Genomic DNA, 576,716 nt, shown 5'->3' on the forward strand with positions numbered 1-576,716 from the left:
CCATAGAGTGAAGTGACAGGGCGACCGCCTGCTTCTCTCTGATACCCGACCTCAATTTGCACCCTGGCTGAGCTTTAATGGGAGTCAACAGGTTCAAACCCTGGGAAGTAATTAGCTTCCTTTAGACTCTCTTTTCATTTCTCTCTTTTATTTTTTTATCAGAGTCCGAGCCAGGAATGAAGAGAGAGAAATGAAGCGTAATTGCTTTTAAGTGTGAATAATTCTGAACACAATGGCCCAATGACCTTTCACTTTGAATGCATTCATACAAACCAAACTTTGAGGGGCGTTAGATCCCAGAATGCATTATTCTATAAACAGGAAGAGCGAGGGGACAGCTTTTGTCGGAACTTCACACATGTACCACACAGGTAAAAAATAAAATACCCACTGGGCACACGCTGGTTGAATAAACGTCGTTTACACATTATTTCAATGAATTTACGTTGAACCAACGTGATATAGATATTGAATTGATGTCTGTGCCCAGTGGATAGACTTTATGGTCATAAAAAGGCTGAACGCTATCAGACACACATAATTATGGCCAATGACAGACACCCACTTGACAGCACTTAAATGCAGCAGAGAAGCAGCTTCAACAGCATGTTCATTCTGTCCAGAATCTCCACTGAGAGGTTTAGACGGTCATTCTAACCCATAGCTGTGAGACTTTTTAATGCGTGCAATGATTCATTGATGTATGATGCCTTTTTGGCAGGACTTTGTTGTTGCTTGTTTCCCCAGTTGGATAGACAACAGCATGTCTCACCTTTTTAAATTGGTCTCTATCTTCTATGGCTTAAGATGCATGAACCTTCATATGTTGATGTTAATCATGTGTTTGTGATTGATAGTTATGTTGTCCTTGTAATTTATTAGTGATGCTGAGTGATCAAATCATTTCCCAACTTGGGATCAATAAAGTACTATTGTACTTTACACTCTTACTAGGTGTCTGCGAATTTGCGATGTACAAACACATTTATTAAAACCTCTACTAGATCAGTGGGTCCCCCACGGGACAGTTGAGCTAACATAGGCTAATGTGATTAGCATGAGGTTGTAAGTAACAAGAACATTTCCCAGGACATAGACAAATCTGATATTGGTAGAAATCTTAAATTCTTGTTAATCTAACTGCACTGTCCAATTTACAGTAGCTATTGTGGTGAAGTAATACCATGATATTGTTTGAGGAAAGTGCACAGTTTTGAACTTGCAAATGTATTAATCAGTCTTGATACAACATTTTGAACATATGGTTAATTTGATCAGTCTAACACTTTGCACATACACTAAAAACATCTAAATCTAAAATCTGAAAAAATCTAAATTGCGCATGGGCTGGAATAATACATTATGGCCTTTCTCTTGCATTTCAAAGATGATTGGATCTAAAATCCAAGATGGCGTAGCAGTCAGACGTCTTTGACTTGTCTTGTCTTATCCCATCCCGTGTATTTATATTTTTTCTTCGTATATATTTCCTATATATTTTTTACATTTTTAAGCTCAATTTCAACATACTCTCCTGCAACCCGCCTCAGCCAATGTGGTATGGATCTGCTATTTTTCATACTTTAGAACCGGAACCCCCAACAGAAGCGAGCCAGCTAACTAGCAAGTAGTCAGTCAGCCATCACAGTTAACTCGGACATCAGCCAGCGTCAGCCGGGTCAATTCCTGCCAGTCTGCACAGCGCGATATCAACCCAGAGCATATCGGACTGCTTTTCTCTAACACATCTCCGGATTCCTACCTCAAGCTCTGAACCTTTACACCGGATCATCGCAGCTAGCTTGCTGCTATCCGAGTGACTGCTCCTGGCAAATGTCTCTGTAACCGAAGCATGCACCTATTAGCCTGGAACTAGCCTGGAGCTAGGCCCATCTCACGGCTAACCGAAGAGATCCATCAGACAATTCCTGGGCTTCAATACCTCTTTTGTCAATTGGCCTGAACCCTTTGCTGCCGACACGGAGCACCACCGATCTGCCGACGTAACCGTTCGAGAGGGTTTCAACAGGCTCTCCCGTTACAACATCCCCCTGAGGCACATCTGCTAGCTGTCTGAATCGCCGTGTCTCCAGCTCGCCTAGCTACTCACTGGACCCTATGATTACTTGGCTACACATTCCTCTCCCTAATGGCAATATGCCTTGTCTATTGCTGTTTTGGTTAGTGATTATTGTCTTGTTTCACTGTCGAGCCGCCAGCCCAGCTCAATATGCCTTAGCTAGCCCTTTTGTTCTACCCCCTTCACATGTCTTAAATGGTGACTGTAGAGACAAAACCTCTCTCATCGCCACTCAAAGCCTAGGTTTACCTTCACGGTACTCACATCCTACCATACCCTTGTCTGCACAGTATGCTTTCAATCTATTCTTTTGCGCCCAGAAATCTGCTCCTTTTACTCTCTGGTCCGAACATACTAGACGACCAGTTCTTATAGCCTTCAGCCCTACCCTTATCCTACTCCTCATCTGTTCCTCTGGTGATGTAGAGGTTAACCCAGGTCCTGCAGCCCCCAGTATCACTCCCATTTGCCAGGCGCTCTCATTTGTCGACTTTTGTAACTGTAACAGCCTTGGAATCATGCATGTTAACATTAAAAGCCTCCTCACTAAGTTTGTTTTACTTACTGCTTTAGCACACTCCACCAACCACGATGTCCTAGCTGTGTCCGAATCCTAGTTTAGGAAGGCCACAAAAATCTTGAAATTTCCATCCCTAACTATAACATTGTCCGACAAAATAGAACTGCCAAAGGGGGCGGAGTTGCAATCTACTGCAGAGATAGCCTGCAGAGTTCTGTCATACTATCCAGGTCTCTGTCCAAAAAAATGTGAGCTTCTACTTTTAAAAATCCACCTCTCCAGAAAAACGTCTCTCACCATTGCCGCTTGCTATAGACCCCCCTCAGCCCCAGCTGTGCCCTGGACACCATATGTGAATTGATCGCCCCCCATCTATCTTCAGAGTAGGCATTATTAGGTGACCTAAACTGGGACATGCTTAACAGCCCGGCTCTCCTACAATCTAAGCTAGATGCCCTCAATCTCACACAAATTATCAAGAACCAACCAGGTACAACACTAAATCCGTAACCATGGGCACCCTCTTAGATATAATCCTGACCAACTTGCCCTCTAAATACACCTCTGCTGTCTTCAACCAGGATCTCAGTGATCACTGCCTCATTACCTGCTTGCTTAATTGGTCAAATGAGCACCCCTCATCACTGTCAAACACTCCAGGGAGCAGGCCTTTCTAATCGAACTGGCCTGGGTATCCTGGAAGGATATTGACCTTTTTTTTTTTTTTTTTTTTTTAACCTTTATTTAACCAGTTAATTAAGAACAAATTCTTATTTTCAATGACGGCCTGGGAACAGTGGGTTAACTGCCTGTTCAGGGGCAGAATGACAGATTTGTAGCTTGTCAGCTTGGGGGTTTGAACTCACAACCTTTCGGTTACGAGTCCAACGCTCTAACCACTAGGCTACCCTGCCACCCCGTCAGGAGAGGATGCCTGGTTGCTCTTCAAAAGTGCATGCTCACCATCTTAAATAAACATGCCCCATGCCGAAGGGCATCACCAAGTATTCATAGTGACCAGTAGGCGTGTTGAAAGCGGTCTTCCACTCGTCACCAGGTCTGATCCGCACAAGATGGTATGCGTTCCGCAGGTCAAGCTTAGTGAAAACAACTGCTTCCTGGAGCAGCTCGAAGGCTGTGGCCATAAGGGGTAGCGGGTAACGGTTACGGACGGTTATGTCATTGAGTCCCCGGTAGTCGATGCAAGGACGTAATCCACCGTCTTTCTTGGCCACAAAGAAAAACCCTGCTCCCGCCGGGGAGGTGGATGGACGCATGAGGCCTGCTTCCAGAGCGTCCTTGATGTAGGTATCCATAGCAGCTCGTTCGGGTGGAGATAGGGAAAAGATCCGACCCCTGGGGGGCAAGTGCCCGGAAACAGGTCGATGGGGCAATCGTAAGGTCTATGGGGTGGTAGCATGGTGGCCCTCTGTTTGCTAAACACCAGTTTGAGGTCATGGTAACACTCGGGAACTCGGGTCAGGTCGATGGATTCTAAAGACTCGGGAGTAGAACTCGGGGAATTCTGGAAAATACAAGTAGCTTGGCACGTAGGACCCCACTGCTTGATAGTGCCCACAGACCAGTCAATGTGAGGGTTATGGCTGTGAAGCCAGGGGTATCCAAGGACGAGAGGGAACTCGGAACAGGAGATCAAATGAAAGTTCATCAATTCCTGGTGTTGTGAAACTGAAAGTCGCAAGGAGGTAGTGACATGAGTGATCCCAAAGGGCTTCCATCCAGATCCCAAAGGGCTTCCATCCAATGTAGTGACCCTCATGGGTTCACTTAGAGGTTCAGAAGGAACGCCATTCTCCTTCGCCCAGACACCATCCATGAAGTTACCTGCGGCTCCAGAGTCTACCAAGGCTTGAAGGTGAAGCTTGTGGTTGTCCCAGGAGAGGGTGACTGGAATGAGCAGACGGGAGTTGGACGGATGGGAGGAGGTTATGTTTCCCGTTACAGTTCCCCCCGGTCTGTACGGGACAGAGCGTTTCCCTGGAGACCGGGACACGTGGAACGGAAATGGCCCGGTTTGCCGCAATATAGACAGCGTCGCTCCCTCATCCGGCGGTCTCTCTCAGCCTGGGAGATGCGTCCAATCTGCATGGGTTCCGATGGAGCCAGCGAGGATAAAGGTGGGGACTCGGAGCTGGGACTGATAGGGGCTAGAGGTCTACGGTTGAGTTCTCTCTCTCTCAGACGCTGGTCAATGCGTGAGGCCAACTTGATCAGGGACTCGAGATTGTCCGGTGGTTCCCGAGTGGCCAGTTCATCTTGGATAGTGTCGGAAAGGCCTTTCAGAAAGCACACCGTGAGCGCCTCGTTGTTCCAGCCACTTGCTGCTGCCACCGTGCGGAACTGGATGGCATAGTCCGTCACGCTGCGCCAACCTTGGTGGAGAGTCAGGAGCTGTTTGGCTGAGTCAGAACCACTGCTTGGGCCTTGAAACACTCGTTTGAATTCCTCAGCAAAGGCAGAGTAGCTGGCACAGCAGGAACTATGGGCATCCCACACAGCAGTAGCCCAGGCCAGGGCTTTTTCCGACAGCAGGGTGATGATATAAGCGATCTTAGACCGGTCGGTGGGAAACGACGAGGGTTGTAGCTCAAAGGAGAGAGAACATTGTGTGAGAAACCCTTTACAAGCACTTGGATCACCTGAGAACCGTTGGGGAGGTGGAAGACGAGGTTCAGCCAGGGGGTTAACTGCCATGGGTACGTGAATCTGAGGTACTGGGACGGGAACTGTTGCTGGGGTAAGACGATCAGATATTTGCTTAATGGAAGTCAGCATCTCCGACAGAAGATGAGAATGTCTAGCCATTAAGGCCTCTTGCTGAACCAGGGCGGCTTCGTGGCGTTGGACAGTCTCCTGGTGGTGGGACAGCATGGCAAAAAGGTCCTGGGAACTGGCTGCCTCTGGGTTCATTTTTGGCTCTGTGTTTCTGTCAGGACCCGGTTACAAACCTGGGTCTCCGGAGTGAGAAACAGTCACTTAACCAACTGAGCCACAAATAGTCAGCAGAACCAAGAAGATGAGGCAGACACAGCAGTACTTAAGACGGTGTATTTAATAAAGTAAAAAGGAGAAGTCCTTCAATACAAAAATGGCAAATCCAAAAGGTGGTAGGAATAGCACAAAAAGCCTCAAGAGATACTCAAAAACAAAAACAGAATTCCACAAGAGCATCCACCGGAATCGACAAGAATACACAGAACACTAGGGCTGGGTGCTAACATACAAACACAGAGCATAGAACTGAGGGAAACTAAGGGTTTAAATACAATCAGGGAAAAAGAGGCACAGGTGCAAATAATAATGGGGAACAAGGGAAAAAACATAAGGTCAAAAAGCACAATGGGGGCATCTAGTGACCAAAACCCGGAACAACCCTGGCCAAATCCTGACATATGGCCTATTCATTGCCTACCTCCCTACTCTTATACATTTGCACACACTGTACATATATTTTTCTGTTGTGTTATTGACTGTGCGTTTGTTTGTGTAACTCTGTGTTGTTGTTTTTGTCGCACTGCTTTGCTTTATCTTCGCCAGGTCGCAGTTGTAAATGAGAACTTGTTCTCAACTGGCCTTTCTGGTTAAATAAAGGTGAAATAAAATGAAAATGTAAAAAAAAAGATTCTTTCCATTATCTTTTACCAGATCTAATGTGTTATATTCTCCTAGACTAATTTAACATGTCCACAGCCTTCAAAGTGTTTCCTTTCAAATGGTATCAATAATATACATATCCTTGCTTCAGGACCTGAGCTATTGGCAGTCAGATTTGGGTATGTCATTTTAGGCAAATATTTTTTTTAAAAGGGCCTGATCCTTTAAAAATGGCCTGCATGCAAATGTAAGAGAACTAGCTCAGAGTGCCACTTCTGTGCATTGCTATGCACACCAGCTCAATTTAGTTCTTAGTCAGAGCACGAAGTTAATTCCCAAGTTAAGGTTTTCTTTGCGACACTGAGCAGCTTCATCACTTTTTTTTTTTTTGCAAGTCGACCAAGAGGGTGATGTTGCTTGAACAGACTGGATGTGCACTTTTGCCGAAAAATGCACCGACACTGGAATTTCACTTCTAGAACTGCCAACACTGTGGCGAAAAACTATGACTAACTGAAGGACACCTTCACCTATATCACAGAGCACCCTACCATGGATGATGATACTGTGTCATGTGCAGATGTGTTCAGGGCAAAGCTAGAAGATTTAGATAAATTTTTTTTTACTTCTATCTTTTGAGGAGATAGTTGCTCACACAGATGTTGGGTTTTACACGCCATGGATTTAGCCTACTGTAAGAGAAGAATAGAGAATCTGACAAGCAGAATGGAGGACCAAAAAGTCTGATGTAGAATTCAGTGCCATATATGAGAAGGCAGCAAGCATGACAGAGGATCCAGAGATCATGCACAGGAGGAAGCGTCGGCTGGGCACTTAGGATATAAGGCACACCTACAAGGCACTGTATGACTCAATTCATGATAACATCAAGTCTCAGATAGCACAGAGGTACAAAAGCCTGGACAGCATGTGAGTCCTGGAGTTGTTAGATGGTAGTACATTTGATTAATTCAAGAGAAAACTGTCCTATGTTGCTCTGACAAGTCTATTGCAGACCTATGGCCATTTCTTTATCTGCGTGACACAATCATGCACAATAAGAGGAGTGGACTTGATGAAGCGATGCCTGAGCTTTACAGACTCATGTGTCTCATGTGCCTAGTTGCAACTATGGGGGCAGCTGGGGTGGAGCAAAGCTTCTCCTGCCTCAAGAACCTGAAGAGCTACTGTCGGAACACTATGGGACAAGTGAAACTGCGGAACCTTGCAATTGTATCCATAGAGAGGAAAATTCATATATCACTGCAGAAAAATCTGCACTGGCACAAGAAGACCAGTTTGCCAACCAGACTTTGAGAAGAATGGATTTCATCTTTAAAGTAAGATTTTAACATGTTTTCCCCATTATAATAAAGTTTAAATTAGTTTAATTGTTAAATTAAATTATGTTACCAATTTTGTATTGAATTAATAATCATTAAAATGTGGCTTTCAACAGTATTACCCCCATGCTCCATGGCCCTCTGAAGATCTGAACAGCCCTGTGCCCTCTGAATAACTGAATTGCCCTGTACCCTCTGAAAAACTGAACAGTCCTGTGCCCTCTGAAGAACTGAACTGCCCTGTACCCTCTCAAGAACTGAACATCCCTGTAACCTCTGAAGAACTGAACATCCCTGGGCCTTCTGAAGAACTGAACATCCCTGTGCCTTCTGAAGAACTGAACAGGCCTGTACCCTCTGAAGAACTGAACAGGCCTGTACCCTCTGAAGAACTGAACCGTCTATGCCCCTCTGAAGAACTGTACAGTCTGTGACCCTCTGAAGAACTGAATCCCCTGGTCCCCTGCTGTCTGTTATTCCCCATTTCCCATATGCCCTTTCATCCACTGGCACATTGAATGTTTCCTCTCCAAGCACTGTGAGTATCCAAATACATTTTCTTTCATTACTATACACAAACAAGATCACATTATTATATATAAGTGGGATTACTTGCTTGGACTAACTCATTCTTAGCTCTTTTGTCTAACTGTGTCTTATTTTTTTGTTTGTCCTGCCCTTAGTGGAGGAGTTGGGCTCTTCTCCAGCACCATCCATCCATCCATCCATCCATGTTGAACCGTTTTCCGCACTGAAGCCTCTGACCACCTCAACCCCCGTCCTGCATGGAAGTCAAGCCTCTGAACACCTCTACTTATGCCTCACACCCTCACTTCATCACTGCTGCCCTTCCCAACACTGTCAGTAGCCTTCTCATTCTCTTCCCCATAATATTTTACTACAAATGTCTTTATTAAACATTTTAGGTTCAAATCTTTCATGATTTTTCAAATGCTTTTTGTTGTTTGGTCCGCGCCTATGCTGTTGGTCTTCCATCCTCCGGCATTTTTCAAGTCACCAGCCTCCACTGGTGTACATGGTAAACTTTCAGTTGACGTCCACTCCATAGCATAGCTTCACAATGCCACTCCATATCAGAGGAGATATTCTCAACCCCGTGACATGCATGTGGCCCTTGTCTCACTGTAGGTGATGGCATACTAGTTTACAATGTGACCAAGAGGACAATTTTAGTGGGGCGTGCCGCCTACAATTGAATTATTTGTTTGTAGATTCAAATGAATTTATGAAGAATCTTTGCTTCCCATTTATCTTTGTGATAGTAGACGACCAGTGCAAGATCACCTGGAATAGGTTTGACATCAAATCCAGACTGAGTGATTGACTGATTGATTTGTTGTTGTTTGTTGTTACAGTTTACAGTGTATTAACAATGCTTATATTGATCTGTTTCAATTTTGATTACCCAAGTTCAGTTAGAGCGACATTTAGCTGTCACGCCTTGGTCTTAGTATTTTGTGTTTTAGTTTATTAGTTAGTCAGGCCAGGGTGTGACATGGGTTTATTGTTTGTTGTATTCTTAGTGGGGTTTTTTAGTTATTGGGATTGTAGCTGATTAGGGGTGTGTGTTACATAGGTTTGGCTGCCTGAGGCGGTTCTCAATCAGAGTCAGGTGATTCTCATTGTCTCTGATTGGGAACCGTATTTAGGTAGCCTGGGTTTCGCTTTGTATTTCGTGGGTGATTGTTCCTGTCTCTGTGTTAGTGTTCACCAGTCAGGCTGTAATAGGTTTTACGTTCCGTTTTGTTGTTTTGTATTTATTAGTATTTTCATGTATAGTTTCGTTATTTGTTTCACTAATAAACATGAGTAACCAACACGCTGCATTTCGGTCCGACTTTCTTGCGACAAACGAAGAACGTCGTTACATTAGCGCACGCTCTGTGTATTTGTGGCAGATATTGCAGTCATTTTATAGATCTCAAGGCTGCATATGGGTAACATGTCTGTCAAATTAGGGGGCTATGTTTTATCTGCTTATAACTGTAAGTCAAATTGGTATTTGATGAAATTGTCAGAAGAGATTGGTAATTTAGAGTTATTGCTCATGCGTGGTTCACCTATTTTGTGTTAACTCATTCACAAACACACACACACACACACACAAACTCATTCTCTCTCGCACGCACGCACACACCGACACACACACACACACACACACATACAAGGATATCTTTCTTACAATCTACCACAGCATGATAACAACTCACCTGGACCACTGTGCCACTGTAGGCCTATGGCGTCCAACCCTACATCAGTGCAATAAGACAGGTCTTAACCAGTTATGGCGTATCATCAACAGGGCTGCTCGTGTCATGACCGGGCATTCACGGAGGGAACACATAAAGACAGAGGTTCTTCTACAAGAAAACTGGAATTGAGCCATTGACGATCAGGATCCATTACGACACTCTAGAGATTGTTTTCACAGCTAAACTAACTGCCTGGATACATGTCAGACCGGGGGTGTACTAGAGCAGCAGTCAAAGCCTATGAACAAGGGACCCACACCTGCTGGCACAACCTTCTGCAGTTCTTTGGACCACTGCTCTGCAACAAGCTGAACTTCACCACACAACAGCTAGCTGGCATATCTGCCCTCAAACGAGCTGTACACAAATCCAGACAGATGTGATGTGAGTATGATTTTGTATGTATGCAGCTGCATGTGCGTGTGCTTCTGTGTATGTTGTGATTTTAGCTGTTCTGCTTTTGTGTGTACAGTATGCTGGTGAGTATGCTGTGTACGCTTCTGTGTATGGTTTTTAATTTAGACAACTTTTATGTGACGTGTATGTTTTTATTGAACCCAGGACTTTCTGGAAAACAGTGGCAATTGTTCCTGGGTGGACCATCCTGGCTAAATAAATCAAATTACATGAAAATAAGAATCGACACACAACAACAACCCCACCCACACACAGACAGACAGATCATCCATTTCTCTCCAGTTTAACTCAGAAAGCCATATCTTTACCACTGTAGTGGACAAGTGAACATGGCATGAAAGTTTGATTTATCCCAGTAACATCCATCAGGTCAGTGGAACCTTGGCAAGGTCAGGCCTTAATAGAGGGGCTGGCTGGGGCTTTTTAATACTGTCTCGGTGAAAACGGCTGAAGGTCAGTATCACTCTCACTCAATCAGACAGACACAGCTGGGACTACTGTCCTTAAGAATAGGTATTGTACTTTTATAGGTACGGCACCATCTGTCTGGGATAGAAATGGTGGTAGTGCTTTATTTTACATTATTTGCTTCCATCACTATTTACCTGATCCCAGATTCACATCTGCTTTGAATAACAACTTCCCGTACGTTTTCTAAAAGTATGTAGTTAAGGGGTTAAACGGCATTAAGAAGACATTTCCTTGTGAATCCGGGCCCTGGTATTTACTAAAGGCATTATGTGGTAATAATGGGTATTTTGTGGTACTTTGAAGTGTCAAACATAATTGGTAACTATACCAAATGGTGCCTGATGGTTGATTGATTTAATCAGAAATAAATAGGGTCTATTTATATTTCACCAAATTCAATTTCTCCCATAAATAATACATATCTGGTTAATTTAAAATCAAATAAAATTGCATTTGTCACATGCTTACTTACAAGCACTTAACCAACAACGTATTTCAAGAAATGTAACAAAAAGTCAACACAATAAAATAACAATAACGAAGCTACACACAGGGGGTACCGGTGCCGAGTCATTGTGCAGGTGTACAGGTTATTTGAAGTAATTTGTACATCTACGAAGTGGTAACGTGACTATGCATAGATAAAACAGTGAGTAGAACAAGTGTAAAAACAAAGGGGGGGGGGGGGGGGGGTCAATGTAAATGTTCCTGGTGGCCATTTGATTAATTGTTCAGCAGTCTTATGGCTTGGGGGTAAGGAGCCTTTTAGACCTAGACTTGGTGTTCTGGTACCTCTTGCCTTGCGGAAGCAGAGAGAACAGTCTATGACTTGGGTGACTGGAGTCTTTGACAATGTTTTGGGCCATCCTCTGACATCTCTTGGTATTTAGGTCCTGGATGACAGGACGCCTGGCCCCAGTGATGTACTGGGCCGTACGCAGTACCTTCTGTAGCGTCTTGTGGTCAGATGCCCAGCAGTTGCCATACCAGGCGGTGATGCAATCGGTCAGGAAGCTCTCGATGGTGCAGCTGTAGAACATTTGGACAATCTGGGGACCCATGCCAAATCTTTTCAGTCTCCTGTCTTGGTGTGTTTGGACCATGATAGTTTGTTGGTGATGGGGACAGCAAGGAACTTTAAACTCTCAACCAGGTCAACTACAGCCCCATTCATGTTAATGGGGGCCTGTTCAGCCCGCCTTTTCCTGTAGTCCACGATCAGTTCCTTTGTCTTGCATTATATTGAGGGAGAGGTTGTTGTCCTGGCACCACACTGACAGGTCTCTGACCTCATCCCTATAGGCTGTCTCATCATTGTTAGTGATCAGGCCTACCACTGTTGTGTCGTCAGCAAACTTAATGATGGTGTTGGAGTCGTGCTTGACCATGCAGTCATGGGTTAACAGAGAGTACAGGAGGGGACTGAGCACGCAACTTAGTGTACCATACATAAAGTGTGTATGCATCCAATAGATCCAAGATAGATTAAGATGTAGTGGACGTCTACCAGATTGTGTTATATATTTGAAAACGTGTTAGATTTCTGGAAACATGTTAAAAATATATTTCAGAAATCTAGGACAATCTTATACAGCTGTTAGAAAACCACTTCATCTTAATTGGATCTGTTATAACCATAATGTTTGTGTTGTGTTAAAGCTACAGGGCATAGACCCAGAATACTTTATTTATCTGCTAAAATGTGTAGATACATACTGTATGCAAAAACAGTTTTGACAAGCTTCTCATTACCATCAAAATATTAGGATGCCTGTATCCAATAGGAATGTGTGACAATATCCTTTCAGCAAATGTCTGTGTACTTGTTTATTTGTAGCATGAGTAATGTATGCTCTTATGGGGAATCAACACTAATAGATGACAAGTCTGTATGACGAAGATACACGTTTATATTTAGATTTGAGTAATCTATTGTGCTGTATGAGCAGAATCTCTCCCTTGTCGAGGAACAGTTTCTACGGGTATTTTTTTTCCTTGCTCGGGATTGTCTTGGAACATGTTACTTTGACCTGTTAGAGGTCAGCTTGACTCTACTCCACGTCCTTTGTCAAATCGTCTTACAAGTTTCAAACAAGCCATTAATATCAGGGCAATTCTTCTTCACATGATCACTTTCCGTGTTATTTTTACTTGCTCTTTGACATTTACCCAATGTATCACCATTTGCGATCTAATTGGGCATAAGACATGCTTTAACTCTTCATTTGAACCCTTCTTAATATACCAGGGTCATGTCTATTAGGCACCAAATTGAAAAAAAAATACTGAAACAGTGAGGAACTTCCTGGACTTAATTATCCAATAAGAAATGTTTAATACATTTTTCTGCAATAAAAAAATTAAAAAGATAATGTTATTGTGCTCCCTACTGAACACTACCCTGATTTGTACTTACGTTGCTGGTCTGAAAATTCATGTCAAACAACCCTGCAATGTCATGACACATGTCAGCATGCCATCGAATGGAAACACTTGACTTCATGGCAAGTCAACTACAGAGCCGTAACAATTCCAACAGTGGGAGGCCATTTGTCAACTAACTGAGGATGATTGTCATGTGTGGCAATGGCTTGTGTCAAGTGCCATTAATAATGATAATGACAGCGTTAGTGAGATTGTGACCCACGTAGAAAGTTCCCCTGCCTACGGGTCATCACTAGTTATCACAGCCACAAATGGCTAAACCGCACCTATTTCTGCCATTTATCTTCTTAAAATCAGATTTGAACCCTAACCCTAACCTTAACCACACTGCTAACCTTATGCCTAAAACTAACCTTAAATACATTTTTACTGCTGTGGTAAGTAGTGATAACCCTAACGAAGCGGTGACTTGTTCATTAAGGAAGGCACTAAATGTGACACTTCCTGTGTCCTCCCTGTGGCTTCCTGTAAGGACCTGTAGGACTCAGTTTCTGTCTGTAAAGTGACTGCGGAATAACTGTGGAGGGTAAAATATCTCTCCCATTCGGCTTCTTGGCAGGCTGCTCTTATTGGAATATGTATAATTAAGCCACGGAGAACAAACACACATTATTTAGCTGTCAGAGGATTGTTCCTTAAAAAAAGACTTGCAGGAAGACAGAGAGATGATTAACAGACAGACGAGTGTTCCTACATCCCCATCTCTCAGCCCTTCTCTCTTTCCCTCTCATTTTCTATCCCTCTCCCTCTTTCTCTCCTTCTCTCCCTTTCTCTCTACTTCGCACTCTCTATTCCTCTCCATTTCCTGCACCTCTCTCTCCCTTTCCCTTTCACTCTCTCTCCCTCATCTCTCTCACACCACCCCTCTCTCTTTCCCTCCATCTTTCTCTATCTCTCTCACCACACGAACGCTAGAACCACATAACGTTGTATTAGCATGTGACATTTAGCTGGTGACATTTGCTCACTTTTTTTCTCTAACAATAACACCTTTGTATGTAATGATTGCTCGCTATCCACAGGATACATCTCAGATACATTATCAGAGAGGAATAGTGCCAAATGTTCTCCTGGACTGAGTGATAGGCTAAATGCTGTTTATTCTCCATAATGCATTATTAACACTGGGGGGAAACATGAAGACATTTCTTCGTGTGAGGTAAACATAAAATGTGGTTAAATGCTAACGCTTAGCACTACAGGATGCCATATCAGACCTAAAATAGATAATGTCTTTGGTGGTCGTGTTATGTGAGGAAGTACAGGACCGTGCTGGGCTTAAATCACTCCTCTTCCCCTACCTTTGATGTCTGAGATAGCATGGTTGTGTCTCAAATGGCACATTTTTCCCTCTATAGTGTAGTACTTTGGACCAGGGCCCAGGACCTACCAACAGGGCTCTGGTCAAAAGTAGTGAACTGAATAGGGAATTGGGTGCAATTTGGGAAGCAGCCCATGTCTGATTCTAAGGCCCCAGCTATATTTAGGCGGCTGTGCAGAGCTAATTGGCTGATGTCGAAGAGAAGATATCTGCAGATCCATTGATGTGCTCTATGAAGGCAGATGTTTGATCATTATATATCTCTCTTTTTTGGTGTGTAAGGGACTGGTAAACATTTAGGCAGTGTCCGAATACCAGTACCTGCCTTCTAAGTAGTAGGCTTTTTGATTGTACTGTATGCATTAAATGCCAGGATGTCCTACTCATTTCGGCTTTACATGTCGTAGAATTCGCTGCGTGCTATTGAGAAAGAGACTAGGCTTTTCCGACCGAGGTGTGTTTGACAACCGCTTATAATCAGCTGATAATCAGAGGAGCGGAGGCGTTATAGCAAAATGAACAAATGCTGGAAAGCAACGCAATTGCACATTAGATGAGGCCTTCTAAGTATGGGTGAGTCTAGTATGTGGATATTTGTTGGTTACTGCATATCTTTCCACTCAACAGTGCATTCTAAAAAAAGTGTGTAGTATGATTAGAACACATGATGTAGTTTTAGTAAGTAGTAGACAAGACAGACTTTGGACATGACCAATGACAGAAATATATCCCCCCCCCCCCCATACACATGTAGGCATGTTTTAGTTCAACACCTAAAAGGCATACGCCAGGGATCATCAACTAGATCCAGCTGCGGGGCGATTTTTTGCTGAGCGGATGGTCGAGGTGCCGGGACATAATTACAAATCATTTTTAATAATGTTAGACTAAAACATAATTATTTCAAAGCTTGCTTACATTGTATACAATCAGGTCTCCCTATTATGTATGGGAATACTTGGGAAAAGATGTCTTACATTACAATCACTTGGAGCTGATGCCCTGGTGATCTTACAGTCTTTTATGTCCAACAACCAAAAAAAACTACATTTTTGGGCTCAGAAAACTTAGGGGGCCAAATGAATCCCCCCCCGGCGGGGCTCCACACACACAAACCCACACACACCTGACACACACACCCCTACACTCCTCCCATGTACCCACATACACACACACACACACACACACACACACACACACACACACACACACACACACACACACACACACACACATACACATACGCATACCCACATTCCCAAGCGCACTGTACAGAGTTTAGCCGTTGTAAAATACACATCTCATCATTTGTAAGCTTATACCTCAGAGCAGGGTTCTGCCACTCTGGCAGAGTAATTACCACATCCTCCTTTACTGCTAATGAGAAGGTAAAATACAAGCGTCTGGTGACAGCAGTCATTTGTGACCCTCTCGTCCCTCTGGCTGAGAGAGTGAGATGGCACAGAGGACTAATCATTCTCTATAACACACGGGAATTATTACAGTGGCTCACCCTCCTGACATGCACCAGGAGTCCAGTCCTGGCTGCAAAGGGTGGAAAGCACAGTCAACCTGTGTGTTCCCCGCTGTGAGTCACTGTTCAGCCTGTTTTAACACTCAACCCGTGTCATGTCCATACTGAGTGTGAGTCACGTCTAATATGTAAGCCCACACCGTTCATCTAGTTTGTTCTCTGTGTGTCCATACTGTGAGTCACATTCAGATTAAATGTTTGTCCAAGATGGTGAATCATGTTTAACCACTTTCTGTGTTACACTATCATACTAATACAATAGTATATGCATCTAAATGGCTTATAGCTAGCTAGCTATCTGGCTGTTTGGATTATAATAATACAGCCCTGGCTTTTTCATTTAATCTGTCGAGAAGAATAACAATCAAGGACTGCATGCTGTGTCCAGAGATGTCAGAGGCTCAGGGACTGATCTTAACCACTGCCAGGATGGAGTGTCTTTTTTTTTGGTACGCTTTTTCAGCAGCCATGGCATCACCCTGGCAGGTGCTACATGTTTGGCAATGGAGGACAAGTAACCACGGAGAAGTAGCTCCTATAGCAGAACTGACCGCCGGAGAAGCAGGTGTGGTGCACTGATGAAGAGCTGCGGGCGTGTTTGTCAGACTGTCTTTCTTTCTCTCTGGCTGTATCATCGTTGCCCCCTCAGTCGAAGCTATGCTAGATTTCCAATCCCAAACTTCCTCAACTCCCGGGCCTTTTCATCATCTGAAGTCAACTAGAGACATTCAATCTTCATCTCCTTCATCTTTATTTTATTGTGTTGTTTGTTTGTTTTTTCTTCGTGCATGGAATTAAGTATTTGACTTTAATGTGTTATCTCTGTCACATGTACTGTGTGTATATCAGTAGAGGTCGGAGCTGTTTAAGATGAGGGAGGACACATTTTGGGGGGGGGGGGGGGTATGGTCTGATTTCTATTACAGCATATTGGATGCAGTCATTCATATTCCGTTCACCCAGCTCAATGTAACATGGATATGTTTAGTCTACTTACTAGATGATACTCAGCTTTACACCAGACACTGGAAGAGGATTGATAAGCTAATTGACATAATTTGAGTCAATTGCAGGTGTACTTGTGGATGTATTTAAAGGCCTACCTTCAAACTCAGTGCCTCTTTGCTTGAAATCATGGGAAAATCTAAGGAAATCATCCAAGATTTACTTTGGTGCGAAAAGTTCAAATCAATCCCAGAACAACAGCAAAGGACCTTGTGAAGATGCTGGAGGAAACAGATACAAAAGTTTCTATATCCACAGTAAAACAAGTCTTATATCAACATAACCATAACCTGATGAAAGAAATGAAAGCTGAAATAAATCATTATCTCTACTATTATTCTGACATTTCACATTCTTAAAATGAAGTAGTGATCCTAACTTACCCAAGATATGGAATTTTTACTCTGATTAAATGTCAGGAATTCTGAAAAACTGAGATTAAATGTATTTGACTAAGGTGTATGTAAACTTCCGACTTCAATTGTATGTACAAAGGTGTAAGAATAAGCAGACAGGTTTTGTGCCCCACGGTAGGCAGGCCACCTCCTCCAGCTTCTGACCTTGGCCCTGCAGCGTTGACCATCTAGGCAGGCCAGCTCGAGCGTTGTTTGGTCATTCAGATATTTGGTTGAGTTGACTTCCAAAAACAGTATATACAATACACAAAAGGTCCAATAAAGTGACTTGGTGTATGTTCATTAGGGCACACTGTAACAAAACATTTTAGATAGTTTTACAACAGAACATGTGGTTTATTATTGGATAATTGTCCCCATATCACTGTTTTTCAAAATATATATTCAATTTCATACCTACTGAACATAACCCAGGATGTTGGAGCCAGGCACTTCATCAAACTGGACGTTCTCCCATCTAGCTTCAGGAACCCACAGGCTTGTCCTCAGGCTCACTGGTCAATTACACACCTGCATCTGACATCGAAGCGTCTCCCATGGGCTATCTAGAGGGACCCCTGGTCAGCCCGGTGACAAACATGACCACGGGCATCCAGATTGGCACAACCTTGACTGGCATATTAAAAGTAAACAGGTGCACATATGCAGGCACACACACACTCGCCAACAGCCACCCACCCACCCAGGTGGCAGTATGTTTCTGTGTATGACCTTGCATGACCTTTCGGTTATATTCACACTGAGCTAATTTCACTCTCGACAAGCGATGCAGATGTTCTTTAGCATTTATAAACATTGTCCTTTGATTTTAAGTTGAATCAAAACTCGTATCTGAATCAATGACATTTCCTCAAAATGGGAACCAAAGGCGGTTTTATGAGGTTATGGGGATGAAAATCATTGGTGGAAAAGGAAGGAGAGATTCAATTGTTGCCCTTCGAATAACTTCAATTTGTCAGTGTCCCACATGAGCTAAAGTGGGATTTTTCTGGATTTCTACCGAATGTGGCAACTGCTTGGAAAAGAGACATGTAAACTTTTATTTCTATTTTTGTACGCCTCGTTTGCAATACAACTATACAGATGGACTCTATCCCACACCGCAGGGTGTGGAAATGCTATTAGGGTGAACACAGTGAGGGGAAAAGTATTAGGGATGATGAAAAGAGATTGCAAAATGCAAATAAGCCCAATATGGCCGGTTAGGAGAACATATTAGTGTTGGTGATAAAAACAAGTCCTACATGATGTGGAGCTCATATCTACAATGTGAGTAAAAATCAAATGTGTTTACTAACCACGTCATTAAAAAAAAACCCGACACATAAAATGACTCTCACGAACACTGCTGATTGTACTCAACTTTACCCTCAAATCAGCTCATATCATTACCGATCCAATAAACACTTAAACATTAATTTAGCAAACTGCTACTAAATATTCATAGCATTAGAAAGGTATCAAATCAGGGTTGTCTGATCAGTTTAGAGTACAGTCGTGTTTGTATCTATTCTCATTTCTTCCCCTTCACTTCTTTATATTTGTCTTGTTCTTCTACTCACAATGTACTGCCATTGCCCATTAGTGGACTGTGTTTTCTCATAACTGTATCGAGGTTCTCTTGGGAGCTAACCTACCCTAAATGCCCCCACTTTATTTTTCCTCTATAAAAATCCCTCCAACCACTGTTTCCTGCTAGCGTCAACATTTGTTGTTTGGTTTAAACGTTGGCCATGTAATAGCCGTGAACACTTCATAACACACTCATAACCCACACATGCTACATTCATAACCAGTACATTAGCATTTCATAATTGGTTTGGTTGACAACTTGAGATTGTGGATATAAATTGACATAAACATTCACAAACTGATTATGTACAGCTTGTGAATGCGTGCATGGGTTACGAATGTGATATAAGCTCCTTATGTAGGTACCCTTCAGGTAAACTGTTACCGTAATGCCCCTAGTATCACGTCCCTCTCTGCCCAAGCAGCTGACCAAGGTAAACAAAGGCCCACAGGCGGCCAGTTTTTATGAGCTACCCATAACAATCCTATTAGCCTGATTTTAATTATTCATTTGCAGGTTTGCACATGTTGCAGCTCCTCGAGGGGGAAATTAAAAGGTAACGAGCACTTTGTAAAATTATATTCTGATGCAATTTGGAAGGAGCTCATAATAAGGAATGATACTCACCGGGCTTTTTTGGACACTCGTTGTATTTCATTGTTAGATTGTACATCATTGTGTTTTAGTGACGTACATGTTCAATCAATTAGCTGCACATTACTTTATCAGGTGTACCTTGACATGATAAGCTTTGAAAAACATTCATACAAAAGTACATTTCTGTTCCAAACAAATATAAGACGCTGCTACCACCTCTTTTTAGTTAACAGCAACAAAAAGGAATACGGAGACTGAAGTGGAGACCCTTCCTGATGATGAACTCTGAGGTCTATAAAAATGCTGTGAATTGACTGAGCAACATGCTGAGGCATATTGAAACCTTTGACCTCTGGTAAATATTCTTAGTGATGGGTACAGATGCAATTAATACAAAAATTCAGAAAGATCAATATTCATTTACAAATGTCAAAGCCTTTAACCTTCTCCTAAAAAAATCAGGTTGTGGTTCCATCTTTTCACCTTGATCTTCATTCACCATTGTCTATCCACATTAAAGAAAGAAAGAGTGAGATCAGGAAATGACATCTCCCTATTCGGATTGAGTGATTTTGTCTCGGTCTGGCCGCCTTTGAAAGGCAGGACCTCAGCATAAATGTGTACGGATGGCTAACCGCTAGCCACGTGTAGATAAGGAGAGCGTGTCTGTTGACATGCCTCGCTGAGAAGGAACTTAATCATACAGGACAATCTATTCCACTCTCCGCCTTGCCAGTCATTTCAATGCCTCCTTTAAGGAACAGTGGCTCAGGCACAGTGTCCCATGAATACCATTTCCATCTCTTTATTACCATTTGGGGGGTGGGGGGGGGTCTGGCCGAACGCTTGCGGTTTTATCAACCTTTAGTAGGCTCGTAGGGAAAAGCAACTAACCTCCATCTTTGAAATAAACATTCACGTTATTCAGTTTGTGCAACAAGTTAATGAGGAAAGCTGACTTTCTGTTGTGGTTTGCGGTGACGGTGTTTGTAGGGACCTATTTATTGGGTTTGTGAGGACAACTCAATTTGGTTGCAGAGGGCACATGTCACGTTTGTGGAATGTTCTGTGGTGGTAGTTACAGATAGTGTGGACAACATTTCAGTGAATGTTTTAGTGAATAAAAATTATATTATACAGTGGGGCAAAAAAGTATATAGTCAGCCACCAATTGTGCAAGTTCTCCCACTTAAAAAGATGAGAGAGGCCTGTAATTTTCATCATAGGTACACTTCAACTATGACAGACAAAATGAGAAAAAAAATCCAGAAAATCACATTGTAGGATTTTTTATGAATTTATTTGCAAATTATGGTGGGAAATAAGTATATATACAGCATACTACTCGCCAATGTCCAGCCTCTTGACAACAAGGTAGATGAAATCCGAGCAAGGGTAGCATTCCAGAGAGACATAAGAGACTGTAACGTTCTTTGCTTCACGGAAACATGGCTCACTCGAGACATGCTATCGGAGTCGGTACAGCCAGCTGGTTTCTTTATGCATCGCGCAGACAGAAGCAAGCATCTTTCTGGTAAGAAGGGTGGGGGGAGGGGTATATGCCTTATGATTAACGAGACGTGGTGTGATGTAAACTGGAAACCACAGGCAGCATTCATTGTGGCTGGGGATTTTAACAAGGCTAATCTGAAAACAAGACTCACTAAATTCTATCAGCATATCGAATGTGCAACCAGGGCTGGTAAAACCCTGGATCATTGTTATTCTAACTTCTGCGATGCATATAAGGTCATCCCCCTCCCTCCTTTCGGAAAAGCTGACCACGACTCCATTTTGTTGCTCCCAGCCTATAGACAGAAACTAAAACAGGAAGCTCCCACGCTCAGGTCTGTTCAACGCTGGTCCGACCAATCTGATTCCATGCTTCAAGATTGCTTCGATCACGTGGACTGGGATATGTTCCGCATTGCGTCAAACAACAACATTGACGAATACGCTGATTCGGTGAGCGAGTTTATTAGCAAGTGCATCGGCGATGTCGTACCCACAGCAACTATTAAAATGTTCCCAAACCAGAAACCGTGGATTGATGGCAGCATTCACATAAAACTGAAAGCGCGAACCACTGCTTTTAATCAATCAAGGCAAGGTGACCGGAAACATGACCGAATGCAAACAGTGTAGATATTCCCTCCGCAAGGCAATCAAAAAAGCTAAGCATCAGTATAGAGACAAAGTAGAGTCGCAATTCACCGGCTCAGACACAAGAGGTATGTGGCAGGGTCTATAGTCAATCCCGGATTACAAAAAGAAAATCGGACCAGGATGTAATGCTCCCAGACAGACTAAACAACTTCTTTGCACACTTTGAGGACAATGCAGTGCCACTGCCATGGCCCGCTACCAAAACCTGCTGTCTCTGCTTCACTGCAGCCGACCTGAGTAAAACATTTAAACGTGTCAACCCTCGCAAGGCTGCAGGCCCAGACGACATCCCCAGCCGCGTCCTCAGAGCATGCGCAGACCAGCTGGCTGGTGTGTTTACGTACATATTCAATCAATACTTTTCCCAGTCTGCTGTTCCCATATGCTTCAAGAGGGCCACCATTGATGCTGTTCCCAAGAAAGCTAAGGTAACTGAGCTAAATGACTACCGCCCCATACCACTCACTTCCGTCATCATGAAGTGCTTTGAGAGACTAGTCGAGGACCATATAACCTCCACCCTACCTGACACCCTAGACCCCCTCTAATTTGCTTACCGCCCCAATAGGTCCACAGGCGACACAATCACAACCACACTGCACACTGCCCTAACCCATCTGGACAAGAGGAATACCTACATGAGAATGCAGTTCATTGACTACAGCTCAGCATTTAACACCATAGTACCCTCCAAACTCGTCATCAAGCTCGAGACCCTGGGTCTCTACCCCGCCCTGTGCAACTGGGTACTGGACCTCCTGACGGGCTGCCCCCAGGTGTTGAGGGTAGGTAACAACATCTCCACCCCGCTGTTCCTCAACACTGGGGCCCCACAAGGGTGCGTTCTGAGCCCTCTCCTGTACTCCCTGTTCACCCACGACTGCGTGGCCATGCACGCCTCCAACTCAATCGTCAAGTTTGCAGACGACACAACAGTGGTAGGCTTGACTACCAACAATGACGAGGTGGCCTATAGGGAGGAGGTGAGGGCCCTCGGAGTGTGGTGTCAGGAAAATAACCTCACACTCAACGTCAACAAAACAAAGGGAGATGATCGTGGACTTCAGGAAACAGCAGAGTGAGCACCCCCCTATCCACATCGATGGGACAGTAGTGGAGAGGGTAGTAAGTTTTAAGTACCTCGGCGTACACATCACAGACAAAGTGAATTGGTCCACCCACACAGACAGCATGGTGAAGAAGGCGCAGCAGCGCCTGATACGGCAACTGCACCGCCCACAACCGTAAAGCTCTCCAGAGGGTAGTGAGGTCTGCACAACGCATCACCGGGGGCAAACTACCTGCCCTCCAGGACAGCTACACCACCCGATGTCACAGGAAGGCCATAAAGATCATCAAGGACAACAACCACCCGAGCAGCTGCCTGTTTACCCCGCTATCATCCAGAAGGAGAGGTCAGTACAGGTGCATCAAAGCAGGGACAAAGAGACTGAAAAACAGCTTCTATCTCAAGGCCATCAGACTGTTAAACAGCCACCACTAACATTGAGTGGATGCTGCCAACATACTGACTCAACTCCAGCCACTTTAATAATGTAAAAATGGATGAAAAATGTATCACTAGCCACTTTAAACAATGCAACTTCATATAATGTTTACATACCCTACATTACTCATCTCATATGTATATACTGTACTCGTTACCATCTACTGCATCTTGCCTATGCCGTTCTCTACCGTCACACATTCATATATTTTTATGTACATATTCTTCATTCCTTTACACTTGTGTGTATAAGGTAGTTGTTGTGAAATTGTTAGGTTAGATTACTCGTTGGTTATTACTGCATTGTCGGAACTAGAAGCCCAAGCATTTCGCAACACTCGCATTAACATCTGCTAACCATCTGCTAACAAATACAATTTGATTTGATTTGATCCCTTATTGATGTCACTTGTTAGTCCACTTTAATCAGTGTAGATGAAGGAGAGGAGACAGGTTAAAGAAGTATTTTTAAGCCTTGAGACAATTGAGACATGGATTTGCACATGTGTGCCATTCAGAGGGGGAATGGGCAAGACAAAAGAGTGAAGTGTCTTTGAATGTGGTCAAGAACTGCAACACTGTTGGGATTTTCATGCTCAACAGTTTGCTGTGTGTTTCAAGGAGTTTCCACTACCGAAAGGACATGCAGCCAACACGATACAACTGTGAGAAGCATTGAAGTGAACATGGGCCAGCATCACTGTGGAATTCTTGTGATACTGACAAATTGAGGCTGTTCTGAGGGCAAAACGGGAAGCGCAACTCAATATTAGGATGGTGTTCTTCATGTTCTGTACACCCAGTGTACATTATGAAATAAAGTATATGTTAAATTAAATATATTCATAATTCATTTCAAACAATGTCTTTCTTTTAATATTGTTGGGATGTTATCATCCTACTGTTAGATAATAACCTAACTAGAACTTAATGGGAATCTTAGCTAATGTGCTCGGAAAGTTCCCAGTTTGCTGCCTGTGCATTCTTTAAGAGAGAGAAAACACACTTGCTCCATTTCACAATGCATCTAGGAAAACACAACCATTTACATTGTAATATTTAACCTTTGTGCTCATCTGGCGCTCAGGAAACACGCGTTCAAACCCCGTTGGTCACACATACATTCAGGAAAACATTCATGACCTTGTCTATTGTCACATCTTTACGGTGAACAGAAACATCTGTTGGTTTGGCTCGTTCAGCCGTTATTTAACTGAGGCAAACGTGAAAAGGTCACTGAGTTGCTGTGTCATAGGAGTCCTTGTTTTGTTTTTTTTACAAAGTAGCCTGTCTGGAAAAACCCACGCATGTCTCTCTCAGACATTTGAAAAAATAGGTTCAAAAAGGTTATTTCGCGAGAGGTAGGGTTCTACCTTTTATTTAAACATAGGGGTTTAAGTATGTTGACCCTCTATGGAATAGGGTGCTCATCTGGGTAACGTCATATAGTCCTAAAAAGAAAAAGTGATGGGATGTGATGGAATAATATCAATATATATAAGGTCCCTGGTTTGCCAGGGCAAGAAAAGGTTGACGACATCTGACTAGAACCGTAAAGGGACAAGCTAAAGAACCCTAACGAGTAGATTTTAAAAGACCCGCCCCCCCCCCCCCCACCCTACTGCACCATTAGGGAGACATTAACATTCAGATGTTTTCACTGGAACTGCTCAACTCCTTTTGATGCCATTAACAATATCATCCTGCAAAAGAGAAGAAAAGTATCCAACCGACTTCACCTGGCGTCACTTAATATAATATTTAATCACATAGCTGCAATTTGCCGCCATGACAGGGTCCAATGACCAGTTATCTTCACTGAAGGAGAGAGGATCTAAAAAAATAAAAATACAGTATGTTTACACACGTCGTAGCCTCACAAACCTTCTGATTGAAGGGCAGCGTAGAGGGTCTGAGTGGCTGTCAAACCAATGACACTGACCCACTCTGTGTTCCTCTTACCTACACACTTAGTCCAATGCATCCACTTTGGAGCTGCCAATTAGCATGACGTATAAACTGTAAAATGTTCTGATCTGAAATTTTGAATAGGTTCGCTTGGGAGCTGCACATGCAGCTGGTCACCTGTACTTTTCTGTATGTAAAACCTATGAATGATTGTGACAATTTTTTGAAATTCTAAGGTCAGGAATTTAGCATTCTGAGAAAATCTTAATCTCTCATGGACGGACTAACACAAATATGAAGTCTGTGAGATCTGACGAATAATGAGGAACATTTGTTCCGATACACTGGTTTTGTGTCACTATGTTATAAGAAGGAATCCCAATTTAGCGGGGTATACTGTACTTGGCATCTTTTGAACTTCGGAAGGGGAGGGGACATAGACTTGCCCGACGTTTGCAGCAAGAGGGGGGTGGCGCTACCAAATAGGATCTGCCCTGGTTTCACCACTTGCACTAGTCTCATATCTCATCTCTCTCCCTCCACAATCGAAAATGGAGTGTTTACGTGATATTCTGGGTTGCCTAGATTACGAAAATCTACAAGACTATTGAAGAGTTAGATTTTTTCTTAACTAAAATTACTCAATTTAACTTTAATTGGGCTATGTGTGAGCATCGAGACAAGTGTGAAAATGAAGGGGCTTCTTCAGTCTCTTGCAAGGTGCAGAGAAATGTTGGTACTTTTCTCTTTTGGTGGCCCAAATCATTTAAATGCCTTGAATTTGCAGTTATTCATTCATGCTCTTCTAATATGCACTTTGTCACGAACCTCGCCGAGGATGGTGCCTCTTCCTGTTCGAGCGGGGCTCGGCGGTCGTCGTCGCCGGCCTATTAGCTGCCATCGATTCCCTTTCCGTTTGTTTTTGGTTATTGGGTAATTGGGTACACCTGTTTTGTATTAGGGTTTGTTTGTAGGTTATTTAAGGGCACTAGGCCCGCTGGGTATTTGTGCGGGCTTGTTTCTTGTTACTCTGTGTTGGATGGTGTTATTTTGTTCTTATCGTTATTTGCCGGACTATTTCTGTCCTGTTGTTTGGACTGGCAACTTATATACGCCCTATGTGTTGGCGTGACCATTTTTGTTGCACTGGTGAATAAATTTGACAAACGATTGAACCCTTCTCTCTGCGCCTGATTCCACCCACCACTCCTAGTTATCGTAACACACTTACACCACCCAAAGCTCTTTGTTAACCAAACCAAACCAAAGTTTAACTGCTCTAATGAGAACTGAAGACCGATAAATTTGAACTAATTCAAAACATTATGGGTGACTTATGTGACCCATTTCAAGAAACTAGGCGTATGTCGCGGGTCACGACTTCACAGGAGAGCGGTTTGAACGTAAACCTTTTTTTAATCAAAATGCATTTTTGGGCAGAAGTGCCTTCTCGGACATGTGAACGTTCATGTGCCTTAATAATTATAAGATCATTCACGTGTGATAGACAACACTGTCCTCAACGGTACTCCCGCCGGCTTTGGTCTTTGTCATGGTAGCTACCAACATAGGTTACGCTGTTACTCCTCACAGTTACAGACAGGGCAGGTCACAGGGAAGATTGAAAACATTAAAAACATCAACCATATATCTCTCTCTCCACAATCGAATCTGGAGTGTTTACGTGAGATTCTGGGTTGCCTACATTACGAAAATGTACAACACTCTATTGAAGAGTTCGATTTTTTTCTTAACTAAAATCTTTTCAATTGAACTTTAATTAGGCTATGTGTGAGCATCGAGACAAGTGAGAAAATGAAGGGGCTTGCAAGGTGCAAAGAAATGTTGGTACTTTACTCTTTTGGTGGCCCAAATCATTTAAGTGCTATGAATTTGCAGTTATTCATTCATGCTCTTGTAACTTTTATCAGTGTTTATTATGATTATTTCTGTAAAATGATGTGGCTCTCTGCAAAATCACCGGCTGTTTTGGAAGCAAAACATTACTGAACGTAATGCGGCAATGTAAACTGAGATTTTCGGATATAAATACGCACTTTATCGAACAAAACATACATGTATTGTGTAACATGATGTCCTATGAGTGTCATCTGATGAAGATCATCAAAGGTCAGTGATTAATTTTATCTATATTTCTGCTTTTTGTGACTCCTCTCTTTGGCTGGAAAAATGGCTGTGTGTGTTTTTGTGACTTGGCTCTGACCTAACATAATCATATGTTGTGCTTTCGCTGTAAATCCTTTTTGAAATCAGACACGATGGGTAGATTAACAAGAAGTTTATCTTTCATTTGGTGTATTGCGCTTGTTAATGTGTGAAAGTTACATAATTAAAAAAATATATTTTTGAATTTCGCGTGCTGCCTTTTTAGCGGAATGTTGTCGAGGGATGCCACTAGCAGAACCCCTAGCCATAAGAAGAAGAAGATAATCCTGTTAAGGCTCGGGACAATACTGCCCCCTTTGGATGAATTGCGTGCCCATAGTAAACTGGGAAAAAATCTGTCCAAAATTGCTAATATATGCATATAATAATTATTATTGAATAGAAAACACACCAAAGCTTCTAAAACCATTTGAATTATGTCTGTATGTATAGCAGAACTCACAGGGCAGCCAATCTCCCAAACTATTTTTCTCATCAGGAAAGTTGGGCCAACTTTGACGTCATCGCCCCCACCCTTCCCAACCAGCTATGGATCTGGGATCAATTTCTATGTCTTCCGCGAGATGTCTTCTATCAGTAGAGCATTTAATTGTGCAAATCCCGCGAGCTTTGACCCTTTGGCAGGCTAAATACTGTGTGTCGCGAGAAAATAGATAATTGTATAATTGTACACAGTCATTCCTTTGTTCCAGATTGTCTGAGAGGAGTTGCTTTTGTCCGGTCGAATAATAACATCCTAAAGCTTGATTCTGCACTTAGTTTGACCAGTTTAGTCGACATATAATATGTAATTTTGAAGTTTTGAGGCGCAACCCCTCAAGACCAGAAGTAATTTTGGATGCATTTCAGCTGGAATTTGTCGCATTTGCTAACACAAAGACACACAACTTGAAACCAAACACTGTTTTGGGTAAGTATGACTCCTTCCACTACATTCTGATCGAAGACCATCAAAGGTAAGGGAATATTTATGTTGTAATTTTGTGTTTCTGTTGACTCCAACATAGCGGAGAAATATTGCTTACGTCTGAGCGCCGTCTCAGATTATTGAATAGCTAACGATTTCTGTAACGTTAAAATAGATTTGACAAAGCGATTGCATTAAGAAGCAGTGTATCTTTCTAACTATATGTAGAACATGTATATTTAGTCAAAGTTTATGATGTGTATTGCTGTTATCTGGCGTTATCTGGCGGAGTTATCTATAATTTCTCCGGACATTTTTTAGAATTTTCTGAACATGGCGTCAATGTAAACGGAGATTTATGGATATAAATTACATATTATTGAAAAAAACATAAACGTACTGTGTAACATGTCCTATTACTGTCATCTGATGAAGATTTTCAAAAGGTTAGTGAATTATTTTTCTTTTAATCCTGCGTTTGTGATTGCATCTTTTGTTCGACAAAATGGCTACATATCGTCTGTGTCTTTGTGGTGGTTTGATATACATATGTGCTATGTTTTCGCCGTAAAACATTTTAGAAATCTGGGTAGATGAACAAGGTGTTTATCTTTCATTTGAGCTATTGGACTTGTTAATGTGTGGAGGTTAAATATTTCTAAGAATATTTTTGCATTCTGTGCGCCACTTTTTGAGTTGAGGGGGTGGGGGCGGGGTGCCTTGGGGAACGTGTAGCATGAACACGTTAAACCAACAAAAAGAGACCTACAAGCAGTTGTTACAAGAAAATAGCTTTAAGTGTTTTGTCCAAATACTCGTAGATTCTACTAATAAAATAAGAACAGTTTGCAGTACTCCCAGGGTCAGCTTGATGAGTGAAACAGGAGAAGGCAAGATGACAGCAATATGTAAGTCATTGAGAGAGGACATCAGTTCTGTGTGTGAATCCATGATAGCAATGACAGATAAATCAGACTCTCGAGGGACAATCAAGGCGGAACGTCATGGTTGTGGAGAGAATTAAAGAATCTCCAGATGAGACCTGGATGGAATCTGACGAGAAAGTGAGGGAAATGATCTCTGAGAAACTGAAGATGGACCACAGGAAGATTGAGGTGGAGCGTGCCCACAGGACATGAAAACCCACCGTCGGCCCTAGGTGATAGGCCCAGGCCCGCATTGGTCAAGTTCCTGAGGTTCAAGGACAAGGTAGCTGTTCTGGAAAGATCCAAGAACTTGAGAGGAACATATATCTTCCTCAACGAGAACTGTCCGTCCCGAAGCTGTGAAGAAGAGGAAATAACTGATCCCAGCCATGAAAGCTACCAGAGTACGTTGTGACATTGCTTACATCTGCTATGACAGGCTCATTGTCCACCCTCCCAGAAGCCTGGAAGGGATGAGAGAGCCAAGCCTATGGGTCCGTAGCCAACACCTCAGCACACACACACCAATTGATTAATGGACTGCTGAAATTCTAGTTTTTTCTCTTGCTTTTTTTGCTCTTCTCAGTATCATGTCTATCTCTGATAAGCTGCCCAGGAAAGGGCTGAAAATAGCCCATATGAATATATGTAGCCTTAGCAATAAGGTTAATTGAAATCAATAACTTGCTAACATGAGATAACATTCATATATTAGCCATTTCTGAGACTCGCTTAGATAATTTATTTGATGACACGACAGTAGCAATAAAGGGATAGAGCAACTATAGAAGAGACAGTAAAATGCTTATGGGGAGGTGTTGCTGTATATATTCAGAGCCATGTCCCTGTAATGCTTAGAGAAGATCTTATGTCAAGTGTTATTGAAGTGCTGTGGTTGCAGGTTCACTATTAATCAACCTACCATGGTGTTTACAAACACCACAGGAACAAGATCATCTACATGTATCGATCACATTTGTACTAATACTGTAGAACTTTTTTCTACAGCTGTATCCGTACTCCATGGATGCAGTGATCACAGTAGCTATATCCAGGAAAGCCAAAGATACAACAGCTGGGCCTAAACTAGTACATAAGAGATCATACAAAAGATTTTGCTGTGACTCTTATGTGGATGATGTTAAAAATATTTGTTGGTCTGCCGTGATTGCTGAGGAGCATCCAGACGCTGTATGGTTGAAAGAGATGGGGATCTGACTAACTTACTGCAAATTGAGAAATTACAGTATGTAACTAAACTCAACAAAAATAAGTAGAAACTGTATTATGAAGCCAAGATCAATGATATAAAGAATGATGGATAAAATGTTGGATTACTGTAAATGAAATTATGGGCAGAAGGACAAATTCAATTCCATCTTTCATCTAATCAGATAGCTAATTCATCACAAAACCATTTGATGTTGCCAATTATTTTAATGATTATTTCATTGGCAAAGTGGGTAAACTTAGGCAGGAAATGCCAACAACAAACAGTGAGCAATTGTATTCAGGCATAAGAAACAAATAATGTAAGAAAAGCATTGTAAGTTTGAATTTTGTGAAGTTGGTGTGGAAGAGGTGGGAAAAGTATTGTTATCGATCAATAATGACAAACCTCCTGGCATTGACAACTTAGATGGAAAGCTACTGAGGATGGTAGCTGACTCTATAGCCATTCCCATCTGCCCTCCCCTGGAGGGAAGCCAAAGTAATTCCGCTATCCAAGAGTGGTAAAGCGACATTTACTGGTTCTAACAGCAGACATATAAGCTTTCTGCCAGCACTTAGCAAACCGTTGGAAAAAAATGTGTTTGACCAAATACAATGCTATTTCTCTGTAAACAAATTAACAACAGACTAAGCATACTTATAGAGAAGGGCACTCAACATGTACTGCATTGACACAAAAGAAATTGATAATTAGAAGATTGTGGGAGCTGTACTGTGAGATTTCAGTGCAGTTTTGATATTATTGACCATAACCTGTTATTAAAAAAACGTGTGTTATGGCTTTTCAACCTCTGCCATATCGTGGATTTAGAGCTATCTATCTATAAGAACTCAAAGGGTTTTCTTAATGGAAGCTTCTCTAATGTCAAACATGTAAAGTGTGGTGTACCACAGGGCAGCTCTCTAGGCTCTCTACTCTTTTTTATTTTTTCCAATGATCTGCACACTTACATTAAATAAAGCATGTATGTCCATGTATGCTGATGATTCAACCATATAAGCATCAGCAACCACAGATAAGGAAGTCACTGGAGCCCTTAACAAAGAGTTGCAGTCTGTTTTGGAATGGGTGGCCAGTAATAAACTGATTCTGAACATCTCTAAAACTAAGAGCATTGTATTTGGTACAAATCATTCCTAAAGTTCTAGACCTCAACTGAATCTGGTAATGAATGGTGTGGCTGTTGAACAAGTTGAGAAGACTAAATTACTTGGCGTTTCCTTGGATTGTATACTGTCATGGTCAAAACATATAGATTAAATTGTTGTAAAGATGGGCAGAGGTATGGCTTTAATAAAGAGATGGTCTGTTTTTTTAACACCAAAAACCAAGTTCTGCAGGCTCTAGTTTTGTCTAATCTTGATTATTTTCCAGTTGTGTGGTCCAGTGCTGCAAGGAAAGTCCTAGTTAAGCTGCAGCTGGCCCAGAGTAGAGCGGCACATTTTGCCTCTTAATTGTAATCAGAGGGCTGATATTAATATTATGCATGCCGGTCTCTCATGGCTAAGATTTGAGGAGAGACTGACTGCATCATTTCTTCAGTTTATAAGAAACATTATTGTGTTGAAAATCCCAAATTGGTTGTATAGTCAACTTACACACAGCTCTAACACACAAACTTATCCCACCAGACATGCCACCAGGGGTTTTTCACAGTAAGAAAGCTTACAGTATTATATACTGTAGGCTTTTCAAGAAAGCGTACAGTATTATATAGAGCCCTTATTGCATAGAACTTCCTTCCATCTCATATTGCTCAAATAAACAGCAAACCTGGTTTAACAAAAACACATAAAGCAACACCTCACGGCACAACGCCTCTCCCCTAGTTGATCTAGATAGTTTGTGTGTCTGCATTGATATGTAGGCTACGTGTGCCTTTATAAAACATTTGCGTAGTTCTGTCCTTGAGCTGTTCTTGTCTATTGATGTTCTGTATTATGTTTCATGTTTTGTGTGGACCCCAGGAAGAATAGCTGCTGCTTTTGCAACAGCTAATGGGGATCCTAACAAAATAACAAATACCAAACTCCAAGACCCACAATCCCATTCCTAAAATAAAACACCAAAAGCTTGAATGACAAAATCTCTGGGTGAAATAATGAGTAGCAGTTAAAACAGCAAAATGCATTTTGAGCAGAGCACTTCCCCATTAAAAGCCTATATTGGCACTTGATGAAATTGGAATTTATAATGGATCCAATTATCACTCCGAGTCATTGTACTCAGCTGGGATATATGATTGTTAGTGACTTTACTTCATTCCCTCACCACTACCCCTGCCCCTACAGCGACGTGATCATCATTTGATATTTTATATCTGTTTATATGATTCTTCAATCACAACATGCACAGATATCTGTGATTGAGGTTGTTCATCTATTCAAAGAACTGTCACATATGGAAGTTTCCGTGCATGTAAAACGGTGTTAAAACAGACACACACTCTTTCTCACACACACATACACACACCTTCCTCCCTGTCATTATAGAACCATCCTCCAGCTTCTCCTCTCCCTACATCCCCATTTGTCTTGTATATCTCCCGAGCCAATAATCATTATAATTAATGTATCCCTCTTTAAGCCTATAATGATATGTTTAAAATGTATGGCTACAAGCAGCATCGCTGTCTGATTCATAATCACCCATCCTGCCCTTTTATCGGGTTTTGGTGTTTCTCATGTCTGCGTCAGTAAATTAATTTTGACCCTGGGAGGCGGTAAACCACAAGAGATCCTGCCCATTGTCTCTCCCACACCACATTTTCTTAAGCAGTAGCCATAAAGAATGCTTTATTGATCCTTCCCTTCGCAGTTTTAATAAGCGCTTTGCATAACAAGTGTTTTAGCGTTAGATAAATCAGGGTTGGGCAGGGAGCAGGGGTATTGTCTATCAGGAAGAGGGTTTGACACAGGAGCACAAACACAGGAGCACACACACACACACACACACACACACACACACACACACACACACACACACACACACACACACACACACACACACACACACAAAGAGAGTCAACCAGTAAGGAGAGAGGCAGGAGAGGAGAAAGACCCTTTTACCGGACGACTCAGTGTGTGAGTATGCTGTCAAAATAACACTGAACGCCTAGTAGAATTGCTGTGAGTGATGTGTCAGAAATGTGTGTGGCCGGTATGTTTTAGTGTAAGTCTGATACACACATGAAAGGCTGATATTGTTGGTAACACAGTAATTAATTATTCCTGAGAATTGTTTTTACAAACTAGTATCTATGAAAGATGTCATGAAACTATCAGCAAACATGCTTTGCCGACCCTCTAGCCTGAGGAATATATGGCCAGTCTGTTGCAAGCTAACACCCCCGGATCAGTTAAGGACAGGGGGAATTCAATCAGGGAGATCCATTGGCCCGCTGCTGAGGCAGGGGAGTGAGATGGATGGCTTTAGAAGGTTACGAAGGGGCCAGGCCCCACGGTACAATATTTCATCCCTGTTTACTTGTGTTTCTTGTTTGGAGCAGAAGCAATGTAGGGAGGGATGTAATCAGGGAAGTATCAAAACTGCCTCCTCCTCTCTCTATCTCTGTTTCTGCATATCTCTCCACATCTCCTCTCTCTCTCGCTGTCTCTCTTTCTCTGCATCCCTCTCGCACAGGAGGCACGAGTCCTACATCAATGATAACAACATATTTTAGAAGTTGGTGGAAATTGTGAGAGGGTGATCAATGACAGTCTTAAATTAAGGTCAAGATTGTTGCAGGAGTGTCACGGGTAGGTGTTGTGACACATACTGTAGTCGTGCGCGGGAATGTGTACACGCACACACACACACACACACACACACACACACACACACACACACACACTAAGGTAGTCAATCATTAAAGTTAGATTCACTGGTATGTTTAACACATTCATCCTTTAGAACATTATGAAGGTGCTGTGAGACAGTTTTGTTCTACACAACAGGGCCACAGATACATTAGGTGCCTATGGTTGTCACAGTCCAAATCTCAGCCTAGTCCAGACATTTCTGTCACCTCACTCTCGCCTTCCCCCTCCTCTCCCTCCCTCCTCTCCCTCCATCCGAGCCCTGCTATCTTTCTTATCCCTAGATCCTGATATGAAGAAAATCCTGTTTAAATTACATCAGAAGGAGTGAAGGGGAAAAGAGGCATTATCGGCCCACGTAGAAGATAAGAATAAAAGGGGAACGTGGAGCAGAATGAAAGGTCACACAGGCTACCCTTCAGACTGGCAGGGGGAAGCTTTGAAGGTCAGGGAGATTGACGGGGTGATCCATTCAGGTGAATGACATCCGCACCCACCGTTTAATTGGGTTCATTCGGTCCCCTCCTGTACTTCCTGTTCACCCACGGCTGCATGGCCTGGCACGACTCCAACACTATCATTAAGTTTGCAGACAACACAACAGTGGTAGGCCTGATCACCGACAACGACGAGACAGCCTACAGGGAGGAGGTCAGAGACCTGGCCGGGTGGTGCCAGAATAACAACCTGTCCCTCAACGTAACCAAGACTAATAGAGATGATTGTGGACTACAGGAAAAGGAGGACAGAACTCTCCCCCATTCTCATCGACGGGGCTGTAGTGGAGCAGGTTGAGAGCTTCAAGTTCCTTACTGTCCACATCAGCAACAAACTAGAATGGTCCAAACACACCAAGGCAGTCGTGAAGAGGGCACGACAAAGCCTATTCCCCCTCAGGAAACTAAAAAGATTTGGCATGGGTGCTGTGATCCTTAAAAGGTTCTACAACTGCAACATCGAGAGCATCACTGCCTGGTACGGCAATTGCTCGGCCTCCGACCGCAAGGCACTACAGAGGGTAGTACGTAGAGCCCAGTACATCACTGGGGCTAAGCTGCCTGCCATCCAGGACCTCTACACTGGGCGGTGTCAGAGGAAGGCCCTAAAAATTGTCAAAGACCTCAGCCACCCCAGTCATAGACTGTTTTCTCTACTACCGCATGTTAAGCGGTACCGGATTGCCAAGTCTAGGACAAAAAGGCTTCTCAACAGTTTTTCCCCCCAAGCCATAAGACTCCTGAACAGGTAATCAAATGGCTACCCGGACTATTTGCATTGTGTTCCCCCCCCCCCCAACCCCTCTTATACGCTGCTGTTGCTCTCTGTTTATCATATATGCATAGTCACTTTATCTATACATTCATGTACATACTACCTCAATTTGTACGACTAACCAGTGCTCCCGCACATTGGCTAACCGGGCTATCTGCATTGTGTCCCGCAAGTCACAAATAAACTTAGATTTGATTTGATTGAATTTCCTTGAAAACAATAGTACTGCACCAGTTTTCTTTTGAAAATGTAAAATCACTCTCATGTATTGTATACTACAATACTTAAAATAGCTAAAGAATGGTACTACTAACAAAGGATGCATGGAACGATACATTTATGACTACCTTTCAGTCCATGAATCTACCTGCTATTATCTTGATCTCACAGTTAGCAAACAAAGTTGCCCTCAATAGAGCTACTCAAAGATAATTTTTATTTTTTACATTTTACTAGGCAAGTCAGTTATGAACAAATTCTTCCGGTTACTAGTCCAACGCTCTAACTACTAGGCTACCTACCGCTCCAATAACCTCAGAGAATAAGGTACTATTTCCATCTAAGTTCAGCGTACACCTCATAGATTGCAGAGTATCAAGTTCTACCAAGAGCTTCATTTCCCAAGCCGGAAAAAGAACTTGAACTAGTGTTTGGAGATTATAGGAGCTTCTTAGAGTCAAACTTTTGAGGGATCCAGCAGAGAGGCCTGCTGCTCTGTGACCCTGGATGGCCACAGACCTCTAAATCCACTAATCTGACAAAGTACTAAAAGATGTCTTATCAACAAAATGTCCACAGATCAGGAGGCACTGACCTCTGACGCCTAACACTAACAGCCCTAATATGAGAGGGCAAATGTAAGCTGCATATGGAAGCCATACACACACACACACACACACACACACACACACAGACTCACACGTGAAAACTCACACGAGTGTGTGTATGACTTTGCACTTGTTATTCTGTGTGTGTGTGTGTGTGTGTGTGTGTGTGTGTGTGTGTGTGTGTGTGTGTGTGTGTGCGTGCGTGCGTGTGTGTGTGTGTCTGTGTATCAATGTGAGTTTTCAAGTCTTGAAAACTCACATTGATACACAGACACACACACACACGGAGACTAACATCTGGAAAGTCATACACACACATACACACATACACACACACATTGTCCATCCATCTGTCCAACTATCTGTCAGTCTCCCAACTATCTCCCCCACACCCCCCCACACACAGTGGCGCAGCGGGCTAAGGTACTGCATCTCAGTGCTAGGGTGTCACTACAGACACCCTGGTTTGAATCCAGGCTGTATCAAAACAGGCTGTAATTGGGAGTTCCATAGGGCAGAACACAATTGGCCCAGCATCGTAGGCGGTCATTGTAAATAAGAATTTGTTCTTAACTGACTTGCCTAGTTAAATAAAAGGTTAAATAAAACATCATAATAATATACCATGCTTTCTCCCTCTCCTCATTTCACAGCATTTCCTCAACCATCAGCCAGCCTTCCTGTCTTTTTTTTAATTGAGGCGGTGGCTCCTTCAATTACAATGGCCTGTAATCCTAGACTGATGTGAGGATGGATTAACGGGATTAGGAGATAATCTGGTTGACCCCTCGACCCTAACCCAGTATGAGGGAGCGAGAAATGGAAAATGGGGTTTACAATGAGAGACCCAACGAAAGCCGACGGGGGCTTTGACCAGAATGTCTCTGCTGAGCCGACTCTATGGCTCTTCGCGCCTCCCTGTGTCACCGGGGATTACTTCCTGTGAGGTTACCGTGGAAACCTAGAATTGGATGAGGAAGGTCGCAGCTCATGTAGTCAACATCTGCCGATTTACAGTACATATACTAGGGCCTGGTACTTTACAGTAACTGTTCAGCATCAGCCTAGCTACAGAGCATCTGCCTAATGGGGACATACAGTGCCTTGCGAAAGTATTCGGCCCCCTTGAACTTTGCGACCTTTTGTCACATTCCAGGCTTCAAACATAAAGATATAAAACTATTTTTTTGTGAAGAATCAACAACAAGTGGGACACAATCATGAAGTGGAACGACATTTATTGGATATTTCAAACTTTTTTAACAAATCAAAAACTGAAAAATTGGGCGTGCAAAATTATTCAGCCCCCTTAAGTTAATACTTTGTAGCGCCACCTTTTGCTGCGATTACAGCTGTAAGTCGCTTGGGGTATGTCTCTATCAGTTTTGCACATCGAGAGACTGACATTTTTTCCCATTCCTCCTTGCAAAACAGCTCGAGCTCACTGAGGTTGGATGGAGAGCATTTGTGAACAGCAGTTTTCAGTTCTTTCCACAGATTCTCGATTGGATTCAGGTCTGGATTTTGACTTGGCCATTCTAACACCTGGATATGTTTATTTTTGAACCATTCCATTGTAGATTTTGCTTTATGTTTTGGATCATTGTCTTGTTGGAAGACAAATCTCCATCCCAGTCTCAGGTCTTTTGCAGACTCCATCAGGTTTTCTTCCAGAATGGTCCTGTATTTGGCTCTATCCATCTTCCCATCAATTTTAACCATCTTCCCTGTCCCTGCTGAAGAAAAGCAGGCCCAAACCATGATGCTGCCACCACCATGTTTGACAGTGGGTATGGTGTGTTCAGGGTGATGAGCTGTGTTGCTTTTATGCCAAACATAACGTTTTGCATTGTTGCCAAAAAGTTCAATTTTGGTTTCATCTGACCAGAGCACCTTCTTCCACATGTTTGGTGTGTCTCCCAGGTGGCTTGTGGCAAACTCTAAACGACACTTTTTATGGATATGTTTAAGAAATGGCTTTCTTCTTGCCACTCTTCCATAAAGGCCAGATTTGTGCAATATACGACTGATTGTTGTTCTATGGACAGAGTCTCCCACCTCAGCTGTAGTTCATCCAGAGTGATCATGGGCCTCTTGGCTGCATCTCTGATCAGTCTTCTCCTTGTATGAGCTGAAAGTTTAGAGGGACGGCCAGGTCTTGGTAGATTTGCAGTGGTCTGATACTCCTTCCATTTCAATATTATCGCTAGCATGGGAAATCTTTTTGTATCCAAATCCGGCTTTAAACTTCTTCACAACAGTATCTCGGACCTGCCTGGTGTGTTCCTTTTCTTTATGATGCTCTCTGCGCTTTTAACGGACCTCTGAGACTATCACAGTGCAGGTGCATTTATACGGAGACTTGATTACACACAGGTGGATTGTATTTGTCATCATTAGTCATTTAGGTCAACATTGGATCATTCAGAGATCCTCACTGAACTTCTGGAGAGAGTTTTCTGCACTGAAAGTAAAGGGGCTGAATACTTTTGCACACCCAATTTTTCAGTTTTTGATTTGTTAAAAAAGTTTGAAATATCCAATAAATGTCGTTCCACTTCATGATTGTGTCCCACTTGTTGTTGATTCTTCACAAAAAAATACAGTTTTATATCTTTATGTTTGAAGCCTGAAATGTGGCAAAAGGTCGCAAAGTTCAAGGGGGCCGAATACTTTCGCAAGGCACTGTATGTGACTGTCCGGGATTTGGTGTTGTTAGCCCGTTGAGCTAAAGTCTAAAAATAAACTCAGGGAACAGTGAGCAGATACTGTATGTCTAATTTTAGATTAGGCAATTGCCATCTTCAAGTTTCTCTTTGATGTATTTCACATAAGCATCTGAACAGGGATAGGGTTGTTTGTTGTCTGTAGTAAAGCACTTATTTCTGACTCTATATCGTTATATCTGTTGAGAAGGGACAACAATATAAGTTGTGCACGGCAAGGTTACGGTAACAGGGTTGAATGCGTGAGTCAATGGTTCAGTGTCTGCGTTGCAAGACCATTCTTGCAACAACTATTTGACAACTATATCATATACCATAAAGGGACAGTGTTAAGGTCCGTAATCGACAAATAATAACAAAACGTCAGCCTTCATATTGTAGCCAATGGATCTGCTACAGACACCGTCTCTTCGAAATCAGCCAATTAGCTCCTTACAATGGTACAAATTGCTGGGGGCTCGAGAATCACACATGCCGTCTCAGACATTAAAGGGAAGGGAAAGAGGCTCGTACTGTATACTATTGAACACAAGACAATTTTCCAAGGCTTAGAGTAACCACAGCAAGGTCAAATTAGTATTAGGTGTGGTTGACTGGGGAACGTTTTCTTAGAGACAACAGTTTACTCAGCCATTCCTGAAAAGAAATGGAAACATCTGGTGTGTGTACGAGAGTGGGAGTGTGAGTGTGTAAGTGTGTGAGTGTGTGCGTGTTTGTGTGTGTGTGTGTTCTTATTTTTGTCTGACAGTTTATGAGTGCGTTTGAGTGTGTGTATCTGATTGTGTGTGTGTGTGTGTGTGTGTGTGTGTGTGTGTGTGTGTGTGTGTGTGTGTGTGTGTGTGTGTGTGTGTGTGTGTGTGTGTGTGTGTGTGTGTGTGTGTGTGTTTGCATGCACAAGTGTCCGTGTCTGTCTGTGTGTGTACTGTATGTGTTTTATTAGTGAGAGCCTCAGGGATTCCTTCAAATCCTGCCCACATTGCTTGACAACTTAGTACTGTGCTGTGGCTCTGTTTTCGGATCCTCACCAAACATTACAGATTGGAAATGTAGCGATGAGATCAACACCTAAATTCTTGCACTGATGTTCAGGCATTCATTAAGAAATAAAAGCAACTTTCATTAAAATAAGAACATATAATCATTAATGAATTGGGCATTGGAGTTTTTCACATGTATAAGGACACAGGCTTTCTCTAAAGTACTTGCCATCTTAATTGGTATGGTACGCACAAACAGCACCTTTCTCTCTGTTATGCAATTATTATCAACCTTTTTAATTGTCTGCAAATAAATATGCTAAAAGTTCACTTTTTATCCCACTTTGAGAAGTTACTGCAACATTAACCCACCGAAATGTTGAACGTTCACATGGAGAAATGCATTGTTTGTGCTACACAGTCTAATATAATATCACATGTGCCACTTTGCAGATGCTTTAAGCCCGAGCAATTTACAGTACAGTGAATTTATATATTTGAAGTGGTTTTATGTAATTCTTGCCGGAATTGAATTGTTAGTGCTACGCACTGGCCAATTGAGCCACACAGGACCCTCATACATAACTGTAAATAGAACATCTCCTTGTGGTTTAAACAGTCAGTCTAACAATCGGCTCAATCTCAGGAAGTAACATGATGAGTGGACACTCCCCAAGACCCCATGTCAGCACAGATAGAGCACAAACATCCCCGGCCCTATCCTTATCCAGCCTCACATATCATGAATGACCTGTCTCCAACCTCTCTCCTCCACTTCCTCTTGTCTTCTCAGTCATCCCAGTAGATCGATGTTGAAGCTGGGGAGGCACGGCTTCCCATGGTTTGCTAATAACATGTCGATGGCCCTCAAACTGAGCTCCACTTGGATGGCGGCCTGGAGGCACACACAGATCCTTATCGTACCTATAGTAGATGGGACCGGGAATCGGGAGTGGATCCGTGGACTCGGCTGCCACCGATCTACGTTTCTTTTTCCATTTGTTTTGTCTTGATTGTACACACCTGGTTCCCATTACGTTATAATTGATTCCCTATTTAACCCTTTAGTTCCCATATGGTTTTGTGCGTGTTTGTTCTTTGTTTAGTGTTCAAGAGCTGGTGTGTTTTCCCTGCATGGAAATTCTGTTGTTTCTTTTCAAACAAAGTACGTCTTCTTACTCAATTCTGTGTGCTGCGCCTGACTCTGTCCTAACCGTTGCACATTGACACATGGCACTGGGCTGCGTGTGTTAACCGAAGAACCTTTGTGTTTAGTCATTCCTGCATGCCAGAGGTTGCATAGGAAACAAGTGTTGGAAGTATAAAAGAAGCATTTTAGCTGAAGTTTGTTTATACGGATCATTCTCATTAACATTCAAATCCATTTTGCAATAGAGACCCGTCTCAGTTGATCCTTTAAAGCTCCCCACTGGGCACACACTGGTTGAATCCATGTTGTTCCCAAGTTATTTCAATTACTTTACATTGAACCAAAGTGAAATAGATGTTGAATTGACGTCTGTGCCCAGTGGGTCACTACTGATGCAAAACATTTCTCAATAAATATTGGTAAATCAAGGAAAATGGAGAACATCACTAAGGTGGAATAGTACATAAGGGCTATGGTGTGGGATCTACTCATCTGTTCAAGCCTTTGCTTAGCGGGAAAGTCAAATATTATTTTACAGATTTTTCACAGTATTGAACAGAATAAAGCCAAGTCAGGAGGGCATACACTGTTGAACTCTGCTTTTGACCTGACAGTTTGACACAGTCACTGTTATTTTGCCAAAGAACACAAGAAGGAAAGACAATTCTGTTGAATCTCAGCTTCCTCCTGATGTATGATGACTCATAACGGTTTAGCTAGATCAGTATGGGTTACTTTTACCCGATGTCATGCAGAACATGCCGAACTGAATATTGGGAGCAATTAAGTGACATTTATCTTGTGTATACAGGCTACGGCGAGGATCTTCCCTTCCTAGGGATTTTCATTTCATTCCTAGGAGGTGGTGTGTTTGAATTAGATGAAGAGGGTAGATGAATTTGGTAAGAATGAGTTACTTTATGACATTACAGTCAACAGAAATCAATTGTGAAGTGAAATTAAATGTATCTAGCTATATTCTGTGTGAGTATGTGACTGTGTTATGAATCTTGGTTTGAGTAAAATCCACTGTTGTCAGAATGTGAATCTTTCATTTTCACACTTAATTTTAAAATGAACACTACAATCAAGTAGTGATGGGAAACCAAGGCTTTCAAAACCCTTTGGGGCTTTCACCAAATTGTCCCGAAAAATGGTTAATTACTTAGAGCTTTTAACACAGCCCACATTAGTGACATCTGCTGATCAGGAAAATATTTCAACATTTATGATGTTTATATAGACTTGTTTCCCATTGTGTTACATATCTATATCTAGCTTTACTATATCCTAATTCTATATTGTATATGTAGGGCAGACAATTGACTACTTCCATTCCACATTATAGCAGTATCTGTCACGCCCTGACCATAGTTTGCTTTGTATGTTTATATGTTTTGTTTGGTCAGGGTGTGATCTGAGTGGGCATTCTATGTTGGATGTCTTGTTTGTCTGTTTCTGTGTTTGGACTGATATGGTTCTCAATCAGAGGCAGGTGCTAGTCGTTGTCTCTGATTGGGAACCATATTTAGGTAGCCTGTTTTGTCATTTTGGGTTGTGGGTTGTGGGTAAATTGTCTATGTTAGTTGCTTGTGTCAGCACAGGTCTCAGTGTAGCTTCACGATTGTTATTCGTTTATTGTTTTGTATAGTTTGTTCAGTGTATTTCGTGTTTTTTCGTCTTTCATTAAAATAATGTATTCTAACCATGCTGCGCTTTGGCCTACCACATACGACAATCGTGACAATATCAGAGTTTGCAATATTGAGTTCCATGAGCATATGTGCCCCCCCCCCCCCCCTTCCTCCAGGCATGCATTATTCTGCACTGTTTGAGTTAAGGGGATGTGTCACAATATCTATCAATTTAACCACTTTTGCAGTAAAATATTTGTATATAACGATCCATTTCATATATGGGAGACCTTAGACATATGTTACAACATGGTTGTGCTTAGTTATACCTTGGGTAGGGGTATCTCAAAAACTAAAGCTCTTTTTGAGGATTAGCCACCAGCCTATTTTTGTGAACCCCAGGAATTGTAGCTGCTGCAAAAGCTAATAGGGATCCAAATGAATAACATTGTTGATTCTAAGAATGCCTTGAAGGCACACACACACTGTGGAGATAAATACCACAGATTTTCTAACATCACGAGGCCCAATATCGCGAGACTTCCTTGAATGCTTGCAAAGCAGACTCGGCAGACTAGACCTTGTGATTAAGTGAAACTTAATTAAGTGAAACATAATTCCTTAAAATGGTTCATTTTCTCAAAATCTAAAGGCACAACCTAGATTCGAGCCAATGTCTTAAGAAGCTGGACATGTTATTACACCAACCTCGTGAAAGTGACAAACTGACACGTTTTCATTTTCGTCAAAAAAAAACAACTTTATATTGAAAGAGCACCTTTGATTTGACGGCTTGCACATGTGCAGTTCGGTGTGAGACGGCCGTTTGACCCAATGACGTGTTTCTACACCTGAGCTCAGCTAGCCAACGTCAGTATGACAATTGCGTACAAGCATGATCAGGGATTTCTATTAGAGAAGTAGATTCAACATAATTTCATACTAAGCCATCTTTGTAAATACTGTTCTTTACTCTTGCAGTTCATGACAGTTTGTACACTGCTCTTTTAATTTAGGCCACACCTGAAAGTTATAAACTCAATGGCACTGCTGAAGTGGGCCACATGACACAGAGAGCAATAGGGAACAGCTGTTGTGATGTGTTACCACAGAGAACCTGGTCTCTGACTCCGGGCGGACATTGTAACAGCAGTCTTCATGCATCACTTGTGCAGTTGACCGGTGCCACTATACTGTATGTCATCATCACCAAATGGTCTTTTGTTATTCACGATTCGCGACAGGGTGTTATACCAGTGTGTCGTACATTTTCTGGCACCACACACACATGCATGCAAATGATTACACACAAGCACAAATATGCACACACGTGTAACACACAGTTTCACCCTACACAAGCCTCCATTTACACACACACACACACACACACACACACACACACACACACACACATACACACAATGTAGCCGACAAATTCCAGTCAATAACCGCTGGCCAGGGGAATAAAGAGATGGAGCTAGTGAACAAGAAGGTGTAGAAAGGAAGGGAGTACCACACATGTGCACACACACACACACACACACGCACACACACACTCTCTGACGTACACACAATGCTATTGATTACAGACTATCACAAAATGGGTTGCCGGGGCAACAACCGAGTTTCTGGGGGGACACTGTTGATGAGCCAGTAAACAGATCCCTTGTGATGATTGTGGCTGTGGAGATCTGGTTACCATACTATCGGCTTCCAGTCTCTCTTGAAAACATCAAGGCACTGCTTCGACTTCTTCCAAGGCAGATCCCCATGAGGGGAAACAACCCAGCGTGTGTGTTTGGTCACCAGAACACATTGTCTGGTTTCCCAAATGGCACCTTTTATTAGAGACCATAGGGCCCTGGTTGAAAGTAGTGCACTAAATAGGGAAAATGGTGCCATTTAGGACACACCCATTGAGCGGCATCTAATTGGAAACAGGAGGGGCATCCCAACGGTAGTGTGGGCTTAAAGAACTAGAAGTCAGGTAAATATAGGAGAGATGTATTTTCCTAAAGCTTGAAGCCCTGGTGGATTATATCTTTGAGGATGTGTCAGGGATATTGAATTTTAGACTTGATTTGGCTTGTTCCCTTCAGCTCCCAGTGGAGCAAAGGGCCTCAACGGTGCATCTCCAGCGAACTCTGTTCTGGGTGGTTTTTTTGACCACATTCGGGGTGTTTTGTAGGGCACATACGTACTGTCTGATTGACATCCCCTCTGTCGTCATCGCATAGACTGAAACAAGGGTGATAATGTCATTGCACAGCTTAACTTATGGATATATTTTATCCAATCATCACTAAGCCATCCGCTTGCATGAAGAGTAGTGATCAGATCTACTTTTTTGCATATGCAGCCTTTGGCTGACACAACATGCTTGTGCCAGTGTGTGCCATCTGAATGACTTTGCTCTGGCAGTGTGTTGTGAACATCGGGTTGTTCTCTTAAGCTACTGGATTGATTAGACATAAACCAGAATGAATTAGGTGTGTTGACTAGTGATGCTGCAAGGGTGTGATGTTGAATGAGCGGTGCTACTGCAGTGTCATAGGCCAGCCATACTGTAGTGAGTGGAGCTGTCTATGGTGCTGAAATGGATGCTCTTCAGTCACACCCATGTCCCTGATAGTGGCACAAGGTGTTAGAGGAGCCCATTTTTATTTAACCACCCCGCCTCACCACCCCCACCACCAAACAGGCCCCAGTTGTCCATATTCTATTACAGTATGATAAAGTACTTCTAAAAGAAAGTGGCACAGGCACAACATAAAGCTAGCATGACAATATTTCTATTCCTGCTCAACTTCTGCTACATTTCCTTGAAAGCATGTTCCAACCCAGGCATTTAGAGAGACAACATAAACATAAAAATGACCTCTTTCCCACGGTACAAAGACAATAAAATGTTTTCACAGTGCGATCCTGGTGCATAAATGTCAATGGAGTTAATGGACGTCACGGCTATTCCTTTGAGACAGGAAGCTGAATGCCTGCGTTTTGTGTCTCTTTTCTACCTTCTATTGTTAGAGGGCAGAGATGTGTTTCATATTCTTCGGGGCTGAATGGCTTTGAACTTTAAGAGCTCAGTGGGCAAAAGGAGCAACACAATTACCAACCTTTTAAAGAGTGATTTAGCCTTAGACACCATGACAGTGGCAGTGGCAGCAGTTAAGTCACATATACCTCTCATTTTTGAAGCAGAAACCTCAGCCACTTGTTCTGAGGAGAATGGCGAAGTGTGTCAAATGCTTTGATATCGTTATTGTCACACATCTCAAATAGCATCTTGATGCCGCCTCAATATGCTGAGGAATCTGCTGACTTACATGATGTCACTTTCACACCTTTCCTCAGCTACATTTGTGTTCATATTACCCTTGGATGTGTCTTGGGTTGTTAGCATGCACTGCCAGATGAAAGAACTACAATAGACTGGTGTAGAATACATAAATGAATTGATCATGACTACCTGTGTGTGTGGGAGAGAGAGAGTGTAGGAGGGGGCATGAGACATGTGGGGTCACTATCCTATGAATTTCAGACTCCAATGTCAATCATAACCACGCACACAGTTAATTCGTCAAATTTAGTGGCAACTGTGAAGATTATGGAAGAGGAATAATGGTCTGGGGCTGTTTTTCATGGTTCGGGCTCGGTCCCTTAGTTCAAAAGAAGGGAAACCTTAACGCTACAGCATACAATGATATTTTAGATTATTCTGTGCTTCCAACTTTGTGGCAACAGTTTGGAGAAGGCCCTTTCCTGTTTCAGCATGACAATGCCCCATGCACAAAATGAGGTCCATACAGAAATGGTTTGTCAAGATTGGTGTGAAAGAACTTGACTGGCCTGTGCAGAGCCCTGACCTCAACCCCATTCAACACCTTTGTGATGAATTGGACGCCGATTGCGAGCCAGGCCTAATCACCCAACAACAGTGACCGACCTCACTAATGCTCTTGTGGCTGAATGTGCCTGCAGCAATGTTCCAACATGTTCCAACATCTAGGAAAGCCTTCTAAAAAGAGTGGAGGCTGTTATAACAGCAAAGGGGGACCAACTCTATATTAATGCTCATGATTTTGGAATGAGATACCGCAAGTGAGTTACTAGGTGTGTGCCAAGAAACAAAATGCAAAAAAAAAAGAAAAAGCTTTTTTTTCAAGCTGAATGTGCATATCATTCGTACAAACATACAGCCAGCCATTCGCTGTTCTCGTGTGTGTGCGCGCGTGCCTGATAGAGAGAGAGAGAGGATAGGGAGAAGAGACCTGCAGTCGGGACAGTGCTCTCCACAACACGTCAAAGAATGAAACAGTTCATGTCACACGGATTTATTCAATAACATGTGACACTGCAAGTTGCACAGTCCATCATCCATCATCCGTTAGTTTGACTTTTTAAAACATAGCTCCCTAACAAATGATTGAACAATAATTGAAACAATATATATTTTTTATAAACCACAGTGAAACAATTATTGGAGTCATCTGGACCTTTAAACGAAAGTTACTTCATTTTTTTTCTCGAGGGGTATAGTGAGTGGTGCTGTATAAATGCGGACAGTTGAGTCAGGCAACGAAGGAGTAAAAAGTAAGCGCGAGCTAGGGAGCGAGCGAGCGCGCGCGTCATAGAGGGAGCGAGAGAACGCCAGCGGACCTCAAGACGGAGGGCGAACGGAGTGTCACGGTCCCTGCTATAATAAGAGCTACTCAAAACCTCCACTAACAGCGAAGGCTGGAAGCAGTCCGTCAGCCAGACCTGCTCAAAATGATTCTCCAACTCCTATGGTTTCTTGTCTGCGGCAGTCAAGGTAGGGAGAAATTGTTTCTTGGCGTTGTGGACTTCGTGGATAAGTTGCTGTATCCGCCCACACTTGTCCATATCCCTATCTGCGGGGACAGTTATATTAGGGAGATGTGGGAGAAGGACCGCAGAGAGCGAGCAAGAGAGAGAGGGGCGGATTGTTTGACCGCTGGTGTTTTGTAGTTTCAGCACGTCTTCCAAAGATTGGAATGCTTGCTTTTTGAGAAGGGGATTATCAAGACCCCTTTGACTTCACTGAACTGTTCTGGTATTTTTATTCAGACATTGAATGTGCCAACCATCAATTGGTAGAGTAGCTATATCTGGTAAAAAAAGAATAATAATATAATATATATATTAATCAATATGAGAGAAAGATTTGTGGATATATGCATGTGGCTGTGGAACGACATCAATAGGATGTGCTTTGTTTCGTTTTTTTTTGTTCAAGGAGAATAACAAATCGCAAAAAGCAGTGGTATGATATGGGTGATTGTCTAGGGATAACAGAAGGCGTCCGTGGCATGCAGTTGCCAATGCGCTGATTATTTGGCCATATTTTGTTAACACACAGCACATCATAACACAACAACCTCCGGGACAGTTATTTAAATTCAAACTGTTTATTCTTTGATTGATAAATAACTAAGCTTTTGTGGAACAATTCAAAGGCATCATTACCCTCAAGTGTTTAGCATTTAAAATGCGTTCATTTATATCCTAAGCTTTCGAATGGGTGAAGGAGACTTGGCGCATAATTTTATTCTTCACAGTGACAAGAGTATCGATGATTGAACAAGAACTGAGTAGGTATAGATTAAAACTGTAGATGGGTTAGTTTTGGGTGAAAATGTCATCCCAGAATTGGGCGCGTGGACATATATGAATGGCGAGAAGGATTGCTCACCCATGAGAGTGATTGCATGTCACTGGCACATCAAGGGACACATATTAAACCCGGTAACAATATCATGCTTGGATTTTTAGTGACCAAAGGTACCTCTGAAGTTAGCATTCAATTGCGGGCAGTCAAGCATTACGTTCGGCCACATTCGTTTTCTTCCTGGAACGGCAGGTGGGGGTAGAGCGCTGCAAATTAATATTCAGTCAAAGGATAGGCAATATATGATTGTAAAATTAGGCTAGTGGCCAATCCGAAAAGAAGGGCATTCGTTTTTTGAGATGCATCTACCACAGGCTATGTTTTTTTCATGTCTCTAATGTCTCCCATTTATGAAATGTATGGTTGTAAAAAAATATATTTTACTTGCAAAAGTGGTTATATTTATAGATATTGTGACACTCCCCCTAAACTCAAAATGTGCAGAATAATGCCTGGCTGGAGGGGGGATTGGCCACAAACTCATGTAACCCAATATTGCAAGCTCTGATATTCTAAAAAATGTGGGATACAAGTAGTCAGTTGTACGCCCTACATACACAAACAAAAAACATCAGGATATAGGAAACATAGACCTGTAAACATAGATACAATAGGCAGAAATATGAACTATGAATATGATGATGGTGAGGTTTACTTTTTGGTTACTGGACAGCTGATTACTGGACAACTTTCTACGTCAAATGTGCTCCCTTTCAGTGCTGCATGGTCCTGCCTGGCAAAAATACATAGACCTACAGTTCCATGTGTTTTGATGTTGTGGCTATTGTAATCAGCTCTAAAGAAAACAAGTGGGCTCAGACATCAATTACATTTTTTGGGGGGTCCAAGGTTCCTTGACAAGGTTATGTATCTTTAGCCTCTACTCGTGCAATTTAGTCAGGGGGCCACCACAGATTATTTTTGGGGCCACCCTGGATTTAGCCTCAATTCCAATATGGTGTCCAAAATCCAATATAGCTACCATGTTTTTGTTTAAATAGTTGTTTTCCTGAGCTCAATATGGCCCACATAATTACACTCAGACACCGTTGCCTGGATAGAAATTGCCCTAGTTTATTTTGTATTGTGTTATTCTGTCTTAATTAAAAATGGTTTCATACGGCTCTTGGTTTAACTAGGACTATGCCTGGCACTGCCATGCCTCGTGTTTGAATAGCTGAAGCCAACTAGCATTTCAATGTGTGTAACCATCGTGTATGGGGAGGATGCAATCACATAGGGTGGCAAGCTCATAAGGCAGGTTTTCACCACATTGAACCAACCCACCGTTCCAATGTCAATGCCACCATGAATCTCCCAGAACTGTCCTCGATAGGCCCACTCCACCATCAGTTCCCCCTCTGGCAGTTAATAAAGACAGACACCATGGAACTGGACTGCCACATACAGTCAGTATGCCGTTCAACAGCCGAAATGCCATCTGGAAAGTGCTGCCCTGCATTGCCCTCATATGCACCTATTTTTGCTACCACCCGCGGCTCGCCAGCCCATGTGACACCTGAACTGGATTTGCATGTGAAGAATGAGCATTGGTCTGAAACTGTTCAGTCATCCCCATAAGGACATAATGCCATCTATGGCAAACTAGAGGTCCCTTTAGGATGGTCAAACTTAAAGAAAAATGCTGTACCTGATTGTGTACGTTGATTGGCGATTGACTGCAATTGTGCATGGTGGTTGGGGATTGACTTTATCATCTTCGACTGTATGTGTGTGGAGCTGGGCTATGTCGCTCATAACCAATGCTTCATAGCCGTAGTCTATGACCTACACCTATCTAATTAACCTGAAGTCACCCTCACAGGTTCTGTCACTCTCCTCATCTCCTGATGGGTCCAGACCGTAATCACAGCCAAATATCCACAGTAAATATCGACCAAATATTCATCCGACCCGACTTCCAAAGGAATATGTAGGATGTGACCTGCAATACTTTTTGCCAGATTCAACATAACTACAACCACTGGTCAAATAGGAGTTGGGAAGATCTAAGGGCAGGTCTGTTTGTGACAGTCCCTTCACAGACTCTCCTTCACAACCAGACAACCAACCATTCCACTACTGGAGAGTCCCCAGCATTGTTCAGGCTGAGATAACATTCCAGCTAGTCAAAAGGTCTTGTTGGCATGCAAGCTGCTTCTGCTGAGTGCCTGTACCCAACTGTTGTAAAAATGGAAACTGATCACCACCCAGCCCTGAATACCCTGCCAGTCATAGAGGAAGGATACAGCACTTGTCGCTGCAGTTTGCCCAGACAGAGCAGTTATCTGTGCAACCTGGTCAGGCCCCATAACTACAGCCACTATGGGCTGCTTTGTATGAGAGGTCGACCGATTAATCGTCATGGCCGATTTCAAGTTTTCATAACAAATCGGTAATCAGACTTTTTGGACGCTGATTATGGCCGATGACATTGCAATCCACGAGGAAACTGCGTGGCAGGCTGACCACCTGTTACGTGAGTCCAGTGTCATAAGGACCTTGTGGCTGCAAGGAGCCAAGTTAAGTTGCTCGCTAGCATTAAACTTAACTTGTAAAAAAAAAACATTCAACCTTCACATATTCACTAGTTAACTACACATGGTTGATGATATTACGAGGTTAACTAGCTTGTCATGTTTTGCATATAATCAATGCGGTGCCTGTTAATTTCTCATCGAATCACTTCAACTTCGCCAAACGGGTGACAAGGCTGCAGGCCCAGACGGCATCCCCAGCAGCGCCCTCAGAGCATGCGCAGACCAGCTGGCTGGTGTGTTTACGGACATATTCAATCAATCCCTATACCAGTCTGCTGTTCCCACATGCTTCAAGAGGGCCACCATTGTTCCTGTTCCCAAGAAAGCTAAGGTAACTGAGCTAAACGACTACCGCCCCGTAGCACTCACTTCCGTCATCATGAAGTGCTTTGAGAGACTAGTCAAGGACCATATCACCTCCACCCTACCTGACACCCTAGACCCACTCCAATTTGCTTACCGCCCAAATAGGTCCACAGACGACGCAATCTCAACCACACTGCACACTGCACTAACCCATCTGGACAAGAGGAATACCTATGTGAGAATGCTGTTCATCGACTACAGCTCAGCATTTAACACCATAGTACCCTCCAAGCTCGTCATCAAGCTCGAGACCCTGGGTCTCGACCCCGCCCTGTGCAACTGGGTACTGGACTTCCTGATGGGCCGCCCCCAGGTGGTGAGGGTAGGCAACAAAATCTTCACCCCGCTGATCCTCAACACTGGGGCCCCACAAGGGTGCATTCTGAGCCCTCTCCTGTACTCCCTGTTCACCCACGACTGCGAGGCCACGCACGCCTCCAACTCAATCATCAAGTTTGCGGACGACACAACAGTGGTAGGCTTGATTACCAACAACGACGAGACGGCCTACAGGGAGGAGGTGAGGGCCCTCGGAGTGTGGTGTCAGGACAATAACCTCACACTCAATGTCAACAAAACTAAGGAGATGATTGTGGACTTCAGGAAACAGCAGAGGGAACACCCCCCTATCCACATCGATGGAACAGTAGTGGAGAGGGTAGTAAGTTTTAAGTTCCTCGGCATACACATCACAGACAAACTGAATTGGTCCACTCACATAGACAGCATCGTGAAGAAGGCGCAGCAGCACCTCTTCAACCTCAGGAGGCTGAAGAAATTCTGCTTGTCACCAAAAGCACTCACAAACTTCTACAGATGCACAATCGAGAGCATCCTGGCGGGCTGTATCACCGCCTGGTATGGCAACTGCTCCGCCCACAACCGTAAGGCTCTCCAGAGGGTAGTGAGGTCTGCACAACGCATCACCGGGGGCAAACTACCTGCCCTCCAGGACACCTCCACCACCCGATGTTACAGGAAGGCCATAAAGATCATCAAGGACAACACCCACCCGAGCCACTGCCTGTTCACCCCGCTATCATCCAGAAGGCGAGGTCAGTACAGGTGTATCAAAGCTGGGACCGAGAGACTGAAAAACAGCTTCTATCTCAAGGCCATCAGACTGTTAAACAGCCACCACTAACATTGAGTGGCTGCTGCCAATACACTGACTCAACTCCAGCCACTTTAATAATGGGAATTGATGGGAAATGATGTAAAATATATCACTAGCCACTTTAAACAATGCTACCTAATATAATGTTTACATACCCTACATTATTCATCTCATATGTATACGTATGTACTGTACTCTATATCATCTACTGCATCCTTATGTAATACATGTATCACTAGCCACTTTAACTGCCACTTTGTTTACATACTCATCTCATATGTATATACTGTACTCGATACCATCTACTGTATCTTGCCTGTGCTGCTCTGCACCATCACTCATTCATATCTTTATGTACATATTAACTTAATATAGGACACACTCATGTCCTTGCATACTTAGTTTCAGTCATGAAAAGAGGGGATATTTTAGAGTTGTACAGTACGTATACGCTACTGGAGTGGCTGACTTGTATTACAGGTTGCTTTCCTGTAACTTGGTTACGCTACTACTGTATGTGCTTGTGTTGTAAAAAAAACAAAAAAAAACATGAACACACATTGAAAAGCTATTTGGCTTCAGCTATTCAAACACGAGGCATGGCAGTGCCTCTCATAGTCAAGGTTATGTCAAGAGTCGTTTGAAACCCTTTTAATAAAGACAGAATAACACAATACAAAATAAACCAGGGCAATTTATATCCAGGCAATGGTGTCTGAGTGTAATTGTTGGCCTTATTTGATTCGGAATAAAAATGTTTTTGTGTCAATTATTCTTCTGTGGTGCCCCCCTGACTAAATTGCATGAGTAGCAGCTAAAGATACATAATCTGTCAAGGAACCCTGGACCCCCCCCCAAAAAAAAGGTTGATGTCTGAGGCCGCTTGTATTCTTTAGAACGGATTTGCAATAGCCACAACATCAGAAGTCATGGAAATTAAAAAAAAAATCTTAGTTGGACATTGTAAAAACACCAAGAAATCAGCTTCAAATTATTTCGAATTTTGGAAATCTGTTCCCAAGTATTCCGACGTATAATTGACACCTGATCGCATACAATTGTAAGCAAGGTTCGAAATTGTTTTAATTCAATATTATCTGTTTGGGTTTATTGTGGTCAATTTGCAGTCTACAAATGATTTGTAATTCTGTTCCGAACCCCGACCACCTGCTCAAGAAAATATCAGCCTGTGGCTGAATCTAGTTGATGATCCCTGCTGTACAGACTTCATTGCCAACAAAGGGTATATAACAAAGTATTGAGAAACTTTTGTTATTGACCAAATACTTATTTTCCACCATAATTTGCAAATAAATTAATTAAAAATCCTACAATGTGATTTTCTGGAATTCTTTTTCTCATTTTGTCCGTCATAGTTTAAGTGTACCTATGGTGAAAATTACAGGCCTCTCTCATCTTTTTAAGTGGGAGGACTTGCACAATTAGTGGCTGACTAAATACTTTTTTGCCCCACTGTATCAGTTGACTTTCTTCTGACTCTGAACTAAATGGTATATCATAGTTGACTTTGTGTGCTTTAAACACATTTTACAGTTGACAAATAAAACTCCCGTTCCCTGGCACCTTTGACATTGACAAAACCTCACATTGTCACAATGTCTCAACAGAGATCCCCCCCCCCTGTTCCCTCTTGTTCTATCCAACAACCCACCTTACGATGCACTTTTGGCTCTTACAACCTTTTCAGGAATTAAGTTAGCTATTTGTTCGCTATGCCATTTGACAGATTTGTTTATTATTTTGTTTGCCCGGGCAGAGTGTTCTCTCTGTTAGAGCAACATTAGCATTAGAAATCCCAGCGAGGCTTCCTCTCGGCAGGTCATCGGTTATGCATCCTTGAAGGTTTATGCATTTTGAGTTTTTCCGGTGCTCAGTGAAATGAATTATATGCTTCTCCGTGCTCGCCCAGAGACCATCCAGAGAGATGTTAAGTGGCATAATTAAGATATTTCTTTGATTCACTAGGAGACATGTCAGCGGCAGAGGATTTAAAAGATTTATGCCCCTGTGCACTCTTTGCACTGTGGAGACATACGTGCACAGACGTAGGTATGTATGTATGTCTTCATCTACACTGATGGAAGTGGATTTAGCAAGTGACATCAACAATGCATCATAGCTTTCACCTGGATTCACCTGGTCAGTCTGTCTTGGTGTTCCTAATGTTCTGTACACTCAGTGTATACACATGCTCCTGTATCTGTGTGTGTGCTGTCCTCTCGGTTGTGTGTGTGGTGTGTTATATTACATGCACATATAGGTGAACCGGTTTGTATCAAGAACTGCAACGTTGCTTGGTTTTTAGTGCTCAACAGTTTCTCGTGTGTATTAAGAATGGTCCACCACCCAAAGGACATCCAGCCAACTTGACACAACTGTGGGAAGCATTGGATTCAACATGGGCCAGCATCACAGTGGAACGCTTTTGACACCTTATAGAGTCTATGCCCGACGAATTAAGGCTGTTCTGAGGGCAAAAGGGGGTGCGACCCAATGTTAGGAAGGTGTTCCTAATGTTTTGTAAACTCTGTTTATATACAGACACACACACACACACACACACACACGCAGTCTCATCGTCAGAGCCTCAAGCTGAACCAACACCTTTTCCAATGCTTTCATAGCAGAAATCACACCATATTAATTTCTGCATGAACGTATTAGGCTAACATTCTCCGGGAATAGTTGAGCACACACAATCCTTTTACATTATGTAACACCACTCAGAAAGTCCCATTAAAGACGTGCAAAAGCTGTTCACATAAGGAATGGCCCGTGTCTTCGCTCGGCGCGCACAGGAATTGATTGCATTATTTGATTAATAGAGTGGGAAGGGGGGGAACACATACAGACGCGCATATGAAAATGGAATGGCCCCCAGAGGGGAATCGCATATGAAAAATCAATTTAAAGAACGACTGGAGTCAGCAGGGCCTCCAAAACCGTACAAAGGCCAATCTCAATGTTATGGGATATGCTATTTATTTCACCCTTTCTTAGCTCCTTTTTGATTTTTCATGTGCCCTTTAGCAGTCAATCCCATAATGTTTTAGAATTGGGGGCGGAATTTGCATAGATGAGAAGAAAAAAAAAGACTGCACGCAGTTCATCGGCACTCTTGAGACACAGTATGTGTGGGTACACATGTGGAAGATCTCTAAGGTATTGGCACTATAGTGCAGTTTGCACCTGTAGGGAGTAAGTGTCAATGTAGCATAAAGGGAGAACATAGAGCTGCCAGAAAATATTTGAGAATCAATTTGCTGGATTCGACATTGGTAATGGACAGCTTCAAACGTTGTATTTATGTTAATGATTAGTAAATCTGTCTCTTTGAGCCACATGCTATGCAACGACTGAGTCATTCTACCGGGGTTCCATACATTGACACACAGATCTAACATATACATTATATATACCAAAGTATGTGGACACCCCTTCAAATTTGGGGATTCGGCTATTTCAGCCATACCCGTTGTTGACAGGTGTATTAAATCGAGCTCACCGCCATGTAATCTCCATAGGAAAACATTGTCAATAGAATGGCCCGTGCTGAAGAGCTCAGTGACTTTCAATGTGGCACTGTCCATAGGATGTCACCTTTCGAAAAAGTCCATTCAGAATACAATAACATTCTTAGAGGACTGTCTTGCCAGCCTTGTGGTAACAGTTTGGGGAAGGCCCTTTCCTGTTTCAGCATGACAATGGCCCTGTGCAGAAAGCGAGGTCCATACAGAAATGGTTTGTTGAGATTGGTGTGGAAGAACTTGACTGGCTTGCACAGAGCCCTGACTTCAATCCCATTAAACACCTTTGGGATGAATTGGAACGCCGATTGAGAGCCAGGCCTAATTGCCCAACATCAGTGAGGGCCCAACCTCACTAATGTGCTTGTGGCTGAATGGAAACCAGTCCCCGCAGCAATGTTCCAACGTCTAGTGGAAAGCCTTCCCAGACGAGTGAAGGCTGGTATAGCAGCAAAGGGGAGGACCAAATCCATATTAATACTCATGATTTTGGAATGAGATGTTTGACGTGTAGGTGTCCACATACATTTGGTCATGTAGTGTATATTCGCTGTGTGTTTGAACATTGCATTGCATTGGGATGTTGCAGATTGTTTGCTTTTATGAGTTACAGGTAAAACTCTTTCTCTCCAGCTTTCTTACCCCTGCTTATACATACAGTTGAAGTTGGAAGTTTACATACACTTAGGTTGGAGTCACTAAAATGTGTTTTTCAACCACTCCACAGATTTCTTGTTGACAAACTATAGTTTTGGCAAGTCGGTTAGGACATCTACTTTGGGCATGACACAAGTCATTTTTCCAACAATTGTTTACAAACAGATTATTTTACTGTATCACAATTCCAGTGGGTCAGACGTTTACATACATAAGTTGACTGTGCCTTTAAACACCTTGGAAAATTCCAGAAAATGTCGTCATGGCTTTAGAATCTTCTGATAGGCTAATTGACATAATTTGATTTGAGTCAATTTGAGGTGTACCTGTGGATAATTTCAAGGCCTACCTTCCAACCCAGTGTCTCTTTGCTTGACATCATGGGAACATCAAAATAAATTAGCCAAGACCTCAGAAAATAAATTATAGACCTCCACAAGTCTGGTTCATCCTTGGGAGCAATTTCCAAATGCCTGAAGGTACCACGTTCATCTGTACAAACAATAGTACGCAAGTTATAACACCATGGGACCACGCAGCCGCCATACCGCACAGGAAGGAGACGCGTTCTGTCTCCTAGAGATGAACGTGCTTTGGTGCAAAAAGTGCAAATCAATCCCAGAACAACAGCAAAGGACCTTGTGAAGATGCTGGAGGAAACAGGTACAAAAGTATCTATAGGCACAGTAAAACAAGTCCTATATCGGCATAACCTGAAAGGCCGTTCAGCAAGGAAGAAGCCACTGCTCCAAAACCGCCATAAAAAAGCCAGACTACGGTTTGCAACTCCACATGGGGACAAAGATCCTACTTTCTGGAGAAATGTTCTCTGGTCTGATGAAGCAAAAAATAGAACTGTTTGGCCATAATGACCATCGTTATGTTTGGAGGAGAAAGGGGAGGCTTGCAAGCCGAAGAAAAACCCTCCCAACCGTGAAGCACGGTGGTGGCAGCATCATGTGGGGATGCTTTGCTGCAGGAGGGACTGGTGGACTTCACAAAATAGATGGCATGATAAGGTAGGAAAATGATGTGGATATATTAACGCAACGTCTCAAGACATCAGTCAGGAAGTTAAAGCTTGGTCGCAAATGGGTCTTCCAAATGGACAATGACCCGAAGCATACTTCCAAAGTTGTGTCATAATGGCTTAAGGACAACAAAGTCAAGGTATTGGAATGGACATCACAAAGCTGGGTGGCAGGGTAGCCTAGTGGTTAGAGTGTTGTACTAGTAACTGAAAGGTTGCAAGATCAAATCCCAGAGCTGACAAGGTCAAAATCTGTCATTCTGCCCCCACTGTTCCTAGGCCGTCATTGAAAATAAGGTTTTGTTCTTAACTGACTTGCCAAGTTAAATAAAGGTTACATTTTTTTTGAAGCCCTGACCTCAAGCCTATAACATTTTTCCGGGCAGAACTGAAAAAGCGTGTGCGAGCAAGGAGGCCTACAAACCTGACTCAGTTACACCAGCTCTGTCAGGAGGAATGGGACAATATTCACGCAACTTATTGTGGAAGGCTACCTGAAACGTTTGACCCAAATTAAACAATTTAAGGAAATGCTACCAAATACTAATTGAGTGTATGTAAACTTCTGACCCACTGGGAATGTGGTGAAAGCAATAAAAGCTGTATAAATCATTCTCTCTACTATTATTCTGACATTTCACATTCTTAAAATAAAGTGGTGATCATAACTGACCAAAGACAGGGAATTTTTACTAGGATTAAATGTCAAACTGAGTTTAAATGTATTTGGCTAAGGTGTATGTAAACTTCCGACTTCAACTGTATGTGAGTTCAGTAACAAGTGTGTGTGTGTGTGTGTGTGGTGTGTGTGTGTGTGTGTGAGAAATGGGAACCTGAAAGCAGGGGTAAAAAAAACAAGAGGGAGGCTAAGAGTGAGGGATAGAAGAGATATTAAGTTTAGATTCATTCAATTGAAGTGAATCCCATTGCATCTAGTCAAATTGCATTCAGCAGAATGGAGTCTGGCTGTGCCAAAATTAATCAAAAGTAATTGAATCCTGCCGGGACAGAATTGTATTAGGACAGACTGACGTGATTGGAAGAGGCATGTTACGTTCTAACGTGTTCCCGTGGTTTCTTCTGTCCTCAACAGGGGTTCTTGGGTCTGGCTTTGTCTTATAGTCAGGCAGTCTAATGGACACCGCAGAGGCGGCAGGGTTATGCCCCAGGCTCCTTATTATAGACTGGGGAGGGAGGCAGGGTCTGGTCCCCCTGACAGGGGCACAGAGGAAGATGGGATGGACTAACTGACAGACTTGGGCACACGCACACACACACACACACACACACACACACACACACACACACACACACACACACACACACACACACACACACACACACACACACACACCCCGGCCATCAATCCAAAGCCTTTAGGCCTACATCTCTCTTGTCCCACTCTTGGGGTCCACTGTGTTGTCGGCCGGGGCATGGCACTGGCGGGCATGATTAAATGAAGCATTGATGGCGGTAAGGATGGCAGTGCAGCTTCCCAATGGGACTGTGTCGGGATGACCCAGTTAGATAGTATTAATAACTTCATAACTGTGATTGGAGGAGCCACACTGGATCATTGTCAGAGCAGAGGGGTCATGCACATTGACCCTGACGGGGCATGTGCCCTCTTTCCATTTTGGATTATAAAAAATATACAAGCTAAAGGTTATTGTACACTATTTTTAAAAAGTTTTAAAAGTTTTTTTGAACACTGGCAATGAACACGCCTAAAGCTCTGCAAAAAAATATAACTTTCCCATAGAGGTGGAAAGACAGGGAGTGTGGACAGACACTGGAGACAGACAAGCATAAAACAAGCGGTCGGTTCATTTCAAAAACAAGTCTATCTTGACGAGAAAAAAGCGGCACACTGATGTCCTGCAGGTTGTAAAATAGATTGGTCCCAAACCAAACGCAACCGTATCGACAGCGGATTGGTACAACCAATTGACAGATGGAAAGCCAAAGAGACTGACAACCTCAGACACTGACAACCTGCCAGGGCAGATAGATTGAGACAATGGCAGAGAGCTTATAGGCTACAGTACTATAAGATCATTGGGAAGTGTATATCGACTGGCAAAGAGAAACCATACCATCCCGCCTTTTAGAGCTGATGCCAGACCTTATCCAGTAGAAGTGTGGCGTAAGCAAATAAAGCGCTTTGTTATTGGACGGTCAATCAGGGAGATGGAGGATGGGACTAATGCTAATGATGGCAGTGTTGGGCTAGCAGACACTAAAGAGCTGGTGCAAGATTCTGCATTGATTTCCCCCTTACTCAGTCACCCAGACCCAGACAGCCTCACTACACACACCCATCATAATGAAGAGGCGAGAGGAGAGAAGGGAAGTGTCGTGTTGCACGTGCATGATCTATAAAATGCACATGCATGCAGACACACACACACACATATGCAAGTATTGCACACATTCACAATTGTAGATAGATACATACAATCAAAACATGTATCACTTTCTCCTGTTGTCTCTTGCGCTCTCCCCTTCTTGACTGTTTCAATTAAATTTGCTTTCGTGGCATGATAACGCAGTAATTTACACAGGAACATTTTAAATCAATGGCAACAGGGATAAAATATAATCCTGCTGTACTACAAATAACAATTATCCTAATTAACTTCACAGTAATGAGAGCAATAACAAAACAGAAATAACGGCATACATTTATTTATACCTATTGTTCCGGTCACTGTCCCTTAGCTTGTGGCAGGAAGCCACATGTTGGCCTGCCAACATAGCACAATGTGGCTCGTCTCCCAATCATTAAGGGAATCGGTTTTTCTGTTAGGATTCATGCTCTTTGTATTGGTTGATAATCACTGGGTAGAATATTGTTTTCAACTCTCTTGGTTTCAGGTTGATGTGAAAATGCTTTCTCTATGTCTTCCGGATAAGTAACTCTCTCGAAGGGATATTTGGCCTCGGCTATGAGTATGGGGTTAATGTCTTTCTCTGTCGGTCTCTCTCCCTCTCTCTTTCCCTTTTATGTCTCTTTAGTCTCCCTATCTCTTGCCTATCCCAACCTAATCTCTCTTTCCTCCTCTTTACCTCCCTCCCTCCCTTAGAGTGGGGGAACAGAACAAGGAGCTCCTGGCTCATCTCCTGCTGGGTAATTAACCCAAACTGTGATTGATGGGCTCTCCAGCGAGTGCCGCGGGCCGCCTGCCATTGACCTGCCCGGGAACACAGCCCCAGTCTGCCAATCACAGCTCAGCATTACTAATGGGGCGTAAACATAGCCCACCACCGCCTCACTTTGGCATGTCCCAACAGAGACATAGGCTGTCTACATCTGGTTTGTGTTCATTATGGCATGCAAAATATGATTATTTAAAACGTTTTGCAATGGAAAGTAAGTGTGTCTCATTGCATTGGCCTAACACCTGGGTTGTGTTCATTAGGGCACTCAACAGACGATCATTTAAAACCGTTTTGCAACAGAAATTGAAAGCTAGTGTTTCTCATTGGACAATTCCAGGTAGTCCATCCCTGTTTCAGTCTGTTTTCTTCTGCTTGGTGCCTAATGAACCCTACCCAGACCTGGTGCTATATAATAGGGCCGGGTGTCCCCTTGTTACGGAACAATCCTCGTGTCTGTTTGATTTCTTGTGTTTGGCCTGTGGTCCCCTCACTTCCTGCTGAAATAGAGCTGAAGAAAGACTAGAGATGGAGTCTGGTCATATTTGCAGATTCTCAAATTTCATGCCCAGTGCCAAGCGTCTTGTTTATGGGCAGTGCTTTATGAGGGGAGAGAAGATAGAGGGAGGGAGGGAGGACACTTGATACATGCCATGCCCTGCTTCAGAGAAACTTGCCACTGTGCAGGGGCTTTAAAAAAAATCCCCCTGTACGTGTGGGTAAGGCTGTGTAACACGACTGGCCATTCCACTGAGGTTCTTTCTCGTACTCTTCATGGTCCTGCTACTCTCGTCTCAGTTCTTGAGGTCCGCAGAGAGGAGATATCTCGATTCTCCCTACGTGAACGGTTTCTAAAGCAGAGTCTGTTTGTCTTCACAGAGGAAGTTAATGACGTTTGTTATTGCTGAGACTCATTACACATATTAATACCGTAGATAAGGATTTAGTTTGACTTTTTACATTTTCTCTATTTTCCCACAATGCCTCTGGGATCACACCCACGTCTTCCAGGTGAAGCCGGGGGCAACGTTCTCTCACTGTTTAGTGTCGTTAGTCTATCTACAATCCAACGGGGCGGCCTCGCCAAGTGTGTCGGGAAACAAGTGGGCGTTATTTTATTTTTGTTAAATTTCACCTTATCTTTGTAATGCATCTCTTATTTTTCTTCCTCTCCTCCGTTATTCCCCAGAATAAATATTTTCCCCTGCTCCCGTTGCGGGGGGCACCACTGGGATCGAGTTTCTCTTTCCGCCAACAACGCGTGGATGCGTAACCATGGACGATGGTGCATGCACCTCTTCTGTGAGAATACAATTCATTCACTCTCATCCAGTATTTACTTAGGTGTGTGTGTGTGTGTGTGTGTGTGTGTGTGTGTGTGTGTGTGTGTGTGTGTGTGTGTGTCCTGTTTATGGGCATATTGCTGCTCCAGATGGAATAACAGCTTCTCCCCAGGTGTCGATCTAACTCGCTCCTCTCTCTCTCTCTCTCTCTCTCTCTCTCTCTCTCTCTCTTTTCCTGGTAGAGTGCACCTGGGCCATAGCATGCCACTGGGACACCTGACAGATTAGCTTTGTAGATATACCTGACTTCCCCCTCTCCCTCAGGTGCTAGTTCTGCAAGCTATTCTTGCAAGGGAAAAAAAGGGATTCATGAGAATGTGTTTATACAACGAAGGGTCTAATGCTGATTACCACCGGCTAAATCTATCTAAAATGCCTATTTACTCTGTTCCATCTGACTGCGCAATCCACTGTCTTGTCAGCCCAGCCAGGCAATTTATAAACTTGATCTCCACTATAAAAGCATCTAGATATTATCTCATATTTCGTTTAGACTAACATTTTGTGTCGGGATCAGACAGGCAGGCAGCTTTACTCAGCTAGTCAAAATCATAGATCCTCATATGCAGCTAGTTTGCTGCCTTTCCAGCTTCAGTTTGAAGTGATTGTGTTAGTTGTGTTGTTGGCTAGTTCCTCTGAACAACAGTGTCCTGATGAGAAAGCACATTTTCTATGTCAGGCAAAATTGTGCATCATTAGCTCATTACTATGGTTGTATCCAAATAAATGTAACTAGAAAACAGCTTAAACAAACGCAAATGCAGCTACTTTGCTGTTATTGACGTGACTAAGTTAGCCGTTGATGGCTAGCTAGCAAGCAAGTGATAAGAACGTTGCCAGCCAGTATGACATTGGGACATTTAGAACAAATTACATCTCTGGCAACCGAACCAATAGAATGAACGACTAGCCGGTTTAGGTAAGCAACCCTAAATTTGTGTCGGGACTATATCTTGTGGAAGAATGAAATAGTATGAATAAATTAATCAAAATAATATTTTTTTATGAAAATAAGTATATTTTAATGTTGGTAAGCCCTCCAATGCTCAGACACTGTGTACACGTTCATCTGCGGACTATTCTCTGGAGGTAAGAAGTAGAAGGTAGAAAGAACAGATTGGAATCCTGTCCAATGAATTATTTCTGTATCCAGTTGATATTCATTTGTCTGATACTTTTATATTTATGCTCCTGCCAATAAAGTGTATGCGCAAACCACTAGAGTAGGTTTGAAATGATTTGACTTTCAAATGATGGAGGAAGGGAGAGAGCGATGCAAGCCTTTCGAAGGGTCTTGGATGCCGTGCATGCCCACATCCCTCTCCTGTACATAAACCCCTTGTTGATGGCTGTTGTATTGACGCACTGGTATAAAGAACCCCACAGGGACCTGGGCCAGCTTAGCAACTGAGCAACCACAGCAAACACACACAAAGCCAAAATGGAGGATCCGGCGAATATCCAAGACTGGCAGTTCTAACTTGATTTGGACAGAATAACAGGATAAATCCAATTGGTACTTGTGAGGGGCAGTTCACCAACAAAGTGATATGGATAGAGCACTGTAACCATCTGGGTCTCAGTAGGTGTCGGAGTGCTAAGCAATAATCAGTTTTGCCTTTTAAATCACAATGAGAGGGAACCTGATCCTAGATCAGCACTAGCGTTTAGACAGCAGTCCATCATTTCTGTGGCTTTTAGGAAATATGTATTTTAAGCTTCTTATCCACATGGCAGTGGTAAGCAACATGGGGAATGAGACATCATTTCTGGACTCCGGGCGGAAATCGGCGCAACAAATGGACAAAAGAAATGCTCTGCAGCGCCACTCTGGAGTCAATAAGAACAATATCAACATACAGCCAGACTGCCAAGGGGAGGATGTAGCCAGCTAGAGCGCCCTCGAAGGCTGGTTCTCAAATGGCACCCTTTTCCTTTTATAGTGTACTACTTTTGATAAGGACCCACAGGGCTCTGCTCTAAAGTGGTGCACTAGATAGGGAATAGGGTGCAAGTTTGGACACAGCCTAAGAGGTGGTGGTGGTCAGAGCCACATTTAATAGAGTTTCTCAGATGATAGGGCAGTTTCATTTGAAACAGTCACGCAACATAAAGCCCAAGTAGAAATGGTTAGACTCTCAGTAGGCCTTGGACTTCACTGGCAGTCCTGGAATGGAATTACCTGGGTGATACTGGGATTGTGTGTGTGTGTGTGCGCGCACTCACGGCCACCCACCCACCCATTTTCCTTTGTCCCTCTCCCCTGAGGGGTATGATGCCCGGTCTGACTTAATCATAAGAGGACAAAGATACAGCTACACAGAGGCACCAATTCACCCTGGAATTCAGACTCTCCCTTTTTTGGGAGATGGGATTCTATCTCTATTTCTCACACTCTTTCTCCTATTCTCTCTACATTTTCACTCTCCTACTGCACCTCCTGGGGTTACTATGAAGACTAGTAGGGCTGACAGTGTGTGCTATTCTCCACGCTGTCATTAACGCTCACCAGACTACATGCATATTAGATTTATTCTTTCTTGTTATCTCTCGCTCTCCTCTCTTGCTCATTCTTTCTTTGTCTGTGTCTCTCTCTCCCTCTCTCGCTCTCTCTCTCTCTCTCTCACTTGTGGGAAGGACGGATTAACAGAATGACTACTCATAAAACTGTACAGAACGTACAGCATCTGCTTTAAGTGCTACAGTACCACACCTCTCCCTCATGCAAAGGGCCAATCACAACCTACTTCTTTGTGCTATTTGAGTGACCATGGACAGCAGAGTGAATACCTATGCTTTGCTATAACCATTTCTGAGCTCGGCACCTGGCACCACTTATAAGACATGAATGGTTTCTTTTGTCGGCTTATGGACACGCATGACCTCTGCCTGTCTGCCTGGTCTTTTAAGCAGAAATAATAGTCATAGTTCAATGGAGAATTCTATTGGCAGGACTACAGTTTCACAAGTTGGAATTGAATGCTGAATGATTGTCATTATGTTTAAAAATACAAAAATTGAATCAAACATTTTTTGAGGATAATGTTTTTTTCAAGCTTTTAAAAAAAAAATGGTTTGGCATCATGCATTTGCAGTAGCGTATTTTTACTGTCATCACAATATCTTTTAGCAGACATAACACTTCTTTAATATATTTTTGTATTTATTAGGATCCCCATTGGCTGCTGCTTCTGTATGCATTACAGACTGGAATATGTTGGTGGATAGAGGATGCTTATTATTCTTATTTATACACTCTTACCTAACAGCGTGCCACTGATGATGTGCTTTCTAGAATCCTCCTCCAGAGTCTAGAATTTCCCCCTCTTATCTTTTAGAACTAGGGCGAAGTTAGGTAAGCTAGGTAGATCTGCCTGATCTACCTAGCTTACCTAACTTCGCCCTAGTTCTACCGCCCTGCTGATTACGCAACACTTTACAAGGAAACACTTTTCGAGAAAGACAAGCGATACTCCCTCTTGTCACTGACAGTGTGCATTTCACCGCTTGAGAGGTCCATTTGTTTTGGGGTGCAAGTGTCCTGTAGGATGAGAGGTGATGAGACTAGAAATGTATGCCGTGATGAAGTGTGCCGTGTTAAGCCGGGTGAGGCATCACCATGGCGTTGGTGGATGCTCCGTCTCCCTGCTGCTGAAGGGACCAGTTTACCTGTAATGGATTGGGAACAGTTCAGACTCTCCTATTGTACTGTAGCACCTGGGGCCCAATGTATCAAGCATCTGAGAGTAAGAGTGCTTATTTACAATCGGTTTTGTCTTGTAGATCCCAATGAATGCGATTACATGGATCCTAGATCGGCACTCTTATTTTAAGATGTCTGATATATACGTCCCCCTGTGCGCTGAGATGCACAGATGGGCCTACCTACGCTAAGCAGGCTGTGATTATGAGTGCTGCTGAAACGATTGGTTATACTGTACACACCGCTTTGGCCATTAATTCTGTGAAGTTTGACACCGTTTTTTGTGTACATCAAATGTGATGGATATCCAAATCTCATCCACAAGGTGGAACATGAGATGAGGTGAGACAGTGCAAGGGAGAGAGTGGATATTAGTGTTAGGGTGAGTGAAAACCAAGCTGTGTGTGTACGTACCGCTGTGTTTGTGTGCGCGTGTTCGACATGTGTTAAATGTGTTTTTTTTTTATCTGGGAATTTTGCTTACTCTCGTGTTCTCAATGTGTCAAATTGCTCCTCTATGGCTGTTGTCCCTGAGTATTGACTCACGATGCTGCTCTCACATCTTACGGCATCAGCAAAATGGCATGCAAAACAGTCCACACGCTGACATTATCTGTTCCTGGATCCCACACCGTCATTAGTCATTAGCTGTACTGCTCTCCTCCAGATGTCATCAATCTATCACCTCTTTGTTGGCTAAATGTGTTGTTCAGCTAGATATATCACCACACACTAACATATAGCCTTAGTATCAGCAGACATACCAGTACATACAAGTATAGTGTAATATATACACTACATGGCCAAAGGCATGTGGACACCAGCTTGTTGAACATCTCATTCCAAAATCATGGGCATTAATATGGAGTTGGGCCCCTCTTTGCTGCTATAACAGCCTCCACTCTTCTGGGAAGGCTTTCTACTAGATGTTGGAACATTGCTGCAGGGACTTGCTTTTACTAAGCCACAAGAGCATTAGCGAGGTCGGGCACTGATGTTGGGTGATTAGGCCTGGCTCGCAGTCGGCGTTCCAAATCATCCCAAAGATGTTAGATGGATTTGAAGTCAGGGCTCTATGCAGGCTAGTTAAGTTCTTCCACACCGATCTCCACAAACCATTTCTGTATGGACCTCGCTTTGTGCAAGGGCCATTTTCATGCTGAAACAGGTAAGGGGCTTCCCCAAACTGTTACCACAAAATTGGAAGCACAGAATCGTTGAATGTCATTGTATGCTGTTGCATCAAGATTGTTCCCTTCAATATAACTAAGGGGCCTAGGCCCGAACCATGTAAAACATCCCCAGACCATTATTCCTCATCCACCAAACTTTACAGTTGGCACTATGCATTGGGGCAGGTAGCGTTCTCCTGGCATCCGCCAAACCCAGATTCACTTCCAGATGGTGAAGTGTGATTCATCACTCCAGACAATGCGTTTCCACTGCTCCAGAGTCCAATGGTGATGAGCTTTACACCACTCCAGCCGACGCTTGGCATTGTGCATGGTGAACTTAGGTTTGTGAGCGGCTGCTCATGAAGCTCCCAACGAACAGTTACTTTTGCTTGCAGAGGCAGTTTGAAACTCTGTAGTGAGTGTTGCAACCAAAGACAGACGATTTTTACATTCTACACCCTTCAGCACTCGTCGGCCCCGTTCTGTGAGCTTGTGTGGACTACCACTTTGCAGCTTAGCCGTTGTTGCTCCTAGACATTTCCACTTCACAATAACATCCCATTACGGTGCCACGTTTAAAGTCACTGAGCTCTTCAGTACTGGCCATTCTACTCCCAATGTTTGTTTATGGAGATTGCATGGCTTTGTGCTGGATTTTATACACCTGTCCGCATCGGGTGTGGCTGAAATAATGTCCACATACTTTTGGCCATGTACTGTATGATCAGAGGGCTACATCCTAACTCGATGTATGCAACTCAGACTTTTGCGCTAAACATGCATCGGTGCCAATGGGAGATGTATAAATGCAACCTAATTGAGCAGATTTGTTCGTCTCTACAACCAGAACCAGTTTGGATCCAGAATATGACCTGGTATACAACCTAGGTTGGGGAAAGTCCAAGCTTCAAGGTCTTGTGAACATTTTTAAGAATGTGAACAGTGCCAATCTGAGTAAATGCATTCTAAAGAGCCCTACTGTGAAGTAAATAATGGTGTCTGTGTAGATAATTGTCTTCGATGAGATTGATTTCTACCACCGCTAACTTGTACACACCATTAACACATTCACTGATGTACATATTGAATGTATCTTGTCTGCAAGCATGTGTGTGTGTGTGTGTGTGTGTGTGTGTGCGCGTACATGTGTGCCCGAGTGTTCAGTTGAAGTCGGACGTTTACATACACCTTAGCCAAATACATTTCATCTCAGTTTTTCACAATTCCTGACATTTAATCCAAGCAAAAATGCCCTGTCTTAGGTCACCACTTTAGTTTAAAAATGTGAAGTGTCAGAATAATAGTAGAGATTTATTTCAGCTTTCATTTCTTATATCACATTCCCAGTGGGTCAGAAGTTTACATACATACACTCAATTAGTATTTGGTAGCATTGCCTTTATAATTGATTAACTTGGGTCAAACATTTCGGTTGCCTTCCACAAGCTTCCCACAATAAGTTGGGTGAATTTTGGCCCATTCCTCCTGACAGAGCTGGTGTAACTGAGTCAGGTTTGTAAGCCTCCTTGCTCGCACACACTTTTTCAGTTCTGCCCACAAATTTTCTATAGGATTGAGGTCAGGGCTTTGTGAAGAGAAGACCAATACCTTGACTTTGTTGTCTTTAAGCCATTTTGCCACAACTATGGAAGTATGCTTGGGGTAATTGTACATTTGGAAGACCCATTTGCAACCAAGCTTTAACTTTACGACTGATGTCTTGAGATGTTGCTTCAATATATCCACATAATTTTCTTGCCTCATGATGGCATCAATTTTGTGAAGTGCACCAGTCCCTCCTGCAGTGAAGCATCCCCACAAGAAACAGTGGCTTTTTCCTTGCTGAGCGGCCTTTCAAGTTGTCGATATAGGACTTGTTTTACTGTGGATATAGATACATCTTCACAAAGTCCTTTGCTGTAGTTCTGGGATTGATTTGCACTTTTCGCACCAAAGTACGTTCATCTCTAGGAGACAGAACACGTCTCCTTCCTGAGCGGTATGATGTCTATGTGGTCCCATGGTGTTTATACATGCGTACTATTGTTTGTACAGATGAACGTGGTACCTTCAGGAATTTGGAAATTGCTCCCAAGGATGAACCAGACTTGTGGAGGTCTACAATTTATTTTCTGAGGTCTTGGCTGATTTTCTTTTGATTTTCCCATGATGTCAAGCAAACAGGCACTGAGTTTGAATGGAGGCCTTGAAATACATCCACAGGTACATCTCCAAATTGACTCAAATTATGTCAATTAGCCTATCAGAAGCTTCTAAAGCCATGACAACATTTTCTGAAATTTTCCAAGCTGTTTAAAGGCACAGGGGAGCTTTTGTTTTGTGTAGCTGGGCCAGTGATGCTATCGCGGCTAATCTGCCGGTAGTGGGATTGTGCTGTGAGCTAATAGATGAGTCGGCTCCACTTCATCTCCCTCTACAGGGAGCCACTGGGGTGGAGAGAGGGGGTCCACTGCTCTGGATCTCTGGGTCTGTGTGAGTGGGTGTGTGTAGCACTCCCAGTCTGTGTGTGTGTGTCACTGTGCATGTGTTCATGTGCCCTGGCCCCAGTAAGATCACTATCTCAGTGATGACCTATAGTTACCCCTGCGTCCCCAGGCACTGCAGAAATTATAGAGGACAAGTGAGGGCGCAGATACATGTTTTTGTGTGTGTGTGTGTGTGTGTGTGTGTGTGTGTGTGTGTGTTGAATGTGCAAATACATGCTCGCACCTATTGATTTCCAGTTATCCACACAAGTGAGTTTTACCACAGATATGCAAAGAGCAGTGGCCTGTCAACCTAAGAGGAGATGAAGACTTTCCACCCCATAGAATACGGGCTCTAGACACACGCACACGCGCACACACACAGCACATTCAAGTTGCATGCAGGATATTAAAATAAAAGTAAAATTCAACTAACGTACTGCTACCCTTACCGGAGTGGGTCCCTCTTAATCTCTGTGGAGTGGCATATGAATGCCGAGGCGTGTATGGATACCTAGCCCCTTTAAGCAGTGTGTGTGTCCCTTAGAATCTTGAAACAGTAGTGTGTGTAGTTATTTGACTGTTGCTGATGTGTCTATTTGTGTGTTAGGAGAGCGTTCGACAGGGACTGAGGGGTGGGACTGAGTAAGGCAGAGGGAAATGAAACTGCCTGCACAATGGCACTCTGGGATAGCCATTGGTAGTCAGTCCTGGAGTTCACCTAGTGAGCCATGGGGAGGGAGGGAGGGAGGGAGGAAGGGAGGGATGGGGAGGGGAGAAGCTGTGAAAGTGTTGTATTGGTGAATGGAATCTGCAGAGGTAGGGATTGATGGAGGAAGGGGGTAGCACATGGAGGTAAGAAACCAAGGTGGCTCCTGAGTGGCTCAGCGGTCTAAGCTACTGCATCTCAGTGCATGAAACTGTGCGACAACCTGGTTTGAATCCACATCCGGCCCTGATTGGTAGTCCTCTAGGGCAGAGCACAATTGGCCCAGTGTTGTAAATAAGAATTTGTCCTTAACCTTAACTGACTTGACTAGTTAAACAAACAAAAAAAGAGTGGCGTTGGAGCATGACAGAGAGGGAAGAAAGTGAGACTTGATAGATTCTGCTTTGTGGGTGTCTAGGGGATATGCAGATGATATATATGATGGTATATAGGAGTGGGCTCCCATGCCCTGTCATTGCACCTTAGAGCAGTTTGCTGAGCTGTCATGGTGGTGGTGGATATCTCTGGCTGAGATCTCTGATGTCAGTGCTGCTGCCACTGGCCTCGCCTGGGAGCGTTCAGCATGACCGGAGAGAACAACGCACGCACACACTGCAGTCTCCAATCTCCTAATGCTGTTGACAGTCCAGGAGAAGACCATTAATTACTAGCTAACACCTCACTGTTTTGATTTACCTGTCGCTCTAGTGTGTGTGTTTGGGGGGTGATGTACCTGATTGTTTGCTTGTGTGTGTGTGTGCGGGGGAGTACATGTTTGTTTTGTGTGTATTCCTTGGTTTGTTTGACTGTAAATGGATCGTGCATATATCTGGCTGTTGTCTTCCCTGTGTTTGTGTTCCTGCTTCAGCATGTGAAATTTCTCAATTCTGGCTGTCACAGCACAGCATAATTGATCATCAGCCAGCCGCAAGCTCTTCTGTTGGCAAACCGAGTATATGCATTGTGCTTACACCAACCAGTGTGTGTCTGTGTCACTGTCTCTGTCCTAGTCAAGTGGAACACAGTGCCACTATGTTAGTCGCCCTTACAAAAAGCAGTTGCCTGCCTAAACATCCAAGACACTTTGAACAAAGTAAGTGGTTTACCTTTCTAAATTCTTTTGTCATTTATAAACTGTAATTTGACTCAATTGTAATCACTGTTTCAGCTGTAAGGAATCAGTTTCAAATTGACATCAATCCAATTTTTTTAGACACTTAATTAATTTAGCAGATACTCTTATTCAGAGTGACTTACCGGAGCAATTAGTGTCAAGTGCCTCACTTAAGGGCACAGTGACAGATGTTTCACTTTGTTGGCTGGGGGATTTGAACCAGCAACCTTGTGGTTAGTGGCCCAAGGCTCTTAACCGCTAGGCTACCTGGTGCAGATGAATACTTTTGGATCTGTAAGCACATTGATTTCCTAAGTGCCATGTTAACATTAGTGATGGGGGGGGGGGGGGGGGGGTCGAAATTTAAATATTGGGATTTTATTTTTGACTGTATATTGTATCGTTTTGACAATATCACAATATATTTTTCTGAGCTATTTGGCTGTAACTGTTCCAAAACTCCATTATTTTTCCTTCATACATTAGCTTGTGTTCCGCCTTCTTTTTAAATAGGGAGCCGACATATGATGAGCAATATATTTTGGAACATCGAATCGCCATAAAATCACAGTATCGAATCGCAATGCATATCGAATTGTGAGAATCATAAGAAGAAATAGGAAACACATAGTGCCTTAAAGTATTCACACCCTTTGACTTTTTCCACATTTTGTTGTGTTACAGCCTGAATAAAACATTGATTAAATTGAGATTGTCACTGGCCTACACACAATACCCCATAAATTATTGGAATTATTTTTTTTTTGAAAAATGAGAAGCTGAAATATCTAAAGTCAATAAGTATTCAATCCCTTTTTTTATGGCAAGCCTAAATAAGTTCAGGAGTAAAAAAGTGCTTAACAAGTCACATAATTTGCATGGACTCACTGTGTGCAATAATAGTGTTTAACGTGATTTTTGACTACCTCATCACTGTACCCCATACAGTGCCTTGCAAAAGTATTCACCCCCCTTGGCATTTTTCCTATTTTGTTGCCTTACAACCTGTAAATCAAAAGAGTTCAAATTGGTGAAGTGAAATTTAAAAAATAACTTGTTTCAAAAAATGGAAAAGTGGTGCGTGCATATGTATTCACCCCCCTTTGCTATGAAGCCCCTAAATAAGATCTGGTGCAACCAATTACTTTCAGAAGTCACATAATTAGTTAGTTTGCACACAGGTGGACTTTGTTTAAGTGTCCCATGATCTGTCATATGATCTCGGTGTATATATACACCTGTTCTGAAAGACTGCAACACCGCCAAGCAAGCGGCACCACCAAGCAAGCAGCACCATGAAGACCAAGGAGCTCTCCAAACAGGTCAGGGACAAAGTTGTGGAGAAGTACAGATCAGGGTTGGGGTATAAAAAAAACTATCCCAAACTTTGAACATCCCACGGAGCGCCATTAAATCCATTTCTAAATTGAAGAGTATGGCACCACAACATACCTGCCAATAGAGGGCTGTCCACAAAAACTCTTTCAGTCTTCCAGAGATTTCAGACTGGGAGGGAGGTTCACCTTCCAGCTGGACAACCCTAAGCATACTGCTAAAGTAACACTCGAGGGGTTTAAGGGGAAACATTTAATGTCTTGGAATGGCCTAGTCAAAGCCCAGATCTCAATCCAATTGAGAATCTGTGGTATGACAAAGATTGCTGGACACCAGCGGAACCCATCCAATTTGAAGAAGCTGGAGCGGTTTTGCCTTGAAGAATGGGCGAAAATCCCAGTGGCTAGATGTGCCAAGCTTATAGAGTCATACCCCAAGAGACTTGCAGCTGTAACTGCTGCATAAGGTGGCTCTACAAAGTATTGACTTTGGAGGGTGAATAGTTATGAATGCTCAAGTTTTTGTTTTTTGTCTTATTTTTCAGTTTCACACCCAAAAATATTTTGCATCTTTAAAGTGGTAGGCATGTTGTGTAAATCAAATGATATAACCGACCTGCCCCAAAAATATATGTTAATTCCAGGTTGTAAGGAAACAAAATAGTAAAAAAGCCAAGGGGGTAAATAGTTTCGCAAGCCACTGTACATACAATCTTTAAGGTCCCTCTGTTGAGCAGTGAATTACAAACACAGATTCAACCACCAAGAACAGGGAAGTTTTCCAATGCCTCCCAAAGAAAAGGGCCCCTATTGGTATATATTTTCTTTTTAAAAACTGACATTTTATATCCCTTTGAGCATGGTGAAGTTTTTAATTACACTTTGGATGGTGTTTCAGTTACTACAGGCGTCTTTCCTAACTCCGTGCTGGCGAGGAAGGAAACCGCTCAGGGATTTCAGCATAAGGCCAATGGTGACTTTAAAACAGTTCCAGAGTTTAATGGCTGTGATAGAAGAAAACTGAGGCTGGATCAACAACATTGGAATTACTCCACAATACTAACCTAATTGATAGTGAAATGGATGATACCTCTTTGCGACAAGGCACTAAAGTAATACTGCAAAACATTTGGCAAAGTCATTCACTTTTTGTCCTGAATACAAATACCCATCTCCATATTTTCAAGCATAGCGGTGAATGCATTATGTTATTGCTATGCTTGTAATCTTTAAAGAATGGGGAGTTTTTCAGGATAAACAAAAAAAAAAAATGTTGCTAAATCCAGGCAATATCCTAAAGGAAAACCTGATTCAGTCTGCTTTCCACCAGACACTGCGAGATGAATTCAGCTTTCAGCAGCACAATAACCTAAAACACTGGAGTTGCTTACCAAGAGAGTGAGTTTCCTGAGTGGCCGAGTTAGTTTTGACTTAAATCTACTTAATCCTGGGCTGCCCGAATGGCGCAGTGGTCTAAGGCACTGCATCACAGTGCTAGCTGTGCCACTAGAGATTATGGGTTAGAGTCCAGGCTCTGTCACAGCCATCTGCGACCGGGAGACCGATGGGGCAGCGCACAATTGGCCCAGTGTAGTCTGGGTTAGGGGAGGGTCTGGCCGGCAGGGATGTCCTTGTCCCATCGTGCATTAGCGACTCCTGTGGCGGGCTGGGCGCAGTGCACGCTGATACGGTTGCCAGGTGTACAGTGCGTCATGACGTTGCCCTCTTTGGGTACAGCAAGCCCCATCCTCCCTGCCTCCCACAACTAGGCTGCTGTGGTCAGAGGTCATAAATTCCTCGAAGAGATTATCTCCTCATGGCCACAGTATAGAACAAAGGAATTTCTTCCACCTCAAAGAACTTGAGGTCCGAACAAGATTTATTTTCAGGAGAAAGTATAAAAGATCGGTGAAGAATCCAGCTACGAACTGGTCCATTTTTTACATTTTGGTGAGGCTCATGAGACGGTGCGGCCACAGATATGAGGTTTACATCTAATTGTTGTATAAGATGAATGAGTGAGTATGATGCTGTTTGCAAAATGGTGTAATGCGATTTTGGACTGTTTAATGAAGGAAACTCCAATTCCCTTTTGAGTTTAACTAAATCACAGGACCGCCCATGAGCCCAGTTAGGGTTGGGCATCCTGGGACAGGCACTTTTCTGCAACTCCTGAATAAAACCCCAACTTTAAGAAACTATCACCAGACCATGTTTTTCTCCATTACAAGGGGACAAAGGTTGCAGACCATTTCTGAATCTTTTAACCATCCCACGTAGTTAAACTCTTAGACTATCGATACTGATAGAATAAGAACAAGTCTTTGATATTAATTACTAGTCTGCAGCTAGGAATTCGGTATCATCGAATGTGAAGAATGACAACCACCGAAACATCCATCCTACAACAACATGAATGAATGTCGCTCTGAACTACATAACTGCATTTCTGTGAATTACTTAGTTAGTAAATAAATGATTTATTAAGACAATTGATGTATGGATGACTCATAGTGAAGACTGGGTTCGTGCAGATAACCAACAATTTACGACGTTTGGAATGAGACTAACGTGAGGTAAAGTAATTAAAATCGAAGATTAATTGATCAGATATAAAACATCAGAAAGGTTATATTAGGAAATTATAACTTTGTAATCGGAAATATTTTCCTTGGTGCCCCGACTTCCTAGTTAATTACAGTTACATGATTAATCAGTTTGATCGCGTAATACTAATTACAGAGAATCTTTGATAAAAAAGGAAGTCTTCAATTTAATGATAGTAAAGACACGACAAGTGTTTCCTCCGACACATTGGTGCGGCTGGCTTCCAGGTTAAGTGGGCATTGTGTGAACAAACAGTGAGGCTAGGTTGAGTTGTGTTTCGGAGTACGCACGGCCCTCGACATTCGCCTCTCCTGAGTTCGTACGGGAGTTGCAGCGATGAGACAAGACTGTAACTACCAATTGGATACCATGAAAAAGGGGTAAAACATTTTTATGAAATCTATTTAAATATATGGCAAGATCTGAAAACAGCTATCTAGCAATGGTCAACAACTGATTTGATAGTCCTTGAAGAGTTCTGACAATAATAATGGGCAAATGTTGAACAATCCAGGTGTGGAAAGCTCTCAGTGACTTACCCAGAAACAACTCACAGCTGTAATCACTGCCAAAAGGTGCCTCTACAAAGCGGTATGAATACTTATGTCAATGAGATATTTCTGTATTTCGTTTTCAATACATTTGCTAACATTTCTAAAAACATGTTTTCACGTTATCATTATGGGATATTGTGTGTAGATGTGTGAGAACATTATTAATACATTTTTAATTCCGGCTGTAACACAACAAAATGTGGAATAAGTTCAGGGGTATGAATACTATCTGAAGAACTGTATATCGGCGTCAAAGTATCACAATTCCCAGCCCTATTTTGCATGCGGTGATGGTCTGATCCACACTTGTTTTATCAGTGAGCAGTGCTGAGCACACTGATCCTGCTCAAGGGGTGAGCTTGTTTTATACTTCTAACACGAATTGAAGGTACTGTAACGGGATGCAGATGGTGTCTATCAGAGGGAGAATAGATTCATCCTGGATCAATGGATGGATGGATGAGAGGGGAAATGTGTAGGGAGACAGAAGGAGAGGGGGAAAGGGAGAGAGATTTCAAATCAAAGGGGAAGAAGGTTGTAGGTCTAGTTGCATGCAAAACACACCTCATCCGCAGGCAATTACTTTTGCTCTTCTCTCAGGCTCTTTCTCTCTCCCTCCCTTTGCTCGCTCACTCACTCGCTCGCTCACTCACTCACTCACTCACTCACTCACTCACTCACTCACTCACTCACTCACTCACTCACTCACTCACTCACACCCCAGCACAACAGACTTTCACTGCCTCGTTAATGTTGTCTGTGTCTCCCAGAGGGTGGCACATGGCAGGGATGATTGTAAAGTTTCCTGTTAAATGCCATCTGTGCCAGCCCCCAGGCCACCACTGTGCTTTTAGAGAGCGGTGTGTGTCACCACAGATGCCTGGTGTACCAGGGACCATCTATTCTCTAATGTCGTGAGGTGTGTGTGTGTGTGTGTGTGTGTGTGTGTGTGTGTGTGTGTGTGTGTGTGTGTGTGTGTGTGTGTGTGTGTGTGTGTGTGTGTGTGTGTGTGTGTGTGTGTGTGTGTGTGTGTGTGTGTGTGTGTGTGTCACCACGACAGATCTTGACGTACCAGAGACCTTCTATTGTCTTGTATTTTGAAGTCTCACAGCACCCAACAACTGTATCTTAACAGTGTGAAAACCACTAGGGTTGGTTGTCCCCTAGCCCAGCAGTGTTTATGAACTTGTGAGATTGTGAAGTTGTCAGGCATGGCTGTACTGTGACAGTGTTACATGGATTCCGCCATGCAGGAGTGATACAACAGGGATGGCATTACCTGTGAGAATGGGATGTTTGCTGGGGCAACTGTCCCTATTTGATCCATGTGATGGCGAGACTTCACAAATGCACCGTAAAACGTAGGTTGCACCTTCGTCACTGTTATTAACGTTCTCAAGTTGTCTTCCGCCATAGTGCTGCCCAAAATGTGTGATAAGCTGGGACAATTTGAATTGAGGCTAATGACTGTTTCATCAAAATTACTCTAGTCACCTGGAAATACTATGACATTGCTAAATTAGGCAAATATTTAGTAGGAGACAACTTTGCTATCGTTATCATGTCATAAAATGTACTTTAGACAGATGGCAATGTTTTCATTAGCTAGCTAATTTAGTCCAAAATAGCTAGCAGTGCTATCGTCAGCTAGCTAAAATCCGGTGGTCTCTCCTCAATCTTAGCTAGCTAGCTAACGATTTACGACATAAAAAGTAAATGTGCAACATCAAAATCACGACAAAAGGTTTTCCTACTAATTATTTGCCCCCTTTTTGAAAAAATGTAATTGTATTTCCAAGCCACTGCAATGCACTTTCGATAATCTTCCTCAGCGCTCATTGACAATGCTCAGAATACTCAGTCGGGCATCAGTCCTAAAACTAATGTTCAAAACAATAGTGACAGAATGTGCAACCCATGAGTAGTGTGGACTTAAGACTGCAGTGGACTCTAGTCTGCTTGTGTGCCTGTAGCTGGGATATAATTCTGATAAATTGAATGCTGTTCACCATTTACACATTATGTCTAGATTGTGAACCTCCAAATTGTAGGGCTATGAAAAGCAGTGCGTTGTACAGTAACAATGGTTGTCAGTTTTACATTCAAACTTGTGAAAGTTTGGCTTTTTCTATTCTGGGGCACCATTTAGGCTGTTTTACAGTGTGTGTGTGTTTACACAGTTGTTTACAGCTGTTTTACAGTGTGTGCATGTTTACGCAGTTGTTTACAGCTGTCTTACAGTGTGTGCATGCGTGCTTATACTGGACACAGTATATGTGTGTTAGCCACTCATGTGGTATATGTGTATGTTAGCCACTGTATGTTAGCCACTGTATGTTAGCCACTCATCGACCCTGCTGCTGGTACCGTGACACATCACGAGTGAGTGACCGTGCGCCTGTAAGCCTTTTAACGCTCTAGGGTTCAGTTGCTCCTCTCCTCCATCTGGGAGGGGGAGAGAAGGAGGGAGGGAGAGATGAAGCAGAAGCACAGTGGAGGAACACTGGCTAATTTCATTTGCAGCTGTTCATCATGTGCGCAGAGCATAATTTATTTAAAGAGATAAGGCACTAATGCTATCAGCCTGCACCGCTGCTGGGCTGTGCCAGAGCCGTGTGTGTGTGTGTGTGTGTGTGTGTGTGTGTGCTTACCTTCTAATGTGTAGCTTCTTGTGTATGCTAGTGTGCGTTTGTGTATGCATTGCTTGTGTGTGTTCTAGGGTTCTAGGTGGGGATTGGAGGGTGTTTGCTTATCTGCACACTCTGTCTGGTTTTGTGTTTGCTCTTCTGGCTTTGACCCAGTGTTTTGTAGATTTTGGGTAATGAGATATGTAATCGTTTGGGATACAGCAGGATGGACACACACACACACACACACACACACACACACACACACACACACACACACACACACACACACACACACACACACACACACACACACACACACACAGTTTACATTGATTCCATTGGTCTAATTTTACTGTGCCTGTTAAACTCTGGTCACAAGTTATAAGGCCTCAGGCTTAATCTCCCTCTAATATTTACATTATTAACTGGGTTTCTTCCTTTAGAGATGTGGAACAGACATTTCCTGATCATTATTTCATAGCTGTAATAGCCAAAGTTTAAAAACTAACCTCATAGGGACACATTTGATAGAAGCGATTGAGTGGAGACTTGTAGAAAGAGATGCAGTAAGGTTAGCAACAGGATTGGAGTGGTGAAGATAAGACTAGTTGTATCTCTCTACTGATAACCACTACCGCTCCTCCCCCCTCTCTCTCCCTTCTCTCTGGTTAAATCAGAGGCTGGATGAGATTTTCTTTTCCCACGACTGCTGTTCGAGACCCTGCTGCAGCTCTCCCTCCCTCTCGATCGCTTTCCCTTCCTCTCGATCGCTCTCGCCCTCTCTCGATTGCTCTCCCTCTCTCTCGATCGCTCTCCCTCTCTCTCAATCCCTCTCTCTCTCAATCCCTCTCTCTCTCTCAATCCCTCTCTCTCAAACGTGCTCTCTCGATTGCTCTCTCGATTGCTCTCTCTATCTCGATCTCTCGTGCTCGATATCTCTCTGATGTTCACACTGTACAGTTGTGCCCAAAAGTTTTGAAAATGACCCAAATATTAATTTTCACAAAGTCTGCTGCCTCAGTTTGTATGATGTCAATTTGCATATACTCCAGAATGTTATGAAGTGTGATCAGATGAATTGCAATTCATTGCAAAGTCCCTCTTTGCCATGCAAATGAACTGAATCCCCAAACAACATTTCCACTGTATTTCAGCCCTGCCACAAAAGGACCAGCTGACATCATGTCAGTGATTCTCTCGTTAACACAGGTGTGAGTGATGATGAGGACAAACCTGGAGATCACTCTGTCATGCTGGTTGAGTTTGAATAACAGACTGGAAGCTTCAAAAGGAGGGTGGTGCTTGGAATCATTGTTTTTCCTCTGTCAACCATGGTTACCTGCAAGGAAACATGTGCCGTCATCATTGCTATGCACAAAAAGGGCTTCACAGACAAGGATATTGCTGACAGTAAGTGTGCACCTAAATCAACCATTTGTCGGATCATCAAGAACTTCAAGGAGGGCAGTTCAATTGTTGTGAAGAAGGCTTCAGGGTGCCCAAGAAAGTCCAGCAAGCGCCAGGACCGTCTCCTAAAGTTGATTCAGCTGCTGAATCGGGGCACCACCAGTACAGAGCTTACTCAGGAATAGCAGCAGGCAGGTGTGAGTGCATCTGCACGCACAGTGAGTCAAAGACTTTTGGAGGATGACCTAGTGTCAAGAAGGGCAGCAAAAAAGCCACTTCTATCAAGGAAAAACATCAGGGACAGTCTGATATTCTGCAAAATGTACAGGGATTGGACTGCTGAGGACTGGGGTAAAGTCATTTTCTCTGAATCCCCTTTCCGATTGTTTGGGGCATCCGTAAAAAATCTGGTCCGGAGATGACAAGGTGAGCACTACCATCAGTCCTGTGTCATGAGAGTGGGCTCACTCACAATTTTGCCTAAGAACACAGCCATGAATAAAGAATGGTACCAACACATCCTCTGAGAGCAACTTCTCCCAACCATCCAGGAACAGTTTGGTGATGAACAATGCCTTTTCCAGCATGATGGAGCACCTTGCCATAAGGCAAAAGTGATAACTAAGTGGCTTGGAACAAAACATCAATATTTTGGGTCCATGGCCAGGAAACCCCCCAGACCTTAATCACATTGAGAACTTGTGGTTAATCCTCTAGAGGCGGGTGGACAAACAAAATCCGACAAATTCTGACAGACTCCAAGCATTGATTATGCAAGAATGGTCTGCCACCAGTCAGGACATGGCCCAGAAGTTAATTGACAGCATGCCAGGGTGGATTGCAGAGGTCTTGAAAAAGAAGGGTCAACACTGCAAATAATGACTCTTTGCATCAACTTCATGTAATTGTCAATAAATGCATTTGACACTTGTAATTATACTTAAAATGCTTGTAATTATACTTCAGTATTCCATAGTAACATATCACAAAAATATCTAAAGACACTGAAGCAGCAAACTTTGTGGAAATTCATATTTGTGTCATTTTTCAAAACTTTTTGCCACAACTGTACTATGAAGCAAACACACACTCCCTTGCCTACCACCTGTTCCCTCCCACAACCCCTGCAGCTGCACAGCAATCTACCTGCACACCCAGCTCTCTCTCTGTCTCTCTCTCTCTCTCTCTCTCATGCTCTATCCCCTAGTGCTTATCTTTCACACTAACATCCTCCCACCTCCTCCCCCTTCCTCCTCTGTCTCTCTCATGCTCTATCCCCTAGTGCTTATCTTTCACACTAACATCCTCCCACCTCCTCCCCCTTCCTCCTCTCTCTCTCTTCACCAGCACTCAAATGGGCCTTATTGATCAGTTTAATCTAAAGCGTTAGAATCCAATACCGCCTGTATTTTCTGCTTCGTGCACCGCGGCCACTCGATAGCGTTTAGACACTGAGGATGTGTGTGTGCGTGCGTTCGCCTGTCCATGACAGGAAGCCAACGGGATGTCAGCGAGTGCGCTGTGAAGTGCATGGTGGGAAGGAGGAGGACTGCCTCCTGCTAATGAAGTTAGCTACCATACATGGTTCTCCTCTCGCTGTCAGCTTTGACAAAAACAAATCTACTTGTTTTTTTTCTCACACCATTCTAGCCTTTATTTACCCATCTGCTCCTCTCTCTGTCTCTCCTATTCACTCCCTCGTTCTCTATCGTTGGCATTACGTCAGACAAACTGCCAGGCTCGTGGTGGGAGAAAGTGATTTCCAATTTGAATTAACGGAAGCTTGTGGTGCTGGAGCACGTTAACGGCAGCAAATTAACACCTTTCAAAACAAGCTCAAACTTAAATGATCTGTCTATTCATCAGATAATTGACCATTAGACTTGGCATATACTACGTGGCCAAAATTGTGTGGACACATACTTGTCAAACATCTCCTTCCAAAATCATGGAAGCCTCCACTCTTCTGGGAAGGCTTTCAACTAGATGTTGGAACAGAGCTGTGGGGACTACATTCAGCCACAAGAGCATTGGTTAGGTTGGCTACTGATGTTGGGTGACTAAGGCCTGGCTTGCAGTTATCATTCCAATTCATCCTAGCCCGAACCATGAAAAACAACCCCAGACCATTATTCCTCCTCCAAACTTTACAGTGGGCACTATGCATTCGGGCAGGTAGCGTTCTCCTGGCATCCGCCAAACCCAGGTTCGTCCATCGGACTGCCAGCTGGTGAAGCGTGATTCATCACTCCAGAGAACGCGTTTCCACTGCTCCAGAGTCCAATGGCGGCGTGATTTACACCACTCCAGCCGACTCTTGGCGTTGCTCCCGACAAACAGTTATTGTGCTGACGTTGCTTCCAGAGGCAGTTTGGAACTGAGTGTTGCAACCGAGGACAGACCATTTTTACACGCTATGCGCTTCAGCGCTCGCCCGGGTGTTTCTGTCTGTAATAAGGACCTTATTGTTGGGAAACTCATTCTGATTGGCTGGGCCTGGCTCCCAAGTGGGTGGGCTCCTGCCTAGTTGTGAAATTCATAGATAAGAGACTCATTTATTTCAATTGACAGATTTCCTTTTATATAAACTGTAACCCAGCAAAGTATTTTATATTGTTGCATGTTGCGTTTTATATTTTTGTTCAGTATATGAGAGAGAGGCTTAGTTCTCTCGTGTGTGTGTGTGTGTGTAGAGCCCTGGAGTCAGTGTCGTTGTGAGCTTAGACAGAGGAAACAGGTGGTGGCAGAGTCCTGATCCTAATGCATCTGAATGTCTGTGAGAACGACCTGTCTGATCACATCAAAACATGCAAGGACTCCCTCCGTCTGCATGCCTTTGATGATTATGCGTCAGCGTCTCAAGATTCTCTCTCCCTCTCACTCGCTATCCCTCTCTCTTTCTTTTGTTATCTTTCTCTCTTTATTTTCTCTCTCACCTCTCTGATCTCTCCATTTCGCTATCCTCTTTCATTCAATGCAATTTGTCATTGGTACTTTAGGAGTTTGTCATGGCTCTGTACACGGGGTATGCCAAACATTAGGACGCCTTCCTAATATTGAGCTGCACCCACCCCCCTTTTTGCCCTCAGAACAGCCTGAATTTGTCGGGCCATGGACTCTACAAGATGTCTAAAGCGTTCCACAGGGATGCTGGCCCATGATGACGGCAATGCTTCACACAGTTGTGTCAAGTTGGCTGGATGTCCTTTGGGTGGTGGACCATTCTTGATACACACATGAAGCTGTTGAGATTGAAAAACCGTTATTGACACAAATCGGTGCGCTTGGCACCTACTACCATACCCTGTTCAAAGGCACTTACTTATATTTTGTTTTGCCGATTCACCCTCTGAATGGCACACATACATAATCTATGTCTCAAAGCTTAAAAATGATTCTTTAACCTTTCTCCTGCTGTTCATTAACTCTGATTTGAATTGTCTTGAACAAGTGACATCAATAAGGTATCATAGCTTTCACCTGGATTGACCTGGTCAGTCTGTCACGGAAAGAGCATCTCTTGAAACCACTTTATTCTTCATAGGGGTGTTTTTTTTTTCCGACAGCTCTGTTTTGATCTCAGTGGAAGTGTGTGCACAGTATACCGTTCTTCTGTCAAATGTGTCTCACGTCGTACACTGATGGAGAAGATCAAGTCTATCAGTGCAGCCATTGTCCCATTGACAGTGTGAGTACACCGTGCAATGCTTCTTGCCCGCTCCACTTACTCATTGCTAGCTAGTCCGTCCTGAGGAACCTGGGAGTCTGGGCTGCATTATGTTAGCTCCCCACTCATGCTGCACAGACGTTAACACACTTGAGTAACGCAACACGGCCGGTATCAAATCAAGCTTTATTTTTTTTTATATAGCAGATTTCAGACATGAATGCAACACAGTGCATTTCACAGGAAAAAAACGAATAAACAATGAAAATATTTACTACACAAACATAAGAGGATAAAAAATAAATAAAAATAAGTATCAATTTAAAACTGAAAGACTAAACAAAATATGACCACAGTTTTGAGTAAATAAATAATAATAATAATAAAAAAGCGGCCTCTCCATGCCTCTTGATCGGTAGAAATGGTAGCATAAATTGCAACTCCACATGACAAAGTTTGCCGATGGTGTCTTATAAAAAAATAAGACACCATGTCCTAAAAACAGGAAAGGTCAAAGTAATAAAATGGACAATATGGAATGAAATTACCACTCACGACTGCCTTGGGGGGAGTTTCACTCTGTGGGGCTAAGTTTGTATGTGTCCATTTTCGAAGAGCTGATCATAGCAAAGATGAAAATAATTCAGCATTTCCCGCTATGTTGATTCTCATTGCAAATAGGCTCACGACAACTCTGCAGCTGATATTCAGATCTTAAATAATCCAAATGGTTAGTGTTAAGCCTTTGTCAGGAATCAGGACTAAAATAGCCAATGCAACTGCCTGTTTTTATTTTACAAATAGTAGGCCTACCACATGGATGGGCATTCATAACATTGCATTGTAGGCCAACACTAGTTTTGCAGGGACGGGAGGGTGGCCATTTTGTTTTGTCTAGCCTAGAGTGTCAAAACGGCCCGGACCGGGCTTGGTCTCTCCCTTACGTCTCTTTGTCACATGAACTGACTGTGTGCGTGTGCCTTGTGAATGACTGGGTCTTAAATAGACAGAGAGTGCTTTCATAACATAAGAGAGTGCTACTTCTATGCAAATGTTGTTGATCAGTACAATATGTCCCAAATGGAAGGGAAACTGTTTGTCAACTGTCGCCCCATAGACTCCACTGAAATCAGCCAAAATGGTTTTTCGGATGACTGCCTTGCCTGGTTCACCAATTACTTTGCAGACAGAGTTCAGTGTGTCAAATCGGAGGGCATGCTGTCCGGTCCTCTGGCAGTCTCTATGGGGGTGCCACAGGGTTCAATTCTCGGGCCGACTCTTTTCTCTGTATATATCAATGATGTTGCTCTTGCTGCGGGCGATTCCCTGATCCACCTCTAAGCAGACGACACCATTCTATATACTTCCGGCCCGTCCTTGGACACTGTGCTATCTAACCTCCAAACGAGCTTCAATGCCATACAACACTCCTTCCGTGGCCTCCAACTGCTCTTAAACGCTAGTAAAACCAAATGCATGCCGATCGTTGCCTGCACCCGCATGCCCGACGAGCATCACCACCCTGGATGGTTCCGACCTTGAATATGTGGACACCTATAAGTACCTAGGTGTCTGGCTACACTGTAAACTCTCCTTCCAGACTCATATCAAACATCTCCAATCGAAAATCAAATCAAGAGTCGGCTTTCTATTCCGCAACAAAGCCTCCTTCACTCACGCCGCCAAACTTACCCTAGTAAAACTGACTATCCTACCGATCCTCGACTTCGGCGATGTCATCTACAAAATTGCCTCCAACACTCTACTCAGCAAACTGGATGCAGTTTATCACAGTGCCATCCGTTTTGTCACTAAAGCACCTTATACCACCCACCACTGCGACTTGTATGCTCTAGTCGGCTGGCCCTCGCTACATATTCGTCGCCAGACCCACTGGCTCCAGGTCATCTACAAATCCATGCTAGGTAAAGCTCCGCCTTATCTCAGTTCACTGGTCACGATGGCAACACCCATCCGTAGCACGCGCTCCAGCAGGTGTATCTCACTGATCATCCCTAAAGCCAACACCTCATTTGGCCGCCTTTCGTTCCAGTAATCTGCTGCCTGTGACTGGAACGAATTGCAAAAATCCCTGAAGTTGGAGACTTTTATCTCCCTCACCAACTTCAAACATGTGCTATCTGAGCAGCTAACCGATCGCTGCAGCTGTACATAGTCTATTGGTAAATAACCCACCGATTTTCACCTACCTCATCCCCACACTGTTTTTATTTATTTACTTTTCTGCTCTTTTGCACACCAGTATCTCTACCTGTACATGACCATCTGATCATTTATCACTCCAGTGCTAATCTGCAAAATTGTAATTATTCGCCTACCTCCTCATGCCTTTTGCACACAATGTATATAGACTCGCCTTTTTTGTACTGTGTTATTGACTTGTTAATTGTTTACTCCATGTGTAACTCTGTGTTGTCTCTTCACACTGCTAAGCTTTATCTTGGCCAGGTCGCAGTTGCAAATGAGAACTTGTTCTCAACTAGCCTACCTGGTTAAATAAAGGTGAAATAAAATAAATAAAAATAAAAAAACAAGTTCAATAACTTAATGCATGCACACAATCCTATTGAAAAAATATGTATTCACCTGTATTGTGAATGGGCCAAGGCTACAGTACATTTTGATATACCCAGTTTATTGATATTCAAATAAGTGATTAGTGTTATATACACTACTGTTCAAAGTTTGGGGTCACTTGTGTCCTTGTTTTTAAAATGACATATAATTGATCAGAAATACAGTGTAGACATTGTTAATGTTGTAAATGACAATTGTAGCTGGAAACGGCAGATTTTTTTATGGAATATCTACATAGGCATACAGAGGTCCACTATCAGCAACCATCACTCCTGTGTTCCAATGGCACCTTGTATTAGCTAATCCAAGTTTATCATTTTGAAAGGCTAATTGAAATAGTACCTGCAAAACACCAGTCTCAACGTCAACAGTGACGAGGCAACTCCGAGATGCTGGCCTGCTGGTTCCTCTGTCCAGTGTCTGTTCTTTTGCACATCTTAATCTTTTCTTTTTATTGGCCAGTCTGAGATATGGCTTTTTCTTTGCAACTCTGCCTAGAAGGCCAGCATCCCGGAGTCACCTCTTCACTGTTGATGTTGAGACTGGTGTTTAACAGGTTCTATTTAATGAAGCAGCCAGTTGAGGACTTGTGAGGCATATGTTTCTCAAACTAGACACACTAATGTACTTTACCTCTTGCTCAGTTGTGCACTGGGGCCTCCCACTCTTTCTATTCTGGTTAGGGCCAGTTTGTGCTGTTCTGTGAAGGGAGTAGTACACGATGAGATCTTCCGTTTCTTGGAAAATTTGCGCATGGAATAGCCTTCATTTCTTAGAACAAGAATAGACTGACGAGTTTCAGAAGAAAGTCCTTTCTGGCCTTTGTGAGCCTGTAATCGATCCACAAATGCTGATGCTCCAGATACTCAACTAGTCAAATAAATTTTCTTTCTTCTTTTATCAGAACAGCAGTTTTCATCTGTGCTAACATTATTTCAAAAGGGTTTTCTAATAATCAATTCGCCTTTTAAAATTATAATCTTGGATTAGCTAACACAACGCGCCATTGGAAACAGGAATGATGGTTGCTGACAATGGGCCTCTGTACACCTAAAATCATTTCCAGCTACAATCATCATTTACAACACTATATTTCTGATCAATTTGCTGTTCTTTTAATGGACAAAAAAATGTGCTTTTCTTTAAAAAACAAGGACGTTTCTAAGTGACCCCACACCTTTGAATGGTAGTGTATACTGAACAAAAATATAAACGCAACATGTAAAGTGTTGGTCCCATGTTTCATGAGCTACAATGAAGTATTCCATATGCACTAAAAGCATATTTCTCTCAAATTTTGTAAACAAATGTTTACATCCTTGCCAGTGAGCATTTCCCCTTTGCCAAGATAACCCATACAGCTGACAGGGTGGCATATCAAGAAGCTGATTAAACAGAATGATCATTACACAATAAAAGGCCGCTCTAAAATGTGCAGTTTTGTCACACAACACAATGCCACAGATGTGCCAAGTTTTGAGGGAGCTTGCAATTGGCACACTGACTGCAGGAATGTCCACCAGAGTTGTTGCCAGATAATTGAATGTTCATTTCTCTACCATAACGTTGTTTTAGAGAAATTGGCAAAATGTACAACTGGCCTCTCTATCCGTAGACCACGTTTAACCACGCCAGCCCAGGATCTCCACATCTGGCTTCTTCACTTGTGGGATCGTCTGAGACCAGCCACCCGGACAGCTGATGAAACTGAGAAGTATTTTTGTCTGTAATAAAGCCAGGCCCAGCAATGGCAGCAACCGTACCCAGTCATGTGAAATCCATACATTAGGGCCTAATGAACATATTTCAACTGATTGATGTCCATATATGACCTGTAACTCAGTAAAATTGTTGAAATTGTTGCGTTTTATATTTTTAATCAGTATAGTTAGGTTGCTAAAAAGCGAAGTCAAATTGATTGTATGATTGAGACATACCAACCAGATGAGTGGAGTTCCTTACTAACCAGGCACCTTAATTCATCAATCCAGTGCAACGGATTGAATGAGTTTGACACATGGTATAATTGATTCATTAATGCATATATTGCTGTCTCCGAAATAAATGCCATCAACATTTTCACAATTAAAGATGTTCAATTCAAAAGATGCGCAACAATTGAACAGCGCAGTAGATGAGTTTGTCTGTCTGGATCAAGTGCCATTCCGTGACTTTGGTGAATACGCCTTCTTTTTAGCTTTTGTTTGTTGTGTGCGTATGTGCATGTCTGTTTTGTGTGTGTGTGTGCAGAGGTAGGTAGAGTACTGAAATCTGTACTTAAGTAAAAGTGCTGTTACTTAGATTGTAATTTGCTAAAGTAAATAGCCCTCTTAAGGATCTAAAGTAAAATATATCCAGTCAGACAGTACTAGTTACAGATTTAGTTTGGATTCTTTTTTACACCTAATTGTAAACTGAACGCAAACAAAAATAACAACTTAGTACGATTGATTTGACATTCATTTATTTGTTAAGACTGCCAGCACCATCTTGCAGATGTCCTCCAACACTGGTAGTCTCCAATGAAGACTGACATCAAAGTCTGTAGGCTGTACAGTTTCATTTACAGTCAACGTGGACTTAATATCTATCAGAAACCACGTTTCCATCCACAGTTTTCATGTGATGTAAAGTCATACCATATTTCTCCGCTGAGAGATGGTGGTGGAAATGGCTTTTTATGTGCAAATATTGATTTAATAACCATATCAAAATAAACTTGTCCTTTGATGACATGGTGTGTGTGGTCTTTCCACTATGACTCGGGCAACCATGCAGTTTATAAGGTTACAGATTAGATAAGTTACACTTTCACCACACTGTGGTGAACCACAAAGTTCATACGGATTAAGATTGATGCCTCTTTCCAATAAATGTCAAGGGCCTTATTCTGCTGACATGATGACGGATGCGTGACTGCCGTTTTGACAAAAACATTCTCGCTCTTATCTATAATCTCATCATGTAGACTAGCATCCCCGCAGAGCCTACCCACACTGTATCTGCCAGCTGTTGACTGAAGTGCAAGTGCCAAGACCGGAGTAAATGCGATTTAAACACAGATTTGTATTTGGTTCGTGGGTGCGGAAAAGCGTGCACTACACTACGTCATCACGCTCTGAATGTTATCTGCAACAGGTTAGTTTGGTGGAAAGACACCACTGGTGGGAAAGAGCACCTATTTTCTTTATGCAGATTTTAGAATATTAGCATGAAAATCTGTCACAAACTGGATTGAAACCTAGCTAATGTGCTCAATTCCATCCAGACATGGAAGGTCCCCAAGAACACAGTTGCCTCGTCATTTTTAAATGGAAGAAGCTTGGAACCACAAAGACTCTTCCTCGAACTGGCTGCCTGGCCAAACTGAGCAATCGTGGGAGAAGGGCCTTGGTCAAGGGTGTGACCAAGAACCCGATGGCCACTCTGACAGAGCTCCAGAGTTCCTCTGTGGAGATGGGAGAACCTTCCAGAAGGACAACCATCTCTGTAACACTCCACCAATCAGGCCTTTATGGTAGAGTGACCAGACGGAAGCCACTACTCAGTAAAAGGCACTTAGAGTTTGCCAAAAGGCACCGAAAGGACGATGAGAAACAAGATTCTCTGGACTGATGAAACCAAGATTGAACGCTTTCGTCTGAATGCCAAGTGTCACATTTGGAGGAAACCTGGCATCTACTACGGTGAAGCATGATGGTGGCAGCATCTGTGGGGATGTTTTTCAGTGACAGGGACTAGGAGACTGGTCAGGATCGAGGCAAAGATGAACGGAGCAAAGTACAGAGATACATGACGAAAACCTGCTCCAGAGCGCTCAGGACATCAGACTGGGGTGACGGTTTACCTTCCAACAGGACACTGACCCGAAGCACAAGCCATGACAATGCAAGAGTGGTTTAGGGACAAGTCTCTGAATGTCCTTGAGTGGCCCAGCCAGAGCCCGGACTTGAACCCGATCAAACATCTCTGGAGAGACCTGGAAATAGCTGTGCAGCAACGCTCCCCATCCTACCCAACAGAGCATGAGAGGCTCTGCAGAGAAGAATGGGAGAAACTCCCCAAATACAGGTGTGCCAAGCTTGTAGCGTCACACCCAAGAAGACTCGAGGCAATGTACAAGCGTTTTGATGACGATATTTATAATTCATTTCATTAGTCAATGGGCCGTGAAACATTTTACAGACGTAAGGGGGAACCAATAGTATCGATTCATGAAAACAAATTTGGGGGGGGGAGTAACAAGGTTTTCATCCGGCAGCTTCGATATAATCATATAAATCTATGCAACTAAAGTTACTTCCTTCAGAAATAGTATAAGTACAGCCCACAGAGTAACTGGAAAAGTACTACTTTCTACTCAAATTTAGTTAAGTTCATTGTCGTGTCGTTGACTATCATTAAATATGAAGATTGTATATTATCAAGTCAGTTCTCAGTGTAATTTAATTACTCGATTAAACTAGTCATGTAACTTTAATTAATTAGGAAGTCGGGGCACCAAAGAAAAATGTTGTTTATAAAGTGTCAATTTCCCAACTATAACTCTGAATATAAATTTTTATATCAAAACAGTCGCTTATTAATGAATTTTACCTCATCAGTCCGCAAATCCTTGGATATCTACACGAATCGTAGCATAGAATCATGAATCGGCAATATACAAATTGGAATAATTATAGATTTACTAACTTAATCACAGAATTACTTACACACACACACAATTAGTTCATACATTTGGTATTACATGATACAAAAAGTGCCTAGCAGATAAATGATATGACAGCTTGGTTGACAAAGGAAAAGGGGTGGGGACCGCTCAAGAGTGGGAGACTCATACAGTGGGGCAAAAAAGTATTTAGTCAGCCACCAATTGTGCAAGTTCTCCCACTTAAAGATGAGAGGCCTGTAATTTTCATTATAGGTACACTTCAACTATGACAGACAAAATGAGAAAAAAAATAAGTATTTGGTCACCGACAAACAAGCAAGATTTCTGGCTCTCACAGACCTGTAACTTCTTGTTTAAGAGGCTCCTCTGTCCTCCACTTGTTAGCTGTATTAATGTCACCTGTTTGAACTTGTTATCAGTATAAAAGACACCTGTCCACAACCTCAAACAGTCACACTCCAAACTCCACTATGGCCAAGACCAAAAAGCTGTCAAAGGACACCAGAAACAAAATTGTAGACCTGCACCAGGCTGGGAAGACTGAATCTGCAATAGGTAAGCAGCTTGGTTTGAAGAAATCAACTATGGGAGCGATTATTTGGAAATGGAAGACATACAAGACCACTGATAATCTCCCTCGATCTGGGGCTCCATGCAAAATCTCACCCCGTGGGGTCAAAATGATCACAAGAACGGTGAGCAAAGATCCCAGAACCACACGGGGGACCTAGTGAATGACCTGCAGAGAGCTGGGACCAAAGTAACAAAGCCTACCATCAGTAACAGACTACGCCACCAGGGACTCAAATCCTGCAGTGCCAGACGTGTCCCCCTGCTTAAGCCAGTACATGTCCAGGCCCATCTGAAGTTTGCTAGAGAGCATTTGGATGATCCAGAAGAATATTGGGAGAATGTCATATGGTCAGATGAAACCAAAATATAACTTTTTGGTAAAAACTCAACTCGTCGTGTTTGGAGGACAAAGAATGCTGAGTTGCATCCAAAGAACACCATACCTACTGTGAAGCATGGGGGTGGAAACATCATGCTTTGGGGCTGTTTTTCTGCAAAGGGACCAGGACGACTGATCCGTGTAAAGGAAAGAATGAATGGGGCCATTTATTGTGAGATTTTGAGTGAAAACCTCCTTCCATCAGCAAGAGCATTGAAGATGAAATGTGCCTAGGTCTTTCAGCATGACAATGATCCCAAACACATCGCCCTGGGAACAAAGGAGTGGCTTCATAAGAAGCATTTCAAGGTCCTGGAGTGGCCAAGCCAGTCTCCAGATCTCAACCCCATAGAAAATCTTTGGAGGGAGTTGAAAGTCTGTGTTGCCCAGCAACAGCCCCAAAACATCACTGCTCTGGAGGAGATCTGCATGGAGGAATGGGTCAAAATACCAGCAACAGCGTGTGAAAACCTTGTGAAGACTTACAGAAACCGTTTGACCTCTGTCATTGCCAACAAAGGGTAAATAACAAAGTATTGAGATAAATGTTTGTTATTGACCAAATACTTATTTTCCACCATCATTTGCAAATAAATTCATAAAAAATCCTACAATGTGATTTTCTGGATTGTTTTCTCTCATTTTGTCTATCATAGTTGGAAGTGTACCTATGATGAAAATTACAGGCCTGTCTCATCTTTTTAAGTGGGAGAACTTGCACAATTGGTGGCTGACTAAATACTTTTTTGCGCCACTGTAGCTGATAACTACCCTCATAGAAATTGCTAATACTTTGAATATGAACAACCGCTCATTCGAAAAGCAATTCCAATTTACATATTTACGAGTGTATGTCTTGTCTCTCTCTGTGGTCGCCGGTCCATCTGCTGGAGAGTCAGTCGACAGAATGTCTCTGGTTGTGTTCATAATGGAGACGTCAGGCATACCAAAGGTTTTTGCATAGAATAGATGTTTCGGCAGTTGTCGATAGTCTTGTCCTCGGCTTTGTACATTTCCGGCTGCAGATTGGTAGTTCAACGGCCTAGGATTTCTTTCTTCTTTTTTTAAACCATTTCCAACCATGTAGACAATGCTCCACGCTGTATGGTCTTGTCCTTTGGTAGAGTTGTAGTGCCAACCATTTTCTGGTCTTAGAAATTCAACTATTTGTAACCTTAGCTTACACCGTGGTTTGTGTGGTCTGGTGTGAATTGCGTCACATGGGCTTTTATACTTGGGTAGAAAAGGGCGTCTCATCATGTTTGTGCCCACCTGGGCGTGGCTACTGACTGTGCATAAGTTACAGCAAAAAAAACAATTCTCATTTAGAAGACTAAATCACATTGCTATCTTTTCAAAAGTATTCTTGTTCATTATCTTATAAAACCTTCAGATGTAAACCTGACAGCTGGGAAATGTACACATTAAGAGATGTAGTTGTGTGTTTCCTGTCCTTCATGAGATCACCAAATGAAACACACTCAACATGACTGTTCCTTAAGTGTCCACAGACCATTCCCACATTCTCAAAAATGTAAATATTGTTTAATTCTCCCATTTTGGGGATTATGAGTTTTGGCAAGAGAAGCTCTTTGTTCTTCATAGATTCTCTCCCTCCATACTGCATGGCAGTTTCTACCAGGTATTTATGACCATTGTAAAACCTCATGTGGGAGAGCGAGTGAGAGAGGGGGGGAGCCACGAAATATACACCTAAAAAGGGCCACAACGTGACATGTAATGCATTACTTGTAGCGCGTTACACACACACGCACGCACGCACGCATGTACACGCACACGCGCACACACACAGGTGTGTGTGTGTAACTTCGCGTGTGTGCATCTTTGTGAACCTATGTGTGAGTTTTGCTGGGGGCGTTGCATGTGTGTATGACAGAGATCAGTGTAAAGTTAAGGTAGGAAGTCATCATGCTCTCATAAAGCTGTCAAACTGCAGTTGTTTCCCAACCACTGGACTATTACAGGGCTATCAAATGGCTCCCATAACGCAGTCACCAGGCCAGCACACACACTCCCAAGTCATTTCTCACAGGCGTCTCCATAATAACGTCCCCTAGTCTTTATCCCTCCTTTCTCTCTCTCTCTCTCTGTGTGTACTTTTGCCTCTGGCTTTCTGTCACTGCATTCACTCTCTCACTTTCTGTCTTACTCTATCTGGCTGGGTCCTGTCTCATGAGCCTCCAGTCCTAGCCCTGCCCCTGGTGTGTGATTACAGTTGATACGCTTCCCCAGCTACCCCTCACCACTCTGAGGGAGCTAGGAGGGAGCTGTCCAGCTGCCAGGGCTGAATTGTGGCTCTAAGGAGCTCCACTCTAGTGCTACTCTAGTGCTGTCCATGGTGCTGAATATAGTGAGCAAGGATAACTAGCTTAATCTGTGCTGCTGGCTCTTTTAGGAATGGGTCCTGTTTCTCCCATTGTAAGTAGGTGGAGACGTTCACATTTTGATAGGGATGTTGATGTGATTGATTGATTTTAGTAGTGACATATTTTCAGGTCGTCATTTTTAGACGGAAGGAGAGAGATCTAGAGAATAAGAGGGTGTGTGGGAATGAGAGCAAGAGTGACAGGGAGACAGGAAGCAAGCGATAGAGCTTCAGAGAGAGCATGAACGAGACTGAAAGAGGAAAATACAAGCCAGGCTCTGCAACAACAAACTCCTTCAGGGAGTGTATAAGTACGTACAGTATGTGTCACTTAAAGGACCAATGCAGCCGTTTTTTTTATCTCAATATCAAATTGTTTCTGGTTAACAATTACTGTAAGTACCTTACTGTGATTGTTTAGTAGTGGCATGAGTGGGGAATGGAAAAATGAAATCTAGCTGTTATTAGCAATGAGGTGTGGAACTTTCTTATTGGTCTAACTAATTTACTGCATCCCACCAAAAACAGGCTGAAATTTCAGGTCTTTTCAAACAGCTCTTACACTAAAAGGGCATTATCATAATTTTCACAGTATTATTCCAACCCCATTTTGTGGAAAAATATGTAAAACACCTGAATATCATGTTTTTGACTGCACTGGGCCTTTAAGCATTCCGTAATCCCATCTCTTACGCGAAGAGGACCAGAAGCTCATCTCTTGGGATTGCACTCTCAAAAGGATTTATCTAGACTATAGAGAGAACATAAAGATGGTAGGGAGGGGAATCAGTGTTGTGAGAATGTAAAATGAAGTGAACTCTGTGTCTGAGTCTCAAATGTTGTGTGTGTGTGTGTGTGTGTGTTTGTGTGTGTGTGTGTGTGTGTTTGTGTTTTTTTTTTGTGGTTCAAAGATGTGCTCCACACAGCAGGGGTGCCTCGGGTCTCAATAGCCTCATACGGCAACATCATCTCCCCACTGTGGGAAATGCAGCAATGATATATCTTCTATCTCCACAGAGATCTAAACACTATGATGTCATATAGTCCATAGAGAAGTTTTCTGATTCTATGCTAGAATCGGAACTAGAGCCATTTTGAGTACATTATATGGAAAAAGAACACAACAGCAGCCGGGTTTTTATCAATCACCAATGTATATATGGTTAGTTTAAATGATCAAAACAGCAGTAAATGGCATATATTGGGTCTTAAAGGGTTTGACTTTGTTCTGTTGCCCGTATTCGTAAAGCATCTCCGAGTAGAGTGCTGATCTACGATCAGTTTTGCATTTTAAATTCTAACGAATGCAGAGAGTGGACCTGATCCTAGATCCTAGCACTCTTTATGAATACAGGTCCTTGAACCACCAATTAGAATATGTGCTATGCTAGTCTTCAAGGAATGTCGGAGTCAAACAATCGTCTTGCTCCATTTGATGCCGATTACAGTGTGGCATTGGAGTTTTCACGAGACATAATGTCTCTAGAAGATGTACCACCGAGCAGCATTTAACGGCACTAATCTGATAAGACGCTTAATCAAGATCAAGTGGAGCTGAGATTAGGCTGTTTTTAAACCAGTTATAGCTGCTTCTCCCTACACACTGTATCTGTGTCTTAAATACCATTCTATTGCCTATAAAGGGCACTTACTTTTGCCCAGAGCCATAATGACCCTGGTCAAAAGTAGTGCACAGAAAGAAATGTATAGGGTACCATTTGAGAAGCTATTTGGGACTCAGCGGGAAGTAACCCATTAGTCATTGTTATTGCGGATCTGTGTTATTGCGGATCTGTGTTGTTGCGGATCCGAGTTTGTGCAACTTCCATGAGTTGGTGTAACACGCACGAGTGTGCGCTTACATTACATGCACACGCCTGCGTGTTACACAAACTCATAGAATGTAAGTGTTCTCATACGAACACACACACCTTAATGACTATTGGAAGAGGTAAGTATCTTTGAGAGAGGTTGGCTATACACAGTTTGGGGTCATGACATTATTTTTATTTCTACTTTCTTCCACTGCAAATCTACCATTCCAGTGTTTTACTTGCTATATTGTATTTACTTTGCCACCATGGTTTTTTTGCCTTTACCTCCCTTATCTCATCTCATTTGCTCACATCGTATATAGACTTGTTTCTACTGTATAATTGACTGTATGTTTTACTCCATGTGTAACTCTGTGTTGTATGTGTCGAACTGCTTTGCTTTATCTTGGCCAGGTCACAATTGTAAATGACAACTTGTTCTCAACTTGCCTACCTGGTTAAATAAAGGTGAAATAAATAAAAAAATCACCCACATTGCCTCTAGTGGGCTAATGTTTTCCTCACGTTGAGCTCAATGAAGAGATAAGGAGAACAAACCAGTAGGGGAAAGAGATATAGGGAAGAAATAGCTGATGTGGAGACTTTGATCGAGAGAGTGGGGGGGGGTGAGGTAGAGCCAGAAATTAAGGGCAGGAGAAGAGGCATGAGGAATGCGAGCGAGAGGGAGATGAAGAGAGGAGAGTAGATGATGGAGAGGGAGAACAGAGAGAAGGATGGCAGGAGTTGAGAGTTCATTAATATTAAAGATCCTGTTTGAACGTTTAATTATAAGCCTCAGTGATTCCCCGAGCTCTTAACTTTCACAATGTTCATCTGGCTCTGTTCCTCTGACGCACACGTCAGCACAATGCAAAAAGCTGTTTTATTTTATCGAATGCCACTTTAAACAGATGTAATAAACGTCACTACCGACGGCAATGACTCTGGGTGTCTCGACTATAACACGCCAACTTTAATCATTTTTATTTTATAGGTTTTATTTCATCTCGTCATATGGTAAAGGAATAGAAGGATCTCTCGTTCAATTTGGGTGTGTGTGGTTTCCCTCTTCCTCCCTCCCACCTGGCCAGTGAAGATGAACATTAAAAAAGTGTCCCTTAAAAGTCGTAGGAAGTATGCATGCATAAACAACAACAGCAAAATCACAGGAGTGGCCACTAATATTGAATAGGTCCTCCTCGTCCACCTCGTTATCATCTTCAGCATAATCGTGATCAAAACAACAAATTAGGAATTGATCACTCTCCCGTTGTTATCCCAACAAACATTTCAAACCTTTTTGGACTTTTGAGAGGAAAAAACACTACAAAGTCACAATTCCAACCCCGCATTGTTGATTTGTTATTGTTTGTTTGCATTTTCAGTACTTCTCTCTATTTTATATGCATCCCTAATTTTGTTGTTAATTGCTATCTGACCTTTAACTAGGTTTAGCGACATTTTGTGATTTACAAATGGTGACGGCGTGACAATAGCAATTAACTACTTCAACACAGCAAACACTCTTTTCCCCCTGTTGATTATCTTCTCAAAAGTAGCTTTGGAAAACGAACAAATTACAAAGCAACTCAATTGGTGTCTGCGTGCTCAGTCGCTGGTGATGGTCAGACAAAGAACGTTAAGACAGCGAGGAAATCAGTGGACAAAGTAATACAAAAATATTGATGACCCTTTTTGCTGGACAGACTTGTGATGTGTTAGCACTCTATTCCAGAATCCTGAAACCGTAAGGAAGTCATCTCAACTCAATACAAGGAAGGTGTTCGTCATTTTTGCCATACTCTGTGTATATCTAAATCATTTTCTTTATTGTATTATAGGTGGTACGGTCCATCTTCCAGTCAATTCCTTTCCGTAATACAATTGTTTTAAAATAAAGATAATAGATTGTTGGTTTGGAACTCCATGATGTCTGAATATAGGCCTACTTTCTGAGATTTTAAATAGAAGACACAAAACAAAACATTAAGGTTCTGTCTTTCCTTTTGCCTTGGACTCCAGTGAGTGACAACTGATCCTTTGAAAATGAGACCTCCCTGTTCTCCCAATCTCTTGTCCCTCTTTGTCACCCTGGCATGGCACTGATTGGATACAGACAGAGTTAATTTGAATAGCTGATCAGCTGTCATCCAATCAGTGACTTGCTGATTGTAGGACCTGCTGCAGCTAAGCAGGTCTTCATTTATGTAGAAGCTTCTGCTCTGCGCTAATGTTGGCATCCTCTGTCTGTGTGGTGTGTCCGTATCTGCATGCCCATGTGTTTTGTCTTCAAGCGTGTGTGTGTGTGTGTGTGTGTGTGTGTGTGTGTGTGTGTGTGTGTGTGTGTGTGTGTGTGTGTGTGTGTGTGTGTGTGTGTGTGTGTGTGTGTGTGTGTGTGAGAGAATGGAGCACTGCTGTGGATGTTAAACACACTGCCAACCTTGGCCTGTTCAAGGGCACTCATTCCCATTCAGCGGAATTTAAACACCTGCATGTGGTCGCCAGGGAAACCGGGAATCTGGGCGCTCTCAGAAACCTCATTAGCATATGCACATAGCTTCCAAGTTCAAGAATATAAATTAACTTACATGTACCCATAAATATGTATCTGGCTGCATGTTCACTTCAGAAAGCTGCCTTTGACTTAAGGGATTGCATGGTGACCCTGGAGCTCTCTGTAATTGTTGCTTTACCCAGGTGAAATATGTGATAAATGCAGTTGTATGTAGTATAAAGCTATAAATATATTTTCTGTTATGTATGAACCTAGATGTATCTGGTTATGTTTTTTGTATTACTTCTCGCAATTGTAAATTGGTTGTCCTGAAAAATTCAACTGGCCACTTGGATCTCCTTTTGTGGGTGTGTTTTTGCGTCTACATTATTTTCACAATATGGACCATTTAGGGTTGTGAATGTTGGGATCCTTAACGTTCAGAAAAATCTATAATGGAAAAACAATGGTTTTTGGGAGGGGGTTCCCCACAAAATGTTTATCACAGTGCAGTTGGCCTGCCTGCTTTTTGTCATTGAACACACACTCGTATCAAAAGCAGTCTTGGGTCTGTTGCGTGTAGAATATCCTAGCCTATTCATTGGTGATGGGCCCTGCTTTACAGAAGTTGCGAGACATTGCAAGGCAAGAAATTGCAAGATGCAGCCAATAGATATGCTGAAAGTAGAGTTACTACACTTTGCCCCTCCCCGCTTGCTCCGTCCCTCCCTAGTTCGCTATGAGAGATCAGAGTGTTTGTGTTCTCGGAATTATGGCAACTAATCAGTCTCCTCCGTTCCAAAAAATACTGAATCTTAGGAGTCGATTCCTAGCGGACGATTCCTACCAAAAGAAAGCTATGTCCTTCTCTGACTTTTCCTGGATGTTTTGTATTTTACATTGCTAGTTGTCAGAATTTTGAAATGTTTAGAGCCTTTTCTTCAGTTCTTTTCATACTTATATACATTTGTGTGTGTGTGTGTGTGTGTGTGTGTGTGTGTGTGTGTGTGTGTGTGTGTGTGTGTGTGTGTGTGTGTGTGTGTGTGTGTGTGTGTGTGTGTGTGTGTGTGTGTGTGTGTGTGTGTGTGTGTACAGGGCACCCCTTAAAATGAACAGATTCAGCCATTTCAGCCATACCCGTTGCTGACAGGTGTATAAAATGGATCACATAGCCATGCCATCTCCATAGACAAACATTGGCAGTAGAATGGCCTCACTAACGAGCTCAGTGACTTTCAACGTGGCACCGTCATAGGATGACACCTTTACAACAAGTCAGTTTGTCATATTTCTGCCCTGCTAGAGCTGCCCTGGTCAACAGTAAGTGCTGTTATTGTGAAGTGGAAAGCAAGTCCCCGGAGCAATGTTCCAACATCTAGTGGAACGCCATCCCAGAAGAGTGGAGGCTGTTTATAGCAGCAAAGGGGGTCCAACTATTAATAACCATGATTTTTGGAATAAGATGTTCGACAAGCAGGCGTCCACATGCTTTTGGTCATGTTGTGTACCTATTCACAACTTAACCAGCCAAGACAATGTGCTGTAGGAAGTTGGTACCCAGCCAGGCGCTAATGTCTCTCTCTCCTCACTGAATGAATGATGAATGGGCAATTTATTGTCCATGTTACTTGACAATTAAAGGGTGAAGAGGTCGATTTAATTTAGAAAAACAATAGTGTAATGATGAGTTTGTTATGCCTATTTGTCAGCGTTGGCGCTCATGTTTATAGCAAATAATTTGACAGAGCGCCTTGCGGGTTGATATCATTCTCTTTTACATTTTACTTTGTAAAAAGAAGCATTTACAGGACTGTATTTTTATTTACTATAAACGTATTTGACTGTCTCCTAGTTGATGAGTAAAGGGACACAGCTGGCTATTGGAAACTAACACAAAAGTTAGCCAAAACTAAAGACAAAATTACATTCACAATCTGAGTGACAATATTATCAGTTGTCCAATTGTACATTTAGAGAGAGCTTGGAATTGACAAAGGCAGTGAAAGGAGCAGCACTTTATCAAAGTCTCCTTCGGAGTCACATGCAGGTAAAACTTTGCGATTTTTAAAAATATGTTACAGCCTTATTCTAAAATGCATGAACTTGCTTTTCCTCATCAGTCTACACACAGTATCCCACAATATCCCACAAAGCAAAAATTTAGAAAAAACAAATAATTGAAATATCACATTTACATAAGTATTCAGACCCTTTACTTTGTGGAAGCACCTTTTGGCAGCGATTACAGCCTCGAGGCATCTTGGCTTTGATGCTGAAAACTTGGACCAGCTGTATTTGGGGAGTTTCTCACATTCTTCTCTGCAGATCCTCTCAAGCTCTGTCATGCTGGATGGGGAGCGTCGCAGCACTGCTATGTTCAGATCTCATGAAATGTTTGATCGGGTTCAAGTTAGGGCTCTGGCTGGGCCACTTAAGGACATTCAGAGACTTGTGCCTATGCCACTCCTGTGTTGTCTTGGCTGTGTGCTTAGGGTCGCTGTCCTGTTGGAAGGTGAACCTTCACCCCACTCTGAAGTCCTGAGTGCTGTGGAGCAGGTTTTGATCATGGATCTCTCTGTGCTTTGCTTTGTTCATCTTTCCCTCTATCCTGACTAGTCTCCCAGTCCCTGCCCATGAAAAACATCCCCACAGCATGATGCTGTCACCACCATGCTTCATGGAAGGGATGGTGCCAGGTTTCCTCCAAACATGACGCTTGGCATCAGACCAGAGAATCTTGTTTCTTATGGTCTGAGAGTCCTTTAAGTGCCTTTTGGCAAACTCCAAGAGGGCTGTCATGTGCCTCTTTTACTGAGTGGAAAAGGGAAGGGGTCTTAATACTTCCCGTGTGTGTGTGTGTGTGTGTGTGTGTATACAGTTGTCGGAAGCTTACATTCACCTTAGCCAAATACATTTAAACTCAGTTTCACAATTCCTGACATTTAATATTAGTAATAATTCCCTGTTTTAAGTCAGTTAGCATCACCACTTTATTTTAAGAATGTGAAATGTCAGAATAATAGAGAATAATTTATTTAAGCTTTTATTTATTTCATCCCATTCCCAGTGGGTCAGAAGTTTACATACACTCAGTTAGTATTTGGTAGCATTGCCTTTATATTGTTTAACGTGGGTCAAACGTTTTGGGTAACTTTCTACAAGCTTCACACAATAAGCTGGGTGATTTTTGACCCATTCCTACTGACAGAGTTGATGAAACTGAGTCAGGTTTGTAGGCCTCCTTGCTCACACACACCTTTTTCAGTTGTGCCCACACATTTTCTATAGGATTGAGGTCAGGGCTTTGTGATGTCCACTCCAATACCTTGACTTTGTTGTCCTTAAACCATTTTGCCACAACTTTGGAAGCATGCATTATTCATTTGGAGGACCCATTTGCTTCCAAGCTTTAACTTCCTGACTGATGTCTTGAGATGTTTCTTCAATATATCCACATCATTTTCCATCCTCGTGATGCCATCTATTTTGTGAAGTGCTCCAGACCCGCCTGCAGCACAGCAGCCCCACAACATGATGCTGCCACCCCCGTGTTTCACGGTTAGGATGGTGTTCTTCAGCTTGCAAGCCTCCCCCTTTTTCCTCCAAACATAACGATGTTCATTATGGCCAAACAGTTCGATTTTTGTTTCATCAGACCAGAGGACATTCCTCCAAAAAGTATGATCTTTGTCCCCATGTGCAGTTGCAAACATTAGTCTCTTTTTTAATGGCGGTTTTGGAGCAGTGGCTTCTTCCTTGCTGAATGGCCTTTCAGGTCATCTCTAAGAGACAGAACGTGTCTCCTTCCTGAGCGGTATGACAGCTGCGTGGTCCCATGGTGTTTATACTTGCATACTATTGTTAGTACAAATGAACGTGGTACCTTCAGGCGTTTGGAAATTGCTCCCAAGGATGAACCAGACTTGTGGAGGTCTACAATTTATTTTCTGAAAGTCTTGGCTGATTTCTTTTCATTTTCCCATAATGTCAAGCAAAGAGGCACTGAGTTTGAAGGTAGGCCTTGAAATACATCCACAGGTTCACCTCCAATTGACTCAAAAGATGTCAATTCGCCTATCAGAAGCTTCTAAAGCCATGACGACATTTTCTGGAGTTGTCCAAGCTGTTTAAAGGCACAGTCAACTTAGTGTATGTAAACTTTTGACCCACTGGAGTTGTGATACAGTGAATTATAAGTGAAATAATCTGTCTGGAAACAATTGTTGGGACAATTACGTGTCATGCAAAATCTAGATGTCCTTACCGACTTGCCAAAACTATAGTTTGTTAACAATACATTTGTGGAATGATTGAAAAACGAGTTTTAGTGACTCCAACCTAAGTGTACTTCTGACTTCAACTGTGTATATGTACTGTATGTATATGTATATGTGTATATATGTATATGTATATGTATATATGTATATGTGTGTGTGTGTGTGTGTGTACTGCTGTTTCTTGGACACTTACCTTTGTCAAAAAACTCTCAATTCAAGAGGTGCAGTGCTGAACATAGAAAACCAACCTAGAAACACAAAACATAGAATGCCCACCCAACTCACGTGCTGACCAATATAAACAAACAAATAACACAAATACTAGGGTCAGAACGTGACAGTACCCCCCTCCCAAGGTGCGGACTCCGGCCGCAAAACCTGAACCTATAGGGGAGGGTCTGGGTGGGCATCTGGGTGGGCATTTGTGGTCTCCTAGGAACGGTGACCCTTGCCGCCGACCCTGACCTGGGAACCCTAAACAACAGGCCCAACCAGACTGAGGAACACCTCTGGACCTGAGGCATAGCTCAGGACTGATTGGTAGCTCAGGACTGAAAGGTAGCTCAGGACTGAGAGGCAGCTCAGGCTGGTTGACGGTTCTGGCAGCTCCTGGCTGGCTGACGGCTCTGGCAGCTCCTGGCTGGGTGACGGCTATGGCTGCTCCTGGCTGGGTGACGGCTCTGGCAGCTTTTGGCTGGCTGACGGCTCCTGGCTGGCTGACGGCTCTGGCGGCTCCTGGCTGGCTGACTGCTCTGGCGGCTCCTCGCTGGCTTACGGCTTTGGCGGCTCCTCGCTGGCTGACGGCTCCTGGCTGGCTGACGGCTCAGGCGGCTCCTGGCTGGCTGATGGCTCAGGCGGCTCCTGGCTGGCTGACGGCTCTGGAGGCTCCTGGCTGGCTGACGGCTCTGGCGGCTCCTGGCTGGTCGACGGCTCTGGCGGCTCCTGGCTGGCTGACGGCTCTGGCGGCTCCTCGCTGGCTGGCGGCTCTAGCAGCTCCTGGCTGGCTGGCGGCTCCTGGCTGGCTGATGGCTCTGGCGGCTCCTGGCTGGCTGACGGCTCTGGCGGCTCCTGGCTGGCTGACGGCGCTGGCGGCTCCTGGCTGGCTGACGGGCTCTGGCGGCTCCTGACTGGCGGGCGGCTCTGGCGGCTACTGACTGGCGGCTCCTGACTGGCGGGCGGCTCAGGTGGCGCTGGGCAGACGGGCGGCTCAGGCGGCGCTGGGAAGACGAGCGGCTCAGGCGGCGCTGGGCAGACGGGCGGCTTAGGCGGCGCTGGGCAGACGGGCGGCTCAGGCGGCGCTGGGCAGACGGGCGGCTCAGGCGGCGCTGGGCAGACGGGCGGCTCAGGCGGCGCTGGGCAGACGGGCGGCTCCGGCAGCGCTGTAGAGGAGGAAGGCTATGGCAGCGCTGGACTGAGGAGCTCTGTCGCCACTGGACTGAGGAGCTCTGGCACCTCTGGACAGGCGGGAGACTCCGACAGCGCTGGAGAGGAGGAAGGCTCTGGCAGCGCTGGACAGAGGGACTCTGGCGCCTCTGGACTGAGGGGCGGAAGCTCTGGCAGCGCCGGACAAGCGGGAGACTCCGGCAGCGCTGAACAGAGGGGCTCTGGCGCCTCTGGACTGAAGGGCGGAAGCTCTGACAGCGCCGGACAGGCGGGAGACTCCGGCGGCAGCGCTGGAGAGGAGGAAGGCTGTGGCAGCGCTGGACAGAGGAGCTCTGGCGCCTCTGGACTGAGGGGCGGAAACTCTGGTAGCGCCGGACAGGCGGGAGCACCTGTATTGATGGGACATAGAGACAGCCTGGTGCGGGGTGCCGGCACTGGTGGTACCGGGCTGGGGACACACACCTCAGGGCGAATGCCTTGCATACTACGCCAAATCAACAGCTCTCTCTTCACTTTCCTCCAATTCTATAAACAACTCCTCGAGTGTCTCCTCATCTCCCATCCGTTCACTCTCCTCCAATCTGCCTCCGCTATCCTCAATGCCTCCACCTGTTCCCATCGTAAGCAATCCCTAACAGCCTGGATCTCCTCCCATGTGTAGCAACCCTTGCCATCCAAAACATCATCCCATGTACAGGAATCCCTAGCCAGTCTCCGAATCTCAACCCCATAGAAAATCTTTGTAGGGAGTTGAAAGTCCGTGTTGCCCAGCAACAGCCCCAAAACATCACTGCTCTAGAGGAGATCTGCATGGAGGAATGGGCCAAAATACCAGCAACAGTGTGTGAAAACCTTGTGAAGACTTACAGAAAACGTTTGACCTCTGTCATTGCCAACAAAGGGTATATAACCAAGTATTGAGAAACTTTTGTTATTGACCAAATACTTATTTTCCACCATAATTTGCAAATAAATTCATTAAAAATCATACAATGTGATTGTCTGTATTTTTTTTCCCTCATTTTATTTTGTCTGTCATAGTTGAAGTGTACCTATGATGAAAATTACAGGCCTCTCATCTTTTTAAGGTGGTGAACTTGCACAATTGGTGGCTGACTAAATACCTTTTTGCCCCACTGTATATGCATCCGATGTATGCCAAAGAGGACGCACGGCAACGTTCTCAAAGTTCTTTTGCGGGTACTTACATACTGAAAGGCCAGATGGTTCTAGTGTTAAGAAGCCGTTGTGTACCCTTACGGATAAACAAACAGGCCGCAACCCGAGGCGCTTTCAATGGCATATGACTGTGGTAGGAGCGGGCAAATAATCCCCCCCTCAAAAAAAGGCCATTTAAACATTAAAAATTGTCCATTTGTCAAATCCCTACGTCCAACAGTACTGAGTGCTAAGACGAGCCCAGTAATCATGTGAAATAAAAGCACTCTTCCTGGCTCCAGCTCGATAATAACACAAACAAGGGGCTGAGACTTCAAATGTCACAACCGGCAGTATATCCATCCGCTTGTTAGCAACCGCAGGGGTTAGTGCTGTTGCTGGCCCACTAAGCACACACACGTCAATTTTTTTTTCTCCATTGAAATGACGTGAAAACAACATTGATTCAACCAGTGTGTGTGGCCAGTGGGATGGCATTATGAACCAAGGCTTTTTCCTTTTTCACCCAGCTCAAGAGGAAGATGAGGCTTTAAGTTAGGGCTCGGCTCGCTTCCTCTTTCTCTCTTCTTTAAGGAGAACGGGATGTTTGAGGGAAGGAAAGATGAAAGGAGCTGCCATTCAAGCTGGCTTCAATGGAGGTGTTGGCTGTATGTGCAAGGGTTGAGAGACGGCACATGTGGAGAGAGGAGAGATGGAGGGGGGATGGAGAGATGGTTAAAGAGAGGAGGAAAGAGGGAGGGAGGGAGAACAACTGTGGAGTAAGAGGTAGGGAGGGAGAGAGGGGTGGCAAGGAGGGAAAGAGGTAAGTAGAAGTAGAGAAAGGCAACACTTGTGGAGAGATGGAGAGAGAGAGCAAAACAGCCAACGACAGATGGAGGGGGAAGAGTTAATAGGTGGAACCGCCCTAACAGTGAGGGCTGCGCACCTGGTTTATGCACCAACAGGATGCCATTCCTTTACCTGCTAGTCATTCATTGAGTATGCCATCCAGGCCTTTATTCAGCCTACTATGTAAGAGTGCGAAAGCTACTACTCTCACATGTATGTGTTCAGGTTAATAGAGGTTTTTGACAGTGCAGGGTTGAATGGATGCATATGTACTGTGGGTCATGTTAGGGACAATGTGAGTAGATGTATAGTACCCAAAATATAATACATTGAATGGATGGATCTATTTGAAGTGGGCTTTGTCAATAGTCAACTATGCACCACGGCTCGGGATATGACCTAGATGCAGACACAGGAGGCGGATATTTTGATACTTAGAATATTTATTTTGCAAAGGGCAGGCAAAGGTTCGTAATCCAAGGCAGGGTCAAACAGGGACAGAACGGCAGGTTTAGGCTCAGGACAGAGGTTAGATCCGGGAAGACTAGAAAAACTAACTTGAGAAACGGGAAACACGCTGGTTAGACCTGACAAGACCAACTGGCATAGACAAACAGAAAGCGCAGATATAAATACCCCGGGGGTAATGGGGACAAATGGGAGACACCTGCTGGGGCGTGGAGACCAGCACGAGACAGGTGAAACAAATCAGGGTGTGACAGTAAGATGTTCCTATGGGTAATGTCAGTCAAGGCCAATGTGAGTAGATGTACAGCACATACAATACAAACATTATTGTCCATTCAGAGTCGTTGAATGTTTGTTAAACATAACCAGAAGTGTCCAATGTCCATATTGGATAGACTGTGTAGAGATAACTCACATGGACATACTGTAACAGTGTGAAAGTTGCACTGTAAAGCTATGGTGGTGTGACGGGGAAGGGTGTGGGTGTCACTGACAAGTCCCTTTTAAAGGGGCAATCAGCAGTTGCTACAACCATTTTGGACATATCTTGAATGTATATGTACCTATTGGTTCTTAAAGATTATAACTTAGAAATGCCTCATGAGCTTAGTTCAACTGTCGTACCCCATCAGAACCCAAAATATAAACTTGTTTTACTCCATCCTTTGTAAATGAAGAAAATGTAAACAAACACTATATATAGCCCGGACACACGGGTTAAAATTATAAATCGCTCCTTGCATCCATAGTGCTGTCTATGAATTCAAGAGTGGTTGTGTTTCTCCAGCCCCACCCCTCATTTATTTTACCGACCAGGGCTGGAGAGTCTGCTTTGTTATTGTTTCTACTGCTGATTGCACTTTTAATACTTGATGGTGACAATGATGGGGATCTAAGAGAAATCAGTGGGAAGTTGGGGTGAGAAGATATCTATTTTTCGCTCTCTCTGACAGGCACATTATATGAGAGGAACTTTTGCTCCATTAAATAAAACTAAATATCTTAGTAATGCTCCACTTCCTGCCATCTGGGCCAGATGCATATTCATTGTATTGCTGCTACAGCAATAGGCTCATACATATAAAAACTGTATACACAGAGCTCTGGGCAAATGCAACAAATTGGGTTTCATCTCATGTCACATTCACAGAATCTCACAATCTCGAACACGCACGCACACACACTCGTTATCTCTAACCTGATTCTACACACTGTGTGTTTGTGTCTGGTGGGGGTTGGAATAATATGTGTGGCGTGTGGGCTTCTATAGTGTGCGTAGCCAAGTCATTAGAATGGGCCCCGAGGGAGAGGCTTTGATAAGGGGACAGTTTATAAACAGCTCTCTTGTGACCCTAAAGTGCTCTGTTTTTGTCAATGTCCCTCTTAGACATGCACACACACACACACACACACACATAATATTGCATTACAATAAACTCCACGTTTAAAGTAGTGTCCTCCACTCACAGGATATGATAGGATAGAAGAGTTTTCCCACCCATATGCGACCAATGTCACCTAGAGCATTGTATGCAGGTGATATTCAGCATAGTTAGTACAGCAGCGATTACTACAATGGTCATTCAATATGTCCATTGGGCATACTGAATTATACATGGGCTGGCGGCCATCTGGAAAAAAAAGGAATACAAATTTTAAAAATGATTGGGAGCTTCTGGTTTAATGTAAGATTGTGGTTGTTTCAACTAGCTATATAGTGGTTATCAGTGTTCTTAACAAGGTTGTATGACTACTACAGTACAGTAAGGCTCTTATCTCTAGTGATTTAAATAGTGATTTAAAGTCACTGATTGGCCCCTCCTCGATTAGAAGGAGAGAATGAATGCCATTAGCACTCCTCCAGGTCTTGAGTTGATGGCCCTGCTGTACAGCTAACAGTAGCTGGACATGGGAGGAGAGGATCCACGCAAGCTATTTTAACACATCTGAGCTAAGCTAAGCTAAACCTTTTTAAGGCCAGAGTGGATTAGTGTGTCTAACAGAGCAATAGATGATACCTGTATGATGTTACAGCGCAGAGGCCACAGAGTGCCTCATCAGCGGTGTGATGACACAGCGAAGTAGACCTCTACGAATGGTCTCTTTGCATAAGAGGTGAACAGGGAAGCCCTGATGAGAGTTTTGGTGGGTGTTCATATTTCTCCAGGTCCTAATAAACATGGGACTAATGGATGATGCTTAGAGTAGTGGTTAGACAGAGGTTCTTATTTCTAAATACTATACTTTAAAATTGTACCATGGCAAGCTTGATGCATGCGCGCACACTTGTTTCTTCTGTCCTCATTTACTCCTCTCTTTGTCCTCTCTATAACCTCTCTATAATCTTTCTCGCCCTACTCTCAACTGCTCTCTCTACCTCCGTGGCTGTCGTGGTTTGCTTCCACACCTGCACACTGTGCATGTGAGACATGACAAGTGTGAATGATTCAGATGAATTGAGTTGGGCTCCCTCTGCCACGAGGCCGAAACACCAGCCTGCTGGAAAGCAAGACGAATAGAGAGGGATAGAGAGACAGATTTAGAGAGGGAGAGAATGTGATGGAAATTGAGACAGGTTGAGCGAGAGATGGAAAGATACTGTGAGAGAGAGAAAGATGGAGAGAAAAGGAGAGAGAGTGAGAGGATGTTACTGAACTCAATCTGAACTACCCCCCCACCCTCCCACCCACCCACTCAACATCTTCCCACCCTCCATCTCACACATGCCCATATCAACCACCAACCCACCAGAGCTGTCAAGCAGTTAACTGAAGCTATCCTTGAGTAGCACCAAAATAAATACCATTCCCGCCTTTTCTCATTAATAAACAATGTAAATCTCTCTCTTTTTATTTCTCTCTCTCTCTCCTGTTGTTGCTATGTTTTCCCCGCTGAGAAAGCGAGTTAATGCATTCTGGTAGGGAGACCCATGCATGCTATGGTTTGTGTGTGTGTGTGTGTGTGTGGTCCTCCGCCAAACTGACAGTCAATTAGCGTGATGAGAAGTGACAGCTTGCGACTGAGTAGAGCCCTAGCTCGTGGCCCTCTTGGCTGATAAGACTGGTCGGGACAGGCCAGGTACATACTCTTTCACACATACAGAGACACACGATGGAAGGAGACAAAAATGTGTTTCACGTGAGTAAAGCATTTCATAAAAACGTTTTTGATCACAAACGTTCACTCTGCCATAACCAGTTGTGTCAGGTTAGGGCTAATACATTCTGACTTGTTCGTCAGGATAAGACGTGGCTTTCCTTGTTGTCGATCCGAGAGTTAAAACTGATTAAATTATCGGTTGCAGCGTTTGTGTAATTTTAAGACAAGGGAATTTTTAAAGTGCATCAACAGCAATATTACATAAGCCATCTTGACATGTGTCAAGGTAGATTTCATAGCACATTTTGGAAACGTCTACCTTCTGGAAACAACAATGTAGCATATCTTAGTTCCATTGATCTATGTTGGAATCGTGAGGGATCGCTTCCATTGACGAGAAGGGGTCCAATGTTTACACCACACCCCATTGCTGTAAAAAGCCCGGCTCGGTGTAATGTAATTGAACGTATCCCATTCCTGTTCACTCCATGTTGGAATCATGGGAATCTTTTTTGACTGGGGGATTGTGACAGAAAAATGAGGTATTCACCTTATTTGTTGGATATGTAACAATTATTGACCTAAACAGTGAGATATTTCTGTCCTGCTAATGCTGAGTTTTATGGTGTCCCCTCTAGATTCCTGGTGATAACCTACAGCTGGCCTTCCAGTGACGGGATGTGGGGTGGTTGTGACTGGGATAGAGAGGAGTAGAACAAAGGCCTCAATGGTTCTTAGACATCCTGGCCTGGGAAATTAGGCCAGGGTCGAGGGGTAAGATAACGCCAGGGGCAGATAAAGACATGATGAGCCCAAAATGGCTTATGGTGCCCCCCAATCTATATGGGAGGGGTGGAACCAAGCTTTCTGAGTATTAGCTATATAGCTATATAAACTGTGCATTGTCTGTGAAGGGTAGGCTCTCAGCCTAACAGTCAGAACCAGACTGCTGGGCTGACAGTTTATTTATTGCAATAATTAATCAATATTAAATAAAGATGGCTGTTTGGAGAAATGACCAAGTCTCTCTCAGTACTGAATTTCTACGAGAGGATCCAGTATCTTCACTCCTGAACTGTAAATGCACTGCTGGGTGTAGTGTCATTTAGTTTATCTCGGGCTTGTTCACTCTATATTGAAGTCACGGGGAATCACTTCCCATCGAGATCCTATTAAATTATTAAACTGTATGTTATTCTACGTCACTTCCATTGACTGAAGGGTCCAACATCTAATAATGCACTGCTTGGTTTAGTGTATCCCAGTCCATTTCACTACCTTTTCCAATCTTCTCCACTCTGCCCTGCATTGTCCACACCACGGAGACCGGATCAGGGCTGGTCAGCATCCGATAAATTCAATCAATGATAGTCACTGTACCAAGAGTCTCAGGGAAGGAGGAAGGGGGAGAGCGAGAGGTGGGGAGGGAGATAAATAGGCGGGACACCGTCTAAATGGCCTTGCAACAGAAAGACATTGTTGGGAGGGAAGAGAAGAAGGGATGGAAGGATGAGCGAGACAAGGAGAGATAGGGGGGTTGGATGTACACGAAGAGAGAGTTGGGGGGGGGGGGGGAGATGACGCCTCTCACTAACAGTCACCAGTTACATACTGTCTGTAAAACTGAGATATGAGGCATTGCCACTTTGTACTATGTCTATTTACACTTCAGCTAACTTCAAAACGACACTGATCTCAAGTGTTGTTTTAGCTTTAGCTTGATTGCAGACCGGTGTTATGGATCAAGTGGAGTATCTCTACCGTACCAAGATTGCAAATGAGAGAATTGAATGCAGTAGCTGCATCTCTAGTGGTGTAATATGGATTCTTGTTTCTTTGCTAGCTGCTGTTATTGAGACTCCGGTTTCAGTCTCTCTTTCTTCTTCCTGAGTTGTGAGGATGAGACGGCAGTCATTGTAGGATCAAAGGTAGCGCTAGACTGTTGTCTGAGATGCCTAATCAGAAATCCAGTCAGAGCTCTTCCTGACTTTAGTGTGTGTGTGTGTGTGTGTGTGCGCACATCTGTTGTTGACGCGATGTTCTTTACCCTTTTGAAAACTTTCCATTTCATCTTCTTGTTTACTCTGTGTTTGATGACGCCATGGCTTCATACATTAGCAGGATGTATTGAAGTGGTTGACAAGTGGCACTAAATGATGATTCCATACTCTGTTAATAGGACTGAAGTTAGAAAAACCTAAGACCTGTGAATAACAGCAGCAACTAAATATTTTACTCTAAATTGTCAAGCACTGTCAAAACATTGGGGAAGTGTTAGTGCAGGGCTTGGCAACATACGGCCATTCAATCTGGCCCGTGGGAGATTTAAGTGACAATAAATACACTCCAGGCCATTTGAGAACGTCTAAAACTATATACAAAGTATGTAGGAATTATAATGGCCCGCATATTGCTTTTGACGAAACAAATCAGTCCCCAAAATATTGGTGTGGGCCTCTTGCTGGGTTGTGAAATCACAATGTATTGCCCAACCCTGGGTTAGTGGATAGTCCTGTACTTTCGTGCACCAATCCGCTCACTTGTCTTTTCTTACAAGCAGGGATTTTCCTGATGGCTGTTTTATTGGTGAAAGTTTACCATTATTTGACCTTTATTTCAACACCCCCCCCCACCCCCCCCCTGCATTTTACAATTACACACAATTGACAAAATAACGAAATACGTACACACTCTAGAAAAAACTAACCGCATTCCTCAGCAGAGAGGGTGCAAAGAGACGTAATGCCTTTGTTCCTGACGGAATTTGTGGTCGTCTTACCTTACTTAGTTAGAATGCACGGATTGTTTTGGATAAGAGCATCTGCAAAATAACCTAAATGTAAATTGTAGTATTAGGTCAGTTGAACTATTTGTTGATAGTTAAACATTTACCAAACGGTGTGTAAAGTGGACTTGGACAATAAAGGGTTACCCAGTGTTGGTTCCAAGTGGTTGCTGCCACCATTCGTTTTGATAGCTTACTTGAGTTGTAAAGAAATACAAATCAATAAAAAAAAAGCAACACAGGGTGTGAGCAAAGCCACAATGTGGCTAATTAGATACGCCAGAGAGATGAAATGTCTTCCATCGAAACAAGCCGTTCAGGTGCAAAGGAGAAATTGGCTTGTTATCGTAATTAGCCAGATCGCTTGCAAAGCCGCGGCTCATCTAAGAGGGAAATTAGAGAGCGAGGGAGGGAAAAAAAAGCGATGGAATGGAGTGTAGAAGAGGAGTCATTTGTATTTATTTTTTTTACCACCCACAGAGAAAGATGTAGAGAAAACCCTACGTCGGTCTGTAATATTTCACCCCCAGAGGATAATTTCTGTTTCCCTAGAAACAAGGAACGAGGCATTCTAGTTTGAAAACTTTTACAAGCCCCCCTGCCCACATCTGAGATCTTTTGGTAGCTACCAGAAAAATTCCAGAAAACATTTGATGCCTGGCAATAACATTACTATGAATGTATCTTAAGGTAAGAAGGATCCACATGAACAATTAGGACTCAGCCCATAGACACAGACAAAGGAGTACCCAACACTGAAGACCACAAAGATGACTGGGTCCTTGGATCTCCCGGCTGACTCATGACCTCTCACACTGATAGAATACTGCTCCTTTGATCAGGGTAGCAAACCTGAAGACTGTCTGGGTCTGGGCCGTGAACATCTAACACAGAATCATGGCCAGTAACTGGCTAACCCTATTGTGCACCCAACTTAGATAATAATTAACTCTGTGTTCCCTACAAAACAATATAAATTCCAAATGGCACCCTAATAGGGGACCTGGTCAAAAGTAGTGCACTATGTAAGGAATAGGGTGCCATTTAGGATGGCACACATTTCCAACTCTACCTTAGCTTGAGTAACATTGAGGGAGTGAGTTAGTATGCAGTCGATAGAGACTGGAGAGAGACTGGAGAGAGAGAGAGAGAGAGAGGGGGGATGAGAGAGAGAGAATACAATTACAAGCAATTACTGCACAGGGCTTTCAAAACAACGACGAAAAGATGCAGAGATGAGTGGTGTATTGAGGCTGTGTGTGTTGGTCTGAACAACAACGTTGAAATGGCGTTGGATCATCGTCAGTCCTACCCAGTGCCCACCACATGCAGGCATGGCGGGGCGGAAAGACCATCATTCACTTATGCCTTTACCAAACACCCCATTTGCATACAAATATGTCATATTTGCACAGCGGTGGTGGCGCTGGAATGGAATTTGCATTTAAGACATGGAGACCGGGGCAAAAGTATTCACGTACAACGACAGGCATGTGTTAATCCTTAATGTAACTGTCCTCGCTGCTTTTGGGTCGGCATGGCCTCGGCTGGTTGTCTGTCGACTGCAAAGCTGTAATGAAGGACAAAGTCATTAGAATTCTCGCCATCGCTCATTTGAATTCTCACTGTTTCTGTCCCACATCCAAAAGCTATAAGCTTGAGCCCGATCCATCATGGTTTCCATCTCCTCCAAACAACTAGCACATATCTCTCACCCGCTCTCTCTCGATATCGCTCTCTCTTTCTCGCTCTCCTTGTCTTTTTCTTTAACTCACGCTATATTCCCCCCATCCCTCCTTTTCAACCACATCAATCTCTCCTCCCCTCACTCTCTCAGGCGCCAGCCCTCTATTTCTCTACTCGAGTCACAGTATTCATTTCTTAAAATTCCCTTTCAAAACCCGACAACGTTGACTCTCTTAACAGTGTACCAATGCTTATCGTCTTCCCTCCCTCCCTTTCACCAGATATCACATTATCAGTGACTCTGCCCTAGGAGTATTGACTCATGGTCTCTCTGACTCTCGGGATGTGTCCCAAATGGCACCCTATTCCCTACATAGTGCACTACTTGTGACCAGAGCCACATGGGCCCTGGTCAAAAGTATTACACTCTACATGGACTAGGGTGCCATTTGAGACACAGGCTCAGTTAGTATGGACTCACAGACCCCGACAGTCTCTGAATATGACGGGATCCTATTCAGAATGCTAAATTGCCTCGGTGTATAACACAATGAAGGCCCGGTTCCATTGAAAAAAGGCCACCAGTGGCCCCGGGCGGGCATTAAAAATGATCACGAATATAAAACCACCTCTAACTGCGGTAATAGAGGAGTCAGAATGGGGAGTACTTTTGTACTCCTTAATATGGGGAGTACTGAGGGAGAATGATTAGCATTTTCATGATTCATCAAGGGAGATTGAGGGGCTTTTGGATTGAGTGATGATGAGTTGGAAAATGGCTGCATCTTCTGTTGTGTGGTGTGGTGCGGTGTGGTGTGGAGTTTGAAGTGACTGTCATTGATACATCTATGCTGATGGTGGTAGTTGTAATTGTATCGCTTCAGGTCTTGTTTAGGTACATTCTTGTACATTTTAGATACCATTGAAGTTTGGCCGTGTACTTGACATTTTACAATCTGACACATGCACGTACACACGTGTAGACAGGCGCACACACACACCAACAAATTGCTTATACTTCTACCCACGTAAAGTTGTTGATTATGGATAACAGCTTGGGCCTTTGGACGAAGGCCTGATGGATAGATTAGACCCTGTGCATAGAGCACTTGGCTTACTATTGGATAATTCAAAAAATAATATTTTTAAATATTAGATGTCAGTATCATAGCTAATTCCTCTCCCAGTTTTCAATTGGTCCATCTGGAGAGAGAGTGAGTGAGAGAGGGAGCAAGACAGAACGAGAAAGAAAGAGAAACAGAGAGGTATAAAAAGATAAAATATATATTTCCTTTCCCCATAACCTACCACCCCTCGCCTAATTGGAATAAACTAATGGACAACAACAATTACGCTCCTACTTCCAGCTTATACATACTACATACAGTACTAGTCAAATGTTTGGACACCTACTCATTCAAGGGTTTTCTTTTTTTTGTAAATATGTTCTACATTGTAGAATAATAGTGAAGACACAAACTATGAAATAACACATATTGAATCGTGTAGTAACCAAAAGTGTTAAACAAATCAAAATATATTTCATATTTGAGATTCTTCAAAGTAGCCACCCTTTGCCTTGATTACAGCTTTGCGCACTCTTGGCATTCTCACAACCAGCTTCATTGTGTCATCACCTGGAATGCATTTCAATTAACAGGTGTGCATTGTTTGTGGAATTTCTTTCCTTCTTAATGTGTTTGAGCCAATCAGTTGTGTTGTGACACGGTAGGGGTGGTATACAGATGATAGCCCTATTTGTTAAAAGACAGAGTCCATATTATGAGAACAGTTCAAATAAGCAAAGAGAAACAACAGTCCATCATTACTTTAAGACATGAAGGTCAGTCAATCCGGAAAATTTCAAGAACTTTGAATGTTTCTTCAATTGCAGTCACAACAACCATCAAGCGCTATGATGAAACTGGCTCTCATGAGGACCGCCACAGGAAAGGAAGACCCAGAGTTACCTCTGCTGCAGAGGATAAGTTCAATAGAATGAACTGCACCTCCCTGACCAAGAACCTTCTCCCCCGATTGCTCAGTTTGGCCAGAGCGGCCAGCTCTAGGAAGAGTCTTGGTGAATCCAAACTTCTTTTATTTAAAAATGATGGAGGACACTGTGTTATTGGGGACCTTCAATGCTGCAGACATTCTTTGGAACCCTTCCCCAGATCTGTGCCTCACATTCCTGTCTGGGAGTTCTACGGACAACTCCTTCAACCTCATGGCTTGGTTTTTGCCCTGACGTGCACTGTCAACTGTGGGACCTTATTTAGACAAGTGTGTATGCCTTTCCAAATCAGGTCCAATCATTTGAATTTACCACAGGTGGACTCCAATCAATTTGTAGAAACCTCTCAAGGATGATCAATGGAAACAGGATGAACCTGAGCTTAATTGTGAGTCTCATAATAAAGGGTCTGGATACTTAGTGGCAAGAAAAACCCTGTGAACCCTTTGGAAATACCTGGATTTCTGCATAAATTGGTCTTAAAATTTGATCTGATCTTCATCTAGGTCACAACAATAGACAAACAGTCTGCTTAAACAAATAACACACAAACAATCATGTGTTTTCATGTGGAAAAGGGTGTAAAAAATATGTGAACCCTTGGATTTAATAACAGGTTGATCCTTCTATGGCAGCAATAATCCCAACAAAACGTTTTCTGTAGTTGCGGGATCAGACCTGCACAACGGTCAGGAGAACTTTTGAACATTCCTGTTTACCAAACTGTTTCAGTTCAACAATATTCAGGGGATGTCTGGTGTGAACTGCTCATTTGAGGTCATGCCACAGCATCTCAATCATGTCGAGGTCAGGACATTGACTGGGCCACTCTAGAACGTTTTGTTCTTCTGTTAAAGCCATTTTGCCGTTAACCTCTTGAAACTCCCCATCCCGGATCCGGGATTGTGACTAAGCCTCAGGCTCATTAGCATAACGCAACGTTAACGATTTCTGAAAATCGCAAATAAAATTAAAATAATGCGTTTGCTCTCAAGCTTAGCCTTTTCTTAACAACACTGTCATCTCAGATTTTCAAAATATGCTTTTGAACCATAGAAATTGACTAATTTGTGTAAGAGTATGCAAAGCTAGCATAGCATTTTGTGTAGCATGTAGCACGCAACATTTTCACAAAAGCCAGATAACCAAATAAATAAAATCATTTACCTTTGAAGAGCTTCTGATGTTTTCAATGAGGAGACTCCCAGCCACATACCAAATGCGCAGTGTTTCCTGAAAGCGTCTGTGTGTAGGAGAAATCGTTCCGTTTTCTACATTGCGCCTGGCTACCGAAACGAACCGAAAATGCAGTCACCTACAACGTGAAACTTTTTCCGGATTAACTACATAATATCGACCGAAACATGGCAAACGTTGTTTGGAATCAATCCTCAAGGTGTTTTTTCACATATCTCTTCATTGACATGCAGTTCGTGGAAGCTTGCTTCTCTCTCTGTGCCCCATGGAAAAATACTGGCAGGTGACTTTTGCGCACCAATTTCGGCGCAGGACACCGGGCGGACACGTGGTAAATGTGGTCTCTTATGGTCAATCTTCCAACGATCTGCCTACAAATACGTCACAATGCTGCAGACACCTTGGGGAAACGACAGAAAGGGCAGACTCATTCCTCTTGCGTTCACAGCCATATAAGGAGATCATGAAAGACAGAGCCTCAAAAATCCTTGTCATTTCCTGGATGCCAAGTCATCTTGGTTTTGCCTGAAGCTCACGTTAAAGGGCACGCACAGAGAAGATATTTGTATTTCTGGACACGTCAGAGTGTTTTCTTTCGAACAGTAGCAATTATATGCATAGTCGAGCATCTTTTTGTGACAAAATATCTTGTTTAAAACGGGAACGTTTTTCATGCAAAAATGAAATAGCGCCACCATAAGTGTAAGAGGTTAAAGCCATTCTGTGTTATTGGTCGTTGTCCTGTTGCATCACCCAACTTCTGTTGAGCTTCAATTTTTGGACAGCCTAACATTCTCCTGCAAAATGTCTTGATAAACTTGGGAATTCATTTTTCTGTTGATGATAGCAAGCTGTCCTGGCCCTGAGGCAGCAAATCAGCCCCAAACCATAATGCTCCCTCCACTATACTTTACAGTTGGGATGCAGTTTTGATGTTGGTGTGCTGTGCCTTCCCCCCACCCCCACACGTAATGTTTGTGTTCCTTCCAAACAACTCAACTGTAGTTTCATCTATCCACAGATTATTTTGCCAGTAGTGCTGTGGAACATCCTTTTGCACTTTTGCAAACTTCAGACTTTTTTGGACAGCAGTGGCTTCTTCCGTGGTGTCCTCCCATGAACACCATTGTTGTTTAGTGTTTTACATGTCGTAGACTTGTCAACAAAGGTGTTAGCATGTTCCAGAGATTTCTGTAAGTCTTTAGCTGACACGAAGATTCTAAGACCTCATTCTGCGCAGTGCTCTTGCAGTCATCTTTGCAGGATGGCCACTCCTAGGGAGAGTAGCTACAGTGCTGAACTTTCTACATTTATAGACAATTTGTCTTACTGTGGACTGATGAACATCAATGCTTTTAGAGATACTTTTGTAACCCTTTCCAGCTTTATGCTAGTCAACAATTATCAATCGTAGGTCTTTTGAGATCTCTTTTGTTCAAGGCATGGTTCACATTAAGGAATGATTCTTGTGAAAAGCAAACTCAAATTTTGTGATTATATATATATATATATATATATATATATATATATATATATATATATATACTGCTCAAAAAAATAAAGGGAACACTAAAATAACACATCCTAGATCTGAATGAATTAAATATTCTTATTAAATACTTTTTTCTTTACATAGTTGAATGTGCTGATAACAAAATCACACAAAAGTGATCAATGGAAATCAAATTTATCAACCCATGGAGGTCTGGATTTGGAGTCACACTCAAAATTAAAGTGGAAAACCACACAACAGGCTGATCCAACTTTGATGTAATGTCTTTAAAACAAGTCAAAATGAGGCTCAGTAGTGTGTGTGGCCTCCACGTGCCTGTATGACCTCCCTACAATGCCTGGGCATGCTCCTGATGAGGTGGCAGATGGTCTACTGAGGGATCTCCTCCCAGACCTGGACTAAAGCATCCGCCAACTCCTGGACAGTCGGTGGTGCAACGTGGCGGATGGAGCGAGACATGATGTCCCAGATGAGCTCAATTGGATTCAGGTCTGGGGAACGGGCGGACCAGTACATAGCGTCAATGCATTCCTGACACACTCCAGCCACATGAGGTCTAGCATTGTCTTGCATTAGGAGGAACCCAGGGCCAACCGCACCAGCATATGGTCTCACAAGGGGTCTGAGGATCTCATCTCGGTATCTAATGGCAGTCAGGCTACCTCTGGTGAGCACATGGAGGGCTGTGCGGCCCCCCCAAAGAAATGTCACCCCACACCATGACTGACCCACCGCCAAACCGGTCATGCTGGAAGATGTTGCATGCAGCAGAACGTTCTCCACGGCGTCTCCAGACTCTGTCACGTCTGGCACATGTGCTTAGTGTGAACCTGCTTTCATCTGTGAAGAGCACAGGGCATCAGTGGCGAATTTGCCAATCTTGGTGTTCTCTGGAAAATGCCAAACGTCCTGCACGGTGTTGGGCTGTAAGCACAACCCCCACCTGTGGACGTCGTGCCCTCATACCACCCTCATGGAGTCTGTTTCTGACCGTTTGAGCAGACACTTACACATTTGTGGCCTGCTCTTCCTTGCACAAAGGCGGAGGTAGCGGTCCTGCTGCTGGGTTGTTGCCCTCCTACGGCCTCCTCCACATCTCCTGATGTACTGGCCTGTCTTCTGGTAGTGCCTCCATGCTCTGGACACTACCCTGACAGACACAGCAAACCTTCTTGCCACAGCTCGCATTGATGTGCCACCCTGGATGAGCTGCACTACCTGAGCCACATGTGTGGGTTGTAGACTCCCATCTCATGCTACCACTAGAGTGAAGGCAGGGCAAGGCAGCTCTAACCAATATCTCCAATCTCGTCTCATTGATTGGACTTCAAGTTAGCTGACTCCAATTAGCTTTTGGAGAAGTCAGCCTAGAAGTTATACTTTTTCCAACCTACACTGTTGTCTATTGTTGTGACTTAGGTGAAGATCAGATCAAATGTGATGACCAATTTATGCAGAAATCCAGGTAATTCCAAAGGGTTCAGATACTTTTTCTTGCCACTGTATATGCTTTTGAGTGACACTTCCAATTTTGGTGGAAATACCTGGAGAAAAATTATTTATTCTCGCAATGGAACATTCTATAATACCGGGAAAATCTTAAATCCTAATATCCATAGGCATATCCTTCCCTCTCTCCTTTATTCTTTTCTCATGTGAGCAGAGAGAGGGGCTGTCAACAGTTTAATGAAAGATATTTAATTGTGAAAACATGTTACTATCAGTGTTCCTAAACAGATATTACTTGGTTTCCCAAATGAATCACTGAGTAGCTACAGGAACAGGGTAGTAGAGCCCATGGCATACAGAGTTTGGGTGGAGTGTCACCTGTCGCGCAGTGAGGCAAGAGGCGGCATGCTCCTCAAAAAGTGGTTGATGTGTGGAGTGAAATAACCGTTCCTGCCCATTTTTATATACGATCACTAGTAGAGCACTGGAACCAATATATACTTGAAAGTATTGCAGAGCTTACAACAAAGCAAGAGCCTCTTGTTCAATCGTTGCATAGTTTCTGACATTTGTTAAACTTTCGTGAAAAATAACAAACGGGATGATCCACTCCACTCTTGTCCTGCTGCAGTAGAACAGCACCAGCACCTCTGGCACTAGCATCTACCTCCAGTTTAAACTGTTGTTCAAAATCCGGAGCAGCAAGTACAGGGGTATTACATAAGAGTGCTTTAGCAGATTCAAAAGCTATCTTACAATCATGGGACCACTCATCTGCTCCAACCGGACTGAGCATATCGGTTAATGGAGCAACTACTGCAGAGAAATTGACAGAAACTACGGTAGTAGCCAACCATCCCTAAAAAGCAGCGTAGCTCTCGTCTGGTGGTAGGTGTGGGGAATGCAGTTATAGCCAAGACCTTGGCATCAACAGGACGCACCTGTCCATGGCCGACCTCCTTGCCGAGATAGGTAACAGCCTTCCCAAACTCACACTTTGCCAAGTTCAGGGTTAGAGAAGCAGCTGCCAACCATTCACATACTACCCTTAGAGAGTCAGCATGATTTGACCACTCAGATGAATAAATCACAGGATAATCAAGATATGCACTACAATTGGGAACTCAAGCTAATACAGAGTTAACCAGTCGTTGGAAAGTGGCTGGTGCATTTCGCATCCCAAAAGCCATGACTGAGTACTGTAGAAAGTTGTCTGGGATCACAAAGGCAGAAATCTCAGAAGCACGTGAAGTTAACGGAACCTGCCAGTAACCTTTTAAGAGGTCCAACTTAGTTACATACTTAGCAGCACCAATAGTGTGGATACAGTCGTCCATTCTGGGTAATGGGAACGAATCTGGCATTGTGACAGAATCTACCTTTCGATAATCCGTACATAACCTGGACGTACCATCAGATTTAGGAACCAGAATGCAAGGAGAACTCCAAGGGCTTGAACTTGGCGTAGCCAGGTCCTTCTCCAACAAATATTTACGAAGCATAGACTTCAGTGTCTGATGCCATCTTTCAAGCGCACCCTGAGAATCATGGTGATATGCGCTTTCCACACGGTGCTTAATTGACAAGCATTTTAACACCGGCTTGAAGAGCTTTGATAGGAAATTGGTACCTTGATCACTTTGTACCACCTTAGGGAAGTCAAATGTCGTGAAGAATTTAATTAAGGCCTTACTCACTACCGGAGCAGTAATCCGTCGCAGAGGAATGGCCTCGGGGTATCTTGTTGCCATACACATAACTGTTAACAGAAACTGGTTGCCCGATTTTGTCTTCGGTAACGGTCCAACACAATCAACCACCACATGTTCGAATGGTTCACCTATGACAGGTATTTTTCCTGTTTTCTGACATGTGTGGCATGTCCGACAGAACTGAGCCACATCTTGTTTTAAACCGGGCCAAAAAATGTTGAAGGAACCGATCATAAGTTTTACTGATTCCTAAATGACCAGACCACTGGTGATCATAAGCAAGGGATAACACATTTTGTCGAAAGGCTGTAGGAATCACTATTTGGTAAACAGTATTCCAATCTCTGCCTGCGTCATCATGGGATGTCCATTTACACACGAGGAGAGTACCATCAATGAAGTACGCCACATTCTTCTTCTTTACATCTTCCAATGAGACAACACTAGAAAAACATTTAGCAAGCTTGTTGTCAACCTTTTGGTTAGCAATCAGCTGCTCACGAGTGACTGGTAACTGTACTGCATCAGCAATAAGTTCAACATTCTTCAATTCTTTCCTGGGTTGTTTGTCAGAGGTGATAAGTTTCCCAGAGGTATCACACAACCCATCCTCTTGATCAACCTCTTAGATTTGTCAAAAACTGTTCTTTTCTATCACGTCACCCACTTGTCGTGCCTGAGCACGAGTGACAGCACAAGTGGGGAACACATGTGGACAACTCTGTGCCAGCTCATTAGAGAGAGAGTGGTCACTTTTATCCATTACTTCCAATACGGGTACTACCTTTCCTCCGGCAATATCGTTACTCATTATAAAGGTCACACCTTTTAATGGCAACATAGGACGTACCCCCACTCTGAATATTCCACTGATTAACTCAGTGTACTTTCACAAAGTGCAACGGCACTGAGACAAAACCCATTTCAATACCCTGCACTAACACACTGGAACCACAGTATGTATCGTCAGATAAGGCCAACGCATCAGACAATATCAACGACTGCGCCGCACCAGTATCTCTAAGGATTTTAACCGGACGCTGAGACGCTTCGTCATTCGCTAGGGACACAAACCCCTCAAATTAATGGTTCATAACTGCGGTCGGGGACTGAGACTTTCTAACTGCAGTTATCCTGAGGCACCTGTTTTTTTTCAGACCTCACAAACGTACAAAGTAGCCCAACACCTGTTGGCGGCTTGGCACGAAGAGGCATCCCTTGTTTGCGATTTAGCAGTAAGCAATCATTAATCATATGTCCCACTTTATGATAATAGAAACAGGGACGCTCATTCTTCTGGCGTGCTTGATCTACTACTGCTGGCCGACTACGGCTAAAAGTAGGCAACTCAGTGGCTCTACTCTCAGTATGAGCCGAAAACACGCCCTTGTGCGTCAACAAAAACTCGTCTGCCAACACAGACGCTTCTGACAGGGAGGATACTTTCTGTTCGTTTAGGTAAACTACAATGCGTTCAGTTAAGCAATTTTTAAACTCTTCCAACAAGATTAACTCCCGGAGAGAGTTGAAATCAGTTACCTTACTAGCAGCATGCCATTTATCAAACAGATTTCCCTTGTCTCTAGCAAATTCCACATAAGTCTTACTAGAAGACTTCTTATGAGACCTAAATCTCTGTCGGTATGCCTCAGGCACAAGCTCATAGGCGCGAAGAACAGTAGCTTTGACCACTTCATAATTCAAACTGTCCTCCAGAGGTAGCGCTGACAAAACCTCTTGGGCTTTACCAGTTAATTTACACTGAAGCAATAGGCACCATATGTCTTCAGGCCATTTCAATGCTACGGCTATACGCTCAAATACACAAAAATAGGCGTCAACCTCTGACTCTCTGAACAAAGGTACTACGGCAATCTGCCGACTAATGTCAAAAGTGTTGGAAGCTCCAGCTGGTGAGGACGACTCACTAACAGTCACAGCCAGAATGAAGGCTAGCCTCGCTGTCTGCCGCGCCATCTGCCGCTGGTCCCTTTCTTTTTCTGCCTCAATTTTACATATCTCCAACTGCCGCTGTCCTCTTTCTGCCTCAAATTTACACATCTCCAACTGGAGATTTTCTCGCCTAATTTGGGCTCTCTTCCGCCTCCAGTTGAAACTGTATTGAACGGACATCCCTCCAGGCATCACTGGTTGACAGTGTATCAAAAAGGGGCAATGTGGCTGGAGCTTTAGCCTCGCCCTCGTTCTCAGACACCACCGGGCTTAGAGGAGCAGCAACCTCCCCTACAGGGGTAGTAGGCTCAGGCAGCGGTAACACAAGCACCTGCTTATCCAACAATACATTTAACACCAGATTTTTAACCTCCTCCTTAACTACTCTCTGCCGAATCGATACGGAATAATAGTCAGACAAGGTCACTAAATCAACTCTACGACATTTGTCAACACCCGCACGCACACGTAGGGTATCCAAAAAGGATTTCAATTCAAAAGTAGACTACACAAGAGCCAACAAATAGCAAACACTAATTCTACATCAACTATGATGCTCAACACTGAACTATACCACTAAAACAATCTGCACGAGTGGCATGGGTGTCAGTAAAGACAGATCCCAATGAGCCCCCACTTATGTTACGAATCCCTTTGGCCCGGTAGTCTAGGGGGATGGTAACGAGACCTGTAACATAACTCACGCAAAGTATAACAGTGACAAAGTAACGGTGAGAACGAAATAACCACAGACAACTAATATCTACCGTCAAACACTCAGGGTTTATTTGCAAACACACGGAAAAGGGGCTGAGCTGGACCCAAGGAAAGAAACAAGTATCCAAAAATACCCCTAAGCTCGACTAGCCTACTACTATACAGCTAACTAACTAACCAAAAATACAGTGGGTGGTCCGCCGTTCTACCTAGTGTTTTTAAACAAAGTTTACCTATGGGTAGTGTATGCCCATGGGCGACTTGTCTTAGTACCCCCGTTTCCCACCGTCAAACACCATAACACGAACAATACTCACTAGTGGGGACAAAGTGTTCTGTAGTTGCAAACACCAAACGAGATCTACAGACAGATGGCATTGACACAGAGAGATTGAGCTCCAGAGGAAACAACTGAATGGGTTTTTAAACCAAGGGAAAGGGGATGTGATTGGGTAATGGAAACAGGAGGAGGTGTGTCTTCTGATTAGCGACTGATTGATGACTGATTGGGGAATGATGATTGCCACCTGTGAGGAGGGGAGAAGGAGAGAAAATAAATACACACACAGGATACACACAGAAGACTTGTATCCGTAGCATAAACAAATTTGATATATCAGTAAAGACCATATTAAATTGAGAATAGTCTGATGGGTGAATATATGATCACTTGATGAGAGAACGGCGTGTGAAGCAAGGAGCGCAAGCTTTTGAGACTTTCTCCAATCATCAATAGCCTATAGTCACATCATGCATCCCATATATCTTTTGATTTCTAAGGCATTCAAAGGTTTTTATCATTTCCATGCCAAATAACTCTAATGTATAGGACCTGTTTCAAATTATCACTTTTACACTCAACATAGCCACTTCATATGTGCACTCGTTCCGGAATGGGAAACAAATATCCTTTCTATTTTATTCAGCTAAGTTAAATGTATATTCTTCTTACTATAAAATCATATTATATAAAATAATGTCACGGGACTTATAAGCTTATCTTGTTTGCTAAATGAACAAGCCTACAGCCTATGGCATGGTACATAGCGAGATAAGTAGGCCATTCTGTTCTTCCGAAATACATTTTCTTCATATCATAATGTTTCTTTAGACCTGCCTAAAATAAATCACAGATTTACTGTGATGGTGTATATCCAATTGATTTATAAGACTTTTTCTTTAAATGTAGATGTACCAAAGGCGCACATTAGCGGCTTGTATAGTGGCTAGGAGGCCTGGAGATGCTAAACATTTGTATGTTAATTAAAGGTCAATTTCTGTGAGACTGGCAGTTTTTTGTATGACAATAACTTGCTGACAATGTCATGGCCACCACAGCCCTACTCCTCTCTCTTTCAAAATATCACTTTTTTTCATATGCCCTGTCCCTCCACTCCATGGGTTGAAGTGCTAGGTAAGCGCTATGATAGTCATCCATTCTGATTAAGCTAACATTGGCCACAGCAGGTGATCTCTATATGCGAGTGTAGCCATCTTTACTGCATGATGGCTGAAAGCATGCTGTTTCATTCTATTCTGGAGTGTTCATGAGGCTTCCTCCCACATAGCTACAAAGGCATGCAATGTGAGTCACACCTAAACCAACCAACCCCATAGCTTTTCAATAATTTTTTTATTTCCTCTTTAGGAAGAAATTAGACATCTGGCAGGTGTGTTGTTGAGAGAAACTCTTATTGATTTGGTTTTGTCTCAAGGTGTGCACATGTAGTATTGATGTGGAGAATGGTGAATGTTCAGTCATGGCATTGATACCACATGGTTCGGTTGACACCAAGTGGCAATGTTTTCATGGCGTTTTGGAGGGTATAGCTCATGGTGGCTCATGAAAGACTACATTTCCCTCCATGTGGACGGTGGCCATAAAGCATTATGAAACCCAGAAATTGCTCAACTGCAAGACACACTCTGCTGCTGAGACATTGCGATATTAGGTCGGTGTCATTTGTCTGCTGCACTCTCTTACACCCACATACGCTCTCACCGGGTCTTGTATGGATCTGAGTCTAGGGGCTCACACGGTTTGATCTGCCCAAGGATATCCAAGCCCCCCCCCACACACACACACACACCTTCACTTCCCCTGCTTACCTCCTTTTCCTCTAAGCATCCTTCAGAGCTGCCTGAAAAGGACATCAAAGGCATATCGGCAATCACTAACACCCCCCCCCCCCCCCGTTCCATTAAAGTTTCTCCTTGTTTGACGAATTACAGCACCTCGCCTTATCCTAGGGACCCTAGTGATCTCCCTCCCCGGCCCCACCTCTTTTCTTCCTTTCCCTCCATCCATCTATCGACCAGACACTCCGCCAACCGCCGAAGTAAACTTTTTCGCTCTCTTCCTTTTTACCCCCGCCATCTTGGCGATTCCCAGTAGCACCCTGATGAGCAGTGAGCAGAAGCCTGATTACGAGAACGTTAGCGGAGATGCTAATTAGTCCTCGACTGGAGAAGGAAATCATTAAGGAGAACTGTAGGAGCCCAGGGGAGAGCTCAGGTTGTCAGAGGGAGGGGTGTTGCTGGTTGCTGTTGCTTTGCTTGTTGTACACCAGGGCGTCTGAGGGTGGAAAGTTTTGCTCAACATATTCAAATGAGTCAGTAAAGATCTAGCACAAATTAAAAATATGAAGTCATGGCAATATTAGTGTTTGTTTCTTTCTATAATGAAAAAAAAGTTGTGCTAAAGAAACATCATAGCATCCCTTTGATTTTTACGCTACCTGGATCAGATTGCCGTTGAACTAATGAATGTATTTATCTCTTTCTCCCTCCATCATGCTTGCTGATGGCCATGGATCTGTCCTCATAGGTAAGTCAACCATGATTCTTTCCTTTTGCCTGCACGTACAAAAACTTTTCCGCTGGCAATTATTGGCTCTGATCACCCCAGTAGCCCCCCCCCCCCCTCACACACACACACATACACACCAGTAATAGCATTAATATCTATTTTGCACTCAGATGAATGGACCCACCTGCAGTGTTATACACCTCTCTGCAAAGTGAGAGCAACATATGGCTCCTAACAAAGAAGAGATTTGTTGTTACATATTAAATCTGACAGATTGTGTTTGAACTGCCGCAGGAGTGTGTGGTGTATTTAGAATGCATGAAGAAAACCATTTATCACTTAGAGACGGCGGATGCTGTTGGCTGTTCGTGTGAACGAGGTTCCATACGCAGAAGTGATTTGTTTGCATGTGCCTGTTTGCATGCACCTGTTTGTGTATGTGTGTGTCTGTGCATTTATTTATGTACAGTTGAAGTCAGAAGTGTACATACACCTGAGCCAAATACATTTAAACTCAGTTTTTCACAATTCCTGACATTTAATCCCAGTAAGAATTCCCTGCCTTAGGTCAGCTGGATCACCACTTTATTTTATGAATTTGAAATAATAGTAGAGGATTTTTCTATTTCAGCTTTTATTTCTTTCATCACATTCCCAGTGGGTCAGAAGTTTACATACACTCAATTAGTATTTGGTAGCATTGCCTTTGAATTGTTTAACTTTGGTCAAATGTTTTGGGTAGCCTTCCACAAGCTTCCCACAATAAGTTGGGTGAATTTTGGCCCATTCCTCCTGACAGAGCATGTGTAACTGAGTCAGGTTTGTATGCCTCCTTGCTCAGACACGCTTTTTCAGTTCTGCCCACAATTTTTCTATGGAATTGAGGTCAGGGCTTTGTGATGGCCACTCTAATACCTTGACTTTGTTGTCCTTAAGTCATTTTGCCACAACTTTGCAAGTATGCTTGGGATCATTGTCCATTTGGAAGTTCCATTTGTGACCAAGATTTAAATTCCCGACTGATGTCTTGAGACATTGCTTCAATACATCCACATAATTTTCCATCCTCATGATGCCATGTATTTTGTGAAGTGCACCAGTGTTCTTTGGCTTGCAAGACTCCCCCTTTTTCGTCCAAACATAACGATGGTAATTATGGCCAAACAGTTCTATTTTTGTTCCATTTGACCAGAGGACATTTCTCCAAAAAGCAAGTTTGTCCCCATGTGCAATTGCAAACAGTAGTCTGTCTTTTTTATGGCGGTTTTGGAGCATTGGCTTCTTCTTTGCTGAGCGGCCTTTCAGGTTACGTCGATATAGGACTCGTTTTACTGTGGATGTAGATACTTTTGTACCCGTTTCGTCCAGCATCATCACAAGGTCCTTTGCTGCTGTTCTGGGATTGATTTGCACTTTTCGCATCAAAGTATGTTCATCTCTAGGAGACAACGCGTCTCCTTCCTGAGCGGTATGACGGCTGCGTTGTCCCATGGTGTTTATACATGCTTACTATTGTCTGTACAGATGAACGTGGTACCTTCAGGTATTTGGAAATTGCTCCCAAGGATGAACCAGACTTGTGGAGGTCTACAAAACTATAGTTTGTTTACAAGAAATTTGTGGAGTGGTTGGAAAATGAATTTTAATGACTCCAACCTAAGTGTATGTAAACTTCCGACTTCAACTGTATGTATCTATGTGCATATGCATGTGTGTCCAGTGACTATGCGTGTGTCCAGTGACTATGAGTGTGTCCAGTGACTATGAGTGTGTCCAGTGACTATGAGTGTGTCCAGTGACTATGAGTGTGTCCAGTGACCATGAGTGTGTCCATAATGTGTATATGTGTTTTTTCACACTATTGCTCGCATCAGAAAAGTTTGATGAAAGATTTGACATCAACTGCTCTACTGTACACTGGCTTTCCTGCATGTGCGTTAGAAATGAGTAAATGTTTGGGTAATTGTTACGGCCTCCATTGTGAGTCACGATTCCTGGTCGTTGCACTTTCACTTCTCACACTAAAACACACACACACACCAGTCAACAGTGTAAAACCTGCCGACACACACACACACACACACACACACACACACACACACACACACACACACACACACACACACACACACACACACACACACACCTGGAGCATTGACGGTTCATTTTCAACTACTTTGAAGCAAATTTTGTTGTTGGTCTTTTCTTCGCTGTAGTAAAGCTGAACTTTTTAATGCCCAGAGCTGTAGATTATATTGTACACTGGGGGTCCCCCTCATCTCATGAACTAGGCCGAGCACCATTTAGGTCTCTCACCATTTCAAGGCTATCATTTGTCTTAGATCATTTTTCCTAATATACAAAGGGTAATGTTGTCTGCTATGTGGCCATGGGAGAATGTAGATTTCTTCTTCCTTCTGCAACAGTGCAGTGTTGTGTTACCCTGCTAATAACACCAATCAGTTAGCTCGGCACCGGCAGCACCAGGCTCTCTCATTGGGCCATAATATGCTTGGATGGACTACAAGCTGTTCCAAAGCCGTTTGTTGTTGTCCAAAAAGCCCCTGGAAGTACATGGATGATCATCAAGACTCTTGGAAGAATGTTCTATGGACAAATGATTCAAAAGTACAACTTTTTGGACAACATGGGTCCCATTATGCCTGGCGAACAACCAAACACTGCATTCCACAGTAAGAACCTCATAACAACGGTCCAGCATCAGCATGGTAGTGATAGTGTGATGGTTTGGGGATGGTTTGCTGCCTCAGGACGTGGATGGCATGCCTTAATAGAAGGGACCATGATTTCGGCTTTATATCAGAGAAATCTACAGGAGAATGCAGCAAAACAATGATCCAAAACACAAGTCTACCTGAAAATGGCTAAACAGCAACACATTTCAAGTTTTGGAATGGCCAAGTCAAAGTCCAGACCTAATGTTGGGGCAGGACTTGAAATGAGCAGTTCATGCTTGAAAATCTGCAAATGTCGCTGAGTTAAATCAGATCTGCATGTACGAGTTGGCCAGAATTCCTTCACAGCGATATGAAACAGATCATCAACTACAGGAATAATTTGGTTGCAGTCATTGCAGCTGAAGGTGGGACAAATAGTTATTGAGTATAAGGGGGCAACTCCTTTTTTCACACAGGGGAATTGGGTGTTGCATAACTTTGTTAATGAAATAAATCACATAAGTATCAACGCAGGTTCCCTTTTGTCTAATATTGGGTTTTGGTTGAAGATCTGATAACATCCACTTTCAAAAATATGCAAAAATATCGAAAATCAGAAAGGGTGAAAATACTTTTTCATGGCACTGTACATAATTAGATCCAGAAGCCATTATGATCTCACTGAGAGGACCATTCTGATTCGACTTGTTATTTTATAGGCAGGTTTAAGTACCTGCCTATTAGAGACGGGCTCCAATACAATACCTCCACTGTAGTCAGTCATCCGAGACATCCTTCTCCATCAGTTTCTTTTAATACCTTGCTTAAACGCAGCCACCCTAATGGCACCTGCAACCAGGCTGAGCCGCAAATGGTACCCTATTACCTTTATAGTGCCACTACTTTTGACCAGGGCCCATAGAGAAATCCAGGGGGGTGCCATTTGGAACACATGCCACCCCCCCCTCCCCAGTCTCGCACCAGCCTTTAGAATTTATACTTTTCCAGTGTAATGCTGTTCTCCGGGAGTTCGAAAGGTTACCTTTTATCCCCAAAGATCGCACATTACCACGCTAAGTGCTTTTTTTTACGGCCTCCCCGCCATTGCCCAAGCTTAAACCTGCCCGCCGATATATTAAAAGCCTTTTTCTAAGTAGTAGGGCGTTTAAGGATGCGTCCGTAACTACCTATCCTCTCTCCTTTCTCTCTCCACAAATCTCTGTCAATGTTTTATCTCCAGTGTTATTTTTTTTGGAACACTGTACTCTCGTCTCATCTTTTTTAGTGTCTTTATCATGTTTTTGTGAAAGCATAAAACGGCAATGTGCTCCCGTAAAGAGTGCTTATTGCACCTTTGATATCAATATTAAGAAGAAATGGAATCGGGCTGTTCTTGGTGTTTTTGATGTCGGTGGTTTGGCAGTTGTCCCTCTCCTTAGATTGAAGCTCATCTAGGCTCTCGTCTCATATTCAGCTCGTACTGATGGAGATGTTGGCAGACAGAGGGCAGAAGATTCCGGAGTCTCCTTGAATGCCTTGATTATGTGATGAAAGCACTGGCTCAATCACACAGAGCCAGCCTCTACTGGAAATGAAAAGGGTTGTGTTCCAAATGGCACCGTATTGCCTTTATTTGCACTACTTTTGGCCAGAGCCCTATAGGCCCTGGTCAAAAGTAGTGCAATGCATAGGGGATAGGGTACCATTTGGGAAGCAAACCACAGAAGAGGGAGAAAATATAGCAACAGTCTCTGGAGAAGCAGCCGGTCTGATCCCTCCGTTTATGAATCAGTGAGACCAAATGTAGCCGTGATCAAAACCAGCAGTCCTTCTATGAATCAATGATGAGTTTGAGTGTGAATGATTGTTGCTGTGCCAGGAAATAGAACCAACCAAGCATACATAACCCAATGTCTTTTCTTCCACTCAAATCAGTCTTCAACCAGAAAATGACAACTTTATGATCAGAAAATGATTATGCCAACCAAATAACGAAGTCTTTATGAAGTCCCATGATACGTTTTGCCTACTGGGAATCACTGTTTTTAACCAGGTAGCCTATGACAAATAATGTAATCCCAATTCAGGGTCCCGGAGGATCCACGTGTACTGTATATCCATAACTGGCCTCATGCTTTCTCATTACGAGATGAAGGTTACTGACATGCTACGGTGCATCTGCTTTTGAGGCAACACACACGCTCACAAACACTTACGCACACAAACACACACACACACACACACACACACACACACACACACACACACACACACACACACACACACACACACACACACAGCAGGAAGTCATTTACCCCTCCCCCGTTCCCCAGGTACATTATTGATTGACTACTCGGTTGGCGTGTCATCCTCTGCCGTGCTGCTCTCTGTACTGTTTTCTCTGGCTTGGTGAAGGTCAATCCCTGCAGAGTCTAACACTTTAAAAAGAAAGATAACTTTGCTCATATTCTCTACAGCAAGCAGCAGGGTAAGGCTTGTGTATCGAAGGGTAAAGAGTATCAGCTGGATTGGGCATGGATGGTCCGATCCGTATGTGGGCTGTTGGAGACATACGGGCCCATTGGGAGGGTTATGGGGTGTGAGAGCAGTGGGTAGGTGTTGGGTTGAATCGGTTATGTTGCATTGACGGCTACCTATTGATCTGCTATCGATGTGCAGGTGAGTGGTAGATAAGCTGATCAACAGGCCCAGACAAGCTGTTGTCGTTTCCGACAGCTGCGGACAACAATGAAGGACAGCGAGGACGCGGGAGGACGCTACAAAGTCACCCGTCTGCCCAAAGTCATCGCTGTCGCTGTTCAAGTCAGACAAAAACAACATTGTCTATCTTCAGTAACTACCCTTAGACTGTAAGAGGACCCTTGGCTACCAACACTGTAATTGGAGCCTAGATGAAATTAGCCATCATCCACGTCAAGGTCAATATATTTTCCCTGAGAGGGCCATATCAATCAATTGATCCATTTTTATTTGATAAAGCAATGGAGGTGTCCGGTAGAGTTGTAAATGTAATGGATGGGAAATCTATGCAACAAAGAAATATAGGCAATGTGAAACGTAGGCTAAGTTAATTTAGAGCTGTGTTCAATTTTGAAGGTCTTACATTCATCAATAAAACAAATAGCTTTCCATGTTAGTCATGATTTGTGTTTAGAGGCTATGACAAAGTTCAAGGATGTCACCTCAAACAACTCCAAGCATCTGAGTTGTTGTAACATATATCATTATTTATTGAAGACATATTGTACTTTTTCATTGTTTCGGGATGACCGTAATTACGCCTGTTCTGAACATGTGAGGCTAACTATGCTTATCCAAAATGGCCGCCGAAGACTAAAAAATAAAAGCCACATTTAAGACTTCGGACACCAGCTTACTTCTGAACTGTGAATAAACTGTGAAGAAGAAAAAAACATAATGGATAATGCAATACTACAGCACAGCTAACACAGCCAAGCTTTGCCACAGGCTTGGAAAACAAAGGCAAGACGCCTAGCTCTGTTCTCAGCTGCGAAACTTCACAATGCTGTAAATGGCCATTATATCATAAATAATGGATATTACTTCAGCCAACCAGTTTGCCGGTCCCTCTGGTGCTGACTCTCCCCGGAGGCTAACGGTTATGGCTTAACGGACTTGCGCGGTCAAACAAACTCAGATGCGATCTAGCTCTCTTTTTTTTGTTGCCATCCTTTGCAGCTTGGTTGTTCTCAGATCTCTGGACAACCTTGCTCTGAGAACTTCTATCGTAGCAGTGATGTGTTCTCTTGCTCTCTCTCACTTTTCTCTCTCTCAATTTCTATCAGAGGAGCAAGGAGGCTGTCTTTGAAAGGGAATAGGAGATATTATGCAGCTAGTTACACTTCCAGACTATGTTAACTCATCTACAGTGGGATTTTTCTCCCTCCCTCCTTTTCTCTCTCTGCCTCGCTCACTCTCGGTCTCTCTGTGGGGAACGTTAGCCACCCACCCTGGCTGAGGGAATAAATGGGGGCTCAAGGGGAAGAAAAAGAGAGGGAAGGAGTACAAGAGTACAAGGGGAGGGGGGGGTGTAGGAGGGAGAGAGGAGGTCATAGGAAGGAGATGTGAAGAGTTACCCCAGTGGGCAAGCAGCTTTGGTGGGTCTTATGTGGCCTCCTTTTCCACCCGTCATTTTCCACCCATACCATTTCCTTAGGCGGATGTAGTAGCATAATGCTATCCTCTGATTGTATCCCAAATGGCACCCTGTTCTCTATATAGTGCTCTACTTTTGACCAGCGCTAGTTTCTAAAAGTAGTTCAATATATAGGGAATATGGTGCTATTTGGGATGCACATCATGTCTCCGTGCTTTTCCCCCTCCATCTCACATCTGGTGGTTTAGGCATCTTGGGAGGTGGATTGTGTAATAAATAGCTTCTCCTTTGCTATGCTGATTAAATATTTTGATTTATTTGCTTTGTTAAGTTGGGGGAAAAGGTATGGAAACGGCTATTGTTTCCTTCACAACTAATATATCATGCATATTGCAGGTTCTTACCATTCTCAGGCCATCAGTTTATGCTCACTGGTTGGCTGTCCCTGTCGCCACACACTCAAGGAGGCACACACATACATACAAACAGTTGAAGTCAGACACCTTAGCCAAATGCATTTAAACTCAGTTTATCACAATTAATCACATTTAATCCTAGTAAAAATTCAAGCTACCCACAATAATGTGGGTGAATTTTGGCCCATTCCTCCTGACAGAGCTGGTATAACTGAGTCAGGTTTATAGGCCTCCTTGCTTGAACACTCTTTTTCAGATCTGCCCACACATTTTCGATAGGATTGAGGTCAGGGCTTTGTGATGGCCATCCCAAAACCTTGACTTTGTTGTCCTTAAGCCATTTTGCCAGACATTTGGGAGAATGCGTCCACATAATTGTCTTTCCTCATGATATCTATTTTGAAGTGCACCAGTCCCTCTTGCAGCAAAGCACCCCTACAACATGATGTTGCCACCCACGTGCTTCACGGTTGGGATGGTTTCTTCAAACCAGAGGACATTTCTCCAAAAAGTACAATCTTTGTCCACGTGTGCAGTTGCATTCCGTAGCCTGGCTGTTTTATGGCGGTTTTGGTTCCTTGCTGAGCGGCCTTTCAGGTTATGTTGATATAGGACCAGTTTTACTGTGGATATAGATCATTTTTACCTTTATTTAACTAGGCAAGTCAGTTAAGAACAAATTCTTATTTTCAATGACGGCCTAGAAACAGTGGGTTAACTGCCTGTTCAGGGGCAGAACGACAGATTTGTACCTTGTCAGCTCGGGGGTTTGAACTTGCAACCTCCCGGTTACTAGTCCAACGCTCTTAACCACTAGGCTACACTGCCGCCCCCGTATGTTGGCTGCGTGGTCCCATGGTGTTTATACTTGCATACTATTGTGTGTACAGATGAGAGTGGTACCTTCAGGCATTTGGAAATTTCTCCCAAGGACGAACCAGACTGTGTAGGTCTACAATTTAATTTCTGAGGACTTGGCTGATTTCTTTTGATTTTTTTCCATGATTTTAAGCGAAGAGGCACTGAGTTTGAAGCTAGGCCTTGAAATACATCCACAGGTACACCTCCAATTGACTCAAATATGTCAATTAGCCTATCAGAAGCTTCTAAAGCCATGACATAATTTTCTGGAATTTTCCAAGCCGTTTAAAGGCACAGTCAACTTAGTTTATGTAAAATTCTGACCCACTGGAATTGTGATAGTGAATTAATCTGTCTGTAAACCATTGTTGGAAAAATTAAGTAGATGTCCTAACCAACTTGCCAAAACTATGGCTTGTTATCAAGAAATTTGTGGAGTGGTTGAAAAACGAGTTTTAATGACCCCGAGTGAGTAAACTTCTGACTTCAACTGTACATACACACAGTGGCTTGCGAAAGTATCAACCCCTCTTGGCATTTTTCCTATTTTGTTGCCTTACACCCTGGAATTACAATTTATTTTTGAGGGGTTTGTATCATTTGATTTCCACAACACGCCTACCACTTTGAAGACGCAAACAATTGTTTTTGTGACAAAAACAATAGAACATGAGCGTGCATAACTATTCAACCCCCCCCCCCCCCTCAATGCTTTGTAGAGCCACCTTTTGTAGCAATTACAGCTGCAAGTCTCTTGGGGTATATCTCTAAGTTTGGCACATCCAACCACTGAGATTTTTGTGCTTTCGAGGCAAAACTGCTCCAGCTCCTTCAAGTTGGATGGGTTTCGCTGGTGTACAGAAATCTGTGTCATACTACAGATTCTCAATTGGATTGAGGTCTGGGCATTAACTAGGCCATTCCAAGACATTTAAATGTTTCCCCTTAAACCACTCAAGTGTTGCATAGTAGTATGCTTAGTGTAATTGTCCTGCTGGAAGGTGAACCAAGAGTACAAGGGGAGACTAAAATCTATGGAAGACTGAAACAGGTTTCCCTCTATTTCCCTGTATTTAGCGCCATCCATCATTCCTTCAGTTCTGACTAGTTTCTCAGTCCCTGCCAATGAATAACATCCCCACAGCATGATGCTGCTGCACCACCGTGCTTCACTGTGGGGATGGTGTTCTCGGGTGATGCGAGGTGTTGGATTTGCGCCAGACATAGCATTTCCCTTGATGGTCAAAAAGCTCAACTTTTGTCTCATCTGAACTGAGTACCTTCTTCTATATGTTTGGGGAGTCTCCCACATGCCTTTTGGCGAACAGCAAACATGTTTGCTTGTTTTTCTATGGCCACTCTTCTGTATAGCCCAGCTCTATGGAGTGTACGGCTTAAAGTGGTCCTATGGACAGATACTCCAATCTCCACTGTGGACCTTTGCAGGTCCTTCAGGGTTATCATTGGTCTCTTTGTTTCCTCTCTGAATAAAGCCTTTCTTGCCTGGTCCGTGAGTTTTGGTGAGCAGCCCTCTCTTGGCAGATTTGTTCTGGTGCCATATTCTTTCCATGTTTTAATAATGGATTTAATGGTGCTCCGTAGGATATTCAAAGTTTCTGATATTTTTTAGAATCCAACCCTGATCTATACTTCTCCACAACTTTGCCCCTGACCTGTTTGGAGAGCTCCTTGGTCTTCATGGTGCCGCTTGCTTCTTGGTGCCCCTTGCTTTGTGGTGTTGACTCTGGGGCCTTTCGGAACAAGTGTGTGTATATATACTGAGATCATGTGACAGATCATGTGACACTTAGATTGCACAGAGGTGGACTTTATTTAACTAATTATATGACTTCTGAAGGTAATTGGTTGCACAAGATCTTATTTAGTGGCTTCATAGCAAGGGAGTAAATACATATGCACGCATCACTTTTCAGCTTTTTTTTGTGTGACTATTTTGTGTTTGTCCATTACATGAAATCCAAATAAAAACCGATTTACATTACAGGTTGTAATGCAACAAAATAGGAAAATACTTTTGCAAGGCACTGTTCACCCATGCACACACACACACCCCACCCCTCGTCAGTAGATCCAGAGTGAAGGGCATGTGCCCCCTGGCTCCCCACTGCTCCCTTTCCCTCTCCTCTGGCTGCTCATGGCTGGGTTATTGATGGCCCTTCACATGAGCAGTGATAGGATCAGCCCTTGCCTCATCACAGGACAGGGGACCTGCTGCTGCCGTGGCTGAATCCCCATTTCATCAGTTCTACAGCACACACACACATACAGTATCTACTTATATGTCCAACACAACTCACACCCAAATGTATTCTTGTTTTCACTTACACACATTTTATCTAAAGAATCATCAGTCTTAAGACTATGTGTTTTCTCTCTACTTAAATATGGCATTCGGGTCCCACCAATGTTATTTGTTCCAACGTATCTCTTGTCTTACCATCCTTTTTTTACAACTCTGTATGCTGTAGAATATGGATGTGTTCAACATTGTATTTCTTGACAATCTGCATTTCCATTAGCCAGAAATTGCCCTCTTTTGACACCACCAATTTTTTTTAAGCCGATAATTAAACCGGTTGCCGCCCAAACTGACTGGGAGAGAGAAAAATCCCATTGCAAAATAATGCTTTTTATTAATTGGTGGAAATAACAAATGATGGAAATACTTTTTACCATCATGCTTGTCGGTCTATAGGTTAATTTGCATAATTTAGTTCAATTAAATTGGCCTGTGTATTTTCGTTAGTCATCATGTAATCTTATTTATCCAACACAACTATCACATAATTACAGCATCCAGAGCCTATTTGGAGTGGGATTTCTCCTGCAGCTCCTCAGCTGATTGCTGCTGGAGTAAAACATGAGCTTTTATAAGCCTAACAGTTTTGGCGCACAATTAAAAATGCCTGTTTCTATTTCTCAAACCATTCTAGTGCAGGCAACGGGCTGTCAAGGCGTCACCCACCACTTTACCATATCAGCTGGAGGCAGTATGCATTTTGAAAATATCATTTTTGCAACAAAAAATATATATGTTTTTATATCGAATATTTATTTTACCCCTTTTTTTCTCCCCAATTGGTAGTTACCATCTTGTCCCATTGCTGCAACTCCCATATGGACTCGGGAGAGGCGAATGTCGAGAGCCATGCGTCCTCTGAAACATGACCTTGTCAAGCCGCACTGCTTCTTGATACGCTGCTCGCTTAACCCGGAAGCCAGCCACACCAATGTGTTGGAGGAAACACTGTACATCTGGCGACTGTGCCAGTGTGCATGCGCCCAGCCTGCCACAAGAGCGCAATGGGACTAAGAAATCCCGGCCGGCCAAACCCTCCCCTAACCTGGATGATGCTGGGCCAATTGTGCGAATGGAACTCATAACTTATAGGCCAATGCAGCAGTAGGCCTATAATTTCCATTGCTTTTTCACACCAAGGATTGGTGATTATCGAGAGGGTGATTGTTGGAAAGATTTTTCAAGTAGCTTGCTGTGAGGACCTATAGTTTTAATATACACTGAACAAAAATATAAATGCAACATGTAAAGTGTTGGTCCCATGTTTCATAAGTTTAAATAAAAGATACCAGAAATATTTCATATGCACTAAAAGCTTATTTCTCTAAAATGTTGTGCACACATTTGTTTACATTCCTATTAGTGAGCATTTCTTCTTTGCCAAGATAATCCATCCACCTGACAGGTGTGGCATATCAAGAAGCTGAATAAACAGCATGATCATTACACAGGTGCACCTTGTGCTGAGACAATAAAAGGCCACTCTGTGCAGTTTTGTCACAACACATTGCCACAGATGTCTCAGGTTTTGAGGGAGCATACAATTGGCATTCTGACTGCAGGACTGTGTACCAGAGCTGTTGCCAGATAATTGAATGTTCATTCATAATTGAGTGTTCATTCATCTACCATAAGCAGCCTCCAACGTCGTTTTAGAGAATTTGGCAGTCCATCCATCCGGCCTCACAACCGCAGACCGTGTATCCGTGCCAGCCCAGGACCTCCACATCCGTCCTCTTCACCTGCGGGATTGTCTGAGTCCAGCCACCCGGACAGCTGATGAAACAGAGTATTTCTGTCTCTAATAAAGACCTTTTATGGGAAAGAACGAATTCTGATTGGCAGTGCCTGGCTCCCCAGTGGTTGGGCCTTGCTCTCAAGTGGGAGGCCCTATGCCCTCACAGGCACACCCATGGCTGCGTCCCTGCCCAGTCATGGGAAATCCACAGATTAGGGCATAATTCATTTCAATTGACTGATTTTCTTATATAACTTGTAACTCAGTAAAATCCTTGAAATTGTTCAATGTTGCATTTATATTTTTCATCAGTATATTATCATTCGCAATGAATGTTAAGGCACTTTTCAAAATTTCTGCACAGCAGGCCAGATACTTCTATGCGTTCTCAGGTGCTCGTGCTCCCTCAACATTATCAGGACAGAGAAACCAGAAACATGCTCATTGTTCATATGGTGAACTCCAAACAAAAGACAATAAAACCTTTACAAATCTAATAAATTATGGTTATGAAATTCACGAAAACTTGTTTTTCATACGTGTAGAAGGTTGTAAACTCTGCAAACAGCATTTGCACTCCAAGAATGAGAACGGTAAATGACTGTAATTAATGCATGGATTAACAGAAATGAATGTAACCAAATTACGGGATTAACGGTACATTTACTACTGGTGACATACACTAAAGTATGTGGACACCCCTTCAAATTTGTGGATTTGGCTATTTCACTTACTGACGAGCTCAGTGACATTCAACGTGGCACCCTCATAGGATGCCACATTTCCAATAAGTCCATTCATTAAAATTCTTCCCTGCTAGAGCTGCCCTGGTCTGTAAGAGCTGAACTGTACGAGCTGTTATTGTGAAGTGGAAACGTCTAAGAGCAACAATGGCTCAGCCGCAAAGTGGTAGCCCACACAAGCTCACAGAACAGGACTGCCGAGTGCTGAAGCGCGTAGTGCGTACAAATCGTCTGTCCTCAATTGCAACGCTCACTACTAAGTTCAAAACTGCCTCTGGAAGCAACGTCAGCACAATAACTGTTCGTCGGGAGCTTCATGAACTGGGTTTACATTTCCGAGCAGCCGCACAGAAGCCTAAGATCACCATGCGCAATGCCAATGATTTTGCATGATTTTGGAATAAGATGTTCGACAAGCCGATGCCCACATACTTTTGGTCACGTAGTGTTATGTAATGGGAAATTGATTCAACTTTTTTTTTAATCAAAGGGCAAGCATTTCACACAATGAAACAATGAATGCGCAAGAATTGTCAGGAGACAGCAGAGCCATTCTGGAGGAAGACTCACCTATATTCTCATCACACACCCCTTCCCTTCTTTTTGTCAACATTACACCCATGATACATTATCTTAAAAAAAACATTTTTAGATGCTTTTCACTGACCGCTGCAACTCAATAATCAGCTGGGCCTTATCGCCACCCATGCTGCCCAATTCGCAGTCTTCTCAAATAAGCCTACGAGCTTGTGATTAGAAGCAATCACCACTATTTCATTATTTCATTTTTTTCTGTATAGACAGGAGTAATTATATTATTTTGGCACATTTATTTCCATTTACTCCACTATTGGACCCGCCGCTATGCCATTGATTTCAACTTTCTTTCGGTGTTCAGAAGCCAAAGACACAACCCTAGTCATATAATCAACCCATCGTAGCTGTTGCATCTTTAGATTCCCCCTCTTTTTCCAAGAGTTTTCGCATCTCTGTCCCATATGGAACCGCTATCAGGTGCGCTGTTTAGGATGGTGTTTTCTCACAACTTGCATTTTGGCAGATGTTTGAACATGTTTTATTGGCTGCTTCATTACATGAGTTGCATGTTCTATTATGATGCATTACCATAATCATAGCGTGATTTATGTCACTCTGATCATTGTGGGTGTATGCCCTAATTGGCTATGCACCCAATGCATATGGGTCTGGTGAATCTCTCAAATGGCCGGTACATTTCCTAACAGAACTCCTGTTGACCAATGCACATACTGTACCATACTTTCTTACCACTTGTATACAACCTAAAGAATATGATTTGATCCAACATTGTATCATTTGACAATTCACTCTTAGCTCCCTTCTTACTACTCTATATGTTGCGAACAATCTTCTGAATGAGTTTGTAATCGCAACATCTCGCTTTTGCTCTCTCTCTCTCTCTCTCTCTCTCTCTCTCTCTCTCTCACATACAATGAGTGCGTAATGGAAGCATCGACCCATAGCCACAGCACAGCCCTTCCATATGCTCTACCGCATACATGATTTAACCACGCGGCCACAATATGCTGGCTCCTGGAGCAGTAGCTCATCGCCAGGGTCATTACTGGGATCCGACCCTAATGGCACGCTATTCATTATGTTGTGCTTTTGGTCAGACGTAGTGAACTATAGGGAATAGGGTGCCAGTTAGGACACGCACACTGTTTAGACGCAACATTGATTTGCTTTGGAAGCCCGTTAATACTGCATTTGCTGGCTTTAGTCTCCAATTAGCATGCACTTCCATATGTATGATGAAGATCCCCCATATATTATCATCTTTGCAAATGCTCACTTCTTCAGCTAGCGTAGCAGCTAGCATAGCGCAGCACAAAGAGCTAATGCATATTAACGTCGGAGGGAGGGAGACGTGGAGGGAGACACATAGCCACGGGAAGTAGGGGTGCTGAGGGTGCTGTAGCACCACCTGAAAAATCGAAATAAAATAAAATGTATATCACAAATGTAGTGCACTGGTCCTTTACCAGTATTAGTGGACTGATATCGACATCGGTAGGTGGGGGTAAAAAAATCTGCATCTGTGCTTTGGCATAAAAGATAGTTTTATAATTCCAGGAGTCCGTTGGAATTGTAAGAGTTATTGCCCTGTCCCCTTCTCTGCAATTTTGTTATTCTAATGGAATCTAGAAAGAACAAAACCCTGACTTAAACATTTACATCAAAATGTGCAAATTTATAGGCAAAGACTCAAAACATCCACATCAAATTAAATATTTTTCTTGATCAAATTTTTTTCAGTATTAATTTACCATCTTTACAAACCACTTAATGTAAATATACATGACTGTATTGTACATAGGCTGGTCATCTAGGGTTGTACCTGTAGACTTTCCATCAACGTGAAGGAAAGCAATGCACAATACAGTAATTAAGTACATTGAGACATCAAGTGGTATATGATATGGCTTAGTTGGTAAAGGTTGTGGGGTCAATTTCAAGAAACTGGAAAACTTACTGTATATCAAGCAAGTATTTTTATATTTTATTACAAGTTTTATCAGATTAACTGTTTGGTACAGCTTATTATTATTAGATTCAAGTTACTTATGCTGGCAGCCCCCCCCCCCCATTGGAAGAATAAATCGCAGTACCCCCACCAAACTACTTTCCGTGGCTATGGGGAGACATGTTTCCTCCTGCCGCATAACTCTCTCCCTCTTTGTCTTTCTCTCCTCCCTTATATTACATTTTTGCCCCTCTTCCATCTCTCTATCTGTCTCTATGACCTAATTAGTTGTGTTATAAATCAAATAACCCCAGGGTCTCTCTGGACTGTAATGGTGTGAGTTATGAAGATACGTTGACCTTCGACCACTGGGAGGTCATTGACCTTCGCTGCTCACCATATAATGGACCTTGGCAAATTCCTGTTGTTGTCCTTTGAGCGAGCTGATTATCCTATACTATAGAGCTTTGAAGGCTCTCTGTCTGTCTGCATGATTTGTACATGTTTAAAATAACACGCCTATAGTAAAGAGCGTTAAATCCTAGGGGAATGTACAGTAAATGTTTATTTCAAACAGTGTTTGTATATTTTGACCAAGATGGTTGGATAGCTAATTCCTTCAAAATTAATTCCCTCTGGGGGGAAATATTGACCAATGCAAAAGAGGCAAACACTTTTTCAAATTTGGCCCAAACGGTTATGAAGCCCAAAAACAGTTTTCTCTCCGTCCTATTCCTTCAGTAGTCCAAATGTTCACATGTATTTAGTGAAGTCCGGTCTACCCACAGTGATCGGGCAGTGAGCCAAGCTACCGCTTTTAACTGTGTATTTGTTGGCTGCTATTGAGTCTATATGACAGCCTGACTGCTGGTTAGAGGGAATGGAAGATGCCAACTTTTTTTCTCTAATAGGAGCAGGCCTAGCCCAAGTGCACCGTGGGAGACCGCGAGCAGATGGTCTGATTGGAGGAAAGGCTACGATGATCAGATGACCCTGAGCGAGCGCTCCCTCCGTCACTGACTTTCCGTTCTGTTCATTCTAAGCTAGGGCATCCCACCTGTACCTTTCTCTCATCCTTTCCCCTGTTCTGTTCATCCTGTATTTTCCCTTGAATAGAGATGACAGGATGGCCCTGAGCAAGCACTCCTCCATCACCCGCCTTCTGCTTACTCTCAGCTAGGCCTGGTTCCTTTCTCTCCTCCTTTCACTCATTCTGTTAATCCTTTCACTCTGACTGTCTCACCCTGCCGTGGGCCTTTTTGTAGGCAACAATATAGGTTTATGTGTGTGTGCATTTCATTTTTACTCCTTTTTCTCCCCAATTTTGTGGCATCCAATTGATAGTTACAGACTTGTCTCATCCCTGCAACTCCCGTACGGACTCGGGAGAGGTGAAGGTCAAGAGCTGTGCGTCCTCCGAAACACAACCCAACCAAGCCACTCTGCTTCTTGACACAATGCCCACTTAACCCGGAAGCTAGCCGCACCAATTTATCAGAAGAAACACTGTTCACCTGGCAACCATGTCAGCTTGTACTGTGCCCGGCCCGCCACAGAAGTCGCTGGTGCGCGATGAGACATGAACATCCCTGCAGGCCAAACCTTCCCCTAACCTGGACGACGCTGGGCCAATTGTGCACCGCCCCATGGGTCTCCCAGTTGCAGCCGGCTGCAACAGAGCCTGGACTCGAACCCAGAATCTCTAGTGGCACAGCTATACCATTGCGCCACTCAGGGAGCGTAAAAAAAATGTGATCATAATTTCAACCGATAACTCGCCTCCTTTCAATAATTTTGTTAATCCCTTCTCTTGGACTGTCTCACCCTGCCTTTGTGCATTGACAAACTTTTATTGCTAACAATATGGGGAGGAATACGAGCCTACACTCGTGTTGAAATGAGATGTTTGTGTGAATACTTTTTTTTCTATTATCCATTGAAAGGGGTATCTCAATTCCACAGTATCACACAAAAAAGTCTTAATTGATTGTATGTTGGTGGCATTAAATGAGCATGAGTCTCGATGCATGCCTTCTCCAAGATTAGCCCAAGCCCCTTTGGAATAGATCCATAACAAAACATGTACAACATAAGAAAATAACACTGTTACGAGTTGAATAATTCGTTTTGGTGAGAATCTGGATGCTTTGACATGGACAGTTGGAGAGGAGATGTATTTAAAGCCTTGGAACGCATTACCAGACAGAGTAGTTATTTAAATGCATCCTAACGATCTGACGGTAGGTAGCAGTCTTACACACACGAGCGCTCGCGCGCACATAGCCAAACGCTAACAACGGAACATGACTCCTTTGACACAAACAGAAGGTGCTGTTTTTCCAGAATACAAACATTCCTCCCTTCAACAAACAACACAAGGTCACTGGTGGTATAAGCAGGAAGAGCATGGAATGTACCATGTAGGAAAGATGATCTATTATATTGAGAAGATGGTTGACTGACCGCTCTAACAATGGATAAACATGTCTGCAATGGTGACAGGCATTAGGAGGCTAGATCAGGTGGGAACATTCTAGCCAATAAGAGTGCAGACACGTGCTACATCGACTGGTATTTCAATCAATGAGTAGGCAAAAATGCATTATTTCACTATGGTAATTCTTTTCTAATCCTGGAATATTGTCCATTGCCGATTGTATCGCCTTTTCATTTTTTTATTGGCCAGAAGCCAGCTATTACCGGCTAAAATAAACCCTGGTGTGTATGTGTCTAGTCCCAGTCCGGTCAGTGATAGACAGCTCCTGGCAGGCCCCCCAGGCGATGAGTCTTAAATACAGCGCTGCGAGCCAGAGAGGAGTTCCACTGCCCAGGGCTATGCCAGCTGCTGCACTGATACTCTCCGCAGGGTTGCCAGCGCTGCACCATTGTGTATGTGTACTGTGTATGAGTATGTGTCTCGGAGAAAGAAAAGAGTTCAGACCGTTAACTTTTAATTCTGTTGTTGTTTTTTTTGTTCTGCAACTCATTCAGCCACAAACAAATGTTCAGATAGCACAGTTGATATCGGAAGTTTACATTCACCTTAGCCAAATACATTTAAAACTCAGTTTCACAATTCCTGACATTTAATCCTATTAAAAATTCCCTGTCTTTGGTGATCCTAACCGACCTCTTTATTTTAAGAATGTGAAACGTCAGAATGATAGTAGAGAAAATTAATGTATTTCAGCTTTTATTTATTTCATCACATTCCCAGTGGGTCAGAAGTTAACATTCACTCAAGTAGTATTTGGTAGCATTGCCTTTACATTGTTTAACTTGGGTCAAACGTTTCAGGTAGCCTCCCACAAGCTTCCCACAATAAGTTGGTTGAATTTTGGTCCATTCCTCCTGACAGAGCTGGTGTAACTGAGTCAGGGTTGTAGGCCTCCTTGCTCGCACACTCTTTTTCAGTTTTGCCCACAAATATTCTATAGGATTGCGGTCAGGGCTTTGTGATGGCCACTCCAGTACCTTGACTTTGTTGTCCTTAAACCATTTTGCCACAACCTTGGAAGTATGCTTGGGGCCATTGTCCATTTGGAAGACCCATTTGCGACCAAGCTTTAACTTCTTGGCTGATGTCTTGAGTTGTTGCATAAATATATTCCACATCATTTTCTTGCCTCATGAAGCCATATATTTGCCACCCCCATGCTTCACGGTTGGGATGGTGTTCTTTGGCTTGCGAGCCTCTCCATTTTTCCTCCAAACATAACGATGGTCATTATGGTCAAACAGTTCTATTTTTGTTTTATCAGACCAGAGGACATTTCTCCAAAAAGTACTCTCTTTGTCCTCATGTGCAGTTGCAAACCGTAGTCTGGCTTTTTTTATGGCTTTTTCATTGCTGAGCTGCCTTTCAGGTTATGTTGATATAGGACCGGTTTTACTATGGATATAGATACTTTTATACTTGTTTCCTCCAGCATCTTCACAAGGTCCTTTGCTGTTGTTATGGGATTGATTTGTACTTTTCGCACTAACATACGTTCATCTCTAAGAGGCAGAACAGGTCTGAGCGGTATGACGGCTGCGTGGTCCCATAGTGTTTATACTTGCGTACTATTGTTTGTACAGATGAACGTGGTACCTTCAGGCATTTGGAAATTGCTCCCAAGGATGAAACAGACTTGTGGAGGTCTACAATTATTTGCAAGAGGACCTGGCTAATTTATTTTGATTTTCCCATGATGTCAAGCAAAGAGGAACCGAGTTTGAAGGTAGGCCTTGAAATACATCCACAGGTATCAGAAGCTTCTAAAGCCTTGACATAATTTTCTGAAATTTTCCAAGCTGTTTAAAGGCACAGCCAACTTAGTGTATGTAAACTTCTGACCCATGGAAATTGTGATACAATGAATTATAAGTGAAATAGCCTGTCTGTAAACAATTGTTGTAAAAATGACTTGTTTGATGCACAAAGTAAATGTCCCTCCCAACTTGCCAAAACTATAGTTTGTTAACAAGAAATTTGTGGAGTGGTTGAAAAATGAGTTTATGACTCCAATCTAAGGGAATGTAAAGTTCCGACTTCAACTGTATATTGGTTGGGATCTATCGTCTCCGGTTTGAATTAAATACCTGCTATTATGGATAATTAGCTAGCACTTCTGTTGTCTACTTTCATTTTGCGTTAATTTACATCTGAGTCAATTGGTGCTGTTCTACCCGTGCGCAAATGCTGAATCACTCCCATCATCTTAATCACATTTGGAATAGTTATTAGGGGTGCAAGGTGTTTTGTGAAATCACCGATTCTGCGCAGTCAGACTGCAATGTAGTCGATCTCAAACACGATCCATGATTAGGTACGGAAGAATCCTGAATCATGTGATGTGAGGGAGAAACTTTGTGTTTAAAGGGATTGGCCTGAGAAAAGTGCTGGGTAGAATTACTGCTGTACATCACCTTGTATCCTAAACATCTACTCATGTCGCTAAAATCTGTGCATTGCCTTGCCTAAGGTGATCCCTTAGATGTGCTGTTCATGTAGCCTGTAGTGAGAGGTGTTAGTCTATACCATTGTTGGGAAACTAGCCCTAAGAAAAGTGCACAGCTGAATTAGGACCATACTTACGACTTTGCTGGATTGGGCACTTGTCCCAGGTTGTGGGAAGCTCCCATTGTGGTGCAGCGGTCGAAGGCACTGCATCTCAGTCCGAGGCATCAGTACTGACCCTTGTTCGATTCCAGGCTGCATCGCAACCGGCCATGATTGGGAGTCCCATAGGGCGGCGCACAATTCGCCCAGAATCATCCGGATTAGGGGTAGGCAGTCATTGTAAATAATAATTTATTCTTAACTGACATTCCTAGTTAAATAAAGATAAAATATAGCACTCACTGCAGCGTACCACCTCCATCCAACCAAGTCAAATGCCACTTCCTTGTTCCTGTAAACATCACCTGACTGACCAGCGACCCGGATGACGTGAACAGTGTCTCCTCGCCACGGGTGGGATCTAATTCTGTCCTGTGATTGGATGTGAGAGAAGCATTAGAGAAGGGATAGAGTGCAGGCTAGTCAACACGCCCACACAGTGTGAGATGGAGGCTCTGCATCACGTTTGCTCATCCATGTCCGACTCCTGCTGGGTCTTGACATGTGTGTGTGTGTGTGTGTATGCACATTCGTATCTGTAATGCATACCCTGCTGTAGCAGATGTTTTGTTTTTCTCCTCGCAAGATAGAATTAAGTCGTTTTAGAAGTAACAAGCCCACTCATTCTGCGTGCTAGACTCCCTGGACCCAAGTAGTCCATCTTCCACTGCAGTGGTGTGTCCCAAATGGCACCTTATTCCCTACATAGTGCACTAACTTTGACTTGAGCCCTATGGACCCTGTTCAAAAGCAGGGCACTGCATATGGAGTAGGGTGACATTTGGGACGTACCCCTAAATCATGAAAATTCCACTCAACAATCTTGCTTATGGTGCGAGCCCAACATCACATTGTTTTGTGAATTGTTTTCACACTATCATGATCCCAAAGGAAACGTCATTGTGCATTGGCAAAATATTGTGCATCGCCAAAATATTTTTTGCATGTGCATCGCCACATTTTTGCATGTGTGGCCAGTAGTTGTCACAATACCCAAACTGAGTTCCATACTAGGTTTAGTATCACAATTATTTATACCATCACAATACTCACTACCAAAACAATGCCACTGCAAAATAGGCACAGAATGGCACTTGATCTATACACAAACTCAGCTGTTCAATCGTTGGGCATCTTTTGAGTTCAATGTCATTACATTATACATTTCAGAAAGCCATAATCATGAATGAATCAATTTTACCTCTTTTTAGCCAATTTATTTGAATGGTAAACTGAGTAAATCAAGACATTGCCTAGGCCTATTCACAATACAAGTGAATGCAGGCTCAAAGGTGTGGCGTTTCCATGTCACCAAGTTCAATATCAAAACACGCACCAGTAGTACAAATAGAACACAAATGGGGAATTTATTAGGGATTTTGGTACACTGGGGAAAGGGGATTTTCATCAATCACCTCAGTCCACAAGCCATTCTTGTTGTCCGTTCCGTTTGCCAGGGGTAATCCTCACACTCGGGTCCTCAGCCAATCTGATACATAAGGGTAGTTCGGCAGTCCAGGTCACAATGGGTAATCGCACGGGTAATCGCACGGGTAATCGCACGGGTAATCGCACGGGTAATCGCACGGGTAATCGCACGGGTAATCGCACGGGTAATCGCACGGGTAATCGCACGGGTAATCGCACGGGTAATCGCACGGGTAATGCGCTCTCTTCTCCCACTCTTCATAGCACACTTGGCTCTCTCCTACTATGCCCCTTTTGTGCAGGCTCCTTTATACCCAAGCACTCCCTGGCTTAACGACGTACAACCTTGCCTCGTTGGGGCAGGATGTCCATATAAGGCTCGGGGGTGGAGCCAGCGGGTTGCAAGTTATCTCCCCTCAATAACCACTCCCCTCACCTCTCCCTGCCGTCTGCCATAATATTCAACAGGAGTGTGTGCATGCATTCAGTTATTGCGCTTGTTTTGGCTGATTTCATGGGGCTAAAGATGACTCTTCCATTTGGGACTTATGTTATTGTACTGATGAACAACATTAGCAAGTAGCTTACTTTAACCAGTAATGACATACTGTAATTCATGAGGCAAGAGGGAGGTAATAGATCATCTTTGGGAGAGTGAGATCGATTTTGTGATTAAATAACGTTTTGGTGGCAATCAGCTTTGGAATCAGCATATTTTGCATTAAGATTTGCATATTATTACAGAGTACCAGAGGGTAGTGAATTTATAACTTCAGCTGGAAGCTAGCAAGAAAAGTTAGCCTAGAAAGCTGGAAGCTACCAGTATCTTCTTGCATTGTAAAGTGTTCTAGCCTGTATTGACATTGTTTTGCGAACAGCAATTAACAGTTTCAACATATTTACATTATTCAATTGTGTTAAATTCTGTGCATCATGAGTGGGGATTTAAACATGATGTAGCCCAGACTCCCAGTGGAGGCTAAGTTGAGCAGGCAAGGTGCTTTCGCACTCTAAGGGGGACATCGGCTGCGCTGATAGACAGAGTATACTGTCAAACACTAGTGGCCAGTGGTGGTGGCTGTGATTACCCAAGTCATTGCAAAATGTGAGGTAGAGGCCCTATGCACAGCAGGAAAACTGAGTACCTCAAATTCATAGACAGTGCTATGGATGCAAGGACGGACCATCCCATGACAAAATGTAACTTTTAAACGTATTTTTTGGGCTATACAGTTTTTGTTTACATTTACTTTGACTGTCTACTAACATTGGAGTAAAACAAGCCTATATTTTGGGTTCAACAGTTAACTAACTAGCTAAGCTCATGAGACATGTATAAGTTATTTTTCCAAGAATCAATGAGTACATAATTTATAAGTACAAAAATGAATGTTTCCCCTTTAATACTTTGTGCAGAATATCAAATGACCTACTCCATGTCACAGGTGTCATTTATTCAATGTCTATCCTCTTTCTACACCTCCAAGCCGCGAGGTTGTGCCCCAAATCACACCCTCTATATGGGGAAAAGATTTCCATTTGGGACACATACCAGAAGAGCCAGTCTGATACTGCTGTTTGAATATCTGCTTGTGTCTGATTTTAAATGACAGTCTTAACATGGGATGTCTCCCAAATTGCTCACTATTCCCTATATAGTGCACTTCTCTGGTCAAAAGTAGTGCACTATGTAGGGAATAGGGTGTCATCTGGGATGAATAAGTGGGTTTTACAGTGCCTTGCGAAAGTATTTTGGCCCCCTTGAACCTTGCGACCTTTTGCCACATTTCAGGCTTCAAACATAAAGATATAAAACTGTATTTTTTTGTGAAGAATCAACAACAAGTGGGACACAATCATGAAGTGGAACGACATTTATTGGATATTTCAAACTTTTTTAACAAATCAAAAACTGAAAAATTGGGCATGCAAAATTATTCAGCCCCTTTACTTTCAGTGCAGCAAACTCTCTCCAGACGTTCAGTGAGGATCTCTGAATGATCCAATGTTGACCTAAATGACTAATGATGATAAATACAATCCACCTGTGTGTAATCAAGTCTCCGTATAAATGCACCTGCACTGTGATAGTCTCAGAGGTCCGTTAAAAGCGCAGAGAGCATCATGAAGAACAAGGAACACACCAGGCAGGTCCGAGATACAGGTCCGAGATACAGGTCCGACATATTGTTGTGAAGAAGTTTAAAGCCAAGGACCATCCCCACTGGACTAATCACACACACACATACACATATATACACATACACACAGTTGAAGTCGGAATACATTACATTACATTTAAGTCATTTAGCAGACGCTCTTATCCAGAGCGACTTACAAATTGGTGAATTCACCTTCTGACATCCAGTGGAACAGCCACTTTACAATAGTGCATCTAAATCATTAAGGGGGGGTGGTGAGAAGGATTACTTATCCTATCCTAGGTATTCCTTGAAGAGGTGGGGTTTCAGGTGTCTCCGGAAGGTGGTGATTGACTCCGCTGTCCTGGCGTCGTGAGGGAGTTTGTTCCACCATTGGGGGCCAGAGCAGCGAACAGTTTTGACTGGGCTGAGCGGGAACTGTACTTCCTCAATGGTAGGGAGGCGAGCAGGCCAGAGGTGGATGAACGCAGTGCCCTTGCTTGGGTGTAGGGCCTGATCAGAGCCTGGAGGTACTGCGGTGCCGTTCCCCTCACAGCTCCGTAGGCAAGCACCATGGTCTTGTAGCGGATGCGAGCTTCAACTGGAAGCCAGTGGAGAGAGCGGAGGAGCGGGGTGACGTGAGAGAACTTGGGAAGGTTGAACACCAGACGGGCTGCGGCGTTCTGGATGAGTTGTAGGGGTTTAATGGCACAGGCAGGGAGCCCAGCCAACAGCGAGTTGCAGTAATCCAGACGGGAGATGACAAGTGCCTGGATTAGGACCTGCGCCGCTTCCTGTGTGAGGCAGGGTCGTACTCTGCGGATGTTGTAGAGCATGAACCTACAGGAACGGGCCACCGCCATGATGTTGGTTGAGAACGACAGGGTGTTGTCCAGGATCACGCCAAGGTTCTTAGCGCTCTGGGAGGAGGACACAATGGAGTTGTCAACCGTGATGGCGAGATCATGGAACGGGCAGTCCTTCCCCGGGAGGAAGAGCAGCTCCGTCTTGCCGAGGTTCAGCTTGAGGTGGTGATCCGTCATCCACACTGATATGTCTGCCAGACATGCAGAGATGCGATTCGCCACCTGGTCATCAGAAGGGGGAAAGGAGAAGATTAATTGTGTGTCGTCTGCATAGCAATGATAGGAGAGACCATGTGAGGTTATGACAGAGCCAAGTGACTTGGTGTATAGCGAGAATAGGAGAGGGCCTAGAACAGAGCCCTGGGGGACACCAGTGGTGAGAGCGTGGCGAGGAGACAGATTCTCGCCACGCCACCTGGTAGGAGCGACCTGTCAGGTAGGACGCAATCCAAGCGTGGGCCGCGCCGGAGATGCCCAACTCGGAGAGGGTGGAGAGGAGGATCTGATGGTTCACAGTATCGAAGGCAGCCGATAGGTCTAGAAGGATGAGAGCAGAGGAGAGAGAGTTAGCTTTAGCAGTGCGGAGCGCCTCCGTGATGCAGAGAAGAGCAGTCTCAGTTGAATGACTAGTCTTGAAACCTGACTGATTTGGATCAAGAAGGTCATTCTGAGAGAGATAGCGGGAGAGCTGGCCAAGGACGGCACGTTCAAGAGTTTTGGAGAGAAAAGAAAGAAGGGATACTGGTCTGTAGTTGTTGACATCGGAGGGATCGAGTGTAGGTTTTTTCAGAAGGGGTGCAACTCTCGCTCTCTTGAAGACGGAAGGGACGTAGCCAGCGGTCAGGGATGAGTTGATGAGCGAGGTGAGGTAAGGGAGAAGGTCCCCGGAAATGGTCTGGAGAAGAGAGGAGGGGATAGGGTCAAGCGGGCAGGTTGTTGGGCGGCCGGCCGTCACAAGAAGCGAGATTTCATCTGGAGAGAGGGGGAGAAAGAGGTCAGAGCACAGGGTAGGGCAGTGTGAGCAGAACCAGCGGTGTCGTTTGACTTAGCAAACGAGGATCGGATGTCGTCGACCTTCTTTTCAAAATGGTTGACGAAGTCATCTGCAGAGAGGGAGGAGGGGGGAGGGGGAGGAGGATTCAGGAGGGAGGAGAAGGTGGCAAAGAGCTTCCTAGGGTTAGAGGCAGATGCTTGGAATTTAGAGTGGTAGAAAGTGGCTTTAGCAGCAGAGACAGAGGAGGAAAATGTAGAGAGGAGGGAGTGAAAGGATGCCAGGTCCGCAGGGAGGCGAGTTTTCCTCCATTTCCGCTCGGCTGCCCGGAGCTCTGTTCTGTGAGCTCGCAATGAGTCATCGAGCCACGGAGCGGGAGGGGAGGACCGAGCCGGCCTGGAGGATAGGGGACATAGAGAGTCAAAGGATGCAGAAAGGGAAGAGAGGAGGGTTGAGGAGGCAGAATCAGGAGAAAGGTTGGAGAAGGTATGAGCAGAGGGAAGAGATGAAAGGATGGAAGAGGAAGAGTAGCGGGGGAGAGAGAGCGAAGGTTGGGACGGCGCGATACCATCCGAGTAGGGGCAGTGTGGGAAGTGTTGGATGAGAGCGAGAGGGAAAAGGATACAAGGTAGTGGTCGGAGACTTGGAGGGGAGTTGCAATGAGGTTAGTGGAAGAACAGCATCTAGTAAAGATGAGGTCGAGCGTATTGCCTGCCTTGTGAGTAGGGGGAAGGTGAGAGGGTGAGGTCAAAAGAGGAGAGGAGTGGAAAGAAGGAGGCAGAGAGGAATGAGTCAAAGGTAGACGTGGGGAGGTTAAAGTCGCCCAGGACTGTGAGAGGTGAGCCGTCCTCAGGAAAGGAGCTTATCAAGGCATCAAGCTCATTGATGAACTCTCCGAGGGAACCTGGAGGGCGATAAATGATAAGAATGTTAAGCTTGAAAGGGCTGGTAACTGTGACAGCATGGAATTCAAAGGAGGCGATAGATAGATGGGTAAGGGGAGAGAGAGAGAATGACCACTTGGGAGAGATGAGGATCCCGGTGCCACCACCCCGCTGACCAGAAGCTCTCGGGGTGTGCGAGAACACGTGGGCGGACGAAGAGAGAGCAGTAGGAGTAGCAGTGTTATCTGTGGTGATCCATGTTTCCGTCAGTGCCAGGAAGTCGAGGGACTGGAGGGAGGCATAGGCTGAGATGAACTCTGCCTTGTTGGCCGCAGATCGGCAGTTCCAGAGGCTACCGGAGACCAGGAACTCCACGTGGGTCGTGCGCGCTGGGACCACCAGATTAGGTGGCCGCGGCCACGCGGTGTGGAGCGTTTGTATGGTCTGTGCAGAGAGAGAGAGAACAGGGATAGATAGACACATAGTTAACAGGGTACAGAAGAGGCTACGCTAATGCAAAGGAGATTGAATGACAAGTGGACTGCACGTCTCAAATGTTCAGAAAGTTAAGCTTACGTAGCAAGAATCTTATTGACTAAAATGATTGAAATGAAACAGTACTGCTGGAGTAGGCTAGCTGGTAGTGGCTGCGATGTTGACACTACACTAATCAAGGAAAATCGCTCTAGGCTACACAATTGTCTTAGATACAAGACGGCTATGTAGCTGGCTAGCTACGATCAAACAAAACAAACCGTTGTACTGTAATAGTTACTACAGTGCTGCTATTCGGGGCTAGCTGGCTAGCTACGTTAGAAGAACGACAATAGCTGGCCAGCTAACCTAGAAAATCGCTCTAGGCTACACAATTGTCTTAGATACAAAGACGGCTATGTAGCTGGCTAGCTACGATCAAACAAATCAAACCGTTGTACTGTAATGAAGTGAAATGAAAATGTGATACTACCTGTGGAACGACGCGGAATGTTGACCGGGTAGTTGGAGTTCAATTCGGTAGAGGTTGGCTAGCTGTTGGCTAGCTAGCTAGCAGCATTTCCTACGTTAAGGACGACAAATAGCTGGCTAGCTAACCTCGGTAAATTAAGATAATCCCTCTAAGTCTACACACTCTAAACTGCACAATTATCTTGGATACGAAGACAACTATGTAGCTAGCTGACACTACACTAATCGAGTCGTTCAGTTGAGTGTAATAGTTTCTACAGTGCTAGTGGACAGTGGATGTTAGCGGATGTTAGCGGATGTTAGCTAGCTGCTTAGCTAGCTGCTGGGCAGATACGTTAGGACGACGAAATACGATAATTATGCAATTGTCGTTGATACAAAGACGGCTATGTAGCTGGCTAAGAAGAAATTGCTAAGATTAGACAAATCAAACCGTTGTACTATAACGAAATGTAATGAAAAGTTATAAAAAGTTATACTACCTGCGGACCGAAGCGGACCGAAGTGTAGATGCGGCCGCTCGCTCCAACCGGAACCGGAAGTTCCGGTTGGAATACTCGTCCACAAATGTCTTGTTAACAAACTGTAGTTTTGGCAGGTCAGTTAGGACATCGACTTTGTGCATGACACAAGTCATTTTTCCAACAATTGTTTACAGACAGATTATTTCACTTATAATTTACTGTATCACAATTTCAGTGGGTCAGAAGTTTACATACACTAAGTTGACTGTGCCTTTAAACATTTGGAAAATTCCAGAAAATGATGTCAAGGCTTTAGAAGCTTCTGATAGGCTAATTGACATCACTAGAGTCAATTTGGTGGTGTACCTGTGGATGTATTTAAAGGCCTTCCTTCAAACTCAGTGCCTCTTTGCTTGAAATCATGGGAGAATCTAAAGAAATCAACCACGACTTCAGAAAATAAATTGTAGACCTCCACAAGTCTGGTTCATCTTTGGAAGCAATTTCCAAACACCTGAAGGTACCACATTCATCTGTACAAACAATAGTACGCAAGTATAAACACCATGGGACCACGCAGCCGTCATACCGCTCAGGAAGGAGAGGCGTTCTGTCTCCTAGAGATGAACATATTTTGGTGCGAAAAGTGCAAATCAATCCCATAACAAAAGCAAAGAACCTTGTGAAGATGCTGGAGGAAACAGGTACAACATTTTCTATATCCACAGTAAAACGAGTCCTATGTCGACATAACCTGAAAGGCCACACAGCAAGGTAGAAGCCTCTGCTCCAAAACCGCGAGCAAGGAGGCCTACAAACCTGACTTAGTTACACCTGCTCTGTCAGGAGGAATGGGCCAAAATTCACCCAACTTATTGTGGGAGGCTTGTAGAAGGCTACCCGAAACATTTTACCCAAGTTAAACAATTTAAAGGCAATGCTTCCAAATACTAATTGAGTGTATGTAAGCTTCTGACCCACTGGGAATGTGATGAAAGAAATAAAAGCTGAAATAAATCACTCTTTATTATTCTGACATTTCACATTCTTAAAAATAAAGTGGTGATCTTAACTGACCTAAGACAGGGAACTCGGATTAAATGTCAGGAATTGTGAAAAACTGAGTTTAAATGTATATGGCATATGTAAACTTCCGACTTCAATTGCATTTACAGTGGGGCAACAAAGTATTTAGTCAGCCACCAATTGTGCAAGTTCTCCAACTTAAAAAGATGAGAGGTCTGTAATTTTCGTCATAGGTACACTTCAACTATGACAGACAAAATGAGAAAAAAAATCCAGAAAATCACATTGTAGGATTTTTAATTAATTAATTTGCAAATTATGGTGGAAAATAAGTGTTTTTAAGTGGGAGAACTTGCACAATTGGTGGCTGACTAAATACTTTTTTGCCCCACTGTATACATTTTACCTTTACTTAACTAGGCAAGTCAGTTAAGAGCAAATTCTTATTTTCAATGATGGCCTAGGAACAGTGGGTTAGCTGCTTTGTTCAGGGGAAGAAAGACAGATTTTTACCTTGTCAGCCTTGGTTACAAGTCCAACGCTCTAACCACTAGGCTACCTTACACACACACACACCCTGACCCCCCCCATGGTGATTAGTGGGATGAAGCGGGTGTGTGGGCAGGGGCCTTGGTCCTCCATTTTGCTAATTGCTGCGGTATTGGATACAATTTGAGTTATGATGGGGAGGAGGGAGTGTGTCTCTGCCTGGCTGTCTACATCTCTCTCTTCTTTCTCTCCCTCCCTCCCTCTTTAAAATATATTTGATTTTTTAAAAATTGGTGCACACACAGGCCATGCACACACACACACAGAGTGAGAGTCAGTGACACAGACTCTGAACCTACAGCCAGCCCTATTGCACACTGCTGTGCTCAGACCAGGCAAGATCAACAGATCATTCTCCCAGTGATGTATCTGTTGGAGGGGAAGAGGAGAGATCAGAAATGAAGGATGACAAAGCGAGTGCAGAGAGATGAATCAGGCCACTCAATGTGAAAGGAGCGTGAAAGACATGATCATATCCATCCTCGTCCAAACCGGCATGGCCACCCTTCTCTCTGTCTCTCTCGCTCTCGCTCTCGCTCTCTCTCACGGGGAGCCATGTCTCATTGACATTTTCATAGAGCCGGCCTGTAATTTTATGTAAGGTTAGCTGTTCTCTGAGCACAAAGCCAGAACGCTGTAAAAGCAAACAGAGGGAGAAAAAAAAGAACAAATTGCTCTTTTAACTTGCTCGGACAAGGGGTGCTCTTTAAGTGTATTAAGACAAAGTACAAACGGTGCTACAGTGTCACAAACCTGAGCAGAGGGGTAGGGGACTGTGACTAAATCTAATAGAAAAACATAACACTAGGTACGTCCCTAATGGCAGCCTATTCCACACATAGTGAACTACTTTTTACCGCACACACACACACTCCATGCTTTATGATTATGGCTGTAGGAACATGGCCGACAGGACTGTGGTGAGAGATAGAGAAAGCGTGTGTCTCTGTACATGGGGTGCCCTCCGTGCGCATGCTTGTGGGTTCGTGTGCTCTTCAGTGCACGTGAGTGTGTATGTGTTCCCTCCGTAGCTCAGTGTAGCCGTGCAGCCCATCCACAGCTGGCATTCCACAGATTGACAGGTAGCTCAGGTGGCCAACAAAGTCCCAGATGCACATGAACATGTTAGCTAAAACGTGCTTTCACTGTACGCATGTACTTTATCACTATTTTTTTTTTTTTTTGTCATGCGTTTCTGCTTATCTGTGTGTGTATGTTGTTATGTTTGCTATATAGCCCTCACAGTAATTATTATGTGTGCCTTTTCAGCTATCATAGTTGATATGGCCAGAGTTTGGTAGAGTGCTTTGAACTCAACAAGTGTTTTTGTATGTTAGTACATGTATCCTCATCTCTGTTGTTGGTATGGCTTCAGTGGCCCTCTCGCTGGCAAACTCAAATCATCGAGCCGGTTAACAGTAGTCTCTACCTATAGGCCGCCGGTACAGCTGACTCATGCTGAATTCCACCCCATTTTCACCCCTAGGATTTAGTAGATATACAGTAAGCATAATGATAATCGCTTCACATTGTGTTCTGATTCACTGGGTGGAAATATTGAAATGAAGTATAGATACCTGCACGCTGAGGAATGACTGGATAATTCATCGGTGTCCCGGTATCTATTCTCGATTCAGTTTATCTATTGGTACCGAGGACATGCAAGTTATTGGACGTGCGTATACTACGTTTTGAAACTGGGTGGGAATATTACCATATTGCTCAGCCTTTCCAATCATTTCAGATCTACAGGAGAGCCTAGTGGTTGATTTAGATGCACATAACTTACTGTAATAAAGCAGATTTATCTGCTCTCTTCTGTTACTGTTACAACCCCCAGCCTGGTGTGAAAGGAGTGTTAACGATGGGCTATGCCAGAGATGTGTGATTACAGTCAGCCGCTCTAGACTGCAGCAGGGTGTGAAACTGCAGACAGTGTAACTGTGAGAATTGGTCTCCTGGCGCAGCCTGTTACCATCTCACTGAGTCTCAACATTTTGTGTTCCCCGCGCTCTGTTGTTTCCCTCATTATCATATATGTTCAGTGTGAAGTCTCCCCTATGTACAGATCTAGGATCAGCTTCCCCAACCCCAAATCCTAAGCTTAAACATTAGTGGGGGAAATGCCAAACTGAACCACCCTCAGCTTCACGCCCTTATCATGTAGCTCCAACAGGAAGCTTCAAGCCAGTCAATGGTGGGCAGAAAACCAGATGGCGCCAATGGCTCAAAGGAGAATGCATGCAAGGAGTAATGGGAAGAGGATGAGAAAGGAAACGAAGAAAATAAAAGAGTGAATTAAAGTGGGACAACTCCGCAGGACGAGAGGGAAATGTCATGTGCTATCGGAGGAAGCAAAATACAACAGAGTGAACGGAAGGAAAACACATTTACTCCACCGGAGAGGTAGAGAGGGAGAAAGAGAATGACATTGAGTCTGAGCAGGAGAAAAAGAGAGCATGAGTGAAAGAGTGGAAAAGAGAGAGGTAGAGCAAGACTGCATCAAACCCTGCCTCACAGGCTTTGTCCTTATTTCTCACCCTGTCATTCTTAGCCAGCCCCCTACTGTCGATCACCTCCACTTGCTCCCTAACCCCTCCGTGTCCGATACCCCCAACCACCTCATATCCAGTCCATAGCAGCTGGTAGCATACACCCGTCCCCGTTCCCCACGCATTCCCGTCCAGGTCCAGAACACCTCTCACCAGCTGGATTGAAACTTGTTTTGCCTTCATGTCCATTTAGGCTTAATGCCATCTCCCATGTCGGGCCGATACATTTAAGTGATAGGTATAGAGTGGCAAGAGAAAAACAAAGCCTTGGCTTCAGCCGGGTTGCAATGGACCCAGAGTAGAGTTCAGCCAACCAACAGAGGTACGGAAGGTTTGATTGTGGAGTGAGCCACAAGGGGGTAGTTTGTGCAGACGTGTGTTGTGTTGCTACGGAGGAAGGCAGGCCGTCATTTTATTTACACATGCTTGCGCAGACTTATTTGTTCAACAAGGTAAGTCAGTTAAGAACAAGGTCTTATTTACAATGACTTCAAACCCCTGCCAAACCCAGACAATGCTCGGCCAATTGTGCGCCGCCCTGTGATGCAGCCTGGATTCAAACCAGGGACTGCAGTGACGCCTCTTGCACTGAGATGCAGTGCCCTAGACGGCTGCGGTGTACACACACACACGCACACACGCACACGCACACACACACACACACACACTTTAGGTATATCAAGTCATCTTCTTCATGCACAGATGAGTGGATTATACCAGTGACTGATGCTTCCCGTGCTGTCACTCGGGGGAAGACTGACCTTTTTCAGTTTTTTTTTTTAATCTCCAATAAGAATCCCGTCTTTCGATGTAACCTGTGCCAGTAACATGCCTTTTGATCTTTCGTAATTAACGTTGACTGAAGAGGCACGTTTGATCGGCTGCCGTGTTTTTACTTTGGCTTGAAATGTGCCTTGAAGTACTGTCAGCCCGTGATGAATAGCGGTACCTGACAATGGTAAAAGCGGCAAATAGTGGCTAGTCTATTTTTGACGACCGAACGGAGTGTTCTGGGAACATTCACGTCACCTATTTTGGTTTGCTGGGTAGTCTCTCTCACTAATACCTTTACCACAACCTAATATTACGTTCTGGAAACCTTCACATAACCTATCTTCTGTTGTTTACTCCATAGCCTCTCTAGCAGGCTCTGATTTATGTTGGCTGTTGATGAAATATAACTATATCAGAAGAGGAGACTTGGGGACGGTCTGGGAGATGGGACATTTGTAACTATCAGTGGCTTGATGTAGTATCTCGGAGTTCAAGAGGTCAGCCACCACATACATTATCTATATCTAGATATGATGGAGTATCTTCGGTCCGGAAATGTAGGTTTTGGGATATTTTATCTAAAGGCCCGACAGCAGAGTCTTCCCTTTTTCTCCGCATAATTAATTTGGTTTGTCTTCTGCCTGGCAAAACGGTTGTTTTTCAGAATTCATGTTTAAGTCCTGGCTTTTTGTGGAAGCCATGGGATTTTTTGGAAGCTTAGGGTTGTGAACTTTGGTGTTCTGGCTATATTCCCCAAATCTGGCCCTCACGGTACCGTAGCCATTTAATCCTCCCCATATTCAATTTGACATAATATATGTCTTCCCCTATTCAGTGATAGCTGATGTGTAGTGAGTGTGATAGTACAAAACGGCAGTAAATGTTGATACTTGAGAAGTGCAGATAATGCAATACATTATCATCATTGTCTTTACGTTCTTTCCCTCTTTCTCCCTTTCACTCTCCTCTCCCTTCCTCATTCTACTTTTCACTCTCCCCTCTCCTTATCCCTCTGTCATCTTGCTCATCCCTCTCCCGGAGGAGGAACAGTACAGTGTGTCCTTCACCAGTCTCAGTGGAAATATGAGGGGTGCAAGCTCCAATGACAGCCACCCTGCATCATACCAAAATGCCAGTATCTCGCTCGCTCGCTCGGCCTGTCCCTCTCTCTCTCCCTCCCTCTCCTCGTCTCTTGCAGATTTAAGCCTCTCGCTCACTTGCTTTTTGTATTTCTCTGTATTATGTGGCAGCAACAGGATTTCTTAGGCCTAAACCGTGTTCATATCACCACCGCCAACCTTGGGCCATGGGGTTGTCATTCAAAAAAAGATTGGACATGATCCACATGCTTTATGTGAATGAATGATAGTATGAGTGGCAGTAGTAGTTGTAGTACTTTATTGATCCAAAGGATAAACAGATATATTCCCTGGCCTATGTAGGCCTATCGTCATAGGCTTTTCACAAATATAAAAATAACTTGTAGATCCGTTTTTGATTGAATCTTTTTAATATTGTGATGTGTTTACCGTGTGCAATGTTGCCATTGTTTCAATATAGGGTGCCTTTATTGCTCTTTATTATGAGTGTATGAATTCATTCTTTGCTTGTCGGTGGGTTTTCATTGGGGCCAAGCCATCTCTTCCCAGCCCTTTGCTCCTGGCTTGGTCCATGACATTGGAAGCCAAGGTGCCCTATACTGTAGTTTTACTGGTTCCACACGAAACAAAGACTGGACAAAAAGTCCAGTCCTGGCGCCCTATTCCTTATAGTGTATTTGTTTTGACCAGAGCCCTATGATTTCTCTCAATGCCTAAGGGGGGGTTCCACTCAAAGTTCTCCTCAATCACTAGCTCTTAGACTAATGAGTTCTTCCTGGGTTTATTTCATTACTTTTAATGGCTTTGTAATTGTGTGCGTTTTAAAAAGATTCAGAGCCAAAAAACAATTATGGATATACACACACACTGTCACACACATACACACGCACACACCCAAAAAGCACTCCTTTCAGCCATTGTCATTAAATGAGTGGGCATTTAAATGGAGTGATTGAGTGACTGGCTGATTTAGATTCAATCAAGAGTAATTTTACCCTGTGTGACAGACCTTTTAAAGAGCCTGTGTGTCCCAAATGGCACCTCATTCCCTATATAGTGCAGTACTTTTGAATAGGGCCTATAGGCCTCTGGTCAAAGTAGTGCGTCATGTAAGGAATAGGGTGCATTATTCTCTAACGGCACATGAAAAAAGTTATGGTTTTGGACAACAAAGGAATTGCACTGTCGCTACCAAGATAAAACATGACAATAGTTGACCGTATACTGAGAAGAATATACTGAGAATTGAAGAACACGCAAAATATTGTGTAGCAAAGTGCTTGTGATTTATTACCCTTTGCTATTTTTGTAAAGAAAATTGCAGTTCAATAACTCATAACTCGTTACAGTGGACTCATTATGAGGTGTAAAGAAACGACCCAGTGAGACGCCATTCAGTTCAAGAGACTTAAGGTTTGAGTTGTTAGACCAGGGCAGCATGACTTGGCACACGCAGAGTCTGAATTTTCTCCCTATGTCTCCAGATGGCCTATTAGGCCTATTTACTATTGTTCCCATTACAGGAACCCAGTTCATCTTCCATCCTGCCTTTTCTTCCTGCTGGGTGAAAGTGAAAGATGGGAGAAAGGAAGGAGAGGAGATGAGAAAAGAGAGAAAGAGATTGCAAGAAAGAGAGAGGGAGTCTGAGCAGGCGAGCGAAAGAGAGACGAGTGAGAGAAGGACAGGGGAGGAGACATATTGAGCGTCCAGGCAGGAGAGTACGAATGAGTGGAAGAGAAAGATTGAAAGTCTAATTACGAGAGAGTAAGAACAAGAGATGTATTTGGAAAGAAAAAGAACACACACCTTGCTGTCTAATTAGCCCTCATGGCCTGGTTTCACTCCTTCATTCCCCTCCCTGCACATGCTTCCACTCACCCCCCACCAAGGCCTCTGGAGGCCCTCTAATCAGGCTCAATTGGAAAGATGGATTTTTCTAAATGAGTCTTTCATGTAACGCTTCTTTTTTAACTAATTATATTAGAAAGCCTGACCATTCCTGTCAGGGGGGAAAGCTGGGAATATTTCTCTGGACTGTTCTGGAATTAGGCAAACAAATCAGCCGTTGGAATCCCAGGGGAAATGTACTTTTGATAAACTGAGACAGAGTTGGTTTGGTAGAGGAGGTCAACATCGACTCCCGTCATTGGAATATTAATGTTGGTCAGATACTCTGTACGATGAGATCTTGTTGCTGTAGGAATAGCGAACTGTCTCTCGGTTGCGGTGGCTATTTATGTCAGGATAAGACCTAAGATATTGTGTCGATGTTGCGTTGAATGTTGTCTTAAAAGGGATAGTTCAGTCACGTTATAGATCCGTATTTGCTCCCTTACCTTGAAAGTAGCCTATGGACAAGGTGAGACAGCAATCCACACTATGGGTTTTGTTACTTTAACAAATGTCAATTGCTTTGGTAAAACTATCTCAGCTGCACAGTCTTCTTTTGTTCTTTACCTCTCCTCTCCCTCCCACTCTCGGGAATGTCAACAGTAAAAGTGGTGGCCCTGAGACTGGGTTGCCATAGAAACAGCAGTGGTATTTTAGTCCGACAATGAGTGGTTAATTATGGGATGCTATATGAAAAGCCTTTTGGAATGAAGGGTAGCTGTATCCATAGAGATTACATGTGTTTCTATTTCTGTAGTTGTGACAGACTTGGTAACCCACGGTAACCTGATGCAGACAGTGGTGCCTGGAGCAGTGGGTATACTCAAATCTGTACCTAAAAGGATCAATCCTATATTGGTATTTCACAGTCAGGTCAACACAAACTGTATTGGCCTGGATATTTTCTTAAATACAGTGCCGTATACAGTATATATACAGTATTCACACCCCTTTTCCATATTTTGTTGCGTTACAGCCTGAATTTGAGATTTTGTGTCACTCATCTACACCCAATACCCCATAATGTTGAAGGGGAATTTTGCTTGTTAAAAGTGCATAAAAAATGAAAAGCTGAACTGTCTTGAGTCAATAAGTACTCAACCCCTTTGTTATGGCAAGGCTAAATGAGTTAAGGAGTAAAAATGTGCTTAACAAATCGCATAAGTTGCATGGACTCATTTTTAATGAATCCCACACATACAGATAATTGTAAGTTCCCACAATTGAATAGTGATTTTTAAGTACTGATTCAACCACAACGACCAGGGAGGTTTTCCAATACCTCGCAAAGAAGGGCCCCAATTGGTACAGTAGATGTGTAAAAAAATAAAATAAAACAGACACTGAATATATCCCTGCATGGTGAAGTTATTAATTACACTTTGGATGGTGTATCAATAAACCCAGTCACTGCAAAGATACAGGCGTCCTTCCTAACTCAGTTGCCTGAGAGGAAGGAAACTGCTCATTGATTTCACCATGAGGCCAATGTTGATTTTTAAACCAGTTACAAAATGTAATGGTTGTGATATGAGAACTGAGGATGGATCAACAACATTGTAACTACACCACAATACTAACCTAAAAGACAGAGTGAAAAGAATGAAGCCTGTACAGAATGAAACATATTCCAAAGCATGCATCCTGTTTGCCTCAAGGCACTTAAGTAATACTGCAAAGAATGTGGCAAAGAAATGTACTTTTTGTTCTGAATACAAAGCGGTATGTTTAGGGCAAATCCATTACATCAGATCACTGAGTACCACTCTTCATATTTTCAAGCACGGTGGTGGCTGCATCATGTTATGGGTATGCTTGTCATTGATAAGGACTAGGGAGTTTCTTAGGATAAAAATAAATGGAATACAGCACTGAAAAAATCCTAGAGGAAAATCTGGTTGTCTGCTTTCCAACACCGGGGGACTAATTCAGCTTTCAGCAGCACAGTAACCTAAAACACATGCCAAATCTACACTGGGGTTGCTTACCAAGACAACATTGAATGTTCCTGAGTGGCCTAGTTACAGTTTTGACTTAAATAGGTTTGAAAATCTATGGCAAAACTTGAAAATGGCTGTGTAGCAATGATCAGCAATCAACTGGACAGAGCCTGAAGAATTATGGGCAACTATTGTAGAATCCAGGTGTGCAACGCTCTTAGAGACTTACCCTAAAATAGTCACAGCTGTAATCGCCACCAAAGGTGCTTCTACAAAGTATTGACTCGAGGGTGTGAATACTAATTGGATAGTTCTGTATTTCATTTTCAGTAAATTTGCTAAAATTCTGAAGCCATGTTTTCACTTTGTCGTTATGGGGCATTGTGTGTCAATGGGTGGATTTAAAAAAAATTAATTTAATACCTTTTAGAATAAGGCTGTAACAGTGGTCACTACCCTGTAGATCACGACGATCTCGCTAAGGCTTTCCTCGGCGATAACCAAACATTTCTGTAAAAAACAACAACGAAAAAGCCTTGCGTTCTTATTTGTTTTATTTGTTTTCGCTCTGTTGGTGGTAGGTGCACGTGATTCAGCAACGCTAGAGCCGGGAAGTCAAAGTGTTCCCATTTTGAACCATTTCATGTGTCTGAAGGTAGAACTCTGCCTTCCTGGCAGGCCCAGACAGCTAATCAAGTGCACCTATAGGACTACCACTGGCCAATCAGATCACTGTGTAGACACAGTGATCTGAGCTTTCTTCAAGCCATACACTGTAAAAAGAAGACTTGAACGCACAGCTGCCTGGACACTGTATGTGAATAGATTGCCCCCCATCTAGCTTCAGAGCTCGTGCAAATTATCAATGAACCCACCAGATACCACCCCAAATCCATAAACACGGGCACCCTCATAGATATAATTCTGCTGTCTTCAACCAGGATCTCAGCGATCACTGCCTCATTGCCTGCATTCGTAATGGTTCTGCGGTCAAGCGACTACCCCTCATCACTGTCAAATGCTCCCTAAAATACTTCAGGTAGCAGGCCTTTCTAATAATTGAGAATTTCAATAAGCATTTTTCTACGGCTGGCATGCTTTCCACCTGGCTACCCCTACCCCGGTCAACAGCCCTGCACCGCTCACTGCAACATGCCCAAACCTCCCCTATTTCTCCTCCCAAATTTAGATAGCTGATGTTCTGAAAGAGCTGCATAATCTGGACACCTACAAATCAGCAGGGCTAGACAATCTGGACCCTCTCTTCCTAAAATGATCTGCGGAAATTTTGCAACCCCTATTACTAGCTTGTTCAACCTCTTTCGTATAATCTGAGATCCCCAAAGATTGGAAAGCTACCGCGGTCATCCCCCTCTTCAAATAGAGATGCACTCTAGACCTATATCTATCTTACCCTGCCTTTCTAAGGTCTTTGAAAGCCAAGTTAACAAACAGATCACCGACCATTTAGAATCCCACCATACCTTCTCCACTATGCAATCTGGTTTCCGAGCTGGTCATGTGTGCACCTCAGCCACGTTCAAGGTCCTAAATGATATCATAACCTCAATCAATGAGAGACAATACTGTGCAGCTGTATTCACCGACCTGGCCAAGGCTTTCGACTCTGTCATTCATCACATTCTTATTGGCTGACTCAACAACCTTGGTTTCTCAAGTGACTTCCTCGCCTGGTTCACCAACTACTTCTCAAATAGAGTTCAGTGTGTCAAATCAGAGGGCCTGTTGTCTGGACCTCTGGCAGTCTCTATGGGGGTGCCACAGGGTTCAATCCTCGGGCTGACTCTTTTCTCTGTATACATCAATAATGTCGCTCTTGCTGCTGGTGATTCTCTGATCCACCTCTATGCAGATGACACAATTTTGTATACTTCTGGCCATTCTTTTGACACTGTGTTAATTAACCTCCAGACACGCTTCAATGCCATAGAACTCTCCTTCCGTGGCCTCCAACTAATCTTAAATGCAAGCAAAACTAAAGGCTTGCTCTTCCACCGATCGTTGCCCACACCTACCCACCCGTCCAGGATCAATACTCGACGATTCTGACTTAGAATATGTGGACAACTGGTTACACTGTAAACTCTCCTTCCAGACTCACATTATGCATCTCCAATCCAAAGGTAATTCTAGAATCGGCTTCCTATTTCGCAAACAAAGCATCCTTCACTCATGCTGCCAAACATACCCTCGTAAAGCTGACTATCCTACCGATCCTTGAATTTGTTGATGTCATTTACAAAATAGCCTCCAACACTTTACTAAGAAAATTGGATGTAGTCTATCACAGTGCCATCCGTTTTGTCACCAAAGCCCCATATACTACCTAACACTGCGACCTGTATGCTCTCGTTGGCTGGCCCTGTCTGTCGCCAAACCCACTTGAATAAGAAAAGTTGGTGACCACTGCTGTAACACAACGAAATGTGGAATAAGTCAAGGGGTATGAATACTTTCTTAAAGCACTTTATATCAGTTAGCTATCCATGTATATTATCAGCAGTTCCTTAATAAGTCACACTTTCATTGTTGTGACTAGTTTATAATCTTAAATCTAAAGTAGAAATATCACCACGTGAAAAGCGAAACAATGAAATCATTCTTTTTGGTTTATGTGCAAAAACAAAAACAAAAAACCCAGCAATTCTTCAGTTTGTTTCCGATTCCGATTTCCGATTGTTCGAATGCATTAAATTAGTTATCAGCATGGTCCAGTAAGGAGGAGAAATGACAGGTGTATCAGTATGTGAAAGTTCAAGTGGAGGAAGTTTGTATTGAAATTTGCCAGACTTTTTGCATGATTTCTCTGTTGTACTACGTATTTGATGCGGCGTATACCTCTCCTTCTTTGATACGCATCAGTGGGGATTAAGAACTATACTAGAACTATAAGTATACGTAATGCCCACTGAAAAAAGGTGTATACGGTGTATTCTCTTCACTACACCACTGAATGCAGATGTAATCCCTGAGATATTCCACCAGTAAAAGAAAATAATATTCAAATTCAGCGTACAGGTAATGGGCTCCTCTTAAATCCAGTGTGATTGTGAATTAACCTTTTGAATTGGCCATTTTATTCAACATAAATCAACCAAAAGGCACTATGCTTTGTGTAAAATATTCAGCTATTCTTGGAAGACTAGATTCAATAGCGGAGATGTTGCGTTTGTCTTGTGTATTTTGATCGTGCTTTTTAAATCACACTTAAATTGGAGAAGACACAAGTGTAAGCCGCTGAGTGCTTTTCTTGATCCACTTTGACTTTGTCAAAGGTGTGCACTTCTTTCAACATAAACATGTAAACTCTCAATTGCTTTCTCCTAAACCCCTTGTGACAAGGCATGCAAATGTATAATACAGTGGGAATGATAACAAACTGTGCTTGACTTCCAATACATGGCGGCGGCAGGTAGCCTAGTGGTTAGAGCGTTGGACTAGTAACCGAAAGGTTGCAAGATCGAATCCCTGAGTCAACAAGGTAAAAACCTATCATTCTGCCCCTGAACAAGGCAGTTAACCCATTGTTCTTATGCCGTCATTGTAAATAAGAAATTTGTTCTTAACTGACTTGCCTAGTTAAATAAAGGTACAATTAAAACGTGATCTGTATTCCAGTATGCTCTAACAAACCTATCCCAGCAACATCCAACAAGTGTCCCATTCCCACCAACCTCGAGCAGGTAAATCACCCCATGTTCTATCACTGATTTGGTTCAGTATAGTGACAGCGTGCCATTAAAGTTCTACCTCACTTTCTTGCGGATGACTCGGTCTCATATTATTGTTATTAGCATTGTGTTTTTATCTCATCTGTGGTCATCGTGCAGATTTTTTTATCATTGGATTTGGAGTCAGGGGCTATTGTCCAAATAAGTAAGCTAATGATGGGTTGCCAGATTGGTACATGCTGAATGTGGATAATTAGCCAGTGGACGGTGATCCAGAGGGCATTAGGCAAAGTTTCACCCCATGTGAGCGAGTAGTTGGAACATTCACTGCGAGAGCGGCTTGCTTTGTAGGATTTAGCATGGTGGCTATTTTAAGTGCTCTTTTTCAACTGTGTTCTCTGCTTACTTCAGTGGTCATCAAACATGTTCAGGGTAGGTTAAAACAAACTCAATTAACAATGGAGATGAAGTGTGTTAGCTAATACTGTAGTCCCACTAATCATCCTGAAATTCTGAAAGGTAAGACCCAGATGCAGACAACGTCTAATTAACAATTGTTTAATAATCTAACATGGGCAGGCAATAGACAGGTCAAGGCAGGCAGGGGTCAGTAAACCAGAGGTGGGGCAACGGTACCGGACAGCATGCAGGGTCAGGGTAGGCAGAGGTACAAGTAGGCAGGCAGGCTCAGGGTCAGGCAGAGTGGTCAGGCGGGCGGGCTCAGTTAGGACAGGCAAGGGTCAAACCCAGGAGGGCGAGGAAAAGCGAGACTGGGAAAGCAGGCGCTGAGACAAACTCAGGTTGACTTGACAAATAAGATGAATTGGCAACAGACAGTGAACACCGGTATAACTACACAGGGGATAATGGGGAAGATGGGCGACACCTGGAGGGGGGTGGAGACAATCACAAAGACAGGTGAAACAGATCAGGGTGTGACAGAAGTTATTTACCATTTTACTGTGGCTACTGTATGTCTTTGTCTTTGAGCGTGTTTGTCTAACTTCTTGCTATATACTCAGCCTGCCTATTTCCTGAAATAGCTACATATGTCAAATAATTTCAAATATTTTAGCTTGATTCAGTTTCACCTGTGCAGTGGAACCAATGGAAAAGTGCCAAAAGTACACCTCAAATAGGTTAATATACTTGACATACATGTTTGTCCCAGGTCTGAGTTTATAAACGTGTATTTGCATACACTACACGTTTGCGTTGGAGTATTTATGACACTGACGGCGTAACATAAAAGCCAAAAAACACCCCCTCGCCCATCAAATCCACTTACTTACCACCACTCTTTATAAAGGGGGCGTAGAGGACGTGGCCGAGATGTAAGTGCCCCAAGCGACACACACACACACACACACACACACACACACACACACACACACACACACACACACACACACACACACACTTGGTGCCTGTCGTTTTGCTAAGCTAGAGGGCCAGGGAGCGTCGTGACAGGACTTATATGTGATCTATAATGTATGAGTTGGAAGGTGGAAGAAGGTATAGGTAAGGAGGAGATGGGGATTGTGGCAGCTAGCGCAGGGGGTGGATGTGTGAGCAAAAAAACTCAGGTGGTGACAGGGGGCCACCGTGGCGTGTACATGCCACTCTGTCTTAATCAGCCGTGACATCCACAATGAGAGGGAGGGATGGGACGCTGGGTGAGGGCTGGATGGGGGAGGGGGAGGAAGGGTTTGTTCTCCCATGGGTCTTTGCACTTGTCTACAGTAGCCAGAGTGTAGGAGGGAGAGTATGGAGGGAGGGAGAAACCTGCCCAGTTATAGAGGATTGATCCGCTGACTCGGATGCCTCAGTGTCTCATGGCTCGGCTTCCCGCCGCCCAACCTTTATCAGTTAATTGGGCCTAGAGCCGCACGTCTTGGCCGACAGGTTTCCGTGGCGATGACTCTATATGTCCCTGGAGATGGGGTCAGGCGGGTTGTCTACTAAATAGTCATCTCACTGAGTTGTTGAGATCCATCGTCACTTTGATGGGCTAGGAACAGCTTCTCTTCGGGACACTTCAAGTCCCCTCCATCTTCTGATCTTCACCTGAGAAAGATAAAGTGAAAAAGTTCAACAGTGTTCTCGAACCTCACTCTTGTGAACGTGAGATGTTTGTTGGATGAGCTGCTTGGTATTCCCGAGACACGTTCCTCTATACCTGACCTGTCTCAACTAGATCCCTGTCAATTGTTTCACCTGAGCAGAAAGCTGAATAGGATCCTCAAATTCTCATAAGATGGTCTAACAAATACTTCAGCTGCTAAGACAACACGTTGATTGCAGGGATGTAGTGAAGGGTAAATGCATATAAATGCCTTTAATACACATTTTTTGTCTGGTGAATAGCATTTGCATACGTATTATGTCAAATTAGCATTATTAGCATTAGCGTCTATGTTACTCGCCACCCACTATCTTGACCTGGGTTCAGCGTTAACCCACAGTATGTTTTACCTCTGCTTCTGGTTGGTCTGTTGGCAGCTGGCCTCACAGCTGACACATGATGACAGTATGTAGATTAGAGGCCACTAAACAACATTGCTGTGATAATGTGCTAATCACTGTCATCATCACGGACTCTGGGGAACCCATGAGCTCGTGTAGCTACTGGTAGTGTAGCTAATGCTAAATCACATGAGGTTAAATAGCTGTCATTCACACTGTTAGCTTCACCATTCTGTCTCAATTCCATTGACCAACCTCAATAGATTTTAATTCAAAATCCATGGCTATACCCAATGCCTTTGCTGTGAGGGGGTATGACTATGATCATGCATTGACTATTTCTTTACCCTGACAGTCTCAGTGACCAAGCTAGGTGTGCTTCTTGCAGGTTTACTTGCTATTAGACAATTATGCATGTAGTGAATGTGAGCTTTGAAAGTTACCGTCTTTTCAGTCAAGTCGAGAAAAAAAATGCGTTGAGATGTTACCTTGTGTTTTCACTGCCCTCCGGAGCATTCCTTCTCATGCTAACGGTGTGCTAATGCAACAGTTCCCAAACGGCGGGGCAGAAGGGTCTCTGTTCCTCTTGTCATGTTAGTCATTGCATATCATAGAGAGCGATTTGTAAGTTGTTAGAAATGTCCAGATCAACGAGCCCAGGTCAGCTAATATTTTTGTATTCAGGTTTATTAGCCCAAAGGTATTGTTGTCATTTTTGTCATTCAAATATCACATGAAAACACATTAGCTTTAAACCTGCCTAATGTTGTTTGCACCCCTTGACAAAATATCTACAATTGCAGGAAATAAGATTTAAACCTGCAAAATATCCTCTGCCCGCCAACAAGAAGGTTGTGAACAGTTTGTCACAAACGGTGCTTGTGCTCACAGAAATAGATGTGGTGATTTCGCATTGGGCGTAAGGATGTTCCCCAATGCCTTATAAGGGGGGGCCCTGAGAGAAGTTTGTAAACCCCTGTGCTAAGAAGGCACAATACAAAAGCACAAACCCCATCTATATTCTCTTCAGCATGTTCTCAATGTTAGAAGCTCCTTGATCGTTTTGTAATGGCTAGTGATAATTGTGGTGTAGTTGAGTGGGTGTGTCTTGTGACCCGAATGCTAGAATGCAGCGAGTGACGAAACAATTAAGTCGCCATGGACACTAATCTACTTCCCCGGGGTAAATAGCTTAACGGAGAGGAGAGGCAAAATACTAGGTGCTCGTTCATCAAGGTAGGCTTGAGCATCGGTGTTGATCCTAAGAAACATCTGAACGCCGAAACAAAATGGACTGACCGGTCAATTGTCATATTCATGCAGATTGGGGAATCTGGTTCAGAACCTAAACCAGTACATTAGCTCAGTCTGGTCCCCCAGTCAGGGAGAGAGGCTTTGGGTCGCTGGACGTAATTAGCTAGTCTGACCAGTCTAATGAATCCTGGCCTATTCCTAAGAGACAATGGTCAGGCCTGGCATACATCTTGGAAGTCAAAAGTGGCTTCCTGTCCTTGTATCCTTTTATTCACTTGCACTGATCTGACGGAACTGGGTGGGTGTATTCCAATCCTCTGGCAAGCACCTGTCCTTTCTCCTTAACTTTTCCCTTTATTTTGGCCTCAGTGCAGATTAACACAAGGACAGGAGGAGAGGAAGCTACTTCAAACTATTGAGATTCAGCCCTGGTCTTCCTTCACATGCCTGCCAGAGCACGAACACCGCCACTGGGGGCCCATCTCCCACAGCATGCTGGGTAACCGGAATAAGCATGTGTCTGATGTTCTTCTCAAGGTTTCAATTACCGTAAATCACAATGCTCCGCTGTCATAAATTCTTTTATGAGCGGCAACTTTTTTATAGCGGAATAAAATGTGATTCAGAGATGGAATGGCTCGAATGGATCTGTGGAGGGCTTTTGGCATTTATGGCTGTCACATGGAGCTACTTCTGTAGCGTTCACTGCATGGGCAACGAATACAGATGGACACGCAACGGTTAGCGTCTTTCAACACTGTGTAATTGTGTGCACAAAGTGTAATTCTATACAATTACATTGTGTGTGTTTGCGTGTGTCCCTTTCTCTGGATCCGTTGATGACCGCCTTTCACAATGCATGCTTTATTTGTGGTCCAACTGATAGGTCACGTCACTCTCTGCTCAATGGGCACACGCTGTGCACATACTCAGCATTGTCCTTGGTGGTGTGATGTTGAACAAGGCTAATTATTGTTTTGAATACGGGTGCCATGTCTCCTAAAGCGATGGAATACTCATTCACTCTCCTTTCTACCCTATTTCAACTTTGTATGATAGGCTGAAGTAATCTAACAGCGAATGAGAGACTGGTAAACGACTTAAACCTGGTAAAATTGTTCATGTCCAATTGGCATTTTAGTAAAGGCAAACCCTTTTAAAGTCTAGTAAATGGTAGGGTTTAAACAGCAATATGGAGAAATAATCACATTTGCTTTGTGAGGCAAAATGACCCTTTTGGTGGCAATTTGTTCTGCTCACTCTACCTCAATAGTAATTTATACAACTCAATTATAGACCTCTCTCCTATCTCTGCTCAAGTCATTTTGGCCTCAAAGAAAAACATAGGGTGTTTCCACCACAAAAAGCACAAGAAAGAGGTTTTTGACCCAAAAAATAAATAAATATATATTAAAGGGATAGTTCACCTAAATTACAAAATGACATTGGTTTCCTGACGCTGTAAACAGTCTATGGAGAAGGAATGACAGAAATCGATGCTTTGGTTTTGTTGCCCACTGTTTCAAATGCTAACTTTTTAGCACAAATCCAATGCAAGTCAGTGGTACCTATATTGACATTTTCATGTCTCATGTCCAAATCATCCAAACATATCTTTATTTAAGCAGGTAATTTGACCGAGAACACATTCTCATTCACAGCAACAACCTGGGGAATAGTCACAGGGCAGATGAATGTACCAATTGTAAGCTGGGGATGATTAGGTAACCGTGATGTTGTGAGGGCCAGATTGGGAATTTAGTCAGGACACCAAGATTAACACCCCTACTCTTATGATAAGTGCCATGGGATCTTTAATGACCACAGAGAGTCAGGACACCCATTTACCATCCCATCTAAAAGACAGCACCCTACACAGGGCAATATCCCCAATCACTGCCCTGGGGCATTGGGATAGTTTTGGACCTCCATCAACACTTCCAGCAGCATCTGGTGTCCCATCTAGGGACCAACCCTGCTTAGGTTCAGAAGCAAACCAGCAGTGGGATGCAGGGTGGTATGCTGCTGGCATACTTTTAAAAAATTGTGTAACTCATTGATGTTACATCAATGATTTGCATATGAAGTGCAAAATTACTAAAATAGGTACACTACATGGCCGTTGATTATCTCATTCCAAAATCATGGGCATTAATATGGAGTTGGTCCCCCCCTTTGCGACTTTAACAGCCTCACTCTTCAGGGAAGGTTTTCCACTAGATGTTGTAACATTGCTGCGGGGACTTGCTTCCATTCAGCGTTGAGCATTAGTGAGGTGAGGCGCTGATGTTGGGCGATTAGGCCTGGCTCGCACTTGGCATTCCAATTCATCCCAAAGGTGTTCGATGGGGTTGAGGTCAGGGCTCTGTGCAGGCCAGTCAAGTTCTTCCACACTGATCTCGACAAACCAGAATCGTCTAGAATGTCATTGTATGCTGTAGCGTTAATATTTCCCTTCACGGGATCCAAGGGTCCTAGCCTGAACCATTAAAAACAGCCCCAGACAATTATTTCTACAGTTAACACTATGGATTCGGGAAAGTAGCGTTCGCCTGGCATCCTCCAAGCCCAGATTCGTCCGTCAGACTGCCAGATGCTGAAGCGGGATTCATCACTCCAGAGAACGCATTTTAACTGCACCAGAGTCCAATGGTGGCGAGCTTTACACTACTCCAGCCGACCCTTGGCGTTGCACATGGTGTTCTTAGGCTTGTGTGCAGCTGCTCAGCCATGGAAACCCATTTCATGAAGCTCCTGATGAACAGTTCTTGTGCTGACGTTGCTTCCAGAGGCAGTTTGGAACTCGGTAGTGAGTGTTGCTACCGAGGATAGACAATTTTTTACATGCTACGCACTTCAGCACTCGACGGTCCCATTCTGTGAGCTTGTGTTGCCTACCAATTTTCCCCTGAGACGTTGTTACTCCTAGACATTTCCACTTCACAATAACAGCACTAACAGTTGGCCGGGGAAGCTCAAGCAGGGCAGAAATTTGACAAAGTGACTTTCCACGTTTTAAAGTCACTGAGCTCTTCAGTAAGGTAAGTAAGTAATGTTTTTCTATGGAGATTGCATGGCTGGGTGCCAAATTTTAAACAACCGTCAGCAACTGGTGTGTCTGAAATGGCCAAATCCACATACTTTTGGCCATGTAGTGTACCACTGACTTGCAGTGGACAACATAACCAAAGCATGGATTGCTGTCATACCTTGTCCAAAGACTGCTTACAGGGTAAGGAAACCAATTTGTCATTTTGTAATGTGGGTGAACTATTCCTTTTCCATTGAGGGGGGATTCGAGAAAATAAAATGTAAAAAAATCACCTGGAAGAGCACCATCTATTGGTCAGAACCTGGTAATTGCAGAATGCAGCCAAATTGCCAAATTCACTGAGAATGCATTACATAGGATGAAGAAACAATTCACTGAGCCATAACTCATTACACATTACTTGTCAAACATATAACTGATATTGTGTATTCGTTGTTGGGATTGGGATTGGGGTCCGTGGGTGGCATTTGCAAATTGGATTCCTCATGTCTGACTTATAGTTATGAAAAACATCTCCTCCAAATTTGACATTATGTACCACATTTATTGAATATTTTATGAATCTAAATCATTTAAAATGGCCAATTCGGGTGCAATCAGTTGGCTTAATTCCTCAGAAATCAAATTATACTTCAACAAAATAATGGTGCAGGAATGCTAGTCTTATCTGATGTTCTGCGTTTGGCCTGTCACTTTGTCACTAGTCTGCATGGATAGAGTTAACCTTGTAAAATAAGGGATGAATTCAGCATTGGAAATACTGCAGTGACCTGTGGCAGAAGTTGAACTTAAACAAATTACCTATCTGGTTCCAAGGCAAGCTTACAAACATCAGTCCCAAGAGGGTTTACTCGGCTGGAACATACTCACCATGTACTTATGCTAGGGGCATAATATACTTATTGAAGTTAGAGCTGTTTCTAGTATGTCAAACCAAATGTCAAACTCAGTATTGCAAGGTTGTGAAAGAGATTGCTTTCCTCCCTTGCGATGCCCAATCTTGATTGTCTTACTTTGCTTTTTTTTTCAGTGCGACACAATCTCATAAAAGCAGTGGAATGTTGTATTTGTTTGGTATTGAATGCTGTGCTACATTTCATGACCTTCTTTACCTGTCACACAATAGGGGAAATTGATTGAGGTCGAGACGACCATTGCCGCTCTTCAAGAGTATCTGGGAATATAATTCTCCAGTTGAGAATTGTAATTCACTGCAGGTTGATACACTGACCTTTTCTAATTTCAAGTGAATTGATGATTTCATTGAATAGGAAAGAGAGGTGAAAATGCATGAGGGTTGGGTGTGGCCTGTCCATTTCTTCCACAACCAAAATGCATATTGTAGTCTGACTTCAAGCAAAACGTCTCAGTTGAATGGACAATAGCCCCCTCGCTAGCCTATGTCCAAGTGTCCAATTAGACAGAAAGGAGCACACGAACAGACACACACACCCCTCCTCAAACACCAGCCCCAAACACACACACATTTACCTGGTGTCTCTGGAGCCGGTGTATAGCAAACGTTGAAATTGCATCATTGAGGTTCATCTCAGTGGATTGTGCAACGGCGGTGGAGGCCACCCTTTAAGTTGATTCAGTGTGTGTGGGCCTATTTTTTCTCTATCGGTGCGGTTCCCGGGATGTTTTTTTGATCAGGCAGTTAAAAGGGACGCCCTTTGATCGCGTGTACTTATTATACACCCCCTGGTGTGTGGGTGTGTGTGTCTGTGCTTGTGTCTGTTCAACCTCGTTCTGCTGTTATTGCTGAGAGTGTTGGGTCAGATGAAGCGGAGGGTACCATTCCCTACAGAACCCCCCCTCCCCCGAGCTCCTCTCGTTTCTCTCCGTGGAAATGTATCCTTTCATTACTCTGCTTTCATCTGATCAGCAGCTAATTGGCACCCTATAAGGTGTGTGTGTGTGTGTGTGTGTGTGTGTGTGTGTGTGTGTGTGTGTGTGTGTGTGTGTGTGTGTGTGTGTGTGTGTGTGTGTGTGTGTGTGTGTGATGCTTTCATTGCACTATACCTTCCAATTACTTTCTACACATATTTTTTGTCATTATTATATATATATATATTTTTTTTTAAAGAGGACTTTTATCACAGTCTCCTTTATGGTTGCCTGCACACTCGCATATAATTTCATGTGTAATTTAGTTTGATTAACTAAGTAAGTGTAGGACACGTTATACACGTTATTAATAGTACATCAGATGGCCATGGTTTTGAGGAGACGTGAACAGAACATTGTCTTCTATGCTAGCGTGATGTTTCAGGTACAGAAAGGGGTGAAACGCTATTAGTGATGATGCATTTCTGAGGTCACGGGTTTGAAAAGCATCAGGACAGTACATTGTATTCAGTCTTTTGTGCGAGCTGGGCTTGTAATGCACTACACTCTAAAAGCTGTATAAGTAATGTACCCTACCAGGTGAGGTGAAGAACATGTCAGTGAGTCCTTATTCCCTTACGAGAACCAAAGTGTGCTTTGTACACTTCCCTTCATTTGAAGGAAATTACTGATATAAGAAATGTTAGAATATCCCAGTAGCCTATGCCTCCAACATTTATATGCTTTTAGATTTGTGGAAAATAATGAATCAGTATACACTTCAGAAGGAAGGAGGTATTATTTGAAAAGCACTCAATGATTCAAGGGCACAACTGGAATACATGTGTAAGTACACTATTAGTAGTACATCAAGAGTCCTCAAATTGAAACGCAACTGAGATAATGGAATGTAAAACCTTTCACTTTGAAAACAGCACAGCAGACATTCTTCTTTTCCCTTCATATTAGATCTTAATGTTGTCAAGGTCCATGTGAATATCTTGGATTTGCATTAAACCCTCTCATTTCATTTCGGGGGAAAAGCACATAACGTCTCCTTCGCTATTTTATGTTCGCTACGCATGCAACACACAACACCACAAAGTCCAGGGTCAATGAATCCTCTACAAGTGACCACCATTCATATTTTTAAGGAAGGAGTATTTTTCATCCAATGCAAATGTACAGAATAAGACCAGGATTTAGAGGGATTTGGAGAAGGCATGGAGCCGCTGTCCACTTGGGACTAGTGGGGGGGATTGTGGCAGTATTAGTGAGATATCAGTAGCCAAACACACTATCGTTGTGTTTTTCCTACTCTCCCAGTGCCACGGATTAAACAGAGCGAGAGAGAGGGGCTAAGCAGCAACCTCAGCCACCGGGCTCTCTCTCAACCCCACACTGGCTTTACAGCTGGCAAACAACAATAAGCGGGTGAGATTAAAAAAGGAAGAAGACAAGGAAAGGAGAGAAAGAGAAAGTGGGAGAGATTGGGAGAGAAAGAGAGAACAAGAATCAGAAATTGGGAGAAAAAACTCAGAGAGCAGAGGAGAACTCCTTTAAAGCCTAAGCTCTCTGAAGACAGGCCGTGTTGGGTGCGAGACCTCTCCTCTTATTCTCACGCTGTATCGCACACCTCTGGATCGGACCCAGGTCCGTTAGAGCTCCCTGAACACAGAGAGAGAGCATGAACAAAGGGATGAGTCTTATCGGTGTTGGCACGAGGCAGGAAGAGGCTGTGAGGGAGAATCTCTCTCTTCCTCTCTCTTTTTCTCCTTTCTCTCTTTCTCTCATTCTATTTCTTTTTTGTCTTTCTTTTCAAGGGGCTTTATTAGCATGGGAAACATATTACATTGCCAAAACAAGTGAAATAAACAATTACAAATTAACCGTAAACATTACACTCAAAAGTTACAAAAGAACTTTCAAATGTCATTATGTCTATATCAAGTGTTGCAACAATGTGCAAATAGTTAAGGGAAAATAAACAAACATAAATATGGGTTGTATTTACAATGGTATTTGTTCTTCATTGGTTGCACATTTCTTGTGGTATTTCACCCAATAGATATGGGTGAAATCTGAGGTAAATATATGTCTCTAATATAGCCATACATTTGGCAGGGGGTTAAGAAGTGCAACTCAGTTTCCCCCTACATTTGTGGGCAGTGTGTATATAGCCTGTCTTCTCTTGAGAGCCAAGGTCTCTCTCTCTCTTTCCTTTCTCAACCTCTCTCTCAGCCTCGCTCGCTCACTCGTTGACTTTCGTTATCTATATATCTCCCCTCTCTCTCTTCCCTCTTCCCATCTCTCACACCCTTTTTTTCTCTGTGCCCCTCTCCCTCTCTTGCAATTGCCTGCAGATGTTCTATTCATTCCACAATCATAGCGTGGGTGGAAGTGTTCTACTTACAGAACAGTTATTGTCAGTGTACAGACACACACACACACACACACACACACACACACACACACACACACACACACACACACACACGTGGGTAGTAGGAATGTGTTGTTCTCCATGATTGCAGCTGACGTTCTCCCGCTTTCTTATATTTGCTTTCTTTTTACCAGTCAGGGCTTGTAAAGCAGGGAATACACTCCTCCATTGTCTGACAGACTGTGTATGCATCCCAAATGGCACCCTATTCCCTACATAGTGTACAACTTTTGACCTGGGCCTGTAACCACAATGCTTCTCGGAGTAGAAGTGCTGATCTTAGATCAGTTTTGCCTTTTAGATTGATGAGTAAGATTATATGGACATGTCCTAGATCAATACTCCTACTCTGACAGAACTCTGGTCAAAAGTAGTGCACTATATACATAATAGGGTGTCATTTCTGACCCCACATTATTTGTAATCAAAGCTAATAGTTCTCAAGTGCTACTGGGAGAAAGGTGAATATGGCAATTGTACTCTCGGGACTTTTTGTGTTGGCCTGGCTTTTCAACTTTCAAATTCCATTTTGTGTCTAGTCCATAGCTTGTTGTATTGGGCCATCTTGTTGTGTAGAGGAAAGACGAAGAAAAAGTACCCATTAATTAATGAAATGAGGCAATTCCAAATTTTTCTTGGGAAGGCATTTTTCTAGTTTGAACATGTTGTAAACACTACATCCCATACTAGGCCCTTACACCTATTAAATAACTTATAGTTATGTTAAGAGAGGAAGGATGCATTTAAAAACTATTCAAGAGCCCTAGTCTCCATCAGCTGTCTCTATACAGTGCATTCGGAAATAATTCCGACCCCTTGACTTTTTCCACATTTTTAAATAAAAACAATTACATAAAACAAAACAGGTTTTTTTTCAAATGTATTGAAAATAAAAAAAACAGATGCCTTATTTACATAAGCATTCAGCCCATTTGCTAGTGCATCCTGTTTCTATTGATCATCCTTGAGCTGTTTCTAAAACTTGAATGCAGTCCACCTGTGGTAATTTCATCTGATTGGACATGATTTGGAAAGGCACACACCTGTCTATATAAGGTTCCACAGTTGACAGTGCATGTTAGAGCAAAAACCAAGCCATGAGGTTGAAGGAGTTGTCCGTAGAGCTCCGAGACAGGATTGCGTCGAGGCACAGATCTGGGGAAGGGTAACAAAACATTTCACTCTTCCTAGAACTGGCCGCCAAGCCAAACTGATCAATCGGGGAGAAGGGCCTTGATCCTTGATTTAAAAACCTGCTCCAGAGTGCTCAGACCTCAGACTGGGTTGATGGTTCACCTTCCAACAGGACAACGACCCTAAGCACACAGCCAAGACAACGCAGGAGTTGCTTCGGGACAAGTCTCTGAATGTCCTTAAATGGCCCAGCCAGAGCCTGGACTTGAACCCAATCTAACGTCTCTAGAGAGTCTACCCAAATACAGGTGTGCCAAACGTGTCGTGTCATAGCCAAGAAGACTGGATGATGTAATCACTGCCAAAGGTACTTCAACAAAGTACTGAGTAATGTGTCTAGCTACTTATGTAAATGTGATTTCAGTTATATATATATATATATATATATATATATATATATATTGGCAAACATTTCTAAAAAACAGTTTTTGCTTTGCCATTAAGGGGTATTGTGTGTAACAAAATGTGGAAAAAGTCAAGTGATCTGAATACTTTCCGAAGGCACTGTATCTCCTGACCATAAATCCTTTGTCAGGTCAATAATGACCCTGGCAAGTCAAGGCAGTGACAACAAAGAGATAATGAAGTCCTAGTCAATGAGCGCATCTCATCAATCACCATCCAGATAAATGTCCAGCAGTATGTCCAGTAATTAGTTGTGTAACACCTCAGATACTTTGTATCAGCAGTCCCAGCCCATGCTCCTCATAATACATGGACTCTTGGGACTAGCTGGGGACAGAAGAAAGAGTCATGTTTATTAGTGCACTCTAGCAAAAGTAGTTGTTTTTTGCAAGGGAAAAACGAAAAAAATGTTTGTTTCTGATTGGGCGAGTCAAGTTAGTCCTTACCTGTTTCAGTAGAAAAATATATATATGTTTGGTGCCTAATGAACATATGGATCCCCCGACACCCATTCGAAAGGAACAATGTGATTGACGCGTGTCCAATGGCACGCGCCAGTGTTTATCCAATTGCAGAACATGAGTGCAATTAAGTGCAATAATGGTACCGTATCACAATGCTACTGTATTACATCTATATCATAGGCAATCAACAGTTTGGGGGAGCAGAATGAATAGTTAGGATGAAGAACACGTGTGTATGGATTGTATAGACTGTAAAGAATTGATATGGGATGGTTCAATGTCCTAACTACACTGAATGTACAAAGCATTAAGAACACCTGCTCTTTCCATGACAGACTGCCCAGGTGAATCCAGGTGGCAGCTATGATCTCTTATTAATGTCACTTGTTAAATCATGGAGATGAAGGGGAGGAGACATGTCAAAGAAGGATTTTCAAGACTTCAGACATTTGAGACATGGATTGTGTATGTGTGCCATTCAGAGGGTGGATGGACAAGACAAAATATGTAAGTGCCTTTGAACGGGGTATGGTAGCAGGTACCAGGCGCACAGGTTTGTGTCAAGAACTGCAACGTTGCTGGGATTTTCACGCTCAACAGTTTGCCGCGTGTATTGGCCCAGCCAACTTGACACAACTGTGGGAAGCATTGGAGTCAACATGGGCCAGCATCCCATCCACTGATTCCACTCCAGCCATTACCGTGAGCCCGTCCTCCCCAATTAAAGTGCCACCAACCTCCTGTGACATCAACTCAAAATGTCAGTGTCAGAGTGGCCCTCTCCCTGAGACAGAGAAGGCAATTTAAGTTTTTCTTTACGGATTTATTTCTCTCTCCACCTCTCAAATTGCTCGATTGATGAGGGGTAAGACACCTGGAGAGGAAATGCCGATCGATACCCCAGCAGGCCTGGGAAATAGAAGGGTCACACCCACACCACAGAGTGAGTGATGGTGATTGGACCAGGGCCAAAAATAGCCCGTCTGCCCTGCCCTCTATGCCCCCTTTCTGTCGTTGAAACTACAGTTCCCATTCAATATGTGTTTCTTTGAAAAGTTCTAGGAAGGTATGGACTGTTTTGTTTCTGTCAAATTGTCCCTTATAAATCAAATGTATATACATTCTAACTTAGTGTTCAATAGTAAGTAGTTCAGTAGTAGATTGGCACAGTAGCTCAATATGTATTTGCACTTCTAGTGCAAATGTCCCTTGTTATAAACTACAGTATATGCCACCATTGTTAAGTACATACACATGCACTGCAATCAATTGCATTTGTTGTTGTTTCTTCCCCTCCGTGGTAGTTATGGACGTGTTCACAGCTACAATTAGACGTCTGATTGCTTACTGGCTGTATAATGGAGGTTATCTTTTGCACAGTCTCCCACTGCGAGAAATGCTAGCTCCGCCATTATCCCTGCAGTCTCCCAGCTACCTGCTGATGTTTCACTGTCTTCCCAGGGATGACGATCCTCTGCGGATTGTATGATTAGAAACCCAGCAGTCATCCGTCTGAGTGGGCGTTTCCTTTTGACACTGTTTGAGGTCGGTGTAGTGGTGAGGAACGCTATGGAACATGTGGCCTCTGTGTTCTGTTACCATGTCTGAGGAGCTTGTGAACTTCCTCCAGCTCCCCTCCATTACGGCTCTTTTACCATAGAGGCCTGACCCGGTTGCCGACGCAGTTGCCCTGTGGATAATGAGCTGGGAGGCGAATGGGAGGAAAGTGGTACCCTATGTGTTTACCTGATGCATTCCAACCGATCTGTTATCCTTAGGCAGCCTGGAGGCTGAATGGTATAAGTTACACACATGAGGTATGTGGCAGAGGCTTATAGCATTGATATGATAATGAGTCATTGCCTTAAGTACTAGACAGTACATCACATTAGCCTCTATGCTAAATACAGTGAAACGCCTCAAGTGGATAGAGCGATGCCGCCGTATTCCCTAGATCAAGTAGAGTTATGAACTTAGATTGCTCTTAGATGGCTCCAAATGAGGATATCGCGACGACATCAATGCTATATCCATAGAAATGAGAGCCCGACTGATTTATCGGTTGACTAATAATATCGTCCGACATTAGCCTTTTACCAATGTGTTTGTGTCAGCGTTTAATCCATTGAAAAGGACCGATATTAAGATGCTGAGAAAAAGCTCTGCAAAAAAGCACTTATTTATAGAGTTTGACTTATTTGCGCTCTTTGCGTGGCTATATATATGTATATATGTATTTTCTGGGACACCCAAAATAACTTTGCAGGTTACAAAGTAGCACTTCGTCACCATGTATGGGTTCATAGTCACTTTATGAGGACTGGTCCAAATTCATGTTTTCGCCAAACGACACCCCCATTTCCATGATCAGTGCTAGACACAGTAGCTAGCTAGCTAGCCAGCTAACTAGCTGTGTGAGAGTACTTGATGCAGTTCACTGAGAGTACCTGACGCAGTTCACTGAGAGTACCTGACACAGTTCACTTCCATTTGGGATCCTCAGGATGTCTCTACGCTAAACCCTAACCCTTGGTGCGAGAGGCAGCACTGTGCCAACGGTGAATTTTGTTATTGATGTTTTTCCTTTCATGTGACAACTACCAGAATCCAGCGGCTACAGCCCTACCATTGATGAAAAAATAGCTAAATACTGATATGTTGTTTTCCAGCAGCTCATTCTTCAGAGCCTATCCTCCTTTTACTAGACTAGAGTGTAACACTGTTTTTCCATTAAAATGTTTTTATATATTCCGGCCAGGGGTGCAATTATGTATATATTTATATATATTTTTGTATCCAGTCAGATCAACACACACACACAGCCTACCCGACCACTCGGAGCCATCCGCATGGTCCTAAACCACACCATTGCCTCATTTTGTACCACATTTCAATGATAAAATTGGGAGGGGACAAAAATGTAATTTCAGAATGTGGGGGGGGGACATGACCCTCCCGTCCCCAGTGAAAGTTGCACCCCTGATTCCAGCAATAATAATACAAATATTGGAAGATATATTGGTTATCGGTGAATATTTCCACTCTAAAATCGGAATCGGTCGGGCTCTAATAGAAGTGCGTGATCAACTTAATTGTTTTATTTAATTCTGTGGCTATATAATTGCATGGAGGTACTTGTAGTTTGTAACGGGACCTGTAGTTTATTATGGCGCGTACAACACTGTTTATACGTCTTTGTGTTTGTTTTGTTCCCAGTCGCAACCCAAGGGCAGGTGAAAGGCAATATGCTGCTTGTCTCCTGTCTGGCAACCCACATTCATAGTCAGAACATTCAGACTCTCTCTCTCACTGTTTGCTGTGTGGACGTGCCGTTCCACTGATGGAAAATCACTCCCTCACTTGAACGTGGAGGAATAATCCCTGGACACTACACTAGTCCCCGCAATATGTGGCCAGCCAGCACTGCTCTTCTCTAAATAAACAGTGCTCCATCTTAAACTCCTAAATAAATATGCTGTCTATCTCCAACGACAAGGTAAATACACTCTCCATCTCTCTGACAGAATAACTACCCTCTCTATCTGTCTACCCGAAAGGAGAGCGAGAGAGAGAGACTTTCTTTCGTACAGGGAGATAAGAACCTGGGGAGGCTCCGTAAACCATATCCATATTGAGAATGTGTGGCCAAGAGTTCCTCCAGGTCAGGGTGTACATGGTCTGGAAAAACGCACACTTTTTTTTCTTCTCATCACATGACCTAACCAGTAAAGATTCCAGGCCGTAAATGTTAGGTTCTACCTTAGCTGGAGCCAGAGTTTTTTTTTCCTGAGCATGTGGTAAGCATGGTCCTGGCTGTCCCTTTTTTAATTTATTTAACATTTATTTAACTAGGAGAGTCAGTTAACAACAAATTCTCATTTACAATGACGGCCTACACCGGCCAAACCCGGGCGACGCCCTAATGATAACCTTGATGGAGGAATGGCGCCGAAGGGGACGGCCGCCGTTTTACGGGTTCCTGACCAATTGTGCTATTTTGTGGGGGGGGGGGGGGTTGCGGAAAAGATTTTGGCAGGGGACACACACACAAACAGTACATTAACGTCCCTTCACACACTTCACATACTCTACTGCTCCTCTGTTTATAATCTATGAATAGTCACTTTACCCCTCCCCTACCTACATTTCCATATTAACTCGACTAACCCGTACCGCTGCACTCAGTACCTGTACCCCTTGTATATAGCTTTGTTAGCACATAGCTCTTAGCACATTTTTCTTTCCCAATAATGCAGTTTTTAAAAAGTAAGTCAGTGCTTATCAGTAACCATTTCCCGATATTCAGCCCATGTGACAAATAAAGAAAGAAAAAATAATAAAGAAAATACAATAAAATTCAAGCCAGAGACAGTACTTATAAACATTTCATACGGTTTAGTCTGTCCACGTCCCCGTCCACGAGTTGCAATGCGACCGCCACCAGCTTTCATGTGAGTGTCAAAGTTTGTGTCGAACGGATATCAGTCACTCTACAAATGTCCTTACCGAGTCTTCTGTCACCGTCCTAGTCCTCTGAATTCTTCGATGTGCTAAAAAGGAACATCCAGCTGTGGGAGTGTCTCACTTTTGCTTCATTTAATGGCTCTACAGTTTCCACTGGCGCAAGGTAGCGATTTCAACATCCACACAGATGTGGATTCATTCTCCATTTTTCTGAATATGAAGATTGGAGGTGTCTTAACACACGGTTAAGCAGCCGAGTGACACCTCGCTGACTAGAAAATATAGTTACTATGGAATCAAATGGAAGGTAGTGCTACAACACCTGTTCCCAATTCCCCCAAATTGCGATGAAGTGCAATTTAGTGTGTTAAATTTGGAGATTATGTCGCACCGAGTTGTTCCTCATGAAGATTGATGTAAATGAATAAAAATGAGTCATTTAGGGGGTGATAGAATAGTACTGGGAAAGGTATTTGGGGAACGGGTTGAAGGACAGGTCTGGTTTAAACTCGACAAAATGGCTGTCGTGTGGTTGGCAGATGTGCTGAGAGAGAGAGAGAGAGAGAGGGAGGGAGAGACAGAGCCTGTGTAAATGTAATAATTATACAGTATTTCAGGTGATTCTGAGGGGAGAGATTAGAGAATGGAAGGGAGGAAAGACATTTAGAGGAAGTGTACATGTACCTCAGCTCAAAGAGGTAAGAAAAGACAGAACTGTGTGTGTGTGTGTGTGTGTGTGTGTGTGTGTGTGTGTGTGTGTGTGTGTGTGTGTGTGTGTGTGTGTGTGTGTGTGTGTGTGTGTGTGTGTGGTGTTCCTGTCCGGATGTCCCCCGTGTACTTTATGTGATCAGATCAGTGACCTCCGCGCACACACCTGTTTGTTTTAATATCCTTGTGGGGATCAAACAATTGATTCCCATTCAAAATCCTATTTCCCTAAACCCTAATTCTAAACCAAACACTAATTGTAACCTTAACCCTGCTCCTAAAATAGTATTTTTCTTTGTGGTATAAGGGGTGCGTACTGGCGGCAGAGAAGTCAGACGCAGGAGAGAAAAAACTGTGTTTCCAACGGCGTAGTTTAATAATAAAAACCACTGGAAAACAGAACAATCAATAAATGGGTACAAAACCTGACGCACACCAGACATAACGTGCACAAGCACTTACAATAGCGAACAAGGACATGTGGGGGACAGAGGGTTAAATACACAATTGTACCAAGGTGTGTGGGAAGAAAAGACAAAACAAATGGAAAATGAAAGGTGGACCGGCGATGGCTAGGAGACCGGTGACGTCGACCGCCGAACGTCACCCGAAGAAGGAGAGGGACCGACTTCGGAGGAAGTCGTAACATGTGGGTACTGGCGAAATGTCCCCACTTGTTTTACTATCCATGTGAGGACTTCTGGTCCCCACAAAGATAGTAAGACCAAACACACACACACACCTTACCGAACTCTGACACGTTATCTTCCTGCAGCTTGACCGTAACACATTGGACCAGATGGAATCAATCAGATATAATAGATAACAGGATGTCTCTCCATCTCTCTCACTCTCTCTCAGCAGTTTTATGTACTGGATGTGTTCACTGGTAGAACTTTTAGTTGTACCTGCAGGGTTTGTGTGACCTTGCAGCGTGGCAGGGATTTGGTGGTGGGCAGAGAGCTGGCCAGGCTGGACGCCAAGCCAAACCTCCTTGACATTCATGGCCAGTGTTCGAGTGAAGGATCGAGCAAGGGAGGGAGGGAGAGCGAGAGAGACAGGGTAGAGGGAGAGCGATATATTGGGATAGAGAGATGGGGAGAGGGAGATGAACAGAGAGTCAGAGAGCGCTCCATGGTGGTTCGGGATCCTGGGCTACATCACCGGGGGTTATGATGCAGGAGGAGAAATGGTGCTGCTTACTGACCTGTGTCTTATCCCCGTTTCTCTCTCTCTTTCTCTCTCTAACGCACATACGCCTACAAGTAACTGCCAAAATAAATGAAACATCAATATAATGTGTCTTAATAGGGCGTTGGGCCACCACGAACCGCCAGAGCAGCTTCACTGCACTTTGGCATCGATTCTACAAGTATCTGGAACTATATTGGCGGGATGCAACACCCTTCTTCCATGAGGACTTCCATAATTTGGTGTTTTGTTGGTGGTGGAGGAAAATGCTGTCTCAGGCGCCACGCCAGAATCTCCCATAAGTGTTCAATTGGGTTGATATCTGGTGACTGGGACGACAATGGCATATGGTTTACATTGTTTTCATGCTCATCAAACCATTTAGTGACCATTCGTGCCCTGTGGATGGGGACATTGTCATCCTATGGGGGCATAGCCATGATAGCCCAAATAATGGTCTGCGAATTATTTTATACATGACCCTAAGCATGTTGGGATGTTAATTGCTTAATTAACTAAGGCACCACACCTACTTTGTATTCGATGTCGACCAATTAATCGCAATGGCCGATTAATCAGGGCCGATTTCAAGTTTTCATAACAATCGGTAATCAATATATATATTTTTTTTACACCTTTATTTAACTAGGCAAGTCAGTTAAAGAACACATTCTTATTTTCAATGACAGCCTTGGAACGGTGGTTTAACTGTCTTGTTCAGGGGCAGAACGACAGATTTTTACCTTGTCAGCTCAGTGATTAATTTTTGCAACCTTCCGGTTACTAGTCCAACGCTCTAACCACCTGCCTTACATTGCACTCCACGAGGAGCCTGCTTGGCAGGCTGACTACCTACGCGAGGGCAGCAGGAAGCTAAGGTAAGTTGCTAGCTAGCATTAAACTTATCTTGTAAAAAACAATCAATCTTAACATAATCACTAGTTAACTACACATGGTTGAGGATATTACTAGTTTATCTAGCGTGTCTTGCATTGCATATTATCGATGCGGTTCCTGTTAATTTCTCATTGTATCACAGCCTACTTCGACAAACAGGTGATGATTTAACAAGAGCATTTGCGAAAAAGCACTGTCGTTGCACCAATGTACCTAACCAAAAACTATAGCTAGGATAGCTATAAGCCTAGAATTCAGCCAGCAACATTTTCACAAAAACAAGAAAATCATTCAAATAAAATCATTTACCTTTGAAGAACTTCAGATGTTGTCAATGAGGAGACTCTCAGTTAGATAGCAAATGTTCAGTTTTTCCTGAAAGATTCTTTGTGTAGGAGAAATCGCTCCGTTTTGTACATCATGTTTGGGTACCAAAAAACCCAGAAAATTCAGTCATCAAACTGTTTTCCAAATTAACTCCATAATATCGACTGAAACACGGCAAACGCTGTTTAGAATCAATCCTCAAGGTTTTTTTCACATATCTCTTCATTGATATATCGTTCGTGAATGTCTACTTTCTCCTGTGAATCGCTTGGAAAAAGACGTGCAGTTGAAGATGACGCACCAATTTCGACGGAGGACACCGGGCGGACACCTGGCAAATGTAGTCTCTTATGGTCAATCTTCCAATGATATGCCTACAAATACGTCACAATGCTGCAGACACCTTGGGGAAACGATAGATCGGGCAGGCTCATTCCTTGCGCATTCACAGCCATATAAGGAGACAATGAAAAACAGAGCCTCAAAAATCCTGCTCATTTCCTGTTTGAAGTTTCATCTTGGTTTCGCCTGTAGCATCAGTTCTGGGGCACTCACAGACAATATCTTTGCAGTTTTGGAAACATCAGAGTGTTCTCTTTCCAAAGCTGTCAATTATATGCATAGTCGAGCATCTTTTTGTGACAAAATATTGCGCTTACAACGGGCACGTTTTTTTATCCAATTATGAAATAACGCTCCCATAGATGTAACAGGTTAACAAGTATGCAATAATTGGACCACAAACTCATGTTTGTATTATATAATTTTGTATTGAGCTGATATAACCTTGAATTGCTATTGGAAGGATCACACTTAGCTACTCTTATTAAGGCATCTTCAAATAATACACCTATATATACACACATATATATACACATATACATATATATACACTGAGTGTACAAGACATTAAGAAAGCCTTCCTAATATTGAATTATACATACATATATATATATATATATATATATATATATATATATATATATATATATATATATATATATATATATATATATATATATATATATATACATACACATACACATACAGTGGGGAGAACAAGTATTTGATGCACTGTCTATTTTGCAGGTTTTCCTACTTACAAAGCATGTAGAGGTCTGTAATTTTTATCATAGGTACACTTCAACTGTGAGAGTCGGAATCTAAAAACCATAATTTGCAAATAAATTCATAAAAAATGATTTTCAGGATTTTTTTTCTCATTTTGTCTGTCATAGTTGAAGTGTACCTATGATGAAAATGACAGGCCTCTCATCTTTTTAAGTGGGACAACTTGCACAATTGGTGGCTGACTAAATACTTTTTTGCCCCACTGTGTATATATATATATATATATATATATATATATATATATATATATATATATATATATATATACATACAGACAGACAGAGACAAGCAGGCAGGCAGACATGAGCGTACATACACAGACAGTGTTGCAATGCCATGGAGTATAATATGACATACCATCATCCCTCTCCGTTACTCTCTGACCCCTCCTTTTGAGAGTTTAACCCTTCACTGTCCCACACTTCTGTATTCTTGTATGCAGAGTGAATTAATTCCCTCCATACCTTTTCTCCAACACTACAGTACACCAATCCCATTTGTTGTGTGTTTATTTACTTCCACTGTAAAATGGCACTTGTTTGTGGTAGTCTGCCTCATGTTAGCCCTAGTTGATATAGCCTAGTTTGTGTGAGTACACAGCCCTACTCATTGTGTTGACTATTGTAAAAGTATCTTTTGCGGGAGACTTTATAATCAATGGAAGTTTTACAGTACATTTTATTGTTTCAACATTGAGACTAACTGCCTTGCCTCAGACACCAAAATGACCTGATAAAATAGGTTTGTCTGGAAAGTGGTCTGATTTGTCTCTCACCTCAGTAGTCCCTCAAACGCACACACACACACACATACACACGCACACACCTCTGTCCCTATCTCTCTCTCCCACACCTCACCTCCATCTCTCTCCCTCTGTCCTTTGGGTCTCTGGCAGGGCTGCAGGGCAGCAGGGTGAAGAATCAGGATAGTTAATGGATCTCTCTCCTCTGTCGAACTCTCGCTATCCTCTGTCCCTCTCTCTCGTTCTCCTTTGTCCCTTTCTGTCTCTTTATCCTCTGTCCCTCTCACTCTCCTTTCTCCTCTGTCACTGTTACAGTCACTCCATCCTGAGAGACACATTTTATTAGAACATAACCATGTCCTCCCCATCCAGCTAGTAGAAAAGTAAAGACCCCATTCGCCAGGAAGAGCCTCTACTCGCAAATAGTCTCAAGGAGTTTTCCAAGATAATAATCATGTTGATGGACTGAGTGTCTATGGCTTGTGCTAATACACCTGGACAGAGGCTAGGAATGGGATAGCATGCCTTGTAAATTAGGTGTGACATGCATACGGGCGGTGATGGAGGATGCTGATGGTGTGTGTATTCCCCTCAAGCTGTTATTAAGATCTAAAGGACCTCTCTCTGTGTAACATCACCACCTGCTGGGATATGTAAAACACACACATGCCAGTCAACACTGTAAAACCTGCCAACACACACACACACACACATCCTTAGAGCTCCAATTAGTTTCAGTATTGTTTTATTTTTTTGTACCTTTATTTAACTAGGCAAGTCAGTTAAGAACAGAACTGCAGTTTGCTCTGCTTAGAGCAAAAGTGAAGTGGGCAGGGCAGTACGTATTTCTTCTCTTACATCTGAACCTCAGACAGGATGGCATTGTCTCCCACAATCCGTGCAATGGCTTCTGCTATAGGTTTCAGGAGTTTCAGGCTGCTTACAGTGGCTTGCGAAAGTATTCACCCTCCTTCACATTTTTCCTATTTTGTACTTTGTAGAGCCACCTTTTGCAGCAATTACAGCTGCAAGTCTCTTGGGGTATGTCTCTATAAGCTTGGCACATTTAGCCACGGGGATTTTTGCCCATTCTTCAAGGCAAAACTGCACCAGCTCTTTCAAGTTGGATGGGTTCCGCTGGTGTACAGCAATCTTTAAGTCATAGCACAGATTGTCAATTGGATTGAGGTCTGGGCTTTGACTAGGCCATTCACCTTAAAGCACTCGAGTGTTGCTTTAGCTTGGGTCATTGTCTTACTGGAAGGTGAACCTCTGTCCCAGTCTCAAATCTCTGGAAGACTCACATTGTAAAATCACATTGTAGGATTTTTAATGAATTTATTTGCAAATTATGGTGGAAAATAAGTACTTGGTCAATAACAAAAGTTTATCTCAATACTTTGTTATATACCTTTTGTTGGCAATGACAGAGGTTAAACGCTTTCTGTAAGTCTTCACAAGGTTTTCACACACTGTTGCTGGTATTTTGGGCCATTCCTCCATGCAGATCTCCTCTAGAGCAGTGATATTTTGGGGCTGTTGCTGGGCAACACAGACTTTCAACAGACTGGCTAGGCCACTCCAGGACCTTGAAATGCTTCTTACGAAGCCACTCCTTCCTTACCCGGGCGGTGTGTTTGGGATCATTGTCATGCTATGTACTTCCGGCGCCGACAGAGATGGCCGCCTCGCTTCGCGTTCCTAGGAAACTATGCAGTTTTTTTTTTTTACGTGTTATTTCTTACATTAGTACCCCAGGTCATCTTAGGTTTCATTACATACAGTCGAGAAGAACTACTGTATATAAGATCAGCATCAACTCACCATCAGTACGACCAAGAATATGTTTTTCGCGACGCGGATCCTCCTGTGTTCTGCCTTACAAACAGGACAACAGAATGGATCGCATGCAGCGACCCCAAAAAAACGACTCCGAAAAAGAGGGAAACGTAGCGGTCTTCTGGTCAGACTACGGAGACGGGCACATCGTGCCCCACTTCCTAGCATTCTTCTTGCCAATGTCCAGTCTCTTGACAACAAGGTTGATGAAATCCGAGCAAGGGTAGCATTCCAGAGGGACATCAGAGACTGTAACGTTCTGTGCTTCACGGAAACATGGCTCACTGGAGAGACGCTATCCGAAGCGGTGCAGCCAACGGGTTTCTCCACGCATCGCGCCGACAGAAACAAACACCTTTCTGGTAAGAAGAGGGGTGGGGGTGTATGCCTTATGGCTAACGAGGCATGGTGCGATGAAAGAAACATACAGGAACTTAAATCCTTCTGTTCACCTGATTTAGAATTCCTCACAACCGCATTATCTACCAAGAGAATTCTCTTCGATTATAATCACAGCCGTATATATCCCCCCCCAAGCAGATACATCGATGGCTCTGAACGAACTTTATTTGACTCTTTGCAAACGGGAAACCATTTATCCGGAGGCTGCATTCATTGTTGCTGGGGATTTTAACAAGGCTAATCTGAAAACAAGACTCCCTAAATTTTATCAGCATATCGATTGCGCAACCAGGGGTGGAAAAACCTTGGATCACTGTTACTCTAACTTCCGCGACGCATATAAGGCCCTGCCCCGCCCCCTTTCGGAAAAGCTGACCACGACTCCATTTTGCTGATACCTGCCTACAGACAAAAACTAAAATAGAAGCTCCCACGCTGAGGTCTGTCCAACGCTGGTCCGACCAAGCTGACTCCACACTCCAAGACTGCTTCCATCACGTGGACTGGGACATGTTTCGTATTGCGTCAGATAACAACATTGACGAATACGCTGATTCGGTGTGCGAGTTCATTAGAACGTGCGTTGAAGATGTCGTTCCCATAGCAACAATTAAAACATTCCCTAACCAGAAACCGTGGATTGATGGCAGCATTCGCGTGAAACTGAAAGCGCGAGCCACTGCTTTCAATCAGGGCAAGGTGTCTGGTAACATGACTGAATACAAACAGTGCAGCTATTCCCTCCATAAGGCTATCAAACAAGCTAAGCGTCAGTACAGAGACAAAGTAGAATCTCAAATCAACGGCTCAGACACGAGGCATGTGGCAGGGTCTACAGTCAATCACGGACTACAGGAAGAAATCCAGCCCAGTCACGGACCAGGATGTCTTGCTCCCAGGCAGACTAAATAACTTTTTTGCCCGCTTTGAGGACAATACAGTGCCACTGACACGGCCTGCAACGGAAACATACGGTCTCTCCTTCACTGCAGCCGAGGTGAGTAAAGCATTTAAACGTGTTAACCCTCGCAAGGCTGCAGGCCCAGACGGCATCCCCAGCCGCGCACTCAGAGCATGCGCAGACCAGGTAGCTGGTGTGTTTACGGACATATTCAATCAATCCCTATACCAGTCTGCTGTTCCCACATGCTTCAAGAGGGCCACCATTGTTCCTGTTCCCAAGAAAGCTAAGGTAACTGAGCTAAACGACTACCGCCCCGTAGCACTCACTTCCGTCATCATGAAGTGCTTTGAGAGACTAGTCAAGGACCATATCACCTCCAGCCTACCTGACACCCTAGACCCACTCCAATTTGCTTACCGCCCAAATAGGTCCACAGACGATGCAATCTTAACCACATTGCACACTGCCCTAACCCATCTGGACAAGAGGAATACCTATGTGAGAATGCTGTTCTTCGACTACAGCTCGGCATTCAACACCATAGTACCCTCCAAGCTCGTCATCAAGCTCGAGACCCTGGGTCTCGACCCCGCCCTGTGCAACTTGTTACTGGACTTCCTGACGGGCCGCCCCCAGGTGGTGAGGTTAGGTAACAACATCTCCTCCCCACTGATCCTCAACACTGGGGCCCCACAAGGGTGCGTTCTGAGCCCTCTCCTGTACTCCCTGTTCACCCACGACTGCGTGGCCACGCACGCCTCCAACTCAATCATCAAGTTTGCGGACGACACAACAGTGGTAGGCTTGATTAACAACAACGACGAGACGGCCTACAGGGAGGAGGTGAGGGCCCTCGGAGTGTGGTGTCAGGAAAATAACCTCACATTCAACGTCAACAAAACTAAGGAGATGATTGTGGACTTCAGGAAACAGCAGAGTGAACACCCCACCAATCCACATCGATGGAACAGTAGTCGAGAGAGTAGCAAGTTTTAAGTTCCTCGGCATACACATCACAGACAAACTAAATTGGTCCACTCACACAGACAGCATCGTGAAGAAGGCGCAGCAGCGCCTCTTCAACCTCAGGAGGCTGAAGAAATTCGGCTTGTCACCAAAAGCACTCACAAACTACAGATGCACAATCGAGAGCATCCTGGCGGGCTGTATCACCGCCTGGTACGGCAACTGCTCCGCCCTCAACCGTAAGGCTCTCCAGAGGGTAGTGAGGTCTGCACAACGCATCACTGGGGGCAAACTACCTGCCCTCCAGGACACCTACACCACCCGATGTTACAGGAAGGCCATAAAGATCATCAAGGACATCAACCACCCAAGCCACTGCCTGTTCACCCCGCTATCATCCTGAAGGCGAGGTCAGTACAGGTGCATCAAAGCTGGGACCGAGAGACTGAAAAACAGCTTCTATCTCAAGGCCATCAGACTGTTAAACAGCCACCACTAACATTGAGTGGCTGCTGCCAACACACTGACACTGACTCAACTCCAGCCACTTTAATAATGGGAATTGATGGGAAATGATGTAAATATATCACTAGCCACTTTAAACAATGCTACCTTATATAATGTTACTTACCCTATATTATTCATCTCATATGCATACGTATATACTGTACTCTATATCATCGACTGCATCCTTATGTAATACATGTATCACTAGCCACTTTAACTATGCCACTTTGTTTACATACTCATCTCATATGTATACACTGTACTCGATACCATCTACTGTATCTTGCCTATGCTGCTCTGTACCATCACTCATTCATATATCCTTATGTACATATTCTTTATCCCCTTACACTGTGTATAAGACAGTAGTTTAGGAATTGTTAGATTACTTGTTGGTTATTACTGCATTGTCGGAACTAGAAGCACAAGCATTTCGCTACACTCGCATTAACATCTGCTAACCATGTGTATGTGACAAATAAAATTTGATTTGATTTGAAAGACCCAGCCACGTTTCATCTTCAATGCCCTTGCTGATGGAAGGAGATTTTCACTCAAAATCTCAAGATACATGGCCCCATTCATTCTTTCTTTTACATGGATCAGTCGTCCTGGTCCCTTTGCAGAAAAACAGCCCCAAAGCATGATGTTTCCACCCCCATGCTTCACAGTAGGTATGGTGTTCTTCGGATGCAACTCAGCATTCTTTGTCCTCCAAACACGACAAGTTGAGGATTTACCAAAAAGTTATATTTTGGTTTCATCTGACCATATGACATTCTCCCAATCTTCTTCTGGATCATCCAAATGCTCTCTAGCAAACTTCAGACGGGCCTGGACATGTACTGGCTTAAGCAGGGGGACACGTCTGGCACTGCAGGATTTGAGTCCCTGGCGGCGTAGTGTGTTACTAATGGTAGGCTTTGTTACTTTGGTCTCAGCTCTCTGCAGGTCATTAACTAGGTCCCCCCGTGTGGTTCTGGGATTTTTGCTCACCGTTCTTGTGATCATTTTGACCCCATGGGGTGAGATCTTGCGTGGAGTCCCAGATCGAGGAAGATTATCAGTGGTCTTGTATGTCTTCCATTGCCTAATAATTGCTCCCACAGTTGATTTCTTCAAACCAAGCTGCTGACCTATTGCAGATTCAGTCTTCCCAGCCTGGTGCAGGTCTACAATTTTGTTTCTGGTGTCCTTTGACAGCTCTTTGGTCTTGGCCATAGTGGAGTTTGGAGTGTGACTGTTTGAGGTTGTGGACAGGTCTTTTATACTGATAACAACTTCAAACAGGTGCCATTAACCTCTTGAAACTCCCCATCCCGGATCCGGGATCGTGACTAAAGCCTCAGGCTCATTAGCATAACGCAACGTTAACGATTTCTGAAAATCGCAAATAAAATGAAAATAATGCGTCTGCTCTCAAGCTTAGCCTTTTCTTAACAACACTGTCATCTCAGATTTTCAAAATATGCTTTTGAACCATAGAAATTGACTAATTTGTGTAAGAGTATGCAAAGCTAGCTTAGCATTTTGAGTAGCATTTAGCACGCAACATTTTCACAAAAACCAGATAACCAAATATATAAAATCATTTAACTTTGAAGAGCTTCGGATGTTTTCAATGAGGAGACTCTCAGTTACATACCAAATGCGCAGTTTTTCCTGAAAGCGTCTGTGTGTAGGAGAAATCGATCCGTTTTGTACATCGCATCTGGCTACCGAAACGAACCGAAAATTCAGTCACCTACAACGTCAAACTTTTTCCGAATTAACTACATAATATCGACCGAAACATGGCAAACGTTGTTTGGAATCAATCCTCAAGGTGTTTTTTCACATATCTCTTCATTGATATATCGTTCGTGGAAGCTTGCATTCTTCTCTAAATTCCATGGAAAAATACTTGCAGCTGACTTTTGCGCACCAATTTCGGCGCAGGACACCGGGCGGACACCTGGTAAATGTGGTCTCTTATGGTCAATCTTCCAATGATCTGCCTACAAATACGTCACAATGCTGCAGACACCTTGGGGAAACGACAGAAAGGGCAGACTTACTCCTCTCGCATTCACAGCCATATAAGGAGACAATGGAAAACAGAGCCTCAAAAATCCTGCTCATTTCCTGGATGCCGTCTCATCTTGGTTTTGCCTGAAGCTCACGTTCTAGGGCACGCACAGAAAATATCTTGGTAGTTCTGGACACGTCAGAGTGTTTTCTTTCGAAAGCTATCAATTATATGCATAGTCAAGCATCTTTTTGTGACAAAATATCTTGTTTAAAACGGGAACGTTTTTCATCCAAAAATGAAATAGCGCCCCCAGAGCATCAAGAGGTTAATACAGGTAACGAGTGGAGGACAGAGGAGCCTCTTAAAAAAGAAGTTACAGGTCTGTGAGAGCCAGAAATCTTGCTTGTTTGTAGGTGACCAAATACGCATTTAAAAATCCTACAATGTGATTTTCTGGATTTTTTGAAGTGAAGTTGAAGTGTACCTGTGATGACAATTACAGGCCTCTCTCATCTTTTTAAGTGGGAGAACTTGCAAAATTGGTGGCTGACTAAATACTTTTTATGCCCCACTGTAGCATTTTCCTTTACGGCCATAAAGCTCAATTTTTGTCTCATCTGACAAGAGTATCTTCTTCCTTATGTTTGGGGAGTCTTTTGGCAAACACCAAATGTGTTTGTTTTTTTTTTCTTTAATTAAGCAACTGCTTTTTTTCTGGCCACTCTTCCGTAAAGCCCAGCTCTGTGGAGTGTACGGCTTTGTGGTCCTATGGAGAGATACTCCAATCTCCGCTCTGGAGCTTTGCAGCTCCTTCAGAGTTATCTTTGGTCTCTTTGTTGCCTCTCTGATTAATGCCCTCCTTAACAGGTCTGTGTGTTTTGGTGGGCGGACCTCTCTTGGCAGGTTTGTTGGGGTGCCATATTCTTCAATTTTTTAATAATGAATTTCATGGTGCTCCGTGGGATGTTCAACATTTTGGATGTTTTTTTATACCCCAACCCCAATCTGTACTTCTCCATTACTTTGGTCCTGATCTGTTTGGACAGCTCCTTGGTCTTCATGGTGCCGCTTGCTTGGTGGTGCCCCTTGCTTAGTGGTGTTCCAGACTCTGGGGCCTTTCAGAACAGGTGTATATATACTGAGATTATGTGACACTTAGATTATACACAGGTGGACTTTATTTAATTGGTTGCACCAGATCTTATTTAGGGGCTTCATAGCAATGGGGGTACATGTGCATGTGCACAAAGTTTTTTTTTTTTTTCATTTTACTTCACCAATTTGGACTATTTTGTGTATGTCCATTACATGAAATCCAAATTAAAAAATACATTTAAATTGCAGGTTGCAATGCAACAAAAAAGGAAAAATGCCAAGGGGGATGCATGGTCCAGTGCCTTGCAAAAGTACTCTGTCCCAAATTACATCAACCAGGAGGATCCTCTTGATGGGGCTGTCCATATCGTCAGACTGTGATATGGCCATTTCTTGGAGAGACTCCTTCCCATCCAGGGGACTGTCAAACATGAAAACAACACCACCCCAACGGGTGTTGCTGGGCAGCTTCAATGTGGTGCTCTTATTCTTCTCACTTGATGGCCCTTCACATACCTAACCATTTCCTTGGCTCTTTTGTGGAGTGTATCCATGGTTTTCAGTGCCGTGATGTCCTTGAAGAGCAAATGTAATACATGAGCATCACAGCCAATGGGTGTGATGTGAGGGAAGGACTCCTCTACTTTAGGCCAAGCTACCTTCATGTTCTCAACATTGTCTGTCACTTGTGCAAATACCTCCTGTGGGCCAAGGTCATTGATGACTGCCTTCAGCTCATTTGCAATGTTAGAGACCGGTGTGTCTGTTGTCCCTTGTGTTTGTGCTCTTGCAGATTACAGGAGGGCTAGCGCGGAACATTTGAAATTGGATTTTAAAGAACTGATTTTGGCATTTAAAGACTCCAAAAAATTATCAATAATTTCAGGTCCAGTACCATCGTTGGGCCGCGGGTGTGAAGGAATCGGCAGACTGCTGGCATCACACATCTGGCTAAAAGACTATTGTAGCTCTGCTGGAGTCACTTTTATTGATAACTTTGACACCTTCTGGAAACAGAAGATACTCTACAGGAATGACGGAGTCCATCCAAATCATCTTGGCTCCGGGACTCTGTCCATGCATTTCAAGGCTGCATTGAAACAATGACTGTTAAATGATCCAAGACCAGCTCAGTTAATCTCTACCATTGTGACAATGAGTCGTCATAATGCTGAATCAAAAGTACATGATCTTAGGGGCATTGGCAAACACAATGTAAGTAATTTAATGTATGTACCCCTAATTGAACTGAATACATCTGTTTATCCTACAGCTATTGTAAGCAGTAATCACGAGCCAATAAACCAGTTACACTGTTAGCACTGAGGTGGTGTGCAATTGTAAGAACACTTTATGCAGCTCACCCTGCAGCTCTTTATGCAGAGCTCTCACTTTATGCAGCTCACCCGCTCCAATGTAAATAACATGAGTAAGTCTACTTCTGATAAGCTTCCCAGTAAAGCATTAAAACAATCAAGCAACCCAGAAAAATGCTAAAAATAGCCCATATTAACATATGTAGCCTCAGAAACATTGTCCATGAAGTAAATAACTTGCTTGTAACAGGTGACATTCATATTCTGACTCTGATTCATATTCTCTGAAAATCACGTAGATAATACCTTGAAATAGTGGTAGCAATACATGGTTATACCATCTACCGGAAATAGAAATGCCAACAGAGGCTGTCTGTATGCAGTCTATATTCAGAAACACATTCCTATAAAGCTTAGAGACAATCTAATGTTAAATAATGTTGAAGTAATATGAATACAGGTTCATCTGCCTCACCTAAATCCCATTCTTGTGGGATGCTGCTATAGACCACCAAGTGCTAACAGTCAGTATCTGCATAATATGTGTGAAATACTTGACAATGTATGTGATATCAACAGAGAATTATATTTTCTGGGTGATTTAAATATTGACTGGCTATTGTTGAGAGACAACAATTTTTTCACTGACTTTACGGGAATACAAAAGTACAATTCTTGTCTTTCATAATTTGGTCATAATATACATGTTGTTTGCAATTACAGAGATCATATGTTTCCTGTAGTTCTTGATCAGGTTTGCACATACTGTAGCAGGGATTTTGGCCCACTCCTCCATACAGACCTTCTCCAGATCCTTCAGGTTTTGGGGTTGTCGCTGGGCAATACGGACATTCCGCTCCCTCCAAATATTTTCTATTGGGTTCAGGTCTGGAGACTGGCAAGGCCACTCCAGGACCTTGAGACTAAATATAGGGAAGCTCATTAAGCCAAACAACAGAAACACAGTTGAAACTAATAAGACAAAACAAACAGACAAACGAAAAAGGGATCGGTGGCGATTAGTAGGACGGTGACGACGAACGCCGAGCACCGCCCAAACAGGCAGGGGAGCCAACTTCGGCGGAAGTCGTGACAAGATGCTTCTTACGGAGCCACTCCTTAGTTGCCCTGGCTGTGTGTTTCGGGTCGTTGTCATGCTGGAAGACCCAGCCATGACCCATCTTCAATGCTCTTACTGAGGGAAGGAAGTTGTTGGCCAAGATCTCTCGATACATGGCCCAATCCATCCTCCCCTCAATACGTTGCAGTCGTCCTGTCCCCTTTGCAGAAAAGCATCCCCAAAGAATGATGTTTCCACCTCCATGCTTCACTGTTGGGATGGTGTTCTTGGGGTTGTACTCATCCTTCTTCTTCCTCCAAACACAGCGAGTGGAGTTTAGTCCAAAAAGTTATATTTTTGTCTCACCAGACCACATGACCTTCTCCCATTCCTCCTCTGGATCATCCAGATGGTCATTGGCAAACTTCAGACATGCCTGGACATGCGCTGGCTTGAGCAGGGGGATCTTGCGTGCGCTGCAGGATTTTAATCCATGACGGCGTAGTGTGTTACTAATGGTTTTCTTTGAGACTGTGGTCCCAGCCTTCTTCAGGTCATTGACCAGGTCCTGCCGTGTAGTTCCGGGCTGATCCCTCACCTTCCTCATGATCATTGATGCCCCACGAGGTGAGATCTTGCATGGAGCCCCAGGTGATTGACCGTCATCTTGAACTTCTTCCATTTTCTAATACTTGCTCCAACAGTTCATGCCTTCTCAGGTAATGAGTGGAGAACAGAAGGGCTTCTTAAAGAAAAACTAACATCTAAGGTCTTTGAGAGCCAGAATACGTACTGGTTGGTAGGTGATCAAATACTTATGTCATGCAAAAAAATGCAAATGAATTACTTAAAAATCATACAATGTGATTTTCTGTATTTTTGTTTTAGATTCCTTCTCTCACAGTTGAAGTGTACCTATGATAAAAATTACAGACCTCTACATGCTTTGTAAGTAGGAAACACTGCCGATTTTGCAGGTTATGAAATACTTGTTCCCCCCACTGTATATGGTAGTGGTGGAGTAGGGGCCTGAAGGCACACAGTGTGTTGTGAAATCTGATAATGTATTGTAATGTTTTTTAAATTGTATAAACTGCCTTAATTTTGCTGGACTCCAGGAAGAGTTGCTGCTGCTTTGGCAGCAGCTACTGGAGATCCATAATAATTACAAATACTGGTAGATAGGTGGAGATTGTGTAGTTAATTTTTCCTAGCCCACGAAAATTCGACCACCCATCAGAGATAATTGCAATATAGTCTGCTTTATCAAGGATTTGCTTGAGCTTCACTTGAATTCTTTTAAAATCGAAGAACGTTCAGAAATCTCTTCTAATACACATTGCCTGTGCGTATCAGAGGTCAACCATTTCCATACACAGCTCGAGCAAGACATTCATCAGCATTTCTCTGACTACGCATGAACAAGGGAATCTATATTCCGAGAGCCTGTTTCTGTTCTGCCCTTGACTTTGGTACAGGGCATGTGATGCCCATAGCCTCTTCATCACGTAACTTCCTGATCTTCTCAGAAATATACGTTTGTCTAGCTGTGTCCAGTACAGGTGGTACTTGTACAGGCAAACCGTCCAATGATTGCATCTTACAACTTACTGAAGTGGTATTATCCAAAAACGACTTTGTCTTTGAGTCAGACTTTTTCATTCCAATTCGGGGTGTAGCTATTGCCTCCCCCCTTTTCCCCCAACTATGCAAACCTGTATGTGGGACAATTTGAGGAAGCACTCCTTTACGAAACAGAGACACACACACACTACTTTCTAAAATCTTCCTATGGAAGATACATAGATGATGTCTTTGTGTTCTGCGAAAGAAGTCAGCAGGAACTAAATTCATTCCAAACTACTAAACAAGAGCTCTGAATACCTCAAATTCACCATGCAGACTGACGAGAGAAAAATAAACTTCCTCGATTTAGGGATTATCAAAGAGAACGACGCATTGCACACAGACTTATACACAAAGCCCACAGTCCACAATACCATGCTATGTGTGGATAGTATGCATCCCCTTCCCCTCAAGAACGGTCTACCATATAGCCAGTTATGGAGGGTTAAACGAATCTGTGGCCACCAGATTCGAAATTGAATTAAGCAATGTATGTTGATGCTAATATTCTGTACAACATTCAATTTTGTTTCCATATGTTAACAATAGCCGAATATATTCAATATTCCTTAAACTATTGTTTTTTTTAAACAGTTTCACTCTATTCATTCTATTTAACTTAATAATTATGACACACACCTCACTATTGTTATTGGTTGCCCTAATTGCAATGTTTGTCTACATAACCTGGCTCAAGCATTCATGACATTACCCTGATGAAGGCACAGTGATGCCAAACCGTTGGTGATTTACCCAATCAATTACTGGGAGTTTGTATATGGAGTGTGCTACTCTATTTGTTTTTATAGCTTATAGTTTATTCGCTGTTAGTCAGCACCTCTACATAAAATCATTTTCTCTGGTTGTGCGCCAGCTGATGTTTTTTATTTGAGAAGGCATTTTTTTGTTCAAACGGCTCTCAAGTTCTGTGCAAGTTCTGTTCTGACTGGTGATGCGCAAATGTCTGCATACTTGTTCTTGGTTAACACCGGGAAGGTGCTTGTCCGGCTCAGTAAAGCCTCAAACATAAATTGTCCATTAGTGAAATGGGGTACTTCTATGTGAATTAATGAGGTAGCGGAACACACCCCAATTCAAACCATTCGAAAATAATTACAAATTGACAAGTTGAAACATTCTATAGGTAAAATAGCAGGCAGCATGGGTTAACTCTCCTGTTGCGTAACAATCACATTTTGGAACAGTGAGTGCATTCTGACGCACATACACTATATACAAAATGTGTGGACAACCCTTCAAATGACTGGATTTGGCTACTTCCATCGCACCCGTTGCTGACAGGTGTATTAGATCGAGTACACAGCCATGCGATCTCTGTAGACAAACATTGGTAGTGGAATGGCCTTACTGAAGAGCTCAGTGTCTTTCAATGTGGCAACACCTTCAGGTCAGTTCGACAACTGTTTGCCTCGCTAGAGCTGCCCCTGTCAACTGTAATTGCTGTTCTTGTGAAGTGTAAACGTCTAGGAGCATCAACGGCTCGGCCGTGAAGTAGTAGGGTACACTAGCTCACAGAACGGGACCCGCCGAGTCCTGAAGTGCAGAAAAATTGTCTGTCTTTGGTTGCAACACTCACTACAGAGTTCCAAACTGCCTCTAAAAACAAAGTCTGCACAATAACTTTGTCGGGAGCTTCATGAAATGGGTTTCAATGATGAGTAGCTGCACACAAACCTAAAATCACCAAGCGTCGGCTGGAGTGGTGTAAAGCTTGCCGCTATTGGACTCTAGAGCAGTGGAAACACGTTCTCAGGAGTGATGAATCACGCTTCACCATCGAGCAGTCCGACGGACTAATCAGGGTTTGGCGGATGCCAGGAGAATGCTACCTGCCCCAATTCATAGTGCCAACTGTAAAGTTTGGTGGAGGAGGAATAATGGTCTGGGGCTATTTTTCATGGTTCGGGCTCGTCCCCTTAGTTCCAGTGAAAGGGAATCTTAACGTTACAGCATACAATGACATTCTAGATGATTCTGGTTTGTCAGGATCGGTGTGTAAGAACTTGACTGGCCTGCACAGAGCCCTGAGCTCAACCCCATTGAAAACCTTTGTGATGAACTGGAACACCGACTGCGAGCCAGGCCTAATCACCCAACATCAGTGCCCGACCTCACTGATGCTCTTTTGACTGAACTGAAGCAAGTCCCTGCATCAATGTTCCAACATCTAGTGGAAAGCCTTCCCTGAAGAGTGGCAACCTTTAGAGATATTTGGAACTCACATGTGACAAGGTTAATAAAAGTCCCATGATGGTCGTGACTGCCAATTACTGCTTATCACTTATTAACCATTATTTATCCACATTATTTTACTTTAATAAAAGATTTTAGCCATATATTAATTACATTTGTTTTATTTGATGACTTTAATAATTTCATTCCATGTCATCATCAAGTCTCTATAGAGCTGCTGCCTATGCTGTTTTGACAAAGTCACTATTTTAGTAGTTCTTCAAAGTAAGGCATAGTTTTATGACTGCTGAATACCAATTATCAATCACTTAGATCATGTATTTCTTTGGTAGAGATACATCATGAACAACTGCTTTTTATCCCTCTCGGTCACGTGTTCTCTCTTCTCTCCTCTGTGTCTGCGCCACTCAGACCGCAATGGATTATGGTTACTGTAGTTAGTTTAGTGCAGAAAATGTGGTAATTATGTAGAATATTGTCCTGTTGGAAACTACAACTCCCTAATACATCGCACCGTTCGGGCCTGATCTGTTTTATCTCTAGAGAAACTGGCCGTTGAGTTCACAGAAACACCCCAAACTAAATGGAATTCAAATAATTGAACCTATGTCGGTGAATTTGTTGCTTAAAAACAACAAATGACCAACATTTTGGTTAATCGCTCAGCACTACTGTACGATCACCCCAACAGAGTAGCTCAACTATTTGAGACAAAAACACACGGACACACACACCTCCCCTCAACAACGCTTCCCCCCCACCGCACAGAGAATCAGGTTGATTGGGTGGATGTAGAGCAATTTTGGGGAGAAAGCATGAAACGTGGTCAGCCCTGAAGACATTACTCTGCCGCCCTAAACAGAAACACAGCTAAGTAAAAAAATAAAAAATAAAAAAAGTCAATAAATCCATCAGGCTAAATGCCAGCTCCATGCTAAGGAAATGTCATTGCCTCTTTGTAATGGCCTCGTGTTGAAGGGGACAGAGCTGTGTAGCAGACTGCCTGGTTAGAAAGGCATAGAGGCATATGACATGTAAAGCCACAAGTTGATACTATTACCCAAGACCTCATCAGAGGTAGGGAGGGAGGAGGGTGTCTGTGTCTGTGTGTGTATACCGGGATGGTGATAGGCTCTGGCGACACATCCACCAGCATCTGTCTCCCACTCAGCTTCATCGTGCCCGACACTCACACCATTCCTCGCATCTCCATTAATATTTAGCCTTCAAAACACACACACACACACACACACACACACACACACACACACACACACACACACACACACACACACACACACACACACACACACACACACACACACACACACAGGTCTGGCTCTCTAGCACCTGCACGGTTCTTACTTTGATGTTTGTACATGTTCCCCCTCCAGTTCGGAATAGATGTTTTGAACGCACACCATGGCGTGAGTCCACGGAGAGGGATGACGGAAGGTCTATAGGCCGAGAGATCTGAAAGCACACGATCCTAACGTAACGTTTATATTTTTTTTGTGCGGGAGGGTAGATACTAATCTTTCATATTGCAGATAGATTGTAGCTTCCATCAATGTAATTGTCTGAATCATTTCCAATCCCCCCATACAGTTGTCAGAAGTCAGAAGTTTACATACACCTTAGCCAAATACATTTAAACTCAGTTTTTCACAGTTGGTGACATTTAATCCAAGTAAACATTCCCTGTCTTAGGTCAGTTAGCATCACCACTTTATTTTAAGAATGTGAAATGTCAGAATAATAGTAGAGTTAATTATTTATTTCAGCTTTCATATCTTTCATCATATTCCCAGTGGGTGATACATTTACATACTCAATTCGTAATTGGTAGCATTGCTTTAAATTGTTTAACTTGGGTCAAATGTTGCATGTAGCCTTCCACAAGCTTCCCACAATAAGTTGGGTGAATTCTGACCCATTCCTCTTGACAGAGTTGGTGTAACTGAGTCAGGTTTGTAGGCCTCCTTGCTCGCACACGCTTTTTCAGTTCTTCGTGTAGCGTTTCGGGTAGCCTTTGTGATGGCCACTCCAATACCTTGACTTTGTTGTCCTTAAGCCAATTTGCCACAACTTTGGAAGTATGCGTGGGGTCATTGTCCATTTGGAAGACCCATTTGCGACCAAGCTTTAACTACCTGACCGATGTCTTGATGATGCTTCTATATATCCACATAATTCTCCATCCTCATGACGCTATCTATTTTGTGAAGTGCACCAGTCCCTCCTGCAGCAAAGCACCCCCACAGCATGAAGCTGCCACCCTGCTGCTTCACGGTTGGGATGGTGTTTTTTGGCTTGCAAGCTTCCCCCTTTTTCCTCCAAACATAACGATGGTCATTATGGACAAACAGTTCTATTTTTCTTTCATCAGACCAAAGGACATAGCTCCAAAAAGTACAATCTTTATCCCCAATTATTATATTTTTTTAGTTCTTGGCTGATTTTGGTGGGGATTTTCCCATGATGGCAAGTAAAGAGGCACTGAGTTTGAAGGTAGGCCTTGAAATACGTCCATAGGTACACCTTCAATTGTCTCAAATGACATCAATTAGCCTATCAGAAGCTTCTAAAGCAATGACATAATTTTCTGGGATTTTCCAAGCTGTTTAAATGCACAGTCAATTTAGTGTATGTAAACTTCTGACCCACTGGAATTGTGATACAGTGAATTATAAGTGAAATAATCTGTCTGTAAACAATTGTTGGAAGAATTACTTGTGTCATGCACAAAGTAGATGTCTTAACCGACTTGCCAAAACTATAGTTTGTTAACAAGACATTTGGAGTGGTTGAAAATATATATACAGTGCCTTGCGAAAGTATTCAGCCCCCTTGAACTTTGTGACCTTTTGACACATTTCAGGCTTCAAACATAAAGATATAAAACTGTATTTTTTTGTGAAGAATCAACAACAAGTGGGACACAATCATGAAGTGGAACGACATTTATTGGATATTTCAAACTTTTTTAACAAATCAAAAACTGTAAAAATGGGTGTGCAAAATTATTCAGCCCCTTTACTTTCAGTGCAGCAAACTCTCTCCAGAAGTTCAGTGAAGATCTCTGAATGATCCAATGTTGACCTAAATGACTAATGATGATAAATACAATCCACCTGTGTGTAATCAAGTCTCTGTATAAATGCACCTGCACTGTGATAGTCTCAGAGGTCCGTTAAAAGCACAGCGAAGAAGAACAAGGAACACACCAGGCAGGTCCGAGATACTGTTGTGAAGAAGTTTAAAGCCGGATTTGGATACAAAAAGATTTCCCAAGCTTTAAACATCCCAAGGAGCACTGTGCAAGCGATAATATTGAAATGGAAGGAGTATCAGACCACTGCAAATCTACCAAGACCTGGCCGTCCCTCTAAACTTTCAGCTCATACAAGGAGAAGACTGATCAGAGATGCAGCCAAGAAGCCCATGATCACTCTGGATGAACTGCAGAGATCTACAGCTGAGGTGGGCGACTCTGTCCATAGAACAACAATCAGTCGTATATTGCACAAATCTGGCCTTTATGGAAGAGTGGCAAGAAGAAAGCCATTTCTTAAAGATATCCATAAAAAGTGTTGTTTAAAGTTTGCCACAAGCCACCTGGGAGTCACACCAAACATGTGAAAGAAGGTGCTCTGGTCAGATGAAACCAAAATTGAACTTTTTGGCAACAATGCAAAACGTTATGTTTGGCGTAAAAGCAACACAGCTCATCACCCTGACCACACCATCCCCACTGTCAAACATGATGGTGGCAGCATCATGGTTTGAGCCTGCTTTTCTTCAGCAGGGACAGGGAAGATGGTTAAAATTGATGGGAAGATGAATGGAGCCAAATACAGGACCATTCTGGAAGAAAACCTGATGGAGTCTGCAAAAGACCTGAGACTGGGACGGAGATTTGTCTTCCAACAAGACAATGATCCAAAACATAAAGCAAAATCTACAATGGAATGGTTCAAAAATAAACATATCCAGGTGTTAGAATGGCCAAGTCAACGTCCAGACCTGAATCCAACCAGAATCTGTGGAAAGAACTGAAAACTGCTGTTCACAAATGCTCTCCATCCAACCTCACTGAGCTCGAGCTGTTTTGCAAGGAGGAATGGGAAAAAATTTCAGTCTCTCGATGTGCAAAACTGATAAAGACATACCCCAAGCGACTTACAGCTGTAATCACAGCAAAAGGTGGCGCTACAAAGTATTAACTTAAGGGGGCTGAATAATTTTGCACGCCCAATTTTTCAGTTTTTGATTTGTTAAAAAAGTTTGAAAAATCCAATAAATGTCGTTCCACTTCATGATTGTGTCCCACTTGTTGTTGATTCTTCACAAAAAAATACAGTTTTATATCTTTATGTTTGAAGCCTGAAATGTGGCAAAAGGTCGCAAAGTTCAAGGGGGCTGAATACTTTCGCAAGGCACTGTATATATATATATATATATATATATATATATATATATATATATATATATACACACACACACGCACACACACACACACACACACACACACACACACACAATGCATTCGGAAAGTATTCAGACCCCTTGACTTTTTCCACATTTTGTTACATTACAACCTTATTCTAAAACAATCTACACACAATTCCCTGATAATGACAAAGCAAAAACAGGTTTTGAGATGTATTTGCAAAATATATAAGTATTCACACCCTTTACTCAGTACTTTGTTGAAGCACCTTTGGCAGCGATTACAGCCTTGAGTCGTCTTGGGTATGATGCTACAAGCTTGGCACATCTGTATTTGGAGAGTTTCTCCCATTCTTCTCTGCAGATCCTCTCAAGCGCTGACATGTTGGATGGGTAACATTGCTGCATAGCTACTGTATTTTCAGGTCTCTCCAGAGTCCAGGCTCTGGCTGAGCCATTCAAGGACATTCAGAGACTTGTCCCGAAGCCACTCCTGCGTTGTCTTTTTTATTTATTTAACTAAGCAAGTCAGTTAGGAACAAATTCTTATTTACAATGACAGCCTAGGAACAGTGGGTTAACTTCCTTGTTCAGGGGCAGAAGAACAGGTTTTTACTTTGTTAGCTCGAGGATTCAATCTAGCAACCTTTTGGTTACTGGTCCAGCGCTCTAACCACTAGGCTACCTGCCACCTTGTCTTGACTCTGTGATTAGGGTCGTTATCCTGTTGGAAGGTGAACCGTCACCCCCAGTCTGAGGTCCTGAGCGATTAGGAGCAGGTTTTCATCAAGGATCTTCTGTACTTTGCTCCTTTCATCTTTCTCTCGATCCTGACTAGTCTCCCAGTCCCTGCCGCTGAAAAACACCCAGATGGTGCCAGGTTCCTCCAGACGAGACGTATGGTATTGTCACTGCCTGACCGTGGATTGCTTTTTATGATTCTATTTTTGCTTGGTCAGGGTGTGATTTGGGTGGGCATTCTATGTTTTGTATATATAGGTTTTGTATTTCTATGGCCAGGTATGGTTCTCAATCAGGGACAGCTGTCTATTGTTGTCTCTGATTGGGAATCATACTTAGGTAGCCTGTGTTGCCATCTTAGGTTGTGGGTAGTTAATTTCTGTTTAGTGTTTTTCACCTTGCAGGACTGTTTCGGGGTTTCCCTTTGTTGTTTTTGTTTATTCATTGTTTAGTTCAATAAATAAATATGAACACATACCATGCTGCGCTTTGGTCCGACTACTCTTCGTCATCCGACGACGAAAGCCGTTACAGGTATTCAAGCCAATAAGTTCCATCTTTGTCTCATCAGACCAGAGAATCTTGTTTATTGTGGTCTGAGAGTCTTTAGGTGCCTTTTGGCAAACTCCAAGCGGGCTGTCATGGTCCTTTTACTGGGGAGTGGCTTCCATCTGGCCGCTCTACCATATTGGCCTGATTGGTGGAGTGCTGCAAAGATTGTTGTAATTCTGGAAGAGTTTCCCATCTCCATAGATGTACTCTGGAGCTCTGTCAGAGTGACCAAGGCCCTTCTCCCCCGATTGCTCAGTTTGGCTGGGCGGCCAGCTCTAGGAAGAGTCTTGGTGGTTCCAAACTTCTTCCGTTTAACCCTACGTTTTCAGAAAAATGTGGTTCATTTAGTCTGATTTGTCATAAAGTTCCATGACTTTGTCCACACAGGGCATCTGAACACACAAAATACATTTTCATGATTTTCATACAATTTTGGGTGCTTTATTTAACATTTGTACACCTGTGGTGTTCCCGGCACTTAATGCTTAAAATTGAGTTCAGGCACATGCGCATTCATCAGATGGACGCACTTCGCAGACCCCCACATGCAAGTGTGTTTGAGCGCGCACCCAATAGCCATGGAGTAGTTTTGATGTCTCGGAACAGTTGGTTATCAATATGTAGTTTATCGACTATGAGAGCTACACATTTCCCTTTTTAATCTATTCACCTTGAAGAGTGGGTAGAGAACTTTGTGCTGTTCTGCAATTTCCTTCGGGAACTGATCATTCATGCTTATTTTCGTGCCAGCGAGTTTTTTTGCCCAGACTTTTATTTTATCTTTAAAGAAAACATTTGGCAATGATTGGGCACTGATATTTCTGTCATCTATGTCCAAAAAAGTGTACAGGTTAGAGTTTCATTTTGTTGACAGTATCGCCTGGGATATTTAGCGCTTTAAGAAATAGCTATTTCACCACACCTTCAGGATCTTCCCCCTCATTTTCTTCGATACCAGTAAGTACTAGAATTTCTCTCATAGATCGAGTCTGTATTTCAAGTAATGCTTCTGTCAGAAACATGTTGTCCTTTTTTAAGTTCTTTTAATGTCCATTTCAATAGTATTGACTGTACCCATTAGCTTGTTTTTTCTCTCTCCATTGTCACAGCTTTTTCGTCACTCATCTCGAAGCTCGCCTTCATCTTCAGGTATTTATCAACTTTAGCGATTTGGTTTCTACGCTTACCGTGGGTCCATCAAAGTCTCGTTTTCTTTTGGGGATTGGTTCTCCATACTTACTCGCCGACGTGTTTGGCTGTTGATTGTATTGGTGGTATTGGTCAATACATTTCTTTAGCCTTATCATTTGTTTTGTGATGTAATCCAGATTGAAGGTTATTGCCCACAAGTATGTGGAGTTAGGTGCTAATACTTAGTCAAACTTACAGATATTTACGTTTTTATCTTCAGGCATTCTGCACCACTGTCTTCAGTCCGCGATGACACCACACCGTAAAATTAAACCAGACATATGCCACAGCAGGCAGTTCTGGTGACTAGGCAGGCCACTGCAGTAAGCTGATTTCTCTTATGTTCGTGGAACCATTCCTGGACAATCCTAGCCTTGTGGTGTGGGGCATTATCCTGCAATGAATGGATGCACCTGATTGGCAATGATGTTCAGATATCCTGTGGCATTCAGACGTTGCTCCACTTGTATAAAAGAGCCCAATGTGTGCCATGAAAACACACCCTACACCACCACCAGCCTGCAATGTTGACACGCAACATGGATGGATGCATACATTCACTCGTGGTTTTCGCCATACCCTAGTCCTCTCATCAGCGTGAAACAGCAGGAACCGGGATTCATCAGACCAGACAATGTTTTTCTAATTCTCCAATGTCTGGTGTTTTCCTTCCTTTGTCCACTGCAACCTCAGATTCTTGTTTTTTGCTGAAAGAAATTAACTCCGTAAGGTTGCCAGCTGCCATATCTCATTCATGTTAAGTTATGATGAGTTGTGCATTCTTTTATGGGTCTTTGGGCATCAATGTTGTATTGGACTGTCAGTTGACTAACTGTTGCTCTGCACAATTTGTGTCAGCCTCCTTTATCCTCTTTCATCAATGACCCATTTCGTTGGCTGGATGCCTTTTGGGTGGTGGACCATTCTTGATACACGCGGTAAACTGTTGAGCATTTAAAACCCAGCAGCGTTGCAGTTCTTGACACACTCAAACCGCTGTGCCTGGCACCTACTACCAAACTCAGTTCAAAGGCACTTCAATCTTTTGTCTTGCCCATTCACCGTCTGAATGGCATGCATTCACAATACATGTCTCAATTGTCCCAAGGCTTAAAAAAGAATTCCACCCCTTCATCTACACTGATTGTAAGTGGATTTAACCGGTGACATCAATGAGGGATCATAGCTTTCACCTGGATTCACCTGTTCAGTCTGTCATGTTTTGTGCACTCAGTGTATAGTATGGTGTATAGTATGGCTGATCGTGGTTGTCAAGGTTTTCACCTCTGCCACCTCACCATCATAATCTGTGGAGGAAATGTATGTAATGCGGTGGGGAGGCTGGATGAAAGTTTTAGGATTATCAATGGCTCAGGCAATACTCAAAGGTCAGATGAGCTAGCACCGTTACGTTCAACTTTGAAGTGGAAGCTTATGTCAAAAAACATGTTTTATGGATCCCAGGCCACCCCAGCCAGTTTTAAAAAGGCAAAACTATTTTTACTGGTAAGACTTTGGCTTTACAAAGTTCAAAACAAAACACACGAGACAAACAACACAAAAGAGAGCCCCGTCTATTAGTGAGGTGAGCAAGATGGCCGCCACCCGCCAGTAGGTTGCCTGTCTTTTAGGTTTCTCATCTCGTCAGTCCATCGTTGGCAAATGCTGCCTCGCCACTGGCACAGGGGGAAAGGACAGAGCATGGGGTCGGGGGAGCATTCTCTCAGATACACGCAGTCACTCACTCAGTTCAGGAAATAGACCAACCCTTAAAACCTCTTGATACTCCCCATCCCTGATCCGGGATCGTGAATAAAGCCTCAGGCTCATTAGCATAACGCAACGTTAACGATTTCTGAAAATCGCAAATAAAATGAAAATAATGCGCCTGCTCTCAAGCTTAGCCTTTTCTTAACAACACTGTCATCTCAGATTTTCAAAATATGCTTTTCAACCATAGCAAATCACTAATTTATGTAAGAGTATGCTAAGCTAGCTTAGCATTTTGAGTAGCATTTAGCACGCAACATTTTCACAAAAACCAGATAACCAAATAAATAAAATCATTTACCTTTGAAGAGCTTCGGATGTTTTCAATGAGGAGACTCTCAGTTACATAGCAAATGTTCAGTTTTTCCTGAAAGAATTTTTGTGTAGGAGAAATTGCTCCGTTTTGTACATCACATTTGGCTACCGAAACGAACCGAAAATTCAGTCACCAAAACGTCAAACTTTTTCCGAATTAACTCCATAATATCGACCGAAACATGGCAAACGTTGTTTGGAATCAATCCTCAAGGTGTTTTTTCACATATCTCTTCATTGATATGCAGTTCGTGGAAGCCTGCTTTCCCCTCAGAATCGCATGGAAAAATACCAGCAGCTGAAAAAGACGCACCAATTTCGACGGAGGACACCGGGCGGACACCTGGAAAATGTAGTCTCTTATGGTCAATCTTCCAATGATATGCCTACAAATACGTCACAATGCTGCAGACACCTTGGGGAAACGACAGAAAGGGCAGGCTCATTCCTCTCGCATTCACAGCCATATAAGGAGACAATGGAAAACGGAGCCTCAAAAATCCTGCTGGTTTCCTGGATGCCGTTTCATCTTGGTTTTGCCTGTAGCTCCCGTTCTAGGGCACCCACAGAGATCTTTGCAGTTCTGGAAAATTCAGAGTGTCTTCTTTCCAAAGCTATCAATTATATGCATAGTCGAGCATCTTTTTGTGACAAAATATTGCGCTTAAAACGGGCACGTCTTTTTATCCAAAAATGAAATAGCGCCCCCGTAGCATCAAGAGGTTTAATTATCTGGTCAATAGCAGGCGTTGAACATTGTAGCACTCATCGTTCGGCTCTGTCATCCATACCCTCCATGTGGCAGCATGGCTCGGTTGCGGATACGTAGCATGGCAGTGGCGTCTTCAGTCGTGGTCGATGTTCTCACCAGCAGAAGAGAGAAGAAAGTGTGCTGGGAGCTTCTTTATATATGTTGCACGTGGCTTGTTAAGCTCATCAGGCTCAGATGTAGAAGCTCCCAGGTGTGTCGGGAAGATACAGAATAGAGGAAACAATTAATGAAGAAAACAGACGGCAAACCAAAATCACCTCTAACATATAAGCTACAGCGACACTTACAGCTGCATCTTACATTTGAGTGAAGTGCATGGTGAAGTGCAGTGTGAATCAGTGGTGTTATTTCAGCTCACACTCATATACTGCATTTGTACACATTTTAAAAACTTAGCTGCTGTAGCTTCATTCACCTCAAACACATCATACAGAAATTAGCTGCTATGCTCTTGCTCAGCACTGGGATTAAAATTTACTGAACAAAAATACAAATGCAACATACAACAATTTTACTTACAGTTACAGTTCATGTGACTCCCCACCTGTCAAATTTGAAATTGTGTTTGTTACATTAGATAAAGGTAGAGACTCATAGCTACACAATGGTATATCATACACTGCATTTTTCAGGAACAATGGGAAAGTAATTCTGCTTTGAAAGTTGATAAACTTGTAAACTCACTTTTGATAAAATGGCCTTTGAATGTTTTGGTATCACGTCCTTTGTCTACACTCTCTTAAGCTTAATCCTCACCCATCTCATTTCTCTCTCGGAGCGTTCAGAGCGCACACTAGACGTTCTGGCCAATGATTTGTTTACCTATGGATAACATGAAAACAGCATAACCAGTTTGGTGGGCAACAATTTCATTACGCTTTTTTTGCAGACGTCTACTGACACCGGCCATGTTCAACCGGTGTTGTACACTTTAGCTTAAGACATGTAGCTAGCTAGCTAGGTAAACAATGCATCTGGCTAGGTAAACAACGTGTAAGATCACACACGTCACGTAATGTTAGATAATGAGCCAGCCACTACCGTTAGTTAAACAACAATGAGCACAGTGCCAAATCATGTTGTTTCTACCTTGCATGAATTTGCTGGGAGTTAACCAAACAGGTTCAATGTTAGCTCGCTAACATTAAGCTCTAACTAGAAAAGCAAACGGCTCTGGGATATGAATAATAATGTCAGCTAGGGAGCCAGCCTGCTAACGTTAGTTAGCTAGCTAACAGTACACTTTAAGTTGAAATGAAACCACTTTCTGTCAAAATCAGAAACGTGTAATATCTGAAAATGTAGCTCGCTGACGCTAGACTGTTTTACCTGTATACATCATCATGCATGATGGACGCATCTCCCTGCCACGAATGCCATGCCACAGCTGCCCTTAGTTTGAAGATGTAATCCGGAAACAAGTGATTTTTCCATGTCTTTAGCTATCATACTCTAATTCCACTGATTTCAACATTTTATCCTCCAGAAAGTGGAGAGCAACACTTACGCAGCTCCACTACACAATATATGAAAGAAAAGGATTACCAACAGACTGACCAGCTCAAATAGATGGAAGCCCTCTATATGGCAGACCAATCCTAACTCCTCTCTCGGCATGTCCAGCCCACTCATTATCTCAGCCAATCATGGCTAGTGGGAAGGTTGCTGCTTTTTCTGTGGCTTAACCAACAAGGCTCGTAATTTAACAATTTTATTTGTACTTACAGATGGCATACAAGTTCGTTATTAAGGCACAAAGGTTATTCATGTTCACATGTTCGAGAAGGCAATTTGATCAAAAATATAACAATTACGTTCAAATGGCTCTCCTGTGAAATCGTGACCTGCAACATATGCCTAGTTCCCTGAATTGGGTCGCGTATTAGGAAATATTTAAATTTAAATAAATTCATTTGGCCCTAATCTATGGATTTCACATGACTGGGCAGGAGCGCAGCCATGGGTGGGCCTGGGAGGGCATACGTCCACCCACTTGGAAGTCAGGCCCACCTACTGGGGAGCCAGGCCCAGCCAATCAGAATGAGTTTTTCCCCACAAATGGGCTTAATTTCAGACAGAAATACTCCTCAGTTTCATCAGCTATCCGGGTGGTTGGTCTCAGAAGATCCCACAGGTCCTGGGCTGGGGTGGTTACACGTGGTCTGCAGTTGTGAGGCCGGTTGGACGTACTGCCAGATTCTCTAAAACAACTTTGGAGGTGGCTTATGGTAGAGAAATGAACATTAAATTCTCTGACAACAGCTTTAGTGGACATTCTTGCAGTCAGCATGCCAATTGCACGCTCCCTCAAAGCTTGAGACATCTGTGGCATTGTGATGGGTGACACAACTGTAGATGTTAGAGGGGACTTTTATTGTCCCCAGTACAAGGTGCACCTGTGTAATGATCATGCTGTTTCTTGATATGCCACACCTGTTAGGTGGATGGATTTTTTATCTTGGCAAAGGAGGAATGCTTACTAACAAGGATGTAAACAAATTTGTGCACAAAATGTGAGAGAAATAAGCATTTTGTCCCTCTGTAAAATGTACCTAGCGTCCTAGGCACTTACAACCATCTTCCACCTCTTTGCTGTTTTCAGAGAAAAGTTCACCTTCCAGGCGGTCCTAAAACATGCTTTCTACTACCCAAAAACTGCCTGTCTGTCCACTGAGCTATCCTCATGGTCCTAAAGCCAGCCTTTTAATCGGGTTTGGAATGATTTTATAAGCCTATTTTAAATTATTGGTGTTGAACTAGGGTATAGTGACTTCCATACACTGCTATACCCATTTTACACTCCTATTATGAATGGTGCAATAATTTCACATCGTTAAGCATGTTACCTATGTTCTTAAGAATTCATATGAGGTGTGAGCAAGGTGAGAAATAATTGTGTGTGAAATGTACATTCGTTTTTTTCTTCCTTTCTCTGTCATCCTGTCTTCCTCGGAATCCTTTCTCCTGTCCAATGGCAATCCTTCCCTCCTCCTCCTCACTGACTACCCAGGTGAGAAATTGTTTCTACGTTAAAAACAGGACTGAAATGCAGTTTTCAATGTGGCTGTACAGGTCGCTGATACAAGTCCGACTGACTGGTATTTTGCTTCATGTTAATGAATGCGATTGCGTTTCTTCTTGCATTTTGAACTGTCAGTCTGGCTTTCTGTGCGACTTGATGAGACATATTTGAATTCAAATCTGTTTTGAGTCCTTATATTGGATGTTTGAATCCTGTGCTGACTGGAAAGATGGTGACTATAACATTTAACAGTCCTGCTCCATGTTTTTGCTGCACCAGATCTCACAACACACATTAACATGATACCACAATCATCAAGATGACCTGAAATGTGTCCAAATACTCACCATTTAGGTCATTTGGGATCCACTTACATCATTTGTGTACATCACCCTACAGGTCTGAATAGCCTGTCAAGTCTTTGATTGGGCAAGGGAGAGTCTTACAGCCTTTCCATTGACTTTATGCTTCAATAGAGAGCAAGACCCAGGATTAAGTAGAGATTGTATAGGCCTTTAGTTTGTGGCATTCTGGACAACATGCAATCAATTTGGCCCATGGCAGACGGATCAAAAAGGCAAAGCATTAAAGTAGTGGCCCTGGGGTAGCAACACAGCTGTCAATCAAAGTGCCCCAAGGTGTGTGTGTGGGCATGCATGTGGCTGTCTTTGAGCCTTCTCCAGCAATCTCTGAGAAGATTTAGACCTCCCCGCCGTCGGTTTCAATTGCCTATCAATCCTGGTGGTGTGTGTGTGTGTGTGTGTGGCCACAGATTGATCCATTCCTAAAGAGTATTGATGCTCTTTTGCTAGAACGCTCTTATTCAATGTGTTGACGCCTTTCGTAGGGAGGCTGTACCTATGAAACAATATACTAAATGACACACTGTAGCAAATATAATATTTTCAAAGATAATAGCAGGCTTTCTTCCTGTGTTTGTGTGTGTGTACGTGCATACGTGTGTCTTTCTATAAATAATGGACCCAATGTGTGTCTAAAATGTTTTGAAACAAAAATGTAAATGGTTTTCATGCAGTTCCACATGTGTACTTAGAGGAAAGCAAATATATGCAAATTAACCCATAACTCTACCTATACAACAACATAGGGCTAGGACTATACATCCTTTAAGCAGGGTTCATACAGACATTGTCAAGTCAAATTTAAGCACTTTTAGGGACTGTTTTTATAATGAGAACGTGACCAATGACCAGGTAGGTTACTTTTTTTAATGTAATGATTGTATGGAAAGCCAAGTTGAAGCCAGCGTTGGATGTTTCCATCCTCATAATAACCACACGTGGTTTTACCACAACAGAATAGGGCAACACCTTTCAATTGAAGCAGTGGGAAACAAACAAATGTGGCCACATCTCAAAAAAACAAATACAAAATGAAATCACAAATGACAAGGTAACAATAATTACAAACACCAAATTGAGGAAATGTTTGATTTCAAGGTAAGCATATTAGAGTATTTGAATTTCTGAGATCCAAATTCATTTCAAGCCCCTTGTATAGTTTATAATTGCAGGTGCAACATTGAAAACAAAATGTATTTTTCCTGTTATTTCATTACCAGATCATATTGTCAATAAGCCCACTAGGCTATATAATTTGTTCCATTATATCCAGAACAATTTATAGGAATAGCATTGGGTGTTGCGATGTAGTCGATCCGACTCAATTGCGCACAGTTGACTTGGTTTCCAATCCGAGGCATAAAAACATATGAAAACATTAGCACATTACTTTGATGCTTTCTCTGTTTGTCCAGTATAAAGGAAGTTAGAGGTAGTTTCGTTAGCCAATGCTAACTAGCGTTAGCACGATAACTGGAAGTCTATGGGTATCTGCTAGCATAACACACAAATGGTATCCACGAGTTCATCTGACTCTGGGGAAGTAGATAAATTGCCAAAATCGCAAAGTATCCCTTTAATGACAGTATAGATTTAGGTTTTAAGTATCAAGGTAAGGTGACTCTTTGGGTTTGCCCATTGAAAACTGTTTTCACCCGGTAACATAAGAAGACACAAAATGTTGCACTTCATTTCTGAGATCTCTATACAAAAAAAACAGACCGCGAGATTCAGGATTGTTACAGGGTTTACGTTCAATGTCTAATTTTAACTGATTCATGCTTAATATATGATAGAATGACAACTTACACTGCCGAAAGGACAGAAAAGTAATGTTTTATTTCACACGATTTTGGACAAAACCGTCAAGACACCAAACCTTGATATAAGGATAGAAAATGTAATTGAAAATAGCCATGATTCCCCCCCCCCCCTTTATCTTAAATTAATGACATGAAACAGCTGTAACAAGTTGTCCAGTGTAGGAAACCCTCACTGGTACCTTAGTTCATATAAAAACCTGCATACAGGACATTGCATATCACATAAGCAATACTGTGTGATAGTTACAAGATAAACAGAGATGTATCGAAGGGTCATCAGTCACATGTCTAACATTGTTTAATGATGTTTCAACATTATTTTAGTGTTGAGTAACATTACAAGCAGGAGGCCACTGCAGTCTCTAGTTGGGGTGCGTCCCAAATGGCAACTTATTTCTTACAGAGTGCACTACTTTTGACCAGATCCTTATCGCCCCTAGTCAGAAAGAGTGCACTTATAGGGAAAAGGGTGCCATTTGCGACGCAATCCTGGTCTGAAGATGCACCATCTCGTAATCCTTTTTACAGGATTACAAGCAGCATTGTCCTCTTTCTCCTTCTCCTCTTTTTTCTCTCCTCTCCCCCTCCTCCTTGTCCCACACTTTCTGATAGCAAGGTGTCAGGGCTCAGTATGGATTACCCAGTAATGTGGTCTACTGTATGCATGGGGTTTTGGGGAACCCCACTGGAGCCGCCGAGAGTGATTGTCGGATTTGCACTTTGTTGTTTATTGTAAATTGTCATTTTACGTCAGCGTTTGTGATAATGTCTAATATTATGTCAGAGTGGGGTCAAAGCAACTGTGCAGTAGATGGGCACAGGGTAAGGGGTTTGGTGAGTTTTGAAGTGTGTGTGTGCGCACTAGCGATTGTTTTCATGCATGCATAGTTCATGCATAGTGTGCGTGCGCATATCAGTGCATCTCTATATGGACTTTTTTCTAGTTCGAGCCATGATCACAAGCTGTAACAGGGAAAATGTGCAAACTGTTCTTGTAATTAGAACATGGATCTGCGTCACTTCTCAACTAAGAGGACACAGTCATCCGATATCAAAGGCCATAATGGTGTGTGTGTGCGTGCTTCATTCTCATCAGACTAATATACTGAAGTGGTAATCAATGGTCATGATATGAGTTGTGACTGTCAAATAGCTATCAAAGTTATGTATCGCATGTTCTCTCTCTCTCTCACACTTACATGCATGCATGCACCCACACACACAGCAGTTACACATGATCACCAACACAGCACATGAATTCCTTCAGAGCATATTGCTGTTCTTCCACCCACACTAATCATGTTGTTGTCATGTAGTTGTCTCTGAGAGGGTTGTCTTATCCACCCCTGAGTCTTTCTGTCTGTGCTCCGTATGCCCACCCCATTCACATTGTTTCTCCTCCACATTGATTTCTCTCTCTCTCTCATATCCTCTTCACCTCCTTTGTGTCTATCTCCCACTGTGGTTATTCTTTCGCGCTCTCCCTCTTTTTGATCAGTCTCTAGATCTCACTCAAATCCCCTCCACCTGCTTTGTTTATTTTACCGCAGACTATCATATCTCTTTCTCTCTCTCTCATCCCCCTCTCTTTCCCTCCCCCCTCTGTTATCCTTTGATCTGGGTCTCACTGGGGCACCTCTCCTTCTTGCTGTAGACCATGGTGTTATATCTGCCACCCACTAACAATGCGTCATATCATATCTCCATTATTCTGCACAGGGATCCAGTGACCGCCACCATGTAGGTCTTTCTGTGACATGCCTGTAACTATGTGTAACTTTGTACTAAGTTTGTTCTCCATCGATTAATGAATTGCACTGTGAATGAGTATGTGTGTGTATATATATATATATATATATACACACACACACACACACACACGCAGACACACAGACAAGATGTTTGATTAGCAGATACCCACCCATAGAGGGATGGATCCATCAGCCCTTGTCGATTAAGTGGACTTCAAAGTGCACAGGGGTCGATATTGGGCTCTCCAGACCTCAGTGGTAAAAGGTTTGTTGACAATATTGATTGGGGTTAGGGGTCAAGTAAACATAATTGAGCATAATGTTCAAGGCTCAAGGCCTCCTTATGCTAGAATGGGGATAGGGACACACTACTTTGTACAGCAGAAGTGGGTCAAATACATGCGCTATACATGGGCTATTTGATATCCTTCAAATATGTGTTTCACTTCTTTTTTTTACGTTTTTGAAGGAAACCCAGTTGGTTATTATCAATGCAGATTACAGAGCCTGTTAATAGCATCCCTAACATCATGCATTTTAAGTAACATAAAAAAATAGAAACTCATTCTCCTCCCTATCTGTCCACGGCTCATTTCACTATTATATCTCTCGCTTAGACTGCCACTCTTCTGCATTCCACCCCTTTTTCCTAATTTGTACCTCTGAGAGTGATTTGCTTGGCTCGCCACACCCTTTTTCCACTGAGGTGCTTGAATGGACAGAGTGGAGAGACACTGGAGTGGAGAGACACTGAACAATTCTGAAGCAGCTGTCTGTGTCTGTCTGAATCCCAAATTGTACCCTATGCTCTATGCAGTGCACTACTTTTGACCATGGCCCATAGGACCAGCGCAGAGTCCTGGTCAAAAGTGTGCTCTGTTTAGGGAATCGGTTGCCACGTGGGATACACTGAGTGCTTTATCTGAAGGACTGGAGAAGCATTGATCTGTGCAGGTCGGCCCTTTGCGGCAATTTGCAGTTTCACAAAGGGTAAGAAGAACAGCTTTTGTAGGCACTTCGATCCTGCTGTACTTCTGTCTGTCTGTGTGTGTGTAAAACCCTTACAGTCCCTCTCCTGAACACTAACTGAAAGCCGTCTCTAACTCTTGAAAAAAGTAGCCTACCTGCCCCCAACTCTGCCTGACTCCCTCACCCTGTCAGATGTGGTGGATTGGTCCCCATCGTTTACAGACTACTCTGTTTGCACCTCTGGAGCTCTCCAGTTGCATACCACACTCGGTGACCTTTGCTTGGGACATTTGGCCTCCCATCACCACCTTTGACCCTGCCCACTGACATCTCCTCAGGCCAGGTGGGACCATTGCCAATAGGCAGGTGGGACCGGGACAAGTATAAAAGCACAGTCCAAGCTCCGTCTTCATCAAGCAATGGCCGATAGGGATGGGTCGTTTAGTCGAAAGATTTGTTATTTTGACTGATTTCGTTCAGTGAGTCAGCATTGCTCAGAGCATGCATGACCCCCTATCGGCGAACGATGAACTGAAAACTCTAAAGTGTCCTCACTCTACAAGCCTCTCTTTCACGTCGTTCACCATAAGCAGAGAGGAAGAGGCAAAGCAAGAGGTTTCACTCCTGCCAAAACCTGTCCAAAATAAGCCTAATGCGTGTCTATGGGTTTATTTTCAACCTAAGGAAACTAGACTGTAATTTTGTAGTTAATGGAAGAGGAACAGACAAACGGCGAAACAAAAGATCACAGAGGAGGAGAGGCAGCAGTTGATTGACCAACACAGGGGTAATTGAGAGACTGAAGAGCAATATGTAGGGGAAACACACACTGAAGTGCGTACACACACACACACACACACTGAAGCCCATGTACACACACGCACACACACACACACACACACACACACACACACACACACACACACACACACACACACACACACACACACACACACACACACACACACACACACACACACACACACACACACACACACACACACACACACACACACACAGTACATGCCTTAACTGAGACAAACAGTAGCCATTAGAGGGGTTATTCTTGCTGTGCTGCTCCCCTATCTAAAGAAGGGTTTGTCCCAGCACTTAATCAGTGAATAGATGCAGTCGGCAGCTCCTGGGGTATCTGGCAGATCAATCTCGGGACGGACCTGCTGTGGAAGTGGAGGGAGGTGAAAGAGGGAGGGGATGTAGGGGGAGGGGCGGAGATGAGGTGTGTGGGGGAGTGAGGGTCATGTTTGTGTGTGTGTTTGTGTGGGTGTGTTTCTGTTCATGAATGTGTGTGTGTGTGTGTGTTTTATTTTACGGGACGCTGTGCAGAATAGAAAGGGTAGAGTTGAGAATGAAGAATCCAAACTACGATATTGACTTACCTGCCCCAAACAATAAACAAGCTCAGGTCTAATAGGACTTAAAGTAAAAAATGGCTTTCGATTTTACCCCTGTGGCCCAATGACATGAAGATAAATATCCCACAATATGTATACCCCTGAAACGTCTATGTTATCTGACTACCTGTTTCTTCGCAGGGTTATGTACTCTGTCTTGAAGATTGTAGTGCAACTAGAAGTGGTGACTGTAAAGATCAGATAATTTACTTAAGATTCTATATGTACACTGAACAAAAATATAAACACAATATGTAAAGTGTTGGTCCCATGTTTCATGAGTTAAAATAAAAGATCCCAGAAATGTTCAATTTTGTGCACAAATTTGTCACTGAGCATTTTATCCTTTGTCAAGATGATCCATCCACCTGACAGGTGTGTCATATCAAGAAGCTGATTAAACAGCATGATCATTGCACAGGTGCAATGTCCAAGAGAGCTGTTGCCAGATAATTTAATGTTAATTTCTCTACCACAAGCCTTCTCTAATGTCATTTTAGAGAATTTGGCAGTATATCCAACCGGATTTCTGTCTGGAATAAAGCCCTATTGTGGGGAAAAACTAATTCTGATTGGGTTTTTGCCCAGTCATGTGAAATCCATAGATTAAGGCCTAATGTGTTTATATCAATTTACTGATTTCTTTATATGAATTGTAACTCCAGTAAATTATTTGAAATTGTTGCATTTATATTCTTGTTCGATAGAAATCTTTGGTGGTGTCCATTTTTCTTCAAATTTTTCTGCATTGTTAGTAAATGTGACTGTCATACTTGGAAAAAAATATATTTGTAGATATTGTAGTGCCATAAGTTTATGTTATCTGGTATGACAGCTGCCATCGGAATGAATGGCATAGGCGGCAGTGAGCGTAATTTATTGAGGAAAGTTTGACGTTCAATGACTGTGATATGTGGTTGACTTACCTACATTAGTTATATTCACTGACTGCAAAGTGTCTACTAAATCACAACATTTTAAAGGAGATTTAGCTTTCTCACAATAAAATACTGTAGGTGATATGCTAGCAGAAGTATTGTATGTGAGATAAGACTGTGCATCTGGTCCCGGTATGTGGTAGGAAGGTATGAGTCTATAGACCACAGACATCCTATGATGGCATACTGGTAATTTCAAATCCAATTCACTACATTTTTATCACCTATCACTGTAATTTGTGTGTGCATAATTGAAACAATATTGAATTTATGGGAGTGAGTGTAGTATTAAAAGGAGGCCCATAGGTAGAAAGCACACACACACACACACACACTTTGTAATGGCTGTCCTCTTCGTCTGATGAGGAATATGAAGGATCGGACCAATATGCAGCGTGGTAAGTGTTCGTCATTTTATTAAATAGCACCGAACACTAAAATACAAAGTAACAAAAATGAACAACCGAAACAGTTCCGTCTGGTAACTAATACAAAGACAGACAACTACCCACAAATCATAGTGGGAAAACAGGCTGCCGAAGTATGGTTCTCAATCAGAGACGACGATTGACAGCTGCCTCTGATTGGGAACCATACCAGGCCAAACACATAGAAATATAAACACACAGAACAAAACATAGAATGCCCACCCCCAACTCACGCCATGACCAAACTAAAATAGAGACATAAAATAGGAACTAAAGTCAGGACGTGACACACATATACAGTCCCAGTCAAATGTTTGGGCATACCATCTCATTCAAGGGTTTTTCTTTATTTTTACTATTTTCTACATTGTTGAATAGTAATGAAGAAATCAAAACTACGCAACAACACAAATGGAATCATGTAGTAAACAAAAGAGTTAAACAAATCAAAATCTATTTTATATTTGAGATTCTTCAAAGTAGCCACCCTTTGCCTTGATGACAGCTTTGCACACTCTTGGCATTCTCTCAACCAGGTTCATGAGGTAGTCACCTGGAATGCACACAGGTGTGCTTTGTTAAAAGTTAATTTGTGGAATTTCTTTCCTACTTAATGTGTTTGAGCCAATCGGTTGTGTTGTTACAAGGTAGGGGTGGAATACAGAACATAGCCTTATTTGGTAAAAGACCAAGTCCATATTATGGCAAGAGCAGCTCAAATAAGCAAAGACATATGACAGTCCATCATTAAGACATGAAGGTCAGTCAATCTGTAACATTTCAAGAACTTTTAAAGTTTCTTCAAGTGTAGTCTCAAAAACCATCAAGCGCTATGATGAAACTGGCTCTCACGAGGACCGCCACAGAAAGGAAGACCCAGAGTTATCTCTGCTGCAGAGGATAAGTTCAGAGGACAAGCCCAAATAAATGCTTCATGTGTCTCATCAAGTAACAGAAGGTCAGAAACTTTCTGGTAAATTTCCAGAATTTTACCGGAAACTTTCCATCAAAAGTTAAGCCCGGGAATTTTGGGATGACTGAATGAAAAGTAACCTCCTACACACAAGGGGCTGCTATAAAGATAGAGTAGGACACAAATGGGCAGAATTGGGAGATGGGGAAATGAGGAAGGATAGATAGTAAGGCCACTTTGGTTTTCTTTCGTTGAGAGATTGGCTTTGTGAGGAAGGACACTCTCTTATTAGACCTTAATGAATGTGCTTGTCAAGAGAGCTTGCGGTCAAACAGCGGCATAGTGTGATGCACTATACTGAGTTTAGAAAGTCCTGGATATTTAACGGTGACAGTGGGTCACCATGACCTGCTTTGTTGTTGACAGGAAGAGAAAGACAAAGACAGTGAATGAATGACGCAGGTGAAGATAATATCAATGGGAGATGTAGTTGGAGATATACAGTACTTGTCAAAAGTTTGGACACACCTACTCATTCAATGTTTTTTATTTTTTTATTTTACTATTTTCTAAATTGTAGAATACTAGTGAAGACACCAAACTTATGAAATAACACATGTAGAATAATGTAGTAATCAAAAACGTGTGTTATTTTCTTCAAAGTAGCCACCCTTTGCCTTGATGACTGCTTTGCACACTCTTCGCATTCTTTCAACCAGCTTCATGAGGAATGCTTTTCCAAAAGTCTTGAAGGAGTTCCCACATATGCTGAGCACTTGTTGGCTGCTTTTCCTTCACTCTGTGGTCTATCTCATCCCAAACTATCTCAATTGGGTTGAGATCAGGTGATTGTGGAGGCCAGGTCATCTGATGCAGCACTCCATCACTCTCCTTGGTAAAATAGCCCTTACACAACCTGGAGGTGTGTTTTTGGTCATTGTCCTGTTGAAAAACAAATGATAGTCCAACTTAGGGCAAACCAGAAGGGATGGCGTATTGCTGCAGAATGTTGTGGTAGCCATGCTGGTTAAGTGTGCCTTGAATTCTAAATACATCAATGACTGTCACCAGCAAAGCACCCCCACACCATTCCACCTCCTCTTCCAAGCTTCACGGTTGGAACCACACATGCAGAGATCATCTGTTCACCTACTCTGCGTCTCACAAAGACCCAGCGGTTGGAACCAAAAGTCTCACATTTGGACTAATCAGATCAAAGGATAGATTTCCATCTGTTTAATGTCCATTGAATGTGTTTCTTGGCCCATGCAAGTCTCTTCCTATTATTGGCGACCTTTAATAGTGGTTTATTTGCAGCAATTCGACCATGAAGGCCTGATTCACGCAGTCTCCTCTGAACAATTGATGTTGAGATGTGTCTGTTACTTGAACTCTGTTAAGCATTTATTTGGGCTGAAATTTCTGAGGTTGGTAACTCTAATGAATCAACTCTGGTTCTTCCGTTCCTGTGGAGGTCCTCATGAGAGCCAGTTTCATCACAGCGCCTGATGTTTTTTGTGACTACACTTGAAGACTTTCAATTCTTGAAATTTTCCAGATTGACTGAGCTTCAGGTCTTAAAGTAATGATGGACTGTCATTTGTCTTTGCTTATTTGAGCTGTTCTTGCCATAATATGGACTTGGTATTTTAAGAAATAGGTCTATGTTTTGTATACCACCCCTACCTTGTCACAACACAACTGATTGGCTCAAACGCATTAAGATGGAAAGAAATTCCACAAATTAACTTCAACAATGTCAAGAGTGTGCGAAGCTGTCATCAAGGGTGGCTACTTTTTGAAGAATCTCACATATTAAATATATTTTGATTTGTTGAACACATGTTTAGGTTACTAAATGATTCCATGTGTGTTTTTTCATAGTGTTGATGTCTTCACTACTTTTCTACAATGTAGAAAATAGTCAAAATAAATTAAAAACCTTTCACTGGTATTGTATATTTCTGCTGCTACTTAATACCTGGGCATCAGAGCATTTGTGTAAATGAAAAGGATTATTCATAAGGTTGTATTGACCGCATTTGTCATCCTCGGATACATTTTTAAGTTTTACTGGGATGGGAGTCGATTGAGGTTTGGTGAAAGAGCACGTGGTCTCCTACTGCGGTGGCCCCCGAAATAGATCTACCCCCGAGTCCCTTCCCTGCCAGCCTGCGCGTGGGTCCTGTCGGCTCAGCCATTCTACAGTTTCATGGATCACTCCCCTCAGCATTTCCTTAGTATGCCGACATCATCAACAGGGTGGAAGAAGGAAGGAAAAAGGCAGCAGTGCCGCACAGGACATATGGCTCACTTTGATGATGCGTCTTTGATGTGCCTTGGTGTTGGCACCGTTTCAGATGTCCCGGCTAATTTCACAGCTCACTTCGTCATCCGTCAAAGTTGCGACGCAAGGCGTCGGGGGAACGAACACCAAAAGCAGCAATCGAACATGAGGTTTACAGGCAATCCATCACACTAAAGCTTGGCGATATGGATGAGAATGCATATCGTGAAAACTTGATGAATTTATACTAGAACGATAAATAGAACGATAAGTTTAGAACATTAATGTGCATCAAAAAATGAAATGTTTTATCATCCTTTAAACTACTATTACTACTAGTTTTTATTTCATTTCAAACTTCACATTTCTCTATTATAGGAGACTTACCATAATGAACGATATCAGCAAAATGTCTGCTATAAGTGTTTGGTATGGTCGGTGTCAATCATTTTCAGTTTATCGTCCTAGCTCTTAAAATCACACTGTTAATGGGTTTAAGATTAAGAGATTGCTCTCTTCGGTCTTTGAGTTGGACGTCTCTCTGTGATCTGCCTTGACAGATCATATTGACATATAGTTATAGAGGCTGCGGATATCGGTATTTGATCCCAAGAGCCCGGGTTGCATCTGTGACCCATGTTAATTACAAATACACAAAGAAATGCAGAGTATTTCATCCAAGATATTTATTCCCACTGTAATTCCTTCTCATTCAGGCTCTGGTGGCAATTTGTGATTGGCTTCATGGTTGACATCACACCACTGCCCCGTGGCCCGCTTGAATATTAGAGTGAGATGGCATCCCGAAAAGTGTTGAATTGCCGTCACAAACTTGGTGTATTGAATTAGTTCTGAATAAATATAACAATCATAGCCCTAGTGAAGTTGAATCGAGTAAATACAGTATTCAACCCTCTGACATCCATGTCCTTCTGTGTAGTGCCTTTTCTGCTTCACCCTTCATCCTCGGTACCTCTTCTCACATAATGTTACCTTGCAACCCACACACTGCTGTTGTCGAGCTCTCCATATTGTAAATGTAAGACCCCATCGCGTCAATGGTGAAGGTCAATGCAGATGACAAATGAAAACATTTTAAAGATGAATTTGCATGCATTTGACCTTATCTTGAAATGTGCCACCTTGATCATAATAGATTGACATAAACCGTGTTTCCGTTCAACCTTTTTATGCAAGTAAAGGACATGGGAATAAACAGACCAAATTTGACGGTAAACTTTCTAAATGTTGACAAAACAAAATACGCTAGACAAGGTGGGATCTTTTTGTGTCAGTAAAATGTACTATGCGAGAAATGGCGGTAGAATCACTTTAATGTGCAAATATTGACATAATTAACCTGGAGTCACACGATGACATGGGTGGTCCTCCCACTACGACTCTGGAAAGCATGCAGTTTATTATGCTACAGATGAAATACATTACGATGAACAGCAAAGGGTGGTGAACGTGAAAGGTGATAAGCTTGATGCTCCTTTCCAATTAGTATCCAGCGTCTTAATCTGGTGACATGATGATTTATGCTTGGCTGCTGTTTGACAAATAAAACATGTCTCTCTTAATAATATCATCATGTAAGATATAACCAGACTGTATGCGAGCTGTTGGCTAGAGTGCATGCGCTAATACCAGCACATTCACAATATAAACACCATGTTTTTGTGATAAAACCAACAAAACCCATAGAACTTGTATTTTTTTTCGGTACATGGGAATTTAACCGCAAAAGTTATTTTTATGTACACTACGTCATCACGCATATTCTTTTATCCGCAACAAGTCAATTTGATGGTAATATCTCTGGTGGGAAAATGTACATTTTAAGCAGATTTCAGAATATTCGCACAGTGTACAATTTCCTCATACCCCATCGTCTCTCCAGAAGGCATTACATCACATTGGTTGCGTTCCAGGTCGTCTTGCATTGTCATATTCATTTGGTTCCCTGATATAATTAACCCAGTGTGACTGCGATAAAGTCATCCTGTAACGCGGTCCTTCTGAGAGAGGACCCAAAGTCAATATTTTATTAAGATAAAGGGAGAATGTGGATACAGCATGAAGAGCGACGTGGCCAGTAATAATGAATCCAAAACAAATGCTAAAGGAAGGAAAGGAAGACATCCTTATGGGCCATCAGATGGATTATTGGCTACAGTTGGAACAATTAAACGAAGGTGGCTCAGTGACATAAATTGAAGTCTGCCGAAGGCCCGGGCCGTGTACTCCCACGCCTCGGCGCCGCAATGGAAGCCCTGCGCTAAGCCCAAAGTATTCATCACCATCACATCTAATACCCTTTCGATACTGTTGCAACACGGAGGAGGTATTAGTCAGACATTCTCCCCCAAAATGAAAACACCGCATTATTTTCAAGGGTTTTTTGGAGTGTTATTTTGGCAGCAGGATTTGTGACTCGTGTGATAGATTCTAATCTATTGAGGCATATTAATGAGGAACTGGGACAGAAAAATACAGGACTTTGCTCCAGGCGGTTGATTAGCACAAGAGTTTTGATAAGGTGCTCAAGTTGTCATGTGACACAAGTGTGCTTGGATGAAGGCAAGCATCTATGATGGCTCCAAATAAAGGAACCACTGGACACAACCTTGCAGACTGTTGAGGACTAATACAGGAACGGAGGAAACAGTTTGACGAAGAAAAGTCACTTTTTTTTTCATTTCACTATATATTCATAATTATCTTAGTCATTGCATGGTTGTTGTTTATGTATATTGTGACTCACTGATACCGGCTGTGTGAAAGAAAGGGGATATTAAAAAAAGGGCCAATTTGTGTTGAGTGTATACACACAATTGTGTGTCTTCATACAGCTGCCAACAGTTGATAAAGAACCCTTTTTCAACTTCAAAGTCCTTGTGTGAACCTTCTAAGATCAGCAATTTGTTCAAGAGTGAACAGTAATTTGCCCCGGGACAACAGCTTTGAAAAATCAGCCGTTTTCATGAACAGACCATTTTGTTGTTACTGGGGGGAAAAAAACGCACGCTTTTGCACAAAATATTGCACCCATATGATGCGTGATACAAGTAATATATTCCACTGCCGTGGGATGAGCCAACCTGAGGGAATATCACCAATGCCATTTTCTCAATTAAACAGTGTTCATCTCTGAATAATTATACATGTCATTAGTCATTAAAGCTGCAATAGCTGCAGCCTGTAAGAGTATAAATAATATGATATGATGTCTTCATTTAATTATGTATCCAGATGCATCATCATTTCATGTTACTATAAGTTATTGCTTACACAATACCCAAGTAGACATTGCCTGCTTGTCGAAACGGGTGGTAAAGGGGCAAACATTCATTAGCAGCCATTTATATTCATGTTACATATACTATGGATGACTTATGTGCCTCAAGGCATGAAGATTATTAAGTAAGTAAGTAAGTCAAGGATTTAGAAGGGATGTGGATTCATGGACATTAGGTCTCCTTATGGGTTTCAAAGCAGTGCAACTGACCTACTGAAACCACACTTTTAGAACAACAACATTTCACTAGTTCAGTTAAACTAGTGAAAGATTTAACTAGTTCAGTTAAATCTGATTATGCAAAGTAAGAAGAGAAACAGAGCAAGTGCATAGCACAGCCCTTTTAAAACATCATAGTTGGTAGATCCCACTGTAGAATTAAAATCAAACTCACACTGCAGAAACCCACCCAGCAAACTGACAGCATGTTTAATTTCATACTGGGTTCTTGGCTCCAAGAATCTATATTAAGAGGGGTCAATGAAGTCCCTCCAGAGGAGTTTTAATGGTATGTATTGAGGTGAGGAAGAAAACATTTCACCTCATTGGTAGGGGTTAATGCCAAGGGCGGTCACATGTCAAACTGGGTCATGGAGAACATCTGCAGCTGTCTGGACATGAAACCGTGTGTGTGTGTGCACGTGCGTGCGTATTGCATTGTGCATTCTAGAATGGGGAAAAGGTGGGCACTTTCATTAGTGGAACACTGAAGTACATACAACTGGATTTACAAAGAGTTGATAACGAGTATTCACCAAAAAGAAGAGCAGAACAATATCACAGACAGTGCCAAATAAAAACTCTCCACCTTCATTCAGCTGTTCAAAAAATAATAATAACATGAGTCATTATCTACCAAGCCTTTGAAATCCATACTTTAAGACAAAATCCCATCTTTAGAGACATCACAAAAGGAATAAAGGGAGAGAGAGACATATCGACATGTCTGCCAAACATTTTTGCTGCCTTTTGAACAGTGGAGTTTGAGTGAAATGTTGATTGGCACATGTCAACTGGAGGACAGCTAAGGTGCCACATCTCAAACTGAATACTGCAATCCAGTGTTCACTTTTTCTTCGTGACACCTGTGACTGAAACCATAATAAAACACTCAACAAGCCAACCGGTTAACCACAATGTAGCAAAAACAACATGTAAAAACCGTGTGCGGTTGCTTGCTATGTGACGATGTTCTCTTGAGTGAACGTTCCTTGATCATAGATTTGTCCGAATTACCCTTCAATGGACGATCAAACATCCTCATCTTCATAATTTATCACTTAACTTTTTTTCCTTTTGCTCATCTCTATCCCCATGACTGTAATTAACACCAATTATTACATTTTATAATCTACCTTTAATTGACAACCTGTGCTTGCCTGACAAAGAACAATAGGGTTGATCTCCATAGCTGAGCACGGCTCTGTCATCACTCAGTCATTGTGCAGCCCAACATCCACCAACAGCAATTTTCTGAAAGCTGTCGTTACGGAATATGGAATATAATTACTAGCCTGCATTCAATCTAATCAATCCTCCCAACTGGCCTCTATATTCTGTGATATCTATTGGCATTTATTGGATCCAAAGCCTTGAATTAGCCAGAATTGCATCATTTCATCATGACCATATTGCCGTGGTAATTATAGATTTGGTCGCTGTCTTAAATGGCACCCTATTCCCTGTATAGTGCACTTCTTTTGACCAGAACCCTATGGGCACTGGTCAATAGTAGTGCATTATGTAGGGTATATGGTGACATTTGGGACACACGCTTAGTGATACACATCTGTCAAGCAATCCTTGTAGATAAACCGGAAAGATCAGTCTACCTGGGGCATGAATGGATTCTTAAACAATTTCAGACTGCTAACAGATTGGCGGTGACCAAGATCCAATTGTATCAGAGCGAGGGAGAGAGAGAGAGACATCTAGAGGTCCAAATGAATGTCAGAATAAGGAAGAAACAATAAGGCAAGAAAGAGTTGCAGTGAATATAGACTGCCGAGGTGGGGAAATCAAACCGTGAATATAGACAGCCGAGGTGGGGAAATCAAACCGTGAATATAGACAGCCGAGGTGGGGAAATCAAACCGTGAATATAGACTGCCGAGGTGGGGAAATCAAACCGTGAATATAGACTGCCGAGGTGGGGAAATCAAACCGTGAAAATAGACTGCCGATGTAAGGAAACCAAACCGTTAATACCAAGTAAAGGAGAACATAAAATACAGACAGACAGACAAAAACACCATTAAGCAAGGGAACAGAGACATACAGTTGAAGTCGGAAGTTTACATACACTTATGTTGGAGTCATTAAAACTCGTTTTTCAACAACTCCACAAGTTTCTTGTTAACAAACTATTGTTTTGGCAAGTCAGTTAAGACATCTACTTTGTGCATGACACAAGTAATTTTTCCAACAATTGTTTACAGACAGATTATTTCACTTATAATTCACTGTATCACAATTCCAGTGGGTCAGAGGTTTACATACACTAAGTTGACTGTGCCTTTAAACAGCTTGGAAAATTCTAGAAAATTATGTCATGCTTTAGAAGCTTCTGATAGGCTAATTGACATCATTTGAGTCAATTGGAGGTTTACCTGTGGATGTATTTCAAAGCCTACCTTCTTTGCTTGACATCATTGGAAAATTAACAACAAAAAAATCAGCCAAGACTTCAAAAGAAAAATTGTAGACCTCCACAAGTCTGGTTCATCCTTGGGAGCAATTTCTAAATGCCTGAAGGTACCATGTTCATCTGTACAAACAATAGTACACAAGTATAAACACCATGGGACCATGCAGCATTCATACCGCTCAGGAAGGAGACGCGCTCTGTCTACTAGAGATGAACGTACTTTGGTGCGAAAAGTTTGAAATATCCAATAAATGTCGTTCCACTTCATGATTGTGTCCCACTTGTTGTTGATTCTTCACAAAAAAATACAGTTTTATATCTTTATGTTTGAAGCCTGAAATGTGGCAAAAGTTCGCAAAGTTCAAGGGGGCTGAATACTTTCGCAAGTCATTGTATATCGACATAACCTGAAAGGCCGTTCAGCAAGGAAGAAGCCACTGCTCCAAAACCACCATAAAAAGCCAGACTACAGTTTTCAACTGCACATGGGGAAAAAGATCTTACTTTTTGGAGAAATTTCCTCTCCTCTGGTCTGATGAAACAAAAATAGAACTGTTTGGCCATAATGACCATTGTTATGTTTGGAGGAAAGGGGGGGACGCTTGCAAGCCGAAGAACACCATCCCAACTGTGAAGCACGGGGGTGACAGTATCTTGTTGCGGGAGTGCTTTGCTTCAGGAGGGACTGGTGCACTTCACAAAATAGATGGCATCATGAGGAGGGGAAATTGTGGATATATTTAAAGCAACATCTCAAGACATCAGTCCGGAAGTTAAAGCTTGGTCGCAAATGGGTCTTCCAACTGGACAATGACCCCAAGCATACTTCCAAAGTTGTGGCAAAATGGCTTAAGGACAACAAAGTCAAGGTATTGGAGAGGCCATCACAAAGGCTATCTGAAACATTTGACCCAAGTTCAACAATTTAAAGGCAATGCTACCAAATGCTAATAAGTGTATGTTAACTTCTGACCCACTGGGAATATGATGAAAGAAATGAAAGATAAAATTAATAATTCTCTCTACTATTATTCTGACATTTCACATTCTCAAAATAAAGTGGTGATCCTAACTGACCTAAGACAAGGAATTTTTACTCATATTACATGTCAGGAATTGTGAAAAACTGAGTTTAAATGTCTTTGGCTAAGGTGTATGTAAACTTCTGACTTCAACTGTAAATTCAAGAGAGAGCACATGAAAGCAATAGAGCGGGAAGGAGGAAGACAGAGAGAGAGAGAGAGGGGGGAGAGAGGATAGCTGAAGGGTGCAAGCGGCCGGGCCTAATGTCGGACTGACAGGTGATAAAGATTAGGTTGTCAGAGTACAGGAGGGGCTGTCAGCGTGCCTGTGTGCAAGCTTCGCCTCCCGCTGACAGATACAAGAGCGGCATTCTGCACGCCAGGAAAAAAAGAACACTGCAATTGTATCTCCCCCCATTGCCTTTCCCAGCAATTAACAGATGTGTGAATCCAGCCAACTGGAGGTTATCCATTTCTGCTACATCTAGCAGGAAGATTTTTCTCCATACTGCGGTCCACACTCGTGGTCAATAAGCTACAGCTACGCTATGAAGATCAATACAATCAATTACTTACAAGAATATAGATCGATAAAGAATAATTCTGCACATTTACATCCTCTGTTATGCTTGTCTCTACAGTGTATTGTACATTGCTGGGCGATGTCCACTTCATTTGAGAAGACTCAATTAGGTGTAGTACTTGCCTTCTCCAGACAGAGTAAACTGTCTTCAAAAATGACATGATCAAACCTTGTGTATGGCTATTCTATAGGATCGTTGTGTTTTTTTTTTACCGACTGGGTTAAAACCTCAAACTATGTTAGCAAGCTGAGCTAAAGCCTAAGCTTATTAAATAAAACTAAAGATAAAATAAGACTAGTCTAGCGAAAACTACTAAGTCATTTCATGCATCCGCACACTGTATGGACACTACATAGTCGGATAAGATGCAACCTCTGTGTAAAGTATATTCAACTGAGGTATTCGTCACTGCTAATTTGTATGTTGTGAGTTTTAGCAATCAGTCTTTCATATTTGGTTCCAGATTGATTCTGGCTAGCGTGTGTTGGCCTGGGAGCGTAGTCATCTGTTTATGGTCGAATTTATCCAGCCTCAGCCTGATAAACACTGGTCATGCCAGCCCATCAGAACAGAAAGGTCACTATCGTCCATCAGCGCAACTCAAGGCATGACTGATATACACTACATCACCAAAAGTATGTGGACACTCCACTCGTCAAACATCTCATTCCAAGATCATGGGCATTAATATGGAGTTGGTCCCCCCTTTGCTAATACAACAGCCTCCACTCTTCTGAGAAGGCTAGACTGTAAAACTCTCCTTCCAGACTCATATCAAACATCTCCAATCCAAAATCAAATCTAGAGTCGGCTTTCTATTTCGCAACAAAGCCTCCTTCACTCACGCCGCCAAACTCACCCTAGTGAAACTGACTATCCTACCAATCCTCGACTTCGGCGATGTCATCTCCAAAATAGCTTCCAATACTCTACTCAGCAAACTAGATGCAGTTTATCACAGTGCCATTTGTTTTGTTACTAAAGCACCTTATACCACACACCACTGCGACCTGTATGCTCCAGTCGGCTGGCCCTTGCTACATATTCATCGCCAGACCCACTGGCTCCAGGTCATCTTCAAGTCCATGCTAGGTAAAGCTCCGCCTTATCTCAGTTCACTGGTCACGATGGCAACACCCACCCGTAGCACGCGCTCCAGCAGGTGTATCTCACTGATCATCCCTAAAGCCAACACCTAATTTGGCCGCCTTTCCTTCCAGTTCTCTGCTGCCTGTGACTGGAACGAATTGCAAAAATTGCTGAAGTTGGAGACTTTTATTTCCCTCACCAACTTCAAACATCTGTTATCTGAGCAGCTAACCGATCGCTGCAGCTGTACATAGTCCATCTGTAAATAGCCCACCCAATTTACCTACCTCATCCCCATACTGTTTTTATTTATTTACTTTTCTGCTCTTTTGCACACCAGTATCTCTACTTGCACATGATCATTCGATCATTATCACTCCAGTGTTAATCTGCTAAATTGTAATTATTGGCTCCTATGGCCTATTTATTGCCTACCTCCTCATGCCTTTTGCACACAATGTATATAGACTCTTTTTTTCTACTGTGCTATTGACTTGTTTATTGTTCACTCCATGTGTAACTATGGGTTGTTGTCTGTTCACACTGCTATGCTTTATCTTGGTCAGGTCGTAGTTGTAAATGAGAATGTGTTCTCAACTAGCCTACCTGGTTAAATAAAGGGGAAAAAAAGGCTTTTAACAAGACGATGGAACATTGCTGCCGATACTTTCTTCCATTCAACCACAAGAGCATTAGTGATGTCGGGCAATGATGTTGGATGATTAGGCCTTGCTTGCAGTCGGCATTCCAAATCATCCCAAAGGTGTAAGATTGGGTTGAGGTCAGGGCTCTGTGCAGGCCAGTCAAGTTCTTACACACCGATCTCAACAAACCATTTCTGTTAGAACCTTGCATTGTGCATGGGGGTATTATCATGCACTCTCATGCGGAAACAGGAAAGGGCCTTCACAAAACTGTTGTATCAACGTTGGAAGAACAGATTAATCTAGAATGTCATTGTGTGCTGTAGTGTTAAGATTTCCCTTCACTGGAACTAAAGGACCTTGCCCTAACCATGAAAAGCAGCCCCAGACCATTATTGCTCATCCACCAAACTTGTCAACTACAGTTGACACTATGCATTTGGACAGGTAGCATTCTCCTGGCATCCGCCAAACCCAGATTCGTCCGTCGGACTGCTAGATGGTGAAGCGTGATTCATCACTTGAGAATATGTCTCCTCTGCTCTGAGTCCAATGGCATAGAGCTTTAAACCACTCCAGCCGACGCTTGGCATTGCGCATGATTATCTTAGGCTTGCGGGTGGCTGCTCGGCCATGGAAACCCATTTCATTAAACTCCCGACAAACAGTTCTTGTGCTGACTTTGCTTCCAGAGGCAGTTTGGAACTCGGTAGTGAGTGTTGCAATCGAGGACAGACATTTTTTTCAGCACTCTGCGGTCCCGTTCTTGGAGCTTGTGTGGCCTACCACTTTGCAGCTGAGTCGTTGTTGCTCCTAAACATTTCCACTTCACAATAATAGCACTTACAGTTCACCGGGGCAGCTCTAGCAGGGCATAAATTTGATGAACTGACTTGTTGGAAAGGTGACATAATATGACAGTGCCACATTGAAAGTCACTGAGCTCTTCAGTAAGGCCATTCTACTGCCAATGTTTTAATATGGATATTGCATGGCTGTGTGCTTGATTTTATACACCTGTCAGCAACGGGTGTGGCTAAAATAGTCAAATCCACAAATTTTAAGGGGTGTCCACATACTTTCGTATATATAGTTTATCAGTGTATTATTAGACATGTCTCGCACATATCTCACTGTCTGTACATACAGATGGAAAACAATGTGATACATGGGCTGACAGGGTCCAGGGTGGTTTTCTAGTACTCTAGATGAGTGCCCTTTTCCTGCTGTGATCTGAAAGCAATGATACTTGGACAAGGAGAGCGAAGGTACAGTTGATGTAGAAAACTACAAAGACCAAAAGTACCACTCTTGTTCTAGATACTAAACACTACAACACTCACATGGCAGTAGCACCGTATTCCGAAAGGCCCAGTGATTAAACTCTTCATCCAGCATTCCTGTCTTCCTCTCAATGCTTGGGTGGAGAGCATATGATGATGCCAAGGTCAGAGTCAAGAGCAAACATATCCGGCATGGGAGAGGGGGCAGGGCATTCTACAAAATGGGGGAAAAGTTTGGAATTGATTATCGTATGCGTAATTAACACAATCCCTTTGTCTTCAGGCTCCGACGGAGGCAATTTGCAGGCATTCTACAGAAAAAAGCGAGGAGACAATTAATTAAATGCTCTCAAAATGGGTGTTGAAAATGAGAGTGAAATGGATGCCTTTTGATGTTAAAAAAATTAAAGACCTCGGGTTGGGGAGAGGAGGGGAAGGATGGGGGAAGGATAATTGTTTGACTTTGAGGGCAGGCCTAGTCTTATTCTCAACTAATTGACTTGGTCGGAGGGGAAGCCCATAACGGTTTAATTACAGTCTGAAAAAACAGGGAGCACTCATTGAGTATTAAATAAAGAAGAGGGAAGGTCAGGGTCGTGTGTATATACAGTACCTGTCATAAGTTTGGACACACCTACTCATTCAAGTTTTGTTGTTGTATTTTTAAAACTATTTTCCATGTTGTAGAATAATAGTAAAGACATCAACACTATGAAATAACACATGGAATCATTTAGTAACCATATTTAGTATTTTATATTTGAGATTCTTCAAAGTAGCCACCATTTGCCTTGATGACAGCTTCGCACACTCTTGGCATTCTCTCAACCAGCTTCATGAGGTAGTCACCTAGAATGCATTTCAATTAAGAAGTATGCCTTGTTAAAAGTTAATTTGTGGAATTTCTTTCCTTCTTAATGCGTTTGAGCCAATCAGTTGTGTTGTTACAAGGTAGCTATGGTATACAGAACATAGCCCTATTTCTTAAAATACCAAGTCCATATTATGGCAAGAACAGCTCAAATTAACAAATATAAACGACAGTCCATCATTACTTTAAGACATGCAGATTAGTCAATCCGGAAAATTTCAAGAACTGAAAGTTTCTTCAAGTGCAGTCGCAACAAACACCAGGCGCTGTGATGAAACTGGCTCTCATGAGGACCTCCACAAAATGAAAGAACCAGAGTTATCTCTGCTGCAGAGGATAAGTTCATTAGAGTTCCCAACCTCAGAAATAGCAGCAACAATAAACATTTGAATGAGTTGGTATCTCCAAACTTTTGACTAGTACTGTATATTTCCAACTACATCTCCCATTGATATTATCTTCACCTGCGTCATTCATTCACTGTCTTTGTCTTTCTCTTCCCGTCAACAACCATCCAGGTCGTGGTGACCCACTGTCACCGTTAAATATCCAGGACTTTCTAAACTCAGTATAGTGCATCACAGTATGCCGCTGTTTGACCGCAAGCACTCTGACAAGCACAGTCATTAAGGTCTAATAAGAGAGTGTCCTTCCTCACAAAGCCAATCTCTCAACGAAAGAAAGAAAGCAAGGCCACTTTGGTTATCTATCATCCCTCATTCCCCCCCATCTCCCAATTCTGCCCATTTGTGTCCTACTCTATCTTTATAGCAGTCCTTTTTGTGTAGGATTTTGTCACTTTTCCACCTTGTCAACACCTGGTCCTCCAGTGGTCAAAGAGACGCTTTGAATCATCACATCTCTCCCCACCATCCAATTGGTCCACTTCCACAATCGCCATTTGCTTCAGACGCACACACTCAAACACACTCCAAACCTGTTAACCACACCAAACATTCATTGCTGGGAAATGTGAGAGTGGGAAGAAGAAAATTGTGCACACCGGCAAGCTAACAGTGAAATATCCATTGGGTCACATCCCCTGGATACATTTAGTAGATTCTCATTGTGCCAACAACTGACCCTGTTGAGTGTACTAGGATTGTAAACTCTGCCGGGTGGCTGTCCACCGTTGTGAATACTTTTCTCGCCCGTGATAATAGGTTTGGAGTAGAAAGACAAAGTGAACTAGCCAACACAGCCTGGCTCATCCAGCAGTTGACACCCACTTAACTAACCCTCATCATTGACCATCGAAATAGAGCCTGTTGGGCGACACAGCATGCAATTTGATTAGCGACACTGTGACAAGCATTTTGTCGGACGTCAGTGGAGTGACTATGTACAGGCAGATCGGGTCGAGGAATGAGAGGGGTGCCCGAAATGGAAGGGGGCGAGGTCAGGGCAAAATTAGGAGTGGAGAGTCATTACGGGCTCTCAAGCGGTTCAGAGCAGGGGGACGTTCTTTGTAACAACGGTCCACGATTTTAATTACTGTACTTTGCTTTCTGATGGCTACATCAAGGGGTAATTGTTTGCGGTCTGAATGGAAGAGATGCATGCTGAGGGTCAAGTGGGTATGGGTTCACCATTATCCTGCTTTTGTACTATTTGTAGAAAGATAATGCCAGATAATAGCTCCATAGGATGGCTATCCTCTCCTCCTACCTCTCCAAGTACTGTACATTGGGCAGCAAAGTAATCTATAGAGTAGTTCAAATGACCTTTGTTTACTATTAAAAGTTGAGATTTGTTATTTGAGTGAGCAAGCACAGGGCACATTCTCTCCCCTTTATCTGTGTATTGAGTTTACCCTCCACTTGTGCCACTGACCATTAGACCTGCATATGTTTTCCCTCTCTTCTGGGAGGACTTATGCAGTATATTGGTCCTTGCATAAATGTTTCATTGAAGACCAGAGGAAAACAGAGTTCTAGTCCCTAGGAGTCCATTAGCTGACACCAGGAGATAGTAGGAGGAGAGAAAGAGTCACCCCCCCCCCTCATTTTCTCTCTCGCTCTCTCTCCAACTGTATCTGGTGTAGGTCAGGCAGACGTTACTCAAGTCAAGTGTTGTGTTAAAACGTAAAGATGCCCCCAGGACTGGACTAGGAGTGCATTCTGGGAAAGCCAAAGTGAGGGCGCACTGACATCACTCGTCCTGAAGGCAGAAGCTACTGGCGCCCAATGGTCAAAGACAGCCCGCTCATTAGCAAGGCATCCTCTTATGGCGGTAGATTGACGGGGATAGTATTTTCTGAGCTAAACTGACCAAGACGCACCTCCAACAACACTTAAAACCTCACATTAATTCTGCCCAAAAACAATTACAATTACTCTCAACCAGATACATATGGGCTTTTTCTGTGAGTACGGATGCCATCCTGTGATAAGCAGTGCCCACTTTGTCAAAGTGGGAATGTCCATTCCCAGCGCGCCTCTCCAGCGTCGCTGTGGTGCTCCACCAACGTTCCGTCATAAAAATAATATAACATGAATCATGTAGCAGATATAGGATATGGTAGAAAGTGTATGTTGCTTTTTCTGTAGACTTCAGGCTGGAGATACTGTAATCATCATGCAGGTTTCTCTGATCAAATAGCCTAACCTAAATGGCACTCAATCAATTAAAAAAATGTGATGACATGTTAACAAATACCATATCCGAAAAAAAGGACAAGCCAAAGTAAAATAGAAAATATGGAGCCGACAATCAAGCTACTTACAACTGCTGTCAAGGAGTTTCATCCCGTGGGCTAAATTGTCATGATCAGTGGTTTCAAGTTGGTATCCATACATTTTTTGACGAGTTGATCAAAGCGAAAAAGAAAAAAAAATACTTTGCATTTCCCGCTGTGTAAACACAATGCAAATTGGCTCAGGATAACTCCTCCTGATAAAGTTTGGTAGCTGATATGCAGAGCTTAAATAGCCAAATTGATGAATCAGGACTAATAAAGCCAATGATAAGGCCTGTTTTCGTTGGGCCTACCACATGGATGGGTATTCCTAAAATTCAGTAGTGTGCCGTGGTTCTGGGGCCTGGGCCTTCAGTGAAGTCCTACACAGTCCCACCCGAATTAATCCACCTCTTATTACCATCATTATGATGCCATGGCTCTAGACACTATACATTTAGACAGAAACGCAGTATAACCAGGCGTTGCGTCACCTTGAAATTGACATTTTTATTCAGAGAATTGCAGGGGTAGAGTACAATACATTTTCATTGTGCAGCTTCGTTGCCCTGCGCGCTTGTTCGTTGAGCTGTAGATCCACTCGGGTGTCCCCAAAGGTGTTCAAAAGCACCATTGTTTGTAAGTACCCAGCCGTACTTTGGTGTCTCGTTGCAGCCTTGGTTCGACAACTCAGGTTTGCAAAGCCAGTGTGGCTCCAAACATCAAATCGATCACTTGCAAATAATAGGCAATCCCAGCAGTACAGTTTGCAGTGCTTCTCGGAGCCTGTCTTTGTAGCGTCGGCTTTGTAGCGTCGGCATCTACCTCTCCTGACAATGTCTAACTTTTCTTGAAAAGTTTGTCTTGAGAATGGCGTTATAATTATATCCTCGACCAAATCGATATCTTCTCCTTCCGCCATTGTGGGTTGAAAAAACAGCTTAGTAGTAATTCGTTGATCAATTTCAGTTTCCTAGTTCTGAGACCTGCCCATATATGACCTGCCTCTCAATATTGGTAATCCACTCAAAAGACGTGCAGGCACTACGCCTGCTAGCTGGCTCCTGTGTAACAATGGAGCCAGCCAGCAGGCGTACAATAACCAACTCTAAAGCTGATTGGTTGACACTAAATTTTAATTTCCATTCACTTTAAGCTACAAGCACCAGCACTGTTGATTCTGAAGGCCTGAGGGCAGATTTTAGACCCCTGGCAACACATGATGGCTGAATATGATTGGATAAAATATCTAACATAAAGACCAGCCCTCCAAATCTCAACCTGGGGCTGGAAGCAGTGCAACCAAGAGGAACACTATGAAATCAAGAGTGTAACTCTTACTCTGGGGAATAATTTAATACATATTTGTGGGAAAATATATTTAAAAAATATATATATTCTGATGATGTTTAGGCCAGCAGAGAAGGCCTTGCTGGCCCTGATGACCCACCACTGCTAAAATTCTACTTCAACACTGTAGGCTATACCTCAGTAATCACAGACCGATGCTGACGCCTTTTGGACGTCTTTTTTGGGGGGGTCCTGTCCAGACTGGACGTCTCTTTTTTGGATTTCAACATCCACAGGCATTGATTTTTGGTCAGGTTCAAACGAAATCTCAACCAATCATAGGTGGCTGTATTTGGCTCAGATTTTGTCTGGTCTGGACCAGCCTTGATTTGACCCAAATAAATGACGTTTTTTTAATATTCATTCAGAACCCAAAATAAACCTGATTTCAACGCTCTGAAAATACGTCTTTCCACCTTTCATTCGGAACATAAATTGAACCTAACTTCAAAATATTTTTGATATATTTTTGCTAACTGGGACTATTCTAGTTTTGCATGGGGCTACAATTTTATTGTCTTGCCTAGGGTGGCAGAACAGCCAGGAGCGCCCCTGCCAATGGTAGTGCAGTAGTGTCTCCCTTTTGAGTTGCATGTGTCATTTTACAATCAGGATTGGGAAGGATTCAATTCGATTATTTGTTAGTTGGTCTAAGAGGCAGATGTCAGCAGCAGAAAAAAACTCCAATCACAGGTAAAGATGAGTCAGATTGCTTCAACAGCATACAGTGGGGCAAAAAAATATTTAGTCAGCCACCAATTGTGCAAGTTCTCCCACTTAAAAAGATGAGAGAAGCCTGTAATTTTCATCATAGGTACTCTTCAACTATGACAGACAAAATGAGAAAAGAAAATCCATTGTAGGATTTTTAATGAATTTATTTGCAAATTATTACATGAACTATAGCTCAGTAAAATTGTTGCATGTTGCGTTTATATTTTTGTTCAGTATAGATTAAAAACTCTGTTAATATTACAAACAGTCAATTAATTAATAATGTGAAACATCAAGGCAGAATATATACTCTACATTATGCAATGGCATATTCAACACGGAGTATGATGAGTTAATAATCACTTATGTGTTCACCGTAGTGTAACAAACCTGCACTGCACAAGAGATTTTGCAATGCCATTAATCCATTCCATCAATTGGATGATCCTCCTCTCGCTCTCTCTCCCTCTCTCCTGTTTTCTCAGGGCTCTCGTCATATTAACAAGCCAATAAGGGATACCTCTGACATTCCATCACATTACAGAGGGACTCACAACTGGTAGGGTTTGTGTTAAGCTCAGCATTAGCCAGGCTGCCACTCCTTAATTAGGTTTGTTCAGAGACGTGTGCTAGACTGTGGTAGATGTACATCAATGAGGAGAAACTGAGCCTATATGGAGCCGTTATGACTTCCGACTGTTTAGATTGACTACAGAGGAGAGGTTGAGGGAGCCTGGATGGATGTGACTCCATGTTTTCTATCTATCGTACTGACTGACTTCCTCCCCCACAATGCTGCATAGTGAGCATCCCTCCCTTTCCTGTCCTCTTTTATATGATCTAATGGTTGACTACGTTTTCTATGCTACTCCTCTATAACTTATCTGATCTCTCTCTCTCTCTCATACATTTTTATGCCGTTCCTCTGTAGCTTATCTCACCTCCCTCTCTACATCCCACTGTGCCAGCTTGTTTGATAAACCGTGTTGTATTCTCTCTGGGTGGCATCACTGACCCATGGCACTACATTGGCACATCATCTCTCCCTCTGCCACCTAGACAAACGCCCGTGGCTGAGTCCAATTTACACCAAAGAATAGGGCCTGTAACCCTGCACTGATCAACCATTGGGTTCTGATCAAATGTAGTGCATTGTAGTGCATTATATAGGGAATAGGGTGCCATTTTGGACTCTGCATCACTTTATTACTATACATTTATCCTGGCCTGGTCCGGCATTTGTAATGTTATGTAATTATTGGACAGTTTCCATAGGCGTACACCTATGCGTTGCTCTGGGATCAGGGTTTGATATGATGGGTTTGGTATGGCTCTCCATTGGATAGAGTTTCTACCGATTTCTGCACCAAAGCTGATTGCTATAATCAGCTGATTTACACTTTACCGTGAGTGGTCCTTAGTGCAACTACAATCTTGCAATACCTGCTGTGAGTATAATGTATCCGTTGTGTGTGTGCATGTGCGTGTGGGTGTGTAGAGTGAGACAAAATGCATCTCTGTGTTTCTTTCAACCCAATCAACAAAACACAATTCTTTTGAAACACCTTGGCTCTCCAAATTTGGTTGCCCTCGCGGTAAAGACCAGTAATATATTCCGCTTGCTACTGCCAAAAAAAACCCAGAATACATCAGGGATGATTTACCCCAGTGTACGGAACAATTGAATTCAGAAGAATGAGACCCTTGCTTTCCGAATAAGATTTAGAGGATTCCATTAGGGTATTTGGAAAAAAAAAATATTAAGGCGAAGGAGTACAAATCTCTTTATCGGTAATCTGGTTCAACATAAAACATGCTTTAACTGATGAATAATGCCTACCGCCATAACACAGAATGTCTTCCTGTCATAGATAATGTAGAGACACTAAGAAGAAGCAGGCTGGAAGACACATTCCTTTCTGGAAAAATCACTGTGTTTATAGTCAATGCGCCCAGATATGTTTTATATAGAGAAAAGCAGCCACCACTCCATGGAAACTGAATCATTCAGTATTGTTAGCTCTAGGGCAGTGTTTCCCAACCCTGGTCCTCCACATTTTCCTTGTAGCCCTGTACAAACGCACCTCATTCAACTCATTGAGTGCTTGAAGATTAGTTGAAAAGTTGAATCAGTTGTGCTTGTCCAGGGTTACAATAGAAATGTGTACTGTTGAGGATACTTGAGGACCAGGGTTGGGAAACACTGCTATCGGGTATTAACGAATCCGGCTTTGGGGGCTGAAACTGTCCCACGTAGGCTACCAATGACTGTACAGTATATTTATGAGACGTGATTGATTTCTTTAAATGTAATAGTTTCAGCACTGTCCCCATCAAATGAGTCACTTTGGGAGGTTATACATTTCAAACAGAGCTGACACTGCCCAAAACATTGCACAGTATGCGTTTTGGAATGTCTTCAAAGCTTTTGCCACGTACTGTATACTCAACTACCCTGAAGGGTATCCTATATCCAAGGCCTTTGAAAGTGGTCCTCACTTTGCAGTAAGATCATGAGATGTGAATACAAAAAACTCAAACTTCAAAATAACCACTTCTTGATTCATCTCTATATGTTTGGTTGTTTGTTTTTCGATGGGGAGCACTGATAAATTGACAGATATCTGTAGATTAACATTTGACAAAGCATGAAGAAAATCGAATGTTTTTGGGGTTAATTGAAGGATAACCTTGTTTTTCAACGTCTGCCTGGAAAGTAATCAGATTGAGATTGTAGAGAAAGAAATCACAACATACCCAAAGGCAGTTTGCAGCCGACGTAGCTTAATGAAAACGTATGTGGGTCTTTGTATTGTGTGTGTGTGTACGTTGTTTGTGTGTGTGTGCTGTATGTCGTTCATGTCCGTGTGTGTGTGTGCGTGCATGTTTGCGTGTGTGATTGTGTGTGGATTGGTAGTAGAAAAGGTAGCAGTGGTGGTGCTGTATGGTAGATCAGCAGATGGCTGAAACGTGCGCCTGACTGTTGGTTTGGACCCTTTCGAGGCCTTGTTGCAGAACTCACAGCCACAGAAATGTGAGAGAACAATAGAGGAAAAACAGTGACACCTAGGGCTGTTACGGTGACCGTATTGCAGCCACACTGGCAGTCACGAGTCATGGCGGCAGTCAAATTCCACGTGACCTTTTAGTCACCATAATTAGGCTTCTCCAAGCTCTGATGCTGCTGATGGTCATTAGTATTAAACTTGCTAACTGTCTGGTACCCCACACTCTATTGTCCCTCTAATCACTCTGACATCAATGCAAATGTAATCGAAAATCTAATCAAACACTTCATGAGAGCCCATGAGAAATGTAGAAAACACGAAAAATAAATTAATACCCTGGACTGAGTTGGTGTGGCCAAACTTTTGACTGGTACTCTATATTGTTTTGTATATGTAAAGACAAGATTAAATCAAGAATAGTGTTTTGGGTGACAATATTAGCCTATCCCTTGTAAATGATGTACAGTTATCACTTGCAAATGATACCCAGCATGAGGAAAACAGTGTATGCTTTATTAAACAGTCACACACTTCATGTAGCCAAGCCCATAGGCCTACTGTATGTGTTTTCATAAGGTTTGTATCACAACTACTGGCATACATAAGCAGTGCCTGAGTTTCCTATTAGGTAATCGAATCAATGAACTATGTTTAATTATTATGTGATAAAAAGTATCATGTAACAATTAACTCATTGGTAATTTGGGGCACCATGGGAAAAGTTTGTTTAATGAGTTACCGTTTCCCTAATTAACTCAAGAATATATCAGAATATCTCAATCATAACAGTCAATCCTTTTCTCATATCAGTCTCATTCTGAACGTCACAAAATCTGTAAATCTTCATGAACCCTAACCTAAATGTTGAATCAGCGATACACAAATTGGCTTAATGATTTATTTGCTAACTAAATAATCACACATAAATACATAAAAACACACAGTATAGGTTGAATTGATTACTAACACAATGCAATAAAGTCCCTAGTTGACTAACCTGATATGACAGCTTGTTACACAAAATGGAGGATTCAGAAAGAGAGACAAAGGGAAAGACAAAGGAATTCAACTATCGTACATACAGTTGAATAATACACTCACCGTAAATACGAATATTTAGCACCCTAACAACCGCTCATTTGGATTTAGAAATGCAACATATATTTACACTTAGATGTCTTTCTGTCTTCATACACAATGTTCTCTGGGAAGTTATCAAGGAGTGTAAGACTCTGGTTGTGTAAGTTTCTGGTTGTCCACCAGAGGTCACAATGTCCTTTGTAGTTGTAGTAGGCTTCTTTGTTCTGGAAGTGTTCATTAGAATGGATATGTCAGATTACCACACGGTGGTGCGAGGGAACTATTCTTCCCCTCTCATCTTTGGTTGAGCTTCCTAGGCTACGTTACATGCAGAGCTGCAGGCAGTGCATGTATTAGTCTCGTCTTCGTCTTCTCTATTGAAAGTTTCAGAGTTTCTAACCATTTTGTAACGTTCAGCTCACACTGTCGGTCACTCTGGTCTGATGTCATTTTTGTTAGGAGTCCTTTATAAGCACTCTGACAAAAGCGGCATTCCATCCTGTTGGCATAATATCTGTGCTCAACTGGGCATGGTTACTGACTGATTGAAACTTTATATGACAACAATTATCTCATTTAGAAGGCTTAAAATCAAATTGCTATATTTTCACAAATAGTTTAATATTTAATCATATAAGTTGTACAACATTTAGATGTAAATCTGACAACTGGGACAGATACATTTGAATAAATGTGTATTGTTTGGGTCCCCACCAACCATTTCCCACATTCTTTATGTTAGAAATATTGTTTCATTATCCAATTTTGGATGTTGGAGTTTTGGCGGCAGATTCTCTCTCCACACACATCAGATTCCTTTGTTTAATACCGGCACCTTTGATCCTTACCCAGGAAGGAAAGTCATGACGGGATAGTAGATTGACATAGGCTAGTGCTTTTGTTTTTTCGTTAGGCCTACTCATCTTGCTGACTGACGAAAAGCAAATGTGGACATGTTTTCCAATATCTTCAATATGCACCTCGGATTTGGATAAGGACACGCGCAGTTTCATACCCGATGTGTCTGTCTTCACTTGTAGCCTGTGAGAAAGACCCGATCAGGTGACTGAGAGCCACATGAGTGAGAGGTGCTTCGGCACACAGCCCGGAGAACGGGATTATAATTATTATATTCAGCCCTAGGGTACAACAGCGACTGGCCGCAACTGTATTTTTTTAAGGGGCATTACAGCCATACAAAGGGGATGAAGCTGGGAAATTTGAAGCATTATCAAGTGCTTGTCAAATTGTGAATGAGCGACTCATTAGAGTTGCATCATGCAGCCTTAGAATGTATAAACCAATCTTAAAATATAGCCCAACATTTGTATCACAACTAAAGTTACATAAATAACTCTAAATTAATTATATAGGAGTACTTGTTTCTTTGTTAAAACTTCTTATGGCTTGAATCCCGCAAACAGGATCGATATGACAACAGCCAGTGAAAGTGCAGGGCGCCAAATTTAAAACAACAGAAATCTCATGATTACAATTCCTCTAACATAGAAGTATTTTACACCATTTTAAAGATAAACTTGTTGTTAATCCCACCACAGTGTCTGATTTCAAAAAGTCTTTACAGTGAAAGCACAACATAGCCATTTTCCAGCCAAAGACAGGAGTCACAAAAAGCAGAAATAGAGATCAAATTAATCACTAACGTTTGACAATCTTCATCAGATGACTTCATGTTACACAATACATGTATGTTTTGTTCGATAAAGATCATATTTATATACAAAAATCTGAGTTTACATTGGCGCGTTATGTTTAGTAGTTCCAAAACATCCGGTGATTTTGCAGAGAGCCACATCAATTTACAGAAATACTCATAATAAACAGTGATAAAAGATACAACTACTATGCATGGAATTATAGATACACTTCTCCTTAATGCAACCACTGTGTCAGATTTCAAAAAAGCTTTACCGAAAAAGCACACCATGCAATAATCTGAGTACAGCGCTCAGACAACAAATAAAGCCATACAGATATCCGCCATGTTGTGGAGTCAACAGAAGTCAGAAATAACATTATAAATATTCACTTACCTTTGATCTTCATCAGAATGCACTCCCAGGAATCCCAGTTCCACAATAAATGTTTGATTTGTTCGATAAAGTCCATAATTTATGTCCAAATACCTCCTTTTTGATCGTGCGTTTAGCCCAGTAATCCAAATTCATGACACGCGAAGTATAGAATGAATCTTTAGGATGTTTTTATCATAAATATTCAATGATGTTCCAACTGGAGAATTCCTTTGTCTTCAGAAATGCAATGGAACTCAAGCTAACTCTCACGTGAATGCGCGTGGTCAGCTCATGCCAGTCTGCCAGACCACTGACTCAATCCCCTCTCATTCCCCCCTCCTTCACAGTAGAAGCATCAAACAAGGTTCTAAAGACTGTTGACATCTAGTGGAAGCCTTAGGAAGTACAATTTGACCCCATGGACAATGTATATTCGATAGGCAAAGAGTTGGAAAAACTACAAACCTCAGATTTCCCACTTCCTGGTTGGATTTCCTCTCAGGTTTTTGCCTGCCATATGAGTTTTGTTATACTCACAGACATCATTCAAACAGTTTTAGAAACTTCAGAGTGTTTTCAATCCAAATCTACTAATAATATGCATATATTAGCAACTGGGCCTGAGTAACAGGCAGTTTACTCTGGGCACGCTATTCATCCAAGCTACTCAACAGAATAGCCGCATGTGCGCACTCCCTCAAATTGTTTGGAGAAAATATCCATGGAATTCTAAGCAAATATTGTCTGCAAGATGAACTCACGTAGACCACAGCCATATGTTATAGCCAAATCAGGGCCTAACATAAGGACAACTCAGACTATGCTATTCTGTTCTTCTGAAATAGACTACATTTTCTTCATATCATGTTTCGTTAGACCTGTCTAAAATAAATAATGGATTTATTGTGATGGTGTCATCTATATTACATGGATTTATTATACTTTTTTTTACATTTAGATTTTCCAAAGGTCTTTTAATTAACGTTCAGTTACCGTGAGACAGGCAGTTATTTGCGTGACAATCACCGGCTGACAAAATTTCATGGCCACCACATCCCTAGTGGCACCCAACCCTCGGTACCTCCCATGTTAACAGAGAGAGAGAGAGTTAGAGTTAATAATACCCTCTCAAAAGGTTAATCACCCAACACAGTAAGCAAGTTACTCACTCTCGCTCACTCACAACCAGCAGTCATAATCGTAACTCCAGAAACTCCCTGGGCACAGTGCTCGAGTCATCCGTCCAGAGCACGTTGGCATCAGTCCCCGCCCACAGTAAAGCAATAGGGAACCCACTTGTCTCACAGTATGGCGTGGGTGGGTGCGAGTGTCTATACCGACTGTCTTAATTGAAATCTAACGACATGCCACAAGTAGAGACCCAGAGGCAAAACATTTCTCCTCCTCTTTCCCCTCCTCTGCCTTGCTCTCTTTCCCCTTTAGGGGGATGACACCATTACCCACAGCCCCATGACTTTTGTGTCTCTCTCGCTAGCTCTCCTGCTCGCTCGCTAGCTCATTAGTGACTTGTTGTGTGCAGATTGTGCCTTGATCATTTACTAACCCTCCGTGTTTGATCTCAATGCTTTGTGTCCTGAGGGGGCTCTTGCTCTCTTGTTCACACTACAAGAACACATGCACACACACAAGTATTTCTGTACGTATTCACACGCACGCAGATGCACGTGTTCCTAAACAGCCATACTCTCACTGCTCACATTACTTCCATATCTCATTTAATGGTTCTGTTATGTGTTGAGATTACCAGGGCAGAAAAGGGGGATTTCTTTGCTGGGGATAATCCTAATTGTCGTCTTCATCCGATCTGAACCCTTTATGATGCTATTGTATCAAGATAACTGGTATAATGTCTCGGGTGGTTCTTATTCCTATCCCAGCTAGCACATAACGTTCTGAGAACCATATGTTTCTTAGAGCTTGGTGAGAGCATGGTTGTCCTATGTTTTCTTTTTGCATACAACCTTACCATAGCTTTCTGGGAATTGTGTGTAATAGTTGCTTGGCTTTGGAACATTCTGAGCAGGAACTTGACAAAAAAAACACAATTGTCTTCCTACTTCATTACTTTAACTTCTTGTGTCGAGCAATCCCGGATCCAGGATCCTATTTATAGCCTCAAGTTCATTAGCATAACGCAACGTTAGCTATTCATGAAAATCGCAAATGAAATGAAATAAATATATTTGCTCTCAAGCTTAGACTTTTGTTAACAACACTGTCATCTCAGATTTTCAAAATATGCTTTTCAACCATAGCTAAACAAGCATTTGTGTAAGAGTATTGATAGCCTAGCATAGCTATAAGCCTAGAATTCAGCCAGCAACATTTTCACAAAAAGAAGAAAAGCATTCAAATAAAATAATTTACCGTTGAAGAACTTCAGATGTTTTCAATGAGACTCAGTTAGATAGCAAATGTTCAGTTTTTCAAAAAATATTATTTGTGTAGGACAAATCGCTCCGTTTTGTTCACGTTTGGCTATGAAAAAAACCTGTATCCAGTTATAGCCTCAAGCTCATTAGCATAACGTAACGTTAACTATTTATGAAAATCGCCAATGAAATGAAATAAATATGCGATATCTCTCAAGCTTAGCCTTTTCTTAACAACACTGTAATCTCAGATTTTCAAAATATGCTTTTCAACCATAGCAAAACAAGCATTTGTGTAAGAGTATTGATAGCTAGCGTAGCATTTAGCGTAGCATTTAGCGTAGCATTTAGCGGGCAACATTTTCACAAAAACCAGAAAAGCGTTCAAATAAAATAATTTACCTTTGAAGAACTTCGGATGTTTTCAATGAGGAGACTCTCAGTTAGATAGCAAATGTTCAGTTTTTCCTGAAATATTCTTTGTGTAGGAGAAAAATGCTCCGTTTTGTACATCACTTTTGGCTACCAAAAAAACCAGAAAATTCAGTCACCAAAAAGCCAAACTTTTTTCCAAATTAACTCCATAATAACGACTGAAACATGGCACACGTTGTTTAGAATCCATCCTCAAGGTGTTTTTCACATATCTCTTCATTGATATATCGTTCGTGGAAGTCTGCTTTCTTCTCTGAATTAAATGGAAAAATACTTGCAGCTGAGCTTTACGCTCCAATTTCGACGCAGGACACCGGGCGGACACATGGTAAATGTGGTCTCTTATGGTCAATCTTCCAATGATATGCCTACAAATACGCCACAATGCTGCAGACACCTTGGGGAAACGGCAGAAATTGTGGGCTCTCTCCTTGCGCATTCACAGCCATATAAGGAGACATTGGAAAACAGCGCTTCAAAAATTTTGCTCATTTCCTGTTTGAAGTTTCATCTTGGTTCCGACTGTAGCATCAGTTCTGTGGCACTCACAGGTAATATCTTTGCAGTTTTGGAAACGTCAGAGTGTTTTCTTTCCAAAGCTGTCAATTATATGCATAGTTGAGCATCTTTTCGTGACAAAATATCTTGTTTAAAACGGGAACGTTTTTTTTTATCCAAAAATGAAAATACTGCCCCTAGAGTTCAAAGAGGTTAACAAAACGTTTCCCTGAAGTTCAAAAATATAATTTAAATGTTGGTAATTTTCTAGGAAGGTTCTACAACTGGTTTGACAATGGGAATGCTCTCCAATTGTTCAGAGAATTTTAAGAAACAACGTTCTTCCTTAGGAATGTCAATACTTCAGCATAATGTTTCCTTATGGTTCTATTTAAAGTCATATTCTCATTGTTCAGAGAATATTAAGAAAATGTTCCATTAAAAACCACAAGAAAACTTTAGTAACGAGTAAAGAGAACGTTCTAAGAATGTTATTTAACGACGTTCTTACATTCCATTTTCAGCATGAACAAAACACTCTAACCTCTATCTTGTTAAGTGTATTCAGGATTGGTGCCGTGCCCTCTAATTGGCCACACCTGATCCTAATAAGTGATTGTTTCCTTTGAAATAGACTAAAATGACTAAAATTAACAGCTTTGTATGCTTCAGGAAATATGGCACGCTACCTCCATCCTGTTGGCGATAATTCTCTAATTCTCTAATTTGAATCTCACTGATACCGTTCCACAATAAAAAAATAAAATGCGTTTCAATATGCCCTATCTGTGCTATGAGTAATAAAAAAAGGTAACCCAAAATAAGATAGCAGTGTTATTGAAACATTCAGTGAAATTTTAAGAAAGTTATTTAAAAACATCCGGATAACCTATAATTTCTCCGAGCGTTAATAAAACCTCCCATGAAAACGTTCAAGGAACCGGAGTAAAACATTATCTAAAACCTCCCTGCAACCTAAAAATAAGCATACCTTGGGATGAGGAACAACGCTCGTCGTCTCCCACCAGAATATCTACGGTAAATGCTAAGTCTGAGTCGTGTGGGAGGGAAACACATTTTATGGAAATCAAATGTGATACAGAAAACAAACAATAGACACACACACACACACAGACACAAACAAAACGGAGCGCGAGTCTGGCCCCTATCCACCCCGGCTTATTTCACGCCAGGGCACAGCGATTAGCGTTACATTAATAAACCAGACTTTTTGAAATTTCATGTGTATAAAATGTAATGTCGATATGTTTAGTGGTCTGGCTGGTACTTTTCTTGGCAACTGTTTCATCCGCTCACAAAAAGAGAGGGCACATCATTTGTACACTGACAACGATAAATGCCACATTTTGGAAAGAAGGAACAAACAAAAAAAATCTAATTAATGAAGGAAGGAAGGACTGAAAGAAGGTTTGATTGACACATTTTCAGTGTAATAAAAAATGTGAACAATTTCACAAAAACAAATAATGTAATCTTTAAGCATTATTCATGTGTGTCTTTATTGTCCCTATGTGTATCTTTATACTGGTGACAAATCCAATTTCCCTTGTAGGGGTTAATAAAGTGTATTCATTAATTCGAGGTTTATTGTCTCCCCATTGAGTACCGACCCAAAATATATTATGGTGACAAATTTACTTTCTACAATTAAATACATTTCTATATCCCTTCACAGTTGTTTGCAATTATGAAGGTATTGTCAGGTCACAAATAATATTTATTTATTTCACCCTTATCTTACAAATTGTCTGAGAACACACTTTCAAATACAGCAACTAGCTGGGAAATAGTTGCAGAGGAGAGGGCATGAATGAGCCAATTAGAAAACTGTGAGTCCCCAGACTGTGTCATTCAATTGCAAAACATTCCCTCTACGTTCCAAGTGACACTCTATTCACTGCAAAGTGCACTCCTTTTGACTAAGGCCCATTGGGCTCTTGTCAAAAATAGTATAACTTCAAGGGATTAGGGTGTCTTCTGGGATGCAGACTCCATTGATGGAGTGAAACACATCTTACTCTACCTTTTCGATGTACTGTAGCTACATATTTCCATCTCCAATGATCACTATGGACATCCTTTCACATTGGGCCCTTAGAAAAGGCTAAATGTGCCCGAAAAGCTTCTGAGAACATAAGAGACTTCCAGATGAGAGAGGGCCGCAGATACACATGGGCCGCCCGTGATAATGACCCATCTCCTGGCAGACCAAAGAACCGTGACTGGCCCTCATTCCCAGCCTTCAGGGCAGGCTGGACCGATAAGGGCGGCCAGGCAGCTATGCAGTCTGCCCCCCCATAATGTATGCTCCTGTGCTACTCGACCGACAGGAACCCACAGTGGGTTGAACACTTTTATTAGAGGCACTGCATTGTGTATTACCTTTAATGAACTGTAGGTTCTGTTGTCTAAGCTGGAGACCTTATGTATAAATGTTGAAATTTCCCAAACCAAATGGTTAATAGTGGTCTTAAACTGTATTGCGTGTATTGTGTGTTGGGAGAGAGAGAGAGGACCAGTTGGTTGGAGGAGAGCGAAACGATGGTGGATCGGGCTCAAGCTAATAGCTTTTGGACGTGGGGAAGAATGGCGAGCTGGGACACAGGAGACGGAGTTGGGTATCTGTTGATTTCCACACAGTAGATGAACCATGTATTAAGCATGTTGGACTGCTCCCCACTCTAAATGGTAATGCCAGAGGTTCTAGCGCTCTAGGTCCATGGCTGCCAGCGAGAGCATGCATATGTAACAGTTACACATGACTGTCATTCAGCACAAACTGTGAAGAAGTTTGTGCGTGGTCAAACGGCTCGACCATGCCACACGAGGCCAGAGTGGCATGGCATGCAGGATGGAAATGCTGCTAAGATGGTGTCCTGGACTCACTCCCTGTATAGATGGGAGAAAGTGGGAGTGTGTGTCTGAGAGATGTAGGTGTGGAGTGCAGCTGTCGCAGCCTTCTGCTGGCGGTCAAGCCCGGTGGTTAGTCTGGCCCCTTGCATTGGACCTCATGGCGCCGTTCATCCAAACGGATCAGGCTTCACACGCCATTGAGCCAATCAGCTTGGACGTGCATGCGTGATTACGCTTTGGCCCTCTCTCTCTCAAGGTTGGAATGTGTTGACTTGGACCAGTGTGGATGCTTTGAGGCCTCTATTCTCAGCTCACCAAATATATTTCTGTGTCTTGTCGTTGATGAGCAGCAGGACTAACACACACAGATACAAAGACTCACACAAACCATCTCCCCTCCCCCACCTCACACACTGACTGACAAGCAGATATCTTGATCGGGAATGCTTTGTGTTGGCTCATGATCTATGCTGATGAGAAATTAACCAGACATTAATGAGACATTAATCACATGTTAATGTCTGTCTGGTGTGCACGTCTATTCAGCTGCTGTGTGTGTGTGTGTTTAGCTGGTCAGGACAAACTGGGTGCAAGTGGTGAACCGACATACTGCCTCTTCAGATATAACCATCACTCTGGTGGTAGAGTGTGTGTGTGTGCGTGTGTGTGCGTGCGTGTTGGATGAACAGATTTTCTTTTACCTATTAATTCCACATGGTTACAGGGTTAAAACAGAAGCAAATCAAAGGGTTACGTTTAGGTATTCATTTTGAGTGGTTAAGGTGAGGTCTATGGTTTGGGGAAGGCTTAGTATCACCAATCACTCTCACTGCTTGCTAGAGAATTGTGAACTGTTGTGGGACAGTGGTCCAAGGAGTGTGTTCTGGCTCATGAGTTTGAGCCCAGTGCTGTGCCATTTTTCTGGGGTGAGTGCCTGACGAAGGCATATATTGACATCTTCAGGATCTTTTTAAATGTCCGAAATGAACCTCTCTTTCTTGGTACCAGCCCATTTCTCGCTACCGTCTATCAGCAGTATTTTCTTGGTACTTCAGTTATATCCTCCACTATCCCAGCACAACTGGGCCGGTAGGATATGTGACGTTGAGGTGAGCCTAGAAGCAGGGAGGTATTTGCGTGACTACACTAAGTATGACTTGCTCTAAAATCTCAAATCATATGTTTGGAAATCTCCCTGAGCTGCTGAGGCACTGCTGTGTGTGTGTGGGTCACCGACCATGGACGCGAGCCCCAGGTAACCTCTTACTGAGTAATAATTTTCTGTATAGGGGTGAGAGACTTGCGAGTGTGTGTGTACAGGTGTCTACCGTGGCTATATCTCTGCACAGCCTGTCTGGGTAACTAATGTGTGTAGTTAAGCAGTGTAGCCCCAGGTCCAGATATGAATGTGTTGTTAGACAAACACACACCCACACACGTCAGCACACTCAGTGTAAGCACAAAGAAAACATACTCACCCACTTTCCAGTCCATGGCCACACATTCACAAACAGAAAGACCACCTACACATACACTCCAATACTCAAACACAAGCAAAAACACACTCTCTGTATTTCCCCATTCATATTTTATTTGACCTTTATTTAACTAGGCAAGTCAGTTAAGAACAAATTCTTATTTTCAATGACACCCTAGGAACAGTGGGTTAACTGCCTGTTCAGGGGCAGAACGACAGATTTGTACCTTGTCAGCTCAGGGTTTGAACGTGCGACCTTCCGGTTACTTGTCCAACACTCTAACCACTAGGCTACCCTGCCGCACAATCACAGACAGGCACACACTCGCACACTCCAACACTTAAACAAACACATTTGCTTACACACACACACACACACACACACACACACACACACACACACACACACACACACACACACACACACACACACACACACACACACACCTATTAATCAACAAAATCCCAATCCTCAAGTCTTCAATTTCCTAATTTTAATCATTCATTTTAACTATGTTAGCCATATTGACCGAGTTGCTCAGACAGTATGTCAAATAAGACAAGAAACAATAGTAATCACATTAATTAACAATTTAAAATGATTGCACCCAGACAAAGTTTAATGGATATTGTGTGTGTGTGTGTGTGTGTGTGTGTGTGTGTGTGTGTGTGTGTGTGTGTGTGTGTGTGTGTGTGTGTGTGTGTGTGTGTGTATATGTGTGTGTGTGTGTGTTCGCTCAGTGAAACAAGGTCGAAGTCCAGGTCTGAGGACTTATTAAAAATGATCTGAACCCAGTCTGCCACATTTGATTTATGAGCTTGCCATGCCTCGCGGGGTCCCAAAGTTTTCTGGTGTCCCGGTGTAATTAATGGAATGTAGAACGTGTGACTGAGATTCCACCAGACCGCAAAGTACTGGGAGAGTTCCTCCAGCACTCCACTCCTCCCCCAGGTTGGTTTCCCGCTGTGATGGCTGTATTTGACGGCTGTCGCCCGCACTCCGCAGGGGGTCCTTATTGAGATGGTGTCTGTGTGGTTAGCCCATCTCTCTCTCTCTCTTTCTCTGTCTGTGTGTTTATCATTTCTCTGTCTCTTTTCTCTTTGTTCCATCTCTCTCTTTCTCTGTTTGTCTTTCTGGCTCTGTTTCTCACTCTGTTTTGTGGAAAGACACTTTAAATGCACTGGCACATGCATTGCTGTTCTAACAATGAGCCCGTAGAGAAAATATTGGACTTCACTACAGGGGCAGAATGATGGCTTTGATGTTCCGTAATATTTACTCCTGCTCTTCATTGGAGTGTGTAATCTGTGGAACCTGTGGAACCGACATGCATCTTTTCCTTGTGTGTGCTTGTACATGCTTACGTGTATGTGTGCGTGTGCATGTGTATGCATGTGCATGTCTTTGTGTGGATATGTGTGTGTGTGGCTCATTATGCAGACCGACCATCTGTTGCCTGCTCGGTTCTGCCCCTATTCAGATGGATGAGGAGCACGGGGTTGTCTGTCTTTGCATTTCATTAGCTGTGTGTTTTCCTGCTCTAACTCATTAAGCCACACACAGCCAGAGCAGTCACTCAAGCCCTGGGACCCATTTAGACAGAACGGACACTATCAGCTCAGACAGCTATCAGCAGACTGGGGTCCTCGCAAAGCCAGACGGGCACAAATGCAGCCAGCCGTAGCCCTGCAGGAGCGCTATAGGCAGATGGTTAGACAGGGAACATAGTAAACAGGTTGGAGCAGAGTAGGCCTGGCACAAGGGATGGCACAGTGTCTCTAGCCTGATATCCTTCTTTCCATCCTTCCTTTATTCCATTCCTTTGCTTCTTTACTACTTTGATTATTTCCTTCCTTCCCTTATGCCTTCCTTCCTTACCTCCTCCCTTCCCTGCTTCTTCCTCCTTTTCATTCCTTTCCTCCTTTCCTTCATTTATACGTTTCATCCTACAAACATACTCACCCACTCTCCAGTCCATGGCCACATATTCACAAACAGAAAGACCACCTACACATACACTCCAATACTCACACACAAGCAAGAACACACTCTCGGTATTCACCCATTCATGATCCTTTTCACCTACACATATTCATCTTAGACCAGAGAAAGAAATTGTTGAAAAGTAGTGCAACTCATATGACTCATTACCGCTCTGCATCATTTCCACTTTCACATTTCACACATTACTGATGTCAACTGAGGACAGCCAGAACTGCACACACTTTCAGGTCAACATCAGACAACAATAAATCATCCATTAAAGTACAGTACTTTACTCCAACATCAGGACGCTTTTCTGGCTCACCCAACAGGCTATATAAAGCAGGAGACAATAGAGTCACTCTCTCTAGACTTGGAACAGATCCCACTCCAGGCAAAGCTCCAGTAATATCGGACTATCGCTCAAATAGGAATTAGAGTCCAAGGCAGATTGTGAATAGTACATTTACTTTAGCACAGAATGGGACAGATCAATAGTAGATATTCCCACCGGCACAGGCTTGGCTAGCAGCACTGTGTTATTGTCATGGGCGTGTGTGTGTGTGTGTGCGTGTGTGTGGGGGTATGTGTTTGCTTGCATGCCTCTTTGAATGTTAGTGATGTACCACTGTATTAAATTATTCTACAACATAATTACAACAATTGCTCTTTGAAACAGAGCAAAGTAACTAGCCCACTTACATGTCAGTTCTATGCAGAACAATCAAACTCCATTTCAACCTGGCTTATTGTCAGGGTCTCCTTGTCTGCATCCAAAATGGTCCCCTATTTCCCATGTAGTGCACTACCATTTCACAAGGCTCTGGTCAATAGGGTGCAATTTGGGACACACTATTGTCTTTGCCCACAGGAAAAAATACTATATTATTTAATGTTTTGTTTTTGCATACTTTAAACTGTATTATTCGCAGACTTATACTATTGCATACTGTAGTATTTCCTGTTTACTGTAGTATAAATACTGTAGTAAAAGAAAATGGTGGTATATACCATAGTATTTACTGTAGGGGTTTTGTGGACATTACTGTAGTATATAGAAGTGGGGGTTTTCTCTATAAGGAAACCTACTGGAGAAATAATAAAATTGCACATTTTACATAACCTGTAAGTAGGTAGGACTGGGGTCTAAATGGATAGGTCAGAGCTTCTGCTCTTTTCTATAACCTGTTAGGAACACTATATATGGTCTATACTTGGCATGTACGCTACCTTCCTAGTATTGAGTTGTACCCCCTTTTGCCCTCAGAACCTGTTCAATTAGTTGGGGCTTGGAGTCGTGTTTCAAAGGGATGCTGGCCCATGTTGACTCCAATGCTTACCACAGTAAGGTCAAGTTGGCTGGATGTCCTTTGAAGTGGTGGACCATTCTTGATACACATGGGAAACTGTTGAGCGTGAAAACCCCAGCAGCGGTGTAGTTCTTGATACATTCAAACGGGTGTGCTTGGCATCTACTACCATACCCTGTTCAAAGGCAATTAAATATTTTGTCAGACCCATTCACCCTCTGAATGGCTCACATACACAATCAATGTCTCAAATTGTCTCAAGTTTATAAATCCTCCTTTAACCCGTCTCCTCCCCTTCTCATCTACATGATTTAACAAGTGGCATCAATAAGGGATCATAGCTTTCACATGGTCAGTCTATGTCATGAAAAAAAAGCAGGTGTTTTGTACACTCAGTGTAGGTTTCTCACCTATGGGTGTCACAAATTGAGATATGGGGAAGGGGAATGGGCAGGGCATATGCACATTCAATTCTGTATTATTAACATGGTTAAGAAACTGCAGTGTTTCTGCAGACATTAATGTAGTTTTTACTAGTGTTTTTATACTACACAATTATGTAGTAAGTACTACACATGATTGAGGGATACTACAGAGTGTAGTATATTATTCTACAGTATACAAAAATGTACTACATAATTATATGTAGTACAATATACTATTGCATTCTATTGTAAACTGTAGTATTTTTTTCATGTGGGGGCGTGAATTGAGGGATGTTTAAAGCACCGAGTCCCTTTGCATTGTGGATGCAGAGCATTGTGGGTGCCGTCCTGCCAATATGCTGTCAAAGCAGTGAATGGAAATGAACACACACACACAAAATGTCTGTTTTATCCCGAGGTCAGAGCCTTCCTTTAGAGCTAGGCTTAGACACAGAGGTAAAAATACATAGACTGACAGAACCCTGTTTCCTGCCAGCATAGCAGGAATGCAGTCCAACATGGCACCAATTAGTACCATGCTAATGAACAGAGGGCATTGAGGTTTGTCTCTTTACCAGAGAGCTTAGAGTGTTATTCACATTGTTATTCCATGCCCGGTCCAGGCACCTTGTCCAGGGGGTGATGTGTGGGTATATAAAGTGGGTGTGTTTAATGCTGACAGGTGTGTGTGTGTGTGTGTGTGTGTGTGTGTGTGTGTGTGTGTGTGTGTGTGTGTGTGTGTGTGTGTGTGTGTGTGTGTGTGTGTGTGTGTGTGTGTGTGTGTGGTGTGTGTGTGTGTGTCTTTCCTGCCTGTGGGTATGTGTGTGTCTAGGTATGTGTGTTTTTTAACGCTGGTAGCAAAGAAGTGAGATGGGGTACTGAGTGAATGTGTATTTTAGGTGATGGTGTTGGCTCCGGGAGCTGCCAGGTAAACACATGGAGGATGAGTCAAGGGTAAGCCGGGAGGCTATTCGAGTAATACCCATGATTTCAGCCAAGTGTGTGTGTGTGTGTGTATCACTCCACATTGACGAGGTAAAAGGAGCAAGGAAGGATGGTGTTGAGGAGTGGGGGGCATAGGGATGAAGAACAGGGAGTGTGGAGATTAGGAGGAGGTATTGGATCAGCCATCTGTCTCTCTGTGATTCAATGAAGGCAGTGTAGTCCAGGCGGTGGTAGGGCAACTAGCAGTCAAAACAGTTAAGCTAGATCAACTGTATAGTGTCATTTTTGGGCCTTTTATGCCCCAGACTCTGCAAAACTGAAGTCAGTCTCCCAATTGGCCATCAAACTCACAATTTGTCCAGACTCTTTACCCTATTTATCCAGAATTCATCCAATACTATGAGAGAAGAAAAGACTAATCGAAATGGCTGTCTTGACACTTGCTCTTCAATTTCAATGTGTGACTCCCATTTCGATGCTGTAAAAAGGCAAAAGTGTCACTTGAGAAGAGAGAGAAAAAGCAGCATGCATTGTAGAAGTGTATATTGTTCACACTGTTACTGTTGAGCTGAAGCCTCGTGTTGTCCCTTACAAAAATCTACCATGGTACTATTATGGTTATTTTATTCATACCATGCTACTACTATGGTACTTTCACTTATACCATGGTATAGTCTGAATCATGGAAATGTACCATTGGTTTTTGCTTTGAGGTATGATGGTACTACCACGGTACTGGCATTGTACCTAATCATTGCCATGGTATTGCATCATTTATACCATGGTATAAATCTGAATCATGGAAATGTATTATGATCTTAGCTTTGAAGTATGATGGTTCTGCCATGCACCTAAATAATACCATGATATTGCATCATTTATACCATGGTAGATTATGGAAATACCATACTCATCATATGGTACCATCTTTATTAATTTTGCGTTGGGCATGTTGGGCTCTGAGGTCAGTCAGGCTACTATTGTTAGTCCTGGTTTGTCTGTAACATCAAAGAAAAAGGGAAACGGTGTGAAACGGGCAGTGTTGTGTTCGAGACCACCTAACGCAAGACCCGATTCAAGGCCAAGACCGGAGCGAATCGAGTCCCGAGTCAAAACCAAGAGTGGAGGGTGGGCGAGACCGAGTCACGACCAAGACCGGGAGGAGGGACAAGAGGTCCGAGACTGACTCAAGACCGAGACTAGAAAATCGCCTCCATAAGAATTCAAAATGTCCAGTATTTCTGTGTTCATATTTCAGAAGAACATTTGTATTCTTTAGACATTCAGAATGGTGAAACAATTTATGCTTAGGGCAAAATAGCCACTATATAAATGTTTACTAACCCGAACACAATGGGGAACAATGAGGGCCTTTCTACGCTTTCAGAGAAAGGCTAAGAATTTATGAAATAATAATTATTTTCAATGTTTTTCTGATTTAATCTCTTCAGTTTTTGTTAGAAAGGAAAATATTAACATTGAAGAGAGAACAATATCCAATCAGGATTTTTCTTTGGTGGTCTCTGGGGAGATAAATCTAACTAGCTAAATCAGCCATTGGCTAAGCAATCAGAAGATTGGTAGAAGTCATATGTCATTCAACTGTATTAGGAAAAATGTTGGAGTGACAGTGGACTCAACCAATCACATTGACTTGTAATGGCCAACAGGTAACTGTGCAATAGTGAGCAGTAGTTATCCCACAGTCTAGCAAGCTAGCTTTTGTTGTAGGCTAGTTTGCAGCGGCTGCAGCAGGTGTTGCTAATTTGTTAGCTTCTCCCTTTTCAAGAATAACTTTCAACAAGAGGTGTAAAATAAAAATACATGTATTTTATGTTGATGCTTTTGTTGTTAGCCATCTCTTTGAAAATAACTTGTCTGTGAAACATTGTTGCATTTAAACTTAAGATCACCGGTAACTTACTTAAACTTTTGATTGGGAAATGCTTAGCCTAATGGTTCTGTTTTTGTTTGAGTCCTGTGTGGAAAAATATTATGTTTGCCTTTAGATAAAAAGAAACAAAACAACAACAATGTTTAAACCATATCAGGAGGCCATTTTTGAGGTCTGGGAAAAACTATAAAATATGTTTTTGGAGGGTGTAGTTGCCCTTTAATTCAATTAAGCAAAACAAATGCCCTCCCCATTGATGCACATCAGCATTATATAATTATGCCAGGTTTGACATTTGAATGGGATGTTTTTGTTGGGGGGGGAAAGCCTCGCCAAATGTTTATGCAAGCAGTGCATGATGACTGGTTTGCACTTCGCAAATAGCCTACTAACCAAGGCTAAGGACCAAACTTTGTTAATACCTGGTTTGCATACCCATTGTTGCTTCAGTTAGCATTTACTGGTAGATATCATAAATTAGAGGCGAAAGAAATGCGCAGCTATTTAGGCGAGGTGCTGGCTAGCGGAGTGGAACACTGAAAAAAATAAAGACAAGCTATCTTCATCAGGGTATAATGACAAACCCTGCAAACATTATACCCCGATGAAGACAGTTTGTCTGTCGAAACGTTGGACATACATCTTTTTGCATCTGAGCTCCTAGAGTGTGTGGCTCTCCTTTATTTTTTTGTAACATATCATAAGTTGAAAGGTCTTTCCTACCTACCGACTAACGATGTCATTCTTCTGTGAGCTGCTACATGCGACAACCAGTTGAGAGCTGTGCGCTCTTGCTGCCTGCAGATGATATTCCGCTGAAACTAGGCTGTGTGCGCTGCGCACATGTGAATATGTTTCACATGCTTTGGGATTGTGTAGGCTACTTTGTGCATGCAGGATTTCTCAGTTGTACTACATATTCAATACGTTGTATACCTCCACTACACTACATTGAAACGCAACAGAAGGAATTAAGAAGTGAGTGTAGGCAATTCCCACAAAAAAGGTGGGTTTAAGGCGCATACCTGCATATGTCCTCCACTACACCACTGGCCCTTTTTTGTTTCACAAAAAAAGTGCACTCTCCTACATGAGTGCGCTGGTATTACGGTTGCTGTCCTTTCAACATCACGGGCCTGTCACACACTGAAGGTCCAATAGGTTCGACATTACGCAAACATGTCTATAATAGATCGAAAGACTTACAATCCATCTTCCCTTCACTAATAGTGAGCGCACAACATTCCGGCAATTTCCCACGCTCTTCCCTACCAGGAAGTCAAGGAAATTTGGACAATGATTGAGGATATTTTTCAATGAAAGTAAACGACACTCGTGTTACAAGTAAAGTAGGAATCATTTCAATAGATTTCAATCGGCGATAAGATATTAATGTTTCAAGAATGGAGTGGATATATTTGGCCTGGCAACGCGATTTTATGCACAAACTGAATGGAAGCTGATAATCATGCGTTTTTTTGCCCGGTCTCGGGGAAGAAATGATGAGTCCCCACTGTCAGAGACGAAGTCAAGTAAAAATGTATCACCGAGATTATGTGGTCACGAGACCGCCGGACTCGAGGCCGGTCTCGAGTACCACAACACTGGAGAAAGGGGCAATACATTCTGTATTAACTGTACCGTTTGTTTTTTTTTTTGCTCGTGTTTGGGTTCCCTGTGTTGCCAACCTGAAATGTGGCAGAATGGAAGATATATGGTAACCTAATCTTATTTATAGTCAAGGAGTGTTGCGCTTGTTTCGGGCCTGCTTCAAGCGCTCTCGCACTAACATGCCTAGTCAGTCAGTTGAATGAGAGAGACAACTGAAGAGAGAAGCATCAGATAAACAAAATATTTTAAAACATTCTTTCTTTTATTTAACCTTCATTTAACTTGGCAAGTCAGTTAAGAACAAATTATTATCTACAACGGCTCGAGCTTGATACCGTGATACACACAGCACTATCGCCTAACTACCATCCACAGGATCTTGAGAAAGTCATTTGAACACCCTGTGATCCATTGAGATGTGAACACTAGGGTGCCTTTGTGTGATATCACCTGAGGTACTGTATCTCATGCATTTTCTAATCTAAGTGAAGGCAACGACACCTCCAAACCCTAACCCGGACGACACTGGGCCAATTATGCGCCCCCTATAGGACTCCGGTTGTGATACAGCCTGGAATTGAACCAGGGTCTGTAGTGATGATGTTTTTATAGTTTAATTAATTTATAATGTCTCTTACCATAGAAGCATGAGTCTTCAAAAATTAGCTCCAGTCAAGTTAGCCTGTCGTTTTCATGGCGACAAGATCAACTAAAATTCACACAGAGTGTAAACAATGGGAAACATTGTAACTTGCTGTTTTTAGGGACTTGTTGAGAATTACATTATGAAAATGTATCTATGTGAAGTTGATTATTAGCTTTTTACAAATTGTTTTGTAGTATGTTGGCTATTTAGAATTTTATAAGTGTAGCCAAGTCAGTTGAATGAGAGAGAGCCAACTGAAAACTATATTGAAGAGAGAAGCACCAGATTAACTACTTAAAATATTTAAGGTTTCAGACTCCATTGTTCTCACCATACCCTATCCATGTCCCTAGGTTTAAGAGGGTACACTACTAAACCATGTCTGTTGTGGTTTTTCACGATGAGCTAAAGTGGTTAAAGAGGGTACACTAGATCTACGCTTTTCCATTGCAGAGCATGTAGTCAATGTTGCATAATGTGTGTACCATAAATTACTACGTTTTTGGTCATTTTACCTGAAAAAAAAGTGGGACACAGACTATCAAACAGAGATAAGGACAGAGTGATACGTAGAGACCGACAGAGGCACAGAAAGGGACAGAGACACACAAGGACATAGAGAGAGACACAGAGATACACACAGCACTATCGCCTAACTACCATCCACAGGATCTTGAGAAAGTCATACCAACATCTTGTGATCCATTGAGATGTGAAAACTAGGGTGCCTTTGTGTGATATCACCTGAGGTACTGTATCTCATGCATTTTCTAATCTAAGTGAAGGCAACTGAGGACTTCAACGCCTCCTTTCTCCTCTCCCTGTAGAGCACCCCTTACGAAAATGTACCCTGGCATTGCAATGAAAGAAATACCATGGCACTATCATTTAGTCACTGTCATGGCAGGAAAACACAATGGTATTGCAACAGTACCATGGTATATTCCTGCCATGGTAGTGACCTTTACCAAATATTATACCGTAGTACCATGGTCTTTATTTTATTGTACAACCATGGAATATTTATGTAAGGGGTGCCCTACAGGGAGAGGTCCTCAGTTGCCTTCACTTAGATTAGAAAATACATTATATACAGTACCTCAGGTGATATCACACAAAGGCACCCTAGTGTTCCCATCTCAGTGGATCACAAGGTGTTGGTATGACTCAGTCTAAAGATCCTGTGGATGGTAGTTAGTCGATAGTGCTGTGTATACAGTATCTCTGTGTGTATCTCTATGTCCTTGTGTGTCTTTGTCTATCTCTGTGCCTCTGTCTATCTCTGTGCCTCTGTCTGTCTCCATTTATCACTCTGTCGCTATCTCTGTTTACCAGTCTCTGTGTCTCTCTGTATGTGAATTTGTACCATGTGGGTATGGAAGGAGGCTAGTCAGTTAAATGTAGGGGGTCACCACTGTATAGGGCTGTGACGGACTTGGAGTTTGAGGTTACGGCAATTGGCCAGGCCAATGTACACGGTCACAGACATAACTGTTCAGGTTGGTGACCCGATACATTCCGCTGACTAGCCTAAGTATTATTATTCGGGTTATTACTTATAAATATCAATCAACAAATTGAGAAATTCCAGGTTGAAAAGAATCTATCACCTTTTTTAAATTTATTGTGACACAATATTAACGGAGTCAAAATCAAGACATATGCCTACCTTGTCCTTGTCTGTTGTCTTTTCTGCGTAAGAGATATTTGCATAACGTCACACACCCTGCTGCTGTCATATATATGTTGGCATTGTGGTATGTTCTTTAAAGAGAGGATGCAATAAGATGATAAATAATGTAGCCTGAGTTACTGAAACGTAGCATTTTCCAAGATTAAATCATGACACGAGTGATTTTTATTGAAGAGATGGCGTCCAGACTGTGTACTTTAAGAAACTTTCTGAATGGACATATAGACCTGTAGAGAGAATCTGCAAACTCACACACGCGCAGCCCCGTAAAAGCACCCGTCAATCAAAGCCACCAGCAAATGTCAGACACAAGCAAAAAACTTCTCCTTTCAAATCAAATCAAATTTGATTTGTCACATGCTCTGAATAAAACAGGTGTATATCTTACAGTGAAATGCTTACTTACCAGCCCTTAACCAACAATGCAGTTCAAGAAATGGAGTTAAGAAAATATTGACTAAATAAAATAAAAAATATATATAATAAGTAACAAAATAACAATAATGAGGTTATATACAGGGGGTACCGGTACCAAATCAATGTGTGGGGGAACAGGTTAGTCAAGGTAAATTTGTACATGCAGGTTGGGGTAAAATGACTATGTAAACAGTGAGTAGCAGCAGTGTAAAAACAAAGGGGGGTATCAATGTAAATTGTCTGGGGTGGACATTTGATTAATTGTTCAACAGTCTTATGACTTTGGGGTAGAAGCTGTTATGGATCCTTTTGAGGGCGAAAAGGTTTTGTCGTGCCCTCTTCACAACTGTCTTGGTGTGCTTGGACTAGTGATGCACCGATATGAAATTTTTGGTCGATACCGATATCCAATATTTTCCTTGACAAAACCCTCCAATTCCGATAACCGATATTTAACATTGTAGCAGCATTTTAAGCATTCTATTACAGTTAAATAGTTAACACACACACATGGACGCAGCGGTCTAAGGCACTGCATCTCAGTGCAAGAGGCGTCACTACAATCCCTGATTTGAATCCAGGCTGTATCACATCTGGCTGAGATTGGGAGTCCCATAGGGCGGCACACAATTGGCCCAGTGTCGTCCGGGCCATCATTGTATGTAAGAATTTGTTCTTAACTGACTTGACTAGTTAAATGAAGGATACACACACACACACACACACACACACACACACACACACACACACACACACACACACACACACACACACACACACACACACACACACAACTGACCTAAAGGTTATTTGGTTGGCATTTACTTATGTCCCCATTACCAGTAAAACATAATCAAAACCTATTTATTTAACTTACTTGCTGTGCTGTTTCGCTGTTAATTTGTTCAGTCATTTCGTTCTCAACCAGGATTTCTATGGAACGCCGTTTGGGTCTTTGCGTGTCAAAAAAGATACACGTCAAATAACACTATTTACTATCTAATTGTCGCCATCATTGCTACACTGTCTCAATCCATATCAGACGTTGGTCAAATACATACACAGTATTTTCAAATACTTGAGATACACTACATTTAGGTAGCCAGTGGTAAAATGGAACAGCCACAAAAAAGACCAATATACATCAGGTATTTGAAGGGTTACACTTTATTTGGATAGTCCGGATAGTCCTGCTCTACAGATGATCATCTATCAAACTATATGTTGATTAACAACTGCTTACTAAGGTTGCAGTAAGGGGTAGGTTTAGAATAAGGGTTAGGATGAGGGTTAGGGTAAGGGTTAAGGTTAGGGTTAGTAGATAGTCTGTAGAGCGTCTAATGATGGACTATCCAAATAAAGTGTTACCGTTTGAGATTTTTGAAAGGTCTGGTTTGTAAACATGTTTCTTTAGTCACTTCTATTATATGTAATGAGTTGGCTTTGTTTAAAACCTCGTATTTTCACATTGCTATTTGTGGATTCCCGTGTCCTCCTCTTCCTCTCACACCCTCCTCTTCCTCCTCTCCCACCCCCTCCTCCTATCACAACCCTCCTCCTCTTCTTCTCCCACCCCCTCCTCCTATCACAACCCTCCTCCTCTTCCTCTCCCACCCGACTTCGCTTCTTCTCCCACCCCCTCCTCCTATCACAACCCTCCTCCTCTTCCTCTCACACCCTCCTCTTCTTCCTCTCCCACCCTCCTTCTCCTCCTCTTAGGAGCCCCCTAGGTGGGAGTGATGGATGAACAGAATCAAAACCATCAGAGGAGTTCAAATCCATGTCAGGGACTGGGTCAGTGTGTGGATGAATATTAGTGAATGAGAATCAAAGGGGGAAATAGAGCATGGGAATATGACCACATTAGGCACATCAGCTAAATGAAATGCAACATTTTATGGGCCATTTACAATAATTGAAATGGAAATAGGCCTTTGAACGTTATTAATGTCCAGGTTCGTAGATATACTTCAAATGATTCCTCTTAGCTTCTTTGAAGAGCAAAGGGACTCAACAATGCATCTTCAGTGAACCCTATTCTGGGCAGTTTTCTTGACTCCAGGTGATTTTTATCTGCATCGATCCTTCTCCATGTCGTCTTTGGCCGGTTAACCTTTCTTTATTGCCATGTCCAGGTTCAGCCACTTTAATCTCAAACGATCACTGTGCAATCTAATTTAGCCTGTGTATAATGAAATGATTTACGATTTTGTCTCTTGTGACTGCAATGCACAGTCACTCTTCTGCACAACATTTATGGGGTCAGACTTTTTTTCAGAACACATTTCCTAGCCTGTCTCAATGTCACACAGCCTCACACAGCCTCAGCCTCACCCGCACCATGCTATTGTTAGCAACTCCACAATGAGTGTATGTCACCCGGTCAACCGTCTCCACGGTGAACACGGGTCAGCGGTCTCTCAGGCTGCATTTCTTTCGCTGCGTGACACCGGCCCATCCCTGGTCCACCGGCCCCAGCTGCGCTTCAACACAGGCTCCGACCACTCAGTTGAACTGGGTCAGTGAGCTTTCACACATTATTAAGGCCTCTGCCCGAACATCCAGTGCCCACGCACAGACTGACCGACCACATGAACCCCACTGTCACAAGTGTAGACGCTGTTTCAAAAGCTTGACCCAATAGCACCACGCTATGCATGGTTGGGTCATCCCTAGTACTCCCATTTTCCCACATCAGATAAGTTGTAGACACTGGAAAAGACAGACGATTGGCTGAGTCAGGGCCAGTTTGCGCCGTACTTTTAGTTGTTTGACAGGCCCTTCAATACTGTATGTTCATTAGATAAGTTTTAATGTAGGATGGATGACTCATCATCGCCATGGCTCTTAATATCCATGCTAACCCCGAAAGTATAAAGGGTGATTCCATCCCAGCGTGACCTGAAAATGTTTTTGGTATCTCAGATTGTTCTGGCAACTCTCACATCAAATCAAATTTTTCAAATCGAATCAAATCAAATCAAATAGAAACGTAATTGGGAGGAAGGATGTTTGATATGCTTTTTTTGTGTTCAGTTTAAGAAAGAATAAGTATCATGAAGAGATTGGCAATTTTAAGCTCTATACATGAGACAGACATCATCTTGGTGCCATTATCCTTTTTTAAAAACTAGGCAAGTCAGACAAGTTCTATTTACAATGACGGCCTACACCGGCCAAACCCGGACGACACTGGGCCAATTCTGCATCGCCTATAGGACCTATGGGAATCACGGCCGGTTGTGATACAGCCTGGATTCAAACCAGGGTGTCTGTAGTGACGCCTCTAGCACTGAGACACAGTGCCTTAGATCGCTGCGCCACTCGTGAACCAGAAAGTAATCATCCTAGTGGGTCAATTTCCACATCAACTAAGAGCGTTGAAGCGCGAGTCTCAACTTCTCCACTGTTTTGGTGCCCCGGCTACCACACTGTGAACAGCATGAAGTGAACCCGTGCAGAATGCCATAAACTGTGCATGACTGAGTGAGAGCGAAGTGTTGCATTTCGCTCATCTCAATATCCTAGCTTATTCACGGATGATAGGCCCTACTTTACTGAGGTTGCGAGACATTGCAAGCCAAGAAATTGTGAGATACATCATTCCATTGTAAAATACAGCCTTTGATTGCCGATAGATAGGCCTAATGCACGGGTCTGACTCTGTCTGCCTGGTGACGGACCTGCAATGACTGTGCCTTTCCCCTCTCTCTCCGTCCGTCACCAGCTCACTATGAAAGATGCTATACTTTGTGTTGTCTGAAGCACGATAACTAAATAAGTCACCTCGGTTCCAAAAATACTGACACTTAGGAATTGATGACGAGTGTCGACGTGCAAAGAATCGAGGAGTCAATTATTTTGGAGTCGACTATCCGCCACAACGTCATCGTTGTTAATAGTTGGGGAAAATGGTAGCGAAAGGCAAGTGACAGCAGCAAAGTCCTTTATTGCAATACTTTGAGAAGTTAAATGTGAAGAAAATGCATACTTTGCAAGGTGGAATTGAGGTACAGTATTGGTAGTACAGGTGCAATGCTTTACCATCTGAAAGGCATGCACCGTAAGAGCCAAACCGTTTCTGGAAGCACTGCAGCTGCATTGTGAATTCACATGGAATTTCATATATTTTTCTTATCGTTTTAACTGAAATTCTACGGATGTATATTATCCCCCCCCCCCCCAAAGAAGTAAAACATTTTAAAAAGAGTACTTTTGCGATATTCATATTAATATTTTTTTATGTTGAATAAATGAATGTGAACATTTGTATTTCAGAATCTAGACATGCTCCATATTTTAGAGCAAGATGTTGTCTGTGTCAAGTACATATCAAGGATCACGGATCATAGGGTCTTACTTCGGAAAGTATTCAGACCCTTTGACTTTTTCCATTTTGTTACGTTACAGTCTTATTCTAAATTGTAATAAATAGTTTTTTCCCCCCTCATCAATCTACACACAATACCCCATAATGACAAAGCTAATCCATTTTTGTTGTTGAAATCCTTGATCATTTATTAAAAATTAAAAACATAAATATCACATTGACTTAAGTATTCAAACCCTTTTTCTCAGTACTCTGTTGTAGCACCTTTGGCAGCGATTACAGCCCTGCATCTTCTTAAGTATGACACTACAAGCTTGTATACCAGCCCTACCTTGTCACAGCACAAATGATTGACTCAATCGCATTAAGAAGGAAAGAAATTCCACAAGTTAACGTTTAACAAGGCACACCTATTATTTGAAATGCATTCCAGGTGACTACCTCACGAAGCTAGTTGCGAGAATGCCAACAGTGTGCAAAGCTGTCATCAAGGCAAAGGGTGGCTACTTCGAAGAATCTCTAATATAAAATACATTTTGATTTGTTTAGCACCTTTTTGATTACTACATGATTCCATATGTGTTGTTTCATAGTTTTGATATCTACTCTATTATTCTACAATGTAGAAAATGGTCAAAATAAAGAAAAACCCTGGAATGTTTAGGTGAGTCCAAAGTTTTTGTGTATATATATATATATATATATATATATACTGTTATTCTATAATGTAGTTATATTGCAATTCGATGTTACAAACACATTGCTCACTATATGTCTGCTCCAAAGGGTCAAGAGAGAGAGACATGAGAAAACAAGTTTTGATCAGTCATGAAAATAAAATTGCTGAAACGGGCGGCTGGTAGCCTTGTGGTTAAGAGTGTTGGGCCAGTAACCCGAAGGTTTACTGGCCAAGCCGACAAGGTGAGCAAGGCGATTAAAAACTTCTTAGGGATCAAATCGATTTGACAACATCCGGTGAAATGGCAGAGCGCCAAATTCAAATTTAAATTATTCGAAATTAACTTTCATACAATCACAAGTGCAATACACCAAATTAAAGCTTTACTTCTTGTTAATCTAGCCACTGTGTCAGATTTCAAAAAGGCTTTACGGCGAAAGCAAACCATGCTATTATTTGAGGACTGCACCCCATCAAACAAACACAGACAATCATAATTCATCCCGCTAGGCACGACACAAAACTCAGAAATCACAATATAATTCATGCCTTACCTTTGACGAGCTTCTTCTTTTGGCACTCCAATATGTCCCATAAACATCATAAATGGTCCTTTTGTTTGATTAATTCCGTCGTTGCATATCCAAAATGTCAATTTATTTGGCGCGTTTGATCCAGAAAAACACTGGCTCTAACTCGAGCAACATGACTACAAAATATCTAATAATAATATCTAATAATATCTAATAAGTTACCTGTAATCTTTCCTAATACAATTTTAGGTAATTTTTTAACGTAAATAATCAATAACATTTAAGACGGGATAAACTGTGTTCAATACAGGACGAAAACACAGTGGAGCGAGCATTCAGGTCGTGCGCCTCTAACAAACAATACACTTCACTCGACTCTCGTTCTGAACTGCCCTACTTCTTAATTTCTCAAAGGAAAAACATCAACCAATTTCTAAAGACTGTTGACATCCAGTGGAAGCGATAGGAACTGCAAGCAAGTGCCTTAGAAATCTAGATCCCCATAGAAAACTCATTATAAAGAGAGTGACCTAAAGTGTTTTCTATCCAAATCTACTAATAATATGCGTATCCTAGCTTCTGGGCCTGAGTAGCAGGCAGTTTACTTTGGGCACACTTTTCATCCAGACGTGAAAATACCACCCCCTAGCCTAGAGAGGTTTTAACCCTGATTGTCGCTCTGGATAAGAGCATCTCCTAAATGACTAAAATGTAAATGCTAAATGTGCCAAAACAAATTGGCTCGCTATTTAAAAAGAAGATGGTGAACAAGCTATGAAGGACAAATACTGGGTTTTTGGTGCAGGTACAGCCAACTAGCACAAAAATAACATTACTATGTTGTCAAAACGATAGATCATCAAAATGTATATACCGATATGTAACTGTATCGATTTTTCCCCAATCACCAGGAGGTACTCACTGGGGCGGCTCTAATAAATGCACAATTTGTTTTTCTTTAAGTTTGATGATCCACATTTTTGATTCCAATATGGATGAAGTATAGTTGTTGGGCTCAAGGTTAGGACATGCATGCACCTCAGAATGCTACATGAACCCGAACCTGGCCCATGCAGAATGAACATGTACTTTTGAAAAGGAGCCACCCTGCCATACAGTGACGAGACAGCCACTAGAGAACGCTGCATGGGCCAGGTTCGGGTTTCCATGGAAACAAATGAAATTCAAAGGAGCTTGGGTAGGAGGATGAAAAGGTAGGGGGGAAAGAGATGGTGTATCAGAATGTTAGCAGAGATGGGCAAATCATAAAATAAGATTCTTTAAAAAAAGTTAACGTCTGTGAAATCCAAAGAATCTAGGATTCCTTTATAGCCATGTTATTTATTAATCAACCTTTCTGAAGAACACTGCACCCCCAAGGCCCCTATCTGCTAACACTCCTCAATCTCCTTTCACTCTTAAACAGACAAGACTGTCGAACAACACTTATATGTTCACATATTTGAAGTGGTTTTTTTTTCTGGCCATGGACGATAATCGAGAATAGATCAGACTCGACGGGCGAATGCAGTCACATCTAAAGATGAGATGAATCCTCTTGTTGGGCATCTTTCCCTGGGATTTGGTGCTTGAGGTGCTTAAAGAACTTGAATTTGGCACTCTGAAATTCCAGTACTGGAATACCTTGAAGATCTGACATTTTCTCAAGTTGGTATTTGACATGTGAGAGCAGAAATGTATCAAATATGTTAATATGAAAGATATTTCAAAATATTTCAAAATACTGCAAATTAAATCCTCGTCTATTTCGCGCTCTGGTTGCCAGGCGAGCTCGCTCATTCTACCCACACTGGCACTCAGCCAGGCAGGTACAGAACGGACTGATTTGGGCACTGCAAAACATCACATCAATAGCTAAAATGCCGGGCAAATGTAGATATAATCCTGCCTGACAGGATATTGATGTTTATGAATGGATTTTGCCAGACCCAAACAGGGATGTAGTGGAGGGTAAACACCGTTTACGCAGCTTTTTATTTGTGACATACCTCGACTCTTGCCATGTAAACAGACATTCCACAAACAAAAACCCCCTGACTGTCGGAGAATCAGTGTACAACTGGTAAAATGTCTCCCTAAGTAGCTAGCTAGCGCAAAGGCTTTGGCTGTTAGCCAGGTAGCTAGCTATAATTAGCTGGATAGAAGGATGAAATTAGAAGCTAATGTTGAATGGAGCTTGACCTCAGCAGGTGCAGTTGACTGAAATTAAGGTAGCTATAATCAAAATATGGGCTACTGTAAGTTGTCATATCAAAATACCTTTTATTTACAGATAGTAGTGAGACTGACAGTGCTGAGTCAGGCTGCAATGAAGCAGGCAGAGGAGATCCAAAGAGAGAGGAAGCATTGAATCGTGCACGGAGAGAGGTTAATAGTATACAGTGGTTCCCAAACTTGGGGTTCAGGATCCATGTGGGATCCCCTAAAATTTTAATTGAGAGAACCTTTAATCTCATCAAACACATGAATGACTTGTTTCTCTTGAAATGGGTGTAGAATTCAAACGAGGGCCTTATACACTCTCAGCATTCACTTTCATGTCATGATGTGTTAGGACAGCCTGTGGCACCAAACATTTTGTGAAATAGAAAGGCAATTCCAATATTATTATCATGTACATTGAACAAAAATATATATGCAACATGCAACATTTTCTAAGATTTTAGTTACTGTACATATTAGGAAATCAGTCAACATCATCAGTACTGACTTACCACTCATGTATGTAGTAAATAAGTTGTGAAACTTGTTTTATTGAGTAGAGCTTGTAAGGGAGTGATGAATAGTAAGTTAGTTTTCTTTTATGTGGTTGTGGCGATATACTACCACCTGGTGGCGATTATAAACAATTGCATAATTGGAACGAATGCAAATGGTTGGTTCTTGAAAATAAATATTAGTGCTTGTAAAAGTACTTGAAACTCCTTGAATTTGACTTGTCACTGTTTGTACGAAACCTGAGCCAAGCCTCCTTTGTTCTAACTGTCATTCACTGAGGCTCACAGTCACTTCTCTCTCAGAAGAGTGAGAAAACCATGGCGGTCGAAATGGATTCCCAGCGACAAAAGTGGGAGAAAAAGGCCACAGTGAATTACAGGGGAGGCCATCAAGTGGTTACGGCGACAGAGAACAGAGCTCAGTAACGACGAGGGACGAACTGCAAAGGAGAGGAAAACTTTACTTTGTATTTTATTTTTTCATTCCCTAAAGACGGGAGAATATTCAGTTGCCTCGCAACTGTTGTAGGCTGTATTTAATGGGTTCTAAAATAAATAAGTTAGAATTAGTGTCAGTTGGTGTCAGTGCTCATTGTCCGCTGCGACTATTGTGTTTGTGTCAGTGAAATGATCCAGAGTAAAAACTTTTAACGGACGCATGCACACGCACAAATGCACACAAACACGCACATATACTAGAATGTACACACACGCACACACACACACACACACACACACACACACACACACACACACACACACACACACACACACACACACACACACTCATACATTCCATGTGTCCTGGTGGAGTAGCTCATTTCAAATGGTAATCAGAAATGAAGAGATCCATACAGTTCTGAGAGCAGCGCTCTGCCTCTACTCAGCTCTTCATAACACAATTATTGCTCGCTGTCAAAACCACCCATGACTCCCATTGTCTTCAGGCATCCACCGTGCAGTGGCGGGAGCCCGCACCATCTCCCACTCCACCCGAAAACAAACAACAATCCACAAACAACAACAACAACAACTGGAAACAGCCAACAAAAGACAGAGGAGATAAAGGGAGGGGACACATTTGAGCGTCGCGCAAAGCCAGCAGGGGCCAGCTATTCTCCCACAGACGTTAGCACATTAGCATGGTAAAGCTTGCCAGTCACTCATTGTAGGAAGAATGCCTCTTCTGAGTATAGCACAATGGATAGACAACAGCCAGATAATGCTAGGCCGCAGCCATCCAACCACCATTTTTATACAGGATAACTGACTGAATAAAGAGAGGGAAAAGGACAATAAATGACAACAAAAGGACTTTGTCATGGCAAGTCCCTCTGTCGATCAGATGGGAATAGGTTGGAAACTGTTGCTTACACTCTATTATGGAGACTGAGTGGATTGACACACTTTCCAAACCCAAGCTAGTGTGACAAAGCAATGCTCTTGTTTGTTCTATTATGTTTTTATCCGGGTCAAATCTGTCGAAGAGTCCTCACTCAGTGATTCACATATGCCCAGCTATCTGTCTTCCCAAGCATGACTCAGAACATTTTGTTCCTGCAACTTATCCGACAGGGACGCAGTATAGTGCGTTACCCCCATGCCTCCCGACACAGCCAGCCAGGGCTAGTGGGAGAGTAGGTGGCCCATCAAACTTTAATGACCGGTAGCTGGATCAAACAGGAGGCTGATATACCGAGGGAGAGTGTGTGTCATTAACTTGAATGAGCCAAGAGGAGGAGAGGAGTGAGGTACGTGAAGGGGGGGCACTTTCATGAGGCCCCCTTCCCCACTGATTTAGTGGCAGACTCATTTAGTCGCAGACTGATTTAGTCAGTCAGCTCCTATAGCAGTTCATTAAAGTGAAGTACTTGATTCCCGTCCCTCGCCTGTTTTTTGATGACTTGGCAATGCATGATGGATAAATGTATTTGGTCGATATTCCAACGTGTGCTATTGTCTTTGGTTTGACAACTGCCTACTGCCTACTATAGAACACCATTGCATGCTAGTCAGTAGGTATTCATAGTAAATGTTTTTGTTCGATATTTTGACATCTGCTACAGTGATTTGTTTTTCTACTCTACAATATGCCAGGTTGTAGGTACAAAACCATTGCTATAGTATACTGAACGAAAATATAAAACGTAACATGCAACAATTTGAACGACTTTAACTGAGTTACAGTTCATCAAAGTCAGTCATTTGAAATATATTACTCAGGCCCTAATCTATGGATTCCACATGAGCGCCAATTGCATGCTCCCTCAAAACTTGAGACATCTGTGGCATTGTGTTGAGACAACTTTTATTGTCTCTCCTTTTATTGTCCTCAGCACAAAGTGCACCTGTGTAATGATCATGCTATTTAATCAGCTTCTTGATATGCCACACCTAGCAGTTGGATGGATGGATTGTCTTGGCAAAGGAGAAATGCTAACTAACTGTGATGTAAACATTTTGTGCATATGGAACATTTCTGGTATATTTTATTTCACCTCATGAAAGATGGGTCCAACACTTTACGTGGTGCTTTTATATTTTTGTTAAGTATAGTTAGTGAGTAGGTATCCATAGCAAAATGATGACAGTAATAGGTAGGCCTATTTATTGTAGCAGATTTTAGTGTTTAGCCTAGTTTCTGCCCAAAATGTTCTTCCGTTTTCACCTTCTATTTTCCTATTCATGTATTTTAATTTCCTTCTTTGGTATATTCCCCAGATTCAATTTAATTAAATTCATACAAATGATATTATAAGAATTTCATTTGCAAATTAGACACATGTTTTCCAGCTACCATCATGAATATGCTAATGCTAAAGCTGGAGGATATGTTGTCTTTTGAGTGTCGGTGGTAACAATTATCTAAGTCATTGGTACCAAGAAAAATATTGTACTGTGTGTGTCTGTGTGTGTGCATGTGCACGTGTGTGCGTACATGCATGCATTTGTATGTGCTCTCTGGTGTGTATGCGCATATGTGTATGTAAAGTGGGGAGAACAAGTATTTGACACACTGCCAATTTTGCAGGTTTTCCTACTTACAAAGCATGTAGAGGTCTGTAATTTTTATCATAGGTACACATCAACTGTGAGAGACGGAATCTAAAACAAAAATCCAGAAAATCACATTGTATGATTTTTAAGTAATTCATTTGCATTTTATTGCATGACATAAGTATTTGATCACCTACCAACCAGTAAGAATTCCGTCTCTCACAGACCTGTTAGTTTTTCTTTAAGAAGCCCTTCTATTCTCCACTTATTACCTGTATTAACTGTACCTGTTTGAACTCGATACCTGTATAAAAGACACCTGTCCACACACTCAATCAAACAGACTCCAACCTCTCCACAATGGCCAAGACCAGAGAGGGTGTAAGGACATCAGGGATAAAATTGTAGACCTGCACAAGGCTGGGATGGGCAACAGGACAATAGTCAAGCAGCTTGGTGAGAAGTAAATGATGACGGTCAGTCACCCTCGGTCTGGGGCTCCATGTAAGATCTCACCTCGTGGGGCATCAATGATCATGAGGAGGTGCGGGATCAGCCCAGAACTACATGGCAGGACCTGGTCAATGACCAGAAGAGAGCTGGGACCACAGTCTCAAAGAAAACCATTAGTAACACACTACGCCGTCATGTATTAAAATCCTGCAGGCACGTAAGGTCCCCCTGCTCAAGCCAGCGCATGTCCAGGCCCGTCTGAAGTTTGCCAATGACCATGTGGATGATCCAGAGGAGGATTGGAAGAAGGTCATGTGGTCTGATGAGACAAAAATAGAGCTTTTTGGTCTAAACTCCACTCACCGTGTTTGGAGGAAGAAGAAGGATGAGTACAACCCCAAGAACACTATCCTAACCGTGAAGCATGGAGGTGGAAACATCATTCTTTGGGGATGCTTTTCTGCAAAGGGGACAGGACAACTGCACCGTATTGAGGGGAGGATGGATGGGGCCATGTATCGCGAGATCTTGGTCAACAACCTCCTTCCCTCAGTAAGAGCATTGAAGATGGGTCGTAGCTGGGTCTTCCAGCATGACAATGACCCAAAACACACAGCCAGGGCTACTAAGGAGTGGCTCCGTAAGAAGCATCTCAAGGTCCTGGAGTGGCCTAGCCAGTCTCCAGACCTGAACCCAATAGAAAATCTTTGGAGGGAGCTGAAAGTCCGTATTGCCCAGTGACAGCCCCGAAACCAGAATGATCTGGAGAAGGTCTGTATGGAGGAGTGGGCCAAAATCCCTGCTGCAGTGTGTGCAAACCTGGTCAAGAACTACAGGAAACGTATGATCTCTGTAATTGCAAACAAAGGTTTCTGTACCAAATATTAGGTTCTGCTTTTCTGATGTATCAAATACTTATGTCATGCAATACAATGCAAATTAATTACTTAACCTATTGGAACTACCCATCCAGGATCCGGGAGAATTGTCATCAACTACACTAATTAGCATAGCGCAACGGTCAAAAAATATTACTAGAAAATATTCATATTCATGAAATCACAAGTGAAATATATTGAAACACAGCTTAGCCTTTTGTTAATCACCCTGTCATCTCAGATTTTGAAATTATGCTTTACAGCCAAAGCAAGATAAGCATTTGTGTAAGTTCACCGATAGCCTAGCATAGCATTATGTCCAGCTAGCAGCAGGAAGCTTGGTCACGAAAATCAGAAAGGCAATCAAATTAACCGTTTACCTTTGATGATCTTCGGATGTTTTCACTGACGAGACTCCCAGTTAGAGAGCAAATGTTCCTTTTGTTCCATAAGGATTATTTTTATACCCAAAATACCTCCTTTTGTTGGTCACGTCACGGAAATAGCGGTCCCGACAACGCCCCCCCAAAAAATCAAAATTATGTCCATAATATTGACAGAAACATGGCAAATGTTTTTTATAATCAATCCTCAATGTGTTTTTCAAATATTATTCGATAATATATCAACCGGGACAATTGGCTTTTCAGTAGGAGCAACAGGAAAAAGGACTACTGTCTTTTACGCAAGAATCACTCTGAGAGCCCTCAGCTGGCCACTGACGCAATGTAGTCGTTTATGCTCATTCTTCAAAATAAAGGCCTGAAACTACGTCTAAAGGCTGTAGACACCTTAGGGAAGCCACAGAAATGGGAATCTGGTTGATATCCCTTTCAATGGGCAATAGGGATGCATAGAAAGACAGGGGTATCAAAATAAGAGTCACTTCCTGATTGGATTTTTCTCAGGATTTCACCTGTAATATCAGTTTTGTTATACTCACAGAGAATATTTTTACAGTTTCTGAAACTTTAGAGTGTTTTCTATCCTAAGCTGTCAATTATATGCATATTATAGCATCTGGTTCTGAGAAATAGGCGGTTTACTTTGGTAACATTATTTTTCCAAAAAATAAAAATAGTGCCCCCTAGTTTCAAGAGGATTTAGTTTCTGGATTTTTGTACCTATGATAGATATTACAGACCTCTACATGCTTTGTAAGTAGGAAAACCTGCAAAATCGGCAGTGTATCAAATACGTGTTCTCCCCACTGTATGTGTGAACATAATTGCATGGTTGAGAGTGTGTATGTGTGTGTGCGCTCACCTCCATATGCATGTGTTTCCATACCTTTATCTCAAATAGGATTGTAGAGTGTATATTTCTTTGACAGTGGTAATTGAAAGCCATACTGTGTCCAGTCTATGTATGCAGATGCACACGTTCCTCCCATCCATCAGAGAGAGAGAGAGGGAGAGGAGGAGAAGGAAGAGAGTTAGGAAGGAGGGATGAGGCACTCATCCGTGTGCTCAGACTCCTATTTAATATGCCTACCAGAGCACCAGCAGCAGCCGCTCACACATCATACACACACTCCACTGAGCCCCTGCATCTGAAACACTGGGCATGTTCATGCACAAACGCGCACAATGAAGAATAATGATGTGCATCTGATCTGAATACATTCCGATGGAAACACATATACTCGATTTACATATAATGCTTACACAACGTATAGCCTGAACACATTCATATACAGTACATATCCACGTATGCCTGCTCACACACGCATTCTCTTTTTTTTCTTTCTTTGTTTCTCTCTCCACACATACACACACAAATAATTGAAAAATACCAAAAAGGGGTCAAATATATATATATATATATATATATATATATATATATATTTTTTTTTTTTAAAGACCATTCCACTCTGACATTTGGATAGCTAAAGAAAATGTTGACAGCTCTGGCATTTCTTGCCAATTTCAAAGTGGCAGCATCACCCTCCCAAAGACATGGCATTTAGCCAGACGATGGAGATGGTTTCCCATGGCAACAGGTTTCGATATATCTAAACGGAGATCATCACAGTGAAAATCCCCTCTAATATAATTGATTTACACTAAAATGTAACAAATGAAAATGTGAAAAATATTAAAGGAGTCAAAAAATTCTTCACACATAAATTATAATATACAGATAGTGCCTTCAGAAAGTATTCACACCCCTTTACTTTGTTCCACATTTAGTTGTTACAAAGTGGGATTACAATTAATTTGTCATTTTTTTGTCAACAAGGTATACAAAATACTCTGTCAAAGTGGAAGACTAAAAATGTATAAAAAATAGAACTAATACAGTGGGGCAAAAAAGTATTTAGTCAACCACCAATTGTGCAAGTTCTCCCACTTAAAAAGATGAGAGAGGCCTGTAATTTTCATCAAAGGTACACTTCGACTATGACAGACAAAATGAGAGAAAAAATTCCAGAAAATCCATGACGGTGTAATGTGTTACTAATGTTTTCCTTTGAGACTGTGGTCCCAGCTCTCTTCAAATCATTGACCAGGTCCTGCCATGTAGTTCTGGGCTGATCCCTCACCTTCCTCATGATCATTGATACCCCATGAGGTGAGATCTTGCATCTTCTGAATTTTGTAGGATTCTTCATGAATGTATTTGCAAATTATGGTGGAAAATAAGTATTTGGTCAATAACAAAAGTTTATCTCAATACTTTGTTATATACCCTTTGTTGCAATGACAGAGGTCAAACGTTTGCTGTAAGTCTTCACAAGGTTTTCACACACTGTTGCCTGTATTCTGGCCCATTCCTCCATGCAGATCTCCCCTCGAGCAGTGATGTTTTGGGGCTGTTGCTGGGCAACACGGACTTTCAACTCCCTCCAAAGATTTTCTATGGGGTTGAGATCTGGAGACTGGCTAGGCCACTCCAGGACCTTGAAATGCTTCTAACGAAGTCACTCCTTCGTTGCTCTCTGCAGGTCATTCACTAGTTCCCCTGTGTGGTTCTGGGATTTTTGCTCACCGTTCTTGTGATCATTTTGACCCCACGGGATGAGATCTTGCGTGGAGCTCCAGATCGAGGGAGATTATCAGTGGTCTTGTATGTCTTGCATTTCCTAATAATTGCTCCCACAGTTGATTTCTTCAAACCAAGCGGCGTACCTATTGCAGATTCAGTCTTCCCAGCCTGGTGCAGGTCTACAATTTTGTTTCTGGTGTCCTTTGACATGTCTTTGGTCTTGGCCATAGTGGAGTTTGGAGTGTGACTGTGTGAGGTTGTGGACAGGCATCTTTTATACTGATAACAAGTTCAAACAAGTGCCATTAATACAGGTAACGAGTGGAGGACAGAGGAGCCTCTTAAAGAAGAAGTTACTGTCACGCCCTGGTCTTAGTATTTTGTGTTTTCTTTATCTATTTGGTCAGGCCAGGGTGTGACATGGGTTTTTGTATGTGGTGTGTTTTGTCTTGGGGTTTTTCATAGGTATTGGGATTGTAGCTTCGTGGGGTGTTCTAGCTTAGTCTATGGCTGTCTGAAGTGGTTCTCAATCAGAGGCAGGTGTTTATTATGACTAAATATGTTTTGCCCCACTGTATATCTTGACTAGGTAGTCAACCCCCTCAGTCAATACATGTTAGAAATACCTTTGGCAGTGATTACAGCTGTGAGTTTTTCTGTGTAAGTCTCTAAGAGCTTTGCACACCTGGATTGAACAATATTTGGACGTTATTATTTTTAATTCTTCAAGCTCTGTCAAGTTGATAGTTGATCATTGATAGACAGACATTTTCAAGTCTTGCCATAGACTTTCAAGCCGATTTAAGTCCAAACTGTAACTAGGCCACTCAGGAGTATTCATTGTTGTCTTGGTAAGCAACTCCAGTGTATATTTGGCCTTGTGTTTAATGTTATTGTCCACTGAAAGTTGAATTTGTCTCCCAGGGTCTGTTGGAAATGTACACTGAACCAGGTTTTCCACCAGAATTTTGCCTATTCTTAGCTCTATTCCGTTTTTTTTTATCTTAAAAAACTCCCTAGTCCTTGCCGATGACAAGCATACCCATAACATGATGCAGCCACCACCATGCTTGAAAATATGAAGAATGGTTCTCAGTGATGTGTTGTGTTGGATTTGCCCCAAACAAATCAAATCAAAATAAGTATTTATAAAGCATTTCTTACATCAGCTGATATTTCAAAGTGCTGTACTGAAACCCAACCTCTAAAACCCCAAACAGCAAGCAATGCAGCTGTAGAAGCACAGTGGCTAGGAAAAACTCCCTGGAAAGGCCAGAACCTAGGAAGAAACCTAGAGAGGAACCAGGCTATGAGGGGTGGCCAGTCCTCTTCTGTGCCGGGTGGAGATTATAACAGAACATGGCAAAGATGTTCAAATGTTAATAGATGACCAGCAGGGTCAAATAATAATAATCATAGTGGTTGTCGAGGGTGCAACAGGTCAGCACCTCAAGAGTAAATGTCAGTTGGCTTTTCATAGCCGATCACATTCAGAGTATCTCTACCGCTCCTGCTGTCTCTAGAGAGTTGAAAACAGCAGGTCTGGGACAGTTAGCATGTCTGGTGAACAGGTCAGGGTTCCATAGCCGCAGGCAGAACAGTTGAAACTGGAGCAGCAGAACACTTTGTATTCAGGGCAGAAAGTACATTTATTTGTCACATTTGCAGTTTTACTTTAGTGCCTTATTGCCAACAGGATGCATGTTTTTGGAATATTTTTATTCTGTACAGGCTTCCTTCTTTTCCCTTTGTCAATTAAGTTAGTAATGTGGAATAACTACAATTTGTCCATCCTCAATTGTCTCCTATCACTGCCATTAAACTCGGAAACTGTTTTAAAGTCACCATTGGCCTCATGGTGAAATCCCTGAGCAGTGTCCTTCCTCTCTGGCAACTTAGTTTGGAAGGATGTCTGAATCTTTGTAGTGACAGTGTTAATTCGTACACCATCCAAAGTGTAATTTACCATTACTGTAGGTGGTCTTCTTTGCAAGGAATTGGACAACCTTCCTGGTCGTTGCAGTTTAACATGTTTGAAATTCACTGCTCGACTGAGGGACCTTATGTGTGGTGTACAGAGATGAGGTAGTCATTCCAAAAATCATGTTAAACACTATTGTTGCACACAGAGTGAGTCCATGCAACTTATTATGTGACATGTTAAGCAAATGTTTACTCCTGAACTGATTTAGGCTTGATATAACAAAAGGGTTGAATATTTATTGACTCAAGAAATTTCAGTTTTCCAAAACCGTAATTCCACTTTAACATTACGGGGTACTGTGTGTAGGCCAGTGACAAAACATCTCAATTTAATCCATTTAGAATTCAGACTGTAACTTGACAAAATGGAAAGAAAAATCTAGGGGTATAAATACTGTACTTTCTGAAGATACTGTACATAATATATGACCAATTGTTTATTTGTCATCCTCATGAATCGCCCTTATGCAAAATCAAATGTCTCCTCTCCTTTCCTCCTGTCCAAGCCCTTTCTGTCCCTTCTCATCAACTCACCACCCATCCCCTCCTCTGCTCCCCTGCCCCGTCCCCTCCTCAGCTCCCCTGCCCCGTCCCCTCCTCCGCTCCCCTGCCCCCTCCTCTCCTCTCTGCTCCCCTGCCCCGTCCCCTCCTCCGCTCCCCTGCCCCCTCCTCTCCCCTCTGCTCCCCTGCTCTGTCTCCTCCTCTCCCTTACCCTCTCCTCCTCTCCCCACCTGTCAGACTTGTGTAGCCTAGAGGAAGCCCCTGGCACAAAGACTGAGGAAACACAGAGGACTCTGCTATGGTTACATTGATAGGATTTGACTTTCTTGTCATCTTAAACCTGACCAGAGACAGGCTAAATATGTCCGGAGTGGTCACAAACAGTATGATTGTTTTGTTATTGTAGACAATCACCCAGTGAGAACCCCCCCCCCCCCCCAAAAAAATGTTTTCTCATTCTTATTGAAGCCGCAACTATACCTTCATCTCTTGGCAGAGCATAGATGAAGATAAATGAATATATTTTCCACAACCTGAGAATAGAAATCCCCATTGTAATATTTTCTCAAAGGATGTGTCACTATTATACATGCACACAATGAACTTTATTGCTTTTGAAATGGCTTACAAAAGTACTCGGACATTGTATGTGTGTGTGTGTGTGTGTGTGTGTGTACGTGCATCCTTTTTAGCCACTTATCAAGTAGACCTGATTTATTTACTTGTCCGAAAGCTCAAGTCACTTGTCCCAACAACAAAAAGTCTGTAAACACCATTGGCTAAAACTGTGACTGACAATGCTGCTGTATGATCCAGGGAAACATAATATATGTCAGGACCCGGTTACGAACCTGGGTCTCCGGAGTGAGAAACAGTCACTTAACCAACTGAGCCACGAATAGTCAGCAGAACCCAGAAGATGAGGCAGACACAGCAGTACTTAAGACGGTGTATTTAATAAAGTAAAAAGGAGAAGTCCTTCAATACAAAAAATGGCAAATCCAAAAGGTGGTAGGAATAGCACAAAAAAAGCCTCAAGAGATACTCAAAAACAAAAACAGAATTCCACAAGAGCATCCACCGGAATCGACAAGAATACACAGAACACTAGGGCTGGGTGCTAACATACAAACACAGAGCACAGAACTGAGGGAAACTAAGGGTTTAAATACAATCAGGGGAAAACGAGGCACAGGTGCAAATAATAATGGGGAACAAGGGAAAAAACATAAGGTCAAAAAGCACAATGGGGGCATCTAGTGACCAAAACCCGGAACAACCCTGGCCAAATCCTGACAATATATTTCAGGGAAATCTTGACAGCATAGGAGTTACTTGTCAATTAAGCTATTCTAAGAATATTTTTTTTTTACTTTGTCAGAATGACATGGCCAGTATTGAGTAGAGGAGAATCCTAGCCAATTTTGAGAGCTTGAGAGACTGTTTTACAAGCAGAATATGCAGAATTGTTTTCATTAACTGTGCACCCATATCAACTGCGTGTTGGCCATTTGCAGTTATACACGAGTGCCGGTGGAAAGTTATTTTAGGACATTGGACATGACATTAATGCATGCTAATAGCTAAATAGTTAACTAGTGAGAGAACCACCCAAACAATACAATGTTTTGAATTGGTTATTACATTTTCTTTATCTATATTTAACTAGGCAAGTCAGTTAAGAACAAATTCTTATTTTCAATGACGGCCTAGGAACAGTGGATTAACTGCCTGTTCAGGGGCGGAACGAAACATTTTGTACCTTGTCAGCTCGGGGGGTTTGAACTTGCAACTTTACGGTTACTAGTCCAACTCCAACCATTAGGCTACCCTGCCGCCCCAAGGAAGTAGTTTACAGGCACTACCACTATCTACACTGAGGGTACAAAACATTGCTCTTTCCTTGACAGAGACTGACCAGGTGAATCCAGGTGAAAGCTATGATCCCTTATTGATCAATGTAGATGAAGGGGAGGAGACAAGTTAAATATTTTCCTTGAAGCCTTGAGACAAATTGTGTATGTGTGCCATTCAGAAGGTGAATGGGCAAGACACAACATGTAAGTACCTTTGAACGGGGTATGGTTGTAGGTGCCAGGCACACCGGTTTGCATCAGAAACTGCAACGCTGCTGGGTTTTTTACGCTCAATAGTTTTTCTGTGTGTATCAAGAATGGTACAGCCAGTTAACTTGACACAACCGTGAGAAGCAACGATTTCGACACCTCGTAGAGACCATGCCCCACCAAAAGAATACAACTCAATATTAGGAAGGAGTTCTTAATGTTTTAATGTCTGTTGTATATCATTATTTTACCTGTCGCTCACTTTCTCTCTCACTCCTCTCGCAACGGACCACTGGCACCTATGCATTTGATGCAACCACTATTTTTCCAGGATTGTCATTGTTGACCAAAAATGTGCTATTACTGGGCAAATAACTCACAAACAATCAAAATCAAATCATTTTTTTTTTATTTGTCACATACACATGGTTAGCAGATGTTAATGTGAGTAGCGAAATGCTTGTGCTTCTAGTTCCGACAATGCAGTAATAACCAATGAGTAGTCTAACCTAACGTAAAGGGATAAAGAATATGTACATAGAAATATATGAATGAGTGATGGTACAGAATGGCATAGGCAAGATGCAGGAGATGGTATCGAGTACAGTATATACATATGAGATGAGTAATGTAGGGTATGTAAACATTATATTAAGTAGCATTGTTTAAAGTGGCTAGTGATACATGTATTACATAAAGATGCAGTAGATGATATAGAATACAGTATATACATATACATATGAGCTGAGTAATGTAGGGTATGTAAACATTATATTAAGTAGCATTGTTTAAAGTGGCTAGTGATATATTTTACATCAATTTCCATCAATTCCCATTATTAAAGTGGCTGGAGTTGAGTCAGTGTGTTGGCAGCAGCCACTCAATGTTAGTGGTGGCTGTTTAACAGTCTGATGGCCTTGAAATAGAAGCTGTTTTTCAGTCTCTCGGTCCCTGCTTTGATGCACCTGTACTGACCTCGCCTTCTGGATGATAGCGGGGTGAACAGGCAGTGGCTCGGGTGATTGTTGTCCTTAATGATCTTTATGGCCTTCCTGTGACATCGGGTGGCGTAGGGGTCCTGGAGGGCAGGTAGTTTGACCCCGGTGATGCATTGTGCAGACCTCACTACCCCCTGGAGAGCCTTACGGTTGTACCAGGCGGTGATACAGCCCGACAGGATGCTCTCGATTGTGCATCTGTAGAAGTTTGTGAGTGCTTTTGGTGACAAGCCAAATTTCTTCAGCCGCCTGAGGTTGAAGAGGCGCTGCTGTGCCTTCTTCACGATGCTGTCTGTGTGGTTGGACCAATTAAGTTTGTCTGTGATGTGTACGCCTAGGAACTTAAAACTTACTACCCTCTTCACTACTGTCCCATCGATGTGGATAGGGGGGTGCTCCCTCTGCTGTTTCCTGGAGTCCACAATCATCTCCTTAGTTTTGTTGACCACAATCATCTCCTTAAATTTGTTGACGTTGAGCGTGAGGTTATTTTCCTGACACCACACTCCGAGGGCCCTCACCTCCTCCCTAAAGGCTGTCTCGTCGTTGTTGGTAATCAAGCCTACCACTGTAGTGTCGTCCGCAAACTTGATGATTCAGTTGGAGGCGTGCATGGCCACGCAGTCGTGGGTGAACAGGGAATACAGGAGAGGGCTCAGAACGCACCCTTGTGGGGCCCCAGTGTTGAGGATCAGCGGAGTGGAGATGTTGTTACCTACCCTCACCACCTGGGGGAGGCCCGTCAGGAAGTCCAGTACCCAGTTGCACAGGGCGGGGTCGAGACCCAGGGTCTTGAGCTTGATGATGAGTTTGGAGGGTACTCTTGTGTTAAATGCTGAGCTGTAGTCGATGAACAGCATTCTCACAAAGGTATTTCTCTTGTCCAGATGGGTTAGTGCAGTGTGCAGTGTGGTTGAGATTGCATCGTCTGTGGACTTATTTGGGCGGTAAGCAAATTTGAGTGGGTCTATGGTGTCAGGTAGGGTGGAGGTGATATGGTCCTTGACTTGTCTCTCAAAGCACTTCATGATGACGGAAGTGAGTGCTACGTGGCAGTAGTCGTTTAGCTCAGTTAACTTAGCTTTCTTGGGAACAAGTAACTCCTAAAAGCAGACTGGGATAAGGTTTAATTGAATATGTCCGTAAACACACTAGCCAGCTGGTCTGCGCATGCTCTGAGGGCGCGGCTGGGGATGCCGTCTGGGCCTGCAGCCTTGCGAGGATTAACACGTTTAAATGTTTTACTCACATCGGCTGCAGTGAAGGAGAGTCCGCATTTTTTTGGTTGAGGGCCGTGTCAGTGGCACTGTATTGTCCTCAAAGCGGACAAAAAAGTTATTGGGGCTGGTTTTCATTTTGTAATCCGTGATTGACTGTGGACCCTGCCAAATACCTCTTGTGTCTGAGCCGTTGAATTGCGACTCTACTTTGTCTCTATACTGACGCTTAACTTGTTTGATTGCCTTGCGGAGGGAAGAGCTACACTGTTTGTATTCGGTCATGTTTCCGGTCACCTTGCCCTGGTTAAAAGCAATGGTTCGCTCTTTCAGTTTCACTCGAATGCTGCCATCAATCCACGGTTTCTGGTTTGGGAATGACATATTCAATGCACTTTCTAATGAACTCGCTCACCGAATCAGCGTATTCGTCAATGTTGTTGTTGGACACACTGCGGAACATATCCCAGTCCACGTGATGGAAGCAGTCTTGGAGCGTGGAATCAGATTGGTCGGAACAGCGTTGAACAGTCCTGAGCGCAGGAGGTTCTTGTTTTAGCTTCTGTCTGTAGGCAGGGAGTAACAAAATGGAGTCGTGGTCAGCTTTTCCAAAAGGAGGGCTGGGGAGGGCCTTATATGCGTCGCGGAAGTTAGAATAGAAATGATCCAAGGTTTTACCAGCCCTGGTTGAGCAATCGATATGCTTATACATCATCAACAAATGTGCAAACATGAGTAGGCTTGCTTTGATCTAAAAAGCGCAGCTCATGACTTAAAAAATATATTTATTTTTTTATTTCACCTTTATTTAACCAGGTAGGCAACTTGAGAACAAGTTCTCATTTACAACTGCGACCTGGCCAAGATAAAGCATAGCAGTGTGAACAGACAACAACCCATAGTTACACATGGAGTAAACAATAAACAAGTCAATAACACAGTAGAAAAAAAGAGTCTATATACATTGTGTGCAAAAGGCATGAGGAGATAGGTGAATAACTACAATTTAGCAGATTAACACTGGAGTGATAAATGATCAGATGGTCATGTGCAGGTAGAGATACTGGTGTGCAAAAGAAAGAACCGTTGCATAAAAAAGAACAGTTGCATATCGCGGGGACTATTCAATGCTATTGCAGTCCGCCACAGGATGTTTTTGTGCTGGTCGAGGTCAGTCAGGTCTGGAGTGAACCAAGGGCTATATCTGTTCTTAGTTCTGCATTTTTTGAACGGAGCATGCTTATCTAAGATGGTGAGGAAGTTACTTTTAAAGAATGACCAGGCATCCTCAACTGACGGGATGAGGTCAATATCCTTCCAGGATACCCGTGCCAGGTCAATTGGAAAGGCCTGCTCTCAGAAGTGTTTTAGGGAGCGTTTGACAGTGATGAGGGGTGGTCGTTTGACTGCGGACCCATTACGGACACAGGCAATGAGGCAGTGATCGCTGAGATCCTGATTGAAGACAGCGGATGTGTATTTGGAGGGCCAGTTGGTCAGGATATCGTCTATGAGGGTGCCCTTGTTTACAGATTTAGGGTTGTACCTGGTGGGTACCTTGATGATTTGTGTGAGATTAAGGGCATCTAGCTTAGATTGTAGGACTGTCGGGGTGTTAAGCATATCCCAGTTTAGGTCACCGAACAGAACAAACTCTGAAGCTAGATGGGGGGCGATCAATTCACATTGTGACTGCATGATTGAAAGACCACTTGTGTCACGGCCGTTGAAAGAACTGGACCAAGGTGCAGCGTGGTAAGCATACATTTTCTTTCATTTAGAAAAGACACCGAACAAAACAATAAACACTACCAAAACAACCGTGAAGCTAAAGGCTATGTCCCATAAAGTCAACTTCCTACAAAGACAGGTGGAAAAAAGGGCTACCTAAGTATGGTTCTAAATCAGAGACAACGATAGACAGCTGTCCCTGATTGAGAACCCTACCCGGCCAAAACATAGAAATACAAATAATAGAATATACAATACCCACCCCAACTCACACCAGGATCTCTAAGGTCAGGGCGTGACAACATGTGACGTCAATGCAAGCTTACAATAATTATACTCTAATGCGCTCTGCAGAGATTGGGAGGACAGTAAGCAAAACATCACATCCCTAGGACACTTTGATCCAGTTATGATCGGAGTAGCCTAATTGTTTTACATTGTGATTTTTGTGTAATTGTTAAAAAAATGTTTACTTGTCCATTCGGACAAATGTTAATGTCAAGCCCTGAGCATATGTTGGCAATCATACAATAATATATTTGATTGAAGCAACGGGTCTGGAAGTGATGGCAGCAACTTGCTCTTTTTGTATTGTCTTGTCCCCCTACACTGTTGTTGTCAGTCTGTGTACTTACAGCACCGCATACAAAACAACTCCACTTTAGTGATGGGGAAATAGAGAGAAAGATTTAGAGGTTGGTGTGGAGAGTAGAGAGAGTGAGAAAGGAGGGGAGAGCAAGAGAGAGAGGAGAGGAGTGGTGAGGGAAATAGAAGCGGGAGGAGAGAGCAAGGGTGAGCAGAGGGGACGAGAGAAAAGTGTCTGTACAGCACTTTGAGATATCAGCTGATGTACGAAGGGCTATGTAAATGCATTTCATTTGATTTGATTTGAAATAGAAGAGAATAGAAGAGTGGAGAGAAAACTAGAGGAGTAAAGAGAGCAGGAGAATTTGGAGTGGAATGAGAGGATACATGTGTCAGTGTGGGAGATAGATATTCAGACACCTTCCCTTTTTCCACATTCTGTTATGTTACAACCTTATGTATTGCATTAGTTTTTTCCACTCACCAATCTACACACAATACTCCATGAAGACAAAGCAAAAACAGTTTTTGCAAATTTTTCAAAATAAAAAACAAAATACCTTATTTACATAAGAATTCAGACCCTTTACTATGAGACTCGAAATTGAGCTCAGGTGCATCCTGTTTCCATTGATTATCCTTGAGATGTTTCTACAACTTGATTGGAGTCCACCTGTGGTAAATTGAATTGATTGCACATGATTTGGAAAGGCACACCCACCTGTCTATATAAGGGCCCACAGTTGACAGTGCATGTCAGAGCAAAAACCAAGCCATGGGGTTCAAGGACTTGTCCATAGAGCTCTGAAACAGGACTGTGTCAAGGCACAGATCTGGGGAAGGGTACCAAAAAATCTCTGCATCATTTAAGGTCCCCAAGAACACAGTAGCCTCCATCATTCTTAAATGGAAGAAGTTTGGAAACACCAATACTTTTCCGAGAGCTGGCCGCCCGGCCAAACTGAGCAATCGGGGAAGGGCCTTGGTCGGGGAGGTGACCAAGAACCCGAGAATGACCATCCAGAGGTCCTCTGTGGAGCTGGGGGAGATCCATCCAGAAGGACAATCATCTGTGCAGCACTCCATCAATCAGGTCTTTATGGTGGAGTGGCCAGATGGAAGCCACTCCTCAGTAAAATGTACATGACAGCCTGCTTGTGGTTTGACAAAAAGCACCTAAAGGACACTGACCAAGATTGAACTCTTTGGCCTGAATGCCAAGCATCACGTCTGGAGGAAACCTGGCATCTTCCCTATGGTGAATCATGGTGGTGGCAGCATCTTGCTGTGGGGATGTTTTTCCGTGGCAGTGACTGGGAGACTAGTTAGGATCAAGGGGAATTTCAGCTTTTATTTCTTTCATCACATTTCCAGTGGGTCAGAAATATACGTACACTCAGTATTTGGTAGCATTGCCTTTAAATTGTTTAAATTGGGTCAAACATTTTGGGTAGCCTTCCACAAGATTCCCACAATAAGTTGGGTGAATTTTGGCCCATTCCTCTTTACAGAGCGGGTGTGACTGAGTCAAGTTTGTAGGCCTGCTTGCTTGCATACGCTTTTCAGACCACAAAGTATCTATAGGATTGAGGTCAGGGCTTTGTGATGGCCACTCCAACACCTTGACTTTGTTGTCCTTAAGCCATTTTGCCACAACTTTGGAAGTATGCTTGGGGTCATTGTCCATTTGGAAGACCCATTTGCAACCAAGCTTTAACTTCCTGACTGATGTTATTTTAATATATCCACAATTGTCCTGCCTCTTGATGCCATCTATTTTGTGAAGTGCACCAGTCCCTCCTGCAGCAAAGCACCCCACAACATGATGCTGCCACCCCCGTGCTTCACGGTTGGGATGGTGTTCTCTGTCTTGCAAGCTTCCCTTTTTCCTCCAAACATAACTTTGTTCATTATGTCCAAACAATTATATTTTTGTTTCATCAGACCAGAGGACATTTCTCCAGAAAGTAGGATCTTTGTCCCAATGTGCAGTTGTAAACTGTAGTCTGGCTTTTTTATGGTGGTTTTGGAGCAGTGGCTCTTCCTTGCTGAGCGGCCTTTCAGGTTTTGTCGTTATAGGACTTGTTTTACTGTGCCTATAGATACTTTTGTACCCGTTTCCTCCAGCATCTTCACAAGGTCCTTTGCTGCTGTTCTGGGATTGATTTGCATCTCTAGGAGACATGCTGCGTAGTCCCATGATGTTTATATGTACGTACTATTGTTTGTGCGGATGAACGTGTTACCTTCAGGCATTTGGAAATTGCTCCCAAGGATGAACCAGACTTGTGGAGGTCTGCCATTATTTTCTGGGGTCTTGGCTGATTCTTTTGATTTTCCCATGATGTCAAGCAAAGAGGCAATGAGTTTGAAGGTAGGCCTTGAAATACATCCACGGGTTCACCTCCAATTGACTCACATGATGTCAATTAGACTATCAGAAGCTTCTAAAGCCATGTCATCATTTTCTGGAATTGTCCAAGCTGTTTAAAGGCACAGTCAACTTAGTGTATGTAAACGTCTGACCCACTGGAATTGTGATCCAATGAATTATAAGTGAAATAATCTGTCTGATAACAATTGTTGAAAAAATGACTTGTGTCATGCACAAAGTAGATGTCCTAGCCGAATAGCCCAAACTATAGTTTGTTAACAAGAAATTTGTTGAGTGGTTGAAGAATGAGTTAACGACTCCAACCTAAATGTATGTAAACTTCCAACTTCGACTGTAAGTACATGTAATAATTAAATATATATATATATATTTTTTAAATATTATAAATATGCAAACATTTCAAAAACTTTTTTTTTATTGCTTCGTCATTATGGGTTATTGTGTGTAGATTGATGAGGGGAAAAACACTATTTCAATCAATTTTAGAATAAGGCTGTAACATTGCAAAATGCGGAGAAACTAATGGGTTCTGAATATTTTCCGAATGCACTGTATGGTGCCACCCTGCCCTGGTATGATAGGAACTCGTTCTCAAGGCTTGCGCTGACAGCCTAATGACAGTGAGCGGCGGCCCCTGACAGATACAGCACCAGTCACACCATGAATCTGTCAGAGAGAGACAAGGATAAAGAGAGAGATGGAGAGGCAACGACAGAGCGGCAGAGCGAGAGAGACTGGAAGAGAGGAAGAGAAAATTGGAGATAAAGAGGCTGAGACATAACAGACAAATAAATCAGTGATTAGGTGACTTTTGACAGAGAGTGAGAAAAGACAAAGGGGAAAGATGAGGCAAGGAGATGAGGGAAAGACCATTAGGAGAGGGAGAAAATAAGGGAGGGATGTGGGAGGAGACATTAATGGAGGTGAGGACATGAAAAGAGAGGCCGTTTGTTAGTTATTTATTTAACACATTTTATCTCAATATATTGGTCCCTTGTTCATAGTGATAATGTGATTTAAAGCCCTCAGTATGTTCATAATTATCCCATGGGCAAATTAAAAAATATTTATTTTTAGAATAACACAATGGATTCTAAACTGATTCTTATAATGTGGTTTTATATGAATATTCAATGTGTAAAATCGCCCCCTCCCCTTACCCTTTCACTCTATGTAATCCCACTAATGATACATTTTAGATTTAATGTAATCTGGATTACAATTGAATCCGTACTCTGTTGGAATCCAGTTGATATTTTAACACCTGAATACAATGAGAAAAATTTACACACGTAATTCAGATTACATTGTAAACTTGTATCCGGTTTACAATGCATCACATTCACAATGTAGTAATTTGTTACCATTGCAACAGCTCCACAAACCTGCACCAATCAGAGGAGGACACAGGCACTTGACCTTGTATCAACCCTCTCTATTACAATCAATTGACCTTTGACCTTTTGATGTCTATTAAGGTCTCATGAGATCCCCGTCCCCTCCCTGATACACCCCATAAGTCCCCCGATCCTCCCACCCTGCTTAGCAATGCTAAAGCATAGTGACCCCTTCTCACAGGTGAAATTAATTCCCTAGCATCTGGGATAATTGCCTTGTCTCAGGAGAGAGACAAGTGAGAACACACAATCACGCTGTCACCGCGACAATGATGACAATGGCCGTTTCTCTGTTTCTTCACAGAACCAAATCAAATCAGTCGTTCAGTTATTTAGGCTTTCACGGTGCGGCTTTTTGAAAAGAAACATTAAGATCCCGACACTTATGGCAAATCAGGCTGACTGGAATGGCTGGCTGTTATCTTCTCGCTTTTCTTTTTTTGTTGCTTTACAAGAGGCTTCTTTTGCCCTGAATTATTCATTGTTGTATAGAGATGCAGAAGATCAAAGGAACTGTGGATAGTGCTGAGAGGCCCAATAGTGCTTTGCATCTTTTAATCGAAACAAGGCTCAAAACAGTTATTTGTTTCTCAGCATAACAATATTTTCTACAGAGCAATTAGGTCGGATTGGAATCTGACACATTGCTCCCAATCAGAAAAAAATGCCGGTTTCAACTTCCTTCTTTTGGCTTTTGTCAATGGTATCCCGTTCAACTACACTCCACGCCTCCGATCCATTCACTACCAAATTCAATTTTGTGAGATGAGAAGAAGCAGGTTCGATAGACTTTGAATGTAATGGTTGTTCGTGTCCTGTCGCGTGAATGGGTTGTATACGGTAAGAAGGGGCTCTGGGTTAAAAGGGAGAGCAATACTCCATGTTGGTGTTACTCTATCATGCATTGGTGAGAATGAAGGACTGGCAAATGATGTATGTGGGTGCGACGGCCCTGAATTTTTCTGAACGGTCTCAGTGCTTCTCCTTCCAATAGGGTGCTTTCCCTTTAATTCCCAATTAAATAGCCAGCATCAGCTGCGCAAAAGTGTGGTTGTGATGGAGACGTGAATGAGGACGTGTTCAACCCTCAGTTCCGAAGCTTCTCTATTCCGTTTGGTTTTGTTGCCTAATAAGAGTTTACCCAGGATCGGATCCACTCTTTGCGTCCGTGGACTACACCTCTCCATTCTTCTTCGTGGCCTTTCTCCGCTGGAGATCTGTTGGCAGATTGGATTGTCTGACTGACCGACTGACTACAACCTTTTTGTATACGGTATTTCATTTGTTTTGATGTGAGGTATACTGTGATTTGTGTAGTTTGGTGGAGGGGAGGACTTAGTTAGAGTTGATAGGCTTTATATTGTTTGTATGATTAATACTGGGTTTACGCTACACTGAATGAACGGACAAACATTGCGTGACAAAAGTCACTTGAGTTCCCTGAACTCCTTTACGGGGCTGGACTCTTTTTAGGCCCGAGGTACAGGACATTTCTGGATGAACCAGAACTCATTGTGATATATTATTATATGTGTGTGTCATCATTGATGTTGCTAATACAACCCACGCAAAATAATATAGTTGTTTTGAAGTTCTTTCCAATGTTTTAAGGGTTTATTAAAAGTTAATTCCCATCCTGACTTTTACATAAGTCCTTACATAAGTGTATTGGTGTAGACTTGACGGACCAGATGGGACTCATTCCCTCCCAAACCAAAAGGAGAAACCAATGTTTTCTCTGGTAGGCACAACCTACCTGGCACCCCTATAAATAATAACCTCAAGTCAAAACTGTTACTGTGTGTGTGTGTGTGTGTGGTTCAGTCTGCAGACATCATTGACTGATTAATTTATCGAGACATAATGGGTTCCATAATGAATTCCATTCTCTGAGACATGAAAGGGTACAACAGTGTTTCCCCTGGATTATATTGCAGCCCGGTGGTCCTTCAAGGTCCTCACAATCGCATCAAGATGCCAGTTTGAAAAATACTATGGTACAACCAGGGTCATATTAATGTATATTGTAGCAAAACATAGCAGAGAAAATTGCAACGGAAAAGTGTTTCTTATTGGACAAGTTCAGGTGAGTTCAGTTCCCTCTAAGTCAGCTTTATTTTGTTTGGTGCTTAATAAATACAACCCTAGTCTATATAGAAATGAGCCAAAGAGAACACTCTCTTCCTCTAAGAGTTTTCAACCGAGTCCCAAATGGCACCATATTTCCTATGTAGTGCACTTTTTGACCAGAAACTATAAGGCTCTAGTCAAAAGTATTGCAGCGCGTGGGGAATAGGGTGCCATTTGGGATGCAGGCACTTAGACTCGGGTCTAATTACCCCACATGTGGCAGAGGGGTCCAGATATCTATCAAAGAAGGGATTAGGGAGAGCTTGACGCCGCAAAAAGAACATATGCCTCTCAGAGCTCCAGTTCCACTCAGCAGGTCCCCAACCCCTCATTGGATAAATGTGAGTCGGCACTGAATATTCAACACAACCCAAGAAACCGAGACCTCGAGGGCCACAGCGTGGGTGCAACTGGAGTCCAGCTGAGTAGAATAGAGTGAAGAAGCCAAATGTACAGAGACGAAGAAGGTCTCGTCCTCTGTGCACTAGACTGCAGATTGTTGTAGAGTGCAGTTTTGTTGGGGGAAATATATACATATTTTTTAATAATGATTTCCTCACAGCATGGGTTCAGTACTCTAGATAGACTCAAGGGTTTCATACCAGCCTGCTGAGAGTGGGGTCATTCACTTTTTTAATGAATTTCAGTTTGGCAATGTTTTAGGACAATCATTTGTAAAGGTACTCTCCTTTCTTTGCAATGTCTGGTCTAAACTGAGCATGTGGTGTATGATAGAGAAGTTCATGCATGTTCAAAACCAGTACAGTGCGTCTACAGAAAATAACAGAACTCTGAAACTCTTTGTTGTACAGTTGCACGGTAATTTAGTGCTTGGTGCAGGTCTTCACTGTCAGTTTTTTTTAAATTTGAAGCCCAGTCCTGGACTAAACACCATGCTCAATGAAGAATCTCCACTGAATTAGCTTTTTACTCCAGGACTAGGCTGGAGTGCCTGACAAACTGGCCCTGAGAGGCAGGCTGTAGACGAGTCATTTTGACGAGTGCGCGATCTGATAGGTCCTCTCAGTGTAATGGATGAAAGTCTCTTCTCTGTGTCTCGGTAGTGAGCCTCATCACACAGCAGGTACACTAATCGAGCGGTATCGGGGGCAAATGGGGCATGAAGGCGCCATTCATACAAATTAAGATCATATACAGCGCTCTGCGGCTGTCGGAGCTCCATCACTCCCTCCTGCTCTGATTGTTTGCCGTTCAAACACAGGGCGATATTTTCTGTTAAACTGAAAAATCACAGATCTCTTCCCAAAATATTGTATTTTTCACTAGTGTGATTTCAGTTATTGTCTATTAAAATGATGGTACTGTGATTTTAATCTGCATTTCTTACATATCTTCATTAGGTCCAGTCAGTGTGTAATTACCAATTGAACTGCTAACTCAAATGGCCTTTTTCTAATTGATGATTAAGTTATGGGAGATGGCACATGGAAGGTACTGTAGGCTATTGAAAAAGACTATGTGAATGCAATTTCCACGAATGTCTACAATTTCCACCCAGCCAATCAGAAGGCAATATGAAGCTCTTACTATAACGCTTATATCTATCCAATGGTCCCAGATCTACTGGAGTAAAGCCCATAGTGCGTAGGAGCAAGGGGGCTTTTCTTTCTAGCACTGATTTAATTAAACTGATAGTTGCTTTATTGAGGGGAGTTTTACTTGCAATGGCTGTGATATGTGCTTGTCTTACCTACCTCAGTTTAATGCACTCACTGTGTCACTCTGGATAAGTGTCTGCTAAATGAACAAAATGTAAATTTTAAAACTGGGTCGATTTGGAATTCAGTGCCACTGTACCTCAGAACTGATTATCCCCAAACATGTACCTGTTTATTATTCTGCTCCCTACGGCACTGTGGAAATAAAGTAAAAATGTTTTCCTTCGATTCTCTTCAAAATGTCTTCATTCTGAAAAGGGGACACATTAAATCAGTTGGTTAGACGTCCAGCTCTGAGAGAGTAGGCAGCCATTTATAGTGCTCTGATTGCCCTAATCATGTAACGGGACCTTTTCCCCACTGATGGAGGAGCTGATTTATGCAGAGTGAAGGGCTTGCTTCTGAAATGGCACCTTGTTCCCTTTGTAGTGCACTACTTTTCACCATAGCCATGGTCAAAAGTAGTGCACTACAAAGGGAATAAGATGCCATTTGGGACGGAGTAGGGAATAGGGTGCCATTTTGGACGCAATCAAAGTGTTATAGGACATGGACAGCTAACAGTGCTAACTAGAGCTGCTTATCAATGACATACTTTACCTCAGCTCCACTCTTAGAATATTCAGTTATTAGCCTAATGTAGCTGCTGGACTAAGAGGAGACAGAGTTATGGTGAGTCACATAATTCATGGTCAAAATAGGGATGCTTAATTAGTTGTTTTTCTTGTCTATTATTTAAAAAATATGTGCATGTAAATCTCATTGACTCTTCTCTTTTTTTGTTGTTGCAGAGAGTTTAGGCATAGCAATTTTACCCTGTGTGGAATGGTAATAACATGATTGACATACATGCAGTGTCTATATAAGGTGTGGATTGAATGGTGGTCACACTATTAGCAGTTGAAATAGTTTGTTATGATTGACACAGCATGGAGGAAGTTGAGTCCCAGGCTAAGAGCTGTGTGGGGATTGCAGTGTCACTGGATAAGTGGTGTTTAACTGCTGTCGCTACTATGAGCCTATAGCGTGAGCCAGTGCTGTAGCATGAGCCAGTGTGGAGTCGTTTAGAAGGGATATGACTGGGATTTAGTCTCCCTAGGAAACTATCACACTGTGGCAGAGCCTGCTTAGAACAGAAACAGATGGGATGTGTTCAGTGTGCTCCGATTAGTTTGTGTTTACCAAAGGAATTTGTATCTTAACAGATTTGGATCAAAAATGGTCATTCGTTGAGGTCTGGTCGGGCAGGTGTGCTTCATTTATATTTTCATGGACATGTACGGACACACGCACACACACACTCATCTGCTCAGTGACCTGGCAGGAAATTGTGCAAGAGTGGTCAACAGCTTAGTGCTTTCACTACAATTTAAGTCAGGGTCTTTGAGCTGAACTACATAGGTGATCCTGGCTGATTATAATTATACAGAAGGTTGATGAATACTCCTCATCCACCTTGCGCTGGCAATCTCATCATGTCAAAGTCTCTAGAAACTTCTCTACTGCTAATCTGCTTGTGTAACACGACAAATCAGCTAGTTGCATCCCTTACTGCTAACGTTCCCTGAAATGTTGTTTGCAGAAATGTTGATATATTTGCAATTTCCCATTCAAATAAACCTAATAAAGTAGAGTAAAGTGAACGATTGTAGCTGTGTGTTGTCAGTCTTTAACCAGAATATTTCTTCATTTCTCCTGAAGCATCATTAGCATGCTTCCTAGAAATGCTGTTTTGTTTTTGTTTTGTTCCGCTCCTGTAGAGAGAGAGAGAGAATGTCTCACCAGCTCAAGGGCTGTGTGTGGGGTTAGCGCTAAAAAGTCTGGGTGATAATCACTGTGAAATCACCATTAAAGAGGAGAGAGACAGAGGGAGATAAATAGTGATGGAGAGAGAGACAGCAAACAGATATGGAGAGAGATAACAATGAAAAAGTGGGTGAGAGCGGGAGTGAGAGACAGACTAAAAGAGTTAGAAAGATGGGGAATTAGAGAGAGAGGAAGGACGGCAGATATCGAGAGAGAGAGAGAGAGGGGGGGCAGAGTCTAGGTGTAAGAGAGAGATGGATGGGAGACGAGAGAGAGGGAGATGATTCCGAATGTAAGACAGAGATATATGGATGGGGGAGATAGCGACAGGAGGGACATCTCTGAGCAGCGTTACCTGTATTTATAGTTGCAGAATCTCTGTGATCCGCTTGACTAAGCCCAGCACGCCTGAAGGGCTGATGTAGTCATACACAGAAACATGTGGCAACTCCTGATTTAATTAACCCAGGGAGAGAGGGAGGGAAGGAAGGAGGTAGGGAGATAAAGGAGAAAGAGAGAAAAGGATGACAGACCGAGGACTTGTGGTGACGCAACTTAGGAAATGGCCGCCTAGTTTTTCGTACAGCACATCGTACACCAGATTCCATTTGGTAGAATGGGTCAAATAAAAGACAAGGAGGGTAGATTTATACTTATACTTAAATGTAAACTGGTTAACAAAGAACTTACATTTATTTATTGTATACGCGCCCCCGGGGCGTGACATGGTCTTCTACAGGAAGGTGTTTGATTTAATTACCATAGCCTCCACAGATAAGAGTGCCAGAGGATTCTATTTTAACACGATTTTAAACTCAAAATTGGACAGCAGTAAATGGGAAAATTAACCATAGTTGCTAAAAAAGATCAATAGGATATTGCAGGATTTAGGACTGCTTTGATGTATGGTGTGACATCCACATGACAGATAGGGAATATACTTTGTACTCAACCCGCCACACTAAATACTCCAGATTAGACTACTTTTTCATGTACAATGCAGATCAACAGAAGTTTAAGGATTGTAGGATCGGGCAGAGCGACTTCTCAGATCATAATGGAGTTTACTTTACTCTACACCTTGATAGCAACCAAGAAATACTCTACGGAGGCTTAATGCAAGCATTCTGAATGATCCAGCATTCAAGGAATCAATAAAGACAGAATTGAACGTCTATCTGGAGAATAATGATAACAGGCAAGTATCTGTTGCTATATTGCGGGTTGCAGCTAAGGCAGTTATTAGAGGGAAGATCATAACCGGAGCGGCATGGTAGCCTAACCGGAAGGTTGCAAGTTCAAATCCCGAGGTGACGAGGTACAAATCTGTCGTTCTGCCCCTGAACAGGCAGTTAACCCACTGTTCCTAGGCCGTCATTGAAAATAAGAATTTGTTCTTAACTGACTTGCCTAGTTAAATAAAGGTAAAATAAATTTAAAAAAAATAGCCTGAAGTAGAGGTGTTAGTTGAACTCACTTGATCTCCCCTCGATTGGGGCGGAGCAGAATGATAGACTTACTTCAGAAATAACCTCCTGAATAAATAAATTAATAATGCCATTTCTAATCTAAAAGTAAACAAATATCCAGGCACTGATGGCTTCCCTTCAGAATGGTTCAAAGCCTTCAGAGAACAACTAACATCAACTAACACCTCTACTTCAGGCCTGTTTTACTGGAGGGGGGAGTCTTACACCATCGTGGAGAAAAGCCATCATATGTGTAATCCCAAAAGAAGGGTAAAGATAAGAAGGAATATAGACCTATTGCAATTCTTAACGGGGATTATAAACTATATGCATCAATAATAGCCAAAAGAATGGAAGACATAATCCCAGATTTGACTGACGGGGATCAAACTGGTTTCATACAAAATAGGCAGACACAGGACAACATAAGGAGAACACTACATGTCATGGACCACATTACTCAGAATAAGAGTACTATATTAATCAGTCTAGCTGCTGAAAAAAGCATTTGATAAAAATGGGATTGTCTATTCCAAGTTATGGAAAGATTTGGTTTCAACAAAGAAGTGATACAGTGCATCAAAACATTTTTTTTTTTATTTAACTAGGGAAGTCAATTAAGAACAAATTCTTATTTACAATGACGGCCTCGGAACAGTGGGTTACCTTCCTTGTTCAGGGAAAGAACAACAGATTTTGACCTTGTCCGCCCAGGGATTCAATCCATCAACCTTCAACTGGCCCAACGCTCTCACCACTAGGCTACCTGCAGACTACGAGAATAAAGATAAATGGACATTTGTCACAAACAATAAAATTAGAGCGAGGGGCAAGATAACGCTGTAATCTTTTCTCCTTGTACATTGAGCCACTAGCACAGGCAATAAGACAGGGCCCATCTTTAGAGGGAGTAACAATAAGAGGCAGTGAACATAAGATATGCATGTATGCTGATGCCGTTCTGTTATTCCTTAAAGACCCAGGTTCAAGTGTACCAAGATTGATGGATGTTTTACAAACATTTGGAAAGTATTCCGGGTATGTGCTCAACGTACACAAGACCCAAGCCCTAGTATATAATTGTACCCCACAGGAAGAGCTGAAGAGTCGGTGTCACTTCCTGTGGACCCCTTCCTCCATTCAATTTATTGGGGTAAATTTACCAAAAGATTCACCCAAACTTTATGACATGAATTACGATCACATCAAGAAAATATATGATGACCTGGACAGGTGGAATTCACTTCCCTTGGATCTTAGTAGTAGAATTGAATCAATAAAAATGAACATCCTGCCCGAGGTTACTGTATTTGTTCCAATCACTGCCCATAGAAATCCCACCTAAACAGTTTAGGGAATGGAATAAACTAATATCAAGGTTTATCTGGAACAGTAAGAGACCAAGCATTACATATACAACATTACAATTACCAAAAAAACAGTGGGGGTATGGCCTTACCAAACCTAAAATATTATTTTGTGTCAGCCCAATTGAGACATCTGGTGTGTTGGTGCAATTCTGAATATGAATCCAAATGGAAAGACATCAAGACTACTTTGACAGAGATACTGACCCATACAGTCAGTTTTGGGAAATAAGGACATGGTAATAGAAATATACAACAGACAAAATCAATGGGTTCATTTCTCTCTTAAGACATGGTTTAGGGCAGTTAAGCAAAATCATTTAGACAGAGAGGTCAAACAGCTGAGTTGGCCCGCATACGACCCCAGCATTTCAGGATAGCAGTGGACGCAGAAAGGCATCACATCCTTCAGTACAATTATAAGGAATGGGGACATAGAGAACTTCCAGGACCTAAGTGAAAAACATGGCATGGATAAACAAGATTTTTTTTTACAGATACCTACAAGTTTGACACTATTTCTTAAGGGAGATAGAAGTGATTGACAATTGAGCACTCAATCTTTTTTGTTGTTCTTTTAGTTTATTTGTACTTTCTTTGTGTTCCTCAATAAAAACAAAGTAAAAAAATGTAAATACATTTAAAAAAGACAACGAACCAAGAAATAGGAGGAGAGAGTCAACTAGAGAGGGAGCGAGAAAGAGAGGCCAAGAAATACTGGCCTAGTTAACAAGAGAGAGTGAAAATCAGTAACGAGAGCGAGAGAGCAAGAGAGACAAATTGTCAGCAAGAGGGAGTTAACAAGAGAGGAAGCGGAAAAGAGATACAGTAGGTTATAGAACGACTGAGAGTCTTAGAAAGAGAACAAGAGAGGAAAATAGAATGAGTGGGAGGAGATAGAGAACAAAATGGAGAAAAAGGGGTAGACCGAGTAAATAAAACAGAGAGTGCATTGTTACAATGCCCCACTGTATTTTTCCAATCCTAATCTCATTTATATTTTGAAAGAGCCAATTTTGAGGACGTTATCTCCTACCTATGTTTACCGGGGCATGTCCCGCATTTTAGCTAATGCATTTCTATAAATACATAGGACAATACTGGAACCAATGTGATTACTCTCTATTTTTCTCTATCGCAATATGACACAACAGTTTTCAGACAATATGTTATAGAAATTGGCTTGTGAATGGGGAGGTGTTGGGGGCACCGACAACTCTGTAGAGGTCACAATCGTAAATGTGTGTCTCTCAATGCCCGTGTTCCCCCATCACCCCATCATCCTGGGTGAATAGAAAACCATTTTAATGCCTGACTGACGCGGGGTTGGCTGAAATAAATGATTGCAAGGCATTAATTGAAAAACAGAAAATGGACATCCTGCTAATAGGTGCTATTGCTTTTATTATTTACTTATTTTTTATTTGCCACAGTTCTACCGGACTATGGTCTATACACAGTTAAAGTCGTAAGTTTACATACACCTTAGCCAAATACATTTAAACTCAGTTTTTCACAATTCCTGACATTTAATTCTGACATAAAATTGACATAAAATTCCCTGTCTTAGGTCAGTTAGGATCACCACTTGATTTTAAAGTGTCAGAATAATAGTCTAAAGAATTATTTATTTCAGCTTTTATTTATTTCATCAAATTCCCAGTGGGGCAGAAGTTTAATTGGTATTTGCTAGCATTGTTTTTAAATTGTTTAACTTGGGTCAAACGTTTTGGGTAGCATTTCACAAGCTTCCCACAATAAGTTGGGTGAATTTTGGCCCATTCCTCCTGACAAAGCTGGTGTAACTGAGTCAGGTTTGTAGGCCTCATTGCTCGCACCAGTTTTTCAGTTCTGACCACACATCTTCTATGGGATTGAGGTCAGGGCTTTGTGATGGCCACTCCAATACTTTGACTTTGTTGTCTTTAAGCCATTGTGCTACAACTTTGGAAGTCTGCTTGGGGTCATTGTCCATTTGGAAGACCCATTTGCCATAAAGGAGTGCGTAACTGGCGGCAGAGAAGTCAGGCGCAGGAGAGCAAAACTGGGTAATCAACGGAGCAGTTTTATTCATAAAACCACCGGAAACCAGAACAACAAACAAATGGGTACAAAACCCATCTGCACCAGAGAAAACTTGCACATGCACTTAAATAAACAATCCCTCACAAAGACATGGGAGGGAACAGATGATTAAATATACAACAAGTAATTGAGGAAATTGAAACCAGGTGAGGAAATACAAGACAAAACACATATAAAATGAAAAGTGGATCGATGATGGCTAGAAGACTGGCGATGCCGAGCGCCGTCCGAACAAGGAGAGGCATGTTGCTTCAATATATCTACATAATCTTCCTTCCTCATGATGCCATCTATTTTGTGAAGTGCACCAGTCCCTCCTGCAGCAAAGCACCCCCACAACATGATGCTGCCACCCCCATGCTTCACGGTTGGGATGGTGTTCTTCGGTTTTCAAGCCTCCCCCTTTTTCCTCCAATCATAACGATGTTCATTATGGTCAAACAGTTATATTTTTGTTTCATCAGACCAGAGGACATTTCTCCAAAAAGTACGATCTTTGTCCCCATGTGCAGTTGCAAACCCCCTATTTTTTTATGGGGTTTTGGAGCAGTGGCTTCTTCCTTGCTGAGCGGCCTTTCAGGTTGTGTCGATATAGGACCAGTTTTACTGTGGATATAGATACTTTTGTACCTGTTTCCTCCAGCATATTCACAAGGTCCTTTGCTGTTGTTCTGGGATTGATTTGCACTTTTCTCACCAAAGTACGTTCATCTCTTGGAGACAGAACGCGTCTCCTTCCTGAGCGGTATGACTGCTGCATGGTCCCATGGTGTTTATACTTGCGTACTATTGTTTGTACAGATGAACATGGTACCTTCAGGCATTTGGAAATTGTGGAGGTCTACAAAAAAAATTGTCAGAGGATCTGGCTAATTTCTTTCGATTTTCCAATGATGTCAAGCAAAGAGGCACTGAGTTTGAAGGTAGGCCTTGAAATACATCCACAGGTACACCTCCAATAGGCTAATTGACATAATTTTAGTCAATCAGAAGCTTCTAAAGCCTTTCCATCATTTTCTGGAATTTGTAAAGGCACAGTCAACTTAGTGTATGTACACTTCTGACCCACTGGAATTGTGATACAGTGAATTATAAATGAAATAATCTGTCTGTAAACAATTGTTGGAAAAATTGGAGTGGTTGAAAAACGAGTTTTAGTGACTCCAACCTAAGTGTTTGTAAACTTCCGACTTCAACTGTGTAGCTTGTGTAAATAGACAGCATTTGGTTCCTTATCAGTGTTTTTTGGGTTCATAGAATTGCTGTGCTCCAATTCTTTGTACATGTTCACCCCATAAGTGTGTATTGGGCTGGAGAGAATTTCTATTATTATTATTACATCAATCGGGGACTGTATGACTGTTTAGAACTTTCAGCAATCTTTACTGAGCATGTCAGTCAGCTACAGTACATCAAGTTATTTCCATTTCCTGTGAAACATCAATATTTCTACAGAGTGCACACTTCGGGAGAATTGTATATTGGGACACAATAATCTGAAATACTGAATTTATAAACGCAACATGCAACAATTTCAAATATTTTTCTGAGTTACAGTTCGTAAAAAAAAATCAGTCAATTGAAATAAATACATAAAGCTCTAATTTATGGATTTCACGTGGCTGGACAGGTGTGCAGCCTTGGGTGGGTGTGGGATGGTAGAGAAATGAACATTACATTCTCTGGCAACAGTTCTGGTTGACATTCCTGCAGTCTGATTTCCAGTTGCACGCTCCCTCAACTTGAGACATCTGTGGCATTGTGTTGTGTGACAACTGCACATTTGAAAGTGGCTATTTAGTGTCCCCAGGACAAGGTGCACCTGTGTAATGATTACACTGTTTAATCTGCTTCTTGATTTTCCACACCTGTCAGGTGTATGGATTTTTTTTATTTAATTTTTTATTTAGCCTTTATTTAACCAGTTAGGCTAGTTGAGAACAAGTTCTCATTTACAACTGCAACCTGGCCAAGATAAAGCATAGCAATGTGAACAGACAACAACACAGAGTTACACATGGAGTAAACAATAAACAAGTCAATAACACAGTAGAAAAAAGAGAAAAAAAGGAGTCTATATACATTGTGTGCAAAAGGCATGAGGAGGTAGGCGAATAATTACAATTTAGCAGATTTACACTGGAGTGATAAAGGGTCAGATGGTCATGTGCAGGTAGACATACTGGTGTGCAAAAGAGCAGAAAAGTAAATAAATAAAAGCAGTATGGGGATGAGGTAGGTAAATTGGATGGGCTATTTACAGATGGACTATGTACAGCTGCAGCGATCGGTTAGCTGCTCAGATAGCAGATGTTTGAAGTTGGTGAAGGAAATAAAAGTCTCCAACTTCAACGATTTTTGCAATTCGTTCCAGTCACAGGCAGCAGAGAACTGGAAGGAAAGGCAGCCAAATAAGGTGTTGGCTTTATGGATGATCAGTGAGATACACCTGCTGGATTGTGTGCTACGGGTGGGTGTTGCCATCGTGACTTGTGAACTGAGATAAGGCTGAGCTTTACCTAGCATGGACTTGTAGATGACCTGGAACCAGTGGGTCTGGCGATGAATATGTAGCGAGGGCCAGCTGACTAGAGCATACAGGTCGCAGTGGTGGGTGGTATAAGGTGCTTTACTAACAAAACAGATGGCACTGTGATAAACTGCATCCAGTTTGCTGAGTAGAGTATTGGAAGCTATTTTGTAGATGACATCGCCGAAGTCGAGAATCGGTGGGATAGTCAGTTTTACTAGGGTAAGTTTGGCGGCGTGAGTGAAGGAGGCTTTGTTGCAGAATGAGTGTTGTATGGCATTGAAGCTCATTTGGAGGTTAGATAGCACAGTGTCCAAGGAAGGGCCAGAAGTATACAGAATGGTGTCGTCTGCGTAGAGGTGGATCAGGGAATCGCCCGCAGCAAGAGCAACATCATTGATATACAGTATACAGAGAAAAGAGTCGGCCCCAAAATTGAACCCTGTGGCACCCCCATAGAGACTGCTGATTTGACACACTGAACTGTGTCTGCAAAGTAGTTGGTAAACCAGGCAAGGCAATCATTAGAAAAACTGAGGCTACTGAGTCTGCAGATAAGAATATGGTGATTGACAGAGTCGAAAGCCTTGGCCAGGTCGATGAAGACGGCTGCACAGTACTGTCTTTTACCAATGGCGGTTATGATATCGTTTAGTACCTTGAGCGTGGCTGAGGTGCACCCGTGACCGGCTCGGAAACCAGATTGCACAGCGGAGAAGGCACGGTGGGATTCGAAATGGTCATTGATCTGTTTGTTGACTTGGCTTTCAAAGACCTTAGATAGGCAGGGCAGGATGGATATACGTCTGTAACAGTTTGGGTCCAGGGTGTCTCCCCCTTTGAAGAGGGGGATGACCGCGGAAGCTTTCCAGTCCTTGGGGATCTCAGACGATATGAAAGAGAGGTTGAACATGCTGGAAATAGGGGTTGCGACAATGGCGGCGGATAGTTTCAGAAATAGAGGATCCAGATTGTCAAGCCCAGCTGATTTGTACAGGTCCAGGTTTTGCAGCTCTTTCAGAACATATGCTATGGGGGGAGGGGGGGAGCTGTTGGATGAGGTTGGAGTAGCCAGGAGGAAGGCATGGCCAGCCGTTGAGAAATGCTTGTTGACGTTTTCGATTATCATGGATTTATCGGTGGTGATAGTGTTACCTAGCCTCAGTGCAGTGGGCAGCTGGGAGGAGGTGCTCTTGTTCTCCATGGACTTTACAGTGTCCCAGACCTTTTTGGAGTTAGAGCTACAGGATGCAAATTTCTGCTTGAAAAAGCTGGCCTTTGCTTTCCTGACTGACTACGTGTATTGGTTCCTGACTTCCCTGAACAGTTGAATATCACGGGGACTATTCAATGCTATTGCAGTCCGCCACAGAATGTTTTTGCGCTGGTCGAGGGCAGTCAGGTCTGGAGTGAACCAGGGGCTAAATCTGTTCTTAGTTCTGCATTTTTTGAACGGAGCATGCTTATCTAAGATGGTGAGGAAGTTACTTTTAAAGAATGACCAAGCATCCTCAACTGACGGGATGAGGTCAATATCCTTCCAGGATACCCGGGCCAGGTCGATTAAAAAGGGCTGCTCGCAGAAGTGTTTTAGGGAGCGTTTGACAGTGATGAGGGATGGTCGTTTGACTGCGGACCCGTAGCGGATACAGGCACTGAGGCAGTGATCGCTGAGATCCTGATTGAAGACAGCGGAGGTGTATTTGGATGGCCAGTTGGTCAGGATAACGTCTATGAGGGTGCCGTTGTTTACAGATTTAGGGTTGTACCTGGTGGGTTCCTTGATGATTTGTGTGAGATTGAGGGCATCTAGCTTAGATTGTAGGACTGCCGGGGTGTTAAGCAGAACAAACTCTGAAGCTAGATGGGGGGCTGAGGGGGGTCGGTAGCAGGCGGCAACAGTGAGAGACCTTATTTCTGGAGAGATTCATTTTTAAAATTAGAAGTTCAAACTGTTTGGGTATGGACTTGGAAAGTATGACATTACTTTGCAGGCTATCTCTGCAGTAGACTGCAACTTCTCCCCCTTTGGCAGTTCTATCTTGGTGGAAAATGATATATATAGTTGGGTATGGAAATCTCAGAATTTTTGGTGGCCTTCCTAAGCCAGGATTCAGACACGGCAAGGACATCAGGGTTGGCAGAGTGTGCTAAAGCAGTGAGTAAAACAAACTTAGGGAGGAGGCTTCTGATGTTGACATGCATGAAACCAAGGCTTTTTCGATCAGAGAAGTCAACAAAAGAGGGTGCCTGGGGACATGCAGGGCCTGGGTTTACCTCCACATCACCCGCAGAACAGAGGAGGAGTAGGATGAGGGTGCGGCTAAAGGCTATCAAAACTGGTCGCCTCGAGCGTTGGGGACAAAGAATAAAAGGAGCTGATTTCTGGGCGTGGTAGAGTATATTCAGGGCATAATGTGCAGACAGGGGTATGGTGGGGTACGGGTACAGCGGAGGTAAGCCCAGGCGCTGGGTGACGATAAGAGAGGTTGTATCTTTGGACATGCTGGTTGTAATGGGTGAGGTCACCGCATGTGTGGGAGGTGGGACAAAGGAGGTATCAGAGGTAGGAAGAGTTGTAAACTAAATCAATGGTAACTAACCTGAACAACAGTATACAAGGCATATTGACATTTGAGAGAGATATACAGCGAGGCATAAAGTAATCGCAGGTGTTGATTGGGAGAGCTAGCTAAAACAACAGGTGAGACAACAACCGCTAATCAGCTAACACAACAACAGCAGGTAAAATGGTGATGACTAGGCAGAGAGGGTCGGATTAACTACACACAGAGCCTGAGTTCGCGGCTGGGGCCGACAGATAAAAAAAAAAAAAACAGAATGGAGTACCGTGATTAATGGACAGTCCAGCAGGCATCAGCTATGTAGTCAAGTGATCATAGTGTCCAGGGGGGCAGCAGTAGATGGAACAGGGGAGCCGCCACTACGCTAGCGACACAGCGTTTAAAGTTAGTAGCCCGGGACTAGTAGGAGCGTCTGCTCCGACGGAGGCCGGTTGAAGGCACAGCGGATGGAGTATTCGTCGGCAGACCAGTCGTGGTGGTGCAGCGGGGCGCCGTGTTGACAGAGAATCCAAGCCAGATGGAGAAAGAGGTATTGTAGAATTTAGTTAGCTAGCCAGGAGATACGCCTGGTGCTAGCTTCGTGGTAGTGGCGTTAGCCACTATAACCAATAGGTAGCAGCGGTGATCCAGTGCCGAGGTCCAGAGTTTACAGCAAGGATCCGGTGGAGTATTGGGCTCTAGCCGTGTATGAGTGGGGTTCGGGTGAACAGCTGAGTAGGCCGGGAGGTGGGCCTCAGGGATAGCGTCGGTACTGGGTGCCACGGTGAGTACAAGCTAGCTGTGAGCTAGCTAGCTGTGAGCTAGCTAGCTGCAAGCTAGCTGTGAAGATCAGAAGTAGTGGTCCAGGGATTACAGCAGGAATCCGGCGTTGTTGTGGAGAGACAGTCCGATACTGGTAGACTAGCGAGTATTATCCAGGCTAAAAACAGGGCTGGTATCTGTGCAGAAGGAAAAAACGCTAGCAGTGGCTAACAATGACTAAATAGCTTGTAGCTAATTAGCTGGTTACTTTCTGGAGGTTCTTGAATGTATTCTAAAATTGAAAATATTAGCGATTCCATATCACATTGGGTGAGGCAGGTTACTGGAAGGTATAATCGAATTAAAAATCGAAAAGAGATTGAAAATAAATGTAAATATATATATATATAAAAAATAGGAAAAATACAAAAGTACACGAGAGGACAAACAAACACGTCTTCACTGCTACGTCATCTTGGCAAAGGAGAAATGCTCATTACATTTGAGAGAAATAAGCTTTTTGTGCTTACAGAACATTTCTGGGTGCGAACCCGGACGGGTTTGGCAGTGAGTTGTGAACATACTCCGCCCAGACGAGGAACTTGCTCCAGTTGCTGGCCTGGGTGGAGAAAAAACAGTGGAGGAACTTCTCCAGCTCCTTGTTGGCCCGCTCCGTCTGTGGGTGGAATGCAGAGGAAAGACTCACTGACGCCCCCAACAGGGAGCAGAAGGCTTTCCAATACTGTGCGATGAACTGGGGCCCATGATCCGAGACAATGTCCTGGGGAAGTCCTCTGGTGACAGGTGGAACCATGACATGTACTTGACCTGTTGCACATCTATTCATCAAGATTGGCTGAATCAATGGCAAAATGCTTCCATGTATTATTGCTAATGCTGTATTCCCACTGTGAAGTTTGGTGGGTGTTGTTCAAAGACATTAACTGTTGGAGTGTTTTGATGCTTGTGTGTGTTTCTGTGGACATACAGTTGTTCTCTTCAAGGACAATTGACTGTTTGTTGAAGTGTTCATTTCTCTAGTTGTTTGTGTGCGTGTATGCGGTGAAAGACAGTTTATTGTCCGGAGCTGGTAACCCAAGGTCACGCTCCAGGATTAAAACCTCCAAATAGAGACCGATAGCATTTTGAAGGGCAACCATACACACACAGCAACCACATGCACTTGGATGTATGGGGCCTCTCAGACAAAGCATGTCAATTGACCCACACCATAACTATGGACAAAGGGAGTGATACTCTCCTTGAATATTAAACCCAGAATGTTCAGAAAGTAATCCGACATCCACAGTATGTTACTGGACCGTGAAGTGTGTGAAGTGTGTGAAGTGTGTGAAGTGTGTGTGTGTGCGCGCTGGGCCAGTTCCAGGCATAAGCGACTTAAGTGGTCGCTTAGGGCCCTCTGCCACTAGGGTGCCCCCAACCAAAGAAACTCAGCCAGGGTCTCAACTAACAGTGCATTTTGAAAGAAGTCTGACCCCTTGGCTTTCTCCACATTTTGTTACGTCACAGCCTTATTCTGTCACGTAACAACACCTGGCAGTGCTGCTGCTCCAGTTTCAACTGTTCTGCCTGCGGCTATGGAACCCTGACCAGACATTCTACCTGTGATTATTATTATTTCACCCTGCTGGTCATCTATGAACATTTGAACATCTTGGCCCTGTTATAATCTCCACCCGGTACAGCCAGAAGACGACTGGCCACCCCTCATAGCCTGGTTCCTCTCTAGGTTTCTTCCTAGGTTCTGGCATTTCTAGGGAGTTTTTCCTAGCCACTGTGCTTCTACACCTGCATTGCTTGCTGTTTGGGGTTTTAGGCTGGGTTTCTGTATAGCACTTTGAGATATCAGCTGATGTAAGAAGGGCTTTATAAATACATTTGATTGATTGATTCTAAAATGAGTTAAAATTAAAATAATCCTCATCAATCTACACACAATAACCCATAATGATGAGGCAAAAACAGGTTTTTAAAATGTTTGCAAATTTATAAAAAATGTAAAACAGAAATACCTTAAATACATAAGTATTCAGACACTTTGCTATGAGACTCGGAATTGAGCTCTGGAGCATCATGTTTCCATTGATCAACATTGAGATGTTTCTACAACTTGATTGGAGGCCACCTGTGGTAAATTCAATTGATTGGATATGATTTGGTAGGCACACACCTGACTATATAAGGTCTCGTAGTTGACAGTGCATGTCAGAGCAAAAACCAAGCCATGAGGTCAAAGGAATTGTCAGTAGAGCTCCGAGACGGAATTGTGTCAAGGCACAGACCTGGGAAGGGTACCAAGAAATGTCTGCAGCATTGAAGGTCCCCAATAACACAGTGGCCTCCATCATTCTTAAATGGAAGAAGTTTGGAAGACTAACCCTAACCCAAACTGAGCAATTGGGGGGACAAGGGCTTTTGTCAGGGAGGTGACCAAGAACCCGATGGTCACCCAGACAGAGCTCCGGAGATCCTATGTTGAGATGGGAGAACCTTCCAGAAGGACCACCATTTATGCAACACTCCACCAACAGGCCTTTATGTTAGTGGCCAGACAGAAGCCACTCCTCAGTAAAAGGCACATGACAGCCCGCTTGGACTTTTCCAAAAGGCACCTAAAGACTCTCAGACCATGAGAAACAGTATTCTCCAGTTTGATGAAACCAAGATTGAACTCTTTTGCCTGAATGCCAAGCGTCATGTTTCAGAGGAAACCTGGCACAATCGCTACGGTGAAGCATATTGGTGGCAGCATCATGCTGTGGGGATGTTTTCAATGGCAGTGACTGGGATACTAGTCAGGATCGAGGGAAAGATGAACGGAGAAAAGTACAGAGATCCTTGTTGAAAACCTGCTCCAGAGCGCTATTGACTTCAGACTGGGGTGAAGGTTCATCTTCCAACCGGACAACAATCCTAAGCACACAGCCAAGACAATGCAGGAGTGGCTTCGGGACAAGTCTCTGAATGTCCTTGAGTGGACCAGCCAGAGCCCAGACTTGAACCTGATCGAACATCTGTGGAAAGGCAGCGATGCTCCCTATCCAACCTGGCAGAGAATGGGAGAAACTCTCCAAATAAAGGTCTGCCAAGCTTGTAGCATCATACCCAGGAAGACTCAAGGCTGTAATCACTGCCAAAGGTGCTTCAACAAAGTGTCTGAAGGGTCTGAATACTTATGTAAATATTTCACTTTTGTATTTTTTATAAATGTGCAAAAATGTAAAAAAAATATTGTGGGTATTGTGTGTAGATTGATTTTAGATTTTTTTTGTGTGTTGTAGATTGATTTGATTTTTTTTTTTGTGTTGTAGATTGATTTTAGATTATTTTTTTGTGGCAAAAAAAAGTGTGACACATTTTGTTACAAAATGTGGAAAATGTCAAGGGGTCTGAATACTTTCCCGAATGCACTGTGCTATTGATAGGTAAGAATGGTACTGTAGATTATACCAGGGGCCCAAACCTGATATTGTAAATAATTATCACTTAGATATCATATTAACATGGCATAAGTCATTACAAAATGTTTTGAATTGCAGGAAATAATTTACACATTTTGCTTAGGGCCCCCAAAAGGCTAGACAGCCCTGTGTGTGTTTGTGCTTGCGCGTGCGTGTCTGGCTGTGGGTCTATGCTCGCGCGCTTGTGTGCATATGAGTCCATTTATCGGAGACCAAGCAAATAGAGGGTGGTCTCTCTCACTCCATCTCCACGAGGCCAGCGTGCGGGATAAGAGGCTTAAGGAAAGGAGAGGGAAATTGGGAAAAGCAGTGGGTGAGCAATGCATCGAGGGATGGCGCGAGAGGGAAGGAAAGAGAGCTCGTTCTGCCTGGGACCGTACATGAGCTGATATGTCAGGACGATTGGACATGGTTTGGTGACAAGAGCCGCCACTGTCGTGTCCAGAGGAATGGATGCCATGGTGACGGGACGAGGAGTGAGATGGATGGATGGATGGGCAGACAGATGGGTCCGAGCATCAGTCACCTGCTCTCTTTCTTCCCTACCAGTACATTAATTGATTGACAAAATTGCCCAATCGACATCCCAATATATTGCATAGGATTTGTTTTGCATTATATTCCTACAGTAGTCCCATTCTGTAACAGGCTCCGTTACTTCCATTGCTTGGCATTCTAAACAAACACCCCTGCGTAGAGCGTGTGTATTAGCAGTAATTGAGCACACAGTGCAAATGTGCCCTGAGGCGAGACTGAAAGAGACTGCTCAGTTGTAATTCCCTGTGATTTCACAGAGGACTTGAAGGCGTTCCAGGCGCCCTCCTTTGACATCACATAGCTGGTGTACAACACACACATACACACATCCACACACACCAGGCAGCCCCCTCGACACAGAGCTACTGTACAGCGTCAGAGGAAAGTAAAGTACATTCTGGGTAAGTTCCTCAACGACGTGACCACAGGCTAAGAGGTGACATGCAAACACAATGGTGTGTTGAGGAATTAAATCTCAAGGGGTCATGACTGGGGGGAAGTGGGAGATCTGGGTTATCCTATTGTTTGAGGAAAGAGGAAGAGATGAGTGGGGGAGTATGTGATTGACTTGAGGTTGAGGTTGAGCTTGAGGTCTTTTATATTGGCCTGTTGATTGGGCCTTCTTATGAATTAAATAGTACTTTTATGTGTTAACATTCCATTGTGTGAGGATTGCACAGCATTCCTTGTTGTGGAGGGTTTGGCAACAATTATAATTTGGGATGATAGGAGAAGATGATTACAAAAGTGACACTGCCAGACAATGTGGGTTTTCATAACATTCTGAATATCCTAAATGGGTACAAATCCATGTAGCTTGACTGACATCATTTAAATAAAAGACAATGATAGAGAAAAAAAATATATATATATATTGAATCAACACCCACAATTGTTATTTGTCACATGCTTCATGAACAGCTGTTGTAGTCTAACAGTAAAATGCTTACTTACGAGCCCTTTCCAACAATGCAGAGAGAAAATAAATAGAAAAAGAATAACACAAGGAATAAATACACAATGAGTACCAGTGCAGTGTATAGGTGCAGGGGTACCAGGTAATTGAGATCGATAATAAACAGTAACATCAGTGTATGTGATTAGGCAAAAGAGATAATTACAATAAGGGTCGATGCAGATATTCCGTGTGGTTAACTATTTAATTAACTATTTAGCCATCTTATTGCTTAGTGGTTGAAGCTGTTACGGGGAAATAGTCATTTACCTTGGTGTTCTTGGACACAGGGACAATGGTGGTCAGGGTTGAAAATGTCACTTGCCAGCTGGTGAGCACATGCTCTGAGTATGTGTCCTGATAATCCACCAGCCGAAAATCTGGTGTTTCTGTGTCAAACGGTTTTGTTATATTTCAGTCTTCTGTGATGTATATAAAGTGTAATATTGGATTACAAACTCAAAATGTAATACATTTCAACTGTATATCTGACATGGTACAAGTGTCTTCTTTTTTTTAAAGCCCAAAACCATATGTGTGACGTGTATATTTTTGTCTGAAAGTAGATTTGTTTAAGACTACAAAGAAACACTCTGCTTGACCATGATTTAGCCCACTGCAGTAAAAGGGTAAAAGTCTTACTCACATCAGCTACGGAGAGAGGGATAACACATCCAGAACAGCTGGTGCTCTCATGCATAGTTCAGCGTCGCTAGCCTCTGAAGCGTGTATAGAAGGTATTTAGCTCATCTGGTAGGCTAACGTCACTGAACAGTTCGCGGCTGAGTTTCCCTTCGTAATCTGTGATAGTTTGCAACCCCTGCCACATTCAACAAGGGTCAGAGCCGGTGTAGTAGGATTTGACCTTGGTACTGTATTGAAGCTTTGCCTGTTTTGGTGGTTCGTCAGAGGCGTAGTGGGATTCTTTACAAGCTTCCGGATTAGTGTCCCGCTCATTGAAAGTGACAGCTTTAGCCTTTAGCTAAGTGCGGATGTTGCCTGTAATCCATGGCATAACCTTTCGGTTATTGGCCCAATGCTCTAACCACTAGGCTACCTGTCGCCCCAAAGAGGCTTTGGTATTCGCCTGTCTGAGGGTCTGCTCATGTGAGACAGGGGGAGGAAACCTGTGGTGCTAAGTCTGGTGTGTCTGTCACAATAGTTGCGAAGAAACAAAGTGAGAGCGGGGTATCAGCATATGTTACATATACCAACCATGGCGAAGGTAAACGCTGACATTCTAAATACTTTTTGTTCATATCAACGTTTCATCACCACTGGACATGTAGCCTACAGATAGATGCCTGCCTCGCCTCCAAGCAAAAAATATATTTAGCGATTATCACATGTGGTGAGTATTATGGCTGGGATAGGTTTTAGCCTGGTCGGGACAGAGGAGAGTGAGAACAGGGTGGATCCAAGTCATTTAAGCAACAAAGTGAGGTAGTTTGTGCGGATGAGCAGATCAAATCGAATCAAATTGAATAAATGTGTGCATGTCATCAGCGATATTGTGTGCAGAGACTGTGGCATGAGTAAGGTGAGGTTGTAGATATGGGTTATCGTAAACTATGGAGCTAGACATGATTTTTATAGGTTTATGCTTCTGCATCATCTATGTGCGGACTGTTACGTGGATGGACCAGCTGTTGATCTCCTTCTAAAACGTGGTTGCATTTGTATAAACTTCAAGTATTACTAACTGCAAACCTCTTAAAATGTTTTCACCCAAATCTGGCAACACTGTTTAGCTTTCGCGCTACGACTGGGCAGTATGCTAGTATTTGAGGTGAAAACATTTTATTTGCTTTGTGAGTCATCAAAACATGTAAACGACTTGTCAAGTCATGTCCTCCGCTTCTTGTTTACACTCAACCAAGCACATTGAAAATTTGTAATATTCTGAAAGTGGCCAAAATATGTTGATATTATTCGGTCAGTGGGCGCAGCCATCTTTGACTTTGTTTATTTGTGGTTAATAGTGAATGGCATTCTGGGGTTAGGGAGTTTTTCCTTTTCAAACATAAACAAACATGGCTGCCATCATAAAGAATGTAGCCGCTATTAGCTTAGCTGACACATATCTCTTTCTAAACAATATTACATTTCTCCCTTGTGCTCACCAGAGATGTGGTACATTGTAAACTAGCCTAGCTGTTATGTCGCTTGCATTTTTTCTTATCAGCGTAGCCTGTTTTTTAAACTGGTTTATAGAATTATTTTGGCAGTGGATGTGTTGCTTGGATGATGAAGTTCAGAAGACCTATATTTTCCATCAATACAAAGCATTGTTTAGATGCGTTTCAGGCAACAATGATGTTTAGACAAGTCTGTCATACGTTATGTTGTTACTGTTCCAATTACATATTTGTAATGGTACCCTGCAGGAACCACGCAACAATGATCGTACAGTTGAAGCCGGAAGTTTACATACACTTAGGTTGGAGTCATTAAAACTTGTTTTTCAACCACTCCCCAAATTTCTTTTTAACAAACTATAGTTTTGGCAAGTCGGTTATGACATCTACTTTGTGCATGACACAAGTCATTTTTCCAACAATTGTTTACAAACATATTATTTCACTTATGATTCACTGTATCACAATTTCAGTGGGTCAGAATTTTACATACACTAAATTGACTGTGTCTTTAAACAGCTTGGAAAAATCCAGAAAATTATGTTGTGGCTTTAGAAGCTTCTGATAGGCTAATTGACATCATTAGCGTCAATTGGAGGTGTACCTGTGGATGTATTTCAAGGCCTACCTTCAAACTCCTTACCTCTTTGCTTGACATCTTGGGAAAATCAAAAGAATCAGCCTAGACTTCAGAAAATAATTGTATACCTCCACAAGTCTGGTTCATCCTTTGGAGCAATTTCCAAACGCCTGAAGGTAACACGTTCATCTGTACAAACAATAGTACACAAGTATAAACACCATGGAACCACGCAGCCGTCATACCACTCAGGAAGGAGACGCGTTCTGTCACTTTGGTGCGAAAGTGCAAATCAATCCCAGAACAACAGCATAGGACCTTGTGAAGATGCCTGAGGAAACAGCTACAAAAGTAACTATATCCACAGTAAAATGAGTCCTATATCGACATAACCTGAATGGCCGCTCGGAAAGGAAGAAGCCACTGCTCCAAAACCACCATAAAAAAGCCAGACTACGGTTTGTAACTGCACATGGGGACAAAGATCGTACTTTTTGGAGAAATGTCCTCTGGTCTGATGAAACACAAATATTATGGTTTGGCCATAATGACCATCGTTATGTTTGGAGGAAAAGGGGGAGGCCTGCAATCTGAAGAACACCATCCTAACCATGAAGCACGGGGGTGGCAGCATCATGTTGGGGGGGTGCTTTGCTGCAGGAGGGACTGGTGCACTTCACAAAGTAGATGGCATCATGAGGGAGGAAGATTATGTCGATATATTGAAGCAAAATCTCAAGACATCAGTCAGGAAGTTAAAGCTTGGTCCTAAATGGGTCTTACAAATGGACAATGACCGCCAAGCATACTTCCATAGTTGTGGCAAAATGGCATAAAGACAACAAAGTCAAGGTATTGGAGTGGCCATCACAAAGCCCTGACCTCAATCCTATAGAACATTTGTGGGCAGACCTGAAAAAGCGTATGCGAGTGTGGCCGATGTGAAATGGCTGGCTAGCTAGTTAGCGGTGGTGCGCGCTAATAGTGTTTCAGTTGGTGACGTCACTCGCTCTGAGACCTAGCAGTAGTTGTTGCCCTTGCTCTGCAAGGGCCACGGCTTTTGTGACACGATGGGTAACGATGCTTCGTGAGTGACTGTGGTTGATTTGTGCAGAGGGTCCCTGGTTCGAGCCCAGTTCGGGGTAAGGAGAGGGACGGAAGCTATACTGCTACATGAGCAAGCAGGCCTACAAACCTGACTCAGTTACACCAGCTCTGTCAGGAGGAATAGGCTAAGATTCACCCAACATATTGTGGGTAGCCTGTGGAAGGCTACCCGAAACATTTGACCCAAGTTAAACAATTTAAAGGCAATGCTACCAAATACTAATTGAGTGTATGTAAATGTATGACCCACTGGGAATGTGATGAAAGAAATAAAAGCTCAAATAAATCATTCTCTCTACTATTATTCTGACATTTCACATTCTTAAAATCAAGTGTTGATCCTAACTGACCTAAGACAGGGAATTTTTACTAGGATTAAATGTCAGGAATTGAAAAACTGAGTTGAAATGTAGTTGGCTAAGGTGTATGTTAACTTCCGACTTCATCTGTATGTGATCATACGCGTCAAAGGGTTAATGAAGCCGGTGACTGATATGGTAAACAATCCTGTAGCTTTGCATCCTCTTCATCGGACCACTTTCGTATTGAAAGCATCACTGGTACTTCCTGTTTTTGCTTGTAAACAGGTATCGGCTGGTAGTTAATGATGCAGTGGCGATGAAGGGAGGGGTGGATTCTGTGTGTGTGGGTGCGCATCGGGCCAGAGTCTGTTTGTACGTGTTTGTCTGCATGCGTGTCTGTGTATCTGCGTACGTGCATATGTGTCTCCTGCTCGTTAATCAGCCAGACGGCACGACTGTAAGGTATGGCAGACGGTAGACTTGTTACCTCTGAGAGCAGGGGCACCGGGCACAGCTGGAGCTCCGTGTCACAGGGAAGAGCAGTAAGTGGGGCAGAGCTGAGATGAGAGGACATAACTGGCAACTGTAATATAGTGCTACCCTGGGGATGGGACATTGTGTGCGTTTGCGCGTTTGGGGCCGGAGGGTTATATATATATATGTGTGTGTGTGTGTGCTTGCGTGTGAACAGGGAGAATGGACAGTTAGAGGATATAGACTGAACAAGAACATAAACCCAACATGTAAAGTGTTGGTCACATGTTTCACGAGCTGAAATAATCATTTTCCATACACATAAAAAGCGTATTTATTTAGTGAGCATTTCTCCTTTTCCAATATTATCCATCCACCTGACAGGTGTGACATATCAATAAGCTAATTAAACAGCATTATTATTACACAGGTGCAGTTTAAAAGGCCACTTTAAAATGTGCAGTTCTGTCACAGAATACAATGCCACAGATGTCTCATGTTTTGAGGGAGTGTGCAATTGGCATGCTGAGTGCAGGAATGTCCACCAGAGCTTTTGCCAGAGAATTGAATGTTAATTTCTCTACTATAAGCTACCTCCCAACATCGTTTTAGAGATTTTGGCAGTACATCCAACCGGCCTCACAACCGCAGACCCCGAGTAACCACTCCAGCCCAGGACCTCCACATCCGGCTTCTTCATCTGCGGGATCGTCTGAGCAGGGGTGGGAGGGGGTGCTGAGGAGTATTTCTGTCAATGATGAAGCCCTTTTGTTGGGAAAAACATTCTGATTGGCTGTGCCACTGCCCAGTCATTTGAAATCCATAGATTAGGGCCTAATGCATTTATTTCAATTGACTGATTTCCTTATATGAACTGTAACTCAGTAAAATCTTTGATAAATCACAACCCTTGAGATATAGATGTGTATTACCAGGCATGTAGTAAAGTGGTGACATCACAGTGGTGTTCACCTACTGCCATCTATAGGCAGCTCTCTGTCACAGCAAATTCCTTAGAGAGTGTGTACGTGTGTACGTGTGTACGTGTGTGTGTGTGTGTGTGTGTGTGTACACATGCGTGTACGTGTGTGTGCACATCTACAGAACATAAACGCAAACTGTAGTAAAATAAAATAAGAGATTGAAAGAAGTGATAATCAAAGGATAGCCAGATGGGGAGAGAGAGAGAAGATTAAAGGTGCTTTCTCCTCCAATGCCTTTGGTGTCATCCCTAACTAGATTCACGCTATTCTTCTCTGGCTGCCGCTGTGACACCCGATTCCCTATTTAGTGCACTACGTTTGACAAGGGCCCATAGGACCAGCTCACAGGCCTATGGTCAAAAGAAGTGCACTATATGGAGAATAGGGTTCCATTTGGGATGCAACCTTGGCTCAGGAAGGGGTAAGCGGCAACAAGGCACTTAAGTACAACTTGCAATGATGTGCAGCCCAACATCTACATTCGAATTGTGTGTGTGATTTCAAGCTTTTATATGGTAAAAGGAAGTGTTTGTCGCAACTCCACTCATTACCTAGTCCTTCATCCTATCTGAACCTCAGCATGACACTCTATTGTGTTGTAATAGCAGTCTCTGAGCAGAACGGGAAAGGCGTAGGATTAGGCCTCTTGTGATGCATAATTTGAAGTATACGAGCGTCATAGAATGGTACAGTGGCTCTTCCTTAAAAAGTTATGAGCTGATGCCACAACCGTTAATGGTAGATGGTGGCATTCTGTCATTGTACCACACTATCTCAAGGGGGAGTAAAAAAACGCTGATCTATCGGTAGTCTAAACTGTGGCACAAATGGACTATCTTTTCCTAAATTAATAGAGGTGTTTTCAGTCTGAGAGTCTCTGGCACTAGAGTCCTACATCAGGCAACACCAACAAAAACTGTCGGTGGTGCTGGAGTTAAGAGAGAACTTGGGTAAATACAATGGGGGAATATAACTTGACGTGAACTGACGACTTTTGAAAAATAGGCAAGGTGGGCTTTTGGTTTCTCTCCCTCTATAAACAGAAATCATTCTAAATAACAAACTTGCTTTATTTAGAAATTAGTAAGAATGTCTCACCCCATTGTCAAGAATGGCCCTTTTCCCTTTATTCAGATTAGTCATTCTCTTTTGGTTATTTGAAACTAAATAATCTCCAAAATATCATTATTTTTTAAACAAGTCATATGAATTTGGTTGCAATTTCAGATCAAAGGATCGGACCCTTTAAAAAAAATGTCACCTAAAAAACTGCCTGTTGCTCAGGACTTGAAGCAAGGATATGCATATACTTGATACCATTTGAAAGGAAACACTTTGAAGTTTGTGGAAATGTGAAATTAATGTAGGAGATACAACCCATTAGATTTGGTAAAAGATAATACAAGACAAAAACATGCATTTTCTCATATTTTTTCATGATCTTTGAAATGCAAGCTATAGGCCATTATATCGCTTAGAAGTCTAGATGGCGTAAGTGTTTGTGCAAAGTTTTAGACTGATCCAATGAATCATTGCATTACTGTTAAATTGTTTGTATCAGGTCTGCCCAAATGTGCCGAATTGGTCAATTGATACATTTTCAAGTACAAAACTATAGAGAATATACAAAAATGATAATGTAATAAAAAAAATCCGTTTACACAGTCTCAGGAATGTCATAAATGATGGATAATTAGCTTCCCTACAGAAAAGACACTAACCTTCACACATCTAGATTGTGGGGGCAGACACGGCAAGGGGTCAAACTGTAGAACCCAGTTCCTACATTTGAATCTAAAAATGTATTTTATGAAACAAAACTGTTCTACATTTTATATCTGGAACCCTCAGGATGACAAATCAGAGCAGGATTACTGAATATAAATTCATTATTTACCTTCAGAGGTGAATGTATCAAACCAGTTTCCGTGTTAAAAGTTTTTTGTTGTTGTGCACTCTCCTTAAACAATAGCATGGCATTTGTCCACTGTAATAGCTACTGTAAATTGGACAGTGCAGTTATATTAACAATAATTTAAGTTTTCTGCCCCTATAAGACATGTCTATGTCCTGGGAAATGTTCTTGTTACTTACAGCGTCATGCTATTCACATTTGTGCACGTTAGCTCAACCGTCCCGTGGTGGGGACACCGATCCCATAAAGTAAAAACATAAATAAAAATAAGGAACTTGTCTGTTGGCCCTGATAAATAAAAATATATACCAGTTTAATTTAAGGACCAAAAAACTGACAGCTGTGCCATATAGATTGCAAAATAGTTGGGAAGAGATTTTTGATGTACCGATTCCATGACACGCAATTTTCCCTTTATTATAATCCACTGTATTCTGGTTTAACACTCTGAATTAATGATTATATTGAAGATAGAAGCCGCCTCTTAATGAGTTCCGAGAGCCGATCTGTTATCCAACTATTATTATTATAAGTAACCCTGCGTTTTAATTATAAAAAATTCCCTTAGATATTCTCACAGGCCAGATTTTCCGTCACGAAAAATGTGGTGTGTTGAATTATTTGTGACATGTTGTTTACAATGAAGAATGTAAACAAGCATTATGTGCGTTTTTATTAAGGTGCTGTGTTCTTATTTACATTAGTGATGGACAGCCGGAGGCATTTTGAAAACATGTTTACCAACACTTGTCATAAGTGTACTGTAGCAGATGTCGCCCATCATGCAAACAATGTTTTCATGATGGGCAATGAGCAGGACAATATACTCTTCATATGTCTATTTATTTACAAAATGGTCATTTAATAGCCTGGCTACTGTTTGTGTGAAAATCCCCCAACTTGCAATATATTATTTCAACTACATTTTAGTTGCACTTTGTGACGTAGAAGTCCGTCACTGGCCGCGGGCAGCATTTGGTTCTTTAACGCACACACATATTCATCACTCCTCCCTGCGCCATTATAAGATAAGTTAACAATGTGGGTCGACACACAAATTAACTTCTGTCTTGGTGCATGCATTTCACACTTGTCAATGTTCATATTTGAGAGATACAATAATTATTATACTTATCAATGTTGTGGATGAGCGCATTGTTTGTTTGTTCTGTTCCTCTCTCTCCATCTCTGTAGCTTCCGGGTATGCTGGAAAATGACCTGAGCTAAGGGAATTGGGTTGGCTTTATAGTGCCTGTCCCAAATGGCTCATTAATGCATATGGGCATATTGAAAGATATTGTCAGTAGTGATGTAATGTTGTAAATGTTATGTTGTGATGTTGTTTAAAACCGTGTTGCAATGTATATCCTTTAGTATGTTTAGTTCATGGAAAATGTAGGTTTGTATTGTTAATTGATTAATTAATTAGGGTTAATTGTTCTGAGGGGAGGGGCTAGCCCTACAAAAGGAGCCTCTCTTTCAGTCATGGAGAGGCAGTTTGGATTGAGCTGTGGATGGGGCAGCATTGTTTTTAAGCTGTCCCATAAGGTAGATGTTGATGGCAGTACTGTTGTTTTTTGTTCTGGAATCACTTGTAAATAAACACCTTTGCACAGAAGAACTTTTGCGGTTCCGCCATCTTTTTATTTTGATAGAGGTTAGGTTATCCAGTTTAGCCTTCTGGCCTACTTTACGTGACACACTTCCTCCCAGCTCCATGACCACGGGTAAAACCTGAGATGATCAATGTATTTGTTGCATTGTTGTATCGTCAATTTCTCAAGCCAAAATGTCTTGATGGCCTTCACCAGTCCATCTTTGCTTGTAGGCTTGGCAGAGTTATGGATGAATGTTTTCAGTTGATGCCAAACAAATTTGATCAGGTTTAAATCAGGAGACCTACATGTAGAGAAAAAAAATAAATATATATATATATATATATAGGTCTACCGTAGGGAACATGAGTCTCACTAGTTTTGAGTAATGTGCTGTTAAAAGTGTTGCAGATCTTTTTATTTATTTTTACTTCAACTATATTTTATTACATAAAGGTCTACTTACTCTGCTGGTGTCTTGACCCAGTTTATGCCCTCATTTGAAATGCAACCCATGGCGGCTCTCACGTTCTGACCTTAGTTTCTTTATTATGTATTTTTGTTAGTTTGGTCAGGGCGTGAGTTGGGGTGGGTAGTCTGTTGTATTTCTGTGTTTGGCCTGGTATGGTTCTCAATCAGAGGCAGCTGTCGATCGCTGTCTCTGATTTAGAATCATACTGAGGTAGCCTGTTTTCCCCATTTTTGGTTCTGGGTGATTATTTTCTGTGTCTGTGTTTTCCACACGGAACTGGTTCGTTTTCATGTTGTGTCGTGGTCAGTTTTAATTAAAAAATATGACAAACACTTACCACGCTGCATATTGGTCCAATCCTTCTTACTCTTCCTCAGAAGAGGAGGACGAAAACCGTTAAAGCGGCAGTGTGTGTTGGGTCATTGCCTGCATTTGGAGAAGAAAAAAATTAATTTAGCCTAACAGTCAACATTAGGTAAAATACTATGAAATATACATGTAAATAGGCCTACACATATCAACATATTGCTATCATCCTACCTCGAAAGAAATTATATGGTCCCAGAAACATCTCTCTGACGCAGGGTCCTGCATATCTCTTGATGATTTCTTCCTCAAAGATATCTCGAGCCATAATACCTGAAAAAGGAGGCAACAGTGAAATATTGTGGAACACATAGCAGTCCGTGAGGTGTAGGATGCAATATTTGATGTACATTTTCCTTTGTAAATAGCTAAACTTCCCATCAAATATTGGCCTGGTCCCTGGCGAGAAATTACTTCAAGCATCATGCAACCGCAAAATGTCGGGTAAAACATACACTGTACAGTATTTCTTCATCAACATATTTATGCTTTAGTTTATAAAATCATGATGAAAATACTCTTTCAAAATGCAGATGTTTATTTCGACTATCAGCAGGAGAACAGACTCTTGCCGAGTTGAGGGAGTTTAAATATATTAATAGATCCATAATGAATTACTATGGGGGGGAAAAGCTATATATACAGTGCCTTGCAAAAATACTCACCCTGTTACAACCTGTAATTTAAATGGATTTTTGGGGGGATTTCATGTAATGGACATACACAAAGTAGTCAAAATTGATGAGGTGAAATGAAAAAAAATAACTTTGCTATGAAGCCACTAAATAAGATATGGTGCAATCAATTACATTCAGAAGACACATAATTAGTTAGATTGCACACAGGTGGACTTTATTTAAGTGTCACATAATCTTTCACATGACCTCAGTATATATACACCTGTCCTGAAAGGCCCCAGAGTCTGCCACGCCACTAAAGAAGGGGCACCACCAAGCAAGCGGCACCATGAAGACCAAGGAGATCTCCAAACAGATCAGGGACAAAGTTGTGGAGAAGTACAGATCAGGGTTTGGTTATAAAAAAATATCAGAAACTTTGAACATCCCACGGAGCACCATTAAATCCATTATTAAGAAATTAAAAGAATATTGCACCACAACAAACCTGCCAAGAGAGGGTCGCCCACCAAAACTCACGGACCAGGCAAGGAGGGCATTCATCACAGAGGCAACAAAGAGACCAAAGATAACCCTGAAGGTGCTGCAAAACTCCGATCTCCGCTGTGGAGCATCTATCCATAGGACCACTTTAGGCCGTACATTCCACAGAGCTAGGCTTTACGGAAGAGTGGCCAGAAAAAAATAAGCAAACATGTTTGGTGTTTGCCACAAAGCATGTGGGAGACTCCAAACATATGGAAGAAGGTACTCTGGTCAGATGAGACTAAAATAGAGTTTTTTGGCCATCAAGGAAAACGCTATGTCTGGCGCAAACCCAACACTTCTCATCACCCAGAGAACACCATGTGGGGATGTTAAACATTGGCAGGGACTGGGAAACTGGTCAGAATTGAAGGAATGATGGATGGTGCTAAATACAGGGAAATTCTTGAGGGAAATCTGTTTCTGTCTTCCAGAGATTTGAGACTGGGATGGAGGTTCACCTTCCAGCAGGAAAATGACCCTAACCCTACTGCTAAAGCAACACTTGAGTGGTTAATGAGATGTCTTGGAATGGCCTAGAAAAAGCCCAGACCTCAATGCAATTGAGAATTTGTGGCATGACTTAAGAACCCATCCAACTTGAAGGAGCTGGAGCAGTTATGCCTTGAAGAATGGGGGGAAAATCCCAGTGGCCAGATGTGCCTAGCTGATAGAGGCATACCCCAAAATATGTGCAGCTGTAATTGATGCAAAGTGTGGCTTTGGGGGGGGGGGGGGTGACTCGTTATGCACTCTCAAGATATTTGTTTCACAATAAAATAAGATTTTGCATCTTCAAACTGGTAGTCATGTTGTGTAAATCAAATGATACACCCTGGAATTAAAAAATATTTGTTTGTAAGCCAAAGAAAATAGGAAACATGCCAAGGGGGTGAATACTTTTGCAAGCCACTGTGTGTGTATATATATATATATACAGTGCCTTGCGAAAGTATTCGGCCCCCTTGGACTTTGCGACCTTTTGCCACATTTCAGGTTTCAAACATAAAGATATAAAACTGTATTTTTTTGTGAAGAATCAACAACAAGTGGGACACAATCATGCAAAATTATTCAGCCCCCTTAAGTTAATACTTTGTAGCGCCACCTTTTGCTGCGATTACAGCTGTAAGTCGCTTGGGGTATGTCTCTATCAGTTTTGCACATCGAGAGACTGAATTTTTTTCCCATTCCTCCTTGCAAAACAGCTCGAGCTCAGTGAGGTTGGATGGAGAGCATTTGTGAACAGCAGTTTTCAGTTCTTTCCACAGATTCTCGATTGGATTCAGGTCTGGACTTTGACTTGGCCATTCATTCTAACACCTGGATATGTTTATTTTTGAACCATTCCATTGTAGATTTTGTTTTATGTGGATCATTGTCTTGTTGGAAGACAAATCTCCGTCCCAGTCTCAGGTCTTTTGCAGACTCCATCAGGTTTTCTTCCAGAATGGTCCTGTATTTGGCTCCATCCATCTTCCCATCAATTTTAACCATCTTCCCTGTCCCTGCTGAAGAAAAGCAGGCCCAAACCATGATGCTGCCACCACCATGTTTGACAGCGGGGATGGTGTGTTCACGGTGATGAGCTGTGTTGCTTTTACGCCAAACATAATATTTTGCATTGTTGCCAAAACGTTCAATTTTGGTTTCATCTGACCAGAGCACCTTCTTCCACATGTTTGGTGTGTCTCCCAGGTGGCTTGTGGCAAACTTTAAACAACACTTTTTATGGATATCTTTAAGAAATGGCTTTCTTCTTGCCACTCTTCCATAAAGGCCAGATTTGTGCAATATACGACAGATTGTTGTCCTATGGACAGAGTCTCCCACCTCAGCTGTAGATCTCTGCAGTTCATCCAGAGTGATCATGGGCCTCTTGGCTGCATCTCTGATCAGTCTTCTCCTTGTTTGAGCTGAAAGTTTAGAGGGACGGCCAGGTCTTGGTAGATTTGCAGTGGTCTGATTCTCCTTCCATTTCAATATTATCGCTTGCACAGTGCTCCTTGGGATGTTTAAAGCTTGGGAAATCGTTTTGTATCCAAATCCGGCTTTAAACTTCTTCACAACAGTATCTCGGACCTGCCTGGTGTGTTCCTTGTTCTTTGGCTTGAATAGTCTCGCTGGAAATGGAATCCCACAGTAGATGATGTGTTTTTGGTTGATGGCCATTATTAAAAATAGTCAAATGCATTTGTGAATTCAATCGCTTAATTGTTTCATTATTTAAGGCTCCTTTCTCTCCTCTGTGCTGGAGTTCTTTTCAGAATAAAGTAGGCAACAAATTGTTGCCTACTGGAACACGCAAAGTCATCCAATTGTTATAATAGGATTTGAATCAATAGCTTACCCGTGTGTTCTCAACTACTTCAGCACCGTTTTGCACTTCTCTGAGACAAGCATGGGGACTGGTCTCGATAAATCAATGTTAGGATTGTTTTGCTCCTCACTCGCAGTCACTTAGGAGCATACTCCCGACCGGTCAGTTTGTAACAGCGCCAACTTTTGAAAGCCAGTCACCGCTTCCCTCCCACCCCCCATGTTAACACAACTTTTCTCTTTTCTCTTTCATATTATCCTATTTTCTCTTTGTGAGTTTTCTTATGTGTATATGCTTATCTTTTTTCTCTTTCTCTCCTCACAGCTGTTCTGCAGGTGTCCATATCCCTGAACAAGGTGGAGCTAAGTGTGGGAGAGTCCAAGTTCTTCAAATGCACAGGTAAGATGGCTGTGGTGAACTGAACGTGCTTGTTTGGGTGTTATATCGAATGTAAATGTGGATATGTCATCCTGGATGCAGGGTGAGATGGACGATAGGTTGGATGGAGGTGGATGGAACTGTTGTTTGGGTAACATGGTTGCCTCCCATCCCACACATAACCATCCCTCCCAACCAATGGTTTCAACCCTCTCCCCAATCCCCCAGCCTTCACCCAACCCCTTGCTCATCCCACCCTGTTGCAGATCCTGCCCTATCCGCCCCTGTTTGGGGGAGGTCTATGTGCCACGGGCCCCAAGCCAAGTGCCTGCAGCTCTGTAGAGGAGTAGTGTGGGTTGCCAGCGCTTTGGTTCACAGTTACACCCCTGTTATGTCCCTGTTTCCCACTGCTAGCACAGAGCAGCATGGAGCTAACAGCAGAGGGACAGGGAGGAAAGGGGCAGGGAGAAGGAATGGCTGAGGGTTTTGAGGGTGGTTGGGGGAGTGAGGGGTGGGGTGGGGTGGAGATGGTGAGGAGAGCTTATGGATAGAGAGAATCGGGACATAGGGCGGTGGGTGGAGGGAGATAGGTGTGAGGAGAGTGGCAGGGAGAAAGATGGAGTGAGAATGGTGGGGAAGAGAAACCGTGGTAAGGAGAGACGAGCATAGGAACAGGAAGGTGTGGGAGAGGGAGAAGGATGGGATGAGAAAGGTGTTGGGAAGAAAGGCAAGGGGAGAAGGATGGGGTGCAAGTGGTTGATAAATGGGGAGGATCAGAGAAGAGGGATGGGAGAGCGAGATGGGTGGGTTGGAGAATGGGGAGAAAGGGTGAGGAGAAAATAGATGCGCGCACACACACACATACACACAGTCTACAATAACTAACCATGTGGGGACACATTTTCAGTCCCATTCAAAATCCTATTTTCCCTAACCCTAACCTTAACCTTAAAACAAACAAACACACACATGCACACACACACACACACACACACACACACACACACACACAGTCTTCTATAACTAACCTTGCGAGAACCCACAATTCAGCCCCAATATCCTATTTTCCCTAAACCTAACCCTGAAGCTAATTATAGCCCGGACACTAATTATAAATCTTAACCTTAACCCTAACACCCTAGAATTTGACCTTGTGGGGACTAACATAATGTCCCCAGTTGGTCAAAACATTTCCGTTGACTGTTCTTGCCAGGACCTCTGGTCCCCACAAGTATAGTTAAACACATTCTGCAAACTGCACGGTTTATTTGCTTGCAATTCTTCACTATTAAAATTAGTAGTATAGAGTTCTGTCAGTGTTTAATCAGATGTCATTGCTAAGCGGTACCTCTCAGTGCTCCACTCTGGCCCGAGTTCCACTTTAACCACATGACATGTCAAAATAGGTTTTACTTCAGGTGAATACATCTCCCAGAGACATACAAATAGAACAACCCTCGTGTCGTGTTTTACCAGTGTCCCAGCCTTCAGACTATCCCTGCACCTCATGTTAGCGTTACAGATCCTTCTGCAGACAATATAGAGGATACTGGAGAATGGAAGCTTTATAGCATATCCCTCCTCCACTGGCCTCAATGACTGAGGATCAATTTATTGCCAGGGGGTGCAGTGACCTCTCAGTTCTCCTTTCACAGCCAAGGCAGTTCATACATACACACACCTGCATGGATACAGTGTACAAGCATACATAAACAAGCACACACTCACACATACAGCGTAAGAGCAAGAAGGAGTTTGTTAGGCAGAGAGAGAGAGCGAGAAAGAGAACCACTGAAGGAGCAGTAATTGTCTCATGTTTGTTGACTCTTTGGATGACTCCCAGTGTCCTGAAGTATTCTCTGAGGGTTTGTGCATGTATCTGTGTGCGAGCGTGTGTGTCACTAAAGGGGAGGACGGCTCATAATAATGGCTGGAACAGAACAAACGTAGAAACCATTTTTTTAAATGTATTTTATATCATTCCACCAATTCCGCTCTAGCCATTACCACGAGCCCGTCCTCCCCAATTAAGATGCCACCAACCTTGTGTGGTGTGTGCGGAGTGGTCCCTAAACATGTGCCCCGCTGACACCCAGACACTGAGGCATTCTGGGAAAAGCCTCAGAAGACTCCACTGTGTCACCAACCGTGAAAGGGCAGGAACAGTTCTCTAATGGTCTAATTGTATCAAAGACATATATTGTATATGTGAGGATACAAAGATGATAGAGATATACAGTAAGTATGTATGGGATATGCTCTATGGTTACTGATTTATAGATATTTCCTTAAACAAAAATATGGGTGCATGTAAGCACACATGTACACACACAGGGACACACACATCTACACAAAAACACAAATAATCAAAGTAATCTAATTATATCTAATGAAAAATTGCAATTAACCAACTCGGTGCATTTGGAATGCATATATACCTTCATGCTTTCACAAAGGATGTAATACTGTAATATAATAGAGTACTACTGGGATCCTAAGCTGCCCTCTATTTCAACCTTAAACTCATTTGTCCATGCCTTATGAGAGAGAGAGAGAGAGAGCGAGAGAGAGAACATGTCACCGATTGTAAATGGTTTTCCTAGAGTTCCCCTCTGTCTCTCTCTCCACTAAACATGTTCATTACTGAGCCTCAACATCACCTCAGGTCTGCCACCTCTCTCTCACACACACACACACAGTCCCACTACTATACATATTCTTTCTCGTCTCACACACACACACACACTTTTTCTCGTTTCTGTTACACCACAGGAGGTTGGTGGCACCTTAATTGATTGGGGAGGATGGGCTTAGGGTAATGGCTAGAGCGGAATCAGTGGAATGGTATCAAATACATCAAACCCATGGTTTCCGTGTGTTTGATGCCATTCCATTTGTGCCGTTCCGGACATTACTATGAGCCGTCCTCCACTTACAGTGCCTTGCAAAAGTATTCAACTCCCTTGGCGTTTTTCCTATTCTGTTGGATAAGAACCTGCAATTTAAAATGTTTTATTTGGATTTCATGTAATGGACGTATACAAAATAGTCAAAATTGGTGAAGTGAAATGAAAAAACAAACAAAATAAATAAAAAAAAAACAGAAAAGTGGTGCATGCAAAGGAATTCACCCCCTTTGCTATGAGGCCCCTAAATAAGATCTGGTGCAACCAATTACCTTCAGAAGTCACATAATTAGTTAAGTAAAGTCCACCTGTGTGCAATCTAAGTGTCATATGATCTGTCACATGATCTCAGTATATACAGTGCCTTGCGAAAGTATTCAGCCCCCTTGAACTTTGCGACCTTTTGCCACATTTCAGGCTTCAAACGTAAAGATATAAAACTGTATTTTTTTGTGAAGAATCAACAACATGTGGGACACAATCATGAAGTGGAACGACATTTATTGGATATTTCAAACTTTTTTAGCAAATCAAAAACTGAAAAATTGGGCGTGCAAAATTGTTCAGCCCCCTTAAGTTAATACTTTGTAGCGCCACCTTTTGCTGCGATTACAGCTGTAAGTTGCTTGGGGTATGTCTCTATCAGTTTTGCACATTGAGAGACTGAATTTTTTCCCATTCCTCCTTGCAAAACAGCTCGAGCTCAGTGAGGTTGGATGGAGAGCATTTGTGAACAGCAGTTTTCAGTTCTTTCCACAGATTCTCGATTGGATTCAGGTCTGGACTTTGACTTGGCCATTCTAACACCTGGATATGTTTATTTTTGAACCATTCCATTGTAGATTTTGATTTATGTTTTGGATCATTGTCTTGTTGGAAGACAAATCTCCGTCCCAGTCTCAGGTCTTTTGCAGACTCCATCAGGTTTTCTTCCAGAATGGTCCTGTATTTGGCTCCATCCATCTTCCCATCAATTTTAACCATCTTCCCTGTCCCTGCTGAAGAAAAGCAGGCCCAAACCATGATGCTGCCACCACCATGTTTGACAGTGTGTATGGTGTGGTCAGGGTGATGAGCTGTGTTGCTTTTACGCCAAACATAACATTTTGCATTGTTGCCAAAAAGTTCAATTTTGGTTTCATCTGACCAGAGCACCTTCTTCCACATGTTTGGTGTGTCTCCCAGGTGGCTTGTGGCAAACTTTAAACAACACTTTTTATGGATATCTTTAAGAAATGGCTTTCTTCTTGCCATTCTTCCATAAAGGCCAGATTTGTGCAATATACGACTGATTGTTGTCCTATGGACAGAGTCTCCCACCTCAGCTGTAGATCTCTGCAGTTCATCCAGAGTGATCATGGGCCTCTTGGCTGCATCTCTGATCAGTCTTCTCCTTGTATGAGCTGAAAGTTTAGAGGGATGGCCAGGTCTTGGTAGATTTGCAGTGGTCTGATACTCCTTCCATTTCAATATTATCGCTTGCACAGTACTCATTGGGATGTTTAAAGCTTGGGAAATATTTTTGTATCCAAATCCGGCTTTAAACTTCTTCACAACAGTATCTCGGACCTGCCTGGTGTGTTCCTTGTTCTTCATGATGCTCTCTGCGCTTTTAACGGACCTCTGAGACTATCACAGTGCAGGTGCATTTATACGGAGACTTGATTACACACAGGTGGATTGTATTTATCATCATTAGTCATTTAGGTCAACAATGGATCATTCAGAGATCCTCACTGAACTTCTGGAGAGAGTTTGCTGCACTGAAAGTAAAGGGGCTGAATAATTTTGCACGCCCAATTTTTCAGTTTTTGATTTGTTAAAAAAGTTTGAAATATCCAATAAATGTCGTTCCACTTCATGATTGTGTCCCATTTGTTGTTGATTCTTCACAAAACAATACATTTTTATTTCTTTATGTTTGAAGCCTGAAATGTGGCAAAAGGTCGCAAAGTTCAAGGGGGCCGAACACTTTCGCAAGGCGCTGTATTAACCTGTTCTGAAAGGCCCCAGAGTCTGCCACACCACAAAGCAAGGGGCAACACCAAGCAAGCGACACCATGAAGACCGAGGAGCTTTCCAAACAGGTCAGGAACAAAGTAGTGGAGAAGTAGTGCGTTGGGTTATAAAAAAATATCTGAAACATTGAACATCCCACGGAGCACCATTTAATCAATTATTAAAAAATGTAAAGAATATGCACCACAACAAACTTGCCAAGAGAGGGCCGCCCACCAAAAATCACGGACCAGGCAAGGAGGGCATTAATCAGAGAGGCAACAAAGAGACCAAAGATAACCCTGAAGGTGCTGCAAAGCTCCACAGCGGAGATTGGAGTATCTCTCCATAGGACCACTTTAAGCCTACACTCTACAGAGCTGGGCTTTACAGAAGAGTGGCCAGAAAAAAAGCCATTGCTTAAAAAAGAAAACCTGCAAACACACTTGGTCTTCGCCAAAAGGCATGTGGGAGACTCCCCAAACATATGGAAGAATGTAGTCTGGTCAGATGAGACTAAAATTGAGCTGTTTGGCCGTCAAGGAAAACGCTATGTCTGGTGCAAACCCATCACCTCTCATCAGCCATCCCGAGAACACCATGAAGCATGGTGGTGGCAGCATCATGCTGTGGGGATGTTATTCATCGGCAGGGACTGGGAAACTGGTCAGAATTGAAGGAATGATGGATGGCGCTAAATACAGGGAAATTATTAAGGGAAAACTGTTTGTCTTCCAGAAATTTCAGACTGGGACGGAAGTTCACCTTCCAGAAAGGACAATGACCCTAAGCATACTGCTAAAGCAACACTTGAGTGGTTTAAAGAGAAACATTTAAATGTTTTGGAATGGCCTAGTCAAAGCCCAGACCTCAATCCAATTGAGAAACTGTGGTATGATCTGTGGTGACTTACACGCTCAAGTTTTCTGTATTTTTGTTTTAAAAAATTCACATTTAAAAATGTTTTGCATCTTCAAAGTGGTAGGCATGTTGTGTAAATCAAATGATACCACCCCCCCCCCAAAAAAAGCTATTTTAATTCCAGGTTGTAAGGCAACAAAATAGGAAAAATGCCAGGGGGGTGAATACTTTCGCAAGCCACTGTAGCACCCTTCACTGTGCAACACATATTATATGCCACTACACACACACATCTCCCGACTCGCCTGGCCTCTCCCAGTAAAGCTGAATCAATTACAGTCAAGACGTGTGTGTTTGCGCGTGCGTGCGTGCCTATGTGTGTGACGAGTAGGTGTCTAATTTTAGTACCCACCCATCAAGGGGCACATCCACACAATAATACACATCTCAAGGGAGTGCAATAGCCACTTCAGCCTTACTATATTGGTTCCTCTACCCTGCAGAGAAGCATTTAACTGTAATCATAAACAGTACCATAACAATGGCACGCCTTTGAGATATGTGCCTATTCTGTTTATCCTTGTCTGCATACAGTACGTATTTGATCATTTTAAAATCTATTTGAAAATGCATTAAAGAAAGTTTGGTATTAGATTAATGCTAAAATAAACCTGCAATATGTAACTTTTTGGGAGGTTTTAGGCTCAAAAGCTCTAAGTTGCTAGTGGTCATCCAATGTGACACAGTAACAGTATCGTGCAATACTTTATTCTAACATTAATCTAGCCTGCCTGAGAGTCGGTGTGTTCATTAGCTGAGCATAATCAGCTAATGAGCACACCAGCTCTCAGGCAGTCTTGATTAATATTAGGAGGCAGTGCCACAGCTCTAACGTGTAGCGGTATGATAGCTAGCTAGTTGAGCTCATGTTCACACTTTCCTAGCGGAGCTAGTTAGCTGACAGACATGGTTGATTCGAGGGGCAAATGACCTGATCCAGCAGCAGCTAATGTAAACTCACTCACTTTTGTACATCGCCTTGGTCCATACAATTTACCTTATTTTTGCGCCCAAAAAAATGTCATTCTTCCAGATCAACTTTAATATCAATACCAATGTAAAGCACAATTTCTCCCCTTTCCAACAAAATTATTGACGAGACCTTCATGATGCCCGTCTCTGCAATGAGTTCCGTCGGGTCTTTATAAAAATGTCGGGTGGGGAGCGAAGGCTACGAAGTGATCTTGAAAGGGGGAAATATGTTGAGTGAAAGTTTTTTTTCACCCGATTTGTCCAACAAATCATCTTTAAAATGTAAATAAACTCTTTATGTTTTATGTAATGTCTCATCACATACCTGCTTGAAGGTTTGTGTCGTATTTGAAGAGGGATTTAGGGCTGCGCTAACATTAGCCTCACAAGTGAACAACAGCTGTTCTGGCTTTTGAGTGTCATGATGGCTCGCAGTAATGATGTGCAAAAAAATACAATTGGCACCCAAGTCATGAAATATTAGTTTAATATTAGCAATAATTATATTAATTTAGACAAAAATCATTAATAATGAAGATGTCTTTCAAGTGTATATGATTAAGCATGATTTTAATCTGCGTGAGAAGGGCTACCCTGGTGGAAAGAAGCTGTATGGCACAAAATGAGTTGCAAATGCGCGCTGTACGTTACGTGGTGACACGTCACGATGTAACGTACAGCGTCAGAGGGGTCAGTTTAAAAAATATATTTTCTCCAATACTCTTAGTCCATTACTATGTCAATCAACGCTGATTCGAAACGTAGTTCACACCCCGGGTTTTGATGCCAACACAGTCACTACAGTCCCATTCGTTTTCATTGCAGCCTCATTTGAATGTCGCGGTTACGCACATTTGTACGTAATGGGGTGACTTTATGTTACAGATATAGGATCTTAATTTGATCTTCCTGTTGCAGGAGAAATGCTACATTTGCAGTGTAATCAAGGTTTAAAAAGGCTTCTGAAATTTTTATTTCCACTTTGAAATTTCAGGGTTAATTATCCCTTATGAAAAATAATCCACATAATAATTCACATTTCTTGTTGCTGCAGGATTATGATCCTGCTGTTTTCTACAATACCTTGCTACAGCACGTGGCCACTTTGTTTAAAAGTTTCCATCAAATCATTGGAAGAGTTACCTTTTAAACGCCGCCAACTGAATCCCCTTTCTTCAGTCAGCTGTTGTACAACACAACATTCAAAAACTGGCTAGTATGTCTTGTCTCATGCCGGCTGTTGGATCTGAACTGGGCTTCATTACTTGATGTCAAAGCTTTGAACCTGAAATAGTATGTTTTAGTCATGAAAGGAATAAATCGACATCAACTACAGCCACATCATTGTCGAGTATTGGAGCAGAATTTAGGCATCAATGTAGCTATGCTGTTTAGGAAAATTAACTACCTAGGATTTGCTTTGAGTATTGATTACATAGGTACTATCCCAATATTAGCCTACTGCACAGTGTAATGAACACGAGGGAGACAGAGAGCTGGTTTCAAGTGCAGGGTGCAGCAGGTGTTTCATGTAAAGGACCACAGGAGGAGGTCTGTAGATGGGTCCAGGGGCAGGCTGCAGGTCATACACAGGGCTCCAAAAGGGTAACAGTACAGGCAGGGAAAAGGCTAGTAACGTTGTCCGGGAGATCAGGCAATAGGTGAGTAACAGGAAATCCAATAGGCTAAGGTACAGGCAGGGACTAGGCAAAAGGCATCATAAGTGAGGCAGGCAAAAACTATCATACACGGGAGGAGTAGAAACACAGCGCTCCAAAGAGAAGTGTGTCAAAAACAAACAATACCTCACAATGATGGGGTGCGAAGAACTGAACTAAATAGTGTGTGATAATGACATACAGGTGTGTGAAAGGGTGATCAGAATTTGGGTGATTGGGATCTGGAGAGTGAGCTGCGTTCAGGGGGATATACGTTGTGTGTGAAAGTGTGGGCTGGAAAGTGAGCTGCATTCAGGGGATCTACGTTTATGAGAGTGTGAGTTGGAAGCAGACATTACACACACAGATTACTGCTATTCCCCATTTGAGCTGTGTGGTTGAGATGTAGACAAACCTAGCCCAAAAGATACACATGTATTGAGTGTATAAAACTGTAAAATGAAATTAATTTTGAATGATTGGAAACATTAGTTCTTCATTCTGCCAAATGACCTTCTTATCCAATAGTGAAAAAAATACTTACTCCCTTCATCCTAAACTGTATGTATTTACCCTGGAAATCTAAGACTGATGGTCATCAAAGGCAATTCTGCCATTGCAGAATGTCAAATGGTATAATCGTAATCCAGATTAGGGTTGATTTGGCATGTTTGATTTTGTTGTCTATCCAGGTCAGGGATTGGCAAACACAGCTGATTAAACTAATTGCATTCTAAAATTAAGATAATGATTTGTTGATTATTGGAGTCAGGTGTGTACCCCGGGGCCGAGGCAAAAATGAGACACTAATCAGGCCCCTGAGGACTGGAGTAGGCCAACCCTTATCTAGGTCTAGATCTGAGCTGTAATCCTTCTAGAATCACATGTATGTTTTGTTTATTCCATGTGTAACTGTTGTTTGTGTCGCACTGCTTTGCTTTATCTTGGCCAGGTCGCAGTTGTCAATGAGAACTTGTTCTCAACTGGCCTACCTGGTTAAATAAAGGGGAAATTTTAAAGAATGATTAAAAAAAACGTTACTCATGTATGCAGTTTGCTTTCGCTCCTCCAGTCTATGACACTGGAACCCTACTGACAGCACTTGACTTTAACCTTTGTAACCACCGTCCAGCTGTGGAGAACACGAAGGACAACATGTACGTGTTAGTTTACCTATCGGTTGTGAAAAAGATTTGTACGACGTAAAACCCCCAAAATGACAATTTATTAGATATAGTACATGTTATTGATGTTATATTTTCAACATACACTGAGTATACAAAACATTAAGAACACCTGCTCTTTCTATGACAGACTGAACAGGTGAATCCAGGTGAAAGCTCTGACCCTTTAATGACGTCACTTGTTAAATCCACTTCAAATCAGTGTGGATGAAGGGGAGGGGACAGGTTAAAGAATGACTTTTAAGCCTTGAGAGATGAATTGTATGCCCTTCAGAGGGTGAATGGTCAAGAAGAAAGGTTTGAGTGCCTTTGAACGCGGTGTTAGTTGCACCTGTTGGTGTCAAGAACTGCAACACCGCAGAGTTTTGTTCAACAGTTTCACATATGTATCAAGAACGGTCCATCACCACCCAAAGGACATCCAGCCAACTTGAAACAACTGTGGGAAGCATGGAGTCAACATGGGCCAGCATCACAGTGGAACGCTGGACACCTTGTCGAGTCTATGACCCAATCGAATTGAGGCTGTTCAGAGGGCAAAAAGGGGGGGGGGGTGCAACTCAATATTAGGAAGGAATGTTAGGAAGGTGTGCTTAATGTTTTGTGCCCTCAGTATGTTAACACGACAGTTAAGCACAGATAGTAATGAAATTCTATGGGGAAAAAAACACTCACTAAATATATCTTTCAGCTAAAAGAAACTGCAATATTAAGTCTCAACGTTGAATGGTCTAGGCATTGAAAACTGAAAAGAACTACATCTACAAGCATTTCGCTACACTCGCATTAACATCTGCTAACCATGTGTATGTGACAAATACAATTTGATTTGATTTGATTTCTACAGTACCAGTCAAAAGTTTGGACAAGGGTTTTTCTTTCTTTTTACTATTTTCTACATTGTAGAATAAATAGTGAAGACACAAACTATGAAATAACACATGGAATCATTTGGTAACCAAAAAAGTGTTAAACAAATGAAACTACACTGCTCATAAAAATAAAGGGAACACTAAAATAACACATCCTAGATCTGAATGAATGAAATATTCTTATTAAATACTTTGCAGCAGTCATTTGAGCTGTTCTTGACATATTATGGACATGGTATTTTTCCAAATAGGACTATCTTCTGTATAACCAGCCCTACCTTGTAACAACACAACTGATTGTGATGTAATAAAAATAAATCCTTATAGACGGGGAAGTTGCCAGCTCCACCAACTCACCCGTTTCTTCAAAGGACAGCTCTTGCAATTTAGCCTGTTTAGCCTGATTTTACTTACCTTCATCTCAGCCAGCCTCTCCACAACCATCTAGCCATGACTCCTTGACATTGCTAACGTGAGTATTTGTTATTACAATCTTAAAACGAGAATTATAGCCAGTGTATAACAATATTATTATTACTTTTTCTAAACACATTGTTACTAAAAATGGAATCGAGTTGTCTTCAATCTCGTCTCAAATTTCCAGACTTGGGTTGTCACTAGTTACCACAGCCACAATATGGCCTATACTGGCTAATACAGCCACAAAGTCTCAGGGTGGATGTTGAAGCGACAAATCTAGAAAAAATATTGCCAGGGGGGGTGTCCATAAACACTTGTACAGACATAGTTACACAGTGAAGCTTTAATGTTTACTGTTAGATGGCAATTTAAATATTGAAATCTTGATAGTTGTATGTAATTCACTAATATATAAAAAGTTATGCCACTTCGCAGGTCAGTGAATACTTATGAATATATATTGCCAGATGAGGCTATGTGTATGGAAATGGTAGCTCATGAGTTTTGACAGATTTACATAGAAATTAAGGGAAAACATTGTCACATCTGACCCACTGTCAGAAATGGTTGTTGTTGTACTGATATCCTCATCCTTACACATCTTTCCTTTTTGCTATATGTGATATCACACTACACACACAAGCACTATATACAGTCGTGGCCAAAAGTTGAGAATGACACAAATATTAATTTTCACAAAGTCTGCTGCCTCAGTTTGTATGATGGCAATTTGCATATACTCCAGAATGTTATGAAGAGTGATTAGATTAATTGCAATTAATTGCAAAGTCCCTCTTTGCCATGCAAAGTTAACTGAATCACAAAAAAACATTTCCACTGCAATTCAGCCCTGCCACAAAAGGACCAGCTGACATGTCAGTGATTCTCTCTTTAACACAGGTGTGAGTGTTGACGAGGACAAGGCTGGAGATCACTCTGTCATGCTGATTGAGTTCAAATAACAGACTGGAAGCTTCAAAAGAAGGGTGGTGCTTGGAATCATTGTTCTTCCTCTGTCAAACAATGGTTACCTGCAAGGAAACACGTGCCGTCATCATTGCTTTGTACAAAAAGGGCTTCACAGGCAAGAATATTGCTGCCAGTAAGATTGCACCTAAATCAACCATTTATCGGATTATCAAGAACTTCAAGGAGAGCGGTTCAATTGTTGTGAAGAAGGCTTAAGGGCACCCAAGAAAGTCCAGCAAGCGCCAGGACCGTCTCCTAAAGTTGATTCAGCTGCGGGATCGGGGCACCACCAGTACATAACTTGCTCAGGAATGGCAGCAGGCAGGTGTGAGTGCATCTGCATGCACAGTGAGGCAAATACTTTTGGAGGATGGCCTGGTGTCAAGAAGGGCAGCAAAGAAGCCACTTCTCTCCAGGAAAAACAGGGACAGACTGATATTCTGCAAAAGGTACAGGGATTGGACTGCTGAGGACTGGGGCAAAGTCATTTTCTCTGATGAATCCCCTTTCCGATTGTTTGGGGCATCCGGAAAAAAGCTTGTCCGGAGAAGAAAAGGTGAGCGCTACCATCAGTCCTGTGTCATGCCAACAGTAAAGCATCCTGAGACCATTCATGTGCTTCTCAGCCAAGGGAGTGGGCTGACTCACAATTTTGACAAAGAACACAGCCATAAATAAAGAATGGTACCAACACATCCTCCAAGAGCAACTTCTCCCAACCATCCAGGAACAGTTTGGTGACGAATGATGCCTTTTCCAGCATAAGGCAAAAGTGATAGCTAGGTGGCTCGGGCAACAAAAAATAGATATTTTGGGTCTATGGCCAGGAAAATCCCCAGACCTTAATCCCATTGAGATTGAGAATTTGTGGTCAATCCTCAAGAGGCGGGTGGACAAACAAAAACTCACAAATTCTGACAAACTCCAAGCATTGATTATGCAAGAATGGGCTGCCATCAGTCAGGATGTGGCCCAGAAGTTAATTGACAGCATGCCAGGGCGGATTGCAGAGGTCTTGAAAAAGAAGGATCAACACTGCAAATATTGACTCTTTGCATCAACTTCATGTAATTGTCAATTTTCAATAAAATAAAGACACTGAAGCAGCAAACTTTATGGACATTAATATTTGTGTTATTCTCAAAACATTTGGCCTCGACTGTATAAAGTATGTGGACACCCCTTAAAATTAGTGGATTCGGATATTTCAGCCACACCTGTTGCTAACAGGTGTATAAAATCAAGCACACCTCCATGCAATCTCCTTGACAAACATGGGCAGAAGAATGGCTTACTGAAGAGCTTAGTGACTTTCAACGGAGCACCCTCATAGGATGCCACCTTCGCAACAAGTCAGTTCATAAAAATGTTCCCCTGCTAGCGCTGCCGCGGTCAACTGTAAGTCGAATCAAGCCAAATTAAATCAAATGTTATTTGTCACGTGCCGAATACAACAAGTGTAGACTTTACCGTGAAATGCTTCCTTACAAGCCCTTATCCAACATTGCAGTTCAAGAAGAAGAAAATATTTACCAAGTAGACTAAAATAAAAAGTAATAATAAAAAGTAACACAATAAGAATAACAATTAACAAGGCTATATACAGGAGCAAATGGTACCGAGTCAGTGTGCGGAGTACAGGATACTTAAGGTAATCTGTACATGTACAGTTGAAGTCGGAAGTTTACATACACTTAGGTTGGAGTCGTTGAAACTCGTTTTTCAACCACTCCACAAATGTCTTGTTAACAAACTATAGTTTTGGCATGTCGGTTAGGACATCTACTTTGTGCATGACGCAAGTCATTTTTCAAACAATTGTTTACAGACAGACTATTTCATTTATACTTCACTGTATCACAATTCCAGTTGGTCAGAAGTTTACATTTACATTTACATTTAAGTCATTTGGCAGACGCTCTTATCCAGAGCGACTTACAAATTGGTGAATTCACCTTATGACATCCTGTGGAACAGCCACTTTACAATAGTGCATCTAAATCATTTAAGGGGGGGGGGGTGAGAAGGATTACTTTATCCTATCCTAGGTATTCCTTAAAGAGGAGGGGTTTCAGGTGTCTCCGGAAGGTGGGGATTGACTCCGCTGTCCTGGCGTCGTGAGGGAGTTTGTTCCACCATTGGGGGGCCAGAGCAGCGAACAGTTTTGACTGGGCTGAGCGGGAACTGTACTTTACATACAAGTTTACATACAAGTTTACATACAATAAGTTGACAATGCCTTTCAAACAGCTTGGAAAATTCCAGAAAATGATGTCATGGCTTTAGAAGCTTCTGATAGGCTAATTGACATCATTTGAGTCAATTGGAGGTGTACCTGTGGATGTATTTCAAGGCCTACCTTCGAACTCGGTGCCTCTTTGCTTGACACCGTGGGAAAATCAAAACCTCCACAAGTTTGGTTCATCCTTGGGAGCAATTTCAAATTTCCAAATGCCTGAAGGTGCCATGTTCATCTGTACAAACAATAGTTCGCAAGTATTAACACAATGGGACCACACAGCCGTCATACCGCTCAGGAAGGAGACGTGTTCTGTCTCTTAGAGATGAACGTACTTTGGTGCAAAAAATGCAAATCAATACCCAACAACAGCAAAGGACATTGTGAAGATGCTTGAGGAAACGGGTACAAAAGTATCTATATCCACAATAAAATGAGTCCTATATCGACACAACCTGAAAGGCCGCTCAGCATGGAAGAAGCCACTGCTCCAAAACCCCCATAAAAAAGCCAGGCTATGGATTGCAACTGTACAAGGGAAATAAGATCGTACTATTTGGAAAAATGGCCTCTAGTCTGATGAAACAAGAATAGAACTGTTTGGCCATAATGACCATCGTTATGTTTGAATGAAAAATGGGGAGGCTTCCAAGCTAAAGAACAGCATTCCAACCGTGAAGCACAGGGGTGGCAGCATCATGTTGTGGGGGTGCTTTTTTTCCAGAAGGACTGGTGCACTTCACAAAATAGATGTCATCATGAGGTAGGAAAATTATGTGGATATATTGAAGCAACATCTCAAGACATCAGTCAGGAAGTTAAAACTTGGTCGCAATGGGTCTTCCAAAATGACAATGACACCAAACATACTTCCAAAATTGTGGCAAAATGATTTAAGGACAAGTCAAGGTATTGGAGTGTCCATCACAAAGCCCTGATGTCAATCCTATCGAACATTTGTGGGCAGAACTGAAAAAGCGTGTGTGAGCAAGGATGCTTTCAACTCAGTTGCTCAGTTGCACCAGCTCTGTCAGGAGGAATGGGCCAAAATTCACCCTCTGACGAACCATCAAACAGGCAAAGTGTCAATACAGGACTAAGATTGAATCGTACTACACTGGATCCGACGCTGATTGGATGTGGCAAGGCTTCCAAATTATTACAGACTACAAAGGGAAGCACAGCTGCATGCTGCCCAGTGACACGAGCCTACAAGATGAGCTGAATTACTTATTCTCTCTTCTAGGCAAGTAACACTGAAGCATGCATGAGAGCTTATGTGAGTAAGACCTCTAGCTTATGTGAGTAAGACCTTGAAACAGATCAACATTCACAAGGCTGCAGGGCCAGACAGATTGCCAGGACGTGCACCCTGAGCATGCACTGCCCAACTGGCAAGTGTCTTCACTGACATTTTCAACCTCTCTCTGTCTGAGTCTGTAATACCAACATGTTTCAAGCAGACCACCATAGTCCTTGTGGCCAAGAACACTAAGGTAACCTGCCTAAACGACTACCAACCCATATCACTCACATCTGTAACATGAGGTGCTTTGAAAGGCTGGTCATGGATCACATCAACAGCATTATCCCAGAAACCCTAGACCCACATCCGCCCCCTGGTGGTAAGGGTAGGTAACAACACATCCACCACGCTGATTCTCAACACGGGGGCCCCTCAGGGGTGTGTGCTCAGTCCCCTACTGTACTCCCTGTTCACTCATGACTGCATGGCCAGACACGACTCGAACACCATCATTAAGTTTGCCGATGACAGAACATTGGTAGGCCTGATCACCAACAACGATGAGACAGCCTATAGGGAGGAGGTCAGAGACCAGTGCCAGGACAACAACCTCTCCCTCAACGTAATCAAGACAAAGGAGATGATTGTGGAGTACAGGAAAAGGAGGACCGAGCAGGCCCCCATTCTCATCGACAGGGCTGTAGTGGAGCAGGTTGAGAGTTTCAAGTTCCTTGGTGTCTACATCACCAACAAACTAACATTTTCCAAGAGCACCAAGACAGTTGTGAAGAGGGCTAAACAAAACCTATTCCCCCTCAGGAGACTGAAAAGATTTGGCATTTGGTTAGATTCTCAAACAGTTCAACAGTTCCACCGGCGAGAGCATCCTAACTGGTTGCATCACTGCCTGGTATGGTAACTGCTTGGCCTCCGACCGCAAGGCACTACAGAGTGTAGTGCGTACGCCCCATTACATCACTGGGGCCAATCTTCCTGCCATCCAGGACCTTTATACCAGGTGGTGTCAGAGGCAGAATTGCGAAGAAAAAAACACATCTGACTGGTCAATAAAAGATTAAGATGGGCAAAAGAACACAGACTGGACAGAGGAACTCTGCCTAGAAGGCCAGTGAGAAAGAGTCACCTCTTCACTGTTGACTTTGAGACTGGTGTTTTGCGGGTACTATTTAATGAAGCAGCCAGTTGAGGACTTGTGAGGCATCATTTCTCAAACTGTACACTCTAATGTACTTGTCCTCTTGCTTGGTTGTGTACTGCGGCCTCCCACTCCTCTTTCTATTCTGGTTAGAGACAGTTTGCGCTGTTCGATGAAGGGAGTAGTACACAGAGTTGTACGAGATCTTCAATTTATTGGCAATTTCTTGCATGTGGTAGACTTCATTTCTCAGAACAAAAATAGACTGACGAGTTTCAGAAGAAAGTCCTTTGTTTCTGGCGATTTTGAACCTGTAATTGAACCCACAAATGCTAACACTCCAGAAACTTAACTATTCTAAACAAGGCCAGTTTTATTGCTTCTTTATCAGCACAACATTTTTCAGCTATGCTAACATAATTACAAAAGTGTATTCTAATGATCAATTGGCCTTTTATAATGATAAACTTGGATTAGCTAACACATCGTTCCGTTGGAACACAGGAGTTGCTGATAATGGTCCTCTCTGCGTCTATGTAGATATTCCATTACAATTCAGTCGTTTCCAGCTACAGTAGTCATTTCCAACCTTAAAAATGTCTACACTTTATTTCTGATCAATTTGATGTTATTTTAATGGACAAAAATGTCATTTTCTTTCAAAAACAAGGACATTTCTAAGTGACCCCAAACTTTTGAACGGCAGTGTTCATACATATCTTTTTTATATATTTATTGTATTACTTTACAACCCTACCACCCCTCCCACAATTGGAGCAAACTAGTAAACAGCAACGCCTATGCCTGTATATCCAGCTTATACACACTTTATACATCTTTTTTTACAATAGTTTTATTATGTTTGTTTTTAACTCTTGTCCTTCCTCTATTTGTGCTATCTGCAGGGTTAGCTCCAGGTAAATGTTGCAATTCTTCAGCCATTCCTGGATCTGTGACCAAAAACAAGCTACATATGATCAGTACCAAAATAAAGTATCTAATGATTCTGCCTCTCGCAGCAAAATCTGCAGAGCTGGGAAGGTTGTATCCCCCATGTGTAAATAACATTCTGTTGGTTGCAAGAATTCTGTTTTGAAGTTTTGAATCCAGCATGGTTTTGCATATCAGTCATAAACCATGTGCCATGGAATTGGTACGTCAAAATATATGGCATGGCTGCCAATTTTTGGGTCCTTAAATTAAACTTAAATGAAACTGGTATACTTTTTTCATTTCTCACAATTTTCTTGAACCAATTATGAACTTTAATGCAGAGCCGACAGACAAGTTCCTTCCTTTTCCCCCTTCTACTTTCCTCTTCCATATTTGTGGTTATGCTGCAATTAGTTGGTTGTAATTATGGTTAGCTGCATGTTTGACAACTCCACCAGTCGTATTATGATATCATTTACAAAGATTATACCTTTTATCAGTTAGTATTTAGTATATTTGAGTTTAACCACAATATTTGTTGTATTATTTGTTCTTTCTTTCTTTTTTGGTGGATTAAATTGAAATTGCAAACAACTTTCTGCGGCTTGTTTTAAAAATGTTGATACTTGGGTGTAACGACTTTCCTCTGTTGAAGAAAGAGCGGACCAAAATGCAGCGTGGTGGTTACTCATGTTTAATGATGGAAAAATGACTTGACATGAAAATAGTGAAACTAAACACAGAGACAGGAACAATCACCCACGAAACACTCAAAAGAATACCCCACAAACCCCAAGACAAAAAACACACCACAATAACCCATGTCACAACCTGGCCTGACCGAATAAATGAAGAATAAACATAATATATTTCGACCAGGGCGTGACAGAACCCCCCCCTAAGGTGCGGACTCCCGGACGCATATCAAAACAATAGGGAGGATCCGGGTGGGCGTCTGTCCATGGTGACGGCTCCGGCTCCGGCGCGGGACGTGGAACCCACTCTATAAATCTTAGTCCCCCCTCCTCGCGTCCTAGGATAGTCCACCCTCGCCGCCGACCATGGCCTAGTAGTCCACACCCAGAACCCCACTGGACTGAGGGGCAGCTCGGAACTGAGGGGAAGCCCAGCACTGAGAGGAAGCCCAGCACTGAGAGGAAGCCCAGCCAGGTAGTTGGATCCGGCAGATCCTGGCTGACTGGCAGATCTGGAAGAGTCTGGTTGACTGGCAGATCTGAAAGAATCTGGTTGACTGGCAGATCTGGAAGAGTCTGGCTGACTGGCGGATCTGGAAGAGTCTGGCTGACTGGCGGATCTGGAAGAGTCTGGCGGATCTGGCGGATCTGGAAGAGTCTGGCTGACTGGCGGATCTGGAAGAGTCTGGCTGACTGGCGGATCTGGAAGTGTCTGGCCCCACGGCAGATCTGGAAGAGTCTGGCTGACTGGCGGATCTGGAAGAGTCTGGCTGACTGGCGGATCTGGAAGAGGCTGGCTGACTGACGGATCTGACTGCTCCTTGCTGACTGGCGGCTCTGGCTGCTCCATGTAGACTGACAGCTCTGGCGGATTCTTGCAGACTGGCAGCTCCACGCAGACTGGCAGCTCCATGCAGACTGGCAGCTCCATGCAGACTGACAGCTCCATGTAGACTGGCATTTCCATGCAGAATGGCAGCTCCATGCAGACTGACAGCTCCTTGCAGACTGACAGCTCCTTGCAGACTGGCAGCTCCATGCAGACTGACAGCTCTGGCTGCTCCATGCAGACTGACAGCTCGGGCTGCGCTAAACAGGCTGGAGACTCCAGCAGCGCTGTAGAGGAGGAAGGCTCTGGCTGCGCTAAACAGGCGGGAGACTCCAGCAACGCAGGAGAGGAGAAAGGCTCCGACAGCGCTGAACAGGCGGGAGGCTCCGACAGCGCAGGAGAGGAGGAAGGCTCTGGCTGCGCTAAACAGTCGGGAGACTCCGGCAGTGCTGGAGAGGCGAGAGGCTCCGACAGCGCAAGAGAGGAGGAAGGCTCCGGTAGCGCTGGAGAGGCGAGGCGCACTGTAGGCCTGATGCGTGGTGCTGGCACTGGTGGTACTGGGCCGAGGACACGCACAAGAAGCCTAGTGCGGGGAGCTGCCACCGGAGGACTGGTGTGTGGAGGTGGAACTGGATAGACCGGACCGTGCAGGCGCACTGGAGCTCATGAGCACCGAGCCTGCCCAACTTTACCTGGCTCGATGCCCACTCCAGTCCGGCCAATACGAGGAGCTGGTATGTACCGCACCGGGCTATGCACCCGCACTGGAGACACCGTGCGCTCCACAGCATAATATGGTGCCTGCCCGGTCTCTTTAGCCCCCCAGTAAGCACAGGAAGTTTGCGCAGGTCTCCTACCTGGCGTAGCCATACTCCCTGTGAGCCTCCCCCAATAGATTTTTGGGGCTGACTCTCGGGCTTCCAACCGCGTCGCCATGCTGCCTCTTCATACCATCTCCTCTCCGCTTTTACCGCTTCCAGTTCTTCCTTGGGACGGCGATATTCTCCAGGCTGAACCCTGGGTCCTTTACCGTCCAGTTCGTCCTCCCATGTCCATACCTTCTCTCGCTGCACCTTGGGGCGGCTACACTCCCCTGGTTTAGCCCAGGGTCCTCTTCCGTCGAGGATTTCCTCCCAAGTCCAGAAAGTTTTGTCAACCTGCTCCTGCTGCGGCTGTTGCCGGTTACCACGCCGCTTGGTCCTGTTGTGGTGGGTGATTCTGTAACGACTTTCCTTTGTTGAAGAAGGAGCGGACCAAAATGCAGCGTGGTGGTTACTCATGTTTAATGATGGAAAAATAACTTGACGTGAAAATACCGAAATGTACAAAAACAACAGACGGAAACGTGACAAAACTATACAGCCTATCTAGTGAAACTAAACACAGAGACAGGAACAATCACCCACGAAACACTCAAAAGAATATGGCTGCCCAAATATGGTTCCCAATCAGAGACAACGATAATCACCTGACTCTGATTGAGAACCGCCTCAGGCAGCCATAGACTACGCTAGACACCCCACAAAACCCCAAGACAAAAAACACACCACAATAACCCATGTCACACCCTGGCCTGACTGAATAAATGAAGAATAAACCTAATATATTTCGACCAGAGCGTGACATTGGGAGATGATTTCCTTTTAAAATAACTGAAAGTGAGAGTTTGTAATCTGAATAAAGGGAAAAAAGGCCTTTCTTGAACATAGGTTGAGACAGTCTTACTAATTTGCTAGAGAGTCAGTTTGGATTTAAATATAACTTTTGCATGACTGAAGCCTTTAGTGAGAGGTCTAATGCTTTAATATTTAATCATTTCTGCCCTCCAAATTCATATTAATTATAAAATAGGCCCGTTTTAATTTTGTCTTGCTTGCCATTCCAAATAAAATTGAATATTTTTTTCTCATATAATAAAAAACTTTTCGCTAAGTGGAGTCAAGACCATAAGCAAATATGTGAACTAGGATATTACTAAAGCCTTAATCATGGTGATTTTTCCACAATTAGAAAGGTTTTTACCTTTCCATGGCAGCAAGATCTTATCTATTTTTGCTAACTTTCTACTAAAATGTATTGAAGTAAGATCATTTATTTTTTTATTCTACATCACCATCAGACCCTTTTATTGGTGAACTACACAGTAAAGTAAAAGTAGTATTTTTTTATGATCGAATATGTAATATAGTACATTTATAATAATTTGGTTGTAATCCAGAGGTTAGAAAAATGGTCTAGATCCTCTGAGGCTGTGGAGGGATCCAAGTTGTGGATTTAAAAGAACATGAATCATCAGTGTACAACGAAACCTTTCGTTTTTAAGCCCTGTATTTCTAATCCCTTGATATTATTGTTGGATCTGATTTTAATAGCTAACATTTCGATGGCCATAGTAAATACAGTTGAAGTCAGAAGTTTACATACACCTTACCCAAATACATTTAAACTCAGTTTTTCACAATTCCTAACATTTAACATTCCTAACATTTAATTCTAGTAATCCTATTTCCTGTTTTAGGTCAGTGAGGATCACCACTTTGTTTTTAAGAATGTGAGATGTCAGAATAACAGTAGAGAATGATTTATTTCAAATTTTCTTTCTTTTATCACATTCCCAGTGGGTCAGAAGTTTACATACACTCAATTAGTATTTGGTAGCATTGCATTTAAATTGTTTAATTTGGGTCAAATGTTTCAGGTAGCCTTGCACAAGCTTCCCACAATAAATTCCTCCTGACAGTGCTGATGTAACTGAGTCAGGTTTGTAGGCCTCCTTGCTCGCACACACTTTTTCAGTTCTGCCCACACATTTTCTAAAGGATTGAGCTCAGGGCTTTGTGAGGGCCACTCCAATACCTTGACTTTGTTGTCCTTAAGCCATTTTACCAAACTTGGGATGTATGCTTGGGGTCATTGTCCATTTGGAAGACCCATTTGCGACCAAGCTTTAACTTCCTGACTGATGTCTTGAGATGTTGCATCAATATTTCCACATCATTTTCTTTCCTCATTATGCCATCTATTTTGTGAAGTGCAACAGTTCCTCCTACAATAAAACACCCCCACAACATGATGCTGCCACCCCAGTGCTTCACGGTTGGGATGGTGTTCTTCGGCTTGCAAGCGTCCTCCTTTTTCCTCCAAACATAACGATGGTCATTATGACCAAACAGTCCTATTCTTGTTTCATCAGACCAGAGGACATTTCTCCAAAAAGTACGATCTTTGTCCCCATGTGCAGTTGCAAACCATAGTCTGGCTTTTTTATGGCAGTTCTGGAGCAGTGGCTACTTCCTTGCTGAACGGCCTTTCAGGTTATGTCGATATAGAACTCGTTTTACTGTGGATTTAGAAACTTTTGTACCTGTTTACTCCAGCATCTTCACAAGGTCCTTTGCTGTTGCTCTGGGATTGATTTGCACTTTTCACACCAAAGTATGTTCATCTCTAGGCGACAGAACACATCTACTTCCTGAGCGGTATTATGACTGCATGGTCCCATCGTGTTTATACTTGTGTACTATTGTTTGTACAGATAAACGTGGTGCCTTCAGGCGTTTGGAAATTGCTCCCAATGATGAACCAGACTTGTGGAGGTCTACAATTTTTTTCTGAGGTCTTGGTTGATTTCTTTTGATTTTGCCATGATGTCAAGTAAATAGGCACTGAGTTTGAAGGTATGCCTTGAAATACATCCACAGGTACACCTCCAATTGACTCAAATGATGTCAATTAGCCCATCATTTTCTGTAATTTTCAAAGCTGTTTATAGGCCCAGTCAACTTGGTGTATGTAAACTTCTGACCCACTGGAATTGTGATACAGTTAATTATAAGTTAAATAATCTGTCTGTAAACAATTGTTTGAGAAATTACTTTTGTGATGCACAAAGTAGATGTCCTAACCGACTTACCAAAACTATAGTTTTGTAACAAGAAATTTGAGGACTGGTTGAAAAACGAGTTTTAATGACTCCAACCTAAGTGTATGTAAGGGAACACCCCCCTGAAATGGACAAAAATTAATGGGAAGTCATTGGCACTGGACAAACCATATACACGGTGTCCAATACCACTCAATTCGGCGTCGTTTCGTTCAAAGTTGATTGCAAATGCCATATGGCAAATGCCAGGTGTAACACTTTAAAAATCCAACAGGTGGCGAGTGTGCTCCACTGTGGTTTTTCATATTGCAAATGCAACACAAGTCAACATCCAAAAGTAAAATTTTGAAAACTTCACACCCCCTTAAAAATGCTCTCTGGACCGTTTTTTGAAATTCTTTCGTTTTTTTGTCAATTAAACATTTGTAAGAACTGTAGAATATACTTTTGTCAACTTTTATTATCATAATTCTTTTCGAAATTCTTTCGAATTTTGTGTCAATTACACATGTATAAGAACTGTATCAACATACTTTAGTCATATTTTATTATCATATATATTTTTTTATTTGTGCATAAGGCACATGTTTTGTCCATTTGTAATATGATTTCATAGGAAGTCAAAAGTCACTTTTTTGGGCCAAATGCCACAAGAAATGTCCAAATGCAATATGAAAGATTTGAAAATGCCAAATCAGGATGTTATGTCCATTTGCCATGTACCATCATGAATTTGACATGCTCAAAAATCCTGCAGAAATGCAAAATTGACTGGCCTGATGAACTCGGGATGGCCGGGCAGTGAAAAAGTTGTTCCTTTTCATCACCTATTGAGTTGATTTCATCATGTCCATTTGGTGATGTTTTTCCACTATTGAATCATATTGCAAATGCACGTGCATTTGCAATATGTTTCAATGGGCATTTACCATCACGAATTTGTCATGCTCAAAAATCCTGCAGAAATGCAAAATTGACTGTCCTGATGAACACAGGATGGCCGGGCAGTGATAGTGGTTCCTCTCCATCGCTCGTTGTGTTGATTTCATTATGTCCATTTGTTTGTTTTCTCACTTTTGCAAATTCACTGTGCATTTGCAATATGGTTCAATGGGCATTTACCATCATGAATTTGTCATGCTCAAAAATCCTGCAGGAATGTGAAATTGACTGGCCCGATGAACTCGGGATGGCTGGGCAGTAATTCTGGTTCCTCTCCATTGCTCGTTAGGGTTGATTTCAGAATGTCACTTTGGTGATGGTACCTCACTGTTTAAACATATTGCAAATGGACAATAGTCACCGGCAAGTCACCGTCCATCAGTCAATTAGATATCATTCTGACACCAAACTGATACAAACTGACACCAAACCCACTTTTCCCAACTCATTTAGTAGCCAACTATCACATACTTCAGAGCTGGCTCAAAATTCACAACGCCTTCTGTTCAAACCATAATCAAAACGTAAAACACGTAGTTATGTTCTAGCTGCGGGTCCAGTTCTGATGTTATGTGTAGGCCTAGCTGAGGCGACCCCGAATCCCAAGTTTCGGCTCGATAGGTCATTTGAAGCCCGAGCAAGACCCTAATTGGTGCTGAAAATCCACTTTTTTCCATGCCTTGCTACGGGGTCCTTGAATGAGCTATCGGACAGAAACATTGGGGTCCGTCTCTATGGGCCGAGCCGGTTTCAATGCACCTAGTCTTGCGTCTCTGAGACTTTTCTAAATGTCATCATTTTCGTAATGGTCAAAATGAATTGAAGTCATTGCAAATGTATGAGGCTGTTTCTCGGTCCGAGTACCTTCTAGACCCACCTAACTCACCACACACTATCGACCTGAGGTCTAGAACAGGTTTCCAAAGTTTCAGAACTCTAGGTCTGACGGTTCTTTTTTTAGCTCGAACAAAGATAACTATTGCAGGCACTGTCAGTCTCTACGCACCCCAATGGGTCCCTCCTGCCAAGCTGTGTGTGTGTGTGATTTAGTTTTTCTTTGAAATTTTATGGGAGTCATGACTGATTTACAGTTCATGGGGGTTGCCTAATCACACATATGAAGCTTTGAAAAGGTCTGACCATTTAACCCTTCAAAACAGCCACTATGACACCATTTAAGGCACTTCCGGTTGGCACAGGAAGCTATAAGTAAACTCATATCCTGATTGGGGTATGCCTTTACAGGATCCTGAGTTTTAAGTCTTTACATGAAGAATTTAGTTATTTACGGAGGGTTTAGTGAGTGTGTTATTTCAGAAAATCACAGAAATCTCACAGAGCTCCGCAGCACACTTTAAAAAGATTCGTATGAACACCCTGCAACTGGATCTGTCACTGTTTAAAATATATATATATATATTTGAACATCTTCAATTTGACATTGTACGATTCCTCTTAAATTACGATAATAGATGTCTGGTTATTTTTTTATTGACACCGTAGGTTCCTTTACTTTGACGTGAAGCGGAAACATTATTGCTCTATTTTCATTTTGGACCTTTAATCCCAGAAAAATGGCCATAACTCAAAAACCGTTGAGGCCAAGGCGCCATCTTGTATGGGGCCAACTGCCCATTATGCCAAACATACGCTCACCAAGTTTCGTCTTCGAAGTCTTTTTCGTTTTGGAGATAAGGCCACGTCGTGATTCGTGATGTTTTGTACATTTGCAATATGATTCCATTCGCCCTCCTGTGGGATTTATCGGGACAGTGGAAAAATGACCAAAATTTGATTATTTTATAAAACGGAAACCAAATGTCCGAGAGAGTTTGTTTGATGACTTCCCGGTAGATCCGGCCCTGCCACATGGCCCGACGCCATCCGCAAATTTTACAAACGTTTTCGGACATCTGGTAAGGGATCGTACATTTGCAATATGGACTTTCTCACGAACCATATGCCGAATGTCAAAATGTTCCCAGTACTTGCCTCATATTATCTCCAATGTATCGCCCATGTAAAAATGATTTAGAATGAATTATGTCTGACAATACCTTTTAAATTCTATGTGCTATACATTTTGATAGAATTTTTGCATCACAACACTACACACATTTTTTTTTACGGGCTGGATCTTTATATTTCCCATTTGTATCCTGTTTCAGTAATAATGAAATCAGACCTTCTTGCGGAGTGTCTGCGAATCTGCCATGTACATAGGAGTGGTTAAAACATGCTTATAACAGTCTTCTGAGTATATCAAAAAAGGACTTAAGGCTTTAAAAATACATCCCTCCGCTGTACTTTCACCTTCACATGAGTCTTTCTGTATGGCTGTTCATTTGACATTATTGATAGAAAAAAAGCCATACAATTAGCCATACAATTACTTTTGAAATCATCAAACAATGACTCTGCTGTCTCTAAGGCCTCTCTTACCATTTCTCCATCCTGGAACAGTTTCTTGTGCGACTCACCCGATACGATGCAATCGTGGCTGCCTTTGATTTTGAGCTTGGCTTTTTAAATATCGATTTTTTGGGGGGGGGGCAGCTAGTTGAGACTTCAACTCTTACTTTTCTCTTCTGTAGTTCACTTTTAGCTGGAAAGTCACTTTCATATTTCCTGTGAACAGTTTTGAAATGCCTCTCGACATTTCCCTTCTTAGCAACGTTTGAATGGCAGATCAGACACACACATTTTGAATTTGTTGTGGTGAATAAATTATCTTCCTCCCACTCACTGTGAAAGTGGTAGATTTTCGGTTTCTTGCTGCTTGGTCCAGCACTCATATTAAAAACGTAACTACAACTTCGTAAAAAAAGGTCGTAAAAAAACTACTAGCACTGGAACAACAAATAATATTCTGTTACAGGTCTGTTGTAGGTCTCACTAGCGTGGAAACGGAAACGTACTAACTGCAGATGGTTGCTATGGTAGTGACAGCTTGGAAAACAAATGTAGCAACTATAATTGGTCCAATTTTATGTAAATCAAGCAGTTTTTTAAAATGTTATTTTGGCTGTGCGAAAATATTCAAGAAAGAACCTAACCTGTGAGCAAAGCTTACGGTGCTTCAGAACTGTTGACCTTATTATTTTTAAGCAAAACTCGATGGTAACGCTGTGAATTGCAAAAATACATTTTTATGTCCATACATTTTGAAAACGTTTGAGTTTTCCCGAAGTGGGATAACACATTTCAAAGAAGCATAACTTTCCCATGTTGAAAAAGAGCTGATTAGGCTACCATTTATTTCAGGTGTGCTTATGGATATATAAGTGGAACTAATGATGGGGTACTCAAGGGGAGGTTTGGGAAATACTGCTCTATAGTGTACGGCTTGGCTTGGTTCTTTATACAGTTCTCTCTCCCTCCCCAGTGATTGGCGAGCCAGTGAAGTTGGAGTGGTTTAACCCCCAGGGGGAGCGCATCGTGTCGTCCCAGCGTGTGGCCCTGCACACCGGGGAGGACAGCTCCAGGCTGACCATCTACAACGCTGTAGTGGAGGACGCGGGCATCTATCGCTGCCAGACCACCGACGCCCAGGGACAGACACAGGAGGCCACCATGGTGCTGGAGATGTACCGTGAGTGTCACTTGCATGCATATGTAACAAAGAAGAACACACACACCACATTCTCTGCATTCCCTCTGTATCCATTCCAGCCTCATTAGGGTCCTTCAGACATACAAAGACATGAGTTGAATACATCGTCGTCTCCTCTGTTAGATCATAAAGATACACCATATTTACATTCCATTGCCCCGCCGTACTCACTTGCCCATTAAAGAGTGTAATGAATGTTCGCTGGGTCTGGCGGTGTGTGTGATGGATAATACTAAATGTGTGTAGGCAACGGAGGCAGGCTCTAATCGTACGGGAGAGGGAATCTTCTGTGGCCGTTAATGGGACGTGATACACAGAGGAGTTCTGCCGCTGGTAGCCATCTGGCAGACGCTTGATTTGGATCACCGGTGTGGTGTGTGTGTACTGTGTTTGAATGTACATATGCACACAGGCATGCCCACGCATGCCTCCACACACACACATGCGCACGCACCCCCCCCTCTGGAGTGCACTTACCTTTCTCACCCGCTCCACAAGTCCCCTTACCTCCTCTGACCTCCTCTCTCACGCACCACCACAGCTTGGCAGCCGTATCCATAACAACGTCAGTCAGCCACCGTTCAGCTCTGTGTGTTCAGTAAGTATGAGAAGTAACATGGAGATAGTCCCCTGAAGGGCTTGAGCAGGCGTGTAAAGTACCCAGCACCCATCTGAGGCGATTACCCAACATGATCTTCTTGTGATAAAACACCACATGTTCTAAAAAAAAATGGAAGCCACTTTAATGTGCTGTATATGACCATTTTGTGAGTCGTGACATTCCGCACACACACGTGCACACGTCTTGCCGTTATTATATGCGTTCGTGCATAACAGCTCACAACCTGACGAAAGCTATCCATTATTCAAACTCAAATTATAGCTTTATTATAGCTTACGGATAAAAGACTATAATTATCTGCACTGCTGAGTAATTGACAGGTATAGAGTTTCCAGCACCGGCCAATAGAGATCCACTTCAGATAGGAGACAGTGGAGGCAGTCGATGTCCCACCTGAGGGAGCTCCCAGAAAATTGTCTTGTCACCCCACTTTGACAGGTGCCCTTGCAGCTATGTTGGGCAATGACTGAAGAGAAATTCTCACTGTGTTACCAATTTGACAGTGTCAAGCGAGCGGTAGACTGTTACACGAGAGGATTTGTTTTTCTTACTGATTTTCTTGTCGAGCAGGGTAACGACAAAGGATACGGGAAATGAAAACGAGTACAACAACGTGTTTGAATCCCAGGGAGAGAACTGGGGGGAAGGAGAGAGGGGGGTGGGGGGGTGGGAGAGGGAATGAGAGAGCGAGGGGAAGTGAGGGAATTAAATGGATGGCGAGAGAGAGAGAGAAAGCTGGAGAGAGAGGGGTGAGTGAATTTGAGAGTGAGGTGGTGAGAGAAGGAGAGGGAGAGAATGAGAGAGAGAGGATGGTAAGGGAAGTAAAGGGACTGACAGAGCACAAGAGAAGGGGTGAGGGAATGAGATGGAGAGAGATAGAGAGAGACCATTGAGAAAATGAAAACCAAAATGTATACCCGAACAGCTCTAAAACGTGCCATGGAATGAAACCGGCAGATGAGGGTTGAATCTCACATTCAGAGTCAGGAGGATGCAAGGCACGTTAAAGAGCGGCGAGGAGAGAAAAGCACGTTTTGGAGAGCCGTCTGACATAAATCACATTGCAAAATGCTAATGTGCGAGGTTGCAGTGATCTAGTGGAAGGGACTGAAATAAATAGAGCCATGCACGTGATTTATGCACACTTTAATTCTGCCACACATAGTGGATAACCCGGTGGTGTTACACACTCCACGTGCCACACACACGCACTCAATTTCTCTCTCCATACACCACACACACATACGCCGTGTGATAAGTCGACGAAACTAGCCAGCACTACGGGTTCTGAAAGGGTGGTGGAGTGTTTTCTACGAGAAGAGAAACGCAGGTTCCAAGTCAGCTTTCCCCAGGTGAAATCTGTCAACCACCTGCCAGGGCTTGTCAGGCAGGTGCCACAGCTTTAAACCGGCACAAGTTGAATCAATCATTTGATTACAAACAGAACTTTCGGGGTGGGAGGATTCATTCCATGTCTTGTGGGAATGTTTATGGGACTATTTTGGACCACACACATAATTTGAGTTGTCTCAGTGGTGTTGAACCATAGACAATATGCAAAACAGTTTGTGCTATAGAATGGAGTTTACTCTACTCTCTACTCATCTGCAGCGTTTCCCAAACTCGGGCTCTGTTCCAAAGTCCACCCTCGCCTACTACTTAGACGGAGGCAATGTATTGGCCCGTGCATTCTAAATGGTATACTTGCGCGAATGTTGTGACGTAACCCTTTCCCGGGAAAGACGTGTCTCTAATGTGACTTCACTTCCTGCTGCCTCATTTCCTATGTGACAGAGAAGCTGACATTCCGCGACGTGAGGTCCCCCCAGGAGTTCCGCCACGGCGAGGTGGCAGAGGTGGTGTGTGATGTCATCGCCTCGCCGGCACCCGCGGTCTCTTGGTTCTACCAAAAGGGCTTCAAGAGCATGGAGATCACAGAGGAGCACTACAGTAAGTCTGCGTATGGTCATTTGATACATGCTGCCTCTGTTGATGCGCTGGTAAACCTTATTTGCTTGCTAAAATAAGTACCTAATTACCAGTTGGTCAATTAAAGCCTAACTTTGTAAAGTGCATAGTGCAGCTACCATAATAGCAACATGACTTGACTCTTGAAAAGTGATCTATTGAGCAGTACAGACCACATAGAAATACTTTTCATGTGAACATGTCATTGGATACGTTTGATCCACGTTTTATTTAATTTTTTATGGGCCCACTCTTTGATGGTATTTTACAGTTCTGCTTTTAATGAAGCAGCTGATAATTACATTATCCTTGATTTCAGAATCCAATTAGCGGTTTGCTAGCGCATCAAAATATTTAACATGAAATTAACTCAGTTTACGTGACAGATTGCTTCACCCACCGTTTCGAGACATATCAGTTGAATAAATGCACTTACTGTCGAACTTATGGGCCCTGTTCAAACAATGCAGTATGTAGGGAATAGGGTGCCTTTTGGGATGTAAACAAACCAATGTTGTGAAAAATGTATGCCCCAGATTCTGTCAGGGGTTTGATGCTATAAATAGCAAGTTCTAACAATAAAAGCCACAGCATGTGATTTCATGAAACATATTGTTGGACAATAAAACATGTTAACGAGTCTGCCTAGAAGAGGGAGAGTAGAGGATGCAAATCTCAGTCGGTGGTCTGATGCTCGCTGCCATGTTGTTGAGATCTATGGGAATCACATCTTCCTTTCTTCATGGCTACTGAATAGTATTATTTTTATTTATTTATTTTTACTTGATTTATTTTGTATCATTTTTTCACTTATTTTTCTTGTGTGGTTATGTTGTTGACATACAGCATGTGGGGATATGAAGGGGATATTCATCTGTCTTGAACACTGATACTATAAGTGACAACACAGGAAATTATTCCACCATATTTCTCTACTTTGACTTTTTCTTCATTAAATGAGTTCTTTCAGATCATTGCTCCTAAAAGGAAAGGAAACAAAGTGTCGTATACTATTGGAACACACCCTGTAACTAAAGAGGAAAGGAGAAGGAAGGAACGGCGTTTTCGATTGGAACACATCCTATGGCTTAGAAAGGAGAAGGGAAAGTTGTTTTAGTCTATTAGAACTATCAGGTTTCAGGTAAGACCCAAGTGCAGACAGTGTTGAAGTAACACTGTTTATTACAACAACAGGGGCAAGCAAACGACAGGTCAAGGCAGGCAGGGGTCGATCCAGAGTAGTGGGGCAAAGGTACAGGAAGGCAGGCAGGGTCAGGTCAGGCAGAAGTCGGTAATCCAGAGTAGGAGCACAGGACGGCAGGCGGGCTCAGAGTCAGGACAGACAAGGGTCAAAACCAGGAGGGCAAGGATAAAGAGAGACTGGGGAAAAGCAGGAGCTGAGACAAAACGCTGGCTGACTTGAACAAACAAAACTAACTGACACATACAGACAGAAAACAGGGGATAAGTGGGGAAGATGGGTGACACCTGGAGGGTGGTGGAGACCAGCACAAGGACAGGTGAAACAGATCAGGGCGTGACAAGAACGCGGTCGGGGGCTGGAAAGATAGGAGAGGGGAAGTAATGTATCTTCGATTATTGGAACACATCTTGGGGCTGAGAAAGAATGGAGTAGAAATTAATTCTATCTTCGACTATTGGAAACATTCATGGCTCGTTCATGATGGACAGAAGTTAATTTGCAGGTTCAGACTTGTTTACCAATACTCTGTCACCCAATCATTACTTTTCCTCCTCCTACACTTTCCCCCTCATCCACCCATCACATAGACAGACTTCCTGGGCTGATTAGGAAAAGGATTTGTTTGAAATCTTTGAATGTAGTCAGGTTTGTTAATTGAATTTCAAAGTGTGTCGAAGGGAAGGCCTATCTCCCCTTGCCGTACGGTAATGATTAAAGGTAGAGATAGCAGTGTGTTTTTTTATTCCATGCTAATTACGGGACAAGGTTATAAATACCTTTGCGCTTGACAGAGAGAGATAGGGTTCTCACTTATCTGCCAGTGACAACAATACCAGATGGGTATCTTTTTTGTGAACTGCAGACCTAATTACTGAAGTATTTATCTCACTTCTAACTTTATTTTAAAAAGCTAAAAGTGGAAAAGGTTTATGAAAATATTAGTTGATAGCAAGTATGTGACTGGAGTCATGAGATTTCCTTTCACTCTTTCCTTTTTATCGTTTTCCTTTTATCTTTCTTTCCATGTTTCCCGTCTCTTTCTAACTCTCTACCCCTCTCTTTCAACCTTTCTTTCTTTCTCATGCTCAATCCCAATCCCTATCTCTACACCCCCCCCCACCCACCCTCTATTTATCTTCTGCCCTCTCTCCTGTGAAGGCAGGTTCCAGGTGCTGCCCAACAACAACCTGCAGATCCACAAGGTGACCAAGGCGGACGAGGGCGTGTACCGCTGCGAAGCGCGAGTGGAGGCCCGCGGCGAGATCGACTTTGTTGACATCGAGGTGGTGGTGAATGGTGAGTAGCTACAGCGTCCACTGTAGCTAATACCTATCCAGTCATATGCAGTGGTGAACGAATAGTTAGCCACCTAGCTAGCATAGCAAACCTACTCTCCCCTTGACGATCATATCCAAAATGCTCAGTTATATAAGTAACCTTGGTTCTCTGAAGGATCAAGCTCAACAAATCAGAATCATTAAAACATAACCAGTAGCAGCCGGGCCTGATCTCAGAGCAGACTTATGAAGACTAGCGTAGCATACAGTACGACTACCTGCTCTCGTTTTGCACATATCAAAATCTTATCCACCATATACAGTGGTCCCTTCTACAATAGCAGCCATACAGCAGTGTTGTTAAGGATGAGAAGCCTCATACAGAGCCACAGTGTAAAGCCTCCCTTAGGCCAGGCACTGGGGTGTATCGATCGGTGGCATACAGAATTGTTGCTCCTCTCAGGGTGAGAATAGAGTCACCTAGTGAGACAGAATCATTCTCCCTTCCTTACACTCCACAGTTACAGCGCTGACACAGGGTTGCCAGCTCCCAAACAATCGCACCCCAGGACCACAGGCAAAATGAAACGCTTATCGGTCCGGAGACACTTGGTCTCTCACAAAGCAGGAACGTCTGTCTCCGGCGGCGGGGATTAGATTGTCAATAGTGGCGGAAATCTCTGATCTGATTCAATTCAGGTTCTCTTTTGAGTTATTGACACAAAAAGAATCATACCTGGTGTGTAAGAATCGAGTTATTGATTCAGAATGAATTGTGTTTATTGTGTTGGTCACAGGAGGTTGGTGTCACCTTAATTGGGGAGGACGGGCTCTTGGTAATGGCTTGAGCAGAATTTGTGGAATGGTATGAAATACATCAAACACATGGTTTCCTTGTGTTTGATGCCATTCCATTCACTCCATTCCGAACATTATTATGAGCTGTTCTCCCCTCAGCAGCATCCTGTGGTGTAGGTGGAAGTGTGATGGACAGCGGTTTGAATCTAGGCCTCCTGCGTGTTACAAGACTATTAGCCAACTGAGGTGAGGCCTGGGCAAGATATTGGGGGGCCAGTGCAAGTTCAGGTCTCAAGCAAGGTTACTCATCACGCAAGTGTAGTTTCAAACCACCACCGCTACAAAGGCAGTGACGCCAACAGAACTGTGGAGTGACCAAATTGTACTGTGTTGAACATAAGCCCTGAGCATTCACCTCAGATCGGCATAGTTTGAGAGAAAGAACAGACTCACCAATCTAGACAGGCTCATTATAGAGCTACTTAATGATGGTCAGTTTGGCTGCCACCACTCCTTTGATTTCCTACATACTCACACTATTTCTGTGATTTAAAGATTTCAATTAGCGCCAGCTCAGGGTTTTGTATCCCAAAAAGCAAAAGGTTGTCATTTTTAATTACCTAATTTGTTCTCAAGCAAGGCCCCAGAGAAGCCAGGAACGCGAGCCACCTGAGAGCGTTTCGGGAGTGATTGAAATGTGATCTCTCGCGAGCTATAAGCACAGGTTATGCATGAGCACCCACAATATTGTCTCGGCTATCTAGCTATTCCCACCTAATGTAATGAACGCACTCTGCAAAAAAAAACACGGATTGCGTTCAATTTAGAGCACCACTTATAGTTGTGAGGAAGATCCAATAAGCTTGCTCAATGAGGCGAGTCCTATTATCCGCCCGGCAACATGACACCCGCTATCCGGCTACGGAGATGGGACAGTCCACCGCCGCCATCACTATAGTGTGTGTCCGACTGAGAGAAGGAAAAACTCAGTAACCCACTCGGCACAAACTGGTTGAATCAACGTTGTTTCAACATAATTTGTCAACTTATTGTGACGTGGAATCCATGTGGGAAATGCATTTAATTTGAAAAAAAGTCATCAAGTGAATTATTATTTATTTATTTTATTCAGGGTGGTGATCAGCTTTAATATTGCAGATAGATCGTGGCTTCTATCAGTGTAATTATGTGTATCATTTCCAATCCCCATATATGTTTGTAAACATATACATTACCAGTCAAAAGTTTGTACACACCCACTCATTCCAGGGTTTTTCTCTATTTTTACTATTTTCTACATTGTAGAATAATGGTGAAGACATCAGAACAATGAAATAACACATATGGAAACATGTAGTAACCAAAAAAGTGTTAAACAAATCAAAATATATTTGAAATTCTTCAAAGTAGCCACCCTTTGCCTTCATGACCGCTTTGCACAGTTTTGGCATTCTCAACCAGCTTCACCTGGAATGCTTTTCCAACAGTCTTGAAGGAGTTCCCACATATGCTGAACACTTGGTTGCTTTTCCTTCACTCTGCTGTCCAACTCATCCCAAACCATCGCAATTGGGTTGAGGTCGGGTGATTGTGGAGGCAAGGCCATCATGATGCAGCACTCCATCACTCTCCTTCTTGATCAAATAGCACTTACACAGCCTGGAGGTATGTTGGGTCATTGTCCTGTTGAAAAACAAAATGATAGTCCCACTAAGCACAAACCAGATGGGATGGCGTATCACTGAAAAATGCTGTGGTAGCCATGCTGGTTCAAGTGTGCCTTGAATTCTAAAGAAACCACTGACATTGTCACCAGCAAAGCACCATCACACCTCCTCCTCCATGCTTCACGGTGGGAACCACAAATGCGTAGATCATTCGTTCACCTACTGTGCTTCTCACAAAGACACGGCGGTTGGAACCAAAAATCTCAAATTTGGTCAGACCAAAGGGCAGATTTCCGCCGTTCTAATGTCCTTTGCTCTAATGTCTACTGTTTATGTTATTATTATTGGTATCCTTTAGTACTGGTCTTTGCAGCAATATGACCAGAAAGGCCTCAGTCTCTTCTGAAAGGTTGATGTTGAGATGTGTATTACTTGAACTCTTTAAGGAATTTATTTGGATGGCAATTTCAAAGTTCTTAAGCTCTTTCAAAGTTCTCCAAATTTTACGGATTGGCTGACCTTCATGTCTTAAAGTAATGATGGACTGGAATTTCTCTTTGTTTATTTGAGCTCTTTGTGCCATAATAAGGACTTAATAATAAGGACTTAATAATAAGGGCTATTTTCTGTATACCACCCCTACGTTGTCACAACACAACTGATTGGTTCAAACGCATTAAGAAGGAAATAAATTCTCCAAATTAACTTTTAACAAGGCACAACTATTAATTGAAATGCATTCCAGGTGACGACCTCATGGAGCTCATTTAGAGAATGCCAAGACTGTGCAAAGCTGTCATCAAGGCAAAGGGTGGCTACTTTGAAGAATCTCAAATATAAAATACTCGTTTAACACTTTTTTTGGTTACTTCATGATTTTATGTGTTATTTCATAGATGTGATGTCTTCACTATTATTCAACAATGTATAAAATAGTAAAAATAAAGAAAAACACTTGAATGAGTTTTTGTGTCCAAAGTTTTGATTGGTACTGTGTGTATTATTTTACATATACAGTGGGGCAAAAAAGTATTTAGTCAGCCACCAATTGTGCAAGTTCTCCCACTTAAAAAGATGAGAGAGGCCTGTAATTGTCATCATAGGTACACTTCAACTATGACAGACAAAATGAGAAAAAAATAATAAAAGATAATCACATTGTAGGATTTTTAATGAATTTATTTGCAAATTATGGTGGAAAATAAGTAACATTACAGGCCTCTCTCATCTTTTTAAGTGGGAGAACTTGCATAATTGGTAGCTGACTAAATACTTTTTTGCCCCACTGTATACACTACCGTCAGAACAACAGTTTTCAGCTGTGCTAGCATAATTGCAAAATAGCGTGCCATTGGAACACAGGAGTGATGGTTGCTGATAATAGACCTCTGTATGCCTATGTAGATATTCCATAGATATTTACAGCTTCAATAGTCATTTACAACATTTACAATGTCTACACTGTATTTCTGATCAATTTGATGTTATTTTAATGGATTTTTTAAAAATGTACTTTTCTTTCAAAAACAAGGACATTTCTAAGTGACCCCAAACTTTTGAACTGAAGAGTATATCCCCTATCTGTGCAAGAGTGAAGACTGTCACAACTCCTGCTTGCAGACACACATGGGATCTGGCATTTGCAACCATTTTCCTTATTCATGTAACTCATCACACTTTTCCAATCAAACAGTCACCCTATCTTCCTACACAACCACACACCTCTCACAAATACACCCGTACATACCCACAGACTGTGCCTTTTTATGTTCTCTGTTTGTCGTGTTTTTATTTCGCGCTTTGGGTACTTTTGTGTTCCAATTCCTTATATTTTGGGATTTATTTTTTCATGAATTGTCCTATACTTGATCTATTTATAAATACTATAAATAAAAATAGAAAACAAATAATTTTACAACATTCCCTAACTTGAATAGTATAGTGTAATTATAATTTCTTTATTTATCGTTATATTTTATTATTTCATTGAGAGTGGAAACAGTACTTTGAGTCTTTTGCCCGGGTTTTTAACCACGACTCTGTCTTTAAAGGATACAATCACTGTTCTATCTGTCCAAAACGATGTCCGTGTTTTAGGTTTAATTTGGTCGACAGTGTAGCCTGGGATCTGCAGTGCTTTAACCATGAATTATTTCACTACTCTCTCTGGCTCTTCTCCTTCATCCTCTTTTATTCCGATAAGCACCAGATTTTACATCGGAGGTTTACATGCACTTAGGTTGGAGTCATTAAAACTCGTTCTTCAACCACTCCACCAATTTCTTGTTAACAAACTATAGTTTTGGCAAGTTGGTTAGGACATCTACTTTGTGCATGACACAAGTCATTTTTCCAACAATTGTTTACAGACAGATTATTTCACTTATAATTCACTATATCACAATTCCAGTGGGTCAGAAGTTTACATACACTAAGTTGACTGTGCCTTTAAACAGCTTGGAATATTCCAGAAAATGATGTCATGGCTTTAGAAGCTTCTGGTAGCCTAATTGACATGATTGTAGTCAATTGGTGGTGTACCTGTTGATGTATTTCAAGGCCAACCTTCAAAGTCTGTGCCTCTTTGATTGACATCATGAGAAAATATAAAGAAATCAGCCTCAGAAAGACCTCAGACATTTATTTTGTAGACCTCCAAGTCTGGTTCATCCTTGGGAGAAATTTCCAAAAGCCTGAAGGTACCACATTCATCTGTACAAACAATAGTACGCAAGTATAAACACCGTGGGATCACGCAGCCGTCATACCGCTCAGGAAGGAGACGTGTTCTGTCTCCTAGAGATGCAAATCAATCCCAGAACAGCACCAAAGGACCCTGTGAAGATGCTGGATAAAACAGGTACAAAAGTGTCTATATCCACAGTAAAACAAGTTCTATATCGACATAACCTTAAAGGCCGCTCAGCAAGGAGAAGCCACTGCTCCAAAACAGCCATAAAAAAGCCAGACTACGGTTTGCAACTGCACAAAGATGGTACTTTTTGGAGAAATGTCCTCTGGTTTGATGAAACAAAAACAGAACTATTTGACCATAATGACCATCGTTATGTTTGGAGGAAAAGGGGAAGCTTGCAAGCCGAAGACTACCATCCCAACCGTAAAAACACGGGGGTGGCAGCATCATGTTGTGGGGGTGCTTTGCTGCAGGAGGGACTGGTGCACTTCACAATATAGATGGTATCATGAGGCAGTGAAGTTATGTGGATATACTGAAGCAACATCTCAAAACATCAGTAAGGAAGTTGGTCACAAATGGGTCTTCCAAATGGACAATGACCACAAGCATACTTCCAAAGTTGTGGCAAAATGGCTTATGGACAACAAAGTCAAGGTATTGGAGTGGCCATCACAAGCCCTGACCTCAATCCTACAGAAAATGTGTGGGCAGAACTGAAAAAAACGTGTGTGAACAAGGAGGCCTACAAACCTGACTCCATTACAACAGCTCTGTAAGAAGGAATGGGCCAATATTCACCCAATTTATTGTGGGAAGGCTACCCGAAACATTTGACCCAAGCTAAACAATTTCAAGGCAATGCTGCCAAATACTAATTGAGTGTATGTAAACTTCTGAGCCACTGGGAATGTGATGAAAGAAATAAAAGCTGAAATAAATCATTCTCTATTATTCTGACATTTCACATTTCACATTCTTAAAATAAAGTGGTGATCCCAACTGACCTAAGACAGGGAATTTTTATTTGGATTAAATGTCAGGAATTGTGAAAAACTGAGTATAAATGTATTTGGCTAAGGTGTACAGTATGTAAACTTCCCACGTCAACTGTGTATCAAGTATGGATTCTCTCAACTTGTTCTCTCTTTTAAGTTCATTATCGTCAGCTTCAAAAACATTGACTGAGTATAAATGTTTCAGCTTTTCATTTTCTTTTTCCATTGTTGCGGCTTTCTCATCACTCATTTCATGGCTTATCTTCACCTCGTGTATCTTTACGGACTATCTCAGGTACACCTAATTTATAATTTAGTGATTTTAGTAGTTTGGTTTCCATGCTTACTGTACATGGTGGTGAAAATATGTAATCTGTGTCCATCGAAGAGTATCTTTTTTTATTTTTTTGTTTGTTTTAGAAATTGGTTCTTCATTTCTTACGTGTTTACCCTCCGACATGTTTTGGTTTTGACTGCGTTGGCAGTGTTTGTCGATAGAATTCTCCAGCCTTACAAGTTATTTTGAGATATTTACCAGTTTTGATGATGTTGCTCACGAGTGAGCAGATCAGCATGAAAGTTTTATTATTTGGTCAGTTTAGGGACATTAAAGATTTTTCACAAGGCATTCTGCACCGCCATCTTTCAGTCTGCCACCAACGCAAATAGTTGTTTTAAGACTGACATTTCAACCACAGGATTATGTCACAATGGTAACCAAATTTCAAGATCGACAAACCTTATATGAAATATGTTGCATTTTCAATGTTATATCCAGTATTAGAAAATAATAACAATAGCCTGGGTAGATTGATGAGATTGAAGGCCATTCGTTTTTACTGCCCACACACACACACACCTTGTTATGACTTTCTATGTGTGAATGAGAGTCGGACCAAAATGCGGCGTGTAGATTGCGATCCATGTTTAATGAAAAACACACTAAACACAAACACTACAAATACAATGAACGTAACGAAAACCGAAACAGCCTAATACTGGTGCAAACTAATACACGACGGACAAAAGGACAATCACCCACGAAACACTCAAAGAATATGGCTGCCTAAATATGGTTCCCAATCAGAGACAACGATAAACACCTGCCTCTGATTGAGAACCACTTCAGACAGCCATATACTTATCTAGAACACCCCACTAAGCTACAATCCCAATACCTATGAAAAAAACCCAAGACAAAACACACCACATACAAAAACCCATGCCACACCCTGGCCTGACCAAATAAAATGAAGAAAACACAAAATACTTAGACCAGGGCGTGACACACCTGCATATACAGTTTTAGCCAAAGGTTTTGAGAATGACACAAATATTAATTTCCACAAAGTTTGCTGCTTCAGTGTCTTTAGATATTTTTGTCAGATGTTACTATGGAATACTGAAGTATAATTACAACCATTTCATAAGTGTCAAAGTGTAAATGTAAAGTTTATTATGGAAAGTTACATGAAGTTGATGCAAAGAGTCAATATTTGCAGTGTTGACCCTTCTTTTTCAAGACCTCTGCAATCTGCCCTGGCATGCTGTCAAATAATTTCTGGGCCACATCCTGATTGATGGCAGCCCATTCTTGCATGATCAATGCTTGGAGTTTGTCAGAATTTGTGGGGTTTTGTTTGTCCACCCATCTCTTGAGGATTGACAACAAATTCTCAATGGGATTAAGGTCTGGGGAATTTCCAGGCCATGGACCCAAAATATCTATGTTTTGTTCCCCGAGCCACTTAGTTATCACCGTTGCCTTATGGCAAGGTGCTCCATCATGCTGGAAAAGGCATAATTCGTCACCAAACTTTTCCTGGATGGTTGGGAGAAGTTTCTCTAGGAGGATGTGTTGGTACCATTCTTTATTCATGTCTGCGTTCTTAGGCAAAATTGTGAGTGAGCCCACTCCCTTGGCTGAGAAGCAACCCCACACATGAATGGTCTCAGAAAGCTTTACTGTTGGCATGACACAGGACTGATGGAAGCGCTCACCTTTTCTTCCCCTGACAAGCTTTTTTCCAGATGCCCCAAACAATCGGACAGGGGATTCATCAGAGAAAATGACTTTATCCTTGAAGATCTTGATGATCCGATAAATGGTTAGTTTAGGTGCAATCTTACTGGCAGCAATATCCTTGCCTGTGAAGCCCTTTTTGGGCAAAGCAACGATGACGGCACGTGTTTCCTTGCAGGTAACCATTGTTGACAGAAGAAGAACAATGATTCCAAGCACCACCCTCCTTTTGAAGCTTCCAGTCTGTTATTCGAACTCAATCAGCATGACAGAGTCTCCAGCCTTGTCCTCGTCAACACTCACACCTGTGTTAACAAGAGAATCGCTGACATGATATCAGCTGGTCCTTTTGTGGCAGGGCTGAAATGCAGTGGAAATGTTTTGCATGGCAAAGAGGGACTTTGCAATTAATTGCAATTCATCTGATCACTCTTCATAACATTCTGGATTATTTGCAAATTTCCATCATACAAACTGAGGCAGCAGAATTTATGAACATTTATATTCTCAAAATATTGCCACTTTTTTCCCCAAAATGTTGACTTTATTCTCAAAGTACTATCCTTGCAGTACCACCACCCATTATTTTTTTCTCTTCTAATACTCTTCTCTACAAAAATGCGCTGGAAATCCGTTTAAATTGTATTTTTTATTTGATACTTGGGAACCTAACCCTCAAAAGTAATTTGTATGTACACTACGTCATCACGCACTTTATACGCAACAAGTCAATTTGATGTAAACACATCTCTAGTGGGAACATTTGTATATTGTTTTTATGCAGATTTTAGAATATTTGCATGAAAATCTGCCGCCAATTGGATGGAAACCTAGCTAATGTTACTATAAATATTTTCTCATGTAATCATTTAAAACCTGAATGTTCAATATAGCATGCATAGCTCATCGCATGTCTGTGGGGGATCTTCACAATCGCTGTAATACTCAGATTCTCGATTGGCATTGATCATGTAATGTAATCTCAACTGCAATACAGGTCATTTGCACAGTGATATCACATTCATCTGTTGTATAAGTTAACATAATGTCTGACCTGGTATACCCATTTGAACTTTGCTGTGCTTTTAAACGTGGTTGAAAGTGCAGTGGTATACATTTAGGTGACAACTAAACCAACAATCTGACATTATTCCATTTTAGAATGTGGATGTGCTTTTAGATGGTTGAAAGCATAGTGAGAACACATTGGAAATTCAACTAACTTTTTGAGAGGTGGAATATAGGTTGTAATCTCATTTATCAATGTGAAATTCCCCAATTATCCACAAAAAAAGGTTGTGTACCCAGTGGGAACTATCTAAGAGGGAGGAAATACTAAGACTAACCTATTATCCCTAAGGAGGGGAACACTACGTAGAACGGAGGGAAGGAAACCCCTCTAAAGAGCCCAAAGTAAGGCCCTCCTAGGAAGCATAGATACTACAGTATATGGTGTCCTAATGAAATTTGATGTATAGTCACTCGTGCCCTAAGAAGTGAACTAGATCTTAGGAGACAATAAGGGAAACACTAAATAAAGAAACACCCAAAGTAAGGCCCTAAGTAAGGCCCCAAGTAACATGAATACAAGGTCCTTCTGGACTTTGAAGTGTGTTTTACTTGGTCTGTAACACAGCTTGTCCCAAAGGGTGTATAATTTTCCCCAAGCCTCAGAATTATATATGAAACTATAGATTCAACCAACTAGTCGTGTAAAAACATGTTTAGTTGAGGGGGGAATCATTGCATCAGTCAGTTTGTCAGTCAGCACAGAGTTGGTCTATAATGGAGTAAGCCGTGGTACGGCTACGATGTTTTTGATTCGTATTAGCATTGACATTATCATGCAGACAGTGTTGCTAGTCTAGCGTACCCTTCCATCTCAGACTCCGACATTATCATCAAAGCGAGCGATAGAGGAGGAAGTGGCAGAGGGCTGGCCTCCCGCTGATTGGCTGGTGGATAGGGGTCAACTCAGCAGGGTGTCCTCCTCCTCTTCTGATTGGCCGGCTGAAAAGAAAACATCGCCAGTGAAGAGTCTTTTGAGGCTGATACCCTTCAGCTACACCTGTCCTTTCCTCACTCTTTCCGATTGAATCAACTTTTAAATGCAAACGGAGTTGTAGCCCTTGCAAACTCATCATTGTTCAGACGACCTTCAGAAATAAGTTTGATTTAGGTAGATTTTTTTGTGATTGATTGCAGTCAATTACTCTGCATGATCAAAAAATGAATTAGTTTTTGTGGTGTGTGTGTGTGTGTGTGTGTGTGTGTGTGTGTGTGTGTGTGTGTGTGTGTGTGTGTGTGTGTGTGTGTGTGTGTGTGTGTGTGTGCATTTTTGTCTATTGCCATATGTTTGTGTGCACAAGGGAGCATGAGTTTCCTCCCCCCATATTTCTCTCAACCTTTCTTCTTCTCCAAGTCTTTGAAATTGAAATGATAAAGGAGATTAAACATGCATTATCTCGGCTACTTAGTATGTTGCTGATTTGCTCTTTTGATGTCTCTGTGTCTGGCATGGGTCTCCCATTAACTGGGCTGTTTTCAATGAGGCTCACTGATTTGGGAATGGACTGTATCGGATCAGGGACTTGAGAGAAGGGTGTTCGATTGACAAGCAAATCAATGTTAATCTTGTCTGAAAGAGAGAGAGAGAGAGAGAGAGAAATTCTATCTCAGCTCAACCTGGGGTTACCAAATAAAACACATGCTATTGATGGTCGTTTCAATAGCCTGAAGCTTGGAAAGTTTTGATATTCATAAACAGTGGGGTCCCTTGATAAAGATGAGCAATAATGATTTATGCAATTTTATATACTAATACAATTACTTAGAGAAAGAGGTTTTGTTTAACAAGTAATACTTTTTTTATAAAAAGGTAGAGGTCCAAATTATTGACACCCCTAAAGATTATTGTAAATAAAGTAGTCACAAGTATAGTATTTGGTCCCATATTCCAAGCACTCAATCACTATCTCAAGCTTGTGACTACACATTTGTTGGATGCATTTGGATGTTGGCTGTGTTTCAGCTAATTTTGTGCCCAAATGAAGTTAATGGTAAATGTAATTTGTATTGTAAATAATAATAGAATATTTCTAAACACTTCTACATTAATGTGGATGCTACCATGATTACAGATAATCCTGAGTGAATTGTGAATAATGATGAGTGAGAAAGTTGAAGTGTGTGTGTGTGTGTGTGTGTGTGTGTGTGTGTGTGTGTGTGTGTGTGTGTGTGTGTGTGTGTGTGTGTGTGTGTGTGTGTGTGTGTGTGTGTGTGTGTGTGTGTGTGTGTGTGTGTGTGTGTGTGTGTGTGTGTGTGTGTGTGTGTGTGCTTGCATGCATGCGTCATGACGTTGCCCTCTTTGAGTACAGCGAGCACCATCCCCCGCTCTCTGCTTCTACAACCAGACTGCTTAGGTCAGAGTTCGTAAATTCCTGAGAAGACCTCATGGACACACAGTATTAGAGAGAGGGTAAACTTTCACAGAGGACAAAGGAAATCCTTCCACCTCACTAAACTTGAGGTAACTAATTTCATGTTCCATAGAAAGTGTAAAAGATTGGTGAAGAATCCAGCTACAAACTGGTGCGTTTGTCACAACTTGGGAAGCTCAAGAGAGATGGTGTGGCTACATTACCATAACGCTGTTTATATAATAGCCTCAGATATGAGGTTTACATCTAATTGTTGTATAAGATGAATGAGTGGGGATGATACTGTTTGTATAATGGTGTAATATGATTGTGGACTGTTTAATGAAGAAAAATACAATTCCCTTTTGATTTGAACTAAATCAGAGGAACGCCCCTGAGCCCAGTTAGGGTCAGACATCCTGGGACAGCCCTCTTCTGCCATTCTGAATAAAACCCAACTTTGAGAAATGATCACCAGATCAAGCTTACCTCAATTACGAGAGGAATAAAGTTGTAGACCATTGCTGAATCATTTTAACCATACCACGTGGTTAAATTCTTAGACTATCGATACCGACAGAATAAGAACATTGATTACTAGTCTGCAGCTAGGAATTCGGGCATCATTGAACGCAAAGAACGACAACCACCGAAACATCTATTCTATAATGTCACTCTGAACAATCCCCTCTAACCACAACTAAGAGAGAGAGGGAGCGAGACGGACAATTATCCAAAGAAATTAACTTTTCACCAGCAATCAAGACGACACACTGAGCGTAAATATATATATATATATATATATATATATATATATATATATATATATATATATTGATTGTAATTGTTCCCAACTGAGTGAGCGTTCATGTGAAAGGATTAGCATTTCAATTGTTATAATTATTAACTCTGTAGTGACTTCTTAGTCGACCCCCACTCCCTTTTTGTCAAACAAGCCGCAATGCCGTTTCAGCCCACTAGGGCACATTCTATCATTTCATGTAACCATATTTACTGTTTGTTTATGCATTTCTGTGAATTACCTAGTTAGTAATAAATAAATTATTTAAGACAATCGATGTATGGATGACTCATTGTGAAGACTGGGTTCGTGCAGATAACCAACAATTTACGACATTTGGAATGAGACTAACGTGAGGTAAAATAAATAAATCATTAGTCAGAAGACTATTGATCAGATATGAAAATATCTGAAAGGTTATATTAGGAAATTATAAATTTGTAATCTGAATACTTTCCTTGGTGCCCCAATTTCCTAGTTAATTACAGTTACATGATTATTCAGTTTAATCGAGTAACTAATTACAGAGAATCTTTGATAAAACGTTTTCAGTTCTATGATAGTAAAGACACGACACATGTATATGTCTATTTAGGCGTAGGTGCGGATGTTCACATGTGCAACTGTTTGAGAGATCGAGAGACATACAGAGAGTGATTGAGAGTAGACAGAGAAATGGACTGTGCAGTCAGAGAGCGAGAACAGATAAACACAGTTGTAATATAGAGCTGTCACCGGCCTGTCAGTAAGCTGACTATCACTGCTTTCACTGCTGACAGCTCATGTTGATTGCATGGCAGTATGGCAGTGACACATTTCATTGGCTACGTACTGGACTGTAACACCTCAAAATCCATCTGTATATGTTTGTGGAAGACAACTTCTCGTCAAGATGTTTTGCGCTGTCCTTTTCTTATCGTTCCTTAGGTAATTGTCCCCCACTATGGATCTGTCTCCGTCCATTCATACATACGTTAATCATACGCAATATCTCGGGACACCACTAGCTCGATTTCGACAAAACTTGGGTGAATGATGTGTCTTGCCGAAGAGATCCATAATTTACAAACTAATTGGCCCGGGGGGGGTTATGGCTACACACAGAGTTCTGGTTCAATATGGAAGAATACAGCGACTGCTTTCATACAGGCTAACCAGTTAGTATTTACCCTGTCATCCTAGACCTATCTACCACTATTAGCCTGGTTAACCAGCTCGGATCACAAGCTAAATGCTACCGACTACTGTTAGCCGGGATAAACAGTTAAGCTTGGTTGACTTGCTACACATTTTAGCTACCACTGTTAGCCTGGTTAACCAGCCTGGCTAGGATGACAGGCTAAATGCTAACTACCATTGCTAGGCTGGTTACCTGTCTACCTGTCCCTTGGAAGACTGTACAGTGACACTACAGTGTCCCCATTTCCCCTCTATTAAGGACAAGACAGTCCAACATGAACATTGACCGTGCATGGTAAATCACTTGGTGTGTGGCAAATCAACGTGTAGAATCTTTTGGCAATTGGAAAAAACATTGCGGCTGATATTCTATGGTCAGAGGCAATAGGATGAGCACTTCTCTGCCCAACCACTGTACACGGCGAACATTTGTGTTGATCTGTGTTGTTTTTATGTCACAACAATCGTAATTTGAAGAGGGGGTGGGGAAGGTTGCAGTGCTAATTTCCTGTGTGCATAGTGTTTCACTGCTGCTGTTTTGCTCGCCTATGTGTCATTTGATGAAGTTCCCCTTACCACTAACTGTTAACCTTTGTCTTGTTCCTATAGTTCCTCCTGTGCTGTCGATACTACAGCAGTCATTCAATGCCACAGCGGACTACCAGGAGTCAGTGACTTTCACCTGCGTCACATCGGGATCCCCCGACCCCGATGTCACCTGGCACAGGTACAGTTAGCCCCCTGCACACTTATGTCATGGTTGTGTTCATTAAGCACAAAACAGAAGAACACAGATGAGGCACAACCTGCACTTCAATATGAAACGCTGGTTTTTGTTTTCCCTTTGCAACACATTATGCTCCCTACTTTGTGACTTAATAAACATGATTAATGTTTCCTATTCATACATCTAAACTTCTATATGCCTGTGGCTTGGCGAACCAAATGCAATCCAGCCATTCTTTGACAAAACTCCTAGCCAACCAGACCACTAGCTCAACCACATATGGCGTATGTTTTGATTTATATTATGACAATGTCACCAACTGTAGTCTGGTCTATCTATCACTGTTACAGATTAGTGGCTCCTTCAATGTTCTAAATGACACACACATACACACTCTCTTCACAAGCCAGTGCTGTAAACGATGACATCGAGAAGACACTGTGACATGTCCTTTTAGAGTGAGCCGCCACCTGTACCGTGTGTCACATTAGTCACACCTGCAACAGTAACATATGTTACATCTAGCACACTCGTTCATTCATACAACAGCTATTGCATATATCCTGAACTTGAGTGACACACTCATTAGCATGTTCTTAGAAGCTATAATAACAGGGTTGTGTTCATTAGGCACCAAATGGAAGAAAACAGTCTGAAACAAGGAGCAACAATTTGGGCTTGTCCAATGAGAAATGCAGATTCTTTCCCTACTGCAAAACGCTTTGAAACACTTTCATTGTATGCCCTAATGAACACAAACCTGTTATCCTGTACATATTTCACCAGTAGTTGTCTTAGCAAAATAATCCTGCAGAACGGGATTTGAACGTTTAGTCCATAATGTTGCTTGATCGGTGGTTAGGTGATTAGCTGGACAAAAGTAGAATACATGAAAAGTGCAATACTGTTACTGTGTGTAAGTGCAGGTTTTCAGTGAATTTATGTCAAACGTAATCTGCATTTTCTGTGGCGCAGGAAAATTCTCAGCAACAAAAGAGTGATCAAATGAAGATCCAACATCTAACTTTTTGTTAACTGTGTGGAGTTAATGACAGTGAAGAGGCGACTCCGGGATGCTGTCCTTCTAGGCAGAGTTCCTCTGTCCAGTCTCTGTGTTATTTTGCCCATATTAATCTTTTCTTTTTATTGGCCAGTCTGAGATATGGCTTTTTCTTTACAACTCTGCCTCGAAGTCCAGCATCCCGGAGTCGCCTCTTCACTGTTGACGTTGAGACGGATGTTTTGCGTGTACTATTTAATGAAGCTGCCAGTTGAGTACTCTGTTTCTCAAACTAGACACTCTAATGTACTTGTCCTCTTGCTTGGTTGTGCACCGGGGCCTCCCACTCCTCTTTCTATTCTGGTTAGTGCCAGTTTGCGATGTTCTATGAAGGGAGTAGTACACAGCGTTGTACGAGATCTTCAGTTTCTTCAATTTCTCGCATGGAATAGCCTTCATTTCTCAGAACAAGAATAGACTGACGAGTTTAAGAAGAAAGGTCTTTTCTTCTGGCCATTTTAAGCCTGTAATCGAACCCACAAATGCTGATGCTCCAGATACTTAACTAGTCTATAGAAGGCCCGTTTTATTGCTTCTAAAATCAAAACATCAGTTTTCAAGCTGTGCAAACGTAATTGCAAAAAGATTTTCTAATGATCAATTAGCCTTTAAAAATGATAATCTTGGATTAGCAAACACAACGTGCCATTGTAACAGAGGAGTGATGTAGCATATGCTGATAATGGGCCTCTACGCCTATGTAGATATTCCATAAAAAATCAGCCGTTTCCAACTACAATAGTCATTTACAACATTAACGATGTCTACACTGTATATCTGATCAATTTGATGTTATTTTAATGTGCTTTTCTTTCAAAAACAAGGACATTTCTAAGTGACCCCAAACCTTTGAACGGTGGTGTATGTCAGTATATACATATGAGATGAGTAATGCAAGATACGGAGACATTATTAAAGTTGCTAGTGATCCATTTCTAAAAGTGGCAAGTGATTCCTAATCTATGTCTATAGGCAGCAGTCTCTGATGTGCTAGAGACGGCTGTTTAACAGTCAGTGGTGTAGTATAGAATACAGTATATACATTTGAAGTCGGAAGTTTACATACACCTTAGCCTAACACAATTCCTCACATTAAAAGATACCCTGTCTTAGGTCAGTTAGGATCACTACTTTATTTTAAGAATGTGAAATGTCAGAATAATAGTAGAAAGAATTACTTCAATTACTTTCAGCTTTTATTTCTTTCATCGCATTCCCAGTGGGTCAGAAATTTACATACACTCAATTAGTATTTGGTAGCATTGCCTTTAAATTTTTTAACTTGGGTCAAACGTTTCCGGTAGCCTTCCACAAGCTTCCCACAATAAGTTGGGTGAATTTTGAGGAGTGGTTGAAAATCAAGTTTTAATGACTCCAACATAAGTGTATGTAAACTTCCAACTTCAACTGTACATGTGAGATGGGTGATGCAATATGTAAACACAATTTAAAAGTGACTACGTAGAATAGTGTGGAGTGCAGTTTATACATATGAGATGAGTAATGCTAGATGCGGGAAACATTATTAAAGTGGCTAGTGATCCATTTCTAAAAGTGGCCAGTGATTCCTAATATATGTCTATAGGCAGCCGCCTCTGATGTGCTAGTGATGGCTGTTTTGCAGTCTGTTAACCTTGAGATCGAAGCTGTTTTTCAGTCTCTCAGTCCCAGCTTTGATGCACCTGTACTGACCTTGCCTTCTGGATGATAGCGGGGTGAACAGGCAGTGGCTCAGGTGGTTGATCTCCTTCCTATGGTATCGGGTGTTGTAGGTGTTTCCTGGAGGGCTGGAAGTTTGCTCCCGGTAATGCATTGGGAAGACTGCATCACCCTCTGGAGAGCTTAGTGGTTTTGTGTGGTGCAGTTGCCGTACCAGGCGGTGATACAGCCTGACAGAGTGCTCTCAATTGTGCATCTGTTAAAGTTTGCGAGGGTTTTAGGTGTTACGCCACATTTCTTTAGCCTCCTGAGGTTGAAGAGGTGCTGTTTCGCCTTCTTCACCACACTGTCTGTGTGGGTGGACCATTTCAGTTTGAAAACCAAGGCCCAACATGGGAAAGGCTGGGGGTGAGAAACACAGATCTGGAAAGAGAGATGGGGGTTGTTGTCTTCCTGTGAAGAGGGTAGAACAAACCCCAGAAAGGTACAGGTGTAATGTAATAATTGGAGTGGCTAGAGATACTTGAGGAGAGATTTGGGAAACTTAAGAGATATCCCACATTTCATATGTATACTACTCTATCAAACGCTAGTACAGTTGTGTGGAAGGAATGTTGTGTACATGTCAAAGTTCATTTTCAACTTTCAGAAGAAAAGTCTAAACTTTGCCATGCATATAACCTTGGGAGCAGCGCCAAATAAAACCGTCTTTGTATTGGCTGTAGGAAGGATTTTGACTTGACATTGTTTTTGTTCCCCTGCCTCAAATTCACTCTTGTAATAGCTTTTCTATCAATGGGAGATATGGCGTTATAATTGGCCATGTAATTACAGAAAGCAATTGAAATGTTAAATCTATGTTTATCCTGTGAAAATTATATCTCGATGTGCCTCGCCTTGCAATACTGGCTTGTCTAATTGCTCCATGTAGACTGTCACACTGTATTGAGCTCAAATAAATTGTTTAGAAAGCTCTGGTTTTTAACCATCCTGACCACCAGGCTTGACTCTGTACTGTGATCACATCATCGTACACTCTTAGAAAAAAAGATGCTATCAATGGGGTTCTTCGGCTGTTCACTCTTTGAAGGACCCTTTTTGGTTGCGGGTAAAACCCTTTTGGGCTCCATGTAAAACCCAGGGTTCTGCATGGAACCAAAAAGGGGTTCTACCTGGAACCGAAAAGGGTTCTAACTGGAACCAAAATGGTTTCTCCTATGGGAACAGCCGAATAACCCTTTTTGTCTAAGAGTGCACTGTCCTCTCTGTTCCACCTTTGAACACCACTCCACACAGCACAACCCCGACTGTAACTCCACCCTGAGTGCAGCTTCACCCAAACACTTTGATCATCACTGACCACAACTCAAACTCTGACTACAACTCTACTGTGACCGTTGTGTCCTCTTCATCAACAACCGCAATCTGACCACTGTGCCACCATAACCATACCCCCTTCCCTCCCCCTCACACTGGTTTGCAAGACTGCACTACTAACCATTCTGCTATTAAAGAGCTAGAGAACACCTTTCTCTTCTTCTTTCGCTCACCCCTCCCCTCATCCCTCAGTTACATTTCCTGTTGTGGTCTGTGGTGTTAACACCTGGCTGGCTGGCTGTGCCTGCTTTCAGTCAGTGTAATTTCCTGTGCATAGTACGCTGCCTCTCCACAGACCAGCTTGTACACGTACACACACACACACACACACACACACAGTTCTTAATTTCCTCCCTGGCTCCCTCCAGCCTTATTACTATACTTCAATATTTCTCCCAGTCCACTTTCAATTATCTCTTGCTCTCTCTTTCCTTGAGAGATGTAGTTTTAACACCATTATAATGTGTATGGGGGTGGGGGATGTGTGCGTGTGCCAAACAATTTATTTTTAAATGCAGTAAAGCTATTGTATGTTTATCATATCAGGGGAGGGGGTTTTGTGGTGGTTGGGGGGGGGGGGGGCATGTGTGTCTTGTGTGTGTGTGTGCATAGAGATGTACACGTTTTATCTCTATGTTTGCATGTGTGTATAGTTGAATTGGTTGTGCACCTCTATCCTCTTTGTTTTTTATATGTATTGTTTTTAAAAAACAACTTTTATTTAATTAGGCAAGTCAGTTAAGAACAAATTCTTATTTACAACGATGGCCATGCCGGCCAAACCCTAACCCGGACGACACTGGGCCAATTGTGCGCCGCCCTATGGGACTCCCAATGACGGCCGGTGGTGATACAGCCTGGAATCGAACCAGGGTCTGTAGTGATGCCTCTAGCACTGAGGTGCCTTAGACCGCTGCACCACTCAGGAGCCCGATCTGTCTCTCTGTACACAGGAAGGGCCAGAGGTTGCAGAGGTCGGAGCAGTATGTCCTCAACACCATGGAGGGAGGCAGGAGTACCCTGACCATCCGCAACATCATCCAAGGGGACGGGGGCGGCTATACCTGCCGAGCCACCAACAAGGCCGGGGCGGAGGAGAGGGAGCTCTTCCTCAAAGTGTTCGGTGAGTGTAGCGGCATGTCCTTCGTGGGCATCCATCCGTATGTTAGGACCTTCTCCAATTGAAGTGAACATGTCAAATGGTCTCACGTCGCATTTAATAATTACAAACAAAATGTCATGTCCTTATCAGCCGTCTTGATACCGCCCTGAAAAACACATTGCTACCTGGATTTTATATGGTTATTTGATGTTGCTTCGACCAGAAAACCGTAATTGGACCAAGAATTGGTCATTTTAACGTACCAATTTACTTTTGCTCAGTTACTTTTCAATTAGTTTTTCTTTAGATTTCTATAGGCTGTAGGCACTGTAGAAAGCGTTTAACATGTTTACTGTGAATTCCTTGATGTTCCTAGAGAGTGTAAAGTCTTTGACCTTTTGCACGTCTCTCTATGAATAAAAACCTGTATGGATTGGAATGAAAGACGCTGGGTCTTTAGAGCCAAAAACTGCATGTTCCGCCATAGGCAAAAGGCACTACAATAATCTAAATTTTTAAGCAACATATTCCAACATAAGCAACATATTCCTGAGTATTATCAAAGATTTTTTATAAATAACCCAAGATAGACCACAGCCTGTCATTTCCAATGGGAACAAATTAGTCATAGTGGGCAGAACAAGCATGGAGAGGGGCAGAACCAAGCACGAGTGTTCTAGAATGTATTTTCATATTTCTGTCAGGGGGAATGCCTACTCTGTGAAGTGCGTATGTGCAATAACTATATTCACCCCTTTTTTCACTTTGGGTAAGGGTAAAATCGACAAAACTTAGTCCACTCTGTTCGTAACAGATTAGAGTTTTGGGAGCAGAACTGTTTCATCAGTGAGAACATTTGCATAATGTCGGCCAAAATCCATCTTCTCCCACTGCCGGCCACTGGGATTCCTCTCATCACCATATTTTGTATCGAGTGGCAACGCCAACCAGATGCATCACACTTACACATCCGGTGAAATATCTGGCTCGTTGTTCTATCTGTGGTGTTACTGGATGTTTTCTAGTGAGTGTACAGTCCTTGAACTTATGTGACCTCATGTGTGTCTATGAATATTAATACATATTGATTTGAATATAAGGTGTTTCGTCTTGAGCGCTACAAACAGCCAATTCCTATTCACCAAGAGAAACTATTATTTCAGAGGAAAACTTTTATCATACAGCCACTACCTCAACCAATCATCCAGCAACTTGAATCTAATACAATTTCAGACGGGGAAAAAAAAATACAACTCATTTATTGTAGAATCGGTGGCATCCTGTTCATAAAAGTTTCAATTTATATTTTCATAAAGCTGCCAGCATATTTCCTCCCTGATTATTCCGATGGAGCTCTTTCCTCTTTATGAAAATGTATGGAGATTTATGCTCTAGTCATCAAGATCCTTTCGAGGCCCAGGCTCCGGTTGGTCTTCAAAATGCATATTTCAATTAAGAAGATAGCGGAGGGCTTGAGTTTTGTTTTGCAAAGTGCAGGGGGGAAACACAGTTGTAAGAGTTGTATTACCCCTGCAAGTTGAGAGAGCAGGAGATGAAGAGAAGAGAGGGATTTGTCATTGAAGAGTTTAGGCCACATTTCTTGGTGTTTCACAGGGTTGAAGTTTTGTGGCCTCTTGCGTTTGGTGTCACCCGAAGCAGCTGCACTGGCCAACATCTGGACGACCATGAAACATCAATAATATAGTTAAGAAACTTGAAGCAAAAGCTTATTTTACACAATAATGTGTATAAGAGAAGACCTTGATGAAGGTATTGGCAAAAGGTTTACAGTAAAACAAACTTTTATTGTGCTGCCGAGAGTCGCTTAATATCTTTTCCATCTTCAGCGTGCTCCACGGATCAGTTATTCATCTGTAAAGGAGAAGACACACTTGCACAGAATTGACCATCTGTTGTGCATAAGCTTAAGCCCATTCCCCTATAATATTGATGAATACTATCATATTTCATTTGAAGGGGGTAGGCTATTGTTCATCCTTTACAGCACCTTTCCCACCCTGGAGTTATTGTATGAATCATAGGCCACATCTGTGTATCGCTTCTTGGTTCCCACTTGGGCCTCTGGGTGTAAAAAAAATATATATTTTTTTTTTTAAAGTGCTGAGGTACTTAATTAAGGCAGGTCTCAAGGCCATGTTTGGAAGTATTTAGCTTACCTTGAAAAATCTCCATCGAAATATTAATGACTTGTTATTTCTGTCAAAAGATAATTGTTTATGCTTCCATTTTTGGCTCTTCAATGACTAGGCCAATTTGAACTATGTAGCTCTAAAGGCCTAAAGAAAATATTTGATTTTGTATGTGTGCGCATGCAAATGTACATGTATGTGTTGGTGCATATACAGTAGGCATAGGAGTGTGTATGACCCCATTACGTGACAAGCTCTAAATCCCCTAAGATGGCTCATGCACCCTAAGGTTCACTCTTTTTGAAATTACAAAACGACTACTTGATTTCGCCAAGACCGCCTTATAAAGCAGACACGCTTTAGGCCTGTTTTTCCCGTTTACTTCCATTTCTTCACAGCTTTACAGCCGTCGCTACTTTACTGGTACATGTTGTATAAAAAAAAACATGTATACATGATATATATGTATATATATATACTTATTGCACACTATTTTGCCCACGACACGCGTGGTGTTTGGGCGCTAGCTTAGACAGCTATGTCTGAGAGAGTGGTTTATCCGCCGGAGACCAATGGTGAGCGGACCTCTTCGCCACCGCCGTGGTGCCACGCTCCTTAATGCTTTTTATCGAGGGCGCATCAAAAAAAAAAGGGGTTGTCTGTATACCGCGTGTCTCGTCGCTAAACACCCAGCCATCGCCAGCCAGCCGGCGTAATGCTGCGTCTGTTCAGAAGCCAGAGGATCCACAGAAGGAATTAAAGAGACTGTATAGAAAGAATAAATGAAAGAGGAAAAAACTTCTGTCGAAGAGAAAGAGGAGAAGCAAAGATATTGTGAGAAAGAGGATGTGAGGGAGTAGGGAGACTTAACTCAAAGTAGTGGTTGTCTGTCTGGGCATGGTGTGGACTCCAATGTAAGGATTACTTTGTCTCGAGGCTATAAACTGCGATGCACAACTCTACTTTCACAAATAGAAACGTACGATGCTGAAAAGTAGATTTAGATCGTATGGCCTCAATAGTCCCAAGCCCAAAGTCGTCCATCTTCCAATACCTGGTGCTTGCACTAGGCGTCTCCTGTCTTAAATTATTGTCTCTCTCTTTCTCCCTATCTCTGTCTTTCTTCCTTTCACTCTTCATCCCTTATCACTCTCTTTATCTCTTTCATCCACCCTCTCTTTATCTCCTTCTCTCTTTCCTCTATCTCTCTTGGTCTCTCCTCCTCTCTCTATTTCTCTCTCCTGTATCTATCTTCGACTCTCTCTTCCCCCTTCTCCCTTCCTCTCTTTCAATCTCTCTCTTTCCCTCTCTGTCCCTCCAGTCCAGCCACACATCACCCAGCTGCGTAACGTGACGGCGGTAGAGGGCAGCGCCGCCATGATCTCCTGCGTGGCCGAGGGTGAGCCTCTGCCTGAGATCTCCTGGAGGAGAGCCAACGATGGTCGGAGCTTCACAGACGGAGACAAGGTAACACTGGGCTGTCCCCTGCTCTTACTTCCGCCCCTATTTTCATTGAGTGTTGCCTACTGTTGCACTCTACTGGTACCCATTTCACTCTCTCTAGACAAACTACTTCACACGCAAACAAGCACGCACATGCTCACACACACACACACATGCACGCACATGCTCACACACACACATGCATGCTTGTGTACACACTCACGCGCGCGCGCACACGCACGCACACGCTCGGATAGACAGGCAGACAGGCAGACAGACAGACAGGCAGACAGACAGGCAGGCAGACAGGCAGGCAGACAGACAGGCAGGCAGGCAGACAGACAGGCAGACAGGTAGACAGACAGGCAGACAGGCAGACAGGCAGACAGGCAGACAGACAGGCAGACAGACAGACAGACAGACAGACAGGCAGGCAGGCAGGCAGACAGGCAGACAGGCAGACAGACAGACAAGGTAACCCTGTTGTCCCTGCTTTTACTCTCCATCTTCCACTTCATACTGCCTACAGTCACTCAAAGTACTTTCCTCAACCCTCTCTCACCACTTATTTCTTGCCCAGACGCACATGCACGGTATTGCCCGGTATTAACTAAGAACATATCTGAGATTCTCAGAGCATACATTGTGTCTCAACAGACAGAGGTTTAAAGAAATTCTCTCAACATGGCTGAGAGTAAACAGACAGCTACCCTGTGTTTTTCTGTCATTGTCTTAGTAGCCGCCGAGCACTAATGCTTTTCGAGAGGCGCTGCATTAGCAAAGATGGCCTCCACTTTCCACGGGAAAAAGGTCAATGGCTGAGATAAATGAATGTGTGCGTTGGCACAAACCGCTCGGCTTTATAAATCAAGGCACTGAATGAGAGTAAATACTTCTTCGCGCGCTGAGGCAAATGCAATTATGGAAATGTGAGCGCCGAGCAACACACCTAAATGTATGGGAAAGAACAAACAGGGCCTTGTGTATATTGCTGCCTTGATTGATGGCCATGGTCATTAGGTGTAAAGCTACTCGCCTCTTCTTTCAATTTACATCTGCATATCCAGACACAGCCAGCACGCTACTCTCTATTCTTTTATCTAGTACCATAAAACGTAACGCCACTACTTTACATCAGGGTAATGTAGCAAGAGCACTGTTTTGTTTTGTCTCCTTTTTTGCTGTCGCTAGCATATTTGTTTCTCATGGAAGCACATACAAACCCAGCAAACTAGTTGAGAAACAGTGTACGCTTGCTGAAAGTCAATGATACATAGTAACAGAGCATTGTGGGTTTCTGTTTACCTGTTTTCTCATCTCAATGCCACTGGCGAGGTTATGATAGCACTAGCAGCAAGCCACAGCAGCTCCCCATTCATGGCAGCTTAATAAGGTCTTACAGCAAGCCGGCACTCCCAAGGGCAACAGGCACAGCCACTGTATCTCTACTGAAGAAAGAGGATAAGGAAAGTTGTGGCGTCTTCTTTTAACTGATCCAGAGCCAGCACTAATACCATCGGAGAAGTTCGTATGGGCTTACTTGGAGTTCAGCTTTGGAGATATCTTATTTAAGATCATGTGTGAGCATCGCAGGGTGTAGGAGGGCATGTTCAGTTTCCTCACATCAGATGGAGAGGACTTCTAAGTGATCTGCTCTGCTCTCCATCTTTCATCTTCCACCTACCTTTACCTCTCTCTCTTTTCTCTCTCTCTCTCTCTCTCTCTCTCTCTCTCTCTCTCTCTACCGAGCTCTCTTTGTCTCCCTCTTGCTATGTGGGCTTTCTGTCTCATACTCTCTCTCTCTTTCTCCTTCCTTCTGGCTGTGTCTGAGTGTGCTCCTGCAGTGCCTCCTGTCCATGTCAGCTCCTCTGCACTGCATATCAAACAGGCTAGTGTCTCACTCCCCCCCCCCCCCCCCCCCACACACCCCATAGCCTCCCTCCTTCTCCCTAGAGAGAGCATCCCTTCCTCAGCCAGGTGAAGCTGGGAATAAATAACCCAAATATAGGAGAGAGAGCGAGAGAGAATTCACAAAGCCCAGAGTCAGCATTCTCTTCCTCTGGCAAATTTGCTCTGCTTTCTGCCCCCCTGTTTATTTGACAGCGTTTATACTCATTCCAAATTCAGTGGTCAGTTCTACTCCGGAATTGTTCAAATGGAATGTGGAAGGCACCTGCTGTATATGTGCAGTAGCATACTGTGACCATGCTACTGAAAGCACCACTTTCATAGCCAACCACAATTTTTATTAAAAACAATCACGTTCAAGGAAAAACCAACTTGAATCTACACAAGTGAGGATTCACCTGAGATCACACCAACTTTACTATACCCTTTATCACTCCTTAAAGGGAGCCCTTTTAACCTGGCAGTAGCGAGAGACTGTGAGCTGAAATGACTGCAAGAGAATGTTTCAATCTGAAACGACTGCGAGAGACTTCACAGTCAGTGCTGATACAACTGAGGAATTATAATGGGCATTAACAGGGGGCGTTGGGGCACTAGAAATGAGCTGTCTATGCATCGATTGTCTAGGGAGATCTATAGAGTGGGCGTTGGAGTCTGTGTGAGTCTGCCACATCCGCACACTGCAGGGGCAAGCTCCCAGAAGACACCAGGGCTCAAGACTGGAGAAGGGAGGAAGGTGACACAGAGACGGGTCCCCGGGGGGGAGGGGGGGAGATATCTATAGGCCAAATGTTTGGTTTTTTGCGTTTTTTTAACCTTTATTTAACCTATATTTAACCTTTATTTAACCTTTATTTAACCTTTATTTAACCAGGCAAGTCAGTTAAGAACAAATTCTTATTTTCAATGACGGCCTAGGAACAGTGGGTGAACTGCCTGTTAAGGGGCAGAACGACAGATTTGTACCTTGTCAGCTCAGGGGTTTGAACTTGCAACCTTCCGGCTACTAGTCCAACGCTCTAACCACTCGGCTACCCTGCCGCCCCAATTAGACCTGGCATTGTTTTCTTTCAAATATTAAAATAACCAATGGAGTAGTCCCAAAAGTGCAATCTCCGCCCATCTGGCACTCCAGACAGGCTTGATCAAACTCTCAAAGTATTCGAAGAACCCAAAAGATTTCCTTTGTAAGTGATGATCACCCTGAGCTAGTTTGTCTTTGTTAAGTATCATTGATGATTACAAGGAATGATTGCTGCTCCCAATCTAATTGACCCTCGGCTTCAAATTGAGACCATCTGTCTTCACAGTTCTCTATCTAATTATTGCAAATCAATTGATAGTCAATCACATTAATCCTAGCCAGAGGCGTAAAACTGATTTTACATCAGATACTTGGTTTGACTTTAGTGTCAGGGGGGTTTAACGGTGATGAAGGTGTGTGAGGTTGTTATGAAGGGTCAAACAGATAAAAAGTGTATGGATCAAAAACTTATTGAACCAGGCAAGTCAATTGAGAACAAATTCTTATTTACAATGACGGCCTAGGAACAGGGGATTTAACTGCCTTGTTCAGAGGCAGAACGACAGATTTTCACCTTGTCAGCTTGGGGATTCGATCTAAGCAACGTTTCGGTTGCTGGCCCAACGCTCTAACAACTAGGCTACCTGCCGCCCCGGCTGGATGGATTGAGTGGATGAAGCAAATTCTTCACATGAGATGTACAGTATGCAATACGTTCACAATCCATTTGTGTGTGCTTATGCATGTGTGTCTGCACAGAGCCAAGATGGACGTATGGATGTGCGGGGCCGGCATGGCAAGTCCATGTTGACCATCAGTGGGGTGAAGCTTACTGACTTGGGACGTTTTGACTGTGAGGCCCTCAGCAGGATCGGGGGCCACCAAAAGAGCATGTTCCTCGATATAGAGTGTAAGTACTGTTGGAGAACAAAAACACACATGCCTGCGCTGATACGGTATACACACACACACACACACACACACACACACACACACACACACACACACACACACACACACACACACACACACACACACACACACACACACGTTTGCACATCTGCACAGTATTCACACACAGGGAATGGAGCATAGCCGCTACCTCCCTTTTTAACCGAGGTGCATGAATCGATGAGCAAACTGAAGTAGAGATAATATTCTCTACTGGAGGACAATGGAATTTAATAAAAAAGCTTTTTCATTATTTCATCTAAAACCAATACAACTTGTTTGCACATGCAAAGCATCAAAACCACACACACAAAGCTGCTGACTTGTAATATTCCATTGTTGAACACTGTTTCTGTTTCCCCTTTTTAGCAAATGCTTGAATAATCACAACAGAGTTGCCTGCCCCCCCAGAAAGGCTAATTAGTAGGAGAATATCCTGCTGCATTATTTACCCCATATTACACACACACACACACACACACACACACACACACACACACACACACACACACACACACACACACACACACACACACACACACACACACACACACACACACACACACACACACACACACACACACACACACACACACTTCCTGGTGAAAAAGAGTGCTTCCTCCTGTACTCTTTAATAATAAGATTAAAGCTAAAGATCTCACCATCTCATTTCAGAACACAGTTCAATTCAATCCAATGGTGCTTTCACCCTTTGATTTGTACAATCACATATTTGTGATCATTGTTGAGTGGTCCCTGCATCGTACCATTGCAAATATGTGATTGGAACAGAGGTAACAGAACATTTGATGCAACAAATGTGTCTAAACAGCATCTTTTTCCAAAAAACATCTAAACAATGTTTTGTACTGATGGGAAATAAAGGTCTTCACCTTTTATTGTAAAAGACAAATGTGAACTTCATCATCCAAACATAACACAGAACACATCCACAGCCAAACTCCATAAACCAGTCTAAATAACAAGTTGTGCTGACAAAACAAACTACATAAGTTAGCGACCTAAAAGCTAGACTTGTTTACAATGTACCACATCACCGGTGAACACAAGGGAGAATTGTAATATTGTTTAGAAAATAGCTAACAGCAGCTAAATTCTTTATGATGGCAGCCATGTTTGTTTGTTTGACAAGCGAAAACTCCATAATCCCAGAATGCCATTCACTATAAAACGCAAACAAACATAGTCAAAAATGGCTTTGCCCATGTCCTGAAAAATATGAACTTAGTTTGGCCACTTTTCAGCATATTACAAATCTTCGATGTACAAGAACCAGAGCACATGACTTGACAAGTCGTTTACCGTTTTTGACAAATGACAAAGATCACAGATCATCACGCTAAATGCAAGCCTACTGCCTAGCCTAACGGTAGCTCGAAATCTAGATAGGGATGAAACCATTTTAGCGGAGTTTGTGGGCGGGCTCATTACATTTGGGGGGGGGGGATTTCAAGTCCATGGGATGTAGAAATGAGGGAAGGTATTGTGGTGAGATATTACTATGATGGGGAATTTATCAATACAGGAGAAGTTTATAAGCCAAATGAAAATAAAACCCCTGGATGGTGGATCTGAGCTGGCAACCCTGAGGTACCGCAGTTACAAAACAACTGCGAACTGGGAAATCTCCGTCTTCCGACCAGTGAGTTCAAGACAACTGGGAACTGAGGGAAAAAATTAGCTCAGACTGGGAAAAAAATGTTGAATGGTCATCCAACTTGGAATTCCAACTTGGAAACTTGGGCCTCTAACTAGAGCTCGGACTTTCTGACCTAAAGATCACCGACATCATGATTTGACCTCGTATTTTTCCCAGGTCCCAGTTGTCTTGGAAGCACCATAAGTCAGTCGAGTGTACTATACCTTCACCTCATTTTGTTATGACATCTTTGCAACCAGAATGCATTGTATGATATCAACAAACATGGTGCCACACACAGCTGGTAATTAGCTTGGCATTAGCTCATCATAATCAGTAAAACTTTCAAGTATTTTACACACTCATTCCATTACAATCTATGTAAGAATCGGAATGCATGATTTGTCACCAGTACTTGAAAACGTGAATGAAACAGTAAATCAATTATGATCCATACATATGGTATGCTACAATAGGAATGACAACACGATATACAAAAAATAAGGCACTTACTTTGATAGGAATGTCCAAAGTTCTAAACAACAATGCAGTCAATGCAGGTGCCAGCCAGAAACTGTGCAAGGCCTCTTCTGACTAGAGATGTGCCATGACGTCATACTTGATCTGGGGAAAAACTGGGGAGGTGCTTGGGCTCTCATTGAAGAGAAAAGTTTGTCCGGCTCAGTAAAGTCTCAAACATATATTGTCAGCAACAGTGAAATGGGCTACTTCTTATGTGAATTAATGAGGAGACGGAACACACCTCAATTCAAACTGTTGTTAGAAAATAATAAAAAATGGGCCATTTGAAACACAGCCAATAGATAATTAGCAGGCAGCATGCCTTGGTTTTAGGGCAGCTTAGGTTAACTGTCCTGTTGCGTAACAATCACATTTTAGTGCGTGCATTATGATATCACACGCATAAATAAACTCACCCTGGGGGCGACCGTTAGAGATATTTGGAACTCGTGTGAAAAGGCTAATGGCATGAAACATACATTTATTTTCTAACCAACGTGTAATGAATGGGATCCTTTGAGGTGAGCATGCATGGCATGACATCACTGCGCTCACTTTTCTCCAGCCACCCTTGGCAGTGCCACACCCTCAGAGCAGTGACCCACCACACCCTCGCTCAACACTTAACCGTTAGCAAGTAGAGGGACAAAAATCAGCCCCGAGAGGTGTGTGATTGAGCGTAGTTGCGGGCGGGGGCTAAGCCAGCTGTCGTCGCGGAGCTAATAAACGTATTTATTAAGTCTGAGGCGGGACTAGAGGAGTTGGTAGAGGCACGTCCTCCTTCGTGACACAGCGCCAGACATCAATATCCCTAATGGGATACTGCGAGCAAGTATATTAAAATTACTATAATGCCACTCTACTGACTACTGGGCGAGTGCAGCGGCGAGCAGGGATGGCGAGCCCCTCCCCCCAATGCAGTGGGGTGGATCGTTCATTAGCACCCATCTAGCTCGGCACCACATTCACACACAACGACACACACACACACACGCTCGGGAAGAGTATCGTAATGGAGATCTCTCTCCCAGCATGAGGTGTCTTCAATAAGTTCAGGCTTCCTTTGAACTTTAGGGAGAGTGTATTGAGGCTTTCATGAGACACTCTGTATTTTCCCTTTGTGTGATTATGCTTAAACCCAACAGTTTTTTGGATTTTGATCATCTCAGATTTTTTTTTTTTTTAATTGCCTGGTTTTGCATGACTTGGAAGCTAACCGACCAATCGTGTTGTGTCTTGGATAGACATGCCCAAGTTCCAGACCAACCAAACAATATTTTACTCGTGGGAGGGCAACCCGGTGAACATCAGCTGTGACGTCAAGTCCAACCCGCCCGCCACCATGCTATGGAGGAGAGAACGCCTCACCATCTCGGCCGAAGGCACTGCCAACACACGTGTCCACACAATCGACGGCAAGTCCCTGCTAGAGGTGAGTATAGGAAGGAAAAGGGCACCCACCGGTAAACAGTCTAACTTCAGAAATACAAATCATGGCCACCTTAGCATCCGCAGCTTCCAAGTGGTCTATTCAACTCCTTTCCTCTCCTCTGCATCTCTTCCCTAGGTCATTGCCAACTTACCTGGTACAAAAAGGACTGAATGAAAGAAACAATGCTTTATACTGGCTGATATAGTGTTACCCAAAGACTTCACTTAGTGTAATACCAGTGTCGGTGTATTGACTCAGCTCTGGTCTCTGTGCTCACTCAAATCTTTGTCCCTAGGTCACCCCAGTGTCCGACAGGGATTTCGGACGCTACAACTGCACGGCACGTAACAACATTGGAGCGAAATACCAGGAGTTCATCTTGGCCCAGGCAGGTAAGTGCTGGCCTCATAAAGTAACCCCCCCCCCCCCATTATAGCACATTGGACTTTCCCTTGTTAACATACAGTACACATTGAATCGGGTAAACCATGCACTTCAACATATCAAAGTTCATGCATCAACCAAATAGTTCCAACTATGTATCATCCATGTGGCATGATTAACCAAATATCGCCGCAGTCAACCAATGAAATATCGAGTGCTGACCCAAGCAACAAAGTGTCACTTCACTGGAAGCCCAGATAGTATCTTCCAACTGTTTTGCACCCCTCTCGCTCTCTTTTGTTGTTGATAACCTCCTTGTTTGCTGTTACCATGGTATTAAATTCCATAACCACCCCCCCCTCCCAACCTCTATTTATCCTAATATAAAATGGTTCTCACTGATTTAATGTACTGTAGCTCCTAAGTACAGTTTATGTTTAGATAAAACACATTCTAACTATTCAACCTTAGCGACCTGTATGACTTATTTGGAAGAAACAGTATGTGCTGGATTTGAGAATCAATTGTTGAATCTGGCTTTGTGCACAGACTTTTATAGCTCAAACTTCCCTTTGTGTGTCTGTGTGTGCATGCGTGCATTTATTCTAGTGTGTTTGTGTGTATGCTGCATATCAGTGTGTACATAGCTGCATGTACTCTATGTGCGTGTGTGTGTTTATGCTTGCCCAGATGGAAGATACTAACTGTTTTGCACCCCTCTCACTCTGTTTTGTTGTTGATAACCTCCTTTTTTGCCATTTCCATGGCAGTAAATACCATACCCCCCCCCCCGCAGCCTCTATTTAGCCTAAACTAATCTCAAATAGTGCTCGCTGATTTAATGTAGTTCCCCCTATTTACTAAAGTACCCCCTAATTTACTGTGCATAGCGCAGGCTAATATACAATAACGCAGTCCAATTCATTTTAGTACAGATTCAGTTACTTCAAACACAGGGCCTCTGAGAAGTAGAATTCTCAGAAAAAGGACTTATGATGTAGTTTTAAGAGACATTTTTCCACACACATAGCCACATACATATGCATTTCCGCATACACACACACACACACACACACACACACACACACACACATCGGAACACACACTTCAAACACACAGAGACACCTTTATAAACTCTCTCTCTCTGTCACACACACCCACACAGACCCACACACTAAAGAAAAATAAACAAGTCTTCGCTCATCTCGCAGTGAATGTAGTGTCGCCAGGTTTGGGGATCCATGAAATGAAACAACGGTTCCTTCACGCACACACTCTCCCGCCCATCAGTTTGATTCAGTTTCTAAAGTCTGATCATTAAAGAGAGAGGAAGCTCTAGTGTAATAACTCTAGATAGAAGACTGTGAGCCAACCCTATCAGCCAATTACCCCGCTAAAATGCTAACACTTGATTCATGATCAGTTCATTCCTATGGAAAGCATAAGCTAACCCGCTTATGCAGCTCTTTATGTAACTTGAATGATATTTGAAATGTTATTGACGCAAGTAAATGGCAGATCATAGTTGAAAAGTCCAGCATCATCCCTGATGTTAAGAAGATTTGGGCCTGAATTCACAGTGCTGAACTAGGATCAGGTCCACCCTCTTATTCATTATGACTTAAAAGGCTAAATCAGACTCCTACTCTGAGACGCATCGTGACTACGGTCTCTGATGTATTACTCAAGATATTATGGGGTTGTGCCAAGTTAAAGATGTAGTGTATACAAGACTGTGAAGGATTGACGCTGAAGCCTTGAACTGCCTATACCCACGGTGTTAGCAAAGAGAGTTCAATTTGTCTCCCTTCCCACTCTAACTTTGTGGCATATCGCAACAGAGATCGAAAGAAATACAGTTTAGGTGTAAATAATACACTTGTCGCTAGATACATATTGCAACTATTTAACTTGAGCAACGTGTACCACTTATTGAGAAGGTATGTGCCGGGTTTTCAGAATCAGTTTTTGAATCAGGCTTCGTACATAGACCTTCATAGCTCAAACTTCTATCCATATGGTGTGTGTGTGTGTGTGTGTGTGTGTGTGTGTGTGTGTGTGTGTGTGTGTGCATTTATACTAGTGTGTGTGCAGGCTGCATATCAGTGTGTACGTTTCGGCGTTTATGCTTGTGTCTATGTGTGTGCCCGATTGTGTGTAGCTCCACAACCGTGCTGAAAATCCTCTCTCTCCTTAATGTATTCCTGGTCTTATAAAAGAGAGGTTCAGTAGGACAGCAACGGTTTCTTCTGATTTGCTCAAAGCCCCGTGGCTCCACCAGATAAAAGGGAAGTGTTTGTGTGATAACGGGATTGAGTCAACCGCTGATAAATATAATGGCCTTGGCTTTTTTTAAACTTTGCCTGAACACTGTGTGTGGGTTAACACAAAGCATTCTGCATCGCAAAACCCAATAAGCCTGAGTTGCCATAGCGACATCTTTGTATCACGTATGAGAGTTTTGATTTTCCAATAACGACTCACCAGCGATATTATGTTTCCGTAACAAATAGAGACGTCAATGTAATATTTCTGGAGGGTTACCGGAACTGATGTTTGGATGTGTGTTGTTTCAATGGGGGACGGTTATGAGTGTGACACCTATTTATTTGCTTTTTTCCAGACGTGCCCTCGAACCCATACTCGGTGCGCTTGTCGGCCGTGTCACAGCGCATCGCCACGGTGACATTCATGAAACCCGACTCACATGGTGGTGTACCCATTGGCCACTACCTGGTCAACTACAAGGACGTGGGCTCGCAGGACTGGAGAGACGTCAAGTCTCATGGTGTCCAGAGTGAGTGTTCCTCTGTTTTGATCTTCATTATCCCTATTTTGATCATTATCGCTGTCGTTATGTCGTCATCATTATTATTATTATGCTATTTTCATTCCCACCATCTACATCAAAAGCGACGTCATTTTCGTCATCTTCATCTTCAACACCATCTTTGTCATCATCATTGTCATAAAAATGTACAATCGTCATCATCAATGGTACGGAGATTCGAGATGACCATCTCCACTATAGCGACACACCTCACACATTTTCTCACATTTACACGCCTTACATTTACTCAGACAAAAAAAAGCTGCTGTGTTCAGGGACTAGGTAAGGTTAGGTCTTTCACTGCAAGGTCCTGCCCACCTCAGTCCGACTAAGACCCTTCATCCTTCATGAACCTTCGTTTTCCGCACATTAGTCCCTGTCCTCACACACACATATTGAAGCAGCCAAACAAGCATGAACAGGAAGCCATCGCTACTTGCGGCAAGCCTCCACAAGATCAGGAGGTGTCCTACACTCTGGTCATAGAGCCTGTGAGAGGGGGAGAGAGAGAGGGAGAGGGGGAGAGGGGGAGAGAGAGGGAGGGGCAGCTAACCAGCAAGTCTGAAAAGCAACTGTCTTTCTCTTTCCCTTTCCACTCGGGCTCCATGACTCCAAATTGATTTTGGAGGCACTCAAGGGAATGTGTGTGTGTGTGTGTGTGTGTGTGTGTGTGTGTGTGTGTGTGTGTGTGTGTGTGTGTGTGTGTGTGTGTGTGTGTGTGTGTGTGTGTGTGTGTGTGTGTGTGTGTGTGTGTGTGTGTGTGTGTGAGTGATGTGGAGGGCTTCAAAAAAAGAGCGCCTCAGAAGGACGAATTCTCAGACGATAAGCAGGTCTGACAAAACTTGAAGGGCTTATCGCTAATATCCCTCATTTTGCAGTCAATTACAATAGCGAGCTGGAACGCTGAGAATGCTGAGCAGTATGGAAGCATTGAGGGATAGAGCGAGAACAAAGTGATATATACGACAATGAGAACAGAAATAAAGACATGGGGAGTTAAAGAGGATAGAAAGATTGAGAAAAAATATGAGGAAGATGGAGAGAAAATAAAACAAATTAAGATTTTAGAGAGAAAGGCTGAGATTTGGGAGAGGGAGATATTCGAGAGAGACGTACAGTGGGAATGAGATCAAGGTTGTGAAGTATGAATTCTTAATTTGTGTTAGTTCTTGTGTTCCACCCCCACCCGTTTAACCAACTTCCTTGTCTCGAGGTGAGCACGTTAACGGAGATAGCCAATTCAACTAATTACCAGTTGCAAATTGACATTTAATATTCGGAGCCACTTCGAGGCTTTAATAGTAATGATGCACATTTGCACTATAAAACAGCTCTGTGTATAATGAGTTGGCACAATTTGTACATCTGAATGCCAGTGGCGCTCACTAAAGGTCTCGTCAAACCCCTGGTAGAGCCAAAATGTTAGCAAATAGCTCGTTTTGTATTTAGATCCCCCATTATACAATTGCAAAGCAACCATTACCCTAAGCGCACAAGTTGCAAAACAACAACCTTCAGCCAAGTTCAGTGAACGCCTAACTCGGCATGAACATCCTTTTGTGATTTCCGCGTGACCAACTATGAAAGCGATGTAAATGACTTTATTGTGGAATTTACATAGAAATCTATGATTTTGGGCTGACTGCTGAGAAAATGTTATTAAACTCTACTGATTCATGTATTGCTATTTCAGGAGTGGTTGTATGATCGAATGCATTTGTTAGAGAACGACAGATATGGATTTTGTAAGGTCGATGACGATACCGGTTTTTGGGCGGCAAGGTTGCCACATTGTATACCGGTAGTCCCTCGTTTCATGTGTATTCCGGTTAGAGTTTGAGAATTCCCAAGAGGTTACAGTGACATGTTGTCCTACTCTGCACATTGAGGCTGAGGCTTTTCTTTCCACTGATCCCAGAGAATCAACAATGGAGTACTACTGTTATCATACTGTTTCTACACAAACAGCACTCCCACATAATGGCTTAGAGCCTTTACAGGGTTACCTTCTGTACCATGTCTCTGGCCATGAATGGAAGGAGGCAGGGAGGAGGTATGCTAGCTAGCTCAGCTGCTGTGGATTAGTCACCCAACACAGCTAGGCACACAGATCCCCCTGTGTCACTCCACAATGGTACGTCTCACGCCCTGTATTGACAAGAGAGTGGTTCCTGATAGGAACAGGGGATTTGTGGCACTAGCTTTAGTTTTACCGTATGCTGAGGTCCCTACTTTGACGCATAGTGGTGTTAGCGGCGCCATTAGCGATTAGCTTTAGCATAGCTGGCGACCCCGCCCCCTCCCGAACACTGATAGTGGTGTTTGTGGCACTGTTTGCGATGCTGTTAGCGCGCTAAGCCAACTTGTTTTCCAGATGGAACAAAGAGGCGCTGGGGAGGATTAGTGGGATTCAACAGTGAAGAGTGGGAGGTGGTAGGCGTCTCTCTCATACACACACCCACAGCGTGAGAGGTTTCACTCTCGCAGCTGTCTGTTTTGCTATCACTCCACTTGTCAAATAATCTGTGTCCATCTGTATCCCTCTCTGACTTGTTGAGTATTTCTCTCTTTTTCTCTTTGTATCTATTTCTTATACTGTCTGTCTTTTTCCCTTCTCTCTACTTCTGTCTGTCTGACTGTACAGTTGAAGTCGGAAGTTTGCATACACCTTAGCCAAATACATTTAAACTAAGTTTATCACAATTCCTGACATTTAATCTGAGTAAAAATCCCCTGTAATGGTCAATTAGAATCACAACTTTATTTTAAGAATGTGAAATGTCAGAATAATAGTAGAGAGAATGATTTATTTCAGCTTTTATTTCTTTCATCTCATTCCCAGTGGGTCAGAAGTTTACATACACTCAATTAGTATTTGGTAGCATTGCCTTTAAATTGTTTAACTTGGGTCAAACGTTTCGGGTAGCCTTCCACAGGCTTCCCACAATAAGTTGGGTGAATTTTGGCCCATTCCTCCTGACAGAGCTGGTGTAACTGAGTCAGGTTTGTAGGCCTCCTCAGGACTTTGTGATGGCCACTCCAATACCTTTACTTTGTTGTCCTTGAGCATTTTTGCCTCAACTTTGGAAGTATGCTTGGGGTCACTGTCCATTTGGAAGACCATTGCGACCAAGCTTTAACTTCCTGACTGATGTCTTGAGATGTTGCTTCAATATATCTGCATAATTTCCCTACCTCATGATATCATCTATTTTGTGAAGTGCACCAGTCCCTCCTGCAGCAAAGCCCCCCCACAACATGATGCTGCCACCCCCACGCTTCATGGTTGTGATGGTGTACTTCGGATTGCAAGCCTCCCCCTTTTTTCTCCAAACATAACGATGGTCATTATGGCCAAACAGTTATATTCTTGTTTCATCAGACCAGAGGACATTTCTCCAAAAGGTACGATCTTTGTCCCCATGTGCAGTTGTAAACCGTAGTCTGACTTTTTAATGGTGGTTTTGGAACAGTGGCTTCTTCCTTGCTGAGCGGTCTTTCAGGTTATGTTGAAATATGACTTGTTTTACTGTGGATATAGATACGTTTGTACCTGTTTCCTACAGCATCTTCACAAGGTTCTCTGCTGTTGTTCTGGGATTGATTTGCACTTTTCGCACTAAAGTACGTTCATCTATAGGAGACAGAATGTGTCTCCTTCCTGAGCGGTATGACGGCTGCGTTGTCCCATGGTGTTTATACTTGCGTACTATTATTTGTACAGATGAACATGGTACCTTCAGGGATTTGGAAATTGCTCCCAAGGATGAACCAGACTTGTGGAGGTCTACAATTTTGGCTGATTCTTTTGTTGTTGATTTTTCCATGATGTCGAGGAAAGAGGCACTGTGTTTGAAGGTAGGCCTTGAAATACATCCACAGGTACACCTCCAATTGACTCAAATCATGTCAATTAGCCTATCAGAAGCTTCTAAAGCCATGTCATAGCTTTCTGGAATTTCTCAAGCTGCTTAAAGTCACAGTCAACTTAGTGTATGTAAATGTCTGACCCACTGGAATTGTGACACAGTGAATTACATGTGAAATAATCTGTCTGTAAACAATTGTTGGAAAAATTACTTGTGTCATGCACAAAGTAGATGACCTACCCGACTTGCCAAAACTATAGTTTGTTAACAAGAAATTTGTGGAGTGGTTGAAAAACGAGATTTAATGACTCCAACCTAAGTGTATGAAAACTTCCGACTTCAACTGTATTTCTGTCTCTCTCAATCTCTCTCGCTTTACCTCTCTGTCTGTCTGTCTGTCTGCGAACAAGCTAATAAATGCTCTCTCTGGTTCTCCCCCTACAGCGATAGTACTGCTGACAGGCCTAGAGCCCAACACCACCTACGAAGTGCGAGTGGCTGCAGTCAATGGGAAGGGTCAGGGGGAGTTCAGCCATACGGAGTCCTTCCAGACTCTACCCATACGTGAGCCCAGCCCCCCGGCAGTGCATGGCCAGAGAGGGATGGGGAAGGCCTACCGGCTGGGCCTTGTCAAGCAAGACGACGGGGGCATGCCCATCGTGGAATACATTGTCAAGTACAAGACGGTGAGTAGCTGGATGTCAGGATTGCCAATAAATACTACTCTTAGAAAAAAAGGTGCTTAAGGTTTTTCAATTTGTCCCCACTGGGGAAACTTTTTTGGGTGCTAGGTAGAACCCTTTGCAGAATGTTCTACCTAGAACCTTTTATGAAGGGTTCACCTGGAACCCTCTGTGACGGGTTCTACCTAAAATGTTTTATCTTTTTTATTATTTTATTTTTTATTTTACCCCCCTTTTCTCCCCAATTTTGTGGTATCCAATTGTAGTTACTATCTTGTCTCATCGCTACAACTCCCGTATGGGCTCGGGAGAGACGAAGGTTGAGAGCCATGTGTCCTCCGAAACACAACCCAACCAAGCCGCACTGCTTCTTAAACACAGCGTTCATCCAACTCGGAAGCCAGCCGCACCAATGTGTCGGAGGAAACACCGTGCACCTCGCGACCTGGTCAGCGTGAACTGCGCCCGGCCCGCCACAGGAGTTGCTAGTGCTTGACGAGACAAGGATGTCCCTACTGGCCCAACCCTCCCTAAACCGGACGACTCTTGGCCAATTATGCGTCGCCCCATAGACCTCTCGGTCTCGGCCGGCTACGACAGAGCCTGGGCCCGAAGCCCAGAGTCTCTGGTGACACAGCTAGCACTGCAATGCAGTGCCTTAGACCACTTCGCCACCCGGGAGGCCCACAAACCGTTTTATCTTTGAAGGCCTATTCCGAGAATCCTCCATGAACGGTTCAACTAGCTTTATTTGCATATGTTTATGACAGTACATTTGTAACGGCTTTCTTCTACCTCCTTCTCTGACGAAGAGGTGGAATAAGGATCGGACCAAAATGCAACGTGGTTCGTTCGATACAACTTTAATTATGACGAAACACAAACAATACAAAACAACAAACGTCGAAAACCGAAACAGCCCTGACTGGTGCAACAAACACAGAGACAGGAACAATCACCCACAAACACACAGTGAAACCCAGGCTACCTAAATATGGTTCCCAATCAGAGACAACGATAATCACCTGACTCTGATTGAGAACCACCTCAGGCAGCCATAGACTAATCTATACACCCCACACAACCCCAAGATGAAACACACTACAAATAAACCCATGTCACACCCTGGCCTGACCCAATACATGAAGATAGCATAATAAACATAGACCAGGGCGTGACAACATTACATGCACTTAGTGTACAAAACATTAAAGAACGCCTGCTCTTTTCATGACAGACTGACCAGGTGAATCCAGGTGAAAGCAAGAACTATTTTATCCTCTTAAGCAGGGGAGTTAAACTCCCTAGTGTCATTCGGCCCTCCGTGGAAAGAGTTTGACACGTACTCTAAAGCTTCTACCGAGAACACTTTTTATTTTTGAATGGTTCTCACTAGAACCCTCTATGAACAGTTATACCAAGAACCTTTTTCTATTTGAAGGGTTCTTCTTAGAACCCTCCATGAACTGTTCAGCTTGCTTTCTTTGCCTATGTTTTATTATATGCACATTATATGCACAGCTCTTTCCATGACATAGACTGACCAGGTAAATACAAATGAAAGCTATGATCCCGTATAATACCACTTGGTAAATCCATTTCAATCAGTGTTGATGAAGACGAGGAGACAGGTTAAAGTCGAGACAATTGAGACATGGAATTGTGTATGTGAGGGCGAATGGGCAAGACAAAACATTTAAGTGCCTTTGAACAGGGTATAGTTTGTCAAGAACTGCGACGCGGCCGGGTTTTTCACGCTCAACAGTTTCCCGTGTGTATCAAGAATGGTCCACCACACAAAGAACCTTCAGCCACTGTGGAAAACATTAGAGTCAACATTGGCCTGTATCCCTGTGGAACGCATTCGACACCTTGTAGAGTCCATACGGGCTAAGAACCACAGTATTTATGGGCTGCCAGTGCCCCTGAACAAGGCCAATTTGGTCCACACATTTTCAACCACACGATTACCACCGAATCAAGATGGCGACTTCTAATCTACAGCACGCTTGTAAAACACAATCACTGGACCACTTTTTTTCTAGTCTAATGATAGTAGATTATGCTGCATACCTCCACTTAAGGTAGCAGCAAATAGCAGTGTCAATCGCATTAACTCGACTGTGTGTGCGCGCACGCATATGCTCCTATTTTCGATGCCTAAAAATAATAAGTACACTGGCTTTGTTTGTCTGCTTTCAAGTGTTTGATCCCAGGCTGTGTCACAACCGGCCGTGACCAGGAGTCCCATAGGGCAGTGCACAATTGGCCCAGCGTCATCCGGGTTAGGGGATTGTTTGGCCTGGGGGGCTTTACTTGGCTCATCGAGCTCTAGCGACTCCTTGTGGCGGGCCGGGCGCCTGCAGGCTGACTTCAGTCGTCAGTTGAATGGTGTTTCCTCCAACACATTGGTGTGGCTGGCAAAGCGGGTGGGTGTTAAGAAGCGTGGTTTGACCGGTCATGTTTTGGAGGATGCATGACTTGACTCAACCTTTGCCTCGCCCGAGCTAGTTGGGGAGAAAAGGGGGTAAAAAAACATATTTTTTATTGCACTGTTTAGTTAAAAAAACGTATCTAGTAGGCACAAATGTCAACAGAATAGGCTCATCCATATTGCGAAGTCGTGTTGAATCTCGCAATTCGTTCATTTTGGTAGAGTGTGTCCCCTTACTTGGTTATCAGCTGTTCTCAAAAACACATGGCTCTCGAAAGATGATTCTCTTCCTCAATAGTGTGCATTTTACTAGAAGCCACAATGATTATGGCATCCTGGCATTGAAAGCATACTAAATTTTCTGTCACATACTATACAATTTGCATACCCAAAATACCTACTACGCTAGTACAGCTATTCGGACATGGCCATTCACTGTGTCTCAGATACTACATACTGATACACATGCTTGCAGATACACTATACATACAAATGTACATACTCACCCACAAACACACACGTTCATATTAACCAAGTCTCTCCTTTTCCCTATCTCTCTCTCTCACTCGCACTCTCACACTTGCATGCACATACACACAATGATCTATGGGATTTGATGTAACCAATGCTAATATGTCCATTCAGGTGTGCCTCTGTCTCATTGGGAGGCTGATGGCTATGTGTAGTTGTACTATAGCAGATGAAAGTGTGTGTGTGGAGAGAAGGTCAGGGACTCTCCAGCTGGCCCTTTGAAGGCCAAATGCAGGGGAACGAGGGGAAGAATAGGACAATCCTCCACACCCCAGTAATCCCACCATTCATCCTCCTCTCTCTCTCACACTGTGACCCTGACTCTATGTACACAGATGCATGTGCACACACACGCACACACACGCACGCACACGCACGCACACACACGCACACACACGCACACATGCACACACACACAAACACACACATGTGTTTTAACACACACAATCACCCGTATCTAACTGCTTTCCAATGCTGGGCTGGCCTTAGCTTTATTCCACATTATTCCAACTACCATGACTCTGAAAAATGAAACCATGGCCCATTTCCTAAAGCCCATTCCACACTATTATCTCTCTCTCTTCCATTTTGACATTTTATGGAGGAATCCTAGGAGGCTAAATGGTTGACTATGCATTTGTCATGCTGTCAAAGCACAGGCCTCACACTGTGACACTTCACTCTGTTCTCTGAGATAAGAAGCTGATTTAAGAAAGGAAAAGAAAGTAAAGGAGGAGAGGGATGGAGAGGAAAGGGGGGGAAAGTAAATAACTGGGTGGGGTACGGAGAGGAAAGGAACACTTCCTTATAACATATACTTGCGATTCACGCAACAGTCAGCATTTGAGCTGGCCACTGTTTCTTTTCACAGAAACCGTTTGTAAAAACACCGTCTTAACCAGTTTTATGTCCCCCAATGTGAGCAGTTTTTTTTTTCCGATGGAATGTTCAGACATTCACAGAAGTAGGAAAAGCATAACACACTTCTTATCCAAATTGGAAAATGTAGGCTACATTAGGAAACAGAGGAAAGCGTGAGCTAATACAAGCAGTCATATTTAGCTAACCTTCGGCTGACAGAAACCATAATATGAATTATCTAATAGCAATTACTATTTACAATTTATCACATGACAGGTGAGCTCACCCCAATTGCTGTGGCGGTCATGAAATTCGGCCACTGGATAATTGTCATGCAAATGACTGCCGGTCTCACGGTAGACCATCATTGTAAATAAGGATTTGCTATTAACTGGTTTGCCTAGTTAAATAAAGGTTAAGTAAAATAAAATTGACCATTAATTAACATAAACACATTTAGTATGTCCAGACCTCCACGCTTACAAACCACTGAGGAAACATTTACATTTTTAAAAAGTGTAATAAATCCATTTTACATACAACATCACAATAAATCATTTATCTTAGGCAGGTCTAAAGAAACATTATGATATGAAGAAAATGTATTTCAGTATGTTATCTGGCTATGCGCCATGCCATAGGTTAGCTCATTTAGCAGACAAGATATGCTTAGAAATCCAATGCTATTATTTTATGTTATATGATTAAACCTATTCCAGAGTGAGTGTGCATATGAAGTGGCCATGTTGAGCATAAAAGTCATAATTTGAAACAGGTCTTACAAACTAGATTGAAAGTTATTTGGCAACTTTAGTTGTGAATGATACAAACATTACGATGTCTTAGGAATGAAAACATATACGGTCTGCATGATGCGACTATAGGCTATTGATGATTTTAAAAAGTTGCCAAAAAGCTTGCGCTCTGATTCTTGCCTCAGGCTGCACATCAAGGGATCATATTTTCACCCATCAGACTCAATTTAAACTTTACTAATATCTAAACTTTTTTTTTTTTGAGTGGTCCATTATCAAAGGGGCAGGGGAAAAAAGACATGTCATCCGTATGCACTCAAATAGCAAATGAAGGCCGCTTTCCCTCTGTTCAATTTTCAATCATGGCGGTAAAGATATTCTGGTTTTATAGCAGAACAATGCTTAATATTAGCAGCTGGGAAATAAATATAGCAGCAGTAGAAGTCTGGGATCCTCCTCTTTTTAGTGGCAACCATCAAAACTCTGCTTTCTCAAGGAATTGGATAGAGAAATGTCTGGGCTTATAAAAACACTTATTTCACTCCATGCATCAACCAATGTTTGAGGACCAGGCTCTCCTGCGCGACAGGTGATATTCCACCCAAACTCTGGTTGCAATTGGCTCTCCAACCTGGTTCCTGCAGCTATCCAGTGCTTAATTTGGGAAACCAAAGTGAAATCAGTTCGGGAACATCGATAGTAACTTTTCACAACAAAAGTATTTAATTTAACTGTCGACAGACCCTCTCTCTGTGAGCTCAATAAAGGAATGGAGGAGAGAGTGGAGGAGATGGAAACGCACGGTAGTGTGACATTCTGTAGCTAAAATAAATGTCAGACAATTAATTATGAAAATATAAAAAATGCCCTACTGCTATTCAAAATCCAATACAAAATCACTACAATTGTAGGATAACTATTTAAGCCACTCTGCACAATCAATGAACCAACAGCATTGCCTAGGCCTATATGTTCTCTCCCAGACTCATGGATAAAAGGTTTGGAGTGTAGAATAAGGTAACCAGTCCATCCAGTATGCATAATAATAATTTCGGGTGTTTACTCGAAAAACGAGTGAATCATCCCTTCACTTCGTTTTGCTGTAACATCATCGGTCTGGCAAACGTTTACGTGACACCCAGAATGCATTGAATGGTGTCAACAAAAAAATAGCATTGTATTAGCTCATCATAATCAGTACAACGTTCTAAAACAGTATTTTACTCACATACAGTGTATTCGGAAAGTATTCACATTTTGTTGTGTTGTAGCCTTGTTCTAAAGTGTATTAAATTGTATTTTTTTCCTCATCAATCTACACAAAATACCCCATAATGACAAAGCAAAAACATTTTTTTTGCTGCACAGCTATTTTCATTTCTCTCCAGAGATGTTTGGTCTGGCTGGGCCACTCAAGGACATTCAGAGACTTGTCCCGAAACCACTCCTGCATTGTCTTGGCTGTGTGCTTAGTGTCATTGTCCTGTTGGAAGGTGAGCCTTTGCCCCAGTCTGAGGTCCTGAGAGTGCTCTGGAGCAGGTTTTCATCATGGATCTTTCTGTACTTTGCTTTGTTCATCTTCCCCTCGTTCCTGACTAGTCTCCCAGTACCTGCCGCTGAAAAACATCCCCACAGCATGATGCTGCTACCACTATGCTTCACTGTAGTAGGAATGGTGGCAGGTTTTTTTCCAGACGTGACATTTGGCATTCATACCAAAGAGTTCAATCTTAGTTACATCATACCAAAGAATTTTGTTTCTCGTGGTCTGAGAGTTCTTTAGGTGCCATTTGGCAAACTTTTACTGAGGAGCGGCTTCCATCTGGCCACTCTACCATAAAGATCATATTGTTGGAGTGCTGCAGAAATGGTTGTCCTTCTGGAAAGTTGTCCAATCTCCACAGAGGATCTCTGGAGCTCTGTCAGAGTGACCATTGGGTCACCATTCTGACCAAATTCCTTCTCCCCCGATTGCTCAGTTTGGCCAAACTTCTTTCATTTAAGAATGATGGAGGCCGATGTGGTCTTGGGGATCTTAAATGCTGCAGAAACGTTTTGGCACCCTTCTCCATATCTGTGCCCTGACACTATCTTGTCTTGGAGCTCAACCTTCTGGCTTTGTTTCTGCTCTGACATGCACTGTAAACTGTGGGACCTTATATAGATAGGTGTGTGCCTTTCCAAATCATGTCCAATCAATTGAATTTACCACAAGTGGTAAATTGCAGAAACATTTCAAGGATAATCAATGGACACAGGATGCACCTGAGCTCAATTGCGAGGGTCATAGCAAAAGGTCGGAATACTTATGTAAATAAGGTATTTCTGTTTTTATTTTTTTATACATACATACTTGACCTGGGGAAACACTGAGGGAGTGCTTGGGCTCTCACTGAAGAGAGAAGTTTGTCCGGCTCACCTTACATTAGTAGCATGCCGCAAACGTAAATTGTCCGTCACAGTGAAATTGGCTACTTTCTATGTGAATTGATGAGGAGGCAGTACGCACCTAATTTCAAACTGTTTATTGTTGCCCCTATATGTTTCCACTTCACAATAACAGCACTTACAGTTGACTGGGGCAGCTCGAGCAGGGCAGAAATTTGACAAACTGACTTATTTGAAAGGTGGAATCCTATGACAGTGCCACGTTGAAAGTCACTGAGCTCTTCAGTAAGGCCATTCTACTGCAAGTGTTTGTCTATGGAGATTGCATGTCTGTGTGCTCGATGGTATACATCTGTCAGCAAAGGTTGTAGCTGAAATAGCCGAATCCACTATTTTTAAGGGGTGTCCACCTACTGTTGGCCATGTAGTGTAATTTGATCTATATAAAGATGAAGTGTATACAAAGGCTTACTTATCGTACTGTCAGTAACACTCTCTCTCTCTCTTATCCTTTCTTCTTTCTCCCTCAATACCCTGTTCACCATCTAACCCTCTGTCTCTGTCTCTCTCCCTCTCTTCCCCTCCCCTTTCTCTCTCTTTGCTTCTCTCCCTCTGCCCTCTCCACTCTCCTCCCCCTCTTCATAGGACAAGGAGGAGCAGTGGATGACGAAGCTGGTGTCGGGGCAGCAAGACTTTGCCCTGCTGCAGCCGCTGCAGTGGAACACGCGCTATGAGGTGGAGATCACGGCTCGCAACGTCAAGGGCCTCTCGGAGCCCACCTTTTACCAGTTCTTCATGCCCCAGAAACCAGACATCATAGGTACAGACAGTTGCAGGACCTGCATGTTCAAGCATGCACACAAAGACATTCGTGTGCACACACACTGACAAAAATCCTAAGACAGTTCTGTACACAGACAGACACACAGTTGTGTTTATATCCACTGACACTCACAGATGCACGCACACACGCTAGTCGTGGCTGGTGACACTTGAATTGGGGAAGACGGGCTCATAGTAATGTCTGGAATGGAATGCTCTCAAACACACCACACAGCTGGTTTCCATGTGTTTGATACCGTTCCATTCATTATTATGAGCTGTCCTCCCCCTACCAGCCTCCTGTGACACGCACTGCTGGAAGCAAACAAATACAGTGCCTTCAGAATGTATTCAGACCCCTTGTTTTTCCTCAGCAAACTACACACAATAGCTCATAATGAGAAAGTGAAAACAGGTTTTTAGAAATGTTTGCACATTTAATCAAAATAAAAAACAGATACCTTGTTTACATAAGTATTCAGCTCCTTTGCTATGAGACTCGATATTGAGCTCAGGTCCCTCTTGTTTCCACTGATCATCCTTGAGATGTTTCAACAACTTGATTGGAGTCCACCTGTGGTAAATTCAATTGATTGGACATTATTTGGAAAGGCACAGACCTGTCCATCTAAGGTCCCGCAGTTGACAGTGCATGTCAGAGCAAAAACCAAGCTATGAGGTCGAGGGAATTGTTCCTTAGAGCTCCGAGACAGGATTGTGTTAAGGCACAGATCAGGGCAAGAGTACCAAAAATATTCTGCAAGATTGAAAGTCCCCAACAACACAGTGGCCTCCATCATTTTTAAATGGAAGATGTTTGGGACCACCAAAACTGAGCAATCTGGGGAGAAGGGCCTTGGTCATGGAGGTGACCAAGAACCTGATGGTCACTCTGTCAGAGCTCTAGAGTTCCTCTGTGGAGATGGGAGAACCTTCCAGAAGGACAATCAGGCCTTTATGGTAGAGTGGCCAGACAAAAGCCACTCCTCAGTAAAAGGCATATGACAGCCTGCTTGGTGTGGAGGAAACCTGGAGGAAACCTGGCACCATCCCTACGGTGAAGCATGGTGGTGGCAGCATCATGCTGTGGGGATGTTTTTCAGCTGCAGGGACTCTGAGACTTGATTGGGTTGAGGCAAAGATTAACAGAGCAAAGTACAGAGAGATCCTAGATGGAAACCTGCTCTAGAGAGCTCTGGATCTCAGACTGGGGCGACGGTTCACCTTCCAACAGGATAACGACCCTAAGGACACAGCCAAGACAACGCAGGAGTGACTTCGGGATAAGTCTCTGAATGTCCCAGAGCCCGTACTTGAACCCAATCGAACATCTCTGGAGAGACCTGAAAAAAGCTGTGCAGCGACGCTCCACATCCAACCCGACAGAGAGGAAAGGTGTGCCAAGCTTGTCACGTTATACCCAAGAAGAAGACTCAATGCTGTAATCGCTGCCAAAGGTGCTTCAATATAGTACTGATTAAAGGGTCTGAATACTTATCTAAATTTGATATTTCAGTTTTTTAAATATTTTTTAAATATAAATTTGCCAAAAATTCTTAACCTGTTTTTGCTTTGTCATTATGGATATTGTGTGTAGATTAAGGGGGAAAAACGATTGAATACATTTTAGAATAAGGCTGTAACGTGACAAAATGTGGAAAAAGTCGAGGGGTCTGAATACTTTCTGAAGGCACTGTACACGCTGTACTGTACCTACCCACCCAGGTAAACCCAGTTTAGAGTTATGAGCACACACTCCAATCACCTTGTATTGGGGTTATGTGTGGGCAAAGGGAGCAGGATCAAATGCAGAGAGCGTTGGTTTGATTAGGCCAAGCTGTTTGTAGAGCGTATCTGTCTGGGCTTTTGAAAAGTCCAACTCTTAATGTTCCTGGGAGAGAAGACTTCTGAGGCCCACTGTAGGATGCTTATCATTTTCAAACAGCCCCCAGAGTTTTATATAAGACCATACACAAACCATCACAAAGGGAACAGTTTACAGTGAGTCACCACTTCCATATGTAGGCCCCCCTGTAGATTCTGTTTAAAAAAAAACAGAGAGCATGTTTTCTTTGGTGTTTACTCTTCCTGTTGCTTAGGTCGTTTCTCCTGCTGCTCATGAAGGAGTGACTGTTTGCCTCTCTCATTACTGGAGTGGCTAAACTGCCTTTGAGTTTGTGTGTGTTCACGTGTGCATGTTGGTGTTTGTGTGTGTGTGCGCTCCTTCAATGGAAAACAAGGCTGAGAACACAGTGCTTAAGCCAAGTCATTTCGATTGGCTGTCCCAACTCTCCTTAGTGAACAGAGGGCTCGGGAGACCGGGGGCAAAAACAATCCCAGATTATTTCCTGTTGAAGAGAGAGAGAAAGGAGTGGCCAAAATGGACCAATGACAATGAAGTCCGTGCAGAAGGGTGAAATGTTAAAGAAAATATGATAAATGTATTTTCTAGAATAGATATTATTGTCTGTCGAATAGGGATTAGTGACAACTCGATTCATTATATGTATTACTGGAACCTTCTGGATAGTTCCCCTCACTGAACACCCCCAAATTGTTTGACTTTTGATATTGTAGTGAAACCATTAAATGCCTTCCTGCAGTGTATCTGATATGCTGTATAACCTCCAAGGATCTACTATATGCCTCTGTGTTTCTTTTCTAAACAATCTCTCTATTTAATTCCCCCTCTTTATGCATTATGCATTCCCTGGGTCTGAAATTGTCGCTTTTCTTTTCCGCCTCTCCTCCCTTTCTTTCTCTCTCCTAGTTTGTCTTGCAATGAACTGCCACTACACCTCCCCTCTCTCTGCCTCCTTACTTTTTTCCCGTCCATGAACTCCCCTTTGAAATATGTCATTGATTGCCACTATGCCCTTGGTTCCTTTTCAATTTGCTCTCCTTCCCTCTATCCTTCTTAAATCATGGCACTCCTCCACTCACTTCAGACCTCCTGAATCACTATAGAGTCTTCCCTCTTTCCCTCCTAAATCCTCTCTAGTCCTGGCTGTTTCTTTTTGAATGATCTCCTTTCTGTGGGGTTTTTGGCATCCATTTTGGTTTTATGTCCCCTTGTGTGTTTACGATATGGCCTGATGGATGTCAATGAAACAGAACGTTTTGAATGTTGAATGATCTGGCGAGTGTTTGTCTCTGTTTAAAGCTACCATCGAGGTAATCATTCTCCTGTACAATATCCTAGACTACACACTTCCAATACACACCAGTGGTGCTGGTTTAAATCAGTTGAAAAGAACAGAACAGAAAGGCCCGCAAACTATGCGCTCCTTATAACATCTTTAAAGGATCATTAAAGTTGTAAGTTGTGCCACTCTTCACTGGTATTGTAAGCTTCTAAAATATTCCCATTGATTTTGGAAGAATACAACATATGCATGCTTAAAATATTTTTAGTACAATGCTGCTGTTGCTATCAAAGTAATAATAATGATGCCCATTAATGTAACAGCAGCTCTCATGAATTCATTTTTTTCCCCAGAGGGAAGAAAAATGGTTATGTACAGCCAATTATCTTGAACACGCCCTACTCCCCAAAAAAACTCACAAGCATGTACATACAAAACACTCAACACTGTTGCAATACATTTTTTCATCAAGAGTCATTTCAGTTTGGAGATCAACTATGTTGGGGAAGCAGCCTAGAAATGCTGTGAAAATGTTTACTTTCTTACCGAGCCAGTTGGGGATCATGGTGGAGACAAAAATACTTGCAGGCTAATCCGTTCCCTAGTTTTTTTTAAATCCATTCCCTCAGATGTTTTATTTGTTCCCTGTTTTCCTTATGTAGGCTACCACATTGTTCCCACTTGCCAATAACATAAATATAATTATATTTAGTAAATTGCATGCTTCAAATGGTGATGGTTACTTAACATTTAATAGCTTATTTCCAGTTTGTCTTTTCATATGCCTCCAAAACATAAGGGCAAATAATGGATAACGGGTGTGAAAAACCCCTCAATTAGCCTAAAGTAATTTCTATAGCCTGAAAAGCCAGGAGCCTCACTGGCAGTCATAACTGAATGATGTACAGTACCAGTCAAAAGTTTGTACACCTACTTTTCAAGGGTTTTTCTTTATTTGTTCTATTTTCTACATGGTTGAATAATAGTGAAGACGTCAACACTATGAAATAACACATATGGAATCATGTAGTAACCAAAAAAAGTGTTAAACAAATCACAATATATTTGAGATTCTTCAAAGTAGCAACCCTTTGCCTTGATGACAGCTTTGCACACTCTTGGCATTCTCTCCACAAGCTTCATGAGGTAGTCACCTGGAATGCATTTCAATTAACAGGTGTGCCTTGTTAAAAGTTAATGAGTGGAATATATTTCCTTAATGCATTTGAGCCAATCAGTTGTGTTGTGACAAGGTATGGGGTGGTATACAGAAGATAGCCCTATATGGTAAAAAGATCAAGTCCATATTATGACAAGAACAGCTCAAATAAGCAAAGAAAAAATACAGTCCATCATTACTTTAAATAAGACATGAAATTTCAAGAATTTTGAACGTTTCATCAAGTGCAGTCCCAAAATCCATCAAGCACTATGATGAAACTGGCTCTCATGAGGACCGTCACAGAAATGTAAGACCCAGAGTTACCTCTGCTGCATAGGATAGGTTCATTAGAGTTACCAGCTTCAGAAATTGCAGCCCAAATAAATGCTTCCCAGAATTCAAGTAACAAACATTTCAATATCAGGTGTTCAGGAGACTGCATGAATCAGGCCTTTATGGTCGAATTGCTGCAAAGAAACCACTACTAAAGGAAACCAATAAGAAGAAGAGACTAGCTTGGGCCAAGAAAAACAAGCAATGAACATTAGACCTGTGGAAATTTGTCCTTTGGTCTGATGAGTCCAAATTTTAGATGTTTGATTCCAACCGTTGTTTTTGTGAGACAAAGAGTCGGTGAAAGGATCATCTACTCATGTGTGGTTCCCACTGTGAACCATGGAAGAGGAGGTGTGGGGGTGCTTTGCTGGTGACTCTATCTGTGATTTATTTTGAATTCAAGGTACACTTAACCAGCATGACTACCACAGCATTTTGCACCTATACGCCATCCCATCTGGTTTGCGCTCAGTGGGACTATCATTTGTTTTTCAACAGGACAATGACCCAACACACCTCCAGGCTGTGTAAGGGCTATTTGACCAATAAGTAAGGTGATGGAGTGCTGCATTAGATGGCCTGGCCTCCACAATCACCTGACCTCAAACCAATTGAGATGGTTTGGGATGAGTTGGACTGCAGAGTGAAGGAAAAGCAGCTAACAAGTGCTCAGCATATGTGAGAACTCCTTCAAGACTGTTGGGAAAGCATTCCAGTTGAAACTGGTTAAGAGAATGCCAAGAGTGTGCAAATCTGTCATCAAGGCAAGGGGTGGCTACTTTGAAGAATCTGTAATTCTTGATTTGTTTACCACGTTTTTGGTAACTACATTATTAAATCTACATTATTAAATCAAATCACAATCAAATGTTATTTTTCACATGCGCCAAATACAACCGGTGTCGACCTTTACAATTACAAGCCCTTAACCAACAATGCAGCTTGGACCTGCAAGTTCTCTGACATGTCTGGGAGGAATGGCCGTAGCCCTCACCCTCTGATCCAACAGGTCCCAGATGTGCTCAATGGGATTGAGATCCGTGCTCTTCGCTGGCCATGGCAGAACACTGGCAGTCCTGTCTTGCAGGAAATCACTCTCAGAACGAGCAGTGTGACTGGAGGGTCATGTCAGGATGAGCCGGCAGGAAGGGTACCACATGAGGGAGGAGGATGTCTTCCCTGTAACGCACAGCGTTGAGAATACTTGCCATGACAACAAGCTCAGTCCGATGATGCTGTAACACACCGCCCCAGACCATGACAGACCATCCAAATCAATCCCGCTCCAGAGTACAGGCCTCGGTGTAATGCTCATTACTTCGACGATAAACGCAAATCCGACCATCATCCCTGGTGAGACAAAACCGCGACTCGTCAGTGAAGAGCACTTTTTGCCAGTCTTGTCTGGTCCAGCGACGGTGGGTTTGTGCCCATAGGCGACATTGTTGCCGGAGATGTCTGGTGAGGACTTGCCTTACGACAGACCTACAAGCCCTCAGTCCAGCCTCTCTCAGCCTATTGCGGACAGTCTGATCACTGATGGAGGGATTGTGCGTTCCTGGTGTTACTCGGGCAGGTGCTGTTGCCATCCTGTACCTGTCCCGTAGGTGTGATGTTCGGATATACCGATCCTGTGCATGTGTTGTTACACATGGTCTGCCACTGCAAAGACGATCAGCTATCCGTCCTGTCTCCCTGTAGCGCTGTCTTAGGCGTCTCACAGAAGTATGGACATTGCAATTTATTGCCCAGGCCACATATGCAGTCCTCATGCCTCCTTGCAGCATGCCGAATGCACATTCACACAGATGAGCAGGGACCCTGGGCATCTTTTTTTTGTGTTTTTCAGAGTCAGTAGAAAGGCCTCTTTTTAGTATCTTAAGTTTTCATAACTGTACCCTTAATTGCCTACTGTCTGTAAGCTGTTAGTGTCTTCACGACCGTTCCACCAGTGCATGTTCATTCATTGTTTGTTGTTCATTGAACACGCATGGGAAGCATTGTTTAAACTCTTTACAATGAAGATCTGGGAAGTTATTTGGATTTTTATGAATCATCTTTGAAAGACAGGGTCCTGTCTTTTTTTTTTTGCTGAGTTTATATACATGAAGGTGACTTGTGCATAGATAATAACAGAGAGTAGCAGTAGCGTATAAGAGGTGGGGCGGGGGCAATGCAAATAGTCTGGGTTGCCATTGAACTAAATGTTCAGTAGTCTTATGGCTTTCTGGTAGAAGCTCTTTAGAAGCCTCTTGGACCTAGACTTGGTGCTTTGGTACCGCTTGCCTTATGGTAGCAGAGAGAACAGTCTATGACTAGGGTGGTCTTTGACCATTTTTTGGAGCCTTCCTCTGAAACCGCCTGGTATAGAGGTAATCATTAGGAAGCTTGGACCCAGTGATGTACTGGGCCGTACACACTACCTTCTCTAGTGCCTTGCGGTCGGAGGCCGAGCAGTTGCCATAGCTGGCAGCGATGCAACCAGTCAGGATGCTCTCGATGGTGCAGCTGTAGAACCTTTGATGATCTGAGGACCCATGCCAAATCTTTTCAAATCTCCTGAGGGGGAATAGTTTTTGTCGTGCCCTCTTCGCGTTGGCTAGGCAGGTTAAAACATCTTGTGTGACTTAGCCAATTATGTGTGTGTTACTTCATCATTTTGATGCCTTCACTATTATTCTACGATGTAGGAAATAGAAAAATAAAGAAAAACCACCTGAATGAGTGATTGTGTCCAACCTTTTGACTGGTACTCTATGTTTACAATGCAAACCAAATAGGCTACACTTTGTGCAAACTCATATTTATGAAACTTGGACAACTATGAACAATTTGGGTGTTTACCCCTCGTGCATAAAGTTAGGGCCGTATAAGTCCAGTAAAACATGCTGCATCTGGATGTGTTTTTGTTGTTTACAATTGTGTATGTGACTCATCTGAGGCAGAAAGGAAAGGCATGCAAATGTATTGTGCATCATTTCCAAGAGGCTTCGGTGTTAAAAGGTGAAATTATGCGCTTTTATCCCTGCGCTAGGCAGGTGAACATCTTGTGTGACGTACCAGGCACAGATAGATGGCTCTATGTTCATAACTAAAACTGATAGTTATTTTCTTTGTTGCGATGACAATACATTCACCTGGAAATGAGCTAATTGCCAGGCCAGAGTAGGTACCTGAAGAACTCCTTTGGAATATAGATATAAAACAACTAAGGTCATGAAACAGGAATTTCTGCTTAGGGATGAAAGTGCATCATTGAACCATATTTGCACCGTGAGTGGTTTTAAACAGCGTTACTAATATGCCCTTGTGATTCGGAGGCATATGAAAATATGCCATTGAATGGTCATTGATCACCACTATTTGAAGCATTTAGGCTCCATTATGTTATTGGCCAAGTGGGACCGTCATGGTAGCCTACATAAAGAGAAAAGGAAACGACTACAAAATCGGAGGGAACAGATGAAAAGAAACAGGGAATGGATTAGCCTGGCTGTTTTTTAAATTTCATTTCTGCCATGACCCTTAAGGGGCTATGTACTTTCTCTAACATTTCTAGGCAATAATCCTTGGTGGAGCCTCTGAATATGACAGCAACTCTCCGAAAGGACAGACCTTGTCAAGTCACTATGATTACAGTCGTTCGGGTTGTCAGGTATCCCATTTAGGCGTCCATTTTGACTCGTTTGAGCCATGTGATTTAACAAGTGGCTGATTCTCGGCCCGATCACTCTCCCTTCCCAGGAACACTTTTATCTGTGCTTTACAGCAATCACCACACCATCGAGCCCAAATGGCCAGCCCCATTTCGTTCCACAACCCTAGCGGCAACGAGGGTACTTTGCTCTTTAAAAGCGTGTTCGGTGGTAACGCTCCGTTTGGGTTCGCCATTTTGGAGTTGGGTGCAGGCCAGTTCTCGGGGGCCTTTTCGTGAGTCATCGTTCTTGACAAATTGTTGGAGAGTGGTTAAGGAGAGAAAGTACCTGGATGTCTGTGTCTAATGTCTCTGTGACCTTTGGTCTTGGATATGGAAGAGATGTGGTATACCATATAAACGGAACACTGTAAAAGCACTGGGAGAAAGTGTGAAAGGAGAGCTAAACTTTTGATCATGGCAGTTGTGTCTCGTAACTGCAGGGAGAATGTTTAAAATGACATTATAGAGGAGATATTATAATACATGCAATTCAAGCTTTAAAGTGCAAAGTTATACACTTCTTACTTTGCTTGAAATACCATGATAATAATGATTTGCAGACAACACTCTAGTTTAAAACGACATTATAATAGTCTTTGTTGGTTCTTCCATTTCCTGATTATTGAAGTGTACTTCAGCTATATTAAGGCTCTTTAATTCAGCCTTTGTAATGGTGGATACTCATCATTCCTCTTATCTCTTGAATAAGAGGATCTGGTGTGGGTGTGCTGATTCTCTTCTAAGGCTTTCTCTAATGGAGTAGCAATACTTCCCCATGGCATAGAGCACAAAGTGTCCCCTCAAGTCTAGCGATGATGGCGTCACACTCACACACCCACTCACAGTGATGTTTATCCCTAGAAATCTATTAGCACCCCCAAGTTTTCACCCAATCAATGGCTCCCGTTTAGTCATCGTTAATCGACTGACTACCTCTCAGATCTAATCAAGTGCAACTCAATGAGTGCTCGGGTCTAATGAGTTGATGTCAGAGACGTAGATGTATACGAATGGCTCCCACTCCGAGAGAGATGCAGGATGACTAGCATTAACAGAATATCAAATAGAGCCCCTAATGGGCTAATAGATCAAAGGATGTGCTTTCTAGATTAATCACATGGAATAAGCAGACAGGAAAATTGATACACGTCGCCATCGGTTTGATAGGATATACTGTAGAGTAGAAGACTAGGAATTACACAGAATTAGGTCGTTTTAAGCTAATTGGCTAACAGACGTTGTCATTTCCGGTCTTTTCTACTACTATGAGCTGATTTGACACTACTTGGATTATTTTAAGAGGATGAGATCAAAAGCTATAAGGTATAGAGTTCTATTCCCTCACTGTGGCTCTGGAACTGAGATGCTCTCTGTTATTCTCAAAGGCCTCAAAGACATAACTCGGCACTGCGAAAGGAAGTAGTAGTTGTGTTCTGTTGCCGAGCCCACGTAATACATTTGGCGGAATAGATTGGAATGAATTTCGAAACACTCACAAGGTAGGCAGCTAGAGCAGCTAAACCCAGAGGCACTTGACAGCAGAACAAGACTTCTCCTTGTTCCCCTTTTCTGTTTTCCCTCCCTTTTTTCTTTTTCATTGTTTTCATTCGAGAGATCTAGCTACCACGAGACCTTGAGACACCCCCGCTGTCATCGTTTGAACGTTGCAAAGGCACCTAATAGACATTTACAACATGTTTCTGTCAAGATTTGAATTACATTCACTTGGCGTGGATTCTTTTTCATTTCACCTTATTGCTCAGCAAATTGGAAATCGGAGGTGTGAACTCAAAAAGCGCTATGTATTTCCCCCTGGCTTCCTTCCTTGGTCCCGCTTATTTGAAATGTTTTGCTTCACGTCCATTGATTCCCTCCAATAATACAGAGATCAAACCAGGCTCGCAATGGAATGCAAGGCAAACGACTGCTGAGTTACCTGCTCAAGAAAGATTGATACGGTTTAGAGGGTATGTGCCACTGTGAGGAAAAGCAACACTCTTAATGGGTTCTCTCCCTTGGAATGCCCCATTTTCAATCACAAACTATTTCTAATTTACTATATATGCTTTGACAATGTGCTTTCCACTATTTGAACCGAGGTCAGTGAACCATCATACCCAGTTGGCATATTTTGACATTGGACGTTATAATGACGTTGCTTCCTACTTGTAAACTGGTTTATAGTTATAGAGATGTCAGATTACAACCAGGTAAAAGTTTCCACAACCCCCAAACTCTATGACAATAAAGTGATGCACTAACACTATGTTTTGTCTCTCTTTTGCTTCCTGTAATTGTCTTGATCCACAAGGATCTGCCCTGTCCTTCAAGACGCTATAATTGACGAGTTAAATTGTATTACTATGATTACAAGGGGATTAAAGCTGTAGAGGGCCAGAGCCACCAGCCTCCAAAACAAAGGAGTGGATTGGACAGGAAACAGGATGTGTGCAGAATGTGACTACCACTATACCCTTCTATGGCTATGACCAAATTCTCATAATGTCCTTTTTAGAAGGCAACGAGGTGTAAATAAAAGTAATTTGTGCCTCTTCTATGTCCTTAAATTATTCTTTTTTTGTTCAGAATGTGATTTGTTGCTCAAGGAAGGCCAATCATCCACTATTGTTTGTGCATTCCGTAGTTCTCTTTTCATAACACGACGGCTTTTGTGTGATTTATTTTATTCAATTGATTTTGATTGATTTAGCTCAATTCCTCCAATATTTGTTTAACTGTTGTATTACTACCAATGCTGAATAATTGCATTCCTTGACGAGGTCTTCAAGCCTCACCTCTACCGCCAAAGAAAAACAGATCCACATTAGACTGTCTATTATTGTCTGGGGGGAAAAATCTAAATCTATTGAATCTTTCACAAAGATTTGCCCTGACCAACCTTCAGATGCGTATTCAGAGCAGTTATTAGTAATCGGAACACATATGATTTTATACACAAACGATTTCAGTGTTACATTAATAAAACAGACAATTGAACCGAGTTTCAATGCACTCAGAGCAAAATAGTTCAATACAACATTGAGCGGTTTTGATGAGAAAAGGTCAATAAGGTAAAAAAAAATGTGTATCATTGTTCCGTTTACCCTTGAGGAGTACTTGCAAAGCTTTGTATGTATCTCAAGGTAGCCTAGTGATTAGAGCGTTGGGCCAGTAACCGAAAGGTTGCTGGATCGAATATCCGAGCTGACAAGGTCAAATCTGTCATTCTGCCCCTGAACAAGGCAGTTCCCCAGTAGGCTGTCATTATACTTTTTTTTTTAATACTGCTCACTTGGCCGAAAGTAGTGCACGATAAATGGAATAGGGTGCCATTTGGGAGGCAAGCTAACGTTCTTCATGGGACGACAGGAAAGTGGTTACTATCCACTAAGCTGTGGCTCATCTACCTTCAAAATAATTCAGATACACTTGCCGACAGAGAGAGCCCTGTGGCGGAGGGGAAATATTGATCCAATCAAAGAGGTTTGTCGCTGCCTCACGTCCCATGATGCAACACTTAAAACACACTACTTTAATTAAAATACCTAGCCACCAGGCTATTTCTTTCTCCCTCTCTCTCTCATTCAATCTTCCTCTCTCCTTCTATCTCTATTCCCTTTCTTCCTTGCGCTAAGCTGCTCGTTAGCTCTGACTATGCTTGTCATCTATTGCTCCCGCCGCCAGCGTCGTTCGTTCTCATTCGGGGGCGTCTGTAGGTGTTCGGCTCTGACCCCATACCACATGCTCTATTTGATCAACACCAAGGTCACTGGTGCTCACAATCAGAAAACACCAGGGGTGTGTCCAGGGTGGCACCCTTAGCCCTATGGAGTGCACAACAGTAGTGGGATGCAGCCCTGATGAGGAGAGGAATCTGAGCTAACTGCTTGAGTGTGTATTCGCATAATATGAGATGAGATATTTTCGCTGGGGTAAAAAAGAAAGTATGTGGAAATTGCTGGGGTCGCTTTCAGTAAGGGGTATTGTATGTGTTTGGTTATGACCACCTCTGTCCAGGTTACCGGCGTAGGTTATGGTTCACAGTGTCTGTCTGTCTTTGTATATACAGTTGAAGTCTGAGGTTTCACATACACCTTAGCCAAATACATTTAAACTCAGTTTTTCACAATTCTTGACATTTAATCCTAGTAAATTTCCCTGTTTTAGGTCAGTTAGGATCACCACTTTATTTAAGGAATGTGAAATGCCAGAATAATAACAGAGAGAATGATTGATTTCAGCTTTTATTTCTTTCATCACATTCCCAGTGGGTCAGAAGTTTACATACACTCAATTAGTATTTGGTAGCGTTGCCTTTATATTGTTGAACTTGGTTTCAAACGTTTCAGGTAGCTTTCTACAACCTTTCTACAACATGTCACCCTCCCTAGGAGAGGGGGTGACCTTGATAATTTATTGTTAAAACGAGAGGCTGCCTGGATCTTTAATTTAAAGACCCTTGCGCCCTTCGGTCTCAACGTAGACTTTGATCTGAAGCCATTCTTGTGATTATTGTGATTTTGCCATTGTAATTGTGTGTAAACTTGTATAGTCAAATTAATCTATGATCATATGCTATCCATTTGTTTGTATGCTGTTCTTTGTATGACATTTTAATATTTGATTATTAACCAATGATATTAGGCCACTCCTGGCCATGATTACAGACACCTGTGTCCTTTGACACTATATAAACGAGTCATCCCGCAGTGTTTGTGATTATACCCTGATGAAGACAGCTTGGCTGTCGAAACGTTGGTATTAAATTTTTGCATCTGAGCTCCAAGAGTGTGCGGCTCTCTTTTATTTTTATTATCAGCTTTCTACAACCTTCCCACAATAATTTGGGTGTATTTTGGCCCGTTCCTCCTGACATAGCTGGTATAACGGAGTCAGGTTTGTAGGCCTCCATGCTCCCACACACTTTTTCAGTTCTGCCCACAAATGTTCTATAGGATTGAGGTCAGGGCTTTGTGATGGCCAATCCAATACCTTGACTTTGTTGTCCAGAAGCCATTTTGCCATAACTTTGGAAGTATACTTCGGGTCATTGTCCATTTGGAAAACCCATTTGCGAGCAAGCTTTTACTTCCTGACTGATGTCTTGAGATGTTGCTTCAATATATCCACATCATTTTCCTCCTCATGATGCCATCTATTTTGTGAAGTGCACCAGTCCCTCCTGCAGCAAAGCACACCCACAACATGATGCTACCACCCCCATGCTTCACAGTTGGCATAGTGTTCTTCGGCTTGCAAGCCTCCCCCTTTTTCCTCCAAACATAACGATGTTCATTATGACGAAACAGTTCTATTTTTGTTACATCAGACCAGAGGACATTTCTCCAAAAAGTACAATCTTTGTCAGTTGCAAACCGTAGTCTGACTTTTTTATGCTGGTTTTGGAGCGGCCTTTCAGTTTATGTTAATATAGGACTTGTTTTACTGTGGATATAGATACTTTTGTACCTGTTTCCTCCAGCATCTTCACAAGGTCCTTTGCTGTTGTCATGGGATTGATTTGCACTTTCTGCACCAAAGTATGTTAATCTCTAGGAGACAGAACGCGTCTCCTTCCTGAGCGGTATGATGGCTGCCTTGTCCCATGGTGTTTATACTTGCATACTATTGTTTGTACAGATGAACATGGTACCCTGTTTGGTAATTGGTCCCAAGGATGAACCAGACTTGTGAAGGTCTAAAATGTATTCGCAGAGGTCTTGGCTGATTTCTTTTGATTTTCCCATGATGTCAAGCAACGAGGCACTGAGTTTGAAGGTCGACCTTGAAATACATCCACAGGTACACCTCCAATTGACTCAAACAATGTCAATTAGCCTATCAGAAGCTTCTAAAGCCATGACATCATTTTCTGTAATTTTCCAAACTGTTTAAAGGCACAGTCAGCTTAGTGTTTGTAAACTTCTGACCCACTGCAATTGTGATACAGTGAATTATAAGTGAAATCATCTCTGTAAACAATTGTTGGAGAAATTACTTGTGTTATGCACAAAGTAGATGTCCGAACCGACTTCCCAAAACTATCTTTTGTTAACAAGAAATGTGTTGAGTGGTTGAAAAAACAAGTTTTAATGACTCCAGGTGTTAGAATGGCCAAGTCAAAGTCCAGACCTGAATCCAATCGAGAATCTGTGGAAAGAACTGAAAACTGCTGTTCACAAATGCTCTCCATCCAACCTCACTGAGCTCGAGCTTTTTTGCAAGGAGGAATAGAAAAAAATGTCAGTCTCTCGATGTGCAAAACTGATAGAGACATACCCCAAGCGACTTACAGCTGTAATCTAAGCAAAAGGTGGCGCTACAAAGTATTAACTTAAGGGGGCTGAATAATTTTGCACGCCCAATTTTTCAGTTTTTGATTTGTTAAAAAAGTTTGAAATATCCATTAAACGTCGTTCCACTTCATGATTGTGTCCCACTTGTTGTTGATTCTTCACAAAAAAATACAGTTTTATATCTTTATGTTTGAAGCCTGAAATGTGGCAAAAGGTTGCAAAGTTCAAGGGGGCCGAATACTTTCGCAAGGCACTGTATATATATAAGAAAATGGTGAAGAGACCTCTGGTGGCATGCCTTGTGGGGAATGCATTTGCGTCCGAGCTCTGTGCTAGTAGTTTAAACGGACTGCTCCGTGCGTTCAGCTTGTCAACACTTCGTAAAAAAACAAGTAGTGATGAAGTCAATCTCTTCTCCACTTTGAGCCATGAGAAATTCTAATGTTAGCTCCCCATGTACATTTAAGGGCCTGCCATGCTTCCCTGTTCTGAGCCAATTGTAATTTCCTTGTCTGTCTTTGTGGCACCTGACCACACAACTGAACTGTAGTCCAGGTGTGACAAAACAAGGGCCTGTAGGACCTGCCTTGTTGATAGTGTTGTTAAGAAGGCAGAGCAGCGCTTTATGTCAACATGTTTTGACCATGACAGTTTACAATCCAGTGTTACTCCAAGCAGTTTAGTCACCTCAACTAGCTCACTTTCCACATTATTCATTACAAGATTTAGTTGAGGTTTAGTGAATGATTTGTCTCAAGTGTAATGCTTTTAGTTTTTGAAATGTTTAGGACTAACTTATTCCTTTCCACCTATTCTGAAACTAACTTCAGCTCTTTGTTAAACGTCTTCTGTGTTCTTTTAGACAGGTAACTTTTATCCACAATATAGCAGGGGGTGTAAAGCCGTAACACATACTTTTTTTTCCAGCAGCAGACTATGATCGATAATGTCAAAAGCCGCACTGAAGTCTTAGAAAACAGCTCCCACAATCTTTTTTATCATCAATTTCTCTCAGCCAATCATCTGTCATTTGTGTAAGTGCCATGCTTGTTCGATGTCCTTACCTATAAGCGTGCTGAAAGTCTGTTTACTGTAAAATAGCATTGTATCTGGTCAAAGACAAGTTTTTCCAATAGTTTACTAAAGGTTGGTAACAGGCTGATTGGTCGGCTATTTGAGACAGTAAACGGGGCTTTACTATTCTTGGTTAGCAGAATAACTTTTGCTCCCTTCCAGGCCTGAGCGCACACACTTTCTAGTAGGCTCAGATTGAAGATATCGCAAATAGGGCTTGCAATATCGTCCGCTATTATCCTCAGTAATTTTCCTTCGAAGTTGTCAGACCCCGGTGGCTTGTCATTGTTGATAGACGACAATCATTTTTTTTTACTTATTCCACACTCACTTTATGGAATTCAAAATGACAATGCTTGTCTTTGAAAATGTGATCATGTAACGGCGTTCTTCGTTTGTTGCAAGAGAGTCGGACCGAAATGCAGCGTGTTGGTTACTCATGTTGTTTAATGAAACAAATGACGAATACATGAAAATACTGAGACAAAATACAAAACAACAAAACGGAACGTGAAACCTAAGTACAGCCTATCTGGTGAAACTACACAGAGACAGGAACAATCACCCACGAAATACAAGGTGAAACCCAGGCTACCTAAATATGGTTCCCAATCAGAGACAACGAGAATCACCTGACTCTGATTGAGAACCGCCTCAGGCAGCCAAACCTATGCAACACCCCTACTCAGCCGCAATCCCAATAACTAAAAAAAACCCACTATGAAATACAACAACATAAACCCATGTCACATCCTGGCCTGACCAACTAATTAACGAAAACACAAAATACTAAGACCAAGGCGTGACAGATCAGTTATACTTGGATAGTTGGTTAGTGTTTGCTGCTAGCATGCCATAACTAAGTTCTCTAATATTCGCACAAAAAAAATCATTAAAGTAATTGGCAATATCAGTGGGTTTTGTGATGAATGAGCCATCTGATTCAATGAATGATGGAGTTGAGTCAAAAAAAATCAAAAAATGTCATTTAGGGTACTCAAAAGCTTTTTACTATCATTCTTTATGTCATGTATTTTTGTTTCATAGTGTAGTTTCTTCTTTTTATTCAGTTTAGTCACATGATTTCTCACTTTGCAGCCAATCTGTTGTACAGCCAGACTTATTTGCCATTCCTTTTGCACATCCCTCTTAACCATAACATTTTTCAATTTATATTTTATTTCACCTTTTTTATCCAGGTAGGCTAGTTGAGAACAAGTTCTCATTTACAACTGTGACCAGGCCAAGATAAAGCAAAGCATTATGACACATACAACACAGAGTTACACATGGAATAAACAAACATACAGCCAATAATACAGTAGAAAAAGTCAAGGCAATAAATAGGCCACAGTGGCGAAGTCATTACAATATACCAATTAAACACTCGAGTGATAGATGTACAGAAGATGAATGTGCAAGTAGAGATACTGGGGTGCAAAGGAGCAAGATTAATAAATACAGTATGAGGATGAGTTAGATGGATGAGCTATTTACCGATGGGCTATGTACAGGTGCAGTGATCTGTGAGCTGCTCTGACAGTTGGTGCTTAAAGCTAGTGAGGGAGATATGAGTCTCCAGATTCAGTGATTTTTGCAGTTCGTTCCAGTCATGGGCAGCAGAGAACTGGAAGGAAAGACAACCAAAGGAGGAATTGGCTTTGGGGTGACCAGTGAGATATACCTGCTGGAGTGCGTGCTACGGATGGGTGCTGCTATGGTGACCAGTGAGCTGAGATAAGGCGGGGCTTTACCTAGCAACGACTTGTAGATGACCTGGAGCCTGTGGGTTTGGCGACGAGTATGAAGCGAGGCCCAGCCAACGAGAGTGCACAGGTCGCAGTGGTGGGTAGTATATGGGGATTTGGTGACAAAACGGATGGCACTGTGATAGACTGCATCGAATTTGTTGAGTAGAGTGTTGGAGGCTATTTTGTAGATGACATCGCCGAAGTCTAGGATCGGTAGGATGGTCAGTTTTATGAGGGTATGTTTGGCAGCATGAGTGAAGGATGCTTTGTTGCGAAATAGGAAGCTGATTCTAGATTTAATTTTGGATTGGAGATGCTTAATGTGAGTCTGGAAGGAGAGTTTTTACAGTCTAGCCAGACACCTAGGTATTTGTAGTTGTCAACATATTCTAAGTCAGAACCGCCCAGAGTAGTGATGCAGGACAGGCAGGCAGATGCAAGCAGCGATCGGTTGAAGAATATGCATTTGTTTACTTCCATTCTAGAGCAGTTGGAGGCCACGGAAGGAGAGTTATATGGCATTGAAGCTTGTCTGGAGGTTAGTTAACACAGTGTCCAAAGAAGGGCCAGAAGTATACAGAATGGTGTCGTCTGCGTAAAGGTGGATCAGAGAATCACCAGCAGCAAGAGCAACATCATTGATGTACACAGAGAAGAGAGTCGGTCCAGGAAATGAACCATGTGGCACCCCCATAGAGACTGCCAGAGGTCCGGACAACAGGCCCTCCGATTTGACACACTGAACTCTATCAGAGAAGTAGTTTGTGAACCAGGCGAGGCAATCATTTTAGAAACCAAGGCTGTTGTGTCTGCCGATGTGGTGATTGACAGAGTCGAAAGCCATGCCCAGATCAATGAATACGTCTGCACAGTAATGTCTCTTATCAATAGCGGTTATGACATCGTTTAGGACCTTGAGCGTGGCTGAGGTGCACCCATGACCAGCTCTGAATCCAGATTGCAAAGCAGAGAAGGTATTTGGGATTCGAAATGGTTTGTAATCTGTTTGTTAACTTGGCTTTCTTAGAAAGGCAGGGTAGGATAGATATAGGTCTGTAGCAGTTTGGGTCTAGAGTGTCTCCCCATTTGAAGAGGGGGATGATCGTGGCAGCTGTCCAGTCTTTGGGAATCTCAGATGATATGAAAGAGGTTGAACAGGCTAGTAAATAGGGGTTGCAACAATTTCGGCAGTTCATTTTAGAAAGAGCGGGTCCAGATTGTCTAGCCCGGATGATTTTGTAGGGGTCCAGATTTTGCAGCTCTTTCAGAACATCAGCTATCTGGATTTGGGTGAAGGAGAAATGGGGAGGCTTGGGCGAGTTGCTGTGGGGGTTGCAGGGCAGTTGACCGGAGTAGGGGTAGCCCGGGGGAAAGCATGGCTAGCCGTAGAAAAATGCTTATTGATTTATCGGTGCTGACAATGTTTCCGAGCCTCAGTGCAGTGGGCAGCTGGGAGGAGGTGCTCGTATTCTCCATGGACTTTACAGTGTCCCAGAACGTTTTTGAGTTTGTGCTACAGGATACAAATTTCTGTTTGAAAAAGCTAGCCTTAGCTTTCTTAACTGCCTGAGTATATTGGTTTCTAACTTCCCTGAAGAGTTGCATATCAAGGGGACTATTCGACGCTAATGCAGTACACCACAGGATGTTTTTGTGCTGGTCAAGGGCAGTCAGGTCTGGAGTGAACCAAGGGCTATATCTGTTCCTGGTTCTAATTGTTTTGAATGGGGCATGTTTATTTAAAATGGTGAGGAAGGTACTTTTAAAGAATAACCAGGCATCCTCTACTGACGGGATGAGGTCAATAGCCTTCCAGGATACCCGGGCCCGGTCCATTAGAAAGGCCTGCTCGCTGAAGTGTTTTAGGAAGCGTTTGACTGTGATGAGGGGTGGTCGTTTGACCATGATGAGCGTTGGTCTTTTGACCCATTACGGATGCAGGCAATGAGGCAGTGATCACTGAGATCTTGGTTGAAAACAACAATCTATTTGGAAGGCAAGTTTGTTAGGATGATATCTATGAGGGTGCATGTGTTTACAGATTTGGGGTTGTACAGTGGGGGGTATTTAGTCAGCCACCAATTGTGCAAGTTATCCCACTTAAAAGGATGAGAGAGGCCTGTAATTTTCATCATAGGTACACTTAAACTATGACAGACAAAATCAGAAAAAAAATCCAGAAAATCACATTGTAGGATTTTTAATTAATTAATTTGCAAATTATGGTGGAAAATAAGTATTTGGTCAATAACAAAAGTTTCTCAATACTTTGTTATACACCCTTTGTTGGCAATGACAGAGGTTAAGACTTACAGAAAACGTTTGACAAGGTTTTCACACACTGTTGCTGGTATTTTGGCCCATTCCTCCATGCAGATCTCCTCTAGAGCAGTGATGTTTTGGGACTGATGCTGGGCAACACAGACTTTCAACTCCCTCCAAAGATTTTCTATGGGGTTGAGATCTGGAGACTGGCTAGGCCATTCCAGGACCTTGAAATGCTTCTTACGAAGCCACTCCTTCGTTGCCCGGGCGGTGTGTTTGGGATCATTGTCATGCTGAAAGACCCAGGAACGTTTCATCTTCAATGCTCTTGCTGATGGAAGGAGGTTTTCACTCAAAATCTCACAATACACGGCCCCATTCATTCTTTCCTTTACACGGATCAGTCGTCCTGGTCCCTTTGCAGAAAAACAGCCCCAAAGCATGATGTTTCCACCCCCATGCTTCACAGTAGGTATGGTGTTCTTTGGATGCAACTCAGCATTCTTTGTCCTCCAAACACAACGAGTTGAGTTTTTACCAAAAAGTTATATTTTGGTTTCATCTGACCGTTTGGGAGAATGTCAATCTTCTTCTGAATCATCCAAATGCTCTCTAGCAAACTTCAGACGGGCCTGGACATGTACTAGCATAAGCAGGGGGACACGTCTGGCACTGCAGGATTTGAGTCCCTGGCAGCGTAGTGTGTTACTGATGGTAGGCTTTGTTACTTTGGTCCCAGCTCTCTGCAGGTCATTCACTAGGTCCCCCCGTGTGGTTCTGGGATTTTTGCTCACTGTTCTTGTGATCATTTTGACCCCACGGGGTGACATCTTGCGTGGAGCCCCAGATCGAGGGAGATTATCAGTGGTCTTGTATGTCTTCCTAATAATTGCTCCCACAGTTGATTTCTTCAAACCAAGCTGCTTACCTATTGCAGATTCAGTCTTCCCAGCCTGGTGCAGGTCTACAATTTTGTTTCTGGTGTCCTTTGACAGCTCTTTGGTGTTGGCCATAGTGGAGTTTGGAGTGTGACTGTTTGAGGTTGTGGACAGGTCTTTTATACTGATAACAAGTTCAAACAGGTGCCATTAATACAGGTAACGAGTGGAGGACAGAGGAGCCTCTTAAAGAAGAAGTTACAGGTCTGTGAGAGCCAGAAATCTTGCTTGTTTGTAGGTGACCAAATACTTATTTTCCACCATAATTTGCAAAGTCTGTCATAGTTGAAGTGTACCTATGATGAAAATTACAGGCCTCTCTTATCTTTTTAAGTGGGAGAACTTGCACAATTGATGGCTGACTAAATACTTTTTTGCCCCACTGTACATAGTAGGTTCATTGATAATTTGTGTAGGATGGCTGGGGTGTTAACCATGTCCCAGTTTAGGTCACCTAGCAGCACAAGCTCTGAAGATGGACGGGGGCACTCAATTCAAATATGGTGTCCAGGGTACAGCTGGGGGCAGAGGGTGGCTGAAGCAAGCGGCAACAGTGAGAGACTTGATTCTGGAAAGGTGGATTTTTAAAAGTAGAAGCTTGAATTTTTGGGGTACAGACCTGGGTAGTAAGACAGAACTCTGCAGGCTATCTCTGCAGTAGATTACAACTCTGCCCCCGTTGGCATTTCTATCTTGTCGGAAAATGTTATAGTTAGGGATGGAAATTTCAGGGGTTTTGGTGGTCTTCCTAAGCCAGGATTCAGACACGGCTAGGACATCTGGGTTGGCGGAGTGTGCTAAAGCAGTGAATAAAACAATATTAACATGCATGAAACCAAGACTTTTACAGTTAAAGAAGTCAACAAATGAGAGCACCTGGTGAATAGGAGTGGCCTGGATTAACCTCTACATCACTGGAGGAACAGGGGAGGAGTAGGATAAGGGTATGGCTAAAGGCTATAAGAACTGATCATCTAGTACGTTTGGAACAGAGAGTAAAAGAGTACGTTTCTGGGTGCAATAGAATAGATTAGGCATAATGTACAGACAAAGGTATGGTAGGATGTGAGTACATTGGAGGTTAACCTAGGTATTTTGTGATGATGAGAGAGATATTGTCTCTAGAAACATTTAAACCAGCTGATGTCACCGCATGTGTGGGGGGTGGAACTAAAGGGTTGGCTAATCCATATTGAGCAGAGCAAGAGGCTCTGCAGTGAAATATGACAATAATCACTAACCAGAACAGCAATGGACAAGGCATATTGACATTAGGGAGAGGCATGTGTAGCCGAGTAATCATAGGAGTCCAGTGAGTAGTTAGGCTGGCTGGAGACACAGCGATTCAGACAGCTAGCAGGCCGGGGATAGCCGAAGGGCCTTTGAGGGATGTCGCAATGGAGGAAGTCTGTTAAATCCTCCTCTTGTAGTTACGTCGAATAGACCAGTCGTGATGGAGTAGTAGGATCTCTTCAGCTAACAGTCCGATATGCTCTCGACAACTAGCGGGCCGCGGCTTGCAGATGGGCATTCAGGGGATGTCGCAACGGAGGGGCCTGTTGGGGGAAAAAATCTTGGGCAGATTATTTCGGTAGTCTTGTCGTGATGGATAAGCAGGGTTTTGTGTAGTAAAAGGGGTCCAAGCCAATTGGCAAAATAGGTATAGTGGCCCAAGAAATTGACCGATGGACATATTCCGCTAACAGTCCGATATGCTCTAGACAGCTGGCAAACCGCGGCTAGCAGACTAGCAGATGGGCATTCAGGGGACGTCACGATGTAAGAGCTAGTTGAATAACCCCCTCGGGCAGATTACGTCGGTAGTCCAGTTGTGAAGGAGCTCCATACTGGCAGTAAAAGGGTTCCGGGCCAATTGGCAAAATAGGTAGAGTGGCTGATGGACCTCTTCAGCTAGCCGGGAGATGGGCCTAGCATGGGCTAGCTTCAGGCTAATTGGTGCTTGCTTCAGGACAGAGACGTTAGCCGGGAGTAGCCACTCAGATAGCAGCTAGCTAGCTACGATGATCCAGGTGAAAAGGTTCAGAGCTTGTGATAGGAATCGGGGGATATGGAGAGAAAATAGGTCCGGTATTCTCTGGTTTGAAGAAAAATAAAAATAAAGAAAAGAAGAAAAATACTTTAGAAAAAAGCAGATTCACACCACATTGGGTGAGGTGGGTTGCAGGAGAGTATTTTGAAGTTGAGGTTTAGAAACATATATGAAAGGATATGCGAAGAAAAATATATAAAAATATATATAAATGGGACACGACAGGACGAGGACAAGAACAAATTCCTCATCAAACCACAGGGATTTAACTATTTTTACAGTGATTCTCTTAATGGCTGCATGCTTATTAGTAACTGGTATAAGCCATTTCATAAAGGTGTCAGGTGAGGCGCTGGTTGCTTCTCATTACACACCACAGACCAACAAATAGTTTTTACATCAACAACATAGGAATCACTACAAAACGTATTGTATTACCTCTTACACACTATTAGGCCTAGCTATTGCAACTTCGGTTTTCCTAGATGTGGCTACTATATTGTGATCACCACATCTGATGGATTTGTATACTGCTTTAAAGCATATTTTTGTATTGTGATGTGACTATCATTAGTGTGATGATTGCTATTTATTGAATAATTGCCTACTACGTTGAATTATTACTCAATTAAATTAATCATGTGACATCTAACTCATTAGGGATTTGGGGCACCACGGTTAAAGTTTGTTTAATGAGTTACCATCTCCCTAATTAATTAATTAAGTAGATATCATACCAGTCACTAATTAATCATTTCCTCATATCAGTCTCATTCTGAACGTTGTAGGCAGTACCTTGTAGGCAGTGGCTGTGGCAACCTCTCCCGGTTGGTACAGGAGATGCAGTGGAAGTGTCATTTGCCAGTCAGTCATCATCTCGAATGGTGTTTTTCCCATTGACCTGTTGCGTGTGGCTCTGATCTCCATCAGTACCATTGGAAGTTTGAGATCCCAATCGTTGTGGTTGGCTGCCACATATTTTCTCGGGATTCTGACAATTGTCTGGTTGCTCATTTCTACCCTGCCGGAGCTCCTAGGGTGGTCCTCGATGTGGAGTTTAGCTTTGACTCCCAGGAGCCACCACAGTTTGGTCATAAGAGCTGCCCAAAAATGGGTTCCTCTGTCACTGTCCACGGTTTCTCCTAACAGGCTGAAATGACTGAAAATGTGGTTGAGCAAAAGAACAGCCGTGGTTTCCTCTGTGTCATTGGCTACGGGCAGACACTCCACCCACTTTGTGAATGCGCAAGTCACTGTGAGGAGATACTTGTTGCCTCTTGCTGACCTGGCAACTGGGCCTACCCAGTCGATCTGGATCGGGCTCTGGGAAGTGTTGCAAGGGTGCTCTATGAAGTGGCTTGGATGGTTGAAACTGGCAGCAAACTAGACACACCCTCACGTATTGTGTCATGTCTTGTTCCATGTGAGGCCAGTGGGCCACCTGTTGCAATGTTTCACATATGGCCCCCTATGGCCTCCACATGGCTCGTCGTGGGCATGAGCTATCATTACCCCCCTCTGTTTAGGAACCACCTACCTTTGAAACATAAACCAGTAGGTTATCGACAAGTGTGAGGTGCTGTTTAGTTGCGTACAGTCGTGTGAGCCTGCCAAAGCTAGTTCGGACACTGGGTGATTGACAGGATCAGACCGGAAAGCCATCCAAGTGGCAAGGGACTCATCTTGGTGTTGCTTTGCTACCAGGTCACCATTCCGGAATGAATGAGTTAGCAACACATTATTATGTTCTGCGGTGCTACATGGCTATGTGTTACCATGGGCGCCTAAGTGAGCATTGCTTCCCGAGTATCAAACACCCAAGGGGTGCCGTGAATTGCACCGGATTTTGCCATACTGTCGGCATGGTTGTTGCCAAGTTTGTCACGACGAGGTGATTGGGAGTGTCTCTTGATTTTCTTCCAGTATGTCGTGTTTGGTTATGAGGTCGTTGCAAGCTAGAATGAGCTCTTTGTTTTTCACTTCTTTGGCCACTCGACGTAGTCTTTTGTTTCCAAAACGACAAGTGGCATAAGAAGTTGAGTCTGGCGTAGTTTGAGTTGGTGCAGATTGCCAGTTCCGACAAGTCGTGTTTCACCGCTGTTTGCTGGCTGGTCTTGTTACCTAGCTGAAATTGAACAGGTTTGCGAGGAATGTCGTTGTGCCACACCAATCCCACCTCAGATTGCAAGTGATCTAGATGACGGTAAGAACAGTCATCCACCAATGCCATCGGCATGCCAAGAGTGAGACTTGTCAATCCATCAGCGGTACCAAACGATCAATTAAATCTATCCCAGTCAGCATCTGTCAGTGTCAATGCACAGGGTGGATAAGTGACACGCTTTTGAGTAGCAGTTTTAGTAGGAGACCCTTGGTTAGAGGCAGGATAGCTTGAGTGAATACTTTACCTCTTGAAACTCCCCATCCCGGATCCGGGATTGTGACTAAGCCTCAGGCTCATTAGCATAACGCAACGTTAACGATTTCTGAAAATCGCAAATAAAATTAAAATAATGCGTTTGCTCTCAAGCTTAGCCTTTTCTTAACAACACTGTCATCTCAGATTTTCAAAATATGCTTTTGAACCATAGAAATTGACTAATTTGTGTAAGAGTATGCAAAGCTAGCATAGCATTTTGTGTAGCATGTAGCACGCAACATTTTCACAAAAGCCAGATAACCAAATAAATAAAATCATTTACCTTTGAAGAGCTTCTGATGTTTTCAATGAGGAGACTCCCAGCCACATACCAAATGCGCAGTGTTTCCTGAAAGCGTCTGTGTGTAGGAGAAATCGTTCCGTTTTCTACATTGTGCCTGGCTACCGAAACGAACCGAAAATGCAGTCACCTACAACGTGAAACTTTTTCCGGATTAACTACATAATATCGACTGAAACATGGCAAACGTTGTTTGGAATCAATCCTCAAGGTGTTTTTTCACATATCTCTTCATTGACATGCAGTTCGTGGAAGCTTGCTTCTCTCTCTGTGCCCCATGGAAAAATACTGGCAGGTGACTTTGCGCACCAATTTCGGCGCAGGACACCGGGCGGACACGTGGTAAATGTGGTCTCTTATGGTCAATCTTCCAACGATCTGCCTACAAATACGTCACAATGCTGCAGACACCTTGGGAAACGACAGAAAGGGCAGACTCATTCCTCTTGCGTTCACAGCCATATAAGGAGATCATGAAAGACAGAGCCTCAAAATCCTTGTCATTTCCTGGATGCCAAGTCATCTTGGTTTTGCCTGAAGCTCACGTTAAAGGGCACGCACAGAGAAGATATTTGTATTTCTGGACACGTCAGAGTGTTTTCTTTCGAACAGTAGCAATTATATGCATAGTCGAGCATCTTTTTGTGACAAAATATCTTGTTTAAAACGGGAACGTTTTTCTTCCAAAAATGAAATAGCGCCACCATAAGTGTAAGAGGTTAAAGTACCGTGTTGCAACGTTCCATTTTCAACTAACATTTTGCTGGGTCCACTGCTCTTTTGAGATATGAGGTAAATAGTCGAACCGGAATCTATCAGCACATCACAGGTCAAACAGTCCTCTAAGACTGGTTTAAGGTATGGCCTATTCGAGGAGGTTTTTCTCGTCATATCCCAAACAAAGTGGATTGGGTTGGAAGAATTGGTTGGTTATCTGTGTTGATTTTCAAGATGGATAAGCCACCTTCATGACCCAGTGGGTCCTCTATTGGAATGGGAGAGGAATCAGCTGTGGCAATGCTGCTTACCTTGTGCATCTCCACATCTATATCAGAGTCTGTTGACAAACCCTGTGGGCTTGTGTTTTGATCAAGCGGGCCCTGGACATGGATTTGAGTGAGGGTGGGGGTAATGTTAATGTTGGCGTCCTCATGAATGGAGTGAATTTCTACGGACTCCTTCCCCGGCAATTTTACGCCTAGTCATGGTGACTTATCCTTTCTCAAATGTCTTCTGCTGCAGTACATCTCTAATCAGAGCTTCTAGAGAACTTCGGTTGATGTTTTGATCGTAGTTGGACCCTTTGTTGCTCTTGTTATGCACATTAAACTTGTGCCCTGAACCTTTGTTATTGTTAGGTACAGGAACGTGGCGGCCAAGTTGATCTCTACGGGACCTGTTTGGTTGTGGCTATCATTACCGGTGTGGTGTTGTTTGGTAGCCACTCACCTTGTGCATCATCTTTTGCCGCTTCTGTCCCTGATGCTCCCCCCCCAAGCTTGAAAACCGAGTTGTTCAGGCTCTTAGCCCAGCTTGCTTTCAATTGTTCAAAAGCTGTGCTCACAAGCTCTCGGAGTGCCGAGATTGGAAAACCAACGTGGGCGGTAGGGGCCAAGTGGTGGATTAACAAAAGGCTAAACTGTGTTTTGCAATATTGCACTTGTGATTTCATAAATATGAATATTTTTTAATAATATTATTTGACTGTGGCGCTATGCTATTCAGCAGTGGCTGACGAAAATGATCCCGCTAACGGGGATGGGTAGCGTCAAGAAGTTAAGGACAGGTATATCTGTAATTCCATGTGTATAACTTGTATTATCATCTACATGTATGATGAGTATTTCTGAATTGATGTGGCTATGCAAAATCACTGGATGTTTTTGGAACTAGTGAACGTAACTCCCCAATATAAACTCAGATTTTTTTATAGAACTTTATCAAACAAAACATAATGTATTGTGTAACATGAAGACCTATGAGTGTCATCTGATGAAGATCCTCAAAGGTTAGTTATTAATTTTATCTCTATTTGTGCTTTTTGTGACTCTTTGGCTGGAAAAAAAGGCTGTGTTTTTCTGTGGCTTGGTGGTGACCTAACACAATCGTTTGTGGTACTTTCGCTGTAAAGCCTATTTGAAATTGGACACTGTGGTGGGATTAACAACAAGATTACCTTTAAAACGGTTTAAGATACATGTATGTTTGAGGAATTTTAATTATGAGATTTCTGTTGTTTTGAATTTGGCGCCCTGCACTTTCACTGTGTGTTTTTTAGAGGTCTTCTTTAACCTCGTGTTACATTTCAGGATCGTGACTAATCGTAGACCTCAGCTGCAGCTCATGGTCATTCTAGTCTGATATGTTATTTCTTAAAGCAAAAGCTTTATACCCTCGGGTTAAAAGGGGGCTCTTACGTCATGCTGATACGCTCTCTGGGTTCACTGGGGCATGGTTAATTACGAGGCAAGGTATCACAATTTACTATGATCTTGTTAGAGAACTAAAATCACAATCTTATCATCACAAAAACATTGTCTTTATCCTGCATATTTTCTACACAACGTGAAGTATGTTAACATGATATAGACAGCATGAAAATTCTTCAAGTTTCAATGTTTTTGTTATAAAGTCTTCATGCAACTTTTAATGACATAACAAAATAGACCTTCATATACCAAATTCCAACTGTCATCATTCCCAACACTCGGATGTGAAAATATATTGTCCCAGTGTCCATTGTTTGATGTTGTAGTTTTTGGGTGGAAAACTCTTCATAAAGCCCACAGACATTCCTATCGCTCAAACTAGACCCCAAAAGGAATCATCTGCTGCCTATGGTTTACGATCAACGTGAGGTGTCATAAAACCTCAACATCAATCCCTCCCTCTCCCTCCGAAGGAGAAGCGGGGCTCTGTAGAGATGATCCAGTGTAACCTGATCCTTGGATCCTCACAGGAGAGTCATGACACCTGGTAGGTTGATTGATAACCTGAACCAGGTTGCAGGCATTGGTTACGGTTTGAAGCTTTTTCTTGAGTTGGCAGCTTGATGAAAGCCAGTTAATATTTAAATCACCCAAAAAAATGTACCTCTGTTGATATCGCATACATTATCAAGCACATATTGACTTAGGACTTGGTGGTCTATAGCAGCTTCCCACAAGGCTTTCTCTCTGTTTCTCCCATCTTAGCAGACTACCTGTTCAGCAGCTTGGGCCTGGAGGCGGTCGTGATGTGGCTCAGCACGGGTTATATCACCTTGATGCGTGTCTGATGCCTGTATAACTTTCTGAGTGACAATATCTCTCTCCATCAGGATAATCCCTGTTCAGTGGCCTTGGGCTCTGGCCTGTGGATGGCCTGGGTTATATTAATATGTTGTGTGTCTCTTACTCTGTCTCTGTAACTCGTTGAGTGACAGTACTCTGTCTCTCTCTGTCCGGCCTCCATCTAGCAGACTCCCTGTTCAGCGGCCTGGGGCTGGGGCCTGTGGTGGGCCTGGGTCTGGTCGTACTCCTCCTGGTCCTCGTGGTGGTGGACGTCAGCTGCTACTTCCTGCGCCAGTGCGGCCTGCTCATGTGTATCACGCGCAAGCTCTGCAGCAAGAAGACGGCCACCAGCGGCAAGAGCAAGGAGATGGAGGAGGGCAAGGCCGCCTACCTGTGAGTGGACCTTTGACCTTGGAACTGCGGCGACTGACCTTGTGTTATAGAATGTGTGATGTGACATTGTCAGTCAGGCAGTTAGTCGCAAGCTATTGTTCACTCGCTCACTCACTCACTTGCTTACTCACTCCCTCCCTCACTGACTCCCTTACTCACTCACTCAGAGTGCGTCTCAATTCTTTCTACTCCCTTTTCCCTCATACGTTCTGATCTGGAAGAATTGGAAAGGTGAAAGTTAATCCTCCATTTAGTTTGACATTATTATTTTCAGCTGTCCAAACTTTACATATAATTGCAGATGATGGAAAGTAAGCCAATTTAGACGATTGAGACGCACGCAAAGGCAGTTTATACCTCACCCGGTCACTCCCCACTGTCAAAATATGTAAATCACTCATTTAACCATGCAGAAATATACTTGGTACAGTTTTATTTTCTTCATGTGAACTGTATGTGGTATGTCTGGTGTGTATGCACGCACTTGTGTGTTTGTACGTGCGTGCATGTGTGTCCATATGTTTGTTTGTGGCGTGTGTGCACATACATATGTACGTGAAAAAATCTGTATGTGTGATAGTGGGGAATAGTACAAGACTATGTGTTTGTTCGGAGGGTCTAAATCGAGGTACAGTGTGTGCTTATCTGTGTTCAGGCTTCACTGAGCATGCCATTACAAAAACCACATCTATTACTATTTACCTCCACTTTCATTCCCATGAAACTGGAGTTTAATTTGAAACCGCGTGAATAATTAATAAACGCAAGATAGGACTGATGACTCTAGCACAGCAGAATGGATGTAGAGTGAGAGTGAAAGAGCGATAGAGATTGGGGAAATATGGAAAGAGAGAGAGGGGTTGGAGAGAACAAAAGATAGAGAGTGAAAGTGGAATAAAGTGGAGAGAGGGATATAGGGAGAAAGATGGATCAAGTGAGAGAGTTGTCAGTGTGTCGCTTCAAGCCGAGGCAAGGGAAGAGAAGAGCCTAACAAGACATTGTGTAGCTAGACTGACATTGTGTTGAGTCACAGGGAGGTGTGTTGGAGTCTGCGTGTGTGCGTGCGTGCGTGTGACTGTCTGGTCAGTGGGTGGGTGGGTGCGTGCGTACGACTGTCTGGTCGGTGGGTGGGTGGGTGCATGCGTGCGACTGTCTGGTCAGTGGGTGGGTGGGTGATATCTTCATGCTGAGACTGCAGGACTGCCTCTGACTCAGGCCTTTCCACACATCTGAGGGATTTGGATTAATGGAAAGTAGGAGATGCTTTAAGTTTAAGATGCTAATTCAGGTCTACCACGGTGCTTAAGTGGTGCTAAGATGGGATTCTAAGTCTTAGAGATGTATTGAATGTTCTATAGGATTGTATAAGTTATGTAAGACACTTACATGTAAATGGTCCACCTTATCATGACAGTAAGTGGTGAATGGAATGAGTGGATAGTAAAAAATTTGATTCTGATGGAGTTGACAACAACTTGACTTGGTTGTGCTGGTCATTTCTATGAGGCGAAGCACACGGCGTGTTTTACCAGTTTGCTTTGGGCAGCATCTCATTCCAAAAAGTTGTTCCCTCCCTTGCAGCCTTGCTAGATCTGATTTTAAAATGGCTGTAAGCAAAATAGAAGAAACTAGCTGGAGCTACTGCTTACACCAAATCAATTGTCTCAGATCTGCAGGGCTAAACAAGGGCAGAGGGAAAGGGACAACAACCAGCCCGTATTTGTTCCCACACAATAGCGGCCCACTTTATATTTCCAAAAGAATCACATTATCATTAAATAATTTGATTAAATTAAAATAACTTTAATTCACTGGCTAATGAACTATTCATTGATTTCAGGAATGCATGCTTTCAGCATTTGTAGGTGCCGAAGCATACAAATGTGCATTAGCAATGTATAATTATTTAATTGCATATTTGATGTGTTTTTGCCTGCCATAATTCATTTTGTATTGAGCAAGGACATGCTTGTGTGGGAAAGGTGGTCATAAACGGTTTGTGTCCTTTTTAATAGATTCACATGGTGTTTCTATACAGACTAAATACATTCCTAATCATAATCATTTATTTAGCTTATATAGTGCTTTTCAGTAAAAACATGTTTTACCTCAAAGTGCTTAAAAAGCTAAATAAACAAGCACAGCATTGTAAAAACAAATGAATATACGTCCAACTAGAGAGACATCTATTTGGGGACATAATATTACTAAGAATAACATTTAGGATGGAATAAATTAAACGAACACCCAACATGATTGATTAACCCATTTATGTCTTCTACCGAGATAAATGTACAAGTCATCTCCTATACTTAATTATTGTTTAGCATTTTAAGCACTGTACAATTTTCACTAAGTGGCAAATATAGTGGCAAAGTAACTGACCGTGTTTTGCTGTTGTTAGGTCTGTAAGATTAGTTCTGCATCGTGGAGGAAATAGTAATTGAGTTATCTTTGGCGTAGGAGTGTTGTCTTATGTTATAGGTTATAATAGGATAGGTAAGGTCTGGCGGGACTTGAGGACTGCACTTTTGTTTCGTAAAAAGGTATAGTTTATATGTGTTTCCGACATGCTGTTTGGACTCGTTTCTCCCTTGTGTTTAAAGCAGTGTTCTCAAACTACAAGCCCGTAGGCCAAATGCGTCCCGCAAGCTGCTTTAATGTGGATGGTACTTGTCAATTGTCTCTACACGTTTATGTTCGGCCTTCTCAGACTGTTTGAGGACTGAACTTTACGCCGGGCATACACACTACACACTTCTAAAATCTTAATAACAACTTGGAAAAAGCGCCAATTTCCTTGTCTCAAATATCTAATTCAGTCCATCCTCAACCCCAGGTTGCTCACATTACACAATGATTCCCTATTTGATCTTGCCCTGAGGTTCTCGGTTGTCATAGGGAAACAATGCTGACATGCAAGTGAACTGGTGTGCACATTATTATGTGCAGAAACATTTTCTTTTTTAAAGAGACCGAGGAGCAGAATAAGGACTTAACATGAAATAATAATGATAGTATAAAATTATCTTTTTGGTTTCTATCATGGTAGGATGCAGATGTAATATTGGTGCCCTAGCTGGGTGGATATTTCACTTAAGGACCAATGGAATGGTCTAAAATAAGCAAACTCCGCTCATCCTGGTCACCGGGCCATATAAAACGAACTTGCCCATTGAACAGGCATTTTGCTCTCTTTAGCTCCATCAATCTATCTTCCATCACCTCAGTCCACACGGTGTGTGTTGCTGTTGCTTTCTTCCTTGCCATCATTGTTGGTCTCACATGCTGAGCGCTCATTGGCCATTGTCAGCAGTCCTTGCCCAATCGCGTCGTAGCACTGCACATACTACAAGATGTACGATCATAAAGTCAGAAAATTCTCGGACAACCGCCAGGGATCTGGAGAACTGAACAGCCATCATCGGTGTGTCCTTGACTCGCTCAAACTTCGTGAGTCCCAATGTACTAATCCTAGCCCTAGTTCATAGGATTTCACCCCGATCATGGAAATTTGTCTGGGACGGCAAAAATGTGGCAAATTTGTGGCAAAAAAAAATTGAGTAGTGTATGCCCGGCATTATGGACTTTTCGGGCTTATTATAGGAAATCGGCCCCCTCGGAGTCACTACTGACATAATGTGGAGCTTAACATCCAAACCCCCTGAGATAGGAAGTGGTTGAACCCAGGGCCAGTCAGGTTCCCCCGACTCAGCCCAATCCAATCCCTTCGGATTGTCAGCAAGCCCCAAAGCACTGGTGTGGATAGCCTTATTGGCGAGATTAACATTGTCGAAGGAAGGAGCAAGTGAGGGAACGAGAGAGACTTCCCCACTGTGCTTTGGTGTCACTTGGAGGCTCTGTAGATTACAGGCAGGCACACTGCGATATCTCCTCCGCCTTCTGTGTGAGGGTTAAGTATACAGGGTTGCATGGAGACATGGCCGCTGGAGATATCATAGAAGTAAAGGAGAGACGAGAACAGGAAAGCGCTGCTTCTGTCTGCTTTGTGTCACAAATGGATTTGCTGAAGTGTGTGTGTGTGTGTGTGTGTGTGTGTGTGTGTGTGTGTGTGTGTGTGTGTGTGTGTGTGTGTGTGTGTGTGTGTGTGTGTGTGTGTGTGTGTGTGTGTGTGTGTGTGTGTGTGTGTAACTGTGTGTGTAACTGTGTGTGTAACTGTGTGTGTAACTGTGTGTGTAACTGTGTGTGTAACTGTGTGTGTAACTGTGTGTGCACGCACGTGCATGCTCATGCCTGTGTGTGTTTGTGCGTAGGGGCGATGGGTCCAAGGATCCTATCGTTGAGATGAGAACGGAAGAGGAGAGAATAACTAACCACGATGGGAGCCCAGTGCACGAACCCAACGAGACTACACCTCTCACAGAGCCAGAGTAAGGAACCAGAACCACTAGGGTTCTAAGGCCCTGTCCACCCTAATGCTGCGTTTAGATGGTACGAGGTAGACGGCAAACCGGATGTCATTGTTTTCAATGACAGGACAACTGTAAATGCCGTTGAGGCAGGTGGTGAATGCCGTCAGTAGCCACGGTAGAAGGGACTTGCCCACAGAGTGCAAATATTTTGACCTTTGCCGTAGCGTTGTTTTCTACCGGATGTTAATTTGCACGTATTGTTTACTGAAATCACCATAGCAACGCATACTGTCGTGTTGGCTTGCTTTTGACGTCACCCTCTTTCTTGCATCCTTGTCCAGCTATGGTCACTTGTATGATGTTTTTTTGTGTCCCTCGTCTAAACGTAGCATAATGTAACACCAACCTAACCCAAATATGCAGCCATATTAGTAGAAAAGGGCACTTTAGCTGAAGTTGACAGGAAGCAGAAGGAGTTGGTGTTTTAGTGTGTTTTCTAGGTCTTGACTTATGGTATTGCCCTTGCACTCACTTAACTGATATCATTACTGGACATATAGTTGTGGAAATGTGCTTTAGTATGAAAGAGTATTTTGAATCCAGGCCACATCCGTGTCCAGTCAGTCAAGAGCCTTCTACAGTACATGGTTCAACAGCCAGGGGCCAAAGGTCAAAATTTAGTCCATCTTACAGCAGGCCTCTTCAACCCAAGGGCGTCCCTTGCCGATGGGATAACTTATGTTATGGATGCATCATTCTCCATCGTGTTCACTCTATGCTGCCATGGAAACTACCACTCATCCCACCTCTTATAGTTTGCCAATAAGTATGCATGCTCTGTATGCGTGTATGTAAATGCATTATCTAAATGTCATACGTTTCACAGGGTGATTAAGTCCGTTCACATTCCACATTTCTATGTATTGAGTGTTTATGTGTGTCTTCCCTGTACTGTATCCGTAATGAACGATGAACAGCCATGGTCACGAGTGAGACGTGGGTTGAGTGAAATGTGTAGTTATAATTAACCCTTTCATCTGAGGTCTCTCACTCAGACGTGTCTGTCTCCTTTGTCTCTCTCCCACAGGAAGCTACCGCTGAAGGAGGAGAACGGGAAGGAGACGCTCAAGCCCGACATGATCGAGATCAAAGTGCACAGTGACAACAGCATCCACACAAAGCAGGACGACAGTAAAGCATAAAATGTGTGTGCCCTCTCGCCCCTCGCCGCAAACGAGAACACTTCGGAGCATCCTACCCTGAGACCAAAACACAAAATAAACACGACACGTAAAAAAAAATATGATGATATCCCTTATATGTCCATAAGGGCCCAGAGAAAAATGAAAAGTGTGTGTAAATACAAATAAGAGAGAGGAAGACCCCAACAACAAGCGTTTTTATGTGACTAATCAATGATGTTGTTTCTATCCAAGATGGCTCCAGTCGAAGACACTTCGTGTTGATCAGTGATTGTAATATTGTTTCATTTTTCCCTCTGACTTTGGTTTTGTTGTTGTTTTTTTATGCCTTGGCCGTTGCTTATCCGTTGCTTTTATTTATTTTCCTTCCCCCTCTTATTCTATCCCCATTTCCTAAAACCCACCTGATCCTACACACATACATACACAAACGAACACATACACACCAAAGCTCTCTGTTTGAAGGATAAGTAGCGCCACTATCGACTCCCACTCAAGTCCGCTGTGCCTGGTAAAAAATATCTCCTACAGTAGCATTTACAGAGTAAGCTACCCTGTCCTCACTGCAGCAGTCTTGTCTGTATTCTATTGCGGTTCTGGTCTAAGATGTGATGTCTGGGCTGTCCTGTCTAATGCTTGTGTACTGCATAACATCCGCCCCTTTATGCCCGCTCCTCTTTGAGCTTCCGGCTCAGAGAATGTTGAGCTAGCTCATTGGTTATGCCACCATTTTGATTTGTTCTTTTAAAGAAGATGAAAAAATTAACAGGTACTGTAAAGGTGCCTTTGCACATTGTAGTGATACTCGTATTGGTGTGTCTGAATGTGTCTGCTGTTATGAGTGTGAGAGCTGTTATGAGTGTGAGAGCTGTGTAAATATATTTAGCATATTTGATCAAAATCGTTTGCGTTAACTATGCAAGCTGTCTGTCTCCATTATTTTACTAGTGTACCATGTGTATCCATAAGGTGACAACATGACAGGAAAAGAATATCTGATGATAACAGCTATTTGTTAGCCAGTCAGAAAGAATCCCCCAAGGTCCATTATGGTTCTAGGTGGTTACATCTGAGAGGACCACGTGGTCAGCACACATGGTCAGGAAGTTAGCCAGGAAATTTAAAATATTTTGAACAGAATATGAACATAGTTACACCTGCCACTGTTGACCAATGAGCTGGCTTCATTGCAGGGATTGTGCAAGGTTGTGTTTTAGCACTGGTTTTGATGGTGAGGCCATGAGTACTGCTGTTTTTTGGCAGAAAATGAATCTGTACCAGGCCCTTAGATTTATAGGTAATGTTTCCTGTGTATTTGTTAACCGTCTTCATGGTGTATCCGTAACCAGGCTACAGCGCTTGTTATCTCGCACCTCAAAACACAACAATTAACAACAGAGACAATTTTGTGTTATTTTATGGTTACTCTGCTTTACATTGAATGTTTATTTACATTTTTTTCCGTTCAATTCTTTTTAAATATTTTTTTTCTTCTCAAAGACAGGAAAAAAAAACAATTGATGTTGACATGAAATTGAAATGTGAAAATAATGTGGTTGTCATACAGTCCTGTGAGTAGTTATTGGGGGGGAAAGTAGTCTATAAAAAGAAAAAGACGGTCATGTCCAATATTGTTTGCTTCATTTGAAAGTTGTGCCATCATTCTATTGACTAAAGGTGAAAACCAATGAATGTTGAATTGTTCTGTTCTCAACTGTTAGACTAGACACGGGCACACACAAAGTATTTCAGTCATGTTTTTTTAGATACACTTACTTTATAGTTGATTTTAGTTTAATGCCAATATTAATGACCGAAAACCAATAACTTTTTTCTGTTCATTTTCTTTCTCTGATGTTGTCATGTAAATAGGTAAAGAAAAAAAAACATATTTTACAAAGCTCTTATGTAAATAGACCCGGAAAAGATGAGTCTTTTTTCAAAAGCAAAAACAGGCTTTCTTGTGTGAACACTCTCCAGCTGAAAAAAAAAAGAAGCTTATTTTAGTTCTGGTCCGACAGTTCAGTGACGACGTGACAGTGGTCTTTACTATTCATCACTTTACCCTCAAGAAAACACACACACAGTGGGCCCTTAGGTCACTTCACAGCATTTCAATGGAGGCTGTAATTAAGATAATAGCATGACTTGGTTTTCCCACGGCCCATTGTCCCCCTGGTCCCTTGCTGCGGTGGCAACAGTGTAAACCATTAAATTAAAATGTAATAGGAGGCTTGTTTGCCATTAGCCGAGGGAGCGGCGCACATGCTCTTTGGTGACTGGACTATTCCTTGCAGAGTCGACGTGACGGACGCCGTCGTGCTGCCCATTAGTTTGTAATGACCCTGTCGTTAATTAGCGGCGCTGTGAATTCTGGGAAATATAGTATTTGCCACTGCTTGAGAGCTAGGTGGACTCTGATAGTTAGCACTGCTAGAGTAACGAGGGTTTTAGCACAGGCAGCATACAGGATTTGAGCACTGAAATGGGTGTGATACCGCCTGTGTGTGCGTGCCTGTACGTAAGTCCATGTGTGCGTGTGCTGTGTGTGTCTTAACCTGAATTTCAAAATGGATTATCATGTATATCGCTGTCATCAATTCTCTGGCTGGAGCGCTCTGCATGTGTGTCTGAGAATCCCCTCTACCCCTCTTTGCTCCATAGGTTTTACCCCATAAAACTGGCTTTGTTTTCTCTCCCAACGCACGATTGATAAACTGTACCTGCAGTCCTGGAGTTGCTCTGTAGCCTGTTAAGACAACTGTAAATAGGGAGCACATTGCCTGATGGCCATGAGATTTGTACATGTTATTTTATATCTGAATATCAGTCTATTCCCCCGTTCCCTCCTCCCACATCTCTCCCCCTCGGACTCAGGCTGTCTCCATAGAGAGTACTGGTGTGTTTCTAGCTCTGTGTATTGTGTCCCTGCCTCTTGTCCCCCTCTGGACTCCCCAGACTGAGTGTGCTTACGCAGGGGGTGGGAACTGTCGATGTGGCCGTAACCTGTGGAACACCCTGTAACAAACCTCCTGTCATTTTATCAGCTGTAAATAAACATGTCCTGGTGAAAGATGACGCATGTGGGAGTCGGTCATTTAGTAGTTTTCATCTCGTTTTTTTTATCTTGGTTGTGGTTTTGCTACATTTGGTGACCCGTGTGAGGAGAATTAAAGAATAATGGCATGTGTCCCAAATGGTACCCTGAGGTGCACGATGTAGGGAATAGGGCGACATTTGGGACACAGACATCTTTATACAGGGCACAGAGTGTAGTGGTGTAACACAAAACTTGAATGGGAATTGATTCAATGTCAGACCTGGGTTCAAATACATTCGTATTTAAGCATTTGTATTTTAAACACTTCTTTTCTTTGTATTGGTATATTTCCAAATACATTCCAATATTCAAATACTTGCATTTTCAAGGACAAAATATTCAAATACCCACTTCGAAATGTATGCGAAAGTAATTGAAGTACAATAAATAGTATTTTAACTGAGAATACTAATACTATAAGTCAGTAAGTGCAGATTTGTAGATAAACCTCAATCGCATCGAGGTCACTTCCAAACCATATCAGTCTGCCTCGGATGAGAGGGACTGAGCAAACCACATATTCAACTCGATTCTATTTCAGGAGACAAAGTGTTTTTTTTTAAACAATCATTTACCAAAACAAATGTAGAGCTCTGCTCAAAGGGCTCCAAATGGTTCAAAACACGAGACAACGAGAACTGAAGTGCTTTCTAACTAAGCTGCCCCCTCTTCAAACCTCATTTGAAGTTTCTATATAACATGTACTTGCACAACTTGCCCCTTCTCCTCGCTGCTCTGTTTTCCCTACGAGAGGGCTCTGTTCGCTGAGGGTTTGATTTGGCTTTGGGGGCTTCTTTCTCTCTGTTCCCTCGCGATGTTAATGGCCTGTTCACCAAATGGGCTGAAACCAGTTCAAGGTAGGGTGACCCCAATATGAAAATGAATAACTGGTACATTGATCAAGTTTGATCATAAAGTGTCAAACAATTGGAATCAGGGGGCAGGCATTACCATGGATTTAGTTCCGACTTTATGCTTTATGCAATGGTAGCCTCCTAACTCATTTAAATATGTACCGCTTTAAAACCGTCATCACATGTGCACATTCCCTTGCTTTGGCTTTGTTGACAAAACGTAAAGCTCAAGCAGAACGTCCGACCAAAGATACTGGTAACCTTTCAACTGTGGTTTGACGGTTAGCTACAAAGCTACTTATCAGCATGCCGGCAAAAGCACACTGTGTCGTGACTGGATGCCGTAGTGTAAAAAACACTATTTACCCGAAGACATCTGACAGCAGTGGCTGCTTTGCATTTCAGGTGGACAGGCTGCACAGGAAATTACGATATGGCCGCGCATGTGCAGTCCACATTTAGAGATGAAATTGCTTTATCAGTTGGGAGAACATTCGATAATGTCCTGCCAGGAAGCTAATCGTGAAGACGGATGCGGTTCCATCATTGACAGTGGATCTGGCAAGCGCTGACCATAATGTAAGTATCAGCGTTTGATGAGTCTGACACAGCTGGCATGAAGGAAAGTTGTCCACAAAAGGAGTTGTGGTGTGTATAGTATTTGTAAATGACCTCAAATCATATTTTGCCATCTCCTTTTGTCTTTCCACTATCACCAAGCTGTAATGATGGACATTTTAGAAAATTGCACATCTACTCTGTCTGCACAGCTTCCCAGGCAACCACTGCAGCTTGAATGCTGTGATATAAAATCAGCTTTCCCAAGGCAAAGAAGGGGGGATATGCTGTGAAGCGTGTGAAGACCGACCCAACATACTGTATGTCATTGTTATTCATTCATAGAATGAGTAGATCACTACATCAACACATTGATAGCGTCATAACTCTGAATGGTAAATAAAAGGAAATCAAATTCATTCACAATTTAACAAAATATTACAGGCTCTTGGATTTCCTCTTCAACGAGGTCACCCTTGATCCAGTGCCGTATATGAGGAAGCTCTGCGAGAAGTCCCTCCCAGGGCCCCTGTCTGCCCAGTGTAAGAGGCCTGACGAGGAGGCCATAGGTGGATTTGTCTGCCTCTTCAATCTTGGGGGTGACTGAAGCCAATGGCTTGACTGAAGCCTACTTGATTGAAGTGGGATACATGGGTTCCCCTCCTGTCCCCCTCCCTGTCAATCTCTATAGTTGGTTGCATTTCCTATAGCCTAAGTTATTCATTTTTCCTTGAAAAACTTCAGCAAACTTAACACATGTAAATATTTGTATGAACATAACAAGATTCAACAACTGAGACATAAACTGAAAAAAGTTCCACAGACATAAGACTAACAGAAATGGAATAATGTGTCCCTGAGCAAAGGGTGGGTCAAAATCAAAAGCAACAGTAACAGTCAGTATCTGGTGTGGCCACCAGCTGCATTAAGTACCGCAGTGCATCACGTCATGGACTGCACCAGATTTGCCAGTTCTTGCTGTGAGATGTTACCCCACTCTTCCACCAAGGCACATGCAAGGTCTGGACATTTCTAGGGGGAATGGCCCTAGCCCTCACCCTCCAATCCAACAGGTCCCGGACATGCTCAATGGGATTGAGATCCGGGCTCTTCGCTGGCCATGGCAGAACACTGACATTCCTGTCTTGCAGGAAATCACGCACAGAACGAGCAGTATGGCTGGTGGTATTGTCATGCTGGAGGGTCATGTCAGGATGAGCCTGCATGAAGGGTACCACATGAGGGAGGAGGATGTCTTCCCTGTAACGCACAGCATTGAGAATGCCTGCAATGACAACAAGCTCAGTCCGATGAGGCCGTAACACACCACCCCAGACCATGACGGACCCTCCACCTCCAAATCGATCCCGCTCCAGGGTTCAGGCCTCAGTGAAACGCACATTCCTTCTACGATAAACGCAAATCCGACCTTCACCCCTGGTGAGCCAAAACCGCGACTTGTCAGTGAAGAGCACTTTTTGCCAGTCTCGTCAGTGAAGAGCACTTTTTGACCGGTCCTGGTCCAGCGACGGTGGGTTTGTGCCCATAGGCGACGTTGTTGCCAGTGATGTCTGGTGAGGACCTGCCTTACAACAAGCCTACAAGCCCTCAGTCCAGCCTCTCTCAGCCTTTTGCGGACAGCCTGAGCACTGATGGAGGGATTGTGCGTTCCTGGTGTTACTCGGGCAGTTGTTGTTGCCATCCTGTACCTGTCCCGTAGGTGTGATGTTCGGATGTACCGATCCTGTGCAGGTGTTGTTACACGTGGTCTGCCACTGCGAGGACGATCAGCTGTCTGTCCTGTCTCCCTATCTTAGGCTTCTCACAGCAGTACATACATTGCATTGTATTGCCCTGGCCACATCTGCAGTCCTTATGCCTCCTTGCAGCATACGTAAGGCACGTTCACGCAGATGAGCAGGGACGTGAGTGAACAGGGAGTACAGGCGGGGACTAAGTACATACCCCTGATGGGCCCCAGTGTTGAGGATCAGCGTGGTAGACATGTTGTTGCCTACACTTACCACTTGCCCGTCAGCAAGTCCAGGATCCAGTTGGGAGGTGTTTAGTCCCAGGGTGATTAGCTTAGTGATGAGCTTCGTGGGCACTATGTTGTTGAATGATGAGCTGTCGTCAACAGCATTTTCACGTAAATGTTCCTTTTGTCTAGGTGGGACAGGGCAGTGTGGAGTCCGATTGAGATTGCATTCGCTTCCTTGGGCACAGGGACTATGGTGGTGTGCTTGAGACATGTAGGTATTACAGACTTGGTCAGGGAGATGTTGAAAATGTCAGTGATGACACTTGCCATTTGGTCCGCGCATACTTTGAGTAAATGTCCTGGTAATACGTCTGGCCCTGCGGCTTTGTGAATGTTGACCTGTTTAAAGGTCTTGCTCACATCGGCTACCAAGAGTATTATCACACAGCCGTCCAGAACAGCTGATGCTCTCGTGCAAGCTTCAGTATTGCTTGCCTCGAAGCATGCATAAAAGGTGTTTAGCTCGTCTGGTAGGTTCGCGTCACTGGGCAGCTTGTGTCTGGGTTTACGTTTGTAGTCCGTAATAGTTTTCAAGCCCTGCCACATCCGACGAGCGTCAGAGCCGAAGTAGTAGGATTCAATCTTAATCCTGTTTTGACACTTTGCTTGTTTGATGGTTCGTCTGATGTAATAGCAGGATTTCTTGTAAGTGTCCGGATTAGTGTCCCGCTCCTTTAAAGCGGCAGCTCAAGCCTTTAGCTCGTTGCCTGTAATCCATGGCTTCTAATGGTCACTGTGGGGATGACGTCATCGATGCACTTATTGATGAAGCCGATGACTGATGCGGTATACTCCTCAATGCCATTGGATGAATCCCAGAACATATTCCAGTCTGTGTTAGCAAAACATTCCTATAGTGTAGCATCCACATGATCTGACAACTTATGTATTGAGTGAGTCACTGGTACTTCCTGTTTTAGTTTTTGCTTGTAAGCAGGAATCAGGATAGAATTGTGTTCAGATTTGCCAAATGGAGGGCAGTGGAGAGCTTTGTATGCATCTCTTTGTGCGGATTAGAAGTAGTCTGGAGGTTCTTTTCCTCTGGTTGCACATGTGGGGTGGCAGGGTGTAGTTTTTTTTCCCTCTGGTTGCACATGTGAGGCGGCAGGGTAGCCTAGTGGTTAGAGCTTTGGACTAGTAACTGAAAGGTTGCAAGATCGAATCCCTTACAAGGTAAAACTCTTTCATTCTGCCCCTGAACAAGGCAGTTAACCCACTGTTCCTAGGCAGTCATTGAAAATAAAAATTTGTTATTAACTAACTTGCCAAGTTAACTTCTTGCGTCGAGCAATCCCGGATCCGGGATTCTATTTATAGCCTCAAGCTCATTAGCATAACGCAACGTTAACTATTCATGAAAATCGCAAATGAAATGAAATAAATATATTTGCTCTCAAGCTTAGACTTTTGTTAACAACACTGTCATCTCAGATTTTCAAAATATGCTTTTCAACCATAGCAAAACAAGCATTTGTGATAGCTAGCATAGCATTTAGCGTAGCATTTAGCGGGCAACATTTGCACAAAAACCAGAAAAGGATTCAAGTAAAATCATTTACCTTTGAAGAACTTCGGATGTTTTCAATGAGGAGACTCTCAGTTACATAGCAAATGTTCAGTTTTTCCTGAAAGATTCTTTGTGTAGGAGAAATCGCTCCGTTTTGTACATCACATTTGGGTACCAAAAAAACCCGAAAATTCAGTCATCAAAACGGCGAACTGTTTTCCAAATGAACTCCATAATATCGACTGAAACACGGCAAACGCTGTTTAGAATCAATCCTCAATGTGTTTTCACATATCTCTTCATTGATATATCGTTCGTGGTAGTCTCCTTTCTCCGGTGAATCGCTTGGAAAAAGACATGCAGTTGAAGATGACGCACCAATTTGGACACCGGGCGGACACCTGGCAAATGTAGTCTCTTATGGTCAATCTTCCAATGATATGCCTACAAATACGCCTACAAAGGTATATGCCTACAAAGACAATGAAAAACAGAGCCTCAAAAATCCTACTCATTTCCGGGTTGAAGTTTCATCTTGGTTTTGCCTGTAGCATCTGTTCTGGGGCACTCACAGACAATATATTTGCAGTTCTGGAAACGTCAGAGTGTTTTCTTTCCAAAGCTGTCAATTATATGCATAGTCAAGCATATATTTGTGACAACATATTGCGCTTAAAACGGGCACTTCTTTTTATCCAAAAATGAAATGCGCCCCCATAGATGTAACAGGGTAAATGAAGGTAAAATGAAATGTGACATGCTGGACGAAATGAGGTGAAATGGATTTAGGTTTGCCTGCATTAAAGTCCCCGGCCACGAGGAGCACCGCTTCTGGTTGAACATTTTCCTGTTTGTTTACGGCCTTATAGAGTTGGTTAAGTGCGGTCTTAGTGCCCACATCAGTTTGTGGTGGAAAATAGACAACTACAAATAATAAAGAAGAGAACTCTCTTGGTAGATAGTGTGGTCTACAGTTTATCATACTGTCAAATTTTATTAGTCTCATACACATGGTTAACAGATGTTATTGCGAGTGTAGCGAAATGCTTGTTTTCCAACAGTGCGGCAATATCGAACAAGTAATCTAACAATTCCACAACAACTACCTAATACACACAAATCTAAGTTAAGGGATGGAATAAGAATACAGTATATACATATAAATATATGGATGAGCAATGACTGAGCGGCACAGGCCAGATGCAATAGATGGAGGAGAGATCGAGGTCCAGAGTAATGCCGAGATCCTTCAGTTTTATTTGAGACGACTGTGCAACCATCAAGATTAATTGTCAGATCCAACAGAAGATCTGTTTGTTTCCTGAGTTTAAAAGTTAAATATTTTCCTCCATCCACTTCCTTATGTCTGAAACACTGGCTTCTAGTTCTGACTTTGTAGTAATATCTAACAAGTCATCTCACAATTCCCAAACAAGTACCTAATACACACAAATCTAAAAGGGGTGACTGAGAATGTACACATAAGCATATGGATGAGTGATGGCCGAGCATCATAGGCAAGGTGCAGTAGATGGTATAACATACAGTATATACAGTATATGTGCTATGAGTAATGTAAGATACAGTTGAAATCTGAAGTTTACATACACTTAGGTTGGAGTCATTAAAACTCGTGTTCAACCATTCCACAAATTTCTTGTAAATAAACTATAGATTTGGCAAGTCGGTTAGGTCATCTACTTTGTGCATGACACAAATCATTTTTCCAACAATTGTTTACATACAGATTATTTCACGTTTAATTCCCTGTATGACAATTCCAGTGGGTTAGAAGTTTACATGTACTAAGTTGACTGCGCCTTTAAACAGCTTGGAAAATTCCAGAGAATGGTATCTGGCTTTAGAAGCTTCTGATAGGCTAATTGACATAATTTGAGTCAATTGGAGGTGTACCTGTGGATGTATTTCAAGGCTTACCTTCAAACTCAGTGCCTCTTTGCTTGACATCATGGGAAAATCTAAAGAAATCAGCCAAGACCTCTGAAAAACAATGTATACCTCCACAAGTCTGGTTCATCTTTGGAAGCAATTTCAAAATGCCTAAAGGTACCACATTCATTTGTTCCAATAATGGTACGCAAGTATAAACACCATGGGACCACGCAGTTGTCGTACCGCTCAGGAAAGAGAGGTGTTCTGTCTCCTAGAGATGAACGCACTTCGGTGCGAAAAAGTGCAAATCAATCCCAGAACATCAGGAAAGGATGTTGTGAAGATGCTGGAGGAAACCGGTACAACAGTATGCATATCCACAGTAAAACAAGTCCTATATCGACATAACCTGAATGGCCGCTCAGCAAGGAAGAAGCCACTGCTCCAAAACTGCCATAAAAAAAGACAGACTACAGTTTGCAACAGCACATGGGGACAAAGACCGTACTTTTTGGAGAAATGTCCTCTGGTCTGATGAAACAATAATAGAACTGTTTGGCCATAATGACCATCGTTATGTTTGGAGGAATAACAGGGAGATTTGCAAGCCGAAGAACACCATCCCAACCGTGAAGCATGGGGGTGACAGCATCATGTTGTGGGGGTGTATTGAAGTGGCAAAACTGAAAGCGCGAACCATCGCGTCTAATCATTGCAAGGCGACTGGAAACATGACCGAATAAAAACATTACAGCTATTCCTTCCGCAAGGCAATCAAACAAGTAAAGCGTCAGTATAGAGACAAAGTAGAGTCACAATTCAAAGGCTCAAGCACGAGACGTATGTGGCAGGGTCTACAGTCAATCACGGATTACAAAAAGAAAATCAGCCCTGTCGCGGACATCTACGTCTTGCTCCCAGACAAATTAAACAACTTCTTTGCTCACTTTGAGGACAATACAGTATCACTGACATGGCCCACTACCACACCCTGTGGGCTCTCCTTCTCCATGGCCAATGTGAGTAAAACCTTTAAACGTGTTAACCCTCGCAAGGCTGCCGGCCCAGACAGCATCTCTAGCCGTGTCCTCAGAGCATGCACAGACCAGCTGGCTGGTGTGTTTACGGACATATTCAATCAATCTCTATCCCAGTCTGTTGTCCCCACATGCTTCAAGATTATCACCATTGTTCCTGTTCTCAAGAAAGCTCAGGCTAACTGAACCTGAATTGCACTCACTTCTGTCATCATGAAGTGCTTTGAGAGACTAGTCAAGAAGCATATCACGTCCACCCTACCTGATACCCTAGACCCACTCCAATTTGCTTACCGCCCCAATAGGTCCACTCACACTGCACACTGCCCTATCCCATCTGGACAAGAGGAAGACCTGTGTAAGAATGCTGTTCATTGACTACAGCTCAGCATCTAATACCATAGTACCCTCCAAACTCGTCATTAAGCCCGAGCCCCTGGGTCTCGACCCCGCCCTGTGCAACTGGGTCCTGGACTTTCTGACGGACCTCCCCCAGGTGGTGAAGGTAGGAAACAACATCTCCACACTGGGGCCCCTCAAGGGTGCGTTCTCTCCTTTACTCCCTGTTCACTCATGACAGTGTGGCCATGCACTCTTCCAACTTAATCATCAAGTTCGCAGACAACACTAGGCTTAGTGGCTTGATTACCAACAACAATGAGACTGCCTACAGGGAGGAGGTGAGGGCCCTCCGGAGTGTGGTGTCAGGAAAATAACCTCACACTCAACGTCAACAACACAAAGGAGATGATCGTGGACCCCCCATCCACATCGACGGGACAGTAGTGGACAAGGTGGAAAGTTAAGTTCCTCAGCATACACATCACGGACAACTGAAATTGTCCACCCACACAGACAGCGTGGTGAAGAAGGCACAACAGCGCCCCTTCAACCTCAGGAGGCTGAAGAATTTTGGCTTGTCACCTAAAACACTCACAAACTTTTACAGATGCACAATCGAGAGCATCCTGTCGGGCTGTATCACCGCCTGGTAAGGCAACTGCTCCGCCCTCGACCTCAAGGCTCTCCAGAGGGTAGTGCGGTCTGCACAACGAATCACCAGAGGCAAACTACCTGCCCTCCAGGACACCTACATCACCCGATGTCACAGGAATGCCAAAAAGATCATCAAGGACAACAACCATCCGAGCCACTGCCTGTTCACCTCACTGTCATCCAGAAGACGAGGTCAGTACAGCTGCATCAAAGCTGGGACCAAGAGACTGAAAAACAGCTTCTATTTCAAGGCCATCAGACGGTTAAACAGCCATTCTTAACATAGAGAGGCTGCTGTCAACATACAGACTCATCTCTCTGGCCACTTTAATTAACAGACTTAATAAAGGTATCACTAGTCACCTTAAATAACGGCACTTTAATAATGTTTACATATCCTACATTACTCATCTCATATGTATTTACTGTTCTATAGCATCTACTGCATCTTGCTTATGTCTATCATTAGTCACTTTAAATAACGCCACTTTAATCATGTTTACATATCCTACATTACTCATCTCATATGTATATACTGTTCTATAACATTTACTGCATCTTGCCTAAGTCGCACAGCCATCGCTCATCCATATATTTATATGTACATATTCTTATTTATCCCTTACAGTTGTATGTATAAGGTAGTTGCTGTGAATTTGTTAGATTACTTGTTAGATAGTACTGCATTGTCAGAAGGAGAAGCACAAGCATCTGCTAACCATGTGTATGTGACCAATAAAATTTGATTTGATTTGTTGTCAAGAGACTGGACATTGGCGAGTAGTATACTCGGGAGCGGTGAGCGATGTGCACGTCTACGGAGCCTAACCAGAAGGCCTCTCCGTCTGCCTCTTCTGCGGCATCGTTGTTTTGGGTCACCTAATGGGATCAGATCCATTGTCCTGGCTGGTGGTTCGAACAGAGGATCCGCTTCAGGAAAGTCGTATTCCTGGTCATAATGTTGGTAAGTTGACTTTGCGGTTATATTCAATAGTTCTTCCTGGCTGTATGTAATGCGACTTAAGATTTCCTGGGCTAACAATGTAAGAAATAATATATATCTGCGTTCCTAAGAATGCACAGCGACATCTCTTTTGGCGCCATCTTGCTCCATCGTATCATCCGCATAGGAGTGAAAATTAACACTATGTTTCCGAATGACATCACCAAGAGGTAAAATACATAGTGAAAACAATAGTGGTCCTAAAATGGAACCTTGAGGAAGACCGAAATTTACATTTGATATGTCAGAGGACAAACCATCCACAGAGACTAACTGATATCTTTTTCCCGTCAGATAAGATCTAAACCAGGCCAGAACTTATCCGTGTAGACCAATTTGGGTTTCCAATCTCTCCAAAAGAATGTGTGAATTGATGGTATCTGAAGTGTTTCGTATACATTGTTTGTCTTCAGGAAGGCACAGCTTTTTCCAAAAAAATTGAGAGGAATGGGAGATTTGATATAGGCTGATTGTTTTCGACATTTTCTGGGTCAAGGTTTGTATTTTTCAAGAAAGGCTTTATTACTGCCACTTTTAGTAAGTTTGGTACACATCCTGTGGATAGGGAGCCGTTTATTATGTTCAACATAGGAGGGCCAAGCACAGGAAGCAGCTTTTTCAGTAGTTTAGTTGGAATAGGGTCCAGTATGCAGCTTGATGGTTTAGAGGCCATGACTATTTTCATCAATGTGTCAAGAGATATAATATTAAAAAACTTGAGTGTCTCCCTTGATCCTAGGTCCTGGCAGAGTTGTGCAGACTCAGGACAAGTGAGCTTTGGAGAAATATGAATATTTAAAGAAGGGGTCCGTAATTTGCTTTCTAATGATCATGATCTTTTTGTCAAAAAGGTTCATGAATTTATCATAATTTATCAAGTGAAAGCCTGGTGAATGCTGCTTTTTATTAGCTTTGTGACAGTATCAAAAATACATTTTGGATTGTTCTTATTCTCCTCAATTAAGTTGGAAAGGTAGGATGATCGAGCAGCAGTGAGGGCTCTTTGATACTGCACGATACTGTCTTTCCAAGCTAATTGGAAGAATTCCAGTTTGGTGTTCCTCAGTTAGGTGGTTAACCGATTGTTGTACGCTGACGTCCTTGGGTAGGTGGAGGGAGTCTGGAAGGGCATCTAGGAGTCTTTGGGTTGTCTGAGAATTTATAGCACGGTTTTTGATGATCCTTGGTTGGGGTCTGAGCAGATTAATAATATCTATAATAATATCTACAGATTAATAATATCTAACAAGTCATCTCACAATTCCCAAACAAGTACATAATACACACAAATCTAAAAGGGGTGACTGAGAATGTACACATAAGCATATGGATGAGTGATGGCCGAGCGTCATAGGCAAGGTGCAGTAGATGGTATAACATACAGTATATACAGTATATGTGCTATGAGTAATGTAAGATACAGTTGAAATCTGAAGTTTACATACACTTAGGTTGGAGTCATTAAAACTCGTGTTCAACCATTCCACAAATTTCTTGTAAATAAACTATAGATTTGGCAAGTCGGTTAGGTCATCTACTTTGTGCATGACACAAATCATTTTTCCAAAATTGTTTACATACAGATTATTTCACGTTTAATTCCCTGTATGACAATTCCAGTGGGTTAGAAGTTTACATGTTTTTGATGATCCTTGGTTGGGGTCTGAGCAGATTATTTGTTGCGATTGCAAAAATAATAAATTGGTGGGCCGATAGTCCACTTTCATCCACTTCCCTTGATTCATTTCCAGAAGTTTACTCGAAAGATGAGTGAACCATTCCTTGACCTTATTTTGTTATAACATCTTTGGTCTGACAGCTTTTTATGTGACACCCAGAATTTATTGTGTAATTTAAAAAAATATATATATATATTATATTATATATTAAGAATGGTCCACCACCCAAAGGACATCCAGCCAACTTCACACAACTGTGGGAAGCATTGGAGTCAACATGAGCCAGCATCCCTATGGAACGCTTTCAACACCTTGTAGAGTGTCGGGGGGGGGGGGGGTTGCAACTCTATATTAGAAAGGTGATCCTAATGTATGGTATACTCAGTGTACTGTGAGTGAGTGAGTGAGTGAGTGAGTGAGTGGGTGAGTGAGGGGGAGGGAGGGAGGGAGGGGGAGGGAGGGAGGGAGGGAGGGAGGGAGGGAGGGAGGGAGGGAGGGAGGGAGGGAGGGAGGGAGGGAGGGAGGGAGGGAGGGAGGGAGGGAGGGAGGTTACGTCCCAAATGATACCCTATTCCTGACAAAGTGCAGGGCCCTGATCAAGAATAATGGCTATGTGATTGGGAAGCAGTGAAAAACAGCAGATGTACTTGGGTCTGGAGGGAGGTGTGCACTATGACCATATGTCAATTACTGGGTGTGTTCAGTTGGGCCAATGACAGCGAGGAAGGTCTTTGTAACTCAGAGTGCATGACAAGGTACCTATGGCTAGGCTATAAAGGATAAACTGTTGTTTTATTCATTTCATAAGTGAACACGATGATACACACAGACTCTCTCTTTTCTCGCTCTCCACCCCCCCCCCCCCTCTCTCTCTCTATCTTTCACACACGCACACACCCGCTTCCTCTGTCTAATGTCCTCCGCATGAACAGATGTCTCAGCGAGCCTTCAGTCAGGTACATTTCCCCCTAATCTCCCTGTTTCCAGAATCTCCCATGATGCTATGGGCTGACAGCACTTTAATCCGCACAATGAGAGAACTCTGGGAAGTTTGCAAGGGAATAGTTAATGTCACTGTTGCCTCAACTTACCACACACGCACACAGGCAGTTACACATACACACAACCAAGCATATACACATTGATACACACTTACACACACAGGTTTACAAACGCACACACACACACACACACACACACACACACACACACACACACACACACACACACACACACAGGCACACACAACAAAGTCAGACTTTTCTTAAAGTGTGGAGAGGCACCCCCAAACTCTATGCCACATGAGCAAATCCTCCGGTAAGCCTGTTGGCAGGTGCTGCCTCCCATCCTTAATCTTCACGCTTTCAGAATCTCCCACAATGCTGCAGGGGTTATCCTGAGGCTCGCCTTACCTCTGATAACAGGAGAGGAGGGGGAGGTCAGTGGCCCTGGAGGGACACGTGCAGATAACCACTTCCTAATTAAAGAGGGGGAGGGATGTTCCGTTCCTCTGGCTGCAGCTTGCAGCTCACGCTCGGCTGCAGGTGTGCCCGGCTGCAGGAGTGGAGAACAGGGGAGACCATCTTGACTGCAGCCGAAGCCCTGCCTTTATTTGGTTCCTCAGTCTCCCACAGCAGGTACTATCATGATGGGGATAGTGCGACACAAGCACTTTTAATTTCAAGAGCATGGTAATCCTACGAGGGAAAATCAAATAAAAAAAGTGACAAACGAAAGCAGATCTGTTTATCTGTCAAAGACCTATTAGTGGAACTTGGAGCCAGAGTTCCTATGTTTGTGAGCGTACAGTATTATTCCCTTGCTCTATAAGAAGAGGTGTTAACGTTGCACTGTTTGAATACACTGTTTTTAATGTCATAACATCACTTGAAGCATGTACGAAGCTAATACATGTATGAGCCTGTGAGTTTGTCCGATGTGGCATGCATGCATGCATCGCACACTGGGCTTGCCAAGCACCCCGAGTCAATTATTTGTGTAGGAAGTGAGAACACTATGGAAACATCAATTGTACAGCACCAGCAACGTATGTGAAAGCTTTCACTTGTCCCATTATTTATTCCGACTTTCTCACAGCCGAGGCATTACATCTGAGAAGTGTGTCATATTTAACATGATACAGTATCTCAGAGGAAGGGACGGCTTCAGAAATGAATGTGCTGAGTTTCTTTCCCTTTTCTCCCTCCCTCCCTCCCTCCCTCCCTCCCTCCCTCCCTCCCTCCCTCCCTCCCTCCCTCTCTTTTAGATTTGTTTTAGCTCAGAACAGGGTCAGGCCACCCACTCACAGCATTTCAATTGGTTATTGTCAGTGCCTGTGGAAATGAGTGTTGCTTTGCATAAAGTATCCAACATCAGTATCCAAAAACTTGCTGACGATTTGTTCAGAAATATTTTCTCAGTCACAGAAGCAAGGAACCGAGACTGACGTTCGAGCTGAGAGTATTCTAATCCTCTATATTTTAGAAATTGCCTGTTGATAGTTTTTGTGTGTTTCTTTAGCATTTCATTGACATACTTTACAAACAGAAAACATATTGTTAGATACCTTGTTGCTTTTATATTTCAATAGTATAATTTTAGGATAGTTTTAACTTGCTTATCCTATACCACAAGATTGGGAGGGGACTGGATATAAAGTCAACAAACCAATAAAAAGCTATGAAATATTTAGCATATTTCTTTCCCCAATGATTAAAGTGGCAATCTGGGATTCAAACAACAACAATGTGAATCACTGGCTATATATCATACATTTCAAAAGTTTACAAAAAATGGAGGTACCAACTATAGATTCCTCCTTTAATCCTATAACAATTGTTATAGCATTGAGTCCCTTGAATCACCTGTAACTGAATATATACACTATATATACAATATATACACTACCGTTCAAAAGTTTGGGGTCACTTAGAAATATCCTTGTTTTTGTATATTAAAATAACATCACATTGATCATAAATACAGTGTAGATATTGTTAAGAGGACAAGTACATTAGTGTCTAGTTTGAGAAACAGACGCCTCACAAGTTCTCAACTGGCATCTTCATTAAATAGTACCCGCAAAACCCCAGTCTCAACACCAACAGTTAAGAGGCGACTCCGGGATGCTGGCCTTCTAGGCAGAGTTCCTCTGTCCAGTGTCTGTGTAATCTTTTCTTTTTATTGGCCAGTCTGAAATATGGCTTTTCTTTGCAACTCTACCGAAAAGGCCAGCCTCCAAAGAATATACTGACGAGTTTCAGAAGAAAGTTCTTTGTTTGTGGCCATTTTGAGCCTGTAATCGAACCCACAAATGCTGATGCTCCAGATACTCAACTAGTCTAACGAAGGCCAGTTTTATTGCTTATTTAATTAGCACAATATAATTGCAAAAGGGTTTTCTAATGATCAATTAGCCTTTTAAAATGATAAACTTGGATTAGCTAACACAACGGGCCATTGGAACACAACAGTGACGGTTGCTGATGATACGCCAATGTACATATTCTATGCTAAAAATGTGCCGTTACCAGCTACAATAGTCATTTACAACATATACAATGTCTACATTATATTTCTGACCAATTTGATGTTATTTTAATGGACCATTTTTAAAATTTAAAATTTCTAAGTGACCCCAAACTTTTGAACGGTTGTGTGTCTCGATGAACAGCCAACTGAGTGAGACGGGGATAACATTAAACCATTGGACTTAATTGTTATGGACAGTGGAATTCACTTCCATTTGTAGAATGTGCCAAAGCTTCTCTACTCTCAGCTTGTGCAAATTCATACTGGATTTTTATTAAAATGCAAACGAACAGTAATAGAAGTGCCTCTGGGGTAGCTTTAAAAAAATCAATTTCCTAAACACCACACAATTACCCGCCTAATTGTCTTATTGGATTGTATTACCGTTGAAGGTGATTCCAGTTTGACTGAGCCAACTTGACTGCATTTGTTTGACTCTGCGAGGACTCGGGGACGATGAGCGCAGTGCTTGTGTCTTCTCATTACCGCCAACAACGCCACTACGGTGCCACAACGGGGTAGCGGTTTGGGGGTCGGGGCTGCGTTTTAAACCCAAAACCACAAGACACTGCGTGAGTGCCGAGCGAGATGGAGCAAGTCAGCTCTGGCCCTCCGGCGACTCAGTACCAAACTATTAATGAAGTCAGGTGAAGTCTGCCAAGGGAGCCAAAATACATCCATAATATTTGGAATTGGAACTTGAAGACAATAAGCCGGGCTCAGCTTTTCTAATGAGCCAGGGAGAGCGAGCAGACAGACAGGATTAATTAATTACAGGCTGACATTTATGGATAATAACCTTATGGTGGATAATACATTTACATATTCATACTGAATGAATATGCATGAGCTCATCTAACATAAAATGAAAACAGGGAAGATGACCACATTTGATTACTGTCCACTACACACTGTAGTTCTTACTCTTGCTTTAAGGTTGCTGTGCCGTGTGTTGGGGAGAGGGGGTGGGGAGGCGGGTGGTTGGATTAAGACATGTTGGCTGGGTGGGGTTGGGGAAATGGGATGGGAGGTTAGGGGTGGAGGCCCACTTCTTTTTTGTTTTCTTGTTTTGAATATTGTACGACTATTTGTTACCATTGTAACATTGTAACCATTACTATATATTTTTTACTACTTTTTCTTTTACTTCACTACATTCTTTAAAAAAGTAATGTACTTTTTGCTCCATACATTTTTTCTGACATCCAAAAGTACCTTTTACATTTTGAATGCTTAGCAGGACAGGAAAATGGTCTAATTCACACACTTATCAAGAGAACATCCCTGGTCATCCCTACTGCCTCTGATCTGGCAGACAGTGTTGGAGTGTGTCCCTGGCTGTCCAAACATTTTTAAAACATGAAAATTGTGCCGCCTGGTTTGCTTAATGTAAGGAATTTGAAATGAGTAATACTATTACTCTAACAAATCTCTTCGTCGTCTGAGGAGGAGTAGGAAGGATCGGACCAATATGCAGCGTGGTAAGTGTCCATGTTAATTTATTAGACTGAACACAAAAAACAAAATAACAAAGCGAATGGAAGAAACGAAACAGTTCTGTAAGGTGACATACTTTAAACAGAAAACAACCACCCACAAACAAGAGTGGGAAAACAGGCTGCCTAAGTATGGTTCTCAATCAGAGACAACGATTGACAGCTGCCTCTGATTGAGAACCATACCAGGCCAAACACATAGTAATATAAACACAGTAACAAAACATAGAATGCCCACCCCAACTCACGCCCTGACCAACCTAAAATAGACACATACAAAAGGAACTAAGGTCAGGACGTGACATTTACTTTTACTTTTGATACTCAGTTATATTTTAGCAATTACATTTACTGTTGATATATTGAAAACCAAATACTTTTTTACTTTTACTCAACAGTATTTTACTGAGGCACTTTTACTTGAGTCATTTTCTATTAAGGTATCTTTACTTTGACTTAAGTATGGTAATTGGATACATTTTCCACCACTGTGAATATATCAGCACAGGGAGTTGAACACACAGAATGCAACCCAAATGGCAGCATATTCCCTATATATACCCTATGGGCCCAGGTCAAAGGATGTTATGTTGAGTGTCTGATTGTAGTGTTGTCCTGTAGGAATTCATTTGCACATGCATGTATCAAGGCACAGGTACAATTTCAATCATGTTGATACAATAATGTGTGCTCATGTAAGTTTATAGGTCAAACTAATTAAACATTGTGGTTATTAATTGGTTCCACTACAAAGAGCATGCGACTACACTAGATCTCCCTCATATTAATTGTCACAGTGGTTAAGGTCACACTAATTGGATATTGGATTAAAAAATGACCAACAGGTTTTCTACCAATTGGCTAAGGGTACAGCCACAGAGGGATATTGAGTCAGAAAGTTATGGATTGAGATAATGATGTTTCAATGGAATTCATCACTTGACGGATAATGGTTAGCCTGGTCTCATAGAGGATTGTCCTTCAATGTATCTGTGTGTCTTTAGCCTGAATGGTTTAGCTCCCATCAAACAGGGGACATTGCTGCAATGTCCACAAATGACGTTCCCTAAATTATGTTTGATATTGCATAGATCTTTATTTATCCTATATTTTGAGATATTGTGTCCCTTTCTCATTGGTTTTCGTCTAGTCTACAGCACCAATCACCATCTTGGTATGGAGAATTAATCATTTTGAGGTTAAACATGGGAATATGTATCAATTTATCTTAGAATAACAAGAAATGCTATGATATTACTTAATGTATGGGGTTGGTGGTAACTAACGAGGAAGCCATCATCGTGCCCACCATGCAGAGTCACCCCGTTTTACCAATCACTGGAGTTCTTCCTGAAGCCAGAACCAACGAGATCATGGCATGCTGGTTCAACATCCAAAGCCTCCAATCCAACCAAAGCCCTGGGTCTCCTGTCGAAAATGAAAACATGTGTCCATTTCATCCCAATAAGTCCCAGTAAGTGGATTAGTACCCGGAATCTCCAGTGTCAAACCCACATGCCCCCTTGATAAGGACTTAACACAGAGTGAGGGGAGTGGCAATCCTGTTAGGCTAGGGCTGCGTCTCAAATAGCACCCTATTCCCTAGGTAGTGCACTTCTTTTGACCCTGGACCCAATGGGTTCTGGTCAAAAATAGTGCACTATATAGAGAATAGGGTGCCACTTAGGATGCACCCATGGCCTATGGGACCACAGGGAGGAGGCCTGCGTCTGGGATGGGAAAATAGGCATAGTGATGATGGGCCTGAGGGGTATCACCGGAGGCTCTTGACTTATCCTTACCACAGGGTCTCCCATGGGTCAATCGCTTCTGATGCCAACGTCCGTCCACTTTCCTCTCAGGACCACCAAGAGGTTACAGAGCAGCAGAAGAACCAATGCCAGGTTAGCCTGGTCTCATATCAGTTTGTGATGTCTAGCCAACTATAGCAGTTTGGTATGGCAATGACCATAGGAGTTGGCAAGAGCACAAACAAATCTGGGACCAGGCTAACCAACTGTAGCTGGAGAACAAAGCTATGATGAGGGTAGCTAGGGTTGTGGTTGCATTTAACAATATAGTATTCGTAAAAATCGATACCTATAGCAGTATAGAGCTTTTACCAAGTTAGAACATTTATCAACATCTCACGTACCTAACACAACATCATGACAAGAACACAAAACTTACACCAGTAAAACACCAGATCACCTTAGTTGACTTGAATCGGTCACAAGCTTCCTTTTGGATTACCTCATCTGTTTAGAAATGCATGTGTCCTCTACACTTTCCACTGCCTTTGCCTCTTCTATTCGCTCTACAGCCTTCGCCAGCACAGCATGTGTTCTGCGGCCAACGGCCATCCTGTCCATCACCAAAGAGATGCTTTATGTCACCTTTAGCAGGCACCGAAGTTGAAATGACATTTGAGCGCAGTGCCAAATGAGAGTGCAGTCTCCACTCAAAAGCTCCTGTCAGAATTGATCACTGTTATTTCGGCATGGCGCTCCAACAGGGGTCCCGGGCGGCTCACCCCAATACTGCATTAAGTTAGTCCAGATAGGAGCCCTCAGCTTGGCCCCTACTGGATAAATATGATTAGAGGGGCCTAATCGCACATTGTGGGGAGAGCACTACAGTGTATGAAGGGAAGACCGAGAAGACACAGTCGGGACTTACCCTCTGTATCATCCCCCTCTCCTCCACCTCATCTCCTTCCCCAACTCTCTCAGTTCACTCTCTATTCATTGTCCCTCTCTCTCTCTCGTTCTCTCTCCACATCAGAGTGTATTATGGCGTTACGGTCACCTTGGGGTGTGATGGGAACAGAATAGACTACACAACAGACAGCGAAATCAAGTTAGCTGTTATTGGTTTTAGGCCCCACTGAATGATCAGGATTCTGTGAATACACACACACACACGCACACACTCATGCACGCACGCACGCACGCACACACACACACACACATACACACACACACACCACATGCAGCATATACTTGAGAACTGCTCGTAACAAAGAAAAAAGTTGACTTGTGGAGAAATGTGCAAATACCCAAGCAATGTGTGCAGCTCTTACCATGTTTTGGGAAATTGTAGGTAGGCTACGGGGCTTCTTGAGATAATAGCCATGCCATCATCTTCGCTGTGATTGATTAAGAAACATACTCTTAATTGTTTCAGAAAGTGTATTGAATATATGTGAAATAGCATAAATCAAGAGCCATTTGTTGGAGAGTGCCTTTTATGTCCTTGTGACATTATGCGTGTACATTTTTTACCCAATAAAATACTAGGTTATACATATGGAGTGTGCTACTCTCTTTGTTTTCATAGCTTCCAGTTTATTCTCCATTAGTCAGCACCTCTACACTAAATAATATTCCCTGGGTGTGCGCCAGCTCATGCTTTTTATTAGACGTTTTGATAAAACATAACATTTAACAGTTGGATCACTTACAGTGAGGGAAAAAAGTATTTGATCCCCTGCTGATTTTGTAAGTTTGCCCACTGACAAGGAAACGATCAGTCTATAATTTCAATAGTAGATTTATTTGAACAGAGAGAGACAGAATAACAACAAAAAAACAACAATAATAAAAACAATAAAAACAAAAATAATACCAACAAAAAATCCAGAAAAACTCATGTCAAAAATGTTATAAATTGATTTGCATTGTAATGAGGGAAATAACTATTTGACCCCCTCTCAATCAGAAAGATTTCTGGCTCCCAGGTGTCTTTTATACAGGTAACGAGCTGAGATTGGGAGCACACTCTTAAAGGGAGTACTTCTAATCTCAGTTTGTTACCTGTATAAAAGACACCTGTCCACAGAAGCAATCAATCAATCAGATTCCAAACTCTCCACTATGGCCAAGATCAAAGAGCTCTCCAAGGAGGTCAGGGACAAGATTGTAGACCTACACAAGGCTGGAATGGGCTACAAGACCATCGCCAAGCAGCTTGCTGGTAGTTGGTGCGATTATTCGCAAATGGAAGAAACACAAAAGAACTGTCATCTCCCTCGGCCTGGGGCTCCATGCAAGATCTCACCTCATGTTGCAATGATCATGAGAACGGTGAGGAATCAGCCCAGAACTATACTGGAGGATCTTGTAAATGATCTCAAGGCAGCTGGGATCATAGTCACCAAGAAAACAATTGGTAACACACTACGCCGTGAAGGACTGAAATCCTGCAGCGCCCGCAAGGTCCCCCTGTTCAAGAAAGCACATATACATGCCCGTCTGAAGTTTGCCAGTGAACATCTGAATGATTCAGAGGACACCTGGGTGAAAGTGTTGTGGTCAGATGAGACCAAACTGGAGCTCTTTGGCATCAACTCACCTCGCCACGTTTTTTAGGAGGATGAATGCTGCCTATGACCCCAAGAACAGCATACCCACCGTCAAACATGGAGGTGGAAACATTATGCTTTGGCGGTGTTTTTCTGCTAAGGGGACAGGACAACTTCACCGCATCAAAGGGACAAAGGATGGGGCCATGTACTGTCAAATCTTGGGTGAGAACCTCCTTCCCTCAGCCAGGGCATTGAAAATGGGTCGTGGATGGGTATTCCAGCATGACAATGACTCAAAACACACGCCCAAGGCAACAAAGGAGTGGCTCAAGAAGAAGCACATTAAGGTCCTGGAGTGGCCTAGCCAGTCTCCAGACCTTAATCCCATAGCAAATCTGTGGAGGGAGCTGAAAGTTCGAGTTGTCAAACATCAGCCTCGAAACCTTAAAATCCCTCCTGAGATGTGTGCAAACCTGGTGGCCAATTACAAGAAACGTCTGACCTCTGATTGCCAACAAGGGTTTTGCCACCAAGCACTAAGTTATGTTTTGCAGAGGGGTCAAATACTTATTTCCCTCATTAAAATGCAAATCAATTTATAACATTTTTGCCATTGTTTTTATTCTGTCTCTCACTGTACAAATACCATTAAAATTATAGACTGATCAATTCTTTGTCAGTGGCAATCGTACAAAATCAGCAGGGGATCAAATACTTTTTCCCTCACTGTACATCCACACTCTAACATTCCAATTGTAATGTGTTTTCATTCAAATTAATTTGTTGTTTTCTCTGAAAATCCCAATTGTGGCATGTCCCACATCTTGTTTGACTCCTAGGAAGATTTTAACTCATTTAATGTCATGTCCGTCGTTGAAGGAAGACCAAAACGCAGCGTGGTGAGGGCTTTGGTAAAAGTAAAGCGTGGTGAGCGCTTTACTTTTTATTCGGAATGACTCCAACAAAACAAGAAACAAACTGAACAACCGTGAAGCAACCGTGACAGTCCCCCCTCCCCAAAGGTGCGGACTCTGGCCGCAAAACCGGAACCTATAGGGGAGGGTCTGGGTGGGCATCTATCCACGGTGGCAGCTCTGGTGTGGGACGTAGACCCCGCTCCACCTCTGGCACAACCCACTTTGGTAGCACCTCTGGTGTGGGGACCCTCGCCGCCGACCCCGGACTGGGGACCCTCGGTGCGGGCCCCAGACTGGAGACCGTCGCTGGAGGCTCCGGACTGGAGGCCATCGCTGGAGGCTCCGGACTGGAGGCCATCGCTGGAGGCTCCGGACTGGAGGCCATCGCTGGAGGCTCCGGACTGGAGGCCGTCGCTGGAGGCTTCGTGCCATGACTCCTCACTGGATGCATCGTGCCATGGATCATCACTGGAGGCTTCTTGCCATGGATCATCACTGGAGGCTTCGTGCCATGGATCATCACTGGAGGCTTCTTGCCATGGATCATCACTGGAGGCTTCTTGCCATGGATCGTCACTGGAGGCTTCGTGGCATGGATCGTCACTGGAGGCTTCGTGCCATGGATCATCACTGGAGGCTTCGTGCCATGGATCATCACTGGAGGCTTCGTGTCATGGATCATCACTGGAGGCTTCTTGCCATGGATCATCATTGGAGGCTTCTTTTGTGCAGCAGCCACAGGACTCATATTGAATGCTCACTCGAGACAACCTCCAGGTTGGCGCACGCTGCTTGGTCATTTGGTGGTGGGTAGTTCTGTTACGGCCGTCGTTGAAGGAAGACCAAAGCTCAGCGTTATGAGCGTACATTATTTTTTATTTCGGCATGACGCCAACAAAACAAGACACAAACTGAACAACCGTGAAGCTCACAGGGCTAAGTGCCACAAACAAAGTTAACTAGATAATTGTGTAGTTTAGAGTGTAATTGTGTAGTTTAGAGTGTGTAGACTTAGAGTGATTATCTTAATTTACCGAGGTTAGCTAGCCAGCTATTTGTCGTCCTTAACGTAGGAGATACTGCTAGCTAGCTAGCCAACAGCTAGCCAACGTCTACCGAATAGAACTTCAACAACCCGGTCTACATTCCGCTTCGCTCCACAGGTAGTATCACATTTTCATTTCACTTCATTACAGTACAACGGTTTGATTTGTTTGATCGTAGCTAGCTAGCTACATAGCCGTCTTTGTATCATAGACAATTGTGTAGTCTAGAGCGATTTTCTAGGTTAGCTAGCCAGCTATTGTCGTTCTTTTAACGTAAGGTAACGTAATCAACACTGCTAGCTAGCCAGCTAGCCCCCGAATAGCAGCACTGTAGAAACTATTCACTCAACGGAACGACTTGATTAGTGTAGTGTCAACAACGCAGCCACTGCCAGCTAGCCTACAAAGTCAACAACGCAGCCACTGCCAGCTAGCCTACCCCAGCAGTACTGTATCATTTCAATCATTTTAGTCAATAAGATTCTTGCTACGTAAGCTTAACTTTCTGAACATTCGAGACGTGTAGTCCACTTGTCATTCCAATCTCCTTTGCATTAGCGTAGCCTCTTCTGTAGCCTGTCAACTATGTGTCTATCTATCCCTGTTCTCTCCTCTCTGCACAGACCATACAAACGCTCCACACCGCGTGGCCGCGGCCACCCTAATCTGGTGGTCCCAGCGCGCACGACCCACGTGGAGTTCCAGGTCTCCGGTAGCCTCTGGAACTGCCGATCTGCGGCCAACAAGGCAGAGTTCATCTCAGCCTATGCCTCCCTCCAGTCCCTCGACTTCTTGGCACTGACGGAAACATGGATCACCACAGATAACACTGCTACTCCTACTGCTCTCTCTTCGTCCGCCCACGTGTTCTCGCACACCCCGAGAGCTTCTGGTCAGCGGGGTGGTGGCAACGGGATCCTCATCTCTCCCAAGTGGTCATTCTCTCTTTCTCCCCTTACCCATCTGTCTATCACCTCCTTTGAATTCCATGCTGTCACAGTTACCAGCCCTTTCAAGCTTAACATCCTTATCATTTATCGCCCTCCAGGTTCCCTCGGAGAGTTCATCAATGAGCTTGATGTCTTGATAAGCTCCTTTCCTGAGGACGGCTCACCTCTCACAGTCCTGGGCGACTTTAACCTCCCCACGTCTACCTTTGACTCATTCCTCTCTGCCTCCTTCTTTCCACTCCTCTCCTCTTTTGACCTCACCCTCTCACCTTCCCCCTACTCACAAGGCAGGCAATACGCTCGACCTCATCTTTACTAGATGCTGTTCTTCCACTAACCTCATTGCAACTCCCCTCCAAGTCTCCGACCACTACCTTGTATCCTTTTCCCTCTCGCTCTCATCCAACACTTCCCACACTGCCCCTACTCGGATGGTATCGCGTCGTCCCAACCTTCGCTCTCTCTCCCCCGCTACTCTCTCCTCTTCCATCCTATCATCTCTTCCCTCTGCTCAAACCTTCTCCAACCTATCTCCTGATTCTGCCTCCTCAACCCTCCTCTCTTCCCTGTCTGCATCCTTTGACTCTCTATGTCCCCTATCCTCCAGGCCGGCTCGGTCCTCCCCTCCCGCTCCGTGGCTCGACGACTCATTGCGAGCTCACAGAACAGGGCTCCGGGCAGCCGAGCGGAAATGGAAGAAAACTCGCCTCCCTGCGGACCTGGCATCCTTTCACTCCCTCCTCTCTACATTTTCCTCCTCTGTCTCTGCTGCTAAAGCCACTTTCTACCACTCTAAATTCCAAGCATCTGCCTCTAACCCTAGGAAGCTCTTTGCCACCTTCTCCTCCCTCCTGAATCCTCCACCCCCCCCCCCTCCCTCTCTGCAGATGACTTCGTCAACCATTTTGAAAAGAAGGTCGGCGACATCCGATCCTCGTTTGCTAAGTCAAACGACACCGCTGGTTCTGCTCACACTGCCCTACCCTGTGCTCTGACCTCTTTCTCCCCTCTCTCTCCAGATGAAATCTCGCTTCTTGTGACGGCCGGCCTCCCTACAACCTGCCCGCTTGACCCTATCCCCTCCTCTCTTCTCCAGACCATTTCCGGAGACCTTCTCCCTTACCTCACCTCGCTCATCAACTCATCCCTGACCGCTGGCTACGTCCCTTCCATCTTCAAGAGAGCGAGAGTTGCACCCCTTCTGAAAAAACCTACACTCGATCCCTCCGATGTCAACAACTACAGACCAGTATCCCTTCTTTCTTTTCTCTCCAAAACTCTTGAACGTGCCGTCCTTGGCCAGCTCTCCCGCTATCTCTCTCAGAATGACCTTCTTGATCCAAATCAGTCAGGTTTCAAGACTAGTCATTCAACTGAGACTGCTCTTCTCTGTATCACGGAGGCGCTCCGCACTGCTAAAGCTAACTCTCTCTCCTCTGCTCTCATCCTTCTAGACCTATCGGCTGCCTTCGATACTGTGAACCATCAGATCCTCCTCTCCACCCTCTCCGAGTTGGGCATCTCCGGCGCGGCCCACGCTTGGATTGCGTCCTACCTGACAGGTCGCTCCTACCAGGTGGCGTGGCGAGAATCTGTCTCCTCACCACGCGCTCTCACCACTGGTGTCCCCCAGGGCTCTGTTCTAGGCCCTCTCCTATTCTCGCTATACACCAAGTCACTTGGCTCTGTCATAACCTCACATGGTCTCTCCTATCATTGCTATGCAGACGACACACAATTAATCTTTTCCCCCTTCTGATTACCAGGTGGCGAATCGCATCTCTGCATGTCTGGCAGACATATCAGTGTGGATGACGGATCACCACCTCAAGCTGAACCTCGGCAAGACGGAGCTGCTCCTCCTCCCGGGGAAGGACTGCCTGTTGCGTGATCTCGCCATCACGGTTGACAACTCCATTGTGTCCTCCTCCCAGAGCGCTAAGAACCTTGGCGTGATCCTGGACAACACCCTGTCGTTCTCAACTAACATCAAGGCGGTGGCCCGTTCCTGTAGGTTCATCTTTCGAGTAAACTTCTGGAAGTGAATCAAGGGAAGTGAATGAAAGTGGACTATCAGCCCACCAATTTATCTACAACATCCGCAGAGTACGACCCTGCCTCACACAGGAAGCGGCGCAGGTCCTAATCCAGGCACTTGTCATCTCCCGTCTGGATTACTGCAACTCGCTGTTGGCTGGGCTCCCTGCCTGTGCCATTAAACCCCTACAACTCATCCAGAACGCCGCAGCCCGTCTGGTGTTCAACCTTCCCAAGTTCTCTCACGTCACCCCGCTCCTCCGCTCTCTCCACTGGCTTCCAGTTGAAGCTCGCATCCGCTACAAGACCATGGTGCTTGCCTACGGAGCTGTGAGGGGAACGGCACCGCAGTACCTCCAGGCTCTGATCAGGCCCTATACCCAAACAAGGGCACTGCGTTCATCCACCTCTGGCCTGCTCGCCTCCCTACCACTGAGGAAGTACAGTTCCCGCTCAGCCCAGTCAAAACTGTTCGCTGCTCTGGCCCCCAATGGTGGAACAAACTCCCTCACGACGCCAGGACAGCGGAGTCAATCACCACCTTCCGGAGACACCTGAAACCCCACCTCTTTAAGGAATACCTAGGATAGGATAAAGTAATCCTTCTCACCCCCCCTTAAATGATTTAGATGCACTATTGTAAAGTGGCTGTTCCACTGGATGTCATAAGGTGAATTCACCAATATGTAAGTCGCTCTGGATAAGAGCGTCTGCCAAATGACTTAAATGTAAATGTAATGTAAATGTAACTACCCACACTGAAGGAGGGAAAAAGGGCTACCTAAGTATGATTCCTATTCAGAGACAATGATAGACAGCTGTCCCTGATTGAGAACCATACCTGGCCAAAACATAGAAATAAAGAAACATAGAACACAAAACATAGAATGCCACCCCACATCACACCCTGACCTCACCAAATAGAGATATAAAACGGCTCTCTAAGGTCAGGGCGTGACACTTAACCTCATAATTTCCCCGAGTTTTCACCCTCATCGTAAAGCCCTAGTTATGTTGTTGCTTTGACAAAGTAATTTATGAAGATATTTATTTTTCTCATGTCATTAGTAATTAATTTACATTTGTCCGTTAGGTTTAAGGCCAACCCTGTTTTACATGAACTGCACTCTTGCTTTCATATGGTAAAACAAAAAAAAGATAGTAAAAATAAATATTTCACATCTAACAGTGAAATCATGTGTAAAAGCAGGTGAACTGGTGGAAAACTGTTTTTTATACATTCGGAGGATGAATGCTAATAAAGATAATGAAAGCTGAATGTTCTGGGAACTTGTTTTTAAAGTAGGTGGTGGCATGTAAAAACCTTCCCAGTCTGAAAAAGTTGACAATCGTTCTGATTGTGCTGTGATTGTGATGTCATGTTGTAAAATGTTTCACAGTGTGAAAATGTTCCCAGTCAATAATTGCACACGGGTCTGTGTGGATGGCTGAGCTCGTGCCGATGTTTCCCTCACACCCCCTATTTAGCCAGCTAACTAGCATAACTAGCAATAAACTGGTCCAGATGGCTTGTTCTCAGAGGTGTGTAGTTTGAACTTCTTTTCATAGCTAGCTAGCTAACTAACTAATACATGCACTGTCAATCGAAAATGTAGCGCCCAAGTCTCTCCTCACATCAACCCTTTTGACATGCAAGTCCGGGTATTAATATGCTGACCACATTTCAAGCTTCTGATTGGTCAGAGTCAATACTCCTGGCCACCATTGATTGGCAGATGGTGTGAAGCAAATGAACGTGCCCACAGAACAGTTTTTTGAGGTCAAGGAAGAGTGTGAGAGAAGCATCCGCACGAGCTCAGCCATCCACAAAGAGCTGCACGTGCAATTATTGAACTGGGAACATTTTCACGCTCAAATAAATTTTACAGCATGACTTCACAATCACAACACAATCAGAACGATCATGAACTATTTTACGCTGGGAAGATCTTTACATGACAGGAGGCAGGGAGGTTCTATTAAGGTTCACTTAGGTTGTTTAGAGGTTTCTGAATAACATTCTTAAAACCTTTTTGAACTCAAAGCTCAGACACAGATGTTGGATCTTAATTTGACCCCTTCATCGCAGGAGTAAAATAATCCTGCAGCAGGAGGATTTGAATGACTGATATTCAGAATCGCTGCCAGGTGGCCTGTCACGGACCCCTCAGGAACTGTGTCATTACGCACACCTGGTCCCATTCCCACTGATTGTAATTGTTTAAATGTGCCCTTTGGTTTCCATTGGGCTGTCGATTATTGTTCCCGTGTCCGTTGGTTGTGTGAGTACCTGCGATGTGTTGGCTTTCGTGCCGCGTGTATTGTGCAGATGATTATGGGTCTCGACCCGTGTGGTATCATTGTGCGCTTGTCTATTTATTCGAGGTACTCCTCGCTCTTTTGTTCGGATTTCAACCCTTGTGTTTTGTATACGTGTTTGTATGGTCTTTGTCCTTGTGCCTTTACATGGCACACTGTAATTGAAATTTAAAAAACTGTTACGCATTCCTGCGCCTGTCTCCCGATCCCTTTATACCAACGTGACAGAATAATCGACAATTAAGGGAGACGGTGGGAATGGCCTGTCCGACGACGCTGTGATTGGTCTGTCCGGCGCCACTGCAACTTCAGCAGCTACAACTGTGCCCTCCAACGTCGCTCCAACTGGTCCGTCCGACGACGCAACTTCAGCAGCTGCACCTGGCCCATCCGACGCCGCCACAACCAGTCTGTCCGACGCACTGCAACTGGTCCGTCTGACACCTCCGCAACTTGGGCAGCGCTATCAAGTACTGATCAACCCGCACTGCATTCCTGTGCTCATCCTCGGGGGCTGGTGTCGTTGCACTGCTGGTGCAGCGTGTCAGGGACGATACTCTTACGGATCCCTCTGGAACTGTGTCATTACGTACCCCTGGTCCCCATTTCCCACTGATTGGAATTGTTTGAATGTGCCCTTTGGTTTCCATTAGACTCTCAATTACTGTTCCCATGTCCGTTGGTCAAGTGAGTACCTGTGCTGTGTTGTTTTGGGTTTCGTACCGCGTGTATTGCGCAAATGATTACAGGTCCCGTGTCGTATCATTGTGCTCTTGTGTATTTATTCGAGGTACTCCTTGCTCTTTTGTTTGGGTTTCAACCCTCTTTTTTGTATGCGTGTTTGTATGGTCTTCGTCACCGTGCCTTTACATGGCACGCTGTAATTTGGGTGAAATTTTAAAAAACTTTTACGCAGTCCCGCACCTGTCTCCCGATCCCTTTATTTCAATGTGACAGGGCCGCTGGAAGTGGTGTTTGTGTGCTATACAATAACTTAGACTGCAGGTACACTGGACGTTAGTTCAAGTAGACTATGTGCATGCTGCACCGCGTCTCATGTGACTTATTATGTGGATTATAATCCACTTACATTTGTAGGGGGTAGATGTATTTTTCCTTAGGGAAAATCTATTTTTTTTTGATCAACTGTTTTATTATTGTCATTTCTACTCCTGTTCCCTCTCTCCAGTGCTCAACGTCGCTGGTCTACTTACCACTGGTCCTGGCCACCGACATTACGCACACCTAGCACCCATCATTACGCACACCTGGACTTCATCATTACCTTGATTACTACCCCTTTATTTAACTTTCAATAGCCTCAGTCTTCAGGCAGAATTTGTTTTTTCCACATTTAGTACGCTTTTCCTGTTTTGTTTATCTGCCTATTCTCATTATTAAACTCACGTTCTGCACCTGCTTCCTGACGCCTAGAGTATACGTTACAATATCTTCAAGGCAAGCAATAGGCAGAATAAATGAATGGTTGCCTCAGTGCCACTGTGTTCCAGCGGTTGCAGCCACTGATCTTTGAATTTTTTGAGTAACTAGTAGTTACTCTGTAGGCTGTACTCTTACTCAAGTCATTTCCATGTTAATGAAATCTGAGTGACAACAAACATCAATGGGGGCCAGCTGAAAGTCCGGGCTCCTGGGCACGTGCCTTACATGCCATGATTACTACAATTTTAGATAACTGGCTAGACCAGGGGTCTTCCACCATATCTTGGCCAAGGACCAGGGATCTTGTGCTGCCATAGTGTGGGGGAGCGGCACTCCCTCACATTTACAATTTAAGAATACACAGAGCTGGTAAAATGACATGTGACCACTTGATTACGGTGCTGTCCACCCTGATTCGAAGGGTGCTCAAATCACTTAAAATAACCCAGATCAAGATCTGTTTGTCGGTTGCCTACGCCTAATAGTCCTACGCATCACTTAGTATTAGTAATATTATTATTACGAATAGAAGATTATCACGTCTCACAATGGTGCTCCTTTGCTAAAGTTAGATCAAGGCTGAATCAATGTCTCGCAAGATCACTGTCACACCCTGACCATAGTTTGCTTTGTATGTTTCTATGTTTTGTTTGGTCAGGGTGTGATATGAGTGGGCATTCTATGTTGGATGTCTTGTTTGTCTATTTCTATGTCTGGCCTGATATGGTTCTCAATCAGAGGCAGGTGTTAGTCATTGTCTCTGATGGGAACCATATTTAGGTAGCCTGTTTGGTGTTGGGTTTTGTGGGTGATTGTTCCTGTCTCTGTGTTTGCACCAGATAGGGCTGTTTTAGGTTTTCACGGTTTTTGTTAGTCTGTTAATGTATAGTTTAATTCATTAAAGAACCATGAATAGAAACCACGCTGCGTTTTGGTCCGCCTCTCCTTCACCGCAAGAAAACCGTTACAATCACATAATGATTCATTTGCATTTGACATAACAACCAAATATAATAGCATATATGACCGACAACCTTGATTCGGTTTTATGCAGCAAAATTCTAAATTGTGTTTTTTACATTGGATAAAAGCAGAGACACAGAGCTACAAAATGGTATATCATACACTGCATTTTTGAGGAACAATGGGAAATTGTAATTCTGCTTTCAAAGTTCATAAACTTGTAACCTACATTTTGAGAAAATGGCATTTGAATGTTTTGGTACTACTGGTGGAGAGCTTTCCTTTGTCTACACCCATTCAGCATTGTTCACACCCTCTTAAGCCAGCCCCACCCATCTCTTTAAGGATTCACATGTGAGGTCATGTACGCAACAGTGAGTAGTGTAATAAAGATTAAGACTAAAAATTGTAAAAATGAAATGGGTCACATATAGGCCTACTGTAGCATAGTAGACCAACAATGTGTTACACCAAATCCACCACCTCAGTCAATTCTTATCTGAATAGTCCCCAAAATATCCTCACAGCATAACAACATCCCTAGGGCTCCTGAGTGGCGCAGCGGTCTGTGGCACTGCATCTCAGGGTTAGAGGCATCACTACAGACCCTGGTTTGATTCCAGGCTGTATCACAACCGGCCATGGTCGGGAGTCCCATAAGGCGGTGCACAATTGTTCGGGTTATGGTATAGTTTGGCCAGGGTAGGCCGTCGTTGAAAAATAAGAACTTGTTAACTTCTTATGCCTAAGATCCCGCTAACGGGATTGATATGACAACAGCTAGTGAAAGTGCAGGGTGCCTAATTCAAAACATCAGAAATCTCATAGTTAAAATTCCTCAAACATAAAAGTATTTTACATCATTTTGAAGATAAACTTGTTGTTATCCCACCATAGTGTCCGATTTCAAAAAGGCTTTACGACAAAAGCACACCAAACGATTATATGAGGTCTGCACCTAGTCAAAGAAAAACACAGCCATTTTTCCAGCCAAAGAGAGGAGACACAAAAAGCAGAAATAGAGATCAAATTAATCACTAACCTTTGAAGATCTTCATCAGATGACACTCATAGGACTTCATGTTACACAATACATGTATGTTTTGGTCGATAAAGTTCATATTTATATCCAAAAATCACAGTTTACATTGACGCGTTAAGTTCAGTAATGTTTTGCATCCAAAATATCCGGTGATTTTGCAGAGATCCACATCAATTTACAGAAATACTCATAATAAACTTTGATAAAAGATACACGTGTTATGCATGGAACTTTAGATGAAATTTTCCTTAATGCAAACCGCTGTGTCAGATTTCAAAAAAGATTTACCTGAAAAAGCACAGCATGCAATAATCTGAGTACAGCGCTCAGACAAAAAAAAACAAGTCATACAGATATCCACCATGTTGTGGAGTTAACAGAAGTCAGAAATAGCATTATAAATATTCACTTACCTTTGATGATCTTCATCAGAATGCACTCCCAGGAATCCCAGTTCCACAATAAATGTTTGATTTGTTCGATAAAGTCCATCATTTATGTGCAAACACCTCCTTGTGGTTTGCGCGTTTAGTACACAATCCAATCTCAAGAAGCGTGGGCAAGTCCAGGCAAAAGTTCAGACGAAAAGTCATATTACAGTTTGTAGAAACATGTCAAACGAAGTATAGAATCAATCTTTAGGATGTTTTTATCATAAATCTTCAATAATGTTTCAACCGGAGAATTCCTTTGTCTGTAGAAATGCAATGGAACAGAGCTAACTCTCACGTGATCAGCTCATTCCACTCTGGCAGACCTCTGACTCATTCAGCTCCCATTCCCCCTTTCTTCACAGTAGAAGCATCAAACACGGTTCTGAAGACTGTTGACATCTAGTGGAAGCCTTAGGGAGTGCAAAGTGACCCCAAAGACACTGTATATTCGATAGGCAATGACTTGAACTACAAACCTCAGATTTCCCACTTCCTTGGATTTTTTCTCAGGTTTTTGCCTGCCATATGAGTTCTGTTATGCTCACAGACATCATTCAAACAGTTTTAGAAACTTCAGTGTTTCCTATCCAAATCTACTAATGGGCCTGAGTAGCAGGCAGTTTACTCTGGGCACCTTATTCATCCAAGCTACTCAATACCCCAGCCATAAGAAGTTTTAACTGACTTGCCAAGTTAAATAAAGGTTAAATAAAAAAATATAATGCAGCCAAGACTCAACTGTGCATGTCACTAGGCAGGATATATACTTTGATTGAAACAAAATATGTCTATAAGAAAGGCTAATAGTTTGTTAACACAATCTGCTCTAATTCGCTCACAAAACTGTTTCAAGAAGATCCAAATGCATATTCCCATGAAACTGATTGTGATAAATTGATTGGCATACAGTTTGGACATTTCTCCGGTAAAACATAAAGAATTATCATTCATTATTGAAGGTGATGTCAGAACAGAAATTACAAGATTGTTACAATACTGTTATTAAATCAAATGGTTGTTTTATGCAATAGAATAGTTTTTTTAGAACACTTATCTGTGTGTGTGGACTGAAAGTGGGCCTCTGGGAGATTTAATGCTGACAGAAGATTTACGATGTTTTGGGTGATATACCTAACAAGACCGCATTCCATAGCATGAGATGGTGTTTCTGTTCTATAATAAGGTACCAGGGAGAGATGGCTCGGGGCCAGACCCTGGTTTCTACACAACGAGAACAGTCTTTACAGAAGATACTCTCTGATGTGAAATATTAGTATCTTTCATATAAATCTTAACCTTGTGACCCATTCCATTCATCTGTTGTTTGTCATGTGATATAAAAAAGAATGGACTGCTATAAAATGCTGTGGCTTAGTTTTGCTGGTTGGGCTCTCAGTGACTCACCTACGGGGGCTCGTTGACAAGCTCCATTACTGCAGTAATTCAATAATAAAGTTTACTTTTTTTGAAGAAATTTAAAAGTCTCTCCTTTTGATTACAATAATTCCATGTCAATATAGGCGATGAGGATGGGATGATGAACTTCATTTTTCTGATTGTTACCAGTGAAATTCAGGTTAACTGTGCATGGGGAGTTGCATTAGATGCAGCTGGGGAATGCCACTCTCCACTATTCGGAGCAGATCGGATCCCCACCTGGCTGCGAGCGTCAGCTGAATGGATACATCATTTCAAATATAATTGGATTAACCTAGACCCTTGCCTGTCCTGACTCCAAACCCACCTGCCTGACCACTCTGCCAGCCCTCCTCCTTCCCATTGGATCTCTCCAAAAAAAACTACCTCATCACGCTGATGTCTGGAAGGGCTCTCACCTGGGCTACCACCGTATGGGAACAGCAGCCGGCCATAAGCACGAGCCTGGAGGGGTTCATGGGAGAGGTGAAACATTCTCCGGGAGAGAAGCTGCCTGGAAGCTAATCCAGTTCCGGCAGGACACCCCCACTTTGGCAGGACACCCCCACTTTGGCCGACTATGCGTTGGATTTCCGTACGTTGGCAGCGGAGAGTGTGTGGAACCTGGAAGCACTGTTTGACATGTTCCTGCATGGCTTCACGGAGGAGGTTAAGGACGAGCTGTGGGAGTTACCCACAGATTTGGACTCGTTATGCGCTTTGACCATCTACATTGATGGGCAATTGTGGGAACGATGGCTAGTGAGGAATTTCGATTTTACTCGCATGTCCAGGGATTCCACCTCACCTCTGAGTCATCCTGGAATTCCCCGACGGTCCCGTTGCAGAGAGCACCCGAGATTTCCCGACCTTCCTCGAGATTCTCCAAGGAGGGCCCAGGCACTGTTTCTCGAGCCCATGCAACTAGGCAGGGCTGGGCTGTCGCCAGCGGAATGGCAACACCGGATCAGCACAAGGAGCTGTCTGTATTGTGGGACTTTTGGCCATTTTGTGTCCTCCTGCCCCGTAAAAGACCAAACTCACCAGTAGAAGCGAGTACTCTAGTGGGCCAAAATATGGGAAACTTTTCTGCTTCCCTTACTTGCACCCCTTCTCATGTCATTCTGCTGTGGGGAAACCAGTCCAAATCTCTCCGGGTCCTCATTGACTCTGGGGCCAATGAGAGCTTTGGACATCACTCTGGCTTCCGAGCTGAACGTCCCCACTCAGCCCCTCTCCATTCCCATGGATGTTAGAGCGTTGGACAGGCGCTCTATAGGTTGGGTCACCCATAACACCACTCCTATCAACCTAAGGGTGTCAGGGAATCACAGTGAGACCAGTTCCTGCTCATCAATTCCCCCCAGATCACCATGGTTTAGGGATTCTCCTGGCTCCAGAGATACAACCCACTCATCAACTGGTCTACGGGTGCCATCATGGGCTGGAGTTCATGCTGCCATGCCCATTGTCTGAAGTCGGCGCAACCTGCCCCGGGATGTCTTCCTGGGTCCTCGACGGTGGTTCCGGATTCCCGCGGAGTACCAGATCTACGGGAGCATTCAGCAAGTCCCGGGTCACTTCGCTTCTGCTGCACCACCCCTATGACTGCGGGATTGATCTTCTTCCTAGCACCACACCATCCCAGGGGATTCTGTACTCCCTGTCAGGACCTGAAACCATGGCCATGGAGGACTACATTGGGGACTCCCTAGCTACTGTATTTATCCATCCTTCTTCCTCTCCCGCTGGCGCAGGAGTCTACTTTGTGGAGAAGAAGGACATGACCCTGTGCATGTGCATTGACTACCGAGGACTCAATGACATCACTGTTAACTTCTTGCGTCGAGCAATCCCGGATCCGGGATTCTATTTATAGCCTCAAGCTCATTAGCATAACGCAACGTTAACTATTCATGAAAATCGCAAATGAAATGAAATAAATATATTTGCTCTCAAGCTTAGACTTTTGTTAACAACACTGTCATCTCAGATTTTCAAAATATGCTTTTGAACCATAGCAAAACAAGCATTTGTGTAAGAGTATTGATAGCTAGCATAGCTATAAGCCTAGAATTCAGCCAGCAACATTTTCACAAAAACAAGAAAATCATTCAAATAAAATCATTTACCTTTGAAGAACTTCAGATGTTTTCAATGAGGAGACTCTCAGTTAGATAGCAAATGTTCAGTTTTTCAAAAAAATATTATTTGTATAGGACAAATCGCTCCGTTTTGTTCATGTTTGGCTATGAAAAAAACCTGTATCCAGTTATAGCCTCAAGCTCATTAGCATAACGTAACGTTAACTATTTATGAAAATCGCAATTGAAATGAAATGAATGTGCTAGCTCTCAAGCTTAGCCTTTTCTTAACAACACTGTCATCTCAGATTTTCAAAATATGCTTTTGAACCATAGCAAATAAAGCATTTGTGTAAGAGTATTGCAAGCTAGCTTAGCATTTTGCGTAGCATTTAGCACGCAACATTTTCACAAAAACCAGATAATCAAATAAATAAAATCATTTATCTTTGAAGAACTTCGGATGTTTTCAATGAGGAGACTCTCAGTTACATAGCAAATGTTTAGTTTTTCCTAAAAGAATCTTTGTGTAGGAGAAATCGCTCCGTTTTGTACATCACATTTGGCTACCGAAACTAACCGAAAATTCAGTCACCAAAACGTCAAACTTTTTCCGAATTAACTCCATAATATCGACCGAAACATGGCAAACGTTGTTTAGAATCAATCCTCAAGGTGTTTTTTCACATATCTCTTCATTGATATGCCGTTCGTGGAAGCCTGCTTTCCCCTCAGAATTGATGGAAAAATACCAGCAGCTGAAAATGACGCACCAATTTCGACGGAGGACACCGGGCGGACACCTGGAAAATGTAGTCTCTTATGGTCAATCTTCCAATGATATGCCTACAAATACGTCACAATGCTGCAGACACCTTGGGGAAACGATAGAAAGGGCAGGCTCATTCCTGTCGCATTCACAGCCATATAAGGAGACAATGGAAAACAGAGCCTCAAAAATCCTGCTCATTTCCTGGTTGCCGTTTCATCATGGTTTTGCCTGTAGCTCCTGTTCTAGGGCACTCACAGACAATATCTTTGCAGTTCTGGAAAATTCAGAGTGTTTTCTTTCCAAGGCTATCAATTATATGCATCAAGCATCTTTTTGTGACAAAATATCTAGTTTAAAACGGGAACGTTTTTCATCCAAAAATGAAATAGCGCCCCCAGAGTTTCAAGAGGTTAAGAACTGTTATCTGCTACCACTCATTTCCCAGGCTCTGGTGAATGACGTTCTCTGCGACATGCTGAACCGGTTCGTCTTCGTCTACATTGATGACATCCTCGTCTTCTCCCGCTCCCCCCAAAAGCACGTGCTCCATGTCTGGCAGTTGTTCGTTAAGGCAGAAATGTGGAAGTTCCATCGCTTCACCATTCCCTTTCTGGGCTACATCATCTCTGCTGAGAGCGTCAAGATGGATCCAGAGACTTTGAAAGCGGTGGTGGATTGTCCAAGGTGCAGCTGCAACGCTTCCTGGGGTACGCCAACTTTTATCGCCACTTTACTCGGGGTTACAGCACCCTGGCCTCCCCCCTGTCTGCACTCACCTCTACCAAGGTTCTGTTCACATGGTACACGGCCGCGGACCGGGCGTTCCTAGACATTAAACATAATTTCATCATGGCTCCGATCCGGGTTCATCTGGACCCTTCCTATCAGTTCATTGTGGAGGCCGATGCTTCGGATGCCGGAGTGGGGGCTGTTCTGTACCAACGTTCTGCCCTGGATGTTGACTTCTTATGGCTGCAATCCCGTTAACGGGAGCGATATGGCAACAACCAGTGAAAGTACAGGGCGCCAAATTCAAAAGAACAGAAATCTCATAATTAGAATTCCTCAAACATATATGTATCTTATATCGTTTTCAAGGTAGTCTTGTTGTAAATCCCACCACAGTGTCTGATTTCAAATAGGATATACGGGGAAAGCACCACAAACGATTATGTTAGCTCACCAACAACTCACAGAAATACACAGCCAATTTTTCCAGCCAAAGAGAGAGAAAAAAAGCACAAATAGAGATAAAGATTAATCACTAACCTTTGATAATCTTCATCAGATGACACTCATAGGACTTCATGTTACACAATACATGTATGTTTTGGCTCATTACATTCACTAGTTCCAAAAACATCCAGTGATTTTGCATAGCCACATCGATTCAACAGAAATACTCATCATAAATGTAGATGATAATAAAAGTTATACACATGGAATTATAGATATACCTCTCCTTAATGCAACCGCTGTGTCAGATTTCAAAAAACTTTACGGAAAAAGAAAACCATGCAATAATCTGAGACGGTGCTCAGAAAAATAGTCGCAGAGCCGCCATTTCAGAACATCAGCTGTCTGGATTTGGGTGAAGGAGAAGCGGGGAGGCTTGAGAAAGTTGCTGCAGAGGGTGCTGAGATGTTGGCCGGGGTATGGGTAGCCAAGTGGAAATCATGGCCATTCATAGAAAAATGCTTGTTAAAATTATCGATTATCGTAGATTTGTAGATGGTGACAGTGTTTCCTATCCTCAGTGCAGTGGGCAGCTGGGAGGAGGTGCTCTTATTCTACATGGACTTAAGTGTCCCAAAGCATGTTGGAATTAGTGCTACAGGAAACAAATTTCTGTTTGAAAAAGCTAGCCTTAGCTTTCCTAACTGACTGAGTATATTGGTTCTTGACTTCCCTGAAAAGTTGGATATTGTTACTGTAATTTAATGATGCCAATGTGTTTTCATTAATTGAAAACCCTTAATCTATTTTATGAGAATTTGTAAGATTCTTGTTTGCATAAAATAGACGGAGACCAGTCTTTTCAATAATAGGTAACATAATTTATTCTCGGAGCGCGCTCCCACTTCAACACGAGCAACAGTTTATATACAAATCATGACGTCATTTCATTGTTTTAACCTCTTGAAACTCTAGGGGCGCTATATCATTTTTGGATAAAAAGACATGCCCGTTTTAAGCGCAATATTTTGTCACAAAAAGATGCTCGACGATGCATATAATTGGTAGCTTTGGAAAGAAAACACTCTGACGTTTCCAGAACTGCAAAGATATTTTCTGTGCGTGCCCTAGAACGTGAGCTACAGGCAAAACCAAGATGAAACGGCATCCAGGAAATAAGCAGGATTTTTGAGGCTCCGTTTTCCATTGTCTCCTTATATGGCTGTGAATGCGAGAGGAATGAGTCTGCCCTTTCTGTCGTTTCCCCAAGGTGTCTGCAGCATTGTGACATATTTGTAGGCATATCATTGGAAGATTGACCATAAGAGACCACATTTACCAGGTGTCCGCCCGGTGTCCTGCGCCGAAATTGGTGCTCAAACCTCAGCTGCAAGTATTTTTCCATGGAATTCAGAGAAGAAAGCAGGCTTCCACGAACGATATATCAATGAAGAGATATGTGAAAAAACACCTTGAGGATTGATTCCAAACAACGTTTGTCATGTTTTGGTCGATATTATGGAGTTAATTCGGAAAAAGTTTGACGTTGTTGGTGACTGAATTTTCGGTTCGTTTCGGTAGCCAAATGTGATGTACAAAACGGAGCGATTTCTCCTACACAAAGATGCTTTCAGGAAAAACTGAACATTTGCTATGTAACTGAGAGTCTCCTCATTGAAAACATCCGAAGCTCTTCAAAGGTAAATGATTTTATTTATTTGGTTATCTGTTTTTTGTGAAAATGTTGCGTGCTAAATGCTACTCAAAATGCTAAGCTAGCTTAGCATACTCTTACACAAATTAGTGAATAGCGATGGTTCAAAAGCATATTTTGAAAATCTGAGATGACAGTGTTGTTAACAAAAGTCTAAGCTTGAGAGCAAATATATTTATTTCATTTCATTTGCGATTTTCATGAATAGTTAACGTTGCGTTATGCTAATGAGCTTTAGGCTATAAATAGAATCCCGGATCCGGGATTGCACGACGCAACAGGTTAACAGAATCCCCTCCTCTCGACCGGGACAAAGTGAGGTGAAAAGTTTATTCTAACTTACTAACACACTCCCACTTTTGACCCCTCAACATTATCGATCAACACTGAGCTGACAGTTCTAATTAACAGAAAACCTAAGAATGCACTCACTGTCTTATCTAAAAATCCCAGAACTCAGTTCTGTAGGTTCAACCATAGGTTAACGACCTTATGTGTTTACACAGTCCACAACCCATTCGTTTCTCCCTAGTTGGAATGGTGTTCATTAACTTTCATTACTCCTTGTCCGTGTCTCACAATCCCTTCTTATGGACTCATATTGTTAATCAGATATAATAAAACAGAGTATAAGTTTTACTTAGTTACAGTTCCATTTAAAATGATTTGTTCAGTCATTTAATCATAATTTTCCCAACAGATATCACGGGGGCTATTCAATACTAATGCAGAACGCCACTGGATGTTTTTGTGTTGGTCAAGGGCAGTCAGATCTGGAGAGAACCAAGGGCTATATCTGTTCTGAGTTCTACATTTTTGAAGGGGGCATACTTATTTAAGATGGTGAGAAAAGCACTTTTGAAGAGCAACCAGTCATCCTCTACAGACGGGATAAGGTCAATATACTTCCAGGATACCCGGGCCAGGTCGATTAGAAAGGCTTGCTTGCTGAAGTGTTTTAGGGAGCGTTTGTCAGTGATGAGGGGTGGTCTTTAGACCGCGGATCCATTACATACGCAGGCAAAGAGGCAGTGATCGCTGAGGTCCTGGTTGAAGACAACAGATGTGTAGTAAGAGGGCAAGTTGGTCAGGATGATATCTAAGAGGGTGCCCATGGTTACGGATTTAGGGTTGTAACTGGTAGGTTCCTTGATAATTTGTGTGACATTGAGGGCATCTAGTTTAGATTGTAGGACGGACGGGATGTTAAGCACATCCCAGTTTAGGCCACCAAATAGTACGAACTCTGAAGATAGGTAGGGAGTAATCAATTCACATATGGTGTCCAGGGCACAGCTGGGGGCTGAGGGGGTCTATAGCAAGTGGCAACAGTGAGAGATGTGTTTCTGTAAAGATGGATTTTTAAAAGTAGAAGCTCAAATTGTTTGGGCAGAGGCCTGGATAGTATAACAGAACTCAGGCTAACTCCGTCCCCTTTGGCAGTTCTATCTTGTCGGAAAATGTTATAGTTAGGGATGGAAATTTCAGGATTTTTGGTGGCCTTATTCAGCCAGGATTCAGACATGGCTAGGACATCCGGGTTGGCGGAGTGTGCTTAAGCAGTGAATAAAACAAACTTAGGGAGTATTCTTCTAATGTTTGCATGCATGAAACCAAGGCTTTTACGGTTACAGAAGTCAACAAATGAGAGCGCCTGGGGAATGGGAGTGATGCTGGGGGATGCAGGGCCTGGGTTAACCTCTACATCACCAGAGGAACAGAGGAGGAGTGGGATAAGGGTACGGCTAAATGCTATAAAAACTGGTCGTCTAGTGCTTTCGGAACAGAGTAAAAGCAGCAGATTTCTGGGCGCAGAAGAATAGATTCAAGGCATATTGTACAGACAAGGGTATGGTAGGATGTGAGTACAGTGGAGGAAAACCTAGGCATTGAGTGATGATGAGAGAGGTTTTATCTGTAGTTGCACCATTTAAGCCAGGTGAAGTCACCTCATGAGTTGGGGGTGGAACAAAAGGGCTTGCTAAGGCATATTGAGCAGGGCTGGAGGCTCGACAGTGAAACAAGACAATAATCACTAACCAAAACAGCAATAGAAAAGGCATATTGCCATAAGGGAGAGGCATGCGTAGCCGTGTGATCGTAGGATCCAGTGAGTAGCTAGGCGAGCTGGAGACACGGCAATTCAGACAGCTAGCAGGCTGGAGCCTCAGGGGGACGTCGCAACGGGAGAGCCTGTTGAAACCCACTCGAACGGCTACGTTGGCAGACCAGTCGTGATGGATTGGCGGGGCTCAGTGTTGGCAGCAAAGGGTCCATGCCAATTGGCAAAATAGGTATTAAAGCCCAGGAAATGTCTGACGGATCTCTTCGGCTAGCCGCGAGATGGGCCTACCTCCAGGCTAACTAGTGCTTGCTTCGGGACAGAGACATTAGCCAGGAGTAGCCACTCGGATAGCAGCTAGCTAGCTGCGATGATCCGGTAAAAAGGTTCAGAACTTACAATAGGAATCCGGAGATGTGATAGGGAAAAAGCAGCCCGATATGCTCTGGCTTGATATTGCGCTATGCAGACTGGCAGGAATTGACCGGGCTGAGGCTGGCTGATGTTCTCGTCAATGGTGATGACCGTTAGCAGTGGCTAACTGACTACTAGCTAGTAGCTAGTTAGCTGGCTAGCTGCTGATGGAGGTTCCGGTTTTAAAGTAAAAAAAATAGCAGATCCATACCACATTGAGGGAGATGGGTTGTAGGAGAGTATGTTGAAATTGAGATAAAAAATATTAAGCATATATACGAAATATATTTGAAAATGATACATAAACGGGATGGGACAAGACTCTTGGGGCAGTATTTTCATTTTTGAAAAAAAAAACGTTCCCGTTTTAAACGGGATATTTTGTCAAGAAAAGTTGCTAGAATATGCATATAATTGACAGCTTTCGATAGAAAACACTCTAACGTTTCCAATACTGTAAAGATATTGTCTGCGAGTATAACAGAACTGATGTTGCAAGCGAAAGCCTGAGAAAAATCCAATCCGGAGTGCCCCAGGTTTTGAAAGCACTGTGTTCCAATGACTCCCTATTTGGCTGTGAATGTACCATCAACGAGCTTACGCTTTCTACGTATTCCCCAAGGTGTCTACAGCATTGTGACGTAGTTTTACGCATTTCTGTTGAAGAATAGCCGTAGGCGCGCACATTGCGTAAGTGGTCACATGGTGGCTCCGAGAGAGATTCTCACGTAAAGTACAGAGGAAGCCATTACTCCAATCGGTCCGAGACAAAAACAAATTGTCCCGACTGATATATTATCGAATAGATATTAGAAAAACACCTTGAGGATGGATTCTAAACAATGTTTGCCATGTTTCTGTCGATATTATGGAGCTAATTTTGAATATTTTTCGGCGTTGTGGTGACCGCAATTTCCGGGCGATTTCTCAGCAAAACGTGAAGAACAAACGGAGCTGTTTCGCCTACAAAAATAAACTTTTGGGGAAAAATTAACTTTGGCTATCTACCTGGGAGTCTCGTGAGTGAAAACATCTGAAGTTCATCAAAGGTAAACAATTTAATTTGATTGCTTTTCTGATTTCCGTGACAAGGTTGCCTGCTGCTAGCAAGGCATAATGCTATGCTAGGCTATTATAAACTTACACAAATGCTTGTCTAGCGTTGGCTGTAAAGCATATTTTGAAAATCTGGAATGACAGGGTTATTAACAAAAGGCTAAGCTGTGTCTCAATATATTTCATTTGTGATTTTCATGAATAGGAATATTTTCTAGGGATATTTATGTCTGCTGCGTTATGCTAATTAGTTTCAGGCGATGATTACGCTCTCGCATGCGGGTTTGGAAGTCACTAGAGGTGATGTAGTAAAGTAATTGAAATATGTTGCATGAGAAAACATAATCTGCTTTTATTGAAAAGAGCAAAATCTGTTTCCTAGTCAATGAATGTTGATGTAACTCGTTGACTGCTAATCTATTCCTTTTGTGCTTGAGATAATCTCACGCATGTCGTTATTATGTGCCAGATGTTAAGACTACAAGCCATTGTAATTGGGTTATTTGGGGGATTTCTTCGTAATTTCATTAGCATTGGGTCTATAATATTGACTAAAATATGGCGTTCTGATTGTAATTCAAGTATTGGTATGTTTTACCTGGACAGATACTGCCGCCAGTAACTGACCATAAAAACGGACCATTTTAACAGCTTGCTGAGTTCAAATTGAAAGGTTAATTTACTCAACATAAATAGCGTGGCAATTTCGATGCAATACGTTCTCTGTTAACCTAATTGGTCTGCTGGAATAACATTGAGAATGGAGTCACATTTAAATAACTGAATCAAATAAGGGACAGTTACTTACATCTGATGAATTCTAGGAATGGCGAACAGGTAATTGCGATTGGGCTGTGACCATGATCATAATTGATATATAAACATGGGTATTACTTATTGCAGGATACAACTGCAATGAACTGAAGTTGTGGGCAGGAAAAGGCTCTGGTATTCTGAAATGTGTTTTTTCATTATGGATTGACTGATGTTTTTTATAAATTTGGCGCATTACATGTTACTTTTTAAAGCCTTGGACATTTCATAAGTGTGAATCCGAAAGAGAAGAGAAAGTTGTCAAGTTTGTTTTTAACCTTACCAGAGAGGTAAGCACTGTTGAGAATGAGTTACATATATATATTATTTTTTCCTACTGGTAAGAATACAAGAGTTTCCATGTTTTAGACAGCTGGTGAAAGCGAGTCATGCTCACTGGGCTATATCGAGCTTTAAGGGATGCAGTGAGACATTTGCAGTAGAGGTCTGAATAGTTGAATCGGACATTTTATTTGATAATTTCTGATTGCTGTTGCTGGGTTTTATAGTTTAGGTAACACCAGTGAATTTGAGCAGGAAGTTAATGTATTCTAACATTATAATCTGTTTACATTACTTGGAACAATGTCCGGTCATTATATGGATTACAGTTTGAGTTTATTTACATTTTAACAGGGACAGTGCACATTAATCCACGGTTCATAAAAGTGCTGGTTTTAGCCAGCCGGCTAATTTTCAACCGCAGTCCCTAGGCAGGCTATTAAAAATAATTTCAAAAACATTACAAACAATCAATGAGCAGTGAGCACACACAGAGCAACATAGAACAAGCTAAATGTAGCATGCAGGTAGAGCAATAGCACAAAAAGCAACAAAAGAAAATACATAAAAGAAACAGTGTTTCCACACCTCACCAGCTACAGACAACATGGAAAGCGACAACACACAGCTGGGGATTATTTTCACTAGTCAGATTGGCCTTTAGCCATGTCTTCATGTTTTTACTGAAGGTATGATAGGTGGTACAGTTGTGTGTTTCTGATGGCAGTCTCTTCCAGACATGGGAAGCTCTCACAAAGGCCGCAAATTGACTAAAGGTGCTTTTCCTTAAGGGAACTAACTATACAGTCACCTCTCATGGCAGACCTTGTGGATCTGCTGCCATAGGTTTTGGTTTTCTGTTTAACAAAAGTACTGAATACTGAGTGTGTGGGGGGGGGGGGGGGGGCAGGCCATTTAGGATCTGCAACAAGATTTTTCCAACTCAGGAGCTCATGCTTTCTGAGGATGTAACAGTGATGATGGCTATTGGGCAAGCACTTTGAGAGCCTGTTTGTAGACATACTGAATGGGTTTTAATGTTATACAGCAAGCTTGGGCCCAACTAGTCAAGCACTGTGTATGTTAAGAGACGTAGGAGACCACGTCTCAAACAACTTTTTAATAGATGCCTGAGATCAAATATTACTGATTCCTTATGCTGAGAAATTGACTACGTTTGCGACAGAAAATAAGTATTCAATTTAGTAACGATACCAGGATAATGTTTATGGTTATTGAAAAGAGAGACCAGTTATATAATATAATACTTGAGTGAATTGTTAGACTCGGTGGCGAGATACATTTGGCTGTGTCTAAGGGTAGCACATGCTAAATTAAGTGGACATAAACATTGGGGTATATTAAAACAAACAATTCATGATTTGAGGAGTACAGTGGATTTATCGTTATGTTTTGTTTGCAGTTACAACTTTGGGTTGCTGATTTAAGATGTAGTATAGTGGATATTGTTTAAATGTACACTTTGTCTGGGAGGAGAATGGGGGTGGTCATTTTCTTTCATTGAAATGTTTCATGGGGCTATGGTTTTGGGGAGAGCATTGAGTGAGATTGAGGCCGTAAACTGCCAAATTAAATAAGGCCTGGCCATTTGTTTGTTTTTATCTTAAGGTTTGAAAATCCCACACACAATGCTCTTGTTTTTAAAATTCGGTTTGATTTACTGTGAGTGTTCTATTTCATTTGAGTTTAGTGAGTTTTGTCTTCGTGCCAAGGTATCTTAAAGGGGCACACACACATGGAATTTCCTGAAGTTTTTCTTTTCTGAGTTAATTGAACACGTGAATTAGTTTTATAAGACATGTACTGGAAACTTACTGGAAACCTGGGATACGAAATGTAATGAAATGTTTGACTGTTTTTCATGAATTAGTCTAATATTGTAAGAAACACTTCTTTGAAGGGTTTGTATGACCTCTGTCCTGGTTTTCCAGTGTGGTTTGATCACCCTTGTTGGATAGTCATTTGGATAATGAATTTAAGGTCATTTGTAATATTGATAATTATGATGAAGTTTATAGTTCTTCGCCATATTTGTGATTTGGACCAATGGGAAGAAGGAGAGGACATTGCCTTTGACTAAGGGTAGGCTGTCTTAAGTCTATTTAACAATGACCGTATGGGTACAATTATTATTCTTTATGGAGTTAAGGGTAGTGATTCTAATTTTTTTAATTTTTTGACCAGTAGTAGCGTTTATTTTTTTACACATGACTCACATTGTGAGTGAGGAGGTAAAATGGGGGAGGTAGCAGTTTTGGATTGAAGTTTACACACCTTGTGTCACGGATTCCCCCGGTACTGCTGCTCATTCCGTGCACCAGTTCCAGAGGTCTACATCACTGGCCTCTAGGCATCACTGAACTGTCATTACGCACACCTGATTCAAATTCAACTGATTTGTAATTGTTTATATGTGCCCTTTGCTTCCATTGTGTTGTCGGTTGTTGTTCCCATGTCCGTTGATCTGTGAGTACCTGTCTGGATTTCCTGAATCAAGAATGAACTGAACTAAACTGTTGTTCTGATCTGTCCTCTCGAGGTTATCATGAAAGTTGACACGTCAGTCAGTGTCTTAATGCACAGAAGAGATAATAAGACCGAACATTGTGTGTACCTCAAAACCCCCTCTAACTGGCTGAAGAAAAGCAACAAAGACATTCAATATGGCCCAGTTCGCACCACTGCTACCAAGAGACTTGATTCCGAGCCAGCAAAAGGTGTACAGCATCCAATCTATGCAGTTTTTTCTCTCATGTCTTTTCTTACAGGAGTGTGACAGGAGTCCATGTAGAGTGAGCATGGGGAGAAATCTGTTCCAAACTTCTCTCATGTTGCTGGTATACTGGTTGACAAATGGACAATATATAATGGGTGGTAAATGTGGTGGTGGCTCAGGTGAGACATTGAAATTGGGACATTAACATGGGCCACCCACCTTGAACTATAAAGCTATCTGAAGACAATGAAGACGCCAGAGGAATCAGTGCTTGAAGGGGGAGGGGTGGTCAACTGTGCCCAAAGTTGATTTAGAATTGACTAAACTTGTTTATATTGCGGTGTCAGGTTGATTGTTGAGGTCTACAAAATGCTAAAATTATAGTAATTTAAGATTAAGAATGCATTAGGATACTGATCTGCAATTATACTCATGATAAGAAAGTTAATACTAGAATAGGATAATAACTGTATACTGTATGTTAATATAAATGTGCATTCTGCCAATGTCGATATGTGTTAAATTGAGGGTTTTGAGTGATTGGTTCTATCACTGAGCTATGTCAGAATGTATGCAATTTCAACATGTGAATTAATGTTTTTAAATCTTGTAAGTTTCTTTTAAGTTGAGAGGACTCTCAAAATGGGGGAATGTCAGAACATAAATTATAGTACTGTTATTGCATCAAATGGTTGTTTTATGCAACAGAATAGTTTTTTTAGAACACTCATCTCTGTGTGTGTGGACTAAAAGTGGGCCTCTGGGAGATTTAATGCTGACAGAAGATTTACAATACTTTGGGTGATGAACCTAACAAGATCGCATTCCATAGCATGAGTTGGTGTTTCTGTTCTATAAAGGTACGAGGGAGAGATGGCTTGGGGCTAGACCCTGGTTTCTACACAATGAGAACAGTCTTTACGGAAGATACTGTCTGATGTGAATTATTAGTATCTTTCATACAAATCTTAACCTTGTGACCCATTCCATTCATCTGTTGTTTGTCATGTGGAATAAAAGAGCTGGATTTTACTATAAAATGCTGTGGCTTAGTCCTGCTGGTTGAGCTCTCAATGAATCACCTACATGGGGCTTGTTGACAAGCTCCATTACTGCAGTAATTCAATAATAAAGTTTACCTGTTTTTAAAAAAATGTAAAAGTCTCTCCTTTTGATTACAATAATTCTATGACAAGGATTACCTGTTTTGAAATAAGGTAAGCCAAACTTATTTGAGGACATAAAAAAAATACAATACTGTATATGTGGGCATAAGCAGTTGGAGGATGCATTTTATGCACAGGACTGTCCTACAATGCTATTCAATAGACTACATCTGTCATAGAAACTTTGATTGTGAAATGACGGTGTCATAAAGAAAAAGCCTCCTGCCCTAAAAGATTTGTCCAAAACCAGGGTACCCCAAATGGTGTACCGAATTTGGCCACGGTGGTTATATTTGCCCCCCCCCCCCCCCCGTCCCAAGTTTTCTGAGCAAAAAAATAGTTGTACATTTTCCTTGAAGGGCCATAAAAGACAGTAAAAACACAATTTATTAACATTTTGGAAATCTGTTCCCATGTATTCCCATGCATAATACAGAGATTGTATACAAATGTAAGCAAGGTTTGAAATGATGTTTTTGTCAAATATCTGTTTGTGATTCTTGTGGTGAAATTGCAGTCTAAAAATTATGTTCCGGCCCCCCCGACTATCCGCTCACGAAAAACATTGGCCTTTGACTGAATCTAGTTGATGATCCCTGCCCTGAACCACTGCCAGGAACTCCCGCCTGGGCAAACCTGTGACACAGGGATCCCCATCATATGTTAGCCGTAAGAAATCAGATTCATGTCTTGTCTTATCATCAACTGAATGGCAAGGAGAAGTAATCAAACATTTTAAAATGAATAGATTTTGTAGATTTATTTTTTATTTTTTTATTTGTTTCCATCCCTGTTAGTGAGCATTTCTCCTTTGCCAAGATAATCCATCCACCTGGCATGTGTGGCATATCAAGAAGCTGATTAAACAGCATGATTACACAGGTTCACCTTTTGCTGAAGACAATTAAAGGTGCAATTGGCATGCTGACTGCAGGAATGTCCACCAGAGCTGGACAAGTGTGCTCTTCACGGATTATTCCCGGTTTCAACTGTACCGGGCAAATGGCAGACAGCGTGTATGACTGTTTTCTTAAGGTATCTCTGACCAACAGATGCATGTCTGTATTCCCAGTCATGTGAAATCCATAGATTGGTGCCGAATTCATTTATTTCAGTTGCCTGATTTCCTTATATGAACTGTAACTCAGTTAAGTCTTTGAAATTGCTGTATTCATATTTTGGTTTAGTGTGATTGGAAAAGGGAGTGTAAACTGTAACATAGCCTATTAGATAGAAAGGTAACACTAAACACATTTTCACTAATAGCAGCTGTTTAGCTGGTTAAACAAAGATTAGTCATGTAAAGAAAGCTTACCAGTTTACCAGCAAAAACAGGTGTGCCAAGCTTTTAGCGCCATACCCAAAAGAGACAAGGCTGTAATCGCTGCCAAAGGTGCTTCAACAAAGTACTGAGTAAGGGTTAGAATTACTTACAGTACCAGTCAAAAGTTTGGACACTCCTACATTATTTCCTACATTGTAGAATAATAGTGAAGACATCAAAACTATGAAATAACACATAGGGAATCATGTTGTAACCAAAAAAAGTGTTGAACAAATTAAAATAGATTTTTTATTTCAGATTCTTCAAAGTAGCCACCTTTTGCCTTGATGACAGCTTTGCACACTTTTGGCATTCTCTCAACCAGCTTCACCTGGAATGCTTTTCCAACAGTCTTGAAGAAGTTCCCACCCACATATGCTGATCTCAAATATCAAATATATTTTGATTTGTTTAACACGTTTCTGGTTACTACATGATTCCATATGTGTTATTTCATAGATTTGATGTCTTCGCTATTATTCTACAATGTAGAATAGTGGGAGTGGAGATGCTGGGCGGGAGATTGCATGATGGTCAATGCATGTCCAAATATTACTGAAGTCTGGAATCCAACATGGTTTCACTGTAGTTATCAAATAGCAAGAGTCAGACAAGCGTCAACCCTCAACATGTCAACAGCTCGTATAGGCACGGATTAGCTGAAACTCATCTCTTGACAGGTAGTCTTTTTCTGAAATAATTATTTTCACTTGACTTGGTGCTCACATAACTTTCATCAGTTGGATAAGGTTAGCATGCTTGCTAGTTACACTTAAAGCTGTCAGTCAGTGCCCTATTTGTTGTTATTTCCCTGCTACATGTGGAAATCACCACAACGTTACCACCCCTAATTCCTGAATATGTATTAGCAACCTCTGTCAGACTTCTAGGTGGAACCTAAACAATAATTTCCTCTCTAGGACAGAAATTACTCAAAATGGGTGCAGCAAATTCCTGAGGTGTACCTTTAAATTTGGTGATTTTCATTTTTTTGTTTTACATGAATCTGTGCTATTGGTTTCCCCTTACATCTGTATAAACGTTTCAATACCCATTGAATAATGAATTGTATTTAAAATAGCTTGTCATCAAAACTTAAATCCATTGGCTCTCAAAGTTGTACATCAATCCCAGTATCTCCACCGCAGCTCTTGAAGTAAAGCACACATCTTTTTTCACATATAAACTTTAGTTGTTCAAAGCCAGACGCGATGAGAGTTAAGTTGCACTTTAATTACCTTCTGCCTTTGTAATATGATACATGTCATTGGCATAAACAGTGAACAGATTAATCAGATGTGGGTAGCAATAGCTAACTAGCTATCACATTAGGTTGCCACTAACAATCTGGCTAAGCGAGCTAGCTCGCTAGCTGTGTCAACCATGTAGCTAGATCAACCGTCAGTCCAGTGCAGCATCCTCCCACTCCATTGCTCTCTCCCACACTGTGTGTGTGTGTGTGTGTGTGTGTGTGTGTGTGTGTGTGTGTGTGTGTGTGTGTGTGTGTGTGTGTGTGTGTGTGTGTGTGTGTGTGTGTGTGTGTGTGTGTGTGTGTGTGTCTCTAAAAGTCATTCTGTGTTTACGACAAGGCCTATAAGCACATCTGTCATACAGTCAGTGTATCATCGCAATATGAGTTGTGCCATATACTGAGGGTATGTGTCTTTTTATTTACAGCTTGTATCAGAACAACCAAGGGGGAAGGGAATGTGCCAGCCTTGCCCTTGATCATGACTCAGTTCCATTACATTACACATAAGAGTCATTGGATGGAGGCTTCTGTATGGGGTAGTTTTGTTAAGAGCCCCGATGCTCAATCTCAACATTAACATGCATTGCTTGGGGTATGGTTTTGGAAGTATAAGGATCTTTTCTTAAACATCAGTGAGAATTATTCTTATTCTTATTTTATTTTTACAAAATGTTAAATTGACACACCTTGATAGGGTTAGTGTTCCCATACGGCCATACCTACATGTTACAGTGTTTGTTTACAGAAGACAAGAGGCTAATTAGTTATCTAGTATGCTCCGAACACCTGTATGTACTGTAAGCCTAACTCGGGACATGTAGCAGAAGGGTAGCTTCATCAGATTGAGGCACCCATTGCTGTATGAATCTGTGCAAAACTGCTACAGTAAGTGTATATTTTTTATTTGAATTCTTCTCGCTGATGAAATATGTTTTTCGAAAGCAGTATTGCAAGCGATGATTATTGACGTTTCTAAATGTTAAAACACAGCGTCGGGATTGTAGTTCACATGAAGTACATGGAACGAATTGCAATCATCATTGAAGCTGGAGACTTATATCTCCCTCACTAACTTTAAGCATCAGCTGTCAGAGCAGATTACCAATCACTGTACCTGTACACAGCCCATCTGTAAATAAAACACACAACTACATCATCCCCATATTGTTTTTTTACTCTTTTTTACCCCAGAATCTCTACTTGCACATCATCTGCACATCCGTCACTTCAGTGTTAATGGTAAATTGTAATTATTTCACCACTATGGCCTATTACCTTACCACATTTGCACACACTGTACATATATTTTTATATTGTGTTTTTGACTGTGTGATTGTTTATCCCATGTGTAACTCTGTTGTTGTTTTTGTCGCACTGCTTTGCTTTATCTTGGCCAGGTCGCAGTTGTACCAAATTGGATCCTTTGTTCGTACCCCCCAGGGCAATTGAACTGATTCCAGAGGCTGATCCAAAACACTGCCGGCAGAGGAGAGGTATTCGGAGTGGACTAATTGTGTGACTCAGGAGGCACACACACCACCTACCGCTTCCAAGTATATTACTTGGTAATATTACTCTGTAATGTTCAGTCTCTGGATTTCCTTCCTGGATTTCTTTCCAGAGAGGTATCAGGGATTGTAACATACTCTGTTTCACGGAAACATGGGATACGGGATACACTGAGTCCGTACAGCCAGTTGGGTTCTCAGTTCATCGTGCTAACAGGAATGAAGATTTATCCGGGAAGAAGAAGGGTGGGGTGTTTTAGCAACCTTTGTCAGACTTCTAGGTGGAACCTAAACAAGAATTTCCTCTCTAGGACAGAAATTAACTACATGATTAATTACACATGGTGTGATTATGATAACATACAGAAACTAGTATGTTGTCAGAAACTAGTCCTTTTGTTCATCCGAACTAGACTACCTCACAATCAAATGCCGTCCGTATTACCTCCCAAGATAATTATCCCCTCAAGCTGATACCACGACGGCCCTCTAAATACTACACTGGACTCTATGAAAACTGGAAACCACATATCCTGAAGCTGCATTTATTGTAGCCAGGAATTTTAACAAAACTAATCTGAGGAAAACGCTACCGAAGTACTACCAACACACTGACTGTAGCACTCGCTCTGAGAAAACATTGGACCACTCTTACTCAGCTTTTTTAAATGCATCCTGAGTTTGAAGATGCGCTGTTGTGCCTTCTTTACCACACTGTCATTGTGGGTGGATCATTTCAGATTGTCAGTGATGTGTACACCGAGGAACTTGAAGATTTTCACCTTTTCCACTGAGGTATCGTCGATGTGGATGAGGAGGTGCTCCCTCTGCTGTTTCCTGAAGTCCACGATCAGCTTCTTTGTTTTGTGGATGTTGGGTGAGAGGTTATTTTCCTGGCACCACTCCACCAGGGCCCTCACCTTCTCCCTGTATGCTGTCTCATCAATCAATCAATCAATTACATTGATTTATAAAGCCCTTATTACATCAGCTGTACAGAAACCCAGCCTAAAACCCCAAACAGCAAGCAATGCAGGTGGAGAAGTACAGTGGCTAGGAGAAACTTGTCAGGACCCGGTTTCGAACCTGGGTCTCCGGAGTGAGAAACAGTCACTTAACCAACTGAGCCACGAATAGACAGCAGAACCCAGAAGATGAGGCAGACACAGCAGTACTTAAGACGGTGTATTTAATGAAGAAAAAAATCCTAAAAATAAAAAATGGCAAATCCAAAAGGTGGAAGGAAAAACACAAAAAGATCTAAAAAAGAAACTCACCAAAACTAAACTAAAACAAAAAACAGAATACCACAAGAACGTTACCCGGAATCGACAAGAGCACACAGAACACTAGGGCAGGGTGCTAACATACAAACACAGAGCACAGAACTGAGGGAAACAAAGGGTTTAAATACAATCAGGGGAAACGAGACACAGGTGCAAACAATAATGGGGGTCAAGGGAAAAACACAGGGACAAAAAGCACAATGGGGACATCTACTGACAAACAACTGGAACAACCCTGGCCAAATCCTGACAGAATCCCCCCCCTAGGAACGGCTCCTGACGTTCCTACCAGCTCTCTCAGGGTGGAGGACCCTGAACTGACGAATGAGGTCAGGGTCCAGGATGTCTTTGGCAGGAACCCAGGAGCGCTCCTCAGGACCGTAGCCTTCCCAGTCCACCAGATACTGCCAGGACCGCTGCACCCGGCGGGAATCCAGTATCCGGTGGACGGTATAAGCCGGCTGGCCTCCAATGACACGAGGCGGAGGGGGAGGTCTGTCTGCCGGGACAAGGGGAGAAAAAACAACAGGTTTTAACAAAGACACATGAAATGTGGGATTAATCTTAAGGGATCTGGGTAAGTGTAGGCGATAAGAAACTGGGTTAACTCTCCTGGCAACCTTGAAGGGACCGATGTATTTTGGGACAGCTTGCGAGACTCCACCCGTAGAGGTAAGTCTCTTGTGGAGAGCCAGACTCTCTGGCCGGGGCGCAGGGTAGGCCCGGGACGGCGACGTCTGTTGGCTTGTTGTTGATACCTCTGTGAGGAACGCATCAGATTAAGACGGGTCTTCCTCCACATAAGCCGACAGCGTCTGACGAATCTCAAGGCTGAAGGCACACTGACTTCTGCCTCCTGGTCCGGGAACAATGGAGGAGCATAGCCAAACTGACACTGTGCGGGGACATACCAGTGGAGGAGGAGCGCAAGGTGTTGTGCGCGTATTCGGCCCAAACAATAAAGGATGACCATGTGGACGGGTTGTCACGAGTCATACATCGGAGGGTGGTTTCCAGCTCTTGATTCATCCTCTCTGTTTGGCCGTTGGACTCCGGATGGTACCCTGAAGATAGACTGGCAGAAGCCCCCATGAGTTGGCAGAAGGCCTTCCAAAACCTTGAGGCGAACTGGGGACCTCTGTCAGAAACCACATCTTGAGGAATGCCGAAGACTCGGAACACATGATTAATTACCAACTCAGCCGTTTCCTTGGCAGAAGGTAACTTAGTCAGAGGGACGAACCTGGCCGCCTTAGAAAACCTGTCGATTATGACTAGGATAGTAGTATTGCCATGGGATGGAGGAAGTCCAGTAATAAAGTCCAATGAGATATGGGACCAGGTTCTGTGGGGAACAGGTAAAGGGTGAAGGAGTCCTTGAGGGCGGAGGTGAGAAGATTTGCCCTGGCAGCACACGGGGCAGGCATTGACGAAAGTGGCAACGTCTTCTCTTATGGTAGGCCACCAGAACTTACGCTGGATGAACTCCAAGGTGCGACCTACGCCCGGATGACAAGTGAGGCGAGAGGAGTGCCCCCACAGAAGGACCTGAGTCCTCACTGCCTTGGGGACAAACAACCGATTGGCAGGGCCTCCTTTAGGGTCCGGTTCGCTAGCTTGAGCACGTCTCACGGTATCCTCAACTTGCCACGAGATCGGAGCCACAATCTTAGCAGCAGGAAGGACAGGCATGTCCGTGTCATCTCGAATGGCAGGAGCGTAGACTCGGGACAGGGCATCCGGTTTGAGATTCTTCGACCCGGGCCGATAGGTGAGGATAAACTGGAATCGATTGAAGAAAAGAGACCATCTAGCTTGTCTAGAGTTCAATCGCTTCGCCTGCTGGATATACTCCAGATTTTTGTGGTCCGTAAGCACTTGAAACGGGTGAGAAGCCCCCTCGAGCCAGTGTCTCCATTCCTTCAATGCCATCTTAACCGCTAGGAGTTCACGATCCCCCACATCGTAGTTCCTCTCAGTCGGGGTAAGCCGGTGTGAGAAGAAAGCGCACGGATGAAGCTTCTTGTCTTCACCCTCTGAGACAGGACAGCTCCGACACCAACCTCTGATGCGTCTACCTCCACCACAAATGGTTCATCCGTAGTCGGTAGTATCAGGATGGGAGCAGAGAGGATGCGCTGCTTGAGTCCTTGGAAGGCCGTCTCAGCTTCTCTTCCCCAAAAAAACCTTGCATTGCCACCTTTGGTTAAAGCTGAGAGAGGAGCTGCCACCAAACTGAAGTTCTTGATGAACTTGCGGTAAAAGTTTGTGAAGCCCAGGAAACGCTGAACATCCTTAACGGATTTGGGGGTGGGCCAATCCGCTACCGCCCCTACCTTCCTAGGGTCCATTTGGATTCGACCGGGTTCCACTACAAATCCCAGGAATTGTACTCGGGATGAATGGAATTCACATTTTTCCGGCTTAACGTACAGATGGCTGTCCAGGAGGCGTTTGAGTACTTGTCTGACATGCTTAGTGTGTTCTTGAAGGGAGCTCGAAAAGATGAGGATGTCATCCAAGTAAACGAACACAAATATGTTAAGCATATCCCTAAGCACATCGTTTATGAGCGCTTGGAACACCGCTGGGGCGTTGGTCAGGCCGAAGGGCATCACCAAGTATTCATAGTGACCAGTAGGCGTGTTGAAAGCGGTCTTCCACTCGTCACCAGGTCTGATCCGCACAAGATGGTATGCGTTCCGCAGGTCAAGCTTAGTGAAAACAACTGCTTCCTGGAGCAGCTCGAAGGCTGTGGCCATAAGGGGTAGCGGGTAACGGTTACGGACGGTTATGTCATTGAGTCCCCGGTAGTCGATGCAAGGACGTAACCCACCGTCTTTCTTGGCCACAAAGAAAAACCCTGCTCCCGCCGGGAGGTGGATGGACGCATGAGGCCTGCTTCCAGAGAGTCCTTGATGTAGGTATCCATAGCAGCTCGTTCGGGTGGAGATAGGGAAAAGATCCGACCCCTGGGGGGCAAGTGCCCGGAAACAGGTCGATGGGGCAATCGTAAGATCTATGGGGTGGTAGCATGGTGGCCCTCTGTTTGCTAAACACCAGTTTGAGGTCATGGTAACACTCGGGAACTCGGGTCAGGTCGATGGATTCTAAAGACTCGGGAGTAGAACTCGGGAATTCTGGAAAATACAAGTAGCTTGGCACGTAGGACCCCACTGCTTGATAGTGCCCACAGACCAGTCGATGTGAGGGTTATGGCTGTGAAGCCAGGGGTATCCAAGGACGAGAGGGAACTCGGAACAGGAGATCAAATGAAAGTTCATCAATTCCTGGTGTTGTGAAACTGAAAGTCTCAAGGAGGTAGTGACATGAGTGACAAGTCCAGATCCCAAAGGGCTTCCATCCAATGTAGTAACCCTCATGGGGTCACTTAGAGGTTCAGAGGGAACGCCATTCTCCTTCGCCCAGACACCATCCATGAAGTTACCTGCGGCTCCAGAGTCTACCAAGGCTTGAAGGTGAAGCTTGTGGTTGTCCCAGGAGAGGGTGACTGGAATGAGCAGACGGGAGTTGGACGGATGGGAGGAGGTTATGTTTCCCGTTACAGTTCCCCCGGTCTGTACGGGACAGAGCGTTTCCCTGGAGCCCGGGACACGTGGAACGGAAATGGCCCGGTTTGCCGCAATATAGACAGCGTCGCTCCTCATCCGGCGGTCTCTCTCAGCCTGGGAGATGCGTCCAATCTGCATGGGTTCCGGTGGAGCCAGTGATGATAAAGGTGGGGACTCGGAGCTGGGACTGATAGGGGCTAGAGGTCTACGGTTGAGTTCTCTCTCTCTCAGACGCTGGTCAATGCGTGAGGCCAACTTGATCAGGGACTCGAGATTGTCCGGTGGTTCCCGAGTGGCCAGTTCATCTTGGATAGTGTCGGAAAGGCCTTTCAGAAAGCACACCGTGAGCGCCTCGTTGTTCCAGCCACTCGCTGCTGCTACCGTGCGGAACTGGATGGCATAGTCCGTCACGCTGCGCCAACCTTGATGGAGAGTCAGGAGCTGTTTGGCTGAGTCAGAACCACTGCTTGGGCCTTGAAACACTCGTTTGAATTCCTCAGCAAAGGCAGAGTAGCTGGCACAGCAGGAACTATGGGCATCCCACACAGCAGTAGCCCAGGCCAGGGCTTTTTCCGACAGCAGGGTGATGATATATGCGATCTTAGACCGGTCGGTGGGAAACGACGAGGGTTGCAGCTCAAAGGAGAGAGAACATTGAGTGAGAAACCCTTTACAAGCACTTGGATCACCTGAGAACCGTTGGGGAGGTGGAAGACGAGGTTCAGCCAGGGGGTTAACTGCCATGGGTACGTGAACTTGAGGTACTGGGACGGGAACTGTTGCCGGGGTAAGTCGATCAGACATTTGCTTAATGGAAGTCAGCATCTCCGACAGAAGATGAGAATGTCTTGCCATTAAGGCCTCTTGCTGAACCAGGGCGGCTTCGTGGCGTTGGACAGTCTCCTGGTGGTGGGACAGCGTGGCAAAAGGTCCTGGGAACTGGCTGCCTCTGGGTTCATTTTTGGCTCTGTGTTTCTGTCAGGACCCGGTTTCGAACCTGGGTCTCCGGAGTGAGAAACAGTCACTTAACCAACTGAGCCACGAATAGACAGCAGAACCCAGAAGATGAGGCAGACACAGCAGTACTTAAGACGGTGTATTTAATGAAGAAAAAATCCTAAAAATAAAAAATGGCAAATCCAAAAGGTGGAAGGAAAAACACAAAAAGATCTAAAAAAGAAACTCACCAAAACTAAACTAAAACAAAAAACAGAATACCACAAGAACGTTACCCGGAATCGACAAGAGCACACAGAACACTAGGGCAGGGTGCTAACATACAAACACAGAGCACAGAACTGAGGGAAACAAAGGGTTTAAATACAATCAGGGGAAACGAGACACAGGTGCAAACAATAATGGGGGTCAAGGGAAAAACACAGGGACAAAAAGCACAATGGGGACATCTACTGACAAACAACTGGAACAACCCTGGCCAAATCCTGACAAAACTCCCTAGAAAGGCCAGAACCTAGGAAGAAACTTAGAGAGGACCCAGGCTGTGAGGGGTGGCCAGTACTCTTCTGGCTGTACCGGGTGGAGATTATGACGGAACATGGCCAATATGTTCAAATGTTCATAGATGACCAGCAGGATCACATAATAATAATCACAGTGGTTGTCGAGGGTGCAACAGGTCAACACCTCAGGAGTAAATGTCAGTTGGCTTTTCATAGCATCTCTACCACTCCTGTTGTCTCTATTGAGTTGAAAAAAGCAGGTCTGGGACAGGTGGCACGTCCGGTGAACAGGTCAGGGTTCCATAGACGCAGGCAGAACAGTTGAAACTGGAGCAGCAGCATGGCCAGGTGGACTGGGGACAGCAAGGAGTCATCAGGCCAGGTAGTCCTGAGGCATGGTCCTAGGGCTCAGGTCCTCTGAGAGAGAGAGAGAGAGAGAAAGAAAGAAAGGGAGAAAGAGAGAAAGAAAGAGAGGGAGAGAATTGGAGAGAGCATACTTAAATTCACACCGGATAAGACAGGAGAAATACTCCAGATATAGCAGACTGACCCTAGCCCCCGACACATAAAATACAGCAGCATAAATACTGGAGACTGAGACAGGAGGGGTCGGGAGACACTGTGGCCCCATCGGCCGATACTCCTGGACAGGGCCAAACAGGCAGGATATAACCTCTCCCACTTTGCCAAAGCACAGCCCACACACCACTAGAGGGATAACTTCAACCACCAACTTACCATCCTGAGACAAGGCCGAGTATAGCCCACAAAGATCTCCGCCACGGCACAACCCAAGGGGGGCGTCAACCCGGACAGGAAGATCACGTCAGTGACTCAAGCCACTCAAGCGACGCACCCCTCCTAGGGATGACATGGAAGAGCACCAGTAAGCCAATGACTCAGCCCCCGTAATAGGGTTAGAGGCAGAGAATCCCAGTGGAGAGAAGGGATGTTGGTCAATGTTGGTAATCAGGCCTACTACTGTTGTGTCATCTGCAAACTTGATTTTTGAAGTGGAGGTGTGCATGGCCACATAGTCATGTTTGAACAGGGAGTACAGGAGGGGGCTGAGCATGAACCCTTGTGGGGTCCCTGTGTTGAAGATCAGCGTAGTGGAGGTATTGTTTCCAATGTTCACCACCTGGGTGCAGCCCATCAGGAAGTCCAGGCCCCAGTTGCACAGGGCAGGGTTCAGACCCAGGGCCCCGAGCTTAATCATGACATTGGAGGGTACTATGGTGTTGAAGGCTGAGCTATAGTCAATGAACAGCATTCTTACATAGGTATTCCTCTTGTCCAAATGGGATGGGGCAGTGTGCAGTGCGATGACGATTGCATCGTTTGTGGATCTATTGGGGTGGTATGTAAATTTAAGTGGGTCTAGGGTGTAAGGTAAGATGGAGGTGATATGATCCTTAACTAGCCTCTCGAAGCACTTCATGATGGAAGAAGTGAGTGCTACGGGGTGATAGTCATTTAGTCCCGTTACCTTTGCTTTCTTGGGTATAGGAACAATGGTGGACATCTTGAAGCAAGTGGGGACATCAGATAGGGAGAGATTGAATATGTCCGTAAACACTCCACTCGTCTTACCGTATGTAGCTGTTCTGTCCTGCCGATGAACATAAAACCCAGCCAAATGTATATTATCCGTGTCGTTGTTCAGCCACGATTTGGTGAAACATAAGCTATTACAATTTTTAATGTACTATTGGTAGGATAGTTTTGAACAGAGTTCATCCAGTTTATTCTCCATTGGTTGCACGTTGGTCAATAGAACGGATGGTAGAGGCGGGCTACCCACTCGCAGATGAATTCTCACAAGGCACCCGGATCTGTGCCCCCTGTATCTTTGTCTTATCTTCATGCAAATGATGGGATTTGGGCCTGGTCTGGGAGCAACAGTCTATTTCCTTCATGTCAGAGTCATTAAAGAAACAAATATTCTTCCAGTCTGAGGTGAATAATCACTATTCTGATATCCAGAAGCTGTTTTCGGTCATAAGAGACTATAGCAGCAACATTACGTACAAAATAAATTACAAACAATGTGAAAAAAAACACACAAAATAGCACAATTGGTTAGAAGCTCGTAAAACAGCATTTTTTTGTTTGGGTAGGTTTTAATAGTCACAGTGGGAACAACATCCCCTATACACTTCCTTATGAACTCAGTCACCGTGTCTGTGTATACATTGATGTTATTCTCAGAGGCAACCCGGAACAAATCCCAGCCCACGTGATCAAAACCATCTTGAAACATGAATTCCGATTGCTCAGACCGGCGTTGAAGGGAGGAGATCTGATTTGATTTGATTTGCCGAATGTGGGATGGGGGAGGGCCTTGTAGCCATCCAGGAAGGTGGCTAACAATGGTTGAGAGTTTTTTGATGTGCGTGTACTACAGGCAATGTGTTGAAAGAACTTCTATAGAGTTTTCCTCAAATATGCTGTTAAAATCCCCAGCAAAAATAAATACGACCTCAAGATATATGATTTCCAATTTGCACAAAGTCCAGTGTAGTTCTTTGAGGGCCGTCGTGCTATTGGCTTGAGGGGGAGTATACACGGCTGTGACTAAAACCAAAGATAATTATCTTGGGAGGTAATAAAGTCAGCATTTGATTTGTGAGGTATTTTAGGTGGGGTGAACGAAAGGACTTGAGTTCATGTACGTTATCACAATCACACTATGAGTAGTTAAGCAGGATAGTTCTTTATTCCTTTCTGTATGATGTACTGAGAACCCAACTGGCTGTATGGATGGGGAAAGTATATCCAGAGAGAGCCCTGATTCCATGAAACAGAATATGTTACAGTCCCTGTTGTCTATCTGGAAGGAGATCCTCACCCTGAGCTCGTCTTCTTTATTGTCCAGCTCTAGGAAGAGTCTAGGTCAGGGGTGCCAACCCAGTTTCTGGAAAGCTACCTTCCTGTATGTTTTCGCTCCAACCCCAATTGTAACTAACCTGATTCAGTCTATCAACCAGCTAATTGTTAGAATCAGGTGTGCTAGATTAGGGTTGGAGTGAAAACCTACAGGATGGTAGCTCTCTAGGAACAGGGTTGGAGAGCCCTGGTCTAGGTGGTTCCAAATGTCTTCCATTTAAGAATGATGGAAGCCACTGTGTTCTTGGGGACCTTCAATGCTGTAGAAATGTGTTGGTACCCTTTGTGCCTCAACGCAATACTGCCTTGGAGCTTTACGTACAATTCCTTTGAGCTCATTTTTTTGCTCTGAAATGCACTGTTAAGATGTAGAATTAAGATGTAGAAACAATTAAGATGTAGAAACATCTCAAGGATGATTAATGGAAACAGAATGTACCTGAGCTCAATTTCAAGTCTCATAGCAAAGGGTCTGTAGACTTACAGTGCCTTGCAAAAGTATTCGGCCCCCTTGAACTTTGCGACCTTTTGCCACATTTCAGGCTTCAAACATAAAGATATAAAACTGTATTTTTTTGTGAAGAATCAACCACAATTGGGACACAATCATGAAGTGGAACGACATTTATTGGATATTTCAAACTTTTTTAACAAATCAAAAACTGAAAAATTGGGCGTGCAAAATTATTCAGCCCCTTTACTTTCAGTGCAGCCAACTCTCTCCAGAAGTTCAGTGAGGATCTATGAATGTTCCAATGTTGACCTAAATGACTAATGATGATAAATACAATCCACCTGTGTGTAATCAAGTCTCCGTATAAATGCACCTGCACTGTGATAGTCTCAGAGGTCCGTTAAACGCGCAGAGAGCATCATGAAGAACAAGGAACACACCAGGCAGGTCCGAGATACTGTTGTGACGAAGTTTAAAGCCGGATTTAAAGTGTTTTAAACACTTCAAAACCTTATTCCTTATGGTAAATGTATTTGTTTTGACATACATTTTTGTATATAATGCTTATCTACAGGAGTCCTAAAAAAAATACATCTAGCAGCTAAATTATCCATAATATGACCATCTTTAAAAAATTCTCCCCTCCAATTAATTATGCAAACACAGTTTTATATTTTGACCCCCATATAATTAACTACTTTTAGAGAGAGGGAGAGAGAGAAGGTGAGAGGTAGAAGGTGAGAGAGAAAAGGAGAGAGAGATGTGTGGACTTTCTGCTATATAATTTGTATTTTGGGGAACATTTTCCTGTAGTTGTTGAGTGCAATGGCTCACATTGCAATGGCTTACAAACGGTTGATTGAAATGTCAGCTAATCCTGAGAATTAAGTGCCATTATACATGACTTGCAAATTGCTGTGTTGCATTCTGTCACATAATGAGATGTGCCTCTAACTACAATGCACAGTCCCTCATCCGAACATGTTGTATATCAAATAAAGAGAAAATAGATGGGTATTCTTCATTTTTTTTATGAAGGAGACCGGAGTTCCAATCCCCCTTTAATTTTATTTCCATTTTTTACACACACAGCCGTCGAACCCCGATCGCCGAGGGGGCATGTGTGGTCCAGAGTGGGAGTTTAGACCACTACAGCAGACTTCAGCACCAGATGGGTTTTCTTAACAAGATTAACAGCAAATATTGGAGAAAATTTCTTATTTTAGAAATATGTTCATGGCAATGTAAACATGTGATTGATATGTCTGAAATAGCGAGAGAGAAAAAAACTTGCAATATTGGGCAAACCAAATGAGAAGTGCAAGGCATTCCCAGTGTGAGAAGAAAATGGCATGTGATATAATAATGATGTCATATTCTGCTGTCATGACAACGGCAGGGAAAGAGGTCACATTTTTGTTGTTAATTGGTCAGATAACTAGATTACAACCAGTTAAAAATGTATCATTGCTGGTTGCAAAAGAGTCTAAAAAAAAACGTCCTTTTACAACCAGTATGTGATCATGGCACAATCAAAGACATAATAATGATGTCATTGCAACCAGTTTTTCCCTCTGGGTTTTGATGTTCAAGTGTCATGCTTCTATTTAGATTTCCTTCTATTCCTAATGATTCTATGGGGGTTATGCAAATAGATGTTTAATGAGATGAGCTAATGATCCTCTGCCGATTGGTCGTGTGAGAGCGAATAGGAACAGATCTCGATGTGTGAATAACATGAATAACAGTGTCCTTGAGCACTATGTAAATCTGTTGGGGATGTACTGTTTGAAACAGACTGTTTCCTCCTGTTGCGGAAACCTCTCTCTCTATGTCTCTCTGTCTCTCTCTGTCTCTCTCGCTCTCTCACAGTATGGGAGGAACACCTGGAGCTTCCGTGTCACGTGTACAAACGCTAACATCTGCTTCTCTTTGCCACACAGTTGCCCGGTGTTGAGGAATCCTCTCTCTTGTAGTCTTTGGGTGTTTGTGTGACACCGCCCTCTCCATCTCATTTTCCCTTTATACTCTCTCAGGCCAATCTCCCCCAACCTCGTCTCACTCCCTAGCAACTTCCTCTCAGCCCCCTGTTTAGCCAGCAGGCTGCCGGCTCGCCACCTGCCCCCGACCTATCTTACCTGCCCAGGGTCGCAGACGGCCAGGGCTAATGTGACAGACACATCTGCTAATCAACTGCCGAACCGGGTACTCACCAGCTGTGTTCAGATGTAAGAGGTTGTTCAGGTTGACCTACAAGAGCCACATGATGCGTCTCTGCTGACTGAGACAGACGGGCAGATGCACTCGGCTCCACAGAGGAAGGAGAGAGCATCCTGACAACCTGGTGGAGGAGAAGAGGGAACTTGGACACAATAAACTTGAAGCTGGAAGTTACTTTCAGATGTTTAGGGGTTGAAAACTATTTTCAAGGCCGTCAAATATGAAAAGTTGTTATCATTGCGACGACAAAAATGGCCTAATCAATGACAGTATTTCCATCGAGGCCTTTTGACCAGACAGAGCTGCAGAGAGCAGATCCCAAACAAAACCAAACATTGGTTACTTTGAAAGTTTGGAATTAATGATAATAATAATATAGGCTTCCCTATTTCAATGATGACGAGCAATGTGAACACAATGGGAAGACAAACTGCTCCAGAGCTGCAGAGGATGCAACTCTCCAAACAATCTTCACAAACAAAAGCTAACCAAGCCCTCTCCGGCACTAATTGTTAATAAGAGGGTTCAGCGTAATTTATTTTTCCTTTGTTCGTCGCTCCAATTTACCCTCATGATTTTGTGTGTGTGTGTGTGTGTGTGTGTGTGTGTGTGTGTGTGTGTGGTGTGTGTGTGTGTCCTTGGGGTCCAATCCAATCTAACACTTCTGTTTCCACTGGAAGAGCTTTTCAGCAATCATTCCCAACAGGCATTGAGGCAGGCAAGAGATTGAGAGACTCGAAAACACACAGTGTATTTCCATCTCCCACCTATTCCCTTCACTAACAGATGCGTTTCATATGTAAATGGGGGTGCACCTTCAAGACATTGTGATTGAGCTGTCGGCGAGGCAAAGTTCAACTCAGTTGTTGTCGTAGCTCTTGGTGGCTTTTGATGCAGCAGTAAAGAAGTCATGGAGTACCATGGACATGGAACCACATGGAGTCACTTCATTTACATCTTGAAATAGACAGCTGACAAACACAATTTCAGTCTTTATTGGTGTCTGTTTGAGCCTTGAGTGTTACCATTTACCGTGTTTTTTTTACCAAGTACTACCGACTAACCAAACTACCAGAAATCAGTCATTTTCAATGGAAGGAGGTAGCGTGAGGAGACAATGATATGGCTGTTGACAACACAAGTTGAGCAAGGTATAATTATGAAAATAGTTGGGCACATGACGGCACAATAACCAATCAGGGAAGGGAAGGTTTTACTTGATAGTTTTGACATTGTTCAGGATAGGCTACCACACAGTTCTGTTATGCATGGAGTATGGTGAAGTTTCCCATAGATGCTGATCTTGGGTCAGTTTAGCATTCTCCCCATTAATGGTTAAGGTTAGAACTTTACACAGGGGAAACTTCACCCCAAAGTGTTTTCCATGGTGTTCAGAAGAAACACCCACAAGGTGTGATGCCTTACTACAACGTGGTATGAAAACGCACTGTTATTCTATCAGTATTTATGAAATCGAAACTGTTACCATTAAATATAGGAGAAATACACTGAACATTATGAATACCTGCTTTTTCTATGGCAGACTGACCAGGTGAAAGCTATGATCCCTTATTTATCTCACTTGTTAAATCCACTTTAATCAATGTAGATGAAGGGGTGCAGACAGGTTAAAGTAGGATTTATAAGCCTTGAGAAAATTGAGACATGGATTGTGTATGTGTTTCATTCAGATGGTGAATGTGCAAGACAAAAGATTTAAGTGCCTTTGGATGGGGTATGGTAGTAGGTGCCAGGCTTTCCGGTTTGAGTGTGTCAAGAACTACAATGCTGCTGTTTTTTTTAACGCTCAACAGTTTCCTGGGTGTATCAAGAATGGTCCCCCACCCAAAGGATATCCAGCCAACTTGACACAACTGTGGGGAGCATTGGAGTCAACATGGGCCAGCATCCCTGTTGAATGCTTTCGACACCTTGTAGATTTCCATGCCCCGACTAATTGAGGCTGTTCTGTGAGCAAAAGGGGGTGCAACTCAACATTAGGAAGATGTTCGTAATCTTTATCCACTCAGTGTTTATTGTGCTGGACATTTGGTTTATTTAATGCAGAGTTTTCTCACCCAGCACTGAATTGTAGTACAATATGCTATTTGCTGCTTTGCTTTCTATTTCACCATTATCTAACTGTTCTCTTGTTTGTTCTTACATTTACATTACATTTAAGTCATTTAGCAGACGCTCTTATCCAGAGCGACTTACAAATTGGTGAATTCACCTTCTGACATCCAGTGGAACAGCCACTTTACAATAGTGCATCTAAATCATTAAGGGGGGGGTGAGAGTTCTTAGTTCTGAAGCTTGATTGGCATCCCACTCTAGCGATCCTTTCATTTGATATATTCTATATTTTTTTTCGACACAATGAAATGACCACAGTACTTTGAACCTTATCATGTCAGAATCAAATTGGAATTAATCTGATTAGATTAGTAAATTAGCAGCAACTGGATTAATTCAATTAGCTGTCAAATCCTCAAAGCTTTTTTTCAGGAAATACACAGAATAGCGAAGGTCTGCAAGCTTCTTCTACATTTGATCTCTTCTCTATAAGAAATAAACTGTACTGCTGGGCAGCAAATGCAGGGTTTTACCAATGGACTGACTCTAACACTAGATGTGGAGAGCAGAACATCTGTTTACTGGAGTCTGTGTAAAATTGTGTTTGAACTCTTCACTCTTAGAAAAAAAGGTTATATCTAAAACCTTAAAGGGTTCTTCAGCTGTCCCCATAGGATAACCCATTGAAGAACCCTTTTTGGTTCCAGGTAGAATCCTTTCCACAGAGGGTTCTAAGTGGAACCCAAAATAGTTCTACCTGGAAACAAAAAGGGTTCTCCTATGGGAACAGCCGAAGAACCCTTTTGGAATGATTTTTTCTAAGAGTGTTTGATAGCAAGGCAAATGATATGGACTCACAACTTATCGCAAGGCTGCCACACACACACTGTACACAAGCACAGCTATACATATGCATTGATAGGCACGCTGCGTCTACCCCATGCCTAGGCTACTGCTGCTTAGGGTTATCTCGACATCACATGAGCGGGTTACTTTGGGAAAAACATTTTTGCAATATTTTTGTTATACTTCTTTACTCGTTTATACAGTAACTTGATTGCTGAAAGTCTGTCTCTTTTTTACACGCACGCACGCACGCACGCACGCACGCACACACACACACACACACACACACACACACACACACACACACACACACACACACACACACACACACTGGGAGATAGTACCATAACAAAACTTCTGTTGGCTTCTCTTTAAAGGGTGATAATAGTATCTACCACTTGGCACTGATAGGCCTAAGAGGACATTTTTCACAAGATATCATGAACAGCCTCTCCTTTTGTTTGCCAAAATTGGACCCGCGGTGCCTTTCAACTTGTATAACCCTGACATTTATTTTCTCCTTTTGCAGTTATTAATGATTATTTCCTGTAGGTCCATTTTACCTCTGTCCTATTGTAGTACTTACACCATGAAAATTATTGGCTCTATCCCAAATTGTCTTTCCCCGATTCCTTGCTTCCTGTCTCCTCGCCTCCTTATTGAAGGAGAAGAACCCAGGACCCTCCTCTCAGGCCTTTTTCACCAATGTGTTTTTTTTTGTTGCAAAGGAGGCAAGGAGAGAGGGTGCAAGGAATCGAGGAAGGATGAATTGAGAAAAAGTCCATGTGTTGTTCCACAGCAGGTCAATCAATTGATTGGTGACTGGCCAGGAATGATGTTAGGAATGATGTTATAAACTATGTGCACCATTTCTTTGTTAATCACAAGGAAGGCAAAACAATGATTAATTTTCCATTGTGATTACTGAAGTGGCATGAATATGGGCAAGTTAACAATCTCCACCACAAGGCACACCATTTCCTGATTGCTGGCCACACCCTGTTTGCTCCTGATTGACTCTTTGGCTTGATCAAACCATATAAGGAAGACTAAGTTGGATATTATATCAGACAATGCTGTGGAAAAAATGTAATTGCGGATGGATGTACAACATTTGACAAATATCTTAGAAGTACACACATACTTCAGTTAACTAAAATAAGTTGAACATTGCGACGAAGATGGTTTAATAGTGGCGGAAAGCTATGACGGGCACACACATCTTAGTCTGCACTCCCCCCACCGCAACACACAAGAAGTATCTGCACTTAAGGCCTGTGTGTATGAACGTTCATGAATGTATCTGTATAAGTAAGCCTGCAAAGAATTGCTGAATCTCCAAGGTCAGTGTGGCGCAGAGTTATTTTCTTTACGTTGAGATGCTCTGTAGCAGAATGTTATTATATGTGAGAAAAACCTCTTAATTCACGCTGTCTGTTCAGATCAATGTCCTTGGGAGGAGGAACACGGTTTTGTACACAACCCAAAAGGCCAGAGCATTAAGCTGCTCTGTCTTTCCTAGCAACGTATATTTTCTACAAACCAGCCATATTAACGACCCACAATTATTTCTGAGCCATAAGGTCGAGCCCTGCTCTGTCACTATTAGCAACTTGCTAACGTGCTTATTAGTGCTTATTACACCCCATTCAATACTGTAATCAGACTCTATCACGTCCTGCCTCATGTTGTCACACTGGAGTAATGGAATGAGCTTGAGGAGGTGAACACGTTTAAACAACGTCTCAGTAACATTCAAAAAATGTGTCTAAATATGTCTAAATAGCCAATGGTGATAGGATTAGAGTTGGGATAAGAGTGGGGTCTATTCCCGGGTCAGATATCCCAAGATAATTCAGGTTTATGGTCCATTATGGTCCCTTCCTGGTCTCCCCTGTAATTGGAATAAGGTCTGATTTGCACTGACAAGGAGTGGACATAGTAATCATGAAGTAGGCCCAAAGCGTCGAATCCCAACTTGAGATACTCTCAAGAGTGATAGATCTTGCATTTGTGCACAAATGTCCCCTTGATGGCAAAGTATGATTTACGCAGATGTTTGAACTATTGACATTCTTCTCAATTTAGAGATCAACCCATAGTTGGGAACTTATTCTTATATTTTTCTCGGAAATGTAACCTATAAAGGACACACTTGTTCCCCTGTTACAAGACATTTAAACAGCATTCTACTCTACAGGACTCATGTTGAATTTTTGCAGCTCTCTATGCTGAACACAGGGGATAGCAATGTTTGGGATAATGAATACGTTTTTGGCAAAGAAAAAAAATCTCCCAAAGTGCAAAGTTCAAATGTTTTTCCTCTCGTGGCTAACCCAATTACACATTAACAACGAACAAAAGTGAGGAGCAGGGAATTCCCTTACATGCTGTTAGATGAAACACAAACATCAAGTGGAGACGTCTTTTCTTCAGGTGTGCTCCTCTCGGGAGCTTGTTATTCTCCGTGACCCCATAAGGAGGGGTCAACTGATAGTTTAGGGCTTTGGAGCACCCTGGGGTGAGCTCGTCCCACCAAAGTACCTTAACAGATTCTCTCTTCCTACTGTTTTTGTTTATCAGCCATCTTCCCACTCCAGGAAACCAAAAAAAATAAAGAATTATAAGCACCATTAACGAACTCCTCTGTTTCCCATACAGAACCAGGGAGGAGGAGGATTTCAATCATATTTAACAGTTAGGTCAGAACCATCATTTAATAAAAAAGTGTTCACAAGCAATTGTCTTACCTTCTGACACAGACTTGTTTTAATAACTACAACTAATTATAGATGTGGGCTGGAATGAACTTGACACTGTCACGATGAGGTCTACTGTCATTACAGTATATGGTATTAGCTGGGGTTACTTCAGCATAATGTGTGTTTTGCATCCGAAAGTGTCACTAGCTTGACACTCAGATTGTTAAAGCTGCGTTGGTCTCCTGACTGTACAAAGGTCCCCAGGTGACAGTGTCCGATTCCCAAATGGCAACCTATTCCCTATGTAGTGCACTACTTTTGACCAAGGCCATAGGGAAAAAGACTCTGGGTCAAAACTTGTGAACATGAGAACAATTAAAATTGTTGACGCAGTTGCACGTGAATAAAGGCCTAAAGGCCCTAGTATTTTGTGTTTTCTTTATTATTTTGGTCAGGCCAGGGTGTGATATGGGTATTTAAGTGGTGTGTTTTGTCTAGGGAGTTTTTGTAGGTTATGGGATTGTGGTTTAGTGAAGTAGTCTAGGTAAGTCTATGGTTGCCTAGAGTGGTTCTCAATCAGAGGCAGGTGTTTATCGTTGTCTCTGATTGGAAACCATATTTAGGCAGCCATATTCTTTGAGTGTTTCATGGGTGATTGTTCCTGTCTCTGTGTTTGTTGCACCAGATAGGGCTGTTTCGGTTTTGACGTTTATTGTTTTTTTTGTATATTGTTCGTATTTTCATCTTTATTAAAGATGTTTATAAATAACCACGCTGCATTTTGGTCCTCCTCTCTTTCGACGGAAGAAAACCGTAATAGAATCACCCACCTCAACAGGACCAAGCGGCGTGGTGACAGGCAGCGGCAGCAGGAGCAGCGAAATTCAGATTTCTGGACATGGGAGGAAATCTTGGACGGTAAAGGACCCTGGGCACAGCCAGGAGAATATCGGCGCCCCAAAGAAGAGCTGGAGGTGGCGAAGGCGGAGAGGCGCTGGTATGAGGAGGCAGCACGGCGACGCAGATGGAAGCCCGAGAGTGTATTGGGGGGGGGGGCGCACACAGGGAGTATGGCGAAGCCAGGTAGGAGACCTGCGCCAACTTCCTGTGCTTATCGGGGGACTAGAGAGACCGGGCAGGCACCGTGTTATGCTGTGGAGCGCACGGTGACTCCAGTGTGGGTGCATAGCCTGGTGCGGTACATACCAGCTCCTCGTATCGGCCGGGCTCGAGTGGGCATCGAGCCAAGTGTCATGAAGCCGGCTCTACGCATCTGGTCTCCAGTGCGTCTCCTTGGGCTGGCTTACATGGCACCAGCCTTGCGCACGGTGTCCCCGGTTCACCTGCATAGCCCAGTGCGGGCTATTCCACCTGGCCACACTGGCAGGGCGACCGGGAGCATTCAACCAGGTAAGGTTTGGCAGGCTCGGTGCTCAAGAGCTCCAGTGCGCCTGCACGGTCCGGTCTATCCAGTACCACCTCCACGCACCAGCCCTCCGGTGGAAGCTCCCCACACCAGGCTTCCTATGCGTGTCCTCGGCCCAGTACCACCAGTGCCAGTAGAAAGTTATCTTTAATGGGAAACATTGGGAAAGCTTTAGAAACAGTGTTTAAATCCTTAACAATGAATATCTGTGAAGTTATTTGGATTTTTACGAATTATCTTTGACAGGGTCCTGAAAAAGGAATGTTTTTGTTGAGTTTATTTTAAGAAATGCCATTGGTTTATGGAGAAAAGGTTTAAGATCTTTGATAGGATGATGCAGAATTTGTTACTGGAAATAATCACTGCCACCTGGTGAGGTGAGGTTAGCATAGGGATAAATGTGGCAGGTTATATAATGGGAACAGTTAACATGTAGCCTTTGATCACAAGCAACTACGTCAATGTTTTTAATTGGCTAATGCTTAAACTAAAGCAAACTTTTCTAATATTCGCAAGTTTGGACCCACATTGCCTACTCCACTAGTTAGCCAATTAGCAGATTCCACTGAGATCAAACAAATCTGTGGTGTGTCGATTTTGGCACTACTAAAGCTAGAGACAAAAAAATTAATGAAGACTTAGAGAACACATGTTATGATTAATGTTTGAGAGATATCCACATACAGGTATGTGTGCTATACGATATATGCACACTCAGTTATCGTTTGAAATGAGACTCCAAAATAATTCTGAGAGACTCCCAGAACATCCTCTGTTATTTTGTTTTTGTCTCTTTTAGTTTTTGTTGTCGTTTAGGACAGGCAAGGCGATTTATTGAAGGTGATTAGGACATCGCAGACTTGAGACTGCGAAGGCAATTGTGGGCTTCTTCAAAGGTGCTGTTGGGTGGCAAACCGGCGCTGGCACACGCTGTTTACCGCGTAGCATGGAGTTCCTCTCCTCGCCATACGGGGTGCCGTTAATCACTCCTCATCAAAGGTCTCGCCTCACTCGGATAAAAACACGCCAGGGACCCCATCTTCAAAGGCCCCTTCAACGTTTTGAAAAGCCTATATGCCTCGTCAATACTTGGAGTTTGCATGAATTACCTCTTCACCACAGACCCCTGGACTTCCTGCTCCTTTTGGAATATGGATTCAAATATTTAGGAGGAATTGTGATGAATCTGGGCACAATAGCATGAGTATGAGCTGATGCCACTCTGTCGCCCAGTATTGATTGCTAACGTGGCACTTTAAAGGGCATTAATGCGGTTCCGCCTTGACTTGGTGCCAAGCACAGCGAGCAACCAAGTCAAACGGGGGGGGGTCATCTTGAACCCCTAGCTTGAGCTGTTGACATATCCTGGTTCTTATTTGTGTCTGTTATGCATCTCCCACCCCAGCATTTATCATCCACAAACCTTAGACAGATGACACCCATGTATTCAATTAACCACAGCCTCCACAGCGATAAATCACTATGTTGCCTTACAATTTTCTTTGCCCATATTAGCAGTAACACACAAACGCTTGCAGACTTACAAAAACAAGCAGATGTTTAACCATTCCTCACCTTAGGATATGGGAGAAAAACAATGTTTGGTTTATTATGTAGCATCTTATTTGCAATTGGCTTTAGATATTCAGCATTCTATACTACATTTGAGTTTTTTGGGGGAATTTCATGATGTTCTGTTTCAGCTTGCCCTCAAGCCCAGCAGCTGAGAGGTTGACGCCCCCCTCAGAACTTGTTAAAGGGATGAATACCAGTTACCATGGCAACTCGGCAGGTTGGCTGACGTCAGTTTAACCTTGAATAGCATACCAGAGAGAGGACAAAAGACCTGCACGACTGAAAATAAACTTTTCGTCCTTCTAGTGAGCGATAATTCTCTCACTTTTGTGCCTTTTTTTTAAAACTCAATGTCTCAATCAATCAATATTTTGAAATGGAATTGCTTCTGTGCAATGACTCCCATCCCAAAACAAAACAACTAATATTGACAATGCTAAATTCAATGCTACTGTGGGTTTGGCTTATGATGTTTTTCCTAGCTCTCCAGCAGAGTAAATGCTGAAACACAAAATCTGTGTTTTGTGTACGTCAAATGGAAATGTTGGGCCACACAAGAACAAATGAATGATATTGTTCTATGACAATTATGACTAAGACCTACGAGGCATTAGCCAAGTAATTTAAAAGTCCATTATGAAATAATGATTGTATATTTTTGTCTTTGTGAAAGTTATGACATATGAGGTCATATTTTAAAACCTGCACTACATTTATGACTGAGAAGCCTGTCAAAAACAAAATCTGGTGATTTTAATATCCACTGATGGTCTCAATGTATAGTTAGCAAGTTAATTGTGCATGGATTCACATTGGAGCAAACTGAAAAACACTTTTTAGTTCATAAAAGCACAATGATTTGAACAGCTTTTGAAAAACTATCAACGAGATGTCGTTACTCATGTATCCCAATGTAATAACTGCAGAGTCTACATCTTCCATCTGCGTTTCTCAATTGAATAATAGGAAACCACTGGAAAATGAGCAACACTGTAAATAAATCCCAGCAAATAAATCCCCGGGTTATTGCGATCCAGTCACTTTTCACTACGGCTTAGTTGGGAGGATTTTTCGCCTTGGAAGCCGAGACTCCATTTTGCGGGGGGTATAAGCAACTCTGTGCATCCTCTCACTCACGTCTAAAGGCAACTAATCTCCCCTTCCTGTGAGCAGAGGGACAGGATTACGGCTACGCTTTGTGTGCCTGTGTGGTGATTGCGGGACGAGAGTGAGACCCGAGCTTGGTGCTAAAGCCTCTGTGTTCTATTAGAGAAAATGGCAGATCCTATTACAAGGGTTGGTAATCTGGCCGGGGCCAGGGTCTGTGTCCCAAATTACCCCTATTCCCTCCATAAATCACTACTTTTGACCAGGCCTTATTGGGATCTGGTCAAATCGAGTGCACTGTGTAGGGAATAGGGTGCCATTTTGGCACGCATCCCTGGGCCATGACAGTGTCCAGTGACCTTGCTGAAACCAACCAACCTCCTCTGGCAGATCAAAGTCAAAAACTTGTTGGTGTTGGTGTCTTTATGGCTTGAGATGGTGTCGTTGTCGCTTGGAGTCTCTGATTCTCTGACTCTTAGAGTCGGTGTTGTTGTCGCTTGAAGTACAGTGCATTCAGAAAGTGTTCAAACCCCTTGACTTATTCCACATTTTTGTTGTGTTAGACTGAATTCAAAATAGTTTACATGTATTTTTTTCTCTCACCCATCTACACACAATACCTCATAATGGCAGTGATAACATTTTTTTAGAAATTTTTGCAAAATTGATTGAAAATGGAGAACAGAAATATCTCATTTACATAAGTATTCATGTTAGAATGAACTTTGGCAGTGATCATAGCTGTGAGTCTTTCTGGATAAGTATCTAACAGCGTTTCACACCTGGATTCTACAATATTGGACATTATTCTTTAAAACAAATTCAAGCTTTGTCACGGTTGACAACTCCATTGTGTCCTCCTCCCAGAGCGCTAAGAACCTTGGCGTGATCCTGGACAACACCCTGTCGTTCTCAACTAACATCATGGCGGTGGCCCGTTCCTGTAGTTTCATGCTCTACAACATCCGCAGAGTACGACCCTGCCTCACACAGGAAGCGGCGCAGGTCCTAATCCAGGCACTTGTCATCTCCTGTCTGGATTACTGCAACTCGCTGTTGGCTGGGCTCCCTGCCTATGCCATTAAACCCTACAACTCATCCAGAACGCCGCAGCCCGTCTGGTGTTCAACCTTCCCAAGTTCTCTCACGTCACCCCGCTCCTCCGCTCTCTCCACTGGCTTCCAGTTGAAGCTCGCATCCGCTACAAGACCATGGTGCTTGCCTACGGAGCTGTGAGGGGAACGGCACCGCAGTACCTCCAGGCTCTGATCAGGCCCTACACCCAAACAATGGCACTGCGTTCATCCACCTCTGGCCTGCTCGCCTCCCTACCACTGAGGAAGTACAGTTCCCGCTCAGCCCAGTCAAAACTGTTCGCTGCTCTGGCCCCCCAATGGTGGAACAAACTCCCTCACGATGCCAGGACAGCGGAGTCAATCACCACCTTCCGGAGACACCTGAAACCCCACCTCTTCAAGGAATACCTAGGATAGGATAAGTAATCCTTCTCACCCCCCCCCCTAAATGATTTAGATGCACTATTGTAAAGTGGCTGTTCCACTGGATGTCAGAAGGTGAATTCACCAATTTGTAAGTCGCTCTGGATAAGAGCGTCTGCTAAATGACTTAAATGTAAATGTAAATGTCAAGTTGGTCATTGATCATGGCTTGACAGCCATTTTCAAGACGATATAGTTAAAATCTGTAACTAGGCCACTCAGGGAACATTCAATGTTGTCTTGGTAAGCAAACTCCATTGTATATTTGGCCTTGTGTTTTAGGTTGTTGTCCTGCTGAAAGGTGAATTTGTCTGCCAGTGTCTGTTGGAAAGCAGACAACCAGGTTTTCATGTAGGATTTTGCCTGTGATTAGATCTATTCCATTTAATTTTAGCCGAAAAAAAAACTCTGAGGTCCTTGCCAATGACAAGCATACCCATAACATGATGCAGCCAGAACTATGCTTGAAAATATTTAGAATTGTACTCCGTGATGTGTTGTGTTTGCCCAAAACATAACACTTTGTATTCACAACATAAAGTTAATTTCGTTGCAACATAATTTGCAGTTTTACTTTAGTGCCTTATTGCAAACAGAATGTATGTTTTTAATGTTTTTATTCTGTACAGGTGTCCTTTCCACTCTGTCATTTTGTGACATGGTGAGGTTGGACCCAGGTGCAAAGAAGAGACCAGACGAGGAATCAGTGGTTTAGTATAAACAGAATACTTTACTGAGAAACGGCAGGATCACAGTGACACTGGGAAAACACTGTCTCAAAAACTCACTCAGGTGATTTTTAAATTTCTATTAATATAATTACACTTTGACATTATGGGGTATAGTGTGTAGGCCAGCGACACACCATCTCAATTCAAGCCATTTTAAATTCAGGCTGTAACGCAACAAAATGTGGAAAAAGTAAATGGGTTTGAATACTTTCTGAATGCACTGTAATCGACTGGAAGAAGTGAATCCTTTCCTTGATGTGTGACTGTCCTAAAATGGACACCGTACTCATAATCAATTATCTCGACAGATGGAACCCAAATGACACATGAAAGAGAAACAGGGAATGTAAATGCAAATGAGATCTGATATGGCTGCCTCGACAGATCAGTCTCATCATCGTCAGATCAGATATACTGTACAGTGATGAGCAAGACACTTACAGTTGCTTGTGAAAGTATTCACCCCCTAGGCATGTTTCCTATTTTGTTGCCTTACGACCTGGAATTAAAATAGATTTCTGGGGGGGTTAGTATAATTTGATTTATACAACATGCCTACCACTTTGAAGATGCAAAATATATTTTTTTGTGGAACAAAACTGGAAATAAGACAAAAAAAACAGAAACTTGAGCGTGCATAACAACCCCCTCCAAAGTCAATACTTTGTACAGCTACTGTATGGGGTATGTCTCCATAAGCTTGGCATAAGCTTTTTGCTGCACTGAAAGTAAAGGGGCTGAATAATTTTGCACGCCCAATTTTTCAGTTTTTGATTTGTTAAAAAAGCTTGAAATATCCAATAAATGTCGTTCCACTTCATGATTGTGTCCCACCTGTTGTTGATTCTAAACAAAAAAATACAGTTTTATATCTTTATGTTTGAAGCCTGAAATGTGGCAAAAGGTCGCAAAGTTCAAGGGGGCCAAATACTTTCGCAAGGCACTGTATTTAGCGCCATCATTCCTTCAATTCTGACCAGTTTCCCAGTCCCTGCCGATGAATAACATCCCCACAGCATGATGCTGCCACCATCATGATTCACTGTGGGGATGGTGTTCTCAAGGTTATGTCACGCCTTGTTCTTAGTATTTTGTGTTTTAGTTTATTAGTTAGTCAGACCAGGGTGTGACATGGGGTTATTATGTATTGTATTTTCGTATTGGGGTTTGTAGTGTTTGGGATTGTAGCTGATTAGGGGTGTGTGTGTGTTAAATAGGTTGGCTGCCTGAGGCGGTTCTCAATCAGAGTCAGGTGATTCTCGTTGTCGCTGATTGGGAACCGTATTTAGGTAAACCTGGTTTTCGCCTTGTATTTCGTGGGTGATTGTTCCTGTCTCTGTGTAGTGTGCACCAGTCAGGCTGTAATAGGTTTCACGTTCCGTTTGTTGTTTTGTATTATTTAGTTGTTCATGTATAGTTCGTTCGTTTGTCTTCACTAATAAACATGAGTAACATACACGCTGCATTTCGGTCCGACTCTCCTTCAACAAAAGAAGAACGCCGTTACAGGTTATGAGAGGTGTTGGGTTTGCGCCAGACATAGCGTTTTCCTTGATGGCCAAAAAGTTACATTTTAGTCAAATCTGACCAGAGGACCTTCTTCAATATGTTTGGGGAGTCTCCCACATGCCTTTTGGCGAACACCAAACATGTTTGTTTATTTTTTTCTGGACACTCTTCCGTAAAGCCCAGCTCTGTGGAGTGTGTGGCTTAAAGTGTTCCTATGGACAGATACTCCAATCTCCGATGTGGAGCTTTGCAGCTCTTTCAGGGTTATCTTTGGTCTCTTTGTTACCTCTCTGATTAATTCCCTCCTTGCCTGGTCCGTGAGTTTTGTTCGGTGGCCCACTCTTGGCAGGTTTGTTGTGGTGCCATATTCTTTACATTTCTTAATAATGGATTTAATGGTGCTCCGTGAGATGTTCAAAGTTTCTGGTATTTTTTTTATAACCCAACCCCAATCTGTACTTCTCCACAGCTTTGTCCCTGACCTGTTTGAAGAGCTCCTTGGTCTTCATAGTGCCGCTTGTGTCATGTTCGTCATAAGAATTATCGGACCAACATGCAGCGTGATCTGGGTTCCACATATTTTTTTATTTAAAGTAAGTGAACCACACAACAAATCAATAAAGAATAAACTAAACGTGATGACAATGGAGTGCTAAACATGCAACTACACATAAACAATATCCCACAAACACATGTGGGAAATATGCTACTTAAATATGATCCCCAATTAGAGACAACGATTACCAGCTGCCTCTAATTGGGAATCATATAAATCACCAACATAGAAATACTAAACTAGAACCCCACATAGAAAATATAAGCTAGAATACCCCCCAGTCATGCCCTGACCAACAAAGGCCCTGAGAAACAAAGGCTCTCTATGGTCAGGGCGTGACAGCTTGCTTGGTGGTACCCCTTGCTTAGTGGTGTTGCAGACTCTGGGGCCTTTCAGAACAGGTGTGTATATATACTGAGATCATGTGACAAATCATGTGGCACTTAAATAAAGTCCACATGTGTGCAAGCTTACTAATGATGTGGCTTTTGAAGGTAATTGGTTGCACCAAATCGTATTTAGGGGCTTCATAGCAAAGGGGGTGAACACACCCCTTTTCAATTTTTTTAATTTTTTTTTTCTTTCATTTTTTTCATTACACTTCACCAATTTGGACTATTTTGAGTATGTCCATTACATGAAATCCAAATAAAAATGTATTAAAATTATAGGTTGTTATCCAACAAAATAGGAAAAACACCAAGGGGGGTGAATAATTTTGCAAGGCACTGAACACTGCCATACAACAGTTTGGGGTCACTTAGAAATGTCCTGTTTTTGAAAGAAAAAACTATTTTTTGTCCATTAAAATAACCTAAAATTGATCAGATATACAGTGTAGACATTGTAATGTTGTAAACGGCAGATTTTTTATGGAATATCTACATATCCGTACAGAGGCCGATTATCAGCAACCACCACTCCTGTGTTCCAATGGCACGTTGTATTAGCTAATTGATCATTAGAAAACAAATCACTTTCTTCTGAAACTCATGTCTATTCTCGTTGTGAGAAAAGAAGGCTATTCCATGCAAGAAATTCTGGTACAATGCTGTGTACTACTCCCTTAACAGAACAGCGCAAACTGACTCTCTAACCAGAATAGAAAGAGGAGTGGGAGGCCCTGGTGCACACCTGCGCAGAGGGAGAAGTACATTAGAGTGTCTAGTTTGAGAAACAGATGCCTCACAAATCCTCAACTGGCAGCTTCATTAAATAGTACCTGCAAAACACCAGTCTCAATGTCAACAGCGAAGAGGTGACTCAGGGATGCTGGCCTTCTAGGCAGAGTTCCTCTGTCCAGTGTCTGTGTTCTTTGCCCATCTTAATCTTTTCTTTTTATTGGCCAGTCTGAGATATGACCTTATCTTTGCAACTCTGCCTAGAACTCTGCCAGCATCCTGGAGTCGGCTCTTCACTGTTGACGTTGAGACTGGTGTTTTGCGGGTACTATTTAATGAAGCTGCCTGTTGAGGACTTGTATTTCTGATCAATTTAGTGTTATTTTAATGGACAAAAAATGTGCTTTTCTTTCAAAAACTAGGACATTTCTAAGTGACACCAAACTATGGAACGGTAGTGTAGCTGACTAGAATGGAATACCACTATTGACTTCTACTTATTTTTTTTATTTTTGCACTGACTATGCACAATGCTAGGACTCTACACACTCACTCATACTCCAACAAACACACACACGCACACACACACACACACACACACACAACGTGCACACACATTCATACTGACTCTACATTTACACACACTCATCATCATCACATACATCACATCATCACATAAGATCATATACGCTGCTGCTACTCTGTTCGTCAGATATCCTGATCCCTAGTCACCTTACCCCCCATACTCCAGTATCCCTACAGTCGTGGCCAAAGGTTTTGAGAATGACACAAATTTTACTTTTCACAGTCTGCTGCCTCAGTGTCTTTAGATATTTTTGTCAGATGTTACTATGGAATACTGAAGTATAATTACAAGCATTTCATACATGTTAAAGGCATTTATTGACAATTACATGAGGTTGATGCAAAGAGTCAATATTTTGCAGTGTTCACCCTTCTTTTTCAAGACCTCTGCAATCCGCTCTGGCATGCTGTCTATTAACTTCTGGCAGCACATTCTTACATAATCAATGCTTGGAATTTGTCAGAATTTGTGGGTTTTTGTTTGTCCACCCGCCTCTTGAGGATTGACCACAAGTTCTCAATGTGATTAAGGTCTGGGGAGTTTCCTGGCCATAGACCCAGAATATCGATGTTTTGTTCCCCGAGCCACTTAGTTATCACTTTTTCCTTATGGCAAGGTGCTCCATCATACTAGAAAAGGCATTGTTTGTCACCAAACTGTTCCTGGATGGTTGGAAGAAGTTGCTCTCGGAGGACTGATGCCAGGAATCTCCCCATGTGTAATAGTCACTGTGGTGACTTCCTTTTCCAGGGGGGAGTAATAGGTGTGATAGTCTATAATGTAGACTTAGGGATTTAGGAATTATTTGAAACTTTGTGTTGGCTTTTTTTTGGTGAGTAAGTGGAAAGAATGGATGGTGCATAAGACACGGTCGTAGTTATTCTAATGTAAATACTGCCTTCATTGAAAAAAGTATCATGTTGACCACATACCCTAAACCACCATAGTGCTTGTATCAAAGCCGGGGTGAGAAATCTGGATAATCATTTGATGGGGACATGTGAAGGCTAATCCTTTGCAGTACGGTGGTCTTATTGTGGGTTGCAATATGATCAGAGACAGCGTTGGGGTCACCAACCCACTCTAAGCCGTCACCTTTTCAGGGACCCTTGTCATAGAGAGTAATGCACTGTAATGCTTTTGTCACAGCAACATTATGTTTCGTGAAATTAGCCAACGAGTCAATTCATCCAGGATTACAGTTTTTTCCAACTGCTTACACACGTTTTCAAAACTCTCCTTTTTTCAAAACTCTACATGCAATTCCCACAACTGCACACACAATATGCTAAATCTCTCACATCTCCTTCAAAATGTAACACTGCGTTCAAAATGCCATAAACACATGTCAGAATGAAGAATTTGCATCAAATGGCAAACACTGCTTTCATAATAGTACATTTTTGGATATACCATGTCAACACTGTTGTTCTAAATCTAAAGCTCTTTGGTCTTTCATAGGCTTTAATCTACATTTCAATACAATGTTCTACAGTGAAAGTAATCTGCTGAGTGGGGTAACAAGTCCACTGTAAACACCAATGCAATGTAGAAACAGAAAATATTTATTAGGCCAAACATTACTGTTGTATACAGTAGCATATAACAAAACCATAAACATATGTAAGCCAAAAGTATATTCTTTAGAATACAGTAAAGAACACAATTGTGCGTGAGGGGTGCCGGGGGGGGGGGGGGCAGTCCAGGAATTGGTAGGGGGAGTCACCAGTGCAAAGCTACGCTTCATCTCTTCTTCGGCCTGGGTCTGGCCACACTACTTCGTCCACATCACAAGATACGCTTTCTCTTGCCAAACATCGAGCGAAGTATCTCCTAGCATGGCGTATCCAACCTTGGACAGAGGCAACCTCTATGACCCCACATGCGTCCTCCATTGCCTGGAGAAGCGGCATGCAGGCATAGGGTTGGCGATCATACACTTTCCAGCGCCAGGCTGAGAAGAATTCCTCTATGGGATTTAGAAAAGGTGAATATGGGGGTAGGTACAAAACTACAAATTGTGGATGGGTGGCAAACCAGTTTTGGACCAGAACAGCCCGGTGAAAACTAATATTGTCCCATAAAACCACAAATCTAGCAGGCTCCTGATCTGGATCAGGGACAAGCATTGTGTAAATTGAATCCAGAAAAGTGAGCATATGGCCGGTGTTGTACGGACCAAGTGTGGCATTGTGATGGAGTTTTGAGTGATGGCAGCACACATAGTTATATTACCCCCACGCTGTCCAGGGACGTTGGTAATTGCCCTCTGTCCTATTACATTTATTCCGTGGCGCCTGGTTTTGGTGAGGTTGAAGCCAACCTCATCCACATAAATACATTCATGGCGAATTATATGGGCATCCAGCTCCAATACTCTCTGTAACAGATAAAGGGATATACAGATGAGTAAATATGGTGTGTCTGAAGTACTGGAAGTAGTGTTGCATACATACCTCTACCACGTCGCATATTCTTGACTCTGTCAGAGTTGCTCTCAAATGGCACCTTGTAAAGTTGTTTCGTCGTCACTCGGTGCCGTTGGAGGATGCGTTGTATGGTCGACAGGCTTACAGCATTGATGTTGTTAAATATGGTGTCATTATTTAAGATATGCTCTCTTATCTCTCGAATCCTAATTGCATTGTTGGCCTAAACCATATTTATGATTGCAGTCTATTGTACATCTGTAAACAAGCGTCCTCGTCCTCCATGATGTCTTTGCCTTTCCGCTCTGTACAGAATTCAAACACAGTATGTGTTCAGCATAGGAACTGTAAACAATGTACAAAAAATGTAGACCAGCATGAAAACCAACCTCATTCATTCAATTCAATCCAGTGCAGTAATTGGATGGCTTAGAGTTACAAATGTTTATGCAATCATACGTATTTTACAGTACATTACTGTAATGCTGAAATAGTCATTAGATAGTTGCATACCTGTTCTCATTTCTGAAGGTTCGAATTACGGACGCCACTGTAAATCGATTCAAGTTGGCCTGGACTCTCAGTCCAGCCTCTCTCATGGTCAAACCGTGGTTGATCATATGATCAACAAGTGTTGCCCTAATCTCATCAGAGATGGCTCTCCTTCCTTCTCTTCTTTGCCCTCGTCCTCTTCTTCCTCTTCCTCTCCCTCCTACTCCTCTTGCTCTCTGTCCATCGTTGGCATCCATTGTTCAAAACATGTAATTCAATTTATTTAATTTTTTTACCTTTATTTACAGTTTTTTTGGATTGCTTACACACTAAAATTAAAAGTAGTACACTATTAGCAAAATCTTACACTCAAGAAGCAAAACATCAGCCCATATTTGCACAACTATAAGTACATTGTCAACCTCACACCTCTACACACAGTGATTTGCAAAACACTAAACACACTTAACATACATTACACACAAAAATCTATCATGAAGTCACGTCCTTGCAATACCAAAGCACTGACTGTCAAATTACCACACCATCCAACCAATTGGTTCAACACAGTATTCAGGTGTGCAAACACTCGTTTGCTTAATTGTAGACACACCAATCAGGTGTAGAAGCACTATAAAAAGCAGCAGGTGAGTTCATCGGTCTTCAAACACAATGGAAAGAGTCAGAGAAAGAGTAAGACGAGGAGGAGGAGGAGGAGGAGGACGAGGAGGAGGAGGATGATGAGGAGAACGAGGAGAACGAGGAGAACGAGGAGAACGAGGAGAACGAGGAGGACGAGGAGAACGAGGAGGACGAGGAGGACGAGGAGAACGAGGAGGACGAGGAGAACGAGGAGGACGAGGAGGACGAGGAGAACGAGGAGAACGAGGAGAACGAGGAGGACGAGGAGAACGAGGAGGACGAGGAGAACGAGGAGGACGAGGAGAACGAGGAGGACGAGGAGGACGAGGAGAATGAGGATGGCGAGGAGGGCGAGGAGGACGAGGAGGAGAACGAGAAGGACGAGGAGGACGAGGAGGAGGAGGAGGAGGAAGGGGAGGAAGAGGAAGACAAGAAGGTGCTCAAAGAGGACCGAATCTGACAAATGAGATTCGCGCAACATTGGTTGACCACGTTGTCAACCACGGCCTGACGCTGAGGGAGGCTGGACTGCGAGTACAGCCAAATCTAAGCCGATATACAGTGGCAAGTGTGATGAGAACATTTCGACTGGAAAATAGGTATTGTAAAAATAGTATCATAGCAAAAACATCTGCAAGGTTTTAGTAACTGCTTACAGTACTGTATTCTATGCACTATCAGCACTATTCTGTTACCTTTTCCTATGAAATTACTGTACTATTGTATACTGTCTTTTTTCTACATAGGATTGAGGGTCAGAGACGACAAGGGGGAAGGCCTCCTATGTTCACAGGACAGCAAGAGAGGGAGATAGTAAATATGGTTTTGGCCAACAATGCTACAACACTCAAGCAGCTCCAAGCTAACATTGTCAATAACCACACCACTTTCAACGATATCCATCAGGTCTCAACATCAACACTGGCACCCATCCTAAAAAAAAAAACATATTCAAATGAAGCAAATTTATCGAGTGCCTTTCGAGCGCAATTCCGAAAGGGTGAAACGACTGCGGCATGATTATGCAGAGGTATGTATTCACTTTAGCAGTGTGATCTAGCAAACTGTCTCATAATATTTTACTGTACTGTAATATGTATACTAGATTTACATGGAACTACACAATTTTGCCTGACACTGTTTTTCCGAGAGTTTTACAAATGGATGAAGAGGAGATCCAGCATGAGTTAATTTACGTAGATGAGGCTGGGTTCAACCTGACGAGAACATGAAGGAGGGGAAGAAACATCATTGGCCACAGGGCTATAGTCAATGTCCCAGGGCAACTTGGGGGTAATGTAGCACTCTGTGCAGCCATTACACCGAATGGGGTCCTCCACCGCCATGCCCATATGGGCCCTTACAACACAGCACTCATACTTACATTCTTAGACCAATTGCACAACATAACAGCAGCAAATCAAATCGATCTTATGCAATACATTGTTGTCTGGGTCAATGTGTCTTTCCACTGCTCTGCTCTGGTTCAGATTTGGTTTCAGCAACATCCACATTTCACCGTCCTATATCTTCCACCATACTCTCCATTCCTCAGCCCTATAGAAGAGTTTTTCTCGGCATGGCGGTGGAAGGTATATGATCTCCGTCTCCAGGCTGAGGTACCCCTCATCCAAGCCATGGAGGAGGCCTGTGACCAGATGGAGGTAGCAGCAATGCAAGGATGGATTCGTCATTCAAGACGTTTCTTTCCAAGGTGTCTTGCTAATGACAACATTGCCTGCGATGTTGATGAAATTCTCTGGCCAGATCCAGCTCGGCGAAGAGACAATGTCTAGTTATTTATTTTTTATTTATTTTTAACTTACAATACGTAAAGTGACGTTTGGTTACAGTATTATGAATCTCCATGTCAACATTTTGGGCGTGTTGAGAAATAAATGAGTTTCTTCAGTCTGTAACATTGGTCTTGTGTAGTGTTTGGTGAATTTACATTATATTTGTACTTTGTTGATAGTAGCCTACTCTAATCATAGGGAAGTAGAAGTGCTAAAAGTGTTTTAGGTTTATCATAGCAGAGTGTAACTCGTGCAAACAGAGTATTTTATTGTGAAACGTGTATGTTTCATATGGTAACAAAGTGTGGTTTTTAAAAAGAAGTGTATAGTTTTTACAAGAGTGTTTAATTTTGCAAATAATCTGTAGTGTTTTGCTAATTGGGTGTGTGGTTGTGCTAATTGTGTGTAGTGTTTTGAAAACACAGGCCCTGTTTTGAAAATCGTGCTTAAGCAATCAAAAAATCTGTAACTCGGCAAGTCAGTTAAGAACAAATTCTTATTTACAATGACAGCCTAGGAACAGTGGGTTAACTGCCTGTTCAGGGGCAGAATGACAGATTTGTACCTTGTCAGCTCGGGGGTTTGAACTTGCAACCTTCCGGTTACTAGTCCAATGCTCTAACCACTAGGCTGACCTTTGACCTATTTATAGGCCTATATCACAGCTATTAGTGTTTGCACAGGTAAGGAGTGTGTGTGTGACCTGGTGAATAAGTGTAGCATTTTGATTGGTTGTGTTTAGAAAAGGAAAGCAAGTCACTTCCTGTAAAGATTTTTGTGTTTTAGGTAGAGAATTGTGTGTAGTGTTTTGAAAAAAGTGTTTTATGCAATTGACAACTGAGTCAAAGGCTGAGAAATAGCTTATGGTTTTGGATATTTGGTGTGTAGTTTTGCACTTTGAGTGAGAGGTTTCGAAAATCGTGTGACATGAAAAGATTTTATGTGTAAGCAGTAGGAAAAAACAAATACAAAAAGACTCCATTAACTCCCATTCTCCCTTCCTCATTCCCACGGCCATGGGTGTGTCCCAAATGGTACCCTTTTTCCAATATAGTTCATTACTTTTGACTGGGGCTCATATGTCTCTGTAAAGGGAATAAGGTGCCATTTGGGACGCAGGTCTTGTTTTATTTTGGATACACTGCTGTACTGTATACAGTGTGTGTTTGAAATAGTACTCCAAGCACATATACCATTTATCTACTGTACAGTATATGTAGTTGCTGTTATTGGGGTTTAGAGGGAATTTAATTATGGTTTGGTCTGACAGCCGCCTTTCGAGCAGCACTCTCCTACAGCTATTCCAAACAATGTAAAATTAAGATAATTTATAAGCCCATTTGACTGACACATGGGTCAGAATGACTGAACGTCGAAGGGGAGAGAAAGCAAATGGAAACAGATAGTCATCTTTCTTTTTTTCTCCGACCTATCACACAACAGAACTATCTCAGCGAGATATGAGTATCACGCACCGACAGGCATCTGGGTCGTTTGGGTGAGAGATGGGCCGGGAAACAACAGGAGCACCCTGTGTGTGTACATCTTAGAAGCTCCGTGTGTGTGTGTATTTTGCGTGTGTGTTTTGGTGAGAGGCATGAAACAACAGGAGCTCCCTGTGTAAACTCATACCGCCCCGCTGAAAGATGTGTTGTACACCACAGAAGTCCTTAGGTATGCCCCGATTCCTGAAAGATGGCCGACACACAACGGGACCCTGTGAAGCTTGTTGTGTAGTGAGAAATGGGGGTATAAATGGGGGAGTTTCCAGGGGCTATGACTTTACATTTGGTGTAGTGAGGGGGGTGTGTGTGTGTGTGTGTGTGTGTGTGTGTGTGTGTGTGTGTGTGTGTGTGTGTGTGTGTGTGTGTCTCTGTGTGTGTGTGTGTGTGTGTGTGTGCATGATCACAGTAACACTAGGGAACCTAGCTGACTCACTAGTTATTGTATTTTTACAATGATTCATGATTGTCCGTAATGGACGGTTAGCAATAACTTCTGAATGCTACGGTGCAACATACAACAGGGTGGTATTTTACACTGTCGCCAAACTCTTTGCAATATGAAACAAAAACAAGCATTCCTCATTGAACAAGTTCAGGTAGTGCCTCCCTGTTTGTCAGTTTCCATTTCGTTTGGTGCCAAATGAATAAAGCCCTGATTTACAGTATATTCTACCTCCCTGAATTGTAGTTTCGTTTGATGATCTTCCTGGCACAATTGAGTTGCAGGCTAAGACTAGCCTAACTGGTCATCTATACTACCCTCCCACGCCAAACACTGGTCAGCATAACTCATAAAACAAATTTAATATAACTCAAACCACATAGTGTTGAATACATACAGTTGAAGTCGGAAGTTTACATACAGTTAGGTTGGAGTCATTAAAACACGTTTTTCAACCACTCCACAAATTTCTTGTTAACAAACTATAGTTCTGGCAAGTCAGTTAGGACATCTACTTTGTGCATAACACAAGTCATTATCCCAACAATTGTTTACAGACAGATGATTTCACTGTATCACAATTCCAGTGTGTCAGAAGTTGACATAAACTAAGTTGACTGTGCCTTTAAACAGCTTGGAAAATTCCAGTAAATGATGTCATGGCTTTAGAAGCTTCTGATAGGCTAATTGACATAATTTGAGTCAATTGGAGGTGTACCTGTGGATGTATTTCAAGGCCTACCTTCAAACTCAGTGCCTCTTCACTTGACATCATGGGAAAATCAAAAGAAATCAGCCAAGACCTCTGAATTTTCTTTTTGACCTCCACAAGTCTGGTTCATCCTTTGGAGCAATTTCCAAACACCTGAAGTTACCACGTTCATCTGTACAAACAATAGTACACAAGTCTAAACACCATGGGACCACAAATCTGTCATACCGCTCAGGAAGGAGACTTGTTCTGTCTCCTAGAGATGAACGTCCTTTGGTGCGAAAAGTGCAAATCAATCCCATAACAACAGCAAAGGATCTTGTTAAGATGCTGGAGGAAACAGGTACAAAAGTATCTATATACCCACAGTAAAACGATTCCTATATCAACATAACCTGAAAGGCCGCTCAGCAAGGAAGAAGCCACTGCTCCAAAACCACCATAAAAAAGCCAGAATATGGTTTGTAGCTGCGTACGGGGACAAAGATTGGACTTTTTGGAGAATTGTCCTGTGGTCTAATGAAACAAACATTTAACTGTTTGGCCATAATGACCATCATAATGTTTGAAGGAAATTGGAAGCTTGCAAGCCGAAGATCACCATCCCAACTGTGAAGCACAGGGTGTGTCAGCATCATGTTGTGGGGGTGCTTTGCTGCAGGAGGGACTGGTGCACTTCACAAAGTAGATGGCTTCATGAGGAAGGGAAATTCTGTGGATATATTAAAGCAACATCTCAAGACATCAGTCAGAAGTTAAAGCTTGGTCGCACATGGGTCTCCCAAATGGACAATGACCCCAAGCATACTTCCAAAGTTGTGCCAAAATGGCTTAAGGATAACAAAGTCAAGGTGTTGGAGTGGCCATCACAAAGCCCCGACCTCAATCCCATAGAACATTTTTGGGCAGAACTGAAGAAGCATGTGCAAGGAGGCATACAAACCTGACTCAGTTACACTAGCTCTGTCAAGGGGAATGGGCCAAAATTCACCCAACTTATTGTGGGAAGCCTGTGGAAGGCTACCCAAAATGTTTGACCCATTTTCAATCATTTAAGGCAATGCTACCAAATACAAATTGAGTGTATGTAAACTTCTGACCCACTGGGAATGTGATGAAAGAAATAAAAGCTGAAATAAATCATTTCACATTCTTTAAATAAAGTGGTGATCCTAACTTACCGGGAATGTTTACTAGGATGAAATGTCATGAATTGTTTAAATGTGTTTAAAGGTGTATGTAAACGTCCGACTTCAACTGTACATTTTTTCAAAAGTCTTTCAGGGTTTGTCGGCTGCCTCACTGACTGGGAATGTTGGACAATTCCAGTAAATGATGTCATGGCTTTTGATGCTTCTGATATTTGAGTCAATTGGAGGTGTACCTGTGAATGTTTTTCAAGGCCTACCTTCAAACTCAGTGCCTCTTTACTTGACATCATGGCCAAATCAAATGAAATCAGCCAAGACCTCCCGGTGGGCTGGGAACATTCTATTGTGGATTAATGAATCATTTTTTATTTTAAATTTTACCCCCTTTTCGTGGTATCCAAATGTTAGTAGCTACTATCTTGTCTCATCGCTACAACTCCCGTACGGGCTCGGGAGAGACGAAGGTCGAAAGCCATGTGTCCCCCGAAACACAACCCAACCCCAGCGCGCATCCAACCCGGAAGCCAGCTGCACCAATGTGTCGTAGGAAACACTGTGCACCTGGCGACCTGGTTAGCGCACAAATATTTTTTCCCCCACTTTTAACCTAAATTCAATGTCATGGTGAAATGTTTTGTTGATTTCCTGTTGACTTCATGTTAGTTGACAACTCAACCAAATATAAATCAAAAATAGATGTTGAACTGACGTCTGTTCACAATGGGAAGTGTTGACACACACACACACACACACACACACACACACACACACACACACACACACACACACACACACACACACAAACAAAAGGCAAAACTAATCCACCACTCCCATAAAGCATGTGTTGGTTCTCAGCGATGCATCTGTCACCCTGACGTCCACTAGCGTGGCCTGGACACACCAGGCCTAATCCTTCTGTGGTCTTCGGGGACGCTCTCCCTGCCAACTGGATCCATCCCTAAACCACAGCAGGAGCCTTTGGATCAAATCCGAAGCTTCCACAAGCATGCTTTAATAAATGTTTATTTATGCTTTTGACGAATGTGTTCTCTGATGAATCAGAAGCCTGGACGGCTGGTTCTTTGATGTTGTTGGTTGAGCTCGATGTTCCAGCGAGAGAGAACTTTAATCCCAGACACCAAAGGTGGAATAGGAGGCCCTCCACTTTGATTTCGCTCATGAGAATTCCGGAATTTTCCACTGCTTCGCCACCGTCGTAGTCATATTGGATTGGAAATATCTAATCTTCCTTCTTAATTCATCCTGTCCACTCTTGTATGGCCCGTCAACGCGCACGGCTCGTTGGAGTAACCTCATCCCGGTACTGACTATAACGAGAGGGAGAGAGAAAGAGGGAGAGAGAGAGAGAGAATCTGTTTTTTGCTGTAACATGGACTCTAAACCGTGATGAAACTTTGTTGCTCCTTTCTGACACAAGCAAGGTGTTGCAACAAACAAGTCTTTGGTTGCCTAGGCAACTCCCCCCTCTGCAGCAGCAGCAGCACATGCAGTCAGGAGCGGAGGATAAAATGCACAAAAAAAATGCTATTCGAACAGTTATAACAGTGACTGTGGTCATTTGGCTGACCAATAACCATCATCCAAAACTGTCATAGCCATAGTCATCTCTGGTTCGGACAAGTTTAGCTCTTGAAGCCATTCTTGTGGATAGTGTGTGTGAGACTGGCGTCCACACACACACACACACACACACACACACACACACACACACACACACACACACACACACACACACACACACACACACACACACACACACACACACACACACACACACACACACACACACACATACACACACACACACACACACACTATCCAGGTCTATAACTTGCTATGGTAATGTTCAGAATGATCAAACATCATGGAATACATTGTGTAATATATTTGTGTTTACATATAAGGATAAGGGGTATTCAAGTTAGTTGGAAAAAAGCCAGTGACTTCAATGTCAAATGCTGTATAGTGGATAGTGTTACTGCTGTTATGCCCAGTCCCATAGTGATGACACGTGTGTGCAGCCAAAGTGAAGGTTACAAGATCCTCTGTATCCCCCATCTTGTCAGGGTTCAAGTCTTTATTGCTCTCTCTCTCTTTCACAGACACACACACACACACACATATACGTGCACACACATCCAATTTCCCTCACGCACACACACAAGAATACACTCTCTCTCCCCGACACACACACTTTCAGGAGAGCTCCTTTGGAGACACTCACTCCTGGTGTCTGGGCTATTAAAATGGTCTGTCTGTCAAGGGTATTCGTGTCTGATCCCCGCACATCTCTACTAGAGCAGACACCTCTGCCCAGAAACCACAGGGACCAGAAACCATAGCAACACTTTAAGGGGGTTGAAAATAAAATACAGTAATGTGACTACATTGAACTCACTCAATTGGCTACTTGCAGTAAAGTAAAGTATAGAACACTGCTAAGATTTTAATCTGGCATAGCGTATAATAATAATTGACCCTAGCACACCCACACCGCCCCAATGCTCTGCATTGCGTGACATGTTGATTACACGGTATATTATGCGGGTCTAGTATATAAATGTTTCTCTGCCCACGAGAATATGTCTGCGTGCAAAAGTAGTGCACTACCCAGCAAACAGGGGACGTCCTGAGGACATTCGGTGATGTTACCATTCCCTTAAGGGTTTCGGCAAGACGTTATACCACTGACGTTTTGAGAACGTTCTAAGAATGTTGTGTGATGGTCCCAAGGGAATGTTGAAGACAGCTTGCCTGTCAAAACGTTTGTAAATAGGATATTAAATTATTGCACCTGAGCTCCTAAAGGGTGCGGCTCTCATTTTCTTTTTCGAGTGTTCTACTCCGCTAGCCAGCACCTCGCCTGAACAGGGTTGCGCTTCTTTCGCCTTCAGATTAATGTTGTCTGTGGGACCTTTGTTTAGTTCCCTGTACATTCCCATGTCGGGGTCTTTTTAGGATGTTCTCAGGACTGATGGTCCTTGGGGGATGTCCTCTAGGGGACTATTTTATAGTTCCTGGTTTGTCCTGGGGACATTTTTAGGAAATTCTTGGGACGTTGTGTCATGGTCCCCTGGAGGTTTTTGTGACATGATGGTCCCAGGTGTCCCAAACCATTATAAGTAAAGTAATGAAATGGTATTGGGGATTTAAGGTAAGTGGTATGCTGCTCAGCTAAAATAGTGTACAAATCTTTAATCAATGACATTGATTGTATTTGACATGAACACTTAGTACTGGCTTTTCAATATGACCTGGGATTTGAATTCACAATCTCTGGTTTTGTGGTACGCTTATCTTTCTGCTGTGCCACAAAGTCTGCAGAATTTCCTGAAGTCCCCTACATTTTTATTACATATAATGCATATCTGCACTTAGCAAAATAATGCCATCTGCACTGCTATTTTAAGTTATCAGTTGATCTGACTATTTTCTCATTGATTTCAATGACTTATTTTGGCAATTTGAGTTGGGGTTTTCAGTATAGTTGTATGTTGGTGGGGCATATTATTCTATTTTAATGTTACTCCTGAATCACTACGATAAATATAATTGTTTTTCCTTCTTTGAAGTGTAAGGTGTTGGAATAGGCCTAAAGGTGAAATCAGTAATTGATACAGATATTGTGGCGTAGCAGGAAGAACAGAATGCCGTGAACCATGAGATTGTGATTGCAAATCCCAGGTAAGGACAAGTTAAATAATAATCACAATATGATTAAACATACACAATGCAATCATGTCAAATGATGTTAAAAGTACTGTTTGTGTGTGGGTGTCCCTAGCATTGCCAAAAGACAAGGAGCTGTGACTGGATCAGTGGTTCACCAATCAGGCCCTTGATGGGCTTGGCAACAGTAACAAGGGGTGATGCCTAATGTCACAAGGGTGCACGTGCCCTGCGTAAAACACATTCTTTGTGACCATCAGGTGACGTCCCTGGGTTCTACCCATGGTCAGCCTCTTATTCGTTATGTTCCCCAGCAAGATACACCAAAAACGTCACTCAAACAGCAGGAGGAACTAACAAAGAGTCACTGACCAACAACCAAAACGAAACAGGTGCGGTTCTGAAAGACACTCATGGGGCTATCCACTGAAAGTTGACAAGCAACAACAACTGGAATTTAAAAGACACCCACCATAAGCACATACTACATTTGCCCAAGAAGAGGCAAAGCAAAGAAAAACCCACATCAAAATTAAAGACAGAAAGCAAAACAAAATCAGACAAAGGAATGCTTTTCTTTCTTCCAGAAATCAAATAGGGAGAGCCAGCTAAAGTTGTTGACCCTCCACATCTTTCAAGACAACTGGTGCACTGGGCCAGCCACTCTTAAATAGCACCCAGGCCAGCACAGGTGAATCACCTTCCCACTAACAAGATGGCAACCAGCACAGGTGTAACACATACTGACTAATGAGGTGGCACCAATCGACGCGCCCTACGTGCTAATCAGCTATAAGTGCAATGTCCAACCTCAAAACACAAATGGAAAAAACAAAACAGGTAACATATAGAGTACATCTCATCACAGAGTTGTCCCTGAGTCAGGAGCTGTCCATGTTTCTGGACTGACTCAGTCACTGCCACCATGCAGCCCCTATAGCTCTTTTAGCTCTTAGCTTAGTAGCCCACTAGCTGGTGCAGGTAAATACATGCTCCAGAGGAAAAACTAATGAGCTGCATGGCTTTCGGACTGTGTTATGCAATGGCAATAATACACATATTTAGTCAATACTACTTTCAATATCATTTGCTATACGGTTGCTAAGGAACAAAAAAGAAACTGTGTTGGTCTTGTAATTTCCACAATTTCCACAAATGTGCTTCAGTTTCATTTAATATACAGCTCAGCTTGATCATGCTGCATAATCAACGAAAGGAGACTCACTTTCAGACTGGGAGTCGTAGCTGAGTGAAGTCTGAAAATATGTTGTGTTTGCTTTCAAAGAAAAAGCAATGCAAAACGTGTATGCAATTGTATTGTTTTAAAGTGGCCCTATTTCTTTTTTAAAACAAACACAACATATTTTAAGACTACACTCGGCTACGACTCCCTGTCTGAATGTGACTCTCCTTTTACTGATTATGCAGCATGATCAAGCTGTCATTTTTTTTGTTTGTTGATTGATCAACATTTTCCCATAGGGTTCTAGTAGTCTTGTGGTGCAGGTTGGGTGTTGGCATCCATCACTCTCCCTCTATGGGGGTTGGAGAGAGAAAGATAAGATGAAAGGGGAAGACAACATAGGGAGAGAAAGACAGAACGAGAGTGAGATTGGAAGGAAGAGGCAGAAAGAGAGAAAGTGAAATATAAAGAGGGTGGGGGGTGGAGGGGTGGAAAAAGAAATGGGGCAGGTCATTTTTCAGCAGCAGCAGTGGAAGGTTGTTGGTGCAGAGATGAGGATTGAGGATCTCCTCAGCTTACTCGAGGCTGTCTACATGTTTGCTTGGAGGTCATAAAGCTGTGTTGATCTGTGATCTGTGTAGGCTACTTGCAAGATTTTTGGCCAGGGCCTGTCAAACAAACAAATTCATCTCTTCTCTCCTGTCAAGATGAGACCCACTAAGGCTGAAGGAGAATCCACCAGTACATATCATAAATCGTATAGAAGTGTATCTCTGTGTGTGTGTTTAGGTGTGTGTGTGCGTGCGTGCGTGCGTGTGTGCGTGTGTGTGGATTGATTGTGTGTGTGTGTCTGTTTTTGTGTGCATGCGTGTGTGCATGCTTTTGCATGTGTATGAACACTGAGTGTATAAAACTTTAGGAACACCTGCTCTTTCTATGACATAGACTGACTGGGTGAATCTAGGTGAAAGCTATGATCCCTTATTAATGTCACGGGTTAAATCCACTTCAATCAGTGTAGATGAAGGGGAGGTGACAGGTTATAGAACCAAATGTAAGCCTTGAGACAATTGAGACATGGATTGTGTATATGTGCCATTCAGAGGGTGAACGGGCAAGACAAAATATTTAAACGCCTTTGAGCGCACCGGTTTGAGTGTGTCAAGAACTGTAAAGCTGCTGGGTTTTTCACGCACAACAGGTGTATCGACAATGGTCCACCACCCAAAGAACATCCAGCCAACTTGTTTTGTATGCTCAGTGTATGTTTGGAGTTTGCATGTGTGTGTTTGTGCATTTGTCTCTGTGTGTGTATGTTCACATGTTGTCAACGTTCAAATAAATTGTACATGACTACTTAGGGAATTCTCTAGTCTCCAATTCTTTGAAGACTTATACTGATGTAGGATTTTTGTTTTGTTTTTTTGGAGGATGATCAGCTTTAATCTGACATAGGACCTTAATTTGAGCCACTTAGCTACAGCAGGAAAATAATCCTGCAGCAACAGGAAATTTTAATTATTATGTGAATTATAATGAATTCCATTTTTTGTAGGGATTGATTAAAAAGACTGTTGCAAATTTTCTTGACATTTTTAAAGTGGAAATTACAAATTCCTTTTTAAAACTTGAATACACTACAAGTTTCACTTTCCTGCTGTGCAGGAACATTCTCAGCAACAAAAGTGAACGAATTAAGATCCTACATCTGTAATTATCATATCAGTCACCCTCAAAAAAAGAAGAAAATAACAAATTAAAACACACATCCATCACCGTTTCTACCATTCTCCAAGTTTTTTCCTAACACCATTTGTTAACTTCCCTTTGGGGAGCACCTGACTGTGTTGATGGGGACTGCAGACCAACAAAAAGTCGCTAAAAGTCTCTAAAATATTTGCTTGAGCATATAGAAGCGAGAGCTAAGAAATGTACCTGTCAAATTTCCCCATGATGACTGGTAATCTTGAGAGGTAGAAAGTGCCTGTTAAAACTACTTAACTGGCCTGTGTGGCTCAAAATGGACACAAAAATAGACGCCCTCAGGGGTGTTAAAATGCCTTTAAGAGCTGCCATTTGCAAACCGTACAATAATGGTGCTGAGAAATACTCTCTGTAGAAAATGTTCATGAGTGGTTTCGAAGTTTATGGACCAAGCTCTCACAAATGAGGTTTTCCGGCTAGCATCTCAAACAACTTGGCTGCTACTGACCAATAAACATTCACCTGGGCATGGTCTGGCACATACATACATATAAATCAGACATGGCTAATCGTATTGCAACAAATCTTGATACACATGTTCCAAACACTGTCAAGACTTAGCATCTGCAAGAACAATCAGATCCACAAAACGGTGCCGCTATAACAGGTACACATCGCTCAGATCTGTAGAGTCCAGTTCTGTTTGGCCTCGTGGTTGCACTGTTGGACAGGAAAAGCCATTCAAGCAAGCTCATTGGCTTATAACTGCCATGTTATTTGATAAATATGGTAAGAAGTACAGATGTAGCTCATCCAAAGGTGATTTGTACAATTTGTCCTGAAAGTGGGGCTGTGGGGCTAAACGCTTGAACACCGACATCGTTGCTTGCAGCTATATTTTAATTTGTGGCTGTATGTGCAAGGGATTGGGTGTTTCTCTATGGATGCTACAGTATAGTTACAGTATAATGGAACATTGTAGAACAATGAACTTTTTAATGGTACAACAGGGTGATAATGGACTTACACTCTTGTAATTATAACACATAGTAGTCTGTGGAACTGCTCTGGCCAACAATTTTTTTTCTCACTTTGAACGTCATAGCAGCGTAGTTTCTCTCATCCATCAATGTGCTCTCTTTGATCCAGGTCCTGGTCACAAAGATGGATGAGTCCACAGAGTAGAGAGCATGGAACAGTCCGAGCCAACTGTAATCTCTCGATGGATGAGGCACACATGAGCAAGCATGGACACACACACACACACACACAAAGGCACACACAAAGACACACAGACATTTTTGCACGCATGCAAACACACACACACACACACACACACCTCCAAACCTTCACTCATTAGCCTCACAACCCTTTGAATTGAGAGTATACACCATACCAGATATAGATTCCCACTCATTCAATCAAATTGCCTAATAGAGAATACTTGTGTCCTATAATCACATGCTTTTACCCCTTCAATTTCAACTATAATGTAGTCAGCATGTACCAACAAGCCTGTCTCCTATGGACTAGATTGACATTCCGCGTGGCTGTGTTGACAAGGGTAGCAGTCAATTAGCCGGTGTGCATGCAGCAGGTGGTTGAGTTAATTGGCAGGAGGGATGGATTGAGAAGAGAACAGAAAAGAGAAGTCCCGCAGAGTGAGGAGTTTTGAGTCTGCTGCCGGCTATGGCTCAGCACATTATGAAAGAGGCAGAAAGCATATTGTCACCCCCCCCCCACGCTCTGCCATACTAATCATTCTTGCAATACACTCCCTCTGTTACGACTGTATAAACTGGTCCACTTCCCAAAGGATCGCTCTCTCTCTCTTTTCCCCCCCTCTCTCTTTATTTCTCTCTCCTCCCACTACCTCCCTCTCAAAAGTTTAATTTATTTTAATCTCACATTTTCCACTCCCTCTCTCTTTCTCTCCTCTTCACCCTCTGTTTATCGCAGACTCCCCATGTCCTCCCCCTCTTTATCAAATCTCCGCCCTGTCTTTCTTCGTCTCTCCCACATAGTCTCTTTCTCTATTTCTCCTCCTCCTCCCTTCCATTGTGGAGGTGGATATTGATGTAAACACATTCAGGAGGCTGAGTGCTTCTTTATTAGATCTCCCCTCGGGGGTCTCTCTCTCTCTCTCTCTCCCCCTCTGACGCCCAGTGGCTATGGGAATTGACTTCACTTCCAATAGGCTTCTCCCTAGCCCACCAGTCCACCCACTGCCATGTCAATGAGATGCTGGGCTGCTTGATGAGATGCTCAGTGAGGGTGGCCTGGTAATGCCGTTTCCCACTGCAATGAAGATGAGGGGGTATAGTTCTTGCCAGTTTGCTGTAAAATCAGGGAACAATTAGAATGGGCGATGTGAGAGGGAATTTGATGGAGCTTGTTTGTGTAAAGAGGGGAGTTAAGTGATGTGGAACGTGATTGGAGGATCTCATTTCCACCTAGCTTTCTCAGGTGGGACATCGTCCAATCATAGCTGGAATAACAACTTAAGTGTGACTTTGCATATACTCCCTGAGGTGACATCATCACCGAGACAGCCATAGTCATAATCTTCATGGCACCTGTAACGTTTTAACCGTGTTTTGAACCCATCATAACGGTAATAATACTTTGTCGTCCATGCTTCTCTCAACTGTTGCTGTCGCTGTTCTATCTCGCAGTTGATGCTTTTTACTGGAAGTTGATTTCAAACTATTTCTGAGCAGTGACATTTACTTTCATGGCTGAAGGTCTATGGGTGCGTCCCAAATGGCACGTTACTCCCTATGTAGTGCATTACTTTTGACCAGGGCCCATAGTGCACCACACAGGGAATAGGGTGCCATAGCAAATATTGGTGGTGCTGTTGTGGATGTGTTTGCAGTGTGGCCCTTATCTCTCTGTGTTTCTTTCTCCTGACCTTCTCTTCAAAGTGAATGAAAGGCCTCTGTCTCATGCATAGATCAAAGTAGTGCAAACCGGGTACGGGTTCCATTTTGCACTCGTGTCACTTCCTCGACTTTAGACAAACAATAACCTTCACAACTCCAGTGTCCTCGTGATCTGTGAACAATATAATTAGGGAAATAGTCATCAGCCACAGCACAACTGACTACTCATTTTAATAAACAATACTAATATTGGATTATTGTTCATTCATTTACAACATATTGACCCTAAATTGACGCCACGCATACATGCCTCATTCTTGTTGTGTGAGTTGTGTAGAATATAATAGGAGTCTAGAACACATAATTGAATACGTCACAGTGGATGCTCTTAACTGATGTCTCATTTGGTCTTCCTCTTTGAAAATGCTTGGACATGGCCCAGTGTCCCCACGTCCCAGTGTACTAGTAGTACAGTAGCTGAGCATCGCTGTCCATGGTGCTGAAATCTAAGCCTGGGTTAATATTCATTAGTGCACATTGTAGCAAAATGTTTTACAAATGAAAACTTAAACAAGCATTTCTTATTGGACAAGTTCATGTAGTCTCTCCCTGTTTCAGTCTGTTTTCACTGTTGGTGCCTCCCTGTCCTTTAAAGTATAAATATCATATCAAGGCTTCTGTCTGATTCAAATATAGCCTACCTATGGGAGGTTATTGACACTGAAGTCAAACATATCACCCCTGTTAGGTTGCCTGAGTTTCATTTGAGCATTTTGGGCTTGATAACATTCCCCCATTCTGCTTTCAATTAATGAATGCGCCATTTCACAGTAGAGCAAAGTAGATACCTTAAGATGATTGAAGTTGTCGGTGGTCAATGTCAGTGGAGTTTACAGGTTTTTGTTGGCAGCAGGTGTAATGGTCACATCAATGGCCAAGTGACTTGCTCGGAGGAGCTGTGTTAGAGAGGTATTGTGTAGCCCTGAAGGGAGACACGGGGATAGAGAAAGACGTCGGGAAAGGTTGTGCTATTGAATTTATTTGCTGACAGCTGACTGACCTTTCAGACGAGACGGAGAGGAAGAGACAGAGATGGATGCCTGCATGAGCCCTGGAAACCCAAATGCACGCTCGCATGCACGGATGCGCGTGCACACACACAAACACATTTGCAAATGGATGCACACACACACACGCGCCCCTATACACATGAACAGGCCCATTGGAACATTCGTCTTGTGTTGATTGCGGTCTTCTTCAAGAATGTAAATGGAGGTGCTATTTACGTTACTTGTCGAACCCTTGGTTAGCATGACCAATTACAAGGCATTTGCACTGAAGTGTACAGGAGGCTGCTTTAGCTAGCATAGATTAAATGAGGCAGTGCTGATTTCCACTGTTGCCTTATGTTGCCTTCATATAGTATGGAGCAAGCTCATTAATATAGGGCTTCTCCCCAAGGCAGCGGGTCTGCAGGAGAGAAAGACAGGTGGGCTCGTCCACACGGCAAATTGTTCCCTGTTCTAATCAATTACCTGTTTCCCTGACCACACCGTGAAACTGGCATTCATAACGATATGTACAATTTTTTTTAACATAATATCACACAGTTAGGGAACCGATGTTGGTGTCTCAGCTAATGACGTATGAATGTCAATGAGAATGCTCTCACGTCCTCAACTCGCGTCCCTCGGGGTCAAATGTAATCTCTCTCTCTCTCTCTACATCCCGAGGTGAAACACACAAATCACTAGTACTTCTATCGGTTTCTCCACAGGAGTGAAGAGAGCTCCCGGAGACAAGATAGGAAGAACATGGGAATGTTGTAGTGGGGTGTTTGTGTGTATATATATATATATGTGCATCACGTTGTCCATTCATCTTCTGGATGGGCTTGGAATAATTCTCCTGGTCTTCTACCCACTTGGCCTTTAGTTTTTCCTGGCATTCCTTCACTTGGAATTCCAGGACAAAAAGGCTTTGGTTATAAGATTACTAAGAGGGATAGGTACATTCTACTAGTCTTCCTTCCAGGGTGCTAGAGTGCAGAGTATCATGAAGATAAAAGGACATGATAAATTAAACGTGACTTACTCTGTGTTTCATTCATCATCCTGCGAATTGATGGAAACACACAGAGAACTGTTCTGTATCTATGCTCCATTACTCTACATGAGCAATTACCCTTAGATACAGAACCTTATCGATTCCCTATAACTCATGCTTTGTGCTGATCCAAAGAGCAAAAAAGGAGGGTGAAGTTGTTCCTAGATGCTGATCTCGGGTCAGTTTTGCATTTTAAACACATAGTTAAGATTGGGATTAAGATGTCAAAGATGCTAATTTGTAGACTAACGGTACACGCACCCCCTTGTGGCTATCTATTGAACTGATGTGTCAAAACTGTCTTCTCGTGTCCCGAATACAACCCCCCTTGAACTCTCAGTGACCCGTGTGTCTCTCCTTCCACCCTCTCAGACAAATAGTCTTGTAGGAAGAGGAGGTGAGGGCAGGCAGAGAGGGGAAGAGAAAAGGGCAAAAAGGAAGGTAAAGAGATGGGTGAGGGATAAAATGCTCTTGTCTTCTTCATCCCTGACTCGTCCCTTCAGTTTAGCACACCGTGACTTTGTTCCAAACTACACCCTATTCCCTATATAGTGCACTACTTTTGACCAGGGCCCATTGGGCTCTGGTCAAAAGTAGTGCACTATGTTAGAAACATATTGCCATTTGGGAAGCACCTCGTGACTGTGATCTGGAATGAACCCACCTTCCCATGATCCTGTTAGGCCTCAGGGCCACTGCTCCCTCCATCTCTCCCTCCCTCCTCTGTCCATCTCTGGCTCACAGCCCAGATCTCCCATCTCCTATAACCCCCCTGTCTTGCTGCCATAAGCCAGCTTAGAGGATACTCAAAGCATCACAGTCAAACTTTGGAGGCAGTTTCCAATATCACTATTTCAACCTTAAAGCTTGATTTTCCGTACATTATCTCCCTATGAGGTGAACAAATGTGGGATTAAACTTATTACCAAGTGAAAGGTTTTCATTTAAATTAACAAGTAGAGCAGTTACATTTATATAGCCCAAGTCTACCTCAACACAATACGTATCACAGTATGGTATGAGACAGTTGTTGAAATGAATTAACGAAACCCATTGTTGTACAAAGATATCAAATAAATAAATAAATGTTGTATAAGTCTACTTCAACACAATAAATATCACAGTATGGTATGAGACAGTTGTTGAAATAAATAGTTTTGTATGGGGTGTATTCTATACAAGCAAGGTAATGTTGATTAGAATGTATGTACATCAGCATCACTCTGTAGCATGTATACAGCTCCATTCAATGCATAGTAAGTAATGCCTAACTTCTCTCACTAGAACTATATAGTATCACACAGATATACATAACAGCAGCGCCATCTAATGGCTTGGTGACATCTCGTAACAGACAGAACCCATTGTTGCACAAAGGTATCAAAGAAAAAAAGATATATATTTTGTTCAAGTGTAGAACCTGTGACGTCAAAAGCCAACCCCAAAATAATTTCAAGTTAATTAACATGTAGCGAAGAATACACATTCCCTTGATTCCATTTTTACTGACTGTTGTCTGGCATGATGGATGGTGTTGTCATGCTTTCTTGAACCCTTTTTTATGGCGAGTATTTCCAGTGCCCCTGTAACATCCGTAATTACATTCCCATCTGTCCTATCCCAGAATCCTCCATACATCATCATCACAACAATTCCATTAATTCCCACAGCGTTCCAAAAAAAAGAACGAGGGAGATAATGGCATTCAAAAGGCATTGGACGAAACGTTGGACAAGGTTAATCACTCAAACCCATTTGTTTTGAAAGGGTTGGTGCTATAAAAGAATATGAACAGGTGATAGGGATCTGTGTGTGTTGGATTTGAACCTCTACGAAGTGCCGCGCAGATCTTTGTGCCTCTCTTTCGCTCTCTTTCTGTGTTTGTAGTCCTTTGGTATTTGGAAGGCGCTTTGTCACATGGGGGTGAACTTTAAACAGCGCGATCACAAGGGAAGTAATTATTGAAAGCTTTGAGGAAAAGAGTGAGGGAAAAAACATGATTAAACAACAAAGACCATAATGACCAAAGTGTTACGGACATCGTCGGTCATCCTTGAAAGACTAATATTACTGCTGCGTGTTATGTTATTAGGCTAGTTTGACAAGCTGGGAACACACAAATGTACCCACATGCACAAACGTCTACACACACATCAGCATACAAACACACACACACTTCCTATTATACTCAACTAACAGTAACACAGCAAAGCTGTTCTAGCCAGGGAGGGGGGGACGATAGCTCTATGGAGAAATATAGATGGATGGCTTATGTGATGTAAGAAAAAAAATGGAATTGGAGATTGATCACAGTCTGTACCAAAATCAATAATATGCCGTTTCATTTCCAAACAAGATGGGCTGTCTGCAATGATAGATGGATCTACCTCCGTCACGTCCATCAGCGACACAGCAAACGTGATCTACCCATTGAAAGATTAACAAATAGTTTTGTAAAGAAAGATCACACTGATAATCATATTAAACTTTAAACTTTAAAATATATTTTCTAAATGAACTAAACTCTTATTTTTTTCTTAACTGCATTGTTGGTTAAGGTCTTGTAAGTTAGTATTTCACGGTTAGGTCTACATACCTGTTGTATTCGGTGCATGTGACAAATAACATTTGATTTGAATTAGCCTGGGCCTTCTTATGTTGTTAGTTTGCCTCATATCACCTTTCAGTATTCGTTATTAACAAATGTAAAACCTTGTTATCCTGAACATCATTGTCATTTAATATTATGCACAGGTGTGGTAGTTGTATAAATGAATCACAATCTAAGCCTACTCATACAAACATTAGCATTTCTAATGCAATATTAGCTTCCCAGTGAAACACCACTATTCTGGCTATTAATCATTTTTGAACAGTCAGTAAAATAGCTAAATAAGCTATCTCAAAGAGATGCATGCAAGCTTACCTGTCATATCCACAAAGATGGCGCTGCAGACCAAGCATTATGAGAGAGGAGGACCCTATACTGTAGGATAATCATTCTGGTCGGTGCCAACTTAATTCATGAGCAGGTACTGAGGATATTGATTCTGTTACTTTTTATTTGTGTCAGATATTTCCATTTTGTGGTAGTTGTAAACGGAGTTGCTAGCACTAGTTTTTCACGTTCGGTGGAATGGGAACATGTTGTCACGTGAAACTACCTTTGAATCCCGTCTTAAATGGCAGTTACCTACCGGAAAGTGCTACCTACTAAGGTAGGTGTCTTTGGAGGCTGGTGGGCAGCAGGCAATTGCCTTTGAATTGGGACTAAGCCAATATGTCATCTTTACACCTGTGCTACAGCAGCACTCGGATACCATTCACCTGCTCAGTATCCTCACCCGTCTTCTAACTTTCAGATAAATAATAACCTTGAAAGGAAGTGTTACCCAACATTACTCTCCAATATATTCAAAGTGCAGCACATAGAGAGAGAATATGTTCTCTTTAAGTCTGTGCTACAGCTTCACTATTCTATTCACCTGCTCGTCATCTCCAATGGTCTTCATCTGCCTAACCCAGATCGTCAGATTATTCATTATTCCCTGCAATCTTTATCAGATGAGTGTATGATTAAAGACTAAATGCATTTCCCGTCGAGACGGCCCAGGTTTTATTTCAATTTCAAACTTCTGCCCCAAAAAAACTTTTCTGAAAGGTAATTTACTCTGCATGTGTAATGTGTTAAAAATCCACACGGTAAAAGAGAAGGAAATGAAAAGGACAAGGGGGGAAAATCTACTGCAAAGTGATTATGCCGACACTATTAAACACTATTTCTTTTACAATGTCTCATTTATGGAATATTGGGAGTGAAATGGGAGCTCTCCCCATCCATTCAGGGTTGGTTAGTTTCTAAATGTAATCCGTTACAGTTTCTAGTTAACGGTCTAGAATTGTAATCAGTAATGTAAATTTGGGATTACCAAAAACTCTGATTTAATCTGATTTACATTAGAGAAAGACAAAATGTATTATTACCAATTTAATGACATCTATTGCAGGATAAATCAATATTAGAGATTACATAGCTGGATCTTGTATTTAACATTTACATCATTTAGCAGATGCTCATATCCTGAGCAATTTACAGGCGCAATTAGGGTTAAGTGCCTCGTTCAATGGAATATTGACAGATGTTTTACCTAGTTAGCTCGGGATTCAAACCAGTGAGCTTTTGTTGACTGGCACAATGCTCTTAACTGCTAGGCTGCCTGCCGCCATTTTACTTTATAGGTTGGTTATGTAGGCTTCTTCTATCCCGTTGCTTTCTACTTTAATACAGCTAATAATACGTTTAGGCTATATCATTACATTATAAACCAAACTCTGTCACATTTCCAGTCATTCCAATTAATGTAATACCCCTTGATCTTCAAGAATAGGACATGGATATCTGGAAATATAGATTAGGGACAAATTGTTTAACCTGAGCATAATCCAAAAATGAAGGATTAATTAGCCTAATTAGCCTCTGTTGTTTATAATTTTGGGCTCATTGCTTCGAGTTGAAAAAGGAAGTACTGCTCTCATGGAATGACATGCTTTGAGCACTACCAAAAAGTGAAATTTGAATGTGAAAAATATATGCTATATGCTGGATTTGCTATAGGCCTATTATTTACATTTTTGTTGGTGACACTTTGATATCACAATAATTTGCATCTGTTTAAATCTATCAAAAGTGTGAGTTTGAGTGTTGGTCCATTAGTTCATTAGGCCAAGTATGATTATTATTTTTTAAATCAGCATGAATTCAATTGAGCAATAAAAGCCCCACTCGTGTCTTAAATGAATCACGTTTTTGACAGTATGGAGCACAATACTACGGAGGAACTCCCTCAAACTTTCACTCCTTGGGCTGGGATCCACATTAGGCAGCTGTTGCAAGAGCTCATTTTTCACTGGCTGTCCACTGGTCACAAAAACAATGATTGATAAGGAGCAAAGATCAGACACTTTTTTTTTCAATTTTCGCCTAATATGACATCTATCTGCCTGTAGCTACGGACCTGAAGCAATGATATGCATTATATTGATACCAATTGAAAGGAAACACTTTTGAAGTTTGTGGAAATGTGAAATTAATGTAGGAGAATAAAACACATTCCATCTGATAAAAGATAACACAAAGAAAAAAGCATGTATTTATTTTTTCTTTTCATTTTTATCATCGTTGATTTGCAAGAGAAAGGTCCCAATGTGTTATTCCAGTTTAGGCCCAATTTAGATTTTGGCCACTAGATGGCAGCAGTGTATGTGCCACGTTTTAGACTGATCAAAAGAACCATTGTATTGTTTCATTTTTATCATCGTTGATTTGCAAGAGAAAGGTCCCAATGTGTTATTCCAGTTTAGGCCCAATTTAGATTTTGGCCACTAGATGGCAGCAGTGTATGTGCCACGTTTTAGACTGATCAAAAGAACCATTGTATTGTTTGAAATGTTGTATCATGTCTTCCCAAATATGCCGAATTCGTTTATTGATACATTTTCAAGTTCATAACTGAGCACTCCTCAAACAATAGCTTGGTATTCCTTCACTGTTAAAGCTATTGTAAATTGGACAGTGCAGCTAGATTAACAAGAATTTTAGCTTTCTGCCCAGATATGTCTATGTCCTTGGAAATGTCTTGTTACTTACAACCTCATGCTAATCACATTAGCGCACGTTAGCTTAACCGTCCCGGGGGGGGGGGGGGGACACACCGATCTTGTTAAGTTAAATTGTACTCACAATGTAAAAAATATTTAAAAACCAACTGTAATTACAATGTTCTTACCCATGAGCAAGAAAATTAATGTAACGTGAGGTGACATTTGAATTACTTTGTAGTTACAATGTAATCTTTACAGTGCATAGTCAAACCAAGAGAAATAAAGTGACCGGAGAAACATTTTCAGTTTGACTTTTCTGTAATGGATTTGACAAATATTCATACCCAAACCATTCAAATTCAATTGCTCATTTCAGACTCCAAGCAATAACTATTTTATTTAGTTAAACGTACTAGCACAGGCGGGTGGTAAAGCTAGCAAGTAAACTAGCATCTCCCTCTGATTCAGTAATGTAGCTAGCTAGCTAAGCACTGGCACAGTGTCAACACGTTTTTCAACGTTTTCCAACAATAAATGTCACAAAATCATCATAAAATGCAGAAGGGTTGTATGCATTTTATGCAGAGACCAGTCAGAGGCCTCAAGCCATCTCTACAGAGAAGTACACGTGTACAAGTGAAGTGGGGGTGAGAATGGGACATGCTCCTCCCGTCACCTAACTTATCTTCTCCTGTGTCCGTGGAGAGTATCTCTATCATGAGTAGTTGTATCACATAAGCCCCTTATCCCTCATTCAAAAGCACCACCTCTGTGCTCTGCTTTCCATTTCAATCTGTTCTCAGTGTAATATAGTTTGCTTTACCTCCCTTCACATCCCTCTCTCTCTCGCAATGGGCAGATTCAGTCGCTGTTGTCTCTCTCTCTCTCTCTCCAATCTCTTTAGGCGCATGTTTTTCATGCCGTCCCCAATGGTTGAAGAAGCTGGTGTTATGGGTCACCGGATCTGCTGAGAGCTCCTCTTTCCTCTCTTTAATTTTCTCTCTCCCCCTATTGCCGGCACTCCCGAGACCCCAGCTGCTTTCGTCTCTTGTTGGAGATCCGTGGTGTCGACAACCTCTCCATGCACGGGGCGAGGGCGAATGACTAGCGCTCTCCAGCTGCGCCTTCAATTACCTGCTGTGCACCGAGCTCATACAGGCCCCAGCAAACCATAGGAGATCTGCTGGGTTTCCTGGCATGCTGTATGCCAAGTAGCTGCCAGTCGAGGAGGCACAGCATCTGTTAAGCCCTCAGTTTTTAAGGCAAACAGTTCGGTTGGAAAGAAAAGCGAGCTTTGCATTGGGTAGTAAAGAAAGTGAGCTTTGCATTAGGTAGTAAGCATCCATAGTGATACAGTTTGACCTCTCTTGACATCTCACCCCAAAGAGTTTGGTTTGGAATACAGCCTTCAATTTTAATTGGTAGATTGTTACATTTATTATTCATGATTACTTACTGCTTTTAACTTGTCTAAAGGAGAAATCCAGGTTTCTATCAATTGAAAAGGCTGCTGTTGGTTTTGAGCATATCATTTTTTTTGCCCAGTGTGTTTAACTGTGGCTGTAAATGTATGTTGGTTTGTTGCTGTAAGTTGTTTACTGTCCTCTGTGAGCTGTGTAAATACAGAGTATTACAGTATGTTGTATTTATAATACCTTAGTCTCAGTGAGCTGCGCGCATATAATGGTTCTGCTATACCCTTATTAGCATTTTCAAAGACGTACTGTATGAAAGCTATTTCAAATAAAGTATCTAAAACTAACCCCAGCCTCATCCCTACTCAAAGAGTCCACAACGTTACCCAATCTCAATCCATCGTGTTCTTGTGACCTTGAGAAACAAAAAATACAATTGCTTGTACAAATGCAATACATGGGAAAAGTTAGAGTAGAAAAATATCCAATTCCGAATCTGTCTTTATTACAGTATTCTCACAAATTCAATAGCCTCTTGTTCCGCAGAGAATATAGAGAACAGAGCGAGTTGTACTATTTAAGTTCTCATTCACTGAGCGGATGTGAAAGACAAATGTCAATAATTCAAAGTCCTTCTCAGCTTGCTCTCCATTCAGACAGTGTTGAGGCCTGAGCCTGAGGCATCGTATTCACCATCTTGGAGCGAGTCAACCTAATTTGTACGTTTGTATGGTGTCCATATTAGGACAGCCTCAGTCTCAGCAGTACCTGTGTTTTAGTAGTGCTTCGACATGGTTATTCATGGTGTGTCTCTGTCGGCAAGAGCCAAGATGGATGACTTCTAGGTGAAGTAGCATAATTAGCTGCTTAGCCATGCCAGGTCCAGGACATGAACTTTCATTATTATTCATGTCCACATTTCTCCCTCCCAACCCTCACCCAAATCTCTATTATTAATTAGTCTCCCGTCCTTTCCAAATGTAAATGTCTTAAAACTCAGACTTTGTAAGAAGATAAGGGAAAACCCAGGTAGAGGAACACTTAATATGCCACTCAGTATCTTCAGTGGGACCTTATATAGACAGGTGTGTGCCTTTCCAAATCATGTCCAATCAATTGAATTTACTACAGGTGAACTCAAGTTGTAGAAACATCTCAAGGACGATTGATGAGAACAGGTTGCAGCAGAGCTCAATTTCGAGTCTCATACCAAAGGGTCTGAATACTTATGTAAATAAGTTATTTGTGTTTTATTTTTAATACATTAGCAAAAATGTCTAAACTGGTTTTTTTCTTTGTCATTATGGGATATTGTGTGTAGATTGAGGGGAAAAAACAATTTTAATTGTAATGGCTGTAATGTAGCAAAATGTGGAAAGAGTCAAGGGTTCTGAATACTTTCCAAATGCACTGCATATACTGTAAATATTCATGTCATAGTTACCAGACCACTCCATTATACCCAGAAGCTACTTCAACCAGTGAATGCTAGCGATGGCTAGCTATTCTTGCTATTCTACCCATCTGTCTTAATGACTGTTAGCATGCTAATAGCACACCGTGCACATAAGAAATATATATATATTTTTTAAGGGGTATGTAGTAGGTTGATAAAGATATAACCAGAGTATGTTGTATCAGAAATGTCAAACAAGATTCCCAGCAAATGAGAAAACAGTCATGGTATTTCATTTAAGAGAATGAACAGGTTTTAACAAGGCAAGTGGGTGGGGTATTTTGTTTTAAGCTGTTTTAAGATGGTCATACTATGGATCATTTAGCTATTATATTTAGAATTTTAGGACCACTTTAGGTATCAAAAAATATATAAAACAAATAATTAAACCAAATATTATCTACTATAGCCCAGAGAAACGCATTGAATATCACATAAGAAACAAGGTTTTGAAGTGTCTGTTCTATGTCTAGAAGATATAAGAAAGCTCAGGAAATATATATATATATTTTTTTTTACACATATTTAACCACTTTATTGGGTAGGCACAAAACTACCTTCATACTTCCATAAAGTGCTTTACCGGTTATCCTCAGACCAGTCCCGTGACACTTGTGGGAGTCGTAGAGCAAAATGGAGAACATCACCATGCTCGTGAGAGTCTCCTCTTTCCATAGTTTTTAGGGTGCTACAGAAGTTTTTGTGAGAAGACTGATTTTTGGGATGTCTCATGGTCTGACAAACACCGCTCTAGCTCTGCCACCTTTCACCGCAGATGCGCAGATGCGGAAGCAGAACGTAGGCGGATGCAATGTCTCTACCTTAATTAATGATGCACATTGAACTTCTTCGGGATCGGTGTCCCTTCCACGGGACGGTTGAGCTAACGTAGGCTAATGTGATTAGCATGAGGTTGTAAGAAACGAGAACATTTCCCAGGACATAGACATCTGATATTGGCAGAAAGCTTAAATTCTTGTTAATCTAACTGCACTGTCCAATTTACAGTAGCTATTACTGTGAAAGAATACCATGCTATTGTTTGAGAGATGAAAAGTTATTAATAAACAAATTAGGCACATTGGGGCAATCTTGACATTTTTGACAGAAATGCAATGGTTCATTGGGTCAATCTAAAACTTTGCACATACACTGCTTCCATCTAGTGGCCTTTCTCTTCCATTTCAAAGATGATGGTACAAAAAAATACAAAATAACGTTTTTTTTCTATCTTTGTATTATCTTTTACCAGATCTATTGTGTTCTCCTAAATTCCTTTCACATTTACACAAACTTCAAAGTGATTCCTTTCAAATGTTTTTTATTCAAATTGGGGAGGCAGGGTAGCCTAGTTAGAGCGTTAGACTAGTAACCGGAAGGTTGCAAGTTCAAACCCCCAAGCTGACAAGGTACAAATCTGTCATTCTGCCCCTGAACAGACAGTTAACCCACTGTTCCTAGGCTGTCATTGAAAATAAGAATTTGTTCTTAACTGACTTGCCTAGTTAAATAAAGGTTAAAAATAAAAAATGGTACCAAGAATATGCCTATCCTTGCTTCGGGTATGTCATTTCAGGCGAAAATTGCAAGAAAGGCGCGATTCCTTTACAGGTTTTAAGAACCTTTTTAACTAATCACTGATCACAATCTTGATGTGATTGGCCTGACTGAAATATGGCTTAAGCCTGATGAATTTACTGTGTTAAATGAGGCCTCACCTCCTGGCTACACTAGTGACCATATCCCCGTGCATCCCGCAAAGACGGAGGTGTTGCTAACATTTACGAAAGCAAATTTCAATTTACAAAAAAAACAAATGACGTTTTCATCTTTTGAGCTTCTAGTCATGAAATCTATGCAGCCTTACTCAATCACTTTTTATAGCTACTGTTTACATGCCTCCTGGGCCATATACAGCGTTCCTCATTGAGTTCCCTGAATTCCTATCGGACCTTGTAGTCATAGCAGATAATATTCTAATCTTTGGTGACTTTAATATTCACATGGAAAAGTCCACAGACCCACTCCAAAAGGCTTTCGGGGCCATCATCGACTCAGTGGGTTTTGTCCAACATGTCTCTGGACCCACTCACTGTCACAGTCATACTCTGGACCTAGTTTTGTCCCATGGAATAAATGTTGTGGATCTTAATGTTTTTCCTCATTATCCTGGACTATCGGACCACCATTTTATTACGTTTGCGATTGCAACAAATAATCTGCTCAGACCCCAACCAAGGAACATCAATAGTCGTGCTATAAATTCACAGACCACACAAATATTCCTTGATGTCCTTCCAGATTCCCTCTATCTACCCAAGGATGCCAGAGGACAAAAATCAGTTAACCACCTAACTGAGGAACTCAATTTAACCTTGCGCAATACCCTAGATGCAGTTGCACCCCTAAAAACTAAAAACATTTCTCATAAGAAACTAGCTCCCTGGTACCCGAGCTCTGAAGCAAGCTTCCAGAAAATTGGAACGGAAATGGCGCAACACCAAACTGGAAGTCTTTCGACAAGCTTGGAAAGACAGTACCGTGCAGTACCGAAGAGCCCTTACTGCTGCTCGATCATCCTATTTTTCTAACTTAATTGAGGAAAATAAGAAAAATACGAAATTCCTTTTTGATACTGTCGCAGAGCTAACTAAAAAGCAACAATCCCCAAGAGAGGATGACTTTCACTTTAGCAGTGATAAATTCATGAACTTCTTTGAGGAAAAGATTATGATTATTAGAAAGCAAATTACGGACTCCTCTTTAAATCTGCGTATTCCTTCAAAGCTCAGTTGTCCTGAGTCTGCACAACTCTGCCAGGACCTAGGATCAAGAGAGACGCTCAAGTGTTTTAGTACTATATCTCTTGACACAATGATGAAAATAATCATGGCCTCTAAACCTTCAAGCTGCATACTTTACCCTATTCCAACTAAACTACTGAAAGAGCTGCTTCCTGTGCTTGGCCCTCCTATGTTGAACATAATAAACGTCTCTCTATCCACCGGATGTGTACCAAACTCACTAAAAGTGGCAGTAATAAAGCCTCTCTTGAAAAAGCCAAACCTTGACCCAGAAAATATAAAAAACTATTGGCCTATATTGAATCTTCCATTCCTCTCAAAAAAATTAGAAAAGGCTGTTGCGCAGCAACTCACTGCCTTCCTGAAGACAAACAGTGTATACGAAATGCTTCAGTCTGGTTTTAGACCCCATCATAGCACTGAGACTGCACTTGTGAAGGTGGTAAATGACATTTTAATGGCATCGGATCGAGGCTCTGCATCTGTCTTCGTGCTCCTAGACCTTAGTGATGCTTTTGATACCATCGATCACCACATTATTTTGGAGAGATTGGAAACCCAAATTGGTCTACACGGACAAGTTCTGGCCTGGTTTAGATCTTATTTGTCGGAAAGATATCAGTTTGTCTCTGTGAATGGTTTGTCCTCTGACAAATCAACTGTAAATTTCGGTGTTCCTCAAGGTTCCGTTTTAGGACCACTATTGTTTTCACTATATATTTTACCTCTTGGGGATGTTATTTGAAAACATAATGGTAACTTTCACTAATATGCGGATGACACACAGCTGTACATTTCAATGAAACATGGTGAAGCCCCAAAATTGCCCTTGCTAGAAGCATGTGTTTCAGACATAAGGAAGTGGATGGCTGCAAACTTTCTACTTTTAAATTCGGACAAAACAGAGATGCTTGTTCTAGGTCCCAAGAAACAAAGAGATCTTCTGTTGAATATGACAATTAATCTTAATGGTTGTACAGTTGTCTCAAATAAAACTGTGAAGAACCTCGGCGTTACTCTGGACCCTGATCTCTCTTTTGAAGAACATCAAGACCATTTCAAGGACAGCTTTTTTCCATCTACGTAACATTGCAAAAATCAGAAACTTTCTGTCCAAAAATGATGCAGAAAAATTCATCCATGCTTTTGTCACTTCTAGGTTAGACTACTGCAATGCTCTACTTTCCAGCTACCCGGATAAAGCACTAAATAAACTTCAGTTAGTGCTAAATACGGCTGCTAGAATCCTGACTAGAACCCAAAAATTTGATCATATTACTCCTAGCCTCTCTACACTGGCTTCCTGTCAAAGCAAGGGCTGATTTCAAGGTTTTACTGCTAACCTACAAAGCATTACATGGGCTTGCTCCTACCTATCTCTCTGATTTGGTCCTGCCGTACATACCTACACGTACGCTACGGTCACAAGACGCAGGCCTCCTAATTGTCCCTAGAATTTCTAAGCAAACAGCTGGAGGCAGGGCTTTCTCCTATAGAGCTCCATTTTTATGGAACGGTCTGCCTACCCATGTCAGAGACGCAAACTCGGTCTCAACCTTTAAGTCTTTACTGAAGACTCATCTCTTCAGTGGGTCATATGATTGAGTGTAGTCTGGCCCAGGAGTGGGAAGGTGAACGGAAAGGCTCTGGAGCAACGAACCACCAATGCTGTCTCTGCCTGGCCGGTTCCCCTCTTTCCACTGGGATTCTCTGCCTCTAACCCTATTACAGGGGCTGAGTCACTGGCTTACTGGGGCTCTCTCATGTCATCCCTGGAAGGGGTGCGTCACCTGAGTGGGTTGATTCACTGATGTGGTCATCCTGTCTGGGTTGGCGCCCCCTCCCCCATGGCGGAGATCTTTGTGGGCTATACTCAGCCTTTTCTCTGGATGGTAAGTTGGTGGTTGAAGATATCCCTGTAGTGGTGTGGGGGCTGTGCTTTGGCAAAGTGGGTGGGGTTATATCCTTCCTGTTTGGCCCTGTCTGGGGTGTCCTTGGATGGGTCCACAGTGTCTCCTGACCCCTCCTGTCTCAGCCTCCAGTATTTATGCTGCAGTAGTTTATGTGTCGGGGGGCTAGGGTCAGTTTGTTATATCTGGAGTACTTCTCCTGTACTATTCGGTGTCCTGTGTGAATCTAAGTGTGCGTTCTGTAATTATCTCCTTCTCTCTTTCTTTCTCTCTCTCGGAGGACCTGAGCCCTAGGACCATGCCCCAGGACTACCTGACATGATGACTCCTTGCTGTCCCCAGTCCACCTGGCTATGCTGCTGCTCCAGTTTCAACTGTTCTGCCTTTTTATTATTGACCATGCTGGTCATTTAAGAACATTTGAACATTTTGGCCATGTTCTGTTATAATCTCCACCCGGCACAGCCAGAAGATTCACACTGGCCACCCCACATAGCCTGGTTCCTTTCTAGGTTTCTTCCTAGGTTTTGGCCTTTCTAGGGAGTTTTTCCTAGCCACCGTGCTTCTACACCTGCATTGCTTGCTGTTTGGGGTTTTAGGCTGTGTTTCTGTACAGCACTTTGAGATATCAGCTGATGTACGGAGGGCTATATAAATACATTTGATTTGATTTGATGGTTTGAGGGCCAGATTGGGAATTTTAGCCAGGACACCGGGGTTAACACCCCTACTCTCGCGATAAGTGCCATGGGATCTTTAATGACCTCAGTCAGGACACCCGTTTAACGTCCCATCCGAATCACTGCCATGGGGCATTGGGACATTAGACCAGAGGAAAGAGTGCCTCCTACTGGCCCTCCAACACCACTTCCAGCAGCCATCCAGGAACTGACCAGGACCAACCCTGCTTAGCTTCAGAAGCAAGCCAGCAGTGGTATGCAGGGTGGTATGCTGCTGGCAATGATGCAAGAATTAATGACATTTTAGTCAATTGTGTATAAATGTCTATACAATTGTGTATAAAAATATAAATATCTGTCAATCTTTGCATGCATAGCCCTGTCTTGAATATCATCACAACATCACCTACTGCTTCACAGAGGTGTGACAGAATGGGCGATGTGGAGAGGCTGAATTCTAGGTCAAAGAAGGCTCCTTAACAGCTTCCTCCCCCTAAGCCATAAGAAGACTGCTGAACAGTTAATCAAATGGCTACCCGGACTATTTGCATTGACCCCCTTTTTTTCCCCCTGCTGCTACTCACTGTTTATTGTCAATGCATAGTCACTTTACCCCTACCTACATGTACATATGACCTCCATTACCTCCACTGGTGCCTACCCCCGTACATTGACTCGGTACCGGTACCCCCTGTACACAGCCTCGTTATGGCTATTTTATTCTTACTTTATTTTTTACCTTAGTTAATTTCAAAAATATTTTCTCACTCTGCACTGTTCGTAAGCATTTAATTTTCTCACTCACTGCTTGTGAAGTAAGCATTTCACGTTAAGGTCTACACCTGTTGTATTTGGTGCATGTGACAAATAACATTGTAATTGACAGTAACACCTTTTGGAAAGTGTTGTTTAAAAGTGATGTTGGGGGTTGGGCCGGGCACACAAGGGACAATGGAGTTGTCTTGGATTGTAATATCGGATGACTGATAAGGAGTATTTCATATTGAGGTTTGACTTCAGTGCTTGTCGGGTCGTTTATTCCGCTTAAACCTGAAGATCAAATGGCCTGAATGCAGGAGTGTGTATGAATGCCGCTGTAGGCGAGATTGCACTTTCCCCTGTTTGTGTGAAGTCAGTCACAGACACAGAGGATGTGAAATGAGGGTGGCACTCACAAAGACACCCCCGTTCTTTTGTGCGCGCGTGTGCGTTTTGTATGTTCATGTTGAATGCAAGTAAGTGCTAAAGAGGAAAGCAAATATCGGATGTATAAGAAGCCTACGCTTCTTAAGAAACTGAAGTTATACTACAGCTTTACTTTACATCTGATTTCTGTAAATATTTGGATGCATTTCTTCTCTGAAAAGGGGAAGTTGATTTTGTGTTTGTTTACACCAGCCTCCCCACAGGCTACAACGGAGAATTTAGAGTTTCTATTTTGTTGCCTCTCCAATGACAAATTAGCACAGAGGAACACTGCAAATTGCTAGGCTTCATTGCCAAGTCATCAACACAAATAGTACACAAGTCTTTTCTGAAATGGCTCTAGTAGTGGGGTTGGGGAAAGATGTTGCACTAGAGTCGCGGCTGGTTTGAATTATTGCTAGGAACAGACACCATAGAATTTGGTTTCAATATATGGCCAAGAAAAATGGACAAGGGGCTTTTCGCCCCATTAGCCAAGAGGAAAATTTATTTCAGTCCCCTCAATTACTTTGGAACCTAATTCCCCCGTGAGCGGCACCTCTTCCCCAAAGCCGTTTGTCATACCTGGCTCATCGAGAAGCATCGCCCTTCACTCTGGTCTTGTGTTTCCCCCACTGTCCTATGGCCAAATGCATCATGGCAAAAAATGTAACCGTACACAGGGGTCTCAGATGGGAGCACACTGCATGCATGTGGTAAGCTCTTGAAATCTTCCTGAGAGGGTGTGTGTGTGTGTGTGTGTGTGTGTGTGTGTGTGTGTGTGTGTGTGTGTGTGTGTGTGTGTGTGTGTGTGTGTGTGTGTGTGTGTGTGTGTGTGTGTGTGTGTGTGTGTGTGTGTGTGTGTGTGTACGTATGCTCAACACAGGGACTGACTGATGCTGAACACTACACCGACTTAAGCTACCATCCCTGCCTAATGACAGACAATTCCGACTTTTTGTCTCTCTTAAGCAGTTTGGATCATTTCCATAGAAATGAGTTTTAGATCTAGAGACGGACGCACAAATACGCACGCACACACAGCAAACTCATCCACCCCCACTCGTCCAGGCACAATCACTCAGAAACAATAAACACTCAACAAGGAAGTCAAAGGGAAGACGTGATGAGGAATGGATCTGAGGCTTCACTTCATGTTTACCAAAGAGCACAAACCAGAGCGAGAGGGAAGAGAGAGTGAGAGAGAAAATGAGAGCGAGGGAATGAGAGAGGAAGTCGAACACAGCAAGAGGTCTCTCTGAATCTCTTTCAAAGTCCCTACTGTATATATCAAGGAGGCATATACGGACATAACAGGCATGTTGTGATTTTGGAGAATAGTATATGTTTGTAAATGGTCAGTGTGTTTAAAGATTGTGCTTTAGGAGTCTTTGGTGCAGACCCTGTCAGGGCTGTAACTACATTTAGACGGCAAGTAGCATAGCGTTTAAAGTGTTAGGCCAGTAACTGAAAGGTTGCTGGTTCAAATTCCCAAGGTGGACAAATCTGTCGATGTGCCCTTGAGCTAGGCCCTTAACACTAATTTGCTCTTGGGGTGCCATACTACTATTGTTAAACAACATACTGTATTTCACTATACCTATCTGGTGTAAGTGACAATCATATTATTATTATTTTTTACATATGAGGACACCAAGGTCCAGACCTCCTGTAATTTGCTCTAATTTAAATAATAATAATAATAACTTTGCTATACAGCGAGTGGGCTACTGTGACAGACAGTGATGTGGCACTCATTGGTGAGGCTGAGGCAGTCTTCAATTCATGCAGGAGGAAGAGGAGCAGAAAGAGAGTTTAGTACAGTGGTTCCCAAACCTGAGGTCGGGGTTCCCTGAGAAAATCTGTACTGATCTTCTCAAACAAGTTAGGAACTTAAAAAGAAGACGTGTTTCAATATCAACATCTCCCCATCGCCTATCTTTGTCACGGTCGTCCTCCTCTTCATCTGAAGAGGAGAGGCGAGAAAGATCGGAGGACCAAAGTGCGGCGTGATATGTGCTCATGTTGAATGCTTTAATTAAAGAAGGAACTGAACACAGAAACACTATACAAAAAAAACAAAATAACAACCGTGAAGCTAATGCAAGCTGCGCTGAAACAAGCCATCAACATAGACAATCACCCACAAACAAACCCAGGCTACCTAAGTATGATTCTCAATCAGAGACAACTAATGACACCTGCCTCTGATTGAGAACCATACTAGGCCGAAACATAGAAATCCCAAATCATAGAAAATCAAACATAGACTGCCCACCCAACTCACGCCCTGGCCATACTAAATAAATACAAAACAAAGGAAATAAAGGTCAGAACGTGACAATCTTCCCTATAGGCCTACGTTAAAATGCTATCAAAATGCAAACAAAACAGTTCTACGTAATATGTTTTCATTTATCGGCGGTTGTTCATCTTATTCCAATCGACCACTGAAGTTTGAGGTTGACCCATTATCCACATTTTTTTTTACCACTACATCACTGATATTAATACAGTATCGTAAATAATATTCTAATACTTCATGTGAATGTGATAATATGATCATCTGTGTGCTACATTGATGTTGGTACGGAGCTTGATTAGTAATGCGTAGGAATACACAGGTGAATGAGGCTTTTATGCAATTCTTAATGACAACTGACTGAAGAGTCACTGATGCTACGTGTCAGTGTGAACCGTTTCTCATAACCCCCCCCCCCCTCATTGGGGCCATAACCCAACCTTTCCCCATCCTGGTCTCCAGGATTCCCTCGCGGCCTGGCTCACACTAACAATCCACAGCGGCCATTAGGAACAAATAGGATCCTCTTCTGTGTCACTATTCACTTCCAGGGAGTACATTTTTTTTTATAAGACCAGGATCGATCCCCGCCTCCCTCCCGTCCCTTTCGCCCGTGTGGTTAAAGGTGGGCGGGCAAGCCAGGTTACTGGAAAATCTTCTAAATGTCACAGGTTGACGACTTAATTGGCACGCCGGCATGCAGGAACGGCAGGGACTCTGGAAATGTAGCAAAGAAAATGGCATTTGGTGTCGGAACCACGAGGTACTCATCTGTGCGGACAGGCAGCACAGCGGGCATTGTGAGCTAATGGCCGCCTGTCTGATGCAGGTGTTGGAGACGGACGCTGTCTAACCCAATATCCACAGTGCACCTCTTACCCACAGCGGCGGAGGACCTACTTAGCTCACGTTTGAGCCGGAGACTAATGTATTGTCAGGTGGGATTTAATAAAGTGAGGTGCGATACACACAAACAGTACCTAGAAAGAAACGTTAGCACGGTGAAGATAACTTTGAACATTTTGGAGTGTTTAACCTCAGCTTGAGCACTGTGGGATTTATGACTAACTTTACGAAGAACGTATTTGTTCAACATTGGATGGAGTAAATGAATCAGAAACAGACCTGGGTTTGAATACTTACAAATATTACAAACATTTTCAAATACTTTCAGCGTTTTCTTGAGTTAACCTGGAGGGCCAGTTGGGCTGGTTTGCAATTGTGGGACTTTTCTATTTTTGGATTGAACCATGCAAACTCAAACAGGCAATCGATCTTTGAAGTAGTTGAAGCCCAGGTCTGCTCAGAACAAAATATATGCAACAGTAAAACCATATCACCTCTTTGAGGTTATCATAACCTCATTGGAATTCATTCAATAGAAATTTTAATTGTTCTTTTAGTGGGGGATTTACCCTTTGGTGCCCTTATTGTTAATCTCCTATAGATTATAATGATCTACTGAATTTCTCTACTTGATCTTTGACCTGGAATGCATCCCAAATTGCACTCTACTCCTTATGGGCCCCGGTCAAAAGTAGTGCACTAAATAGGGAATAGGGTGCCATTTGGGATGCATCACTGACCTCAATGGTTATTCTGTAGCTTTACCAAAAAGATTTCTTCTAATCAGTGTCCTACTGCTCTTTCCCGTACACAGGAGGGGAATGGGAACACAACAGACATTTTAAAGATGCAAAGCAGCCAACATCTTTTGTTACACCAGCGATAAACTGAATTAGCATTTGTGCCACTAAGATACATGCTGTTGTGTAATTTGCTTCTCTTCCCAAATTGAATCCATTCAATGCCTGGTGGAGCAAACAAGTCAATTCTATAGAACTTTCTCTATCTATTTCACTTATCTATTCAGGTTCGAATGGGTTGCAGAACTACCAAGGGCTGGATTCAATTTGAGGTGCCATAGATCAGCGTTATAGCCCGATTTAAATTTAATGTTTCCATGTTAGCGGAGACTGCATTCGCAGTAGATTGTGCATATGTCGGCTCAATCGGAAATTACCTTTAAATTTCAACACTGATCTTTGGCGCAATAATGACAAAACAGGAACTTTAGGGCTGTGATAGGCCTTGATCGGCTTGTCACATGAGTGCTGTGACTGCGTTCATCCACCTCTGGCCTGCTCGCCTCCCTACCACTGAGGAAGTACAGTTCCCGCTCAGCCCAGTCAAAACTGTTCGCTGCTCTGGCCCCCCAATGGTGGAACAAACTCCCTCACGACGCCAGGACAGCGGAGTCAATCACCACCTTCCGGAGACACCTGAAACCCCACCTCTTCAAGGAATACCTAGGATAGGATAAAGCAATCCTTCTCACCCCCCCCTTAAATGATTTAGATGCACTATTGTAAAGTGGCTGTTCCACTGATGTCAGAAGGTGAATTCACCAATTTGTAAGTCGCTCTGGATAAGAGCGTCTGCTAAATGACTTAAATGTAAATGTAAATGCTGTTCATGCACATTTCATCTACTTAAACAGTTGATGTCGGACGTTTACATACACCATAGCCAAATACATTTAAACTCCGTTTTTCACCATTCCTGACAGTTAATCCTAGTAAAAATTCTCTGTCTGAGGTTGGTTAGGGTCACCACTTTATTTTAAGAATGTGAAATGTCAGAATAATAGTAGAGTGATTTATTTCAGCTTTTATTACTTTCATCACATTCCCAGTGGGTCAGAAGTTTACATACACTCAATTAGTATTTGGTAGCATTGCCTTTAAATTGTTTAACTCAGGCCAAACGTTTCGGGTAGCCTTCCACAAGCTTCCCTCAATAAATTGGGTGAATTTTGGTCCATTCCTCCAGACAGCTGGTGTAACGGAGTCAGGTTTGTAGCCCTCCATGCTCACACACACATTCCACATAATTTTCCATCTTCATGATGCCATCTATTTTGTAAAGTGCACCAGTCCCTATTGCAGCAAAATACCCCCACATGATGCTGCCACCTCTGTGCTTCACGGTTGGGATGGTGTTCTTCGACTTGCAAGCCTCCCTTTTTCCTCCAAACATAACGATGGTCATTATGACCAAACAGTTCTATTTTTGTTTCATCAGACCAGAGGACATTTCTCCAAAAAGTACAATCTTTGTCCCCATGTGCAGTTGCAAACCGTAGTCTGGCTTTTTTTATGGCGGTTTTGGAGCAGTGTCTTCTTCCTTGCTGAGCGGCCTTTCAGGTTATGTCGATATAGGACTCGTTTTACTGCGGATATAGATACTTTTGTACCTGTTTCCTTCAGCATCTTTAAATCAAATCAAATTTTATTTGTCACATACACATGGTTAGCAGATGTTAACCTCTTAAAACTCTAGGGGCGCTATATCATTTTTGGATAAAAAGACGTGCCCGTTTTAAGCGCAATATTTTGTCACAAAAAGATGCTCGACTATGCATATAATTGGTAGCTTTGGAAAGAAAACACTCTGACGTTTCCAGAACTGCAAAGATATTTTCTGTGCGTGCCCTAGAACGTGAGCTACAGGCAAAACCAAGATGAAACGGCATCCAGGAAATGAGCAGGATTTTTGAGGCTCCGTTTTCCATTGTCTCCTCATATGGCTGTGAATGCGAGAGGAATGAGTCTGCCCTTTCTGTCGTTTCCCCAAGGTGTCTGCAGCATTGTGACGTATTTGTAGGCATATCATTGGAAGATTGACCATAAGAGACCACATTTACCAGGTGTCCGCCCGAGTGTCCTGCGCCGAAATTGGTGCGCAAACCTTAGCTGCAAGTATTTTTCCATGGAATTCAGAGAAGAAAGCAGGCTTCCACGAACGATATATCAATGAAGAGATATGTGAAAAAACACCTTGAGGATTGATTCCAAACAACGTTTGCCATGTTTCGGTCGATATTATGGAGTTAATTCGGAAAAAGTTTGACGTTGTTGGTGACTGAATTCTCGGTTCGTTTCGGTAGCCAAATGTGATGTACAAAACGGAGCGATTTCTCCTACACAAAGATGCTTTCAGGAAAAACTGAACATTTGCTATGTAACTGAGAGTCTCCTCCGGGATCCTATTTACAGCCTCAAGCTCATTAGCATAACGCAATGTTAACTATTCATGAAAATCGCAAATGAAATGAAATCAATATATTTGCTCTCAAGCTTAGCCTTTTCTCAACAACACTGTCATCTCAGATTTTCAAAATATGCTTTTGAACCATAGCAAAACAAGCATTTGTGCAAGAGTATTGATAGCTAGCGTAGCATTTAGCGTAGCATTTAGCGGGCAACATTTGCACAAAAACCAGAAAAGGATTCAAATAAAATCATTTACCTTTGAAGAACTTTGGATGTTTTCAATGAGGAGACTCTCAGTTACATAGCAAATGTTCAGTTTTTCCTGAAAGATTCTTTGTGTAGGAGAAATCGCTCCGTTTTGTACATCACGTACATCACCAAAAAAAAACGAAAATTCAGTCATCAAAACGGCGAACTGTTTTCCAAATTAACTCCATAATATCGACTGAAACACGGAAAACACTGTTTAGAATCAATCCTCAATGTGTTTTTCACATATCTCTTCATTGATATATCGTTCTTGGTAGTCTACTTTCTCCGGTGAATCGCTTGGAAAAAGACGTGCAGTTGAAGATGACGCACCAATTACGACGGAGGACACCGGGCGGACACCTGGCAAATGTAGTCTCTTATGGTCAATCTTCCAATGATATGCCTACAAATACGTCACAATGCTGCAGACACCTTGGGGAAACGATAGATCGGGCAGGCTCATTCCTTGCGCATTCACAGCCATATAAGGAGACAATGAAAAACAGAGCCTCAAAAATCCTGCTCATTTCCTGGTTGAAGTTTCATCTTGGTTTCGCCTGTAGCATCAGTTCTGGGGCACTCACAGACAATATCTTTGCAGTTTTGGAAACGTCAGAGTGTCCTCTTTCCAAAGCTGTCAATTATATGCATAGTCGAGCATCTTTTTGTGACAAAATATTGCGCTTAAAACGGGCACGTTTTTTTATCCAATAATGAAATAGCCAGCTGGTCTGCGCATGCTCTGAGGGCGCGGCTGGGGATGCCGTCTGGGCCTGCAGCCTTGCGAGGGTTAAAACGTTTAAATGTTTTACTCACCTCGGCTGCAGTGAAGGAGAGTCCGCATGTTTTCGTTGCAGGCCGTGTCAGTGGCACTGTATTGTCCTCAAAGCGGCCAAAAAAAGTTATTTAGTCTGCCTGGGAGCAAGACATCCTGGTCCGTGACGGGGCTGGTTTTCTTTTTGTAATCCGTGATTGACTGTAGACCCTGCCACATACCTCTTGTGTCTGAGCCGTTGAATTGAGATTCTACTTTGTCTCTATACTGACGCTTAGCTTGTTTGATTGCTTTGCGGAGGGAATATCTGCACTGTTTGTGTATTCGGTCATGTTTCCAGTCACCTTTCCCTGATTAAAAGCAGTGGTTCACGCTTTCAGTTTCACTCAAATGCTGCCATCAATCCACGGTTTCTGGTTTGGGAATGTTTTAATCGTTGCTATGGGAACAACATCTTCAACGCACGTTCTAATGAACTCGCACACCGAATCAGCGTATTCGTCAATGTTGTTGTGTGACGCAATACGAAACATATCCCAGTCCATGTGATGGAAGCAGTCTTGGAGTGTGGAATCAGATTGGTCGGACCAGCGTTGGACAGACCTCAGCGTGGGAGCTTCTTGTTTTAGTTTCTGTCTGTAGGCAGGGATCAACAAAATGGAGTCGTGGTCAACTTTTCCGAAAGGAGGGCGGGGCAGGGCCTTATATGCGTCGCGGAAGTTAGAATAACAATGATCCAAGGTTTTGAAAGCCCTGGTTGCGCAATCGATATGCTGATACAATTTAGGGAGTCTTTTTTTCAGATTAGCCTTGGTTAAAACCTCCAGCTACAATGAATGCAGCCTCAGGATGTATGGATTCCAGTTTGCAAAGAGTCAAATAAAGTTTGTTCAGAGCCATCGATGTGTCTGCTTGGGGGGAATATATACGGCTGTGATTATAATCAAAGAGAATTCTCTTGGTAGATAATGCGGTCGACATTTGATTGTGAGGAATTCTAAATCAGGTGAACAGAAAGATTTGAGTTCCTGTATGTTTTTGTGATCACACCACGTCTCGTTAGCCATAAGGCATACACCCCTGCCCCTCTTCTTACCAGTAGGATGTTTGTTTCTGTCGGCGCGATGCGTGGAGAAACCAGCTGGCTGCACCGACTCCGATAGCGTCTCTCCAGTGAGCCATGTTTCCGTGAAGCAAAGAACGTCACAAGGTCCTTTGCTGTTGTTCTGGGATTGATTTGCACTTTTCGCACCAAAGTACGTTCATCTCTAGGAGACAGAACGCGTCTCCTTCCTGAGAAGGTATGACGGCTGCATGGGCCCATGGTGTTTATACTTGCGTACTATTGTTTGTACAGGTGAACGTGGTACCTTCAGGTGTTTGGAAATTGCTCCCAAGGATGAACCAGACTTGTGGAGGTCTACAATTGTTTTTCTTAGGTCTTGGTTGGTTTCTGAGGTCTAGGCCTTGAAATACATCCACAGGTAAACCTCCAATTGACTCAAATGATGTCAATTAGCCTATCAGAATGTTCTAAAGCCATGACATCATTATCAGGCTGTTTAAATGCACAGTCAACTTACTGTATGTAAACCTCTGACTTCAACTGTAGTTGATGGAAATTCTAGAATTGTGCCACTCATTGTAAACGAGTGATTTCTGCTGTGATAATGTATTTCTATTCATAGCTTATCGATTTGGCATGGTGGATGAACAGTTCTGAAGTTATTCAATTGATTTGATAACATTCAAAGTCAACAACTCAATTTTCTTATCGCTCGTAAATACATGATAATTAATCTGTTATTTTCATATTACCATGGTGATGTATTACTGTGTGTGTGGGGGGGGGGGGGGGGTTGACTAATTGCACTGTTTCATAGTTTATTTAATCTCTTCCCTCTCATCCCTGCGTCATCAATCGCGGTCTTTGTTTGTAATACTTTCGATATCGACTTGATCTGAAAGTAGGCCCTATAATCCCAACTGTAAAGCGTATGCTTACATACATATACTGTAACAACTAGGAAGAAAGCAAATCCACCTATGCTATTCCTCATTCTTCTTATCCTATTTCACACCATCAGATATGTGCTTCAAGGTCCTAAGAACTTGAGGGCACACTTGTGGTATTCACGATGCTGTAAACTCGCCTGAAATCTCTGCAATGGTTGTATAGGAACCTAACAACAGACTTAGAGCACTTCATGATCCTGTAAACTTTGGGTATTTATCTGAAACATAAAAAGGCATCAGATTGTGTTTGAGCTAATACAACTGTCTGATATCACAGACTCATTATAAGGGGTGGATATAGGGTTTGAACGTGTGAAGTGAACATAGAGATGGATAGCGGCACACTTAGGAGGCCCTCTCTCTCTCTCTTCCATCTCTATGGAAGTGAATCACTTGAAGATTGACCTTTTTTTTAATGCAAATGCTGCTTTTTATTTTTAAATGAGCCATTGCATGATGTAGCCATGGCTTTGACCAGTAACATGTCAGAATCTCAAAGATATCTAACTTTGTGAGTCTCGGTGGGTGCTACACATTGATGGTAGATGAAGTTTCTCCCATATCATTTGGAAAAACACTACATAAAGACAGAGACGAGCACCCACCAGTGAAATGATAGTTAATGAATTGCAGAGGGTGATGATCACAGAGATCATGTAATTCATAAAAATGTCATCTCTATGGTGAAGATACTCTCCAAACATGGACTAGTAAGGTAAACTGGATCACAGTGTGTTTGTCTTGTTTTCAAGAGGAGCTGTGGTTATGTAGAATTGCATTTGCTACCCCATTACTGTCATAAGGTCATTTGAAAATGATGTGCGCCACTTGTGATTGTTTTTCTATCTGTGAGGAGAGGTCGCTGGGCAGATTATGCTACAGGCATCAGAGAGAGAGTGTATGGAGGAGGAAATATGATTTTTTTTGTCTTGTATGAACTGGGGGGGGGGGGGTCATCCCGTTCATCGTCTTGTCTGTGGGGTTGCTCTTTTCCTTGATGTGTGGTGTGACCAGTTTGTTTTGTAGCTGTTTCTGAGCTGACCTGTTCTGGCTTTCTGTGTGGCAATCTTTCATTGTCCCTCTTATCCCAGGATGTGTGGGGGAGTGGACATGTCCTTGGTATGATTAGTCTTTCTCTAGGCCTACTATCTGTGGTGATGGGCATAAATACCGGACTCATTCGAAGGGCATGTGAAACACCCCACACATTCCCGGTCTGTATAACAATAACAAAGAGCGAGACAAATTGGTTTTCCCTTGAATGCATGCTCGTAATGAAGCTTTTGTATATTGAGATTGGACTGCCTTCTGAGTGTTTTTCCAGAACATTTCTTGGTGCCATGACCAGGATCGCTAAAGCAGGACCCGAACCTATATCGCTGGCTGGGAACCAGACAAGGTCTCCTGGTCAAAACTAAGAGGTAAGGGACCTTTTTTTCTAAATCCTTATATGACACAACAACCATAGA

The 576,716-nt window shown here is 42.7% G+C and overlaps 1 protein-coding gene across 3 annotated transcripts; it reads left to right on the forward strand.

Moving 5' to 3' along the window:
• The first annotated feature begins 47,503 nt into the window (after nucleotides 1–47,503).
• LOC135542441 (neural cell adhesion molecule 2-like) lies at nucleotides 47,504–450,592 on the forward strand. 3 transcript variants are annotated; one of them, XM_064969385.1, is made up of 17 exons: nucleotides 47,504–47,665; nucleotides 334,128–334,202; nucleotides 361,390–361,596; nucleotides 364,034–364,189; nucleotides 366,570–366,707; nucleotides 380,879–380,996; nucleotides 386,046–386,215; nucleotides 389,666–389,811; nucleotides 393,479–393,629; nucleotides 397,097–397,284; nucleotides 397,580–397,676; nucleotides 400,292–400,465; nucleotides 404,812–405,053; nucleotides 412,665–412,839; nucleotides 441,734–441,941; nucleotides 446,216–446,332; nucleotides 447,402–450,592. In XM_064969385.1, the coding sequence occupies exons 1-17, from the start codon at nucleotides 47,623–47,625 to the stop codon at nucleotides 447,514–447,516; spliced, it is 2,520 nt and encodes an 839-aa protein (XP_064825457.1). In that variant the 5' UTR covers nucleotides 47,504–47,622; the 3' UTR covers nucleotides 447,517–450,592. The 3 variants fall into 3 exon arrangements, with proteins under 3 accessions (XP_064825457.1, XP_064825458.1, XP_064825459.1); XM_064969386.1 differs by having other exon boundaries at nucleotides 441,737–441,941; XM_064969387.1 differs by lacking the exon at nucleotides 446,216–446,332.
• The last annotated feature ends 126,124 nt before the right edge of the window (nucleotides 450,593–576,716 follow it).

Source organism: Oncorhynchus masou, chromosome 6 (assembly GCF_036934945.1).
Source record: "Oncorhynchus masou masou isolate Uvic2021 chromosome 6, UVic_Omas_1.1, whole genome shotgun sequence".
Lineage (NCBI taxonomy): Eukaryota > Metazoa > Chordata > Actinopteri > Salmoniformes > Salmonidae > Oncorhynchus > Oncorhynchus masou.

What these genes read in the sequence shown, in the direction of transcription:
- LOC135542441 (XM_064969385.1), top strand. Translation starts at nt 47,623, where the DNA reads ATGATTCTCCAACTCCTATGGTTTCTTGTCTGCGGCAGTCAAG. An exon ending in CCCGATGTCACCTGGCACAG is followed by an intron (nt 380,997 to 386,045) that starts GTACAGTTAGCC and finishes CTCTGTACACAG; the next exon opens with GAAGGGCCAGAGGTTGCAGA. An exon ending in GTTCATCTTGGCCCAGGCAG is followed by an intron (nt 397,677 to 400,291) that starts GTAAGTGCTGGC and finishes GCTTTTTTCCAG; the next exon opens with ACGTGCCCTCGAACCCATAC.